Source organism: Eubalaena glacialis, chromosome 5, assembly GCF_028564815.1.
Source record: "Eubalaena glacialis isolate mEubGla1 chromosome 5, mEubGla1.1.hap2.+ XY, whole genome shotgun sequence".
Classification (NCBI taxonomy): domain Eukaryota; kingdom Metazoa; phylum Chordata; class Mammalia; order Artiodactyla; family Balaenidae; genus Eubalaena; species Eubalaena glacialis.
In genome coordinates this window covers 77,016,407-77,593,122 of record NC_083720.1, presented here as the reverse complement: position 1 = coordinate 77,593,122, position 576,716 = coordinate 77,016,407, and the positions used below count along the sequence as shown (strand labels likewise).

Sequence of the window (576,716 nt, the reverse complement as noted above, 5' to 3'; positions counted from 1 at the left end):
CTGGGCTCTCTATTCTGATCCATTGATCTATTTGTTTATTCTTTCACCTATATCTTACTGTCTTGATTACTGTAACTTTATAGTAAGTCTTGAAGTCTAGTGCGTTTTTCTTTTTCTATGGGTAAAATAGCTTTTCCTCTTTGAGCACTTTAATTACATTTATTTAAGGCATTATTTTGCCTATATGGTCTCCTTTTTCCTAAGTTGGCTCCTCCAAACCCCCGCCACCCATTCCTTTGTTTTAGTTTCTGTCTTTTGTGCTACCGACTTTCCTTCAGATATCTGGTGATCTTTGGCCATCTGCTTATATTTAAGGGCTCTGAGCTTATTGGAAGCTCTGGGCTTGTTGATGATAGGATTCACTGAAGGGTGATTTGGCCAGAAAATTTTGTCATATCTATAGATATTATTTTGGACTACTCATGTTCTCTAGAGAAATATTTTCCAATTTCCTGCTTCGAAGATATAGCCCTGGCTCCCTTCATTCTGGAGCTCATCAAGAAAAGACATTGAGGAGGGGTGTATGTAGGGTCTTCTCAATGTTCACTATATAAGTATTCTGCTAATACTTCTGGGTTCAGTACTCTCAACTGGGCCAAATGTCCAGAAACTGTTTTCTATCTCCAGAGAGTAAACTTCCAGTATTTGGATGGGGTGGTAGAGAAACATTTGATCTGCTGCATGGAGTGGGAGAGAGTGATCTGAGGGTCTAATTGCTTCTTTTTTTAAAAAATTTATTTATTTATTTATGACTGTTGGGTCTTCGTTTCTGTGCGAGGGCTTTCTCTAGTTGCGGCAAGTGCGGGCCTCTCCTCATGGCGGTGCGCGGGCCTCTCACTATCGCGGCCTCTCCCGTTGTGGAGCACAGGCTCCAGACGCGCAGGCTCAGTAATTGTGGCTCACAGGCCTAGTTGCTCTGCGGCATGTGGGATCTTCCCAGACCAGGGTTTGAACCCATGTCCCCTGCATTGGCAGGCAGATTCTCAACCACTGCGCCACCAGGGAAGCCCCTAATTGCTTCTTAAACAGAAATTAACTCAATCCCTCAGTAGGCCTATATTGGCCCTATTTCAGAGGTACTTGGTGCTGCCAACCCCAGACCTTCCTGGGATTCTGTAGTGGAACTGGTTTGCTTCTTAGCTTTCCCTCTGCAGGTTTAGGATTTAAATCTAAGTCAGCTATCTGAGTCAATTACCACTCATTCACTATTTTCCATCTTACAACATTTTGTTGCTATGCTTCCTCTCTCATTCTTTTTATCTTGTGTGTTTTAACACAATCTTTTTACTGTCATTTTTGAAGAATTTGGAGGGAAGGAAATGAAATATATATGTGCTCAATCTTCTTTTTTTTCCAGAATGCTAATGTGTTTTTTAGTTCTAATAGCCTGTGAGTCTAAGATTGATGATAAATTGTAAAAAACTTAATCTCAATTATGCACGGCTGTGTTGCCCAGAATATAGCTTTTCCTGACTACTAGGGCTTCCTCTGCTAGCCGCTCACTTGCTTAGTTCCACTACTGTCATAGTAGATGGGGACAGAAAGTGTGGTGAAATTCCCAGCAACCTGTTGTACAACTTGTCTTTTCTGGTAAAAAGAATACGGAAAGGAAAATGTTATGGGTCATGACTAAAAGTGAGGGTTTACTGTTTTACATTATTTATGGTCTTTTAGCTTCCAATTAGTTTCAATATATATATATTTTTTTGGTCTTTGATTTATTAATTAATTAATTTATTTTGGCTTCATTGGGTCTCCGTTGCTGCACGTGGGCTTTCTCTAGTTGTGGCGAGCAGGGGCTGCTCTTCTCTGTGGTGTGCGGGCTTCTCATTGCGGTGGCTTCTCTTGTTGTGGAGCATGGGCTCTAGGGCACACGGGCTTCAGTAGTTGTGGCACTCAGGCTCAGTAGTTGTGGCTCGTGGGCTCAGTAGTTGTGGCTCGTGGGCTCTAGAGCGCAGGCTCAGTAGTTGTGGCACACGGGCTTAGTTACTCTGCGGCATGTGGGATCTCCCCAGACCAGGGCTCGAACCCATGTCCCCTGCATTGGCAGGTGGATTCTTAAACACTGAGCCACCAGGGAAGTCCCTAGTTTCCATATTTTAATGTTTTAAAATCACATTTCTTTTGGGGGAAATTCCCTGGTGGTCCAGTGGTTAGGACATGGAGCTTTCACTGAGGTGGCCTGGGTTCAATCCCTGGTCAGGGAACTAAGATCCTGCAAGCTGTGCAGTGTGGCCAAAGGAAAATCATATTTCTTTCAACAAATAATAAGCAAGGGGATGTATCATTTCAAGGTGTTGTATTTGTTGATAAAGAAACTGAGGCATGAAAGACCAGTCAGATAACCTCCTTTAAGTATATATAGCTAATGAGGATCTTTTGGAGGGGGTCAGGAAAATCACAGTTTTCTCTTTCATCTCTCTCTACTTGGTAGTGATAAGAGGGTGTTCACTCTCTTGAGAGCAGTCCAGTCTATGGAGGAGATTTGGGGGGCAGAAATGTTACCATTTGTAACTACTATTTATTCAGCATCTACTAAGTGCCCAGCTGTGTGCAAATACTTTACACGTTGTCTCGTTAATCTTTATAATGGTCCTCTTTCTTTACAGATAGGAAACTGAGACCCAGGCTGATTACAAAACTTGCTGAAGCGCACACAACTTATGCCTGCAGGAACTGGTCTCTCTGATTTGAAAGCTCAGACTCTTTCCACATGTAGCTTCCTTCAGGGCACGGTTTAGTAGCTTAGTGGAATTGGAGGAAAATGGGTGATTACAGTACTGTGTGATAAGGGCTGTGGTAGGGTTACAGTGTGGTGTTATGAGGGCCGGTGCGAGGGGAACCTGGGAGACTACTTAGAGGAAGTCATCTAATCAGAGACCTGATGGGACAGTAGGAGCTAACCAGGGAAGAAAGGGCCAAAAAGCATTTCAGGCTGAGTGGGCCAAGAGACATTCCTGTACTTGGGGGAAATCAGAGTAACTGAGCAAGGGCCATGGCAGAAGATGGAGAGGTGGGCTTGGCAAAAAGGGGAGAGGCTAGAGAGGAAGGCGAGGGTCGGGGGGTGGGAGGGAGGCAAGTATAAAGAGCCTTGAAAGTCTACTGAGGGGATTAGGAGTTTATCCTCAGGCCAGTAGGGAACCACTTAAGGGTTTTTAGCAAGAGAGGGACACATGTAAAAATTTCCATTTTATAAAGACCATTCTGGTAACTTCGGGGAGAATGGATTTGTGAGGGGCTGGAATGGGGGAGAAGTCGAGAATGAGTCTCAGATCTCTTTCTCGGACAAGTGGACAGAGTGGTGCCATTCACTGAGACAAGGATCAGCCTCAGGAAAAAAGTCTATTACATTATCTAGGAGAGTGATCTGATTCATTAGAACTGATTTTGCACAAAAATTCAGTGTATCTTTAGAACTAACTGGATAGACCTATGTTCATAACCATTATCTACATCAGGTTCAGAATCAGGTTCAATCTTAAGAGATTGGGGTATCCTTGTACTCATCCCCGTATCCTCTCCCATTTAAAAAAATCTTGATGGTGTACATGGCTTTTTTAAAACATTAAATTGAATTATACAAGCAACAGTGGCTTTCATACATTTACTGTTTCAGGCAAGATTCTTTATAAAAAGGAAATACCAACACGGGATTTCAAAAATATGTATTATATCATCAGATTTGCAATTTTTCTAGGTATTGGTAATTACTAAAAATGCACAAAATTGAAGGAGTAGTGGAATTATACAATACAACTTTTCAAAACGGGTATGGTTGCATGATAAGGAAAAAGTTGCCCAATGTACTATACTTGCTTATTGATTCCTTCCTCTAATATTTATGATCTTTAGAAAATGTTACTGTTGGTTGTTCTGGGCATTCTGTAGAACATACAATATTAAAAATAATAAAATTATAGAGCTGGAAAGAAGTTTAGATAATTCAGTTCTCTCATTTTACAGTTGAGGATAATGGGCATCAGAAAGTTCCTACAGTGAGGAATCTGGGCAAAAGAAAATCCACTTCTTTGGCAGTGGAATGAAATCACTCTGTATCCTTGGACACTCATACTATTACAGGAAAGGAAACTGATAACTTCAATCTTCATGTTCTTTCATTGTAATGAAAAGTGGAAAAAAAATACAGTTTTGTGGAGAGGATTTGTGTTGTTTCTTAAATACATCATTGGGTCTCAACATTTATTTTTAGATGGAATGAAACTTCTCCACAGCTGTTTTGGGAAAATAATAATACAGATCAACTTCACATTAAAGGTGCCAATAGCATATATGTATATAGGATATTGGCTTGTAAAATATGAAAATGGAAGCCAACTAATAAAGGCTATAGTGTGCCAAAGAAATTGTTACCATTAAACATTTGCAGAGCTTAGAGTATTTGCAAAATATCTGTCATTTGCATAACCACAATTTCCCCACAGTCTAACAATGAAATTTCTTCTTGAAAGTTAATAAAAATATAAAGCACTTTTAAGAGCTATGTATTTCATGTACACTTAACATCATACATTCTAAACAGTTCATACTACTGTTATGGCAAAAGAGAATAAAAATTTATATTTCTATCAGGGACAAAATGAAGTAGGTGAAAAAGTTTATTGAAATAGACTTCTGACAGATAAAACATTGTTTCTAACATGCTCAGCAACTGATCTGAGGCAACATAAAACTACAAATTAAATATTTAATTCTTCACTATTGGAAATGATAAAGCATAGTAGAAATTCCTCAATAAATGCAATGTAATATTTAGTGTATCAGATGCATCAAATATGGTACAGTCTAGAGTCTGTGTGTGAGATAATAGAAAATATATATATTGGTCTACGTCCCTGGTTCCTGACACAGTGCTCCCCAAACCTTTGTAAATTCTCAAGTGGCAAGAGCACTAGAAGCATCTTTTGTTCTATTGCAGCGACTCCGAGTGGGCTCCTAGATGGGGGCTGGTCACCAGAAAGACCACGCCATACTTAGAAGCTTGAAATTTTCAGGCCTGCTCCCCATTTCTCCAGAGAGGGCAGAGGGGACGGAAATGGAGTTAATAATTGATCGTGCCTATGTGAGGAAGCCTCCATAATCCCAGTGGTACCCTTTGGAGAGCTTCCAGCCCAATGAATACATTCACCTTTGGAGGGGTGATGTACCCCTTCTCCATAGGGATGGGGGTTTCTGCGGCAGCACCCTCTCAGACTATGTATGTTTTCATCTGGCTGTTCATCTGTATCCCTTACTTATCCTTTAATAAACTGGTAAACATCAATAAGTTTTTCCCTGAGTTCTGTAAGCTAGTCTAGCAAATAATCGAATCAAAGGGGAAGGGGGTGGTGGGAAATCAGACCAAAGTTGTGGGTAACCTGGGGACCTGCTACTTGGGATTGGCATCTGAAGTAGGGTGGGAGCAGTCTTGTAGGACTCAGCCCTTAACCTCTGGGATCTGACACTGTCACCGGGTAGATAGTGTTAGATTTGAGTTAAATTGTAGGGTACCCAGCTGGTGCGGTAGGGAATTGCTTGGTGTGGGAAAAACCTCCATATACTTGGTGACCAGAGGTGAAGTGTTTTGTGTGTGTAGCAAAGGAGAAACACAGAAGAAAGACACAGAAGGAGAACTGTAGGTTAATTCCAATGCACTGTTTCTCTCCTAGGACCCTCCACTCTTGAGGGTCTCTGAAAAGACAATGTAAACTTGTTATTTTTTCTCTCCAAGAAAACATAAAAAGGCAACCTTCTTCTACATTTGTATTTTCTCCCAACTGAACATTGCTGTAGAGTGATTCCATATATTACTGGCATAATTCCGTTTGGAGGCCTTTGTAATGGAAGGAACCTGTTACGTGGCAGGTGTTTGACGAAACTGCAGGTGTTTGACGAAATTGTAAGTACTTGAAAACAACCAAAGTGTATTTAACTTCGTTTCCCAGGAAACTTAAAGCAAACGGGGCTATTCTGTTGTTAAGTTGCCCCACCCAAACGGGCAATCACATAAATCGGCCTAGTAAAAGACCTCCTAGGGCCCTTTAAGCCATCAGTACCGTCTACACTACAGCCAGTCTCTTGGCTTTCACTGCCCAAGTTCCCTCAAGTTCTGCTTGGGGCTGTTTAAACCCCGTCCTTACAGTTTTTGTCAAGAAGGCCCAGATGCAGCAGGTCTCACGATGTTTCAGTAAACGAGTTTGACCGGGGGGTGGGGAAGTGGATTTGCGGTCCTCTTCGCAGAGGGGTTCGCCGCGGGGAAGCTCCACGCCCAGCGCGGGACAGGGCGTCTCCTGGATCCGGGCTCAGGGCGCGCATCGAGAGGCAAGAACTCGTTTACAGAAAGAGCCATCCGGGTAGATGACAGCGTTTCTCAACCTTGCCCCCGAGGGCGCCTCCCTGCAGATCGCTACCCCGAGGGTCTCCCTCTCCTTAGCTAAATTAATTTTAAAGTCATGTATTATTCTAAGAACTCATGCATATGTTACATTTACTTCCACAGCTTAGCCTCATTAGTTTCAATATAAAAATAAAAGTTCACTTTTCCCCACCTCCACGCTCCCATTTCCGTTCCGGCCGCAGCGGAAGGTTTGCGTGGCCTCCCCGGACCCCGCCGCTCGCCGCCTCCCTGTAGGGAGCGGAGCCCACGGCGTCCAGGGGAAGGGGAGGCCGAAGGCTCTCCCGTGGCCATGGCCGGGCCTCCGAGCCCCGCCGACTCCTCCCGACCGCGCCCGGCGGGGGCTAGGGGAAGGCTCTGGCGGGCGGCCCGGATCCTGGCGCACGTCTGCGGATTGACCCAGTGCAAGAAAAGGTAACAGCCGCCCAGGGGCCTGCCCGCAGCGGCCAGGGCCGCCTCTCCCGCGAGGGGTTCCCTTGGTGTGCTCATTCCCAAAAGCCGCCGAGCCGAGGCGAACCAGCCACCTCAGCGAGGCCCGCCCCCTCCTCGAATTCGCTGGCATTCCTTCCCTCTCCTGGGAACCGAGTCTAGTCGCCGCTGACCCATCCCACTTTCTTTAGTCAGCTGTAAGAGATGTCAATTTGGTTTCCAAAACTAGGAGAGAGAACCAGAGGAAGAGTCTAAATTTTCTATGTATTTGCTTCTGGAGAATGCAGGAACCAAAGAATTAGCCCCTGGGACTTTAAGTTATGCTCCAAGTATGGGGTGTACCTGTGGGAACTCTGCTGCTTGAGGAAGACTGGTTTCATGATTGGGGTCACGCAGCATAGGTGAGAGAGGGGTTTTGTTTTTGGTTTTGTTTTTCCTATCACACTCTAGATGAAGACCATTTATTGAGGATCTCCCACAGAAGTAAAAAGCAGCTGATGTGGGACTTCCCTGGTGGCACAGTGGTTAAGAATCCGCCTGCCAATGCAGGGGACACGGGTTGGAGCCCTGGTCTGGGAAGATCCCACGTGCCGCGGAGCAACTAAGCCCGTGCGCCACAACTACTGAGCCTGCGCTCTAGAGCCCACGTGCCACAACTACTGAGCCTGCGCTCTAGAGCCCATGCTCCGCAGCAAGAGAAGCCACCGCAATGAGAAGCCCAAAGAAGAGTAGCCCCCGCTCACCACAACTAGAGAAAGGCCGCATGCGCCCAGCAATGAAGACCCAATGCAGCCAAAAATAAATGAATAAATTAATTAATTTTAAAAAAAAGCAGCTGATATTGAGATAGCACCATTCCCACTCTTTAAAGAGAAACAGAAAAGGTTATCCTTGCTTGATTTTGAACTTGGGGAAAATGTCAGGTAAAATGGATATGTTTATCTAGGCAGTCACCTAAATGTGAAATCTTTAGATTGCCCTTAATTAAGTAATGTTGGGGCAAAAATTTCTCCTGGGTGTGCAGCTGTGTAGGGCGTTTGGATTACACCTGGGCAGTGAGACACCCAATGTGGGCATCTCTGAAGACACAACAGCAGCAATAACATTTATTGAGCATGTGCTGTGTGTGATTCTAAGCATATGAAGTAGCTGATGTCGTTAGTCCCATTTTACAGACGAGGAAACGGAAACACTGGGTTTTTCAGGGGGGGTGGGTGCCCTCATTCTCCAGCTGCTATGAGTATAGGCTGCCAACAGCTCCCAGTTGTACCTTCTCTTAAGAATTGCCCTCGCTGATGGAAGCTGCCTTTCCAGGACATGCCCCAGTGGTTACACCCCAAAGCTTTCAGGTAATTACCAGTACCTGGAAGCTGCCTTTCCAGGACATGCCCCAGTGGTTACACCCCAAAGCTTTCAGGTGTGGTCTGTAGCTAAAGGATGATTGCTAGGAGGGCTCCTTCCTGCTCCAGGGGGAACCGGTTGGCAGTGTCATTCCTGCTCCACAGCTGCTTGTGGGATCAGGCTGGGGTGGACTTTCCCTGTCTTGCACGCCCCATTTCCTTATAGTTTTCACCTGAGAACCTCAAATCACTAGCACAAGAATCCCCATCTCAGGCTTCTGTGAAACCCAACCTAAGACAGCTACTGTGCTCTACAGGCATACCTCAGGTTCGGTTCCAGACCACCGCAATAAATCGAATATCACAATGAAGTGATTCACATGAATTTTTTTTGTTTCCCAGTGCATGTAAGAGTTATGTTTACACTATCTGTTGTCTATTAAGTGTGCAATAACGTTATATCTAAAAAATGTACATACCTTAATTTAAAAGTACTTTATTGCTAAAAAATGCTAACCATCATCTGAGCCTTCAGTCAGTCGTGATCTTTTTGCTGATAGACTTGCTCAATGCAGGGTTGCCACAAGCCTTCAATCTATAAAAGCAAAACAAAATGCAGTGTCTGCGATGCACAATAAAATGAGGTATGCCTGTACTGGGTTGTGAAGTTTTCAGAGTTTTATTTTTAATTCCCTAGAGATAATTCTGTGCAAAGACAACTCACTAGTTTCGAACATATTTCAGATGAGTTTTTCCTCTGGTTAACACAATGAAATACATTAAGGAAGCTATGCTGCTAAAATACTACTTTATTTGCGTAAAGGAAATAATAGAATGGCTTCTTTTAGATGCCGTTTGGCCAAGAAAACACTATTTCTACCAGGGATGGAGATAGCCAGAGTAGGTGATAGGTAAGTATTTATTCATTAATTTCTTGATTGATGAAACTGATTATGAGAAGGAAACATGTTAATACTGTTTTTAACAGCTTTATGGAGGTATAATTGGTATAATGAAGGTGCATATTTTGATAATATATGTGTATACCGATAAACCATCACCACAATCAAAATAGTGAAAATATGCATCACTCCCCAAAGTTTCTTCAGCCCCTTTTTGGCTCCAGGCAACCGCTGCTTTTTGTTTTAGTAACATAAGGTTGAAAAAGGTCCTGAGCTTCAGTTGTTCAGTAGTTGGGCATGCCTGAGCACAAGGCATGCAGGGATTTCCATGGGGTAAGAACATGAGTGAAGTTGAAGTAACTGGGGCCAGGCTGCCATCTGCTTATTGGAAAGGAGACGGATACAAAGCTGGACGCTGATGACAACTTTGGCATCCAAGGCACAGATTCCGTAGCATGTGGCAAATTCTGGTGAGGTTCAGGCAAACTTTGGGATTGGGACAGCCTGGGGTTTTGTTACAGGTTAAAGGAGGCTGTGTGAGGGAGCGATGCCATCTTTGAAATGCACAACCAAAATAAAAACATACAAACAAAACTCTCCACCCAGACTCAGAACTCCCAGGCTGACACTGGAAAAGGAATCTCCTGGGTGGCGGGGCATGGGAGGCGGGGGGAGTTGGACAGCTGATTTCTGCCCTTCCAGTTCATTGTCCTCTTGGTTCTCTTATTGGCAGCTCCTGGATACAGGAGACATACTTTCCCATTTTAACCCTTTGGCTCAAGCTTGCTACCTTGTAGTCCAGCTCAGACATGATTAGAGTGTTCTGAGGCACTGCTGAAGGCTCTGGCAGAAGCAGGAGAGAGAGAACACAGTGAGAGCCATAGTTCTAGAAAATCTGGCATTTAAAACCTAGTTTTCTCATTTTGCTTTATGGTCCTTTCTCCCATGCCTGGAAATCCCCTTCTTTGACTCCACAAAGTTCCAGCCAAACCCAGTTCACAGCTAGCTCCTTCCTCCTCTCACTTCTTTGCTCCTTTCTGGAATTCTTAGAGCACAACAACGGATGGTTAGCTTCATAATCTAGCCCTTGATCTCAGTGGTCTAGATCTCAGTGGTGTAGGTCATTGCTGTCCAATAGAAATATAATAATGTGAGCCACACATGTAATTTTAAATTTCCAGTGGCCACATTTTTAAAAAAAGGGGAGGGGACAAACAGGTGAAATTATTTTTTAATAATATATTTGCAACTCAGTATTTCCAAAATACGATCATTTCAACAAGTCATCTATATAAAAATTATAATGAGATATTTTACATCCTGTTTTATACTAAGTCTTTGAAGTCCAGTGAGTACTTACAGCACATCTCAGTTTGTATGAGCCATATTTACGTATTGAACATTGCAAGTCTAGATGTAACATCATGGCCTGGATCCAAAATTAACTAAGTGTTCTGCGGGGAAGAGAGGAAGAATCTGAGTTTTCTTTTGGACACGCTGAGTCTGGGGTACTGGTAAGCATTCTTGTGGACGGTGACAATAAGCTTTTGGAAATGCAGTTCCAGAACAGCAAGACAGCATCTTTCAGCTTCATTTGTCAGAGCAACATATACACCTCCACAGTAAGTTCCCAATTTCATCTTGTTTTTTGAGTCCATACCTTAAGAGTTTTTCCCCACATCCTAACTTGCACGTTAAACTATGTATGTTCTACTCCAGTCAGTTCATCTCCACATTAGCTGGTTTTCCTGCACGTTTTCTCTATCAAGTAAGTACTTATCATATACATTTTCTGTATATTTATATCGTCTCTCCTTCAGGTACCTTGAAAAGAGTTGAGCAGAAGGTTGGGCACTGTTTTACTTGAACATAAAGAACCATTCGGCTAATGAACTTTTATTCAGCATGAGCAATTATCCTAAATATAACTTGGTTAGTATTTTTTAACTGCATCCTAATTAATAGCTAGCTAGTTTTAAGAATAGCAAAACCTGTAATATCTTATTTTTTTTTCTAATTGTAAAAGCGACGAATGATAATGATATCACTCTGAAGGTTTCAAAAAGGGTGACAATACTCAGTACTTAAAAGATACAAAGAAATGGACACTTTTATCCATTGATGGTGGGAATGTAAATTTCTACAAGGATTTTGGAGGGCAATTTGGCAATGTTTATTACAATTCAAAATGTGCATACCTCTGTCTCTGCAACTCCAGTTTTAGAAATTTATGCCATGGGAATAATTGGGTAAGTGCACAAATTTGTGTGTGCAGGAATGTTGATTCTATTATTGTATTTTTATTTAAAAAGAAACAACTTATGTTTCAACAGCTATTTATTGGGCACTGTAGTAGGTATGGGGCTACAACATTTAATCAGACATAGACGGTCCCTTATGGTTTAGGAAAGAAGACAGTCAACTAGACATTCATTGAGTGCAGTGTTGACAGATTGTGGTTGAAATGCATCTGAGGGGAGCTGAACCCAGACTTGGGAGGAAGTGAAAGCTTCTTAAGTGATGTCTAAACTGGGTTCTGAGGGGTAATTGATAAATTATATAATGGAGTACAATGCAGCTATTAAAAGTAACTGTGTACATGTGGAAAGAAGTAAATAGTGTATCACTGAAGAAAAAAAAAATCAAGCCAAAAAACAGAATAGTATAATTTTATTTTTATAAAATTATGTATGTTTCTTTAGTGTGCAGATATGTATATATGTGAATATATATTCATATACACACACAGAAACAGAGACACAGAGCTCTAGAATGCATCAAAATATAACTATGGTTGGTAGGATTTCAATAGATTTTCAGTTTTAAATGTAAATATATTATTTTCATAATCAGAAAAAAATTGAGCTATTTTTTAAAATTTGAAATAAAAGTAATACAGGTTAAGTGTAGGAAATTTGGGTTTTAAAAAGATGAAAAAGAAAATAAAAATGACTAAAAATTCTATACCCAGGGTGACAGATCATCAATTATGACATTCTGGTGTATTTCCCTCCATTCTTTATATGCATGTGAATGTATTAGCTCTTTTCATAATGATATGTGTTTTGTAGGCCAGTTTTAAATTTTAATATATTCAGTATTTGAACTTATATGTATTCTATCTATCACACAGTAAAAGTTAATTCCCCAAATTACAGTTTATTATGCTTAATAGAGTTAAATTCTTATATATATTTGGGGACTATATTGACATCAAATGAAACAACTCACTTGCCTCTGTTTTCTTTTTTTAATTTGGCACAATTAAATTGTTATATGTTAATCCTATCAGTAATTTCTTCTGGTTGCTGGCATTTGTATGAGTAGATTATGGCTAAAAATTCACTTTTCATGAGCACAGATGAATAATATTACTAGATCCCATTAGAACAGTGCCAGCCATGGTGGGAGTGCGTCACACTGTGCCGTGTAGTTTGCAGCGTAGGCAGGAGATGTAGTGAAGCACAGTTCCTTGATTTAAGGATTATGTGTTGCATCATCTCTGCTATATTGCTTGGGTAGACGGTGGTAGTGCTGTCATTCATTCCTTTTTAAAAATAGCTACTACAAACCAGAAGAATTAAGTCAGCATATTCCCTGTGTCATTGACAGGCATGTTAAACAGCCAGAGAGTTTCTTCCTTATATAGGAAGTCAAAAAACATAAACTGCTTTTATGAGTTAATGGATGTAAAGTACTTGAAACAGTGCCTGATACATAATAAATGCTCAATAAATTGTTATTATTACTATTAATAAGAACAAACAAGCTATCAGAATACATCTAGGAGTATCTTAGATCTATATTCAGTTTCTCATCATTGGCTATGGGGTATGAAGAGTAAATTGATATCAGGATTTGGCTGGAGGTCATGCTTTTTCATGTTGATGCCTAAGACCTGGAATAAAAAGTTAAGGAAAGACGCTGTATTGGGATAAATAAACTTAACTAAACTAAGTTGTATTTCACCTTAGAGTGTAGCCCTCAGTCAGTAACACTGTTTTGAAACTGAATTCCCTAGATAAAAAGGAAACAGTTACTCTTGATACTTTTGTATAGGTTCATGGAGTCAGTCTGGTGAATGTGATCTCTATTCAACTGAGCTGACATAAGAGTAAGTTACATTCATGGGATGACTTATAACAAGAAATATCACTTCCTCAGGCAAACAACTCTCAATTTGCTATAATGGTCCTGTTAGAATCAAATTTGTCTATCTATAACATGACCAGTGAATTCCATGCTTGGTGCTTTAGTTGTTTTAAGTAATTCTGTTTCTTAAAGTTATTTCAACAAAGTTTACGTGCAAAGTTAGAAGTCACTATTACATAAATATAACACTCTATGTTACCCAGGCTATAAATGCTTTCCAAATTTTTAGAAGAAGTTGTATCCTTGGGGACAGGTGAGATGCATTCAATGTAAATACACTGTTTTACAGAGCAAAGAATTTGGAAAGCTGAAAACATTGTTGTTCATTCAGCCTAAGCAAAGAAGCCAAGAAAATCTCAGAGAGGTAAAGAAATTTAAAACGTTTTTTTTCTGATAATGATTATTCCAATGTTATTAATAGTGCTTTTCTTCTATAATTTTAAGTGAATACAGGTTAACACTATGAAAACACCATGCCAAATTATTTTTCTTACACTTCTACTCTCCTAATCCTTGCCTTAATTTTAGGGTTTTAGAAAACAAAATGGGATTAAATAAAGATGGTTGTAATATTTATATTTTCTTTTGGTCTAGTGAAGCAATCTTTCATTTATATCATATATGAATTGAAGAAATACTGATCATTGAGTTCCTACTCTGTGTTATGTTTGAGGTATGTGTTTAAGATAAATCATTGATTTTGAATATAAATAAATTTATTTAAGCCTATTAAAATGTTTTCTGTAATTTTAATTTACTAATCTTTGAACAAACTTCACAGCAATCCATTATGTAGCTATGAATTTCTGTTCCTAAGATATTAGGTGGACCTTCTCTACTTCTATTAAAATTTTAATATACTTAGGTAAATTGGATTTACATTTGTTGTTTTTTAGCCTCTAAAGGATGTTTTGTAAACCAGCTCTAAAGTAAAAAGAGATATTGATTTTAAACATTTTAAGATATAAAGCATTTCAGAGTATCCTAAAAAATAAAGTGCTGTATTACAAGTATTCATCATCTTTGGTATCAGACGTTTCTAAAAGTCACTGTTTTCTGTGCCTATGACACTGTCTTGAATCCACCTATACCATTTTAGTCCAGGAGATTCCAACACTGGTATCATAGCCATGTAAGTTCTTGTAATAACGAGCTGAAATTCTTGTTTGGTTACAGACAGTCCTCGACTTAGCAGTGAATTTACAATTTGGAAAAAGTAGTATAAACAAACATGATTTAAGTTCAATTTATCTTTCTTATAGAATCTAATTTAAATACAGAATTGTGTTCCTAAAGGTGTAAAAATAGATATTTACTCACTCTTTATGAATCATAGGTGTACTATGAGAGATTTTAGTTTGGAAAACTTGGACATTCAGATTGCATAGGTGAATAGTAATAACTGGATACAGCTGATTTGCTTTTATTACCTGGGCTTCAGTTACCTGGGATTGAGACCCATTTATTTCAAATTACTGTGTTTAGCTGAAGCTAAAAAATTTTTAAACTTTTTATGTTGATAATTTTAGGCTTACAGAAGAATTGCAGAGATAGTACAGATAATTCTGGTATACTCTCTACCCAGTCTCCCCAGATGTTGACATCTCATGTAGCCATGGAACAATGACCAAAACTAAGAAATTAAGATTGGTTCAACAAATACTGTAAATTAAACTACAGACTATTTAGATTTCCCCAGTGCTTCCACTGTCTTTTTTTCTGTTCCAGGATTCAAGTCAGGAGACCACAGTGCTTTTAGTTTTCATGTCTCCTTACTCTCCTTCAATCTGTGACAGTTCCTCATTTTTTTCCTTGTCTTTCATTACATTGACAGTTTTGAGGTGTACTGGTTAGATGTTTTCTAGAATGTCCTTCAGTTTGGGTTTACTTTTTTTTCTCATGATCAGACTGAAGTTATAGATTTTGGGTGCATGACATTAATGTCTTATTACTGGCGATGTTATCCTTGATCAGTTGGCTAAGGTAGTATCTGCCAGGATTCTCCATGGAAAGTTACCATTTCCCCATTCCATAGTCTGTCCTTTGGAAGTGAGTTACTAAGTCCAGCCCAGTCCAGGGGAATTAAGGTCCATCTTCTGGAGGGAGGAATATTTAAGAAATTGTAGACATATGTTAAACCTCCACAGTTATTAATAAATATTTTATGGGAGATACTTGGAGGCAATGTGGATACCCTGTTTCTCTCACTAATTTTAGCATTCATCAGTGGATCTTCCCTGCAGCAATTATTACTTTGGTACTCTAGTGGTGATGCTCGGTTTTCCTCATTCTTTTGGCATTTATAATTCTTCTGAAAGGAAGAATTGCCTCTTTTCATTTATTCATTCATTCATTCATTTGCTTGTATATTTATATCAGTATGGTCTCATAGATATTTATTGCCATATGGATATTTATTCTATTCTTTGGGTTATAATTCTTTATTATCATTGTTTATTATATTGCTTAAATTATTCCAGCTCTGGGTATCAGGACCTCTTAAGGGTTGGCTCATGTGTCCATTTGACAGACCCATGTCTTTTATTTATTTTATTTTTATTTCATTTATAATAATAATTATTATCACCAACTTACTTTCTGGCACTGTAAGGTTCTCCAGGCTTATCTTGTATTTTCTATGCCCTGGCCCAAGAACCAGCCATTCTTTAAGAAGTATAGTTCCTTTTATTGGAGAATGATATTTAGAAACCGAAACCTGTCCACTAGGTGTTCTTGTTACAACTGGAGAGTCATTACTTCTAGGTCCTCTCAGTGCATAGAGCTGGCAAGTGTTGGTAGTATATTAACCCATTTATCTATATTCATTTCTGTATATATCCATCTGCATATATATTAAAATAAATGTTAGTTCAAATGGATGTCTCCAACTTCAGCCTGTTACCATAGGATTTATTCTAGCATTCCTCCTTTGCTTGTTTGAAACGTCTTTCTCCCACAGATACAAACCTGACTGTCATTATCTATTGTACAGTACCATTTGTTGGAGAGACTATCCTTTCCCCATTGTGCATTCTTGGCACCCTTGTTGAAGATCAGTTGACCATACATGTGTGGATTCATTTCTGGGCTCTCTATTTTGTTCAATTGATCTATATCTGTCTTTATGCCAGTACCATAATGTTTTAATTACTGTAACTTTGTAATATATTTTGAAATCAAGAAGTGTGATATTTCCAGCTTTGTTCTTCTGTCTCAAGATCGTTTTGGCAATTCTCTGTCCTTTGTGGTTCCATATGAATTTTAGAATGTATTTTCTATTTTTGAAAAAAAAGCTATTGGAATTTGATAAGGATTGGTTGAATCTGTAGATTGCTTTGCGTAGTATGGACATTTAAACAATATTAAGTCTTCCAATCCATGAACATGAGATGCCTTTCCATTTGTTTGTATCTTCTTTAATTCCTTTCATCAATGTTTTATAGTTTTTAGTGTACAGATCTTTTACCTCCCTAGTTAACTTTATTCCTAAATATTTTCTTTTTGATGCTATTGTGAAGGGGACATCCATTGTGACAGTGATCTTAGCAATTATTTCATTGATATGACAAAAGCTCAGGCAACAAAAGCAAAAATAGACAAGTGGGACTTGGAACTTCCCCGGCAGCCCAGTGGTTAAGACTCCATGCTTCCATTGCAGGGGGCAGGGGTTATCCCTGGTTGGGGAACTAAGAGCCACATGTGGTGCAGTGCGGCCAAAAAAAAAAAAAAAAAAAATAGACAAGTGGGACTACATCAAACTAAAAGCCTTCTGCATATCAAAGAAAATAATCAACAAAATAAAAAGGCAACCAATGGAATGAGAGATAATATTTGCAAACCATTTATCTGATAAGGGCTTAATATCTAAAATATGTAAGAAATGGAACAGCACAATAGCAAAAAAACCAAATAATCAGATTAAAAAATGGGCAAAGGAACTAAATAGACATTTCTCCAAAGAAGACATTCAAAAAACCAACAGGCAAATGAAAAGATGCTTAAGGTCAGGAAAATGCAAATTAAACCACAATAAGGTATCACCTCACACCTGTTAGGATGGCTATTATCAAAAATTCAAAAGACAACAAGTGTTGGCAAAGATGTAGAAAAATTAGAATCCTTGTATACTGTTGGTGAGAATGTAAAATGGTGTAACCACTGTAGAAAACAGTATGGAGGTTCCTCAAAAAATTAAAAATAGAACTACTCTATGATCAAACAGTCTCACTTCTGATATTTTTCCAAAAGAATTAAAATCAAGACCTCAAAGAGATATCAACAGTCCTGGGTTCATTGCAGCATTATTTACAATAGCCAAGATGTGGAAATAATCTAAATGTCCATCGACAAATGAGTGGATAAATAAGTTGTAGTGTATCTGTCTAATGGAAAGTTATTTAGCCTTCAAAAGGAATGACAGTTCTGATACACATAACCGTATGGATGACCTTGAGGACATTATGTTAAGTGAAATAAGTCAGTCACAGAATGACAAATACTACATGATTCCACTGACATGAGGTATCTAGAGTAGTCAAACTCAGAAGCAGAGAGTACAACAGTGCTTGCTAGGGGCTGGGGTGGTGGTTATGGAGAGTCATTATTTAATAGTTACAGAGTTTCTCTATGGGGTGATGGAAAAGATTTGGCAACAGTGGTGATGGTTGCACGACAGTGTGAATGTAATTAATGCCATTGAAATGCACACTTAAAAATGGTTAAAATGTCATTAAAAATTTAAAAGATATGGTCATAACATGTAGAAGTTGATACTTAAGATTTTAAGCACCCTAAAATTTCAAAATTTTTAATCAAATTGCCTTTGCAGAAAACTTACCTAGCAGGTCAGAAAATGAGGCCTTTTAGTTAGTCAAGTGTTTTTATAAATAGTAAATTAAGTCTGTACATCATAAACACCAAATTTCAAAAAATTAAAATAAAATATTAACACAAAACTATACTCATTTAGGAATTAAATGGAATTTTAGTTATTTAGTAATGAAAAGGGAAATTTAAGGATCATCCTTATAAATGTCCTTCAACAGGTGAATGGATAAACAAACTGATATAGCCACACAATGAAATACAACTGAACAATAAAAAGGAACAAACTGTTGATTTATACAAGACACAGATGATCTTAAATGCATTTTGCTAAGCCAGACACAAAAAGTAATGCATTGTATGATTCTATTTATATGATATTGTGGATGGTAAAACTGTAGGGAAAGAAAACAATTAGTGGTTGCCAGGAATTAGGTGTCAAGGAAGGGGTTACCTAAGAGTGGAATTGCTGGGTCGTATGATGATTCTGTAGCTTTTTGAGTAATTGCCATATTGTTTTCCATAGTAGCTGCACCAATTGCATTCCCACCAACAACGCCCAAGGGTTCCAATTTCTTCACATCCTCATCAATACTTGTTATTTTCTACTACTACTACTACTATTATTATTACTGCTGTGCTAGTAGGTGTGAAGTGGTATCTCACTCTGTGTTTGATTTGCATTTCCCAAGTGACTAAGGTGGTTAAGCATCTTTTCATGTACCATTTCATGGCCGTTTGTATATCTTCTTTGGAGAAACACCTATTCAAGTCCACTGCCCATTTTTAAATTGGCCTGTTTGTCTTTTTGTTACCAAGTTGGGAGTTCTTTATATATTCTGGGTATTAAACCCTTGTCAAATATGTGACTTGCAAATATTTTCTCCCATTCTATAGGTTTTCTTTTCATTTTCTTTGATAATGTCCTTTGATGCAAAAAGTTTTAAGTTTTGATAAAGTCCAATTTATTTTTTCTATTGCTGCTTGTGTGTTATATCTAAGAATCTATTACCAAATCCAAGGTCATGAAGGTTTACCCCTATATTTTCCGGTTTAATATTTTTGGATCTTATATTTACATCACTGATCCACTTTTTGAGTTAATCTTTATATATGGTATGAGGTAGGGGTTATGAACATATCTTTGTTTTCAGACCTTTCAGAAATGCAAACATTTTAAAGATTTAGTAGCCACCTCACAGTTCTTTCTCAGTGATAGCAGGCAGATACAATATTAATGTGTTTTAAAACCTAATACTTTGGAAAAGGAAAAAAAGGCATGCTTGAACTTTTTACCTCAAAGTCTTCCAGTAAAGGATTCCTGGACACCATCAGATTTTACTTTTCTGGTCCTTGGTTTGTCCTAACTGTTTTGCTGGGCAAGCTAGGTTCTGAAGGATTCCTTACCAACTTCTTCACAGAGGTTGAGGGCCTAACACCATGGAACTTCATGAGTACTGGGGAAGACCATCTCCTCACTGTCTCAATGTCTCCTTCCCTTCCATAGGAAAAGTTTTGCTCTGTGAGGATCATACCAAATTCTCATGAATCCAGATATGGAAGATTTTAATTACCAATATCTATCACATAAAAAATGGCTGGACTTTGGGGAACACATAAAATCTACTCTTGTTTTGGTTATCAGAAACATTGAAGGGATCTGAGCTAATTGCAGAGCATCATAATCTTTTTCCTTTAGCTCTTTTCTACGCTATTATTTATTTATTTTCTTTCTTCTTCTATTGTTAAAAGCTTCAACTATGTCTAAAGAAGAATAGGTCATTTCACAGTTTGCCAAATGAAGTACAGCTTCAGCTTTGCCAGACTGCAATCTATCAAGAGTAAGTGACACGAAAATATTCCATTTGGGTCTTGGCAAACCCCTAAGAAAAGCAGTGGCAGATGGTGAATAGAGTTTAACAAAACTTTGAAGACAAAAGACATGTTACAAATTGAATATTGATCAAAAGAAATGTGTAATAATTTGGGGTTTGTGCTTTGAACTCTGTAATGTAATGATGAATTTTCCAACCAACCTGAAGGAAACCAGAATTGAAAATAGGATGAAGATCAAAACTTAAAAGCAAAATTCCAAAACAATTAAAAAAATGACTGGACTACTATAACAGTCTACTTACTTGTCTAGAAAGAGGAAAAACATGCCAAATATATTAGATAAGGTACCCTGAATTTTATGATAAAGTTGAAGTTGACATTTGCAATCTGGGGTTACCCAAACTCTTTTGAAAAAACTCTACATTTTTATATTTCCCCATAATGTAAACCCTGCCATCTCAGTGTAGAATATTAACCAAAACAAAACAACAAAACAAAAATCTGCCTTTTCCCCTCCTCACTTCCTTTTAGCGTATCAGTGCAAGGTTTAGATTCTGACATATATCTTCATGACATTTGATTTGCAATTAATATATGGGGGGGGAAAGGGTAGGACATGGGACATCTGTTTTGCTGGTGCAGGAACTGGCAAAACCCACAGGATTCTTTGTTTAGGTGTGGTGGCCCCAGTTTCCTGACTGTGGTGGAGATAAAGTGGTTCTGGGATCTGCCCAGCATTTTCATCAAAGTTATTCCTGTAAGTTTGGCTTAGAAACTATTTCACTAACCTTTCCAAAGATTCTATAAGCTATCTAATACCTGTAGTAAATCCTTTCTTTCTTTAAACCGATCAGAGTGGATTCTTTTGTCTGGAACCCAGAACCCTGCTTAATACAAGATCCATTGTGTATGTGAGTCTTTCTTGGAAAAAGTTAAATAATGTAGTATTAACATGAAGTGTCATTTTTAAAATCATGGATATTTAGAAATTTTAATGGGGAGTTACTTTTATTAAGCACCAGGTCATTCAGTGAAGAGTGATATTAATATTTATTCAAATTTACCCTTTTAAATGGAGAATAAAACCAAAATGAATCAGTGTATCTATAAATAATAATATTCATAGGTTCTTCTTAGAGTTCAATATACAATATACATATATAGCCATATGTATATTAATGAGGACATTTTAGTTTTTGGTTGTGAGGGTATTAAGTCTTTCTTTTCCTGTTCCTAGCAGAAGTACTCTGATTTCTATATTTGTCAGGTTGGAGCAGTTGTAGCTATATACTAAACAAGAAAACAATGCTTGAGGAAAATGATGATTCGAATCAAACTGTAAATATTCACAAGTGTGTCAGATGCTCCGGAAGTATAAAATTAAATGTTTAAGCATGAGAAACCTATTTAGTATTGGCATTCCTTCACATCACTCATGTAGGCTATTGAAGAATCATTCCAGAGTTACAATATAATACAAAAGTAGAGTACAGGCCCATGTGAATATTTTATGGTTTACTGTATGTGTGGCATTCTTAAATTTTAATGCTGCAGAAGAAATGGGTAGCCCTGGAATCCTTGTGTCAACGAGATATAGAGGAAACTGGTGATCCAATTAGTATAATGGGCATCTGGCAGCCAAATGATGCACTTCAAAACCTGGCTGGGAAGGACTGGCTCTCATCTGCACTTGCACAGTATAACAGAGAGAAAACAGAATGTGGAATCCTCCTGCTCTTTCTGTGATGCTTTAAATCCAATTGAGTGTTGAATTCCAGACTTTTTTTTATTAAAATGCTTGTCCTAAATTTATTAGTTTTCAATTCCACACACCTTCTCCTTCCTTTTCCATCACATACTTATTACTGGCCTCATTCTCATGATTCCTCGGTGCTCCTATTGACTATTCTCCTATTCTTGGTTCATAGAAACTAATCATTATCTTGAGGATATTTCTGTGACGTGGCAGTTACTTCAGGAATTTTTGATATTTTGTTCAAGTCTACAGAGTTTGAGTAGTGGTTTTTAAAAATTGCTATTAACATAATCGAAAGTCAGGAGTCTTCACATTGTAATCTCATGATCCTTTTCTCAAAGGCAGTGAAAATAGCATTGTAAAACTTCTCCTTGTATTTTTTTCCTTTTGGAATCATAATTCTTTAGGTAACCATCTAGCTTTATTTTAAAATTCCATTCATTTGTATTACTATGCCCTGTATGTTGAGATACAGTCTGCTTGGAGCTTCTTGTGTGCCTAAACTTCTTACTGAATGTGCCAAAATCCCAAGACTTTGACTGTTCTTTTACCTGGGCCATTTCTCGGATTGTTTATGCAGCTGGCAGTCCTGAGAAAAGTAATGCATTGCTGCTCTTCATGGCACCTGGTTGCCTTCCAGACAAACCAGCTTGCTTACTGCCTGTTATAAAAGCAGTGGATTCCCTATGCACAGGATCCTCCCCTGTGACTCACCCCACTGCATACACAGGCTCCACTGGGCGCTCCACATTGCCTTGAGGGATTTGGGGACTGGTGCAACAATACTGATACTCTTGTTACTCCTTTTGCTGCAACTAGTAAAGTCCTTTGTCTCTGACTCAAGAGTCCCATGCCTTCTGTCAGCATCTATGGAACTGTGACAGGCTTACTTATCAGCTTGTATGGTGGTTTTGTTGGGAGTTTTCCTGCTTCTAACTCTCCTCACAACATCAAACTTATTGAAGTAGGGCAAAATCCCAATACTTTATAAAATATCTTCCTTTTGAATAATTAAAATCACTGCTATATATTCCATGTTTTTAATGTCTATTAAAGTTTACCATGTATTATTACTAGGGGTAGGTTGTTTCTAGAAATTAAGGGTGGACAAACGGCTATTTCTGGCCAAAGAGCTATGAATAGGGGAAATAGCAGATTTGCAAAACTGATCTTGAATATAGTACTTAAAAAAAGTCTTGATAAAAGGAACGCAAATCAACACCAAATTTATGTCTCTCAGAAAGTGAAAAATCTGGCTTTACATCATGAATTCAGCAGTAGTAGTTTTAAAAAATACCTATATTTTGTGAAGTAGCAGGGCTCATCTAATGAATTAATTTGTAGGGAGACCTTCTGTTCTGTGGTTGTGTGACACCCCTATTTTGTCTATTCATAAATCTACTCAGTATATATTCATTGAGTGTCTACGTTCTGAGCCAAGCACCATTCTAGGCTCTGATGCTACAGCTGTGGACAAGTTGGCTAGGGTCCCTGCTTCAAGGTCTTTACCAGAAGAGGATGATAATTGCTTCTTAACAAAAAGTAAAATTCTTTACAGATGAAGTTGACAGGATTTTGTTAGCCAATAATGACTTCAAACTTACCATTTTACAGAAGAGATGTTTTTAATATTCTTTCTGCTCAGATTTGAAGCTGAAAGTATGATTCTAAGACAAGGACACGTACCCTTAGAACACTGCTTGGTTCTTGCTGGACATTTAAAGGTCATGTCAAGTAATACAAGCACAAACAAAAATACCAACTCTGAAATTTTAAGTGAGTTTGAAGAAGGTGACTTCATAGGGGTAACTACTATCTCAATTTCTCAGTCTCTCATCATCATTTTTTAGATTAAAATGTAAAATAATTATATGTGTCATTGCATTAAAATAATTAACATAGTATGCTATATTATTGTCCTTGAGTATTAAATTATTTCAGTAATTGAAATGCTTAGAAAAAACATGTTTCCTTAACATTATAGAGCCAATATATAGCCTGTTATATAGTTTATCAATGTACAGGACACACAACAAGATTCACAAATGATTGCTATATGAATGACTGACAAGTTAAATGAATGAGTTACAAACCATGTAGCTTGGGAGGCAGGGTGGTATTAAAAAATAGAGAAATTATACCAAAACATTTATTGATTCAAGGAGCTCTTTTTGATTCTTTAAAGAAATTTATGCTTCCAAAAGATTTTATGCAAAAGGGATAAGATATAGGCTAAGAAAAGAAGCTTATATGTAATGGTAAAACTTGCTTCATTTCTATATTTGGTCAAGGGCAGATTGGATTTAGAGATCCTTGAATCCAAAAGTCCCTAAGTGTAGAGATCTTGGGAGGTGAGAGCAGTTGCTGGGATTGAGGTCAGATACCACATTGGAAACAATGCTAAAGAGTCTGGACTTAATTCTACAGGCAGTGGAGCTCACTGAGGGTTTTTAAGTAGGGAGGGAGATGGATCAGATTAACATTTAGATAGATGACTGGTGAGATGATGTGGGGCTGTATTATCAGAGAAGGGACAGCGTGGAATTGGAGAACAGTTGGGAGATCAATGAGCAGACCCTGGACCAGGGCACTGATCGTGGGGATACTAATTAGGAGATGAATTCAAGATATTTTATTGGTAACAAATTCAATGAGATGGGCAGAGAAGAAATAAATCAAACCTGATTTTTCCATGGCATTCCCACTGTTAAATTAATTATGAATCATCATCATTGGGTAAAAAATTTCTTGATAGGTTGAGCAGTGGTTAAGGAGTTGGCCAGCCTGGGCCTGAATGGACCTTCTAGTGCTGGAGGCTCTTTGGAGGCACTCTTAGAACCTGATGATCCTCCGTGGACTCCAAGATCTTCCCCAGGATCAGCGACTGGTAGTGTTAGATGGAGCCTCACAAGTCAGCCACACAGAGCCTTTCACTTTACACCTTAGTGAATGGAGAACCAGGGTGGTTCACTGAATTGCTCACGTTGACACAGGTAGTGGCAGAAATGGGAGCAGAATCCTGAATTCAGTGCTCTATTCACTCTGCCGTGCTGCCCCAACTGTGTGCAGATTAAGTAGAGCCATTGGTTTTTCAACTAAAGAGAGGAAACCTGGAGATCATCTGTACTGGTGTTTCTCAGCCAAAATCTGTACTAGTCAGCATTTTCCAGAGAAACAGAACCAATAGGATATATTATATAGATATGTATAAGAGGAGATTTATTATAGGAATTGGCTCATACTTTCATGGAGGCCGAGAAGTCCTATAATCTGCCGTCTGCAAACTGGAGGTCTAGGAAAGCCAGTGGTGGAATATGGTCCGAGTCCAGAGGCCTGAGAACCAGGGGGACCAATGGTGTAAGTCCCAGCTGGATTCCAAAGGCCTGAGAATCAAAGCGCCAGTGGTATGAGGCCCAGTCCAAATCTGAAGACCTGGGAACTAGGAATGCCAATGTCCAAGGCAGGAGAAGATGGATATTCCAGCTCAAGCAAAGAGATTTAAAATTCTTGCCACTCTCCTTTCTCTAGGATAATCCCACCGTGATTCTTTACTGCTACATCTTTTCAATATTATAATCATTACAGTGTTACAGTTTTTGTATACAGTTACACTAACATCACCCCCCCTAACTGAGCATCATGGATTCAGGTCAGCATCTCCACCCCAAGTTTGCTGTCTTCAGAACAAAGCACCCTCTTTTCTTAGTAATAAAGTGTTGAGTGGAGCTAGGATATAGCCTTGTGCATGTTTGTAGATCATGCTGCTGTTTTAGCACATAAATGTTCTAAACTAAGAACTCATTCAGCCGGGCTTCTGTTTTTATAATGTAGTTTGGGGGCTACAAATTAATCCTGCTGGGGCTGATAGATCATGTGAAAGTCTAGGCCAATCGTTATTTATTAATCCTATAAGCTCAAGTTTTATTTAAAAAATCATTTGCTTACAATGATGCATACTTATAATTTCACACGTTCCCAGAGTTTCATTGTAAGAATGTCAGAAATTATTCTATAAGATACGCATTTGTTTTTATTTTTCAGGAAATTTGCCTTTTAACGAATGCAAATTGACCTACTTCAATTTTATGTAGAACAAGTGTAAAACTTCTAGTAATAAGTAAGTATTTGATGATATTCATAAAAATGATTAATGTTTTTTTGTTTAACATCTTTACTGGAGTATAATTGCTTTACAATGGTGTGTTAGTTTCTGCTTTATAACAAAGTGAATCAGCTATACATATGCATATATCCCTATATCTCCTCCCTCTTGCATCTCCCTCCCACCCTCCCTAGCCCACCCCTCTAGGTGGTCACAAAGCACTGAGCTGATCTCCTTGTGCTATGTGGCTGCTTCCCACTAGCTATCTATTTTACATTTGGTAGTATATATAAGTCCATGCCAGTCTCTCACTTCGTCCCAGTTTACCCTTCCCCCTCCCTGTGTCCTCAAGTCCATTCTCTACATCTGTGTCTTTATTCCTGTCCTGCCCCTAGGTTCTTCATAACCATTTTTTTTTTTTAGATTCCATATATGTGTGTTAGCATACGGTATTTGTTTTTCTCTTTCTGACTTACTTCACTCTGTATGACAGACTCTAGGTCCATCCACCTCACTACCTCACTACAAATAACTCAATTTCGTTTCTTTTTATGGCTAAGTAATACTCCATTGTATATATGTGCCACATCTTCTTTATCCATTCATCTGTCAGTGGACACTTAGGTTGCTTCCATGTCCTGGCTATTGTAAATAGAGCTGCAATGAACATTGTGGTACATGATTCTCTTTGAATTATGGTTTTCTCAGGGTATATGCCCAGTAGTGGGATTGCTGGGTCATATGGTAGTTCTATTTTTAGTTTTTTAAGGAACCTCCAAACTGTTCTCCATAGTGGCTGTATCAATCTACATTCCCACCAACAGTGCAAGAGGGTTCCTTTTTCTCCACACCCTCTCCAGCATTTACTGTTTGTTGATTTTTTAATGATGGCAAAATGATTAATATTTTAAGGAAACTTTCTTGGGAAGCCTAGATAAATTTCAAAGCCAAAAATATTTACATTGAGAATGAATACTAAGGCAAATTAAGTGTCTATATTTTAAAAAAATGTTAGATCTTAATGCTTTGTGCTGATGGGTCAGTGGATTTAATTAGATAACAAACCATCACAGATGTAGGGGAGGCAAAATTTTCTCTCTATCCTCTTAGGGCTTTTCGGCTAGGCCTGAAAATTAAACTAACATAAAACAGATTAACAGAAAAGCATACAAATTTCCATAAGGTTTACATTGACACAGGAGCCCTCATAATGACATGAAAACCCAAAGAAGTGACAAAATCTAAATACTTTATACCAGGTTGAACAAAGAGAGGCAATTGTGGGAAAGTAACTAACATACATGGGGAGGCTGAAGGAGGATAAGAATTATTTTAACAAGGTCTGTTTGTGCAGAATTCTCTTGGCTTTGACTGCCCATGGAAGAATGTTTCTTTTCTCTTGGTACAAGGAGGGCATCTTTCACATGGGAATTTTTAATATTCTATTTTCAGGAAGAAAAGGGAGATTAGAATGCCCTTCTTACATGTGGTTTTTTAAGTGTCTTTAGCTCTAAATAATTCTTATGCCAAACTGGTGTATTTTGGGGTGGTATAATATGTCACCTATCACAGACCATAAAGATTTTTCGGGGATTAAAATAGATAATGCACGTAAAATAATAGATCGGGGCCTGGCAGAACAACACTCAGTGAGTGGTAGTTGTTACTTTTGTTGTTACTAATTATAATAACAGCAATCACGTGCTATTGATAGATACATGCCCTTCAAATTAACTTTAAAACAGTGTGCTTATAACTGCTGCATTGTTAATGAAGGTGGTTGGCTGGTTCATTGCTAGGTTTATAATTTGAACTTAAAGTGCATATTCACAGGGATGTGCTGTGATGCTGCTGAAATTCTTGCTGAGGCAGGAGTTGTGTGTGATTCTCTTGGTTGGCAGCTGAAGTGCATTTTGTTATACAAGCCTGTGTCAAGCGCAAAGCAGAGTTTTTCATTTTCATTATTTTTGGGAAGTGATTTACAAGTGTTTAACAGTTCTTAGAGCAGGCTCAGGGGTGTACTATCATTCCCGTATTATTTTAAAAATATTTCTCAGATAAATCTCATGAGACGTTGCATTAGTTTCAGGGTGGTGGTAATCCAACAGCAGCTGCTATAAGTTGTGTGGTTTTTTTTTTCTTTTATTCATTGCTCAAGACAAATGGCTTTCCGAAACTGTTTAGGCCATGTGTTCCTAATCTGCCTATAAATCTTGATGTGCCAGGTACTGGAGCGATTGCTTAGTTGATCCCTTGGGAAGCCTGAAGTGAAAGCATTGATTAGGCTTTTTTGGGCTGAGAGCCCTATTCAGCTCTTTAGCCGGCAGGAAAGTCTTCATTTCTTCATTAGAGAAGCTAGTGGCAGGAGAATCTTGCCTAGAGCCATTTATTACTTTTAGCATGGTCACAAGCACTGGCTACTATCTACTCACAAGTTCTGTTGGTAAGCCATCTGGAAGCAAAGGAATGCTCTTGAATCTGTGTTTGTTTAGAATGTTTTAAATGGATATCTTTGTCAATACTTAGCAGATAAAGCTCATGAGATTTTCTGTATATTTGCTAGGATAAATCATTCTGTGATACACTCCTCGAATTCAGAGTGGAATGTACTATACTCTGATTTGAAAATGTCCTAGGAAATTTCGTGAACATTTTAGTATTGATAAATATCAATTTAATAGACCCATGCTGTGTACTTCTTTACTGAACCCGTGCTGTGGGAACTTGATGGGCTGTAACAATTATGGCCATAGTAAGTGCCGGTACTCAAATGTCCTGTGAAGAAAAGCATCAGAAATACAATGATGCGCAGGATGTGGTTTTCTTTTTAAATATTATATTTGATTTATTATTTATGGACTAAAAAAGGAAGGTGAGCTCCATTAACCCAGTGACCTTTATTTTTTCCCATACAGGATAATTGCATTATAATGGAAATATAGGAACAGTAGGTATTGTAAATACAACTCCCTGTACAAGTGGGGCTGCTCACTTTAGCCTCTGAAAGCATCCAGTGGGTTTCAGCATAAATTTATAAGCAACTCAAATTCTTTACTACACAAAATAGAAAAATGATGCCAACGTGTTAGCATCAGGAAAATCTAATAATGTTCCTGGGGTTAATCTTATATTTTATTTAAGTGTATTATGTTCTCTTTAAAGTAATGGTCATCAGTTTCATTCAAGACTGAAATTACAGCCTTCAATGTCACTGTGGCGTATCTCAAAGATTGCAGTCATGTGCTCTTATTTGGGAGTGCTATGCACATCTTGTGTGAAAACCACAAATTTAGGGCTCCTATTCTGGCCACTCCTCACAGACTTTCTGTATTTTTTGATCTGATCACATCTTCTGAATCTTAAGAGACTTAATTTTGAGAACTTCCTGGAATCCAGCCAGGAGAAGGATGGAGTCTCAGTTCTGCTTTTGGGTCCTTGGTGTTCTGGGGTCACAGAGAGATGCCCAGGGGAGGCTGTCAGTGGTTCTTAAATGCTATGGTTCTTAAATGAAATGGTTCATGCATCATTGATATTCTCTGATATTTCTTCACCTGCCAGAGAGCAAATGAGAAAGACATGGACAAGGTATGCTTTTCAGAAAGCTGAATTTATTCAAAATTTAAAAACAAGGTCCTGTTTTAGATTTTCTTTCTTTCTTTCCTTCTTCTTTCTTTTTCTCTTTCTTTCTTTCCTTTTCTTTCTCTTCCTTTCTTCCTTCCTTCCTTCCTTCCTTCCTTCCTTCCTTTCTTTCTTTCTTTCTTTCTTTCTTTCTTTCTTTCTTTCTTTCTTTCTTTCTTTCTTTCTTTCTTTCTTTCTTTCTTTCTTTCCTTTCTCTTTCTTTCTCTTTCGTGCTTAAGTATCATTTACTTCATGAAATAATGTTGACAGTCCTTGGTAGTTGTTGTTTTAATGTCCTTACTTGACACACACAAGCAAAACAGAGGTTGCCAGCTGTACATCGTATTCTTCCACTGCCAAAATTAAAAAAAAAAATGAACTGAACTGGGAAATCCCCAAATCTGGATGCTAGTGTACTTTGTTAAACTGTTTTGTCTTTATGAGGGCTCAGAGCTCAGTGTTGGGAAATGCATCCTCTAAACTGCTGGTTTGCTATTACTAGTTTTATGTTATCTATCAAAACAGCATTGCTTAGTCTTGAAGAGCCTGGGCTGTGAGCCCAGGCAATTATGGTTCCAATTTCAGTGCTGCCTCTGTGAGCACTGGGCCGCTTATTTAATCTTTCAGAGCCTCAGGTTCTCGTCTGTGTAAACAGTGACAACAGACTCCTAATTCATAGAGGGTTGTGACCACTAAGTGAGTTAATACATGTAAAATGTTTAGAATAGTGGCTGGCATATATTAACATATATGAATTTTGCAACTGATTGTATTTTCCTTCTTTGTTTTGGTAACAGAACATTTATAGCCAGACTTGTCCCTATTTAGCCCAAGATTGTCTGGGACACGATCAAGTGAAATCATATGGCTGGCCTTGGTTTTTCCCTAGCTGTATTCTCTCCACCCTCTGATTCCCTCAACTGTTTATTTCCACCATTGATTATGTACATTTTAAAAACACCCCACCAATATTGGGATTGGGGTAAGATATAAATAAATTAAATAATTAACTTAAGGGACTTCCCTGGTGGTCCAGTGGTAAAGAATCTGCCTTGCAATGCAGGGGACACGGGTTCCATCTCTGGTCAGGGAACTAAGATCCCACATGCCGCGTGGCAACTAAGCCCGCGCGCGCCACAACTACTGAGCTCGCGCACCGCAAACTACAGAGCCCGTGTGCCCTGGAGCCTGTGCGCCACAACTAGAGAAAGAAAACCCGCACACCACAACTAGAGAGAAGTCTGCATGCCACGACAAAAGATCCCGCATGCCTCAACGAAGATCCAGTGTGCCGCAACTAAGACCCAACACAGCCAAAAATAAATAAATTAAATAAATAAATAATAAATAATCTTTAAAAAAAGTAATTAACTTAAAAGTCCCATTTCCTGCACCAAGCCTTCACATGCCTCTTCAGGCTGGAGTGATTTCACCATCCTCTGACTTTAGAGCTGCTTTGATTATACGACTCACTTGGCCATCCATGGACTCTTAGACTATTAGAGCAGGAAATGTAAGTGAGTTGGCTATGGCCATGAGGCTCTGTGGGACCCCAGAGAGCCAGCTGCCAAGAAGAGGCCATTGATAGAGCCGAGCCCGAGTAGGAGAAGATCAGAGGAACTGACACAGCTGTAACTCACAGTATCAAACACTACCATTTATTGGACACCTTTTAAAAAAAATTGGATTTGTGAAAAGTATATTACTTGCAGTAATATTTAATTCATTTAAGTCTCATGATAACTCTATTAGCTGTTATTCTTATTCCCTGTCACAGATTAAGGAAAAAAGCTAAAAGATCTTTTAAAAGTTGTTCCAGGGTCCAAGACTAATAAGCTGTAGGACTTATTAGCCTCACACTCAGAGTCCCTGACTCTAAAACTCTGCTCCTAACCCCTGTAGTTTGTCCATTAAGTTACTTCTAGGGAGTGAAGCAGTGAAAGATACAGGTCTCCCAGAAAGTTCCAAAAGATTGCCCTGGCAAGCTTGGAGAGATAGTTGTGAAACTTCCTGATTTCCAGGATAATTAAAAAGGCCTTTTACAGAAATATAGATCAATGGAACAGGATAGAAAGCCCAGAGATAAAAAGTCACCTTATCTTTGATAAAGGAGGCAAGAGTATGCAATGGAGAAAAGACAGCCTCTTCAATAAGTGGTGCTGGGAAAACTGGACAGCTACATGTAAAAGAATGAAATTAGAACACTCCCTAACACCATACACAAAAATAAACTCAAAATTGATTAAAGACATAAATGTAAGGCCAGATACTATAAAAACTCTTGGAGGAAAACATAGGCAGAACACTCTATGACATAAATCACAGCAAGCTCCTTTTTGACTCACTTCCTAGAGAAATGGAAATAAAAACAAAAATAAACAAATGGGACCTAATGAAACTTAAAAGCTTTTGCTCAGCTAAGGAAATCATAAACAAGATGAAAAGACAGCCCTCAGAATGGGAGAAGATATTTGCAAACGAAGCAACTGACAAAGGATTAATCTCAAAACTATACAAGCAGCTCATGCAGCTCAATATCAAAAAAACAAACAACCCAATCCAAAAATGGGCAGAAGACCTAAATAGACATTTCTCCAAAGAAGACTTACAGATTGCCAACAAACACATGAAAAGCTGCTCAGTATCACTAATCATTAGAGAAATGCAAATCAAAACTACAATGAGGTATCACCTCACACAGTTCAGAATGGCCATCATCAAAAAATCTACAAACAATAAATGCTGGAGAGGGTGTGAAGAAAAGGGAACCCTCTTGCACTGTTGGTGGGAATGTAAATTGATACAGCCACTATGGAGAACAGTATGGAGGTTCCTTAAAAAACTGAAAATAGAACTACCATATGACCTAGCAATCCCACTACTGGGCATATACCCTGAGAAAACCATAGTTCAAAAAGAGACATGTACCACAATGTCCGTTGCAGCTCTATTTACAATAGCCAGGACATGGAAGCCACCTAAGTGTCCACTGACAGATGAATGGATAAAGAAGATGTGGTACATATACGAAATTGAGTTATTTGTAGTGAGATGGATGGACCTAGAGTCTGTCATACAGAGTGAAGTAAGTCAGAAAGAGAGAAACAAATACCATATACTAATACATATATATGGAATCTAAAAAAAAAAGGTTCTGAAGAACCTAGGTGCAGGACAGGAATAAAGATGCAGGTGTAGAGAATGGACTTGAGGACACGGGGAGGGAGAAGGGTAAGCTGGGGCGAAGTGAGAGAGTGGCATGGACATATATACACTACCAAACGTAAAATAGCTAGCTAGTGGGAAGCAGCTGCATAGCACAGGGAGATCAGCTCGGTGCTTTGTGACCACCTAGAGGGGTGGGCTAGGGAGGGTGGGAGGGAGATGCAAGAGGGAAGAGATATGGGAATATATGAATAATATAACTTATTCACTTTGTTATACAGCAGAAACTAACATAACAATGTAAAGCAATTATACTCCAATAAAGATGTTAAAAAAATAAAAGGCCTTTTTATTCATTTGTGTCAAAATTTATTGTATAGCAGTCCATCCCATAACATGCCAGAACATTTGTACGAACCTAGCTTTGTGGCCTGACTCACTGTCTTAATCACAGACTTGTACATTCTATGCTTACTGTCTGGTTGAATCATGGGTAGAAATGTTTACTTACTATTGTACATACTTCCAATTTTCCCTAATTAAAGGTGGTGCTGGGTACTGAGCAGTAAGCAGTTGGCACTCCTAGGCCACTTTGCACTTGGCAGCCGAGCAGTCAGGGAAACCTGCGCAATGGAAGTTCATCTCAGGACGTAAGCATGTCCCAGAAGTCAATGACTGCCCTGTATTTGGATAAGAGTTTCATGCAGGTACATCTAGTACCATGCAGGTATTCTTTTCTTGTCAGGCAGTGGGGTGGTCTCAGCGGTGTTTGCCTTTTGGGGAAAACAAATACTGTGCCGGAGACTGAGTAACCACAGGAAACATGGAAGCCCTCATTTTATATTTTGAACACGTGCATTACAGGTTGTAGCTAAAATTGAGTGGGTGGTTATCAGCAGTACCTGGTGTGGTTGCCTAAGAAAGTTGTAGTGGACATTACACTCTCACAGTTTTCTTTTACTAGTTTTGTTTTGTTTGTTGTTTGCTCAGAAACTCAATACATCAAAACTGTTTCAGGTTTTATGGGATCTGGAGTCCTAGAAAAGAGAGTTCTAATTATTGAGAAGTGAATATTCCTTTGGGAATGGCAATTATTGTTCAGCCAAAGTCCAGATTATGTAAAAGCTTGTCCCCAACAACTTTAGGAAATTGAGTGATTTTTGCATGTATTTTACCCAGTTATTCACAGCACACTTAGAGTTTCCAGTCTTGACTTTATTTCTAATTCAGTTGGAACAACTCATTTAATATGAGCAACTTATTCAAGAAGTCTGAAAGCACTGTAGTGTAGTGAACAGAATTTTGCAGTCAGAGAGGGCAAAGTTCTAATCTTGGCTCTGTCACTGACTTGCTGTGTGACTTTGGGTAAATGACTTACCCTCTCTGAGCCTCAGAGAACTCATTTTTAAATTGGGGATGATAAGGCCTGTCATGCAGAGTGGGTGCAAAATGAATTCAAGAAAGCAACTCAAAGTAGTTACTGAGCCCTTACTATGTGTTAGGGGCTGTTCCATGCTTATGAATACAATGGTGAACTTGAACTTGCCTTCAAGGAGCTTGTGTTCAAAGGAGAGGGCCAAGCTAACGAGTGATTACAATAAAGCAAGATGCAAGCTAAGATAGTTTGAAGCATGAGGGGCCTCAGGTGCTCAGGGAAAATAAGTAACTCAGTTTAGCTCAGTGGTTCTCTGCCTTGACTATTGATTAGAATTCCCTGGAGAGTTAAAAAAAAAATGCCAGTACCCTGGACACACCATTGACCAGCTAAATCAGATTTCTAGGCTGTATCTTGGGGACCAATAATTTTCAAGTGCCCCCAGTGATTCTGATGTGGAGCCAGGTGTGAGAAACACTGGTTTAGGCTGTGATCCAGGGGGTTATCAGAGGAAGCTGAACTCTTGAGGCTGAAGCCTGCAGGATGATCCAGATGTAGAGGGTTGTGAACCATATGTAAAACAAGAAAAGCCGTGTGTGTGTGTGTGTGTGTGTGTGTGTTTATAGAGCTGCAGGGAAAAGGCAAACGATTCTGTCTGGGTTGAGCACGGAGTCAGAGAAGAGTGGGGTGGGAGAGTTAAGCTGGGGTTGGAACCCAAGGGTCTTGAATTACATTCTAATGAAATGCCTTGTGTAGAGGGATTAGCGCTGGCTCATGGCAGGTCATCAGTAAATGATAACGATGGCTATTAAGTTCTTAGACTCATTTACATCTGGGGTGGGAGGGACATTCTAACTATGTCTGCTCAGGGGTCTTAATGGAAATTTAATTCTCAGAACATTTCAATATCCCAGCCCTGTGAGCGGGAAGAAGAGGTTACACTGTCTGGGTTGCTGGTTTCACTCCATTCAAATTGTGCCTTCTGAGTCTAGTGAGTGACTAATTCCTCACTAGATTTTTTTTTTGTTTTTATTGTGGTAGGATATACTTAATACAAAGCTTACCATTTTAACTATTTTTAAGTGTACAGCTCAGTGGCATTAAGTACGTTCACATTGTTATGCAACCATCACCACCATCCATCTCCAGAACTTTTTCATCATTCCCCAATGAAGCTCTGTACCCATTAAACAAGAACTCTCATTCCTCCTTCCCCTGGGCCCTCGTAACCTCTCTTCTGCTTTCTGTCTCTATGATTTGACTATTCTAGGTACCTTATATAAGTGGAATCATACAATATTAGTTCTTTTATGTCTGGTGCTTTTCACTTAACACAATGTCCTCACTAGATTTTAATAGGTCTTTTGCTTGGACCTTTTTTTTCTTTGTAAGTTTATTTATTTATTTATTTATTTATTTTGGGCTGCATTGGGTCTTCGTTTCTGCGTGTGGGCTTTCTCTAGTTGCGGCGAGAGGGGGCTACTCTTCGTTGCGGTGTGCGGGCTTCTCATTGCGGTGGCTTTTACTGTTGCGGAGCACGGGCTCTAGGGCACGTGGGCTTCAATAGTTGTGGCACGTGGGCTCAGTAGTTGTGGCTAGCAAGCTCTAGAGCACTGGCTCAGTAGTTGTGACACATGGGCTTCGTTTTTCCACGGCATGTGGGATCTTCCCGGACGAGGGCTCGAACCCGTGTCCCCTGCATTGGCAGGTGGATTCTTAACCACTGCGCCACCAGGGAAGTCCCTGCTTGGACCTTAAACTCCAGCCTTTTAACAGTGTAAGAATAGCTTCAATGTTAGGGAGTTCATAATGTTTCAACCCAGCATAATATGACAAAGCAGTGTCTAGAGTGTGTGCAAAGTCCTGCTGAGTCTCCATGACAAACATATGAGCGTCCTGAATTACCTGCTATGGCTTATCTCTCTCTGTTTCCTCAGATGACATAAGGACAACGTACAGGTTGTTATTCTCTCTTTATTTTTCTGTCAATCGTATTTTTTGGTTGTAAGTCGTCACTGTAGGCTGTTTATGCCTGAGTCAAGTACTAGACAAATACAGTGGACTTTCATATGTCTCTTTTCTTCAAGCTGGATAATACGTAGGAAATGGTTTTTAAATAATCTCAGTTTGTGTTTATATTAAAGCAGGAACAACTTGCATCTTCACAGCCTTGTGTTGTAATGAGTAGTCCAGTTGCATGACTGATCTGTTTTCACAGTTTTCTCTGTCCTCCGAAAATGTTTATGAATAACTACTCAAAAGGATGGAAAGCACTTGGCCTAACAGTCAGCTTAATCTTCTGGAAAGAACCTGAATTCTTTCTGTTTTTTTCCTTATCTTACTTTTTCCTTTCTTAAAATTTTATTTATTCAAAAATATTTCTTGGGTCCCTAATATATGTCAAGCACTGCATTAGGGCCCAAAACAAACAGAATAGATATGGTGTCTATTCTTGTACAATCTAATGGGGTTGATATCGGTTATTGATTTGTAGAGTTGATTTCTGATTCACCATCATCTAGTGCTAAGTTCACAGGATATTAAGTGGATCATGTATTCTTACATGTTTCTTTTTTTGTAACATGAGAGGGTAGAGCCACTTAAGGGGCTGCTAAGATGCCCCACAGGGTGGTGAAATTCCTGTCATGTGGGTCTGATGTTAGATTTGTAGTTCCAGAAGTTTATATGCCAGTACCTCGTGAAATAGCTCCTGATATAAGAGGAGAAGACAGACTCATGTTAATGTATAAGAGCATGGTGTAAATCCAAATGTTGATTTATTAATTTTGATGGAGAATATCTGTTTCCAGCTACAAAAATATTCATTTTTATCATTCTATGAATCCTTTCTGCATCAGGGTACCTGAGGGGCTGAATTCATAGTCAAAGGGATACTTAAGTGAAGACAAAATTGAAGTGAAGTTATGTAGGTGGTCTCGAGGGATGTTTTATCCAGACCAAGGAGATGCCTGGTATAATCCAAATCCCGTAGCTGAGAGCACATGGAGAGTGAACCGATTTATCCCCCCAAGTCGTGTCTGGCCAGTGATGGGTCCTTACCGCGCTTTCCTTTCTATGCCCTCTTTCCTTCTGGTTCTAGGCTGATTACTGTTCTGAGTGACACATTCCCTCATCACATATGCTAACATCATCAAGATTGAGCTATAGTCAGATCAGACTCTTAATTTATTCCATCTCTTATCTTTGCTTAACTCTGATCTCATCGGTAATGGGTTATGATTGCCAGTCAAACTCGAAGAGTTCTAGGACTCTTCTTCTATCTCTGTCTAATCATATTGTTCTCTCCCTCCACTTATCACTGCATTCAAAAAAGTGCTGGATTTCTTTAGGACAGAAACATTATCCTTACATAATCCATGAGGTTTTTTTAAAAAAATTAATTAATTAGTTAATTTTATTTTTGGCTGCATTCGGTCTCCGTTGCTGCACACGGGCTTTCTCCAGTTGCGGCCAGCGGGGGGCCACTCCCCATTGCGGTGGCCCCCCCTTGCTGCGGAGCATGGGCCCTGGGCGTGAGTGCTCAGTAGTTGTGGCGCACGGGGCCTAGCCACACCACAGCATGTGGGATCTTCCCGGACCAGGGCTCGAACCCGTGTCCCCTGCATTGGCAGGCGGACTCCTAACCACTGCACCACCAGGGAAGCCCTGGTTAGGCCTTTCTATTCCTTCATTCATTGAATCCACTTCTACTGTATTTGCCCATTGACTAAATTTTAAGGAAGTGCTTTGAACTGAATTCAGACCCAAGCTTTCAGGGAAAGAAGATTTGGTTCCTCATCATGACCTAGACTGCAAGGGTTTAGTTTGAAAATATCAGAAATACCCATTTTTCACTCTTTAATCACTTTCTCAGGGATCCCACTTTGCCCTGAGACTGGGTCAGTTTCCCTGCTTCTGGATGCCAGTCTCCTCCTTTTTCCTGTGGGCCCTTTCTAGACGGTAATGTCCTGACTGGACCTACTTGAGTTATAACCATCTTGGATTTATGTGCCATTTTTATGAGAGTCTTTGAAATGTGATGGGGTAAGCAGCCACCTGTTTTATATGTACTAAGTCTGGGCTTTTGTCCAGATGTCTTTATATTTTCAAAATAATACCTACTTAAATTTTATACTTTTATATTATATTCCTGACAATTTTACATTATCTTTCATAGCTGGAGAGAACTGAATTTCTTTTGTTCATGGACTTCTAACAGTGACTTCACGCCCCTGGACTTCATCATCCATTTGCAGCCATCTGTTGGTAAATGCAAACTATAGAGTTTAACCCTTCACACTTCCCGCGTGGGAATCTAGTGCATTGATATCATCTTTGTCATCACTTATGATATTGCTTACCTCTGGAAAATTAATGTGCTGGCTAGTGGCATTTTCACTTCCCATTTTAGGACTTCTGGGTGTGATGCGTTTTTATGAACTGTCCAGTATATTAATAATGGACTAGCGATGGAGTCATACAAGCACACGGGGCCTTGGCGATTAAGGTCCCTGGGGATTCAGAAGAGCAAATTATAGAGCACATTTTATGTCTTGGAAAGGGAGCAGATACTATAATGAATTTTTAAGTTAGCATTTTGTTTAGTCTTCTGAGGCCCTGGCAGCTTGCTGAGTTTACAGGGGTAAAAAGCACCTGCAGAGAGGAATTTCTCAGTCAGAACTGACATTTAAAATAGTGGTGTGTTAATGCTGAGAAAGAAATCCTGCATGCATTTTTTAAAACTTCTAGCTTTTGCAGCTGGATCTAACGAATGATGCTCCAAGAGTTTGAGCCAGCTTGCCATTTTCCAGGCTCCAGTTCCATTATTTATGTCCTTTCCAATAAAGTCTATGGCACATACTTAAATTAAAGACGTAGCTTTGCTAAAAGTACAGCCCAGTACCTGAATGGAGGCCTGTGTAAATGCACTGGACCTCCATGGTTTTCTTCTTAACCCTGCTATTCTTATTTAGGTATACTCAGCGATTTAACTGAAAATCAAGTACGTTTTCAAAGATTCTGAGTTCATGGGGCTCTTCTTTGAAGAACGAATCTTATGTGATTAGTGTTTGATTAAGTGTTCAAAGAGGACAGTTTTCATCACAATGTCAAGTGGAGATGTGTCCTAAAAAATCAGATCAGAACTCAAAGGTAAATTGAAGATTCCATGAATTTTTATGATATTAGCACAGAGGAATTTGAGATTAAAAAGAGAAACCAAGTATTTTGGCAGTCTTCAGCAACAGGCTAAAAAAGTTATGACCTAAATTCAAATGTAATCCTATAGGCCACAGTTTTTTTAAGGGACCAAAACCATGGACGCAAGGAATATATAATCTACTCCCCTGTCCATCCCCCATCAGAGCAGAAGCTATGGACCCTGACTCTTGGACAGGCTGACTAACTTCTGATACCGTGTTTGATAGTGCACACGTGAGCCCCATATAGGCCTTGAGTGCACATGTAGTCCTATTGTTGTCCAGATCATAGTAAGTCTTGGCCACCATTTTATCCTTTCCTTAAATGTCCCTCCATATTTCAGGCATCCCCAAGGGGGTATCTGCTTGTGTTCCGGAACTTATGCACTCAAGTTCTTTTGCTCTTGCCTCCTCACTGAGCTCCTTCTGCTGCCCTGGGAATGTTTCTGGTCACAGAGCCAATTCTATACTATGATCTTTCGGTCTGTGGCTGGATGGGGTGGGCTTCTTCTCCAGGGCCTTCAGTTTCATGGTTAAACCTTCTCTCCATCACGGTTCAGACCAAGGCCTTGGACGGTGAAGGGGAAGACTCCATCCTATTCCATCCATCCATCTCCTTGTCTTCCTTCCTCCAGGCACCCCTGCTAACCCGGAAAAGAACTGATTCTTCAGTCAAAGAATGATCCCCTTTGATTACCAACTCAGGCTGATAGATTTCTGCAAGGATCACTAGGTCGTCAGTTCTGTAGACCACAATCAGTTTGGACACAGGACACCCTGCGGCAAATGCAGTTTACTTGAACAGCAGGAAATGAAGGAGCTGTAGAGATACACTAGTCAGTGCAACAGTGAGTTTTCAGACAAGCTTAAAGGACAAACAGGATTCATCCAAGGAATGTTAATACCTTTTGATTGATCTTTGAGATTCTCTGCTGGCCATGATAAATAGAACCTTATTTATTTATCCCTCATTCCTCTGTGCTACAACTGGACACTAAAAAAGATGTAAAAACTGTAGAAACTTCAAAATGGAAATCCAGTGTTTCTACACTCAAGAAGTAACCCCTAAAAATGATCCATCATATATAACTCTTTTTTTCATGTGTGCATGCTCTCTTTCTCCACACACACACATACATTCTGTATGTTGTATGATATATCTTCCTTTTTTCTCCTTTACTGGCATATATGGATGTACTTCATTTTTATAAATTTATTTTATTTATTTATTTTTGGCTGCATTGGGTCTTTGTTGCTGCGCACGGGCTTTCTCTAGTTGCGGTGAGCAGGGGCTACTCTTTGTTGTGGTGCGCGGACTTCTCATTGCGGTGGCTTCTCTTGTTGCAGAGTGTGGGCTCTAGGTGCATGGGCTTCAGTAGTTGTGGCACGCAGGCTCAGTAGTTGTGGCTCTCGGGTTCTAGAGCACTGGCTCAGTAGTTGTGGCACATGGGCTTAGTTGCTCCGCGACATGTGGGATCTTCCCGGCCCAGGGCTCGAACCCTTGTCCCCTGCATTGGCAGGCAGATTCTTAACCCCGGCGCCACCAGGGAAGCCCAAGATGTACTCCATTTTTAATAGGTATATTGTATGGTATATTATGTAGAAAATTAGAATTTTATCAACTAGCCATTCATTCATGGACATTTGAATTATGAAATATTGTATTTAGAAACAAAGCAATATAGCAAGATTATCTGTCATAAATAACAATTGAATGCCTGCCAGTGTCACAATGCATTTTTCAGCAGAATCAAGTCTGAATACTTTCTGTTCTGATGATTCTAATCAATGTTCACAGCAGCAAAGAACTCTGAAGAAGGATCTTGTTTGTGCTTATTCCATCTAAGTAAATCAGTTGTGTGTTTTAATTATAGGTTTGCCGAATCATTAGTGTTACAAGTGTGGTTGAGACCATAAGTTTATTTCAAAAGCATGCTTGGAATTTTGTAGTTTCACAATTCACAGCAAGAACCAAACTGATTCAATTCTTTCTAGTAAATAATATCTTTAATAACTGTCCTACTTAAGCAGGTAAATGATTATTCTTTGTTGAGCAATAGAACCAGAACTGTGATGAATTAATTTTCTGGTTCTTTCTTTCTGTTCTGTTGTACCTGCACTGCCAGCCCCTCCCTGTGTACAGACAGGTGAAGGAGGCCCTCACCCCCTGGCTTCTTGCACAGACCACCACACTGTCAAGGTCAGCAGGAGAGGACTGTTGCCCAGTGGCCCCACGTTGTTCAGCTTGGCCTGGGCGTCCAGCCTCCCCAAGGGCTCATCAGAACTGATCCCCTCAGCCTCACATCCCACCTGAAGCCCACACCCCTCCAAGGCTTCCACATTGTCTGTGCCCTCTGCTACCGCTCACCACCTCCACTCATCTGACCCAACTTCCCGCTGTTCTCCAACCTCCCAAAACTCCTCCCTGTGCCATTTGAATTGATGGACTGCCAGGGCAAACTGGTGCTCTGAGGGCCCTTACCACCTGCCTGACCTAATCAAAGCCCGCGTGCTTCCTATGGACATCACTTCCCCTGCAGCCCTCTTCAGTGGAAGCGGCTTATTATCACTGTTCTATTATGATTATGTTATTATCAGTAGTAGTAGTCCCAGTGCAAGTACCACAGGCCCTTGAGCTTGAGGTGAGTGTCCTCCTAGCACCCCATTGCAGCTTCCAGACCGTATCTCTTCTATCTTCCTTAGAACACCCAGCTCCTGTGAATTTTGTGCCTTCAGACTTTACTTCCCATCTCTGTTGCTGTTATCTACAGCCCCTAGGTCCTCCCCGTTCACTGCTGACCAGACTGCTTCACTGTCTTCCTGTCACTAGTGCCTGGCATTGTTCTTGGAGATTTGCATCCAGCATCTCGCTTCTTTGATCCTCTCCCCCTCTGTCACTCCTACAGTCCTAACTTTGACCTTTCTGTCGCCGGTAACTGGACTACCTCCCAGCCCTTTACTGCGGGCATTCGTCTCTTGACCACTGTCTTCTGTGCTTCCAGCTTGCCTCTTCTAGTCCTCACATTTCAGGTCATTTGGACCTTTACTCCATTGACCTTTCTTTCTCTTTGTTTTTCTCTTACTATCATTCTTCTGCTCCTATTGTTGGTTCCCTCCATGTCCAGCTTAGATTCTTTGTTATGTCGCTGTGATCACACCCCAGCAAATATCCGTACTCTTTCTTGTCTCCCTCCCTCTCTTAAACCTGAAACTAAATAAATAATGTTAGCCAGCCTCTCTTTAAATTCTTGGCCGCTGCACCGTAATTCTACTTTATTTCCTTGATATATTAGCTTTCACTTTCCCTAAAGTGACTATTTCAATTATTTCCTGCTCCTGAATTCTGCTCCCCACTTGCATTGATCCGATGATCTTGCCTTTTATACTGCTTAATCAGATAAATAATAAAGCAGGAACCCCCTTATCATTCTGTCATGGTTCCATCAAACAGGTTCTCTCTACCTGTAACCACAGTCTTCAGTTCACTCCTGTTACTGTGGATGAAGCTCTCCTGAGCGTATTTTTTATTTAAAAAAGTTTTTAATTGAAGTCTAATTGGCTTACAATATTATATTAGTTTCAGGTATACAACATAGTAATTCAGTATTTTTATACATTACAAAATGATCACCATGATAAGTCTAGTTACCATCTGTCACCGTACAAGGTTATTATAATATTATTGATTATATTCCCCATGTTGGACATTCCTGAGCATATTGAACACCAGCCTCCTGTTGTGCCCTGGTCCTGTCATAGTGAGAGCTATGAGTTTCAGGTTTATTTGGGAACTTGCTGAGGACTATAGCCCGGGAGACAGCCTCTAAGTAGCTCTGAGGAACTGTTCTGAAGGATGTATATATGAATTTTCCAGGCTGGGAAATACATGTAGTCAAGCATACATCTTGGCAAAAGGTTACTGCTAGCCACGAGGATCAGATACCTTAGTTAATGAATTTAGTGCTTTTCTATGTATGGGAAATGCAAGAGTCTGGGCTCACTGAAATTCTCCCTTAGATATGCATTTTAACTATCGAGGGGCCCATATATCCAAAACACAGAATGCTTCATCCTGAATTCCTCTTAGGGTGTCCTTGTAGGTCAGCGACTGCAGTGGCCAATGACTTAACCCTTGTAGGACTGGAAAGGCGGGCAATATTCTTTGTTGACAGTCCCATATCCCCTCTCATTCATGTCTTGGGGTCTGGACTCCAGTGGTAATCGCTTGCCTTGGTGGCTAAGTACGCAGGCAAATCTCGTCTCTGCCACCACCTAGGTGCATTTAGGAAAATTATGTAACTTCCCTGTGCCTCAGTTGCCCCATCTGTGAGATGCGGTGTTAATGATATCTACTTTGCAGAGTTTTTATGCAGATGAAAGGTGAATTTAGTGACGTGCATAGGACAGGCTGTGTCTGCCTTAGCTGTTCTTCACATGTCAGCCCTTCCCTTCAGCAGGCGGACTTGCTCTAGTAATTTCATCTTGAACCAATAGACCCTTCCCTTCTCTTCACATTTCCCTAGACCCCCAACTCCCACTTTGTTTCTCTGCTCCTCCAAACCACAAAGTTTCTTGTTTCCATCTGCTTCTCTTCACCTTCAATCTTCTCACTTTAATCCAAGCTTCTCTTGCCTGGATTGCTGCAGTGGTTTTATGATACCTTCATTGTTAATCAGATAATGTGACCGACTCTAAAAACCTCTCCCAGGAATAAAACCAACACTCTTATTCTGACATACAGAGCCCCACAAGATCGGGTCTGGTTAGATATTGCCTCAGTGATACTGAGAAGCAAACCACCCTAAAAACTCTGGCTTAAAACAACTCTCATTCTCCTGGATCTGCTGATGTCAGCTAGTTTGCCCATGTGCCTGCAGGTTGGCGGGGAGGGCTGGGGGTGCTGGCTGACCTGGGCTCTGCAGACTGGGCAGCCCTGCTTCACGCTGCAGGTTTGCTTGGGGCCAGTCTGCTCCAGGTGTCTCTCATTCTCGTCTTGGCATCAGTCACCAGTGGGCGGTAGCAGAGCGCAAGAGGGCTGCCCGTGCACCCGAGCACAATTCTTGTGTCCTATCTGCTGACATCCCATTGACCAAAGAAAATGTCATGGCAAACCTGAAGTCCAGGGGTAGGGAAATACTTCCTCTTTTGTGAGAGGAGTTGCAAAGTGACATGGCAAAACGCATGGACACGTGTGTGTGTGTTTGTGTGTGCGTGCACATGAGAGCGAGAGATAGATTGGGTCTAATATTTCAGTTTACCACACCATCGTCTGACATCTCACACCAGTTACCTCCTCGCCCACAATGCTCCAGCCATATGGGGCCTTTTCCCTGTTCCTTGAACACAACTGATTCCTTCCCGTTCTAGGGCTGTTTGTACTACATTACACTATGCTATAAATTTACATGTAGATTTAGCACTAGTTTGTTTTCCAGAGGATTCCAGTGACATGACAGCTATTCCTTTTCTTTCTTCACTGTTTTTAGCCCTTAAATTTTATTTTATTTTTGATGATCTATTCCCTTAGAGCCTTCATTGACTTGAGGATAAATCTGAAAGCCTTTCAGATTCACCATCAAATCAACAGAACACTTTTATTTTCCTCTAATACTGTGAAACCTGCCAAAAGATGAAAAACAAATTAATTTGCTCTACATTTGCTCAATAGGAATAATGGATAACAGGCAGAACACTATGAGGAAAAACCAAATTTAATGGAACTTTAGAATTTGGGAGTTGAGATGATTTGGATTTTGTGAACTTCTGCATTTAATAGATGTCATTTTCTAAGCATTTGTGAGCTCGTTTATTTTCTTTATTCACATTACAACATATTCAGTGGTCAGTTGGGTGTTAATTTGCCAAGTGCATCCCAGGCAGCTTGTGGGGTATCCTGTGATTCTGGGGGAGCAGGGTTTGCAAAGATGGAAGGACCTAATATAAAGTGCAGGTTGGGGTCGGGGGTTGACCCAGGAGGCACTTCAGTAACAGGTTCATGGATGAAAGGGACCAGTGGAGGGGGAATTCAAGGCATGGTACTTTTTGCTTCCAAGAGAGGAGTTTGGGACCTGGGAGACAAGGCATGCTGTTTTCTTATTCAGCAGGCGTAGGGAGAGCAGGCAGGAACCACTTTCCTGGTGGAGAAAAAGGGCAGCTTTACAGCAGTGCTTGGTGGCCCCAGGCCCAAAGTGGGCGAGGTGTGTGTGTGCGTGTGTGCGTGTGTGTGTCCTTCTGCACAGCTGAAAGGCACATGTTTATCACGATCGTGATTAACATAACAGTAGCAGCTAACGTGAGTGAGGGCTTTCTGCAGGTCAGCTATTATGACAAATGCTTTACAACTGAACTCATTTAACCCCTGTAATAACCCTCAGCAGCTCTATTAGTGTCATTTCCATTTTAAAGATGAGTTAATAGAGGAGCAAAGAGTTTTCAGAGGACATTCAAGTGATAGAATCAGATTTGAGCTCAGGTCTGTCTGATGGTAGCACCGTGTGCTTAACTGCTGTGTGACTCTGCCCCAAGCAGCGGGCTGCAGAGTCCAGGTGAGAAGCACCGGGACCCACTGTAGCCTGCAAACCCCTCTTACTACACCCCCTCCAGGGAATGCAGTACATACAGCACCTGGGGCTCCAGGAGTGGCAGCAGCCCAGCAGGGAACAAAGGAACTCAGTCTGCAAGCTGCCACTGCCTGCATTTCAGCCACTCTGGGAGGGAAAGGTGCTGTGACTGCGGTGACCAGAGGTGAGGACTGTGGCAGAAGCAGTGAGCTTGTTGACATCTGGGTCAGGAACAATCTGTGGGGCACCCTGGGCCCCTTCTGGACACCAAAGGGCCTAACACCCCTAAGAGCCCTGGCTGAGTTGTATCAACTGGGAATTCACCTACCTTATCACCTATCCCATCATGTTATTTATTAACATTAATCCAACAAGGTACACCTGGAGCAGACACCCTGCATTCTCATTATGAATATTTCTATCGCTCTTCAGGGACGCAGCTGCACGCTGGCACAGCTCCATGTCCTCAGATCTGATGACCAGGCTTCACTACCCTGGGGCGGGGGCGGGGGGTTCCTTGGGTCTCACTACAGCCCTGTCCTGTCACTCACCTCCCCTCTGGCCCCACCCACTCCACTCCTGGGATTATTGCGAGGACAAGGAATTGGGAGCCCTCAAAAGGCAGGAACTAGAATGGATGAAGCTGGTGGGCATGAGAGCAGCTTGGAAGGGGCCTTGGTCTGGCTTGGTCCCTCCCCTTGCGCCAGTCTGATTGGCTGATGTGGAAGACCAGAAATAGCAGAAGCGGTGCACACTGTTGAGTTCGTTCAGCTGAAATGCTCTGCAGCATATGCCCACTTTCCTGTACCTTGTATCACCAGGGGCTGTTATCAGGATCAAATGAGATGATGTAGATAGCCTATTTCATGAACTATAATCCTAGGTATAGGGTACTTTTTGAACTTGCAGAAGACTGTATTATTTATAAACATTCAATGTCTCTCTGTGGAAGGATTGTTCATCCCCACCCTGTTGCTATCAGGCTTGGTCATGTGACTTGCTTTGGCCGATAACCTGTGACTGGAAGTGATATATATGTCATTTCTGGGTAGAAGCTTAAAGACCCAGCCCATGGTTCTCCATGTTCTCTCTTCCCTGCCTCTGTCTTTGTTAGGATGGAGCCTCTGTCATCTTGGGTTCCCTTGTGATTCACTGAGCAAGCAAAGCCCATTGCTGACCCAGGATGGATATGCACATGAGTGAGAAATAAAGGTTGTTTTAAATTGCTGAGAGTTTTCAGGTTGTTTGATCCTGCAGAATAGCCTAGCCTAGCCTGAATGATACACAGATAAACCCTGAACATCTTCAGATATTTCTGGAAATTAGTGCTCAGTTGTGAAATGCAAATGCTGCTATCAATAACCAAGTTTGAAACACTTAGGAAAAAAGCAGAGGAACAATCCTACCCTTGGTTTCAGTTTGAACAGAATAGAAAGACGCCTTTTTATTCATTGTTGTATTTTTAATTTTTCTCCATATCTTGTGCTTTGGTCTTTAGTGGGAGTTTGGTTTTTAACTGGCATGTACACATCCCAGTGTGCAGAAAATACAATACAGTGTATTTCTTTACCTTCACTGCACAAATTTTATATATTTTTAATATTAGTGCTAGGGGATATGATAAAACTGATTATTGTCTTAAAAATTATTTTATACATTTGTACTCCATTATCTTTTTATGTAGTATTATGCACTTTGTGGAAAAATAACATCTATGACATAGATTAGCTTGTTTGAAGCAATTAATAATGTCACTACAATTTATATCATAAAAACTATGCAATTTAAAAATTAAGGAGAAGTTTATTTTAACAAATTTACTTTAGAAAAATTAAGGCTACCTGAAACTATCGTGCATTTATTTTTAAGTGAAAGTGGAAATACTTTAAAAATATTACTGCCATTGAAATTTATTTCATGAAATAAATGATGAATTTTTTTTTTTAACAAATCTGCACCCCAGGGGAGGTATATGAGATTAAAAAAAAATTCAAGTCTTGTGTCTTGACTGGAGGAAGATAGAGCAGATGACTTTACAAGGTTGCTTCATATGTGTGTGTGTGTGTGTGTGTAGAGTTTTGTGTGTGTTTGTATATGTGTGTGTGTGTAGTATGTGTGTGTGTGTAGTATGTGTGTGTGGAGAGAGGGAGAAAGACTTATTCTTTCTTATTTTGGTTTTTAGGATTTTTATTGTATTCTTGCACAGAGAGTACAAGAACAATATCAAGAAACTTGCAGCTTTTTAAGGCATGCATTTCCTGTAGACAATTCGTACAATTTTAAAGGAAAGTCATTAACAGATTCATCTGATATTTTTGACTTGAAATTCAGGGCAATCTCCTATAAATGTTTACTGTGGTGGAAGGCAGCAAGGTGTATTGAAAAATACATGGGCCTTGAAGACACATAGACCTGGATCTGAATCCCCATGTTATCACTTCTTAGTTATGTGCCTTTGGGCAAGTAAATATACCTTTTACCCTCAGGTTTTTTCATATATAAAACAGACATAATGGTACAGTTCTCTATGCTATAGATTAAAAAAATAAGACAGAATTCGTTTTTTGGATCTTTGTTTTAATCAGGATACCTAGAACAGTGCTTGACACATGTTCAATAAATATTTGTTGAATAAATGAATGATTGAATGAATGAATAGCATAGGTAAAAATACTAAAACAGTTCTATAAACCATATGAGTTTGTATCTATTTCTGGATCCCTTATTCTCTTCTACTGCTTTGTCTATTCCTGGAATACCACCAAATCAGGCAGTGCAATCATCTGTCAGAAACCAGCAGCATATTTGTGTGTGTGTGTTCTTTAGAATACTGTTCATTTTAAGATTTCATGACATCAATGCACCCAATGAGGTAAATACATTTTCATGCTTTTAATTTACATATGATTTATGCATTTCCCACGACTGATATCAGACCAGCTGTATGTTACATTACCTATGAATAAGTGCATGAATTAAGACAAGACGAGTAGTGGAAACATTTTTAAAATCAACAATAATAATCACCAAGCAACTGAGAGCCACGAAGCTTAAAGGCATCTCAGTTGGTTTCTTATTTCGTTTATTTTTGGTTTTGTTACAGCAGTATTCTTATAGCTCATTTATGCTCATGCCTCCTTCTTACAGCCTGGACTTTTACATGGGAATAATGGCTCAGAGAAAGGAAAGAACAAGAGACACAGGATACTTTTGTCAATAGGAAGTTTGTAATCTAAAAAGAGACAAGCTGCAAAAATGTGTCATTCAATCAGTGCACCAATAAGGTACTATGTAAAGTCTCAAAATGTGTAGCACAGACAATAGGAAAATGAGAGTAGATAATAAGGAACAAAATGTGTCTAACTACACCAAATTCAGAAGTCAAGGTAGGGAGAATCAAGGTGAATGGGCATTTTCAAGAGAGGCTTCACCTATCAATCTTGAGGTAAGGGCTACTGATCCCACAGTCGCATATTCAGATCAGAGTCTTAATAGCATCTTAGAAATAGGAAAACCGCTATGTACCTTTGCAAAAGATTAACTATACCATGATATGTAATATCAATTCTAAATGACAGGTAAGTGAAAAATTAGCCATTGATATTCTGGGTAGGTGTGAATTCTCTGTGTTATTGCTTGAAGGGAACAGCACTATTGTAGCTTGGGAGTTTGCTTCCAAAAGTGATATTTTCCCTTCCAAGAAGGAAGGATCAAAAAAATCCTTTTCATGGGGTTTTGCTTTTGCTATTGTGGAGTCTGAGTCCTATGCCCCATATTATCCTACAAAGAGACTGGAGTCCCCGGACCAGCAGGAGGTTTGTGGAGGTACAATAGAACTAGTGTGGCATGTTAGCAAGGAACTGGGCTTTTTAGTCCTGGTGTTGCCTCTAATTAGCTCTACAACTTTGGACAAGTTCCTGAACCTATTTTAGAGTATGTTTGGATATAAGTGTGTCAACCATGCTTTTAGCTTCTATAAATTTGATGCTTTAACATCTACCTTACATGCATATGCTGGACATCCCTTGTTCTGGGCAACCCAATAATATGCCTCAGTCACTTTTCTTGGCCCCCTGCCTCTCTCATTCCCTCCCTGGCCCCCTCAGGAGGAGCCCTCTCACCAGGAGCACACTTTTGCAATGCAGACCAACCAATCCAGAGTCCACACCACCAACCATCTCCTTTCTCAGGCTCTCACACTCTGGGCCATTGCACACTTGTTCTAATGACCCCAGGGCCAAATACCAAACAACTAGGGACAGCTCCTGTGCCCCAGAGCTTGCTGAAATTCTTCAAACTTGTCAATCCTAAACCTACTGACTCTGTCTCCCCTGTCCCTTTCGGTGGGAACCACATTAAAGGCTCTTGATTACTGTTTCCCTCTCCTTCCTCTTAATGAGCAACCCCGGTGCTTCCTCCTGTGGCCCACTGCTCTTGGGAACTGTCTTTCCATGGCAGTCATCTCCTGATCTGTTGGCCTAACTAGACGTCAACTTTTCTATTAATATACTCTATTTTAAGACCGTAAGGAACTGACTCCACTCTAAGTCCACTTAACTATAGTGGAGGCTCAGAAGGATGAGAACTGGGAACTGTGGAGAAAGTTTTTCTAGGTTGCCAGGGCTGCTTCTCTTTGCTTTGCTCTGTGCACCTGCTTCATTCCTCTTGCTTTCTGAGAGCTGGCTTCCTTTGCTGTCCTGGGCGTGACTCATCTGCATTGCTCTCAAATGGTGCCCTTGGCTGACAAGTCTGTTCAAATCCAGAGTTCATATCTTACTGCCTTAGGCTTTCTCTGTCCTTCTTCCAAATTCCTGTGAGAAAAAAAAAATCCGATCAGGCCAGTCCAGTCTTGGGTCAGTTGTCCATTAATCAGCTGCTGCCAGGAGGTAGGCGGGACATGGCTTACAGAGGGGAAATGGGAGGAGCAAGACCTTTGACTACTGTCTAGCACCTGAGGGCATTTTGCAGTATTTTTTCAAAAAAGTATTTAAAGGGATTCTATTTTAAAAAATCATAAATAACTGAAAATATGACAAGTTATTATTTCTTCAAAACCAGATTTGCTTGGTCAGGTAGCTCATTTCCCAAAGAACAAAGATAAAATTGAGAGGTCTAGAATGTTATTAAGTCCAATCTCCTGATAGGAATTATAAATTGAAGACTTCCCAGAGTTCTAAAGCAAATTCTGAAAAAAAGTCATACCTATTGTTTACCTTATAAGTAACAATAAGGTTTATTTTTTGAAGTCCCAGGAAAGCTAAAACTTGGAAATTATTTAGCAATAAAGGAAGGATTGTTTCAGAGACCAAGTTGAAACATTATGAAAGGCTAGCAAATATCTAAAGGTAACAGCAAATACACCTATTAGAGTCTGAAAAGATTGTAGGTCAGGGTAAAGAGATTTGAAAGTAATTTGGCTAAAATAAAGAATCCAACATTAGAGCTTATAATTTTAAAAAAGGAGATGATTTAATTATCAATATTTTGGTTTCAAGAGGAGTTCTGCAAATAATAAAGAAGTATAGTGCAGCTCCTTTATTATGGGCTGAATGTTTGTGTCCCTCCCCACCCCAAATTTGTATGTTGAAGCCCTAACACCCAGCACGGCTGTGTTTTGAGATGGGGTTCCTTAGGAAGTAAAGTTAAATGAGGTCATAAGGGTGGTGCCCTGATCTGACAGGAATAGTGTCTTATAATAAAAGACACCAGAGGGCGCTCTCTCCATGTACATGCAATGAGGAAAGGCCACGTGAGGACACAGCAAGAAGGTGGCTGTCTGCAAGCCAGGAAGAGGGTCCTCATCAGGAATTGAATCAGCCAGCACCTTGATCTTGGGCTTCTAGCCTCCAGAACTATGAAGAAATAAATTTCTGTTGTTTATGTCACCCAGTCTATGCTATTTGTCATGGCAGCCCAAGCAGACAGACATCCTTTGTCTTTTTTGCCATGCTACTTGTTTTTAAAATATCACGGTTGTGTCCTCTATGAGTTATTTCCATGCCAAAACAAAGAACAAAAAATGCTGCACTGTTTCCTGGAGAACTCTGAGGAAGGAAGCTAACTTAAAATGTGTAAATGGTGTCAACATCTTTCCTACGTCAATTAGCGATTGGTTGCCTCTTATTGCCCCAGTAGAGTGTATGGATGGGGAAGCTTAGTTGTAAGGTAAGATGGCTGAAATTTGAGTTAAGGTATTTTTTGCTTAAATATATTTTAAAACTTGCATATTAATTTGTTTGGAAATGCAGTGCAAACTTCAAGCCCATGAGCTCCACAGCTGCTTTTCCCAGCTCTGCTAAACTGTTTCTAGTTGGAGCTGAAATCTGAACCTTGGATTATTTCAAGGCACATGGATAGTCACAGAGATAAAAGGCCACTGCCAGGACATCTTAACTCTCCATGATCCTGTATTAAGACTTTGTTAAGGAACAGGGGGTAATGACACAGACTTGCTGATTGTAAAGTGGTAGAGGTTCTTGGGCATGGTAAAAGTGACCTGTTTAGGGATTGGATTGGGTTTTAGCTGCAGACTGCATACTCATTCATAGTCTGTCATCCAGTGAATGAAGTCCAAATTCCCACAACTTCAAATCAGAGGTTGGCCTATGGGCCACTTCTGGCCTGCAGGCATTTTTTTGGTAAATTCTCTCATAAAAATCAAGCTTTTCGGCTTCCCTTTATTTTTCTGTTAATTTTTATTATTTATTTATTTAATTATTTTTGGCTGCATCGGATCTTAGTTGTAGAATGCAGGATCTTTGTTGAGGCATGCGGGATCTTTCGTTGAGGTGCACAGGCTTCTCTCTAGTTGTGGCGTGTGGGGTTTTCTCTCTCTAGTTGAGGCACGCAGGCTCCAGGGCACGTGGGCTCTGTAGTTGGCAGCACGCAGGCTCTCTAGTTGAGGTGTGTGAGCTCAGTAGTTGTGGCGTGCCGGCTTAGTTGCCCCATGGCATGTGGGATCCTAGTTCCCTGACCAGGGATTGAACCTGCATCCCCTGCACTGGAAGGTGGATTCTTTACCACTGGACCACCAGCGAAGTCCCTTGGCTTCCCTTTAAAAACAAGAAGAGGGCTTCCCTGGTGGCGCAGTGGTTGGGAATCTGCCTGCCAATGCAGGGCACACGGGTTCGAGCCCTGGTCTGGGAAGATCCCACATGCCGCGGAGCAACTAAGCCCGTGAGCCACAACTACTGAGCCTGCGCATCTGGAGCCTGTGCTCCGCAACGGGAGAGGCCACGACAGTGAGAGGCCCGCGCACCGCGATGAAGAGTGGCCCCCACTCGCCACAACTGGAGAAAGCCCTCGCACAGAAACGAAGACCCAACACAGCCATAAATAAATAAATAAATTTATTAAAAACAAGAAGAGCTGGCAGTATCAGAATAATGTATACCCCTATGGACAAGTCATGAGGTCTCTAGGTCCCCAGTCTCCACCACTCCCTAATGTCTTTGCTTGTCCCCTTCCACTAATTCATATTACTAGTGGGTCATTTGGGATCAGAGACGTTAAAGACGTTTGCTCCAAACCAACCTTCACTTTCTCAAAAGTCAGTGGGCAGCTAGATCAGGACAACTGGCTAAAACACTATAAGTTAGTCAACTTTAGTCATTATTTACAAATAAAATATGAAAGAGGGGTTCTAACAGGATGACGGTTTCTATGTAAAACAGATGAACAAAAACTCCTCCTTGGAAAACACAAACCTATCCTTGAGCAGAAAGATTCAGTCTCTGGAAGGAGACTGAATTTTGCAACTTCAAATATATTTGCCTTTATACTTGAAATTTAGAAACCCCTTAGATTTTATGAAATTAGGCATAAGCGAGCTCCTTAGCGGCTCTGAGGACTCAGCAGTACTCATAGAGGCAAGACAAGCTTAAAGTGTAAACAGAGGCAGGAGAGATTGGATAGGAAACGAAAAGAGGGAGAGGAGGAGAGAGGAAAAGAATGAGAGCCAAAGAGAGGAAAAAGAGAAGGGATGAGCCTCGCAGGGTTCCATCACCCGTTGTTTCAGAGCCTTTTTTTAAATTTTTGGCTGTGTTGGGTCTTCGTTTCTGTACGAGGGCTTTCTCTAGTTGCAGCAAGTGGGGGCCACTCTTCATCGCGGTGCGCCGACCTCTCATTATCGCGGACTCTTTTGTTGCGGAGCACAGGCTCCAGATGCGCAGGCTCAGTAATTGTGGCTCACGGGCCTAGTTGCTCCGCGGCATGTGGGATCTTCCCAGACCAGGGCTCGAACCCATGTTCCCTGCATTGGCAGGCGGCCTCTCAACCACTGCGCCACCAGGGAAGCCCTCAGAGCCATTTTGATTCACTTTTGCTCTGGGCTGTTATTGTTAACTAATCCACCAGGTGGTGCTCTGAAATACCAAATAAATTTTGGTCCTTAATTTAAAAAAATTACATCGCCTGGACTTTCCCGTGCGGACTGTTATCAAAACTGGAAAGGATACATGTCTGATTATTCTTTATTTGAAAATATTCATATTACAAAAATACATGAAGTATTTTTATAGAAGGATGAAATTTAGGAGGAAAATTTGAAATCCATTTACATTATGTTATTTTCAGCACTCTTAAAAATGTCGTTATAAATTGCAATGAATATTTGTGCCCCCCAAATCAATATGTTTACATATCCTCTTCCCAGTGTCTTAGGGCTGAAGCCAGCCCCCTGTTAGAGCCATCTGTCCCCACTGTGTGCCTGTGGAGTGCTGAGAAAAGTTCACTGGAGGAGTCTAATTTTCTGTATTCAGCCTGGGCTCACCAGTCACACCCCAGCTCCATTCTTCATGTTTTGGTCTCTGCTTTTGGTATGGCTGTATCCTCTGGGGACCCTCAGAAGCCTAGGTCTGGCTTGTTCATCCAGCATCCTGCTTTCCTCTTGGCCGTTTCCAAGCACCATTCCAGGATAGGTCTGACTCTACTCCCCATCCCAGAGCCACTGGAAGTGAATTCAGACTGTTTTAAAAGTCTCTAATTTATGGTACAATATAATTTAAGGAGGAAAAAACAAATGACATGAGGAGAAATATGCTTTGGGCAAATATGCATTGGGGGCTGTGTTCGCAAAGATTTGGCATTAAATAATCATAAATATGATAAATGAGAATGTGAATTTAGCAACAGTATCTTTGGAGTTAGACTGTCCTGAGTTCAAATTCTGCTACCCCACATGTTACCTCTGTGATTATGGCAAAACTAGATAGCCTCTTTGAACCTCAGTTTTCTCTCCTGTGTAATGAGGATAATAATTCCTGTTTTGCATGGTGGTTGCGGGGATTAAATGAGATCATGTGCTTAAAGCACCTAGGTTAGTCGGCTGCCTATCAATTTCAGTGCCCTTTCCTTTCCCTTCCTTACCTTATACCTGTGCTCCAACTCTAAATTTGTACTCCAGTGCCAGTAACAAGGACAATTCTGTGCTCCCCGAAGCCTTACCCCTGCCGCGGTAATCTGCTTCCAAACTTTCCCGACCCTGCCCACTAGCTGCATCTCCACCATCTTGCTTCTTCCAGCTCCTCATTGCCCTGTGCTCTGTCCTGCTGGGATGACCACCTGATGTGGTTTGTTGTACCTCTTTGTGGCCTGTTGTCTGCCTGTCTTCTGGAAAGGCTACTATCCCTAACACCATGCCCTCTGGGTACATCTTCCACTCCCCTTCCCCCAATGAGATCCTCATTCCCGCTGCTGGGTTAACCCCCTAACTAGTTAACCCACTTTGAAGACCTCTTCTAAATCACTGGGCCTGATGCTTTAGGAAGAGAGCTGTCCAGCTGCACTGCGCATAGCATCTCTTGCACACCTGGACGTGTGCAGAAAAGTTATGATTTTTAAGTTGGACTTGGAATCGGGTGGTCTGTATGTCCTGACATACAGAGACTGCTGGCCTCTGGTAGTACAGCTTGAGGATCTGCAAAGGGACCCCCTGGGTCCCCCATAAAACCTGGCTCCTCCCTCATAAAACCTGAATCCTTTCAAGGCAGGAGTCCACCTAGGGGAGCCCACCTAGGGGAGCCCAAGGCAGCATTGCCAAGGTTGTAATAGGAAGTCTGAAAGGTGAGGGGAGGCTATCAACAGAAGACTGAATGAAGAGCTCAGAAGCTCTGTGTCCTCAGAGCAGGTGGTTCAGGCTCAAGGCCAAATACATTGACAGAAGTAGTTATAGGAGCCTGTGGGAATGGAAAGCTGCCAGCCGGGAATACCCATTAGGGACGTGTGACTGTTACTGTAGTGGTTTAGCTGGACATTCCCATTTACATATATTTAAAAACCAATTTAATAGTTCCTGGATACAACTTTCTACCATATTTCTGAAACAGTTTTTATGCTACAAAGAGCCCTTTAGGAAGTCCACTTTTCTGAATTATTTTGTATTCTCCACAAATGCTTTTTCTGCCATGAAGGATTGACTCAACTTATTAAAATTTAGCCTCACACAGATTTTACGTTGAAGTCTTAAAATCCAAGCATTTAAAATTCTGAGAGAAGTAACAAACATATTTTAATAGACTCTTTGCAAATGTGCCACTTTGTTTATGATAGAAATGGTTGTGAAAATCTGGTCCTTTTCCTAGATAGTATTCCTAATTACAGATACAGAAATAGTGCAGTAATTGGCAATTGATCAAGTTCAAGGTTCTGTTAAACTCGTTCTTTTTTTTTTTTTTTTTTTGTGGCTGCGTTGGGTCTTCATTGCTGCACGCGGGGCTTTCTCTCGTTGCAGCGAGTGGTGGCTACTCTTTGTTGTGGTGTGCAGGCTTCTCATTGCAGTGGCTTCTCTTGTTGTGGAGCATGGGCCCTAGAGCGCATGACCTTCGGTAGTTGTGGCACGCGGGCTCTGTAGTTGTGGCACGCGGGCTCTGTAGTTGTGGCTCACGGGCTGTAGAGCGCAGGCTCGGTAGTTGTGGCGCATGGGCTTAGTTGCTCTGCGGCATGTGGGATCTTCCCAGACCAGGAATCAAACCCGTGTCCCCTGCATTGGCAGGCGGATTCTTAACCACTGCGCCACCAGGGAAGTCCCTAGACTTGTTCTTAATGCAGATTTTATCTTCAAAACTTTAGTCTGCTCTCCACAAACAGTAACAACTATTTGAGCAATAAACCAAAATGCTGGTGGTTCCAGTGATCCCAATGTCATAGTTTTAGGGAGGCCAAAATAAGATGCTTCAACTTGCCAAAGCTGTTTCTTCTTAACCTCCTCCAAAGAGTAATGCCATTAGCAGCTCTGCAGTTCATTCCAAATTGCACATGCAATCATTCTCTCTCTTTTAAAAAACAAAACACTAATTATTCTGAATTTTTTTTCCCTGAATAGTGCAAGTGGAAAAAACTTAGGTAAGTTCTGATCACAAGGTGTTTTGGGTTTTATTTTAAGTTTTGCTTAAGTGAACTTTGAAAATCAATGTAAAGGTTGGATCTTAAGGGCAAACGCAAAAAGCCAATCTCAAAAGCTTATGTACTGTATGATTATATATTATAACAGCCTCCAAATGACAAAGTTACAGTAATGAAGAATGGATGGGTGTTTGCCTGGGCCAGTGCTGGGGGAAGGGTGTGACAATTAAGGAATAACACTGGGGAGTTTCTTTGTGGTTATAGAACAGTTCTATGTCCTGATTGAGGTGTTGGTTACTTGAATCTACACCTGTGGTAAAACTTCATATAACAATAGACCAGAAAAAGAAAAGAAAAAAATGTATGTAAAATTTGTGAGATCCGAATAAGGACTACACGTTAATAATAAGGTGAGTTAATAATATTGACAAACATCAATGTCCTGTCTTTGGCTATGTGCTAAGGCTGTGTAACATGTTATTATTGGGGAAGCTGGGTGAAGGGTACATGGGAACTCTACTATTTTTATAATTTCTTGTGTGCCTTAAATTACTTCAAAGATAAAGTTTATTTTTTAAAAAATATTTTTAAAAAATCAATGGAAGGAAATAATTAGATATATGAAAGGTTTCTTTTTTCTTTTTAATGCCAGAGTGTAAGTTCTTTGAGTACCTATGGAAATGATATTAAATGTTTTAGGAAAAAAGGAAGGTTTGCAATAATCCGTAGCAATTTTCCAGTAATGATTTCCTAAATAATGTTTCCTTTTAGTCATAGTTTCTTTTTCCCTCAGTAATTTCCATTTATAGTTATGAATTTGGTCCCTAGTCTGTGTGCATTTCTATTTCTGGAGAGAGGATGGGGTATTGGAAGAATCTTGACCAGTAGGTATAGGTGAGGCAGAGAAGAGAAATTCTTATTTTTTATACTTTACTAAGGGTAAGAGCCTCAGCATTTAAAGCTCTGAATTATTCCTTTGCATGGCAAGAATGCATTTAGATTGAAAAAAAAAAAAAAAACTACAAATGAATAAAGGTACCTCCAGTTGCCCTCAATCCCTAGATGGCTCACTTTTATGAGTGTTCTTTAGGAGACATTTGGGAAGGGACTGGAATAAACAAGAATAAGATGGTAATATTTTCTGCAGTATTGGCCTTGGTCAAAGTGTTGGCAATATAAGATCACGCTCAAAATTGCTAATTTTCTCATTCCAATGCAAGACCTCTTCGTACTACAGAGGTCAAAGTAAATTTTCCCAAAATTGTTTTAAGGTTGATGCTTACCCTGAATCTTTAGGTCAATATGGTACCAAATCTCAAGGCAATAATCCTGAGTTGATTCTTAGTCTATCCTTAAAAGGAAAAAAAAATATCGATGCAGAAGAAGATTTCTGTTTGATATTCAAGAATGATTCTACATTGCTCAGTAATATAAACAAACTTTCGAGATTCTTGGAAATGGCTTGCTAAGTTTAATTTCCTTTGTAGTTTTGGCCACTCTAAACTCTTCTCCAAAGCCTTTGGACGTTTTGAGGTCAAGGGAGGCCACAATAGGAATTACAATTGCAGCTACATGGAGTGTCTGTGTGGAATGGAGACTATGACTTCTTTTATTAAATATGACACAAATAATTACCAAAGTGGACCCTGGTACCTACGGCTATATAATATGGTTTGGTGCTGTAGAGTAGTAGTAGTTGCAGATGAATCATGAAATTAACATTTATGAGACATTAATTAGGCCCTTTCTAATATCATTCAGTGCCTGTATGTCTTCTCTGCCTTTCATTGATTTTGAAATAAAGAAAAAATTGCCCTGGTTCTAGTGAGCCTTATAGAAATGATGGCAGAATATCTCTGGATGGGGTTCTTGTTGATTTAGGACCCAGATAGCATCGTCATTCCTTTCTCAGTGTCTCTCCAGACATTTTAAAGATATCTTAAATATCCTGAATGATGATTTGAGAATCCCTAAAATATAGATTCCTTGAAGGCAGGGAATCTGTGTTCCATGCAATACCCCTTATGTCAGAACAGGTCCCAACACAAGTGCTCAATAGCTTTTTTGTTGACTTGAATTGGTCACTTGATGTTGGGAAAAGAACTTTATCTCTGGAGTCAGACCAACCTTGATTAGTATCTTAACTCTGCCACTGAATGACCTGGGACAAGTTACTTCACTTCCCAGGAGCTTCAGTTTTCTCACGTATAAGCTGCTGTCCAGACTGAAGTAGCATGACCAAAGCACCATGCACAGAGTTTGAGAGGTACTGAAGGGCTTAGTGAGTGACCGACCATTCTGTCATTAACTCCCATCAATCCCATCCTTTTCCTGTTAGAGCTTTCTATTTTTCAGGATGCCACTGATTTAAAAGGAAGCATTTCAGAGAAGGCTATCATGATATCTAAGAATTCCTGGGCAGTAGAACTAACACCTTCTTGTATTCCTCAGCTTTACCAACCCTAAGTCAACTTCCACGCTAGATCTATGCCAACATATACATGGAAAGCACCACTTTCTAGATTTCCACCAATGTTCACATTCATTATTTTCAGGTAGGAGGGGAAGTCTGGGTTTTGTTGTGTTTTTGTTTGTTCTATTTTATTTTCCACTTATCCAATACATTCATATTTGGCCGTCTTGGATGTCTAGGATGGCCCAAAGAGCTAAAAATGCAGACCTTTCTTCTTCCTTGACATTCATGGTTAATACATGAAATTCCTCTAACAAATGATTTTCAGGCATTCTAGTCTTTGCGGTTGATTAACGTTCTCACTATCACTCAGTTGTGATATAACTTAAGTCTCTCATTTATTTGATTAGTTAATGTTGTAGTCAGTTGTTGATTGCTTACTGTGTATCTGTGCATTCTAGTGCTCTGAAGGATAAGTAGGAGTAAGAAAGAAGTTGAGGGTATAGGCTCTATTCTCAGGGAGATAATAAATATAAAGAAAAATTTTAATATTGTATTTATAAAATGGCTTGCATAAATAAAGGTGTTAAATAAGTGGTTAGTATAATTGCTGGGTTTATGGTTAAACTCTGTAGACTAATTTTGTATGCATTAGACAACAAGGAAAAATTATTTGGGAATATAGGCATATGCCTGACAGTGTGGTTTATGCCATATTATATGTTGTTTTGAAGAGCAAGAATGATCATAAATAGGCTGCTTATATCATAGGCTGTCCAGCAAAGAGGAAGCTGCCAATAAGGGCCAAAAGAAACTAATGGGTATAAAGAGCTGGTGCCCTTTCAGGAAGACCCAGAGATTAAAATCACCATGTCCATGGAATGTAGAAAATTCCATTCTGGTATGGGCCTGCAATTCTGTTCAAGGGAATGAATCCAAGAGGGTCAGCAGGTGGGGGTAGGAACTCTTAGGTAGAGATGGTTCTCTGTGAGGCAAGTGACAAAATCATGGGTCAGGGAGGTCCTTCTGGGTAAAAGAAGTGTCATCGTCTGGGTGACCCTGTCTGTAAGACATGCTGCGAGTGTGGAAGAAAGAAGGGCTGGATTAAGAGCTGGCCGGGGTTGGAACCAGGGGGAATTAACTGGGACAAAAGCATTGACCTCCCCTTTAGACAGGGACTAAAAGTCCAAATCACTAGGTCTAAGAAGGTATAGCAAACTCTAATTCACTTTTTCCCTAAGTAGCAAAAAGTCCTAGGGATGGATCATCTAGGGTACTTGTTAAAAATATGTTGTCAGACCCTCCTTGGATGTCCTGAACCAGCACCTCTAGGAGAAGGGCTTGGGATTCTGTATTTTTCATGAGTTCACCTGACTTTTTATGGCAGTAAGTTTGGAAAATGCTGCTTTAGTCCAATGCAGTCTGGCATCAGAATTCAAGTTCTGTTATCCAAGAGGCAGGACAAGGCTGGGAAGCAGGGGTTTTTGGATTCAGAGGGATATTGCAAAGAGTATGTCAGGAAGGGATCCTGGAAACAGGATGCAGTTTCCTGAGAAATAGGACTGTTACTTTCTGGGTGTTAGAATTAGGGCTCCAGTGAACTGATCTGCTTACATACGGCAGGGCTCTAGTGCTAATCGGAAACTAGAGGAGATCCTGAGAGACAAAATAGCAGTCCAGCATCCCAGCCACAGATGAGTGTGGTGGTAAAACTCTTCCAGCCCTCTTGATGCAAATTAAAGATTTAGGCTTGTGTGGTATTCCTGTCTGATGGCCTGTGGAGGCCATGGGGTAAAGCCACACACTTGTGGGCAAGCAGCGGGTGGTGTCTCTCTTGAAAAGGATCTTGTTCCTGGATGGTAGCCATTGGGGAAAATGGATAGTCCCTGACCAATTTATTTCAAGCCTTGATTCTTTGGGTCCAGATGTAAAAGGGTCTGGGTGTCCTTGAAGCTTCACCCTCTTGAGTTCATCAGGGTCATGCGATAGATCTCCCTAAAGAGAAAGAGGGATATGAGAGGATTTGAATAGTGCTATGAAGCTGAGGAGACCCTTCCCACAAGAGAACCTAGTCTCCTGCAGCCTTGGAAGATGCTCTGGAGGTGGACATTACTCTCAGGTGAGGCTAGAGCAGGCAGGTAGAGGTGAGCATGAGATGTAATGAAATGATTAGTGGGTTCTATTGGGCTAAGAGTAGGACTTGTTAGCCTGGGAAGTAGTGCATTTTGACTTCGATCACTCCTAGAAACTGAATGTTTGTGTTCCCCACCCCCCCAAATTCACATGTTGAAACCTAATGCCCAGTGTGATGATGTTTAGAGGCATTTGGCAGGTGATTAGGTCATCAGGGTGGAGTTATCAAGGATGGGGTTAGTGCCCTTTATATAAGGGGATGAAGAGACCAGAGTTCTCTCATTCCACTCTCTGAGGACATAGGAAAAACATGGCCTCTGTGAACCGGAAAGTGGACCCTCACCAGACTGAATCTGCTGGCCTCCTGATTGATCTTGGACTTTCCAGCCTTTATAACTGTGAGAATTAAATTTCTGGTGTTTATAAACCACCCAGTCTATGATATTCTGTTATAGTAACCCGAGTGAACTGAGACAATCATAGAATGAACAGTAGGCATTACAACTGCTTTAAAAAATTCAAATAGTTGGGCTTCCCTGGTGGCGCAGTGGTTGAGAATCTGCCTGCCAATGCAGGGGACACGGGTTCGAGCCCTGGTCTGGGAAGATCCCACATGCCGTGGAGCGACTAGTCCTGTGAGCCACAATTGCTGAGCCTGCGCGTCTGGAGCGTGTGCTCTGCAACAAGAGAGGCCGCGATAGTGAGAGGCCCGCACACCGCGATGAAGAGTGGCCCCCACTTGCCGCAACTGGAGAAAGCCCTCGCACAGAAACGAAGACCCAACACAGCAATCAATCAATCAATCAATCAATCAATCAATCAATAAATAAATATTAAAAAAGGAAAAAAAAAGCAAATAATTAAAAAAAAATTCAAATAGTAGCTTGGAGTATCCTTAATCCTAAATTCTGATAAATTTGTTTTCCTCTCTCAACTGGAATCTCCCATTATTCTTTTCATGGCCGAAAAAAAAGATAGACTTCCTGGTTCACTGTTCGTTACGCCGATACTACCGGTTATATTGTTATATTTTGTATCCTAAGCTTCTTTTTTAGAATCAGTAAATAAATATTTGAGTAAAATTTATTAAACGAATTAGAAGAGTAGGCTCTCTACTACTCTTCTAATTCATCTATAGAGGATTCATCTATCAGAATCCTCTCTGCCAGTCACACTCCTATCTATGCTTATCGGAGTGTCAAAATCACCTCTTCTATGAAACCTCACTGGGCTTCTGTATCCATATGTGACTTCTCCATCCTTTGAAAGCCCATAGCACCTTGGTTTGTAAGTCTTTATGACACTCATTCACATGGCACTGTTTACATTCTTCCTTTTGCTCTTCAAGAACATTTCATTTACCTTTATATAGTATTTATTTATAACCCTTCTTGTTCCATGAAGGAAACCTGTGAAAGAAAATATAAATAAAATGGTAAGAAGGGAAAATAAAATAGGAATATGAGATAAAGCCAACTGTTACAAACATTTATTGGGTACTTGCCATGTCCTACATGCTAGACAGTCCCTGCTTTCCTGGAATGCAGAATTGAGTCAGGGCAGAGCTGTGACTAATGGACCAGTTCAACCCTAGGAAGCTCTCAGACACCAGCTTCAAACCATCACCAGAGGTTTGCTGTTAATAATTTAGCCCCCTACTTACCCAATTTCTCCCTGAAGCACCCACTTCTTACTATTGTTCATCCCAGAAATCGGTCAACATTGTATTCTCAATTGTGCTGGTATTTTTCATTAAAAGACTTATTTTCTAACTCCACGGATATCTTGGTAGCTTTTTCCTGAACCTTCTTCAAGGTTGAAGGGCTTGCATACCAGACTGTAAGACCATTCCTGTAATTATGCTGGGGAGACAGGGTATCCCTAATTTTTCCAGGGAATTTCCATTCCAGCTTATAAGTACTTTAACATATAATATGTAGGAAAATGATTCCTTGTCAGTTTTTCATCAAGTTACAGCTGCCTTCGTAAAAGAAACCTCATTTGTATGTTGCTTTCTGTACATTGGCTAAACGGCAGCAAATAAGATAAGGAAACGATTATCATTTTTTAAATGTTGTGAGAGCAACTGATGGCACCAATGTAGTCATTTTTGGCTCCAGAGCAAACTGTGAATGGAAAGTTATGACTATACAAATACGTGGAAATATCGATTATTACCATGGTAATGTAAAAAGCTATAAATTTCCCCCAAATCACTACCTAATTTCTATACTTTGACCAGAATAATTCTGGAGGAAAGTCCCTACTAGGTCATTTTTTAAAGCAAAACATTTGCACCAGGAACATTTGAAAAAATTATAAGAATATTTACTTCAATTTTCTATTTATATCTCTATGTATGAAGCAAGAATAAGGAAAAGTATGACTGCAGTATAATTGTCATTCTAATTGACCTTTAAAATAGTATTTTTATTATAATAACTATCACCTCAGACAATAACTAGTAATTAGAAATTTTTAATGCTGAATTTTTGCTGCTCTATTTTCAAAATTTAACTAAGTTGTTATTTTAAGATCATGGGTTTAATTACTCCTCCATGAATTGGAGTTTTACTCCTAGGGAGCGCCAAGAAATGTTCCTCAGTCTTATTTTTCATTATATAATAAAGTCAGTTACTTTAACATGGAAAGAGGATATTAGACCCTCCTCCCTAAAAGAGCCAGCTGTGTGCATTTATGTATATCAGGAGCTTTGCCATCATCATCTCTGGGCTTTTTCTTGAGACAAGTTTGGATATGGTACAACGTGAGAGAGAAGAGTATAGAGACCAAGGCACACAGGGTCAAAGTGGATGACGGCATGCAGGGGTCAGCCTGCGATCCACGGGGCAGGCAGGGTCTAATCTGGGAGGTCATTAAGTGATGCTTGGAGCCAACAGGGGTGACATCAAAAGCCAAAGGGAAATAAGCCAGGAGCCCAGGAGCAACGGCTAGGGGGATCCAAATAAATGTGCAGAAGGTAACTTTCTCACTTAGGATAAATATGTAGTCAATCTCTGGCCATATTTCTCAAGGTTTTCTGATCACAACTTAGTAAGAAATACATTTTATGTCATGGTCTAATGCACATTCACACACAGCCCTGTGTCAGATTTTTAAAAATATCCTTGCCCTCACCATGGAAGAGGCACTCTGAGGTACTATTCTATTTAAACGTTGTTGGTAGGAGGCTTACAAATCTGATTTCATGATCTGCTAACTGATAGAAATCCATAGCTTAAAATGTATTGTCTTGGAGACTGGGGAGATGGGATGAACAGAGTACCAAAAAAAACCCAAAAACTAAAATAAACAAACGAAAAAACCAAGAAACAAAGATTGGAGGACATGGTATCTGATTTTAAGGAGATTGAAAGTTCTTTGGGAAGTTAGCATGTAACACGTGAAACAACAAAATAACGTATTTGGAGTAGAATAAATCAAAATAAGCAAATTAATAGGCAAGTCACTATTAATACAAGTTAGTTCTAGAAGTGTCTGCTTGAGATGTGAATAGTTAAGGTCAGTGATTAGAGGTTTCCTGGAAAAGTAAGTGTAAAGCCTGCTTTTGAATGATACGGATTGAAGGAGGGTCCAGGGGAATAAACAGCCCAGATAGCGTAACAGCAGGTTCCTACAGAGGACCCTGAAGTGTGGTTCTTGGTTGGAGTGGAGAGTGCATGTAGCACAGAAGGAGGATGAAAGTAACTCAGGAGAGAGGAGGTAGGTGGAAGCTTTCAGTACTTTAGCCAACCTCAAAGGCAGTAGAAGAAAACTACCTTTGCTTATAGAAATGACATGATGTAACTGTGTTTAAGCATTATTCTAGTGACCTTGCTGAGAGAGGATGTATTGCCATCAGATTTTACTGGAGACAAGGAAGACTGTTGTTGTAACCTAGGGAGTGTGAAAAACTTGATCTAATGTCACAGAAATGAAAATGTAAGAAGGGAGGATCCAGGAGATGGGAACACATTTGGCTCTTGTAGATCAGCTTTGTGACTTGTCTTCTTAGTATAAGACTCCAGTGCTGGGTGTGACTTGAGAGGTGATTAAAGGGGTTAGTTGTCCACAGTTATATCTTTGTTGATCTGGCAAGGCACTGTCTTTCCTCCAACCTGACCTGGAATTACCAGTGTTCATCGCTGGGTTAAGCCACAAAGACAAAACTCATTTGAAAGTCTTTGTATCTGGTAGGGTGGGACAGTAACATTTTATCAGCCTCCCTCCCATCTCTGAAAAGTATTGTTAGTATTTAAGGAAATCTGCCAGCTCTTTTGAAAAATCGGTCCTAGACCCTCCAAGGCAATGGAAGTGGCTGGACCTCAGAGCCCAGGCTTCTCTTTCTAGAGGTTCATCTTTCCCTTGGAGATCTCACTGATTCCTCCCGTTAGTGCTGGGATTGCCCTTCTCTACCTCTCCTACCTAGGAAGACCTAGGCTGGGGTTCATTAAAGGAGTTTGATGACAGGTTTAGCTGCAAGAACCTATTGACCTCAAGCAATGCTGTACCCCAGAACCTCAAGAGTTCATAAGTGGCAGCTGGTGTGGGATGAAAGCTCAGCCCTCTCTTGGCCCTCATGCCCATGCCATCCCTGCTGTTCACTGCTTTGGTTAAAGTTGCTCATATATTGATCTCTCCTCCTTATAAGGTCCCTTATAAACAAGGTTAATGTCTTATTCATCTTTATAGCCCCTTACCGTTGAACACCCAGTACCTTGCATTGGTGCTTGTAAATACGTTAACAGCACAATGAGAATATACGGCATTGTTGTTATTCTAGGTTTATTTAGGAAAATAACCCTAAATTAATTATTAGAAATCAGTTCATCAAATTAGTTAGTATAAACTAGGTTAGTAGACGCTTTAGTAGAAATCAGTTTGTCAAATTAGTTATTTGGCCTTGGATTAGCTTTGAGGCCGTGGATAGTGAATATCAAGGCGAAGACCTTAGGAAAGTGCCAGGGAGCCTCAGAGACACCGAAAGAAAGGAAATATATAAAAACAGAAGCGGAGAACCAAAGTCAAACTTCATTTACTTAATTATCTTACCTCAAATTATTCTGCCTATACCATTGCACATTCACTTGAATGATATCTCCCCCTGCCCTTTTTTAATAGTGTATTTCCTCAGTATCTCCAAAGAGAGCACAAATAGAGCATAGTATTGCTTTTCAAGACTAGGCACTGTGGGCTGTCTCTCCCCCCAACCCCCCGCCCCAAATCTATAATATTGGCACAAAGACGATGTTCAAGAATTGCTTGTGAGTGGAAAATACATAAAACTTCATACAGTGAGGCACTGTCTCTTTCTTGTTCCTTTTATCTTTAGCCTAGCATGCAGTAGTTTCAATGAGTATTTTTGTATGAATAAATAAATTTTCTCGGTGGTCTTTGAATCCAGCCCCCCACCTTTTTCTTTCAGGGCTGGAACAACCATTATCTCTGACAACTTAAACTCTCACTCCCTTGTATTGATCACATCTGTAAATACACAATAGAAGCATTACACTCTTCAGTTAAAATTCCAGCAGGGAGCTATGACCGACAATTATTTCCCTTAAATGATTTTCATATCTGTGATCAGCTCTAGAGCTAAGGGGCTAGTTGAACCTGACCACAGATGACATTAGATGATTTAATAGTATCAACTCGCTTTTGAAGTTATAAGTTAAATAACGTTCATATGTCAATATAGAAGATGACACACTTAAGAACACACTTATGAACTTTCATATTCAGTTATTCAGAGTCTTTTTCAGGGTCATTGTCAGATAATTGCTCAGATGAACTCTAAGGAAATACCTGTATGTTCCTGTGTAATGAAGACCGGTTCTTCGACCCTGAAAGATGTCCACACCGTTCCTCCACCAAGAGGAACTCTTGATGTAACTGGAAGAATTTTAGAAAGTAAGAATATTTCTGTGTAATAATGTTGCACAAACACTGGAGTTTATTTCTGAGTTGCAGTTCATCAATTCTGGGTCCATATGCTTATTTATTTTTATTATATTTATTAATTTATGATATGTAATTTTTATATTTTTATTACATGAAATATTTTTCAATATACCATAGAAAGAAGGAAAATTTTATTTTTTATTTTTTTATTTTTATTTTTTATAAATTTATTTATTTATTTTATTTTTGGCTGCGTTGGTTCTTCACTGCTGCACGTGGGCTCTCTCTAGTTGCGGCGAGTGGGTGCTACTCTTTGTTGTGGTGCACAGGCTTCTTGTCGCAGTGGCTTCTCTTGCTGCGGAGCATGGCTTCTAGGCACGCGGGCTTCAGTAGTTGTGGCACACAGGCTCAGTAGTTGTGACTCGCGGGCTCTAGAGTGCAGGCTCAGTAGTTGTGCGCATGGGCTTAGTTGCTCCGCGGCATGTGAGATCCTCCTGGACCAGGGCTTGAACCCATGTCCCCTGCATTGACAGGCTGATTCTTAACCACCGCACCACCAGGGAAGCCCAAGAAGGAAAATTTTAAATGAACATTAACTTTTTCATTAAATTGTTCTATACCGCCATTTTAAGAAGTGCCTAGTATTCCACCAAATGAATGGATCATAACGTGAATAAGTTTAAAATAAAATTTGCTAAAACAAAATATCTTCTCTTAGTCAGCCATCCACAGTTTCTTCCAAGACTTCATTCTCAGCTGCTAGGGAGAAAACACTCAACACAAAGAAACCTCAGCTCCAGGTAAGATAAATGGTTTAAATTTCACTTTAAAAAAAAATTAAACAGAAATATAGTTGATTAAATAGAAATATAGTTGATTTACAATGTTGTGTTAATTTCTGCTGTACAGCAAAGTGATTCAGTTATATATATATATATGTGTATATGTGTGTATATACATATATGTATACACATTCTCTTTTTTAATATTCTTTTCCATTATGCCTTTTCACAGAATATTGAATATAGTTCCCTTTGCTATGCAGTAGGACCTTGTTGTTTATCCATTCTATATATAATAGTTTGCATGTGCTAACCCCAAACTCCCACTCCATCCCTTTCCTCCCCTCACCCTTGGCAACCACAAGTCTGTTCTCTATATCTGTGAGTCTGTTTCTGTTTCATAAAAGCTATTTGTGTCATATTTTAGATTCCACATAATAAGTGATATCATATGGTATTTGTCTTTCTCTTTCTGACTTAACTTCACTTAGTATGATAATCTCTAGTTCCATCCATGTTGCTGCAAATGGCATTTCATTCTTTTTTATGGCTGAGTAGTATTCCATTGTATATATGTACCACATCTTCTTTATCCTAAATGGTTTAAATTTGATGTCTCATTGAAGATCTGGATCTTAGGTTCTTTTCTCTCTAAAATACATGAGATTGATCCCAGGACGCCCAATAGATACCAAAATCCAGGGAGCTCAAGTCCCTTATGGCATAGTATTTGCATATAACCTATGCAATCCTCCCGTATACTCTAAATCATCTCTAGATGACTTATGATACCTAATATGATGTAAATACTTTGTAAATAGTTGTAAACACAATGTAAATACTATGTAAATAGTTGCCTCACATGGCAAATTCATGTTTGGCTTTTTGGAACTTTCTGGATATTTTCAATCTGTGGTTGGTTGAATCTGCAGATTTGGAACCGTGGATAAGGAGGGCTGACTGTATCAAGGATCTTTGCTTCAGGGGCTGCAGAGTAGACAAAGAAAGATCCCTCTTGTCTTGGTACTCACCAAGGGAGCACCCCAAATTCCTGTGTTTGTTTCTTTAAGTCTTGGGTAGCACCTAGATGTCAAGCTGATAATTACTTTTTCAGGTAGTTTTTTGGATGAGAAATCCACTCCTTCTCTGTGATATAGGGTGGTCTAGCAAGCTAGGTAAAATAAATAGCAAGATTTTGTAGGATCTTCCTTGATTATACTTAAATCACGTTCTTGCTCATACTTAAAGTATAAATCCACAGTCATTTATAAAGCAGCAACTCTTTGCTGAAATTGGGGCACAAACATGAGTAAGACTGAATCTTTTAAAGAAGAGAGCTTTCCATCTCTATTGGCAAAGTGAATCATTATTGTAAATGCTTCTGAAGAGTGTAAATTATTTGTAAATAACATTTGTAGGGTTTTTTAAAATGTAAAATTTATTGTCATTCATATATTTATGGCATAAATGGCCTGGCCTGCTTCTTTCAGAGTCTCATACTTCTTCTGTCTTGAGGCCCCATACCTGGCACTTTGGGTTGCTTCCATATTTACTAGTCCTTAGTAATAAATTACCAATAAAGAAGTGTTTAATAACTAAAGGCAGAAGTTGTATTTGATATCTACATTGATAATCATCAGCTTGATGCCATTCCTTAATGTCCCACAAAAACACATGTTCTTTCAGAGGAGGATCTAACCACTGCATCTTCCTCCATTTGGTGGATGTCCTATCAGTTCTTCTTAAGGTTAATGGCTCCCTATTCAAAGAGGGATTTCTGTCCTCCTAGCAGCACTAGCTACGTCTTTTTTCTTTCATTGATTCATCAGATATTTACTGAGCGCCTACGCTATGGTACTGCTCTCTGCTTATGATACCACGTCTTGGGCCCAAGGCATTTCCCTGCCTCTGTCAAAGTCACAGTTTTGATCATTGTTCCAGCACACGTCCTAGATACACTAGAGGTTTTCCCTGGGACTTGGACTAAAAGTAAGGTAACTCAGCTTTAATTGAATGTGCTCTGTCTTATTTGATGGAACTAATGAAAATTACAAGCATTTAAAAATATGAATTACTTTAATAAGGACAAAGTAATTTCATAAATTAATTAATATATCATTTATTAACTGCCATTAAACCCTTGTTAATTAAGTAAAATGGTAAAGTTAAATAAAAAGATGGATGATTTCCTAAAGGAGATGAAATTGTGATTTAAACATCTTTTCTTAATTGGTTTAATTGACAAGCACAGCACTGTACAATATAATTCATCCAGGACTGGGAACTACAGGCTGACAAAAGACTCCACACAGATAGAGCATTTTGTGAGCAGGAAGCAGTGAGGATTATTTTCTAGAGAATGATCATATTCTATTTTACTCTACTCCAGTGGTTATTAACTTTGTCTTGGTTAAGAGTTCAATATACATACGTCAACTAATGTTTATTGAGTATCTCTTATATGCCAAGCATTTAGGGCATAAGAACTAAGGATTTATTTGAACAAAAATAGATCCTTTTGAGAATTTGGTGAAAGCTAAAGATTCCTTCCAACAGAGTAAATAAAATATAAACATGCAAACTCACACCAGCTTTTACACGCAAACTCTCAGGAGGTATATAGACCCCTAAAGTTCATTCATGGAGACCCTCAGGTCTGTGGACTTAATTTAAGGACCCTCCCCTATTTGAAGTTATTCAAGCAAGGAATGATGTGTGTGTCTTAGGACCAGGCACTTCACCTCCCTAGGCTTCCATATTTTTGCCTATTAAATGAGAGCGGTAGATGAAAGCCTTCCATTTTTAAAAATCTGTAAATCTACGAATGGGTGTTATAAATATGCTTGTCTGTTTACATCATCTATCTCTCTGTTGCTCATATTTGTGTGTGGAGGTAGAAAAGAATAGCACAAAACAGAGCATAACAAAATAGAATAGGAATCAGAGAATCCTCTGGAGTTTAGATATCATATCAACTCATCCATGAGAAGTGACAGTGGCAATCCAGATGGTAAATGGTCCCACAGTGAGTAGTGTCAGAGTCGGGACTTGGCTCTGCATTTCCTGACCTCCAGCCAGCTGACCACAGTGCCACAGTGTGTATGAAGATTTATCTCCCACTAATGCCTACAAGTGGTTACACTAGCTTAATAACATCTGTCAAAATTGATATCAAAATTCATACATTGAAGTTCCACCCCCCAGGACCTCAGAATATGATCTTATTCTTTACCAAGTTAATCAAATTAAAATTAGATCACTAGAGTGGGCCCTAATCCAATATGTCTGTTGTCCTAATAAAAAGGAGAAATTTTGAGATGGGTACTCACACAGGGAGAATGTCATGTGTAGATAAAGGCGGAGATCAGGTGATGCTTCTATAAACCAGGGAACACCCAATGTTGTTCACAAACCCCCAGAAGCTAGGAGAGTCTTGGAACACATTCTCTCTCACAGCTCTCAGAAGAAACAACCTTGATTTTGGACTTCCAGCCTCCAGAAATGTTGTTTAAGCCACCCAGTTTGTGGTACTTTGTTACAATAGGCCTAGGAGGTCAAATGGCCTCTCTGGGCTTTGGTTTCCTCATCTGTCAAGTGAGGGGTAACCCAGATAGGTAAGTAGTTCTCCGATGGTGTTCTGGGAGCCCTTCAGGGGCCTGTGTGTTTGTGATACAAGAAAACTGTGAAGAAAAAAAATATATCTATGTATGTATATAAGTAAGTATGTCTGTTCGTTCAGGATTCCCCTCACCCCCTCCTCCTCTGTACCCTCTGCTTCCCCAGAAACAAGTCCTCTCTATTTTCCTGTTAGGGAAAGATCTCTAAGATACTGTGTGGAAAAAGCAATCATGCAGCAGTGTGCATGGTATGCTCTCTTATTTTGTGTTAAAAAATGGAAGTAATCAAAAAGACGAACAGTAACAACTGTTGGTGAGGATGTGGAGAAATTGGAACATGCATACATTGTTGGTGGGAATGTAAAATGATGCAGCCCCTTTGGAAAATAGTCTGAAAGTTTCTCAAAAATTAAACATAGAGTTGCTATGTGACTAGCAGTTCTACTCCTAGGTATATCCCAAGAGAATTGAAAAATATGCTCACACAAAAACTTGTATGCCACTGCTCTTAGCAGCATTACTCATAGTAGCCCAAAAAAGTGGAAACAACACAAATGTCTATCAGCCAATGAATAGCTAAACAAAATGGATTTTAAATTCCACTAATGTAATTAATTAATTAATATAAACTTCCATTTTGTATTCTTAAAATGGAATATGCAAGCGTAGAGAGGAAGTACTGATACATGTTACAACATAGATGAACCTTGAAAACTTTATGCTAAGTGAGAGAAGCCAGTCATCAAAGGCCACTGATTATATGATTCCATTTTTATGAAATGTCCAGAATAGGCAAATCTATGAACTCAGAAAGTAGATTAATAGTTTCTTAGGCATAGGGGAGTTGGTGGTGGGGTGAGGGTGATAGCTGAGGGATGTGGGCATTCTTTTGGAGTAATGACAAAGTCCTTTAGTTAGATAGTGGTGATGGTTGTATAGCCTCGTGAATAAACCAAAACCCACTTAATTGTACACTTTAATTTGTACCTTTTTGAATTTTATGGTATGTGAATTGTATTTTAATTAAAAAACCCTCTGGAAGGGAATAAACAATTTTTAAAGGGAGGCAAATAATTCATATTTTCTTGACTATGCACAAAGAAATTCTATAAGGAGACATAAGACACTTATCAGTGGTTACCAAGATTGGGATGGGCTTCTGAGAGAGTGGAAACTGAGCAGATGCGAGACAGGTGAGAGAGAGAGATTTTTTAAAAAGCCACAGAATTATATACACCTTGTTAAAAATTTTATTTAATTTTATGTATTTATTTATTTTTGGCTGTGTTGGGTCTTCGTTGCTGCGCGTGGGCTTTCTCTAGTTGTGGCGAACGGGAGCTACTCTTCGTTGCGGTGCGCGGGCTTCTCATTGCGGTGGCTTCTCTTATTGCGGAGCACGGGCTCTAGGCGCGCGGGCTTCAGTAGTTGTGGCACATGGGCTCAGTAGTTGTGGCTCATAGGCTCTAGAGCGCAGGCTCAGTGGTTGTGGCACCCGGGCTTCTTTGCTCCGCGGCATGTGGGATCTTCCCAGACCAGGGCTCGAACCCGTGTCCCCTGCATTGACAGGCGGATTTTTAATCACTGCGCCACCAGGTAAGTCCCAATACACCTTTTAATATTTTATAATTTTATATTAAAATTTGAACCATGTGACTAGATTGTCTTTTGAAATTTAGGTAAGAATAAAATTAATTAAAACTATATATGTTGTATTAGAGTTTTATTATGGTTAGTTTGGTATCATATAGGTTTCAATTCCTAGATATGAGAGATTGAGTACACATATTTAACTTTTGTTTTTACAACATTTGGTTAATTTATCATTAGGAAACGGGTTTGTTGGATCCCTTTTCTACTTGATTATGTTGTTTGATTACCCATGCTGGACAATCCTTTCTCTTTTTGATACAATTTCTTTTAGAAATTATTATTTTTTTACTGAAGCATAGTTGATTTACAATATTATATTATTTTCAGATGTACAACATAGTGATTCAAAAATTTTTAATAGACTGTACTCCTTTTAAAGTTATTATACAATATTGGCTGTATTCCCTGTGTTGTACAATATATTCTTATAGCTTATTTATTTTATACATTGTGGTGTGTACTCTTAATCCTCTATCCTTGTCTTGACCTTCTTACCTTCCCTCTTCCCACTGGTAACCACTAGTTTGTTCTGTATATCTGTGAGTCTGTTTCTGTTTTGTTATATCATTCGTTTCTTTTAGATTCTACATATAGGTGATAACATACGTATTTGTCTTTCTCTGTCTGACTTATTTCCCTAAGCATAATACCATCTAGGTCCATCCATGTTGTTGCAAATGGCAAAACTTCAATCTTTTTTATGGCTGAGTAGTATTCCTCTGTGTGTGTGTGTGTGTGTGTGTGTGTGTGTGTGTGTGTATCAGTCACATCTTTATCCATTCATCTGTTGATGGACACTTAGGTTACTTCCATATCTTGGCTATTGTAAATAATGCTGCTGTGAACATTGGGGTGCATATATCTTTTCAAATTAGTGTTTTTGTTTTCTTTGGATATATACTCAGGAGTGGAATTGCTGGATCATATGGTAGTTCTATTTTTAGTTTTTTGAGGACCCTCCATACAGTTTTCCACAGTGGCTGCACCAGTTAACATTCCCACCAATAGTATACAAGGGTTTCCTTTTCTCCACATCCTTGCCAACATTTGTTATTTGTGGTCTTTTTGTTGATAACCATTCTGACAGGTGTGAGGTGATATCTCATTATGGTTTTGATTTGCATTCTCTGATGATTGGTGATGTTGAGCATCTTTTCATGTGCCCGTTGGCCATCTGTATACCTTCTTTGGAAAAATGTCTATTCAGGTCTTCTTTCCATTTTTAATTGGGTTGTTAAGGGTTTTTTTTGTTGTTTTTTTTCCATAAATTTATTTATTTTATTTATTTATTTTTGGCTTTGTTGGGTCTTCATTGCTGGGCGTGGGCTTTCTCTAGTTGTGGCAAGAGGGGGCTACTCTCCGTTGCAATGCGTGGGCTTCTCATTGCGGTGGCTTCTCTTGTTGTGGAGCACGGGCTCTAGGCACGTGGGCTTCAGTAGTTGTGGCACGTGGGCTCAGTAGTTGTGGCTCACGGGCTCTAGAGTGCAGGCTCAGTAGTTGTGGTACACGGGCTTAGTTGCTCCGTGACATGTGAGATCATCCCGGACCAGGGCTCAAACCCGTGTCCCCTGCATTGGCAGGCGGATTCTTAACCACTGCACCACCAAGGAAGCCCTAAGGGTTTTTTTTGATATTGAGTTGTATGAGCTGTTTATATATTTTGGATAATAACCCCTTATTGGTCATATCATTTGCAAATATTTTCTCCCATTCAGTAGGTTGTCTTTTCATTTTGTTGACAGTTTCCTTTGCTGTGCAAAAGCTTTTAAGTTTAAGTAGGTCCCATTTGTTTATTTTTGCTTTTGTTTTGTTTGCCTTAGGAGACAGATCCAAAAAAATGTTGCTATGATTATGGTAAAGAGTGTTCTTTCTGTGTTTTCTTCTAGGAGTTTTTGGTTTCAGAGCTGAGATTTACGTCTTTAATCCACTTTGAGTTTACTTTTGTATATGGTGTGAGAAAATGTTCTAATTTCATTTTTTTACATGTAGCTGTTCAGTTTCCCCAGCACTGCTTATTGAGGAGACTGTCTTTTTTTCCATTGTATATTCTTGCCTCCTTTGTTGTAGATTAATTGACCATAGGTATGTGGGTTTATTTCTGGGCTTTCTATTCTGTTCCATTTATCTATGTGTCTGTTTTTGTGCTAGTACCATACTGTTTTGATGACTGTAGCTTTGTAGTATAGTCTGAAGTCAGGGAGCATGATTCTCTTCTTGGTACAATTCTTATACTTTCTAGGACTATTCAGTTTACTTTTTATTTCTCTGCATTTGTTCTTCTCAGCATACATAAAAGGAAATAAGTACTCATCTTGTATACATATAAGCAGACATGTAATTAGTGAAACAAAATGCCTACATATAAGAATATTCCTACTTATCAAAACCTTAAAATCAGTAAAAGGGGGCTTCCCTGGTGGCGCAGTGGTTAAGAATCTGCCTGCCAATGCAGGGGACATGGGTTTGAGCCCTGGTCTGGGAAGATCCCACATGCCGCGGAGCAACTAAGCCTGTGCGCCACAACTACTGAGCCTGCACTCTAGACCCCATGAGCCACAACTACTGAGCCCATGTGCCACAACTACTGAGCCTGCGCTCTAGACCCCATGCTCCGCAACAAGAGAAGCCACCGCAATGAGAAGCCTGCGCACCACAACAAAGAGTAGCCCCGCGCTCTGAGAAAGCCCGTGCACAGCAACAAAGACCCAATGCAGCCAAAAATAAATAAATAAAATTTAAAAAAAAAATCAGTAAAAGGGAACCTTATCCTTTTTCATTTCAACTAACTTTTTGTAATTTTAATCAGTGTTTTATAAACTACAGATTGCAACTAACTGTTTTTTATGCAATTAGTTTCTTAAATTGATTTAAAAGTTGAATAAAATAGAAATAAACAGTTCATGAGACATAAGAAGAGTGAGTAGAATTTTGTGTAGTATTTAAGGTGTGTGATGTGTATGTGTGTGTAGTATAATTCTAGCTGTGGGCCTTGGTTTAAAAAAATGTCTGAAAGTCGCTGCTTTCTCTTAATTCTTTTCTTTAGAGTATTGTTATGAACTTGTGTCTTTTATAGACTTGATTTATTTCAATTAACCAAAATGATGTGTAATTCTTATTACTCAGGTTAGTAATTACTAATTACTATTATTCATATTATTATAATTAATAATAATTATTATTGTTTCCATGGATGGCCAAATTATGACAACTTGACCAGTGAGAGGTCTTTTACATTGGTTCCTGTGAGATGCATCAGTGGTAATGTATCAGTAGTTTGTTCTTTTTTATCATATAGAATTTCATTGAATCAATATCCACAATTCATTAGTCCATTTTCCTCTTGATGGATATTTGTGTTATTTCTGTTTTGAGGCTATTATTAATAAAACTGCTACAAACATTCTTGTGTAAGTCTTTTTGTGGACATAAGCATTTCTTTCTCTTATATATACTATATAAATATATGAGGGGAGAATTATAGGTCATTGGGCAGGCAGATGTCTGTTTTAACTTTCAGAGAAATTGCCAAGCAGTTTTCCAATGTGGTTGTACAGTTTTATACTTCCACCAGCAATGTATAAGAATTCTTATCGCTCCATATCATTGCCAACGTTTCATATTGTTAATCTTTTAATTTTAGCTACTCTGATAGGCATGTGGTGGCATCTCATTGAAGTTTTAATTTGCATTTTCCTGATGACTAAAGATATTGAGCACCTATTCAGCATGCTTATTGGTTATTTGGTTATCTTCTTTTGTGAAGTGACTGCTTAGCTCTTCTGCTCATTTTTTTTTTTTTTTTTTTTAAAGTAGAGGGAAGGATTTTTTTTTTTAATTTATTTATTTTTGGTTGTGTTGGGTTTTTGTTTCACGCGAGGGCTTTCTCTAGTTGCGGCAAGCGGGGGCCACTTTTCATCGCGGTGCGGGGGCCACTCTTCATTGCGGTGCGCGGGCCACTCTTCATTGCGGTGCGCGGGCCTTTCACTGTCACGGCCTCTTGTTGCGGAGCACAGGCTCCAGACGCGCAGGCTCAGTAGTTGTGGCTCACGGGCCTAGTTGCTCCGCGGCATGTGGGATCTTCCCAGACCAGGGCTCGAACCCATGTCCCCTGCATTGGCAGGCAGATTCTCAACCACTGCGCCAACAGGAAGCCCCTCTTTTGCTCATTTTTTAAAAATTACTATTGATTTTTTTTTATCTTTTCTGTTAATCTGTGGCTTGCTTTTTCACCTTAGTAATGATTTCTTTTGGTGAGCAGATATTTTCAAATTTGATGAGATCCCATTTATCTAATTTTTTTCTTTTAGGATTAATATCTTTTTTGTGGTAAGAAATCGTTGTCTACCCCAGTGTTGTGAATAGTGGGCTACTCTGAACAGAAACGGAGGAGAGGATGTATTTTTTTAAGGTTATGAGTTCACATCTATTTTTAAATTTCGCTTATTGTTTCTTATTTGTTTCATGTTTATTTCTTATTTAGCTTATTATTCTCTACTTTCCTCATAGTATTGATCACTAAGACTTTCTACTGCATATATAACATAATCTTTTATTTGAAAAAAAGGTGTTGAAACTTAAGAGAAAATATATGAAACCCCCTACCAGACTACATGGTATTTAAAGTCAATATCATCTTTTAGATATTATGATTCACTGTGTGAGGATAATCTAGGAAGAATTGCATACAAGGGACAAATCCAGGTTTTGTGGGACTTGGAGCTTATATGAGTTAGAGATCGCTTTTTAAGAAAAAGAATTTTACAGGCCATTTCACCTGGGGTTTCCACATTTCAAGATGTGTCAGTCATGCCAAGATGTGATCTGATGTGTTGAGATGCATAGATATGTGAGTTTGCTCACAGAAACACTCATTGTTTGTGGTGTTGCTGTAAATTTGTACCCTACATTCATAGGAATTGTAAAAACTTTTGTAAGATTTCCATAAAAAATACATATGATGTGTTTATATTTGTGTACATTGCAGTATAGAGCATATTTATGAAAAAATAGAAATTCCATTTTGACTAGGAGACAATGAGGTCAAACCTTCAACTTACAATTTTATACATCTGATAATTGGAAGAATTCCTCACAGACTAGCTTTTGGCTGTTTCTCTCCAGTTTTCATAACACAATATAGTCAGTGCCCTTCATCTTCATATCATGATGCAAGATGAGTCAGAGTGGGCACTGGAATTGTTCTTGGAAGAAATTATATCCTGGGAGGCTAGCAGTACCTAATTATATAGAAGAGTGACTGATAACTGAATCAGTTTATCCCACTAAATCCAAGTTAACTGCGTCTCCAGCTCAACTTCCACTTAGCTGGATCTTTAGAATACCTCTGGTCACTGCAATACCACCCAACAAGATGGAAAATGTGATTGTAGTGGAAAGAGAAAGCTACGTTAAACAGTTATAATTAAAATATTTTACTTCTACAAAATTTGCAAAAATACAAGTTCATGTGAATATGTTGCTGGAGCCTCTCCTAGACTTTGGAGGGGGAGTGGCTCTAAAGCTTAAGATTCATTATTTCATGGTAAATTTGCCTCTGCTTATTACTTAAAATTAGAAATATAAAAGAAGCATGATATACACATTATTTAATAATTACTCCCTGCTGTAAATATTAGATAATATTTAAATTTTAGCTTAGAGTATATTAGGTGCTGATGCATATACACACAACCACCATGTGTTGTAGAAAACAACCCCTCAGTACCTGGTCCGTATCAGGTAGTCAAGAATATTTTAGGAATAAGTATATGCATGAAAAAAATATTTAAAATATGTGATAGTGAGGACCGTTACCAGAGACTTATGTAAAAGTAACATATCCCCATTTTTCATTAAATCTTATTGTTGAAAATGTTGAGTCATGTGATAATGTAATAAAAAAAGGTTCCATTTATTAAGTGTTACTCTGTGCCAAATATCATGAGACAGATAAATATACTATGTTACTTTATTTACATTAGTATCTTTCTGAAATCTTTTTAATATTTCAATAATGATAAGGGCTATGCCTCTTTATTCCACTAAATGACTCATGCACTCACTGATGTCAACAATATTTGAGTATTTGAGTTAAAATGTGGTTCCAATATTAAATAAATCTACCACATTTCACAGTGAGTATTTTTAGAAAATATTTTCCAGTATCTATTTTAGTAGAAAAATAGTACATTTTCCCACTAACTATTTGCCCTGATCTGAAAAATATTTCTGACATCCACAGTTACATATTTTGACAGTCATGTGAATCTAATAAGAACAAAGCAAACTCTGAGGTACTAAGAGAAGATACCATGGAAAGAGAGATAAAATAATCATTTTGGAGGAAATTATTATTTACTCCATGGCATAATTCAAATGCATAAAATGAAAAAAATTTTAGAACAATTATAATAAATTTTATAAGCGTATTTTAAAGCATGATTACTGCTATAAATTATTTGAGAATATGCTTAAAAATGTTATAAAACATACTGAATATTTTAAGTTTGACATTTTCATGATGACGAGGTGGGTCAAGGCAGAAATTTAGGATTCTGAAGAATGATCTCTTAAGTAGCTAAATTAGTTTAACCAGCATTTTTAAGTTGATAAAAATAATACATCTTGTTTGTCCATCCTAAATGCATAATGTTTATGTGTGACTCACATTTTATTCCATTTAATTAAATAAAATTATTCATGCAAAGTACCAAGATCCTTGCCTGGAACAAAGAAAATTGTTAAATACATTATTGCAACCCCTTATCTCTTAATTAAATTTAACAAAGATGGCAGTTGCATACTGTTGTGACCAGTTATGGTAGTTGTCTAATTAAGAAAATATATCTTTTGTTTAATTTATTTAAGATATAAATGTAACTCAGACTTTGAAAAAAAACTGTGAAGAGTAGCATTCAATCCAAAAAATATTGATTTAGGGAATTCCCTGGTTGCCCAGTGGTTAGGACTCTGCACTTCCACTGTAAGGGGCAGGGGTTCCATCCCTGGTGGGGGAACTAAGATCCCACATGGCACACAGCCAAAAAGGAAAAAGAAAAAACAAATAATATTGATTTACGTTTCAAGCTATAACAGGTAGGAATTTTTTTTAAAGGATTCTGACATTGTCTCTGCCCTTGAGGAGTTTATAGCTTTGCTGCCACAATTTGAGAATAAAACCATAGGCAAATAGACATTTCTCCAAAGAAGATATACAGATTGCCAACAAACACATGAAAGGATGCTCAACATCACTAATCATTAGAGAAATGCAAATCAAAACTACAATGAGGTATCCCCTCACACCAGTCAGAATGGCCATCATCAAAACATCTACAAACAATACATGCTGGAGAGGGTGTGGAGAAAAGGGAACCCTCTTGCACTGTTGGTGGGAATGTAAATTGATACAGCCACTATGGAGAACAGTATGGAGGTTCCTTAAACAACTAAAAATAGAACTACCATACAGCCCAGCAATCCCACTACTGGGCATATACCCTGAGAAAACCATAATTCAAAAAGAGTCATGTACCACAATGTTCATTGCAGCACTATTTACAATAGCCAGGTCATGGAAGCAACCTAAATGTCCATCGACAGATGAATGGATAAAGAAGATGTGGTACATATATACAATGGAATATTACTCAGCCATAAAAAGAAATAAAATTGAGTTATTTGTAGTGAGGTGGATGGACCTAGAGTCTGACATACAGAGTGAAGTAAGTCAGAAAGAGAAAAACAAATACTGTATGCTAACACGTATATATGGAATCTAAAAAAAAAAAGAAAAGGTTCTGATGAACCTAGGGGCAGGACAGGAATAAAGATGCAGATGTAGAGAATGGACTTGAGGACACAGGGAGGGGGAAGTGTAAGCTGGGACAAAGTGAGAGAGTGGCACTGGCATATATACACTACCAAATGTAAAATAGATAGCTAGTGGGAAGCAGCTGCATACCACAGGGAGATCAGCTCCGTGCTTTGTGGCCACCTAGAGGGGTGGGATGGGAGGGTGGGAGGGAGACGCAAGAGGGAGGGGGGGATATGGGGATATATGTATAGGTACAGCTGATTCACTTTGTTATACAGCAGCGACTAACACAACATTGTAAAGCAATTATACTCCAATAAAGATGTTAAAAAAATCATATGCAAATAAGTGCTCAATTGTCTTATATAAATGGCAGGTAGGTAACCGTTTAGGGAAGGGCAGTTGCATGGCCTGGACTGGTCAGATAGAATGTGAACCGAATCTTAACGAAAGGGAACGGTTTGGCTAGACAATGAAGAAAGAGCTTCCTGGGAGAGTAAATGTCTTCTCATTCATAAGTAGAGCAGGTAGTTTTTTAAAACTGTTTTGAAATTTACAGATTGTGACATTTGGTGATGCCCTGTTAGATTTAAGGTTATAGGACCCTCCCTTAACAGGTGCTCTGCTTAGGTCATGTTCAAAATCTCCTTTAGAAATTCAAAGGACTCAGAATAACCAAAACAATCTTGAAAAAGAAGAGCAGAGTTGGTCAAGGTTGTGCTTAAACCTCCTTAGCCAGTTATTTTTACCTTTTACCATTGAATGTGTGTGCAGCTCAGAGGCTGCTACGTAGTTCAGAGAGTTTACTTTTGTTGTGTTTGTTGTTGGACCTTTATAGCCAGAAGCAGGAGATTGGAGCTTTCTTCTCTGATTGCTCCTGAGGTATGTTGGGAAAATATAATTAAAAACAAAATCTCTCAACCCAGAGAACTTCTCCATAGAGATCATAGAAAAAGAAAACAGTTTTATTATCGATTAAGAATTAAACCAGAATGTGATGTGCATCCCTGACAATCACTAAAAGATTGTAAAGACAGAAAGAAATCCTCACTCTTCGGTAGCCAAGCAGATACAACCCATCGCATGCATGTTTTCAAGATAAACAGCGACTAGTCAAGTAAGAGGTCTTGATGGCACATTTTGTCACACATAGTTTGTACTAACTTTACCTGGTAATTGGGGTGACCATCTGTGTTGGCTAATTGGCTTTATCCAGAAAAAAAAAAAAAGCTAATTTCTCATGTTTTTATGACAGCTGGTAGTTTTGCAGCTTGGAACAAGGTCCCAGGCTCTTACCTTCCCACAGACACTGGGAGATAGAGGTGCTGTCTCCGCTGATCATTACATTTTTTTTTTTAAACATCTTTATTGGAGTATAATTGCTTTACAATGGTGTGTTAGTTTCTGCTTTATAACAAAGTGAATCAGTTATACATATACATATGTTCCCATATCTCTTCCCTCTTGCGTCTCCCTCCCTCCCACCCTCCCTATCCCACCCCTCTAGGTGGTCACAAAGCACGGAGCTGATCTCCCTGTGCTATGTGGCTGCTTCCCACTAGCTATCTGTTTTACATTTGGTAGTGTATATATGTCCATGCCACTCTCTCACCCTGTCACATCTTACCCCTCCCCGTCCCCATATCCTCAAGTCCATTCTCTAGTAGGTCTGTGTCTTTATTCCTGTCTTGCCACTAGGTTCTTCATGACTTTTTTTTTTTTTTTTTTTTTTTCCTTAGATGGCTCCCACGTCCTTGAAAAAGACAGTTCTGGGTCTCAAAGCTGAAAAAGGCCAATCTAGTCTTCGAAAGGACTTATATACATTTCAAAGAGAGGAGAAAGTACTTACCATTATAAGTTTTCTAAAGCAAATGACCTGAGAAAAAGGAAGGGTAGGCACACAGTTTTCTAGCCTGCCAGGGGTGACTGTGGTGGTATTTTTAAGCCTGGCTTCCTAGGAGTTGCCCTGCAGTCAGAGCAGCTTATTGTCCAGTCAGCATTTGCTCAGAGGTTGTGTTTAAGGCCCTTGTGCCAGTGAGCCTTCTGCCCTGGGTTGATGGGTCTGTGTGCAGCTTGGAGAATGCTTTCCACTTTGCCCAGTGATTGCTTCTGAGTAGGGGCTGCCCAGGCTTCCTGACCCCTAGAGTTGACTCTGATCCCAGGATGCCTCTTCTTGGCTATCTCTTTCCTGTTTCTCTCTCTTAAACTTCTAGCTGCTTTAATGTTTGGCTAATTCAAGGAGCTACTAGCCACCTCTTAATGGTTCTCCACTGAGATGGGTATTATTTTTCAGCAGTGCCTGTAGGCATGGAGTTCTTCATTCTCAGTTCCAAATAAAGTCATTCTTCTCAGGCAGAGCTGCAAACCTTCATCATATGGACTGCCTTTCCTCTTGGGAAGAACCCCCTTTCCACTCTACCACATTTGGCTGTGAGGACTCGCTTTCCCTGGAATGACACTCCTGCTCTATTTGTTTGCACTGAGGTGGGCGTGGGGAGGAGTTGGCAGCCCCTGGTCTTCTCAGCTTGCCCCTCCAAGTGGGAAACTTTTATCCCATGAATGAGCTGGGGTGGGGGTAACTGGAGCCCCAGGATATTTGACCTTCTGTACCTGGGGTATAGCTTCTGCCCTGTGAGTGGGGGGCTGGGTAGAGGATGAGAGACCTGGTCCTTAGACATGCCTGCCTATGATAGAGCTTCCTAGAATAGATGAGAAATGTCAACAACCTGTCCTTCCTGGGATGAAACTGTAGCCCCAGACTGTAGCTGAGGGGGAGATGGAGCTCCCATTTTCTTGTCTGCACATGAATAGAACTTCTATAATGAGGAGCTGGCGAGATAGTGGAGTGGGTTGTGGTTCAAATACTACTATTTTTACTGTTATTTAGTAGATTTTCTTGAATGAATATTTCTCTATTTGCTGTATGCCCCTAGGACAATTTCCAGACTTTAAAAAAATAAAAATTATTTTTTCACCCATTCAATTATTTTGCTGGAAATTCAGTTGAGCTCCTTACTCCATCATTCCAGAAGTCCCACTTCTCACCTTCATTTTGAAATATGTTTTCACTAGATATAGAATTCTTGAAATCTTGGTTGACTTTCTTTCTTTCTTTAAGTATTTTGAAGATGTTGCTGTATTGTATTTTGACTTGCATAGTTTCTAATAGTCTGATGTCATTCATATCTTTGTTCTCTGCAAGATTTTTTTCTTTATCTTTGGCTTTCAACAGTTTGACTATAATGTGGTCAGGTGTAAATTTTTTTCTATTTTTTCTGCTTGGTGTTCTCTGAGCTTCTTGGATTTGTGTTTGTTGTCTACTACTAATTTTGGAAAAATTATCAGCCATTATCTCTTCAAATATTTCTGTTGATCTGTTCTCTCCTTCTTCTCCTTCTGGTACTTCAACTATATCTGTATTAGACCATTTGATATTGTCCCCAGAGCTCTTAAGATGTTCTGGTTTTGGTGTTATTGTTTGGTTTTTTTTCTCACTCTGTTTTTACTTTGTGTTTCAGTCTGGATAATTTCTGTTGGCTTATCTTCAAGTTCATTGATTTTTTCCTCTGTTATGACCAGTTGCCTAATAAGCCCATTGAAAGAATTTTTCAACTCTGTTACTACACTTTTTTCAATTTCTAGAATTTCAATTTGACTGTTTTTTATATGTTCCATCTCTTTGTTAAAATTCTCCATCTGTCTGCTGTTTCTACTAGAGACTTTAACATATTAATCATAATTATTTTAAAGTCTCTATCTTAACATCTGAGGCATCTCTGGTTCTACTTCTATGGGCTGCTTTAACTTGTGACAATGATTTGGCTTTATTTGCTTTTTGTGTCTTATAACTTTTAAAGTTGAATGCTAGAAATGTGTAAAAGAACAGCAGAGGCTAAGGTAAAAGGTAATTACACCTGGAAATGGACGTGCTCTTTCTTCGGTCAGGTTAGTCAGTAGTTTAGCTAGGTTATTCGTTGCCGTACTTGCCTTCAGTATAACATAGACTTCAAATTCCTCCATCAGCGGATTACTGATACCTGTACTTAGTGTGGAACCTGGAGTGAAAAAGAGTTTTTCTTAGTTTTCCTGCTCCACCTTCAGTCTTCAGTGGGCTTCGCATACTTGTATCACAAAGAGGTTCTCTTGTCCTCCCCTAACCCCTGCCCCACCAACAGTGGTATACTGTTATTGCTTGTTACTTGGTGCAATAATTAGGGTGGGGACATGGGGTTTCTCAGTTCCCCTGCTCTGTTTTCAGCGATGGATAAGCCCTGTGTGCCTGGGCCTTAGAGCTAATAAGTCTTTCTCAGCCTTTCTGCCCTTTCATGTCAATGAGCTTTGCTTTGTTTTGGTGGGGGATCTTTGGCAGGAGCTAGTTTCACACCTCCCCTTCAATAGCTGTGGGCCTTTGGTTTGTATTAGTGTGGGATCCTGGGCCTGAGTAGGTTTACTTCCCCTCTTCCAGTGGCAGAGAACTTTTGTTTCTATCTCTTTCTCAGTGAAAAAGGGCATCCTGGGGCTTCCCTGGTGGTGCAGTGGTTAAGAATCCACCTGCCAATGCAGGGGACATGGGTTCGAGCCCTGGTCCAGGAAGATCCCACAGGCTGCGGAGCAGCTAAGCCTGTGGGCCACAACTACTGAGCCTGTGCTCTAGAGCCCGCATGCCACAACTACTGAAGCCCGCACGCCTAGAGCCCGTGCTCTGCAACAAGAGAGGCCATCACAATGAGAAGCCCATGTACTGCAACCAAGAGTAGCCCCTGCTCGCCACAACTAGAGAAAGCCTGCGCGCAGCAACGAAGACCCAACATAGCCAAAAATAAATAAATAATATAAATAAATTTATTTTAAAAAAAAGAAAAAGAAAAAGGGCATCCTCCTAGAATGGGGGAAATTGGAGGATTTCCTACCCCTCCTCCAATGGTAGCAGGTCTTTGTGTGGGACCATGGGGTGGGAGTGTTTCCTTTTCTTCTCCTGGAATCTAATATTTTTTGCTTTTTATGAGACAAGGGTCTTTGAAGGAGCTGGGTTTCCATGTCAGTTACCTGGGGGGGCGTGGGTGGTTCTCTCAGTTGTCCTACCCTGACCCCAGTTCTTTTTGTGAGCACCCAGTGACTGCCCATGGAAATAGCTGGTGAGAAAGTTCAGACTCCTTTTGTGTCTGGGGTTCCTAGAGATTCTAAAGTGTTATGCTATCCCACACTCAGCTTTTAAGAATTCTTTGGAATTTCAGTTATTTTCTGTTTGTCTGCTTTTGGGGCAGCCACCTCTTCTCTGTCAGCTCATCTCCCTTTGCAAAGGCTAGTCATCCTTTGGAATTCTTTTTGCCTGGTTGCCTTATGACCTCAGCTTTTTGATAGTGGTGTGTCAATCTATTACAATCATTATACTTTGCCTAAAGGCTAAATGTTTAGCCTTTTTAAAACATTTTTCCTCCTTCATTTTGATTCCTGTGCCTTTGGGGATGACCCGGTAGTCTTTGAGTGTTTCCTTCCTTTCTGACATAATAAGATAGCCCAGTCTCATCTTGTATGTTTCCTGCTCTACACCTGGAATTAGACATTTCTTCAAGAAGATCTAGTTCCTTTTAGTGGGAAGTAATATTTAGAAATCACACTCTGGGGACTGTGGCTGTTTTTGACATTGAGTTGTCTTTGCTTCTACACTTTGCCTTTATAGTATATAGAGCTAGAAAATATGTGCTTTTCTTTAAGAGGGAAAAATCTTATGGTTTATACTGATATTTTTAGTTCATGTCTAAGATTATTTAATGTGTTTGATTTTATACTTGTATTGTTTTATGTTACAGTTAAAATCTTGGTTCCTAATGACTATAAGATACTTATTTGCTTTATCCTACAATATATATGGAATACTTTCAAAATAATGATACAACTATTAACAGTAAGATTCTTGAATGCAGTTTAAGATTTCTTTGCAATTCTTTTAGTTATTAAGATATATGCCAGTGAAGTACAAGTGTCCAACTCAAAATCCACTTTCTCTGTGAGACCTTTGTGTTGTTCTACTCTACAATAGCTTTTTTCACCTCTGAACTTTTATAATTTTGATCTTAAATCTCATACTCTGCACCTGACTCAGACGATCTTGAATTGCCTTTTACTTATTTAAATATCAAAGTTGAGTATAAGGCAATGAGAACAATCTTCCTGAGAGGCCTATGGAGTCAATCTAATTTATTATTGCCACAGTAAACTCTGAAGGGCAGGTGCATTTCTTCTTTTATATACCAGAAGGAAATAGTCTCCCTAATTAAATTAAGTGTAGTTAGATTCTTTTGAGAACTTGTCTCAGAATAACACAGACTGGACAGGTGGACCCTCTCCCAGGATCAGGAAATAGGAAGGATCCCCAAGATTTAATGCCAGATGACAGGTGGGACTAGGGTCAGAAAAAAGCAGGGCAAGATATTTGAGCATCTGTGCCAGTCCATTGAAGCTGGATAGTATGCAGATGAACGGATCTTGTGTTCAGAAACCTATACTTTGGAAAGCTACTTTCCCCTTCACATTTAGTAAATTTCTCCTTTAGAAATGTTTGCTCATCTCGGACAAGGACAGGATATTTCTTTGTCCTTGTATAGACCACCATACTTCAGGGACTTGGACAAGATGAAATCGATAGAAATCAAAGCACGAGAACCCCAAGAGGGAGCCACATCCAGGAAATCAGAATGAGAGATGGGGCATAGTCACTTTTTCCATGCCTTTCAGAGCTGGGCCAGCCTGGGTTTTCTTTGGGTGAGTGGCTGTTACCTCTCATGTTCCCCACTGAAGCAGAGTGTCGGGGAGAGCAAAGGGACCTCGAGCTATAAATCAGAAGATTCAAGCTCTAGTCCTTATTGCTTATGCAGCATCAGAATAATCCCTAAAGCCCAACATGATCTGACAGCTGCCTCCCATGCCGACCTTAACTCGTATCATCTCCCACCCTCTCGGCCCAGTCACTGTGCTCAGTGGCCAGCTTGACTCCAGGCCAGCTGCTTCCTGACTGACCACTACACTTACTGTTTGCTCTGCCCGGATGCTCTTCCCATGCACTTTCCTCTCATTGTTCCCATCTCAGGTTTACAAACCACCTCTTCAGAGAGGCCCTCCCATAACATGACCTCTTCCCACCCAGTGTCTCTCACATGTCTTTATCAAACTTTTCAGAGCTCTTATAAGTTTCTGAAATCATCTTGTATTTCTGTTTGATCTCATGCTTATTGTCTATCTTCCTCCCTCTGAATGAGCAGCTTCACAAGGCACTTGGTAGGCACTCAATAAATATTTGTTGAATGAATTGAATGAATGATGGTGAAGTGAAAGAGAAAAGGTTATATGTATGTGTATGGATGTGTGTGTGTGTGAGCATGCATTTATTTATGCCTTGATTTATTTCACAAAAGGGTATGAGGTGGCTTATGAGAAATACCTGACCTTGAGTCTAAGGATCAATTAATTTCTCACTTTATTGGTACTTATGCCATTTTCATAGGGATCTGCTATTCAACTGCAGTAAAGGGCATAGATTTTACTTTCTGGTTCTCACTGACTATATAAAATGGCTGCTTCTCTTCTTCCTGTCTGTGACACTGTTATTAACCTATTGCTACAGTTGCTAGTTATTTATCAAGTCACCACTAACTGTTTCAGGTTTTGTTTTTTTTTTTTTTTTGCTCTGATACATACAGTGTAAAAATCTAGGAGCAACTAAAACAAGTTATATATTTTATTGGCAAAAAGATCAATGAGTTTTCTTCAAATGTGAGAGTATTTGTCAGTATTTTGTTGACCTACCAGGTTTATTCCCATAAGACATGAAATTTTAGTAAGTTTGCATCTCTATCATTATTCATGACCAGTGAAGACATGTAAAAAGAGAGGTCAGATTAAAAATTTTAAATGACATAATTATAAGGCAGAATGCCAGATCCCAAATTGCTTGCTGTCTCCTTGCAAGAATTAATTTTGCCATTCAGGCAATAGAAAAAAAGCATCTAATTGGTTTGTTTCTTGTATATAATTGGAGTATGGAAGGATAGCAATCCATCATTATAGTAGGAATTAAAGGAGTGAGACTATCATTTGAAGTAGAGTCCAGGAAAACCCCACGAAAGTGGTTTTCAGTAAGTTGCTTATGTTTTTGTTTATTATTCCTGCCTGTCTCCTCATCTGTAAGTATAGAAGGTTAGACCCCCTAAGCATCCACTTCTAGCTCTGAAATTCATTGATAGATCTGTCTTCTTTCCTCAGTCTCCTTTGGTTACATTTCAGAGGACATCAGTAGGCATCCCCAAACTAATATAAATTTTCTAAAATGATCTCTTGTGAATTTGGGGAGAGCAGAGAAAAAGTTTCCAACTGAAGAGGTGATGGGCAATACTCCTACCTGCTGGACATCTCTTCAAGTTCATATCATAGTCACAGCCATCTTGGACCTCCAGTCTGGCCTGTGGCTCGTGGTCGGCTTGTGGGACATCGTGTTCAAAGGACAAACATTACAAACATTACAAGATACAAATTTTCCTTTTGTTGTTAAAAAGAATCTCCCAATTAGAATTCACCATTTATCAGCGGTATCTGGACATTCAAGCTACATGTGGATTAGGTTGTTTTTATTTAATCATTTGCAGTGTAGTTTATCTCAAAGTATATGGTCTGTGGACCTCAAGCATCTGAGATCTCCCCCACCCCACCCCTCCCTATGTGTGGCTAAAATACACATTCCTTGGCCTCACCCCAGACCTGCGGAATCAGAATCTGGTGGAAGCAGATGGTGCCCAGGGATCTGCAAAGTTTCGCAAATTCTCCAGGTGATTCTTATTCACACTCAGGTTTGAAAACCATCATGTTAATGAGCTGGAAATAATTCCTCTCTGACTATCCTGCTGAAAGCTTAGAAGTAAGGCAGACCTACACAAACTTAGTAGGTGAATCCTACATCATTATACTGAAAGAAAATGAGCTTGACCTATATAACAGGTTGATTTGCCTTGTAATATGTAATTTGTACAGCAACTTCATTTGAATGTTGTCCTCTTTAATTTCTGTTCTTGAATTTATTTTTGAGTGATTGTAAACACAAAGAATTTGTGGTATTTCTGCTGTTTTAAGCTACTATTTAATTAAAAGTAATAGAAAAAAATCATTTGATTCCCTTCTTAATGTTCCAAAAGTATATACTAGTTTAATTTAGCATCAAGTGGGAGATACAGTGTATAATAATTTCTTTGACTATGAACCACTGTCTCCCTCCAACAAAAAGCAAAATAAGAAAAGAAACCCCTCACACTTTTTTTTTTAAGATTTATTATTTATTTATTTATTTTTGGCTGTGTCAGGTCTTAGTTGCGGCACGTGGGATATTCATTGAGGCATGCAGGATCTTTCATTGCAGTGCGCAGGCTTCTCTCTAGTTGTGGCGTGTGGGTTTTCTCTTCTCTAGTTGTGGCATGCAGGCTCCAGGGCACATGGGCTCTGTAGTTTGCAGCACGCAGGCTCTCTAATTGAGGTGCGGGAGCTTAGTAGTTGTGGCGTGCCGGCTTAATTGCCCCGTGGCATGTAGGGTCTTAGTTCCCTGACCAGGGATCACACTCACATCCCCTGCGTTGGAAGGCGGATTCTTTACCACTGGACCACCAGGGAAGTCCCCCCTCACACTTTAAATGTTTTGAAACTAACTCTTTTATATCATGATCATTGTTCGTAGAGCCCTTTAATGCAGTTTTTAATTTATTAAAGATCATCAATATATCATCAGTATATTTTAAAGTCATGGCAAAATACACTTAACATAAAACTAACCATCTTAGCCAGTTCGAGGGTAAGCCTGTTCACTTGTGTTAAATATATTCACATTGTTGTACAACCAATCTCCAGAAATTTTTTATCTTGTAAAACTGAAACTTTATAACCATTAAATAACAACTCCCCATTTTCTCCCTCTCCCAGCCCCTGGCAACCACCATTCTACTATCTGTTTCTATGGATTTGACTATTCTAGGGATCTCATATAAATGGAATCGTAACAGTATTTGTCCTCCTATGACTGGCTTATTTCACTTAGTGCAATGTCCTCAAGGTTCATCCATGTTGTAGCATGTGTCAAAACTTCCTTTTTTTTTTTTTTTTTAAAGGAAATGAATAATATTCCCTTGTATGTATGTACCACACTTTGTTGATCCAGTCATCCCTTGATGGATACTTGGGTAGCTTCCATCTTTTGGCTATTATAAATAATGCTGCTATAAACATGGGTGTACAGATATCTCTCTGAGACCCTGCTTTCAAATTTTTGAATACATACCCAGAAGTGGAATTGCTGGATCATATGGTAATTCTGTTTTTAATATTTTGAAGAACTCCCATACTCTTTTCCATACATTCCCATCAACATTGCACAAGGGTTTCATTTCTCCACATCCTCGCCAACACTTATTATTTTCAAAGATCATCAATATTTTAATTTTTTCTTTTGTGGGAACTTCACCAGCAATATGTTTTGTTGAGATAAGAGTTCTGGAACAAGGTGAAATTTTTTCAAGTCTCCTTAATTTATTATTACAATTCATTTCTGATTGAAAAAGTATTTTGTTTCATAGGTTTATTTATTTAAATAAGTACATAGAGTTAGATAGAATTCATATTTTATCAATCATGCATGGTCTATAATATAGCAAATCATGACTTATATTGAACTAAGTATAAAAGCAAACATTTATATAGTGATTTATATAGTGATCTGCAGTTTACAATGGGTCTTCTTGTTTTCTTATAACATTCTCATACTGATTCTCCACTCTATAGCTGTAGTCTTTCTCAAATGCAGATCTGATCATTTCACTCTAACTTAGGGGTTTTTAAAGATTTCCCAATGCCTATAGAATAAAATGAAACCTCCTCAGCATGGCAGACCATCTTCCCTAGCCTCACCTCTAGCTGCGTCTTCCTTCCACCCTACGTTTCAGCCAAATCAGGCTGCATGTAGTTTGCTGGCTACCACACTATAGCATACCTTTGAGTATTTATTTATGTGGTTCCCTCCAGCCGGAACACCCTTTCCAATATCACACCCCAGATTCACTGGGAAAAATTACTTGTACTTTGCCAGCTCTTGCGTCACCTCTTTCGTGACGCCTGTCTTACCCCTCCCATGGTGTCAGTGAGATGTCCTTCCAGCCACCTCTCACCAAGTAGAAGTGACGTCTCCTTTCTGCCTGCTGTGGCCAAGACGGGTTTTCTTTACAGCACCCACCACATTTTACTACACTCCTTTGTGCCTTCCTTTATATTCGTCTGTTTCTCTTCCCAGACTGTGGACTCCTTGAGGGGAAAGTATGAGTCTAGTTTAACTCTAAAATGTCTCCAGTGACTGGCACTTAGTAAATGCTCAATAAATGTATGTTGAATGAATCATTGAATAAATGAATGGGTGGGTGGATGAGTAGGTAGGTAGGTGGGTAGGTGAGTAGATGGCTGGATGGAGTTGGATAGGTATTAATATTCCTACAAGATTAAAAGCGATTAAATGAGCTGCCCAGGATCATACCACAGTAATTTGGGGGCTAAAAATCAAATCCAGATTTTCTAATCTAATGCTTTTTCCTCTCCACAGTGTTGTCTTCTAAATTTAAAATGCCAACATTAAAAGCATTGCATGACAGGACAATAATACATTTTAAATTTTTGAGTCTTTTTAAATAGGTGGATAATGCTAATCTGATTCTTTTTTTTTTAATTTTAATTTTATGTATGTATGTATGTATTTATTTCTTTATTTATATTTTTGGCTGCGTTGGGTCTTCGTTGCTGCGCGTGGGCTTTCTCTAGTTGCGGCGAGCGGGGGCTACCCTTCGTTGCGGTGCGTGGGCTTCTCTTGTGGTGGCTTCTTCTCACCGGCTCTAGGCATGCGGGCTTCAGTAGTTGTGGCTCGCGGGCTCTAGAGCACAGGCTCAGTAGTTGTGGCGCACGGGCTTAGTTCCTCCGTGGCATGTGGGATCTTCCCGGCCAGGGCTTGAACCCGTGTCCCCTGCATTGGCAGGCGGATTTTTAACCACTGCATCACCAGGGAAGTCCCGCTGATCATTTTTATTAGGCATGTGTATTTATAAAATACTTCTTAGTAACTTTTATGGATTATCATTCACTATGCACCTCAAACAAAGAAATGACTTTTCCTGGAATCTCAGATGGTCACCAATGAAGTAAGGTGACTGATGATGGCCTTTGCATGTTGTCACCGTGCTACATGTTTATGGATGGGGCCCAGGCAGAGAATCAGAAACAAAGTTCATTTGGCCTTACATTATCTGGCTTTTTATACTGACTCCATTCCTGATGATCTCTGGAGGAAGGAGGCTTGAGATTAAATTTCAGTCTTCTCAGAGTCTGCTATTAGGAATCTAATATATACAGTATTTAATTTTTAGATTGCATAGATGTCATTAAAACAGTCATTTTCAAACTAATATTTACATATTTCCTCAGAGTCTAGACAACTATAATTTTTAGATTGGGGATGTCTGTGCTCCCTCATACAAAAGGAAAAGTCTCTCATTTGCTGAGTACCTAATACAGGAACACAGCACTAGGGGTTTCATGTATGTTCTCTCATTTGATCCTTACAAAAACCTTGTAAATTAATTATTATCTCTATTTTACAAATTAAAAAACAAAACAAAACTGGGCTCCATGAAGTTAAGGCTTCAGGGTCCCTTAGTTAGTAAGTTGCAGGACCAGGATTGATAATGGGGTCTATCTGTCTGATTCCCCAACTCCTACTCTTATAATCATAACCAGTATTTTCCAATGATGAGACAAAAGATATGGAAACATAAGCTGGAACGATGTTCACAAACTTAAGTAAGAACAAGGTTCAGAGGTAGTAGAAAACATCACCAAACAAATTCAGACATATGTTCCAGAAAATTGTAATATTTTATGTGGAAAGAATTATTATAAAATTTTCTTTTTGGCAAAACCTATATTTGATCAGAAAAATATTTTTTAAATAATTTTAAGTTGTTGAAGACCAAAATATTTTAATTAATAATAGTTGTATTAGACTAGCCAAACTGTTTGTTACATAATCACATATGTGTACACTTTGAAAAGTTCTGTTTTTCCCTCCACAAACATTTGCTTCAGAGACATTAGGAACACCTAGCTTTGGGGTGCTGAATCCTCAGATTGGCTTGCAGGTTCCTTCTTATTTCCGGTTTTTACTTTCTTGTATGGAAGTGCAAACTCAATGTTGATCAGATGTTCACCAATAAACGGTCCAGTTCTGGGTTCCATAACTTAAGAGGAATATGTAAAAATCTCATGAGTTAAGGAATGAGGATCATGTATGGGTGGGGTGGTAAATAAGACTCATCATATTGGTTACTAAGTAAATGGGAAGTAATTTAGATCATGTGTCCTCCAGAGCGAAAACTATTCTGTCCTACAAGTTCCAGCTTAAGTCCCACTAACTCAAAAAGTAATAATCATTCATTTCTGCTGTTAGGAAGAATTTCTTAAAGCTTAATATAAATATAGATTATCTGCCTTGGATATGTTAAGTTTTAATTGGTGGTGTGGCTCAGTCCTTGTAAATATATGGTTCTTGGCTTTATATGGATTTTAGAGTACTGGAAACATGGTTAAGATTCCCATTTTATTTGGCTCCTGGAGAACCATGTGTAGGTCTATTGCTATAGTAGAAGTAATCAAAATCCATGTTTCTGCTTCTACTCTTCTTGTCTTCTTGCTTAATTTAACTGATAAAGAGTTACGTTTGATTTTTAGTGACTTGGGTTGTCTTACAATTTTAGGGCTTGGTAGAAACAGTGGACAATTCATGTGATCTTCATTTGTGCCTGGTAAGAGCAGTCCTTTTCCCAAAGTGGTCTCTGAATCATTCTTAGCAAAGTCATGTGCTTTGTCCATCTGGTCAGCTCGCAGGAGCTCACAGACAAGACACAGGGTTTCTAGCAGCATTCCACAATGTAGGAATCCAAAGAGGAGGATGATCTCATGGGAATCATAAACTTCAGGTTCAGAATTATTGAAATAATTTAAATAGAATTAAATTTTTTTTGATTTGCCTTGAAATTTTACTTGGTCTTACTGGTTTGTTTGTTTGTTTTTTTTCCCCAAGAGTAAATACCTTTCTTTGATCTGCCATTTTCCATGTCATATATATTCAGGATTTATCCTATATTAACTAAAACCTTATAGATTTTCCTAAGAGTAGATAGACTCTTAGGCTTTTTTCTAACTTTTTGAGATTCACAGAAGTTTTCAAACAATATAAAGTAAGAATATTCAAGGAAGTTTTGGAATTCATAACCAGTGCAGAGTTAGCCTGCAGAGCTGTTCACTATGAGGCCAACCTCTGACCTCTAGAACAGGCAGTTGCAATGGAAACATTTGTATTGGAACAGAGGCACAACTCTAGAAGAAAAGCCACTTAAATAATAAGACTGCATTTCAGGTATATCCAACCTAGAAGATTCTCTTTTCCTCTTTTAAATTTTTAGAGGATTCCAATTCACTCCCATCCTGCTACAGAAAGTATTTAAGAGGCCCTAATTTCTGATACATTGGCATTGGGCAATAGCAATTTTAAAAAGAATGAAAATTGCAAAACCAAAAGAAATAACCCTACTGAAACTTGAGAGTGAAAATTTTTTGAATAATTGAAGAGAGAATGAAGCCTAATATGAGAAAGTGATCAGTCTCTTATTCACGACTCTATCCCTGGCACACAGAGACCCATCTAGAACATAGAAGTGTACAGTAGAGGTCAGAAGCATAGAATCTGACCCAATAGAAGAAAAGAAAGATCCGGACTAGGACCAGAACAGAGGCACTATGTCCTACAGAGGAAAGATTAATAATTAATATCAGACCCATACTCCATGCTACCTGCAAATTGTGATATAACTACCTATGTTATATACAAACTGTGTATGGCTTGTCCCATTAGGAGTTCATATTTTCTTAACTAATCCTTTTATATTTCTTATACAGAATCCCTTAAGGTATTGATAAGAGAGATGTCAGGACTAGATGGATCCAAATGACGTTTATTTATTTATTTTTTAAGATTTTTTTTTTGATGTGGACCATTTTAAAAGTCTTTACTGAATTTGTTACAATATCGCTTCTGTTTGATGTTTTGGGTTTTTGGCCACAAGGCATTTGGGAATTTAGCCCCCGACGAGGGATCGAACCTGTACCCCTGCATTGGAAAGTGAAGTCTTAACCACTGGACCACCAGGGAAGTCCCCAGATGACCTTTATAGTTGCCATCCTGTTTCCCAGATTAGGTGGAACAGTCAGCAGATCCTCATACACACTGAACATCCAGGTTGAGTGAGTTGAGAGGAGCACATTAACTCTTTCAGATCTATGTTTGATCCTGAACTACATTTCTCTTGTGCATTAAACAACTAAACCTCTCCGTATTCATTCTCTCTTCTAGATTAGTGAAGGAATGGAATGCATTTTTATTCCCAAAAACTTGTGTTTCTGGCAGAAGCCAGCACTGAATTCAGGAGAATTGCTTTGGAGCTGGCGTGTGCCTAACCCCACAGAGGAGGCCATTAGGGAGCATCTGGTCAAACAAGTGTGAAATGAGTACAAGACCAGACTCGTGGCTCAGCAGCTGAAGAGAGGAAGCTGACCCACTGTCTCAGTTCATTTTTATTTTTGATGAAAAATTTTAACAGAGATTGAAAAACACAATTGGAAGGTTATTTCATTCTGCACTTAGAAATGCCTCCATCGTGGTCAAGCCATTGGGTTTATTAGTGTTGCTTAAATAAGTGATGCCACGCCCTAACTTGGTCAGAGCTCCAACTGCTAACTTCCTCATTCTGGAAAACATAATTGAAACCTGATAAGATTATTGTTTTTCATTGAATGGTGTGTTTAAGATTTAGACATTGAAGTCGTATCACTGCACATTAGGAATTGCTCTCAATATATTTTTTAGTGATAAAAGCATCTATAAACCTATAACTAATATGATTTCAATAAAAATGTATATGCATTTTTATAGCATACTAAATGGCCCCAAATTTTAACAGTGGTAGTCTGTGAACGGTGCATTTGTTTTCGTGTTTTAAATTTTTCTTCTTTGGTTATTTTGTATTTTCAAATATATTTTAATAACCGAGATTACTTTTTTAATCAGAAAAATTGTCTTAAAAATTCCATTTCTGGCTAGGTTAATGCTTCTGTGAGATGAACTTTGCAGATTTTGAAAGACTAACACAGTAAGTAAAGAGGGGAACACGCCTAGGAGAGCTTCATGTTACATGAAACCTGTATGTTGTCCTAGAAAAGTTAAAGGCAGTATTATCATGAAGTACTTCAGTAGATGCTTATTGGTGTCCCCACCTCACATACTCTCAGCCCCCTTATGATTTCATCTGTGTTTGCTTTGGCATGTTGACAGCATCCCACATCCAGTGCCCACTTTGGAATTCAGGTTATGTGGATAATTGCCTCAGCCTCCCAGACTGTGATGGAAGGTTTCTGAGGTGTATTAATACAGTTCCTCAAAGGGTCCTATATTAGTTACCTGTGTAACAAATTACCTCAAACTTGGAGGTCTAGAATAACAAAAATTTCTTGTTTCAGAGTTTCTATGGGTCAGGAATCAGGGAGCAGCTTATTTAGGTAGGTGGTTTTGGCTCAGAGTTCCTTACAAGATTAGCCACGTGTCAGCCAAGACCGTAGTCATCTGAGGTGTGGCTGGGTCTGAAGGATTCACTTCCAACTCACTCATGTGGCTGTTGGCAGGAGGATTCCCCTCACTATGTGGACCCCTTCCTAGGGCTCCTCACCATATGGCTTCCCCCAGAGCGAGTGGTCTGAAAGAGAGAGGGCCAGTGCCCAAAATGGAAGCCATAATCTTTTTTATGACCTAATCTCAGAAATGACATAACATCACTTCTGCTGTATGCTATTGGTCACACAGACCAACCCTGGTGAAGTCTGGAAGGACACTGCACAGAGGTATGATTACAAGGAGGCAGGGACCACTGGGGACCCACTTGGAGGCTGGCTACCACCGGTCCCCAGCAGGATTGAGTCTCAGGTGCCTACAGGGAAAGATAAACTAATAATGAGTTCTTGTGTTGTCTTTTTCTTCTTCCCTGTGTCACTCTCCCCATCCCCTCACTTCTGCTTCTTGAGATGACCCTCCTCCCAACCCCACAAAAAACTGACCTAAACCTAAGCCTGACTTAGGTTCTCATTTCAGAGGGACCCTAAAGGAGAGAAATCCTGCCCATTGTGCAAAATGTCAGTCAGGGTCTACCTTGAACTTTGCTAGTTGAGAAGAAAATGGGCCCACTTCCAATTTTTAACTTTTTATTTTGAAATAGCTTAAAACATAAAGTTGCAATAATACTGTAAAGAGCTCCCATATACCTCTACCCAGATTTACCAATTTTTAATGTTTTGCCACATTTACTTTCATTCTCAAAGGCCTGGATTCTGAACCTAATTAAAATATCAAGTGTCATTCATGCTTTGTTGTTATTCCATATTCACAATATAATTTAGTTTGATTTCATTTTCATTGAATTTGCATTTATCTTTGGGAAGTCCCTCAATCTTTTTACACGTGCTTTCTCATCTGAAATGTGAAGGTATTTATGGTTTAGGGTTGTTACAAACATTAAATGAGACAGTGCATGCAAAGCATTTAGCACAGGGCCTGGCACACAGTAAGTGCTTAATAAATATTACACTTTTGTTCATTGTATCAACAAATATTTATTGAGAAACTTGTGGATGTTGCTGTTGTTATTAAGTGTCTTTGATGACTGATAGATAATTCAGTCCCAGGAGGTAAGCACTGATAATAATAGTTAGAATTGGAAGGGGCAGAGTCAAGATGGTGACCTGGGAAGACGCAGAGTTCACGTCTCCCCACAACTAGGGTGCCTGCCAGATGCTGGTGGGGGACCTAGACACCCAAGGAGATGGAAGGAACCCCCAAGCAAACCGGTAGGATGTGGGGGGACTGAAGAGGAGAAGTGGAGGCTAACAAGACTGGTGCCCCTGAGGGGTGGGGAGGGGTTCCCATGCCTGGGGGGACCCTTGGAGGCTTGGATCGGGTGGGAGGGAGCCCAGCGTTTCCCCTGAACAATCGGGAAGTCTGCCCAGCTCTCAGGCCATGTCCTACGCCCTCAGAGGCCCCCTCCAGGCCACGTTGGTCTTGGTGGAGTAGGAGGGAGGTGGGGGAGAACAGGAGAGGCAGGCCAGGAGGGGCCCTCCAGGACCGGAGGAGCGGAAGAGGAGCAGAGGGCGTTTGCCCCACCCACTTGGGCGGGGAAGCCTGCTGGGCTCCCAGGCCAGGTCCCTCACCCTCTGAGACCAGAGGCACGCCTGGGCCCCTTCTGTTCTGTTGGGCCTAAACCCCACCCCACACCACCCCGAAGGCCTTGTCCAGCCCTGTGGGTCCTGAGCATAGCCCCCCTTGCCTGCTGCTTAAACCCCGCCCTTGCCTAAGCCCCGCCCCTGCCTAAGCCCCGCCCCCACAGCCAAGGCCTTTTCCGTCTTTTTTATTTTCTTCTCTTTTTTACTATTGTGTTTCTGTTTTACCTTCCAGTTGTTTCATCTATATTTTTATTTTTATATTCTAACATATCTGTTAGTTTCCTAGTCTAATTTTATTTTTTACTCTTTATTATTGTTCTCCTTTTTTTCTTTTTTTTTTGCCACCCCACGTGGCTTGCTGGATCTTGGTTCATGAGCCACAGGTCGGGCCAAACCTCCTGCGGTGGGAGCTCCGAGTCTGAACCACTGGACTAACAGAGAACCTCAGACCCCAGGGAATATTCATCAGAGTGAGGTCTCCTGGAGGTCCTCATCTCGGCACCAAGACCGAGCTCTACCCAACAGTCTACAAACTCCAGTGTTGGAAGCTTCAGGCCAAACAACCAGTAAGACAAGAACACAATCTCACCCATCAAAAAAAAAAAAAAAATGAAACAACAAAAAAATATGTCACAGATGAAGGAGCAAGGTAAAAACCTATAAGGCCAAATAAATGAAGAGGAAATAGGCAATCTACCTGAAAGAGAATTCAGAGTAATGATAGTAAAGATGATCCAGAATCTCAGAAATAGAATGGAGACACGGATTGAGAAAATACAAGAAATGTTTAACAAAGATCTAGAAGACCTAAAGAACAAACAAACAGAGATGAACAACACAATAATTGATATGAAAAATACAATAGAAGGAATCAATAACAGAATAACGGAAGCAGAAGAACGAATAAGTGAGCTCTAAAACAAAATGGTGGAAGTATCTGCTGAGGAGCAGAATAAAGAAAAAAGAATGAAAAGAATTGAAGACAATCTCAGAGACCTCTGGGACAACACTAAACACACCAACATTCGAATTATAGGGGTCCCAGAAGAAGAAGAGAAAAAGAAAGGGTCTGAGAAAATATTTGAACAGATTATAGTGGAAAACTTCCCTAACATGGGAAAGAAATAGTCACCCAAGTGCAGGAAGCACAGAGAGTCCCATACAGGATAAACCCTAGGAGAAACACACCAAGACACATATTAATCAAACGAACAAAAATTAAATTCAAAGAAAAAATATTAAAAGCAGCAAGGGAAAAGCAAAAAATAACATACAAAGGAATCCCCATAAGGTTATCAGCTGATTTTTCAGCAGAAACTCTTCAGGCCAGAAGGGAGTGACAGGGTATACTTAAAGTGATGAAAGAGAAAAACCTGCAACCAAGATTACTCTACCCAGCAAGGATCTCATTCAGATTCAACGGAGAAATCAAAATCTTTTCAGACAAGCATAAGCTAAGAGAATTCAGCACCACCAAACCAGCTTTACAACAAATGCTAAAGAAACTCCTCTAGGCAGGAAACAGAAGAGAAGAAAAAGACCCACAAATCAAACACAAAACAATTAAGAAAATGGTCATAGGAACATACATATCGATAATAACCTTAAATGTAAATGGATTAAATGCCCCAAAACACACAGGCTGGCTGAATGGATACAAAAACAAGACCCATATATATGCTGTCTATAAGAGACCCACTTCAGACCTAGGGACACATACAGACTGAAAGTGAGGGGATGGAAAAAGATGTTCCATGCAAGTGGAAATCCAAAGAAAGCTGGAGTAGCTTTGATACCAAAACCAGAAAAAGATATCACAAAAAAAAGAAAATTATAGCCAATATCACTGATGAACATAGATGCAAAAATCCTGAACAAAATACTAGCAAACAGAATCCAACAACATATTAAAAGGATCATACACCATGATCAAGTGGGATTTATCCCAGGAATGCAAGGATCCTTCAATATATGCAAATCAATCAATGTGATACACCATATTAACAAATTAAGGAATAAAAACCATATGATCATCTCAATAGATGCAAAAAAAGCTTTTGACAAAATTCAACACCATTTATGATAAAAACTCTCCAGAAAATGGGCATAGAGGGAACCTACCTCAACATAATAAAGGCCACATATGACAAACCCACAGCAAACATCATACTCAATGGTGAAAAACTGAAAGCATTTCCACTAAGATCAGGAACAAGACCAGGATGTCCACCCTCGCCACTCTTATTCAACATAGTTTTGGAAGCCCTAGCCATGGCAATCAGAGAAGAAAAAGAAATAAAAAGAATACAAATTGGAAAAGAAGTAAAATTGTCACTGTGTGCAGATGACATGATACTATACACAGAAAATCCTAAAGATGCCACCAGAAAACTACTAGAAATAAATCAATGAATTTGGTAAGGTTGCAGGATACAAAATTAATGCACAGACATCTCTTGCATTCCTATACACTAACAATGAAAAATCAGAAAGAGAAATTAAGGAAACAATCCCATTTACCATCGCAACAAAAAGAATAAAATACCTAGGAATAAACCTACCTAAGGAGGTGAAAGACTTGTACTCAGAAAACTGTAGAACACTGATGAAAGAAATCAAAGATGACATAAACAGATGGAGATATATACCATGTTCTTGGATTGGAAGAATCATATTGTGAAAATGACTATACTACCCAAAGCAATCTACAGATTCAGTGCAATGCCTTTCAAACTACCAATGGCATTCTTCACAGAATTAGAACAAAAAATTTTGCAATTCATATGGAAACACAAAAGACCCCGAATAGCCAAAGAAATCTTGAGAAAGAAAAACAGAGGTGGAGGAATCAGGCACCCCAGCTTCAAACTATACTACAAAACTACAGTAATCAAGACAGTATGGTACTGGCACAAAAACAGAAATATATATCAATGGTACAGGATAGAAAGCCCAGAGCTAACCCCACGCACATATGGTCACCTAATTTACGACAAAGGAGGCAAGAACATACAATAGAGAGAAGACAGCCTCTTCAATAAGTGGTGCTGGGAAAACTGGACAGCTACATGTAAAAGAACGAAATTAGAACACTCACTAACACCATACACAAAAATAAACTCAAAATGGATTAAAGACCTAAATGTAAGACCGCACACTATAAAACTCTTAGAGGAAAACAGGAAAAACACTCTGTGACATAAATCACAGCAAGATCTTTTTTGACCCACCTCCTAGAGTAATGGAAATAAAAACAAAAATAAACAAATGGGACCTAATGAAACTTAAAAGCTTTTGCACAGCAAAGGAAACCATAAACAAGATGAAAAGACAACCCTCAGAATGGGAGAAAATATTTGCAAATGAAACAACGCACAAAGGATTAATCTCCAAAATATACAAACAGCTCATGGAGCTCAGTATTAAAAAAACAAACAACCCAATTAAAAAATGGTCAGAAGATCTAAATAAACATTTCACCAAGGAAGACATACACATGGCCAAGAGGCACATGAAAAGCTGCTCAACATCACTAATTATTAGAGAAATGCAAATCAAAACTACAATGAGGTATTACCCCACACCGGCCAGAATGGCCACCACAAAAAATCTACAAACAGTAAATGCTGGAGAGGGTGTGGTGAAAATGGAACCCTCCTGCACTGTTGGTGGGAACGTAAATTGATACAACCATTATGGAGAACAGTATGGAGGTTCCTTAAAAAACTAAAAATAGAGCTACCATATGACCCAGCAATCCCACTACTGGGCATATACCCTGAGAAAACCATAGTTCAAAAGGAGTCATGTACCACAATGTTAATTGCAGCACTATTTACAATAGCCAGGACATGGAAGCAACCTAAGTGTCCATCGACAGATGAATGGATAAAGAAGATGTGGCACATATATACAATGGAATATTACTCAGCCATAAAAAGAAACGAAATTGAGTTATTTGTAGTGAGGTGGATGGACCTAGAGTCTGTCATACAGAGCAAAGTGAATCAGAAAGAGAAAAACAAATACCATATGCTAATGCATATATATGGAATGTAAAAAAAAAAAAAATGGTACTGATGAACCTAGTGGCAGGGCAGGAATAAATACACAGACATAGAGAATGCACTTGAGCACATGTGGCAGGGAGAGGGGGATGCAGGGCCGAAGTGAGAGAAGCATGGACATATATACACTACCACATGTAAAATAGATAGCTAGTGGGAAGCAGCCACATAGCACAGGGAGATCAGCTTGGTGCTTTTCGACCCCTAGAGGGGTGGGATAGGGAAGGTGGGAAGGAGGCTCAAGAGGGAGAGGATATGGGGGTATATGTATGCATATGGCTGATTCACTTTGATGTACAACAGAAACTAACACAGCATTGTGAAGCAATTGTACTCCAATAAAGATGTATAAAAATATAGGTATATAAAATAATAGTTAGAATTGTAATACGTAGACACAGGGGAAATAAAATGACATCTGAGCTTTGCTTCAAAATAATTTGCAGGGAGAACGGGTGATGGGTACATGAAGTTTCATTATACTGTCTTCTTTTTTGCATATGTTTAAAATTTTCCATAATACAAAGTTTGAAAAAAGCACAAAGATACACATACCAAATTAATCATTCTCAAATGCCTAGTAAATGTCACATTTTCCCAGAGTTGGGTCATTTAACTGGTTTGAAAAATATTAAAATGAGTCAATGAATCCTAAGATTCCGATGGTCACAGAGGTCGGCTTCCTGTACTTTCGCTATTAATTTGACAGCCACTTTTCCGCGGTTTTTAAGCATTGAACCTTGACACTATTGTGTCCAGGAAATTACCCATTCGCTATGGCTGAATAGTACACTGTTTGTTTATATCTTGCTTATTCTGTTATATAGGCATTCGGAAAACTACACTTACAAATGTGATTCTTAAATCTACTAATCAATTCAGGCCTTAATTAACGGGAACTCAAACAGCTTCAGTGCCATGAAGCCAGTATATAGTTTACATTTGTATTATGAATGGCAAAATTTTTTGAATTATTATTGTTTTACTATATTACTTTGTTAAGAAGAAACACATATAAGCAGTAGAGGAGTTGTAAAGTTGAATAGTTTCCGATTTAGAGAACTCTGAGCTTTTGTAGCAGACCTCTGGAACTGAGTCTTAAAATGACTTTTCAGATGAATGAGCATTTGTTAGACCCCTCGCACCTCTTCCAAAATCTTGCTCCATTAATTATCTCCTTGCCAATTGTATCTTCAGTCTTTCTCCATGTTCTTACTTTTTTCAGTTTGTCCACAAGTCTGATATGATATTTCTTATCTTAAAATACAACAGAACTCTTCCCAGGCACAAAACTCTTGTAGATGCACAAGAAGGGAACAAGAGTACATACTCTAGGTGTTGAGACATCTGGACAGAGAAAGCAGTGACTGCTGAATGTCCCAAGGGCGGAGGCCATGAAGTGTGGCACTAATTTGTCTTCAGGCTGCTTCTCACATGGCCATCTCTGGGCAGCATGTTCCAGGAAAAATGAGAGCAGATATATATTTAATAACAATGGATGCATCTCCCAAGACTAAGCCAGAGAGTAAAGAATAAAATAACTTGCACAGAGAAATTTAAATGGGTAAAGAGTTCATTTTGTTCTCTTTAAGGCGAGAATCAGCTCTGGGCTATTCCTTCATGAGCCTCTGTTCCTTCAATTCGTTCATGATCCCCTCTGCGCACCTCTCCTGACAGCAGGAGCCCAAAGTCTGGCTTCAATCTTCCATCAGAGGTACACGGTTTTAGAATGTGAAAGTTACATTTCAAAAAACAAGGAATTCTAAATGGAGGCTTTCACTGCTGGCGACATCCTGGTAAAAGGGAATTTGAATTTTTTCATCTCTGTCCTTACACATTTGAACTCTTTGGAAGGACTCACTGGAGACAGACTCAGCTGGGCTTTGTTTAGTGTACTCTTAAGAAAGGCTAGTCGGAATCACTGGGGTGGTTCCTTATTTTAGTTCTCACAGTTGCTTCCCACAAGATATTAACTTAATTTTCCCTCTCCGATTCTTTGTTAATTATAACTATGGCTCATCAAAAAGGAGTAATTCCAATATTCAAAGTCCATAATATGTCTTGAATGAAGTTAGATATGACTGCAGTTTGGGATGGAAACCTGGTCCTGAATGTCATACATTTTCATTTTTTCTTTTTCTGTCTTATGGTATTAAACAGATTTGCTCCATGTAATCACCAGCTCTTAGAATGGAAAATTCTCTTATACATCAGTGCACACATTAATTCAGAACTGTACCTAGCTCCTGGAATACAGTACCTGCTTAGCAGATATTTGCTGACTCGCTTGAGCTGGTTCAATCGTTCCACCGGCACAGGAATATTTTCAACCCTTTGCTTGAAAGATGGTCCTTCATATCCTCTGCTTGAATCTCTCTAGTTCTGGGGAGTCCCTTCTTCCTCCTCCTCTGCCCCTCCCCTCCCCTCCTTGTTCAGGAGGTCTGTGCTGAGTAGATCTATGCAGGCACCGTGCTGGGCTCTGGGATACTGTGAGTAACGATCCATTCCCTGCCCTTGTGGAATTCATGGGTTAGTAGGGGAGACAGACATTAATTAAAGGGCCAAAGAAGACAAGTAAAGCCACAGCTCTGACAAGTATTAAGAAGGGGAGCACAGAGGGCGGAATGAGCTCCTCCAGGAGGTAGAAAGGATTCCATGAAGATGGGAAAACTGAGATCTGAAGGATGAACCGGAGTTGGTTTGGTATAGAAAAGAAGGAAGACCACACAGGCAGAGGGAACTGCGCATTCAAGATGGGAGGTGGGAAGGAGCCTGCTGTGCTCCAGGGACTAAAGAAGGTCAGTGTGGCTGCAGCCAGCGGAGTGACAGGGAGTGGGTACGAGCTGGGGCTGGACACCAACTGAACGGCCCGTCCACAAAGAACTCGTAAACTCTACGAAGGACTTTGGACATTATCCTAAGAGGACTAGGAAACCATCCAGTGGTTTTTACAAGGGGGCAACATGATCAGATTTGCATCCTACTCACTGCTAGATGTGTGTGTGTGTGTGTGTGTGTGTGTGTGTGTGTGTATGTGTGCATATGTTAGAAAGTTCTTCCTTCCATTGACTTAAAACTGCCTCCATATGACTTTCTCTCATTGCTCTTGGTTCTGTCTTTTTTCTGGAGCTCTGCAGAAGCAAGTCCCCTCCCTCTTCTCAGTGAGGACTTTCCAAATTCCAGTTCTGTTTCAGCTTCTTAGTATCCTGATCATATCTTTCTGTACTTCCTGCATCATCAATCTTCCTAATAAAATGTGGTTCATAGACTTGAATACGATCCTCCAGAAAGTTTTGGAGAACAGGTTAGTTGTTTTCTGTGATCTGGACCCTATACTTAAGCCACACACGTGACCAATAGTTTCATGCTAATTTTGTAGTCTATGAAACACCCCAAAGCCCAACTTTTTCAGGTGCAATGCTAATAAATCAGGAGGTCTCTCTTTTTCTGTTTTTGCTCTTGTTTTTTCAAACACAGATAAATGAAACAGCTCTGGCTTTCAGCCCTGACACTGCCACCAATCCTGGAAAGTTCACATATTCTCTCTGGGCCTCCATGCTTTACAGAGGGGCAAACTTCTTTCCCCACTCCTGATGTTTCCTGCTGTGTGGTGGGAACTCCATTCCTGAACCAGGCCTGGGCTCTCTCCACTCCTCTCACTCAGTCTTCCCAAAGGAGAAGTGGCTTCATCTGATGGGAGGAGGAGTGACTTAATCTGGTGGAGAAAATGGACATCCTTAACTCAGTGCCTTTCTCTCTTCTCTTTCTTTGGGAGCAAGCTGGCCCACAGAAAGCACGTGCTCTGGCCTGCTCTCCCCGTGCTGTAAGTTTTGCAAAGGGTTTTCATCCCAGGGAGCCGGCAATAATCCAGTGGGGCTCTGTGAAGCCTACTTGTCTACAGATTTAAGTCAGTTTCTTCATTATCAACTTTATCAGTAATAAAGTAATAGTCTTGCCTGAATGGCCTTTTGTCATTGTCTTGTTTCTCTATTGGTTCATCACTCAGTGCTATTTATTGGGCTCTTCTGAACAATGAGAGGATAACCAATGATTGTTTTCCAAAATTCCTTGTCCCTAGGAATATGACTTTACATTTATCCCACTAAATGTCTTCAGGTTGGTTTCAGCCCATTCTTCATTATAGCCAAAATTAGCACTAATTGGCACCCAGTGGTCTGGAGGAATTTACTCATGTCCTTAACCAATTAGTTAACTCCGAGGAAGTAATGTTGGCCCTGGGATCCATTCTAGGTTGCAGTGTGCTGGGATGTTGCCATAGCTTTATTCTCAAAGCCATATTACAATTTTATGGGAGCCCCCATTAGTAAAATGTCATTTCAAAATCAGATCTGCTCTGTATTCAATTCCACTCTATTGTAGCTAATGTCACAGCAAGATCATATGCTTCACATTTGACATATCTTTGAAAAGTTTGTCCATGGTGCCTGTCATGTAACAAATGCAGAAGTAATCATAAACATTGATGATGGTGATGATTCAAAGTGTTAGTAATAGTAGTTTATATTTGCCAAGTGCTTTGTGTGATTCAAAGAACTTTCAGGTACCGTATCTCACTTGAGCTTCCCAGCTGCCCTGTGCAGCAGACAGGGCAAGAAGCATTGTCTTCATTTTACAAATGAGGAAACAGAGGGGTTCAATAATATGTCCCAAATCACATGGTGTATTTAGCAGTAGAGTCAGACCCAGAACACAAGCCTGCAAATATTGTCTAAAATTTGCCACTAAACCTGATATCCACTTCAATAGTATTTATCTTCCACCTTGAATGGGTTCTTCTTTATGACCCTGATTTAGGCGTGAATATCACACATTCATCACTAGACTCAGCGATCCTAGTAAGTTGCGTCTTCATGTGGTTCACTGGTGTCCACGGCACAGTGCCTGTCTTCATTAGACCCCAGGGTCCTCAAGACGGGGGGGCCATGTGCATGCTGTTCTTTCAGCAGCCAGCTTAATGTAGAATGGCAGAAGCATACTTGACTTTTTAAAGCGCTGGGAGAAAATGTGTATGTTATCTGCCTTTTCTTTTTTCTCTTTTGGCTTGGTTTTACGGATATGTTAATGTTAACTCACAGTGGGGAACGTCTCTAAGACCACGGGTGTTGGAAACAGATGGTTTAGGTTCCAGTCCTGGCTCTGCCAATGGCTGTTTGGCTTAGGGCAAGTTACCTAATCTACTTGCCTTATTTTGGGTTCTCCTGAGACAAGAACTTGGGTGAAGATAATTTACTTCAGAGGTGATCCCAGGAAGCAGAAGTGGGGAAAATAGGACTTGGAAGGAAGAAAAGCCAATAAAGAGTACATTAATGATTTGGTTGCTGTTGGGGGAACTGGACTCAGTTGTGCTGGGGACATTCTAAGGACTTATATAGAATTGTCTCATCACAAGATGGAAATCCTGGTGCATTTACCTGCTGATCCTTGCCCACATTGGTTGAGAGGGACTCTGAGAGTCATTAATATTTCCCCACTCCCTTTCCAGATTTCTGCATAACTGAGCAGCTTCCCAAGGCTTCAAAGAAACTTCTGGCAGCAAAGCAGGGAGATGCTGAGGCCCAGAATTGATGTGGGACACTGGCCTCATGCATGGAAATGTACATCTAAGACACGCTGAAATCAAGTGTACTAGGGCATGTTGCATGATCCTCCACAGACATCTGCTACAGTCCTCAAGCTTTGGTTATTGCATCTGTGATAAGGAGTTGCAATATACCTCTTCACAGAGTAATGATGATGAAATGAGAGAGTATACAGTTCCTGGCATATTTGATAGACTTGATAAATATTAGTGATAATGATGATGGTGATGTTATTTATCTTATATTAAATCCATAGTAATTCCAACTGAAATTAAGGTCAGCAAGCAGGTCATATTTTTGCCATTTCTGTGTGTTCGTATTATTGGTCAGATTCTAACTAATCTGGAACTATTTATCTAGAACTGGCTATATGCTGCATTGCTGCATTAAAGATTGTCTCTCAAGTTTAATAATCACTAACAAGTTAAAAATAGCAATTGATAATCCTTTGTGTATGTCACCATATAATTAAAAGCAATAAATTTATAAGAGTACAGAAACCCAAGGATTGGGGTGTATGCCCATGTGCGTGCACATACATGTATGTGCCTAATTTTAATAATTCATGAAAGATTTAACCCATATGATCTTCATATTTCATATGTTTTACATTTTGGATCCCCAGGTTTTGTTAGTTTTCAGTTTGCCATTTTCTTAAGATAAAATCTGATACTGTTATCTTTGTTCTCATAAGTACCGTATAAGTACCTTCTTCTTCCTTAAAAATCTTCAGTTCTTTAGGAAACCCCATGATCAGTTCAAGCTTCAGTTCTACTATTGTTTACCAGCTCTCTGACCCTTGGATCTGTTACTTGGCTTCATTTCCCTCATGCTAACACAATAAAAACTCAAAAATGTTAGTACTCTTACCTTTCACTTTCTTAGTAGGGAATCCCTCTCCTTTTCCATTGTACAGAGTGTCCCTAAGAACAAAATTAAAATTGGCAGGTGATTTTGTGGCTGTGATTCCTTCCACATACATTTGCTTAGTGCAGCAAAGGCAACTGGAAAGTCCTCATATTAGGCTGAAGTTCGAAATGCACTTCAAACTCAGTTTTAAACAGGGATGGCCAGTGTAGCTATGACTTTCACTATAGGATGACTTCCATTTAAAATATGACATTTATAGTGAAATTTTGGCGTCTTAAGATTTTCCTTAGCAAGTGATTTAAAAGTTACAGGATGAAAGCTGAGTCCAGGATTTATGATTTTGGGTCATTCCTCAGTGAAGAACCATGAATAGCAGAAGTGGTTAAAGGAATATATCCCAGAGCGTTTCTGTCCTTTGGAGACATTCCCCACATTTCCAACCTTCCCTAAAAGAGGACATATTTGGGACAAATATAACTTTCTTCAAGGTGACCAGTAGCCACTAAAAAACAACAAACAACTGCCTTATTCAAACATAGGACCTTCACTTAGAATTTGGGACTAAAATAATCACCCTTTGTCTTCAAGTCATAAATCACTCCCAGATTCTATGGAAGTTCACAACTTTCTTAGAAACTATAACTAGAGTTTCAGGTATGGAGAACAACTTAAAACCAGGAGAATTTTGCCCTAATTTCAGTTCCCAAAAGTTTAATAAATTAATACAACTAAAACTTAGGATAATTTTTTAGGGATAATTATATCTGCACTACCTACCTAAAAGAGTTGGAAATATCCAATTAAATAACTGTTCAAATGCTTATTCTGATTAAAATAGTACAATTGCAGTTAATTTTTCAATTGTTTCAAAGATAAAATTTAACTCTGGTGTTACTAATAGATATACTAAATATTTATTTTACTCAAAAGCAATGTAGAAGTGCTTTGATGCTAGCATCCTTTATTATTGTAATTGCTATCAATAGTGATAGTAATGTGTCACCTAAATAATTCAATCCAGTGGAGAAAAGTTCATCTTAATTTATCAAAAAATACTTTCAAGTGCATACAGTTATCGGAGTTAGATAAAAGGTTCTGGAGACCTTTAGTGAATGGATAGGAATTAGTGAAAATTTCCAAATAGTGGGTTGTGAGTGTATTCATAAGTCAACTCTTTGGAACTTTGTCACCTTTACCCAAATAAATGGTATAAGAAGTGGAATTTAAGATGAAACCCAGAATTCCAAACTCTGACAGCATATGTAAATCATACTGTGCCCTGCATTGGTACTAGTAGGATGCATCCCAATTTGGGTCCTGGTGTTATGGAGCCAAACCTGGGTCCGCTCACCTGTGCACAGTAAAGCCAATCTACTGACATTGGGTTGTGGTGAAAGAAAGTGCAGCATTTACTGTAAGGTGCCAGACAAGGAGGCCAGGACAGCTAATGCTCAAAAAGCCAGAACTGCCTGATGGGTTTCAGGAAAGCATTTTTAAAGGCATGGTGAGGGAGGGGAGTCACAGGGTATGTGATCAGCTCATGCACAATTCTCTGATTGGTTGATGGCGAGGTAACAGGGTAGCGTCACAGGGGTTAACACTGTCATTCCTCAGGCTCCGGTAGGTCTGGGGGTTACATGCTCATAGTCACCGAGTAGTTAACATTGTCTTCCATTTGGTGGGGTTTTAGCATCTATAACACAACTCAGGAAATGTGCATCAGATACTGTTATGTAGGTACTTCAGGGAGGAGCTACAACAGAGGACATGGGGGAGAGGTCTGTCCTGGGAAGTCCCCGTAGGGTCCTGCTCAAGGTTACACTGGGAACAATAATGAGGTGCTGAAGTGAAGAAGGAGAGAAAAGGTGTTTCCTCTCTCTTATCTGCGTAATCAAGTACAAAGCTCTGGCCTCTCCCTCCTATTTCCTAAGGTGTCTCCTCCCAGTCCTATTATGTTCCACTTCTGCCCCATTAAAGGGTCTGAGCCTAAATGCCCACCCTTCACAGTAATCTGAGGATGACTAACCTGACCTTAACAGTCTCTGCAGTACTTGCATTTTTTAACGGAATATTTGTGAACCCAAGGGAACTGCTAATTGGTAGAATTTCTGGCTAGATGATCAAAGCAACATGTAAAGACCCAGGTAGTGAGGGAATAGGAGTTTGAGGTTTTGCAGGCCGCTTTGCTGGTAGCTCCTCACCCCATCACAGTTTATCATTGCTCCTTCTTTTCTTCCCCTTCAACTCCATAGTTTGTCGAATATCACTGAGATTTTTTCCCCCTGACTATTTGGCAACCACAGACGTTCCGTTCGGGTGAGGAGCAGAGGGTGGACATAATGATGTGACTTCTTATGTGGATTAGGAGTCAGCAGTGCCATATTTCTGTGGACTTCCATGCTTTCTAAAGGCTCAAAACTGCTGTCTTCAGAAGAAAAATTTTTTTGCAATCTCGTTTATAATATTAATTTGCTTAGTAAATCTTCCCTCCTTCCTTCCTTCCTTCTTCCCTCCCTCCCTCCCTCCCTTTGTTTCTTTTTTAGTAGCTAGGGCCAAGTTAAATTGTACCTTTGTCACAAATTCTGAACTAGTCTACAATAATGAGCCATCACAAAACATGGGCAAGTAGAATAAAATTCATAACCTGTAGTTTCTTAGGTGCTGTGCTTAAGGAATAAATGAAAAAACTGAGTTTGAGTGTATGGGAGGGCAAATATGCACACCCTCCCATGTGCCGTAATCACTCTGAATAGCAAGGTAACTAAGTTCTGTTGAACTGTCACATCCATCTCCTCCTCTCCACGCCCACTGCCTGAGGCAGTCCTGAATGTGCACAATAGTCCTTATCTCCTGGCTCGCTCTCCTCCCATCCAGCCTCCCACATTGCCTTAGAGTGGTCTATCTAAAACACAGATCTTACCATGGCATCTACCCACTTGAAACTCCTGATGGCTTCTCATCACCTTCTGAATAACGCCTGTACATCTTAGCACAGTAAACAAAGCCCCTTTCCAACCTCGCTAAGCCCGACTCTCCAGACTTGCCTCCATCCACTCTCCCCAACAGTGAGATTTCTCACTGTCCTTTACCTGGGCATCCTGTGTACATTCCTACCGATGAGGCTTCTCTCCTGCTTTTCCCTCTGCCTGGACTTCCTCCTTTACTTTGCTCACCTGAGCTGCCTTCTCAAAGGCAGAAATAATCATTCCCTCCATTTCCTTGTACATTATATATAATATAAAATGTTGCACTTTATTATAACATCTATTGTGGTAGTTATTTTTGTTTGCTTTTCTGTACTCCAACCTAAGAAGTGAGCTCTGTCAAGACAGGGACTTCAGTGCTTCTGGAACATAAAAGATGCACAAATGTCAAGATCAAATATTGAAAAATGATGGAAGGAGTTGAGTCAATGTAAATGAAGCAGAACAGGCAATATAGGGTGGGGGAGTGAGAGGTACAAACTATTGGGTGTAAGATAGGCCCAAGGATGTAGTGTACAACACAAGGAATATAGCCAATATTTTGCAATAACTGTAAATGGAAAGTAACCTTTAAAAATTGTATAAAAATTAAAAAAAAAATTTTTTTAAAGACAACTATGTCTAGTTAATGTTAAGCCATGGGATGATTAAATTTGCCCAGTGAGAGGGTATAAAGTGAGAAGAGTTCCAAAGCCAGAATTCTGGGAAAGCCTATATTCAAGGAAAGAGGATCAGAATAGGTTGAGGTGTAACCAGAGAGACAGGAGGGGAAGTGAAAGAAAGGGTTGGCATAGATGCCAAGAGAGGTGAGTCAGGAGAGCTGGTCATTGGGTCAGATGCTCTAGAGAAGCAGGATGTGGTGTGAGGAGCTTTTGAGTTTGGCTTGTAGAAAGTCGTTGGTGATCTTTGATGAGGGTATTTAGTAAAGTAGAGGAACTGGAGGCCAGGTCATCGATGGTGAGTAATTATGCAGGAATGAAGAAGGAGAAATACAAACTACTCTTTCTAGGGTTTGTGGCAGGGTAGAGAAATAGAGCTAGAGCTAGTGAAACAAGGTGCAGAGACCGGTTGTGCTTCTGGGCTGCGGGAAAGGAGCCAGGGGCCGGGGAGTCTGAAGTCACAGTTGTAAACTGACCAGGTTGTCATTCTCAGCATTGTATGATGGCTTAAGTGGGTGATTAGACTGGGAAAAATTGTTTTTTGTTGGGAACTGAGGTTTGACCCTGGTAAATGAGACAGAGTTTGTTTTGTGGCCTGTAAAATGGCTCTGAGGGAAAATTCCAAGGTAAAGTTCCAAAAGAGCATTTTGAACAGTAACTTTTTTGGAAAGAACATAGAGGTGCTTAGGATGAATTTGGAAGACAGTAGTTATTTGTATGTTTAAGTTCTGGTGCTCTGGCAGGAGCAGATATTATAATTATTTCCATTTTACAGATGAAGGTAGAGGTACAGAGTGTCCTGGCTATCCTCCCCCCCAGAGTCTGGCCTCTTCAGGCTGTACTGGCCCTCTTTGCCCGTGTGTATTGAGAAAGTTCTCTTTTGGAGATGTTTTTCCACATTTACTACTAATGTGGGTAATACTATCCAGTTTGAAGGTACAGAGATCATCCGGGTGAGGGTTGCTTCACTGGTTGTCTAGAAAGATGTCATAGATTAACCTTAACCTTGGTGAAGTCACCGGACTCCCAAGTCTGGTTCTTAGCTTTGTGACCCAGGAACTTCCCTTTCTCAGCCTACCAAAAAAGTCATCTGACGCAAGTGGTCTGACTTAAACTTAACAACACTTACCAAGCTATCAGTTTATGATGGGGGCTGTTCGTTCACCATGACACGTGCGCATCTGCCCTCCAGGAGGCTCTTCCTGGTTTCACAATATCTTAAAACCTGTATGGACGTAAATCAGGTGGTTGCTCTATGAGCACAAAGACAGAGCAAAGGAGGTTGATAGTATAGCCGGAACTCTTAGGAAGCTAAGTGAGTTGTTTCTAACTCAGAGCAGGGCACTGCCCTTTAGTAAGCATATTTATTTTCCTTAGGGTCAGTGTTTTTTCCCCTGAGCAATGTTACATGGATGAACTCTGCCAACTTTAGCTGTTCTGATCCCCATTTCTATATTTTCATGTAGACCACCCTCTCATATTGAAACATTCCTTATTAAGAGATATTAATATCACCCAGATAAATTCGCTTTTTCTGTTTTTGAGCCAGAATCCGTTTTTTAAAAATTGTGGCTACCTTTGGCATATGTGTTGATTTTTTTCAGTCAAGTCCGTTCTTTACCCCCTTTCCCTACCTACACTGTACTGCCCACAAAGACATGGCTTGATCTGAAGGGGGTAACTCACAGAACTCCTTGCAAGAGGTTACTTTTTAAAAATTGCATTTTGCTTACTAAGATAGCTGTAAAAACACTGCTTGGGGAAATTAAAGAAATAACATAGCACTACTCCCCATAAGCTATTATCAGAGATTCTAGCCATTTATATTTTTCTCCTATATTGGTTTGTTCTCCGTAAAACTCCCTTATGAAAACCCAGAGATCTTTGGACCACAAGCACAGTTGCATTGTATGGCTATTCAGGTTCTTAATACCTTTTTTTCCTTTGAGGTGTACTCTCCCAGATCCCATCTGCTGACTTCTTTATTAACTTGATCTTTAAATGTCTTTATATTTATTTGACTTCTCCATGACTGAAGGCCATGTTCTTCATTTGCAGTTTGTGCTCATCTTGTTTTGACTAAAACATTTTAAAAAATTTCTTGACGTATAGTGGATATTCAGCTATTCCTTGAAGTTATAACCTCATCTATAATGCAAACATAATCCTGGTACCAATTTATATTAGACTTTATCCATGGGTTCAATCTCATATTACTTTCAGGCTTCCAACCACCTATGTTCTTTAGTTCCAAAGATAGGGAATTTGTGTTGTGTTCTAGGAGTTAAGAAACTACTATCGGGATTTCCCTGGTGGGGCAGTGGTTAAGAATCTGCCCGCCAGTGCAGAGGACGTGGGTTCGAGCCCTGGTCAGGGAAGATCCCACATGCCGCAGAGCAACTAAGCCCATGCGCCACAACTACTGAGCCTGCGCTCTAGAGCCTACGAGCCACAACTACCGAGCCCACGTGCCACAACTACTGAAGCCCACGTGCCGAGAGCCCATGCTCCACAACAAGAGAAGCCATCTTAATGAGAGGCCTGTGCACCACAACAAAGAGTAGCCCCCGCTCGCCGCAACTAAAAAGAAAACCCGTGTGCAGCAACGAAGACCCAACGCAGCCAAAAATTAATTAATTAATTAATTTTAAAAAAAGAAAGAAACTACTATCAAGTGAGAATGACTGGAAACCTTCCAGAATTCTAACTCACGTTCCTCCTCCACAACCTTGGGGGATTTCTTTTTTTTAATTTTTTAATACAATTTTTAAAGGTTATACTCCATTTATAGTTATTACAAAATATTGGCTATATTCCCCATGTTGTACAATATATCCTTGTAACCTATCTTACACCCAATAGTTTGTACCTCCCACTCCCCAACCCCTTCCTTCCCTCCACCACTGGTAACCACTAGTTTGTTCTCTAGTTTGTTTCAGTCTACTTCTTTTTTGTTATATTCACTAGTTTGTGGTAGTTTTTAGATTCCACATATAAGTGATATCATGTAGTATTTGTCTTTCTCTGTCTGACTTATTTCACTTAGCATAATAGCATCATGCCCTCCAAGTCCATCCATGTTGCTGCAAACGGCAAAATTTTGTTCTTTTTTATGACTGAATAGTATTCTACACGTAACGCGTCTTCTTTATCCATTCATCTGTTGATGGACACTTAGGTTGCTTCCATATCTTGGCAATTGTAAATAATGCTGCTATGAACATTGGGGTGCATGTATCTTTTCGAATTAGTGTTCTTGTTTCAGATATATACCCAGGAGTAGAATTGCTGGGTCATATGGTAATTCTGTTTTTAGTTTTTTGGACCTCCATACTGTTTTCCATAGTGGCTGTGCCAATTTCCATTCCCACCAACAGTGTACAGGGTTTGCTTTTCTCCCAACCCTAGGGTGTTTTAGAGTGGCTTCCTAGCAGACGCTGTCAGTGCCACACCCAGATTCCTCCCCTGCCACCACGGCATGCTCTAGCCCACTTCCAGATGCCAGGATCTGCACCTCTTTGACTAAGTGCTTTTCCAGAGCCATGTGCTTTTCTCAGTTATAAAGGGAGGGCTAGAAGAAAGGAGTAGGGAATTAATACCCCAAGCACCCTCAACCAAGGACTGATGGGACATGGTGTACAAATACCCAACAATGCTTCCTCTAGGGTTTTTTTACTTTACTGCTTCCTTCCTTTCCCTGTCCTAGTTCCTCATCCCCTGCTAGTGCTTCCTGAACCTCCCAAACTGCTTTCACTGCAATCCTTATCTCAGGATTTGCTTCTGAGCCCAAACTGAGGCGTGATATAATGGAGAAGAGGAAACTTCCTAGCCAAAGGACCAAACAAATCAATATCCAGAAGTTACAGCTGATGAACTATAGTGGACATAGAGCCTGGTACTGAATAATAATTGTTTTACGAATGCTTTCCAAATAATCATTGCTTGTGGTCCTCCTCCCAAGGAGTGCCCAATCCAGTGAGAGAGGTTGATATATAAACCATGAGACTTTAGTATTGTGTAGTTAGTGCTATAGGGAGGTGTGAGAAACTTCCTGCGGGAGAAGATGTGAGGCAGCAGTTCCACAGGATGGGATTAGGAGTGAAAGAGGGGTTTAGGGAAAGCTTTATTGATGGAGTGGTATTAGGTACGGAAGTTGCAAGAGAGTACTTCAAAAGGAGGAGCATGAACACACATACAGAGAGAGAGGGAGAGAGAGAGAGATTTGAACAAGCCAGGAATACTGCCATGGTGAGTGGAACAATGGGCTGGAACAAGGGGTGTTGGGGAGCGGTGGCTGGGATGAGATGGTGAGAAGCCTCAAATGCCATGCTAAGGAGAGTTGGCCTTATCCTACAAGTGATAAGTAACATGATCATATTTTTGTATTAGAATATCTTGTTTCTAGATATATATGGAGTAACTATGGGATACTTAAGGTTATTCTCGGAGCTCAGTTTACATAGAAGGGGCAGTAGAAGGTGAATGGTTAACGTGTGGGATGCCTTTATTTGAATCCCAACCCTGCCGCTTACTAATTGTGTGATTAAAATAGCTAACATTTAAAAGATTTTTATTGAAGTATATTTGGCATACAATATTATATTAGTTTCAGGTGTACAACATAATGATTCAGCATTTGTGTGCATTGCAAAATGATCATCACAATAAGTCTAGTTACCATCTGTCACCATACAAAGTTAATACAATATTATTGACTGTATTACCCATATTGTACATTACATCCCCATGACTTATTTATAACTGGAAGTTTGTACCTCTTGATCCCCTTCACCCATTTGTTCCCTCTCAACTCCCCTCTGCACTAGCAACCACCAATCTGTGTTTTGTATCTATGAGTCTGGGTTATGTTTTGTTTTGTTTGTTTTGTTTTTTAGATTCCACATGTAAGTGAAATAACGTTGTATTTGTCTTTCTCTGTCTGACCATTCACTTAGCATAATACCCACAAGGTTCATTCATGTTGCTGTAAATGGCAAGATTTCATTCTTTTTTATGGCTGAGTAGTATTTCTCTCTCTCTTTCTCTCTTTCTCTATCATATTTTCTTTATTCATTCATCTATCAATGGATACTTAGGTTGTGGTCATATCTTGACTATTGTAAATAATGCTGTAATAAACATAGGGTTGCAGATATCTTTTCAAATTAGTGTTTTTGTTTTCTTCAAATAGATACCAAGAAGTGGAATTGCTGGATTGTATGGTAGTTATATTTTTAATTTTTTGAGGAAACTCCATACTGTTTTCCATAGTGGTTGCACCGATTTACTTTCCCACCAACAGTGCATGAAGGTTCCCTTTGCTACCAACACTTGTTATTTCTTGTCTTTCTGATAATATCTATCCTGGAGAACGTTGCATATGCATTTGAGAAGAATGTATATTCTGCTACTTTTGGATGGAATATTCTACATATATCTATTAAGTTCATTTGATCTAATGTGTTGTTTAAGGCCAATGTTTCCTTATTGATTTTCTGTCTGGATGATCTATCCATTGATGTAAGTGGGATGTTAAAGTCCCCTACTATTATTGCTGTCAATTTCTCCCTTTAAGTCCATTAATATTTGCTTTACATATTTTGGTGCTCCCATGTTGGGTGCATGTATATTTATAAGTGTTATATCTTCTTGCTGGATTGACTCCTTTATCATTATATAATGCCCACTGTCTTTCATTACAGTCTTTGTTTTAAAGTCTGTTTTGTCTGATAAGTATATTCTTACACCAGCTTTCTTTTTATTTCTATTTGCATGGAATATCTTTCTCCATCCCTTCACTTTCAGTTTGTGTGTGTGTCTTTACTTTGGAAGTGAGTCTCTTGTAGGCAGCATATAGATGTTTTGTTTGTTTGTTTGTTTGTTTGTTTTTATCCGTTCAGCCACTCTATGCTTTTTGACTGGAGAATTTTGTCTATTTACATTTAAAGTAATTATTGATAGATATGAACTTACTGCCATTTTATTAATTGTTTTCTGAATGTTTTTTGTAGTTCTTCTCTGTTCCTTTCTTCTTTCTTTCTCTCTTCCCTTGTGGTTTGAGGACTTTCTTTAGTGAGAAATAAGTAGCATTTATTGAGTCAACTATGTGCCTGGGACAGTTTTAAGTCCTTTACATGTACTCAATTATTAAGTCACTTGCCCTTCAGATTCCTCATCTATACAATGGAGATAATGTTACTTTACATTAATAAAATATTACTTTGTGACAATATTTTATGTAGCTGCCTTGCAAAATAGTTTGTGTAAACTTCTTATAGCAGTGCCTGCCTGGTACATAGCAGGTAACAGGTGCTGGTAAGTGCTATTGTTATTATTATACGGCCCCTCTGCTCTCAGAAGAGCTCATATGAAGGGGAATCTATGGCTTTGCCTAAGTTCTCCTACATCTGAGTTCAGACATTACCGAACAACATCTCTGGCAGGTACTTGCCCTAGTTTAAGGATAGGTAGGAGGCTGATATGGTGCAGTACTCCATAGCCTTTCTTCCCTTATACCGCTCTAAGTATTTTTGTCCACTGAAAAAGCTGTTCAACCTAGACCAGAGCCTGTGGAGAGCTGTCCTTTGGTGGAGGTGCTGAAGGAGTTAGGATAAGTTGTTCAGCTGTCAAGGCACCTGAGCAGTGTTCTAGGTCTTAGAACCTAGAAGGAAAAAAAAAAAAAAAAAATGCATAAAACCGGCCGTGAGTTTCAGGATCAGGATTTGGAGCAGCATCTGTCTCATGTACCTGACTCCAAGGAAGTTCTGCTCTGCTGTCTATGGGGCTGTCTGTGGAGCCTCCAGTGAGCAACTAAGAAGTGGCCCAGCCCAAGGAGAAGATTCACACAGCTTTGATTGTCTGAGGAAAGAGCTGCTGAGTTTCCTTCTGGAAGGTCCTTACTCCTAAAGCTCCAAGTTCTAGTTCTGAATGTCCCAACTGAAGCTATGACATCTTGAGGGACAATGGGGACTGTGGAGTAAAAAGTTATTAAGTTTCTAATCCAGACATCTGATGAAATTGCAGATTCAGAATTAGGAATGTGGGCTCTAGGCATCCATGACAATTTTGTATTAGAAATCAACTTTCAAATTTCTGGAAACAAATGAGGTCTGAAAAGAGAGAAGTGCACTGATATTATGATTTAATTTTTATATTCGTAATTTGAACTAATTGTAACTTTTTCAGAAAACCATTGCATGACTATACTGCTTGCTTCAATATATCCTTCCTGATTTTTGTCCTTTTCACTGAGTCTTCCACCCCGAGGCAAGCAGAAGAAGTGGAATTCAACTTTCTTAATAAAACATGATGAACTTGAGTCTTAAGAAGTTTCATGTTCACAAGGAGCTGCTGGGCCATTTTCTGGTATTGATAATCTCAGTACATACTCTTGTCTCTTTCTTGAGTGTGTGTATGCGTGTTTATGTGTGTGAGTCTGTCTGTACTATTTATATATAATTTTTTTTTTTAATGCTATTCTTGTCTGCTTACATTCTTTTTATGTATGTATGTATGAATGGCTGTGTAGGGTCTTCGTTTCTGTGCGAGGGCTTTCTCTAGTTGTGGCAAGCGGGGGCCACTCTTCATCGCGGTGCGTGGGCCTCTCACTATCGCGGCCTCTCGTTGCCGAGCACAGGCTCCAGACGCGCAGGCTCAGTAATTGTGGCTCACGGGCCGAGTTGCTCCGCGGCATGTGGGATCTTCCCAGACCAGGGCTCGAACCCGTGTCCCCTGCATTGGCAGGCAGATTCTCAACCACTGCGCCACCAGGGAAGCCCTGTCTGTACTATTGACATCAAATTATATATGCTGGTCTGAAAACTGTGTACTTTCTTTTTTGAATAATACACCATATTACGCAAATACCTTTGACATTTGCCTCACTTTAAAATTTAAAAGGATAGGTGTGAGTTATCATTTTGCAATTTGTGCTCCCTTGTGCCATGTAGGCAATAAATATTTTTGATCTACATTCTGTAGCCCACTTTTTAAATCCAAACTTCAGCATCTTTTCAAAATAATATATATAAAACATTTTTATTGTTTGTTTCACTATGACAGAGTGCAGTAAAAGAATTCACTTGTGTCTACAATCTGGAAATTAAATTACTATTTTTTACTATCTATTTGGTTCATGTGTTTATTATTTTAGGTAAAATCTGAAACATTAAGCAGGTTAAGTATCAACTAAGGAAATAACATTAGCAACTATTATCATCAGTGAGGTAAGAAACATACTTTAGAATACCTTCATGCTAAACATATCAGTGATACCAAATTACAAGAGTACAAAAATTCAGATTCTCACCACAGAGTATCAGAAACCATTTGACTCTCCCTTTGCCCCTCTGCGGAGCATTTCTAAGTCCTACTAACAATTAGATTGGAGCAACCTCACAGACTTGTAGGATGAAATGCTTGCCACATAATCTATTTAGCAAGAGGTGAGACTGTGATTTTATGCATTAAAAAATATATATTTATGCATCCTGTGGCCTCGCTACTCAAAGTGTGGACCCTGGACCAGCAACATTAACGTTAAGTTGGAGCTTATTAGAAATGCAAAATCTTGGGCCCTACTCTAGATATTCTGAGTCAGAATCTGCATTTTAAAAAAGATTCCTGACTCATTCATATGCCCATTAAAGTTTGAAAGGTGTTGCATTGGAGAGAGAAAATATTACTGAAGTAAGATTTTGAAGTCTGCATCTATCTAATTGTTTGTAGAACTTAGAAATACTCCCCAGATGAGCAAAAGAGAGAGTCCAATGGCCTCCTTCCCTTTTACTATATTGATTCTCCATATAGTGAGGTCTACTGCCTTGTGTGGGAGGTATCAGGCCACCTCGATTTGAATCCTGCTTTACCATTTATATAACTTCTCTGTATCTCGGTTTCCCCACCTGTATAAGAGGAATAATAATAGTATCTCAAACAGTTGTGAAGATTAAATGAATTAATACTTTTAAGGCTCTTAGAACAATGCTTAGCACATAGTAAGTGCTCAAAAATGATTCATTACCATCATTTTCAAGGTCTGAGTTTTGTAAGCCATTATCTTAAAATCTCAAGTCTTCCTCTAAGGCTGTTGCTGGCAGAATGGTCCAGAGACAAGGCTGGTCAGCTCAGAGCACCTGGGGTGGAAGGATTTGGCTGAAACTCCTTTAAGGCAGGTCTAGGCCTGGCATAGACTGCCATTTAGTAGCTTAGTGCCCAAGTGTAATGACCATGGGATGTTAATTACTGACTTCTCTTTTCCCAAATTTTACTCATTAAAAGTCACAGAAGATTTTTAGCCAGTTCCCTGAAACCTTATTATCTTTACTTTGTAAAATAAGCCTCTTGAGTATAGTGGAAATCCACTGTGAACATATCTCCTAATTATATAAGCTGATATAATTGATGGACTAGCTTCTGGCATCTTCCCATTCTTCTCTTTACCCCCTGAAAATAACTGTAAGTAGAGTTAAGGTGATAGACTGAATGAGATGGAAATGATAGGAGCCTGATTCCATCCTTCACCAACCATCTACAAGAAGAAATGTGCCAGACCAAGGAACACTTATCAGCTAGAGATTTGGTCTCTAATTTCAATATGGAGCCCTGGGGTATAAGGAGGAGTCCTCTTGCCTAGGTCACCTCTTCTGAAATTTTAATATGCAATAAATCACCTAAATATTTTGTTAAAATTCAGATTCTGACTTAATCTAGCTGGGTAGGGCCTAAGATTCTGCATCTCTAACAAGCTTCCAGGTGGAGTCAATGCTGCTAATCCATGGACCACATTTTAGTGAGGCCTAGGCTGGAACCAGTCTAAGTAGGTTAGAAGGATTCTTCCACACCTGCCTGTCCGAGCCCTCACCTGAATCTTGGCCCTCTACATAACTGGTTCTCAGCCCTAGCTTCACATTACAATCGCCTGGGGTCCTGGTCCCAAATTCCAGATATTCTGATTTAATTGGTTTGGGGTTTATGGAAGAGAGCCGAAAAGGAAGGGTCAGAAAGACATGATTCTGGGAAAGCTTGGACTTTTCACTCCTCTGCATTAACAATGAAATTCCTTCTTGGCACTGTGATCCAATAAAATAACCTTGCCCTTGACTCTGATCCACATTTGGAGTAGAAAGTCAACAAGAGTGGGGATCCTTGAGCTTTTCACAGAGGTAAATAATAACTGCATGCAATCAACATGGGTGTCAAACCAGTTTTATAGAGCAGTTCCAGAGTATTTTTCAAAATGTAATACTGAAACATGTTCTTGGGAGAAAACTAAGTTCAGGAATTTTGAAATGCTGATTTGCTCTGATTCTGGCAAAGAGACAACCAAGTATGTATTCACTTCAGGTAAAACTGTGTAAATATATGATCCTTTTCTTTGAGGACCATGTGCTCTAGTTAGGAAGATAAAACCAATACATGTGTGCAGTAAAAGGTTAACTTAGCAGGTCTGGGTTTCCCCAAACCTGTGCATTCCAAAGAAAGCCTATTTCTATAGGACTGACCCCTGACTAACTCCTAGGAGATAACCTCTGATCCCTTAGAATATACTCACTGAAAAGACTATTTTTATATGCTTGAGGCCCGACCCTACATTGAGTCCAGTCCAGAGCCCTCAAGATGGTGGCTGGCCACAATCCCTACAAAAGACTCAAATCAGGACAGTTAATGGAACAAGCTACAGTCCCTACTGCTGCAAATGATCTCAAGGCTATAGTTGATATTTGTTATCTACTTCCTCTATCATCCATTCTAGATTCCCCTCACCCTAAGCCTGCAACCTAGGCTAGCAAAGTTCAAGCTATAAGAAGTGAGCATCTAGAACATGTAAAAGGAAATAAATGAAATGTATTGGATGTTTGTTAAAACCCAAACTGATACACTGTCTTGTTCTGTTGGACTCCAGGCATAGGAATTGTTGCTGGCTGTGTAAATGATATTTTGTGAATTGCTGTTACTGAAGGGAATATGTTGTATCCTTCTGTGTTTTGAGGCAGAAAAAAGAAGATTGAAAACTACTGATCTAGAAAACCACTGATATTTGAAAACTTGATTTAAATTTAAAATTTTCTAGAGAGTAAAGAAATATCTTGATTATATATGTACAACTGATCATCCATAATTTATGAGGCAAAGAAACATTTTTTATGCTTATATGAGAATTATATCCTGTCATTTTCTTAATATCTGCCAGAACCCTATTTCACAACACTGGTCACTAAAGCCCTTAATTTGTTACTGTGGTCAAATTATATTAAGACAACTAAATAAAAACTTAGTGCCATTCCTCTTTAAATCAAATCACCAGAGACGCTTCTATTTAAGAAAAACTTAGAAAAAAGAAACACACACACACACACACGCACACACATACACACCCCAGCATTCTCTGTTTCTGATTTGAATTCATTTCTATTTTAAGAAGTTAAAAGCCAGGTCTTTTTTTTTTTTTTTATTGGAGTATAGTTGCTTTGCAATGTTGTGTTCGTTTCTGCTGTACAGTAAAGTGACTCAGTTATACGTATACACATATTCACTCTTTTTTAGATTTCCTTCCCATTTAGGTCACCACAGATCATGAAGCAGAGTTTTCTGTGCTAAACAGTAGGTTCTCATTAGTTATCTATTTTATACATAGTATCAATAGTGTATATATGTCAATCCCAATCTCCCATTTTGTCCCACCCTCCCTTCCCCCCTTGGTAACTGTAAATTTGTTCTCTACATCTGTGACTCTTATTTCTGCTCTGCCAATAAGTTCATCTGTACCATTTTTCTAGATTCCACATGTAAGCGATATTATATGATGTTTGTTTTTCTCTTTCTGACTTACTTCACTCTGTATGACAGTCTCTAGGTCCATCCACGTCTCTGCAAATGGCACTATTTCATTCCTTTTTATGGCTGGGTAATATTCCATTGTATGTATGTACCACATCTTCTTTATCCATTCCTCTGTCGATGGACATTAGGTTACTTCCATGTCCTGGCTATTGTAAATAGTGCACTATAAAGCTCTCAGAGGAAAACATAGGCAGAACACTCTTTCACATAAATCACAGGAAGATCTTTTTTGATCCACCTCCTAGAGTAATGAAAATAAAAACAAAAATAAACAAATGGGATCTAATTAAACTTAAAAGCTTTTGCACAGCAGAGGAAACCATAAACAAAAGAAAAAGACAATCCACAGAATGGGACAAAATATTTGCAAATGAAGCAACCAACAAGGGATTAATCTCCAAAATATGCAAACAGCTCATGCAGCTCAATATCAAAAACACAAATAACCCAATCAAAACATGGGGGGGGGTGAGATTTAAATAGACATTTCTCCAAAGAAGACATACAGATGGCCAAGAGGCACATGAAAAGATGCTCAACATCACTAATTATTAGAGAAATGCAAATCAAAACTACAATGAGGTATCACCTCACACCGGCCAGGGTGGCCATCATCAAAGAATCTACAAACAATAAATGCTGGAGAGGGTGTGGAGAAAAGGAAACCCTCATACACTGTTGGTGGGAATGTAAATTGATACAGCCACTATGGAGAACAGTATGGAGGTTCCTTAAAGAACTAAAAATAGAATTACCATATGACCCAGCAATCCCACTACTGGGCATATACCCAGAGAAAACCATAATTCAAAAAAACACATGCACCCCAATGTTCACAGCAACACTATTTACAATAGCCAGGACATGGAAACAACCTAAATGTCCATCAACAGATGAATAGATAAAGAAGATATGGTACATATATACAATGGAATTTTTTAAAATAAATTTATTTACTTTATTTATTTATTTTTGGCTGCATTGGGTCTTTGTTGCTGTGTGCAGGCTTTCTCTAGTTGCGGCGAGCGGGGGCTACTCTTTGTTGCAGTGCGTGGGCTTCTTATTGCGGTGGCTTCTCTTGTTGCGGAGCACGGGCTCTAGGCGCACGGACTTCAGTAGTTTTGGCACACAGGCTCAGTTATTGTGGCTCACGGGCCCTAGAGCGCAGGCTCAGTAGTTGTGGTGCACGGACTTAGTTGCTCCACAGCATGTGGGCTCTTCCTGGAGCAGGGCTCGAACTCATGTCCCCTGCATTGGCAGGTGGATTCTTAACCACTGCGCCACCAGGGAAGCCAATACAATGGAGTATTACTCAGCCATAAAAAGGAATGTAATTGGGTCATTTATAGAGACGTGCATGGACCTGGAGAGTGTCATACATAGTGAAGTAAGTCAGAAAGAGAAAAGCAAATATCATATAATAATGCATATATATGGAATCTAGAAAAATGGTATAGATGATCTTATTTGCAAAGGAGAATTAGAGACACAGACATAGAGAATAAATGTATGGATACCAAGAGGGAAAGGGGTGGGGTGAGAGGAATTGGGAGACTGAGATTGACACACATAAATTATTGATATTATGTATAAATAGACAACTGGTGGGAACATACTGTATAGCACAGGGAACTTTACCCAGTGCACTGCAGTAACCTAAGTGGGAGGGAAGTCCAAAAGGGAGGAGTTATCTCTATGTGTATGGCTGATTCATTTTGTTGTGCAGTGGAGGCTAACACAATATTGTAAAGCAGCCATACTCCAATAAAAATTAATTTTAAAAAATTTGTATAGCCACTATGGAGACCAGTATGGAGGTTCCTTAAAAAACTAAAAATAGAGCTACCATATGACCCAGCAATCCCACTCCTAGGCATATATCCGGAGAAAACCATAATTCGAAAGGATGCATGCACCCTGATGTTCTTTGCAGCACTATTTACAAAAGCCAGGTCTTTTTTTTTTTAATTGTGTCAATGACTTAATGTGTGATGTTATTTCATATTACATAAATATAAATCAAACACCCAGGAATCAGGCAGATGCCAAACAGCATAAGACAAATTCTCTAAAGAGGTTATGAGCAGAGTTTCTAAGAATTAACTGCAGTTTGTTAAAAATGCAGATTTTCAGACCAGATCCCAGATTTTAATTTAGGAGGACTAGGATGGGGTCTAGGAATCCATAAATTATTAACCAACTCAGTGACTTTGGTAAGAGATAAAGAGGTTGCTACAGAATTAAGCATACCTTTATTTCTTACTTGAACTGGATAAATGGATGATGGGTAGGACAGAATGAACATTATTAGGAGAATCAAAATAGAGGCAAGACCAAGCCAAGGTATTTTAGCCCTTAAGGTTCAGATTAGAAAAGGCCTCCAATATCAAACTAAAAAACCTGGGGATTAGAGTCTTGAAACCACCTAAGGTTTCAGAATACAGAAATAATAGTATGAGAGTCAACATTTTTAAAAGAATATTGACTTGATGGGATAAGTTGCAAAGCTGGAAAGCCTGTCAGAAGGTTTAGAATGAGGTAATAAGGGTGAGCATCAAGGAGGAAGTACTGACAATAGAAACTAAAATGTCAGAGACATTTAGTAAATGTAAAAATTCTGAACTTCCTTTCACATATGTAAGGACAGGAAGTTAATATTAAATACGAGATTTAAAAATATTCATTACAAACAATAATAACCACAAAATTAGCAAATTTGGTCTTTTGATGTCAGGTTACATATGACCAAGAGACTTCATGGAGTCAAGAGCTGAGTCATGATTTTTCTTCCCTCTAAATAGATAATCAGGGCAAACCTATTCAAAGAAGTTAGGAAGTTTTCACATTATGATGACAAATGCAATAAAAATATATATGAAATTATTTTATAAAAAAAATAAAGATGAGATAAAACTGTAAAATTCAACTTTTACTATCGGTGTTATTATTATTGTTGCTGTTGTTATTCAGATCTCTAATTCCTTGCCTAAAATGCTTGGAGCAGATGTGTGTCAGAATTCAGAATTTTTTGGCTTTTGAAAAATAACATCATATGTTTACCATGAATTACAAAAAAACTCCCATTTGGTCTGGGGAAGAATCCTGTAATGAACAGATAAATATCTCTGCTGCAAAATGTTGAATACTCAAAGTAAATGGTATAAATAAGGGCTATGAGTAGTCTTTACATTTCAGGCCAAGTTTTGCCACCAAATTAATTCAGGTCATGTCAGATTTCTCTGCCAAATGAGTTATAAAACCTAGTTTGGGCTTTTGTGACTTAAAAATTGCAGTTATGGGTTTGTGGACTCTATTATTATTATTATCATTACATAGCTCAAACTTGGATTTAAAAGGGCAAATATCACCTGTACCCAGAATGTTTGCTCAGTGTCACTGCTTAGAAGGTCCTACTCATGGCGGAAGGAAATAGGCTTTCTTGTTAGACAGATCTGGGTATGAATCAGACTTGAAAAAGTCACTTACTGCCCGTGAACTTTCTTTTTCTCATATATAAAATATGTATAGTTAACTCTGTGGACCCTTGGCCTTCTCCCAGGATGTATCTTGAGAACTTATGATACTACAAACTTGTGAATATCTCTAGATAACATAAATTCCCTCACAAAATCTAGTATATTGTTACTGAACCCAGTTGCTTATCCTCTAGCTAATCTGTTGATAGTTACAAGTAGTGGGGAGGTCTGGATGGTGGAGGTCATAAGAAATGATTATTCAAAAGGCAGTTGGAACAAAAATGACTGTTGTTGGTTTGTTTGGCTGCCTCTAATGCAGCATCTCTTAGTCACTTATGGGGAGACACACTTTGTTCCTTATGTGCAGCTCTATCTTGCCTTGGGCATGACACATCCACGAGAAACATCCAAATATGAAAGAAAAATATGAGGCTTAGCTTGGACTTTTTATATCATGAAAGAAAATGCTGTTTGAAGGTCACTACTAGAAAAAAAAATGTGCATGGAAAGTGTTGAAAAGAGTAGTCATTTACATCAAATAACTCGATAATTTGAAATGAAAATTTCTCCAAGAGATTGAGAAAAAATAGTAAATATATTTTCAATAATGGCTGCCAAAGCAAGGGCACTTTAAATACCTAAGTCGGCAGAAGGTTTGTTCATAAGACAAACTTTTATAAACTTTAAATTTTCACTTTTCTGTTACTTGTATTTCTGTACAAAAAAAGGCATTTGGAAATAGACATTCTGCTGATGTTATTTTTAATGTAATTCATGACAGGCATATAATTTTCAGGTACTTTTGTGATGTTTAAGGATCCTTCACTTGAGGAGATACAGGATTTAGGGCATCTCTAGAGCCATTTACATTTACCATAATCACAATCCAGCTGAGCTTAGTTAAGTATGGTTCATGAATCTAGAGTTGTACAGGATAAAGTAAAATAATTCAGGATGCCTGGAGTGTGTCGTTTTTTGGTGTATAAGATTCAAAAATGAGTCAAATGAATTTTAAGATTTCACAATTAATAACAAAAAAGTAACACTTCAGTTCTCTCTTGGAGAATTAAAACGATTCTCATGAAATCATATCCTCACAGAGTAGAAAGTCACAGAATGAAATCATCAATCAAATCTTGGAGAAGAAAGGAGACATTATCCACTTGATATCTTTATGTTTTAAATAAGTACAGTGTGTGCTTGGAAATGAAAGTCTGGCCGTCAAAGCTACTGACAGGCAATGAGAGCCTTCTTTGCTTCTGTCCCAAGAGAATGTTAATAATGCTTAGGGGTGATGTTGAGAATGAGCTGTGTTCTCTGAGCTGTCTTTTGACATAAGAGTGATCAGTTATCTTGTGTGACTGGGTCTAGATGGTGTCCTTTTTGAGTGTGTCCTTACTGTGTTTTTAAAAATAGCAACCATTATAAATGAGAATGCTAATGTTTGGCAGTTTTGATATCACCAATAAATATTATAACTAACTTCTAACAAATAACAAAAATAATACATTAGAAATCTATATCCAAAGATAATTTTCTTATTTATTCATCTGTCATCTGGGCAAGTTATTTAGTCTCCCTAAGTTATTGAAAATAATGCTAATGATTTAATAATAATTTGATTACAGTGACTTTATTGTTTTTTTAGATTTCAGTTTTCTTTTATTCTGACAGTTTTCTAATATTTACAATTACACTTCTAAACATTTTCCTTAAAATGACAGATAACGTTTAAAGAGAAAAATTTCTGACGTTTATTTTACCGGTTAATGCCTATCTTTTTATATCACAATATTGCGTTCCTGACATTTTTTAGTCTAATGTACAGGAGTTTCAGGTGTGTAATGTCAGGATTATTATTATAAAATTCTGTTTAGTAGAAACGTGAATAATCTTACAAAGAGATTTCGAAACAGGTAAGAAAACATATCCAATAGGAGGTTATAGATTTATGTAGTTGAAGTCAAGGGCAAGTGGTAGTACTTTTTACAATTTTTCTAGGAAGCATTTCCAAGATTTCTTTTTTTTTCTTTGAAATATTGAGGAGAAAATCTTTTAAAGTAGTTTCTATACAATATAAATTACATGTAAACAATATTTCTGATAATTGATAAATTTTTGTTTATTTTTAGGAAACATAGTTCAACATTTACTGCCAATTTGCTTTTTGGAAAGTCTTACTAGAAGGAAGAGTTATACCTACCCAAAGCCGCACAACCTGTTTTACTCCTTTTAACCTTGAATATCACACTTTACAGACTGAAAACACTCCATCACTAAAAAGCTTAATTAAAAGATTTCCAAACTTTGCCAGGAAATCTAGGGAACCATGATTTCAAGTTAATATCTTTATAAATTTGGTGTTAAACTGTTACCAAAAAAAGTATGTATTGTATTGTAACTTCCCCTATATACAGAGACGCAAAATAAAATTAAATCCATGATCCCTCACAGCCCTCTGAGATTATATTCACATCCCAGATTCACAGTAAACTATGGCACACAGGGTAACCATCCCCCAAAATGACAGACTCCAAGCTGACATACACAAAGCTCTAAAAGAAACTTTACTTGAAAAGCAGGTGTATCCAGGATCCCAACACCAGGTCATTCAATTTAAGGCCTAAGGAAACTGAACTTTGGTCAGCAGGTTTTTGCTATACCTATCTTATTGTCCACCAATCAATCATGGGTGGCACATCATTCAACAAATATTTATTGAGCACTTACTACATTGATTACAGTGACTTTAAATAGTTTTCCATGTTCCTAGGATAATCAAAGTGCTCAGAGAAAAAAAGTTATTATGAATGCTTCTATTTTCTCGCCAATAGATTTTTCTTAGATGGTACAACTGATACCATCAGGATTTCACAAGAATTAGCCTGTGTGAGAATCACCCATGTTAGTCAGAAAAGCTCTGAATGATAACATTTCCTCGTTATTAAGACTTGTTTCTCTCTGAAATAATCAAATCATGGGACAATAGAGCTGTTATATTACTAAATGTAACAATGATATTCTTTCATACAAGAAGGGTAGTTTTTAAGGAGAAGTTGTGTGTAAGGCACTTATACTCTATTAACTTTTAGTACTCTGAGGCAGTTATTTGCTAAGTAATACCTAAGGAACAAATTTTCGATGTTCCCAAGTGAAATATTGTGACTGGTTCAACAGTTTAAATACTTGGTTCATTTTTTAAAATGTATACATATATTTAAAATTTTTTTATTGTTTTAACATTTTATCAGGAATATTTCAAACCACATGATTAGAGAGAAAGGTTCAATGAACACCTAGGCATTCATTCCCCAGCTACAAAACCATCAAAACATGTTCCATCTAACTCAGCCTCACTCCCTGCCCCTCCCCGCACTGGATTATTATGAATCAAATTCCAGATAACATTTAATTTCATTTGTAAAAATTTCAGCATTATCGCTAAAATATAAGGCCACACAAAAAATTAACTCCAATCCTATCATCACCTTAGAAAGTAATAATATTAGGAAAGCTAAAATTAGAAATGATTGATATCAAAAGTTGGTGAGCATGTGGAGCAACTGGAACTCCAGTGTTGGGAATGTAAAATAGCACAATTACTTTACAACTTCTTATAAAATTAAATATACATCTACACTATCACCTAGCAATTTCACTCCTAGGAATTTACCCCCAAAGAAACAAAAACATATACAGAGGGTCCTGGCTTAGGATTTTTCAGCTTTACAATGGTGTGAAGGTGATATGCATTCAGTAGAAACCATACATGGAATTTTGAATTTTGATGTTTTCCGGGCTAGCAATATGTGGTACAATCCTCTCTCATGCTGCTGAGCCAAGCAGTGAGCCACATTTCCCAGTGAGCCATGTGATCACAAGAGTAAACAACCAATACACTAAAAGCATTCTGTACCCAGACAATCATTATGTTTTTCACTTTCAAAACAGTGTTCAATACATTACATGAAGTATTAAGCAATTTACTATAAAATAGGCTTTGTGTTAGGTGATTTTGTCCAACTGTAGGCTAATGTAAGTGTTCTGGGCACGTTTAAGATAGGCTAGGCTAAGCTATGATGTTTGGTAAGTTGGATGTATTAAATTCACTTTCGAATTATGATATATTCATACAATGGGTTTATTGGGAAGTAACCCCATCCTAAGTTAAGGAATATCTGAGTGCACAAAAAGACCTGTGCAAGAATGTTGATAATGTTTTACTCATAATACCCCAAACTGGAAACCACCCAAGTGTCCATGAACAGGAGAATGGATTGTTTTTAAAGTGGAATATTTATACAATGGAATGCTACTGAGCAATAAATAGAAATTAACTACTAGTATATGCAACAGCATGGATAGATCTCAAAAACATTATTTGATATATATTCATTAGAATGGATGCAATCAAAAAGACAGTAACAGATGTTGGCAAGGATATGGAAAAACTAAAACTCTTATACTTTGCTGGTGGGAGAGTAAAATGACATAGCCACTTTGGAAAATAGTTTGACTGCTTCTTTACAAGTTAAACATAAATGTACCATATGACCCGGTAATACACCTACTTATCTACACAAGATAAATGAAAACACATATGAGGACAAAGACTCACATGTGAGTGTTAACAGCAGCAATTTCACACTAGCCCCAAATTCGAAACAACCCAAATGCTCATTAGCAGATGAATGGATAAATAAAATATGGTCTATCTGTACGATGGAATGTTATTCAGCCGATAAAAAGGAATGCTACAACATGGATGAACCTAAAAATATTATGCTAAGTGAAAGAAGCCAGACACAAAGACCACAAATTGTATGATTCAGTTTATATGAGTTGTCCAGAAAAGGCAAATGTGTGGAGACAGAAAATAGATTAGTAGCTGCCTGGGTTGGATGTAGAAATGGGGATTACTTGAAAATGACCCTACTGGATCTTTTTTTTTTTTTTTAATTTTGGTTTCTGCTCTGATTCTTTTTATTTATTTGTTTGTTTGTTTGTGGCTGCATTGGGGTCTTTGGCTGCACATGAGCTTTTCTCTAGTTGTGGTGAGCGGGGGCTACTCTTCGTTGTGGTGCGCAGGCTTCTCATTGCAGTGGCTTCTCTTGTTGCGGAGCACGGGCTCTAGGCGCGTGGGCTTTGGTAGTTGTGGCACAAGGGCTAAGGAGTTGTGGCTCGTGGGCTCAGTAGTTGTGGCTCACGGGCTCTAGAGCACAGGCTCAGTAGTTGTGGTACACGGGCTTAGTTGCTCCGCAGCATGTGGGATCTTCTCAGACCAGTGTCTCCTGTATTGGCAGGCGGATTCTTAACCACTGTGCCATCTGGAGCCCGAGCCTACTGGATCTTACTGGGGTGAAAAAATATTCTAAAACTGGACTATATGATCGTTGCACATCTTGGTAAACTTACTAAAAGTCATTCAATTGTATACTTAGAGTGGGTGAATTTAATGATATGTAATGATATGTAAAGAAGCCAGATACAAAAGAGTATGTTAGTGTATGATCTTTTTATATGAAGTACAAGAATAGGTGAAATTAATCTATTGTGCTAGAAGCTAGAAACTGGTTACTCTGAGGTAAGAGTTGGGGGTTATTGACTGGAAAGGAACAGGAGAAAACTTTCTGGGGTGATGGAAGTTTTCTACATCTACATCTACATCTACATCTATATCTTATTTTAGGTGGTGGCTACCCAAATTGTTAAAGCAGATACAATTATTAAAACTGGTCATACTGAACACCTAATATCTGTGCATTTTATTGTATGCAAATTATACATTCATTAGAATCATAACAATACTTCCCTTAATACTATAGAATATTCAGTTCTGAATCCCCTAATTGTTTATTTGTATATAATTCATTTGTTTGAATTAGTATCTAAACAAATTCCATACATTGCCCTTAACTGGTATGTCTCTCAAGTCTTTTTTTTCCTCAAGAAAAATTACAAAATTGATTTATAGGTAGTGCATGTTTTGCACATGCATTTCCTTCATTCCATTTTTTCAGTACTTTTTAAAGAAATAATTTACATATGATAAAATGCAAAGTGTTCAGTGTATAGCTTGATGATCTTTTGAATATGAACATGTATTTCTAATTTAAAAGGTAAATTGGCCACATTGTAAAATGTGTGAAATTGAGAGAAAATAAAAACAATCACAATCACCATTTTGGTGTATTTCTTTTTATCTTTTTTTGCAACCGCCTCTTAGTGAAATAATATATTTATTAAGTGCTGTATCATCATCATCATCATCATTTCACAGGCATATATTGCTGAGGAAATGGTCAAATTTGCAGCTATAAATCTTAGTAAATCAACCATATTGGATTTTGAAGCCCCAAGCATACTATCTGATGCTATTCTATCGTGTTCATATCTAAGCCACAGTTAGGTAAAGGACATACATGTGTGCAGCAGCAGTGTGTAATTTGCCTGTCTTCTGACGGATTGATTTCTTTCTCTAGGGTATTCACAAACCTGCACAAATTTTCCCGAGGACTGTAAAGGTCTTTGTGTTGGATGCAGGGGAAAAGAGACTATTATTCCATCCATCTCCAGACCCATACTCACTTTCCAGTATAGTTTTCCAGTTGACGGAAGGATCACACAATTCTTTCCTTTGACATTTTCAAGTTCTAAACGGAGTATGTTTTCTTGAAAATGAAGTCTTGTCCCAGCATATGTTTTGATCTACACTTACTGTAAACTGACTTATTCCTTACATGGGCTTTTTGAAAACAGTTTCCATGTAATGCTTGAGGTGTTGATTTTTCTTGCGATAGCATTAATTCCCATATAAATGCCAGGTTTTGTTGAAGAAGAAGAAACTAGGCTAAATGATGGGACCCTTGGGACGTGGATATTATTATTTTTACAAGCAGCATTTTTCTCTGGTCTGGAAAAGTTCACAGCATTTCTGTTTTTTTTTTGCGGGGGGGTGGGGGGTCGCCGCTGCTGTTCCCTTTCCTGAGATGTAATGAGATGCAATTGATCTGTTAGCAAAAATGGCTTTCAGAGGCTGCAGATACAGTAAAATCTAATCAAAGCAAACAATATTATCCTAAATTGACTTTGAATAAAAAGTGGTTATCCCACTTTCTGAACAGCTTTTAAAATAATACCAAAAGGATGAAAACACAATCAAAGGCAACTTAATATTCTTAAAAGTTTACGATAGGGCTTCCCTAGTGGCACAGTGGTTAAGAATCCGCCTGCCAATGCGAGAGACACGGGTTCGAGACCTGGTCCGGGAAGATCCCACATGCCGCGGAGCAACTAAGCCCGTGTTCCACAACTACTGAGCCTGCGCGCCTAGAGCCGGGGCTCTGCAACAAGAGAAGCCACTGCAATGAGAAGCCCACGCACTGCAACGAAGAGTAGCCCCCGCTCACAGCAGCTAGAGAAAACCTGCACGCAGCAACGAAGACCCAATGCAGCCAAAAACAAATAAATAAAATAAATTTTTTAAAAACTATTTAAAAAAGTTTATGAGAGCTTTTTCAAAAAACAGTGCTGGAGCAGTTAGACATCCGTAGGCAAAAAAAAAAAAAAAAAGAAAAGAAAGAAAGAAAGAAAGAAAAAACAAAGAATCTTGAGTTAAACTTTATACTTTATGTATAAAAATTAACTTAAAAATAATCACAGACTTAATTAAAAACAAAATACAAAAATATAAAACTTTTATATTTAAGAGAAAATCTTCAGAACCGAGGACTGGGCAAAAAGCTTTCAGACTTGGCACCAAAAGCATGACTCATAAAAGGAGAAATGTGATAAATTGCATCTCACCAAAATTAAAATTTTTGCACTGTATGATATCACTTCTATGTGGAATCTAAAAGATAAAACAAACTAGTGAATATAACAAAAAAGAAACAGACTCACAGTTATAGAGAACAAACTAGTGGTTACCAGTGGGGAGAGAAGAGGGGAGGGGCAAGTTGGGATAGGGGATTAAGAGGTACAAACAACTATGTATAAAATAAGTAAGCTACAAGGATATATTGTACAACACAGGTAATATAGCCAATATCTTATAATAACTATAAATGGGGTATAACCTTTAAAAATTGTGAATCACTATGTTGTATACCTGAAACTTATATAATGTTGTACATCAATTATACCTCAATGAAAATTTTTAATAAAAATTAAAATATTCTAGATTTCAAAAAAATTAAAAATTTTGCTCTTTATGAGGAGGATGACAGGCTAAGCTGCAAACTGGAAGAAAATGTTTGTGAATCACATATTCAACATAAAACCTTGTATCTAGAATACAGAAAGAGCTCTCAAAACTCAATCTAATTAGAAAATGGGCAAGAGACATTAGCACACCTTTCACTGAAGAGAACATACAGATGGCAAACAAGCAAATGAAAAGATGCACAACATCAATGGCTATTAGGGAAGTGCAAATTCAACCCACAACAAGATATCACTATACACCCATCAGAATGGCTGAGATAAAAACAAAAACAACAATAACATCAAATGCTGGAAAGGATACAGAGAAACTGGATCACTCTTTGCTGATGGGAAAGTAATATGGTACTGCCACTCTGGAAAATAGTTTGTCAATCTCTTATAAAATTAAATAAGCACTTACCATATGACCCAGCAATTGCACTCTAGGGCATTTATCTCACGGAAGTGAAAAATTATGTCAACACAAAAACTGTACACAAATGTTCACAGCAGCTTTATTCACAATAGCCCCAAACTGGATGCCCTTCTGTAGGTGAATGGTTAAATGTAATATAATAAAAAGGAACAACCTCCTGGTAATATATAACAATTTAAATGTATCCCAAGGGAATTATGCTGAGTTGGGTGGGGGGAAGACATTCTCCAAAGGTAACATAGTATATGATTCCATTTATGTAACATTCTTAAAATAACAAAATAAAAGGAAAAGCAGGTGGCTGCTGGAGTTAGGGATGAGGAGAGGGGGTGAGTATGGCTAAAAAAGGGAAGTACAAGGGAGCTTTGTGGTGATGGAATTGCTCTGTGTCTTGATTGTGATGGTGGTTATAAGAATCTGTGCAATTCATAAATTGCACAGATTTGCATAGAACCACAAATTGCATAGAACTACACACGCACACACACACACAAGTACACGTAAAACTGGTGAAATCTGAATAAGCTCTATTGATTGTACCCATGTCACTTTCCTGATTTTGATATTGTTCTATAATTATACAAGATATTAACTTCGGGAGAAAATAAGCAAAGAACACATAGGACTTCTCTGTAAATTGTTTGGCAACTTCTTGTGAATCTATAATTATTTCAAAATAAAAAGTTTAAAAAGTTTATGAGAGCTTGGGCTGTGTGTTTAGTAAGAGGTCTGGATGGTAAAAGACCATTGTAGTAATTTGTCCCATCTCCTCCTTCTGCCTTCCTGAAAAATTGGTGGGTCTAGATCTTGAAAGTTTCATGGAAGTAAATGAATTCTCCTCCTGCTTGTGTCTGTTCTTCCTATTCTCGGCATTGACACTCTTCATTATGAAATACACAAAAATGGAGTAAAACTTTAGAAGAAGTTTTCAAAACCCTCCCTTCTATTTAATGATTTCTCTTCCTCATCCACTTGTTAGTCATCACCAACATAGTAAAACTTACTGTGCACTTATTTCGTGCCGGTCACTGTTGCAAATGTAAGAATCCCAACTTAAAAGAGAAATGGAAATTTTTGATTTACTTAACTCTGAACATCAAAGGATGACCTGGCTTCAGGCCTGGCCAGATGTCAGCATGTATAACAATTTCCATCTCTCTCTCTTTCTCTGTCTCTCCATTTCTCATGGCTACTTGGTATCATTCCAAGACAGCCTCTCTGCATGTGCTAGCCCACATGGTCCATGTATGTCAGACTCACAGAGAAAGAGAAAGCCTTTGCTATAGCTCTGAGGCAAATTCAGGGATCAATCCTTGAATCATGTGAGATTCTTACAGAAAAAGGAATGGTTTTCCAAAGGAAGGGATGTTATGCAGGCAAAAAAAATGTATGCACTCCTAGTTTACAGATAATCAAAACTGGATCTTTCAAACGTCAGTTAGTATCGCAACGGCTTGCTGCTAGTAGGTGGTGCTGCTCTGAATCAAGAGCTAGATTGTCCAGCTCCTGTGCTCAAGTTCTCAATCATGAGGTCATACTGCCTCCAAGAATTCTTGCTCTCCTGGTTACATAATCCCAGTGTCTAACAGCATTTCTATATTTATGTTTATTTTCTACCATATGCTGATTGACTCTTTTCTTTATAAATTCCATCTTCTCAAGTCTCCCACACTCACTAGGTCAGAATAGGAAACAGAACCCAGGACAATGAAAGATCGCTTTATCATTCCAATATAGTTATAGGGTGTATCACCATTTATACAGTAGATATATGCTTAAAGATTGTATACTATTATAAATAAAAGTTTTATACATCAGTTTTTTATTTTCCTTATTCATGTATATATATTTTTGTGCTTATTGCATGCCAAGTACTCTTAACACCAAGAACTTGAGTTATAGAACAATATGAAAGTGACTATAAGTGTTTTTAAAAGGATAAAAGGATTAAAAACCTGAGTTGGTATTCTCCTAGCAAAGGGAGACAAATAAAAAACAAACCAACAACTCTATAGATAGAAATATCTAGTATGATGTCAGGTGGTAATAAGTGTTAAGGAGAAAAAGGTGTGTAAAGGAGACGGGAAGTGCTGAGAGGAAGAGGGTGCTATTTACTATCCAGGGATCAGGGAAGGGAGACATCATCAATTATGTAACATATTTGCCTTGAGTGCTTTGCCCAATATAGAATTAACTCAACACTCCTGAAGGTCTCTATTATATGATAGGGTATAATGTGGTAGGATAGGAAAGGAGTTGAAGGCAATTCTTTGGTATATTTTTAAAGAGAATAAAAGTACAGGAGGCCAGAAGGATGAGAAAAAGAAGCTCAAATTATTTTTATTGATCAACTACAATTGCCACAAATCAAGTGTTGGTAGTTAAACCATTAAACATATGGATGTCATGATGAGAATATCAGGGTTGATCTGCTTGGAAACACACTGAATTAAGGCAATGATTGCCTTAATTTTATTTTTCAGTTTTCTCTAAGAAGTAAATCTATTATTTTGCCTACTTCTGCTTTTTGCTTTTAAGCTGTTTAAAAACTCTGAAATTAGGGTTGAAACTCAAGATTGAAAGTAGCTTACATATGTACTAATGGGTGAAAACAGAAAAAAGGACCTGTGATTAATTTTTGAGAAAAAGGGATTTGATCACTTCATAGATGAACAAAGAGAATAAACTACTCAACATTGACTAATTTTATTCTTCTCAGAAATGTCTTAAGTTTCTAGTATTTAATTTAGAGCAACATGACATACATCCATATACATTGAGCATTTCATATCTGTTATGGTCCACTTAAAAAATCAGAGCTAAAAGTATTTGAGACACTAGAGATAAAATGAGTAGTGATTACTCCTTTTATGATACTAACTGAAATGGCGCTTATTTTTATATTCAGAAACTCATTCCAGGTCTCTTTGGATTAGTTTATTTTAGCATTTTTTAAAAGATCAAATAATATCAATTTTCTTTTCCTTTCTTTCAATTACCTTTGACCAAATGCAGTAAAAAATTTTATTTTAACACACCTGTGTAAAGAAATTACATATTTTTTCATAAATACAGATGTCTTTAGAAAATATAATCGTTTTGACTCATTTTTAAATAGATTGAAAAACCAGTCTAGTGATAAAAAATGGTTGTACAACTTATTGTGTAGAAATAATAAATTTTACTTTATCCTTGTATTTTTTAACTGTCATTTAATTTTAGGTTCCATTTTTATAAAACTTCCTATGTCTGGAAGTATCTGTTTTGCTTCCAGCTTTGCCACGATGTGATTCATAAGCATGTCAAGAAAATCTAATAAATCTTTCATTAGTGTGTATAAATATTTTAATTGCAGTTTAAGGAACAGGGAAAGATTCTGCCTTCAACGGATTGGAATTTTTTTTAACGTCATGTTTCAAATTAGTAATAACAGTGCTGCATTTCTATAATGGCTTTACCCTCGGGACATCTATCATGTGAAAATCTAGCCTTGTGGGCATCAGTGTAACTGCAAAAAGTTATTGACTTTTTGCTTTTTAAGAAATTCTCTTATTACTTTTCTCAAAAGGAATTTATCTCTAAAGTCTCTCTGCGATAAACCTATGCTGCTTTCAGGCTGCATGGCAACCTTCTCTGGCCTGTACTTAGAGAATTCACCAACAGTATCTCCACCCACAGCTCCTCCTGAATGCAAGAGACTGAAGAGATGAAATCTAGCTCCTTTTGCAAAGACGTTAGCAAGAATGCCTCTTGAACATACAAATCTTTTATTCACCATTAGTCCACATCAGAGTCACTATGTGCATCGGATGAACCTGAAAAACAACCTCAAGCAGAAGGACTTTTAATAATGTTGCTCATTACTCCTGTAAACTGTTTAAAATAAATTTTATCAAATACTTAGAGAAAATAAGAAGAGTTTCCCTCTCCTGTAAAGGATGATGTTGCATTTCTTAAATTTTGTGAGCTGCTACATCATTGTCAGGGCAAAGTTAATTATCCTACAACAGAAAGCCTTAAGAAATGTAGATGTATTTGGTCTGTGGTCCTCCATTTCTTGTATTCATTATTCTTTTGTTGTCTCTTAGAAGAGTGTTTTTCCTGCGTTGATTTCTCAGTACAGTGTAGTTCATCCAAAAGTCTTTCTGAGTCAAGAGATTTTCCTGGAAGCAGAGAGGTCGATATCTACCTAGTTTGAAGACACAGATGGGAAAAGGAAAAGTTAGGATTATTGGAGTTACTATAAAATGTATGAAATACTATTGTTTAAAGAGAAGGCAAACTCAGTTATAAACTGGGAATTTCATCCAGATGCCAAAGTTGTTTGTGGAAAGAGCTGAAAAGTATCCTTGTCACTAAATAATAGATACCCATCTTCAGAAGTAAATAGACCCCCCAATCATTTGGTCATTTTCTTGTAATTGCCACAAATGACCCTCTCCCCTTGAACCTGTGCTCTGTAACCCCACAGTTGGCTTCTCCCCGGAATTCTATTTAGAGACCAAAGGCTAAATTGAGTCTTTGGAGCAGTTTGCTTTTAACTTCCGTAATCTCATCAGAACTTTACTCTTCAGTATTAGATACCCTTAAGCAAAAACTTTTCTCTAAATTTCAAATTTGATATTAGGGTGGTATTTCTAAGTGAATCATCCTGCATGAACTTAAGCAGTAAATAACAGAAAATTGGGAAGATGCATGACAAGGTGCAGGTGGTCTTAGAAAAGATAAAACAAGACGCAGAGTTTTCAGCATTTTGTTAGTCTATAAATCTTACAGGTGACACTGGCTTAATGAACGCTTCCTGAATGAGTGAGTGTCCTATAAACCGTTTAGAACAGGTCATCACAAAATCCACTTGCCATTATTTATATAATGATGCTATTCATAAATAACAGTTATATCAAAGTGACTATTAAGACCAACATTCTCCATCTGGGTTTTATGAAGTATATATTTTCTGCCCTGAAAAAATTAGTTAATGACTATAGCATGATACAGACATGTCATTGATACAGACATGTCTTAGGTGAATGCCTTCACAAAGTTCTAGAGGAGGATTTCATAGTTACCAAGAACATCCAGGACTGTTATTTGTTAAATAACAAAATTTGTTATTTTGTACTGTTATTTGTTAAATAACAAAATTTGGATATTTAATGCCAAAAATAGACAAATTTTTCTTGTGCTAAATTGCAGAGACTGCCACCGTCCTCTGCCACAGGTCATCATCATTGTATCTGGCCTGAACGTCTTTCTTTTTTTTAAATTGAGATGTAATTAACATACCATAAAATTTATCCTTTTAAAGTGTACACTTCAATGATTTTTACTATATTCACATCATCACTGTCTAATTCCAGAACACTTTTTATCACCCTAAAAGGAATGCCCCTAAAAGGAATCCTCTATTCTTATTAGCAGTCACTCTTCTTTCTTCCCAGCCCCTGGAAACTACTGATCTATTTTCGGTCTGTATGGAGTTGCCTCTTCTGGATATTACGTATAAATGGGATCATGCCATTTGAAACCTTTTGTGTCTGACTTCTTTCACTTAGCATAATGTTTTCAAGGTTCATCCATGTTGTAGCATGCATCAGTACTTCCTCCAGTTTTATGGCTCTGGTGTGGACTTCTACCATGTTCTCCCTACTTCTACTGGGGTCCTCCACAGTCTGTTCTCCACTGAAGCCAGGGTGATGTTTTGCAAATGTAAATCGAATCATCTCACTCTTCTACTTAAAATCCTTCAAAGACTTCCCATTTTACTTAGAGAAAAAAAATTGAACTCCTTCCCATGGTCTCTAAGACCTTTCAATGATCAGGACCCTACCCTGCCTACTTCCCAACATCAGCTCCCCATATTCCACGTACTCACTCTGTACCAGTTCTGTGCCAGTTACACTGGCTTCCTTCTGCTCCTGGAAACCTCAGGCTTGGCATTTCTTTCAGTTTCTGCCTCAGGGCCTTTGCACTTGATGGTCCCATTGCCTGAGACTCTTTTTTCACAGAACTTTCTGGTTTCTTCTTATCTTTCAGGGCCTTTCATATCATCCCCTCAGAGAGGCAACCCTAGATAATCCTGTGTCAAGTATCTTTCCCCCAACTCCCAGTCACCTTCTATCATTTCATTACCCTGTTTTCTTTATAGCATTTACTACTATCTGAAATTGTTCTGTTTTGTTTACTTGCTTATTATCTACCTCTCCTTGAAAATCTGTCAACTCCGTGAAGGCAGAGACTTTAACTGACTTGGTCTCTGCTACATCCCAAGCTTCTAGAACGGAGCCTAGAAGGTACTCAATATTTGAAGGAATGCATGGCTATCTTGCCTAGAACTCCTAAATCTTCCAGATCTTGCCCCTACTCTCAGCTCCTAAAGCTGGGTCTCTTTATTAGACTTTACTAGACTTAGCTATTGCCAACTACTGCCTGCCTGAGTTTCCATCTGTTGCTGACTCTCCCATTCTCCTGACATTCAACCATCCTCCCCTTCCTAATGCTCTCCATGATGACTTTTCTAGATACCCCTGTCACAAGCTAGCAGGTCTCACTAATCTGTAGGTCCATGATTTAATTGAGCCTTTATTCTTACAGGTTGCAAACAGAAAGCACAGTCCAGTTGCCAATTTGCAAGAGATAAATAGGTGAGAGGAGTCAGCATGGTACCAAGAATCAAACTTTCAGTCTTGAACAGAGTAAGTAGGAATGCATTAGATGCTGCACTATACCTGGTGGTATATACTGATGTATAAGCTCATGTTAGATGAATGTGAACTACATACAGATTGGAATGTTTCTAACTAAATTGTTAAGCCTCCACTGTAGAGATCTGGGATCTTGCTTCTTTGGAATATTTGGACAAAAGGGAACCTTGGGAATCAGCTTCTTCCCATTTAGTCATTTGTGGAATTCCACACCCCACCCCCGCCCCACTTAGCTCCTAGGTAAATAAAGTGTCTATTTTCCTTCATTGCCTCATCCATCTTCTCTTATCATCCAAGTCACACAATAGCACGACCATTTGTCTGCAAGTCTTTTCTTAAGCATTTCTTCAAAATAACAACTCACATACAGTGAGTAAAAGGAAAAGCCCTATATAGGGAGGAAATAGTTGCCACACAGTTAACCAACAAAAGCTCCAGATGCATAAAGCATTTCTATAATGGGTAAGAAAAAGGCTAACAACCCAAAGGGGAAAAATGGGCAAAAGAGATAAATGGACATTTCACTGAAGAGAAAACAATAATGGCCAATACATTTGTGAAAAGATACTCATCCTCATTAGTAGTGGGAATTGCAAATTAAATCCACAATGAGATACCACACCCACCAGGGTGGCAAAGTTTTTTGTAAGGATGTGCAGCAATGGAAACTTCATGCACTGCTAGTGAAGTGTAAATTGGTACAACACATTGGAAAACAATCCAGAGTTTAACTAGATATCCCTATGACCTAATAACTCTATTCCTAGGTATATAACTCAGAAAACTCTTACATATGTGCACCAAGGGCCATGTACAGGAACATCCAGAGCAGCCTGATTCATGCAGGAAAAAACCTTTTAATACACAAGTCATTTCTTTTCCTGACCTGCTGGGGGTATAAAAGCATCGAGCCCCCTATTTTCAGGTTTTTCTGTTCTCACTGACATCTCACCCCACGCAAGTGGCTGAGACTAGTGATCTTTCACTGCGCCGCCAGGAGACACAAGGAAGGCAACGGGAAACCAGAGCCTTCTTCCCCCGCCAACATCCTTATTTCATTTACATTCTTTGCACTACTTTTTTACTACTTTGGGGATAAATCAAGGTACACACAATCTTGACTCAAATCTATTCTCATCCATCTTTGAACCTGGACCAGACTCTATAATCTGTCCTTGCTCACATGCTTCATGGGTACAAGGAACTTTAAAGTGGTAGGCATTGTTTTTTCACTTTATCTATCAGGGTTATTCTCTTGCCTCTCTGCATTTCTGCCAGAGCACCATCCCAATGGGCCTTGTAATACAGCTATTTGAGTGTGGGTTTGGGGTCCTTTATTAAATTGTAATTTCCTTTAGGAAGATTACTAAATGTTGTATCCTTAAGGACATGTCTTGCCTATGGTGGGTTGCACAGTGCATGTCTGGTACATTAAAATCCCTGATTTAGAGGAGAAGCACCTTCAGAGAGTAGAATGGCCAGCGGCTCCCTCACATGCTGATACCCTTAGATTGTTTAATGTCTCTAAGCATCATCAAATGAGAATCATAATACTTTTATATCCCAGAGGTGCTGTGCATTTTAAATGAAATAGCACGGGAAAGTGCCTGACATAAAGATGTCTCTTAAGAAATGTTAATGTACTTCCTTTTCTACCCTTTCCTCAGCGTTCCTTTCAAAAGGAGGTCAAATAAGATACGTCTTCCATCTTTCTGGAGAAATAAATTAAAACTGTATCAGCTGGTGCCCTGGAGGAGGCTGCTTCGTGGATGTTTCTGCTTAGGAAGGAAAGTATGGAGAGGGATAGCAGAAGTCAGGTCACTCTGGAAATCAGAATGCAACAGCTAGGGAGTGACAGCAGGAGAAATGCATAGGAAAGGGAGTTACCTTAGGACTGGAATTACGCAGGACAGCCAGAGACCTTCTAGAACTGTTAGAAATGTAGTGTGGTCAAGCCTCCGCAGCCCTTTCTTCTTAACCGTCTTTAACAGACAACCGCTTTTCCCTAAAAGGTCTCAGACCAGGTAGGAATTTGGGGAACACCACCACCATGAACCTGTGTTGCTCTAATATGCCCCGGGCATTGGGCCAGGAGCTGAGGATGAGCAAGGGAACAGAACAGAGGTGCTTTGCACCGAGGTGGTTACTGGAGCTATAGGACAGGAGGGAGGGGCAGAGAAGGCTTCCCGGGGAGGGCGCATAAGGGGCGTCCCAGGCAGAGCGTCGCCACCGTCCGGTGTAAAAACCGGCATCCCAGCCTCTTCGGGCCGCCTGGCTTGCCATTTCCCTCCAGCTCCCATTCATTGCTTCCAAAGAAGGGAAGGGACTTGCCTCGTTTTAATTCCATTCTCCTCTATCCCAGAGACCCTAGGGCGGGGGCGACGAAAATGAGTGGTACTCTGAGTCAGAAACTTGTGAAGGGGGCGCGGGAGCCGGCAGCGGGTTGGGAGTGACGCGAGGGAGGCCGGGGGCGGGGAGGTGACGCGCGCGGGGACCTCGCCGCCTCAGCCCACGTGTCCGCGAGATTTAAAAGTTGGCAGAGCGCGGGTGGGTCAGTCTGGCGGCCGAACTGGGCGAACAGCGCGCCAGGGACGCAGAGGCTCAGCCAGAGCATCGCTTGGAGCGTGGGCTGGTGCAGTGCAGGGTCCCGGGATGCTGCGAGACGCGAGCCGCCGCCCCGGGCCGCCCCCCGGTCAGGTGGCCGCTGCGTCCCCGCTCCTGCTGCTACTACTGCTGTCTTGTTGCGCGGACACCTGCGGAGGTAAGCCGACCCCGCGCCTCCCAGGGCACCCGCGCCACCGCCTGGTCCCGCGCCGCTCCTCCCCGCTGTGATCGCCGCGCTCTCTTCCCTCTCTTTCTTGCCTCTTCTCTTGGCTTCTGGATTTGCCACCCCGTCGTGCCGCAGGACTCCCCAGGTTCTCGCTCTTAATCACAGGAGCGGGTCGGCGCCCCAGGGCAGCCAGCGGCGCAGGTGCCAGTGGCCGGGCTCGAGCGCGGACCTGGGCCTGGCCTAAATCCCCAGGCCGGGCAGCCTGAGGCCGGTGGAAACTTGTAGGGCTCCCTCGGGTAATGGGAGTTAAAACAGTGAAAATGAAAATGCTTTTCCTTTGACTGCAATCACTGGAGGGGATTGACGGTGAAGCAAAACTAGAGTAGGTTTGATACTTCCCCTGCTGATGCGAGGTCAGCTTGCAAAGTGCTCAGCTTCCTTGGTGAGTGATCTGTTCAGATAATCCCGAGCAATAACATGCCCCGTCCTGGCCGTATCGAATGGGAAAGAGTCAGCTCTGTGCCTCGTAGGTTTTCAGGGACCAGATCAGGAAAAGGAATAGAGACCTTCTTACAATGCGGAGTTGGAGAAGCAAATGTGCAAGCCGGGCTTTCAGTCAGTGCTACAGCTAAAGCCAGTGAAGGCAGATGTGGTTTGATAACAGTAGGGACTTCCTGAGCTTTGCTTAGAGGAAAGGTGTGGGAAAAGCAAAAGCTAGGTCAGGAAGGGGTGTCTGAAGCTTGGGAGACAGTGTAGAGCAGATGCAACTTGTTCCAGTGGAGAGATCACTTCCCTGTTCCCTTAAGGTTACCTTTCCAGGTACCTTGAGGGGACCATCCCTCATCTCCCAGCTCTGAACCAGGGCCCCTCCAGCGCCAGCCACTGACCTACTAAGATCATGAATTTTCTAGCTTCTCAGCAGGTCTTCTTAGTTTCTCTCTGCTCTCCTTCCTGTCAGTAGGATAAACAAGGGCTGACTGTTTCATCATTGCTCAGAATGTTAGGGACTTGAAACCATAACTGTGGGGACCTTTCTTAGCATGTAGCCCAGCCCTCAGTTAGAGGTGGGGGAACTGAAACTATTATTCTTTTCCTAATTTTTTTTTTTTTTTTTTGCTGTCCTTTCATTGTTTTCCCCCTTTCCTTAAGGAATTGGAGATGTAGGGAGGTGGGGACACCCGTGCTTGAAAAGTAAGGTAATTTGGCTATGAAATCTAAGCAGTCAGAAGCTAGGAGATCTAAACCTTCTCCATCACATATTCAGCCGTGCTACAGCATGACTTATGCAAAGTAATATTAATCTTTTTCAGTTTTAAATTTGTTATTGGTAAAATTAGTTTGGTAATTTTTATCTACCTTATTAAGGAAGCAGATAATCATAGTTTAATTTTTTTCCTCTGTAAAGCAAATGTACTTTCCATGCATGTTACGTACTATATGCTTGCAGTGATTTTTGCATCAGTGGGAGGTAACTTCTTTTCGGCGGAGGAGGCAGGGAAATTTTCAGGCTTCTGGTGATTGAGCAGAAACTATAGAAAGCAGCAGCTGATTTCTAAAAAAGGCAAGTCTTGGGTTTTATTTTCAAAAGAGCATATCATGTGGTTGACCAGTCATCTCATAAATATCCCCAATATTTCTCAAGCAAAGGGATGAGATACCTCTTTCCCTACTACCCTTTTCTGTCTTCTTTCGCCTTCAGATCTGCTCTTGATACCAAAAAATTCTCTCTCTAAAAATGTGATGGGGAGGGAAGAGGGTGAATTTATCCTAGTATGATCTGCCCTGGTGATCTGCCCTAGTCCTGAGCCCCTAAAGATAGCACTGGAGGGGAAGCAGGACATACATAAGCAAAACTGGGAGATAATCTACCAAGATTAATCATTATGCAACATGCAAGTGGATGTATTGAAAAACAACAAAGCAAATGCCACAATGCCAGAGGAAAAAAAAATCTTGTCAATAAGTGCAACATCCTTGGCAAAAATGAGTTAGCAGAGCATAAAATAGCAATGGGAAGATAAAGGACCAGCCACAGATTTGGTGGCTGGAAATGGTTTACTATTCAGAGAACATTAAAATAAAGGACATTTCCTGAAAGAGGGGCACATTTGTATATCTGCAACAAACTGTCACTTGATGTGGCCTCTGACAATAAGTGTTCAAGTGCCCAAGACTAAATTAAGAAGTGTCTTTTCCTACTCAGACCCCTATTCATGGAATAATTCTTAAAATTCAGTCAGCAGTAACAGTTTCTGGCTTCCAAACACTACACTAGTTAAGTACTAGCAATGAGAAAAGAAAATTGATACCACTTTTAGAATAATCAAGTCTGTTTTTCTTTCTCTTACACATGGTATATTTACAGATCACAAATTGTCTATCCATATTATTTGCATTAGTTAGATTGTACAGTATAAGACTAAAGATTTCACTTAACTAGATAGTGTGAAGTATAAATATCTTGAAACTGATTGATCAAAAACAATGCAGTTTTTAGGCTGTAGATGACAGTGGCACTGTCCCTGACAATACTTGGGAAAGTATCTAGTATGGCTATTTGATTAGTATAAAGCCCACATCTGGGGTATCTTGCGAGGAAAATCACATCAACTTTAGTTAACAAATAGACAAAGGGGGAAAATTTTTCCCTTATGTTTGGAATTCAGTCATAGGATATTAATGGTTTCCTATAAATTATAGATAAACATTTTGAAATTTTGGCTTCTCTAACCTTTTTACCCTGAGACTGTGTTTTGTATAAGAGCCACAAAGTACCCCTTTTTGATTATATAAGTGCTTGGGACTAGGTTAGACATAATGGCAATTTTGGTGTGACCCATGCAAGCTTGGGGACATGGAAGGAGGCAAACTCTCCATGCTCTTGGTAAGGCAGTGGGGAGGGGGAGCTTCCACTTTTACTGGAGGATGGGGGTTCGTCAGAAGGAGAAGAAATAATATGAAACTGTATTCTTTAAACAGGAATGCCCTGTCAAACAGAGATTAACCATGGTATCTTGAGTGGAGAAATCAGAAGTACAGGCAGGTGAAGACTGAATCCAACAAGTGGAATTCCTTGTGTATTTCCCTGCATCATACTTGACTCTGGTTCTCATCAATCAAATACTGCTCTCTCCCTTCATTCCTCTTTCTTTTACCTTCCTATTTTTCAAAGCTGTGCAATCTTGGTAAAAACGGATGAGTAATGCATCCAAGCTGTAAGGAATGGGCCTATGGATTTTAGATTTTTTTCATGACAACATTCATATCCCCCTTTTGGAAATATTCAGACTTGTTAAAAAGGTTACACCTAAAATGTTTATTTGAGCTCCCTAGTTCTGTCAAATAAGAGGCATCCTCTGTTTCTTTCTACAATGCGGCACTCACTCCCCCTGGCTATTCACTGTTATTCATGTACCAGCAGCATCGGTATCACCAGGAAGCTTGCTAGAAATGCAGACTCTTGGGCCTGTCCTCCAATGACTGAATCAGAAGCTCATTTAAGTAAGCTCACCAGGTGTTTTGCATGAAAATTTGAGAAGCACAGCTTTATCCCTTCCTGAAAACAGAATCAGCTCAGAGTAATACCCACCAGACAACAGTGACTTTGGGATATACATTTGTGCTAGGGTGGGAAATATTTAATTGAGAAGTGTGTAAGTTCATTTGTCCACCTTGAATAGCTGTCGCATGAAAGGGGATTCAAACAAATCAACTCTCTACTATGGACTACATGAGCCCTGTAAGTTACTTCTAATGCTGGGTACAGAAAATGTAGCTAAATACTATTACTATTATTAGAACATAGATTAAATACTAGCACAAATTTTTGCGCACTCAAGGCAAGACTTATCTGAAAAGTGGTAGAATTAGAAAAAACAATCTGTCAGGATTTGGAGTCTGGTTTGAAATCTGCTTCTGCTCTGTATATATTTTGGTGACCTGAGACAAATTACTTAATCTTTCCTTCCTTCAATTTCCTCATCTTAAAGTGGGAATAAGTAGAATAGCTAACTTAAAAGGTTGGTATGAAGGTTAAAGGACATGATACATTTTATTTTATTTTATTTTATTTTATTTTATTATTATTTTACTTCTACAGACAAGTTTATTGACCTAGATTGAACATTTTAGAAAAACATTTTCTAAATGTTTACTGTAATGTATAGTTAATTTTCCCAATGGTAGTTAACCCTGGATTTTACAACTAAGCCTATAATTTTGTTACCAAATGTAATAAAAAGCTTTTAAAACCCTTTAACAATCAATGGTGTAAGTTTCACATTCTCTGGAATATATACATTTGCTATAATTCACTTCTACTGATAAAGTTTGTATTGTTTCTAAGAGACCTTAACTTTTTATTTTCTGGAACATATTATCGTTAGTCACTAATAGTTTTATTTTTTTCTGGTGATAAGAATGAATAGCAGGAGCAGCATTTGTGAAACCAAATCTAATATGAAACTGACTCTTTCTTGTGAGTAAATTTGAATTTTGAAACAGTAAAACAATAAGGTTTAATATAAAGCAAAATAAATTTTTTATGTTTATGATCTGCCAATTTCCCAGAAAAAGTTTTGTGGTGACTTTAGTTATATACCAGATACATTAAAATCACCAATGGACAACACATCTTTTATTCAGGTGCCATCTGAAAGTTTTAAAAATTTGTTGACTTAATATCACTGAACTGTCCACTTTAAAATGGTTAAAATGATAAATTTTCTGTTTTGTGTATTTTACCACAATTTTTAAAAAATGTGTTGTTTGATGATTTTTAGGTTTTATAAACGTGTTGTATTAGGATAACAATGAAAAATTTAAAAGACCACCTCTAATCTTATTACCCTGTCAAGCAATATTTACATTTTTATTTTCTCTTCCTGTTGTCTAAAAACATAATTCCACATAACTTCAATATAATTTTCCATTCTTATCTTTTCACACTAAATTTAAATTTTATGATTCATAGTTACACTTTTTAACATTGTATTCACAAGGTTTCATTGAGTTGGTCATTTTTTTTTTCAAGGTAACAGTAGTGTTTTTTTTTTTTAAATTGCACACATGTCTATAAACCTAATAAATAGGTTTTCTCTATTTTTTTTTAATACAGCAGGTTCTTATTAGTCATCAATTTTATGCACATCAGTGTATACATGTCAATCCCAATCGCCCAATTCATCCCACCACCACCACACCCCCTGCCGCTTTCCCACCTTGGTGTCCATATGTTTGTTCTCTACATCAGTGTCTCTATTTCTGCCCTGCAAACCGGTTCATCTGTACCATTTTCTAGGTTCCACATATATGCGTTAATATACGATATTTGTTTTTCTCTTTCTGACTTACTTCACTCTGTATGACAGTCTCTAGATCCATCCACGTCTCAACAAATGACCCAATTTCATTCCTTTTTATGGCTGAGTATACAATATTCCATTGTATATATGTACCACATCTTCTTTATCCATTCGTCTGTCAATGGGCATTTAGGTTGCTTCCATGACCTGGCTATTGTAAATGGTGCTGCAATGAACATTGGGGTGCATGTGTCTTTTTGAATTGTGGTTTTCTCTGGGTATATGCCCAGTAGTGGGATTGCTGGGTCATATGGTAATTCTATTTTTAGTTTTTTAAGGAACCTCCATACTGTTCTCCATAGTGGCTGTATCAGTTTACATTCCCACCAGCAGTGCAAGAGGGTTCCCTTTTCTCCACACCCTCTCCAGCATTTGTTGTTTGTAGATTTTCTGATGAAGCCCATTCTAACTGGTGTGAGGTGATACCTCATTGTAGTTTTGATTTGCATTTCTCTAATAATTAGTGATGCTGAGCAGCTTTTCATGTGCTTCTTGGCCATCTGTATGTCTTCTTTGGAGAAATGTCTATTTAGGTCTTCTGCCCATTTTTGGATTGGGTTGTTTGTTTTTTTTAATATTGAGCTGCATGAGCTGTTTATATATTTTGGAGATTAATCCTTTGCCCGTTGATTCCTTTGCAAATATTTTCTCCCATTTTGAGGGTTGTCTTTTCGTCTTGTTTATGGTTTCCTTTGCTGTGCAAAAGCTTTGAAGTTTCATTAGGTCCCATTTGTTTATTTTTGTTTTTATTTCCATTACTCTAGGAGGTGGATCACAAAAGATCTTGCTGTGATTTATGTCAAAGAGTGTTCTTCCTATGTTTTCCTCTAAGAGTTTTATAGTGTCCGGTCTTACATTTAGGTCTCTAATCCATTTTGAGTTTATTTTTGTGTATTGTGTTAGGGAGTGTTCTAATTTCATTATTTTACATGTAGCTGTCCAGTTTTCCCAGCACCACTTATTGAAGAGACTGTCTTTTCTCCATTGTATATCCTTGCCTCATTTGTCATAGGTTAGTTGAGCATAGGTGCATGGGTTTATCTCTGGGCTTTCTATCCTGTTCCATTGATCTATGTTTCTGTTTTTGTGCCAGTACCATATTGTCTTGATTACTGTAGCTTTGTAGTATAGTCTGAAGTCAGGGAGTCTGATTCCTCCAGCTCCGTTTTTTTCCCTCAAGACCACTTTGGCTATTCGGGGTCTTTTGTGTCTCCATACACATTTTAAGATTTTTTTGTTCTAGTTCTGTAAAAAATGCCATTGGTAATTTGATAAGGATTGCGTTGAATCTGTAGATTGCTTTGGGTGGTATAGTCATTTTCACAATATTGATTCTTCCAATCCAAGAACATGGTATATCTCTCCATCTGTTGGTATCGTCTTTAATTTCTTTCATCAGTGTCTTATAGTTTTCTGCATACAGGTCTTTTGTCTCCCTAGGTAGGTTTATTCCTAGGTATTTTATTCTTTTTGTTGCAGTGGTAAATGGGAGTGCTTCCTTAATTTCTCTTTCAGATTTTTTGTCATTAGTGTATAGGAATGCAAGAGATTTCTGTGCATTGATTTTGTATCCTGCAACTTTACCAAATTCATTGATTAGCCCTAGTAGTTTTCTGGTGGCATCTTTAGGATTCTCTATGTATAGTATCATAAAGGACATGATACATTTTAATGCTTAGCATAGAGCTTGGCATCAAGTAACTGCTCAATCAGTATTAATAGGTGCTATCTTTATTTTTAAAAACTTCTCTAAGTCTATTTTTTTAATTATTTGATTTAGGTGTGGTTGAAATCTTAGACAAATTTACAGTCTTCTACTAAAGGATGTTTTCCTGATTTTAGTAAAGGTAAATGTATACATATAAAGAAAACCAGTAATTACATTTAATATTTATAATTTATATAGCATGAATTAGAAAATTAAACCTATGAAGAAAATATTATTTTGGAGGATGTAAGCTAGTTAAAATTTTATTTCAATAATAATTAAGGCCTTACCAAGTAATTCGTTTTTAAAAAATCTTGATTGAGATACAGTTTATGTACAATAAAATTTATCTCTTTTAAGTATACAACTCAGTGATTTTTTTTTAACATATTTATTGGAGTATAATTGCTTTATAATGTTGTGCTAGTTTCTGCTGTATAACAAAGCAAATCAGCTATAAGTATACATATATCCCCATATGCCTTCCCTCTTGCGTCTCCCTCCCACCCTCCCTATCCCACCCCTCTAGGTGGTCACAAAGCACCAAGCTGATCTCCCTGTGCAATGTGGCTGCTTCCCAGATTTTTCATCATTAGTGTATAGGAATGCAAGAGATTTCTGTGCATTAATTTTGTCTCCTGCTGCTTTACCAAATTCATTGATTAGCTCTAGTAGTTTTCTGGTAGCATCTTTAGGATTCTCTATGTTTAGTATCATGTCATCTGCAAACAGTGACAGCTTTACTTCTTCTTTTCCGATTTGGATTCCTTTTATTTCTTTTTCTTCTCTGATTGCTGTGGCTAAAACTTCCAAACCTATGTTGAATAACAGTGGTGAGAGTGGGCAACCTTGTCTTATTCCTGATCCTAGTGGAAATGGTTTTAGTTTTTCACCATTGAGAATGATGTTGGCTGTGGGTTTGTCATATATGGGCTTTATTATGTTGCAACTCAGTGATTTTTAAGTAGACTTAAGGAGTTAGGCAGTCATTTGCCTATTAATGTTTTCTTTAATGTATTGATTTGAAAGAGTTCTATATTATAAGGATATTTACCATCACATTTTATTAAATATGTTTCATACATTTCAGGAGTTTTCATTTGTCTTTTAATTTAAATTAATTTGTGATTTATGGTAAAATAAGTTTGGATGAAGGTGGTCAAAAGGTGCAAACTTCCAGTTATAAGATGAATAAGTACTAGGGATGTAACATACAACATGATGACTGTAGTGAACACTGCTCTGTGGTATATTTGAAAGTTAAGGCAGTATATTCTGAGAGTTCTCATCACAAGGAAAAAAAACATTTTTTTTTTTTGGTATCTATATGAGGTGATGGATATTAACTAAATTTATTGTGATAATCATTTCACAATATCTGTAAGTCAAATCATTATGCTGTGTACCTTAAACTTATTCAGTGCTGTATGTCAATTACATCTTCGTAAAACTGGGAAGAAAAGAAACAGAAGATAAAAAAGATCCTCACTCATCATAGTTAATGTGCTACAACATCATACCATTTACATAAATTTTATCTGATACTTCATCATCCAAATTCTATTTCAGGATCACACTAGCAATACCCTGGAGGCATTGTCTTACTTGAAAAATGTTATTTCAGTTAGTTGAATATCATTCTTTACAAGATGTAAGTCAAACAAGGTCCAGCACTAAATCCAAACCAAAATAGATGTGTCTGTAATAAATTTCTGCCCCTGCATTATTCATACATAGTGGCATAGATGATTCTTCAAGCGTTCTGAATTAAGTACAATGGATTTCTCACTTTTTTATGTTCTGTCGTATAAGCCTTTTTGTACTTTTACTTCTCCTTAACAAATAAAGTGTTGTTTCATCTCCACCAAAAAAAAAAAAAAAAAAGTTGTGCAGCTATCACAACAATACACTTTTCCATCACCCCCCAAAGATCTGTTATGTCCATTTTCAGTCAATCCGCATTCCTACCCTCAGCCCCAAGCAACCACTAGTCTTTCTATCACTATAGGTTTGCCTTCTCTGGACATTCCATATGAATGGATTCATACGGTATTTAATCTTTTGCATCTGGCTTATTTGATTTAGCATGATATGTTTGAGATTCATCTCTGTTGAAGCATATATCAGTAGTTCATTCCTTTTTATTGACAACAATTTTCCATTGTGTGGATGTACTACATTTTGTTTATCTATTTACCAGGTGATGGACATCTGGATTGTTTCTGCTTTGAGCTTATTATGAATAATGCTGCTATGCACATTCATGTACAAGTTTTGTGTAGACATATAAGAAATTCACTCTTGAGAGTAATGTCTTTGTAATGTTTTAAGGTTTATTTAATAATTATGTCTCTTTATACTAAGTCAGATGTTGAAATATCTAGTTGAAATAGGAGGGTAGTGATGTACAGTGAAAAATGAGAAATATCATCCAAAAGTAAATCAAAACTTTATCATCCAAAACTTTATTTTTAGGTGCTCCAATATTGCCTCAAGGATTACAGCTGGAACAAGAATTACAGTTGTGGAATGAGGTAAAGAATTATCCTTACACAAATTAGTGGAAACTTTACCCTTTTTAAAATTATCATGGTAAAGTGAAATAATGTAATTGAGCTTTGGGACAACTGTGATTTTACTGACATTCTGAATTCAAAATTATTCTCTTTATCAAGTGAAAGAAGGAAAGATGAAAAAGAAACCAAAAATACAGTAAGTGGTAAATTAAAGTGGCAGAAATATGTCCTAATAATAGAGTAATTACAATAAATATGAATGTGCTAAAATACACCCCTTAAAAGAGATTCTCAGGCTGGATTTTAAAAACAGATTTAGCAATATGATCTCTATAAGAGTCAAACTTAAAGCAGAAAATGAAAAATGGCTAAGAATGGAAAGTGACATACCAAGCAAATATAAACTGCAAGAAAATTGGAGTAGCAGTCTTAATATCTGATAAAATAGAATTCAAGTACACAAACCATTTTAATAGACAAAGCAGGATCTTATACGCTGATAAAAGAACAACAGAGCAAAAAGATACAGCCATCATTAATATATATTAACAGAACAATCTCAAAATTTATTTAACAGTTGATAGAAATTCAGGGAAAAATAGATAAATGAACATTTGTAGTTGGAGATTTTAATATTCCTCTCTCAAAACTGATAGTTAAAGCAAATGGCACACAAGTAGATATGTCAAAGACCCAACAGTACAATTAATAAATTTGAATTTGAACTATTAGAAATATTTTTAAAAACCTGTACTAAACAGTATGAACATTCTTTTTGAGAATAATTGGGGCATTTTAAAAACAGACCATGTCTTAGAAGACAAAGAAAGGTTTCATCAGTTAGGATCGATTTTAAATGTTTTCCAATCATAATGCAATAAAGTTAGAAACAATTAACAAAAGTATAACTTAAATATCCCATCTGTTAGGAAAATAAGTGGAATTTCGGTAAATAGCCCTAGACTGAAAAAGAATGACATAAAAATATTATGAGTCAAAATTTGTATGCTACAACTAAAACAGTAGCTAGAAAGAAATTTTAACTTCATATATATTTATCAGGAAAAAAGAAAATTTAAAAACAAATATGCTTAGCATTCAACTGAAAAATGTGGGGGAAAAGAACAACAGAGAAAATTCAAAGAAACAGGAATGAAGTAAATAATAAAAATAAGGGCAGAAATAAATATTAAAAAGAGAGAGGAGAGAACAAATCAACAATATTAACAAAATCATGTGTTTGTTCTTTCAAAATGTTAATAAGCACTGGCAATACTGATTTAAAATGGCAGAGGAGAAGATAAAGATAAAAAAAGACATACACTGAAAAAGGGTAGATCACCAAGAAAAAGAGAGATTTAAAAAATGTTTTATACGATATTTGCTTTTCTTCTTCTGACTTACTTCACTCTGTATGAAACTTTATAGGTCCATCCGTGTCTCTACAAATGACCCAATTTCATTCCTTTTTATGGCTGAGTAATATTCCATTGTATACATGTACCACATCTTCTTTATCCGTCCATACCAAGGGGGAAAGTGGTGGTGTGGGAGGAATTGGGAGACTGGGATTGACACATATACATTATTGATACTATGTATAAAATAAACATCTGATGGGAACATACTGTAATAGCACAGGGAACTCTACCTAATGCACTGTGGTAACCTAAATGGGAGGGAAGTCCAAAAGAGAGGGGATACTGTATGTGTATGGCTGATTCATTTTGTTGTGCAGTGGAGGCTAACACAACATTGTAAAGCAACCATACTCCAATAAAAATTAATAAAAAATAAAAACAGAAAAAAAAATTTTTAATGTTTTAAATAAGTGTTATGGACAATTGACTGGCGAAGTTTGCACAACTCAGTAAATAACACTAAAAACTAGTAAATTGTGTCATGTTGGTATGGAGTCATCATACTGGTCTAGACAAAAGTTATCAACTAAGGGATGGACAGTGGTGGGTCATGACTTGTAATTTAAAAAGTCCGTGGCTGCAAAGGCCCTATGGAAAGACCCCTTGTTATTTGTAGCTCTGAACCAGAGAGTTCCTATATTCTGTGGTTCAGTTTGAAGGTCTGTATTCAAAACATGAACTTTAGGTCCATAACAAGGTAGTTAGAGTATAGATTTACTGCTTTACCTATCAGTGACATCACCCTCTAAACTGATAAAGAAAAAAACAGATTGAGGAGACTCAGTGCCCCTCTAATCTGGTGGGACTCCCATCCTGCATTAGTCCCATAAACCCACAGATTTAGGGCATATCTCAGGGAGAGAAAAGAAGGGCGCTGGGAAGCGGCACCTGTTCTACTACCTTAAGTCATTCTCTGCTCTAACTAGTTGAGTTATAGCCTTCATCTGAGGTAAGCTAATTCTTGCTACCATCAGGGTTAAATTCTGACATTTATCCTGACCCACAAGCCTAATTTCTGTGTGTACATATGTATTCTCTAGAAGGCTATTATATCAAGCTGTTATTTTCTTTCTAGATAAATGGAATAATAGCTTAAAAAAAAAAACTAGTGAATTGTACACTCTAAATGGACGAATTGTACAGAATCTGAATTATATTTCAATAAGCTGTTACCCCCACCAAAGTATTATGGACAGTTATATGGTAATAATTTTGAAAACTTAGATGAAATGAATAAATTCCTAGAAAAATATCTGATGCCAAAAAGGTGCTATAGTAATACAATAAGCACTGAAGAAACAATTTCTTCTTTCCTTCTAATCATTGGCCAAAGGCCTCCAGTTCTATGTTACACAATAAACGTAACTAAAGCTTCTCCATAGGGTATAAATTTGCTCTAGAATTTTGTTATATAACCTTTACCTAGTTAAGGAACTTCTATTCTTCTCCTATCTTCCTAAGAGTTTTGTTAATCCTAAATAAAATGTGAACTTAATCAAATATTTTATCTGCACCAATATTGAGATAAGCAATATGCCTTTTCTCGTTTAATCTATAATCATGATGAATTACATTAATAAATTGCTCGCTCTTAAACTATTAGAGCTAAGATGAGAATTCAGAAGGGTTTTGGATATAATACCAATATGCAAGGATCAATAGCATTTCTTTTCACTAGGAAAAAGTAACATGAAAATATTACATCGTTCACAATGACAACGAAAACTATAAGTATCTAGGAATTAACCAAAAATACACAATAGCTTATGGAGAAAAAATTAAATTTTAATAAAGGAATTAGAAGATAATGTGAATATATGGAGAGACGTTCTTTGCTTTTGGATGGAACAATTAATTTAATGTAATAAAAATATCAATTCTCCCTACATTAGTCAATGTAAACCCCATAAAATCAATGCAACCCAATCAGAATCCCACTTAACTTTTTTTTTGGAAAGTTTATAAATTTAACCTAAAATTGATGTGGAAAAATAAAGGTCTACAAATGGCTAAGGAAATTTTAAATATAAAGAGCTAAGAGCCAGAACTTGCCCTACCAGATATCAAGATATACTAAGAAACTGTACTAATAAAAAAGGTATGGTGAGGGCGAAAGAATAGGTGAATGAACCAGTGGAACTGAGACTAGAGCTTGGAGAGTTTAGCAGACACTGTCAGTGCCCTGTCATATCCCTTTGTCATTTACCATTCTAGCACACTCCAAACTTACTGTTTCTAATTGCAAGCACCTGTGACTCTGCCTGTTTGGCCTATGCTCAGGACAGACCAGAAGTGCCTGGGACCAAATGCCCCCACCACAGGAATAGCCATCAGTTGGTGACCCAAGAGAGTTGGTGGATGAATACCTTAGCTGCCTCTCCCCTCAGGTGGGATAACTCTGAGATGTATTCTGCATTGTGTCTCAGAGTACCCCAGGCAGATTGATCCCAGTTACAATGGTGGTAACCTGCTTGATAACATACCCTTGATTGGATTCCTTCCCTTCCCTGTTTTACTTCTCCACTCTTCTACCAGTGCTTTTTGGGTTATCTTCCAAATGATCTACTCATATCCACATCCTTATCTCAAGGTCTGTTTCTGGGGGAACCCAACCTAAGACAACCTAAGACAAATGCATGTGCACATAAACTTAACTTATAATAGAAGTAACACTAAAATTCAGAGGCAAAAGGTCAGATTGTTCAGCAAATGAGGGTTGAGAAACTGGCTCACTGTATGGAGAAACATAAAATTAACACCACATACAAAGGTGGGCTCCAGGTGGATTAAAGGTCTAAACATACAGGGTAAAATTATAGAGTTAATAGGAAATATCTTTTCTATTAGGAAAACATCTTTGTGAGCTAGGAGCAAGGAAAGGCTTCTTTCCACAAATTTTAATAAGTTTTTCCATAAAAAACTTCCACCATAAATGATAAGGCTAAAAACATCATGACTTGAATTACATTAAAAGTAAAGATTTCTTTCAACAAAGGACTCCATTGAAAAAATGTAAGAGCCTTGGAAAGAAGATATTGACAATGCCTAAAACTGATAAGGAATTAGTTTCTAGAATATCTAAGAAATTCTAGCTAATTGGATAAAGACAGGAATCCAAAGTAAAAATAGTCAAAGAATAGAACAATTTACAAAGAGGAAACCTAAAGACCAATGAGCATCTAAAGAGATGCTCAAATCCATTAGTAACAATGACATGAAAATTAAGACAAAAATATTATCACTTTCTATCCGTTAGACTGGCAAAAAATTGAAATCGAGAGAATGGCAAACGTTAGCAAGGATGTAGGGTGTAGGAATCCCCATGCATTGCTGATGAGAGCGTCAACTGGTGTAGCCATCTGGACAGCCGCCTAGATATCCCCGTGGTCTAGCATGCCCTCTCCTGAGTGTGTAGCCCAAACATATTCTCCTACAGAACCGTATGTGGAGGACAGATACAAGGAGGTAATGCGAGGAGTGGAGGGAACCGGCCTCGCATCACTGGGGAGTAGGTAGGCAACGTGTGGTGCATGCACGTTATAAATACTGCCTGGCAGTTAGGAACAACACACTAGAGGTATCCAGGGGCAGGGAGAGATCTTAAAGCGTAGTGTTACGTTAAAAAAAGTAAGAAAATACCATATGTGCACAGCAAACAGCAATACAGATTTTATAAGAACATAAACAGAGGATACACATCAAATACATTAGAATACATACAGAGCTGCTTATGGGAGGATGGTATAGGAGTATGAAATTGAAATATAAAAGGATAAATAAAGTGAGTCCAGTGATGATAGCAAGCTATGAACTGAGGAGAATACCCTTTATACCTAAGCCACCCCCTAACAAAATACATAAGGGCAAAGATAAGACAGATGATAAGGGCCAAGTACTAAAGAGTCTTAAATAGCACAGAAATTTGTAAGACTATTTTAAGGGCCTCTGCCTTGGTATATCATAATACATGCTAGAAAAATATAAGCAAGATGAAGAATAATTTAGAAACATATTAATGTAGAGTACAGAAACATTTAGTTTAGCTTGAAATTATATTTCTGAGGAAAATCTTTGAAAAAACTTTTAGAAGATAATGCTGGGGAAAAAACTCAAATGGAGCTGTAAAAGCACTATACATTCTTTTATAGAAAAAGATATTTTAAGAAGATGCTAAGAACATATAGTTAAGCTTTCTGCTGGAGGTTTTAAATATTACATAGCTATTCAGATGCTAGAAACACATACTTTTCAAACCGTATACAGAGACCTAACCATTTTCAAACGGGTTCATCGATGGACTCCACAGAGTTCTCAAAAGCATTAGTGGCACTTAAAACCATTAGGGCCATAAGCTGAGTGAAGTGAACAAATGCTTACCCAAAGGGAAAGTGGGTGGGCAGTGCAGCCATGCCTTTTAAAGAAAGGAGAACAAAGACTGAAAAGCTTTGCAGTTATCTCCTAATTTGATTAATTGGTGTTTTTTCTTATTCTGATGTTTTTATTCAAGCCATATTGATGCACTGATTAGTGAGCCCTGAAGTTCAAGGGTCCGCTGTCCTTGGACACGCCACCTCATACAAATGAGCAGCCTGGGCTGGGGGTGGACAGCTTTCCCCTTGAGCATGTAAAGTCTTCAGATACCTAAACATCACAACAATTTCGAGAGGGACCACTTCCTCCTACCCTACTAGAGCAAATTAAATCGCATTTGGGGGTGATACATAAAGCATTAGTCACAATTTGAAGCTTAAAAGGGTATCTTTTTCGCTTTCCCTTCTCAATTGACTTCTCTTTTTATTTTTTTCCCCACAAACTCAATGCAATTTAATTAAAGAATATTTATTGAACACTTATTTGGGCACGTTAGATAGCCCCTGCCCTCAAGAAGTTTACCACTGTCTGTGTGTTTGTATCCATGATTCTGGGTTTATATGGCATGGAAGAGGGAGCAGGTGCATGGACACAAGGGACAAATAGAATAAAACAATTCTCCCAGTATTTGTGATATATAGAGAGGATAAGTTCTGTGAACATAAAAAGGAGACATAAACGTATGCTTTTCTATCATACCGTATACCTTTGTTATTCTCTAAATTACAGAATTATATATATTAGTTCATGTTCAACTTGGAAACCAGAGGAGCTTGAGAAATTATGACTAAAGGGTATGATTATCCCCCTTCAGTTTAGTGTGAGAATGGCAATTAAATTAAATTCAACAAACAATTCTGAAACTAGAAGGGGGCCCCTGAGATGTTATGCCATAAATAGGACTCAACCTAAATCATCCCAGACGGACAAGAATCAGTACCATTTTTTCCAGTCCCATTTTAAAAGGCCACCAAAGAAATAAATGCCATAGATAACTCTAGACACCTAGCTTAGTGCTTAACTTCTCAGCACAGTTTTTTAATGATTAGTATAAATCTCATACTACAGTTTAAGATCTTTCAAGGTTTCTTTTAAGGATAAAAGCTGAGGACAGAGCACGGGAGCCTACCTGGCTCTTTGGTGGGGCTAATTGTGGACTCTGGGAGGGCTCACGCCAAGGAGTACTTCCCAGAACTTCTGCTGCCAGTGTCCTTTTCCCCACGGTGAGCCACAGCCACCCTCCGCCTCTGCAGGAGATCCTCTAACACTAGCAGATGGAAGCTTTAGACAAAACCGATCAAACCTCACCTCTCTACTAGTGCAGCCCATCTCAGCATCTCTCGTTGCAAAACTCATCTCTTCGCTGAAAGATAGAATCACACACAGTGCCTGTAGCCCTCTAGAACTTCCAAATAATGAGGAAAGAATTGTCAGCATGCAAATTCAGACAGTCACAAAATTTGAAACAGTTACTAATGTTGTTGGATATTTAAAAGGCTCGACATCTCCAGACCGTTATATCATAGTTGGCAGCCATCGTCATACCGCATACAGTTATAATGGACAAGAATGGGCCAGCAGCACTGCCATCATGACAGCTTTTATCCGGGCCTTGATGTTAAGAGTCAAGAGAGGGTGGAGACCAGACCGCACTACTGTTTTCTGTTCATGGGGTGGAACAGCTTTTGGAAATATTGGCTCATATGAATGGGGAGAGGATTTCAAGAAGGTTCTGCAGAAAAATGTTTTGGCTTATGTTAGTCTCCACAGTCCTGTAAGCGGTAACTCACGTCTCTACTCTGTAGCTTCACCATCTCTTCAGCAACTGGTAGCTGAGAAAAATAATTTCAACTGTTCCAGAAGAGATCAGTGCCCAGAAACAAATATCAGTTCTGTACAGATGCAAGATGATGCCGATTACTTCATCAACCATCTTGGAGTTCCCACCGTGAGGTTTACTTATGAGGACATCAAAGCATTAGAGGGTCCAAGTTTTCTCTCTGAAGGCTTTTTCCCTAAATGTGCAATAAAAATTGAAGAAATGGATCCTTTTCTCAACCTTCACGAGACCATTACCAAGATCTGGTGTACCCCCAGCAGAGCTTTGTAATAACATTCAGCAGAAAGTGCTTCACAAGTGAGTGTGCAGAACAGTGGAAACAAGGTCTTTGGCAAGGCCTCCTAAACATCTCATCAAAACTCCACAGAGGGACTTTCCTGGTGGCTCAGTGGTTAAGAATCCACCTGCCGATGTAGGGGCCATGGGTTCAATCCCTGGTCCGGGAAGATCCCACATGCCGCGGAGCAACTAAGCCCATGTGCCACAACTACGGAGCCTGCGTTCTAGAGTCCACGAGCCACAACTACTGAAACCCATATGCCTAGAGCCCGTGCTCCACAACAAGAGAAGCCACCGCAATGAGAAGCCCACACACCGCAAGGAAGAGTAGACCCCACTCGCCGCAACTAGAGAAAGCCAGCATACAGCAACAAAGACCCAACGCAGCCAAAAATAAATAAATAAAATAAATTAATAAAGAAAAAAACAGGGGGCTTCCCTGGTGGCGCAGTGGTTGAGAATCTGCCTGCCAATGCAGGGGACACGGGTTCGAGCCCTGGTCTGGGAAGATCCCACATGCCGCGGAGCAACTAGGCCCGTGAGCCACAACTACTGAGCCTGCGCGTCTGGAGCCTGTGCTCCGCAACAGGAGAGGCCGCGACAGTGAGAGGCCCACGCACCGCGATGAAGAGTGGCCCCCGCTCGCCGCAACTAGAGAAAGCCCTCGCACAGAAACGAAGACCCAACACAGCCAAAATAAATTAATTAATTTAAAAACAAAAACAAAAAAAAACAACTCCACAGAAAGGAGCCCTCAAGATAAATTAGGAGTGTGGGATTAACATATACACACTTCTATATATAAAATAGATAATCAACAAGAACCTATTATACAGCACAGGGAACTCTACTCAGTCTTCTGTAATCACCTATATGGTAAAAGAACCTGAAAAAGAATGGATATATGTATATATATAACTGAACCACTTTGCTGTACACCTGAAACTAACAATGTTGTAAATCAACTATATCCCAATATAAAATAAAAATTAAACTAGTTGGCAAAAAAAAAAAAAAAAAAAAAAAGCCGAGGACAGCTAGTTGCCAAGCATAGTTCAGTAAACCTTCACTGTAAAATAGAACTATTTTCTCAGGCTGGCTTCTTGGTAGAGAACTGGAAGATGGCCCATGTTGTGTAAGACTTTTTACTTATGCTCTTTGTCATTTAGCACACATGCTATTATCATGTTAATTTAGATGGTGTGATTAGATTTATATGTAGATATGATTAGATTTAAAGAACCACATAGCAGGGTGCTCCTTAATTTTGAGGCCATTCTTTAGTCACTACTCACGTTTCTCAGGCTGAATAATACCAGAAGTTTTTCCCTTCAATGTTTGAAGCATCTTTATGCTCGGATGATCCCTACTGACTGTTAATGGGGATGTATATCCCTGTGCCTGGGGGTGAATCTTGGGGAAATCCCAATTCCAGGACTTCCTTAGTTTAAAAGGCTCCTGCCTCCCAAATCCAGAGTCCTGAACAGTCATGGAACTTTAATTAATGTTGCATAGGTAACTTGACTTCATAAAATCTGCTTTCCGTTTTTCGCTATCTTCTCTCTGTTTCCAAGATGTAACTGGCATTTTTGTTTTCTACAGATAGATGATGCTTGTTTGTCTTTCCTGTCCATGGATCCTCTGCCTCAGGTAATTCCAAATGGAGGTGTTTCATAGTGATGTAAGCATTTGTGTCATGCTGAAATACTCCATCTCTCCCTTTGGACCCATCATTATTTTATGGACTTACTAAAATGTCAACATATTAGAGATTATTACATCATCTGCAGGTAATAATGAGTGCTATGAGTTATGGTGTAAAGTGTTAGGGCTTTTATCTCTAAGAAAAATAGATTTGCAGATAATATACCCATATTTTCGAAATTAAAATGCTAATTTCAAAATCAAATTCTGTGTTAGATTAAAAATAATGAATCCATTGCTCTATTGGGGGACTAATATCCTGGCCCTCAATAGAGTTTGCAACCCATGGAGAGATGAACTTACAGAGTCAGACTTAGGAGATCAAAATATCATTGTAACTGAAAAGTCAATTTGTGAATGTGGCCTTAGATCTGCTGCTAAGTGTGTCTGCTAAAACTACCCCCAGAATTAAACTGAGGTTAGACTGTGACTCAAGCCTCCTGCCAGAATCAGGTTTTCTGCCACGGGGCAGCAATCAGGCAAGAACAACTGGCCAGAGAGCTGGCTCTCTAAGAGGAAAGGGCTCAACAGAGCGTGCCCAATTTCCTCCTCTCAGTCATCTGTCAGGTAACTCACTCCTCATCCTGCAGGAAAGAGTTAAGAGGACTGGGGAGAGAGGAGTGTTGGTCTAGCTTCTGTACCTGGAAATGATACAGACCAGTGTTCTTGGCCTTCCCTAATCAATAGAAATTGACTAGAGGCCAGACAAGAAATTCAGGCAAAGCTTTACTGGGGCCCCTGCTGCAGCAGGGGGAGCTAGAACAAGTAACAGGTGCCCTTGCTCACTCTCCGAGGGGGGTGAGCTGGTTCCTTATACGGGGTGAGGGTAGGGGTGTGTCCAGGGGTCAGGCTGGAGGGGTGGCTTAAGTGTTTGGCCCACTCCTCTGGTGGTGTTGAGTGCAGGGAGCATGCTCTGTACCCTGCTTTTGCTCCCCACACCGTGTTTTTTGCCCCCAGCTCTTCAGAAGTGGCAGTAAGGTTTTTGGTCTGTTTGTATCTTTTTGTTCATAATTTGCCCCAACTGTGCCTACACTCAGTTATTTTTAGTCCCACATAGTTTCTTTGTATTTTGTTGGTCAAGGAGAGGTCTGTCCAGGTGCAAGCCTTGCAGCACTGCAGCAAAGGGTCCCAGGTCCCAGCAGTCTCAGAAACACGAGCCGTGGGAAATAAGTGTGTCCTTCTTACATGTCTCTACTGGACGCTGCTCCCTCTGTCTGCAGCTCTGTCTCTGAGTACAGGTGTAGCAGAATTAGGCTTGGTGTCTTAACTTTCTTAATCAGCATCACTAAGTCTCCTGAACAGAGGAGAGGGCTCAGCAGAGGCTCTTGGTTCAACCTTCTCAACACAGTCAGCTGTGTGCCTGGGGCGAACCCCTACATGGTCTGGCCAGGGCGCGATGCCTGTCCTTCACGTAGTCCTTCCAGAATGTCATCCTGGCCGGTGTGGAGAAGCAGCCTTTCTCCTGCCTCGACCGGTTCCTCAGCCTGCAGAGGATCACTTGCAGCAAGTTAGAGGCATTAAGTGGTAAAGCAAGACCAGAATCAAAATAGACAACATTTATGAATGATATTTCGAATTGCTTGAGGAGCATTGACGGATATATAACATGTGGTGGATATTAATCAGCACACAAGCTTTTGCATTACATTGGAAATTCAGGAACCACCCTCAGAATCACTTTTATGTCTTCCAAATTAAAAGGATGAATTTTAAAGCACTCATCTAAACACCATCAAGGTAAACTAAGCTTTTATTGGATTTGGAGACTGTACCTTTTGAGGAGAGCCTTGTAAATTTACTATGAAATCTTTTACACTAACTGATACCATTTTAAAAAAATCATTAATTTCCTGTTAACTATTATTATATTATGTATGTGATTATCTGAATAGTTCTTCAAAACATTTTTGCCAAATAGAAAATAAAGGCTCTTTAAAAGGTCCACAAATAAAAAATAAAATATTAAAAATCTCATATGAGAAAAATCCTTAAAGAATAGTTGTAGCTCAGTGAATAATGGCTTCAAGTAAAAAGTTGCTGGAGAAAATGCAATTTGTTTTGAAACTTTTTCTGTCAAACTTCAGTCTTGTTGCCAAGCCTCAGCTGGCTTAGAAGCTGTTTTCTAAGGAGACACTCATATATCTAAATTTATTCTTCTTTGAGTTAAGAGACACATGGTATCACTAGATTTTTTAAAAAATTATTTTGTATTTTTTCAGCATTTCTAGATGGGCCATAAGAGGAAGTTTCAGGGATTTATTTCTAGATTTTTCTGGGGTGAACTGCATACCCAATCCTGAAGGGAAAAAGTGAGAAAAGATGTATCAGTGTTCACGCTCTACTTTTTCTCTCATCCAACTCCCAACCGTAGGCTTAACAGTCAATACCAGTGCAACACAGGGATACCTATAGATCAGACGACCTAGCCGTGTGTAGTATTGGGCAAGTGACAGTCTCTTAGAATCTCACTTGCTTTATATGTGAGAATAACAATTCCCATCCTGTATATGTCAAGCTGTGTTTTAAAGACAAAGTGTGGATTATGTATATGAAAATGTGTTATAATTTATTGAAATACTACTTAAATATGAGCCATTTAATACTATTAATAAATATCCCAACAATTTGCGTTGGGCAGGCAAACAAATAGAAGAGAACAAAGCAGGCCTTTGACATGCTAGGTGGGATGCTCAGAGACGCTGTTTCATGACTCCAACTGTATCCCTAAACTACAGCCAATCCTGTTAAACATGTGCTGTTGTTCAAAGGGTGAGGATCTTGCTGGCCCTGAACAATCCTTTATGACACGTCTTCTGAATTAGCAGTAACTGCAGCTGTTAAATCAAGCTTTACAGGTCACACATTTTTCAGCGCTACTATTGTTAACGAATTGCTCTGTATGTGGCACTGTGCTAAGAGCTTTACCTGCGTGTAATCCTTCCAAGAATTCTGCATTGATGTTGTCATCCCCGATTTACGGCTGCAGGAACTGAAGTTTAGAGAGGTTAGGTAACCCGCCCAAGGTCACACAGCTAATAAAGAGGAGAAATGGAATTTGCACTGCTCTGGAGTTGCAGGCCGCTCCACTCCACAGCCCTACCCCACTCCCACACTGTTTCAGCTCCTCATTATTTCCCATATGTATTTATTAAGTAATCAATTACTCCTGGTGCGACTATGCTGAACTCTGTGCAAGGTAGGTTTCGCCCCTGCTTGTCCAATTGGGCTCCTCCTCACCACACCCAGCTGGCTGCAAACCACAAGAGCCCAGCCCTGCTTCTGTGCTCAGGTGCTTTGAAAAACCTGATCCTGGGGTATGCAGTCAGCAGCCTGGAAGGGTGGGAACTCATATTAGGTGCACCATACACGGCTTCTTCTCCTCCAAACTCCCATTGTTTGCAAGCAATTGAAGGATTTTCAAATTAGCCAGTAATGAGTACTATTCAGCGAGGCTCACCACTTTGGCATGTAGATTCAGACTTTGCTGCAAGGTGGGAAGAATAATCCTTCTTTTGGCACTGCCTTAGTTACTCTCAGTCATAGAATTTCATAGAATTTTAGCAAATACTGAGAATTTCGTATCTGGACCCACAGTGGAAGCCTTAATCAGTGCATATAGACAATACATAACTTTTATATTTTCCTGGTTGGAAGGAAGGTTTTACTTTTAGGAGCCAAGTTTTTGTCATGAGAGAAATCAAGGGATTCCAACAGAGTGTCAATGGGCCACAAGGATTCTATTTGGTGTAGTTGTGTTGCAGGAAGGGGGACCCCTTCCAGGGCCCGAGAGTGGGCTCTTGTCTAACACTCGGAAATGAATTGTCTGAGGAGACACATGTGCTGACAAAGCAAGAGACTTTATTGGGAAGGGGCGCCCGGGTGGAGAGCAGCAGGGCGGGGAACCAGGAGAACTGCTCTGCCACATAGCTTGCAGTCTCGGGTTTTATGGTAATAGGGTTAGTTTCCGGGTTATCTCTGGCCAATCACTCCGACTCAGGGTCCTTCCTGGTGGCGCGTGCATCACTCAGCCAAGATGGATTCCAGCGAGAAGGATACTGGGAGGTTGGTCGGACATATGTGTAACAGGGAAGAGCCAAATCTGACTACATGTTGGATCTGTTTGTTTTACTTTAACCTTTGCTTCCCATTGCTTTTGTTCACTAAAAGGATATTGTCTCTACATAATGGCCTGCCTCGGGGAACCCTGCCCCTCTGCCTGAATGTTAAACCTAAGTGCCTTTGTTCAGGGAAACATCCAGACCCTGTCCACCTGTGGATGGCTGCAAGAAAGAAGAAATTAACACATCCCCTCCCTGAGGCTGGCCATTCCAGGAGATATTGCAAAACGTATGGCCTTTTTACTTTACTTCCTAATCTCCTCCCCCCCTCTGTGCTATAAAAGAAACTGGCATCCAAACCCCGATAAGATGGTTATTTTGAGACATTAGTCTGCCGTCTTCTTGGTCTGCCAGCTTTCCAAATAAAGTCGTATTCCTTGCCTCAGCACCTCGTCTCCGATTTATTGGCCTGTTGTGCGGCAAGCAGAGCGAGCTTGGACTCAGTAACATATGGACTTGACTCTCTTCTCTCCTTTTGAGCTTTCCTGAATTCTTCCGGTTGCTACTAGCTTGTTAGTTCCGCATTCTTACCAGGACCTCCTGTTGTAAGATAACTCATGCAAGTGGTTACTGTCGTGCCTGGCCAGGGCGGGCAGTTTCAGTCAGTGGTTCTTCTAACGGAATGTCCTTGTGATCCTAACATTTTATGGTTATCTCTTCTATGCAAATGATGATAAAGCAGAAGCATGGCCTATCTATCTTCTCATTTCCATTAGGCATCCAATGCATTGGAGGAGCTTTGCTTCATAATTATGGGGACTCTACCAAAGCCCCAGGTAAGGTTCAAATAGTGTTTAATTTGTAGGCAAAAAAATTGCTCAGTGGTATCTTGGAATTCCTCCTGGAAGAAAATATACCCAATTTAGGAAGCATGCCAAGAGGAGCTAGAAGAGCATAAATTGACTTTGGATAAGAAACAAATACTTCAGTTTCTTTGACGCCTGAGAATTTAGGGTTATATTAATGGAGTTTGCAATCATCTAATTGGAAAATGGTATGTCCCCTTCAAGTATAAGATGTGTTCTAGTTCTGATGAGGGAAATTTGAGGTCATTTTGGCACTTTCTCTCTTCTTGAATCATACTACAATTGGAGAACAGATGGATTTTTCTAAGCCCAGAGGTTAGGACAGTGTACTTTGTCAGAGAGGACCTTAAGAATGCAAAAAAAGCAAACTATATTGTCAATGTTGGTTTGAAAATCATATTCGTACTGTGATGTCTCGGTTTTTATTAAAATTATTATTTGATTCTTGTGTGAGAACTTTTTGTCCCAAAGTGAGGCAATGGGAACTTGAAAAATGGCATGAGGTACCATACCTCAGTTATGTTCTGTATCTTATAGGTAAACTAATTTTAAAATTACCTTATTAAGGATAAGAGCCTTAGGTTTAGAATGTATTTTTCATTAGCAGTTTAACCTATGATCACTGGTTTGGTCTGACTTCCATGACTTTCACATACGGTAATTCAAAGAAAACTTGATATTTTGAAAGCATAAATGTTTTCTTAAACTAAATAAGTGTTTACAACTGTATTTTTTTCCAATGTTTTTAATAGTGACATTTTCCAAAACACTTAATTGATTTTTTTTCTAATTAAGAGAAAATAAATGGCAATGGTGTTTATCCATGAGTTTCTATTTATTTTAAAAGCAAATGAGAAAAGAAAAGAACAACAAAAAAGGAATGATATGTCTTGTTCTTAAAGACAGATTTTTGTAGGGAGAGAGGACTATAAAAAAGTTTATGGAAGAAAGCAAAAATAACTGATAATCTTGTTCTTCCATGATAACAACTACAAATATTTTGATGTGATTCCTTCTAGTCTTTTTCTCTGAATTTTCTGTCATGTGATCATATCAGTATTTCCTATTCCACCACTACTGAACATTTAGGATGTTTCTAGTTTTTTACTCTTATGAATAATGCTGTAGTAAAGATCTTAGTTCATACTTTTATTTATAAACATACTTTTATTTATAAAGCTTTTGATTAATTGCCCATTTATTTTTAGAGTAATATATGCTTAACCAATTGGGTCTTATGTTTTGTGTATAGCACATGTGTCATATATTTTAAAAATTATATAATATAATCTTATAATAAATTATAAATTTTAAACTATACATTTATATTATACATATTATGATTTTCTAATATAATATAATGACATTTCTATATCTCTCTTTTCAACAGGAAACAGATGAAAAAGATAATACCAAAAGGGTAAGGTGATTTCTATAAATGTATACATTAAAAAATAATAAAGGAAACCACTAATTATCTATAGTAAAGCTCACTATTTTTTTAACAGTTCTTGTTTCATTATTCGAAGACACAGAAGTTGGGCAATTCAAATGCTGTGGTAAGTTGTAGAATTACTTCTTATTAGTAATCACTAGTATTTTTTTTTTAAACCTGTTTTTGCAGTTTATCTTACAGAGTAGATCAAAATTCATGTTTTTTTCTTTAAAAGTTTACATGTGGGTGAACAAATGGAATTCAATATTTATTATACATTTATTTTATATCTCAATAACTACAAGTACATTAAATTCATTCATTTATTCATTCAACAATTATTTACTGGGTATCTACTATGTGCCAAGCACAATTCTAGGTACTAGAAATATAGCAGTAAATGTCATGCAACTTACACTTTAGAGGCAAAAAAAGCAAATGATTAAGTAAAACATATTGTTTTAGATGGTGATTAGTGCAAGGGAAAAACAGACTTATGCAAAGTCATTTTAAGAATTATTTTAAAAGATGATTGTCAAAAATGTATTTAAATATAACTAGAAATACCACTTGTATTCCTAAGAGCTCCTTATTTGTAACTAGGCACTTAATTTGAGAATTTACTCTCTAAGATTAGCCAGATACCAATAACTTGAATTCATTTTACTTCTAAATTGTGTGGTTTTAGTGGTAGTTTTTCTTTTTGTATGCATGGATTTGTAAAATGCTAACCAATCTACTTTGGTGTTTCAATCTAGAATACTTAAGAATTACTTGACTATAATATTCTTTCTAAGCTTGTGACTCAGTACCATGGACCAATTTATGAAACGAGGAGCATAGTGTATTTTAAACGTGTTTACCTGTGGGAAAGTAACTGTAACCATAAACTCAGTTTTAAATGTTTATCCCGTTGAATATTCTTACGTGTGAGGAGTTGAAAGTTAGGTTATACTGGCTTCAAATGAAATACAAGTTGAATTGATTAACAAATAACCATTATATGGGGCTTATAGTAGTCCATTTGATGAATGAATTTAATATTTGTGAGAAGGTTCAATTGAAGTCATGCCTTTAAAATGAAACCGTTATCAGGTAGTCACATGTCTAAAATGTGCTTTCATTTTCTTCTGCTCGGCATCTTTACATCTTGAGAAAATGTATCTTAGTCACATTTTTCACTAGCAATGACACATTGCCATTTTTGTGTCTCCTGTTGTCTTGTTCCACATGTTCAATTTAAATGAAATCTATATTTTTTAAAGAAGATTACTAGATGTGTGTACAGTATAATCTTCCAGATAAAAATGTTCATGATGGAAAACTGATTCTCATAGAGTTGGTTTCATGTGTCCCAAATCATTCTGAGTAAGTCTGGAAACAGACAGACAGCTTTTTTGCTTCTCAGAGATGCAGGTGGGTGTTTTCCTTGTTGGCTGCTGCAGATGGAGCTCAGGCCCTCAGGAAAGAGCATCGTCAATAGAATGACCAAGATTCCAGCATAAAACTGCCAACTTTTACTCCATCTCTTGGTTTATTCTCCACAGCTCTTTGAAATGCTCACAAAGGACTGTCTTAGGTCACATCTTTCTTGTTCTTTTTTGTCTGGAGCAAGGATGGTGGGTAAAAACAAAAACAAATAGGAAGCCGTCTTTATGCCCAATGCTGAGAAACCTGTGTGCTCATCACGTGTGTGTGTTCGTGTCTCTCAGTCGTCTGTCCTGCATCCGCTGCTGCAGCTCGTTCCACAACTGCATGAGAAAAGAATGAAGAGGTTCAAAGTGGACGTATGTAACACAAACTGCATGCTTCCTTCGCCACTCTGTGCGTGGCAGCCCTTTCTGTTCACTCCCCGTGGTGGTGGTTTATAAGATCTTCTTCCGGGGGAGCCTCATGTAACACCCAGGTAGCCTACAGAAGAGCATCTGTTCGCAGAAGTGTCTTCACACTCAGGAAGAAGAGAACTGTCCTCCTCCCCATTATATGTCCCTTCTAACCCAGGTTGTGGGCAGTGAGGAAAACCGGGATTAGACTTCCTGCCAAGGGCCGTGCCCCTCCCAGTGAGGAAACCTATTCATTCTTGGTTTAAGAAAGGACATGGCAGTGTGCCTAGTCATTAGACAGGAATAGGAGAAAAGATCAAGGACCATTTACTGCCCCTCTGTGTACAGGTCGGCAGATGGCTGGAATGACAAGCTTTCTATCCAGGTATTAAAGCATTAGTAAGAGTAAGGCTCATGAAGTATTATAAATATATCAGACATTAAACGTAGGTATTTCGTTTTTTCCACAGTTAACAAAAATATGGCCCAAACTCAGTGTCTGTGTTTAAGATGAACATAACTAAGAGGAACATAAATGAGTTAACTCATTTTTAAACTAGAAATTGTGGCATTTTTATTATCCTTTGAAAAGAATCCTAACTCTTTTGATGATGAAAGTTTCTAGGCGTTATTTTTAAGTAATGCCTTACATTGTTGGAATGCCTTATAGTTTTTAGTCTTACAGGATCTCATTTTATTCTTTTGACAACTCTGTTGGCACTTAACAAGTATTGTTATCCCCAGTTTACAAAAAGGAAAACAACTCAGAATAGTTAAAGGAGTTTCCCAAGACCATAGTAGTAAGTGGGATTAGAGATTATAACAATCTCTTGACTTCCAGTCTAGGCAAATATTTTTTTTTCACTATGCTGTTTCCTTTGTAGTCTAATCTTGAATATTTCTATTATTTTATTGTTAAATTTTTTCTTAATTTAAATACCATATTAATTTTATTCTTCTACTACCAAAAGTTTTCAAATAGTTTTTAAAACACATACAGTTTAGGCAAATAAATTCCTCAAAATTTATTTTTATGATCACTATTTCCTCCCTAAATTCTTCACATCGTTGAACTAAGCTTTCATCATGGAAGACAATACTGCTGCCAACTTTAATGAGAAATGTAAGAGGGACTGTAGTAGCACCTTAAAATTTTAGAATTTCCAAAAAAATCAAATCAGTTTTCATCAAACTTTCTAGAAGTAATATATGCTTTTTTGAATTAACTTTTACTTTCTGAAGAGTCTTCCCGACTTATGAATAGTGTAAGATTTCAATTTAAAGATCCAGTTTCTTAAAATACACCAGCAAATTATTAGTTTACTACAACACTTCAGTGTTAGTATTTGCAAAATCAAAGCTACTCAGTATTGTGAGCGGTTTGGTACTTTATCTAAATGTTCCACCTTGAGTGAGACTATCTATATTTACAGATAACTATCTAAAAGTGTGAACTCTGACTTAGTAGTAATATCTTGTTGGACAAATGGTAGCTCTTAAAAGTATTTTGCAGCAAGCCAGGTTTTCTAGGACTCTCTAAGAGAAAAAAATGTAAAACATGAATTTTAGAAAATTACAGTTAAGTATTACTTTTGCTGGGCCTAAGTCACCTAGTTTTAAACCATATTTTTGATAGTGAAATATTTTGGGTTCTTAAAGAAAATGAGTTTTCAGATTTTAGTGCATTCAAACCCTTTTCTTACATGTTCTTTGCTAGACATCCTCACTTCCATCTCCGCATGTTTTTCAGCTCTACCACCCAAATTCTTTTATATACTGTTCTATCTCCAATAAGACTAAAAAGACCTGTATGTTTGAGTTTGAAATTTTTAAATTTGGGCACATTTTAAGTTACATTTGTCCCACTTTTCTTTTTTTCTGTGTAATATAAAATACATAGCTGTTCTTATATAACCATATAAATATAAAGTTTCTATGTGTACATTTTTAAATATTAAAAATTTCAATCTTTAAAGTAATTTGGGGGGATTTAATAATCAGGATGAGAATTAGATATAGAATGTTGAGAATTTAAGATACATTTGTTGTAAAGAAGGGATTTTAGAATTTTAATAGATGTCAGGGCCATTTCTTAGAATCTAAAAATGTGATTGTACTTATATTATGGAATACTTGAAAAAGATCTTGATGACAAATTTCATATAATTGCTGTCCTGATACTTTTATAACTTGCTATTGAAAATAGGAAGCTATAAGAACCAACTTTATGGAAATCATAAAATGTTAAATATTTTTTTCCATTAACTTTGAAATGAAATATTTTGAGAAAAGGAACACTTCAAAATACATCCATTATGAATAATCAGTTTGTTCCTATTTGGTTTTTTTTTTTTCATTACCATTTCTGTTAATATAATTATATTGGGGAAAATCTCCTCTGAAGTCTCATTGAATAAATATAGTTTACCAAATTTGTCCCTCAATTTCAATTTAAATTTCTATAGATGTATTATGTATTTTAGCTATGACACAATTCTATTTTATATTTTTGCCTGTTCATGTGTTAGCACATACAATATGTATTGTAAAGAAATCATTTCATTCTAACAAACTGCTGAAGGGAGATTTTAAATATAGTTAATTATCTATGAAGTGTCTTCTGCCTACTTATCGATCAATATATGTACAACTGACAAATTTCATGAAAATAGTATCTGTTAGACTAATAAGGAAATTACCTTAAAATACAACACGCTGATGATACTGCTAGTATCACTGAAAATTCTTCCAGTAGAAATACAGAAATTCCTTATTGATATGAATTATATACTCAAGTCCTTGATTCCCTCATTATTTAATTATGATAGTTGAAAATAACTATACTCTCAAGAAGCATTTGCACTTATTTTTACTGTTGTTTGATTTGTAATGCCCTCATTTTCTCTTCCAGGAAGAATTCCAAGGTCCTATTACAGGCCAAAGTAGAGGATTCTTTTTATTCAGGGTATGCACATACTATATTTTTTTAAAAAATCAATCAACATCAACATTGAAAAATACTTTCACTGTGCATTTATTTACATTAACTCATAAGTTTTAATTAAGTTTTGAAGTTTATCTAAAGATATTTGACAGCAAGTGTTACAGTCTGAGATTCACTTCTGTCGCCACCTTATTGCCTTAATATCATGGCATCTCTGATCTCTTCTCTAATCCACTACTCATGTTTGTAAATACCCCAAATGACATTCACCTATTTCACAGTTTAGTTCCATAACATTTCATGTAGGAAATGAGTGTCTGAAAGATGTATTACTCTTTAAGTTCTAATGAAATATTTAGCTAAAGAAATATTAGCCAATGAAATATTTAGCTAAGGAATTACAACTTTATTATAAAGTCTAAGGAGAGCTATATGGTAAGATTTGCATTTCGGAAACTAATTCTACCAATAAATTGGAGGAGAATGGACTGAAAGAAGGAGGAAAATAACAGATATAGACAAGGAAGAAATAATACCACTCATCGAGATCATTAGGCTGCTTTCTATGAAAATTAACTTCTCTCCTTAGTTACATTGATTTGTTTCTCACTTATTACTTTCCAGCCACGCAATGGAAGAAGGTCAGAAGGTTACATTTAAAATGGTATGTGCATCACAATTCAACCCAGTTTGAAAATTTCTGTCATTTTCAGATCTTCACAAGTTAACCTATGCTCAGTTTATTTCTATTATTTGAATGCATGTGTACATTAATATTCTATATAAATACTGCAAATATAGAGGCTGTGAGGACTTCATATGATGGAAAATGCCGGTATTTTAGGGCCAGATTTGCTTTGCCCATGTCGTGCATTCCTCACACTATGTCACAATAGTCGTGATCAGTTTTGCAGACACTGACCTAATCATCATTTACTGTGCAAGTAGAATGTGTCAGGGATCATGTTCTTATTTTGGTAATCAGTGTCCACAATAGTGGGCCATAACTTACAGACTGGATGCATTTCTGACTTCCAAATGACATATATTCAAACATTCTTTATAAGAGCTGTGATTTACCTTTTCCAGAGAACTAAGAAAATGTGGAAAGACATGAAAGCATGACTTCTACTTTGGGACTCCCAGAGTTTCCACCTCAATGCTGGAGATACAGTAGACACTTAGTAGCTATTGAATGGCCCTACACATTTAATAAATATGTTAATATTTATTTATTTATTTATGTTAATATCTTATTAGGCTATGAATTTTAAAATTAAATGCAAATGCACATTGATAAATTTACACCACAGAAATAAAACTATATTCTACTAACTTTATGTAATCCTAAATGCAGATTCTACACTGAACATATTTTTGCAAATATTTCATTCATATAATTTATCTCAACCCTTTAATACATACATATTTAGCTTAAGAATATAAAATTCTTAATATTTTCTCATAGAAACAAAAATCAAAACACGTAATTTCCAACTAAAAAAGATAACACCAAAATTATACAATATCTAGAAAATGAAGATAATGAAAACACTACATGTTAAAACTTATGGGACTCTGACAAAACCATATTTAGTGGAAAATTTAAGGCTTTAAACACTATCAAGCAAGAAAAAGTGAGTGAATTAAGAATTTGTCATTAAGTTAAAAAGAACAACAAGGTGAACCTCAGGAAAGCAGAAGAAGAAAATTATAAAATGAAAGATGAAATTAATTGATTATAAAATAGTAAAATACAACAATTGGTAAATAAACCAAAAATCTTATTCTTTATAAAAAATGAAATAAACTATCCTAATTTTCCTAGCCTAATCAATGAGAAGAAGAAACCATAAATATACAAAAATACAAATGAAATGATGGAAATTAAAACAGATACAGAAGAAATGGGAATCATAAGAGTACTTTTCAAATCTCTGTGCCTATCAGTTTGAAAACCTAGATAAAATGGAGAATATATAATAAAGTAGACGCTACCAAAATTGACCTCAGAGAAAAGAAAAAAAAAATCTAAGCATACTGATGGCCTTGGAAAAAAAATCGAGAATGTTATCTAGAAACTCTCCCCTCAAGAGTACTAGGACAAGAAATTTTGGATTTTTCCAGCTCAGAGAAGGAAGAAAAATTTCAAAATATTTTTATGAAGTCAGCAAATACTAATACCAAAACCTTACAAAGTTAGTATAAGAAAGGAAGCTGTAGGTCAATTCTGTTTATAAATATCAATGCAAACATTTAAAAGAAATATTTGTAAATAGTATTCAGCAATACATTGAAATAATTATATGACCCCATGAAGTGAAGTTCATTCCAGCAACTAAGATGGTTCAATATCAGGAAGTCTATGAAAATATTTTCACCATTAAAAGAAAAATTATACAATCAACTCAATACAGGCATACCTCCATTTTATTGCACTTTGCTTTATTGTGCCTCACAGATATTATGTTTTTTACAATTTGAAGGTTTGTGACAACCCTGTGTTGAGCAGGTCTATCAGTGTCATTTTTTCCAAAAGCATTTGCTCACTTCGTGTCTTATGTCTCATTTTGGTAATTCTTAAAATATTTCAAACTTTTTCATTATCATTATATTCATTATGGCGATCTGTGATCAGTGATCTTTGATATTACGATTGAAATTGTTTTGGGGTGCCATGATCCACGCCCATGTAAGATGGCAAACTTAATTGATAAATGTGTGTGTTCTGACTGCTCCACTGACCAGCCATTCCACGGTCACTCTCCCTCTCGTCAGGCCTCCCTATTCCCTGAGACACAAAAATATTTAAATTAGGCCAATTAATAATCCTACAATGGCCTCTAAGGTCTCAAGTGAAAGGAAGAGTTACACGGCTCTCATTTTAAATCGAAAGCTAGAAATGATTAAGCTTAGTGAGGAAGGCATGTCAAAAGCTGAGATAGGCCAAAAGCTAGGCCCCTTGTACCAAACAGCCAAGTTGTGAATGCAAAGAAAACGTTCTTGAAGGAAATTAAAAGTGCTACTCCAGTGAACACGTGAATAAGAAATTGAAGTAGCCTTATTGCTGATATGGAGAACATTTCAGTGGTCTGGATAAAAGATCAAACCAGCCACAACGTTCCCTTGAGCCAAAGCCTAATCCAGAGCAAGGTCCTAACTCTCTTCAATTCTGTGAAGGCTGAGAGAGTTGAGGAAGCTGCAGAAGAAAAGTTTGAAGCTAGCAGAGGTTGTTTCATGAGGTTCAAGGAAAGAAGCTGTCTTCATAGCATAAAAGTTCAAGTTGAAGCAGTAAGTGCTAATGTAGAAGCTGTAGCAAAATCCAGAAGATCTAGCTAAGATAATTAATGAAGGTGGCTACACTGAACAACAGATTTTCAATGTAGACAAAACCACCTTCTATTGAAAGAAGACTCCATCTAGGACTTTCAAAGCTAGAGAGAAGTCACTGCCCGGTTTCAAAGCTTTGAAGGACAGGCTGACTCTTGTTAGGAGCTAGCGCAGCTGGTGACTGTAAGTTGAAGCCAATGCTCACTTACCATTCAGAAAACCCTAGGGCCCTTAAGAATTATGTTGAATCTACTCTGCCCATGCTCTAAAAATGGAAAAACAAAGGCTAGATGACAGCATATCTTATGCAACAAAGTTTATTGACTATTTTAAGCCCAGTATCGAGACCTACTGCTCAGAAAAAAAGATTCCTTTCAAAATATTACTGCTCATTGACAATGCATCTGGTCACCCAGGCACTCTGATGGAGATGTACAGCGAGATTGTTTTCAAGCCTCCTAACACAACATCCCATGGATCAAGGAATAATTTCTTCAAGTCTTATTATTTAAGAAATGCATTGTATAAGGTGATAGCTACCATAGATAGTGATTCCTCCAGTGGATCTAGGCAAAGTATAATAAATTGAAAACCTTTTGGAAAGGGTTCATCATTCTAGATACCATTAAGATTATTTTTGATTCATAGGAAGAGGTTAAAATAACAGGAGTTTGGAAGAGCTGATTCTAAACCTCATGGATGACTTCGAGGGTTCAAGACTTCAGTGGAGGAAGTAACTACAGATGTGGTAGAAATAGCAAGAGAACTCGAATTAGAAGCGGAGCCTGAAGATGTGACTGAATTGCTATAATCTCATGATAAAACTTTAACAGATGAGCAGTTGCTTCTTATGGCTGAGCACAAAAAGTGGTTTCTTGAGACGGAATCTACACCCAGTGAAGACGCTGTAAAAATTGTTGAAATGACAACAATTTCAATGACAGGGATTTAGAATATTACATAAACTTAGTTGATAAAGCAGCAGCAGGGGGACTTCCCTGGGGGTCCAGTGGTTAAGACTCCACGCTTCCACTGCAGGGAGTGCAGGTCCGATCCCTGGTGGGGAACTAAGATCCCGCACGCCCCGCTCGGCGCAGCCAAAAAGAAAAACAAAGCAGCAGCAGCAGCAGGGTTTGAGAGGATTGACTCCAATTTTGAAAGAAGTTTTACTATGAGTAAAATGCCATCAAACAGCATTGCATGCTATCAGAGAAGTTGTCCCTGAAAGGAAGAGTCAATCAATGTGGCAGACTTCATTGTTGTCTTATTTTAAGAAATTGTCACCGTCACCCCAGCCTTCAGCGACTAATACCCTGATCCCTCAGCAGCCATTAACATCTAGGCAAGACCCTCCACCAGCAAAGAGATTACGAATCTCTGAAGGCTCAGTTGATGGTTAGCAATTTTTAGCAATAAAGTATTTTTAAATTGAGGTATGTGCATTGGTCTTTTTAGACATAAAGCTACTGTGCATTTAATAAACTATTGTATAGTGTAAACATAACTTTTATATGCACCAGGAGACTAAAAAATTTGTATGACTTGCTTTATTGAGATATTCACTGGAACTGAACCTGCAGTATCTCTAAGGTATGCCTATAGATGCTTTTGGTAAAGTTCCATGTCAATTTCTGATGTTTTCAAAGAAGATCCTGTAGAAAGAGATGAATCTTTATTAACAATATTTATATGATGGTCTGAAACAAAGTCAGTAGAAGGCTTGATAGTAAAACATTTTGGAGTATTTCTATTAACACCAGAAACAAAACAAGGATGCTCTGTTCTCTTTTATTTCATGTAGTTCTTATGCATTAGCCAACTTAGACAAGAAAGAAATAAAAGATACAAATATTGGAAAAGTGAAGAAAAAATTTTATGTTCTCATGGGGCATAATTATGAACTTGAATTTTCAAACTATATTTGGTATTAACTCATGTTTCAACAAAGGCTTGTTATGTTCACATCAAGAATATGAGCAGGGCTTCAGTGGTGGCTCAGTGGTTAAGAATCCGCCTGCCAATGCAGGGGACACGGGTTCGAGCCCTGGTCCAGTAAGATCCCACATGCTGCAGAGCAGCTAAGCCTGTGAGCCACAATTACTGAGCCTGTGCTCTAGAGCCCATGAGCCACAACTACTGAAGCCTGCATGCCACAACTACTGAAGCCCACGTGCCTAGAGCCCCTGCTCCACAATAAGAGAAGCCACCGCAATGAGAAGCCTGCGCACCACAACGAAGAGTAGCCCCTGCTCACCACAACTAGAGAAAGCCCACGTGCAGCAACAAAGACCCAACGCAGCCAAAAATAAATAAATTAAATAAATAAATTTATTAAAAAAAAGAATATGAGCAATCATATTTCTAATTTTTTCTTGTTTCAAGGAACTAAGAACAAAAAGTTAATGGAAAAGAACTGTATTTTATAATATTACAAATGTTGAGGCATTTTATAAAATGTGAACAAAAAATAGTTTAATACTAAATGGAAAAAATGTCTGATTTTAACACTAAACTAAGTGTTAGAGTGCTCATAAATGTGAAATGGAATTTAATCCATGATTTGATCAAGTTAACAAAAAATTCTCTCTGAAACTGAGAAAAATAGCTTTATTTGGATTGTTTCCAAGATTAGGGCCCACATATACTAATTCACTCAGGATTTCATTTTATCTTGTCAGTAGAGAAACACTTCAATAATAATTTTTCTTTGTTTTTCTCATCTGATTATCTGAGATCTTACTCTGTCCTGATGACTTATATTTATTTAGACTATGGTTAGATATAAAATAGGATGATTTAGTCACAAATACATGAAGAATAACTACAACATATTCATAAATCTTATTGGCATCAATAAACTTTAGGAAACTACTTTTATACAGTTAAATAATTTTTGTAAAACTTTGGAAAATAGTGGCATACAAAATAAGCATTTCATCAGAGAGAGATTAAATGATAATTAAAAATATGCAGATTGAAGAATAGCTGAGAAATATCTCAGATGTCAATTTTATCATACATGACAAAATATTTATAGAAATGTCTATATATAAAGGAAGTGTATATAGACTTGTATATATGCTCATTATATACATACATTCATATACCCGTTTATACTTGAATCTAAATTCAAGTTTTTTTTAACAGAATGCCAACTATTTTCTACAGAAACAACGCTATGGAATACAAGATGTACTGACATTTTTTTTTTTTTCTGAAAAGCAATCCTTGCTAAGTTTAACATGTTTGAGAATCCCTGTGTTGTAAGCATTCTCAGTAAAAGTTGATTGAGATTGTAAATGTTTAATTTGTTGAAAATTAAAAAAGCATCTTAAAATATTTTTTCTTAGTGTTGTAATGATAGATAGTGTATAATAAAGCTGTGAATAATTATGTTCCTTAGATCCTTGTGGCTGTTGATGGTACTCATATACAAGGCTCTTTTGATATTTTTATTAAAGGCAGTTAGTAGAGCTGAGTTTTTTTTTTTTTTAATTTAAATTGAACTTTATGGTTTTTCAATACAAGAAGTTTCTTTTTTTTTTTTTTTAAAACATCTTTATTGAAGTATAACTGCTTTACAATGGTGTGTTAGCTTCTGCTTTATAACAAAGTGAATCAGTTATACATATACATATGTTCCCATATCTCTTCCCTCTTGCATCGCCCTCCCTCCCACCCTCCCTATCCCACCCCTCTAAGTGGTCACAAAGCACCGAGCTGATCTCCCTGTGCTATGCGACTGCTTCCCACTAGCTATCTATTTTACATTTGGTAGTGTATATATGTCCATGACACTCTCTCACCCCTGTCACATCTCACCCCTCCCCCTCCCCATATCCTCAAGTCCATTCTCTAGTAGATCTGTGTCTTTATTCCCATCTTGCCACTAGGTTCTTCATGACCTTTTTTTTTTTTTTTTTTCCTTAGATTCCATATATATGTGTTAGCATACTGTATTTCTTTTTCTCTTTCTGACTTACTTCACTCTGTATGACAGACTCTAACTCCATCCACCTCATTACAAACACCTCCATTTCATTTCTTTTTATGGCTGAGTAATATTCCATTGTATATATGTGCCACATCTTCTTTATCCATTCATCCGATGATGGACACCTAGGTTGCTTCCATATCCTGGCTATTGTAAACAGAGCTGCAATGAATATTTTGGTACATGACTCTTTCTGAATTATGGTTTTCTCAGGGTATATGCCCAGTAGTGGGATTGCTGGGTCGTATGGTAGTTCTATTTTTAGTTTTTTAAGGAACCTCCATACTATTCTCCATAGTGGCTGTATCAATTTACATTCCCACCAACAGTGCAAGAGTGTTCCCTTTTCTCCACACCCTCTCCGGCGTTTATTGTTTCTAGATTTTTTGATGATGGCCATTCTGACCGGTGTGAGATGATACCTCATTGTGGTTTTGATTTGCATTTCTCTAATGATTAATGATGTTGAGCATTAGAGCTGAGTTTTAATGAGCGATTTTAGTTTATTCTATTTGGATTTCTTCAGTGACAAAATCACCAGCTCTTACAAAATACCAGAATGCCAAATAGCTAACAATCTTAGAACATGAATACCAACTAAAACTATACTAGTTGGAGGATTTGGCCATGATCCATCCGATAGTCCAATAAGCAAGTTCTGATATATACACTGTAAAATAGATGTCTTATTGCTACTAACATAACAGGAGGCCAGCTTTTTCTACCAAGTAGTAGTATTAAGTTTATCTTTTTTTTTTTATTGGAGTATAGTTGATTTACAATGTTGTGTTAGTTTCTGCTGTACAGCAAAGTGAGTCAGTTATACATATACATATATCCACTCTCTTTTAGATTCTTACCCCATATAGGTCATTACAGAGTATTGAGTAGAGTTCCCTATGCTATACAGTAGGTTCTTATTAGTTATCTAGTTATTTCACCCTGCAGCATCTGAAAGGCAACCAGCCTTGTCCAGAAAGAATGCAATCTTACTAGTAGAAAATCATGAACACAGTGGGTGAACTTTTTACATCAAATCAGTGTCTAGTGGGTACAATTAACCTCATATGGATGTTGAGATTCTCTCCCTTCAGATTCCCCTGGATTTTCCCTGCTGACTTGGCCTCTTGTATAACCGCCTACTCTACCAGCCGGTTGCTGGCTGATTAGAGAAGGCTGGCTCTCTGTGTAGGTAGGATTAGTTCTTACATTCTTCAGAGTATCTAACAAGCCTTTGTCTTACTAATGATGACCCCTGATTATAGCTTAAATTATGCCTTTTTCTAACAGAGTCCCTGAATTTCACTTCTTGTCAACCCACGTGAAGAACATGAGAAAGAAGGAGCAGAAGAGAACAAAAAGTATCTTCTTTAAAAAATGAATTGCCTTGATGAGATGTGGACTTGAGACAGAGAATGTTGTCAGAGCTGCTCCAGGTCTTTGCTCAAAACCTGCCAACCCCCACTTTCAGCAAGAGTTAACATAAATCTTTAAAGGGTCCAGAAATAAAAAAGGAAGCTACAAACAAACAAAAACCAGATGGAACCAGCTAGGACCAAGATGGTGACAGATCTGACCTCCAACAGACCCTGAATCTCATTATATGCTGATTTGACTACATTAGCATATTAAATGACACACCTACTGGTGGCCAAGACTGGATATTAAGGACTAAAAAAGGATAAAAAGTGGTGGCACTCCATTCCCTTGGAAAAAACTCTGTCTCTTCCCCAGTAGACTAATGCATATGCCTCCCCATCATTAACCTCACTCCTCCTCCCTTTGTCTTTACTCTTTAAAATTAAAGCCCTCTGGACACGTGGGCAAGAAGTAGATCTGTGAACTTAGTTCCTGCTTCTCCATTCTTTGGCCACTGAATAAAGCTTGTGCTGTGTTGATCTCAGCTTTGGCTTCGTTATTTGGCTGCTCGAATGTGAATGGGAAAAGAACCCTCCCCCCGCCAAGGCAGAGAGCCATTGCCCAGCTAGGGGCTGAGCAGGGTCCATAGGACTTAATTCGGTAACAAAAGGGCTCTAAAGCTCTAAATGCATAGGCAGTGTTATCTAGTGCTATGCACAGTAATTCAACTAGCCTGGATTTTAGATTGTCAAAATAAGAAAGGGAGTTGACTGCTAATTCAAGCAGGAGCTCCCAGGGCCTGTCGGAAATCTAGAGGGACTTAGGCCACTTACATTTAGGGGGGCTCCCCTGATATTAAAAAGAAGAAGAAGGAGAAGAAGAAGAAAGAGGAGGAGTAGAAGGGGAATGAGGGAGGAAGGGGAGAGGAGGAGGAGGGGAATGAGAAAAAGAAGAAAACAAAATATGGTTACAAAAATAATGTGATGTTTTAAAATATTTTATATTTAATATTAATATTTTACACACAAATAAAACAAAACATATAGGCTATTAGGAGTGTATGATTTGTATTAACTGGGCACTACAGATGGAGTAGTCCAATGCTGAGCCCGAGTTTAAAACTGTGTCACTAAAAACATTTTTTCTTCTTTTCCAAATCTTTTCGCATCTTTGTGACCATGGGTATAACCTTATTTGGCAATAACATCATATGTTTTCCTCATGTTCCTGGCAGCTCCCAGTAAACATCCTTTCCTTCGTCTAAACACCAAGGAACCAAACTGTCTAGGTTTCCTACCTAAAGTCTGAGCTCCTGTCTCCTAAGGCAATGGGTTTTTAAGGCGGGGGGCGGAGAGCCATTTGAGAATCTGATGAAAGCTCTGGTCCTTAAATACCCCCCCAAATTTACACATACAACACAATTATGTGTGCATCGAGGGCTGGGGCTAGGCACCCCCTGAAGTCCATCCAAATATAGGCTATGGGTTCCAGGTTAAGAACTTCTACTCTGAAGAGTTCTCTCCCCAGGATTTCGTTACTTCTCCATGAAGACAGGACTCAGGGATTGAAGGGTGCCGGAGGCACGGAAACAACGCGTGATTTTGGAGGTGGTGGAGGGAAGGGTGGGAGGAATGCCGGCACCAGTATCATGAACGGAAGAGGCGCTGCTTGGGATAAATGCCCAAGACCAGGTGCGTCAGTACCCACAGCCACCTCCTAGGCCACGCCTCCGCGTTGCCTGGCAACACAGCTGCGCCAGGCGCACGTGCGACAGAGGCCCTTGTTCTCTCGTCTCCCTTCCCGTGGGCAGTGGGAACAGCTAGGACCTCGGCGGGCTCCCTTGTGGCTTCGAGGGGACGTCGGAGCCAGGAGTCCCCGCCAGGAGTTAGACGACACCGGCGTGTGAGGGGCGAGGCGGAATACCATGCAGGTGGGAGTCGCGGCTTCCGGGGAGCCTGGACACCCCAGCGGGGTCCCTGGGTGGGCCTGAGGCTGAGCACGATGGGGAGGGCGGCCTACAGGGGTTAGGTTCTAACATTTGTTTTCAGTGAGAGCTAAATTTTGCTTGCGTCTCTGTCACGATTGGAGAGAAATTCAAATTACCTGTAGGAGAACGCCGTTTTTTCAACACTCAAGAAAGACTTCCGCTTGTCGCTGGAGGAAGCCTTTGGATTGCGTTTCACACCTATATCCTGGAAATCTTACTGCTGCGCTATTTCTGACTTAAGAAATAGACCATCAGCTTTAGCCCAAGTGTAATTAAGTTTAAGTATCCTGCCCCACTACATTTAAAAAAGGCCAGAGAGGAAACCCTAATAGTCGCATCTGTCTTGAGAAAGACCAGCTGTCCCTGGAGTTTCTCCTACCTGATCACAAAAACTCTGTTAAACTTCCATTAATGCGTAAGAAGGTTGCTCTTCTATCTAAAGCTGCATTATTAAGTAGAAGGCTGTGCTTTTATTTCCTTTTTTTAATCAGAGTAAAATTCTCATTTCCAACTTCAGAAAAGCTTCTTCCCACCTGCTATCCCAGATTAAAACCACTGTGATTTTTCTAGTTTTACATATTTAATTTTGGAAATCGTTTATGCTGTATAATTTATTAGGATATTTTGAACACAAATTACATATAATTTTAAAGGATATTCCTTTTGTGTTAATAATAGATTCCTAGCAAGTGCATTTTATTCACTATGTAAAAACATTGCAAATTTGTCCTGATTTTTGTCTGCTCTTCAAGAAATAGGCTGAAATGTAATTGAGAGTAGAGATGACAGCATATTAATCTTTGTTCATTTATTTATTCATTGATTTATTCAATAGCCAGTTATTCAGTGCTTATGTGTAGTTGTGGACTTGTTCTAAAAGAGCTTACTGTGGGGGAATAAGAGAGAGTCAGATATAACTGTGTCATGATAAATGCCATAATACCTTTATCAAGTAGATTGTGGTGCCTATTTCTATTTCTCTTATTACAATTTCATAGATAATTTCTAAAAGTGAAGGGAAGATCAGAGTATAGAGCATTTACTATTAAATCCCATTGCAACTAACTCCCAGATCAGTTAAGGAAGAGCAGTCACGGAGAGGTATGAATAAAACCATAAGTATGTGATGTCATGAATATTAAGAAAGAGTGTTTTAACAAGAAAAGAATGACAAACTCTCCCCAGTTCTGCCTAAGAGATCAAATACAATGAAAATCCATTGAAAATAACAACATGGAGCTCATAGGTGACCTTAGAACAGTTTTGAAAGGAGTATTGGAGGTAGAAGCCAAATTTGGAGTAGGTCGAAGAGTGAATGGGAGGTGGAAGTGGTTACAGCATATATAGACAATTATTTTAAGAAGTTTGAGTAGGAAGGAGAAAAGAGAGGGTGGTAGGGGGTGCAAAGTGCAGGGAGGGTTTTTTAAAAAGGTGACTGCTGGATTTTCTGATAATAGAGGGCTCAGTTATTTGGACCAACTCTCCTGCTGAATACAAGTAAAAATGCTGGCTAGAATGTAAAACCCATCTCCTTAAAAGCATCAGAGATAAAGTGATAGTAAACGATGAGACCAAAATCAAAGGGAAAGTGGAAAAGCAGGTGAATGGATTTCCAGAGGTTTAAAGCCAGTTTTACCACAAGGCCATCTTAGCAATCTGCAGTTCGTTCCTGGGTGTAATCACAGGGTGACGAGGAATCAAAGAGTATGGTCCATGAAAGCATGGGAAACTAATAGGAGTATGAACCAGAGATAAACCCATGTCTAGGGGAATTCAGGGAAGGTCGTCTTGATGCCTAGTGGAGCAGGGGAGAAAAAGAAAAGCAATAAAACCTATCCCCAAGAAGTTGTGGCTCAAGAGAGCTCTCACATAGATTGCAACCTAAGGCATATTGTCTGGGTGATCCAACAAACTTCAAACTGTGAATTTGATATAAATTACTTATATACTGTAGTGCTAGTAAATACCTGGAAGAAATAGCAAATCCTCGTGCAGGAAGACATCTTTATGTTAGAATTCATGGAGATAAGTTTTCAAGGACATCAAGCAGAAATCAGTCAAAAGTAACCAAGCACACAAGGGAACAGGGCACTATGAGCATGAACCAACAAAAACAGACTTGCAGAGACTTCAGTTATCTGAATGATCAGAAACAGGTATAAAATAACTATGCTTATCATGTTTAAAAAAACAAAAGACCAAATTGAAATTATTTTCAAAGAGTTGGAGACTATAAAAAGTGACCATAGGGGCTTTCCTGGTGGCGCAGTGCTTGAGAATCTGCCTGCCAATGCAGGGGACACGGTTTTGAGCCCTGGTCTGGGAAGATCCCACATGCCACGGAGCAACTAGGCCCGTGAGCCACAACTACTAAGCCTGCGCATCTGGAGCCTGTGCTCCGCAACAAGAGAGGCCGCGATAGTGAGAGGCCCGCGCACCGCGATGAAGAGTGGCCCCCACTTGCCGCAACTAGAGAAAGCCCTCGCACAGAAACGAAGACCCAACACATCCAAAAATAAATAAATTAATTAATTAATTAAAAAAAAAAAGTGACCATAAAATTTGATGAAGACATTTCTATACACTACAATGAATAATAAGAAAGGAAATTAAGAAAACAATTCCATGTATAATTGCATCAAAAAGAATAAAATACTCAGGAATAAACATAAACAGGGAGGCAAAAGACTTGTACACTGAAAACTACAAAACATTGCTGATAGGATCAATGTCCTTATAAGAAGAGGAAGAGACACTAAAGCATGCTCTCTCTCTTTGCACACACACAGAGGAAAGGCTATGTGAGCACACAACAAGAAGGTGGCCTCCTGCAAGCTAGGAGAAGAGTTCTCACCAGTAGCAACCCTGCTGGCACCTTGATTGTAGACTTCCAGCCTCCAGAATTGTGAGAAAATAAATTTCTATTTAAGTCACCTGGTCTGTGATATTCTGTTATGGCATCCCAAGCAGACTAACACAGGCTGCTTGAGTGTCCTCAAAACATGGCAACTGGTTTCCCCCTAGAGCAAGTGATGAGAGAGACTGAGAGGAAAAAGCAGCAGCAGTGCCTTTTGTGACTTAGTCTTAGAAATCACATAGTGTCACTTCTATCATATTTTCAGTTTATTAGAAATGAGACAGCAGGTTCAGCGTATACTCAATGGAAGTGGGTTAAGCTTCAACTCTCAAAAAAGGTGCATGAAAGAATTTGTGAACATATTTTAAAATTAACACAATAGTTTAAAAAGAAGATTAGATATAGTTGAGGGCGTTTTACAATCATATGGCATGAGGTGGCAGAAAACTACCATTTTAATAGAGATGTTGGAGGGCAAAGTCCTGGGCTGGTAGAGTGGTGGGAGAATCATGAGGAAGTCTCAGAAAGGAAAATAACACAGAAGGGATGATCCTTAAATTCTGCATGTAAAATCCACACAAATTCTTATTTGTTAGCCAAACTCCATATGTATATAGGAGACCCCAAGGTGCCTGGCAAAAAGCAGCCACTAGAAGGTCAAAGAACTGAACTGATCTGAGGTTTTGGCTGCTGCCCATTTCAATTGAAGTAGTTTGATGTTTGAGTCCAACCAAGTTAACTGCCTTCAAGTATGAAAATCAACATACTTTAGAGGAACATAAAAAATCATAAATTTCTATGATGTATCGTCCTGAATGTCTAGTATGCAATGAAAATTATATAAGCAAAAAGAAAAAAAATGAAAAGCCGTATTCAAAATGTGACATATTCAAAAGCAAAGCAACCAGTGGAAACAAATCCTGAGACTATTGAGATGTTGATATTAGCAAATGAAGAATTTAAAGGAGCTATTATAAATATATTCAAGGACTTAAAGGAAAATGAATTAACAGTTGGAGAATCATAACAGAGAAATAGAAACAGTAATAAAACAAATGGAAATTCTTGAACTGAAAAGATCAACAACTGAAATAAAAAATTCACCGAATGGGCTTTACAGCAGATTGCAGATGGCAGAAGAGTCAGGGAACTTGGATTCATCAATAGAAAGTGTCCAACTTTAAGAACAGAGAGAAAAATGTTAAAAGTGAATAGAGATTCAGTGAACTGAAGGGACATTGTTAAATTGGTTAACATACATCTAACTGTAATACATGGTTAACATACATGTAACATCCTGTCAAAAATCCTAGAAGGAGAGGAAAGACGGGGTGGGGGGAGCAGGAAAAAATTTAAAAGATGATGGATAAAATTGTCCAGAGTTTCAGGGAAGACATAAACTTAACAATCTAAGAAGTTCAGGGAACTCCAAACAAGGTAAATACAAATAAAACCACACCAAGCACATAGACACACTTCTGAAATCAAAAGATAAAATCTTGAAAACATCCAGAGAAAAGACATAATGTAAAGATGTGTATGTTACGTATATACAAGAGAACAGCAATATGATTGACAGCTGACTTCTCATCAGAAACATTGGAGGCCAGAAGGCTTTTAAAATGCTTTAAATGCTGGAGGGAAAACTTTCAAACCAAAATTCTATATCCAGCTAAACTATCCATCAAAAAAACTGGGAAAAAATAGACATTTTCAGAAATATGAAAACTGAGAGAATTAGGTTCCAACAGACCTGAAGGGTAAGAAATGCAAGGAAGTTTCTTCAGACTGAAAGGAAATTACATCAGATGGAAAACTGGATCTAAAAGTAAGTGTGAAGAGCACCTTAAATGGTAAATATGTGGGTAAATTCTAAAAACTAAATATATTTATTCTCTTAATTTTCTTAAAAGACATAATTGTTTAGGGTAGAAATTGTAACATTGTATTATAGGGGTTCAAATATATTGTAAATATTAATATATATAACAGCAGTAAGACAAAGGATGGGATAGCGGTAAATGGAGTGAGGTTCCCATATTTTATGTAAAATACAACAATATTAACTGTAATATGTTAAAGATACCATTATAATTTCTAGAACAATTATTAAAGCAGTAATGCAAAGATGTATACCTAAAAGGCCAGTTGCAAAGAACATAATTCTAGAAAATATTTAATTAACCGAAAGAAGGCAAAAAAGGAACAGAGGAACAAAAAAGCAAACAATACTAATTAAAAACAGGAAAATAGTAGCTCTACATCTAATATTAACAATTATATTAATTTGCTGTACAGCAGAAACTAACACAACACTGTAAAGCAACTATACTCCAATAAAAATTAAAAAGACAATTATAGTAAGTATAAATGGAGTAAACACTTAAATTAAAAAGTAGAGATTATCAGAATAGTTTAAAAAGCAATACATAGCTACATATTGCTAAAAGAGACACACTTTAAATACAAAGAAACAGATGGGTTAAAGTAAAAGAATTGAAAAAGACATGTTATTTAAACAGTACTTAGGAATAAGGGGTATAAACTATATTAGTAACAAACAAAATAGACATCAAGATGAGGATTACTACTAGAAATAAAAAGGAACATTTTATAATGATAGGAGAAATTCATCAGGAAAATATCATAAATATAGCTGTGGATTTGCATAATCAATCTTCAAACACATAAAGCAAAAACTGATGGAGAAATAGACAAATCCACAATCATAACTAGAGATTTTAACACCCCTCCTCCTAGTAATTGATAGAACAAGTAGATACAGAAATCGCAGAATAGAAGATCTGAACAAATCTGTCAACAATCTATTGATTTGTGGAGAAAAAAGCCCATCAGTGGCAAAATACACATTCTTTTCACACTATGTAGAACATTCACTAAGATATGCCATATGCTGGGTCATAAAACAAGTAAATGCATTTCAAAAAATCAAAATCTTAACAAAGTATGTTTTCCGACCATGCAGAAGTAACTTAGAAATTATTAATACGATACCTAGAAAAGTCCAAAATATTTGAAAATTAAGCAGTATCCTTCCAAATAAAAATGTCAGCAAAAAATCATAAGATTAGAAATATTTTTAACTGAATAATAATAAAAATACAGCATACCAAAACTTGTAGGATGCAGCTAAAGAATTTGTTAAAGGAAAATTTGTAGCTTTAAGTGGTTATAATTAGAAAAGAACTCCAATAAAGATGTTAAAAAAATTTTTTTAATTAAAAAAAAAAGACTCTAAAAAAAAAGTTCTACGTGTGCTTGAAAAGAAAAAAAAAGAAAAGAAAAGAAAGGTTTATAGTTTGATCTAAGCTTCCACCTTAAAGTAGAAAAAAATATGAGCAAAACACAATAGAGAGGCTTCTCTTTTTAAATATTTGTATTATCTGTCAGGAGTTCCTCTATTTCATTTTTATTACTGGTGATGTCTTCTCACTTTTTTTCTTTATCAGTCTCGACAAGTGTTTATTTATTTATTTATTTATTTTAAACTTTTGCGTTTATTTATTTTATTTATTTATTTATTTATGGCTGTGTTGGGTCTTTGTTTCTGTGCGAGGGCTTTCTCCAGTTGTGGCAAGTGGGGGCCACTCTTCATCGCGGTGCACGGGCCCCTCACCATCGCGGCCTCCCCTGCTGCGGAGCACAGGCTCCAGACGCGCAGGCTCAGTAACTGTGGCCCACGGGCCCAGTCGCTCCGCGGCATGTGGGATCCTCCCAGAGCAGGGCTCGAACCCGTGTCCCCTGCATTGGCAGGCAGACTCTCAACCACTGCGCCACCAGGGAAGCCCGACAAGTGTTTATTTTATTAGTCTTCTCTAAGACCCAATTTTTGGCCTTGTTAACCCACTCTATTATATATTTGATTCTTATTTCATTAATTTCTATTTTCATCTTTATTATTTCCTTCCTTCTACCTTTGGTTTATTTTGATGTTCTTTCCCCAGCTTTTTAGGTTGGATGCTTGTATATTAATTTGTAAGCCTTTTCCATTTTCTAATATGTTAAATTCAGGGTGTAAAATTCCTTTCATGAACTGCTCTTGTTGCAGCCCACATATTTTTGATACGTGGCTTTATTATCATTCAATTCCTAATGCTTTTAAATTTCCATTTTGATTTCTTCTTTGACCCTTTGGTCATTTAGAATTTTTTTTTAATTCCAAATATATGATGATCTCCTAGTTATCATTTTCTTATTGATTTCTGTCTTTGGTCACTGTGCTCGAATCTGTGCACCTTTATTCAATTTCTCAGCCTCTTGGCCTCTTTCAGAATTGGTAGTTGATTGAAGGGGAATGGACCCAAACATAGAGCTTCTTTCTCTGGGTCTCCTTCTCATCCAGGATTTTCTTACCATAATTCTTTTCACTGCTTTGTTGATTCTCCAGTGCCTTCAAATTAATTTTCATCTATTTTGTCCAGTTTTACTAGCTGTTCTCAGTAAGAGGCTTGATCAAATTATCTAGTCTGCCATTACCAAGTGCAGAACTCCTGCTGATGGTGACTTAATTGTTTTAAGACATATAGAAAGAATGGAGATCAGACGATTTTGTGGATAGAGAGACCAGTAAAAGACCAGTGTGAATAAAAAACCTAAACTTTGCCCAAAGAATAGGATGAAGAGGAGAAATAAGATGATACTTGTATTAGTTATCGTTGTTGCATAACAAATCACCACAAACTTGGTGACTTAAAATAACACATTTATTATCTCAGAACTTTTATGGGTCAAGGATCCAGGCATTGCTTAGCTGGGCCATCTGCTTCAGAGTCTCCAACAAGGTTGCAATTAAAGTGTCAGCTAGAGCTGGGGTTGAATCTGAAGGTACAACAGAGTACATCTGAAGGATCCCCTTCTAAGTTTATTTGCATGGTAGTTGGCAGAATTCAGTTCTTTTGGAGCTATTTGACTGAGGATCTCAGTGTCTAGCTGATTGCTGAATACATTTTCCTTGTCTCATAGTTCTCTCCATGGGGGACCTCACAGTATGGCAGCTTGCTTTATCAAAGCCAGCAAGTGTGAGAGAATGTTGGCAAGATGGAAGTTACGATCTTATGGAATGAAATCAAAGAAATTATATTCCTTTACCTTTGCCATATTCTATTGATTAGAAGCATGCCATGGTTCCCACCCATAATCAAGGAGAGGGGATTATGCAGGATGTGAATACCCGGAGGTGGAGCTCATTCAAGGCTATCTTTTACTTTGTTTGCAGCAGTATTTACTCATGTATATAATTAAGTTCTCCTTTTCTCTGAAAACCTCAGAGAAAAGGTACAGCAGACTAGAAAGACAATATAGTTGATATGTGACAGACAATTTCAGGAAGAGCAGCAAATAAAACATCAAAGCCTAAGTAACATGGAAAACAAGGTTAAGTTTCAAAGAAAGAAATTACGGTTAGACAAAAATTGAACTATGAAAAGATTCCTTACCTCTTCTAAGATTTAACTTGGGAGTAAGAATTCCATGAGGCTATATAGCTGAAAAGAAGCAAGTCCACCTTGAGGTCTTGAATGCTTATGTAGAAAAAGAAAACAGTATTTTGCATGATGTGAATTGGTTTTGCCTATTACAGTCTTCAGAGAATTTTCCATGACTTACAAGTTTCTTCATTAACATTTGATATATGTTTTTTAGATTTATTTTTTATTAAACATCTCAATGTAACTTTGAGGGTGGAGGATGTATTCTTTTTATCAAAGTATGTAGTTGCATTACGGAACTGGGAAATGGGAAAAAAGTAGGCCATTTTGTTGTATTCTTTGAAACTAATTTTCTAGTTTACCTGTAGAGTTCATGAACAATTACATGGTTGGAAATCGATTTTACATATATTAAAATGCACAACTGTGCTAATAGATTTTTTATTTTTTTTATATAGGATCCAAATGAAGATACAGAGTGGAATGAAATTTTAAGAGATTTTGGCATTCTTCCTCCAAAAGAAGAGCCAAAAGATGAAATTGAAGAAATGGTTTTACGTTTACAGAAAGAAGCAATGGGTATAGTTGTGCATTTGGTGGGCTGGGTGAAGGGAATAATACAGTTATGACAGTGATCATGTATTTCATGAATTTAGAGGGAGAGAGGACATTAGAAATAATTTAATATAAATCCCACCCATACTTTTGAAATTAGGATGCTGACATCCTAATTTCTAATTCATGTGTTGAAAGTTACATGCTAGTTAATATCAGAGCTGAAATGCCCTGGTATCTAACCTAGTGAGCTTTTTTTTCTCTATCATATTTCTCTACCTTGTGATTACTTTCTATTTTGATCATTCTATATAAAATGTATTATTTGTCAAAATTTCCAGGTACTTGAGGAAATCTAAATTTATGAGGTCTAATTGATTTTCACATCTGCTTTTAAATGCAGCCTGGTAGTTCTGTGAACTCTGAGGGAGTAATAGCACTTTAAACAAACCTGAAGCAGTCAGCCACAATATAGCTTATATGCTGGAGAAACTGGAACATTAAAGATATTCTTGATCTCCATTTATCTAATATATTGTTTTTTGTAGACATGTGACTCTAAAGTAAAATTGGCTTTTAAATAACTCAGTTATCTACAACTTATTTTGTTTTAGTTAAACCATACGAAAAGATGACTCTTGCACAGTTGAAGGAAGCTGAAGATGAATTTGATGATGAAGATATGAGAGCTATTGAAATATATAGGTACAGTGATTCATTTGGATAATTCATGAGTTTATGAATAAAGTATTGTAAGAATGAAACTAAGAAAAAGTCCTTTTTTGTCTACAGACTATATTTTAAAAAGAACAAAACTAATTTTTAATTAACATTTTAAAACTCACCTTATATAAGATGGATTTTTTTCTTGACCTTTTTTGCCTTTGCTTAAATAAAAAACTATTCAATAATATACAGTAGAACTTCATCAAGTTACATGTGAATAAATGGAAAATGTCAATAGAAGGCCGATAAAAAGAGGGCCATGGTTTTCCTTCTAGCCTGATGTTTGTCAAGGGTTTCTGTCATTTAATGAATAATTAATTACCAGTCATAAACAAATTCTTTCAGAAATTAGAACAGGTGCATAGGTTTCCCAACTTATCCTGATACAAAAACTTGACAAAGAAATTGCAAAAACAGAATGCTACAGAAAAATATCTCCTATAAATGTAGGTGTGAAAAATTTTGACAAAATATTAGCAAATTAAGTCCAGCAATTTAAAAGAAGAATACATTCTGATCAAGTGGGATTGGTCCCAGGAATACAAGGTTGTTTTCACAGGAAAAAAATCAGTGAACTGTGTTAGAAGCAGCAATACTCTGGTAGCAATGAACACACCTAGAATTCAGCTCTTGATTCACAATACTATTCTCCAATAAAAGGAACCAGTGATTCTTTTTTTTTTTTTAAGATATTTATTGCAATATAATTGCTTTACAATGGTGTGTTACTTTCTGCTTTATAACAAAGTGAATCAGCTATACATAAACATATATCCCCATATCTCCTTCCTCTTGCGTCTCCCTCCCACCCTCCCTATCCCACCCCTCTAGGTGGTCTTAAAGCACCGAGCTGATCTCCCTGTGCTATGCGGCTGCTTCCCACTAGCTATCTATTTTACATTTGGTAGTATATATAAGTCCATGCCGCTCTCTCACTTCATCCCAGCTTACCCTTCCCCCTCCCTGTGTCCTCAAGTTCATTCTCTACGTCTGCATCTTTATTCCTGTCCTGCCCCTAGGTTCTTCAGAACCTTTTTTTTTTTTTTAGATTTCATATATATGTGTTAGCATATGGTATTTGTTTTTCTCTTTATGACTTACTTCACTTTGTATAACAGACTCTAGGTCCATCCACCTTACTACAAATAACTCAATTTCATTTCTTTTTATGGCCGAGTAATATTCCATTGTATATATGTGCCACATCTTCTTTATCCATTCATCTGTCAGTGGACACTTAGGTTGCTTCCATATCCTGGCTATTGTAAATAGAGCTGCAATGAACGTTGTGGTACATGACTCTTTTTGAATTATGGTTTTCTCAGGGTATATGCCCAGTAGTGGGATTGCTGGGTCGTATGGTAGTTCTATTTTTAATTTTCTAAGGAACCTCAATACTGTTCTCCATAGTGGCTGTATCAATTTACATTCCCACCAGCAGTGCAAGAGTGTTCCCTTTTCTCCACACCCTCTCCAGCATTTATTGTTTGTAGATTTTTTGATGATGGCCATTCTGACCGGTGTGAGGTGATACCTCATTGTAGTTTCGATTTGCATTTCTCTAATGATTAGTGATGTTGAGCATCCTTTCATGTGTTTGTTGGCAATCTGTATATCTTCTTTGGAGAAATGTCTATTTTGGTCTTCTGCCCATTTTTGGATTGGGTTGTTTGTTTTTTTGATATTGAGCTGCATGAGCTGCTTGTAAATTTTGGAGATTAATCCTTTGTCAGTTGCTTCATTTGCAAATATTTTCTCCCATTCTGAGGGTTGTCTTTTTGTCTTGTTTATGGTTTCCTTTGCTGTGCAAAAGCTTTTAAGTTTCATTAGGTCCCATTTGTTTAGTTTTGTTTTTATTTCCATTTCTCTAGGAGGTGGGTCAAAAAGGATCTTGCTGTGATTTATGTCATAGAGTGTTCTGCCTATGTTTTCCTCTAAGAGTTTTATAGTGTCTGGCCTTACATTTAGGTCTTTAATCCATTTTGAGTTTATTTTTGTATATGGTATTAGGGAATGTTCTAATTTCATTCTTTTACGTGTAGCTGTCCAGTTTTCCCAGCACCACTTATTGAAGGGACTGTCTTTTCTCCATTGTATATTCTTGCCTCCTTTATCAAAGATAAGCAGACCATATGTGCGTGGGTTTATCTCTGGGCTTTCTATCCTGTTCCATTGATCTATATTTGTTTTTGTGCCAGTACCATACTGTCTTGATTACTGTAGCTTTGTAGTCTAAAGTCAGGGAGCCTGATTCCTCCAGCTCCGTTTTTCTTTCTCAATATTGCTTTAGCTATTCAGGATCTTTTGTGTTTCCATACAAACTGTAAAATTTTTTGTTCTAGTTCTGTGAAAAATGCCATTGGTAGTTTGATAGGGATTGCATTGAATCTGTAGATTGCTTTGGGTAGTATAGTCATTTTCACAATGTTGATTCTTCCAATCCAAGAACATGGTATATCTCTCCATCTGTTGGTATCATCTTTAATTTCTTTCATCAGTGTGTTATAGTTTTCTGCATAGAGGTCTTTTGTCTCCTTAGCCTAGGTATTTTATTCTTTTTGTTGCAATGGTAAATAGGCGTGTTTCCTTAATTTCTCTTTCAGATTTTTCATCATTAGTGTATAGGAATGCAAGAGATTTCTGTGCATTAATTTTGTCTCCTGCTACTTTACCAAATTCATTGATTAGCTCTATTAGTTTTCTGGTAGCATCTTTAGGATTCTCTATTTATAGTATCATGTCATCTGCAAACAGTGACAGCTTTACTTCTTCTTTTCTGATTTGGATTCCTTTTATTTCTTTTTCTTCTCTGATTGCTGTGGCTAAAACTTCCAAAACTATGTTGAATAATAGTGGTGAGAGTGGACAACTGTATCCTGTTCCTGATCTTAGTGGATAAGGTTTCAGTTTTCACCATTGAGAATGATGTTGGCTGTGGGTTTGTCATATATGGCCTTTATTATGTTGAGGTAAATTTTTCCTCTATGCCTACTTTCTGGAGGGTTTTTATCATAAATGGGTATTGAATTTTGTCAAAAGCTTTCTCTGCATCTCTTGAGATGATCATATGGTTTTTCTCCTTCAGTTTGTTAATATGGTTTGTCACATTGATTGATTTGCCTATATTGAAGAATCCTTGTGTTCTTGGGTAAACCCCACTTGATCATGGTTTATGATCCTTTTAATGTGCTGTTGGATTCCATTTGCTAGTATTTTGTTGAGGATTTTTGCATCTATGTTCATCAGGGATATTGGCCTGTAGTTTTCTTTCTTTGTGACATCTTTGTCTGGTTTTGGTATCAGGGTGATGGTGGCCTCGTAGAATGAGTTTGGGAGTGTTCCTCCCCCTGCTATATTTTGGAAGAGTTTGAGAAGGTTAGGTGTTAGCTCTTCTCTAAATGTTTGATAGAATTCACCAGTGAAGCCATCTGGTCCTGGGCTTTTGTTTGTTGGAAGATTTTTAATCACAGTCTCAATTTCAGTTCTTGTGATTGGTCTGTTTATATTTTCTATTTCTTCCTGGTTCAATCTTGGAAGGTTGTGCTTTTCTAAGAATTTGTGCATTTCTTCCAGGTTGTCCATTTTATTGGCATATTGTTGCTTGTAGTAATCTCTCATGCTCCTTTGTATTTCTGCAGTGTCAGTGGTTACTTCTCCTTTTTCATTTCTAATTCTATTGATTTGAGTCTTCTCCCTTTTTTTCTTGATGAGTCTGGCTAATGGTTTATCAATTTTGTTTATCTTCTCAAAGAACCAGCTTTTAGTTTTATTTATCTTTGCTATCCTTTCCTTCATTTCTTTATCATTTATTACTGATCTGATCTTTATGATTTCTTTCCTTCTGCTAACTTTGGGGTTTTTTTGTTCTTCTTTCTCTAATTGCTCTAGGTATAACGTTAGGTTATTTGAGATGTTTCTTGTTTCTTGAGGTAGGATTGTATTGCTATAAACTTCCCTCTTAGAACTGATTTTGCTGCATCCCATAGGTTTTGGGTCATCGTGTTTTCATTGTCATTTGTTTCTAGGTATTTTCTGATTTCCTCTTTGATTTCTTCAGTGATCTCTTGGTTATTAAGTAGTGTATTGTTTAGCTTCCATGGGTTTGTATTTTTTACAGATTTTTTCCTGTAATTGATATCTAGTCTCATAGAGTTGTGGTTGGAAAAGATACTTGATATGATTTCAATTTTCTTAAATTTACCAAGGCTTGATTTGTGACCCAAGATATGATCTGTCCTGGAGAATGTTCCATGAGCACTTGAGAAGGAAGTGTATTCTGTTGTTTTTGGATGGAATGTCCTATAAATATCAATTAAGTCCATCTTGTTTAATGTATCATTTAAAGCTTGTGTTTCCTTATTTATTTTCATTTTGGATGATCTGTCCATTGGTGAAAATGGGGTGTTAAAGTCCCCTACTATGATGGTGTTACTGTCGATTTCCCCTTTTTATGGCTGTTAGCATTTGCCTTATGTGTTGAGGTGCTCCTATGTTGGGTGCATAAGTATTTACAATTGTTATATCTTCTTGGATTGATCCCTTGATCATTATGTAGTGTCCTTCTTTGTCTCTTGTAATAGTCTTTATTTTAAAGTCTATTTTGTCTGATGTGAGAATTGCTACTCCAGCTTTCTTTTGATTTCCATTTGCGTGGAATATCTTTTTCCATCCCCTCACTTTCAGTCTGTATGTGTCCCTAGGCCTGAAGTGGGTCTCTTGTAGACAGCATATATACAGGTCTTGTTTTTGTTTCCATTCAGTGAACCTGTGTCTTTTGGTTGGAGCATTTAATCCATTCACGTTTAAGGTAATTATCGATATGTATGTTCCTATTACCATTTTCTTAATTGTTTTGGGTTTGTTGTTGTAGGTCTTTTCCTTCTCTTGTGTTTCCTACCTATAGAAGTTCCTTTAGCATTTGTTGTAAAGCTGGTTTGGTGATGCTGAATTCTCTTAGCTTTTGATTGTCTGTAAGATTTTAATTTCTCCATCAAATCTTTCTGAGAACCTTTCTGGGTAGAGTAATCTTGGTTGTAGGTTTTTCCCTTTCATCACTTTAAATATGCCCTGACACTCCCTTCTGGCTTACAGAGTTTCTGCTAAAAGATCAGCTGTTAACCTTATGGGGATTCCCTTGTATGTTATTTGTTGTTTTTCCCTTGCTGCTTTTAATATTTTTTCTTTGTATTTAATTTTTGATAGTTTGATTAATATGTGTCTTGGCGTGTTTCTCCTTGGATTTATCCTGTATGGGACTCTCTGTGCTTCCTGGACTTGATTATTTCCTTTTCCATATTAGGGAAGTTTTCAACTCTAATCTCTTCAAATACTTTCTCAGTCCCTTTCTTTTTCTCTTCTTCTTCTGGGACCCCTGTAATTTGAATGTCGGTGCATTTAATGTTGTCCCAGAGGTCTCTGAGACTGTCCTCTATTCTTTTCATTCTTTTTTCTTTGTTCTGCTCTGTGGTAATTATTTCCACTATTTTATCTTCCAGGTCACTTATCCGTTCTTCTGCCTCAGTTATTCTGCTATTGATTCCTTCTAGAGAATTTTTAATTTCATTTATTGTGTTATTCATCATTGTTTGTTTGCTCTTTAGTTCTTCTAGGTCCTTGTTAAACATTTCATGTAATTTCTCCATTGTATTTCCAAGATTTTGGATCATCTTTACTGTCATTACTCTGAATTCTTTTTCAGGTAGACTGCCTATTTCCTCTTCATTTGTTAGGTCTGGTGGGTTTTTAACCTTGCTCCTTCATCTGCTGTGTGTTTCTCTGTCTTCTCATTTTGCTTAACTTACTGTGTTTGGGGTCTCCTTTTCGCAGGCTGCAGGTTCATAGTTCCCATTGTTTTTGGTGTCTGCCCCCAGTGGCTAAGGTTGGTTCACTGGGTTGTAGGCTTCCTAGTGGAGGGGACTGGTGCCTGTGTTCTGGTGGATGAGGCTGGATCTTGTCTTTCTGGTGGGCAGGACCATGTCCGGTGGTGTGTTTTGGGGTGTCTGTGACCTTATTATGATTTTAGGCAGCCTCTCTGCTAATGGATGGGGTTGTGTTCCTGTCTTGCTAGTTGTTTGGCATAGGGTGTCCAGCACTGTAGCTTGATGGTCGTTGAGTGGAGCTGGGTCTTAGCGTTGAGATGGAGATCTCTGGGAGAGCTTTTGCCGTTTGATATTACGTGGAGCCAGGAGGTCTCTGGTGGGCCAATGTCCTGAACTCGGCTGTCCCACCTCAGAGGCACAGGCCTGACACCCTGCCGGAGCACCAAGACCCTGTCAGCCACGTGGCCAGGTACAGTAGGTGTTCTGTAGGAGTTTTTCCACATGTAGATGTATTTCTGATATATTTGTGAGGAGGAAGGTGATCTCCACGTCTTACTCCTCCACCATCTTGAAGGTCTCCTCCAGAACAGGTGATTCTTAAAGAACTGCTTTATTCAACAGTGTGAGTTGAGAAAGAACAGTATGAGTCTGGGGCATTTTGTAGTATCAGAAAGTTAAGTAAGTGCTAAAAACTTTTTTCAAGGCACAGGAGCCAAACTAAAAGATCTCAGAATGGCCAGAGTTGGAACAACTTGAACAACAAAATTAATTACTATAATATTGAATTATAAAATAAGTAATAAAATAATTATCCTTGAGTCCATAGTGACATAGATAAGTAAATGAATACATGAACAAATTCAGAGGAAGTAACAATTCTTCCTCACTGAAGAATTCCAATTAATAAGTGTAGACAGAATGAGGAAAATAGAAAGATCACCATTAAAACACCATAGTAATAATCCCCCATGGGCCAGATCTGCTGATAGATGCTAAAATGAGTGGGTGGAAGTTTAAATAGAAACAGGATATTTGCATAATCTCAAAGTATTGCCCCCAAATGTTTAGTAATTATAAAGGAGGAAATAGTAAGTTTACAGTGTAGAATATTGGCAGACCCCATCTTAGAAATGTGACCAAAGTTAACATCACCAGTAATACACATTGACATCAAGTAACTCCTGATATAATGTGCTGAGGAGGACTCATCAGCTCTGGAGTATCCTTCTCAATAATGCATAGCATCAGTCTAATCATAAGAATACATTAGAGAAACCCAAATTTGAGGGATTTTCCAAAAATGACTGGCCAAGTGGACAGCAGGAAAGGTGAAGTAGAAAGCTCCAAGAATCCATCTGTCCACCTAGGCAGCAATTGTACTGGCAGAAACGGTCTGAAATGATGGCTTTGGAACTCTGGAGTCTTATTTGAACACTTGTAGCTTACAGCATAAAGCTTGGCTGGTAAATTTCAGTTAGTATTGGTTGATTTCAGTCCTCCGTGTAGTAACAGCTATCCATCCCTCACCCCCCAGCCCCATGGCAGGCAGCTGTTTCAACAGCATCCTGTGTTTCTTGCTGGAGCCAGGGTAGGCAATAAGGACTTTGTCCTCAAATATCAGGATTCTGTGTTCTGATTGCAGATTGCTGCTCTGAATGCAGAGGTACAGACCCAGAGACTGGCAGTCATTGTGTCAACCCTCACTGGCTCAAGTGGCTTCCAGGAGATTTTAAGGAGCCACTTCTGGTTTCTTTTTTTTAACATTCAAAAACAACCATATATATGGGGGAATTTAGAAAGACTTGGGAAAGATGAAGGCTCAGAAAAGACCTGAGAAGACCTTATGCTTTCACCTGAGGCTGATCCTGGCACAGACATACCCACTGTAAAAAAACAAAAACAAAAACAAAAACATGGGTTAGAAGAAGAATCTGATTTCTAGAGTTACCAATTGAATGAAATATTCAGTTTTCAACAACAACAAAAAAATCAGGAGGCATAAAAAGAAACAGGAAAGTATGGCCCAGACAAAGGAACAAAATAAATCAATACAAAATATACCTGAGGAAGACAAAGTGTCAGACTTACTAGACAAAGACTTTAAGACAAGTTAGTTAAAGATGCTCAAAGAGCTAAAGGAAGACATGGACAAAGACAGAAAAACATCATATGAACAAAATGAGAATAACAATAAAGAGATCGGAATTATAAAAAGGAACCAAAAAGACATTCTGAAACTAAAAAGTACAATAATTGAATTGAAATATACACTAAAGGGCTTCAAAAGCAGATATGAACCAGCAGAAGATAGAGAAAATTTGAAGATAGGACAACTGAAAGTATTGAGTCTGAGAATAAAGAAGAGTGAACAGAGCCTAACTGGCCTTGTGGTACACTACTAGGTGAACTAGCATATATAGTATGGGAGTCCCAGCAGAGGAAAAGAGAAAGAAAGGGGCACAAATCATATTTGTAGAAATAATGGCTGAAAACTCCCCAAATTTGACAAAAGGCATAAATCTACAAATCCAAGGTGCTCAATGGACTCCAAGTAGGATAAACTCAGAGACCCACACAAAGACACATCCCTTAAAAAGACTGTCAGCCAATTTCTCCTCAGAAATCTTAGAGGCTGCAAGAGAAAAAAAAACACCTGTCAATCAAGAATTCCATATTTGGCAAAACTATGCTGCAAGGATGAAGGAGAAATTAAGACATTCCTAGATAAAATCTAAGTGAGTTTGTTACTACAGCAAGTCTCCTACATATGAACGAGTTCCATTCTGAGAGCACATTCGTAAGTCCAATTTGTTCGTAAGTCCAACAAAGGTAGCCTAGGTACCCAACTAACACAATTGGCTATATAGTACTGTACTGTAATAGGTTTATAAACCTTTCACACAAATAAAACATAAAAAACAAACACAAAAAATAAAGAAAACATTTTTAATCTTAACCTTGGAAAGTACAGTAGTATAGTACAACAGTTGGCACTTCTTAGCAGTACCAGCTACATCACTGCTGTTTTTACGCTTGTTTCTTGACATCCTGGGCTTGAAATAAAGATACTGTACTACTGTACTACTGTGCTGTATACAGTACTGTACAGTAAAGTACCAAAAGTACAACCACTTGTAGAGGATGCACTCATGTGACAATGTACACCAGACACGTGAACTAACTTACGTGATTGGACATGCAAACGCATGTTCGCATCTTTTAAAGTTTGCAACTTGAAGGTTCGTATGTAGGGGACTTATTGTACTAGAATTCCCCTAAAAATTAGCTAAAGGAGTCTGTCAGCCTGAAATTAAAGGGCACTAGACAGTAACTCAAAACCATACGAAGAATAAATATCATAGGTAAAGGTAACTGTATAGGTAAATATTACTGTATTTTTGGGTTTTAACTCCCTTTTTTCTATATGATTTAAAAGGCAAGTTTATAAAACAATAATTATAAATCGATGTTAACGGACACAGTATATAACAATGTAGTCTGTAACAATAATGATATAAAGAGGGAGGGATGAAGATGTATAAGAGCAGAGTGTTTGTATGCTATTGAAGCTAAGTTGGCATTATTCACAGTAGGTTATTGTAAGATATTAATTTTAATCCTTAAGGTAATCACTAAGAAAAAACTAAAAGAATACAGAAAAGGAAAGAGAAAGGAAATCAAAATGGTATACCACAATACAAAAATACAAAAAGAAACAATGATGGAAGAATTGAGGAACAAAAAGCATGTAAGATATAGAAATACAGAAAATAGCTAAATGGCAGAAGTAAGTCCTTCCTTTTCAGTAATTTGTTGTGTCAGTCCCAGCCTATCGATAGTGAGGCTATTGGCTAGGAATGCCTGAGGCACTCACCTCCTGGATTACTCATAGCTGTGACTGGACCGGTTCCTGTGGTTTGTATTATGATTGTAGGATGCACTTCAGCAAGAAACTTTGAGAGAACTTCGAGGAACAAGATTTATTCCTCAGAAATCCTGAAGAACACACAGCATGCCTGAGGGCCACTCAGCCAGGTCTGGTGGAGGGGTGGGAGTGGGACCTGGGTCTGTGCCTTTATGAGAGTCCATTGATGGGGTATCTGGGTTTCACGGGTTCACTCTTTATTGGCTAATCTAGAGCATAAGAGCTGGAATTAGAGCACAGGAAGGGAGAAGAGGGGTCACTCAAGTGGTCAGTTATCTAGGTTACCCAGGGCTCTCTGAAAGAAAGACTTTCATGGGTGGGAGCAGCCTAATTCCTTATCTTGTTGTTTTGCTAGTAGCTGTGTCATACAGCTGGCAGTATGGTTTTCAAGATGGATGTCTTTTGAAATAGGTGCCTCAGTAATCAAAAGCTTAATGTCAGGCACTTACATTACATACTTTAAATGTAAATGGATTTTAAATTAATCCAAGTAATCTAAAATTAAAGGCAGAAATTGGCAGAATGAATAAAAAGAAACACATCCAGATCCTGGAAACTAAGCCATCTTGAGAAAGAACAATGTTGGAAGACCAATACTTCCTGATTTCAAAACTTACTACAAAGCAACAGTAATCAAAACAGTGTTATAGTGACATAAGGATAGACATACAGACCAGAGGAATAGAATAGAGAGACCAGAAGGAAACTCTCTCATAAATAGTCAAATGATTTTTCAACAAGGTGTCAAGAACATTCAATGGGGAAAGGACAATCTTTTCAACCAGTGGTGCTAGGAAAACTGGATATCCACATGCAGAAGAATAAAGTTGGACTCCTACCTCATATCATATATAAAGATTAACTCAAAATGGATCAAAGACCCAAATATAAGAACTAAAACTATAAAACTCTTCAAACAAAACACAGGGGAATATGTCCATGACATTGGATTTGGAAATGATTTCTCGGATGACACCAAAAATAACAAAAGGCAACAAAAAGGAAAAAATAGATAAATTTGACTTCATCAAAATTTAAAATATTTGTGCATCAAAGGACACTATCAAGAAAGTGAAAAGACAACCCACAGAATGGGAGAAAATATTTGCAAATTAGATACACGATAAGGGATTACTAACAAGAATATATAAAGAACTCATAAAACTCAACAACAAAAAAACAAATAACTTAATTAAAAATATGCAAAGGACTTGAATAGAAATTTCTCCAAAGAAGGTATACAAATGGAAAATAAGCACATGAAAAGATGCTTAATATCATTAGTTATTAAGGAAATGCAAATCAAAACCACAGTGAGTTTCCATTTCACTCCCACCAGGGTGGTTATAATAAAGAAGACAGAAAAATAACAAAAGTGTTGGTGAACAGGTGGAGAATTTTGAACCACCATACATTGCTGGTGGGAATGTAAAATGGTGCAGTCTGGAATTTCTTCAAATATTAAACATAGAATTACCATGATCCAGCAATTCCACTCCTAGATATGTACACCCAAGAGAATCGAAAATGCAAAACGTGTACATGAATGTTCATAGCAGCAGCGTTCACAATAGCCAAAAAGTACAAAGAAACTTACTGTCCATCAACTGGTGAGTGGATAAACAAAATATGGTGTATTCATACAATGGAAAATCATTCAACCATGTAAAGAAATGATGAACTGGTACATGCTACAACAGGACTGAACCTTGTAAATGTTATGCTAAGGAAAGAAGCCAGTGACAAAAGGTCACATTTTATATGATTCTACTTATATGAAATGTTCAGAATAGGAAAATTTATAGAGACAGAAAGCAGATTATTAATTTCCAGGGCCTGGGATGGGGGGATAGGGAATAACTACAAATGGATATGGGGTTTCTTTTAGTAAGTAAAACTATTCTGGAACTAGATAGTGGTAATGGATGCACAGCTTTGTGAATATTTTAAAAATCACTGAGTTATACACTTTAAATCATTGAATTTTATTGTATATGAATTATGTTACAATTTAAAACTAAAGATTTTAGAGGAACTGGAATTCTCATATGATAACTTGGGGAAATAGTTTGGCAATTTCTTCTAAAGTTATATATGCATTTAACATATAACCTATCAATTAAATTCCTGGATATTTACTTGAGAGAATTGAAGGTATATGTCAATACAAAGACTTGTACATGAATATTCATGATAGCCAGAAACTCGAAACAACCCAAAAGTCCATCAATATGATAAATGAATACAAGGTGAATGAATAAACAAACTGTAGTGTGTTCATGAAAGGGAATACTACTCTGTAAGAAAGTAAGCAAACTACTGATACACACAAACTTTGGTGAAATTTGAAAACATTATATGGAATTAAAGAAGCCAGACACAGGAGAGTATCTGATACGTGATCATATACATCATTTTTAAAATGAAAAAATAGTTTCCAAAATTGATACAATAAGAGAGAGAAAAGCATAATTAAGAAGATAGCCTGCTTCCTAAAATTTATTGTATAGCTGATTTTTCTCTACTTTTCAAGGCACAGATAATCCCTATGTTTTTATTAAGATGAAAAGCTTACTAATAAATTGCATATGACATTGTTACATTTATTGATAATATAATCTTACTATCACAATCAGACAAGGCTAGTACAGACAGGAAATAATAGACTCATGGATCTTAAGTTGGTTAGTCAAAATAATCACCTAGCTTTACTACTAAAATTTTTGATTTCTTGTGTGAATTGATTTCATGATAATATAAAAAGCTAAATTCAGACTGTGGGAAAGTTTGGACAAGCAATCTAGTTTCCTTCAACAGAGAAATTTCTAGGGGAAAAATAGATGGAAAAGAGTCTGTGTATTAAATGAGATTTAAGAGATATAATAACCACTCTATAAATCTAATTTGGATTCCCGTTTGAATAAACAAACTTTAAAAATGGGGCCAGAACTTAATGCTACTGAACTGTACACTTAAAAATGGTTAACATGGTAAATTTTATGTTATGGATATTTTATAACAATTAAATAAAAATTTTAAATGGAGAAAATAGGATTATTTGAACAATATCTGAATATATTAAGGAATTACCATTGTTTTATATATGATTATGCCATGTGAATTAAAAATTTTAAAGTATCCTCATCTTTTAGAGATATATGATGAAATATTTACAGATGAAATGACATGATGTCTTATATTTGCTTCAAAATAGCCCTTGAAATGGGGAGTTAGTGGGGGTTGAGATGAAAGAGAATTGGCCATAGAAATCATTGATGGAAGATGCATACATCTGGGGTCGCTTTACTACTGTAAGTGTTAATAACCATCCATAATATAAAGTTAAAAGTACACATTCCTGGGTCCAGTACCAAGAGGTAATATTCAGTAACTTTGGGTTGGGTCTCAGGAATATGCCCATCTGTGGAACCTGCCATTCCCAAGTAATTCTCATGTGGGATGTCCACATGCCTCAACTTGATAAATACTGCTTTAGATTAATCTCACTTTTGAAACATAGATGCAAAAATCTTAAATGCAATATTAGCAAATAAAACAGTGTATTAAAATAATCATATATAATGAATAATTAGGGTTTATTCAAGGAATGCAAGGATCGTTCAACAATCACAAATCTATTGATACAGTCACGTCAGCAGAATTTATTAAGATAATGCTAGCTGCTGTAACAAACAAGTGCAAAATCTCAGTGGTTTTACACAGGAAAGTTCCTCACTCACAGATGATGCATGTTTGACAAGCTTCTCCTGAGCAGCTCTTCCCCAGGTGATGACTAGGGACCTGGGCTCTTTTTTTTTTTTTTAAATTGGAGTATAATTGCTTTACAATGTTGTGTTACTTTCTGCTGTACAATGAAAAGAATCAGCTATATGTATACATATATCCCCTCCCTCTTGGACCTCCCTCCCACCCCCCCACCCCATCCCACCCATCTAGGTCATCACAGAGCACCGAGCTGAGCTCTCTGGGCTATACCACAGGTTCCCACTAGCTATCTATTTTACATGTGGTAGTGTATTTATGTCAAACCTAATCTCCCAATTCATCCCACCATCCCCTTCCCCCACTGTGTCCACAAGTCCATTCTCTACGTCTGCGTCTCTATTCCTCCTCTGCCAATAAGTTCATCTGTACCATTTTTCTAGATTCCACATATATGTGTTAATATACGATATTTATTTTTCTCTTTCTGACTTCACTCTATATGACAGACTCTAGGTCCATCCACATCTCTACAAGTGACCCAATTTTGTTCCTTTTTATGGCTAAGTAATATTCCATTGTATATATGTACCACATCTTCCATATCCGTTCATCTGTCGATGGACATTTAGGTTGTTTCCGTGTCCTGGCTAATGTAAATAGTGCTGCAATGAACATTTCATTAGGGGCTTCATCATCTCAGAATCCTTAACCTCCAGGCTTGTGGACCAGGAAAACAGTATGAAAGATGGGATGGGACATTTCAGGGATAAGTCATAGAAATGTACATATCATTTTCACACATGTTCCATTGGACATAATCCAGTCTCATGGCCCTAATCTAACTGCCAAGGATGCTGGCAAATATAGTCTTCCTGTGAGTCCTGGAAGAGGAAGCTATACTGATGAACACCCAAACAGTCTCTGCCACAGAGATTAAAGAGATATTATACACAGAAGTTCTTTCCCTTGCATATTCCACATCAAAAGTACAACTCTAATTCTGGTCACCAAATTCTAGTATTATTTCAGTATCTCTGCTGTCACTTTGGATCTAAGGAAAAAGGAACCTGTAGCCTTTTAAATTTTTACTTATTCTTAAGAAGAGAAAATTCTGTAGTAATCTTGATAGTGCTGATTTAAAACAAATCCCTCATTTAAAGCCAAAACAAAAGAGCAATGACAAAAAAAAAACTTTAAGACTTTTTTATAAAGCAGTTTTAGGTTCACAGCAAAATTGATGGAAGGTATAGATTTCTAATATACCTCCTGCCCCACACATACATAACCTCCCCCATTGTCAATATTCCCCACCAGAGTGATATATTTGTTATAATTGATGAACCTACACCGATACATCAGAATCACCCAAAGTCCATAATGTACATTACAGTTCATTCTTGGGTTTGGACAAATGTATGATGACATATATCCATCATTATGGTACCATTCACAGTATTTTCACTGCCCTAAAAATCCTCTGTGGTCTGCCTATTCATTCCTCTCCCCTGCCAACCCCTGATGTTTGTATTGTTTCCACTGTTCTGCCTTTTCCAGACTGTCATATAGTTGGGATCATATAGTATGTAGCCTTCTTAGATTGGCTTCTTTCACTTAGTAGTATGCATTTAAGGTTTCTCCATGTCTTTCCATGGCTTGATAGCTCATTTCTTTTTAGCACTGAATAATATTTCATTATCTGGATATACCACAGTTTATTTATCCATTCACCTACTGAAGGACATCTTAGTTGCCTTCAACTTTTGGCAATTATTTATTTATTTATTTATTTATTTTTGGCTGCATTGGGTCTTCGTTGCTGTGCATGGGCTATCTCTATTTGCGGCGAGTGGGGGCTACTCTTCGTTGTGGTGTGCGGGCTTCTCATTGCAGTGGCTTCTCTTGTTGTGGAGCACGGGCTCTAGGCGCGTGGACTTCAGTAGTCATGGCACGCGGGCTCAGTAGTTGTGGCCTGCGGGCTCTAGAGCGCAGGCTCAGCAGCTGTGGCGCACGGACTTAGTTGCTCCGTGGCGTGTGGGATCTTCCCAGAACAGGGATCGAACCCGTGTCCCCCCCTGCATTGGCAGGTGGATTCTTAACCACTGCACCACCAGGGAAGTCCCCAACTTTTGGCAATTATGAGTAAAGTTGCTGTAAACATCTGTGTGCAGGTTTTTGTGTGGACATGTTTTCAACACCTCTGGGTAAATATCAAGGAGCTTGATAGCTGGATCAAATGATAAGAGTATGTTTAGTTTTGTAAAAAAAAAAAAAACAAACGGCCAAACTGTCTTCCAAAGTGGCTGTACCATTTTGCATTCCCATCAGCAATGAACGAGAGCTCCTGTTTCTCCAGTCCTCTCCAGCATTTGGTGTTATGAGTGTTCCAGATACTGGCCATTCTAATAGGTGTGTAGTGGCCTCTCATAACGAGAGCTCCTGTTTCTCCAGTCCTCTCCAGCATTTGGTGTTATGAGTGTTCCAGATACTGGCCATTCTAATAGGTGTGTAGTGGCCTCTCATTGTTTTAATTTTGTTTTCCTGTTGACATAGATGTGGAGCATCCTTTCATATGCTTATTTATCATCTGTGTGTCTTCTTTGGTGAGGTGTCTGTTAAGACCTTTGGCCCATTTTTTAAATCAGGTTGTTTTCTTATTGTGGAGTTTTTAGAGTTTTGTATATTTCAAATAACAGTCCAGTTCCGATACGACTTTTGCAAATATTTTCTCCCAGTCTCTGCTAAGGAGATAGGTTCCTAGAGACAACTGTTACAGGGGTTTTCTGATCGCCAGAGTAGGGGATACTAGGGCACAATTGGAACGTTAGTTCCAGATGCCCCAGTGTCTGGATTGCAGCGGAGAAAGCTGTCCCCTTGGCAGACCAGTTTTGCAAAGTTGTTCTGGGAGTCTTCCTGGTAGCCCAGTCTGGAGCCTCCTCCTTCATCTTTCCATTAAGTTTGTAAAGCACTTAATTCCTCCGATTAAGCTTCTTGCTGCTTAAAATAGCTAGAGGGCTTTCTGTTTATGCGACTGAATCACAAGGGGTATGACTGTTAGGTGAAAAATGCAGGCCATTGAACACTCTGTCACTTCCTGATGGCAAAGCTAACCCAGGTTTTTATGTCTTTCCCTGCCCAATTCTGTTGAAAGTAAAGAAAAATGAGGAGGAGAAGGTGGAAGAGGGGAGGAAGAAGAAAAGTTGTTGATAGCTGCACCATTAAGTACGGCATAGTGCCATCACTGGAACAAAAACTTTTTGAAAATTCTGAAAGATATTAAGCCAATGAGATCAAATTGAGGGACATTAATGACAGTGATGCCAAATACTCAATGCAAACAAAATAGGGCTCCCAAAAGCTCTCTGGAGTGACTGTAAGTTCTGAATATCTGGGCCAGTAGAACGAAAATTGAAGACCTTCAGTTTGAAAACTGAGAGGGCCCTAGACTTGGATTACTATTCTTGACATTCTCCTCTAGGCTTAATTTTGCTTGGATTACTTGTTATATAAAGTGAGTGGTCTTACTGGACATGTTTCTAATATGTGAAATAAGGACACAGTGTTTTAAAATAGACCCAGGATTTTGTATATATGCATGTATGGTGAAGCCAACAGATCAGGAGATAATTGCCATTATTATTCACAGGTCTCAAGAGAAGGGGGCATGCCCCACAATGCAGGGCCACACAGGGAAGCACCAGTTGGTCAAGAGGCAGGAGGAGGGAGAGGCTGACATGGATATGAGCCTTTATGTAGTTTCTGTGGGAAAGACGAGCTAGGCAGGGTAAGCAGACTTAGGACTGGCTAGTTTGAAAAAAGTTTGGCAGGCTCTGGACTGTAGTGCCTATCTCTAATTGTGTGGTACCAAGCCCAGGGGATGATTTGGGCAGGGGGATAGTGGCTCAGCCCAGTAAAGGAGGTAGTTGAGGGACTGGGCTCTGGATCGGTTGGTTTGCATTTGAGGACTGTGCTGTCTGGTGAGTGTTTGCTATCTTTGGGAACTAGCTAGCTCAGAGAGGGGCAGACTCTCTAGGATCAGGAAGACCCCAGATGCCAGAGCTGAATATAGTAAGTCCCCTACATACAAACCTTCAAGTTGCGAACTTTCAAAGATGCCAAAGTGCCCCTGTATGCCAGCTGTTGTACTATACTACTGTACTTTTCAAGGTACTGTACTGTAAGATCAAAAATGTTTTATTTTTTGTGTTTGTTTTTTATGTATTATTTGTGTGAAAAGTATTATAAACTTTTTACTGTACAGTACTATATAATCGATTGTGTTAGTTGGATACCTAGGCTAACTTTGTTGGACTTACAAACGAATTGGATTTAATGAATGTGCTCTCAGAATGGAACTCGTTCGTATGTAGAGGACTTACTGTACAGAAAACAAGAAAATATAGTTAATACACAGAGAAAGAAGGGGAGTAAGTACTTCCAGGTACTTAGAGATACACAGTCAGTAACTTTTAACATACTTGCAGATATGTCAGAACCATTTGGATTTGCTTCATAAACTCAGGTATTCAACAGCTAAATCAAAGTATGTAAATTTTGAGATTTGTTTAACAAAGTTTTAAGGTTCTCTATAGATGAATAACTAGGTAACATTTATGAAAGGCTCATGGTGTGCTAGACACTGCCCTAAGAAATTTATATGTTTACACTTAATCCCGAACAATCCCATGAGAGCAGATTTTAGTTTTATTCACCTTGGGGGAAACTGAAGCTTGGATAGATTAAATAACTTACCCAAGTCCACGCTACTAGTGAGTGGGAGCTGGCACTTAGACCCAGTTCAGTCTGACCTTAGCGTCCATACTCATTTCTCTACCACCTCTCTACCTGCAATACATTTATAACAATTAATTGCATATATTCACAAAGGCTTTGAACTGAAAGTCAGCTTAGCATGATAGTTAAGAGCATGTCACTGGGGATAGTAATAGTACTAACTTCATAAAGTTTTTGCAAGGATTAAATTAGTTAACACACTTAAAACAGCACCTAGCAACATAGTAAGCCCTCAATAAATGTTAGTTATTATGTATACTCTCCCTTTATTTATTTAAGCTGTATATGAGCATTTGTTGGCCCAATGTCTAAATAAACTCTCTATAGCTATGATTGACTTAGTCTTAAACAAAAATAAAGTCAATAGCTAATTTCTTATACTTTACAATACCCATGATAAAGCAAATGCCCATATAAAAAGAGAAACTGGCATTGTAAAGCCGTTAATAGTTATTCTTTAAAGTGTTTGATATGTACTAGCATTACCTTCATTGCTCTAAATTATTACTGTATATGGGGATGGCCTTAAGAATATAATAATATTCTTATGTAATTTAATTTCTTTTTTTTAACTAGAGAAAAACGGTTACAGGAATGGAAAGCTCTTAAGAAAAAACAAAAATTTGGGGAATTAAGAGAAATTTCTGGAAATCAGTATGTGAATGAAGTCACAAATGCAGAAAAGGATGTGTGGGTTATAATTCACCTATACAGATCAAGGTAATTACCATAGCTTTTTGCAAAAGGCTAATATACTAATTTTTAATATACGTATTTCTGGTTTTAATATTTTATAAAGCATATAACAAAGATTAATCAAGAAAAATAAAGTAAATCAACCATACTTCAATTAAAAAAAGAAAAATATGGGCTTCCCTGGTGGCGCAGTGGTTAAGAATCTGCCTGCCAGTGCAGGGGACATGGGTTCGAGCCCTGGTCCGGGAAGATCCCACATGCCGCGGAGCAACTAAGCCCGTGCGCCACAACTACTGAGCCTGCGCTCTAGAGCCTGTGAGCCACCACTACTGAGCCTGTGTGCCACAACTACTGAAGCCCGTGTGCCTAGAGCCCGTGCTGCGCAACAAGAGAAGCCACTGCAATGAGAAGCCCATGCACCACAGCGAAGAGTAGCCCCCGCTCGCCACAGCTAGAGAAAGCCTGCGCGCAGCAACAAGGACCCAACACAGCCAAAAATAAATAAAGAAAAATATATGTGTAGAGTCATTGGCTTCAGGGATTAAATTAGGTATTTTAATATATTTTCATGTCTAATTTAAAGAACTTGTCATACTTCTTAGAAAAATAAGTACTCTTTGACAGTTAATTAAAAAAACTTATAGAAAATTTCAAACATACAGAAAAGTAGAAAGAATGATAAAATGAGCACCCTAAATGCCAGCCAGGTAGATTCAACAATGAACAGTTTGCCATATTTGTATCATTTTGTTTATATGTATGTGTGTGTATTTGTAGAACCATTTCAAAATAAATTACGTGATGCTTTACTCTGAAGTACCTCAGCATGCATCTTCAAAATATAAGGGCATTTTTCTATATAACCATTTTCTCACCTAATACCCAGGCAGTCCTTACTCAAATTTCTCCAACTGACTTCAAAATCTCTTTTATAAATACATATATTTTTGAACAAGGGTCCAATCAAGGATCATGCAGTGCATTTGGATATATCAGGTCTCTTAAGTCTCTCTTTTTTTTTTTTTGGCTGAGCCACATGGCTTGCAGGATCTTAGCTCCATGACCAGATATTGGGGCCATGGCAGAGAAAGCACTGAGTCCTAACCCCTGGACCGCTAGGGAATTCTGCTCTTAAGTCTCTTTTAACTGAATAATTCCCTTGCATTCCCTTATTCCCCCAAAACAGATAATTTCAGAGTGCCTAGTTGTATTAAGTATAACCCATATGTCCCCAGGCCTCACCAGCCTGCTGTAACAGTTACCAGGAAGAGTGGACTTTTCCCTAACTCCTGGCCAGAGGAGCTGCCAGCTCCCATAGTTTCACACATCTCTCATGGAAACAGCCCCTCTAGCTTTTGGTCCCAGCCCCTCTGCCTGGGCTCCAAGCCAAATAGGAACAGAGGTCATGACAGTAGCCCTCATGTCCTCATCTCATTCTCTGTATAAAAAATTTCTTCTCTCTTCAGATCCTCAGAGAAATTCTGAACAGAGCAACTTAGGCAAATTAGAACCCTGCTGTTTACCAACTCACCAGTTTCTCAAACAAGTTTTAATAGGACACCATGCCCCATAAAAGAAGACCTTACTTTTATTGTAACTAAAAAGATTGGTAATTAATTTTTGAGTAGTTTAAAGCCTTAAAAACAAGTCAGCCTTGTTTTCGATTTTATTCAATCTTACGCCTGTGTTCAGGTTCTAATTTGGGGCTTCTACATTATTCCTGTACCCAACTGTATATTTTGAACCTCAAATATCATAACTAGGCCCTTACCTATACCACTTATATGGTAAAACCAATGTGTAAATGATGCTGATTTTCATTCTTCAGAAATAGGTATGAGAAACACTGACATTTATAATACTGGGATCTGTGTGTGATAAATGTTATATACTGAAGTGATTCACTGAATGTCTTTTCTGAGACCCATTCTGATTAGCAGAATAGATGTTAGTTTTGAATGCTTATAACATAGTATAAAATTTACTTTAATGGTTATTTCTAGATGACTACTTTTGACCAATAATTTTCAAAAATTCATAAAAGAGGTTGAATGTGTTTTAGTCTCATCTAGGCTGTTTCAAACTGTTATGCTTTGATGGACTCAAAGAGTAAGAATCTGTTTTCATAATATTTTAAGTATTTATGACCTTCTCAGAAGGTTCCTGGGGGGCAATCTAAGATAGTTACATAAAATACGTGTTTTGGGACTTCCCTGGTGGTCCAGTGGCTAAGACTCCACACTCCCAATGCAGTGGGCCCGGGTTTGATCCCTGGTCAGGGAACTAGATCCCACATGCTGCAACTAAGAGTTCGCATGTTGCAACTAAAAGATTCCACACACCGCAACGAAGATCCCGCGTGCCGCAACTAAGACCCAGCACAGCCAAGAAAAAATAAAATTCGTTTTCTTGACATTAAGAAAATGTATTAATGTGTTGGTACAAAATTAAGAAAATTAATCTATAATCAAAGTTATAAAACAGAAAACAATTAATTGTGTTACACATGTTCTTTAGAAAAGTCTAGTTTTTAATAACTTTTTAATATTGTGAAGTATAACTGATAAATTTGTGTTTCTAGCTGCCTTCTAAAAATTTTACAGGAGGGTAAGAGTTTGTTTTTTAACTAGATTCCTAAGTTCTGTAATTTTAATGTCTCTTTGCCATTGAGGTTATAGGCTCAGCCTGCTTAGGGTACCTTAAAGGGATCTAGTTCACTCTGGGCCAGTGAACCTAGTGGCTTAACTTCAAGTCAGCTTTGTTTTCGATTTTATTCAATCTTACGCCTGTGTTCAGGTTCTAATTTGGGGCTTCTACATTATTCCTGTACCCAACTGTATATTTTGAACCTCAAATATCATAACTAGGCCCTTAACTTGTTTTCGGATGTCAGAGGTCTCCCTTAGTTTTAACAGTTCTTCTGGGGTTCAATTCTGGCCCTTGAACCCCAACACCAAGTCTTTTCCCTACCGCTTGCTGTCAGAACTGCCTTCAGGTAGCCACTTTCTCCCTGCACTGCAGTCTATTGTGCCATACTCTCCTAATTCCGTACTTTTCAGTGCCACGACCAATGCCCACCTGCCTTCTGCCATTAACACCACCCACCCCATAAGTGGGTCATACCACCGACTCAGCTCTCATTGTGATAGTAATCATAAAATTCTTCTAAATTAGATATTTGTGGGTTCATTTCACCTATTTGAGGGAAACTGAAACTTATAAAGTATTTATGTCATTGCTTTGTGTGGAAAACTGATTTAAGTTAGGCAGTACATGTTTTTCTAATATTACCTTTAGTATGCTATCCACTAAAATAAAGCAGTATCTAGATTTGTAGCAGGTTATACTTATCAGGATATATATGTATAGATATATTCTGAAATGTAAATTAAACATATAATGCATTTAATTTGTTTTTCTCTTAGCTTTTTGTTACATAAATTGATATATAACATCACTTAGTGTTAAGCTGATTTCTGAGGATTTTGTAGATGCTGGAGGTGCAAAGGCATATAAGGCATCTATCTCTCCCATTAAAGAAATTTCAGTAGAGGGAGACAATTAGATGTAATAATAATGTCTTTTAGGTGCTATGATTGAATTCTATACAGAGTAGAGTAAAGGCACTGAAGAGGGAGTAGTAAGTTCTACTCTTGGAGGGTAGAAGTACAGAACTTTCTGTAAAATAATTCTTGGTCTTGGCCTCAAAAATTAAGAAAAGATTCCCCGAGTTTACAGAGTTGGAGGAAGTAGACAGACTGAATGGGGTATTTCCGATGGGGTATGCAGCTTGAACAAAGGTACAGAAATAAGAGGGATCATCTTGCTTTAGAGGACCTTGAGTAATATGGTGGCAGGCAGACAACAATGCTGGAGAGATAGGCAGGAGCCAGACCACAGAGAACCTTGAAAGCTACACTGAGGAGCCCAGACTTTATCCTGAAGGCAGTGAGGAGCCATTGGAGGATTTTACAATCGAGGGAAGGGCATTTGTTACATGATGAGATTTTCCTGCTGAGCCTACTTTGTCAGTAGGGTCTAGGATGGGTTTGGGGAACCATGACTGGAAACACAGAGACCACTTAGGACAATCTGATGTTGCTCAGATGAGACAGGAAAGGAGGAAAGCAGTAGAGAAAGAGAGGAGAGGATAGGTATAAGATAAGGAGGTAGAATCAATATAACTTGATTACTTATTAGATATTGTAGAGGAAAGGGAGATTTTTTGGCCTGAGTGCACTGAGAAAATACAGATGTATTATGGTACAATGTATTATGGTATAGTTTAGATGAGAAAAGCTATAGATGGGCAGCTCATGAGCCAATATCAAAGATTACTAAATTAATGTATGTTTATATATGTCAGATGAAAATAAAATATTTAAGTTAAAATTATTTTTGTGTGATTCCCTGCTTTGACTTTTTTACCTTTGGTCCTGCTTTATCCATTTCCCCCACCTCTGGCAGCCACCAATCTGTGCTCTGTATCTATGAGCTTTTTTTTTCTTTCTTTCTAGATTCCACATATAAGAGAGATCATATGGCATTTGCTTTTCTCTGTCTAACTTATTTCACTTATCATAATACCCTTTAGGTACATTCGTGTTGTCCCAAAAGGCAAATTTTTGTTCTTTTCTATGGCTGAATAATATTCCATTGTATATATACCACAATTTCTTTGTCCATTCATCCATTGATGGACATTTAGGTTGTTTCCATATCTTGGCTATTGTAAATAATGCTGCAATGAATATGGGGGTGCATGTATCTTCTCGAGTTAGTGTTTTTTTCCTCCAGATAAATAACCAAAGGTAGAATTGCTAGATCATATGGTAGTTCTATTTTTAATTTTTTGAGGAACCTCTATACTGTTTTCCATAGTGGCTGTACCAACTTACATTCCCACCAACAGTGCACAAGAATTCTCTTTTCTCCATATCCTTGCCAACATGTTATTTCCTGTCTTTCTGAAAATAGCCATTTTAATAGGTGTGAGGTGATAGCTCACTGTGGTTTTGATTTGCATTTCCCTGATGATTAATAATGTTGAGTATATTTTCATGTACCTGTTGGCCGTCTGTATGTCTTCTTTGGAAAAATGTGTATTCAGATCTTCTGCCCATTTTTAAATCAGATTGTTTTTTTGCTATTGAGTTATATGAGTTCTTTATATATTTTGATATTAGCTCCTTATCTGACATATGATTTGCAAATATTCTCTCCCATTCAGTAGGTTGCCTTTCATTTTATTGATAGTTTCTTTTGGTGTGCAGAAGCTTTTTAGTATAATGTAGTCTCATTTACTTTTGCTTTCATTGCTTTTGCTTTTGGTGTCAGATTCAAAAAATCAATACCAAGACCTATGTCATTGCTTATGTTCTCTTCTAGGAGTTCTGTGGTTTCAGATCTTACATTCAAGTCTTTAATCCATTTTGAGTTAATTTTTGTGTATGGTGTAAGATAGGGATCAAGTTTCATTTTTCTGCATGTGGCTGTCCAGTTTTCCCAACACCATTTATTGAAGAGACTGTCCTTTCCCCATTGTATATTCTTGCCTTCTTTGTCATAAATTAACCATATAAGGTGTGGGTTTATTTCTGGGCTCCCTATGCTGTTCCATTGATCTTTGTGTCTATTTTTATGCCAATGCCATAACATTTTAATTACTATACCTTTATAATACAGTTTGAAATCAGGAAGCAAGATGCCTCCAGCTTTGTTCTTCTTTCTCAAGATTGCTTTGGCTATTTGGGTTTTTTGTGATTCTATACAAATTTTAGGATTATTTGTTCTCTTTCTGTGAAGAATTCCATTGGCATTTTGATAAGGATTGCATCGAATCTGTAGATTGCTTTGGGTACTATGAACATTTTAACAAAAATAATTTCCAATCCATGAGCACAAAGTATCTTTCATGTTTGTTTCTTTTTCAATTTCTTTCATTAATGTCTTGTAATTTTCAATATGCAGATCTTTCACATCCTTGGGTAAGTTTATTCCTGGGTATTTTATTCTTTCTGATGCAATTATAAATGGGATTGTTTTCTTTATTTCTCCTTCTGATAGTTCATTATTAGTGTATAGAAACACAGCTGGTTTTTGTAGATTGATTTTTTTTTTTTGATGGAGTCTTTAGGATTTTCTACATATAATGTCATGTCATCTGCAAATAGTGACAATTTTACTTCTTCCTTTCCTATTTGGATGCCATTTATTTATTTATTTATGTATCTTGCCTAATTGCTCTGGCTAGGACTTACAATATTATGTTGAATAAAAGTGGTAAGAGTGGGCATTCTTGTCTTGTTCCTCATCTTGAGGAAAGGCTTTCAACTTTTCACTGTTGAGTATGACATAAGCTGTGGGCTTGTCATATATGGCCTTTATTATGTTGAGATACGTTCCCTCTATACCCACTTTGTTGAATTTTTTTTTTTTTTTAATTTGTGAAACAAGTTTAGCAAAATATATTGAGGATAAAAGCCAGAAACTGGTAAGGAAAAGCCAAATTAAAAAAGATACAAGTCTTCCCCCAAATATTGATAAGACCTAGCGCATTACCATTGATTTCAGTTTTCAGGGTTTGTTTAAAAATGGAGCAAGAACTCAAAAGTACATGCGAAGCAATTTGAGTGCAGAAATCCTTATTCTTCCTCTATCATTTATGTTTGTCTGGCCTACAATGAACTAAACTGCAATTTTTTTCTTAGTGGTTCAGCTTTATCAAGTTTTTCCAAAGCATGCATTTGATTTTCTTAAGAACTACAATGATTTTTGTTGTCCCATTTTTATTTATTTGTTAATTATAATAAAATGTGCAATGGGCATAAATAGGTGTAGAGGGAAAAAACAGACAAAAGTCCAGAAGGGTTACCACCTGCCTGGGGCATGCAGTATGCCCTGGCATGAGCCACTCAGTTAAGAGAGCTTCGACTTCAACTATAGGTGTGACAGGTTTTAGGAGTTGAGAATACAAAGGGGAATAAGATGCTCTTATGGTATAGTACAAAAGGCCAATTAAACATTATATATATATATTTTGAAAGGACATATAAAGTGTAGTACAAGAGAAAAAAGTATTAATTTTGTCTGTTTAAAGAACTTTTCCCTAATTAACATCAGTTCACACAAATATTTCTTTCCTCTACACTGTTGTTTCAAATATGCTCTATATGAATGATGAGAAAATGCATACAAAGGAGAAATACACGTATCAAATTCAGTGTTTTTTTTTTTAAAGAAAATACTAATGAAGATCAGATTTTTTTTTTTTTTTTTGGTTGAGGGAGGAGGGGAGATGAAGTTCATCAGCTGTTGATATCACAATGGATAAGACTGCCCAGTGAATGTGCCTAGAATTAGAAAAGGGTCTAGGACATAATTACAAGGAATATCTACATTTGAGGTATAGACAGAAGAAGGAAGTCAAAGGAGTAAAAAGGAAATTAATAGAAAGTGTTATCACAGAAGTCAAAAAAGGAGAACCCTTTAACAAAGGAAGTGAACAGAACATAGAGATTTTTTTTTTATCTTTTTCAGCTAGGCTGTGACCAGAAGGAGAGAGAGTAGTTTATTAGAGGGAGAGTGAGAAGGGACATTTTAAAAAATTTAGTAATTTGAATATGTTTATATAAAGTGGAGAAGGAAAGGTTAAGAAAACAGGAAGAGAGGGAAGCAGAATAACAAAGGCCCCATAGGAAATGAAAAGAGTGTGGGATAAAGCAGAGGATTAGCTTTGAAAGAATTTGATAAATCTGTGAGTGAGTGATAGACTGAGAGAAAAGGGACTAATTAAAGTGTGAGTGTGATGAGAGTTAAGTGATAGAGCAGGAAGAATTGTAGGTTTTGGTTACATTTCCAATCAATTTTAAATTTCTGATGAAGAATAGTTCTGGATGATGGGGAACAGGATATGGCATGTCAAAGAGAAGGATGGATGAAGTTTGTTAGAGTAAAGGAATTCAAGGAAGCTTGAAATAAGAACTTCAGATGTGATGATCTCATGTGGAAATAAACCCTTGATGAAGAGTTGGGATCCCCTTGTTTCAATTCAGAGCTGCTAAGGAGTCCCTAGATATGTCCTGTTTTTTTCTTTTCTTTTTTCTTTCTTTCTCCTCCCCCCCACTCCCCCCTCCCCACCCACCATGTGCTATAAACTAGGAACTGGCTCGATTAAATTGATGCTAAGTCAGATGTGGTTAGCTTCAGTTAGGCAGCAAATTCCCATGGTAGCAAGCTTCATTCCCAGGCTATAACGGTGTTTGTAATAAAAATCAGAGAACTTGGGACTTCCCTGGTGGTCCAGTAGCTAAGGCTCCATGCTCCCAATGCAGGGGGCCCGGGTTCAATCCCTGGTCAGGGAATTAGATCCCACAAGATGCAACTAAAGGTTCCACAAGATGCAACTAAAGATTCCACAAGGTGCAACTAAAGATTCCACAAGATGCAACTAAATATCCCACAAGACGCAACTAAAGAAACTGCATGCCACAATTAAAAGATCCCTCATGCTGCAACAAAGATCCTGCGTGCCACAACTAAGACCCAGTGCAGGCAAATAAATAAATATTTTTTAAAAAAATCAGAGAACTCTATAGTTCATCATTACTAAAGGTAAAAATAGAGGATAGCAATTGATATGCTCTTATATTAAAAGAGTATCTAAAGATATATTTTTGTCATGGAGATGTTTCACTTATTTTATTAGATTGAGATGAGTAGTCTTGTTTTTTAACGACGTTGTGGGTACTGTTTCTCTTTTTAGCATCCCAATGTGTTCGTTGGTTAACCAGCATCTTAGTCTCCTAGCAAGAAAGTTTCCTGAAACTAAATTTGTTAAAGCCATTGTGAATAGCTGTATTCAACACTACCATGACAATTGTTTACCAACAATTTTTGTTTATAAAAATGGTCAGATAGAAGGCAAATTCATTGGAATTATAGAATGTGGAGGGATAAATCTCAAGCTGGAAGGTAATGATGTTACTTTTAAATTCATTTGTAAAAAAAACTTCTATAAATTAACATATATCATGAAAGTTTATTTTCATAAAACGTAAGGTTTTTCCTCTTATTTCTTATCTCCTCTTACTTCTTTTTCTTCTTAGATGCCTCCAGATTAATTTTCCTACAGTAATACTATCATAACACGCATTTGCTTAAATCCTTAATGGTTCCTTGTTTCAAGTAAGTTAAAAATTCAGAACCATATGCTTGAAACTTTCAGCCCATCTATACAATTATACTTCTCAGTGCTTCCTAGTTGCTGCTCCAGCCAGGCTGGTCTTCAACCACTACCCCAGACGCACTTAACTCATTTATGGCTTTATACTTTGTTTCATACTCTTTCCCCGTACCCCAAATACCCTACCCTACTTTTTTCTTCCATCCAAACCCTATTCCTTCATGGGTCTCCTAGGTTACCATTTATTCCATTATGTGATTCTGGACCAATTTATAATCTGTTTTCATCCTCTCTACTGAATTTCTATAGCATATATTCTCTATACAACTTATTTTCCACTTACCTACATACTGTCAGATTTTGTTGGTTAACCAATTCCCTTTGAGTTTTGTCTCCCTAACAGGTACAAGGACTATGCCTACTACTATTTTCTTTTTGACAGTACACAGCACAGGACTTTATATTTTTACCTTTTTAAATAATGTTTACTTTCTAACTTAGTTCTAAGACCATATTCTTCAGTTCGTCATTTCTTGGAACTGCTTTAATCCTGTATTATTAAAATCTTTCTCTCAGACAATCGTATTAAAGCCATTGTGAATAGCTATTTTTAACAGCTCTTTCTTTCACTCTCTCATTCCCCTAAAACTGCTTTTGGCCTTACTAAGACCTCCAGTATTTTGATTGTTCCAGAATTTTCCTTCTCCCAGTCTCTAAGGCCCCTCTTTGTTTTACTACCTTGTTTTTTCAGCTTGTACCTTATCCTCTAAATTTAAAAACTACATAAGAATACAGACAATAATATAGTAAATATTCATGTAATCATTACCAAAAATAACAAATGTGAACATTTGTTCATGTTTGCTTCAGCTATTTGTTTATTATTGAAAAACCAGTACAGATATTGTTGAGGTTGCCTGTATTTCCATTCCTAATCCTGTTCCCCTCCCTGCCTCACTAAGCAATCACTATCATGAATAGCGTGTTATCTGGTCCATGCTTTTTTAAATTGTTATATTTGAAAAAAATTTTTTAATTGTAAAATACACATAACATGAAATTTACCATTTTAACCATTTAAAAATATACAATACAGTATTATTAACTGTAGTTATTGTGGTATACATTACATACCTGGGACTTAATTTATAAATAATGTTATTTAATCATTTTTAAGTATATCTTTAAGTGATATTAAGTATTGATATATTTTCACTGTTGTGCTGCTATCATCGCCATTATCCATCTCTAGAACTCTTTGCATCTTGCATAACTGCAACTCTATATCCTTAAACAATAACTCCCTATTCTCTGCTCCCTCCAGCCCCTGGCAACCACCATTCTGCTTTCTACCTCTGAATTTGACTCCTCTCAGTACCTCGTATAAATGAATCATACAGTGTTTGTCCTTTTGTGACTGGCTTATTTCACTTGGCATAATGTCCTCAAGGTTAATCCATGTTGTAGCATGGGTCAGCATTTCCTTCCTTTTTAAGGCTTTAAGGCTGAATAATATTCCATTGTATGTTTTTATAGCACATTTTGTTTACCCATTAATGTGTTGATGGAAAGATTTGTTGCTTCTATCTTTGGCTGTTGTGAATAATGCCGCTATGAACATGGACGTGCAAATAACCTGTTCTAGTCCCTGTTTTCAGTTCTTTTGAGTGTATACTCATAAGTAGAGTTGCTAGATCATATGATAATTCTACTTTAGTTTTCTGAGCGACAGCATACTGTTTTCCATAGGGGCTGCACCATATTGCACTCCCACCAACAGTACACAGGAGTTCTAATTTCTCTGCATCCACACCAACACCTGTTATGTTGTTTTGTTTTTTAAAATAGTAACCATCCTAATGTATGTGATGTGTTTTTCCCCCACTGGCTTTTTATATTTCCAGTGTCATTTTTCAGGATTAAAAAAAATGCTTCAATCTGTTTCTGAAATTTCTACTATGTTCCACTGGTCTGTTTGTCTATCCCTGAATCAATATAGCACTGTGTTAATTACTGTACCTTTCTAACAATCTAGTTGTCTCTAGTAGGGCAAGTCTTTTTCAAAATTTAATATAAATGTTGGAATTAGTCAAGTTCTATGAGAAATACTGTTGGTTAGTTATTAGAATTATATTTATAGATTAATTGTTGGAGACTTGATATCCTAATAATAGTGAATGTTCCTATCCATGAATAAGATATAGCATGTCACTTATTTTGGTCTTCTTTCATTTTTTGGTAATTTTCCTCATAAATATAATATATTTACAGTTGGCCCTTGAACAACACAGGGGTTAGGAGCACTGACCCCATGCAGTCGAAAATCCACACATAACTTTACAGTTGGCCCTGTGTATTTGCAGTTCTGCATCTGTGGATTCAACCAACCATGGATCATGTAGTACTATAATATACATTTACTGAAAAAAATCCACGTATAAGTGAACCCCTGCAGTTCAAACCTGTGTTGTTCAAGGGTCAATTGTATTACTTTTCATAATGTAATATATTTTGTAATTTTCCTCATAAGTGTATTTTGTAATTTTCCTCACAAATGGTCTGTTCATTTATACAGTGCTTAGGAATAAATTTAACAAATAAGGAATTTGCAGGGTTGGGGGATTTTGGTTATCAGTTCAATTCTTTTCAGTTTCTCTCTTGAATACGTTTTCGTAATTCACATTTTTGTTGAAATTTTCCCACTAAAATTTTCAAATGTATTGGCATACTTTTTTTCTCATAGTAGTCTCATGGCTTTAAAATCTTTATCTTGGTTATTCCCCATGTAAAATCTTTATATTATTTGGTTTCTTTCCTTTACTTGTGATCATTTTTGCCCAAGGTGTGTCTATTAGTCTCTTCAAAGAATCAACTTTTGATTTTGTTGGTCACCTCTACTGATTTTGTTTTTCTACTTTTGCTAAAGTCTTTTCTTCATTATATGCCTCATTCTGCTTTCTTTGGGTTTACTTTGGTTTTTTTCCTAACTTCTTGATTTGTACTTTCAAAGCACTATTTTCAGTCATTTTAAAATAAACATTTTAACCATAATTTCTCCCTTTAAGTATAACTTTTATGTATCCAATGTGTATCTTGATATTGTAGTACTTTCATTGTAATCTAGTTCTAAATACATCATCATTTCCACATTAATTTTATTAGAGTCAACTTCTGTTTCATATAGATGTTCCAAGATTTTTATCTGATTTATTGATGGATTATTTATTGCAGAACTTGAATGGAAGCTAGCAGAAGTTGGAGCAATACAGACTGATTTGGAAGAAAACCCCAAAAAAGTCATTGTAGATGTGATGGTATCTTCAATTAGAAACACTTCTATTTATGATGACACTAATAGTTCAAACAGTGATAATGATGATACCAAATAGAAATATTTAATAAATAGCTTTAAAGTGTTTATATACGGAATATTTTATTTGCCACTGCCTTTATAATCAAAGATCAGAAAATTCATAAATAAATTTCTTTTCTTTTTTGTATTAGAATCATAGCTTATATGTCATTATAAAAACTTTCAGGTATTTTAGAATATTCATTGCCTCCAACAAAACTAGAATTTGTACTGAACCCTTAATATTTTTTTGTGATTTATCCTTTTTCGGGTCCTTATTGGACAAAAACAAAAATATTACAAGTACTCTGTGTTGCCTGCTCACTTCCAAAGAGGTCTATGGGTAAAAATGATGAAAGAGAACCATGAAATTTCATTTAATTTACTTCAATCAATATTAAAGTCTATTATTTAGGGGCTTTGAATGAAAATACTTGAATTTATGACCATACGACTTTTCTTTGAAATCTCTTACCTATTAAAAAAATTAACCAATCAATAGAAAAAATGCAATTTAAAGATTCTGAAAAGTACACAAGAAACTTCTCCACTCATTATTGTAGTTTTTAATAGTTGTTCTATTATTAAGTTAGAAAATATTGACTTACTAAGTATACTCACTCACAGTTAGGCTACAGAATCATTAGAACTGTATGACATTGTAAGTCATACAATGTAAGTTTCTAAATCATGAGGAGAAGTGAGAAAAATATATTGTGAGGCTTACGTATGTTTTAATAGTAATCACAGAAGAATTCATCATGAGAAAATATGTAATACGAGGACACTGAAGAAGACCTGCAGGATGTTTTATCTTGGCTTAATAATTAACATCACTTTTAGAGAAAATGGTATTAAATCCAGCATGTAATAATAGTTCAATAACAGATTTTATTCTTCTACTATTTTTGTATTGATGACCCATCATTCTGATTATGGATATTCACTGATGTCTGTGAGAGAATCTAGACTTTAAATGATTAGATTACAAAAATAAATTGGTGAGAATTGAGGCAGTTTAACACGGAATCAGAAAAGGCTCTTTGCTGTTCTTGGGGGTGAGTTGGGATCACAGAGGCTGCAGAGAATGATGAAGTAAAGGAAAGTTAAATACAGATTGAGTAAGGTAATGATAATTTATTTCACCAGATAAGGTAAAATCAAATGATCTAACTTTGGAAAGAATCAGGAAGACCCCTTCTGAGATAGCAAAGAAAGGTTTTGAAAATATACATATTGGGATGAAGGGAAGGAAAGTTGGGAGTTGCACACAGTGGTCTTTATTATAGCTTTATGCACACATATCAGAGACATAATTACCTATAAGATCCAACTCCTGAAATTCTCTAACAAATGGATGGAAAAATTCCTATTGAGGATAAAACAGTTGTGGAAATTAAGGGAAAAGCCATATTATCATAAAGTTAAAATGTAACTTTAATGCCGTCTAATACATATAAGTATAAACATTATTTTCCTTCCAATTGAAACTAAATGCAAAAGGTTCCCCTAAATGTAATCTTTTTTTAGTAAATCCATATTTTCCTATTTCCATTTTTAAGTTAAAATTAACAGAGGAAGTACTAAAAGTATTTAAGATGTCTGAATAAAAAGATCCATATTTCTTTTAACTCTTAACTCAAATCCACCAGGTGGCAGTAGTTTTTACATACAAGCACAGTTCATGAAAACTTTAACATTTGTAAAATTCATAAAATTATAGCATGTTAGAGGTGGCTGGTTTTGATTACAGCCTCAGCCTTTTTCAAGTAACGCACACACACACACACACACACACACAAATACATTCTTCTAGCAAGTACTCGTGCTTGCCAATACAGGTCGGTACTATTTCATACCCTACTTCATTTATACATTCTCACTTAAGTAGGGTATAAATAATTGTTAGAATGTGGGGGAATTATTTAATATTTAATATTGTGTTTCCCATTTTATTGAATGAATTTTTATTTGCTGGGATAAACACTTAAAAGGTTTTTTGAAATTGCCAATATTCAAACATTTTTGACCTACAAAAATGGATATTTCATATAGCCAACCTAATAGTTTTCTCTATTCCTTGCTGCCAACCATGCTGTACTGAAACTCCCTTCCCTACTTTATAGTGTCTCTTATTGGTCAAAGTGTGGTCCTAGAATCAGCAGCCTCCCCAGGGAGCTTGTTAGAAATGCAATCTCTGGCCCCATCCCAGACTAGCTGAATTGGAATTTTTGTGTTAATGAGATCCTCAGTTGATTAAGCTGCACTAGTTAGCAAGTCCCCTAAAGACATCTTGAACATATTCTTTAACTCTTCTCTCACACTTTTGGTTATGAAAAGTCTGTCTGGTTTAAAACTCCAATCTCAGTTCCCAGGCAAGTGTTCTCTGGCTGAACTTGTGACTCAGGAACTCTGAAGATGGAAGGTGGAGTTTGTTTTTAGCCAATTACTTCCCTCTCTTTTCAAGGTCCATTCTCTGTGGTTTGGGGACTGGGAGGGAGATTAAGGAAGAAAGGGATAAGTTTCTCTTAACTGGGTAAATACAATCCATATTGCATCAAAATGTTCACTCTTTAATGGGCACATTGAGTTCTAGAAACTCAGAGGCAGCCTCTCCACTGCACGGTTCCTTGATATGGGCGATCAGTCTGCAGCTCTTTCTCTTTTGATCTCTCTCAGTTCCCACTCCCAGAAGTATACCAGCCTCTTGCTGCTAGAATTTCTTTTCCCCTTAGGTGTCAAGATGTTTCAAACCCGGCCGGCACTTTCTTCGCAGCACTGATGGACCCTGTAGAAATTTACATATCCTTGCCATGCCAAATTGTAGGAGTTACATTATTCCAGCCCACTTCCTGGCTAGCTGTTTCTCTCCAAGTCTCTATCCTCCTGTTCATGTAGTTGGATGCAGAGCATATCAACAATCTGCAAGAGATGAGATGCCAGTCTCTTCTTACAGTCACTGCAGTTTCTCTAGCTGATTCTGTTGGAGCCTTGTTCACTTAACGTAGAGTGGGGTGGGGAATAAATGGGAAATGAAAAGCCACAGTGCTCTCCAGGAACCTCGTAAGACATGGCTCCAATGATTCTCTCATCCTCCTCTTCTCATGTGTTCTGCTTATATGCCTGAAAGTGGGAGTGGGAGGTTTTGACCATGTTAGGTCCAGTTTTGTCCAGCTTGTAGTCTTGGCTGAAGGAGTAAGTATCTGGGTCCAAATGTAAGCAGCTATTTAGAGGGTGAGTACTTCATGTTCTTTGTTGCCTATTTTGGACCTCATTCAGCAGCCTCTCATACAGGTGTTAGCTATGTCTATTACAGTGTTATATATTCTTGTGGGTCCTCAAATACTCAATTACTAACACAGTACTAGTGTTTCACTAACCGTTTTCAGTTTATCTCTCCTTTGTACTTTAATACACATTGCTAAGTTTACCTCCTGACAAGACTATAATCTGCCTACAATCATAATTTGGAATATAAGAATGATCCTAAAAATCTTCTAGCATGTTTTAACTTTCATCTCATTCATTCATTCATTCAATCATTCATTTAACTCAAGCATTGAAATGGATGCTGCATGTACAGTGGTGAAGAAAACACATGGTTCTTGCCTCCTGGAATTTACCATGTAGTGGTGACAGGGGGAAGATAGTTAATAGATAAGAAAACAAATATCAAAAAAAGCACAGTAATAGAGAATAACTGTGGGTACTATGTGCCGGGGGCAGGTGAGAGGTAGGAGGGAGACCTCTTAAATAGGGTAGTTAGATCTTTGAGACATGAAGATTGAGTAGGAACCAGCCAGGAGAAAAGGTAGGAGGGTGGTCCAGGCAAGGGCACAGCATGTACCAAAGTCTGAGAATACACAGAGATTAGCAAGGAACTGGAAGTGTTACAGGAAAAGAAGAAAATGGTAGGACATGAGGTTGGAGAGGTAGCAGGGGCTAGATCAAAGAGGTTATTATGGCCACAATTAGGAATTTGGATATAATGGGAAACAATAAGGATTTTAAGTAGGAACATGTGATTTTATTTATATTTTTAAAAGAATATTCTTGCTGCTCTGTGGAGAAGAGATTGAAGGGAGCATCTAAGATATTTGAGACAGTCAAGAGGAGACATCAGATAGACAATTGGATATGTGTTTGGAACCCAAAGGAGAGGTGTAGGCTGGAGTTGCAAATCTATGAGTTGTTTCAACCATGCCTAGGGTTTCAACAACAAATCATAAAAATCTAAAACCACCCATCCTTATCACCTAACCTTTCTGCAGTAGTTTGTAATTTACACTTGATCATCACAATTCTGAGATGCTTTTCTTCTCACTTTACACATAAATACCCTGATGCTCAGAGAAATTACTTAACTTGCTCAGTGTCTCTTAGTAAGTATTAGTCAGGATTTAAGCCTAGACTTTTGATTACAAAGTTTATAATACCACCTCATATTATTGACTTCCCTCTATTTAAAGGGATCTAGAAAGGATAAGAGTAATTGACTAAACCATGAAGGATTCTTAAAAAAAAAACAAAAAAAACCCTAACAGTATATTCCCTATTATGCATATCAAACTTCCCATGTTCCAATTCACCTTAAACTATAGTGGTAAAACTAGGAATGTCAAGGAAAGGATGGATGAGAGAGGTATTATGAAAGAACAGAAAGGACATAAGGACACAGGGAACTAGGGGAAGAAATTGAGCAAGAGATCTAAGACCTACACAAAAAGGAACATCATTAATAATAGCCAATGTGGGATTTCTTATGTACCAGGTAGTACCATACACACACACACACACACACACACACACTCTATCTATATTCTTTATCTTCTCTCAATTATCCTATGAGACAGGATTATTATTATCCTTTATTTACAGATGAGGAAAGTGAAGAACAGAGAAATAACTTACTCAGAGTCATGCAGATATTAAGTAGTGGGGCTGGAATAAATCCTGGCCTTTAATTCCCAATTCTGTACTCTTAGCCACTAAGCTATATTGCCTCCATCAAGACATCAACTGTGGAGATCAGCTGGGAAGGGAGTTGGAAATGCTCAGTTTAAATGATAGCAAGGTGGACAAGAAGAAATGAACAATATTTGAATTACATAAATTGTGTTTAAGGAGAGGATTTAGGCTGGGGGACAATTTAGGGTCTATGAAACTATGAGGTAGGATTTTTCTTTTAGGGAAAAGTGGAGTCTGGCAGTTGGAAATGTGATTAAAAATATACAGTTTTCGTCTTGGAGAGAATATGGGTAGAAAGATAAGTTGTGAACTGAGCCACGGGAAATGGCTGAGTGGTGGCAGAGGACTGAGAAGAAAAACGGGATTATCAACAGGTCTTGGTAAATGATTAAATACATAAAGTAAGAGAGGAAGGAGTCAAAGATGAACATGATATATTCCTAGTGAGTAAGAGGACAATGGAACCATTAAAAAGGGCAAAGGTATTTTTGAAGATATGTGGTTCTAGATGATGCAGAATATGAGATCACTTTCTCTAGAATAAAATCCAAACATCCACATCCTAGGAAAAGCGTTCAAACCCTCTTGTCTAGTTGAAACCTTCCTTATCAGTATTATTAATCTTGCCTCCTCTCTTGTTACCAGTATGTTAGGACTCATGATCGCAAGTGACAGAAAACTTCTCATTGGTTTAAGCAATAAATACATGAAAGAATTTATTGAGTAACTTAGCTGAAATTTCCAGAATTATCTAGTCCACAATGGATTCAGGGCATCAAACATGTCTCCAGGCCAAATCTCCATTTTTGAATCTGCTTTCTTCCATGTTGCCTTCTTTCTCAGAATCTGTGAGTGGGAAGATGGCTTCAGGCTTCCATTTTTCCAGACTTAAATCCATTGGAAAAGAGAGATCACCCTTCTTAGTAAGTCTAACCTAAGGCAGAGGATTAACTCAAATATGTTTTCCTCTGGAGTCCTGCCCCAGCCATATGGTCTGAGAGTGAAGAAAGGATAGTTCTCCAAAGGAAATGATCAGAATAGGGAAAGACTGCTAAGCAGGAAAAAAAATGTCTACTAAAATCCTGTCATATGATGACTCCATCATGCTTTCCCACTGTCGACAGAAAAATCCTCAGGTGAATGATCAGGGATCTGAATAAGTTCCTCGATTCTGATGTTCCTTTTCTCTTGAGTACACTGCAAGAATTTGAAATGTTTACTGAGATGAATGCTACCTCGAAGGGAGGATTTTATAGTCACAACAGTTGTTTATTTATTGAAACAAGAAAATGGCTTCTATTTCAAACCCCAAGGACATTCATTAAAATATGAAAACTATTAGGAATTAGAAAAGTAAAAGATCTCTTTTCCAATAATTTTCAACTACTGAAATGTGCTTTCCCTTGTGGACCAAGTGTGTCTTAACCATCGAGGGAAGTAATTTCCCCCTAAGATAAGGGGGAGATATTCACACGTTTTTCTAACATGGGAAGCAGTGCAAATTAGGGTCCTGGTTTATCCCCACTGCTTCATCTCCCATCTTCCTTTATACTGTCACCTGGTCTTTAGGGCCAGGTAAAAAACTCCAAAGGAGCACATCCATACCTTCTTTGGCTTCCCTCCTCCAGCCAAGGATTCACGTCCGGTCTCCCCAGGCCCACCCTCCAATAAGAAGCGACTAAAGCAGTGCACCTGCAGGAGAGGGGAAGGGAAGAGTCTGGAGATCCAGTCACCTTCACAAATCCCCTCTTCCAGTCCAAGGAGACAGAACGCAAGTGATACCACTGGAAGGGGAAAAAAGTCTTTCGCCCGCTAATACCCGAAAATTTTTTCCTGGCGTTGGCAAAATGATTTGCTTTTCAAGAGAGAGAGGGTCCGCTTTTTGGCCTCTGGATCCCTCATACAAGAAACTCTCCTTTCTCTCCTCCTCCTCGCTCCTCGAATCCAGGGTGAAAACCAAAGCCGCCCTGACCCAAAGTTAACACTCCCGGGTTCGGCCGCACCCTCAGCCGACCAGGCCCCGCCTCCCCTGCTTTCCAGTAACCGGTGCGGGGAAGGAGCGCCAGGGCGATCTCGGTTTTCCTGCACGGCCGGCGGCGGCCGCGTATCGCGCAAACGCGCGGCCCAAGGGAGCGGGAGTCTCCTCCGGCGCCCGGGAACCCCTCCGCAGCTCAGGGCTGCCTAACGGAGCAAGTCGCATGCGCACCGAGACGCGCCGGGGAAAGGGAGAGTGAGGGGAGGGGCGAACGCAGAGCACCGGCCGTCGGAGCCCGAGGGGGGGGGGGTCACCGATGACGCATGCGCCGAGAAGGAGTGCAATCACAGCCTCGGCTTGCGGCGACCGGCTTAAAAAAGGAAACACCCGAGACCGAGAGGGCGAAGGAAATCTGGCCGCCGACGCGTGCGCGCTCCCGGTGAGTGGCGCCCCACCGGGTGGGCCTGGGGCTTGACGTCCGCCGGTAGGCTTGCCTGGGCGGCGCATGCGTGCTACCGGTGCTGGTGGAGGAGGGGAAGGAAAGGGAGGGGGAGGAGGAGCGGGAGGCAGTCGCGGTGAATTGTTTGGGGGTGGGTGGGGGGCGCCGCTCAGCCGCAGGTACTGCCTGAGCTGGGAGCCACGGCGTCTTCCGGGCGCAGCCGGGTTAGCTGTTGCGAGTCACCGCAGCTAGGCTCCAGGGTGGGGGAGGGAAGAAGCCGGAGCCGCCGCAAGCCACACGGTGAGGGCGCGGGGAAGGGGAGGGAGCGGGGGGCGGTGTGTACGGGGCCGGGGGGCGGCGGCCAGGGGAGGGGCGGGCGGGTGCTGAAGCCCAAGTTTTGCCCGTCGCCCTACTATGTCTTTTCTCGGGAGTTGGGGCGGAGGCCCGCCGCGGTTGAGGGGCCCTCCGGAAAAGCTGGGGTTACCTGCGGGGCAGGGGCGGGATTGGGGTGCACGGCGGGGCCGGGTGGCTGGAGCGCGCTCTTGGGCTGGGGCCGATTCGAGCGGCAGAGCGGCCGGGAAAGCCGGAGACCGGGTGCGGAGAGGGCTTTCGCTGGGGACCCGTTAGGCCTTGTGACCCACTTTATTCCTGTCACAACTCGGGCACGTTTGGAGCGGAGCCCAATGGGGCGCCAGGACGGCCAGCTTCTCCGGGGAACCCCCGCCCTCCCGGCCCTCGGCCCTCGGCCCTCGCGCCGCGGTCCGCAGTCCGTGCGGCGGCCACCGCCGCCCGTGGGCTGGTTCCGTTAGTGGTCGCGGTTCCGGGGCTCGGTCCCCGGGGAGCGCGCGGCTCCGCGCGTCCGACTCGAGCGACTGCGCGGGTTCGAGGGTGCCCCGCGCGACGCCGCTTCTCCTTCCTTCCGTCCACCCGCGCCCGCCTGCTCCCTGTCACCGCGGCAGCTGGCTCCTCTAGCTGCCTTCCCGCCGGCGAAGCCGGAGTCTCTAGCTAGTCCTGGAGCTCTGGCCCCAGGAGTGTAGTTTCCAACGCGTAGCGCCGCAGAGCTTATATTCGTGAGTGCGTTTTCGCCGGTGTAGAAGTCGTCCTGTTAGTAATAGTGAGCAGAATCCTGAAAGGTAAAAGCCTCGGCCTCTGACCTGGCAAATGAAAGATCGAATCAGGTGGCGGTTTCTTGCTATCAGAATGCCACGCTCTACGACTTTAAGCCTTTCTAACCTTAAAAAAAAAAAAAAGAAAAAAAAAGAAAAAAACCAATGTCTTCTTTTACAGTGAAAGGAAAGCCCAAGAAGTAAAGAAACTTTTACAGTAATTGTTGATTTGGCTATTATGCTGATCCCCCGAATCAAAAAAAGGTAATTTCACTTGAAGTCTGCATTCTAATTTGTAGCTTCATTTTAAGTGATAAGAGGAGAAAATTGTGCGGCGTTTTCCCTCTACCCGGTTGAAAAATAAACGTTCTAAAAAGGATAAAATTTAGGTAATGAGTTGCTTTCTCTGTTTTAAAATCTTTGGTGGGGGGGGGGGGAAGAAATTAACTCAGGTGTTAAGTAGTTGACTGAACAGAATGTCATTAAAGGTTAGCCTGAAGAAGATAGATGAAAGTTGTGGTAGAACTAGTCATGCTCAGCTGTGAAAAGAAGAATGAGGAAGCTTTCTGTGTAATGACATGGAAAGATCTCCAAAATATGTTATAAAGCGAAAAAAAGCAAGATGTAGGACAGTGTGAATAATGTGCTACTTTGTGTGTTAAGGGGGCACCCGTGGAATAAGAATACAGATTTGTGTTTGTTTTTCTAAGTACAAAGAAAGTCTGGAGGGATAGTGGAAAACTAACAATGATGGGGCAGAGGGAGAAGTAGCCTGATGAGGGGATAGTGGGAAATGACATGCACACTGTATGTCCTTATATTTTAAAATATTTGTGACTATATTATGGGTTTATAAACTAGATTAAAGAGAGTTCTCCTCTCCAAATTAATTTGCTGTGTGGTTTTTTTGTTGCTTGTCTTTCCTTCCTAATTTATGGTAATTTTGGCTATTTTCAATATGGTTTCTTTTAATTTTCTTTAGGAAAATGAACTAAAATTGAAAGAAAGTTTAGGATAAGTTTGGCTATCTATACTTCAGTTTTTAAGAGGCTGAGGTCACCAGTTTAACTCTTAAAGATGTTTAGTCTTATTTTGCTTTGCTAAAATATATGACGTTATTTACATTTGGCATTATGGCTGGATTATGCTGTTTTCAGAGCATGGTTTGTCCTCCCTTCCTTTCTTCCGCAGGAATCATAGTTGTATAAAATTTTACTTTTACTTATTTTAACTCCAAAGTTGTCATGACAAATAGTTGGAGAATATGAACACTCCATTAAAATGATAAAAGAATTGATTGTCCAGGTAGTTTGCTTTTCAGATTGGGAAATGCTTTTCTCAAGGCAATCAGACATGAACCTCAGTGACATGTAAATTTATATTTGTATATATGTATATAGTACTACTTATGGAAAACTAAACCGATAGTCAATGATCTGTTGGTGCAAAACACTAAAAACTTTTTACGACTTATGGATTGTTATAAGCAGTATGTAATTTTGGGGGGTGGGTACTCAAAATTCCTCTGGTGGCTAATGTTGTATAATCAAAAGTAGTGAATGCTGAGTGACAGTTGCTATGGGCATTTTTGTTATGTTACCAGCATTCCTTTTTATTTTGTAGGATAGGATAATTGTGTTATTTCTGTTTGGTCTGTAGGTCTCTAGTAGCCAAACTTCTGCAAATGGCATTTATTTTTCGTTTGAATTCCATGTGGGTCTATTCAGTCTTTTTGAAAAAACAGAATCGTGTTTCAAAATTTTACTTAAAATTTTGTTTTTAACCTTATAGAAGTAAGTCAATGTTCATGAAAAATTAAAACAATACAATGTATATATAATAAGAGAAAACGCCGTTTGCACACTTCCACTTTATGTCACATCTCTCCCCAGAAATAACTGCTGCTAACACTGTTATATAACCTTCCACTTCTTTTTTCTGTGCACTTACAAACATAGACTTTTCAATCTTGAAAATAGAATTATATTGATTGATCGTCTACTTTGCCAGTTTGCCTCTACTGTGGGCTGTTACTAACCCACAGGACAGGGAAATGACCTGGAGTATGTGAGAAAGTTTAACATGTAGTATACACCTTAGGACACTTTCATCTTTTCACTTGTGAGGGGCTGGTTGGTTTGGGGTACATTTACAGAGTTTGTAGTGAGGTCTTAACTGGTGTGAGCTTTATGTGATGTAGATTGAATTCACCTGTAAGACATAGATTCCATGGCTTTTATAGGACTCTTTAGGGTCCACATTCTAGCGTTTTCTTTGGGTTTTGACCTGGTCAGTAGCTCACAGGTTAAGCTTTGATTTTATTCTGTACTTGCAGACCACTAGAAAGCCCCTTAGATTACATCAGCCTCTCCTGGTCCTCTGAAGTGAACCTAGGCAGGCTTTGTCCTTAACTAAGAGACATTGATTGACTTGGATGGAATCCAGCCTTGGATGGAATCCAGCCTTTGAAGCGGAAAGGGGAGAAGAGGCATTTTGGTCTGGTTTGTGCTTTACTGACAGCAGACAAGTTGCATGCATACTTCCACTCAGAGAGAACATTGCCCTTCTAATAGTTCCAGAGGTGGTGGTTTTTTTTGTTTTGTTTTGTTTTTTTAAACCAAGCTGCGAATAATTACCAAGACTTAATTCTTTTTAGGTGATAGAAAGTTGAGTATTAGTCAAGACACTTTACTAAGCTATGTGAGATACATAGAAAGATGCAGTATAATTGACCCTGCCCTCAGTGGGTTTGAAATCTAGTATGGTTAAAAGAGCATGTATGTAATGATTATAACACAAGATAGGAAATGATAGATTCCAGAAGAAAAACATACATGAGGTTTGTAAGGGTAAGACTATTTCTAGCTTTTTATTTTTGTGGGCATGGAGTTTGGAGGGAGAGTAGATATCTCAATGCTTTAAATAGTTAAGAAAGGATAGAACAAACTTATAAAGCTCAAATCTTAGCTCTTAAGGGGTAAGGAAGTAAGGAGTTAAATTGCATCCTCATAGCAGGCACTTATGAACACTAATTGATAGTTTATTTTTGTTTGTTTGCTTTTTACTCTCTCCCACTGGAAAGAACCATTTGATGTTTTATTTGATCATTATAATACAGCCTCTCTTAGATTTCAGGATTTTAGAATAGGAGGTTTAATTCTGCCAGTTAACTGTTGTCTACCATCTAATATGTCAGGCAGTGTTAGTATTAAAAGTAAGTTGTTTTTTCCTATCGTGTTTTTTTCCCTCAAAGCACATATTTAATGTCCCCTCTCCCCCACATTTTTACTTCTGGTGCTGTGTCAAATAAAATATTTATTTGCTGTACGTATTTTAAACTATGAAAGCAAACAACAATATGGTGAAAACTCAGAGTTCCACAGCAAAACTGCCTTTTATTGTTTGTGTCTCTTTCCAGTTCTTTGCAGATGCATAAAGTAAAAAAATAATTTTAAAGTGTAGTTTCTTGTAAGCATTGTACCAGTGGACATTGTATTTTCTCCTTTTCTGAGTCTAAAATTCTAGATGGAGTTGTATGAATTATAGAATACATTTTAAGTGTCAGAGCAATTTAATTCTTGCTAATTGACTGCGATTTTTATAATGGCATTTATATTTGTAGGTTGCTTTACAACCATTTGTTACTTATTTTTATAGCTCTGTTAGGTATAACTCCTGTGAATTAGGTGGGTAAGAGATTGCTGTTTTTCTCCATGTTTTTGATTATGCGAATGTTAAATTACCTAAACTCCTCATAAGTATCGTGTCAACTTTGAGTTATTAGTTATTTTAGGTGTGTATTTCATAAAGATGTAAGTCTACTTATTATTTTAAGTCTTAGAAGTCTACAGAAAAATCACTTGTAAAAAATAAATTTTTATGTATTATTTTTGACTTTCATAGGATACTGTTTAGAATGTGATTTACCTTTTATTTTTCAGAAATATTTTTTCATTTTTATATTAATAAGATCCAAGAATAAGACAAAAATTCCCATCTTTTTCAAAGAGGGCACATTTAATCAGATAGGTACACTTTTAATTCCCATCCAAAATAGTAGAAAATGAAAATACAGATTGATTCATGTTCAAAATTTTGTGTTTAAAAAATAAAACACAAATGGGTGTTGCAACAATGAGAGTTAAACCATATACCTTGCTAAGAATTTATCATTTGCATTAAAATATGGCTGTAACGTAAATAGCTTATTTCTTTCTTAATCTCTTTCCCCCCAGTTATAAAAATAGTGTATCCCTAATGTAGAAAACTTGGGAAACATGCAGAGCATGAATTAAATTTTGAAAACACCACTGGAATTCTCACAACCACGAGACGCCATTGTTAACCTTCTGAAATATCTTCTCCCTGTGTTTTGCTTAGCCACATCACATGTCTATAAGTGTACATATACAGAATGGTCTCATAATGCGTCCACTGTTGTGCAAACTATTCTATTCATTTAACAGTGAATCTTGAACATTTTTATGTCAGTATTTTTCTACAACATTATTATTTTTAATAGCTATGTGATATCCTCATTTATGTTTGTGTAATAATTTACTTACTGGGCTATTTCTGTTGGATGCAAGTTTTCAGTTTTTAAAATTATAAACAATGAGACTCCCCTAGCAGTCCAGTGGGTAAGACTCTGCACTTCCACTGCAGAGGGCGTGGGTTTGATCCCTCATCGGGGAACTAAGATCCTGCATGCCCCATGGAGCAGCCAAATAATAAATAAATAAATAAATAAATAAATACTTTAAAAAATTATTAAAAAATGGTCACTTTTAGAAGTGACAGCATTAGTCATCCGGTAGAGTCGATACTTAAAAAAAATTCAATAGAATAGTCTTCAGAAGAATTAGAATTCAAGTAGAATTATACTGAATTTGTATTAATGTTGAGATTAAACAGAAATCTTGTGCTTTTTGTTGAAAAAATATGCCAAAAGCATATGATAAATTATCTAATATTGATTCATAATAATGAAGACTCCAAGATTTTTATAATGGTATATTTTCTTTCTAAGGTAGGTTTAACTTTGAATTGTATTAAAGTAACTTTGCATTTCATGAGCATACATGATTTGGATAGCAGTGCTCTTGAATAAGCCTTCAAATAAGGTAGGAATCTATGAAGCAGTCTGCACACACTCAATTAAAATTTAAGCTGTAACATTTTTTACAACAGAACAGAGAGTTTGTTTGATGGCTCCAAAAAACTTCCTTAAAAGGAAAGTCTGAATACCAAGAAAGAATACTTTCACCCAAAGAATTGACATTACCTGTGTATAGGACTTCTGTGAAATTTTATTCAACTCTTAGGTATCTATATCCTCTAGTTTAAATCGGGGAGAAAAACTGTTAGGTTAAACTATTTTCAGGGGAAAATAGATATGATCTTAAAGTTTAATGCAATAGTTTTAAGGTGTCTTCTGTTGCCTGTTTTTGGAAGTTACATATTTTATCAGGTTCCTAGGACTATTACTTTTTAAAAATTTTTATTGGAGTATAGTTGATTTATAATGTCGTGCTAGTTTCTGCTATACAGCAAAGTGAATCAGTTATACATACACATATATACACTCTTTTTTAGATTCTTTTCCCATATAAGTCATTACAGAGTATTGAGTAGAGTTACAGTAGGTCCTTATTAGTCATCTATTTTATATATAATAGTGTGTATATGTCAATCCCACTCTCCCAGTTTATCCCTCTTCCTACCCCCCCCCCACCCTCTGGTAACCGTAAGTTTGTTTTCTACATCTATAACTCTTATTTCTGTTTTGTAGATCAGTTTGTTTGTACCATTTTTTAGATTCCACATATAAGGGATATCATATGATATTTGTCTTTCTTTGACTTATTTCACTCAGTATGACAATCTCTAGGTCCATCCATGTTGCTGTAAATGGCAGTATTTCGAGCTTTTTTATGGCTGATATTCCATTATGTATATGTACCACATCTTCTTTATCCATTCATCTGTTGATGGACATTTAGGTTGCTTACATGTCCTGGCTATTGTAAATAGTGCTGCAATGAACATTGGGGTGCATGTATCTTTTCAAATTATGATTTTCTCTGGATATATGCCCAGGAGTGGGATTGCAGGATCATATGGTAGCTCTATTTTTAGTTTTTTTAAGGAACCTGCATACTGTTCTCTGTAGTGGCTGGACCAATTTACATGCCCACCAACAACGTAGGAGGGTTCCCTTTTCTCCACACCCTCTCCAGCATTTACTGTTTGTAGATTTTTTGATGATGGCCATTCTGACTAGTGTGAGGTGATACCTCATTGTAGTTTTGATTTGCACCTCTCTAATAATTAGTGATGTTGAGCATCCTTTCATGTGCCTCTTGGCCATCTGTGTGTCTTCTTTGGAAAAACGTCTATTTAGGTCTTTTGCCCATTTTTTGATTGGGTTGTTTGTTTTTTTGAGCTGCATGAGCTGTTTGTATATTTTGGAGAGTAATGCCTTGTCGGTTGCTTCATTTGCACGAGGATTGTCTTTTCATTTTGTTTATGGTTTCCTTTGCTGTGCAAAAGCTTTTAAGTTTAATTAGGTCCCATTTGTTTATTTTTGTTTTTTTTTCTTTCATTACTCTAGGAGGTGGATTGAAAAAGATCTTGCTGCAATTTATGTCAGAGAGTGTTCTGCCTATTTCTATGACATAAATCACAGCAAGATCCTTTTTTGACCCACCTCCTAGAGAAAGGGAAATAAAAACAAAAATAAACAAATGGGACCTAATGAAACTTAAAAGCTTTTGCACAGCAAAGGAAACCATAAACAAGGTGAAAAGACAACCCTCAGAATGGGATAAAATATTTGCAAACGAACCAACTGACAAAGGATTAATCTCCAAACTATGCAAGCAGCTCATGCAGCTCAATGTCAAAAAGAAACCCAATCCAAAAATGGGCAGAAGACCTAAATAGACGTTTCTCCAAAGAAGATATACAGATTGCCAACAAACACATGAAAGGATGCTCAACATCACTAATCATTAGAGAAATGCAAATCAAAACTACAGTGTGGTATCACCTCACAGCAGTCAGAATGTCCATCATCAAAATATCTACAAACAATAATGCTGTAGAGGGTGTGGAGAAAAGGGAACCCTCTTGCCCTGTTGGTGGGAATGTAAATTGGTACAGCCACTGTGGAGAACAGTATGGAGGTTCCTTAAAAAACTAAAAATAGAACTACCATATGACCCAGCAATCCCACTCACTACTGGGCACATACCCTGAGAAAACCATAATTCAAAAAGCGTCATGTACCACAATGTTCATTGCAGCACTGTTTACAATAGCCAGGACATGGAAACAACCTAAATGTCCATCATTGGATGAATGGATAAAGAAGATGTGGCACATATATACAATGCAGTATTACTCAGCCATAAAAAGAAACGAAATTGAGTTATTTGTTGTGAGGTGGATGGACCTAGAGTCTGTTATACAAAGTGAAGCAAGTCATAGAGAGAAAAACAAATACCGTATGCTAACACATATATATGGAATCTAAAAAAAAAAAAAGGTTCTGAAGAACTTAGGGGCAGGACAGGAATAAAGACTCAGACGTACAGAATGGACTTGAGGACATGGGGAGGAGGAAGGGTGAGCTGAGACGAAGTGAGAGAGTGGCATGGACATATATACACTACCAAATGTAAAATAGATAGCTAGTGGGAAGCAGCCGCATAGCACAGGGAGATCAGCTCGGTGCTTTGTGACCACCTAGAGGGGTGGGATAGGGAGGGTGGGATAGGGAGGGTGGGAGGGAGGGAGATGCAAGAGGGAAGAGAGATGGGGACATATGTATATGTATAACTGATTAACTTTGTTATAAAGCAGAAACTAACACACCATTGTAAAGCAATTATACTCCAATAAAGATGTTAAAAAAAAAAAAGTGTTCTGCCTATGTTTTCCTCTAAGAGTCTTATGGTATCTGGTCTTCCATTTAGGTCTTTAATCCATTTTGAATTTACTTTTGTGTATGGTGTTAGGGTATGACTATTACTTTTGATAGCGACTGCTTTTTGCTTTTTTCTTTTTTGTCATGAAAATAGGAAATTTTGGGGTGTTTATTTTTTCCATCTATTTATTCTCAGTGACGTGATCAGATTACTAAAATATCTGGTTTTATTCTAAATAAAGCTTATTATTACCTGAAATTTAGTAACGAAGACAGCAAACTACTTTAAAGGTCTTAATTAGTTACATTTATAGCATGGTATAGGGATGAAGAGTGCACAGCTCTATAGCTAGCCTGCTTGGCATTTACATCCTGGTTTTATTGCTAGTGATTGGACAAATATTACCTCAATTTCTCATCTGTAAAATGAAGATAATACTAGTTCATAATATTATGTGAGAATTAAACAACATGTGCAAAGTAATTAGAATAATGAGTGTTTATCACATAGTTAAATGTTCAGTAAATGTTAGCTGTTATTATTTGTTGTTTTGTTACTTTCATAGTGTGTACCAAACATGGCTCTTATCATTTTTTGGAGGGGAGTTCCAATTTCAATAAGTTGCTTAGAGTTTTGTATCTACATAGAGAGTTTGGGAGTACTTGACCTTTTTATGTGACTCAGAACAATGAAAAAGTTATTAGAAGATGTTGCCAAGGTGCTTGGTATTGCATATTTCTTTGAGATACTTTTGCCAAATCAATTTATGGAAAACCGGTGACTGTTTTTTTCTATGTCGAAACTTAAATCTTAGTTGAAACAGTATTAGAAGTTATTTAGGAAAAAACCCACAAATTAAAATGAAATATGTTAGAACTCAAATTTTATTTTACAACTTTAACTTACGTAGTTCTATAGAAATTTCACAAAATTTTATTAGAAGCAAGAAGAGAAATGAGAGAAACATTAGTTAATGGAAAATGCTATTTCCAACTCTTACATGGTAATTTTTGTCTCCATCAGAAATGGTGATGATATAATATATCTGTAATTATAAAGGTGTCTGTTTCACCAGTAGTTTATTGTATGAAACAGGTTTACATTGTTTAGCTTCTTTTTAGACTTGATCACGTTCTTATATATTTTTTTAAGTCTCTTACTTTTGTTGGGGCTGATCATTATTAAAACTTAAGACTTTTTTCTTTTGAAAATAGTTTTGTGGTTTTTATAAAAATGAGTCTTGTTCCTTGGGAAAGAGTTAAAGTACCAAAAACTACAAAGAAAATCTATGATGAAAAAAAATCACCCAAAATCTCAGGGATAAAGCTCTGTTAATATTTTCTTCAGCATTTTCTAAGGCAGTTGGGACGGGTGTGGGTGTGCGTGTGTATGTATGTACATGTACATGTTACAATTTTATAGCAAGTGGAATATATGCAGTTTTATAAACTGCTTTTTTCCTCTCATCATGTTTTCTGTATATCTTTACTTGTAAAGTAATGTTTTCATTATTTTTATCTAGTCTTAGTCTTTTACTTTGTTTTCAGTTGACCCTTGAGCATTGCGGCAGTTAGGGGCACTAACCTTCTGTGTGGTTGAAAAGGTCGAAAATCCACGTATAACTTATAGTGGGTCCCTCCATGGTTCATCCATATATGCAGTTCCTCAGTATTCAGGGTTCCGCATGCTTTAATTCAACCAACCACGGATCGTTTATTACTGAAGTATTGGGTTGGCCAAAAAGTTCACTTGATTTTAAGTAAAAATAAAAGACGTATTTCATTTTCACCAAGAAATTTATTGAACAACGTAATCATTAACTGAACGAACTTTTTGGGGAACCCAATATTTACTATTGGAAAAAAATCTGTGTACAGGTGGACCTGTGGAGTTCAAACCTGTGTTGTTCAAGGGTCAACTGAAATTCATTTACATTTTTGCCGATAATAGCCAAGTTTGTAACCACTATCAACTTTGACTTTTCTTTGAGTCATCTGTTTTGCATTCCTTTTTATCCCTCCTATTTTGCTCTTTTTTTGGTGTTAATCTAATTATTTTTCCTGTTTTTCCTCCTATTAATTAGTTAGTTATATATTCTTTCATTATACCTTTAGTGGTTATTCTAGAGGTTAAAACAAGCACACTTGACTTACAATACAAATTACTTATGATACAGATAATACAAATTATTACTTTTACCATTCCCCAATAATGACAGCTTCTTACACATTAACTCATACTCCAACCTTTTTGTATTGTTATTGTTCTTTATTTTATTTATACATATTTTAAACTCCACAAGATAGTATGGTTTTGGACAGTCAATTTTTGTTCATGTTTACCCTTTCCAGGGTTCTTCCTTCCTGCATTTCTGTTTCTGTCTGGGATCATTTTCCTTCTGTCTGAATAGCTTCCTTTAGTAGTATGTATTTTAATACCGGCCTACCTACTGACAGTGAATTTTTCCATTTTTGTCTGAAAACATCTTAATTTCACCTTTTTAAAATTAATTAATTTATTTATTTTTGGCTCTGTTGGGTCTTCGTTTCTGTGTGAGGGCTTTCTCTAGTTGTGGCAAGCGGGGGCCACTCTTCATCGTGGTGCGCGGGCCTCTCACTATCGCGGCCTCTCTTGTTGCGGAGCACAGGCTCCAGACGCGCAGGCTCAGTAGTTGTGGCTCACGGGCCTAGTTGCCCCGCGGCATGTGGGATCTTCCCAGACCCGGGCTCGAACCCGTGTCCCCTGCATTAGCAGGCAGATTCTCAACCACTGCGCCACCAGGGAAGCCCCTTCACCTTTTTTTGAGTTATATTTTCACTGGGTATAGAATTCTATGTCAGTAGTTATTTCATTGTCTTATGGCTTTCTGTTAAAGTCTTATTGAAGGTAATGTGTCAGCTTATAGTCTTGCTAATAATTCTTTTAATTTTTTCAAAAGACTTCTCAGAATGCCTTCCTTCTCTGTCATAGTTTTTTAGCAGTTTGACTATGATGTGTTGAGTTGTGTTTTTCTTTGTATTTGCTCTTTGTTCATAGAGCTTTTTTGAATCTGTAGCTTGGTGCTTTTAGTTTTGGAAAGTTCTCTGTCATTATGTCTTCAATTATTGCTTCTGCCCCCTCCTCCTTTATGGATTTTAATTTAAACATTTATTACACCCTGTCATCATGTTTCACATTTCTCTTAAAATTTTTTTTCTCTCTATATTTCAGTTTGGGTATCTTATAATGACCTATCTTATAGTATACCAACAACTATCTTATTTTTTCTCCAAGCCAATCTATTGTGTTCTTAATTTTACATTGAAACTTCGAGTTCTAAAACATCCATTTGATCCTATTTTATACATTTTTAATAGATTTCAAGTCTCTTGAACATACTGATTATAATTATTTAAATGCTTGTCTATTAATTTCAGTAACTGCATCAACCATTGGTCTACTTATATTGTTCTGTTGTTTTTCATGTGGTTGTGTGGTTCTGTCACTTCATATGTTGCTAGGTTTTTCAAAGAACTTGTCCATTTCATCTAAGTTGTTGAATTAGTAAAGTTGTTTATAATATTCTCTTATTATCCTTTAAATAGCTATAGAATATATCATGAATCTAGTATCTGTATAATCTGCAGAGATTTGGTGTCATTCCTGATACTGGGAAATTGTGTCTTCTCTCTTTTTTCCCTGATCAGTCTGACTTGAGATTTATTGATTTTATTAAGATTCTCAAAGGATCAGCTTTTGGTTTAACCAATTTCCTCTAGTTCTCCAGTTTTTTGTTTCCTTATTTGGACTCTGATCTTTATTAATTCCTTTCTTTAACTTACTTTAGGTTTGTTTTCTTTTTCTAGTTTCGTAAGGTAGAAGCTGAGGTCATTAATTTGTGACCTTTTCTCTCACTATATGTGTGCTACAAATTTCCCTCTAAATATTGCTTACAAATTTTAATATATATATATGTTTTTCATTTTCATCCAGTTCAGAGTACTTTTTAATTTACTTTTTGATGTCTTCTTTGGCCTTGAGATTATTTAGAAGTATATTATTTAGTTTCCAAGAATTTGAGGGTTTTCCAGAGATCTGTCTGTTATTTTTAAGTTAATTCTCTTGTGATGAGAGAATATACTTTTATGACTTGGATCCTTTTAAATTTATTGATTTGTTTTATAGCCCAGAATATGATCTGTCTTAGTAAATGCTCCATGTGCACTTGAAAAGAATGTGGATTCTGTTGTTGGGTGGAGTGTTCTGTAAATATCAATTAGGTCAAGTTGGTTGATTGTTTTTGTTTATGTCTTGTAATTTTTGATTGAATGCCAGACATTGTGAATTAAAAAACAAAATAAAGCAAGCATCACCAAGTATGTTCTGCCAGAGGGTGTTTATCTTTTCTTCTAGGCAGATAGACTAGGGAGCCAGTCACCTTAATTTATACAGAGGCTAGGTTGCTATTTGAGTAGTTTGGTGGTATTCTTCTTCTTCTTTCCTTTATTTGTAGGGTGTGGTTTTCCAGGACTTTCATTTCAAAGCCTTTCATTTCGTTTCAAAGGGTCTTTATCCCCTTAGCAGAGCCAAAGGTGGAAAATTTCACTTTGCTTTTCAAAGTTTTTCAATTATTATTTAGCCGCTTACCCTGTATTGTTTTAAAATTAAGCAAATGTCCTGTGAGAGATATTGGCCTTGAGCTTGAGGTCCCTGCAGTTTCCCGTTTTTGTTACTCCAGCCTTGTGTGAACACCAAAAGCACTCCTGGTTTCTTGGTTCCTCAGCAGCAACGTTTTGTACAGGCCAAGTCTCAAGTTTTCAGCCTTCACCCTCAGCCCATAATCTGGAAATACCCCAAGGGAAAGCAACTGCAGATCATCTAAACACCTTTAAAAGATTCCCCCTTCCCTGGAGTGGTAGACCTTCTTGTCCCCCATGTTTTAAAGACATCTATATGCTGCCTTTAAAAATATGTTTTTTTGTAATTTATTTAGCTTTTCTAGTTGTCCTCAAGAAGAATGTTGACCTGCTGCAAACTGTTTCATCCTACGTGGATGTGGACAACTCCCTACTGGTTTTTAGAAGCTTCACATAATACTCAATTTTCCTGAGCAATTTTGTATTAAGTATTCTTTTGGGTTTTGGGTAGTTGGGTTTTAGTTTTTGACCTAGTATACTTTCTAAAAATCAGATTTATTGAGGTATAATTTATATATGTTAAAACTCATCCATCGTAAGTATACATGTTGAATTTTGACGGACGTATACATTTTTGTAACCACTACCACAATCAAGATACAGAAAATTCCTATCAACCTGAAAAGTTCTCTCTCCCTGGCAACCACCAATCTGTTCTCTGTTAATACAATTTCGCCTTTTATACAGTATGATATAAATGGGATACTACAGTATATGGTCTTTGGGGTCTAGCTTGCACTTAGCATTAATGCTTTTGATACTCATCTATGTTAGTAGTTTTCTCTTTTTATTTCTGAATACTTTTCCATTGTATGAGATATGGCATAGTTTGTTTATAATTATTAGTTGTTGGACCTTTGGATTGCTTCCAGTTTTGGGCTATTATAAACAAAACTGCTAAACATTTGTGGACATGTGTTTTCATTTCACTTGGGCAGATATGTAGGAATAGAATTGCTGGGCTGTATGGTAATTATATGTTTAACTTCATAAGACACTGATGAACTGTTTTCTAAAGTGGTTTTACCATTTTACATTCCCTTCAGCAATGTGAGATTTTCAGTTGGTCTGCATTCTTGCTAACACTTGGTATTGTCAGCGTTTTTGAATTTCTGCTATTCTAGTGGGTATGTAATGTTATATCTCATTGTGGTTTTAATTTGCATTTCCCTAATGACATGGTATTGAGCATGTTTATGTGTGCTTATTTGTCATTCATATATTTTCTTTTGTGAGGTGTCTCCTCAGATCTTTTGCCCATTAAAAACATTGGGTTGTTTGCTCATTTACTGAGATGTAAGAGGTTTGTTTTTGTTTTTGTAAATATATTCTGATATGAGGCTTTTATCAGTTATTAGAATTGTGAAAATTTGATCTCCCGATCTATGGCTGCCCTTTATATTTTCTTAATGGTATCTGAAGAGCAAAGTTTTAAATTTTGATGAAATCAAATTGATTAATTCTTTTATGCTTCATATTTTTGTGTCCTAAGAAATGTTCGTCTACTTTAAAGTATATGTTTCATTTCAGTTGATTTTTATATAATATGAAAAAGGGTTGAGATTCTTAAAAAATTTTTTTTCCACATAGATATACAGTTGTAGCACCATTTGTTGAGAGACTATTCTTTTTCTCCACTGAATTACCTTGTCACTTTTGTCAAAAATCAATTAATCATATGTGTGTGGGTCTTTTTTTGAACTCTATTTTATGTAGTGAACTTTATATCTATCTTTACATCAGTACCTCAAAGTCTTGATTACTGTAGCTTTAAATCTGGTAATGGAAGTCCTCCAATACCATAAACATAATATACTTCTGTATTCATTTAGGCCTTTAATTTCTCTCAGTAAAGCTTTTCAACAGTTTTTGAATATACTTTTAGTAGTGGACTTTATCCTATTTGTTCAGCAAGTACCTAGTGAACATCTACTGTGTGCCAGGCACTGTTCTAGTTGCTGCTGTTACAGCAGTGAACAAAGAATGCAAAAAGACCTGCCCTTGGGGAGCTTACATTCCAACTGGGGGAAACCAGATGAGAAACTTAACTTAAATGTATGTTAGATGGTGATTAATTAATACTATGGAGGAAAACAAATCAGGGGAGGGGGCTGGAGTGTTGGGGTGGGGACAGAGGGATTTATAATTTTAAATTGTGTGGACAGAAAGGTCTTCATTGAGAAATTGATATTTAAGCAGACCTTAGTCTGCTCTATACCCTAATAATGAAACAACTAACAATTCAGAAGGAAAAGGGAAAAGAAGGTGGGAGCTTGAATAAGTGTGCTAAGTATGCTAGTTGCCTCCTGTGTAGTAACTACAAGTCCATAGCATTTAAAATCAACAAGTGTAGTAATAGAAGTATACCTAACAGCAGAAAGGTAGACTGTAAGAAAGATCATGTTTTTGCTTGAAATCTGGTGATGAGAAAGTGTAACATCTTAACGTAGCTTATAGTAGAGAACTAATAGGTAACGTGAAGAAATGGAAGACGGACTTCAATACATATGATACGATTATAAAAGTATTATTTTAATAAAAACCTTATTAAAATAATAGAACTATCTGTAAAATGTAAATATAGAGAGAAGATGGAATTAAATGAGACAAAGATGGGTATTTTGATTGTAAAGTTTATAATTTACAATGAAGAAATACCAAATATACCTGCAAAAATAGTAGAGCATTAATATTCAAAAAGTAAAAGTGATCCTGGAAAGTTATTCAGAAAAACTTTACTGGTGGACTTTAATGGATCTCTCTTAGACCAAAGTGTATCAAGTGAACAAAAAATTAAGGCTATAGAACAATGAAATATCCCAATTAATAAGCAAAATTTGATGGATAAACTGAACCCTACCTTGAAAATAGAGACTATACCTTCTCTCCAAGCATTTATAGAACATATACAAAAATTGATTGTAGTACTAGATCATAAAGAAAAGAAAACTTTTGTACATTCCTAAAGGTAGGAATAATTTAGAACTGCCCATCTAATATGATAGCCACTAGCTACATCTAGCAATTTAAATTCATTAAAGTTGAGTAAAATTTAAAATGCAGTTTCTCAGTCTTAATAACTACATATCAAGTGCTCAAATAGGATTGATTGCCATTGGAATGAGGAGAGAAGAAAGCAGATTGAAGACAGTATATGTGAACTAAATCTTCCTGTTTCATAGCAAGGAGTTAGTAGACATAATTTGAAGTTAGTCAAGAAATACAGACATGTTATTTATAATTATAGAGATAAATATAAAAACTACAGACAAGTAGGTGAAAGTGAATGCTTCTAGCGAACAGGACTGCAGTTTTTTACTATTTGTTTTTTTAAAACCGTGTGCATGTATTACATCAATAATATGCAAGTTTTAAGAGACTAACAGGATATACAAACAAAATAAAAGCTTATAAACTCTCTTTGCACAATAGCTTATTATCCAGTAAATGTTAAGTGTAACTTTATTCCTTTGCATAAAGTAAAAAACGCTCTAGTTTTTTTTGATATTTGATTAAAATTAATTTATACTGAAAGTATTAAAAAAAATTTTCAGGCACCAGTTGCCAGTCTTCTCTTCCACTTACAAATGAAGATAGCAAGCAGCTTTCTGTGACTTTGGGCATATACTACTTATCTTTAATTGATGAAATAGTTAATTCGATTTCAGTAGTGAGTAAAAGATTCATATAAAATATTTGGAGTACTTTAAGATTTTAATCTAAATAAACATCTTTCAGACAACAAAAGGGCACTTACTTGGGTCAGGAAATAAAAATCAAAGCCTATACTCACAGCCCCTGAGGACTTATGATATATTTCAAAGGTAATGTCTCTTTAATTTCTAGGGAATATTTTAAATATAAGTGAAGAGTGACATCTTTAACAAGGACATTTGACAAATAACTATATGAAAATTTTACTGCTTATATAGTGAAGGTATTGGTTATTATTTAAGATGCCACTTTATATTGCTTTATTCACAACCTGTTGCTGTAGTTATTATCTATTTTCAGAATATTATTACATCTTTTTGCAGATTCACTATGAGAGAGGGACTATAGATAAGGTTTAGGGCAAAAGAGAAAGAAGTTTTGCCCTGTGATTTAATATTACTTGAAAACGTATATAGGCAGACTAGTTCAGTGTCATTTGTTGAATGTGTATAATATTTGTTTTCCAGTTTCCCAAATTGACTGGCCAAGCCAGTTTTTACAGCTTGACACTCTGAAACTATCAGTATATTGTAGTTTGATAATTCAAGTAACTTTACACATAAGAAAATTAAACGTATAGGGATTAAATCTAAACACTTAGCTTAGAGGAACAGCATTACACAGCAAATCATCAAAAAGACCGAAAATAAATCCCCAACGTAGTGGAAGATTTACGGAATATGGTGTTAGTAATTTATCTTTATAGCAATAAAGTCTTGGTCTCCAAATACTTTTTCAACATTTAAAAATTCAGTATTTTAGAAATAATATTAGGACTTTTTCTGCCTTGGAATGTAATTTACATCATTTTAATAATTAAAGATCTTTATGGCTATACTTAAATCAATTACAAAGTACTTGCTGAAGGTGTAGGAGATTGGGAACTTATCTACTGACTTCTAGGCACAATCTAAAACTTTGCTTTTCAATAAATCTTTGACGTTTTCTTGTTTGTCTTTGTTCTGAAACATTAATGCATGTTTTAAAAGATCCAATAGTAATGAAATGTTCTATAAGTGTGTTTGTCACTTAACCTAGGTTGTACTACATTGTGATTACCAGCCCTAAAATAATTATTATAATCATATGGTTTACAGTATACAGCAAGAGTATAATGGCACCACTGGAACAATACCCAACCTGAAACACGTGTTTATTCTATTCTTTCAACTCTCATCAAGTCACATGCCTGTATATGTTTAGAGGAGAGTATCTCTTCTTCCTTAGGCTAGGCTCACTCTGCCTCTCACTACCATTTTTTGAAGGCCCTGACATTTTAAAATTCTCTAAAGGTGTTACTAGTGAGTGCTTTCCGTACATATTATAAGAATAAAAATGAAAATATTATATTGCTAACATAAGTCATAGTTTCTAATGGTAGGGACTTGGTTTTGTTCAGTCATACAGCCCTGGTACCTAAAATGCCTGGCCATAGTATATACTCAATAGTTTTTGAGCATAAGTAAATGCAGAAACAACTGCATTTTTATGTATATTTACTCTATTCATATTTAGCAAATATTTTAACATTATTGTATATAATGATAGTCTTGCAATTTATCTTCCTATCTAAAAGAATATTTAGTTGTATATAATCCAGTTAGACTCTAAGCTCCTTAAGGAGTTTGAGATTAACTTTCACACCACTGGAATACTAAACTGTAAGTGGGAGTAATATTTCACATTATAACTTAGCTGCCCAAATGTAAATTCTCTAGTTTGTGCCAGTTGAGAGTTCTCACTCATAATAGTCTACTAATCATCCACTTAAGAAAATTAATGCTCTGGCAACTTTAGTTGGTCAAACACATTTTATTTAAGTAGTAAGATTTAAACCATATGTTCAAAACTTTATTTTTAAGTTTCTAAAATCTTTAATTATTAAAGATTAGCAATAGTATGTGAGATTTCATTATCAGACCAAATTGGCAGCATAGGGATTCCTATCACTCATCCCTTGCCAAAACATCATTTTGCTCCTGCAAACCCAGGTCCCATCTCTACCTAGTGTCTGTCAGCTCCAGTGGCCCCAGGCAGCTCCTGCGACTCCTCAGCTCCAGGTCATGAGAATTCCAGCAAACCCAGTCCCCTGATCCATTGTAGCACTAGCCAGCTGTGAACCCAGGCTACAGGGTTACTTTGGTGCTGGTCAACTACTGTGGCACCAGGCCCTCAGCAGGCTCCTGACTCACCTCAGCACCAGCTGCCTTCCATGACCCTGGGCATCTTCCATAGCACCAGGCTACTGGCAGTTTACCATGAACCCAGGTCCTGGCACATGCCAGCACCAACTGCCTCTGTGGCCCCTGGTTCCTAATCAATGCCTGTGAACGCAGACTTCCAGCTGGGCTCAGCACCTGGCCAACTACCATGACCATAGGTCCCTGACACACCCCAGCTCAAGTCTGGCCCATGTGGAACTAGACTCCAGACCGGCTTCTGTGGGCCCTGAATCAGGTCCTCCCTTTTGTACCCAGGCACCAGGATGGTCCCTGAATATGCAAGCATCTGGCCTGCCCACCTGTTGACCCAGGCACCACACCTGCCTACCCCATGGCTCCAGCAGTAAACTTGCCTGTGGAAACCACCTTATGTGTCACCCAGAATCTCTGGATGGGCTGACTGGTGAAGGACTTTGCCTGCTGAAGCATGTTGTAAAGACTAGAAGAAGTGCCCATTTTCTCAAATGTGCAGACTCCAGTGTAAGCCACAAGGATCATGAATCATCAGGGAAACATGACACCATCAAAGGAAACTAACAAAACTCCAATGACTGCCCCTAAAGGAAGAGATCTATGAACTATCTGGCAAAGAATTGAGAATAATCCTCTTGAAGAAATTCACTGAACTACTAAAGGAATACATACAAGTAAATGAAAGTAGGAAAACAATGAGTGAACAAAATGAGAAGTTTAACAAAGAAATGGAAACCATTAGTAAAAGAACACAGAAATCCTAGAGTTGAAGAATACAATGACTGAAGTGAAGATTTCTTAGAAATCTTCAACTGCAGATTTGACCAAGCAGAAGAAAGAAATAACAGATGAGGAGACAGGTCATTTGAAACCATCCAATCAGAGAAATGAAAAGAGAATGAGAAAGTGTGAAGAAAGCCTGTGTAAATAATGGAATGCCGTTAAAAGAAACAATCTACTCCTTATTGGAATCCCAGAGGAGAAGAGAAGGAGAAAGAAGCATAAAGCTAATTTAAAGAAATAATGGCTAAGAAGTTCCCAAATCTGGGGAGAGATTTGGATATCCAAGTTCATGAGGGTTGAAGCTAACAGGTCACCCCAAAATTTCAACTGAAAATGATCTCCAAGACATGTTATAATACAACTCTGTAAAATCCAGCCCATTTTAAAAGCAGCAAGATAAAAAAAATTCTTCACATACAAGGGAACTCCCATAAGGCTATCAACAGAATTATCAGCAGAAACTTTGCAGACCAGGAGTACGGGGGATGATATATTCAAAGTGCTGAAAGAAGAAAACTGCCAATCAAGAATACTTTACCCAGCAAGGTTGTTTTATATACATGAAGGAGAGATACTTTCCCAAACAAAAGCTGAGGGTATTCATCACGACTAGATCTGCCTTATGAGAAATGGTGAAAGGAGTTCTTCAAGCTGAAAGCAAAGGATGCTAATTAGTAACATAAAAACATATGGAAATGTAAAACATACTGGTAAAGGTAAGTATATAATCAAATTCAGAGTATTAGATAATATGAGAGTATTGAGAGTAACATGGTGGTTAAGTTAATCACTTAACTCTAATATAAAGGTTTAAAGGACAACTGTGTTAAAAGTAACTATAGCTATGGGACTTCCCTGGTGGTCCAGTGGCTAAGACTCCACCCTCCCAATACAGGGGGCCCAGGTTCAATCCCTGGTCAGGGAACTAGATCCCACATACTGCAACTAAGAGTTCACATGCCGCAACTAAAGATCCCACATGCCGCAACTAGTGATCCCGCATGTTGCAACTAAAGATCCTGCGTGCCGCAACGAAGATCCCACCTGCTGCAACTAAGACCCAACACAGCCAAATAAATATTAAAAAAGGTAACTATAGCTACAGTAATTTGTTAATGGATGCACAGTATTAAAAGAGGTAAATTGTGACATCAAAAGCATAAAGTAAAAGATTAGAGTTCTTGTATGTGATCTAAGTTGTCAGCTTAAAGTAGACTGTTATAGCTAGAAGATGTTTTATGTAAGCCTCATGATAATCATAAAACAAAACCTGCTGTAGATAGACAAAAGATAAAGAGAAGGGAGTCAAAGCATACCACTATGGAAAATCATCAGTTCACAAAGAAAGACATCACAAGATGGAGAAAGGAACAAGGGAACTACAAAACAGGCAGAAAACATTTAATAAAATGGCATGAGAAAGTTCTTACCTATCAATAATTACTTTAAATGTAAATGGATAAAATTTTCCAGTCAAAACTCATGGAGTAGCTGCCTGGATTAAAAAACAAGATCAACTATATGCTGCCTATAAGAAACTCATTTCACCTTAAGGTTACACGTAGGCTCAAAGGGAAGGAATGGAAAAAGATATTCCATGCAAATGGAAACCAAAGAGAGCAGGGGTAGCTAACCTTATATCAGACAAAATAGACTTTACATCAAAAACGATAACAAGGGGCAAAGACTGTCATTATACAATGAAAAAGGGATTGATTCATCAAGAGGATATAACAATTGCAGATATATATGCACGCAACATTGGAGCACCTAAAAATATTAAGCAAATACGAACAGATCTTAAGGGAGAAATCGACAACAATTCAGTAATAGTAGGGGACCTCAGTACCCCCACTTTCAGCAATGGATAGGTCATCTAGAAGAATGAAGGAAAACACTGGACATGAAATATACCATAGACCAAATAGACCTAACAGACATATACAGAACATTCCACCCAACAGCAGCAGAATACGTATTCTCAAGTGTACGTGGAAACTCTCCAGGATAGATCATACGTTAGGTCACAAAACAAGCCTTAGCAAACATAAGATTGGTATTGTACCACCTATCTTTTCCATACAATGGTGTTAAACTTGAAATCAATAAGAGGAAAATTGAAAAATTAACAATTGTGTGGAAATTAAATAACACACTCCTAAACAGCCAATCAGTTAAAGAAGAAATCAAAAGGGAAATTAAAAAATACCTTGAAAGAAACAAAAATGGAAATACAACATACCGAAACAGATGGTATGCAGCAAAAGCAGTGTAAGAGGGAATTTCATAGCAATAAATGCCTAGATTCGGGGGGGGGGAAGATCACAAATAAACAACCTAACTACACCTCAAGGAACTAGAAGGGAAAAGCCTGGGACCAGTTGGCTTCACAGGAAAATGCTCCAAAACATTTAAAGCAGTTAGCAGAAGGAAGGAAATAAAGAGTAGCACAGAAATAAATGAAAGAGACTAGGAAAATAATATAAAAGATAATTGAAACTAATGGCTGTTTTTTGTTTGTCTTTTTTTTTTTTTTTTTTGAGAAGATAACATTGACAAATCTTTAGCTGGATTAAGGAAAAAAGAAGATTCAAAATCAGAAATGAGACAGATGTAGAGAACAAATGTATGGACACCAAGGGGGGAAAGTGGCAGGGGGCGGTGGTGGTGGTGGGATGAATTGGGAGATTGGGACTGACATATATACACCAACATGTATAAAATAGATAACTAATAAAAAACCTGGTATATTAAAAAAAAATAAAATTCAAAAAAAAATCAGAAATGAAAGAGGAGACATTACAACCGACACAACAGAAATACAAAGGAAAATACGAGACTACTATGAACAATCATAATCTAGAAGAAATGGATGAATTCCTAGAAACATACAACCTACCAAGACTGAATCATGAAGAAGTAGAAAATTTGAACAGACCAATAATGGATAAGGAGATTGAAACAGTAACCAAAAGCCTTGCAGCAAAGAAGAGCCAGGACCAGATGGTTTCACTGGTGAAACGTTCTACCAAACATTTAAAGAATAATTAACACCAATCCTTCTTAAACCCTTCCAAAAAATTGAAGAAGAAGGAACACTCGATACCAAAGCCAGATTAGCATACTACAAGAAAAGAAAACTACAGGCCAAAATCCTTGAGGAATATAGGTGCAAAAATTATCAACAAACTCTACTAGTAAACTGAATTCAGCAGCACATTAAAAGAATCAGACACTATGATCAAGTTAGATTTATCCCCGGGATGCAGGGATGGTTCAGTATACACAAATCAATAAATGTGTACACCACATTACTAGAATGAAAGATAAAAAACATATCAATTATTACTGAATAGATATTTTCTGCATATGTGATCTGTGAACAGAGGTAATTTTTTGCTTCTTCCTTCCATATTTGGATGACTTTTTTTTTTTCTTGCCTAATTGCTTTAGCTAGGACTTTGAGCACGATGTTGAATATAAGTGATGTGAGTAGGCATCCTTGATTTGTCCATAATCTTGGAGGAAAAGCTTTCAGTTTTCATTGTTGAGTATGATGTTAGCTGTGACCATTTCATATATGGCTTTTATTATGTTGAGGTGGTTTATTTCTGTTTCTAGTTTAGTGTTTTTATTATGAAAGAGTGTTTAATTTTGTCAGATGCTTTTTCTTCATCAATTGAGGTGATATTTCCTCCCCCTTCATTCTGTTAATGTGGTATATGACACTGATTGATTTTCATGTTTTGAACCATCCTTGTATTCCACCTGATCATGGTATATAATCCATTTAATGTGCTATTGAATTTGGCTTGTTAGTATTTTGTTGAGGATTTTTGCATCATTATTCATCAGGAATATTAGTCTGTAGTTTTCTTGTTGTGTCTTTTTCTGGTTTTGCTATCAGGGTAATGCTGGCATCATGAAATGGGTTGGAAATGTTCCCTCCTATTTAATTATTTGGAAGAGTTTGAGGAGGATTGGTGTTAATTCTTCTTTAAATGTTTTGGAGAATTTTTCCATGAAGCCATCTGGTCCCAGACTTTTCTTTGTTGGGATCTGCTTTTATTTCTTGATTAATTGACTTTAAATTATTCTCTTGATTCTTCTAAGAAAGATGAAGATTTAATTCACTTATACTGTCCTTAATCTCTCATATCTCTTCATCTCAAAGTGTGAAACATTGTAATTAGTTCTTTTATTAGTACCTTTGCCACTGTAAATAAAATGTTTCTTAGACATTATATTTTAAATCCCTACTGTGTAAGATAAGGATAGTAGGGCCTTTATCCATTTCTCCATCTTGTCTTTTCTACTCCTTCACTTCCATTTCTACCTTTTCTTTTGTGTTTGACCAGGTTGATCACATAACATTTGCATTCTGTTATGTAATGAGATTTAAGACATTCAGTCTTTTTGGTAGGTTGATTCTAAAAGCTGAACAAAATAAATTACAGTTAATCATTGAGCTATTTATTTTTCATGGGTACAAAGTTATGATAATGGAACTCAAAAAATAAAATATGTGATATCAAGGTAAGGTTTGTTATCTTTACTTACAGTTCATAAGTTTTTTTCACAGTCATGCCACTAGTTTGCCTTATATTCTGACTTTATGTTCTGATTAGTTTGCTTAATATTGTTCATCTTTCCCCCCTACAGTCTGTAATTGCCTTTTTCTCCTTGGTCAAAATGTTTCCTGCTTGAATCACAATGTCTTGTTCCATCTTGTTGGATGGAATCCCTGGTTTTCCTGGAGACATCCCTTTTAGAGTTGTCCTACTTTCTCTTTCAGTCTTCATGGGTTGGAAGCCTGCTGTATTTCTGTCATTCTGAGATACTCCTTCACTGCATTTCTGGGTTAGACTTACTGTTTCTTAGATATCACATCTTTGTCTTTTATGGCATTCTCCTTCTTTTTGCTGGAGTATATTCTAAATTAACTTTCATATACAGGGTACTTAAGATGTAAACATTCTTGCATGCCTGAACATGGCTTTCGCCTCATTCATAACTGCTTGATAGTTTGGGTGTAGAAATTTAGGTTTAGATTAAATTCCTTTAGGACTTATGGGTTTTGCTCTGTTCTGTTTATATCAAGATGGTAGGAATCTGGTGCTACTCTTGAGTCTTGTTACTTTTTAATGACCCTTTCCCCTTGTCTTTGGAAGCTTTAGTATCTTACCTTTGTCTTTGTAGTTCTGGAATTTTATAGTTACGTGTCTAGGTATGAATTGTTCTTATTATTCTATCTGAACTCTCTGGGGTAGGTAGGCCCTTTCAGTTGAAATGCAGATGTCTCCCTCCAGGTATGGGAAATGTTCTCCATTATTTTTTTGGTAATATTTCTTGGTTTTCTATGTTCTCCCACTTTGGAATGCTCACCAGCAGAATTTTGGCTTTCTGGTTTGATCCTTATGTCTTTTATCTCTTCTCATGTTTTCTGTCATTGCCTTTTTATTCTATATTCTGACAGATTTCTTCAACTATATGTTCCTACTTTTCTGTGAATGTCTGTAACCAGACTGTAAGTATTCCAGTAGCTTTGCTTATTTTTTGTTCATATCATTTCAAGAGGCAACATGGTATAGTAGTTAAAAGCATATACAGTGGAACTAGACTGCCAGACTGTGTGAGTTAAGATCCCAGCTCCACCACTTAATAACCATGTGACCTTGGGTAAGTTATTTAACCTCTCTGTGCTCAGTTTCTGAACTACAAAATGAGGATAATAACTACTTTGTGGGCAAAGGAGTTCATATTTGTAAAGCATTTACAACAGTTCTTGGTGTAGTAAAATCTATGTCATTGTTTGTTAAATATGTAGCATTCTGTTTTTGTTGTATTGAATGCAGTGTCTTTAGGAGTATCTTAAAGATATTTTGTTTTTTATCCTTTTTTTCTGTACCCTGAATAATGTATGAGTCTTCTGGGGTTAGTTGATCTACTTATTTATCTTGTTCTTTTTCTAGCTGCGGTTTTTCCTCATATGACTAGAAATTATTATTGTTGGTTCATGTATATTGCTACAGGATTATCTTGATTATTTTAGGTAGCTATGGTGGGTTTTTTTTCTTGTTGTATAGGTGGATTTTTTTTCCAATTGCCATCTCTGTTTGAAAAGACTGGTTGGTAATTCTTTGCACATAGATGGAGTGTCTTGTCTGCTGGCAAGTTTAGGTTTAGAGCCTAAGAGCAGGGAACCTATTGCTATTTTCAGGAGCTTTCCGGTTGTCATATTGACATGAGCTCTGTGGACACTAACATCCATCTAGTTTCTTTCTGAGCAGTTTGCTAAATTTCTGCTAGATTTCTTTAGAAAAGAGTGGTGCAGTTTTGGGCCTAGGGGTGATGCTGGGCCTTGCTTAGCCAGGGAAGGGGTGCAGAGAAAGGAGACAGGTAGAGCTTTTTCCTAGGTCACCTGTATTCAGCCTCTGTACCTGCTAACTCTAGAGCCTAGAGTCTCAGGACGATTGACTCAGAACTCCACTGTAGTCCCTTTATGTGTGAATTTTGCGTGTGCTTAACCTGTTAATACACTTGCATCTGCTTTCTGCTCTCCAGAAATCTACTGTATCATTTCATCTCTTCATAACTTCCTTCTCCATTCTTTTCATTGTTTTATAGATCTTACTTTTTGTTCTTCTGTGCTGTCTTACCAGTAGGCTTTCCAAAGGGAAGAGAGGCAAAACTGAGTGTTTGTCATCATTATCTCTTTCATTCTCCAGGTTTTCTTGAAAGAAAGAAAGAAAGAAAGAAAGAAAAGAATGAAAGAAATTGTCACTTCACCCCTAAGTAATTCTATGTTTCTTTAAAAAATAAGGATATTTTCTTACATAAACTCAATGTCATTACTACATCTAACCAAATTAACCATAATTTCTTAATATCATATAATGCCTAGTCCTTATTCAGATTTTTTTCAGTTGTTTCAAAAGTACTTTTTGATATTGTCTGAATCAGGATTCAAATGAGGTATTAACAATTGGTTGTAATGTTTCTTGAGTCCTTTTTTTTTATGAGTACAATTTATTTGGAAGAAGAGTGATATCAGTTTGTAGATCACCTTTGATAGAAAATGTTTGCCACAGGTATGTATTACACAGTAATGCTCCCATTTCTTAACAATGAAAAATCTTCCTCAAATAACACATACTTTGTTGTAATGGAAAACATATACAACAGTATACAGAATAGAATAATGAACTCCCATCTACCGATCACCCAGCTTTAATAACTATCAACTCAGAACCTGTCTTGTTTCATCCATACCTTCACCCATGTACCCTCTCCTAAAGCTATTTGAAGCATATTCCACATTTAACTCATAGTGAATATTTCTAAATGTAAATGTAAATATTTCTGAAACTAAAGGCTCTGAGGCTTTTTAAAATTTAGGACAGTTGACAACCCCCACCCCCTTTTCCCTTTTTTCCCTCCATGTTGAAGAAACTAGATCAGTTGTTCTGTATAATATTTCACATTCTAGATTTATCTGATTGCTTCTTCCTGATGCCATTTTACATATTCCTTTTCTATATTAATTTAAACTGAAAGTTTGATCTAAATCAGTGTTTCTCAACCTTTTTTTTCTTTTTTTTTACTCCTTTAAAGGCCCTTTTTAGACATTTTTTTCCTTTATTGTCTTCTCTCTGAAACCCAAGAATAGATATAGCACTGTGCTTTGGAGGGCAAGAAACCATTTTAATATACTACTATTGAAGATATTTTTCACCCCTGGGTGTGACATTGCTACTGTTAAGAATATACAATATAAAGATCTGATAGATTCCAGCGTGACTGTTTTACACAAGAACATTTTATAAATAGTACTATGTACTACATATTTCATTACATTGGGAGGTGCATAATGTCTGTCTCACTTTTGGAGATGGTAAGATGGATCAGTTGCACTCATTTGGTGACAGCATGATTTGTTGTGCAATTCACTATCACTTTTTCTCCTCATGGCTTTAAAATCCATTGATGATTGTTGCCCATCTATTTATGTAATTTCTTTTTGTTCTTATTAGCTAAAATTCTTTGAAGGACTACCCCTCACCAATTAGGTCTCTTTGGTTACCTTGAAATATAGTTTGATAGGACAGACAAGAAAAATGCTTTATCAGTTACCTTTTACTTACCAATTTTTGATTAACCCTTAGTATACCATCAGTATCCATTGGATTTAATTTTAGACTTTTTGATTTTTTAAGCATTCCAACTACTTATAAGGACTAGTATTTCATGATTATTATTCTTTGAGGTCTCCTAAAGAACAAAGCAAAATGTACTTTTAAAAAATTGAAGAAATCTCAATTTTTCATTAATTATATTCTCTTACCTTTAAACATTGTGTTTCAACATTTTAAGATTTCTTTTATCATGACTCACCAGTTATTGCTATCTTTCATTAAAGGATAACTTGAAAATAGAAGAATAATGGAATTGTGTAGAAGGGTGATAGAATATGGAAAAGTTTGTCGCTATTGCATCATTTTTTTCAGTCTAATTTTTGTATTGGCCAAGTTATTGCATCATCTTTCAAGACGTTATTAAAGAAGCCTGGAGACACTATTTTTGTAGGCTGCTTTTAGTTTTCATTGAACACAGTTGAGAATTCAGAAACTTTCATTTCTGCCCATAATGGCAAAGAAAAGAAAAATCACAGCAGAAGATGTTTCACATCTCTTCGACAAATCAGCTGCTGAGTGCAAAGAGAAATTGCAGCACTCCAGGCTCTACACTTGCATTATCCAATAGAAATATAATGTGAACCACAAATGAAGCCACATGCATTATTTAAAATTTACCTTAAAAAAGTAAGCAAAGAAAATGGTGTCACTGAGTCTGAAGTCAGGGAGCTGGATTCCTCCAGCTTCGTTTTTCTTTCTCAAGATTGCTTTGGCTATTTGGGGTCTTTTGTGTCCCCATAAAAATTTAAAGATTTTTTTGTCCTAGTTCTGTGAAAAATTGCTGATTTGATAGGGATTGCATTGAATCTGTAGATTGCCTTGGGTAGTATAGTCATTTTGACAATGTTGATTCTTCCAGTCCAAAAACATGGTATATCTCTCCATCTGTTTAAGTCGTCTTTGATTTCTTTCATCAGCGTCTTATACTTTTCAGAGTACAGGTCTTTTGTCTCCTTAGGTAGGTTTATTTGTAGGTATTTTATTCTTTTTGGTGTGATGGTAAATGGGATTGTTTCTTGAATTTCTCTTTCTGATCTTTCGTTGTTAGTGTATAGAAATACAACAGATTTCTATGTATTAATTTTGTAACCTGCAGCTTTACCAAATTCATTGATGAGCTCTAGTAGTCTTTTTTGTAGCATCTTCAGAATTTTCTGTGTACAGTATCATGTCATCTGCAAACAGTGACAGTTTAACTTCTTCTTTTCCAGTTTGGATTCCTTCTATTTCTTCTTGTCTGATTGCCATAGCTAGGACTTCCAAAACTATGTTGAATAAAAGTGGCAAGAGTGGACATCCTTGTCTTGTTTCTGATCTTAGAGGGAATGCTTTTAACTTTTCACCATTGAGTATGATGTTAGCTGTAGGTTTGTCGTATATGGCCTTTATTATGTTGAGGTATGTTCCCCCTATGCCCACTTTCTGGAGAGTTTTTGTCATAAATGGGTGTTGAATTTTGTCAAAAGCTTTTCCTGCATCTAGTGAGATCATATGGTTTTTATTCTTCAGTTTGTTGATGTGGTGTATCACATTGATTGATTTGTGGATATTGAAAAATCCTTGCTTCCCTGGGATAAATCCCACTTGATCATGGTGTATGATCCTTTTAATGTATTGCTGGATTCAGATTGCTAGTATTTTGTTGAGGATTCTTGCGTCTATGTTCATCAGTGATATTGGCCTGTAATTTCCTTTTTTTGTGGTGTCTTTGTCTGGTTTTGGTATCAGGGTGATGGTGACCTCATAGAGTAAGTTTGAGAGTTTTCCTTCCTCTGCAGTTTTTTTGGAACAGTTTCAGAAGGATAGGTGTTAGCTCTTCTGTAAATGTTTGATAGAATTCACCTGTGAAGCCATCTGGTCCTGGACTTTTGTTGTTGGGAGTTTTTAATCACAGTTTCAATTTCAGTACTTGTGATTGGTGTGTCCATTTTTTCTATTTCTTCCTGGTTCAGTCTTGGGAGATTGTACCTTCTAAGAATTTGTCATTTCTTCCAGGTTGTTTGTTTTATTGGCATACAGTTGCTTGTAGTAGTCTCTTATGATTCTTCTTATTTCTGTGGTGTCAGGTGTAACTTCTCCTTTTTCATTTCTAATTTTATTGATTTCAGTCCTCTGCCTTTTTTTTCTTAATGAGTCTAGCCAAAGGTTTATCAATTTTGTTTATCTTTTCAAAGAATCAGCTTTTAGTTTCATTGATCTTTGCTGTTGTTTTCTTTGTCTCTGTTTCATTTATTTCTGCTCTGGTCTGTATGATTTCTTTCCTTCTACTAACTTTAGGTTTTGCTTGTTCTTCTTTCTCTATTTGCTTTAGATGTAAAGTTAGGTTGTTTATTTGAGATTTTTCTTGTTTCCTGGTGTAAGATTGTATTGCTATAAACTTCCCTCTTAGAACTGCTTTTGCTGCATCGCATAGGTTTTGGATCATTGTGCTTTCATTTTCATTTGTCTCTAGCTATTTTTTGATTTCCTTTTTGATTTCTTCAGTAATCCATTGGTTGTTTAGTAGCATATTGTTTAGCCTCCACGTGTTTGTGTTTTTTACAGTTTATACTACAAAGCCATAGTCATCAAAACAGTATGGTACTGGCACAAAAATAGAACTATAGATCAATGGAACAGGATAGAAAGCCCAGAAATAAACCCATGCACCTCTGGTCAATTAATTTCTGACAGAGAAGGCAAGACTATACAATGGAGGAAAGACAGTCTCTTCAATAAATGGTGCTGGGAAAACTGGACAGCTACATGTTAAAAACATGAAATTAGAACATTCTCTAACACCATACACAAAAATAAACTCAAAATGGATTAAAGACCTAAATGTGAGACTGGACACTATAAAACTCTTAGAGGAAAACATAGGCAGAACACTCTCTGACATAAATCATAGCAATATCTTTTTCAGTCCATCTCCCAGAGTAATGGAAATAAAAACAAACAAATGGGACCTAATTAAACTCAAAAGCTTTTACACCACAAAGAAAACCATAAACAAAACGAAAAGATAACCCACAGAATGGGAGAAAATATTTGCAAATGGTGTGACTGACAAGAGATTAGTTTCCAAAGTTTACAAACAGGTTTTGCAGCTCAATATCAAAAAAACAACACAATCAAAAAATGGGCAGACGACCTAAATAGACATTTCTCCATGGAAGACATACAGATGGCCAGGAGGCACATGAAAAGATGTTCAACATTGTTAATTATTAGAGAAATGCACATCCAAACTACAGTGAGATACCACCTCACACCAGTCAAAATGGCTATCATCAAAAAATTCACAAACAGAAAATGCTGGAGAGTGTGTGGAGAGAAGGGAACCCTCCTACACTGTTGGTGGGAATGTAAATTGGTGCAGCCACTATGGAGGACAGTATGGTGGTTCCTTAAGAAACTAAAAATAGAGCTACCATATGATTATGCAGTCCCACTCCTGGGCATAATACCTGGAGGAAAACATGGTCCAAAAGGATACATGTACCCCAATGTTCATTGCAACGCTGTTTACAATAGCCAAGACATGGAAGCAACCTAAGTGTCCATCAACAGACGAATGGATAAAGAAGTGGTACATATATATATATATAATGGAATATTACTCAGCCATTAAAAAGAATGAAATAATGACATTTGCAGCAACATGGATGGACCTAGAGATTGTCATACTGAGTGAAGTAAGTCAGACAGAGAAAGAGAAATATCGTGTGATATTGTTTATATGTGGTATCTAAAAAAAAATTATACAAATGAACTTATTTACAAAATAGGAACAGACTCACAGACTTAGAGAATGAACTTATGGTTACCAGGGGGGAAGTGGTAGGGAGGGATAGTTGGGGAATTTGGAATTGACATGTACACACTGCTATATTTAAAATGGATAACCAACAAGGACCTACTGTGTAGCACAGGGAGCTCTGCTAAATATTCTGTAACAACCTAATTGGGAAAAGAATTTGAAAAAGAATAGATACATATATATAACTGAATCACTTTGTTGTACACCTGAAACTAACACAACATTGTTAATCAACTATACTCCAATATAAAATAAAAAGTTAAAAAAAAAAGAAAACGGTGTCATTGAGGAAAGCAAGAAATTCCTTTTAGGAATTCACACTCTGGGGGACAAACTTTGATGGATTGCTTCTGTCGCTTCTTTGGCCCCAGTCAGATAAATTCTCTCCCTTCCTCATCTCCTCTGCATTCACCCCAAAGAGGCCATGTTTCTCATGGCTCTCCGTAGCTCGGTAACGGACCACCTTGGGTTTGCTTTGTCTCCTTATATGCCTTTCTTCCCTTTCACTTATTCACATCCAGGCATTGAACCCTCCCTTTCCAAAGTGTCAGCTTGTCCCTATGCCTCAGGCTGTCTTTTTGAGGTGAAACAGTGGCTTCCAAACTTCTTTGACCACAGCCTATAGTAAGAAATATGTTTTATGTTGTGACCCAGTACCCACACACTCAATAAACACATACCTGAAACAACAGTTACAGGAAATATCCTAACCATTACTAGGTGTCCTGTACTTTGACTTTTTTTTCTATTTCGTTTCATTTTAAAAAATGCTTGTTATAACCCCTGTATTGCTGGACCAAAGTGTAGGAACGTTTATAATTTTGTTAATATATTGATATATTGTCCTCCATAAGTCAGCACCTATTTCTACTCTCACCAGCAGTGCATGAGAGTAATGCCAAAACTGATATTATAAATGCTTTGAAAATTCTGCCTTTAGAGTATGTGACTCATCAATGTCCTCAAACTTGTTTCACTCCTGTCTTGCCTGGGGATAGAGTATCTTGTGCATTAACTCAGCTCCTTTTTCAGTAGTAGTGGGAGAGCGAAAAAGAAGCCTGTGGGTTAGTTGAACACTTTAGGATTCCATCCTGATTTATTTATAATGTTTTGATTGTATCTCTTTGGATAGCTTTTTTGTGGTTGCTCTAGGTACTTTATGTATAGGTAACTTATTACAGTCTACTGGTTAACTCCCTTTACCCATCCCCTCCATTTCTAATGTGATTGCCTTTTATATTTTCTCTCTATATTTTGAGAACTGTATCACACAGTGTTAATAATTTTTGCTTAAATCATCAAAAATAATATAGAAGACTTAGGAGAAGAAAAAGGCTATTTACCCATATTCTTCCTCTTTGCAGTTTTTCCCTCCTGATTTTCCAATATTCCTTCTTTTATCATTTCCTTTCTGTTAGAAGAACTTCCTATAGTCATTCCTTTTTTTAGGGCAGGTCTACTGATGACAAATTCTCTTAGTTTTCTGTCATTTGTGGATATTTTAATTTCCCTCTCTTTCCTGAAGGATATTTTGTCTGGATATAGAATTCTGGGTTGGCAGTTCCTTTCTTTCAATACTTGAAGAATGCTTCTGGGCATCAAAAATATGAATAGAAATTGAAATTCAGAATGTTTATTAACTATGACCATAATGGTCTAAGTGTTAACAGAAAAACTTTTTTTGGAATTATAATTATTACGAGTATAACATAAGTGTATTATTGATTTTATTATTAAACAATTACTAAATGTAAATGTATCTCTTCAGAGGGGACTTTTCTTTTCATGGAATTTATGTATCCATAGATGAATATTATGTATATGTTAGGATGAGACTGGTTTCAGTGGAAATTAATAGTAAAAAGAAAAGATGTTGGGTCACTAATAAGTGTGAAGTTTACAAAACACTTATGCTTTTGTTTAGTATATCATTTATAGTAGGATTTACAGTATATTCCTGCTAAACTAATCTATATGTAATATGTCCATATAGGAATGAAAAACAAGCAGAGAAATGGTTGGAAAGTGACAGTGTAAAGACTTGTCCCAGTTTTTAAAAAAATATGGATTTACTGTGTGCATTATTCTTTTCATAAAAGTTAATAAAAATGTTTCTCCATAAATGTTCAAGAAAATACAAAACACTAACTTAACTTTGGTATGTGTTACGTTTACTTGAAGATATGACATTAACTGAAGTAAGGGGTCTTTTCAACTCTTTGAAATCATGTAAAATATCTTCACGTCACAGACACAAGACACAGGTGATTGATAGAATGTACTAATTTCTTTCTCATTTCTCTGAGAATGGTGAAAGTACAGATCTTGAATTCTAATTTAAGATGCCTCCCAGATCTTGAGTTCTAAATAATTCTATATAAATTATGTAAGGAGTCTGGCCACAAGCTTTTAACCTGGATGAACTAAGTTCTAGCTGTCTTCAATATTTATCATCACTGTTTTCATTGGATTCTCTCTCAGATGAGCTTCTTAATCAGAAGGTTTTTTTAATTCTCACATCCTGAAGTTTTAACAGTGCATTGGGGCCAAGCCAGAATATCTGCTTTTTAATGTCATATATTGTTCTTAACAGAGGTGTATGGGACAGGGAAAGACAAGACCACCTTGGATATATGGTACTTCCATTAGAGGATACTCCCTTGATATCAATATTTAAAATTATTCCTTTGGTATTCTGGATATTTCTACAGGGAAATGCATTGTAGTGAATTTTAGATGTGTAAGAGATACATCTTTCTCTTGTGAACTGGAAGAAGGAAAATATAAAATACACTGTAGGAAAGGAGAAAGCAGTATGATGCTCTGACCTTGATATTAGTTCTAGTAGCTGGTTGGTAATTACAGACATGAAGGATTTGGAAATTGATTCCCTAAAACCATCTGGTCCCTAGTGTGAAGACTGCTGGATTAAGGTATAATCTTTCTTCACTAGATTATAGTCTTGAATCCTCTACTGTGTAATATTCATCTGCTTTTTATCTTCATAACTGTTTTGAGTCCCTTAAGGAACTTCATCATTGTGGGCTGATTACCGGTACTTTGCTGTGCTCTCTTTTCTCTTTTTCATTCTTCATGAGTGTGTTCCTCAGTGGAACAGATTTTTTTTTTTAATTAAGTTATACTTGACATACAACATTAGTTTCAGGTAAACAACGTGGTAATAAGATATTTTTATACGTTATGAAATAATCAGAATAAGTCCACTTACCTTCTGTCACTATACAAAGTTGTTACTGTATTACTGACTGTATTCCCATTACATCCCCTTGACTTAGTTTATAGCTGGAAGTTTTATACCACTTAATCCCCTTCACCTGTTTCATCCATCGTCCTCTTCTCCCAGCAGTTTATGCTCTCTGAGTCTGTTTCTGTTTTGTTTCATTTGTTTATTTTTCTTGTTTTTTGGATTCCACATATGAGTGAAATAATTCAGTATTGGCATTATTTTTTTTTTAACATCTTTATTGGAGTATAATTGCTCCACAACAGTGTGTTAGTTTCTGCCCCATAACAAAGTGAATCAGCCATACATATACATATATCCCCACATCTCCCTCCTGCGTCTCCCTCCCACCCTCCCCATCCCACCCCTCTAGGTGGTCACAAAGCACAGAGCTGATCTCCCTGTGCTGTGCAGCTGCTTCCCACTAGCTATCTGTTTTACATTTGGTAGTGTATATATGTCCATGCTACTCTCTCACTTCGTCCCAGCTTACCCTTCCCACTCCCCGTGTCCTCAAGTCCATTCTCTACATCTGCGTCTTTATTCTTGTCCTGCCCCTAGGTTCTTCATAACCATTTTCTTTTTTCTTTTTGTCTGACTTATTTCACTTAGCATGATATCCTCAAGGTCCATCCACGTTGTTGTAAATGGCAGGATTTAATTCTTTTTTATGGTAGAGTACTATTCCTGTGTGTGTGTGTGTGTATACACCACATCTTTGTTATCTGTTTATCTATTGAAGGACACTTAGGTTGCTTCTGTATCTTGGCTATTGTAAATAATGCTGCAGTGAACATAGGGATACATATATCTTTTCAAATTAGTGTTTTTGTTTTCTTTGGATAAACAGCCAGAAGTGGAATTGCTGGATCATGTTGTAGTTCTATTTTCAGTTTTTGGAGGAACCTCTATACTGTTTTCCATAATGGCTGCACCAATTTACAGTCCCACCAACAGTGCACAAGGGTTCCCTTTTTTAGTGGAGCAGTTTTTTATTCTTCCTCTTCCTCCTTCTTTAACATGTATATATATATTTTATTCACAGTCCACTCCCCTCAGGTTTTAATTTTCCTCTGTGCATCAGATTTTGTATGGTTGTTGATTCTTCATTCATTCAAAAAACTTAGGATATGTTACAAAAACATAATTGCCAATTGTATTTCAATGACTAAAACTCCATGAGGGCGGGAATTTGGTGTGTTTTTCCCCTAATCATTGGATATGTAGAACCTATCATAGTAAGTGAATGAATGAGCACGAAACAAAATTCCCAGCTCTTTCCCTAACAGAGAAATAACCAAATTAATGTTGTAAAGTCTTTTGTTTTTGTTAATTAATCTTTAAAATAGTACTTTTCTGATTTAATGGTAATTAAAATGCTTTTAATATTGTGGTAAGAAGTATCATTAACATTTCTGATAATTTTAATTTTAATTGTTAATAAAAATTAATGACCATGATTGGGCTATTTCATAAAACCATACTGGAAATATAGGGTTATAAAAGCACCTACCTCATAGGGATGTTGTGAGGATTGAATTAGTTAATACGTGTAAAGCACTTAGAACTGGACTTCACACATAGTAAAATGCTTGGCAACTATTAATTTGTAACTGAGAATGGTGCTGATACTGACTTCTTCCCCATCATTTTGCAGGAGGGCCCCTGATGGTCAGTTGATCAATTCATCCATTCATAGGGAGGCTGGCAGTTTTCCCTCAGGCCTTTGCAAAAGCCCCCTGAAAGGATCATCCTCCACAGGACTTTGACTCACCTTCCTTCCCAGGGGTCAACCTCTAAGACCCTTGAGGCTAGGGGACTGGGAAGAGCTTCAGAATGGCTAATATATTGCAGTCAAGTGGTGAGAGTTTAAAATGGTCTCTGCTGTTAGCCCTGTGTGACTGAGTGACGCAGGGCAAATTGCTTCACTTCTTACTTTCCTCCCTTGCCCATCTCATCTCAGAGAATGACCTTCTCATCACTTTTCTTACTCTGAGCAGCCATACTAGATTTCTTTTACTTGCACACAAATGCCATATCCTCTCCTACATCTGGCCCTTTGAACATGCCATTCCCTTCTAATGAAACATGTTCTTTCTCTCCCCTCCCCTCTTGCTTTATTTGGTCAGACCCTACTCATGCTTGCATTAATTGCCTCTTTTTTAGGAAACCTTTCCTAACCAGTTCCCACCAGCCTGGTTTGTATCTCTGCCATGCTTTCCCTTCACACCATCATGATTCTTAAAGCCTTTCGTCCCATTTGGAGTTGGCCTACAGACTGAGCTCCCAGAGGAATTGATGGAATCTGACATGTTCATTGCTGCATCCCCTATTCCTGGCACATAGGAAGCCCCAATTAATGCTGTATATGTGGATGGGAAAAAATACTGGCGGTATTGTTACTTAGAATTTGGTTAACATTATTTCCACAGCTGCCCTTGTTTTACAGATTTTGTTTTTTGTTTTTTGTTTTTCCTGTAAAGCTGCTGAAACGTAGAAGCTGATTTTGTCACAGCGTAAGATGCCTTTGGAAAATTCTGCATTCCTCTTAGATGAATCTTTACAACTTGGTGAGTTTCACTAGATATATTCAATCTTCATTTTGAGCTCAGCAGTATGCCTTCTCTTTTTCTTTTCTTTTTTCTCTTTTCTCTTTTCCCTTTCCCTTTCCTTTTCCTTTTCCTTTTCCTTTTCCTTTTCCTTTTCCTTTTCCTCCCCTCCCCTCCCCTCCCTTCCCCTTTCCTTCCCTTCCCTTTCCTTTCCTTTCCTTCTTCCCTCCCTCCCTCCCTCCCTCCCTCCCTTCCTTCCTTCCTTCCTTTTCTGTCATAATTATTGGGTACAGTGAGGTTTGCAATCTCCTGACAAGGCACATAGGACAGAGTATTATAAAAATATTTAGGACATGATCTGCTACCTTCTTTGATAGTTTTTATTTATCTTTAGATTTTTTATTCTTCAGCGGAATGAAACATTATTTATTGGTAAGGTAATTGATATCCAGATGTATTTTCTTTCAGCAATTCTTGAAATTTTTCGAAGTTACTACCTGAAAGTAAGAATTATAACTCGTCTTTTTTTGAGAGAAAGGTGATTTGCAAATGACTGAAAAGTAGAATAAGAATTATTTCCTGTCAGGTTTTACGTTTAGAGATAAAGAAGCAGTTGACTGAGGTACAGAAGGGCCAGTCACCTACTGCATCTCTGCCTTACAAGCAAGTCTCTCCATCAGGGGTCTGCACACCACCAAATCCAGCTTGCTGCCTGTTTTTGCATGACCCATGAACTAAGAATAGTGTTTACATTTTTAAATGGTTGGGGGAAAATAAATCCTGGAAGAAGAATACTATTTTATGTATTTGAAAATTATATGAAATTCAGATTTTAGTGTCTGTGAATAAAGCTTTATTGGAACACAGCCACTCTTAACTTTTACATATTGTGTATGGCTGTTTTCAAGCTATAGTGGCAGAGTTAGGTAGTTGCATCAGAGATGTTAGGCCCCAGAAAGCCAAAAATATTTACTTTGTGACCCTTTACAGAATAAGTTAGCTGACCCCTGCTCTACCTGGGTAGAGAAGTATCTATAGATTGAGTACAAAGTAAGAGATGAGTGGGGGAAAATTAGAGGGAGGTAAGAGTTGATACCAGCTCTCAGTGACTGACTTACACTTTTTTCATGTCCTGGAAAGCATAATCCATATTCTCATTAGACTGACCTGTGTTGCTGTTTTAAAATAGAAAATAAGAGAAGTTGATTCTCCTATTACTTTTCTTCTAAAATGAATGGACGTTTATAGAAAGAAAATTAGTATAGTACTCTCAGTTTTTTACCAGGTTTTAGTGTTACCATAATAACTTAAGCAGACTATCCTCTAAATCATGAAGGATTAAAAGGAGCAGGTATCAAGCACACTAAAATAGTAGCTCATAATGCTTTGCTTAGCGATGCCCTCACAGGAAACAGCAGTGATAAAAATTAAGCCATAAATGAAAGTTCAACTAAGTTATGTTATTTAGGGTTGGTAAATTTCATGCCAGCCACCGTGGTCATACGATTAACCCAAATTAATAGAAAATCGGTGTAAAATGTGTTAAAGAATAATAAAAAATAAAGTTCTAGCTAAGCCTTAAAAAGCTATAGCTATTTAAAAATGAACTACAAAAGTGACTTTAACAATTACTGATCACATGACAGCTAAGACCCCAAATAGGACTAGATACCCCACTATGCTTAGCCCTACACGCAAATAATTATCATAACAAAATTATTCGCCGGAGTACTACTAGCAATAGCTTAAAACTCAAGGGACCTGATGGTGCTTCATTCCCCTCTAGAGGAGGGTGTTCTCTCTGTAATCAATAAACCCTGAAAAACCTCACCAGCATTTGCTAATTCAGTGTGTATACCGCCATCTTCAGCAAACCCTAAAAAGGAGTAACAGTAAGCATAATTATTATACATGAAAACATTAGGTCAAGGTGTAACTTACAGGATGGGAAAAAATGGGCTACATTTTCTATTTCAAGAACATATTTCTTATTATACAAAGGTTTTGATGAAACTAAAAACCAAAGGAGAATTTAGTAGTAAATTAAGAATAGAGTGCTTAGTTGAGTCAGGCCGTGAAGCATGCACACTCCGCCCATCACCCTTCTCAAGTATTAATAACTCTTATAACTTCTTAGCAAGTACCACACATATGAGAGGAGATAAAGTCGTAGCAAGGGAAGCATACTGGAAAGTGTGCTTGGATAAATCAAAGTATAGCTTAAACAAAAGCACCTAGTTTACACTCAGGAGATTTCATAGTGTATGGACACTTTGAACTAAATCTAGCCCAAACCTCCCACAAATTCAACTATTATAAGCAGATTAAATAAATCATTCACCCAATATTTAAAGTAGAGGAGATAGAAATTAAAAATTTTTTGGCACTATAGAGAAAGTATCGTAAGGGCATGATGAAAGAAGCATTAAAAGTAATAAAAAGTAAAGCTTTCCCCTTTTACCTTTCGTATAATGATTTAACTGAAATTTTTAACAAAGAGAAGTTAAGTTAAATACCCCGAAGCCAGACGAGCTACTTATGTACATCTTATTAGAACAAACTCATCTATGTGGCAAACTTGTGAGAAGATTTATAAGTAGAGGTGACAAGCCTAATGAGCCTGATGATAGCTGGTTGTCCAGGAAAAGGATCTTAGTTCAACCTTAAAAACTATTTAAAAAATCATAAATTTTAATGTATTTTTAAATACTAATCTAAAAAGTTGCAGCTTTTTAGAAACAGGATACAACCTTATCTAGAGAGTAAAAATAACACCATAGTTGGCTTAAAAGCAGCCATCAATTAAGAAAGCATTCAAGTGCAACAACACATTTACCTTAATACCAGCAATAAGTAAATCAACTCCTAGTTTAATACTGGACTAATCAATTAATAGAAGCAATAATGTTAATATGAGTAACAAGAAATATTTGTCCTTGCATAAGCTTATATAGGTAATAGATATCACTGGTAGTTAACAACAAATAAACCTAAGTCAATGTTAGATTATTTATTAAAATTACTGTTAACCCGACACAGGTATGCACCTAAGGAAAGATTAAAAAGAGTAAAAGGAACTCGGCAAATACAAATCTTGCCTGTTTATGAAAAACATCACCTCTAGCGTAACTAGTATTACAGGCACTGCTTGCCCAGTGACATCTGTCACATGACCGCGGTATCCTGACCATGCAAAGGTAGCATAATCATTTGTTCTCTGAATAAGGATGTGTATGAATGGCCATATGAGGGTTTTACTGTCTTTTAATTTTAATCAGTGAAATTGACAAAATAAGATAAGAAGACCCTATGGAGCTTTAATAACCGCACGCCCCCCCAAAGAAGGAACTAAACCATCAAGGGATAACAAAACTTTTATATGGGTTAACAGTTTTGATTGGGGTGACCTCAGAGAACAAAAAAGCCTCTGAATGATTAAAATTTAGACCAACTAGTCAAAATATCTTCACTTATTGATCCAAAAAATTGATCAACGGAGCAAGTTACGCTAGGGATAATAGCGCAATCCTATTCTGGAGTTCATGTCGACAGTAGGGTTTAGGACCTCGATGTTGGATCAGGACATCCCAATGGTGTAACTGCTATTAAAGTTTAGTTTGTTCAACAATTAAAGTCCTATGTGATATGAGTTCACACCAGAGTAACCCAGGTCAGTTTCTATCTATTAATATTTCTCCCAGTACGAAAAGACAAGAGAAATAAGGTCTACTTTACAAAAGCGCCTTAAAACTAATTAATGATATAATCTTAATTCATTAAAACACCCTGCCTGAGAACAGGGTTTGTTAGGGTGGCAGAGCCCAGTAATTATGTAAAACTTAAACATTTATTATCAGCTGTTCAACTCCTCTCCCTAACAAAATGTTTATAATTAACATTCTAACACTTATTGTCCCCAGTCTTCTAGCTGTAGCATTCCTCACACTAATGAATGAAAAGTATTGGGTTATATACAACTTCAAAAAGGACCAAACTTCTTTGGACCATATGGCCTATTACAACCTATCACCAACGAAGTTAAATTATTTATTAAAGAACCACTGCAACCAGCCACATCTTCTGTTTCCACATTTATTATCACATGCATTCTAAAAGTATCTAATAGTATATACCTTTTGTACAGTTTCTGGTTTTTTCTGTCTATGGAGATTACCTGTTATTTTTTAAGTGAAAGTACTAGTACATTACTTGGAAACTAGTAGGTGACTGACTCAGTGGAACAAAGCTAGTACGTACATTGGGGATGACGGTACATGTCCCTTTTGGAGTCAATGGATAGATTGGAGGATACTCTTAAGGAGCTCTTCTGCAGTCTGACAGAGGCAAGTTAAGTCCTCTGTTAGGAGATTAAAGATCACGATTTCAGGATCTACCTTTCTTGTTCCTCTAGAACATTTCATAGTTTTCTCTTTGGACACATTTATCACGCTGCATCGTAGTTGCTTCCTTTTCAAAATAGGAAAACATAATACTTTTCCTGTCTGAAAGCAGGAATCTTAGGTTTGCTAAATTATAAGTTTCTTAAGGGTAGGTACCATGACTGTTTTTTTATCTGTTGGATCCCCCTGTAGCTATCATAGGTCTGGCACATAGTTGGCACACAGTCAATGTTTGTTGAGTGAAAGAACAAGATCTCTCGTATCTCAAATAGCTATTATATCTATGCATGATCACAATAATTCCAGTTCATTTAAAGGTTTGCTTACTGGGATTGCATGTCTTTTTGTTAACTGTAGGAGAGAATTTTGATGAAAACAGTAATTTTTTCTGGATCCATTCCTTACAGATAGCTATCAAATCATTGGCCAGATTTATTTGTCTAAGTTGATTATATATTGTAATTTTTTGATATCTTGAGGGACAGGATTTCGAAACCACTAATCCATGAATTACCAATATCAAAGAAACCTAGAAACCTCCTCATTATAAAGCTTTAAAATGTATATATACTAAAGCCACTCTTGGATAGGAAGATTTTTGTATTCTCATCTTAGTCTTCTGAAACTTTTCCTAGCTCTTCCACTGAATCTCTTTTTTTAATGAAACTTCCCTATATAGTTTGCTTAAGAACCCAAGTTTTAAAATATTATCTTGCAGAGTACCTTGTAAACATAAGACAGTTTAAAAGGTATTTAGCTGAAGGAAAACTTCCAGATTAAAGTACTCTAGGGAGATAAAATAGCTAATCCAATACATGACTCAGAACTGGATCCTGTACTAGAGGGGAGGAAAGCCTTAAAGGACTTTATTTGCTCTCTTAAAAAAAGTAGACGTTAATATTGTATAATTGTTAAATTTCCTGAAGTTAGTAACTATACTATGGTTATTTAAGAGAATGTCTTTGTTCCCAGGCTGTACACATTGAGTAATTGGGGGTAAAAGGGCATGATATATGCAACATACTCTCAGATGGTTCAGAAAATATGTTTATTGGTATATAAAGAAAATGATGCAAGTGTTAACAGTTGGCAAACTGGATAAATTATATGTAGAAGTTCTAATCCTAATGTCATAGTTAAATATCTATTAGTACAACTTAGAACTTAAAAAAAACCTTAGGTATAGTTTATTAAATTTTCATGTATCCTGTACTTTTCTTTAATGTTCACTTTGGCTTGTTTCATTAAAAATCTATTAAGTTTTCCCTTAGCTCCATAAATATGCTTTGTTTGTTTTTAAAAGAGATCTGTTTTTATTGTCTTAAATATTTTGAAGGAAATTCAAGAGTAAGGATCTATTATAGGGTTTTTCAAACTGGTATAAAGAATTGCAGACCTTTTTTGAGCATTTACTTTGTGTTACACATTATATTCTAAGCACTTTACATTTAATAATTCATTATATTTCACAACAACCTTATGCTTACACCTTGCCTTGATTTGCTTTTTTCAAGTTTAGCTAAAACTGAGCTTAGATGCTAAGCCTCAGAAGCTTTGAATTTTCTTCTTTTTTTCCAAACACAAACTGTGGGAACTGGTGACCTGGAACTTAATATAGAAAATTGATTATATTTACATTAAGAAAAAAGTATCATCTTAGAATTATCTAGTTTGTGAACATGAGATAGGTCTAACTTCAAGGTAAACTTTTGCCGTCATAATGTGGGAAGGATCCACATATCAAAACTATCAGTAATTATCCAGGAAAAAGTAAATAATGACTTTTAGTACCCAAGTAAGAGGCAGATTGATGTAGAAACGTAGTTCTACTAGACTTCAATTTCACCAAGTAAAATAACCAAAAAATTAAAAATTAAATATCAAGAGGCTGATATAGTATTGCTAACTTTTAAAATGTTTTATATTGAATTAAAACATGCATATTATACAGTGCATAAATACTGAGTGTCATTTTGATGAAATTTTATGAAGTCAACACTCGTTTAACCAATACCAAGATCAAGATATAGAACATTTTCATCAATCCAGGAGCCTCCTTCATGCCCCCTGACAGTCATCACGCACTCCCAAAGGTAACTATTATTCTTGCTTGGTTCACTATTCATTAGTATTGTCTATTTTTGAACTTCTTTTGTCTTTTTATGATCAACATCTTGTTGATGTGAGTCATTCATATTGATTCATATAGCAGTAGCTCATCCTTTTTCATTGCTTTGTAATACTTCATTATATGTATATACCAAAATTTCTTCATCCATTGTACTGTTGATGAGCATTTGGTTTACTATCAGTTTTTGGCTGTTATGAACAATTCTGCTGTGAACATTCTTGAACATGTCTTTTGGCACATATGTATGCATTTCTGTTGGATAAATATCCAATGATGAAAATGCTGGGTCAGGGTATTTGGCTGTTTCGCTTTTGTAGATGCTCCTAATGGTTGAATCAGTTTACACTTCCACCAACAGTGTACATGAATTCTTGTTGCTCTTCATCCTCAACACTTGAAATTATTAGTGTTTCAAATTAATAACTCTTCTGCTGTGTATGTAGTGAAATTTTATTGTAGTTTTAATTTGTTATTCCCTGATAACTTAAAAGGTTAGCACATGTTTATATGCTTACTGACCCTTTGGATATCCTCTTTTGAGAAATGCCTGTTCATGTTTTTTGCCCATTTTTGTATTGTGTTGTCTGTCTTATGGATTTGCAGAAGTTCTTTATTTCTAGGATAAGTTTTTTGTTGGATTAAGTATTGAAGATATCTCTTCTACTTCTTCACTCTCTTAGTAGTGTGTCTTAATTAAGATAATTTCTTAATTTTAATAAAGTGTTTTATCAAAGTGTTCTTTTATGGTTAGTTTTTTGTGTTTTAAGGATTCTTTGTCTATCTCAAAGCCAAGAAGATACTGTGCTATGTTTTCCTCTATAAACTTGAGTGTTTTAACTTTCACATTTAGGTTTCTGCATGATATGTGGTAGGATTCATGGTTTATTTTATTTTCCATTTGGAAATCCATTTGGTCCAGCATTATTTATTGAAAAGACTGTCCTTTCCTACTGTAATGCAGTAGTAGTGCCTTTGTTGTAATTCAGGTGACTTTATTTGTGGGTCTATTTTTGGACTTTGTTTCTGTTCCATTGGTCTGTTGTTGTACCAGTGCCATACTATTTAGTTATTATAGCTTTAAGTTCTCCAACTTTTGTCCTTCAAAATTGCCTTGGTTCTTCTTGGTCCTTACGAATTTCAATAAAGATTTTACACTCAGCCTGTCAGTTTCCTAAATGAGTAAATAAATAACAAATCCCTGCTTAACATTAAGCAAGTTAAATATTATTTATTATTTCATATTATTATTGTCTAGTTTAATATTGAATTTGTAGATCAATTTGAATATATTAAATATCTTTCCATATTGAGACTTTCAATATGTTAACCACAGTATATCTCCATATATTTAGGTCTTTTAAAATTTCTCTCAGAAATATTTTGTGTGTAGAGGTCTTAGACATCTTTTATTAACTTTTAAAGGTAATGATATTGTGGTTATTTTTTTTTTAAGTCCTTATAATTTATACATTCGTACTAGAGTATTTACAGATGACATGATATAGTTTTGGGGATTTGCTTCAAATAATACAAAGGAGGATGGGAAGGAATGGGGAAGGGGAAGAATAGATGAAACAAGATTGACCATGATTTGATAATTGTTGAAAATGGGTGATGAATATATGGGTTAATAATTATTCTTTTTTACTTTTGTGTATGTTTGAAATTTTCCATAAAAATAGGTTCAAAAATATGTATAACAACTGAAGATTGAAACACAAATATTTAAGAATTCAGAAGTTTATAATAATACTTAAAAAAAACACCTCATTTCATTACTCTGAAAATCACTGTTAAATGAAAGAATCAACCGTTTATTCTTCATTTTCTGTACAGATTTCATTCCAGGATAACCAAATAGTTAAGAGGGAAAGTTTACTGTTATAGAAAAATCACAGATAATAACAAATGCTGGGAGAATGATAGGATTAGAAACTCACCACAGTGCAGTTTCTAATAGAATTATGATCTAGATAATGATCAGTCAATGACTACTAAAGCCTTTAGGTGAAAGTCTGTTGAGAAATGGATATAATACAATGCATAGGCCAAAATGGAGTAAGCCTCTCTCTGACTGATTAGAACTAAATACTCTCAATGGAATACTAAAAGCAACTATCTAAAGACTTTGAAAATTAATAATAGGCAAATCGAGAAGGGAAGTCATAACTTGAAGACTAGCCTGTATAATGGTGAATATACCTTTTCTTTCTTTTCATGACCCAGCTTTGACCAAATGGTGGGCTGAATTAGGGAACTGCACAGTGGATGCAGCAGTTTAGAGAAACCCCTATTTCTAGCCAGAGGACAAGGAAAAGGAGTTCCCCTTTTTGCCCTCCCAAGCCTGCCCTGAGACCATCTCTACCTATAAAGTTACATTGCCAGGTAGCACAAGCACTTTTAAACTCTGAGAGAAAACGATTTTTCTGGTCAGAGGATTTGGGAAAAAGGCCCCTGGAAACCGGAGCATGCTGGGGAAATCTCAGAGAAGAGAGCTGATGTGAGAGGAGACCCACAAAGGTCCCACCTTACTTATGAGCTACACATGCTTGTACAGACCCCAAGGAACACAGCAAAGACAGAGAACCGACCTACAATATAAACCACTGTTCAAATCCCAGACTTGCCTCTGAGCAGTGCATGCAGAGGATAAACCCAAAAAACGTAGCAAAGACTTTGAAAACTGAGCTGACAGTGGTACTGCCACGCCTAGAAGGCAATATATAACTTGTAGTGTAAACTTAAGCAAAAAAAATACCAGATTCTCCAGAAGATGTTTATAGAATCTAGTTTCATAACCTAATATTCAGAATGCCTAGGATATAATCCAAAATTACTTGACATACAAAGAAACAGGAAAATCTGACTTTTTTAAGAGAAAAGACAATAAATAGATGCCAACCCTGAGATGATTCAGATGGTGGAATTATCAGAAAAAGACTTTAAAGCAGCTGTTATATTATATCCAAGGCCCATGAGACAAAAGTGAACATTTTTGAAGTGAATAGATAGTTCTCCTCTGAAATAAAAACCATATAAAAGAATCAAGTGATAACTTCAGAACTGAAAAATATGATATATGCAATACAAATTTACTGCATGGGCTCAATAGCAGACTTGAAGATATATCAATAGAAATCTCAAATTGTATCTTCTGTATCAAGGGTATGTCTCTGTTCTGTAATACTTGTTAAGTCCAGGTTGTACCCTGTGAAGCCTGGTCATAGGCCTTCTGGCTGTGAATGAGCATGCTATATACATATCCTTTTTTATTCTTAATTACTCTTACTTGTATGCTGCAAATAAAATGTGTCTGTATCAAGGGAGTTCCATCTCCCTTGATACTCCACAGATTCAGATAGGGTCTTGGCCTGTGATTTTCCCAGACCTTGTCATTTCAGGTAAGGATCAAGCAGTGAGTAAGTGTGTTAAAAAAAATAATAGTCAACTGAGGAACTTAATATACTCATGTGTTTTTGTTCATTTGAAAACTTTGAAAGTACATAGGTATAGAAAAGTGGGAATGGACAGTATATATATAAATCATATATTGCAAAATCGTACAATTTAAACAGAATGAATTTTATCTTAAGTATAAATGTAGATATAATAATTTTAGTGAAGAAAAAATAGTTTATGGTGGTAGTTCTCTAAATAGTCTGTGGTTCAGAATGCATGTAAACGTATTTGAACTATTTTTCAGATGGTTGTGAACTTGCTTGACCTACTTGGCTGCACAAAAGCAACCTGGCAGTTTACTCAAGTTTTCATAGGTCAAAACAACTGTCTTTTTTATGAAGTGTTTACACTGCAAGAAGAGGAATATTCGTAGCCTTGAAAATTGACATTTTTTTGGTTGTATTTTATATGGATCTGGTGGCCTCATTGATGAGGTGTATGTCAAAACATTGTCATTATATTTATACATATTAATTGTAAGTTATTAAATATTTCATGAGCTGACCCTAAACCTATTATTTTTGTAATACTACTTAATCAAATTTCTTAACAGGTCCCTGTAGATTTATAGCACTAATGAAATTCTGTACTTCTTTTGGGTTGATATAATTCACTCTCTTTTTCTGGAGATCCATCTCAGAAATTTACATACACTTGCCTTTTAAAAACAAAACATTCCAGATGAGGAAACTTGCTCAAGCCTCTTAGATAGCCTCATCCACCAGAGAGCAGAGAGCAGGAGCAAGAAGAACTACAATCCTGCAGCCTGTGGAACAAAAAGCACATTCACAGAAAGATAGACAAGATGAAAAGGCAGAGGGCTATGTACCAGATAAAGGAACAAGATAAAACCCCAGAAAAACAAACGAAATGAAGTAGAGGTAGGCAACCTTCCAGAAAAAGAATTCAGAATAATGATAGTGAAGATGATCCAGGACCTCGGAAAAAGAATGGAGGCAAAGATCGAGAAGATGCAAGAAATGTTTAACAAAGACCTAGAAGAATGAAAGAACAAACAAACTGAGATGAACAATACAGTAACTGAAATGAAAACTACACTAGAAGGAATCAATAGCAGAATAACTGAGGCAGAAGAACGGATAAGTGACCTGGAAGACGGAATGGTGGAATTCACTGCTGTGGAACAGAATAAAGAAAAAAAGAATGAAAAGAAATGAAGACAGCCTAAGAGACCTCTGGGACAACATTAAACGCAACAACATTCGCATTATAGGGGTCCCAGAAGGAGAAGAGAGAGAGAAAGGACCTGAGAAAATATTTGAAGAGATTATAGTTGAAAACTTCCCTAACATGGGAAAGAAAATAGCCACCCAAGTCCAGGAAGCGCAAAGAGTCCCATACAGGATAAACCCAAGGAGAAACACGCCAAGACACATACTAATCAAACTGGCAAAAATTAAAGACAAAGAAAAATTATTGAAAGCAGCAAGGGAAAAACGACAAATAACATACAAGGGAACTCGCATAGGTTAACAGCTGATTTCTCAGCAGAAACTACAAGCCAGAAGGGAGTGGCATGACATATTTAAAGTGATGAAAGGGAAGAACCTACAACCAAGATTACTCTACCCAGCAAGGATCTCATTCAGATTCTATGGAGAAATCAAAAGCTTTACAGACAAGCAAAAGCTAAGAGAATTCAGCACCACCAAACCAGCTCTACAACAAATGCTAAGGAACTTCTCTAAGTAGGAAACAAAAGAGAAGAAAAGGACCTACAAAAACAAACCCAAAACAATTAAGAAAGTTGTCATAGGAACATACATATTGATAATTACCTTAAACGTGAATGGATTAAATGCTCCAACCAAAAGACACAGGCTCGCTGAATGGATACAAAAACAAGACCCATATATATGCTGTCTGCAAGAGACCCACTACAGATCTACGGACACATACAGGCTGAAAGTGAGGGGATGGAGAAAGATACTCCATTCAAATGGAAATCAAAAGAAAGCTGGAGTAGCAATACTCATATCAGATAAAATAGACTTTAAAATAAAGAATGTTACAAGAGACAAGGAAGGACCCTACATAATGATCAAGGGATCAATCCAAGAAGAAGATATAACAATGATAAATATATATGCACCCAACATAGGAGCACCTCAATACATAAGGCAACTGCTAACAGCTATAAAAGAGGAAATCGATAGTAACACAATAATAGTGGGGGACTTTAAAACCTCACTTACACCAATGGACAGATCACCCAAACAGAAAATTAATAAGGAAACACAAGCTTTAAATGACACAATAGACCAGATAGACTTAATTGATATTTATAGGACATGCCATCCAAAAACAGCATATTACACTTTCTTCTCAAGTGTGCACGGAACATTCTCCAGGATAGATCACATCTTGGGTCACAAATCAAGCCTCAGTAAATTTAAGAAAATTGAAATCATATCAAGCATCTTTTCTGACCACAATGCTATGAGATTAGAAATGAATTACAGGGAAAAAAACGTAAAAAACGCAAACACATGGAGGCTAAACAGTACATTACTAAATAACCAAGAGATCACTGAAGAAATCAAAGAGGAAATCAAAAAATACTTAGAAACAAATGACAATGAAAACACGACGATCCAAAACCTATGGGATGCAGCAAAAGCAGTTCTAAGAGGGAAGTTTATAGCAATACAAACCTACCTCAAGAAACAAGAAAAATCTCAAATAAACAATCTGACTTTACACCTAAAGAAATTAGAGAAAGAAGAAAAAAAAAAAACCCAAAGTTAGCAGAAGGAAAGAAATCATAAAGATCAGAGCAGGAATAAATGAAATAGAAACAAATAAAACAATAGCAAAGATCAATAAAACTAAAAGCTGGTTCTTTGAGAAGATAAACAAAATTGATAAACCATTAGCCAGACTCATCAAGAATAAGAGGGAGAGGACTGAAATCAATAAAGTTAGACATGAAAAAGGAGAAGTTACAACAGACACCGCAGAAATACAAAGCATCCTAAGAGTCTATTACAAGCAATTCTATGCCAATAAAATGGACAACCTGGAAGAAATGAACAAATTCTTAGAAAGGTATAACCTTCCAAGACTGAACCAGGAAGAAATAGAAAATATGAACAGACCAATCACAAGTAATGAAATTGAAACTGTGATTAAAAATCTTCCAACAAACAAAAGTCCAGGACCAGATGGCTTCATAGGTGAATTCTATCAAACATTTAGAGAAGAGCTAACACCCATCCTTCTCAAACTCTTCCAGAAAATTGCAGAGGAAGGAACACTCCCGAACTCATTCTATGAGGCCGCCATCACCCTGATACCAAAACCAGACAAAGATACAAAAATGAAAATTACAGACCAATATCACTGATGAATACAGACGCAAAAATCCTCAACAAAATACTAGCAAACAGAATCCAACAATACATTAAAAGGATCATACACCATGATCAAGTGGGATTTATCCCAGGGATGCAAGGATTCTTCAATATATGCAAATCAATCAATGTGATACACCATATTAACAAATCGAAGAATAAAAACCATATGATCATCTCAATAGATGCAGAAAAAGCTTTTGACAAAATTCAACAGCCATTTATGATAAAAGCTCTCCAGAAAGTGGGCATAGAGGGAACCTACCTCAACATAATAAAGGCCATATACGACTAACCCACAGCAAACGTCATTCTCAATGGTGAAAAACTGAAAGCATTTCCTCTAAGATCAGGAACAAGACCAGGATGTCCACTCTCACCACTATTATTCAACATAGTTTTGGAAGTCCTAGCCACGCCAATCAGAGATGAAAAATAAAAGGAATACAGATTGGAAAAGAAGAAGTAAAACTGTCACTGTTTGCAGATGACATGATACTATACATAGAGAATCCTGAAGATGCCACCAGAAAACTACTAGAGCTAATCAATGAATTTGGTAAAGTAGCAGGATACAAAATTAATGCACAGAAATCTCTTGCATTCCTGTACACTAATGATGAAAAATCTGAAAGAGAAATTAAGGAAACACTCTCATTTACCATTGCAACAAAAAGAATAAAGCACCTAGGAATAAACCTACCTAGGGAGCCAAAGACCTGTATACAGAAAACTATAAGACACTGATGAAAGAAATTAAAGATGATACAAACAGATGGAGAGATACACCATGTTCTTGGATTGGAAGAATCAACATTGTGAAAATGACTATACTATCCAAAGCAATCTACAGATTCACTGCAATCCCTATCAAATTACCAATGGCATTTTTTACAGAACTAGAACAAAAAATCTTAAAATTTGTATGGAGACACAAAAGACCCCGAATAGCCAAAGCAGTCTTGAGGGAAAAAAGTGGAGCTGGAGGAATCAGACTTCCTGACTTCAGACTATACTACAAAGCTACGGTAATAAAGACAATATCTTACTGGCACAAAAACAGAAACATAGATCAGTGGAACAGGATAGAAAGCGCAGAGATAAACCCACTCACCTATGGTCAACTAATCTATGACAAAGGAAGCAAGGATATACAATTGAGACAAGACAGTGTCTTCAATAAGTGGTGCTGGGAAAACTGAACAGCTACATGTAAAAGAATGAAATTAGAACACTCCCTAACACCATACACAAAAGTAAACTCAAAATGGATTAGAGACCTAAATATAAGACCAGACACTATAAAACTCTTAGAGGAAAACATAGGAAGAACACTCTTTGACATAAATCACAGCAAGATCTTTTCTGATCCACCTCCTAGAGTAATGGAAATAAAAACAAAAATAAACAAATGGGACCTAATGAAACTTAAAAGCTTTTGCAAAGTAAAGGAAACTACAAACAAGACGAAAAGACAACCCTCAGAATGGGAGAAGATATTTGCAAATGAATCAACAGACAAAGAATTAATCTCCAAAATATATAAACAGCTCATGCAGCTCAATATTAAAGAAACAAACAACCCAATCCAAAAATGGGCAGAAGACCTAAGTAGACATTTATACAAAGAAGACATACAGATGGCCAAGAAATACATGAAAAGCTGCTCAGCATCACTAATTATTAGAGAAATGCAAATCAAAACTACAATGAGGTTATCACCTCACACCAGTTAGAATGGGCATCATCAGAAAATCTACAAACAACAAATGCTGGAGAGGGTGTGGAGAAAATGGAACCCTCTTGCATTGTTGGTGGGAATGTAAATTGTTACAGCCACTATGGAGAACAGTATTGAGGTTCCTTAGAAAACTAAAAATAGAATTACCATATGACCCAGCAATCCCACTACTGGGCATATACCCAGAGAAAACCATAATTCAAAAAGACACATGCACCCCAATGTTCTTTGCAGCACTATTTACAATAGCCAGGTCATGGAAGCAACCTAAATGCCCATCGACAGACGAATGGATAAAGAAGATGTGGTACATATATACAATGGAATATTACTCAGCCATATAAAGGAACGAAATTGGGTCATTTGTAGAGACGTGGATGAATCTAGAGACTGTCATACAGAGTGAAGTAAGTCAGAAAGAGAAAAATAAATATCGTATATTAACGCATGTATGTGGATCCTAGAAAAATGGTACAGATAAACCAGTTTGCAGGACAGAAATTGAAACACACATGTAGAGAATAAACGTATGGACACCATGGGGGCGAAAGCAACCAGGGGGTGGGTTGGTGGTGTGATGAATTGGGAGATTGGGATTGACATATATACTCTAATATGTATAAAATGGATAACCAATAAGAACCTGCTGTATAAAAAAATAAATAAAATTTAAAAATTAAAAAAAAAACAAGAAATGACAAGAAAGTAATAATACCAGAACAGAAAACAAGCTCTTCTCTGAAAACCAGAAGGGGAGCTTCTGTCTTCTCAATCCTGAAAAAAAAAATTAAAAAAATGAAACATTCCAGAAAGGCTGGGATTGATCAATCTTGTTTCGACATTTGTTTGATACTTATAAATTATGCCATTTTTGTATATGGTGTAGCTCATTAAGTAATTGTCCAAAAGGGAAAGTATGCTGTCATATTCATTTGGACGTTAAAACTTTTGCCATTCAGAAAAGCATCCATAGAGCCTGTTGCTTATAGCAATCAAGTTTGACCTTCAGTTGCAGTTGAACTCATGCAACTGGAATTCTCATCTACATTATTTTTCAATTGCCTTGAAGAAACATGAAAGGAAAAGATAGTTCAGATAGTTATCAACTTCTGAATGGTGATATAGTCTTTTATCTGTTGATAGATCAAATTATTTATTGTTTATCCCCAAAAGATACTTTGTGTTCATGAAAGAGATTTCTTGGGTCATGGGATGTGGTAGGCAGAATAATGGCCTTTCAAAGATGTCCATATCCTAAGTTGCCAGAAACTGTGACTATGTTAGGTTAAATGACCTTATAATGGGAAGATTGTCTTGGATTATCTGGGTGGGCCCAGTGTAATCAGAAGGGTCTTAATAAGGGAAGAGGGAAGCAAAAGAGATGGCAACCTGAGGAGGACTTGGTCTGCTGCTGGATTTGAAGATTGAGGAGGAGATCCATGAGCCAAGGAATGCAGGCAGCCTCTAGAAGCTTGTAAAGGCAGGGAAACACATTTTTCTGTTCAAGTTTCCAGAAAGAAATGCAGCCCTGCTGGCACCTTGAGTTTAGCCCAGTAAGACCTGTGTTGGACTCTGACCTACAGAACTGGGAGATAATAAATTTGTGTTGTTTTCTTCCATTGAGGTTGTAATAATTTGTTACAGCAGCCACAGGAAACTAATACATGGTACCTCTGTTTAGTTTTTCACTAACATGAGTTTTACATGTTGATTAATTGAATCGTAATGTGAATGACAATGTGATTTCCTGCAAAGATCAGTTTTAGTTTAGTATATTAAGAAGTCATTTGTGTTGATAATATGCTGGACACTGATGGGCAGACCTTTGTGTACCCAGGGATCTTTATTTTCTACTTCACAGGAATGGTGACATGTTTAGTGTGGCCAGAGAATAAGGAGTATGTATACAGTGAAGGTGGAGTGGGAGATGAGGCTGGAGAGAGAGAATGAAGCTAGAAAGGAAAATTGGGGTGTTATAATGTGGCAGAGCAAGTGATCTTTAGAAGCCTTGGTTTCCTTCCACCTGTTCTTTAATATTTGTATTATTTGCACCTCTATTAGTAAATGCTGTAAATAAGTTGGAATTATAAGACGTTTTTATTATCAGCTTGACTTTAGCTGTATTATAGAGTTGTAAGCAAGTTGCATTTTGCCACAGAATGGCTCATGGAATGGCTTTCTATATGTTAAATATACAAAGGAATCAATGGCAAAAAGGAAGCCTAGAGTTTAGACAAACATGAAAAAGAACTAAGTGTTTCTGATAAGGAATAATGATTAACAACCTGACCAACAGAGACTGTTACTATCTCTGATGTCCCCTGACCACCTCAGATAAACTTGCCTTGCTCCTTCGTACCTTTTATGGGATGAGAAACTGTAAGGGCTCAGCAAAGATTAGGAGGCTAGGACAGGTTAAAAAAAAAAAAAAAGACATAGACATAAATAAATAAATTAGAGCTATATGGCCAGTTAGAAAAAAATGCTTGTGGTTTTTTGTTTTTTGTTTTTTTTGATGGGTTTGAATCAAGCAGATCACATGCTATCCTAGCCCTTGTGTGAGATTCAGAGAGATAAAGTGCTTGAAATTGAAAATATGCAGGGGGCGTGTGATTATTGCTAATGGTGAATTCTAGAGTAACTCCAGGGGAATGAGTGGGAGGTAAGCGCAGGATTGTTGGAGGAGAGGCGATCAAGGAATTGACTGGCCAAGATGTTGGGAGGATCATTTATGTAGATATCAAAATCAAAAACAACGACAAAAGAGGTATTGGAGAGAGACAGCCCTCAGAAAAAGAGGGCTTATTCTGGGGGTTTGTGAATGCTTACAACAAGCAAATGGAAATAACTGATATAGTGTGGGGGCATGAGATTCAAAGCTGGGGGGTTTAGGGAGGGAGAGAAAGAATAATTCAGAAATGACAATGAGGCCCTCACACCAGGGCCTTGACATATGAGACATGGGAGAGAAGAACAGCTGTCACTTGAAAGGCCTGGAGATAGAGTAGAACTCCTGGAGGAGAGCAAGAGATCTGTTGGTGCAGGAAACATGAAGCGAGTGTACAACAGCAATATTCAGGAAGTAGGATATTTTGCTAATGGTATACTGTGAGTTCCAGAGGACACAATGAAAGGATTTTGGAAATTGGGAAAGAAAGGGGAAAGGGGTCAATGTGGGGATATACAGAGTATATAGGGACAAGAGTCTAGGTGATGGGGGGTGACCTGAGAGTCTTGGGCCTCTCCTGGTGACTGATATAAAAGGAAAGTAGGGCATAATGGGATTAGTCCTGGTGGTTTCCTAGGTAGATTATTGTAAATATGGAGGGAGAGAGGGTTTGGGAAAGGCAGATTTATCAAGAGCAGCCAGAGATTTTAGACCTGTATTAAATTTCTGTTGTCATAGAACAACAAACTTAGAAACTACCACAAACTTAATGGCTTAAAACAGTACAAATTTATTATCTTACTGTTCTGCAGCTCAGAAGTTCCACAAGGGTCTCATTGGGCTAAAAGCAAGGTGTCAGTAGGGCTGCATTCCTTTCTGGAAGCTTCAGAGAAGAATGTTTCCTTGTGTTTTCAAGCTTCTAGAAGCTGCCCCTATTTCTTGGCTTGTGGCTCTCTTCTTTCACCATCAAAACCAGCAACACTGCATCCTTCTGACTTTTCTGTCTCACAGCTCTCTGACCACAGCCAGGAAAGGTCCTCTGCTTTTAAAGACTCATGTGATTACATTGGACCACCCAGATAATCCAGCATAAACTACTCATCTCAAAATCTTTAACCTTGATCGCATCTGCATAGTCCTTTTTTGAAACATATTCACAGGTTTCAGGGATTAGGGCGTGGCCCATTTAGTGGGGCCATTATTCTGCCTGCCACAGGGTCCCGTCTTTCTTCATGTGGATACTAGTGTGAGGCCTGGTGCAGGGTGGTATAGGTTCAGGGTTACGGTACCTGGTTCAGTGTGTAGTTCACATTGAGACTCAGCCTTGGGCTCTTCCTGCAGCTTCAGATCTTTTATGGGGCTCATTTGAGGCTGGGGACAGGCTCAGGCCTCAGTCTCATCTCAAAAAAGGGTTAAGGTGCTCATGTATTCTGTGGCCCAGATCAGTCCATCACATGAAGAGGGAGCTCAGATGTTATTTGAAGAAATACATTAGTTGAATAATTGCAGTAGTCTTGCGTGCCACTAAGAGAAATGTATTAATTTTTCAGTTTTTGTTTACTTAATGAGGCTTCAAAAATACCTCACGTCTAGACATCTGACAGTCTAGAATTTTGGTAGCATTTGATGTTTGTCTTGAGCCAGCACCTTCTTTGGTTCTAAGAGGTCTGGTTCATGAGACTTTGGTGTGGGGTGTATTTCTTGTTCTTACTGTCAATTTTAAATTTAAGTTGGTCTTAGAAACTGCTGTAGAGTCAAGAATGTTTTTCATCTAGCTAATATTTTATATAGAGGTGGACTAATGTTCCCATTCAGTATTGAATAAATGAGAACTACTGTTAAATTTCATCTTTACTCATACATTAAATAATTAATTTTAAAAGTATTTCAGTCTTTTTTTACAAGTTAAAATTGTTCTCTTAGAAATACTTATCTTTTTAGCTATAATACAAACAGTAATCTGCAGAAGCAAGTTTGAATTTTTCATAAACGGTGATAAATATAGTTAAGTATTGTTGGGTTTTGTATTATACCAGTTAAATTTCAACACTACTTTTAATTAATGTTAATAGATCCATCAATCCCAGAAAGATCTGTGATATCAGATTGAACTAACCTAAATTCCAAAGTAGGTCAGTGGGTCAATAGGTTATTAGGTTAGAAAAGGGTTTATTGTGGTTTCCATTTTTTAAGCCCAGGTTCTTGAGTTAAACCTTATTAATGAATAATTTAAAAATTATCAATAATTAGATGAAATTTAAAGTTTTTTAAGTTACATGAACAGTACATAGGAAAATAGTCTCTATTACTCATGTTTTTTAATAATAATGTGTTACTTTGTTACTCATGTTTTGTTTTCTGGAATGGATAACATGTATCTTATGTTTTTATGGTAGCCAGGGCTCTAGTATTGGACAATTAAAAGAAAACAAACATTAAAAAGTCAGCAGTTAAGTTTTTCTGATTATAAAATAATACATGCTCTTGGAAAAATTTTAGAAAGTGCTAAAGAAAAACTAAAAATGGAAAAAATCCATAAACAAATTACTCAGGAATAACAACAGTTGGTACTTAAACATATTTGGATTTATGTTTGATACATTTTAATGCCACTGTTAACTGCTGTTGGATGTTTAAATCTTCCAAGCTTTACTATTTTAAATAATAGTGCAATGAGTATAAAACTTTGGCTACATCTCTGATTATTTCCTTTTTTTTTTTCAAAATGAAATTACTAGGTCAAAAGACGTAAGTGCTTGAAGTTATTGACACTTCTCACCAAACTTTTTTTAAGAAAGGGAGTCCTAATTTACTCTCTTAAAGCATTGTTCAGTGTCTATTTCATATCTCCATCACCAAACTTATCAAACTGTTATTAAATGTAATAGACACTTTAGAGTCATTTTCTTTTCCACAGTGCAGTGTTGACATTGTCAACTTCTTAAAGCACTCTTTTCCTTTAATTTTAGTGACAAATAATCCTTCCTGGCTTTCTTCTATATCTTTGGTCCTTTTCCATCTAGTTGATACTATTACTAACACTAATCATACTTAAAATTTATTGAGCATTTGCTGTTTTCTATATACTGTCCAAATGTGTAACATAGTTAATCCTCAAAAGAACTCTATGTGGTAGGTACTACTATTATCTCCATTTAGAAATGAAAAAAATGATGCACAGAGATTTAGTGACTAGTCTCAGACTCACAGCTAATAAAGGGGCTGGTCCATAATTCACACCCAGGAAATGTTTCTAGAGCCATTTCTTTACATTGTTGCTCTGCGTCCTCCCCATTTTACTAGCTACTCTTCTGCCTGTCTGTAAAATATTAATTTTTCATCAGGTTTCAGTCTTAGCCTTTTTTTCCCTAATTTTATATGTTTTTCCTAGAGAAGCCCATCTAATCATTATCTTTAATTTACCTATTTACGTTGATGGCTCCCACTTTACATCTTCACCCAGTTCTTTCCTGAATGCCAAACCCACATTTCCAACTGCCTAGTGGACATTTTTCCTCTTGCATGTCCCATAGATATCTTAAACATAACATGTCTAAAACTGAATCCATCATTAAAAGTGTTTGTGAGGTATTTGTTACGTAGTGATTAAGAGCATAGTTCAGGCTAAACTGTCAGGGTTCCTATCTTAGCTTTACTGCTGATCTTGGCCAGCTTACCTGTTCTCTTTGTGTTTCAGTTTCCTCATCTGTAAAATGGAGATAATAATAGAGCCTACCTCATATGATTGTTGAGTCTTAAATGAGAGAAAACTTTGAAGAGTGCCCAATACGTAGTAAATGTTCAATAAATGTTAGCCACTGCTTTCAACATCTTTCCCTCCAACTACCCTCCAACTTACTCCTCCTGTGTTACCTATCAACCCACAGATGTGTCCAAGCCAAAATCTGAGTGATATTCTTGACTGCTTCCTGCCCCCAGCTTCTGTTAATCAGTCACCAGATTCTGTCTAGTCATCTCAGGATCTATTAAAATTCCTATATTTCTTTCTATAATCTCTGCTTCTATATTATTTTACCTGAACTATTATAATGCTCTACTTCTACTAGTCTCTCTAATTCTAGTCGAGCCTCCTTCCATTCCATTCTCTGTGTTGTAGCCAGTATGATGGTTCAAAAGAACAAATGTCTATTAATGTCACTTTCCTGCTTAAAACCTTTCAATGTCTTTGTTGAGGGGGCGGGGGTGTTGGGAGTTACCTTCATGTGACCTTTCACGATCTACTCACCTCACCATTATCATCTCTTACCACAACCTCTGTTACCCCCTGTCCTTAGGTTTTTGCCCTAATCATAGGAAACTACTTGTAGTATTCTAAAATCACAGTTCCTTCTCATGTCTTCAGACCTTTGCATATACTGTTCTTTTGGCATAGATCAAATTTCTCTATCTCTTTGCCTGGTGAACTGTTATTTTATTCTTCAGATCTCAGCTTACGTATATCAGTTCTCCAGGAGGCTTCTTTAACTTCTTTGTCACTCCCAGTGTGTTCAGAGAGCACTTTGTGGGTTCTCTGGGAAGTGCCTCAAATGTAGTGGCTGTGTCTATTTCACCATTTCCAAACTACAGTCAGCGTCGTATCAGACACTTACTTGTATTGGTACTCAGTAAATATTTGCTGAATGATAAATATATGAAGTAGAATTTTTAAGGAATCACTAATATTTAACTATAATATGTTTTTACTTAAGTTTCTTTGATTTCTAGCCAGGAATAATTTTTACATTTATTAGCCGTTTGTTTTTTTCATGGCTCCTCATTTAGTTATACTCTTTGTTGTTTGTTTGTTTTTAGCTGGGTTTTAACCTTTTTTCAGATAACTTTTAGAGACCCTTATATGGTAAAAATATTAACCTTTTGAAGTGCTGCAAATATTTAAGCCTTTTATTTTGGTTTTAAAGGGGGAGTTTCCATTTGTGTTTATTTGGTTAATAATTGGTATCCCTATATATTATATCCTTTAGTCTTCACAACAGTTGCCTTAGGTAAGAAATCTGAGGCTTAGGATAACTAAGTAAATTGTCCAAAGGTTTTCATCCATGCTTTTCTGACTGTAAACTCATGGTCTTAACTTCTATACTTACTCCTCCAGCATGCTGGATTTGTTAGGTGCTTTAACTCTGACGAATAACTCGATCCCAAAGTACTTAAAACCAAGTAGGACACTAGGATCTGCTTCTGAATTTTACTTCATGCACATTTTAGGAATTAAGTTATATTGCTCTGGTGTTTTTGACTCAGACCTCTTACTTTTATTTGAGTCCGTAATCTCCAGGGATTTTTTTGTTGTTGCCATCAAAAAAATCCCTTTTTGTACTCTTTTGTACTTTTTTTGCTATCAAAAATATCCCTCCTTCTTGCTGTCATATTACATATATAGCAAATTCTTGGTTTTTTAAAAAAATTCTAGAATGGACATTGGATGGGTCAGAAGCAAAGTATGAGGGTAAAGTTTTGCATTAACTTTGGTGTGGCAAGGTTGGGTTGGTCTTGGTTAATTCAGTTATTCACAATGATTATTGAGTTTTTAGTATTTGTCAAATATTCTGACAGGTCCTCATAATAGATGAATAAGTGAAGCTTCACTCCTGCTTTGAAGGAGCTCATGATTTAGAAGAATGTTAAAAATGAGAATGTTATAGTGATATCTCAGTTCTACAATGAGAAATAGTAAGAATACAGCAATTCCTGGTTTTCCTTGTTAGTGAAAGAACATTTCTATCCGAAACTGACAAGTTCCTGAAGTTCTTTCCACACCAGAAATTTTACCTTTTGATTAAATTTATTCCGAAGTGTTTTATCCTTTTGATGCTGTTATAGATGACATTGTTTTCTTAATTTCCTTTTCAGATTGTTTTGTTGTTAGTGTATACAGAAATGCAACTGATTTTTGTATATTTATTTTGTGTCCTGCTATTTGATGTTTATTAGCTCTAACAGTTTTTTTTTGCTAGACTCTTTAGGGCTTTCTACATATAAGATCATGTCATCTGTGAAGAGACATAATTTTACTTCAAACTTTCCAATTTTGATTTCTTTCACTTCTTGCTTAATTGTTCTAGATAGTACTATGTTGAATAGAAGTAGCGAGAGTGGCCATCCCTGCCTTGTTCCTCTAATCTTAGAGGAAAAAAGCTTTCAATTTTTCGCTGTTGAGCATGATGTTAGCTGTGGAGCTTTTCATATATGGCTTTTATTATCTTGAGAAAATTGCTATCTATCCCTTGTTTGTTTAGTGTTTTTACCATGAAAAGGTATTGAATTATGTCAAATGCTTTTTCTGCATTAATTGATACGATTGTGTGATTTTAATACTTTGTTCCTTAATGTGGTGTATCACATTAACTGATTTTTGTATGTGGAACCGTCCTTGTACCCCAAGGATAAATCCCATTTGGTCATGGTGTATGATCCTTTTAATATGCTATTAAATTTGGTTTGTTAATATTTTGTTCAGGATTTTTGCATCTATATTTATCAGGGATATTGTAGTTTTTACTTGTGGAGTCTGTCTGGCTTTGGTGTCAAGGTAATGTTGGCTTCACAAAATAAGCTTGGAGGTGTTTCTTTCCCTTCAATTTTTTGGAGGGGTTTGAGCAGGATTGGTGCTAATTAATTCTTCTTTACATGTTTGGTATATTTCTTCAGTGAATGTTTGGTCCTGGCTTTTCTTTGTTGGGAGGTTTTTGATTACTGATTCAATTTTCTTATTAGTTATAGGTATGCTAAGATTTTCTGTTTCTTCATGATTCAGTCTCGATAGGTTCTATATTTCTAGGAATTCATCTGTTTCCTCTAGATTATCCAGTTTGTTGGCATTTAATTGTTCATGGTAGTTTATTATGATCCTTTGTATTACTTGGTATCAGTTGTAATGTTTCCTCTTTTTGTTGTTCTTTGCTAAAAACACTTTTTTTCTGCTGTTTTATTTATGCTCTATTTTGTTTCTGCTTTAATCTTTATTATTTCCTTCCTTCTGCTAACTTTGGGCTTTTTCTAGTTCCTTGAGGTATAAAGTTAGGTTCTTTATATTTGACATCTTTCTTCTTTTTTAATGTAGTATTTACCACTATAAACTTCCCTCTTAATGATGCTTTTGCTGCATCCCATAAGTTTTGATGTTTTGTGCTTTTGTCTCAAAATATTTTCTAATTTCCATTTTGATTTCTTCTTTGACCCATTGATTGTTCAAGAATGTGTTTAATTTCTACATGTTTTGAATTTTCCAGTTTACCTTGTACTACTGATTTCTAGTTTTATTCCATTGTGGTCAGAAAAGATATTTGATAAAGCATTTCAATCTTCTTAAATTTGTTAAGACTTGTTTTGCTACCTGATGTGATCCATCCTGGTGAATGTTCCCTGTGCATTTAAGGAAAATGTGTATTCTGCTTCTGTTGGGTGGAATATTCTGTTAAGTCCATTGGTCTGTACTGTTGTTCAAGCCATCCGTTTTCTTATTGATCTTCTCTGTCTAGGGTTCTGTCCATTATTGAAACTGGGGTATTGAAATTTCCTACTGTTACTGTGTTGTTGTCTGTTCCTCAGTTCAGTTCTGTCAATCTTTGCTACAAATATTTGGGTGCTTTGATGTTGGGTGTATATATATCTATAATTGTTATATCTTCCAGATAAATTTGACCGTTTTATTATATAATGTCCTTTTTGTCTCTTGTGACAGTTTTTTACTTAAAGTCTATTTTGTCTGATGTAAGTATGGCCATTTGTGCTTTCTTGGTTACCATTTGCATGGAATCTCTTTTTCCAGTCTTTTAGTCTCTGTGTGTCCTTAAATCTAAAGTGAGTCTTGTAGATAGCATGTAGTTGGATCTTGTTTTTTTTATCCCTTTACCTACTTTGTCTTTTGACTGGCAACTTTAATTCATTTGCATTTAAAGTAATTACTGACAGGGAAGGACTTACTGTTATTTTGTTCATTGTTTTTGTCTGTCTTGTAGCTTTTTGTCACTTTTTTCCTGTCGTGTCTTTCTTTGTGTTTCATTGTTTTCTTTTAGTGACATGCTTTGATTCTTTTCTCATTTCCTTTTGTGTATCCTGTATAGATGTTTTCTTTGTGCTTACCATGGGTCTACATAAAACATCTTATAGATTTAACAATCTATTTTAAGCTGATAACAATTTAACTTCAGAAACTCTGCTCTTTTACTTCACTCCCCCCACCACACTTTATCTCTGTCACAAATTGCATCTTTTTATATTCATTATATATGAGTATTCATTAACACATATATGTGTGTATTCATTAACATTTTTATAGCTATACTTATTTTTATACTTTTGTCTTTTAACTTCTATAGTAGAATTAAAAGTGATTGTTGTAGTTTTTTTTATTTTTATTTTTAAGTTATTTTCTTTTAGAGACAATTTATAGAGTTTAGCATTTGTTATATATTGGTTTGGCCAAAAAGTTCATTTGGGTTTTTCCATAAGATATTACAGGAAAACCCAAACAAACATTTTGGCAAACCCAATATATTTTTGTGACAAAGTTATAAATTTTGTTATGTTTCAAAATTATTTTGAAACCTTTTTCATGATAAATGTCTATATAAGTTGAGTAAATCTAACACATTTTTTTCTTGTTTAAACAGAATTCTGAGACTGATGGTCAGCCATACAGAAGAATACATTGAACTTACAGTTTTCTGAAGAATCAGTTCAAAAGATTCCCAAAATACAAAAGGTAATGAAAGAGTTGTATCTTGGAATGTACTTTGAAATGACACTTGCCCAGGAAAATGGGAATTACAACCAACTTAAGAGAAAAGATTTGAAGATACTGACATTAAGAATTTCCTCAATGAGGACTTCCCCAGTGGCACAGTAATTAAGAATCCTCCTGCCAAGGCAGGGGACACGGGTTCGAGCCCTGCTCCAGGAAGATCCCACATGCCGTGGAGCAACTAAGCCCGTGTGCCACAACTACTGAGCCTGCGCTCTAGACCCCAAGAGCCACAACTACTGAGCCTGCGGGCCACAACTACTAAAGCCTGTGCGCCTAGAGCCCGTGCTCCACAACAAGAGAAGCCACTGCAATGAGAAGCCCACGCACTGCAACAAAGAGTAGCCTCCGCTTACCGCAACTAGAGAAAACGCGCGCACAGCAACGAAGACCCAACACAGCCAAAAACAAATAAATAAATTTATAAAAAAAAAAAAAAAGAATTTCCTCAGTGAAATTCCCCAACCTGATATCCTTACAATAAAGTTCACAGGATCCTATCCTTAAATATGAGCTGTAGCCAAAGATCACTAGACATTTTAGGAAAGCCTCTTTTGTGAGAGTGAAAGACCAAACCAAAATAGAAAATACCAAGTTAGGGGAAATGGAGACCAGGTAGGCAGGTAAAAATGGAAAGAAACACAAAACTATCATTTAATAGTTTGAGAAATAAGAGGAGATGCTAAATCCATGAACATGAGAGAGAAAAAAATAAGAAATGAAATCAGAAATGGAAAACTCAATGGAAGGGCTAAAAAATGATACTGATGTTGAAAGTTAAACAAAGAGAAAATGAGAGAGAAAAGATAAGAAAATTGGGGCAACTGTCCAGGATCTCCAATGTTAAAAAAAACAGGAGCTCTAGAAAGAGAATAGAGGGACTAGAGGGGAGAAATACAGAATAGTGAATGATTCAGCAAAACTCTCCAGAAATTAGAGGACACACATTTCCAGGTAGAAAGAGCCCATAGAGTGACCAATGCAGATATGAAAATTAGTCCAAAATAGGGCATATAACTGTTAAATTTTGTTAAACATAAAACTACATCTCTGATAGTTTAGTCCAAGATCTTTTCTCTATTTTTCCAGCCAGTTGATAGACATGCTATATTTAAGGGAGAGATAAAGGAAGAGCTTCCAGAATAAGAAAAATAATAGGTCACATATAAGGGATCAGTAATCAGAATGGCTTTGGACTTCTTGATCCCACACTGGAAACTAGAAGACAGTGGAGAAGGGTGTCTCCACTGAAGATAGAAGGGAAAAATGATTTCCCTTCATAATTCTGAGGGAAAAATGATTTCCAACTCAGTATTCAGAGTCTAGCTAGACTGTTGATTAAGGATAGACCAATGCCAGTTTTAGACTTGTGATGTCTCAAAAAAATTTATCTGCCATGTTTCCTTTCTTGGGCAGTTAATGTAGGAGGTACTCAACAAAAATAAAGAAGTAAACTAAAAAAATGAAGCCGTAGGATACAAGAAACAGGGAATGCAACTTACGTAGAGACCCAGGAAATCACCAGGATGATAGTGAAGAGTGATCCCAAGATTACAGCTGGTCACCAATGATAGTTATCCATTCCCAGTAGGGGTAGGTCAGAAGGTGCTAGGAGAAATAGCTGCAAGAAGATTAAATTGGTAGACTCTGTAATGTATTTGAAAATATTAAGAGTAGATTTAGACAAGGAAGAGTTTAGGGCTGAATTGTAGCTATGTATTTAGAAAACCAGGTAAATAACAAAACAAAACAATGATTAACTCTAGGGAAAGCTATTCCAAAAAAAAAATTGTAGTATACCATATGGCTTAACTGTGAATTGTATTTACAGAGTCATAATAGTGTTAACTCTGAATATAACCACCTAGCCAAAATCACGGTATTGGAAATTTGGGCAAGCGTGCGTGTATATGAGGTAAGGATGGGGGAGTCAAAGCTAAATTATTATTTTTTATAGTGGAATTCAGTAGATGATGGCTTAAAAAAAAAGACTCTTTAGAGAGCAAAAGCAGGCACTTTTAATAATTACATTGGGGACAGCTCAAATAAATTGGGAGTGTATAGGCATCCTACCTAAAACAGAAAGAATCAGGAAGTAATAAAGTAAAAGTTATTAGAGATAGGGAGTTAACTACCAACGGAAACAGTTAAAGAGATGAAAGTGGTTGAAAGTAGGAAATGGGGATCAGAAGACTTCTGATTTTTTAAAAAGTCTTGTAAAACTGGATACTTTAAACTCTGAACAAGTATACATTTCTGAAAATAAACACTTAAGTTTTAAAATGAGAGAGTGGAATGAATTAAAGATGTTGAAACACCAACTGTACACAACTCTGACAAGTGGTTTTTCTGTGAAAGGGAGCAGAAAAGGAGGGCCATCCCTGAAGGGGGTTGCTGGGTCGAGGAAGTTTTTGTCTGTGTTTTGTTTGTTTTTTTAAGGTAAAATACTAAGATGTTGATCAGAATATTCCAGTTATAGAGGGAGAAATTAGTGATGTAGAAATGGAAAGCTTTGAGAAGTGACACCAGGTGGGATTCAGAGGACAAGATACTGATACTGCATAATTTATTTTTAATGCAGAATGTGTTATATTGGATGTAAGAGTTCTTTTCCAAAGATGGACTGCCAAGCACTGAGATTTTCTGTTAATTATGTGTAATGTTGCATGCTGAATTTAAAACATACCTGCTTCCATATTTTGCAAAGTTTGAATTGCTTAGAAGGTTTGTTAGTTAATACCTGCCCATGTGAAAAATGTTTTAAAACTTGTTTTTAAAATGATGTTTATTAAAAAAGATGCCATCCTGCCCTCCACTGTGATAAAATAGTAATGTGGTGCTTACTCAGCTGGGAATTCATTTCATTGAATGACTTTGAGCTCAAGTTGCTTAAGTAAAGGAGCATTTGATTCCTAGCAGTAACTTGATCCTTTATCATTTCATTTGCTCCAATGACTGTAACTGATCCTTTTAAAGACAGATCATTTCATACCATAGTGGTCTGTTAATATCAATATTTAAGGAAAAAGACTTTTAATAATATTTAATCTGTATTAGACCATCTACTTGAAATTCCTTGCTATGAGTAGGGACATGGCATGTCTTCTAAAAATGACTCCTTAGAATCTATGGATGAGCAAGTGTGACTCTGCCTAGTCTTTTTTGTACTGAAAGTGTGAGTCCTAGGATAGACCCCACACAACACCTTTGGCTGCTCCCACATTACCACTTTGTTTTGTTAAAGTTAATTCGACACCATGTAAAGAAGTCAAGAGGAATCTCCTAACAGTTGCTTTAGAGTACTTAATTGGGCCTATTTCACTTCTTCGTTTATCTTTCCCTTAAATATAGCATGCCTATCAATTGGCTGGAAAAGTAGAGAAAAGATCTTGGACTGAACTATCAGAGATACAGTTTTATGTTGTTCAGTTAGCTGGACAACAAATAGTGTTTGGAAAAATATTGTTAACCAACAATAGTAAAATAGCTTAATAAAGCATCAGTCTATCTTCTAAAGCATTTTGGATTCACTTCCCTTATAGTCAACATGGCCTCACCTATATAGTATAAGTTCTTATTCTTGGGGTCTTTTTTTCCCTCTAGTTTGCCCTATTTCTACCTTCTGATAATTAAACAAGCATATACTTGCTGCCATATAAGGCTCAGATCTGGTCTTTTAACTTTAAACTGAAACTGTTCTTTTTTTAATTCACTCAAATTGGCTGTGTTACCTTTGCATTGTTCTTTTTGTTCTAGTGATAGAACCAACCTCTGTTATTACCATGATGCTAAATATGTCTGTTAGACCAGAGGGCTGTACTTAGGTGATCTTTAAAGTCTCTTCTAACTCTAAAATTCTATAATTTTCTGTTCCATCTGCTGATGTTGACCCAGACACTTAAAATCACTATTTTTTCCTGGAGTTAGTTCTTTTTATTTTTCCTGACTCCCCGACTCATTATCTTTTAAGAACTCTTAGCCCTTCACAGTTCTGCTTCTGCAGCCATAACCACATGGGCAACCCAGCATCATTTATCGAGAGTTATTCTCTCTTCCTCTCATGAATGTACATTTAAAAACAATGATAGAGTATTATAGAGTCTCATGTCCTTTAATATTCTCTCATTTAGTTAGAGTTACACAATAATTTATACTATTTTCTAAACTTTAATTAAAAAATAATTCTTATGCCTCAAAACTGTTAGGATATTTATTAGAGTTAAGGTGGTTATTCAATATTTAACTCATGACTATAAGATATAAGTATCTTATATGGGTAAAACCTGCTTTATACTTTAGCAAAACTGTATAGAATATAGAGAGATAAATTTTAGGCTTATGACTGAGTTTTAAAGCAGTAAATTTTAATCCCTTCAATGTGAGTATGAAACTTTATAATAAGGCACTTCTCTGCTTGACTTGCCTTCACCCCTTTACCACTCCTGTTGTCTCTCACTTTATGCTCTAGTAATTAGAACTTTCACTTGTAATATGCCTACATTTTTCTCTAAAGAGAAAACTTTCTCAAATATGACACTCTCTCATAAATGCCTGTGCCTTTGCAAATCGCTTTTCTTGTGGCTTAGAATCCCTTCAACTATTACCTCTTCCTGTCCTTTAGTCTGTTATTTCTCAAACTTAAATGGTCATACAAATCACATGAAGACCTTGTTAAAATGTAGATTTTGCTTCAGTGGGACTACAGTTGGGATCAAGATTCTGTATTTTAAAAAACTCTCAGATGGTGGTGATGGTCTCTGGAGCACATTTTCAGTAACAAGAATCTAGACTGCCTAACAAACTCACTGCCATCAAGAATATTTCCTCTGACTGCCCCCGCCCCCCGCCCCGACCAATATACCTTCATCATCCCTTTTATTATAATTATTTAGTTATCCATCTCCCTCTTTAATTGCAGATTTTTGCCTATAGTGATTGTGTCTCTCATCCTTCTATTTCCAAAGCTAACTATACTGTTTAACAGAAAGTAGGCTTTCAACAAATGTTTATTGCCCACTAGCTGGTGTTATTATAGCCTACTTACATAGGCTTACATATGTAGCCTATGTAGTCTAATATATATACTGAATATTAAGAGTAGCTTTTTGATTTCCACTATTTTGTTATAGAAAGAAAATGAATTATGGTCTTCAATTTTTTTTCCCCTGTAGTCCTTTTTTTAAAAGGAAAAAAAGCCTCAAATGTGCCTCAGCTAAGTATATTTGCTTGAAAATAATGTTATAACCTTCAGTAGAAACAAAAACATTTTGAAGTCTCTATGAAAGCATAGTGTTTCTCAAATTACTGTGTTTGTAGACATAAGTTTTTTAGAAAACTAATGACCATTTATTTTTCTTTCCACCCAAGGAGAAGTACAAATGTCTACTACAAGACGAAAACGTAATATGTTATGTTGTTTACCGTAAGCTGTAGTAAAATGAGCTCACTTGTTGACAGGTATGTTTTTAGAGACTTGTTTATTTTGAATTATATAAAGCTATTTAAAAAATTCACTATTAGAGTAATGGTCTATATCAAACTGATAAAAGGAGTATTATGCTTAAGCATAATTACTGTTACATTTACCTTCTGTACTGAGCAAATTTCATGTAATAGTAAGTTAGGTATATTATCTAGAGCCAAAGTCAACAGCATGTGGCTTGTGTTCTGAATGGATCTTGAACTGTAATTCTGAGTGATTTGGTCAGAACTGCTCTGAAATAAATTATGACAATTGCAGATGTTTCCTTGGCACTTTGTGGAATCATCTGTCTCCTTATCTATTGGTTCTAACTTCAGCCCTTTAAGCATCTTAGCATTTGTGACTCATGAGAGGTGACTATAATTAGGATTTCATTAGTTGAAATTATAATCTTTAAATCTTACTATTGGGAAAAGGATGGGCCTCCTTGTTTCTTTGATTTAAAGACTTTATTTTTTATTTTTTTACATTTTAACATGTCTGACACTGGGATTCATCTTAAAATTGGCTTATCATAGTTTAATTGGTGGCATTTTTTTCTTTCATAGTGGCACATAAAATAGTAAGTCTTATAGTCAATGGTGTCTTACGTTTGATGAAATACAGTACCAGTTTTTTAAAAATACCTGCTCTTTGACAGCTAATGTACAGAGCACTTTTTATGTCTTACTTCATTTAACTTCCCAATAATTCCATTAGATTTTACAGATGAGGAGTCTATAGGCCAGAGAGGTTAAATAACTTGTTTAAGGTCACATAGTAAGTAATAAGGTGGAGTTATGACCTGTATTGGTCTGACACTAAAGTTCCTAAAGTTCCTGTGCTTTTATTGTAGTGTAATGTGTGATTCTTCCATAGGGGATTCTTTAAGAGTTTTGTAGCTAGAGTTGTGCACAGAAGTGACTTTGACATCTAGGGACAGCTTTCCTCCCTTTTCTATGAGGTAAATAGTGAAGGTATGTACTCTATCAGAGCTTAAGACTTAAGGGGCAAGGAGTTTCCTCAGGGAGGCCTGCCTGCCACTGCCATGGATGTGTGCTGTGCCATAGTTTCAGGTGGAATCTATGTGTAGTCTTTTCCTTAGAAAGGATGTTTCTTCACTACTCCTGAGAGATTAAATATGATTTTGGCATTATGCTTCTGAATGATTGTCAGTTCCCATTCTAGACAGTATGACCTGTAGGGACAACATCTGGATGTTCAGACATAAAGCAGTGGTTCTTAATATGAGTTCATTATGTCTCTGAATATCATGAAAGTTATGGACTCTCTTCTCAATAATGTACGTTTACATACAGAATTTTTTATAAATTTCACTGTATACATGGAACCCCAAAAGTCTACTCATGAACCTCTATGGTACGAGATTTGTAGATGATCTCAGTTGTGGGGCTCGTAGGCACTTTATAGGCTACAGAAAGATGTGGTTAAAGAAGTGAATAGTGAGTTCATGTAAAAGCTCATATCACTTGCAACTATTCACTATTTCCCCTTATATTAAGGAGGTAGCCACCAGTGCTCTTGATTTCATTTGTTAGAATGCTCTTCCCCTTGGTCTTCCCATAACCAACCCCTTCTTGTCACTTAGATCTCAGGCTCAAACATCCCCACTTCAGCAAGTCCTTCCCTAACCACTCAGACTAAAGTAACCACCCAGTAATTAAAACATCACCCCTTTTAAAAAAAAATAAAATTCATACATTTTCATGTTGATTTGTTTCTTTCTACTAGAAAATAAGCTATATGAGAGCAGGGACCTGTATGTCTAAATAACTGCTCTGTAACCATGTCCAGAACAGAGCCTGGTACATGAGTGCTAACAAATATTTGTCAAATGAATCAGTACTGTATGAAAATATATCAGTATAAGTTAATATGCTAGATATTGTGATGTTTCTGAGTGATTTGTGTTTTATAAAGTAAATGTCTCAGAAAATATGTTTTTTAAATGTGCTACTATAATTAAAAATAATTTCAAGTGAATCATTTTATATAATGGCAAATATACTGACTTTCTATAGATTTTCACTGGTTACTAAAAGTTTGGAATAAGGTATTTAACCTCTGGTAAAGTTAAATTCTTGTTTATTGTAATAAACTTTTTAAAATGTAAAACATAGTTGAACTTTGTCTATATGTGTTAGAAAACAGATTAGTAGTTACTGAGTTTGAATTTATGCAATCCATAACTCTACAAAAATCCTAGGATATAACTGATTTGATTCATACGTTGTTTTAGTATTGCTGTTGCTTAGTGAGTCTGCCCTCTTATTTTCTCTATCCACTTTCTTTTTCTTTTAGAGACGATGGTAGTATTTTTGATGGGTTGGTGGAAGAAGATGACAAGGACAAAGCAAAAAGGTAGTTCAACTTCAGATGTAAAATAGTAAATAAATGAATAATAAATAAATGTAATAGTAAATCAGTGATTTCCAAAATCTATCTGCCTTAAGAACTTAGATATGTTAGCAAGGTGGAAGAGTTTAGAGTATCAGTATGTAGTTTATAAATTAAATAAAATTATCCTCTAAAAGTGCCCTTCTCACCACATCATATTATGGCACATAATATTTACATGACATCACTGGGGATGTTAGCCTTCGTCACTTGACTAAGGCAGGGTTTGCCTAGATTTACCATTGTAGTTACTATTTTCTGTTAACCCACTCTATTCTTTGGAAATAATTTATTTAGGATAGCACACCTTCAGAGTAGGGATGGGGGAATTACGCTTCACCTCCCATAGGAGGGGATATCTACACATATTTGAAATTCTTCTGTAAAAAAAAAAGTCTCTTTCCCATTTATTTATATCTCTATGGACTCATGTACATTTTGTATGGACTCATGATTTATTTTGTACTTTAGGTTATACTTCAGTGCTATGTTATTTATTCTGTTGCTCAGTTTGTTCCAGCTTTGGCCTTTGGGAGGTCTTTCAGGGTGGGCTTCTGTGTCTTTTGACATGCCTCCGTTCTCCAACAGAAGGGAAAGTGGGTGATGGAGAGTGGGCGTGGGGGGGAAGAATTGATGGAGAGGTATCATCAAGTAGGTGACAGGATGAGATCTAGAGCCATGGTGGTGATGGTGGGGGCTTGACCTTAGATACGGGCCTTGATGGTGATTACAGTATCAGGAGGGAGGGTCCAGAGAGCATTGCAGCCAAGTTTGTAGTCATTGAGGGTAAGCAGTAAATACTTTATGGTTTTTTCCCAGCCACATTGAACTACTTGGGTGCTTAGACACGAGGGTAGAGAGTGTTGTAGCCTTACATACAGATACAAAAGATAAACATATAATAAGTAGTAGTTCCTAAATGTCTGTATTTAGCAAAATAAAAGGTACTGGGATAAGAAAAATAGTCACATAACCAGATAAACTGCTAAATTCTTAAATGAATGATTAAAATATATCTGGGAAGAAGATTTTGAGGAAAGCTATACAACTTTATTCAAGGAAATAAAAAGACCTGAGTTTGAAGCTAAAAATATATCGGATAACTCCTTTCCCTTAACTTCAATCTGGTGGGGGAAGGTTCTTATAAAATATTTCAGGGTAGAGAGAAAGTCACTGATAAGGTGGGAATAATCAGTCTTGCCTGAATGAAGAGGCAGAACTTTGAGGAATTAACTTGGACAGATTTAAAGGCCAAGTTTAGAGATGGATAAGGTGAGCTAAGGGTATTCTGTTCGCAGAGACTTTGAAGGTTTGATCGTGCTTTTAGGGGACCAAAAATGCTATGGCTGTGGGAAACCTTGGAGAAAGAGAAGGCCTCATAATAATGCTGTCAGAATTAAATGGACCATGTTGAACGCTGACATCTGTGGCCTGTTATTATTGAGGTCATCACAAGGGCTGAGTACGTCCAACCTGAACATAACATGAAATAAAGTTGCTTTAATGGGTGTGATCCACTGGTAGAATTGGCAGTGATATTTGATTTCTGTATATTTCTTATGCTGGAGTTAAGATGCCTGTTTTGAATTATTACTTCATGGTAACTGTATGATCCTGGGCATATTCTCTTTTATGCCTGAGTTGTCACACTTGTAACATGAAAAATAATAAAGTCTACTTTGTAGGAATTAAATGAAATTTCATACATGTTTCCAGTAGTGCCTAACTTATATACAACAAATAATGGCTCTAAATTTTACCCATGTCTTCAGATATTTCATATATAAATAATTCTCAGATGCTTATTTCCTACTTACTCCTTTCTAGAGGAATATAACTAGATCTGTATGTCTAACTTCCTCTAGTATGTGTCCTTTAAAATGTCAAACAGGCAATTTCACCATATTTAAATTCTCCCCAAACCATCTGTCTACCGAAACTAATATCTCGTGTTATATTACACATTGATAAACAGCATTATCAGTAACTTGGGAATCCTCGTCGATTTTTCTTTTGCTTCCCCACTCCAAACTAAATATGACTAACCTAGAATTGCTAGTTCTGCCTGTTAACCCTCAGACCCACACTGCTCTGTTAACACTGCCACTGCCATGGTTTATAGCCTAGGATATTGCAGTTGCCTCCTAAATGGTCATCTGGCCTCCAGTCTTGTTTGGCATACAGTAAATTTCCAGTAGTATTTGTTAAATGAATTTGTTTTGCCAAGCACTGATCTTTTCATTACTCTGGTGCTAGAATGGTCTTAACAAGCAGTTCTGTTCATGTCAGTCATTTCTTTGCTTAAAACCTTTTAGTGCCTTCCCATGGCTTTCACTATTAAACTAAATCCTTTTGTGTAGCATAAAAACTTCATGATTTTTTCTTCCAGTACTTATTATTCCTAACTGCCACCCACCCTCCTCCCCCAACTTCAGCATAGCTGGGCACAGAAAGCTTGTACACTAGCTACATTAGCCATGCTGAACTAATGTGATAGTTCAGCTATCACTATTTGTGATAGATGTGTGGCCCTTTTTTTTTTTGGCCACACTGCACAGCATGCAGGGACATTAGTTCCGTGACCAGGGATCAGACCCGTGCCCCCTGCAGTGGAAGTGCGGAGTCCTAACCACTGGACTGCCAGGGAATTCCTGTTAGGTTTTCATCTTTGTGCAAGTTTCCTGTGTTTGGAATGCCCTGCTCACACCCCGCCACCATCCCTTTCTCACTTAGCCTTCATGACTCAATTCGGCACACTTAGGAGGTTCCATAGGTATTAGGTGAATTTCTTGAAAGGGCTTATCTTTCTCTAGTACCCCTAGTCCTTATTAGCACAGTCTCTCTCATTATAACAAAGCACTCAATGTTTGGTGAGGGAGTCAGTTAATTACTGTTATGTTTCTTAAGAGGTTTGAACAGTTGTATTTTTTCCCAGTACTAATACAGAATAAATGCTCCTCCTTTACTGAAAAAAATTAAATTAAATTAATAGAATTATCCTCTGACATTTTGGGATCTTTTGGGAAAGTAATGTACTTTCTAAAATTGAATTCTAAAATCTGACTTCACAAAGCAGGTAATTAGAAGTATTATGGAATGATTAATTGCTCTGTAAATAATTGTGTTTATTTATCTCAAGAGTTCTCAGTGCAACTAAGAATTTGCTTCTAGTTACTGCTTCACATAGAACTGTGGGAATTATTCCTTTAGCACATATATTTTGAGCGCTTACTGTTTGTTAGGTGTTATGCTTAAGTGCTTAGATGAAAAAACTGGGGCTCTGTTATCAAGAAGCCTACAACCCAGTGGAGAGACAGCTATGCAAAAGAGTGGTTACAGCTCTGTGTTGGAGGCTGGGATGGAGGAATAAAGAGGAAGAATGTGTGGATAAGCCTGAGGGTAGGGAAATTTTCATTTTTAGATTTCTGTTTATAATTTAAAACTTACAGGAGATGGATAACTTTCTCCTATTCAATAATTTTTAATGATTTGTACTTACACATTATATGTGCTTTCAGAAACTGTATCTCAGTAATATTCATAATAACCTTATAAGGAAAATACAGATTCTTGGTAAATATTAGATTAAATAAAACCTGAGGTTTGAATGTAGTTTGTCTTACTGACATTTTCATAAAAACATGTATGCAGAATGCTTAATATGTAAAAGTTTCTTTAGTGGTTAAACCAAGAAGAAAAATTATTGCCCTAATTAACTATATATTGTTGGTAACCTAGGATATAAATATTTATTACCATCTGTATTGACAGAAGTACATGCTCTGTGGTTGTGTCTGTATTGAGCACTGTATTAAACTACTTGTGTAATTAAATGGACTGTTTGAAAACTGGTTATCTAATTTTTTATTTCATCAGAGTATCTAGAAACAAATCTGAAAAGAAACGTAGAGATCAGTTTAATGTTCTCATTAAAGAACTGGGATCCATGCTTCCTGGGAATGCTAGAAAGATGGACAAATCTACTGTTCTACAGAAGAGCATTGATTTTTTACGAAAACATAAAGGTACATTTTTAACTTTGTAAAATGGATTTTTTTTTGAATAATAACAGACTGTCTCTTAAAGCATAATGTGATGGAATCTTGGCAGTGATGGCTTGAGACTGTATGCTTCCTAACCATTTTTAAGAAAAGGAAATAATTGCCTTTTTAAAGATTTCCTGGTATGTTCTTTCTTTCATTCAACAAACATGTATTTAGTGCCTACTAGTATATCCTAGATTCTTGTGGTGCAGGGTAACAGTCCTGGCCCTCAAGTAACTCAGGCCAAGGGAGACAAACATATAAACAGCTAATTGCAATGCAAGTAATTATAATGTGAGTAGTGCTCGTAAACTGTAAACTTCATGTGAGAACACAGAGGAAAGAATGTGTCAGGCAAGTCTTAACAGTTAATTTTTCAACTGAGTCTTCCTGTTAGCTTAAGAAAAACAGCATTTCACATGGAGGAAATAGCATGTGTAAAACCAGAGAAGCAGGGAGAGTTCAGTTTAACTGGAGCATAGTTTGAGTTGGAAAGTTATGGGTATATTTGAAAGAGAAGCAAGAGTCAGATCATGAGAACTTTATATGTCATTTTAAAAGATTGCTTCAGTGTATATCTAGGAAATAAACACTGTGTTTTAAAGTGATTATTTGTTAATCAAAGAAAATCACTTTGAGTAAATAAGTCATGAAAAGAAAATTTTAAAGAATGTTAAGTATTTTGGTACTTAATAAATGCTACTTAATGGAAAATAGGTGAAAAACTTGTAAAAGGACATTTCTTTTTCAGATGGAAATGAAACTGCAGAACTTCTCAGAAAGAGAATTTGTAACTAGTGCCTCTATTTCTTGCTAGCTCACTCTGTGATACTTTACTAGCCTGGTTTATGCTCCACCACTGTTTAAAATTATTTTTTGTTAATTTCATTAATGCCACGACCCCCCCCACCCCCTCTGCTACCAGTAAATCGGTAGCTTTTTCTTATATTTCATCCTCTTCTGCATCTCTGAAGCACTGGAAATTTTCATCCATCCTCCACTGGCTCCCTTTTCCCTTGGCCTGAGGTACACTGTACTTCTTCATTCACCTCCCCCTCCCAACTGAGCTAACTTCTTTCCTCTTTCTTTTTCTGCCCTCTGAACATGACATTTCTCAAGGTCTTGTCTTTTGTGCTCTTGCTTTCTCTATGCTCCTTCCCTTGGTTTTCCCTCTCTCTTAAACTACTAAATCTATATTTTTAGATGCAAACTTTTGAGTTTTTTTTTTCCAGGTAACTTCTGGGTCTTTGTTTTACGTGTCCTCAGACTCAACGCATCTGAAGTTGAATTCATTTTCATTTGTCAAATCATCTCTTTCTCTCCGCTTTCCTTTTTCCATTTTCACACCACTATCCTTTCAATCCCCTGGGACTCAAACCTGAGAAGAGTTTTGCATTTTTTTCATCTTCTGTAGTACAGTATCACAGTTGCCAGTTTTGTTGATTATTCTCTAAATTGCTGGTCTTCATTTTTATTGACACCATTATCATTACATTTTATCTCTACAAATAGTATTCTCACTAACTTCAGTGCCCCTTGTTAGATAGCACACTCATTCCTCAGACATTGTAGGAGTTCAGTAAATGATTGTTGAATGAAATGAAATAATATGCATGCATAATTATTTCCCCCTGACAATAGAGGATTCATTTTGGCATTTAGATATTTTTTTCAAAATTGGGTATATGATTCTCACACCAAAAAAATTTACCTTAAATTGAAACGTAATTCTTATATACTTCTTACTCTAAAAATAAACCTGGGTTTAACTAAACTTGATGGGATTTGCTTATGGATTTAAGTCCTTTTTTCTGAATGTATATAATGTGAATTTGAAAAGCATGACTATGTTCCACAGAATTAGTAGCTATACTTCTCAGTTACTCTTCGTATCTAGTACAGGCATTTCCAATATGCCAAATTTTGGGTGCCAATTTAATATGCTATATTTATATATCTGGTAATAGAAAAATCAAAACAACTTAGTCCATTTTTTTCACTGCAACGTAGAGTATATTTTGTAGAGTAAACTCTATGACATAGATTTTAATTTTACTTGTTTGTTTTAATATGTCCGCATTTAAAAATGGAAAAATATTACCTAAATAGTTCACATTTCATCGTTTATGAATAGTTTTCTCATAACTAAATCCATTAGAAGTATGTTGCAAGATAAACTATAATTATTATGTTAAAATGTGTGCCTTAAGCCAGGGATCTGCAAATTTTTGACCAGCTTCCTACCACTAAGGAAACATACCAGAGGACACTAAGCAGGATTACTCTGGGTTTATTACTATAAAGTTTTTGCCTAAAATTTTATTTTAGTCTCCTTGATCAATTAAGAATAGAATACCTTAGACTGGAAAGAATCTTTCTGCCTGGCAATAGGCAGGCCTAAAGTCATTCTTTTTTTTAATTTGTTTTTTTTTCTTTCGGAGTGAAATAAAGTCATTCTTTTTTAAAAGCAGACTGACTGATCTCCTTGGCTCCTTTCCTCCAGGTTCATGTCCTTATGTCTGCTCTAGGTGCTACCGTTTGAATGGCAAAGAAAGGAAGGGGAAAAAGAATATATTCCTAATGCTTGGTCTAATCTGCTTGTTCTGATTCTTGTTTGGTCATTTTGTAAAGCAGGAAGCAATCTCAGGCCTGTCAGCAACACAGGTTCCCAGAGCTCCCCAAAGAAAATCCAAAGAGACTGGTATTTTCAGGAGAGCAAATCCAAGGAGATAACTTGCTACATTAGCTCAAATATTTCATCATCCCCAAACTTGGACCTCCTGATAACCTACCTAGACCAATGAATGTTATTGACTATGGTTTAGAGCGGGAGAAGGGAAGGCAACTTGTAGGACTTTTGTACCACCACCCTCTCCCTGTGGTTGGACTATACCGCTAATGTGTCAATCTGTTTACAGAAATCACTGCACAGTCAGATGCTAGTGAAATTCGACAGGACTGGAAACCTACATTCCTTAGTAATGAAGAGTTTACACAATTAATGCTGGAGGTATGTCCAGATTTAATTTTTGAAAAGTTTTATTTTCCTTAAAAAAGAAATCACAGGGGTTACCAATTTTAGTATAGTTTTAACAATATTAATTTAATATTGAAAAATCTTAATTCAGTGTAAGTCAATCAACTATCTCTTCAGTTAAGATTAACTGATATAAGTATTGTAAGAAAATAGTACTATGTGGTAAAATAATGCCAAATCTTTGTGGTTTCAATATCATCTGAATTTTTGAGAGGCTTAATAAAAGTCAGAAACCTATAACTACCAAGTTCTCTACCTGGACCATAGTAACATTCAAATGAAAAATAAAATATATTATTCATCACATACTAAATATTATTATGAAATGTATTCTACTAGACAGTAGGATTTTTTTTAACAAAGTAAAATCCACCTAAAAACAACATAAAATGGTAATAAATGAAGTATTTAGAAAATATTAAAATAATGAAATATACATTGAAAGGCAACTCTTCTCAATTCAAATAGAAACTTCTAAAACGAAATAAGTAGATGTTCTTTTGCGACAAAATTATTTTTGAAAACAATTCAGGTCATATTTGCTTAGAATTGCAAAACTTAATAACTCATACAATCAATTATAAAATCCACAAAAATTTTGAGTCACTCATACCTGTCTATTTTACTTTTTAATCATTTCCTATTTACATTAATAAGGTGTCATCTATGCACACAAAGTACGGAGTTCAGTATCAGATTTCCATGAAAACTTACAATAAACAAAGGTGGTATACTTTGGTGGTAACAGTTAAGGACAAGAAAAATACACATGCAGAAGAAGGTAGACATGGAAGAAGTAGAGGAAAGCAGTTGAGGTAGGAATATATAGAGGTTGTTAAATAACTTACATTTCTTATTCTGTTTGTTTGGGTCTGTTATTTTAGAACTTAAGCATTTTTCTGTGTGGTGTATGTATATGTAATAGCCATGTCTCAAGTGTCTTTGTATATTGACTAAAGCCTAAAGCAACATTATTTTGCAAATTAATGAACTGTTTTTCTATTTATACTTTAGGTGGAACAGTTAATTGCTGGATTAATTAAGTCTTTACCTATTCAGCAGAAATGTTACCGTGTGAAAATTTGTTGGAGTATAAATACATTGTATATATATTTAAAGCTGTGCTTAAAATCTGAAAAATAACTGAGCACTTTTTACATATTACCTCAGTGAATCCTCACAATAATCTTCTGAAGATAAACTATTAGTATCCCTTTCTAACTTCAGATGAGGAAATTGAGGAACAAAGGGATTATGAAATTTGCTCAAAATAAAACAGTAGTTAGCTTAGCTAGGACTCACTGCAGGAAGACTAGCCTCTGGTCCCTGTGGCCCCAGCCCTTGTGCCCACTGCCGCTCATGAGACTTCTTTTCAGTGAAGGCTAGCCGTGGCACAGGACTTTTAGCTTAGTAACCAGCAGTCAACTCTTTAAGTTAGTGGACACTTAAGTTACAAACCAAATAATAGTTCCAATTTGGTTAAATTTTTTCTCCTCTTAAAAGTAGTTTGCCATTGTCCGAAATTATCTCTTTAGATAGAAGTAATACATTTATGAAAGGGTACACACAAGCTAATGTCTATAACCACAAGAAGAAATCAACTCATTTAATTCCTCTTTAATTTTTTCTTTGATTATTTCTCAGTGTAATCATTTAATAAGATCTTCTGTGTTAATCATAAGCTATTTACGTACCCTGCTTTATTGGTATGAAAATTTTTTTATAAATTCATAAATTGATGTAATAGCTACACTTAAGAATCTTAGCAAGGTAAATTACCTATTCACTAATAAGCTAAACGGAAAGCATTGTCCTCAAATTTTTCTTTACAATGAACAGATTTTTTAAATTAATTGCCAAGACACATGTAGTGCATGTGTAGATAAGTGTTAAAGAGTCTAGAGATTGTAACATTATATAAAATATGCAACAGAGAAAATTTAAACATGTTAATTTTGAAAATATAAATTAGTTGTCTCATGATTATCCTCACTGCTTTTAAAATTACATTCCTGAAAAATACATTTATTTTTTTCAATATGTCAAGCATATTTTTGATTTTTAGTGAATATTTACAACTACTAAGTAAATATGCATTTTAAGTTCATATTGCCAAGATTGAAGGATATGTATAAATGTGTGTACTGTAACCTGGGTCCAACTAACCTAGTTGTGTTACTGTTTGCTGGTCATGTTGATGAGATTACAGTTAGGCAGTCTGTATACCCTTTTCAGCAGAATTTCGGATGTAGGCTATATCGTAGAATGTTAGAGCTGCTAGTAGAGGAGTTGGGGTCATTCAGCTCAACCTCTTCATTTTACGGATGAGGCCTGGAGAGGCTGCAGCTTGTCTGGTCAGATTGCTAATTAATTCAAGAACTCAGACTAAGATCTTAAAATTCACTTATACCTTATGTGTTGGCTGTCTTTCTCCATTCTTCCGTTGCCACCCGTCCTTCTCCCTCTTGTCTCTGTTGCTTAAGGAATATTCCTTGCTACCCTTGTTGGGGGTGTTGAGAGTAGCCAAGGAAATCAGGGCAGTTTAGCCTGACCAGACCTCTATGCAAAGTCATCTCTGTGTGAAGTCATCTCCTTGTAAGGAGTTCTTTCTCCTTGGCAGCTGGCAGCTCTCTCCAGTAATCTACAAGGGAAGGGCCAGTGCCCTGCCTGCCTCATCACAAGGTGGTTCTGTCCCCTTCCCTAGAACTTCCATCCAGTCTTCCCATATTAAACACTCACTAAGGAAACAGCGAAGGTTTACACAGGCCTTTTGTTGTGGGTAAAGTAGATGTTAAATAGGAAGATGAGTTTTAACTAATGAGCCCTTTCCCTCCTATCATACAACGTGGGCAAGGAATAACCTTCAAGGTCTTCAGTCTTGGTATGAGGATGTCCTTCTGTGTCTTGCTCTTCCTTCCACATCTCTCGAGTCTTCCTCCTCAAGGCCCCTTCAGTTTTTGGTGTACCTACTTACCTTCTTGGGAAATTACATTCCTCCACTCAAAAGAAGTTTGAGCCCTGGATCCCTTCTTGTGTTAAGACTTGGCGAGATGCTGGTGGAGGCTTTTCTCTGCTGAATCTTTGCCTGCTTTGAAAGAGGAAGGGGCAGGCTCTGGTTCTGGGAGTGGGATCAAGTCATTAAGAGTTCTGATTTTAGTTGATTCTCTTCACAGAAGAGAGCTGCATCCTAATTCCTAGCAAATAGAGATCATCATAGAAAATAGTAATTTGCTTTCAAAGATGACACAATCTAGCTTCACATGAGAAAAGCATGTCCTTCTTAACATCATTTTGACCCTTTTCCTTAGGAAATAATACGAGCATTATTGTACCAAGGAGTTTTTGTAAAAATTTCATGAATTTGCTTAAATTATAAGATTTTCACCCCCTCCCCTTACATTAGCCAAGAATGAGTTTGAGCCATTCTAGAAAACAGGCATCTACTCAAAATAAGTACTTTCTGATATCCAAACATCTCCCTCAATAGAAGGGGAGGTGGGGGATGCCTTTTTCCCTACTTCCAACACGTACCTCAACAGTTACTTGGAGGCAGGTTACTCTAACTCTCAGATCCATAAATTACATACAGGTTATTTTTTACTTGCCATGGGCCACACATATGCTAGATGCTGCAGATACAGTATTGGAGGAGTTATACATAGTTCTCACTAGAGATTGTGTCCTTTGAGAGAACCCTATACTTAAACAGGAAATTCAAATTTAGTGTGATAACTATTTTGATAGGAGAAGAGGAACTCCTCTTAGGGTGTATCTTTTCTGCTGTATATCTTCAACATCTTTTCTATTGCATCTTCTTTTCCTTCAGCCTGCAAATGTATTTCAGTTACTTTTTTAAAAAATGACTTCCCTTGATACTTTGTCCCCTCAAAATGTGTCCTTTCATGAACTTTAGAAGGGAAGAAAGAGTGGTTTATAATAGACTTCTGATCATCCACCCATCTCTAAACTCATTGTAGTGTGACTCACCTTCCTATTGAAATTACTCTTAAAAGTCACCAAAATTCAGTCCTCATTTTCTCATTCCTTGTCTTATTTGATTCTATGTTATACTGAACCATCCCTCTTCCTCCTCATTCACTTTGTCATTCTTTCCTCCATTGACTTCATCGACAACAGTGTATTCTGTCTTTGTCATTTTCTCTGGTGCTTTTGCTCCTCCTCATTCCCATAAATAGATTATTCCCCAAGGATTTGTCTTTGGCGTTCTCCTGTCTTTTGCAGATCTGATTTCTTCAGCTGCAACTTTGGTGCCTAGGATTCTCAAATGAAAAACTTTGTGATACGTGAATACAGGATTGCTTTATTATTATTATTACTATTTTATAAATTTATTTTTAAAAATTTTTGGCTGAGTTGGGTCTTCATTGCTGTGCACGGGCTTTCTCTAGTTGTGGCGAGCGGGGGCTACTCTTCATTGCGGTGCGCGTGCTTCTCATTGCGGTGGCTTCTCTTGTTGCAGAGCATGAGCTCTAGGCACACAGGCTTCAGTAGTTGTGGCATGTGGGCTCAGTAGTTGTGGCTCACGGGCTCTAGAGCGCAGGCTCAGTAGTTCTAGCGCACGGGCTTAGTTGCTCCATGGCATGTGGGATCTTCCTGGACCAGGGCTCGAATCCATGTCCCCTGCATTGGCAGGCAGATTCTTAACCACTGCGCCACCAGGGAAGTCCCAGGATTGCTTTATTATTAAGTATTGTTCCCCTATGCTGACTTCTCTCCTGAACTCTAACATCACATTTCTTAATGCTTGCCTAAGTCCTTTCTTCTCTATTCTTACTGCTGCTAATTTCATTTGGATTCGCCTTAACTTCCCCAACTATTCTGAAGGCCACTGAGATTTTCCTCTTAATTCACTTTTTCCTCTAAATCCATTTTACACACTGCTTCCAGACCGCTCTTGAACAAAGTCCATATGTCTTGCCCTGGTATTCAAGGCCTTTCATGATCTGACCTCAGCCTACTTTTTCAGCTTATTCCCTTTCACTTTATTCCCCATGTATCTCCCTGTGCTTCAGTCTGTACATAATCTGTCTGTTAATATATCCGAAGGTGGTAATGTGTTCTTTTGTGTGCCAAAGACATATTATTGGTGGCCTATGTGCTTCGGAGATATTAACATCTTCAAATAAGGCCATTGTTGTATAATAACATGATAAAGGTAGAACATTGTTTCTACCTTTTAGAAACCAATCATCCAATAATGGCCATAGAGTGATTTTTTTTTTCCAGAAGCATTTTAAAATGCACAAAGATAGATACTAAGGTATTGTAAAGGGGAAAAGCTAGCATTTTGACAGTGCTCTGGAAATTTCCACAGTTAAGTCCTTTGTCATTTATCTTAGATTTTTATTTCTGTCCTGTGAAATACTTTTTTCTTTTCATTTAACTGACCATTATGTTTAATTTCAGGCTCTTGATGGTTTTTTTTTAGCAATCATGACAGATGGAAGCATAATATATGTGTCTGAGAGTGTAACTTCATTACTTGAACATTTACCAGTAAGTATAAAAATCCTGTGATCTTCTTCTTATTTAATGCCTGTTCTAAACGTGCTAAAGCACTAAGAAGTGGACCCCTCAGAGCAGTGGTGAACAATGGTTGGAGCGGGGATGAGACCTCTAAATATGTCTCTTGTTTTAGTATGGCTGTATTTTCTCAGGTCAGTCATAACTCTAATCTATAGTGACTAAATATTCAACTACCACTTTATCTAACCTCTATTCTTCCTGCCCTCTTTATTCTAATGCTGAGTTTTCAGTGTTAACTTTTTAATCAGCGTGGTGAAGACGTTGCTTAATCACTGAAATTATCTTGAGAATAACTAAATTTCTACTGAGATATTTGTTGCAGCTAAATAATAATTTTCTCAAAAGAGTGACTTATAAGAACATACTGAAAATAATAGATACAGAACTTTTGTGCTCTGTGGCTTGAGTTGATAATATTTTAATGGCCATATTCAATTTGTTATTAATATGATCAAAAGGGTAGATAATTCGAAAAGAATTATAATTTTGATTAGAATGGTGAATACCTGAATTATGTATTTGCTCTTTTACTTAACATATATTTATTGAACATCTGCTCTGCCAGGTACTATGCTAGGTGCTCTGCTACAATTGACAGTTCTTATGAATTTGAAGTTTTTATTGAATATGTAATGTTCTTATCTAAGATGGTGTTACCCAGAAACTGGGTTCGCCTCTTGGTGGGTGCCAAGCCAATAGACCCAACCAAGCCAAAGATTGGGAGAAGGAAGGATTTATCATAACTCGCAGCAAGTAAGGAGAACACATGGGGGGTGGGGATCTTTCCCAAAGCAGTGTCTCCCCAGACAGCAAAATTCGGGAAGTTTTAAGCTAAGGGCACATGCATATTCATGAAGGGGCTTTAGCAGAGGAGAATTCAGCATAGAAGTGGGGCAAAGGTTGACAGAGTCCCAGCTTTACTTGACTGAAGTCAGAAAAGGTCAGCATCATCATTATATCCTCCATGTGGGGTGGGGGGCCCTGGTTCCTACAGAACTCAGATGTATTATTATGTATATCCTTTGAGAAGGAACTAGGACTTTGCTTTATCCCTGCACTATTGTTTGCCTGCCTTTTCTCTCTCCCTGCATTCCTTTGTTCCCTTCAGATCATTAAATACTGAGATCAGGGCAAGCATTGTGGCCAGGCTTAGGTTACAAAATGGCTTCTCTTACGTCAAGAAAGCCATTCCTGGTTCTCTTTCTCCAGGGACCCCCTAACTTATCTGCTTACAGTGGGGCTCGTGGTGTAAATATTTTGAAGTTACTTATAAATTACTCTTAAAATGTCCATCTCTTGAAAATGTATAACAGTACAGAGTCAGCTGTTCTATAAGGATCTCTTTCAAGAGATGTTGAAAAGCAGTATCTCCTTCCCTCTGATTACTCTACTTTGTACTTTGTAAAGAGAATGGACTCTATACTTAAAAGGCCAGATTCGAAAAGGGTACTTTGTTTCTGAAAGCCAGGCAGTAAGTAATTTGCTAATTTTTTGGGTCACACAGAAAATGACTTGGCTTTACTGCTTCTCTAGAGGCTTTCTTTACAAGTAAGCTCAAACAATAGGTGATCAGCCCAACATCTAAAAATTGTTTGGGAATAAACAGTGAGATTATAGCAACATGTAAGTAAACTACTATGGGCAGAGAAAAGGACAGAATTTTCTGGAGGACTCTTTTTTAAAAAATATTTACGTATTGAAAAAAGTCAGGGAAAGAAATCCTCGATAGGATTAAGATATGACTAAGATAAGATTGAATAGTGGACTCTAATAAATAAAACGAAAGAATGTATATAACAAAACAGAAGCAGGCTCACAGATAAAGAAAACAAACTGGTGGTTACCAGTGGTGAGAAAGATGGGGGGAGGGGCGAGATAAGGGAATGGGGTTACCCCTACTACGTATAAAATAGATCAGCAACAAGAATATATTGTACAGAACAGGGAAATATAGCCATTATTTTGTAATAACTTTAAAGTGTAAATAACTTTTGTAATAACCTTGTAAAAACTTTTGTAGTAACTTTGGAGTGTAATCTATAAAAAGAATTGAATCACTATATTGTGCACCTGAAACTAATAATACTATAAATCAACTATACTTCAATTTAAAAAAATAAGGTTAAGTAACTTGAATAAAGGTATAATTATATGCTTTTAAACCACAGACAGTTTTAGTGGATTTTCTTTCGGTTATGTATTTTTAGAAACTATGTAATCTTTAATTTAGTCATAGTCAGGGTATAATTTGCAATGTGGTCAGACTTTTTAAAAGCCTGCTTCTTGGGCACTTTCCCTGGACTTCATTGAGAATTAGATTCCTTTTCTCTGTGTTCTCATGTTACCTTGTATGTACTGCCACCATGACACTTAACAACAAATTGTAATTTTCTGTTTATTTTGATAATAATGGTAGATGTAAGCTTCCTAAGTGCAGGGACTTCATCTCTGTATCCGTGTGTGCTGGCTGATTTCTCAGAGAGGCACTTAGGAATTATTGATTGAGTATAAGAAAGTGAGTAGATTATTTGATGGAGATGTTTTAAAAACTCCTTCCTAATGGCACACTGGTGTTGGATCTTTAGTGAGGGAATATTTAATTGCATTTTGAAATAACAACATGTCTACCACAGATCTAGTTGGGATCCAAGTATTTGATCATTAACATTCTCCCCTCAGTGAGAAACATCGTCATCATTCCCTCCTGGATTTTTTTTTTAACTTTAGAACTATTTGTAGATTTATAGAAAAATGGAGAAGATAGTACAGAGAGTTCCCATATGTCCCCTACCCAGTTTCCTCTGTTGGTAACATCTTCTGGATCTTTTTGATTGTCGTGCCAGCCAGAGCATGTAGCAGGTGAACGTGCGGGCAGAGGAGGTCGCTGCTGATCCAGCAGACCCATTTCGTTCCGTGCGGAGTTCATAGTAGCCTTTATTAAAACAGTTTTGTTCTTTTTTTACCGCTCTCCAGTTACGGTGGATACTTTCCTTCGCATCACTGACAATGTTGTATGTTATTTGAAGGTTTGAAAACAAAAACACAAGTGTGTTTTGAGAAAATGAAGTAATACTTGTTTAGGATCAAACACAGTAAGGAAAAAAGTATGTGATTTTCTGTTTTGGCTTGCCATTAATAATTAAACTGTAACAGATGCTAAACAAAAGGTTTAAAACAATGGTGTGCCTTTCTTTGTATTTGAACATGCATACCTTTTGGTCTAAAACAGAATTTTGGCTCTTGCCCAGAGGGGGAGAAACATTAGCATATCTCTAAATATAGGCTTTAGTGTTTATAATTCAGTTCTGTTGAGAAATTAAAATTTGCCATCTTACTTAATCAGTGGTCAATGTGACTTAACATTTTTTAATTTAAATTTGACTGTAAAATTGCAAGACTGATTCTATAGGTCCTGCAAAAAATTTTTTCTTAACTTTGTCATGTCATACTTATGAAACTAATTTAGGTACATTTTAACCTATTTGTGGCTAATAATCAGGAAAGGAAATTTATGAATTTTTTTTTTTTTTCCTGGTGTGGCTTTCTACAACAAAATTATGGGGTCATACCACCTCCATGCCGGAAGGGATTTTAGACATCCTTAGCCCAGCCCCTTTATGTTTGTTAGAAGCATACATGAAACCCAGAGAAATTGGACTTAATTGTACAATTTAGTGGAAGTGCCAAGACATAAAGTTGGGTCTCTTTACCAGGAACTTAAAACTTGTAAAATTTTACAATTTAAGATTGTTTTCCTCATACTTGCTTAACTGTGTTCCTGAGAAGAGAGTATGTTAAATTTGTTACCATGTAATATAGGGAGGAAGATTCACCATGTTACAGCCTAACAGAGTCCAGGACTAAAAGTGCCACTATTAAGATACTGTATGAGTGTTTCATTTTCTACTCTTCTTAACTTGGTAATTTTGAACTATAAACACAAGAATGTGCTAAGAAAGTCAGTAACGTCTTTGGTGTAAATGCAGTATGCAGAAATAACAATTTAGAATTTTTTTCAATAGTTATATGATTATTGGTGAATTAATATTTTTAATAAGAAAACAAATATTTGAAATAAGCAAATAAAGCTTACTTGATAGGGCCAGAATCTCTGTTCCTTATGCCTATGCATAAGGAACATAGTTGTTTAAAAATATGTTATATCCAACATATACCTGACATTTTTTTGGAGGAGCTTTCAGTCCCTTTTGAGCAGCTACTCTCTATAGCAGTTATTTGTCAGTTTTCTCGCTGAGGAAAAGATAATTGATGATAGTTAATAATTTCCACTGAATGGTTGCATTGACCTAATGTAAAGAAAACAGCCTGTTGATTTATATCATATGGCAATCAGCAGGATTTACATTTCTTCTTCATGAAAATAATTGAGGGAGACAGAAAGATCCAGATAGCTGTCACTTCCTTCTCTTTCCTTTGAATTGTGCTTGGGAACTGAGTGGATGGTATGGCAACATCAAGTATGATCAACTTCATTTAGAGATAGGAAGTGTAATGGTTAATGGAAAATCACACATCAGTTAGTTGCCTGCTAAGTCTGATACTTCAGTTTATCAAGTGTCTGGGGAAGCAGAATGGCAGAGAAGTAGGGCTTGTGATTATACCACTCTGTATACTAGATAGTCATATTATTTTCTCTATGCATATGAGACAGCCTATAGATTTAGAGATACAAAAGCAAGGGTGACAAAGGTCAGATCATAATTTACTGAAATAGTGGAAGAAATGTCAGTAAAAGTAAATAATTGTAGGAAACTGTAATCATCTCCAAAATGAGTTTTAGTTCTACAAATAGGTATCTTATTTTTCTATCAAGACTATTTTTTACATTAATGTCAATGCCTATATTTTAATACTTTATTTTATGAATAAAAGGCAATTTTCTAGCCTTTTTTGTTCATGCCTTAATTTTTTGTTTATTCCTTCTGTTCTAGAGACTTTTCAGACATTCAGAAAAATTCCTTGTTAAAATGCAGATATATTTTTGGTGTGGTTACCCCTTAAGGCTTATCAAGTAACTCCTTAATTCAAAATAATTTACTGCACTAATAACTGTTATGTGCAAAGCTCAGTGTTATTGTGTCTTGATTTGAAGGACAGGAGATAAAGGTGTAAGAGATAGGGCCCTTTAATTAACCCACAGAGCGGTAGGACATAGAGATTAAAATATAATTAAATATTTTTGATGGGAAATGAAGGATATGAGTAGTAATTACTAAAGGAGCTTTATTATTTTTACTGTGGATTATGCAGTTAAGGGACATGTTTTTGAAGGAAATAATTTGAACTGGTCTTTGCAAGATGGAAGGGTACAAACATGTGGTGAGAGAGGGGAAAGATACTCCACTTCATGAGGTGGACCTTGAAGGCTAGAGAAGATACAGAAGGAAGAGTGTAAATGTATGGCTTGTACAAGAGTGGTAAACACCCCTTTTCCCACCTCTTACCATCCCCAGTGGCTGTTTTTTGTTACTGTTTGAAGTTTTTTTTGTTTTGTTTTTAACAATCTTTACAGTGTTTGAAATACAAACAAAATAAAAGTGAAATTTCTTAGTGGAACCCTTAGCCCGCTTTCACAACTCTTTTTCACTTCCCTTGCCTTCCATGCCTACCTCCATAGTCTTGGAGATACCACTTCAGTAACCCCAGGATTCCACAGGGCAGTTTGAAAATGTAGAGAAGCCGGGTAGACTGCATGGGATTTGGCAGGAAATGTGAAGTCACTGAAGTTTTGTTGTCGATGGTTCTTACGGATGGGCATTGTCCTATTCACTTCTGATTCCACAGCCATGGCGCATTGTAGGCCACCTGATGCTTGTCAAATTACTGTTGATTAAAGCCGTATTTTAGCAAGGATTATAATGCTCAACACATAACTTGCCTTTTTTGGGGAAGAGGGTGGTTATCTTAAAGCATGGCTTTTTGACAATGGGATACAGGATAGATGGCTGGAAAAGATGAAATAAAAAAGAAAGGACACATTGGACAACTGAAATGACACCAAAGTCAAGTCTCCTCTTCATGTAGCCTGTGGCCACTCCTGTGGTCCTTTATTGTAGTGTACACCACCATAACTTACCAGAGTTTGGGATGTATGGTAAGGCTACATCTGGTAGCCTAAGATTCTTCTAATCAACTTTCTTAGTCCTGTTATATTTTACATGTTCAAATTTGAAACTCACCTTTGCAAATAACTTATCAGACTTTCAAAGGTCATATTGATCATGAATCTGATGACACTAGTCTCAGAAGCAATGAGGTCATGTTAACCTCTTACACCTTCTCAGTCTTGTTTTTTGAGTTGTGCTCTGTAATGTGACATTTGTCAGTTTTTACAGATAATTAAACATTAACCATAGGCTCATTTGACGTTTTAAGAGTGATTATGTACTTTTAAAATAAATGTCTCTTGAATCACTATAATTATTTAATTTTTAAAAATTTCTTTTTCAGTCAGATCTTGTGGATCAAAGTATATTTAATTTTATCCCAGAGGGGGAACATTCAGAAGTTTATAAAATACTCTCTACGCATCTGCTGGAAAGTGATTCATTAACCCCTGAATATTTAAAATGTAAGTAGTAGTTCTTAAGCAAAAAGTTAAACAGATTTGGTTGCGTTATCCTTTACTTTTGTAATTTTGTGACAAACCCAGGTATGTTTAACCAAATTAACACATGGCATCGTTCCAAATACCCTATTAGATCCTTTTTAAATATTAACATATGATGGAATTATGACCATATTAGAAGTCTGAACTCTTCCAGAATACATTGAAACCTCATCTTTTGTTATACTATGCCATAAAACTGTATTTTACACAAAAATGGAACTTGCAGTATATTCTTTTTAATTTTTATATAAAATCTTGCTGTATTTAATGAGAGAAAATGAAACATTCTCATTTTCACCATCACTAACCAATTGAACACTGAAACTATGGGGCAAGACTTCTATATTTAAAAAAATTATTTAATAAAGGAAATTGTTTGCTTTATTAATTAAACAGAATTAAACAGTAATTTATTGGATATGTCTAGTGTGCCAGACATTTGTGTGCTATATCATAAAAGTGCCAAGAATAGGGAAAAATAGTCCCTGCCTTTAATAAGTATAAAATACCATGGTATAATCTGACTTTTCTCCTAGATTCACTGGACAAATTAATTTGACCAGAATACCTCATTTTCTTGCATAAATTATCCTGTGTAAAATCTGAAATCATTACAGCACTACATTTGGCCATTAGTGGTTAGATGTCTTCTACTTTTTCCATGATTTTTAAGTTTTGACTTTTCCGGTAATACTGACATTAATCATTTTAAAGGTTCTTTATATTTTGAATCTTCAAATTCTGTAGAACACTAACCGTTCAAGAATTGAGATACACATACACACACAGACACACACACACACACACACACGTGTAAAGATGTGTGAACATACATCTTTGATAAGATAGCCTGTCAGAAGGAGTTGAGAAGAAGAAAAACTGGAGACCAGGAGAATCCATTTGAAGCCTATTTATAATTGTTTAAAAATCAAGTTCCTATGACATTGACCAAGAGACTAGTCTTTCACCTAGGAGAAAGATTTGGGTTGGATATAATGATGTAGAGGCCAGTTATAGGCCTGTAAACGGTATTTGAAGTCATGGATTGAATGACGTTGCTTGAGGTAAATATATAGAATAAGGAGAGAAAAATTAGAAAGATGGAACCCTGGGCAATGGCGAGAGGTGGACAGAAGAGGAGTCTGCTTTAGAGACCTTCACAAGGGCAACATTGTCTGGAGAACTGGACGAAAGCCTTTGGCAGAAATAACAGACCTTAGGCTTCCGTATCAGGCAAGAATACTTTTTTTTAAAAAAATTAATTAATTAATTTGTTTATTTATTTTTGGCTGCGTTGGGTCTTCATTGCTGCTCACGGGCTTCCTCTAGTTGTGGTGAGCGGGGGGCTACCCTTCATTGCGGTGTGCGGGCTTCTCATCGCGGTGGCTTCTCTTGTTGCGGAACACGGGCTCTAGGCGCATGGGCTCAGTAGTTGTGGCACGTGAGCTCAGTAGTTGTGGCTTGCGGACACTAGAGCAGAGGCTCAGTAGTTGTGGCGCACGGGCTTAGTTGCTCCGAGGCATGTGGGATCTTCCCGGACCAGGGCTCGAACCCGTGTCCCCTGCATTGGCAGGCGGATTCTTAACCACTGTGCCACCAGGGAAGTCCCCAAGAATACTTTTTAATAGAGAAAAGCCTTAATTAAATGACTTGCAGACCTCCTGCTTAAAGAACTGATATACAAAAAAAGTTATTTCTTTTTTTGTATATGAAAAGGATGTTTCATGTCAAAGGAGTAAACGAGATGTAAAACAGAGGGTAAATTGCTTGGAAAATTCAGGATTCTGTAAATATGCCATTTGGGTCATAATGAAGGTGAGGTAGTACAGGTGATGTGATCTGTGTCTAGAGAAGGAAACAGGGCCTAATGTTTCATCCTAAACAGTTTGGTTTTTATTTTTTAACGTAGTGAGAAGCCAGTGCAAGAGGATTTGGGTGGTTTTGTGGTCTGAAAAGGAAGTCTCTCAGGTGGAAAATTTTGAAAAATAACAAGAGTGGAGATTAAAAGGATAGCAGTAGAAGTAAGGATGGAGAGGAAAGCATGCATTCGATTGTTGAGTGGATAAACTCAGTAGGACTTGGTGTTAGGCACAGGTGTCCAAACAGCTAGGGCTCATCAGTGGGGAAGGTTTTAGGAAGAGTGTAGTTAGAGTTTGAACCTGTTGAGTTTGATGATAAACCCATTCATGATAATAACAGAAGAGTATGTGTTTGATGCTGTGAGTGAAGACAGGTGTTATTACTCCTTGAGTGCTGAAATAATAATAATGAAAGTGATGTTAGTCTTAGAGTAACAGGCAAGGGTGAATCTGAGTGGGAAGAGGGTGGAGGCATGGAGAATCCATTTCTGCAGTTACCTAGGTGCGGGGTAATTTACATCTGTACCAAGTTGGTGGTACTGGATGCCCATTTGGAAAAAATGACTCATGAGAGCTTCCTTGGTGAAATGAACAGCACATCCTGTGACAGATTAGTTTGGGAACTGGTGATAGGATGAGAAGAGACCAAATTGATATGATTTCTAACTAAGGAGATAAGCATACATACATAGGACGAAGGGGAAGGACAGCTGGCTTAGGAAGAAAGGGGGATAAATTCACTTTCAAATATTTTGAGTTTCAGTTACTGATGGGACAATCAGGTAGAGATGTTCTGAAATCAAATAGTGATATGAGACTTGGTCTTATATAAAATGTTAGAGTTGGGGAGAGAGATTTAGGAGTAAATAAGTTTGTCAATGCTGGTAAGTTTGTAAAGGATAATAGATTACAATCAAAAGAACTTTTGTGATGCCCATAGTTTGAAGACTGATTAGCAGAAGAGATAGAAATAGTAAGGTAGGAAGGTAAGTTTCATACTATGGGAATGAAAACATGTGAATTTTAAGAAGGGGTAGAAACAATGAGGAAAGACCATTGAGCTTAATACAGACGTGGGTGATTTTTAGAAGAGCAGTTTCTGTAGAGGTGTGAGGGCAAAAGCCACAATGCATAAAGTTAAGGGAGGTGAACATATGGAAACTAGAGCACATAATGAAAAGGAAGGAGATCTGTGTTACTAAAAAGAGTAGCATGAAAAACTCTTTATATGTTTGAGATGGAAAGACCTGAACAAATTTAAAAGTAGAACGTAAGGACCCAAAGAAGAACATGTGTGGATGTTAAAGGAATAAATACCGTGGTGTGGCCCTGGTCCTAGAGAAGGAAGAGAGGAAAGACTGTTCAAGGTAGAGATAGAAGTATTAGCTTTGGAATAGGAAGCAAAACCTTTCTTTGAAATTAGAGTGAAGAATGAGAAGGAAGGACAAATAAAAATGGAGGAACATGGAGTGGCTTGTATCAGAAGATCTGTTTTCTTTATTAAGGACAAGGTGAGATCATCTAAAGAAACTCTGCTTTTATGGACTAAACAAAATGTCATTGAGGACCTCTGTTGGAGGAAATAATGATTGTAGACTTATATAACTGTTATAATCTTACTTTGTGTGATATATCATTCATTATGATAAATCACAAATATGTCATATTTTTTCTCTTATTTCAGCAAAAAATCAGTTAGAATTTTGTTGTCATATGCTTCGAGGAACAATAGACCCAAAGGAGCCATCTACTTATGAATATGTGAAATTTATAGGAAATTTCAAATCTTTAAACAGTGGTAAGTTAAAATGCTTCTTTTACAATGTAATTTCACTTGGTATTCTTTTAAGCTCTTAAGGACAGATGTTTGAATATCAGTAAAAACTAGATTTTACTGGAGTAACTGTTGATACTTATTTCCTTATTGTTTTAGTATCCACTTCAGCACACAATGGTTTTGAAGGAACAATACAACGCACACACAGGCCTTCTTATGAAGATAGAGTTTGTTTTGTAGCTACTGTCAGATTAGCTACACCTCAGTTCATCAAGGTATGTTTCTAATTTTATTTCGCAAAGGGGTTTCACTTTATATTATGAGAATTGTCTGTGTAATTTTTTTGTTGTTTCCAGATACTTCCTGTAAGCATTGAAGTGGTAATGGCCATGAGACATTAAATATACATGATCATGATATTTTTGAAGCAAATAATGAGTTACCAAGGCACTCATTAAATTATATAACTAATTTTTAAATGTATACCCTTTGTAGTTAACCAGTGGTTATGTATCACCATTGTCCTGCTTTTGTGCAAAATTTTAAGATGCTTTTTTTGTATGGTTCACAACTACATTAAAGGGGAAAAGCCAAAAATCTAGGTAAATTTAAAAGATTGGTTTTGAAATTTTCTTTTGAAATACACAAGTGGCTTTTTACTGCCTTTCATGTACCTTTTCAGTTTTGAAATTCAGTTAAATAATTTATTTTTATATCCTGGGCCCAGGAGGCAGATGATTAGTAGGGAAGTGGGAAAATCAAAGACTTCAATCACTGGAAAGTGGCTGGAAATAAGCCAGGCTAAGATTTTAAATTTAGGGAAACACCATATTATAGGACAAAGTACTGAATTAGCAGTTAGAGAATCTTGAACCAGTCTCGCTTTGCTTGTTTTGATCTTAATAGCAGTGGCTAAAATGTTTATTGAGTGCTTACCACATGCTGTATACTTTACATGCGTTATCTCATTTAATTCTTAAAAATGCTGGTATGATCACCATTTTATATATAAGGAAACTGTGGCCTTAGGGAAGATAAGTTACTTGCCCAAAGTCACAGCTGTTAAGCAGTAGAACTGAGATTGATTCTAATTCTTTTTCTCTCAAAGCCCAAACTCTTAATCACTGCACTGTGCTACAGAAGGTTATTCAGGGACACAGAGGCAGGTTGGAATACATTGTTGAGTATGACTAGAGTCTAGGGTTACTGTGTGTGGAGGAGCGGATACGGATGGTGAGAGATGATGTTAGAAAAGTAAGCAGATGCCGACAATGAAACGTGCTTCTTTCTTTGTTGTTTGTTTCTCCTTGCTGAAGAGTGTAGATTTTATCCTGATGGAATGAGCATCCATTAAGGTTTTTAAGCAGGGAAGTTATACAGTCATATTTGAGTATTTATAAGGTAATTGTGGCCAGAATAGAAGATGAGTTGAAGGACAGGGAGACTTGTTTGGGGAGACACTTTGGCAGTAGTGTGACCCAATGATGGCAAGGGTCTAGAGTCTAAACTACGACCCTGAAGATGGATGGGATCGAACAGATTTCTTAAAAACTTAGAAGGTGAAATTGAAAGGATTTAGTAGTGGCCATTTAGATGGTGAATGGTGAAAATGAGTGTATTGTGACTATCAGATTTCTAGACTTAATGGCGTAACACAGGTATGCCTCTGTTAATGAGATGGAACATTGTGTAACTGGGTATGAGGAGTAAAGCAGTTAGTTTATTTTAGGACACGTTGAGTTTGTGATGTGCAGGAACATCCAGACAGAAATACAGAGCTCTAATTCAGGAGAGAGATCTGAATTCAGAATTAGGGTTTATAGGCATGTGAGTGAATAGAGAAATGTGTCGAGTGAGAAGTACTCCCCCAGAAGCCTGCATCTATTTATTGCCATATTCCTTGGTACTAGAAAATAAAAATGTATTTAAAAAAATGTTTAGGGAAAAGTTAGCTAAGAATGACTTTTACAGCTAACAATGTTTGGGACTGTGCTAAGGACACAGAAAAGTATTTCTAAATTTTAATTATTAATTTATTTGTAGGAAATGTGCACTGTTGAAGAACCTAATGAAGAGTTTACATCTAGACATAGTTTAGAATGGAAGTTTCTATTTCTAGATCACAGGTAACTCCCATTTTTCAATTCTATAAAAAGATAATAATCATATTTTAATTCTTGAAATTAATGGATTTCAAGGACAAACTTTTTCTCATCAGGACGCTCAAACTCATTATGCATTATTTAAAAAATAAAGGCTCCTCCCAAAATTGATTTCTAGTTGAGTATTTTTTATTATGGAAAAATTCATAATATTGGTTGTTTTATATGTAATTTAGGGCACCACCCATAATAGGATATTTGCCATTTGAAGTTCTGGGAACATCAGGCTATGATTACTATCATGTGGATGACCTAGAAAATTTGGCAAAATGTCATGAGCACTGTAAGTAGATTTTAATATTTCTGGTGATAATAATTTTTTAATCTGTAAATAACTATCATATTAATAGAAGGTGGTGAAATACCAACTTAGAACCATTTTTGTATTTTTGAAATATATTGGAAATTTTTTCTTTGTATATATAACTAATTCCAATAGGAATCCTAGATCAAGTCTAAATTAAACTTCTTCCCATTTTACATATTTCAGTCTATAGTAGTAAGTACAGTTTTATAATATGGCATCTAATAAACCTTGTTTCGAAGTGTATAAGCTGTACATCTAGAGTAAGAGAAGTAGATTCGTTTGAAAATTGTAATAGTATGTCAAAATATTAGAACACTATTTCATAAGTTTTGATATCCAGGCCCAGGAGGTAGGGACACATTTATAGAATCTCTTTTAGAAAACTCATAGTGAAAGAGGGAAGAGATGTGGGAACATATGTATATGTATAACTGATTCACTTTGTTATAAAGCAGAAACTAACACACCATTGTAAAGCAATTATACTCCGATAAAGATGTTAAAAAAAAAAAAAGAAAACTCATAGTGAGTGCTTCATTAATGTTACCTGCCATTGTTATATTAGCAGAAGGAACATTATCATCGCATTTTTTGCCCTGTTCTAAACAATTTACGTACATTATTCTCTATTATTCATCATCACAGTTGTAGAAAGTAGGTACTATTATTATCTCCACAAGTAAACTGAGACGCAGAAAGGCTAACTAATTTACTTACAAGCCCATAACTCATTGGTGGCAGAGACAGGATTAGAGTCTAGCCCTACCCCTTTACCACGTGCTATTCATTCCTTGTTTCAGAAGTTTGTTTTTAATAGGTTTTATTTGCTTCTCTGATCCTCCTCCCCAAATCCTTCCCTCTTGAGTGTCCTCTAAATTAGATATTTAAGATACTTTCATAATTTCTTAGGCCAGTCTCATAAACCTCTCTCTATGAAAATAAAGCATGTTATATAATATCATCAGCTATATGGAAGATTTTCAGAGTAAAGTCACTTCACAAAAGAAACATTCCTCACTTCAAGTGATAATGGGCACTAAGCTCCATGATGTATTAAAAATATCTGACACCTCTATTAGCTAGGTGGGTAATTTTGGACAAGCAGTTTCAAGTATGTAGAACTTGGTTTCCTCATTAATAGAGCGAGCAAGCGATTCCTGTCCAGCATTTCCTAAGGTTTGTTGCATGAATGCCAGTCTATTAAAAATGAATTTTATGGTCAAGGAAAACTAGGTAACAGCTTATAATCAATCCCCATCTTCCCACCACCAGAATCTTGACATATATTAGCATACTCAAGGCTTTGAGAAGACCTATTTAACAAATTTTCCCAAGTTAATTTAACCACAAAACCCATTTTTTGCTTAATATCATTAAAAGGCTTCTGAACTTACAATCTACAGAGAATGTTTTGGGAAATACTGTATTGTCAGTTACTTTAAATAATTAAGTTTTTCTGATTTTGGTTAGTTAAGGTTTAGAATTAAATGCCTCAAAGATGCTGTACTTGTGGGGGCCGGGAGGGTGGGTGGAGCTCAGGTGTGATTACTTATTGCTGTTGCCCTCAGTATGTCTTAGCAGGAGAAAGTCAGTATGTGAATAATTTATTCTTGAGTATTTGGAAATTTATTGTATGTGAAAAGTATCTAAGATCAGCTGTAAATTGGGCACTGTGGAAGATATGCTAATTGCTATCTCTACAGAATAGCATTTTCTTATAATTGATGTACTATATGTTATTGAAAAGCCAGAAGAAGAATTATATAGAGAGATATAAATGTGGGTGATACCTTTGGCTAAAAATCTAATAATATGAATCAAAACATATTTCTTTTCTTCTTAGTAATGCAATATGGGAAAGGCAAATCATGTTACTATAGGTTCCTGACCAAAGGACAACAGTGGATTTGGCTTCAAACTCATTATTATATCACTTATCATCAGTGGAATTCAAGGCCAGAGTTCATTGTTTGTACTCACACCGTAGTAAGGTAATAATTCTTTTTACAGAATTTCTGAATATAGAAACATCCATAATGATTCTGGAATGTAATTTTATATATAACTTATTAATGAAATACAAAGTGATTTTTTTCACCATTTTTGATATGTATTTCAATTTATTATTACATTTACTTATAGGCATTTTATAGAAAGAAATACAGTACAGATATATAGAGATATATAATTCTTGACATAAATTTTATGGTTTAGAGCAGATGTTGTAACTGTCTTTTATATACCACAGTCAGTCATGTAAAAGGAGAACTGGAGTAGATAAAGCATACTCTTCCTTTATTTAATTCCTCTTAATTTAAGTTCTGTGTGGTTATGGATCATTTACAGTAGCACATAAAACTTTTGAGATATGTAGAAAAATGGAATTTGAATTAAGATATACACTGTATGTATATATGTTTTAGGTTTTTGTGGTGCATAGAAAAGAGTCTGGAATTTGTGATGAACAAGTAAGACACATAACAAACACTGAATGGGTGCACCTCTGCAGTATTTTAAATGAATGATCAAACAGTGAAATTCTATTTTTTACCATTTGTAGTTATGCAGAAGTTAGGGCTGAAAGACGACGAGAACTTGGCATTGAAGAGTCTCTTCCGGAGACAGCTGCTGACAAAGTATGTTATCCTACAGTTTTTAAAAATTATTTTTATTTCTTCCCAGTGAAAGACAAGACTCAATAATTTACAGGAAAATTGTTTTTCAAATATTTCATTTCCTTACTTGTGACAGGGTTATAACTATACTTTACTATTTATTTTTATATTAAATTTAATATCTTACAACCTTGTGTGCTTCTAAAAAAGATTTGAAGGGCTGCTATTTAGTGATAATTGTATGAGAGACATGTATGATCTCAGATTTAAACTAACATTTGTTACAATGTGCTAGGCTCTGGCTAGGTTTTTATATAAATTACAAAATGTCATTTATTTCTCAGACATCCTTATCTGAGTAAGTGATATCCCCACTTTGAAAATATTAAAACTGAGCTTAAAGACTCATGGCTGGCAAGTTACAGTCAGATTTTGAACTCTGGTTTCTCTTTTCATTGTATCAGGTAGGAGTGTAGTATATTAGCTACCTACTGCTGTGTAACAGAACTTAATGATGTAAAATAACACACATATATTATCTGATAGTTTCTGTGAGTCAAGAATCCAGACACAGTTTAGTTGGGCCCTCTGCTTCAGAATTGGTCATGAGGCACAACGTTTCAGCACAGGGTCTCTCACAAGTCTGTAATCAAGGCGTCACTGGGGGCCACAGTCATCTCAAGGTTCAACCTAGGCAGAATCTGTTTCTAAGCTCACTTAGTGGTTGTTGGAAGGATTGGGTTCCTAATGGGCAGTTAGACTGAGGGCCTTGGTGCCTTGCTGGCTGATGGCCAGAGGCAATCCTCAGTTCCTTTCCAGGTGGCCCTTTCTATCTGAACAAGTATGCAAGAAGATCTAGGGAGAGAAAAATCCAGCAAGATTAAAGTCAGTCTTTTGTAACCTAATCACAGAAGTGATATCCCATCACTTTTGTCTGTTCTGTTCATTAGAAGTAAGTCACTAGATCCAGCCTACAGTAAAGGGGAGGGATTATACAAGGTTATGAATACCTGAAGGTAGGAATCATTATGAGCCATATCAGAAGTTGCCTACAACAAGTATTTTTGACCTGTAGAAAAATAAGTGGAATGAAAAGGTCAAGAATGTATATTAAAAAATGAGTTAAAATAGGCAGCATGCCAGGGGACAGAATGGGAGGATGTCATTCAGTCATTCAACAAACCTTATTAAGTACCTTCCATGCACAGTGAAGAAAACCATCAATGAAATGAAAAGGAAATCTACCGAATGGGAGAAGATATTTGAGGTGATAATCCAATAAGGGGTTAATATCCGAAATATATAGAGAACTCATAGGACTCAGTAACAAAAAAGAAGTCCGATTAAAAAATGGGCAGACAACCTGAATAGACATTTTCCCACCAGACACATGAAAAGATGCTCAACACCTTTTCTAATCATCTAATCATCAGGGAAATGCAAATCAAAACCACAATAAGGTATCACCTCCTACCTGTCAAAATGGCTGTTATCAAAAAGACAACAAACAACAAGTGTTGGCGAGGATGTGGAGAAAAGAGAGCCCTCATGTGCTGTTGGTGGGATTGTAAGTTGGTGTAGCCACTGTGGAAAACAGTATGGAGGTTCCTCAAAAAATTAAAAATAGGATGACCTATCAGTTTCACTTCTGAGTATTTACCTGGAGAAAACAAAAACAGTCGAAAAGATTTATGCACCCATGTTCACGGCAGGATTATTTACAATAACCAAGATACAGAAGCAACCTAAGTAAAGATGTGGTACATATATACAGTGGAATACTTTGCAGCTGTAAAAAACGAAATCTTGCTATTTGCAGCAATATGGATGGACCTTGAGGGCATTATGCTAAGTGAAATAAGTCAGAGAAAGACAACTGATCTCACTTATACGTAGAATTTAAAAAACAAAACAAATGAACAAACAAAACAGACCCATAGATACAGAGAACAAACTGGTGGTTTCCAGAGTGGGGCGGGGGGTGGTGTGGGCTGGGGCAAAATAGGTGAATGGGATTAAGAGGTACAGACTTCCGGTTGTAAAATAAGTAAGTCATGTAGGAATATGGTTAATAAAACTGTAATAACTTTGTATGGGGACAGATGGGTACCAGACTTACCATGATATTCATATTTAAATGTTGAATCGCTATGTTGTACACCTGAAACTAACAATATTGTGCATCAACCATACTTCAGTTAAAAAAGAAGAGTGCCTTCCCTGTGCCAGGAAGTACTGGACATCGCTCTAGCTGCTGAGAATATGGCTGCTGCTCTCATGGGTCCCACATGAAAGAATTTTTCCAGAGAGGCTCTGTCTGCTTAGGGGAGGAAGATCCAGCATGTTTTTAGTGAAAGAAATTTTCTGAGGGAAGTGCTTAAATCTAGGGTTCCTTGAAATAAGGACTATTATAGAAACCAAAGTAATACATATGGAGATTGTTCTCTTTACTTCTTTTTTTCCCCTCATGCCCATGTCCAATCCTAGGAAATTCAGCTAGCCCTACTTCCAAAATATACTCCAACTATGTCTACTTTCTCCCCACATTAATGTTACCACCATGATGCTCCTGAGTTTAGGCAAGAGGTCCACTTGAGATATATTTTTCAGAAACGTCCATGTGTGGATGGTTTTAGTCAGGAATCTAAATGTGATCACCAAGGGAATGAGTGTAGAGAGAAGATGACCAGGCACTAAGCACTGGGGCACTCCAACATTAAGACGTGAAGGGGTCAAGGAAGAACCAATCACAGGAGACCAAGGAGAACTATCCACTGAGGTAGGAATAAAACCAGGAAACTAAGTTGTCCTAAAAGCCAAGAAAAGAAAGCGAGCCTGTCAGTGAGGAGTGAACAGTCAGCTTTGTCAGGTTCTGCTGAAATAAGTTAAATTAGATGAGTACTGAGAATTGAGCATTCAGTTCAATAACATGTATTCGTTGATCAGTAAGAACAGACCAGGTGGAATAGTAATATGAGGGAAAGCTTGATTAGAGTGGGTTTAGAAGAGAATTTTCTGAGACAAGGGGAATTAGAGATGGTGAGTAGGGAAGGGTTTTACTACAAAGAGGAGAGAGATCTGGCAATAATAGGAAGAACTGGGCTAAGAAGAAGCTTTTGCTTTTTAAGGTGGGAGAAATAATAGCATATTTGTATACGGACGAGAATGGTCTGAAGGAGAGAGAAAAATTGGTGATAGGAGAGAGAGCGGTAGAAATGCTAGAGCAGTGTTCTTGAGTAGGTGAAAGAAGATGGGATCTAGTGGACAAGTGAATGGATTAGGCTTAGCTAGATAGAGGAGCAGATGATTTCAGCTACAGAAGGGATTGGGAAACTATGGCCGTTCGGCTTGATCTGGCCCTCTGCCTTGGTTTGTAACACCCACAAGCTACAAATATGTTTTTTACATGTTTTTAAGTGATTAAAAAAAAAAAAGAATGTTTTGTGACACACAAAGATAATATCAGATTTCACAGCCACACGCAATTGTATATTGCATATGTCTGCTTTTGTACTACAACAGTTGAATCGTTGTGACAGAGACTATGTGGCCCACAAAGCCTAAAATATTGACTCTCCGACCTGTACAGAAAAGTGTGCTGGTCCCTGAATTACAGTAACATGAAGAAGGGTAGAATATGTGAGTATGTATGCTGGTAGGAAGGTTGATGTAGTAGTGGAGCTGTGGCATTTCTCTACAGTGAAATAAGAAGTGGAGTTTGGGGTTTGAAAAGAGGGAAAACTGTTGAACTGTTGAATGGTTTTCTAGGAGAGTGAGAAAGTGAATGGACAAGAGAATTTTAGTCTGTTTGGCAGGCAGGATTGAGGGCTCATTGAGGGTCTTGTTCATTTATTTAAAGAGAGAATAACGGTTACCATGTGTGTTTCTTCAGCCATGTTCAGCTGTGCAGGAACAGATGTGGAATAGGTTAAAAATTGGGTTTCACCAGCACTGGGATTTTCCTAAGGGAGGATGGTGAAGGGAGATAGGGGCAAGGGAGTTGATGATACACTCAAGGGTGTGTTTGTGATGATTAACCATGATTTTAAGCTGGTTAAAGAGGGAAGAGAAGACAGAGTGATTATGAAAATGTGGTAGAATCGATGTATTTTAGGTTCCACTGAAGGATTATTGGAGTTGGGATACTAAAGGGAATGAGGAAGAAACAGGGGGAAAGGTGGTTAGAGAGTAGGATGTTTGAAACTGAGGTTATGGAATGTTTATTTTTATTGATTATGACAAGGTCTAGGGTTTAACTATAAGAATAAGTGACTGAGGACAAGTGGATGTCAAGGTCTTCATCAAGGAATAGAGAAGTCATGGTGTTGAATATGTGAATGTTGATAACCTAGGAATTAAGGATCAGTGAGGGCAACATCTAACATCATACTCAGCAGGAGAAAAGCTGAAAGCATTTCCTCTAAGATCAGGAACAAGACAAGGATGTCCACTCTCGCCACTTTTATTCAACATAGTTTTGGAAGTCCTAGCCACGGCAGTCAGAGAAGAAAAAGAAATAAAAGGAATCCAAATTGGAAAAGAAGAAGTAAAACTGTCACTGTTTGCAAATGACATGATACTATACATAGCAAATCCTAAAGATGCTTCCAGAAAACTACTAGAGCTCATCAATGAATTCGGTAAAGTTGCAGGATACAAAATTAATACACAGAAATCTGTTGCATTTCTATACACTAACAACGAAAGACCAGAAAGATAAATTAAGGAAACAATTCCATTTACCATCGCATCAAAAAGAATAAAATACCTAGAAATAGACCTACCTAAGGAGGCAAAAGACCTGTACTCTGAAAACTATAAGATGCTGAAGAAAGAAATTGAAGATGACACCAATGGATGGGAAGATATACCATGTTCTTGGATTGGAAGAATCGATATTGTCAAAATGACTGTACTACCCAAGGCAATCTACAGATTGCAATGCAATCCCTATCAAATTACCAATGGCATTTTTTGCAGATCTAGAACAAAAAATCTTAAAATTTGTATGGAAACACAAAGAACTCCAAATAGCCAAAGCAATCTTTTTTTTAAATAAATTTATTTATTTATTTATTTATGGCTGCATCGGGTCTTCGTTGCTGTGCACGGGCTTTCTCTAGTTGTGGTGAGCCGGGGCTACTCTTCGTTGCTGTGTGCAGGCTTCTCATTGTGGTGGCTTCTTTTGTTGCGGAGCACGGTCTCTAGGCGCTCAGGCTTCAGTAGTTGTGGCGTGCGGGCTTAGTAGTTGTGGCTCAGAGGCTCTAGAGCGGAGGCTCAGTAGTTGTGGCGCACGGGCTTAGTAGCTCCATGGCATGTGGGCTCTTCCCAGACCAGGGCTCGAACCCATGTCCCCTGGATTGGCAGGCAGATTCTTAACCACTGAGCCACCAGAGAAGCCCCCAAAGTAATCTTGAGGTGAAAAATGGAGCTGGAAGAATCAGTCTTCCTGGCTTCAGACTATACTATAAAACTACAGTCATCAAAACAGTAAGGTACTGGCACAAAAACAGACTTACAGATCAGTGGAACAGGATAGAAAGCCCAGAAATAAACCCACACACCTATGGTCAATTAATCTGTGATAAAGAAGGCAAGAATATACAATGGAGAAAAGACAGTTTCTTCAATAAGTGGTGCTGGGAAAACTGGGCAGCCACATGTGAAAGAATGAAATTAGAACATTCTCTAACAACATACACAAAAATAAACTCAAAATGGATTAAAGACCTAAATGTAAGATCGGATACCATAAGACTCTTAGAGGAAAACATAGGCAGAACACTCTTTGACATCAATCACAACAATGTCTTTTTGGATCCACTTTCTAGAGTAATGAAAATAAAAATAAACAAATGGGACCTAATTAAACGTAAAAGCTTTTGCACAGCAAACAAAACCATAAACAAAATGAAAAGGCAACCAACAGAATGGGAGAAAATATTTGCAAATGATGCAACCAACAAGGGATTAATCTCCAAAATATACAAATAGCTCATGCAGCTCAATACCAAAAAACAAACAAACAGCTCAACCAAAAAAATGGGCAGAAGATCTAAATAGACATTTCTCCAAAGAAGACATGCAGATGGCCAATAGGCACATGAGAAGATGCTCAACATCGCTACTTATTAGAGAAATGCAAATCAAAACTACAATGAAGTATCACCTCACACGGGTCAGAATGACCATCATCAAAAAGTCTACAAATGATAAATGCTGGAGTGAGTGTGGAGAAAAGGGAACCCTCCTACACTTTTGGTGGGAATGTAAACTGGTACAGCCACTATGGAGAACAGTATGGAGGTTCCTTAAAAAACTAAAAATAGAATTACCATATAATCCACCAATCCCACTCCTGGGCATATATATGGAGAAAACCATAATTCGAAAAGATACATGCACCACAATGTTCATTGCAGTACTATTTACAATAGCCAGGACATGGAACCAATCTAAATGTCCATCAACAGAGGAATGGATAAAGAAGATGTGGTACATATACATAATGGAATATTAGCCATAAAAAAGAACGAAATAATGTCATTTACAGCAACATGGATGGACCTAGAGATTATCATACTGACTGAAGTAAGTCAGACAGAGAAAGACAAATATCATATGATATCCCTCATATGTGGAATCTAAAAAATGATACAAATGAACTTATTTACAAAACAGAAGCAGACTCACAGACTTAGAGAACGGACTTGTGGTTACCAAAGGGGAAAGGTGGGCAGGAGGGATAAATTAGGATGCTGAGATTAACATATGCAGACTACTATGTATAAAATAGGTATTCAACAAGGACCTACTTCCCTCCATTATAATGAGGAGGAAAGAGAAGATGGTTGTATTCATATACCTGGTATGTTAATAGGCAGAGTTACATATTTGGTGGTGGCAAGTATTCTCATCTATTTAAGACAAAGCTATCAGTTGAGAGAGGGAGAAAGTTTAAGAACAATGGGAAAGATATGGAGTAATTGTGAAGAGTAAGAAGATGAGCCCACTAGAAAACTTAATGTTTCTGCTTAGTGTTGATTATCTTTTTTAGGTTGGCGATCATTTTAGGTTGACTATAATTGTCTCCAAAGGAACAAGTGAGCTGGAAGGCTAGGTAGGACAGGGGTGGTTTAAAGTCAGATTTTAATTTGTGCTTTTAGAGGTGCTAGAGTATCTGGTAATGACAAGGAGTAGAGATTGAATGCGGTAGAGTAGAGGAAAAAGTTTCTTGGAGACGAGGAGTTCCTAGAAAGCTGAGAGGACAGGACAGGATATTGGATGAATCACCAATATGGATATTGAATTCTGGAGAAAGGTCAGAGTTGATGTGAAGAAGAAGATTTTGAGCAGTCAAATGCGGAGTTCCAAAGATGCTTTTAGTGCCTTGTCTGTAAACTTAAGTGTCATCTTAATTCTGTTGGGTTTTTTTTTTTCACTTTTTTTTTTTCTGATGTGGTGAAATATATGTAACAAAATTTAACATCTTAACCTATTTTAAGTATATAGTTGAGTGGTATTAAGTACATTCACACTGTTGTGCAAGCATCGCCACCATCCATCACCAAAACTTTTTCATCTTTCCAAACTGAAACTCCATATCCATTAAACAGTAACTCCCCATTCCCTCCTCCCTCCAGCCCCTGGCAGCCACCAATCTACTTCTGACTCTGTGAATTTGATTCCTATAGGTACCTCATGTAAGTGGAATCATACAGTATTTGTCTGTATGTGACTGGCTTATTTCACTTGGCATAATGTCCTCAAGGTTCATCCATATTGTAGCATGTGTCAGCATTTCCTTTTAAAGGCTGAGTAATATTCCATTGTATGTATATACCACATTATGTTTATTCATTCATCCATCAATGGACACTTGAGTTGCATCCATCTTTTGGCTATTGTGATTAATGCTGCTATGAACATGGCTGTACAAATATGTGTTTGAGTACCTGCTTTCAATTCTTTTGAGGATATACCCAGAAATGAAATTTCTGGATCATATGGTAATTCTATATTTAATTTTTTCAGGAGCTGTTATACTGTTTTCCATAGTAGCTGTACTGTTTTATTTTATACATTCTTGTCAGCACTGCACAAGGGTTCCAATTTCTTCATATCCTCACTAACACTGGTTATTTTCTGTTTGTTTGTTTTTTATAATAGCCGTCTTGATTGAAGTGGTATTTCTTGGTTTTGATTTGCATTTCCCTAATGATTAGTGATATTAAGCATCTTTTCATGTGTTTGCTGCTTATATATCTTCTTTGGAGAAATGTCTCTGCAAGACTTTTGCCCATTTTTTAACTGGATTTTTTGTGGCAGGTTTTTTTGGGTTTTGTTTTTGTTGTTGTTTTTTGGTTTTTTGTTTGTTTTTTGCTGTTGAGTGGTAGGAGCTCTTTATATATTCTGGGTATTAATTCCTTATCAAATAAATGACTTACAAATCTTTTCTCCCATTCTGTGGTGCTTTTCCACTTTGTTTATAATGTCCTTTGATACACTTCTGTTGCCTGTGCTTTTAGTGTCATATCCAAGAAATCATTGCCCAATCGAATGTTATAAAGGTTTTTCCCTTTTTTTTCCTAAAAGTTTTATAGTTTTCGTTCTTAATGTTTAGATCTTTGATCCGCTTTGAGTTAACTTTTATATATGGTATAAGGTAAGAGTCCAACTTCATTCCTTTGCATCTGTTGTTTCTTTAAATAGAGAATGAAACCAAAACTTTCTGGCTATTAAAATTTTTTTTTCATTTCTTTACCTAATATTACACAGGTACACTTCCCTTGTTATGGGGTAAAAACTGATTTTGGGGAGGAGGAATTAGCAAGCAGTATTGCTAATTTGGGAAGTCTGAACTGAACCACAAGAAAACATTTATTTTACTCTTGTCTCCTTAGAGCCAAGATTCTGGGTCTGATAATCGTATAAATACAGTCAGCCTCAAGGAAGCATTGGAAAGGTTTGATCACAGCCCAACTCCTTCTGCTTCCTCCCGGAGTTCAAGAAAATCATCTCACACTGCAGTCTCAGACCCTTCCTGTGAGTACCCTAGCTTGAAAGCAGACTTCCTTTAAAGAGAGTCCTTCTAAATTGTTTATGTTGCCACTAGCAACATTTTTCATCCACTGCCACTTTCAAATTGTAAGTGTTTACATTTCTGAAATACACTAACCTTTTCAGTGAGCAAGAGGCACATTGCTCACATTTAGCAGAGTTAAGTTTATAAAGTAGCCTATAAAATATGTAGGTAGTAATATTGGTCTTGTTAAGTTATTTTTAATCATTCCTCTAAAAGAAAGCAAAACTATTACAGTAATTCCTTTTTTATTGGTAGAGCCAGTAAGTAGTGTTCTTTGAGTTTGCTTTTTGAAAGTGTTATGTGTGTATCTTGTCTTTATGAAGACTTACATAATTGTCATTAAATTAATATCCTTTTTAATTTTTTAAAAAGAGTCTAGCACCTTTGTTTCTCAGAGTATTAAAACTATATATAATGAAAAAGGGGGTTGTCTGAACTACTCAACATTGTGGGTAGAACATCAAAAGAGGTTAAATATAGAAATTTCTGAGATCTTAGAAAAAAAATTTTTTCCTATTATAGCTATTTCTTTCTTTTAAAAAACAAATTATTTTACTGTGGTAAGAACACTTAAAATGAGATCTACCCTCTTAAATTTTTAAGTGTACAGTACATTATTGTTGACTATAGGTATGATGTTGTACTGCAGATCTCTAGAGCTTATTCATTGTGCTTATCTGAAACTTTATGCCCATTAATTAATAATTCCCCATTCCCTGCCTCCTGGCCATTGGCAGTCACCATTGTGCTCTTTGATTCAATGAATTTGACTATATCAGATACCTCATATAATGGAGTCATGCAGTACTTGTCTTTTTCTGTCACTGGCTTATTTCACTTAGCATAATGGCCTCAAGCTTCATCCAAGTCACAAATTGCAGAATGTCTTTCCTTTTCCAGGTTGAATAGTAGTATTTCACTGTATGTATACACCACATTTTGTTAATCCATTCATCTGTCAATAGACATTTAGATTGTTTCCGTACCTTGGCTATTATGAATAGTGCTGCAGTGAACGTTGGAATGCTAGTATCTCTTCGAGATGCTGATCTCAATTCTTTTGGATAAATACCCAGAAGTGGGATTTTTAGATCATATATGGTAGTTCTAATTTTAATTTTTTTGAGAAGCATCCATACTGTTTCTACGGTGTCTGCAACATTTCCCATCCCCACCAGCGGTGTGCAAGGGTTCCAGTTTCTCCACGTTCTTACCAACACTTGTCTTCAGATTTGTTTTTTGAACAGTTTATAAGCTGTTTGTTTGTTTTTTTAATTGAAGTATAGTTGATTTACAGTGTGATATTTTTGATAATAGCCATCCTGACAGGTAGAGGTGATATCTCATTGTGGTTTTGATTTGCATTTCCCTGATGATTAGTGACATTGAATATTATTTCATATATCGGCTGGCCATCTCTATATCTTTTTTGGATAAATATCTGTGCAAGTCCTTAGGCCATTTTTTAATTGAGTTATTGGTTTTTTTTTACTATTGAGTTATAGGAGTAGTAACCATTTTTATATTTGAAGTTTTCCTATTTCAGATATTTTCTTTGTCCTTAAAAAAGAAGTGATTAAAATGAATCATCTTGTTGTCATAGACTTCACTTTTATTGAATAATTTAGAAAAATAACTCAAAAACCACTTTTATTCACTGAAATGCATTTTGAGATTGATCTTTGAAAATTATATTTTATAAAGTACTAATGCTATTCTGTTTTTGTTGACCAACCTTAGCTACACCTACAAAGATCCCAACGGATACTAGCACTCCTCCCAGACAGCATTTACCAGCTCATGAAAAGATGGCACAAAGGAGGTCATCATTTAGTAGTCAGGTAAACTCTTCAGGTAGTATTCTTCTGAATAAAGATTTATTAAAGGGGGAAAAAAAATCATCTAAATCTTCAGAAATTCATTTATTGATTATCCCTTTCTATGAAATTCAAAATAGTTGTTGATACATAACACTTACTCAAGATCTTTATTTTTTTGTGAAGTAGTTGTCAAACATACCAGTCCTTTTGATTATTTTTCAGGTAAAATGTTAGATTTCTTTTTTTCAATTATGGAAGACTGATAATTTAGAGCCATTTTATATCTAATTTCAAATACCAATCACTTTCAGTAAAGTCCAGCCAGCTTTTATTGAGAGCCCATGCAAGGTAATGTGGCAGATGCCTTGAAAGACAAAAAGATAAATAGGGAATAGGCATTTCCACTTTAGGGGGGGGAGACATGCCTATACTCAGCTAAAAAAGTATGAGGCTAGTTGTAATTCCGTTATAAAGATGCCATGGTGATATTTCTGGTGGAAGTGCTCATGTATGGGAATGGTTGTCACCCCAGTGTTATTTTTTATTTTGCTTCTAGTCCATGAATTCCCAGTCTGTTGGTCAGTCATTAACACAGCCAGTGATGTCTCAAGCTGCAAATCTACCAGTTCCACAAGGCATGTCCCAGGTATTTGTTTGTTTCAGTTAAGTATTTTAAAATTATAAATTGTTTTTAAGCTACTAGAGATTTTTAAAAGTACATACTTATAGGTGCAGTAAATCTCAACTGTGGGCATTTAGAATATCTGGGGATTTTTTGATTGTCAGTGATATTGGGGTACCACTTTAGTGGTGACCCTTTAGTCAGCAAGGACCAGGGGTGCTAATTGTCTTTTAGGGTGTGTGACAGTTTTGCACAACAAAAAACTATCCTGTTTAATCCCTATTGAGAAACAGTATAGGCAGAAAGATATTAAAGATGAAATGTAGCTGTTCATTTTGTTCTTCTTATGGATAGTGGAAGAATTGAGTAATTTTATTCATGTATTCATCCATTTGTTTATATACAGGACATTTATTGAGTTCCTTGTATTATCAGATATTGCAGGTGCTGGCAGTAAATATATCTGTACTAAGAGACTTTATTACATCTAGAGGGAAGGATAGTTAACTACAGTACAATGTTCTATAGTCTGTGCTCAGGGTCTGAAGGCTTGATATGTGAGCACATTAGATGGACCCTTAATGCAGCCTGAGGAAGTGAAAGAGAACTTCCTGGAAGAATTGTTACTTGGACTGAGTCCCAGAGGAGGCTTAAATATAAAAACCAGCAAGACAAAGGAGAGGTATTGCAAAAGTGACACTTTTGATTATAACTTCACAACTTGTAATTTATGACTGCACTCATTCAGTGCCTCAGACACGTTAAAAATACTACTAAGTTGTGCTAAAAATAATCCAAAAGTTTCTGTTCTGTTTGGTGTTAAAGATATCTTAACAGTATCTTAATTTCAAATAATGGTAGTTAGCAATAGGTAAAAACAATGTTTTTCTAAAAATACCCTTATCATATGTGGTTATTTAAGTTATATATATATAACTATAGCTATTATATATTATGACACTTGTACAAATATATTGACAGTGCTATAAATTACCTAAATGTCATAATCTTGACTTTTAGCAACATATAATTGTGTAAGGTATTTATAACAGCACTGTATTATTAAATAGTATCTGGAGTTGCGGTAGTTTTTATCAGCACTGAGTCCTCAAAAGCTTTTTATTCTGAAGGGTAACAGAATTTTTATGTAAATATTTGACATATTTTCAATATTATTAGGTCATTAATCTCAAGATACTGAATAAGCATTTCTTAACATTGTAAAGGAATATTTTCATGAAATAAATAGTATCGACTATGTCAAAAATGTTAATAAGTATTCAAATCTCGTATTTCATTCAGTGATAAAGCCAAGCACTCTGCCTCTTAGTTCCATGATTTTATTTCCCATTATTCTGCTTTCTGTGTTTATTTTTATTTTCGTATTTGTATTTAATAGAAATCCTTTAAGTGGTGACAATGTAATGTTTACCTAAAGGTATAAATAACTTTAGTTAGGATAAAATATATTTGTATGACATAAATATAAAATTTCAAATAATGAAAAATAAGGCATGAGGGTATTAAACTTGTAATGTTTTCTCACACCTAGTGTAATCTAATGTATGATTTGATCTGGTATTGTCAACTTCAGAAGTCAGAGTTGTATACTTGGAAAAGTAATATTCAGTATTCTCAATACAAACTTTTGAAGATAGAGTAAAAAAGCTTTTGGGGGGCATTTCTCACTTTTACATGAATTGTAGGAGACTATTTTAAGATTAAGACAGATTTCCAATACAGTGAAATTCTTTCTGCTCTTATACTGTATCCTGTGCAGAATATTCCTGGAATTAAGTAAACGAGCTTAAGTGGTGAATCAACAAATGTGACTAAGTTTCAAGCAGTAGTAAATAGTAGTAAATAGAAGCTGCCTATAGTAGTAGTAGTAGCAGTAGTAAATAGAAGCTGCCTATAACTCAGGTGAAACAGAGAAATAAGTAAGATTGAAAACCTTATTTACTCTGTAGGTAGAATATGCTTTCATTCACGTATGCATGCATTCATTTATAATCGCTTAGTCTTTAAAAGCCTAGGTTTTGTACTTGTCTGAGAACAATTTCAGTCGAAAATATTATGGTTGGTTATGTCAGATTTTTACAACTTACTAATGTCAGATTTTTATAACTTTTATAACTTTCTAATGCACAAGGAGGACATTCTAGGGATGACAGAATTTGATGTGAACAACTCTAGGTGCAGGCTACTTTTTCAGTTGTTAAAGAGTAGAAATGAAGTTCAGTAACTTGTTCTAGCAAGTGGTAGTGCTGCAATAGGAACCTAGGTCTTCTAAAGCCAGTGTTATTAATTCATCTTGTAATCAGTCAAGATCTAGTCAGAAGCTAGACCAGAAATTTGAACAGGGGTAGTATAACAAATTACTGGTAACAGGGATTAACTACTGAAAGCAGTTAAGAGAATTCAAAAGACTACAGGGAAAACAGGTGTAGAGAGCAGCCACTAAATGTAAGTGAAAGGGAGAGTAGCCAAGGGGGAGCAACTTGGAAGACTCCCTTGACCCTCCTGAACTGCTGCTCTTCCAGGCCAGGCTGAGACTCAGATCCCATTAGGGCAGGTGTGGCTGTAGCCACTGGATGGTACACACACTCACGGAGGTGTCACGGACTAGGGCTGGAGAACAAGAAGCCACTTGCTGGGGTACCAGTAACATTTGCTGGGGAGCTGCCCACTAGGATGCCAGTGAGACTTGCTGGAAAGCCACCTGCTGGAACGCTGATGACACTCACTAGGATGCTACCCATTGGCATAAGAACAAGAAGGAAAAGCACCAGAACCAGAAAGATAGGCACTTCCCTTTGCACTATCCCTCCAGCATCATCACTGACAGGACTGCTTGTGCCTGCTGACTAAGGAGATATATTTATAGGGTCCAGCTCCAGTATCACAAAGCCGAGCAAAGATAGGTAAATTAGGAGTCGAGAGGCAATATATTAATAACTGGCATGACATTCTTAGCTCATGATGTACTGCTTATGTTTCACATTTTACAGTTATGAGAAGTGATTGTAAAATATGTTACACTTTTTCCATCCACCGTACTTAAGTTTCAGTTCTCAGCTCAGTTAGGAGCCATGCAGCATCTGAAAGACCAGTTGGAGCAACGGACTCGGATGATAGAGGCAAACATCCATCGGCAACAAGAAGAACTAAGAAAAATTCAAGAGCAGCTTCAAATGGTCCATGGTCAAGGGCTTCAGGTAAGTTATTACGTTTGAATTCAGACAAAGCATGCTATTTGCATTTTGGCTTCTTAGGAAATTGACTTTTCTTAATTAAAAGTGAGATGCAAAAGATACATTTCCTCAGTTTAGTTCCATAAATACTCATTGGTTATTTACTCAGTAGGATTGTATTAACAGTCTCTAAAGATGATTCATTCCTAAGAGTGTTTCCATCAGCATCCTTGTTTCTCCAGATCAGAGTCATCTTTTAGCAGGCTAATGTTTAGTAAGCTTTAAACCCATAACATCAAAATACTTTACCTAGACTTTTAGGTACATGTAGGTACAGAATTTATGAATCAATCATCAATCATTTTTTAAAAAACATACTAGTAGGTGTGATTCAAATTAGTCTCATTTGGTCAACCAACACGGCCACTCTAAAGTTATGTCTATCCAAGGAGACTAGGACTTTGGTAAAAGGAAACTTTAAGTGAAGACTGCTTCTATCTAATGGCGTGAATTACAAATGATGAGTGACGCAGAGCTGCCAGTGCACAGACCTTTGAGTAGCTCTGAGTTAGGGTAGCGCTAGCTGATATAATAATCCCCAACATGTAAAAATGTCAAACAAGTGGAGGTTTTGAAATTTATAACGCTTTTTCTGACAATCAGAAACATGATAGGGTTAGGGTGACTGGAAGAATGAAAATGAGTATCATGTTTTATTCAGTAATTATTTATTGCTCAGTGTTCATTCAGAATGACTTAGTCTTCTTGTTACTTGCGTTTGAAACTTAATGTTTAGCTGTTTTTTTTTTTTTAATGCTCTCATTCTTTTTAACTTAAAAAGATCATTTCAGTGTAATCTTTATTTTTAAAGATGTTCTTACAACAATCAACCCCTGGATTGAATTTTGGTTCTGTTCAACTTTCTTCTGGAAATTCATCTAATATCCAGCAGCTTGCACCTATAAATATGCAAAGCCAGGTTGTTCAGACTAACCAGATTCAAAGTGGAATGAATACTGGACACATTGGCACAACTCAGCACATGATACAACAGCAGACTTTACAAAGTACATCAAGTCAGGTAACGTTATCGAGTACACTGGGCTGTGGAGTGTTCAGTGATTGAAATGTATACTGTTGCTAAAACAAAAAAAAAACTTCATCTTGAACAATACCATATTTAAAACTTTAATAGTAATAATTAGAAACTATAGTATTGAGAGTGATAATTAAAATATTTTGAGCAAAATTGTTCTTAACTGTTGAACATTGAATGCTTTCAGTATTTTGACATTTAAAAATTTTGCAGTTTGCTTACAATGAACATACGGACTAGTTCTGTGTGTTAAAAAAAAAAAAAAGTTTGACTTGCAAGAGTCTGACTAGGACATATGTTACCATAGGTGAAGAATGTATTGTTAGGGCAGTGATGGCTTAATCAGCATTCTAGGAAATTTTGGTAATTGGTGTGCATCTGTGATTATGAATCTCAAGACTTCAAATGAAATATATAAAAATGTGTAATGTCAGTCACCTACTCTGGGTGTTTGAAGAAATTCTTCATGTATGTTTCATATCATCCCTGTTAAGATCATGCTCCTTTTCAAAAGTCATAGCTTACCTTCCAGCAAGATACTGCAGGCTGATTCATCCTCAATGACTACAAATTATTCCTTGATTTCTCCCAGAGTAATATGTTCTGCCACTTCTTTTTCTGTCATGTCAACTATTGTTAGAATGATGAGTAGTAGAATCATACTTCCTGAATAAATTTTTTTCAGGTAATCTATCTGTAAAATCTTCTCTTTTCTAGCAGAATCAACAGAATGTACTGAGCGGGCACAGTCAGCAAACATCTCTTCCCAGTCAGACACAGAGCACGCTTACAGCCCCACTGTATAACACTATGGTGATTTCTCAGCCGACGGCCGGAAGCATGGTCCAGATTCCATCTAGTATGGCACAAAACAGTTCCCAGAGTGCTGCAGTAACTACATTCACTCAGGACAGACAGATAAGGTAGTTGTCATATTTCATTAGTCATTCCAAAGATGTAAATTGTCTGATTAAAAAACAATACTTTGATCTTTAAAAACGTGATTTTAATTTGTTGCTCACTCTTGAATTTGAAATAATAACACAGAATGTATCCATTGTTTACGGACTTTGTAATAAAAGAGTAACAACAGGTTTTGTTTTGTTCAGAAATGTGCTAACAAATATTGTAGAATCCAAATTCTACAGCACACTGTTACACAAGTTTTATAATCGGGTTTGTCTATATCACTATAAAACTTCTATCATTTCAGTACAGATGCTGTGAGTTGTCAGTGTAGTGACAGTGGTCAGGGTGTTTGCTACCACGGTTTATACATGTTACGGAGTAAGAGTAGCCCACCTTTCTTGATTTCTGTTAAGTACTGTACTAAATGCTCCAAATGTATTATCTCATTTAATTTTTATTTTAAAAAAAATAGGTGTTAGGGTCTTTTATTCCCCGGGTAAGAATAAAGTGAGTTTTTAATAATTTGGTCAAGGGTCTATAGCTGTTAAGGGAGTGAAGAAGGGTATCTGAATTCAAGCCTGGGTGTCTGATTTCAAAGCTCAGGTGCTTTAACATATACTACGCTAAAGTTCTGTGGGCAGTTCTAGAAAAACCGCCATCTGTGACTTATTTTAGTCATCCAAATAGCTGACTTAGAAACAAATATTATGAAGAAATACCCTTTTCAAATATTAGGAAGGAGTCTTTCAACAACTATAGGATTTCTATAGTCTTAATTATATTTTAAATACATTTTATTTTTTACTTATTTTAGTACAATATAAGTAGGCTGCTGCTTTTATAATAAAATCTTGCTGTTGTATTAGACTGTGTAATAGATTTTATTAAAGTCCTATTAATAATTTCCAGAGACTAAAGAAGCTGCAGGATTGCAGAAGCAATAAGAGCAGAGAGAAACTCATTTCTTCTCTTTGGAACTCAGTTCCTTCAAGTTAAAAAGTCCAGCTTTCAGCTTTGACTTCTGAAAGGAAGTATTATGAATATGCTCCACAGAAATATAGAGGACTAGTTTTAAAGCCTGAGGGAAAATCCATTAACGTAGAATGTTGACATGCATTTGGGAGGACACAATTTAGCAATTATTTGTAGACAACTGTTTTTTGAAGGGGGAAAAACGTACTTCAGCAAACATTTGAGTGCCTACTTAGATGAGTATGGCACATTCTTTATCCCAGGAGAAAGATCAGACTCGTCAAAGCCATAGAAAGGTAAATAATCAGTATTGTTTGATGTGATAAATCCTTACTAGGTCTTTAGAAAGGAGGAAGTGAGCAGTTTTATGGGTTGAGGCAAGCAGGCGAAGAGAGGAGTGTGGTCAGGGAAAGCTTCAGGGAGGAGATACTTGACCTGAGTCTTAAACAGCTTGGCTTTGGATATGCGTGTGGCAGGGAGTCCAGGAGGGTGTTCTAGGCAAAGGTAGGAGTATATACAAAGCCATGGAAGTTAAGCCAAAGTAGGTTGCAGACTCTTTTAGTGCCAGAGAGGGATGAGGTAGTCTCATAGTATACCAGTGGGCAGTTGGACAATTCAGATGCTAATTACTTTTAAGATTACAGAGAAATTAGTGCTTAGCACTTCTATGATTAAGCCACATTGTAATGTTATTTGTTTCTTTGTGCTTTCTTTATAGGTAAATTTTTTACTATATATGTTTTTGCATTAAATAATGCATTTGGTCCTGAAGTATATAATATACAGTATTTTATTTTTAAGATTTGGAATGGATTCAGAATAGATTTATTTTGTCTTGTGGAGCATATAAAGTATGTATATGTGCTAAGTTTAATCGTAGTTATGTGCTTTGAACAGTTTGTAATTGCAGCTGTGTCATGCTAAATCGACGGTAGAGTCATGTCTCAGTTTCCTCACCGTGATGACCAGTGTTGGAAACTAACTTCATCTCACAGAAAAGGCAGATAGAAATAATATTGCTCCCTGAAGAGGCATCGTTTTTTGTTGTTGTCCTTTTACTAAAGACTGTGGAAGAAGGAAGGTGGGTGGGAGGGAATATTAGTGAATTGTAACACGGTGGGTACTCTGCTCCTTGATAAATTTATAAATTGAGTGTATTTTTATGTACTGTTAGAATGTCATTTAGTTTTGAATTATGTTTATAAGATACAACTTGCAATGTAAACATCTGTAAACCTAGAGAGTTTTTTTAAAATTCCCTTATGACCGCTTTATTTTGATTAGTTTGATTTAAGTTTATTTTGATTAGCAAAATGAACCATGTGTCACATATAGCTACCTCCCAAGTACCTAGTAATTTTATAAAAAGAAAAAAGTTGATATTTTTAACAGGTTAAATTTTTTTTTATTGTGGTAGAATATACATAACATAATATTTACTGTGTTAACCATTTTCACATGTACAGTTCATTGACATGAGTGCATTCGCACCATTGTGACAATCACTACCATCAATCACCAGAATTTTTTCATCTTCCCAAACTAAAAATCTGTATCCATCAGACGATAACGCCTCACTCCTCTTCCCCCTAGCTCCTGGGAACCACCATTCCACTTTCTAAGCACATAAGTCTGTGACTGACTACTCTAGATACCTCATATAAATGGAATCATATATGTCTTTTCTAACTGGCTCATTTCACTTGGCATGATGTCCTCAAGGTTCATCCATGTTATAGTATGTGTCAGCATTTCCTTCCTTTTTAAGGCTAAATAATATTCCATTGTAATATATATACCACATTTTGTTGATCCATTCATCTACTGATGGACACTTGGGTTGTATTCATCTTTTGACTGTTTTGAATAGCTGCTATGAACATGGGTGTACAAGTATTTATTTGAGTCCCTGTTTTCAGTTCTTTTGAGTATATGTCCAGAATTGGAATTGCTGGATCATATGGTAGTTACATTTTTAATATATTTGAAAAAACACCATACTGTTCTCCATATTGGATGAACCACTTTACATTCCCACCAACAGTGCACAAAGGTTCCAATTTCTCCACACCCTTGTCAACACTTTGTTTGATAGTAGCCATCCTAATGGATGTGAAGTGGTATCTCCTAGTGGTTTTGATGTGCATTTCCCTAATGATTAGTGATGTTGAGCCTCTTTTCAGTGCTTATTGACCATTTGTATATCGTCTTTGAAGAAATATCTATTCAAGACTCTTGGCCATTTTTTAATCAGAGTGTGTGTTTGTTGCTGCATTGTAGGATTGCTTTATATTTTCTGGTTATTAACCCCGTATTAGATGTATGATTTGCAAATATTTTCTCCCACTCTGTGGAGTGCCCTTTCACTGTGTTGATAGTGTCCTTTGATACATAAACATTTTTAATTTTGTTGTACAGTTTATCTGTTTTTTCTTTTGTTGTCTGTGCTTTTAGTGTCATATCCAAGAAATTATTGCCTGATCCAGTGTCATGAAACTTTCCCCCTATGTTTTGTTCCAAGATTTTCATAGTTTCAACATTTATGTTTAGGTCTTTAATCCATTTTGAGTTAATTTTTATATATGACGTAAAGGTCAAATTTCATTCTTTTGCATGTGGATATCGAAAAAAAGTTTTGTATTTTTGTTTATGATCACTTCATTTTGCTCTACACATTTTTGTTTCACTGATATCCCAAAGGGAATCTTTAAAAACATGAAACAAAATTGGAACGTACAGCTTTTAATGTGGCAGTATTAAAAGGGTATTATCTTAGAGTTATACCCTATCAGTTCATTGGCAACATCATGGGTATTATCTTAGAGAAATGTTCAGCCCACCGCCTTTCATAATGTATACCTTGTACTTCTGACTCCCTTTCCCGTTCTTTCCTCCTAACAGATTTTCTCAAGGTCAGCAGCTTGTGACCAAGTTAGTAACTGCTCCTGTAGCCTGCGGGGCGGTCGTGGTGCCCAGCGCTATGCTCATGGGTCAGGTGGTGACTGCCTACCCTACCTTTGCTCCACAAGCGCCGCAGTCACAGACGCTGCCGGTCACGCAGCAGCAGCAGCAGCAGCAGAGTTCCCAGGAACAGCAGCTCCCTGCAGTTCAGCAGCCACCGCAGGCGCAGCTGGCTCAGCCGCCGCAGCAGTTTTTACAGGTAATTCTCCCCATGGGGAAGCTGTCCCAGACCTGTTTACTTTTATGGAGTGAAATCAGGGATTAAAGGAACATTTTTTAAATGATCTGAGAAGTCCATAAAGGCTCATTGTACGACTTAAATTTATATGAAGACAGAAAGCTTATCCCAGGTGGCTATTTCTTCTTCTCTTGTACTGTCTTTGGAAAACCTTTAACCTTGCTGTGGAGATACCCCACTGTCTGAACTGCTGGATAGAGTAAGTGGCTGCTTCTTGCCCGTATCAAGGTACTTTACATAGAGCTCTCTCTGGCTAGAGTTTCTGGAATTCAAGCAAAGGCACCTTTCTCTCTTCTCTTGTTTTCCTAGTGGCCCATCAAGCTGTACTCTCTACAGGGCAGAGGTATTGAAAGGGATTTTTAAAAAAAATTAGTTTAGGCATTATCTTAAATTATTTTATTGGATTAAATTTTATAGTAACTTTTTGGTAATAAATTAACATCAGAGATACACTGTGGAGGCATAGGCTGCGCTGAGATTGAGTCACTGCTGTACCACATACTGTGTGAACTTTGGCAGGTTACTCAACTTGCTTAAATTCACTTTCCTCATCTGTAATATGGAGGTGCTGGTAGTTAATATCTCTTGGGTAAAAGAAGCATGCAAATCACTGAGTATGGTATAAGGCACATAACTAGCTTTAGTTTATGACCACTGTCTTGATAAATGTATTAGTAGACACTCAGATTAACCAAAATGCAGACACAGATCTCATGTGGGTATATCAGACAGAATCTACTTATCTAAAGGGTGCAGAACAAAGTCGCCTGGATCGGGATCCTCAGCAAAGAAATCAGCAGGACAAATTTCTGGACCTCTGTACCCTCATTGGGGGTACACAGTAGCAGACTATGACATCTGGAAATCCAGCTTTTTCCTTACTGGTCTAAAAGGCCAGCAATTTTGAATGTAGGCTAAGCCTAGATTTGTGCTGGTTACCATTCCATGTATGCCAGGCACATATCATCAGTTTTAAAGTTATACAGCATATGGTATGATTAGAAGATTCAGTGTTATACTGTATACTCAGACATAAATACAGTGTTAATTTATTGCCATTGGTGTTCTGGTACAAATATAATTCTGAACTTGGTGATGTGCTAAACTAAAAGAGGTTAGTTGCCTAAATATCTCTGAGAATCATACAACCCCTTAGACCTTAAGCCTGTAGTGCAGCCATTAATGACTGGGTTAGCTGTTGTTACAAATGAATTAATGACAAGAATTTATAATAAGTTATAAACTATTCTCTAGGGGAAATGTATTCAATGAAAATTAAGCAAAAGCTTAGAAAGGGAGAAGACTTGCCTTAAGAGCTCAGTTTTCTAAGTCTCTCAGGGAACGAGGGCTCTTAAAAGAATGAACATTCTCTTCCACTTCTAAAAAAACATTCCAAAGACATGGGACCACTAAAGAAATAAGATAGGCAATACCCTCTAGAAATACACTCATATGTAGATAGAAATAAACAATTTGTCTTTTCTGGTTATATAACACCTAGTTCCAAAGTGTACCTCTGTTGTAACCCTGTAAGGCTCATAAATATCCTGAGTTCTTTATCTTACAAAAGCTTTTCCTAATAACAAAGAGAAAAAGAAAACGTCTCCAGGTCCTTAGCAAAGCTTAATGGCCTTAAAGTTTCAAAGAACTGTCCCTTTGTGTGCGTGTGCAGGTGTCCTTCATATACACTTTCAGAAATCACCCATCACAGTTCCATTTTAAAATTATGAACCCTGCATCAAGATGTATTGTCAGTAGTGAGGAAAGACTTGCACTTTCTTTTGGCTAGTTTCCTTTGTATCTCTAGAAGGAGCAATTAGGCAAAAGAAACTGACGTTCATGGACTTGACACTTGCCCAAGGCCACACAGCTAATAAATAGCAGAGCAAAACTCAAAGCCAGGGCTTCTGACTTCAGATTGCGCGCTCATTTTTTGTTTTGCTTTTTCTTTGTTACATCATACTGCTACTTACAGGACATAAGTCTCTAACTTTGCCTGCCCTCATTTTTATGGTACTTTTAAATAATAATAATCTTAATATTTAATCTTCACAAAAACCCAATGTGGGAGGTACTGTGATTATCCTTATTTTGTAAATGAAGAAACTGAGGCCCAGAGATGTAAATAGCTTGGCCAAGTTACACATCTGGTAAATGGGGCAGCCAGAGTTTGAACCCAGGCAGTGTGCCTCAGGGCCCATGCTCTTGGCCACTGAACTGCTGCTCTCGCCAATCAAAAAGCCTGTGCAGAAGGCGTTGTCTGTTTGACCTCAGAATGTTCATGTTTCATATGCTCTTAGTGATGCTTAAATTGTATCATCTGTTTAAAATGTGGTCTTTAGGACATATAAAGTGAAAGAATATGTGTGGTTTGTCTCAGGACATAGATTGCTTTCTGTACCATAAAACCTCTAGCTCAGCTTCCTTTTAAAAAATGAAATTCTGTTATACTTTCAGGAAGAGGGAAATCCTCATAAGCATTTTCCAAAATATTATTTTTAAATGAGAAAGCAAAACTTATGTACAGATTTTGTTCCTGCGGAGAGTGGAAAAGTTGAGTAAATCTTAATGTAGACAGTATAGTGGGGGTAAAGCAGTGTTGCATAATCCATTTGTTTTTTTAGACTTCTAGATTGCTCCATGGGAACCCTTCAACTCAGCTTATCCTCTCTGCTGCATTTCCACTACAGCAGAGCACTTTCCCTCAGTCACATCACCAGCAACACCAGTCTCAGCAACAGCAGCAACTGAATCGGCGCAGGACTGACAGTTTGACTGATCCTTCCAAGGTTCAACCACAGTAACACACACACTTCCTTTCTGCCCTCAAGGGAGGAAAGGGGTGGCCCATAAAAGAGTTGCTCGGATGATCTGAGGATAGGATGAAAAGTTCCAGTGGTTTCATGAGATGCAGTATTGAGTGTTCTAGTTCCTGGAATTAGTTAGCAGAGAAAATGCTGCCTCGTGCTGCGGATGTGCATTAAATACCAGCCAGCAGGAGATGATCATAGGGCCATAGCCAATTCTGACAATGTTTTACTTGCCCAGATATTTTTTGATGGAAAAAGAGTATATTGCCAAGTGTTAAGAAACTCAGCTATGAAACATGACCTCCAGTGAATAAGAAAGGCACTAACAATGTTAGTAACTTTGAGCGGTTCTGTGCCTGTTTTCAAGTGTTACAGAGGATACACCACTGCCATGTCAGGGGTTAGCTTACAATGATGCCATGAAGACAGTCCAGTAGACTCAGTAGGCCCCCTTCCCCAACCCCTCTCCCTTTTCGGATAATGATGGAATAGTAATTAATTTCAGAATGTTGTGTGAGTTTAAATTCTCTATGTACAGATGCTGTAAAAATAATATTATGTATATGTCTGGATAAAAGGAGAGAAAGCAAAACATTTTGTATGCTGCATGAAAGCATTATCTCCTCCTTTAGGTATGAGTACGTTTCCTTAGATTCTGACACCGTGTGCAAACTAATACATCCTCTTTTCCCTTTTGTTTACCATACAGTAGTATTCTCTTCAGTTTTCCGGGGCACAAGTCTTTTTTTGTTCATACTTTGGCTGTGATGTCACAGTTTGTTCAGTGAGGTATGATGTGCTGCTGGGAATGGATTTTTTTTTCAGGTTAAATTATTTGAAACAGGATTTTCAAGTTACTCAGAAATATCCCTCATTTCATTATTTTTCAATTATGTTTGAAAATAGGATTTGCACTGCTTTATTTTAAGATGGTTGGGAGTTTTGATCACATATTTTGATCTAGTTCATAGTTGGAAATAGTTGTGTAAATGGTTTTTAACAAGCCTGAAAGTAATTTCAAGAATGTTTCAGTTATAGGAGTGAATTTGCACACAAAATATTTTAGGCACTTTTTAACGTTCTCACTGGTGGGAATTTTAACTTTTAGGATTTGTTGGAACCTTTTTATTATCCCCACAATTTCAATGCTTCTTTTAGTCAGAAATGATTCAGGGTTATTTGAGGGAAAAAAAAAAAAAAAAAACAACCCATAGTGCCTTGATTTTGATTCAGGTGATAACTCACCATCCTGAACTCATCGTCTGGTTTCAGTAGCAGTTTTGAAATCTTGGTACATTTTTAATAGCATGTGGGTGTCAGTGCCATTAAGTTTCTAATGAAGACTGCTTTGAGTCTCTTGGTTTAGAGGTACAAATAATTTCGAAATTAAAGATGACATCCTAATGATACATCAGAGTTACTAATGTGATCACAAAGTTGTTTTGCTAAATCATCATTTTCCTTAAAGCTATGTAGTCATTTAGGAATTACCAGTAAATATTTGCTCAATGTGATCTTAAAATCCTGTGAAGAAAAAAGAAGGGGTAGGAATTGGCTTTGCCTTCACTACAGCACTAGAATATTGTAGCTCACATGCTTCATAAACATGAACTAAGATTTCATTTGTTAATACATTCTAAAGGTAGTAAGTTCCAACCAGAATTACGTACATTAAAAAAAAGCATTTTGTAGATTTTATGGTACTAATAATTAAATTTATAACTACAGAACAAAGGAAAATTAATGGGAAAATGTCTTACTAGAATATCAAAAATTATTACTGAGGAAAGGGAAGACAGCAAGCTATAATAAATCAAAATTGACCTTAAAGGAAAATGTGTAACAGAATTGAGGTTGTTAAATAGAAAAGATTTCAGCAATGAAAATAATCTGGTACAGAATTGCTAGATAAAGGAGTCAGGGGAACTCTCAGTCAGTTCTTAAGACTTTTCTGTTCTCAGCTTTGCTATCATCCTTAAGGGGTATACTTTGTCTTTCTGTAGAAAACCATGCCTGGCCACACATAAACTAGAAAATTAACGTTGAAAACAACCAAAGAGACTTGGTACCTACCCTTCTACAAAAGAAGTGTTACTAGATGCCAATCAGTAATTAACATATCAAGGAGCTCCTCTTCTAGCTAAATGATCATCTGACTTTCTCATGAATGTCAAGAATAAATGTCAGAATATCTGTGTACTTGAGCATATGTACACGTGGACAACATTGATGTTGTAGAGTATGGCAACAGTATTTTTTTCCCCTTTCAAAATGCCTTTCTTAACCATATATATCTGAGTTGTGCCTCATTTATTTATTGGCGATATGTAGTGGTACAGATTTAGCAAACAAAAGATATGATGAACTATTATATTAAGGTTTATTTTCTAAGTCCCATATGTAAAAAGAAAGATGGTGAACCGTGAGTACTGTGTACTTAGGTTAACACAAGCAAAGTGTAAGACAAGCCACAAGGTAAATCTGTAGACTGTTTATGCACATTCTCCTCCACCAGTCCCTTCAAGCATTTTTCCATCCTCACAAGTATTTGGGAAAGAAAATTAGACAAGATTTTGCTTTATAATTCCTGCTGTTCCTCACAGCTCATTTTTTTCCTGCTTAGAATTGGTTGCTACACTTAAGGGAGCAGCTGGCTGCTTTTCTTTTGCTGTCAGAATGAAGTGTTGGATCAGAAGAGCTAGTAACTGCCTCTCAGCTCCTCCTTTAACTTTGTTTTCCTCCCGCTTCCCTGGAACTTGGGCTGCAAAGCAGTCCCTGTGCCCTCCTCCATGAATTGAGACTGGAGCATTCTGATGAAGATTCAGCAGTTGCCTGTTCTTCATTCATTTCTGTAGCCAAAGTTGTTAATTAAAATCCAAATCTAAGTCATGAAAAAATACCAAATAGGAACACCTTTCAACTACTTAAAAATCTTATCTTCCCTCTGCTTTACACTCACAGATACTGTTTTTCTTAAAAAACACTTTATTCCGGGTGGCAGTCATTAGGTGTTACCTTCTTTGGACTGCTGTGGCACTGGGTGGGGCACTGTTGTTTCAACAACTACCAGCGAGGACTGTAGGGTTAATACAGTTGCTGCCGCGAGTGGTGTCAAACCGGAACCAAGACACTCAAAAGCACTTCATTTTTTGAGTGAAAAGATTGGCAGAAAAGCAAATACGGGGGAAGATGGGGGTAGCGTGTGAGTAAATACTACAGTTCAGTCTCCCAACTCTGTCCCAGGTTGAGGGGGTAATTTGAGTCCTGTGCTCTGCTTTGTCACGTAAATCTGGTTTAGGAATGTACTAGTAATAAAAGGATGCCAGTGACTTTGCATAGTTTGTTGTAGAATCCTCAGTGTAGATTCGTGAAAGTGTTATTGTAATTCTTCAGAAGTGCTTGGGCTGTTGGTCATTGCCTTAAAGCGGTCTGCTTGCAGTTAGTTAAGGGCACTGCTTGTTGAAGGGAGATGAACCCTTGTTCAAGAAGCCTTAGGAAGGGGCCCCTTAAAATAGTGCTCTATTTGCCGGCTCTACACAGACAGGTGAAAATTATTTTAAACTGGAAGTTACTCAGCGTGTTTTAAAATGTCTCCACGACATTGAGGTAGCCTATTTTTTTTTTTAAGTGGACTGCAAATAGCATTTTGCTCTGGTATTGCTCATTTCTAGTTGTTTTCTTTTCCTATATTTCTCTGGTAATGGAAAGTTTGTTGACAAACATTTGTGTAAAACTCATTCAAGTCTATAACCTTTCCAATGTCTGTGACCCTGTTCTTAGTCCCTCGGGAGTCAGTGTTGGAAGGTATAAACACTGGATATTATTATTGCTGAGTGAGTCTAGCCAGGAATAAGCTGATTGGAATTTTTAAACAGAGGAAAAGTAACAGCACAAAGGCACTTGCCATTTTATAGTGATTGGAGAAAAAGTGTCTTTTGTTTGGGGTGGGTGAGCATTCTTCTAAAAGGAGCTTCTGAAGTAATTGCAAAGGAAAAGAGTTGACTATTTTTATAGCATATTTAATATATTTGTATATAACTATGAATATAATAGGAACCCTTCACATGCCTCCCCACTTTTCTAATTTACTTCCCCTTTTGCCATAGCTCTAGCTTAGCCTCATCCGCATGGGTAACGTGCCTATTGTCAGCCTACCAAAAGATAGTGCTGCTGCTTTCTGAGACAGGTGAGATGACCCAACTCTCATGCCTGGGGATCCTTTACATAGGAATAGCACACACTTCGCAGACAACACACCACAGTCTAAAAGCATCATTTTGAAAGGTAACAAGCACTTTATTGCAATTACTCATTTTGATAAAGTTTATTATCTTAGATATTACCATTTCTAAAGGATCCCCAAATCATCACTTAGGTGAAATTTTTAAATGACACATTTCTGAGAAATGTTTAGATCCAGTGAACCATAGTAGGTTTATGGGAGTGATTTCATGGTAGCCAAATGAACTTTGACTTTTGTTTTGAATGTGGTGGAGTCAAGAGACTGTGGATGCCTAGCTCCATTTAGACACTATTGTAAACCTATCTTGCCTATTGTGTGGACACCAAAAGAGACCAATGAGCCTGTTTATTTTCAGAGGTCTAGGAGAATTGCATCAGTGTGAATAGATGTATAGAACTAACCTAAAAGTGATTGGTAGTCATATTTTAGAATACAGTAATTTCAAGAATTATTCTGGGTGTTTTAAATGTGCTCTGAAATGTTGGCATGTCATTTCAGTGTTTCCATTTGAATTGCTCTTGTAATATTTTTGCACAAAAAGGACTGAGAAAGACTACTTTGGTTGAAGAAAAGGAAAAAAAAAAAATAATTTGGTCATATTTTAATGTCTCCTGTGGAAACACTGGGGATGAATTTTGTTGGTACAGTTATTAATTCAGGATGTTTGAAACAGTATTGAACAGCTCACAAGAAATTAAGCAAACGTGGATATTAAAAATTAAAACACTTTCTTTCCATGTGACTGGTTTGCATACTTTTTCCCCATGTCATAATTTAACACTACATTCCTTGTTTTTGTTAAATAAAATAATACTTTGCAGGTTCTGTTTTTGAGTATTTAACAATATTTTGTAAGCTGCCTGAGTTTTCCTAGGGAAACGTTCTTTAGTGAAATAGTTTATGAAGAGGTATTAAGTGAAAGTCCATCACCACCACCAGCAAATACTGAGGTGCTGCATTAAGTGACAATCAAAATAGTATTTATGGGAGAATTTAGAAAGTGGTTTTTAAAGAAGCAATTGCTTTGAAAGCAGTTCTCTGGGTTTCTTGAATAAAAATGGCTAAATGTATTTATTTATATTTTTAAATATCTTTGTGTTCTGTTTTCTCATCAGAGTGATTTCACAGCGTTATTTAATTGTGGTTTGTTTTGTTTTGCCTTGTAATCTTCTATGTGGAGGACTGGCTCTTCCCATCTGGGGTGCAGTCCTTAGCCCTCGCGACGCCTCTTCATGGCGATCGGAACCTGTTCCACTTCAGGACAGCAGTGGAGCCCTAGTCCAGATGCCCCTGTGCTTCCCTGCTGTTCTCAACTTAGATAAACAGTAAAGGTAACTCCTTTCAAATCTGCTTCATATAGCTCCAACTTTTTTCTAGTTTCACTTGCTGCCTTTTCTATTTTATGGGCACTTTTAATATGATAACTTCCCCAACACAGCCAAATGCCAGTATGACAGAACCCAAAACACGCGTTGCCTGTTTTGGCCATTTGGGAAAATGTTATTAAAACAGTCAGCATCTTCTAATGGCCGTCACTATCATATCCATATTAAAATCCATCTAAAGTCCTTAAATATAGGTGGAACACTGCAAACTCTTCTACAAAAAATATTTGCTGTGTTTATATAGTGTAATGTTGCTTGGTCCTTTAAAAACAAAGCCACACCAAACCTCCATACACAGCATTGTCCAATAAAGCAGTGTTTGAGCATTTGAGGCCTAGAAATTTGAGGATACTTCTTGCTGGTCTGCATTGGAACAGAATTCTCCACCTTAGGGCTCCCAGAGTAGTTCTTGAGTCCCACAGGCCAGGCCCAGAGCACACTCCAGCTTTTGGAATCCCTTAGAGAATGGTAATTAAAGGAGGTCAACCACAAGTTGGATTTAATGATATAAAAAATGTTTCTTGACTCTAAGGGTTAAATTGGAGATATGATGTTTTTAAATGTATGCTTTTTAGTTTCTGAGGAAACAAACGGTGACATTGCTTTAAAAACTACATTCAGATGTTTTATGATGTGTATTTTGAGTTGGCCTATACTGGTACAGATTCACTGCTGGCAATGGTTGTACCAATACTAAAGAGTTAAAATGTTAGGAAAGGTCCGTTATCTTCAGATTGATGTATTATGTAACCGGACAATCACCATCAAGCAGAAAGAAAAAGAATTTGGCCAGGAAATGTCCTTTTCCTTTATAGATGTCAGCCAGAACAGCTGTAATTTAGATCATCCTAGAATTACTGTGAAATCTGTTTTATCATGGTGTAAGTTGGGGAAGGTGCTCAGTATGGCACTTGCACATTCATTCTATGTAAAGACTGAAGCCCAAAGACGAGTTAAATTCAGTGCTGTATTGAAACCAGTTAGTGCAAAAAAAGAGAAAGTTTTATCTCTGTAAATTTTTAATTGTTCATTTAACATCAGTTGGTAATTGTAAAAACACACACCAAATTCCTTCTAATGTTCTGTGTGGTTCTTAGTGTACTACTCTTGACATTGATGTGTCCTTACTGCTTGGTTCTTGGTTTTAAATTAAAATTAGATATAGCCTGTCATTCTTCCTTCTGAAAGGGTGGAGCTATAAATGGCTAAGAATACCTTTTTTTTCCTAAAGCAAACATTTCATTGAAATCCAGATTGATTTACAAAAACAAGACTGACATTTTCCAAGTAATATCTTCAGCCCAAATCCTAAATTACACAGAAGCACAATGGGATAATGAATGGCTTCAACGGTGCTATAATAGGTTCTCTGCTGATTTTCATGAGCTATGTTTGGAAATTCAATATTATATAAAATGTGGATCATTTTGTTACTTATTTAATATTGCCATTTTAATTTGGTTTTACAATTGGTTACACTTGTTTCTCAAAGCTGTCCTTTGAGATCAGGTAAAGTGTTATTAGCCTACCTCCACTCAGGCCTCTTGCTGTATGATCATTTTTCCAGGTTATGATGTGCACAGTTTTTAAAAACTATATGTACTATTATAATGCTCTTTCCCATACTCTTGTATTCAGAACCTAAAATTATAGCAAAAGAGCCAAGCAGTAGCATTGAGTTTTTTTTTATAAATGTAAAATTAGATTCAGACTTTGTTTCCTTATTCAGTTTTAAAAATAAAAAATACCTCAGTGCTATGTTTTCCAGTATCACCTGCATTTCTCAAAGAAATAACACCTGCTTTATGTGGCACATAACTTGTAAGAATCACATTATTTTGGATTTTAAAGAATATTAAATATTTTAAAAGCACTACCAATGACATTTTCCTCTCTTTTATTCAGCAATGGAGTGTAACTGCATTAGCAATTTTTACCTCGTAGCTAAGGTCTGAGCTGCCAAATTCTCTGAGTAGTTGTGTCCTGTTACAAGATTGTGGTGCCTCAGAAAGCTTCGCTGTTATTCGCCGTTACGCTGGTGCTGGGACCAGGCTGCCTGCACTTCCAGGTCTGTGCTATGATGGTACCAGCTACTTTCTAACAAGGAATTATCCTTTCTATTCTTGGAAAAGAAATAATGCAATTCCTCACTTATTCTGTTTGTAATAATCTAAGGCAGTATTAGGGGTATTTAACTACAGAGAATTCTGGTGTAGTTTCGGGATTTAACCTGAGATTTCTCTGAAGTGCTTTATCTTAACTCATGGACATTGTGTTTTTTTTAACCCTGTAACACACACTTTTCATGGTAGAGAGAGAACTCCTTAAAAGTTTCTAAAAATGACTTTTTCAGAAATATGTGAACTGCTGCTTTTTAACTGACACTTTTAGATCTCCTCACAATAATGGTTACTACTGCAGAATGATTGCTGTATTGAGAATGCTGGGTGATTAACTAGATTATTTCACAATCTGTTCAAGTTACAAATGACTGTACATTGTGAACTTTGTAGTAGCTCAGTAAACCTGACTTGCTCTGGGTCTGCTATTACTTCACACAAGGAACATGTGGGAGTTTCTACAGAACTGTCCCTTCAGGTCTCTAGAGGCTTCTGATGGCAGTGTTATTGCATATGGTAATAGAGCATATGAGGCTGGGAGAAAACAGTTATGCTGCTTGGACGGAACAGTTAGTACTCAAGTTAGAAGAGACTTACTTACTTAAATGACAGTGATTACTGAAGTTGCTATGAAACATGAGGTGGCCTTCACCATAATCAGTCAGTGATTATGGTCTCTAGAAGTAAACTGTCTGGCTTGACTCCCTGCTCTACCATGTAACCCTGGATGAGTTAACCCTTTTTTTCTTTTTTTAACTTTTTATTAGTAGCTACTCCCTCACAAAACTGTGTGAAGGTTAAGACAGTGCTTTAGAACAATGCTTGGCTACTGTTTTTTATATCAACAAACAACTTTAGAAACTGGTCTATAAATGTTAATGATTTGATAAATTAGAAAGTTATGAACTTGCATAACACACAGGGAAAAACAAGCACTGGTCATATCACTTTTATTTATGTTGTATCTTTGTTACATTGTTTGTTTATTCAATATAGAAAAAATATGAATACACTCACAGTATTCTCTTTTAATTTGGTAATTCCACATGGTCAAATATTGACTGTTGTTATTATATTGGGTTTCCTACCCAATTGAAAAAAAGAGGAAGAATGGACCTGGCAGACAATTCTTGTCATGTTATTAACAGTAATACATTTCTCTTGCTCTTAAAAAAAAACACACAAACAAAAAAAACCCCACAAAAACCTAATTTTGAAAAGACTTCTGATTATTCTGATAAACCACTGCTTACTGGCTCAGGAAAATGTTTTAAAAGATAGATAGATAGATGATAGAAATTAATTCATTCTTTCCCCCAGGAAAAATTTTAAGGTAAACAAACAAACATCGTAAAACACCTCAGTTATTCAGGACAAAACTCATATTCCTTACAAAGGGGTCAGTGCTGAAAGAGAATCAAGTGGCAGACCCCCTGCCGAACAATGGCTGTCTATATACTACCCTCACCTTGCCCCCTGCCAAGAAAAGGAGACCATGTTAACATAATTATGCTGGAGAAAAGAAAAAATCCACACTTAGATATCAGTTTTTTTTTAAAAAAAAATCCATTTTGCAAATAGAATCGGTGATTATTTCTCTTGGACATAATACTTCATTAAATGGGTCAAACTCACAAATCAATGCTACAAAATACAGTATTTTCCATCACTTTTAGTTATAATATACACTATGTACATAGTTCACCCATCTTAGACTAAATATAAACGAACAGTATCATGTTAAAAACCAGAATCAGGACTTATAAATAGTGCAGAAAATGCAAACGCCAAAAATACGATGCCTCCTATGATTGTCACTGTAAGAGAACAGAAAAAAGTTTAAGGCAAAATTCCTCTAAATAAGCCCTGATGTTGCCTATTATTCTTCTAATCTAGTAAACTAACATTGAAAACAAATTAGGAATACTTTTGAACAAATTAGAAACACTTCAGCCTCATTTCCACAGCAAAATACTTAACATGCCCGACTCTGAACAGTTAAGAATCAGTTTATTTTCCAGCACTCTTTTAATAACAGAATTATTAAATTGAAACAGTGCTGACAAGCAACAATAGAACTATAACTCATCTTAAAACCCAATTATATAAAAGAGAATTTTCAAAAGCTTCTGACTAGCAGAGACTATTTTTATTCCATCTTTAAGATCTATCAGCTACGTAGGAAAGTTTCAGCTGAATCAGTAAATATGGTCTCCATCTATGATTCCCAATCCCGAAGACACGTTTTCAAAGCTAACAAGTTCTCGTATTTCCACAGCGTTGTTTCACTGACTTAAAGATGTTGACAAAAAGCTACTATGAATCCAGTAATGCTTTGAGATGGTTCTGTATTTTACTAACACCTCCATGTGAAAAACAGTCCATGTTTGCCACAGCAGAGCCAGTACGTTGGACCTCTAAGAGATGATCGTAGCAAAGACCAAGTCTACTTCAGAAGAAACACACTCTCTTTTCTAACCTCAGTGATTCTAAAAGTTAAAATAAATGGTATTTTCTTTCTAATTTAAAAAAAAAAAAGAGGCTCACCGGTTCTGACGGAGATTTTCTGTGCTATCATTCTCCCTCCGATCACTGCCAGTCCGGTGCAGAGGCCGTGCCCCGCTGTGCCACCCACCGCCACGCCACAGGGGTCCTGCAAACACACCACTCATTTAAAACCAAGGCTGAAACTGCTACCTGAGAAAGATAACTATCAAACAATGAAAACAGAGGTCAGTAACAACAAAAAAAAGCATAAAACAATTCTATGAATTCAGCTGTATAATTTATGAAAAGTGTTAATGGCTGCTTGAAGGAATATGTTCCAATTATACCTAGGACTAGAGATAAAAGGAGAATAAACTCAAATCAATGTGTAAGATCAAAGGAACCTAATTCAACCTTTCAGCAGTTGTTGAACTTACTTCACAGGCACTATTTAGCTCTTAAGTGACGAGTGCTAAGGAGACCTACCCTAGACACCTCTTCCCTCAGGCGGTATTTGATACTGTCTAGAAACTACATAAGAGTGTAGTCTGACTGTGCTTCCCAAGAACAGAGGCCCTGCCTCTCAGTCTCCACTGTGTCCCAGTGCTTTAGCTCAGTGTCAGGACACAGTATGCATTCAGTAAACACCTGCCACCAAAGCAAAGTGGAGGCACTCAGATTGGGAAGACCAGTGAACGTTTTCCAGAAAACACAGCCCTGAAGAACAAGCAGGAGCACCTGACCTGGCAGCAGGCCAGCAGCAAGAGACAGCTGCGGAGCACTTGAGCGTTTCTAGAGAGAACCAATGAGTCACACGGGGAGGAGTCCCATCAAGGTAGGAGGGGGCTGGGTCATGAAGGACCCGTATAAGCTTGGAGTTTAGACTTTTTAAGACACCGGTTTTTATCCGGGGAGTGACAGACAGGTTATGCTTTAAAAGTCGAGTCTAGAGAGTGAACTGGAAGGGAAGAAGACTGAAGGCAAAGTAATCAATTGAGAGGCTACTGCAAAAGCCCTGGGAAGAGACAATGCTGGCCTGGATTGGCGTGGGAGACTAGGCAGAGAAAAGCAGATGGATTCGAGAGAAACTGAGGCACTACTGATATACCTTAGTGATAAGTGAATGACAGGAATGAAAACAATCAGGCCTGACACTTGAGTTTCTCACCCATAATTCTCTGGATGAACTATGGCAATACCAATGTGATTAAAAAGGTAGAGGAAGCAAGGGAGAAAGGGTTTGTGGCTGCCAACAGGAGTTAAAAGTAGAGAAGTTCAAGAGTCAGTTGAGTTCAATGGAGAAGAAGTGATGGGACTGAATATAATAACCCCAGGAGAGAGTAGGAAAGTGCTGACGATACGATCATGAGGAAAGCAACACTGAAGAGCTGACAGGGGAAAAGGAGCCCAAGGGAGACTGAACAGGTGGCCAAGCAATTAGCCTCCCAAGATGACCATGGCAAGCCCCACTGGTGGCTGCAGTGAACTTAAAGCACCAAATCAACCGGTGAGTCAGAAACTAGAGCCCAGTGGGTTTAGTAAGCAAGGAAGTAGAGCCAACTCCTGTTCCCATCACAGCCAAGCCCTCTGAAACTGAGGGAAGTGGGGGAGGAAGAGTGTTATATTTGGAAGAGAAGCAGAATTGAGGAAGGGGTAAAACTTTTTTAGGTGAGAAAAACTTGTGCATATGCTCACAAAATTGGGCTGGAAGAAAGGCAAAGATGTAAGCTGTAAGTGGGAGCACGGGGGGCTGGAATCCAGAATACAGGCGGGAAAGGACCCACTGTGATGGGTGGCAATGAAGAAACAATGACTTCTGCTTTCCTCTGTGAAGTGGCAGGAAGGCCTGTTTGCTGGGGTGGGCAGTGTGTGTGTGGACTGGGGAAATGGAGAGAGCTGGAAACACTGTCTGTGAGGAATGGAAGAGTGGGACCACGTTTCCTAAATTCTATTATAACCTCTAAAACTAATATCCCAGAAGATGGTTTCATTCTATTTGAAAGTGACACTTGAAAAATCACTGGATTTAAATAAAATTAAATGGTTCCTTGAATACAGGATTTTTCAGAGTCTTTGGTATTTTGTATACTCCATCTTCAAAACAAAAAAAACAGGATATATTATTTGCCAAATTTATTTGACCCTGGAAACTTTTTCCTCAATTTTTTTTTTTTTTTTGCTTAGTACCCATTAACATCTCAAAGGATACTAGGATTCTGTGAAATCCAAAGTGAGAACACTGAATTCTACTGGGAGCAGAAATGAAGTTCAGACTAAAATGGACTGGACTAGACTACTGCATGGGTTATACAAAAACGTTACCAAAAAAAATTAGGAAGATTAAAGTAACAAAGATAGACAACTGCATCTGTGCTCGTGAAAAGCCCATTCCACGTGCCCGTGGTGCTGCAGCGTGGAAGGTGGCTAACGCTGAGTGCTCCCCACGGTGGGGACCCTACGTGCATCACTTTGTTTCAGCCCAGAGCCACCCTGGAAGTAGACGCTGCAGTGATGTGCTCGCATGGCCAGAGACTCAACCCCAGGCTGCAGGTGCCGCACTGCTGGCAGGGAGCGGACCCCAGGGGCTCAGGGAGTCTCGAGCCTGTCCCAGGTCGCTCTGTGCCGTTTAGATGACAGTATTAAGAAAAATGCAATGATTCTGCCGTCACAACAGCTCACATGGCAGAACCAACCGCCACAGAATGATCACTTGCTTTCAAGTCCCAATTCTGACAATCTGAATGCCAATAAAAAAGGCTGGGGACCAAGAAAAATATAGGTCAAAGCCATTAAAATTACATTTTAAAAGAAAGCTTATTTTTAAATACGGGACTCAAATGAAAAATCGAGTTCCCTTTTGTCCGCATTTTTGAGGCTTCTGTGACAAAACAGCCCATCCTCAACTATCTTCGCCCTGGCTTTCAACTCTTGTTTTATATTTTGAACTGCAGCCTATGTTGAGGAACTTGTTCTTTTATGGTAGATATTTCCCAGGAGTTAAAAATAAATTCAAATCAAGTTTGCTATCTAATAATCTTACCGTCTGATTAAAAACAATGTAGTTTCATAGATATAGAAATATAAGAAATAGCATTAGTTAAGATCAAGAAGAGCTGAAAAGCAGCAGCAGCCTTCCATCCCACAACCATCTCTTCAGTAGACCTCAATCAGTGTGAACAATAACAGACACCGCATGTAAAACCTTACTCCCCTCAAAAGGAATGAGGGTTAAACATTTTCTCAACAAACAGTTATCTTTTACAGAGTGGCATCTGACAACTATGAACAAGATACAGCAGAAAAGCCTAGAAGGCAAGACAGCCTCGGCTCTAGTCCTTGTCCCTGCTACCAACTAGCTTATGTCCTCGGACAAGTCACCCAGCCTCTCTGGGCCTCAGGATCTTATCTGTAGAGCAAAGGCTAGAACAAGATCATCTGAAGTCTCTCTGGCTTAACATCCTAGGACTAAGTAACCTGGGGCTAAGACTTAACAAGTTTTCTAAGTAACCTCTGCAACACTCAAACTAGTTTTTTGCTACAAGGAACAGAAGAAGCCAAAGATACCTACTTTTAAGGCATTAGGTATTTATTGCCAAATTGGCCTTCAATAATAATATACCAATTTATTTTATGTTCTCAACACAAAGTGAAGTTTCTGAGAAAAGAAAAAACTAAGCCAAAACAACTGCCACACCATCATTTTGGCAAAATTGAAGGGAAGAGGAGTCAAAAGAGAGAGTAATCTGACCGACTGTAGAAACTGGGAGAAGGTCAGTTTTCAAGAGCAGCCGCGTTATTAGATCTAAAACAGTCCAGTATATGAAGTCCTCCCTTGACCCACCCTGACTCTGTCCCGTGACCTCTGGAGCAAAGTACCATTCGTTATGCTTAGTTTTAATACAGAAGCAGTCTCCAAGTACCACTTACCTCTCTAGCTGCCAAAACAATTGTAGTTAGTTGAGAGCGATCACCCCATTCTGCTAAGAATGTTAATGTAAGAGCTTGAACAAAGATGGGTGAAATAAAATGCAGCCACTTTTTCTGAGGTATAGTTGTGCTTGTACCCGTTTCAACATCTCCTGGTCCATTTAAGAGTTTGGTTCGTTGAAACTAAATTTCAAAAAAAAAAAAAGACATTAATTCTAGGAACCAAGTCAATAGAGTACAAAATTACTTAATCTTTCTTTTAAACAGTGTTTAAATTCCATGGGAATATGCTCCGAGATACTAAAGTTATGTGACCCCAAACTTCTCTTTTGAACCACTGGTCTCACATAGCAACAAATGCTACATTCTCAATTTTTCCCTTTCTTCCCAATGAAATAAATCAAACAATATTTACTGATCACTCGTTATCCTAGACGCTGTGGAAAGAAACAGATAAAATTATAAACTACAGTTCCTGTTTTTCAGGAGCTTATAGTCAATCTAATTAAGGAACTTGATTACAGGTATTCAGTATTCATCCCCGAGTCCTTTCTCTACCGCATTCACACTTACCCAGTCCTATCACAGCCAGATGTAAGAACGGAAACTAAACAAAATAAGCTATTTTCTGTGTAGCCCACACATATCACAGATATGGATGACTATTGGAAAACCTCTGGATAGTGTTTACTCTTAATGGTTGAGTGCCTTTTTGGTCCAGATGTTTAACAGTGCTTTGACTTACTTCTTCATCTTTTTTCTTTAATTCTGCTTGAACTTCTTCTAGTTCCTCTTGACCTTCATCTGGACTCATCTTTAAGCCTTCCCGAAGCATTCTAATGCCAAAAATGGCAAATAATGCAGTTGAAACATAGTATGTATACACCCTGGGGATGACTGTGGTGGCATAGCCAAACAAAACTGCAAGAAAGTGCAACAGTGTATTGGTTAATTAGCACATTATACACCAACCAAAGAAACAGTTAACTTCAGAAGTCATCATTTACCACTGTTTTAAAGGGAAAATGGTTCACATTAGAAGCTCAGCTAATACATATAATAACCTTAAACTCTACTTCTTTCCCTCCACCAATATTGAACCCTTAGCTCTAGCCAATGACTCATCACAGCTTAGCAAGAAATCAGTGGTGCAGGTTGAGGTGGCAGGGCTTCCACACGGATCTCTCATGAGATGATCATCTCCTCTTCAGACACCGGCCAGGGGCTGGCTCACCACAGGTCGTGCAGGGCACAGAACTTTAGTTAGGAGGTTAACTTTGATGCCCTCTACGGATCCCATGATCTGATAACCTGGAAGCTATGCCACTGTCCTATGGGATATTTCTTCATCACAAATCTTTAAATTACAAACTTCTGTAGTGAAGAATCACAAGATTCTCATGTGGCATTATTCAAACTCTGCTTCTTTGCAACTATTTACAAATAAGTATATCTTATGAAAGAAACTAATAATTCCATATCTATACATATACACATACATATATATCCATACAAGCTCACATATATGTAACATAACAGACAAACTTATTCAGTACTATTCTTTCCTATCACCAAGTACAGAGGGACAATTGTATAAATTATACAAAAAAACTATACTTGGAACTATCAATATATCAAGAACGTAAATCCTGTGAAACACATTCACATTGGTAATATGAAGTTAGTAATTAAAAACTATGGAAGGGCCAGAGGGTATTTGCATATATATAACAAATGCAATTACTCTTTACTTCACCAGCTTTTTATAAAATGGGCACAACACTTATAAAACTGCCTGAACATCAAAAATATAACTGCATAGGTAAAGCATTCCTTGCTTCATTATATTACAAAATGAAAAAGACTTTAAAATCATGTTTAGAAATGTAAACCTATGCTTATGTGCATATCTATATCCAAGGTACATAGGTACGTGTGTATATGTACCCGCACACACACACATAATACAGACATATATTTTCTAGCTCTGTCCACCGAAAAGGCCAAGAAGCCAAGACATCTCAATAACAATGAGCCAACTTTGCACCCAGATCTTGATTTCTAATACATTCCCCACTAAAAGGCTCCTCAGAGAAATGGCTAATTCCAGGACTGGGCAGAGCAGGTACAAGATGAACCTGCACTATCCTGTTACACTAGACAGTAAGGAAGAACAAAAACGCATGACAGCAGGTCACAAGGACACAGGAGTCAGGCTGGAGGGGCTCCTAGCCGCCACATCTGGGACAATTGAAGGAACAATATAGTTAAGTAATTAATCATAAACCACTGAAAAAAAAGTTCATGAGTTTATATTGATAATAAACAGACAAACCAATGGGAGGTGGGGAGAGCTCTTTATCTTAGAGTAGCATGCCAGGGCCCACTGGTACATGTGGATGGGGTACTGGAATTAGCCATCATTTTGCAAGCATCAAGGTGAAGTTCAGATCATGTAAGAGTCATCAACTGATGCTAAACTATGGGGAACAGGGTATTTGTATTGTCTTGAAGTGTCTCCCTAAAGATTACATATTAATTGCAAGGGAAGAAAAAACACAGTATACAAAGAGAAATCCTGACAGGGTGATCAAAATTAACATCATCAGTGAGGGACAAATGGACATCATGTGCTACCAGATGTGATACTCTTTTAAGAGGGACCTGCATCACCTATACAGTGTTCTAGTCAAGAATGCATAACCTCAATCTAGTCATGAGGAAACATCACACAAACACAAAATGAGGAACAGCCAGTTAAAGGGGAGGGGGATGTATCTTAGAAAAATATTATAGAACACATAAGAAAAGACTATAGAAATATTTCAGATTAAAAGACTGAAAAGAACTTAATGTACCACCTGACCTAGACTAGATTCTCTACAGGAAGGAAAAAACTGCTAGAGAGAATATTTTAGGTCAACTGACAAAATTAAAATATGGATGATAGAGTAATGTATCAATCTATGTCTATAAAGATATGTCTATGTACTTTATTTCTCTATAGATATATAAACTGTGTGTATATGTACATATATTATACACCTAGAGATATATAAATTATGTGTGTATACACATAATTTTATTCAGATATAAAGGGATAGGTCACAAATGCTAAAGCAAATGTGGTAAAATGTTAACAACAGGTGAATCTGGAAAAAAGGTATATAGGTGTTCTTATACTATTTTATTTTTGCAACTTTGTAAATTTGAAATATTTTCCATAAAAGGTTTTTAAAATTTTTAAAAGCAACGTAGCAAACCTTTTAAAATCTCCTAAATTTGGCTTTCCTTTTACCTTCAGATAATCTAAAAGAACTATTTACTGACACAATCCCATGTTTTCTGCCTTGACATCTCCATAGAGAGAAAAAAACGATCTGGCACTATAACCTTGTTCTTCTTCCCCTGGTTCTGTCCCTCAATTTCCTCTTTCTTTGGAAGCCTTTCCTCAGACACTCGAGTACTTTGGTTCTGTGAACAAGGAGAGGTTATTTCTCTTTAAGCAAGTGATTTGCATCAAGTCAGAAATCACTGATTTACAAGTAATTAAACTGAAAACACTTGGCACAAGAACATTAGTGTGAGGGGAAAAAATGGGCCAAGGATAAAACTGTGGGGAATATCAATATTTATGGTACAGTTTTGTTTTGTTTTTTTCTCAGAGGGATAAGACTATAACTCGAAGCAGGGGGTGTCTTCGAAGCCAAGAGAATAAAAGGACGAGAATGCCCATGAATGTGGCCTGAGGGGCGCATTAAAATGAAAATTGAACTCTGTAATAACGAAAGCTGATTACTGAAGCCTTTAAAACACAAAGACTTTCCAGGGGACACGGATGAACAGTTCGTGAAAGAATCTATTTGCAGAAGTTCAACTTCCATGGGTACTTTTCCCTAAAACTCACCTGCCTGAAAACATGCTTGTAGCTGAGGAGTTGTGCGGTTCTCCTTTCTCACGTCCCTTCATCACAGCTGCCCTCTGCTCACTCTACAAAGATGCCTTTCACCCAGCACCTATGGTGCGTTTCCCACAGTATGGAAAGATATCCTAGGGCACCAAAGAGAGGGTCTGAAATACTGGTATCCCCAGTCAAGGCATCATAAACCAGAGACGGGGCTTTGGGTCTTCCCTGTCTTATACAAGTTTCCTATAAGGCCACGGCATTAGAAATAATGGCATTTTAGGCACTGCAAATAATGGTCATGGATGAGAAATAGGGTATTTGGACCTCAGTAGGAATACTTTTTACTTAGAAATTGTGCTTCCTTCATCCTCCAACCAGCGGGATGCTTTTCCCTAAGGCAGAGTCTTGATACAGCAAAGAGAGCATCAGAAAAGATACTAAACCCCAGTGGCTTATTTCCCCAGGCAGCTCACACCGAGCTGGGTTCCAGGCCCAATCTGGCCAGCCAACCATTTTAGAATTAGAATTCTAAACAGCTGGTTGCCATGGGGACGTATATCATGTTTATTAAATTCAAAAACCAAGCAAATGTCTTCTGACAGAAAATAAGCCTGACTTAGATGGTTTACTATGGAGCAACTGCCATGGCAATTAGGCAATGTGGTAGACATTTTCCATAAATTGAATGAGCTAAATCTGTGGCTCCAAGGCTCCAGAAAAATATATTTTAAACATGTGCTCTGATACAATTTTTAAGATGAAATCCTTTATTGGTGAAAGTACACTGAAATTAAAAATATTTCAATTTTCTCAACCATTTCTAAATATATCCAATTAAACAAGGTATTGGGCTGGCCAGAAAGTTTGTTCGGGCTTTTCCCCAAGATGTTATGGAAACATCCAAATGAACTTTTTGGCCAACCCAATACTTCTAAGTAAAAGACTAAACATGTATAAGAACAGTCATTTGATGAATTTCAGAAAAACTTTTTGGTATACTTGATGGCTTCCAACTCTCTGCTTTTAACAAAATTGACAGAAGACCTTATTAAGTTGTCAGTTGGTAAATCATTTAAAATCTCCTGATGATAGACCAGTATGTGATTTTAATTAAGCATGTAACCCAGGAGTTCAATGAACTGAGTGACGTGGCTATAACAAAATTCCTTCCCGTCTACTTATGTGAATAAAATTTCTCAGCTCTTATATCTATTTTTTTTTTAAAAGACCAGAATTGATTCTAAACCTAGCTTCATTCTAGCAATAATTATCATCCATGGACACAGAAACTAATTTTAAAAGAACAGTTCTATCATCTCATTAAGAGATGCATTTCCAACTTTTAAAAAATGTTTACTTAAATTTGTGATATATTTTGCTTTGATCAACTGTGTGCTAGTAACTATAACTCAATCGATAAATGTTAACATTTAGAGACTTAACAAAGGAAATTTTCACCATCTTCTAAAGTTCAATTTAAATGCATATTTTTGCTGCAGATAAATGACAGTGTAATCCATAAAAGATTTTCAAGCAAAAAACTTATCATCATTAGAGTAAAATTCTATGAGGAAAGTAAATGAAAGTAAGAATTAAAGGAGGAAAAAGAACAATGTAAATTTCCAAATGTTAAAGCAGAGTTTATTCATGTTTTTTTTAAAGGAATGATGGTGGCAGTGATGGTAAGTATCAAGTTGCTAATAGTATTTAGATGCCCTTAGGTGTATTTTAAAAGAACAGGCCAAGTAGGCCGGAGACCTGGGACAGCTGGTGCAGGCCCACTCTGGCTGAGTCAGGAAGGAAATCAGTGTTGACCTTACAGCTGCTCCCTCTCCTTCCTCTCAGGCCTTCTTCCACATCTGCCCTGGGTTTCTCTATAGTCACTCCTCCTAAGGAACAAACTCACAAAAACTGAGAAGTTGCCTCCCTTGACGGCTTTGAATTTTAGTGAGAAATTTTGAAAACAGCCAAAGACAAGAATGCCCGATGGAGGCTCTTCAGACATCAAGCTCTCTTCAGGGTGGGATGGGGCAGGAGGAGACGCCTCTCACAGCCTCCGTACTACCTGGCTGCCCACCCCCCTTCCACCAGGCATGCCTGGCCACAGACCCAACACTTTTCTAGGCACACAGTTGGTTCTAAACAAGTACTTGTTGAATTAATTAGCCAATTTTGTAAATAATGTGAAAATATCCAAATAAATGGTTCAGTTGTGCCCTGGGCACAGGTGAGCCATACCTAGATGCAAAGCGTTTTTATGATAAGGGGGAAGAGAACTAACTGTTACAGAACTAACCATCCTATACAAGATGGTTTGCTTGTTTTACTTCATTTAATCTTTCTTACAATTCTGTAAGGATTGTTACTATCAGTATCCTGAGTTTACAGCAGACAAAGATTCTCCAGGAGCTTAAATAACTTAGAAAGTCATAGTGGAGTAAAAATATAATTATTTCCCAATGACTTTTAAGCTTCAAACCTTTTCCCAATAAAATTTTAATTAGCAAACAGATGACAGTAAATTGTTCTCAGAGGAAGGATTGGGGGCCCATAGCCACCCTGACTGTGCAGCCTCCAGCCCTCATCCACCTTCCCCTGCAGAACCTCTTACCCCGAAGAAAACCATCAGAAACCCCTGGATTCAGAGACAGAGACAGCCTTTGAATCCCAGCTCACTGCCTGTGAGCCAGCCATAAAATTCTCTGATATTATTCAGACTCATTCCAAACAAGTGACTTCACCATTTACAACCTGCTCCACTCTTCCTATTTCCTAGAATCAAAATTTGCTTTTGAAGAGAAAGTTTTTTTGTGTGTGAAATATGAATAATGCTAATATCCAAATGTGAAAAGTAGTCAATTTTTTTATTCAATAAAATACTCATTATAGTAGGTTTAAAAAGACAAACTTTAATAAGCATCCAAGCATCCAGAAATAGAACCTGTCCTGTACTTTAAGAACTGTGTTTCAGGAGAAATCTAAGGCATGCTGAAAGAGGGGAGTGAATGACGGAGCACCTGAAATATAAGATCTCATTTTAATACAAACCGCAACCCTGTGAGGCAGCTAGATACTATCTCCAGTTTACAGCTGGGGAACTGAAACTCAAAGAGGTTAAGTAACCTACCATTAAGTTAATACACAGCAGAATGAGACTCCAATCCAAGTCTGGCTCTAAGGGGAAAACTCGCTATTTTCCATCCAACTACGTGGCTCAAGGTAGCTTTTGAATCAGAGACTAAACTATGTTTAATTATGTAGTGTTAAGTTTACTTTCTCCTGGTCTTAATTCTTTGAAAAATTGAAGCCTATATAATAGTAACTCAAATAGTAATACACACCGGGAATCTAAGAATGTTTCATTCCCTTACCGTTGGGGTAAGGGGTTAAGAATAGCTTAACAGAACACAATACACTGAACATGACCCCTCACTACTGATTACCAAATGCCCTTCAACAGAAAATACGCAATTCTCTGTGGTTGCTTGCGTCCTGTTTCTAAGATATCAGATATAAATTTCTCTGGACTTAAAAAGGAAAAAGAAAAAAAAGCAAGGACAGCCATAGCAAAAGCAAGGATCAAAAAACTAGTGAATAAATGAGGAGCATGTATCTTGACTGTGAATAGCTAAAAAATTAATTTCAAAAGTGCAATATGGTTTTTAGGAATTTATGTACTGTAAACATGTTCTGCTTACTAAGTTCTGAAACATGAACCAAATTCCAATATAACTAGTTGAATGATTCAGTGACTTAATACCACCATGCTTTCTCTTTAATTTAATAAACTCATTAGGAGGAAAAAGCACTCACCTGATAAGCACGTCATTAGGCCCAAGGCAAGCATAGCACCAGCCAACACTGTCAAACGATTATAGCGCATTGCCATGATGGCTGCTATAAAAAATGTCTTATCACCCAGTTCAGATACAATGATAACTGATATGGCAGCCACAAATGCATGGATAAATCCCAAATTAGTTTGGGTAGCTGGATCTTCTTTATTGGTATGAACTGGAGCAGCTGGTGTAAATCCTTTCTGAAATAAAAAAAAAATACATATTAGCTATTTTTTTGAAAAAAGTCATTATTTTAAATTATTTTGTTTTGTATGTGAATTAAGATTGTTTTTCTGTCATGGTCATTAGACTTATTTACTGTCTAGTCACTTTGAAAGCCATTACTAATGACAGAAACCTCTGATTGATGCCTGCTACAATGGAAATCCAAGTACAAGTCTACAAAGCAATTAAAAAAAAAAAGAGACCAGCTATATCCACATATCAAAATTACCTTGTGGGCTTCCCTGGTGGCACAGTGGTTGAGAATCTGCCTGCCGGTGCAGGGGACGCAGGTTCGGGCCCTGGTCTGGGAGGATCCCACATGCCGCGGAGCACCTAGGCCCGTAAGCCACAATTACTGAGCCTGCACGTCTGGAGCCTGTGCTCTGCAACAGGAGGGGCCGCGATGGTGGGAGGCCCGCGCACCGCGATGAAGAGTGGCCCCCACTTGCCACAACTAGAGAAAGCCCTCGCACAGAAACGAAGACCCAACACACCCAAAAATAAATAAATAAATAAATAAAATTAAAAAAAAAAAAATTACCAGGGGACTTTTGGCAAAGTCCAGAGACATTTTTTGGTCACAGCTGAAGGGAAACTAATGGCATCCAGTGGGTGGAGGCGAGAGCTGCTGCTATGGACACAGGGCGTGATGCACAGGGCAGCTCCTCACTATCAAACATTATCTAATCCAAAATATCAGTAGTTCCCAGGGAGAGACCCTGGACTAAAGGAATCACTTCTAAAGGTCTCTTCCAGTCCTAATTGCCTATCTTTACTTAATTTTTAAAGCCTATGAGTCTCTAGAAACCTAAGGGATAAAAAAGAAAAAGAAACCCAAGAATGTAGGTGATTTTTGACAGAGTATAAAAAGAAGTACTTTTATTCACAAAGGCTCCAGTCAGAGATAAGAATAAAATCCTAAATTTTTAGTGTGTATGTCATTCCTTAACACATGACATAAACTTGACTCCCAGATTCCACGGTAAAGATCAGAAAACTTTAAGCATTACTCAGACTAGACCTCTGAGCTAAAAATTGGGGAAATTTAACGATTGAGAAAATACTTGGTGTGAGGGCTAAATCAAAAGGGCAGCCTTGGAAGCCAGCTCTTGATTAAGCAAGTACCATTTTAAGGGATTCTAGCTTTCTCTCCATTATCATTTTAATTCCAACTATGCTGATCTTCTTGTCTCTTCCAATACCCTATGAGCATTAAGCATCATAAAAAATATAAGCATTTTCATTCAGCTTTCACTAATGCAATATTTTCCTCTTGGAAATACCTTTTGAATGAAAAAATTTCATTGCAAAATATTTAGGACCTGAAATCCAAGAAAATTTTTTAGGAATAAATATTCCTAAAACATTTATTTACAACCAATTAGCTGCAAGCTCAAACAGAAAATGTTTACTTTTTAAAACAAACAATAATGATCAAAACCACAAATTCTCGTTTTATAATTCACAGCCATAAAACCGTGGCCACATTACTTAGCCTCTCTGTTCCTCTGTGAAATGATGAGAATAAAACTCGCCTTGCAAGCACAAAGCAAAACAAAAACTACATATTCTTAAAACCTTTCTATATACAAAGCACAAGAAAAATTAACTTACAGTTTTTGTTATATATTGAGCTGGTCCTGGATAGCCAAAATCAGTGTTAAACAGCCACCAACCATGGTGTGATAGAATTTAAAACAAAAGTACCAGGGTTATTATGAAGATAGAAGATTTAAAAAACTTTAAGTGTTAATAAATAGGGGCAGAAAATGATCAATTACCATTCATTCATTTGTTGTCGATCAATTGCCCAAGTGATTACTGTGTACAAGGATCATCTCCTTTTTCTAATTCACCTTCAGAGTGACAGAATGTACTGGTTTAATAGGTGGGCTCTGGAATCAGACTTCCAGGGTTCATAGCCAAGGCATTACTGGTTACTGGGCCAGTAAGTTTACCTCCCTGTGACTCAAGTTACATCTCTAAGATGAGGGGTACCTATACCTTACAAGGTTGTTGTGAGGATTTAATGAATTACTACACATAAAGCCCCTAGGATGGTGCCTAATATACAGTAAGCACTCAGTTACAGTCAGTTATTATAGCACACCACAACGTGACCAGTTTAATCTTCCTAAAACTAATTTCATCATGACCTTCTTATGCCTAGAACATAAAATGCAAATACTTAATTCTGGTAACTATCCAACATGTGCCATCTAATCACATACCAATTCCCAAAGTGAACCTTAGTGAACCTCCCTAACGAAGGATGAGCCAGAGCAGCACTGTCCAACAGAAAATAATGCAAGCCACATAATGTAATTTTACAATTTCTAAGGGGGGCTTCCCTGGTGGCACAGTGGTTAAGAATCCGCCTGCCAATGCAGGGGACATGGGTTCGATCCCTGGTCTGGGAAGATCCCACATGCCATGGAACAGCTAAGCCCTGGCGCCACAACTACTGAGCCTGTGCTCTAGAGCCCGCGAGCCACAACTACTGAGCCCACAAGCCACAACTACTTAAGTCCACGCGCCTAGAGCCCGTGCTCCGCAACAAGAGAAGCCACCACAATGAGAAGCCCTCACAACGAAGAGTAGCCCCCACTCGCTGCAACTAGAGAAAGCCCGCACGCAGCAATGAAGACCCAACACAGCCAAAAATAAATTTATTTTTAAAAATTAAAAAATAAAATAAAATTTCTAGGGAATTCCCTAGCGGTCCAGTGGAGTTAGGACTCCAAGCTCCCACTCCAAGGGGCACGGGTTCGATCCTGGTTGGGGAACTGGGTTCCCGCAAGCTGTGCAGTGCAGCCCGAAACAATAAAATAAAATAAAATTTCTAGTAGCCAGATATTAAAAAGTAAAAACAGATAAAATTATTTTTAATATTTAATTTAACCCAATATATCCAAAATACTACTCTAGGAATATTTTTCAAATGGCTACTGAGAGAGATATCAGTATTTAACCCTCTTTTTTTGTTCTTACCAAATCTTCAAACACCGGTGTGTACCTACTCACTGCACACATCTCATGCACATCTCAGTTTGGACCTGCCACATCTTTTCAGTGCTTAAAAACTGCCACATGGCTCATGGCTGTAGTACTGCGCAGTGTGGCTCAAGAACACTTCAAGTTTTTGGGTAACACAAGCCTTCAGTCACGCAGTCCTGCTTCCTTTCCTACCTTCCTATCATTATGCCCCTATTCATCCACATTCCTCAAGACCCAACTTATGTAGAGCCTCCTGAGCAAGCCGTACCTCAACAACTCCAGCCCCTTAAGGATCCCACTTCCCTCAAACTACAGGCATACTGTGGGCAATGAGTCATGGCAAGTACATGACTGGAACAAAGTTTGAGGTAGGAACACTCAGGGAGTTAACCGTTTTGTCCTAGAAACGCGTATAAATGTAATGTTATCATTTGTAATAATTAAGAGACAAAAATAACTAAATGTTCATCCATAAGGAACTGGTTAAATAAATGGTAGCTCTATATACTGGAATATTACGGGGCTAAAAATAAGAACGTTTTATATACACTAATTAGAAAAAAAATCACTAAGACATTTTTAAGTTGAAAAAAGTACGTCTTATGTACATAGTTATTGTATGTATGTTATGGGGCGGAGAGTTAGGTAGGTATATAAAGTATATACACAGTTGCTAATGAACCGGAAATCTCAGGACACAGTAACAGTGGCCAGGGAAGGAACCAGGATGACTAGGTGTTGGCAAACTTTTACTTAAAGGGCCAAATATTTAACCTCATGGACTGTAAAGTTTCTGTGGTAATTACCCAACTCTGAGGTTACACCCTGAGATCAGCCATAGGTAATACTTAAACGAATGGCCTGGCTGTATTCCAACAAAACTTTATTTACAAAAACAGGCAGTCAGTGGTAAACTACAGTTTGCTGACCCCTGAGCTAGAATACAAGAGGAGGTGACACACTTGTCATTCTACATTTTTCTGTACCTTTTGGATTTTTCACCATGCACATGATTAAAGACACCTATTGTGCACCACTTCAAAAATCTCTTGACCCAATCTCTTACTCCAGCTATGGAGGACCAATTCCTTGCAGGCTGTAACTAGCTTTAGGCAGATCCAACCAGAAAGTAAGCGCGGTACACATACTTACTCACTACGCTACCCAGAAGTATACAGGAGTTAACCCCTGTGGGGCAACCTTTGACCAATGCGGAGGACTCGATTCTGAGGTTCATTACATTAGGCTCCCAGAAAGTCGCAGCAGGATTCATACTAGTCACTCGTGGAGTGGCTAACTTCAAAATGCATCAGGTACATGCATTCACCTTCTGCCCTGGGCTGACAATTTGAGAAAATACAGGCTTTATTCTGATAACAGGAAGTAAACAACCAGATGAATGGTTGGGGTAAGATAAGAAAGATAAACTGGGCTCGGACCAAAAAGCCTGTATATTTATGGACCAGCTTAGAGGCAAGCGAGAAGCCCTTTAAAGTTTCTGAGTAGAAGACACAAACGTAATTAAGGCACTGTGACTAACAGATCAGGGCAGAAAGTAGAGAATACAGGCCACTGGACCAATTAATTAGGAGTAGGAGGCCTGCTGCACAAAACCAATGTTGAAGACAAAATAAAGGAAAAAATTCTGCGCATGATGAAAAAGAAAAATTAATAGAATTTTAAAAAGGCAAAGAATCAAAGATGCTATTCATATTCCCATAAGGTATATGGGAAAGAGGAATAAAAATAAGGGGTTTGTTTCACACATGTTCAATTGGAGGATAAAAAGGATTTCAAATAAAGCTTTCCAAGAAGTCATCAGAAATGAAAACCTGAGTTTAGGCCAGCACAGCCTCAAGGTATGTATTTGGTTGCTGGCAACCTGAATTTATCAGTTAGAGTTTTGCAAGACTAGATTTCTAAGGGCAAAGGCAGAGATTACATTGAAAAAATGAGCCTTAGACAATGTCTGTATCTAGGGAAGGTAGTGGAGGGGGGAAAAAAGAGAAAACAAAATTGTCTTAGATATTTAGAGGCACAGGCAGGAGAACACCACCGATGGTTCAAGTTAGGGGCAATCACCATTTCACTGAGCTGCTTGCTAACTAAAGGCCAGGGATTTCCATATACATTGTTTTGATACTTAAAACCTTAAAGCTGTTATCCCAACTTAACACAAAAGGAGAAGCTAAGAACCAATAGGGTTAAATCATTTCCTCAAGTTCATACAAACCAAGATAGAGCAGGACTCTTAAAAAAGTGGATAGATAATAGTGTCAAACAGGAACTGAAAAAGAGCCCTGGATTTAGCAATTAAGTAGGTTACAGGTATCCTTCAAAAATGAAGTTTCAATGTAAAGACATGGGCTGATGCCAGATAACAGAAGACTAAAGCAATGTGAAAAAGCAGCTAATTCCCTAGTTAAAAATTTCATTTACAAAACTGAAGAACAGAAACTAATGCAGCCAAGTAGAGTTAAATCAATGGCCTTTTTTTTTTTTCCTCCAAACAGGAGAAACCTGTGGGCATGTGTAAGCAGATAGAAAGGAACCAAAGAAAAGGAGAGAATAAAGATACTGGAGGGAAAGTACTGGAGGGAAAGTACTGGAGGTCAGAGGAGAATGGGCACATGGACAGAAAGAAATACGTAAAGGGTGATAGTTTTGTCCAATTCAGAAGAAAGGCAGAAAGTACTGGCATAGAAGCAAATATTTAGATTAGTAAAGGACAGTCACATGCAGCAGTGACTATAATTCCAATTTTGGCATTCCACTAGTCAGTTACACAGTGTTAAAGTAATGAAACACAGTGTTTTCCTTAGTACAAATACCACCCTTTCAGTATTTTAATTTGCGTCCAAACTCAGATCATTTAATTTGGATCTGAAACCCAAATTTACATCCTGATAGCAGAGTCAACAATTTATAATTAGAAAACAAAAACAAAAAACTTACTGAATAAAACTCTTCTTTACTTTAAGTTAAAATTAGTTCCAAACTGAAAAATTGTTAAAAAGCTCCCTCATTTAGAGAGTATCCTTTTATTCTTTCATTTTCTTCAAGAGACGAAAACAACAATTAACAATGAAAAAATAATTCCTGTTCTAGTTCCAGAGCTCAAATGAACATATATGTGACTGTAATGAAATTGATAGATAGCTGCATCAGAATCATCTACACGTGATGAACTAGAGAAGATGAAGATGCTTTCTTTGGAACAAAATCTAGAGCCTGCTACCAAGAAAAAGACTGATGTCCCTGCAAAAACAAAGTCCCTCAACAGAAGTTACCACGCAAGAGGTGAGATTATTTGAAGATAAAGAAGTCACAGGAAAACGCTTAGAATTGTGTTAGAACTGTCTCCTTGCCATTACTTTATTGTATGGTCAGAAAAACCTTTCAGAAATTGGAAAAATGTGCACAAAAATACACGTGTAACTTAAACAATGACACCATGGATAAGCTTGGTTTTAAAAGATTGCATTAAAATAAAGAAATAAAATTATATTTTATTATAAATTTTCATTATCACCTTTTTATTTGTGGATGTTTAACTTTTTCATAAATTTTATTTATTTATTTATTTATTTGGGGCTGGGTTGGGTCTTCGTTGCTGTGCGCAGGCTGTCTCTAGTTGCAGCGAGCAGGGGCTACTTACTCTTCCTTGCGGTGTGCGGGCTTCTCATTGTGGAGCACGGGCTCTAGGCGCAAAGGCTTCAGTAGTTGTGGCACACGGGCTCAGTAGATGTGGCTCACGGGCTCTAGGTGCGTGGCTTCAGTAGTTGTGGCTCACAGGCTCTAGAGCGCAGGCTCAGTAGTTGTGGCGCACAGGCTGTTGCTCCGCGGCATGTGGGATCTTCCCAGACCAGGGCTCAAACCCGTGTCCCCTGCATTGGCAGGCGGATTCTTAACCACTGCGCCACCAGGGAAGCCCTAGCTTGTTGTTTTTTAAAAGTATTTTTTATGAATGTTACTGTTAATTCATATTAGAATAATATATTTAACAATTACATTTTTATAAATACATTTTTATTTTAATGAATCTTTAAACAGCTTTGTTTTTATGAATGTTACTGTTTCATAATGTATTTATAAATTTTGACATTTGAAATGTATTGTGTATTTAATTTCACTGATTTTTTTTTTTTTTAATGAATTGCTTTGATAGCAGAACACCAACAAATAAATGCAGTAACATCATGATCATTTCATTCTGACACAGCAATCATGAGTAAGACAAGGGTCTTCATACCCTTGGCGTCAGTCTTAGCTGTAAGGAGGCTAGAACTGGGAGTCTGGACTGGATGGAACCGGACTGCAACTTAATGAAAATGGAAGAAAGTTTAAAATATTGTGTGGAAGGCCTTGGTGTTAAAAGATAATAGACAACAGAAATGCCAAGAAACAGTAACGCAGAAATACAGTAAGGAGAATTTGTACCGGGTTGAGGGATAGGCTTCTGCGGCTTTATCAACAGTGCTTCACAACCAGAGCAGTCCTTCACTGGCCCTTCCAGAACACGCAGCAAATTATAAATTACCTCTGTTAAATCTAGCTGATTTCCCCCAACTAAAGGGACTTAATGCTTCTTGTACTACATACTCTGCCCAAGGAAGGAATAAGAAAAAAAACTGAGTATGTCACTAGAAGTAAACTGCATAAACGAAAGGATCCCAGTGGTCAACAGTGCTTTTTTCATGGGTTTGTAAATTGGGGTTTATTTTTAACTGTAAGTTTAACTGTAACCTCCCTACACTTTTTTTTACCTGATTATAGAGGGGAAAAAAAAAACCTATTGGAGAAAATCCTATTAGAAGTTCAGTAATCTTGCTTTAAAGCACCCTGTAAGATACACCTACATTTTTATAATACATCTTACGTTCGAAAGCTTACCAATACATTTTTTCCTCTCCATTTTCAGAAGTCCACACTCACATAGTGGCATGAAAGCATATATTTAAATATCCTACCCTTTTAAAAGATCTGCTCCATGTAGCTGCAAAGCAAAACAGTTGAAACTTTCGGATATTCAGCGATGCTGAATCCTTGCTTACATGGCTATTAAACTGAACTCTGACCATATTTTACTTCTGCCAAGTGGACGAAAAAAGCAAATGATACTTATATTACATAGTTTAGAAAATATGTGAAAGAAAAATCTCTTCCGATATACTGTAATACCGTAGAGGGAAAAAGACATTTGAGCCATAACAAAAAGTTATGTGAAAATATAATTAAAACAAAATAATTAGATTCTACTACAATACAGAACAAAGAGAGTAAATTCCTATCTAAGAAGAACCACCAAGAATATATCAAAATAGTAAAGACAAAAATCATACTATCTTGTGCCTGTCCCTTCCCTCCACGTCCCCAGTTTTAAAGACAAGGATCCTTAAGACACTTAAATATGGTCACTGGATACTGCTGCCTTTTCTTTTTTTTACACGGCTATATTTCTCCTAGCTGTCTAAAAAGGTATCAATAAGCATACCTACCATTATTTGTATCTCAAAAACCACTATATGACTAAAACTTTAATGCAAGGCCCGGAAAGTTACACAACCCAAAATATTTACCACTTTAAAATAAACTTCTGATAGTGAGTTAAGTGACAGAAAGCTAAATGATGAACACTAAGAATGAATTTCATGAATCAGCATTTCAGTTCAATTTCAGAAGTGGAAATGGTGAGTCGGGTCAGCTGAGCCCAGGAGTGACAGGCAGGAGAGAGAAGTAACTTTTTGCCCGGAAATTTCAGGGAAGTCTTCACGGAGAGGAGGTATCTGCTAGTTCTTGCAAGGTGGGAAAGGTTCTGATCAGTAGGCTTCAAGCTCACTGAAGCCCTTTTATTTAGAGGCCTTTTGTTGGAGAGACTAGCAACAGAGCACATGGCATGTCTTGGATTTGAGTACAGCATATGATTGAGCAAGGGAATGGGGACTAAAAAGCCTAGAGAGGTTGACTGGAGCCGGATCACCAAAAAACCTGAACATCTTGCTGAAGAGGCTGGACTGAAATCATTATGCCAGGAAACTCACTGAAGATTTCTGAGAAGGAAAATGGAATTCAATGTTTAGGAAGATTAGTTACATGGGGACATGTTGAAGGTAGCCTGGGGTGGAAACGGGAGGGTTGAGTGCCAAATGGTCCCCTACTAGAAGACACTACAGAGGGCCTGGATTCAGGAATTCAAATTGGAAACGAGGAGAAAGCCCAGGACCCCTACTGGGACTAAATTTAAAAACGCTGCTGAGATTTTGAACACTAGTGACTGATTCTATTAACATAAATTAAGATGTTAATTAATATCTACTTAGTGAAGGCCAAAATGCAGGATTCTGGTACACTTATAAATTTAGTTGTGGCATCCCACACTGCTGCTGCACTCCTTACAGTCAAAGACTGACTGCTCCTCTGCATTCCTAAAGGCTACTTCCTGCAAGCCAGAGCACGTTTTTTAAAAAGTGAGAGTCACGCTTCGTTATCCATATACATTTGGCAAAAATCACAAGTCGTGCAAAGCTGAATTTGGTAAACAATTTGGGATAGTCTGTTTCAACAATGTAATGGCCAATGTTATTATTCTCAGAGAATACGAAAAGCCTCCCAGCTGCCCTCCGTTAAAAACTTTCTACTTGGGATGAGTATTTCCATCTCTCTAGAATACATCTGATCAACAAGACGCCCATTCCTCAGCAGCATCTTTATCCTCCCGAGCTAAAGATTTACAGTGGACTCCCAGCTCTGCTCTCCCCTCCCCTCCCCCCATAAGGAGCCGGGCGAGGCCAGGCCCGACCCGGGAAAAGCGCACTCCTCGGTCTTCCACCCCAGGGAGCCGGAGCCGGGCTCCCCTCCCCCACGCTGGCAGCCTGCGTCAAGGGCGGCGCTCCGGCGGCGGCGAGCCTGGTACCCGGCCCGTCCTGCTCACCTCGGCCCGGGCCGCCTCGGGGCCCTGCACGGCCGCGGGCTGCTGCTGCAGCTGCTGGGCAGGCGCCGGAGGTTCCTTGTTCCGGTGGCTGAGGTCTTCGTCGGGTACGGCCCGGACCCCGGCCGGGGCCCACAGCAGCGAAAACAGCAGGAGCAGAAGCAGCCGGGGCGCAGATGCGCGGCCGCTACCCCGGGCCGCCGCCGCCATCCCGCCCGCCGAGACAGCCGCGCACGGGCGCCTCAAGAGGAAGTGCGGGCGACTGGAAGCCTCGACCCTGAGCCGTCCCCGGGCGCGTCCCCCACGCCTCGCCGCCGCCTTTCAGGGAGGAGCCGGCAGCATGCGGGAAGTGGCCAGGGCGGACGTGAGGCTTAAGTCAGGCCGGCGTCCGCAGCCGAGGACTCGCCCTCTCCTCGCCCACGGTGGCCACACGACTCCGCTAACTGTCTCAGCGCAGCCCGGCCCAATTCCTCCGGGCTCCGCCCCTGCCTGTGACGGCCTCCCATTGGCCCGGCGTCCGCCTCGGCGTCGTGACGTCCTCGGGCAGGTTGAGGTGCGGCTCGCGCCCTCTTGCCATTGGACCCGGCGCTGCCGAGGTACAGGGCCGCTGCGTGACCTTCCTCGCCTCGCATCCTTCTCGCGCTCCACCCGGCACCCTTTTCCCCTCTGTCTGCCCACGGTCCCAGAACCGCACGGCTCTTTACTTCTTGTTCCCTCCTGAGTCTTTTGCCCTAATATCCAGTCCAGCCTGTCTCTTAGCCTTTCCTAGATGTCACATTAGTTCGAACGCCCTGGCTACGTGGCAGTTGCGGGAGCTGCCACTGCTTAGCCGGGTTCCACACTCCTTCACCGATTCTCGGTGCCGCCTCCGACCCGGCGATCTACTGAGGACAATGTGCTTAGAGCGTCAGGATGCGATTATTTAAAACAAACCTCTGAGATGAGACTTAGGAAATAACAGGAAAAATTTCAAGCCTTGTTTTAGATGTTGTTTGTTTGCCTATAATCGCCCCCAGACCAAAAACATCTAACAGTACCCTTTTCCTGCAACGCCTTTTCGTTTTACGTGTTTTGTGCCACACCTATCTTAGACTGGCCTCTTAAAATGTTTGGCTTTTGAAATTGAGTGTTTAGGATTTTTGAAGAATGGGGATTGGGGTGGGCAAGCATAGGAAATAGGAAAGGATGATTGGTTGAGAATATTTTTACATCTTATTTTTAAAAAGTTGAGCTATTTAGTTATCAGAAGTGTGACTAAGGTTGTGCTAACCTTGAGGCCAAGGCACTATTATAAATACTTTATATATATTTATATATATTAAGCCTGTACTTTGTGAAGAACTAAGGAAGGTTATCAGTAAATACTGGAACAAGAAATTAATCTACCAAAACAATCTGTGGAAGAGTGGACAAACCTACTTTGAATTCACTGAAGATACAATGTTATATCATGGGTTAGTAAAGCTTTTGTCCATGCTGTTCCTGTCTGTAACTAACTTCCTCCTTTCTGCCGTTGTAAACTCCTGCTCATACTTCCAAAACCTGTTCAGGCCTGACTGCTCAGAAGTCTTCCCCCAACACCTCCTCTTACAGAATTCATCACTCACTGTGTTACTTCATGCTACTGTAGATTACGCATGCTTCTATTACCGTGTTAGTAACTAGGATGCAGTACAGTTTGGCATACAGCTATTGTGCCTCCCAGTTCATCCCTAGGATGCAAACGTTTGAGTCTCACAAACTAGTAGAGAACCCAGAGGTGTGAACTATCCTCCCTCCAACACCCTCTCCTTTACGCCTACAGCATTTGCTGAGCTTAAGAGGTAACTGAAAGGAAGTCTGGTGGCTCAGTCTAATGACTGAGACAGAAGGGTGAATGCAGCGACACTGGCCATGTGTCCTGGATTCCTGGAAGGTGCTTGGCTTATTTTCTGGAGTGGGCCCCTACACTCCAGAGCTCTCTAACAGGAAGTACTCATGGCTGAATTCCCAGTCACCTTGGCAGATGTGGCAATGAGGACTTATGGGTTAAGCTGCAGGATGCCTATGCACCAGCCACTGAGTGAGGGGTGGCTCAAACGCAAGGCAGCAAAGCTCTTTAGCAGCTGTAAACAGACATAAAGCCTTGCCCTCAGGGGGGACCTGCACAGTGGGGTCAGTGTCAGAATCTTGGCCAGAGTGGGGCTCTTCCAGGCTGTTCCAGTGCACCCTGATCCAAGGGCCCTCAGGCTCATCAGCCAGTTTAGGCTCCAGGTGTCAGATTCCAAAGTGATCAGCTCTTTCCATGCCCAGCAGTGCTACATCAGGGCTGGTTCTAGCTTTCACCACCTTGAGGATTTAGAGCTATCATTGTTCTATTCCTCACTGGTGACTAACTCCTTTGGAAAACAAAACAAAACAAAAAAACTAAAAACACAGGCAGCTTCCTGGTACCTTTCTTGCAAACAGAGGTACTTACTTGACCTCAACCAATAAGGATGTAGGAGGCTCAGCAATTCCAAGATGATTTTTTTTTTTTGTCCTGGCCTGCATAGATAGAGTCTCACTAAAATGCAATCACTGGTAGGCATCCTTCTGGTAAGAAACCCTACTACATGTGCATTACACTGTATTTTTTTTTTAATATAAATTTTATTTATTTATTTATTTATTTATTCATTTATTTTTGGCTGCATTGGGTCTTTGTTGCTGTGCACGGGCTTCCTCTAGTTGTGGTGAGTGGGGGCTACTCTTCGTTGCAGTGCGCGGGCTTCTCATTGTGGTGGCTTCTCTTTGTTGTGGAGCACGGGATCTAGGCACGCAGGCTTCAGTAGTTGTGGCACTCGGGCTCCAGAGTTGTGGCTCGCGGGCTCTAGAGCACAGGCTCAGTAGTTTTGGCGCACGGGCTTAGTTGTTCCGCGGCATGTGAGATCTTCCCGGACCAGGGCTCAAACCCATGTCCCTTGAATTGGCAGGCGGATTCTTAACCACTGCACCACCAGGGAAGCCCTACACTGTATTTTAATGTTTTTTTCCTTACTGAGCTTCAGATGGTAAGATTATGTCTTTTATCTTTTATATCCCTGGCACCTAGCTGATTTCCTAACTTGCTGATAGTGGTAGCCATCATGACAGTAGTAATAGTGGCAGGAAATCTTTACTGAGTGCTTATTCTGACCCATGCAGTGCACTCAATGTGTTACATGAATGATCTCACGAGGCAGGTACTCTTTTTTTTTTTAATTTAATTTAATTTATTTTTTACACAGCAGGTTCTTATTAGTTATCTATTTTATACATATCAGTGTATATATGTCATTCCCAATCTCCCAATTCATCCCACCACCACCACCCACCCCGCTTTCCCCCTTGGTGTCCATACGTTTGTTCTCTACATCTGTGTCTCTATTTCAAGGCAGGTACTCTTAAACTCGTTTTTACAAATGAGAAATTTGAGACAGCTCAAGTAACTTTCCCAAAATTGCACAGTTCGTAAGTGGCAGAATTGTGCTTGATATCTGCTTGTTGAACTTAACTGTGTCCTACTTACTAAAAAGCCAAACATATAAAACCAGCCAATTAATGGTGAACATTTCCATTATCATTAGGGGAGAATGTCCTTTCTCCACTCCAAATTTCCATGAGGAGGATTGTTTCCTGGCTTCTGAGGCTCAACCATTTCACCTCTGATGATGGAAAGTAAATTTGGGCAGAGTAACTGAGCATACTGGGCTCAGTTCTGCCACCTTTGTCCTCTTGGAAGGTGCAGCCCACAGGGAAAAACAAGTTTCTGCAGCTCTCCCTGCGGTCTGCCCGCTCCCAGTCCAGAGCTGCTTGGAACTGGGTGGGGACAGCTCTTAATTCTGAAATTCAGTAGTAGCTCAGCACACCTGGCTCCCAGACCTAAAGTCACTCCTGGGGGCCTGTCTCACTCTTTGTTTTCTTCCTCAGCTTTTCAGAAGTAAGGAAGAGGTGATGAGCTATTTCCTGAGCTCTCTTAGAGACCTCTCCCTGCACTCCAGTATCATCAAAGGGTGAATATAAGCATTTTAACTTGAAACAGTCCACAGAGGAAAGGCCGGTTAGAAAAGCCAGGGCACGGAGTGATGAGAAAGGAGAGGGGGAAGCAGAAACCAGACACTTCCTGCTAACAGTCAACTGAAGATCATTCAGAATTAAGGAGAAGGTGCTTGGCAAACTGAAATGTAAGTGAATGACAGAGAGCAATTTACAAGTTGCTGGACCTGCACAACTCTTTAAAGCACTTCTACTATGTGAAATGAAGCCTATCGCTACCCGTAGGTATGCTAAAACCCTTTAGATGATGGGGATCTGGACCTTGTAGGGCACCTCCACTGGTCCAGAGGAAAGGGGAACTGCCCTTTTAGGGTCATTCTTGGACTTTCCTAGGTTTCCACAAGCAGGCTGAAAATTCCAAAAAGAATGCTAAATATGTCTCCATGAATTCTTATTTATCCAACAATATGTTCATAATCTCTAGCTAGCTGTTTCACAGGCATTTCAAATAAAGCATGGGACAAAGAGTTCTCTTGATTTTCTTCCAAAAAGCTGTTCCTTCTTCAGGCTTCCATCTCAGTAGATGGAAGCAGCAAACCCCTTTAGATTCCTCTCATTTTCTCCTACTCCATATCCAATCCACTTGCCAAGTTCTGTTGTCTCTACCTCTAAAACAGATCCTGAATCTGTTCCCCTCTCTATCTCCACTATTACCACCTTGTCCAAACTAAGTGTCATGTCTTACTTGGACTGTTAAAATGACTCCTACTTGGCCTCCCTGCTTGCACTCTTGACAATCTATAATCTAACCAGCATCCAGGGAGAGCTTTCAAAATTAATATAAGTCATTTCATCCCCCTGCTTAACATTATCTTAATGGCTTCTAAATGCCCTTATAATTAAGTGCAATTAATGCCCTTAGAATAAGTCCAAGTCTGAATTAAAGTTCGATGTGATCTAACCCCTGCCTTTTGTGTGACTTCATCTCTTGGCTTTCTCTACCTCATGTGTCATGCCCAACCAAGCTTTCTTCCACCTCAGGACCTTTGTAGTTGCTGTTTCTCTTCATAGGGTACTCTTTTTTCAGATCTTCTTTGGGTCATTCAGGGTGAATATCACCTCCTCAAAAGAGAACTTCCTGCCCATCCATCTAAAGTAGATTGCTCCCTTCTCCCTTGTCACTCTCTGTCTCACCTTTTTTTTCTTCAGTTGGGTTTTCTTTTTTTTTTAGTTTTTTCATAGCACTTATCACTATCTGAAATTACTTTATCTAATTTTTTACTTGTTATATTTATTATCTGTATCCCTCAACTAAAATGTAAGCTCCATCAGGGCAGGAATCCTACCTGTTTGGCTCACTGTATTTCCAAGGTCTAAAACAGTGCCTGGCCATTGAAGACACTCAGATATAAATGAATCATTAGTTTAACGAAATTCTGAGAATGAAAAGAAAAGGCAAAGACAAATCTAGATATAGACATAGACATAGTTTGGCTTGAAAACACAGATTCCTAATCTTGTCATAGCTTCCCCTTTGAAGGTTAGCCTCATTCCACACCCAAAAGGCCTGAGCAGTTTTGAAGGGTCTTTTATGCCTTCTTTGTCCTTAGCCTGATTCTGAAAGACAGAGTTCATCCTACTTTCTCCTCACATCCTAGTGTCCTTGAGTTCATTCATAGCCAAAGATAAGAAGCAGTCTTTACTTCACCAAGAACCCTTCAAGCCAGAACATCTCTCCTCCCCAAATGATTGCCAGGTCCATTTAGGTCTGACAGCAACTGGGCCTCCAACTTCCATCCCCTCCCCCAAATTAGGGGGAATCCTCTTAGGCCATGTCAAGTCAATGCAGGAAGTCTGGTGATGCTATAAGGGGCAAAGATGACTGGAAACTGGGTGGGGGTGATACACTTTCACTAAAATAAAACTTGAGTATATTAGTGAGAAACTGGGTCAAAATTATGTGGACTACAGGAATGCAAATTCATTAGACTAGATGAAGGTCTTTGCAATGAGAAGACGGTTGCAGCCATGGAGTGGAAGACCCTCTGTATCCCTCCTCCCAAGCCTTGAGTAGAGCTTCCCCACCATGCGAAGTCTGCGCACACTGAGACCTGTCCCGCGCCTCCCGTGGGCAGGCCTATAGGGCTATGATGCAGTATCTCAAATGGCAGAGGAAGGCCCGTTTCCACCAGCATCAGACACATCTTCCTTTGTGGACTGCACCAACTTGGGAATGCTCCTGCTGCAAATGATGCAGAGAGGAAAGACTAAGTTAGAAGGTTGGCATCCATGATTTTCCATCCTTCCTATTCTCCAAAAAAAGTAGCTGGAGAAACAGCCTAAGAGGACAAAATAAGTTTGTGCAAGTGCCTATCACACAGTAGAAGTAAAACCTCATCATCTATGTCAGGGGATAGCAAGCTCCAATGCCTTCAGGAACTTAAACAGAGGAAAAGAAACTGATGGGGTCTCCAGCTCTGTCTAAAGCAGGTGAGCATCCATTATCCTGCCCTAGGCTGTTGCTAAAATGAGGAGCATGACCCCAAGTTTATCAGATATTCCAAATGGTCAAGGGAGAAGCCACGGATTCGAATTTTTATGTGATATTTTCTAATTTTTAAACTAGGATTACCTTTCACTAAATCTAACAGAAAATCTAAAACACCATCTAGCATGAATTAGATAAGGTTTTCCTTTGTGAGAGGCAGTTCAGAATTAACGTAGTAGGTCCCAAGGGATCAGGGATCCAGGTTCCTTCCAGCCTTCCGCTCTATCATTCCTAGGGTGTGGCCTTTATCTTTATGACCCAGTATAGCTGCTACAGCTCTTAACGGCCTGGTCCAGACAGCAGGATAGAGGACTGGCTGGAAAAAGAAGGGCCACAGGATACATGTCTTTTAAGGAAGCTGGCACAAAGCACATCTGCTTACATCTTATTGGCTAGAACCTAGCTGCATGGGCACTGTTAACTGCAATGTCACTTTTCCCAACTTCCCTTGCAGTTACATGTGTATGTGTGTGTGTGTGTGTGTGTGTGTACAGAGAAAGATGCTTATTTTAAGGAATTGGCTCAGGTGATTGTGGGGACTGGCAAGTCTGAAATGCTTAGGGCAGGCCAGCAGGCTGGAAGCTCAGGGAACATTTTTATCTTGCAGTCCTGGAGCATCATTCCTTCTCCAGGAAACCTCAAATTTTGCTTTCAAGGACTTTGATTTATCAGATGAAGGCCACCCTCATTATTGAGGGCAATTTCCTTTACTTAAGGTAAACTAATTACAGATGTTAATCACACCTACGAAACATCTTCACAAGCAATATCTAGATTAGTGTTTGAACAAGCAATTGAGCACCATAGCCTAGCTAAATTGACACGTAAAACTATCACAGCCGCTCATTAAAAAATGTTCAAAACTGTGCTGGCAAAGTAACACCTCTGAGTCTGATTTGGGCTTCAGCCTGCCAGTTTGCAATCCTTCCCCTACACTAGAGTAAGGAGCTCGGTTCTTTATAGCCCTAGAATATAACAACCCCATATACCCTCCACACAGCTGGAATCACACATGTATGATAACAAGAGGCCTGCAGTCCCACCCTTTCCGGGAGACTATACCTAGATAAATAGCTAATCTCAGGTTTTTGTGTATGTGTGTTTCTGTTTTTATTTTTGTTTTTGCCTGCTGTGTTGATGGTATCTGATAAACAACATCCTTTTCTCTTTGACCTTGTTCTAGCTCATTAAATTATTTTCACTGTAAATTCCAAGCTTTCTGGTGCTAGTGGTTTAGAGAGAGGAGGGCGGGCTGAGGGGGCAGGCAGGGCATTTTGGCTAATAAAGCCAAACCACCAGTCACTCTATTCCCTGAGGACCACCCAGACAGAGGAATGCCACTCTTTTCCACACTCTCCTCAGACAGTTCTTTTAAACTTGCTTTTGTCTTTCAAATCTAACTTTGATACAGTCAGCCTAGAAAACTGAGGCCTGCTGCAAAGTTATTTTGTCACTAATTTGTAAGAGGGCTTTATATGAGTATTTATTTTCTCATTTTTATATGTATTGCGCTTGTTTTTACTAATTTTGTAAACATTGTTTATGATGCCTTTCTCTGTAATTCTGTACATGCTTGCAGCTTTTCTCAGTCTATTTTAACATTATAGGTACTAGAAATGTGACCCATTAAAAGCACTGATACACAAATTATATCACTTAGAAATCCATAACTTCATTAAGTCAAAGACAGAACTAAATTTGTTTTGGGTAAATGTGCATCTTCTTTTAAAGTTGTTTTATATAACAATCATCACACAAAAATAATTTTAATTAAGTGGATCTTTTTTATTAGCCTTATGGGAAGCAAATTTGGTTTATCTGGTTTAAATGCTTTTCCCTGATGTTTCATTTTCAAATGTAAGTCATCTCTACGGTGATTTTGTATCTACGGTAAAGTTCACTAGAAGTCGTCAGTTCTGAAGAATCCTAGAAGGGGAGGGCCCATATTGTGGTGCCATTTCTCTGATTTTGGGAAAAATAGCTCTTCGTACTTGAAAATCACAGAATGCTGACAGGACAATCTGACCGACTTACTGCTTATAAAGTATGAGTTTGACCCTCATTTGAATGGATGTTTATCCTTGTTAATCTCATGCTTTGGAGGGCAAGCACTATAATTTTAATCAGGATGCCAACCCATTGGAGGCATTGTCCCCAACTGTTCTTTTGTGATGTCCGTTTTGATCAAATACAGATTTTTCCTTACGCCAAATTCTGCACTCTGGCCCATAGTATTACATTGTTTTACTCTTAACATAGGTAAAATGCCTACCAGCTGATAGATTTTTGTATGGAACACATTAAGAACATGCATTTTCTTGCGTATCTTGCTCTTTTCTATACTTCTTAAGCATTCATAGCATAAACTGTCTTCAATAATGGCTTATGATGAAAATTTGTCATTCTCTGACCTGACCAGGGCTAGCTACATAATTTGCTGGGCCCAGTGCAGAATGAAAATGTGGGACCCCTGCTCAAAAGCAGGGAAAAAAGTGCAGTTAAAGGTACTAGTGTGATAGGGGTAATGGTGATAAACGGGTAACTCAGTGAACTTAAAAATTGCAAAAATAATATTTGGGGTGGGTCAATATTCTATATAATGCCATAAACAACCACAGTATATTAATGTGATATCTTGATTATGAAAATTTTTCTGGCTCACCTGTCTGCAAATTAAGATTTATACTTGTCATTTTATTTTCATTTTCAACAGGTAAGAAATTTATTTCACATAGTTTTTTTTTCCAAGAGATATGACTGAAAGAAATATCAGTCACTCTCGGCAAATGCAAGATCACAAGTTATGACCATTTGCATTCTGAAAAGGATCTTTCTGCTGATGCAACTGTTAAGAAAATTTTATAGGCTGTGACAACACAGATAAATTTCTAACAACATTTTGAGATACAAATTTTAGTGGTTCTAGTCTATTCTAGTGTTGATTCTTGTGGAACTATTTTTCTAAACAGATATAATTTTTCACATGAATTCATTTTATGTAAGTCTGAATTTAATTTTAAGTATAAATTTATATAATGGCATTTTAGTGTTTCCTCAGACGTGGGGAAATGTTTCCTGAAACTTGTGGAGGTCGTACAAGCAACTGAAAGTGACTTTATGGTTTGAGTATAAATCAAAAGGCCTGTTTATGCTTTCTGTTGTTGTAGCTTCAATTACAAGGAAAAAGATTTAATTGCCTTCCTCGTTAACAATTGGTTCATTCAAACCTTCAAATGAAAATAGTGTTTTTTAAAAACTGAAGTATAGTTGATTTCAATAACATAATATTAGTTTTGGGTGTACAACATAGTCATTCGATGTCTTTATAGTTATAGTCTGTATAAAGTTATTGTAAAATACTGGCTATATTCCCTGTGCTGTATATTACATCCTTGTATCTTACTTATTTTATACCTAGTAGTTTGTACATCTTAATCCCCTACCCCTATATTGCCTTTCCTCCTACCTCTCTCCCCAGCAGTAACCACTAGTTTGTTCTCTGTATCTGCAAGTCTGTTTCTGTTTTGTTATATTCGTTTTATTTTTTTAGATTCCACATATAAGTGATAACACACAGTATCTGTCTCTATCTGATTTATTCCACTAAGTATAATACCCTCCAAGTCCATCCATGTTGTTGAAATGGCAAAATTTCATTCTTTTTAATGGCTGAGTAATATTCCACTATATATGTACATCTTTCTAGTGTTCTTTTCTGTAGAATGTGATGATCTTTATATTTAATTTCTATTTCTACATGTGTGGTTATTTGCTTCACCATGTTGCAGCAGTTTTCAAAACTAGAGATTCTAAATCCTTTAAGAATTCTAATAATTCCCTGATAGGCTTTATTGCAATGTTCATATATTTTGTACTAATCTACTGATAAAGTCTGCTGCCTGAGTGCCAGCAGTTCCTGTCCCAGGGTCAGGCTGGTGAGTTCATATTTGTGCGGATGACAGGGATTTGCAAGCTGGCTTCCCACTGCAGGTCCTGGTGCTGCCCCGTGCAGAGCCCCTTCCCACCTGTTGCCGCCACCATCCCCACTGCCGTGCAGGCCCAGGAACCTGCCCGGCTGCAGCGCGCTGCTCGGAGGCGTGTGTGTGGACGCTGGGTTGCCTGCGCTGCCCGAGCCCTCTGCGCATGTGCAAACATAACCTCTGGTCATGTTTCCACTGCTTACGTGCATGTTCCATTGTCCTATCAGACTTCACTTACCGAACACAAGTTCAAAAATAAAATTATTAAGAATTTCAAGACAGGAACAGCAGAGGATTAAACTAAGCGTGGGGTCCTTCTGAGAGAAGGGCCCTGTGAGACTGCACGGCTCACATGCTTGCGAGGCTGCATATGGTTCCATAGTTTGTCAAGTGTCAGGATTTGAACTGGAAGGAGGAGAACATGAGGTGGTAGGGAAATGATGAAACTGAAGGATTCCCTCCATGACTTTAACGTAAGGAAATAGGTTGTTGATAAATCTGTGTCATCCTCATACTGCAATGTGTGCTTATTGAGAGCAAGAATCGTGTCTTATATAACCCAGTATGCACCACAGAGCCTACCTCCATGCTTTGGATATAGCAGATGTTAAATAAATTTGGTTGAATAGATAAATTGCTATTCTTCTGTTTTCAGAGGGGTAACATCTAAAGACCTGGCCACAGACAGATGATCTTTTTATGTAAGTCACTAAACTGATCAAAGTCGGTGTAAAAAACTCTGATCTGATTGTCTGATCCAGGAGGAGGAATATTGTTAGTAAGCATTGTGTTTCCTGTACCGATTCTCTAAATGTGCCTGTATGTAAACTTCCTGAGTTTGGCAGGAACCTTTCTGCCTTTCCCTGGACTTAAAGAGAATCTCATAACTGATTTCCATTTTTTTCTCCTTTGTTTCCTGAGGGGACTTAATTCTTTTCCAGACCCAAGATTAAGATGGCATTATTCTTTACCCAGCGTTTCCAAAGGTGATTTTGTAAATATTGTCTTAGACCTAACGATGAAAGACTGCTGACTAGGGAAATCTAATCAGCAAGTGGGAGATGAAGGGAAGGAGCAAAGTCTATAATTCTGCCTGTAACTTTTTATTAAAAACTGTCCTCTACAGTAGGCAAATCAGGGTGCTGCTCCATCAAGTAGCACAAGTACTTGCCTTCGGGGCTTCCTTGTTTCACTTACTGTATAAAAGTTTGAATTTAGGGTAATAAAAACAGACCTTGTTGAGTCATGAAAATGGAAGATAGGCCTGGATTCTGCAGGGCAGTTGCAATAAGTGCTCAGTCTACAGACAGCCAGGCCCTTTGCCAACCTCTACTAACCAGTGTTAAGGTCTATCCACAGCCCAAAATTCCTGTCGATCTTGGTAAGTCTACACTCTACGAATAAGGAGAATTTATTAGTATGCATGCCAAAATGGCATACTCAGATGTTACTTATTCATACTGACACACCCTGGTATTATCAGGCGCTTCCAATTCTAAATTACCACACATTCCAGAGGATGCGATCCAGGGAGTACAAATAACATTCATCTGGGTTAAGAGCCTATGTCCCTCTTATATAAAACAACAACAATAAAACTTACTGATGGGACCTCAGCCCTGGTGACATCTTGACTGCAGTGAATTCTTGAGGCAGAGGCACCCAGCTAAGTTGTACCTGAAATCCTGACCCACAGAAACTATAAGAGATGTTTGCTGTTTTATGCTGCTAAGATTTGGAGTACGTCATTACACAGCGGTAGATGATACGACTTAAAGGAGGTGAGGGAGTCAGCCATGTGGCTCTCTGGAGGAGGAGCACTCTAGGCAGAAGAAACAGCCAGTGCAAAGGCCCTAAAATAGGAGCACGACGGATATGTATACGGAACAGCAAGGAGGCCAGTGTGTAGGAAGAGGGAATGAGGGCAAGAATAGGAGATGAGGTAAGAGAGATGACTGGGGGTCCGATCATATGGGAAGCTAGTAGGTTACTGGAGTAACTTTGGCCTTAATCTGAGAGAAACTGGGAGCTGTTGCAGGGTTTTGAGAGAGTAGTGGCATGATCTACGTTTTTGAAAAGATCACTCTGGCTTGTGCTGAGAAGCAGCTGTAGAGAATAAGGGAGAAAGCTAGGAAACCAATTATGAGTCTGGGGCAGTAAATTAGGCAAGAAATGATGGTGGCTAAAATCAAGATGGTAGCTCACAGAGTTAATGTAACAGGGATGACTTCTGGATGTAGAACCACTGATTGGTCTGCGGGGCATGAGAGAAAGAGAAGAGTCAAGGAAGACCTCATCATTTTCAGTTTGAGTAATAAAGAAATGGGAAGACTGTAGGAGGATCAGGTGTGGGGATGAGGAAAATCAGAAATTCACATTTAATCACATCTATCGAGATATCTATTACACACCAAGTAGAGACACTAAGCAGGAAATTGGACATATGAGTCTAGAGTTGGGGAATGATGTTTAGGCTGGATATATATATTTAGAAGTTGTCAGTATACAAATAGTATTTAAAGTCATGAGACTGTATGAGATCACCATCTAAAGATAGAGGGCCCAAGGGACCAAGAACTGGGAATTGGCATATTCCTACATTCAGAAGTCAGGATAGAGAGAAGGAATTGTAGAGAAACCTGGGAAGGAATAGCCAGGGAGGTAGGGGGAAAACTCAGAGTGTGTGGAGTCTTAGAGTCAATTAAAGGAAGTGTATCAAGGTGAAGTGGCAGACCGCCGCTGCTGTGTTGGTATGAATACCAAGAAGTGACTGCTGCATTTAGCACGGACTTTGAAGAACAGTGTCAGTTGAGTCGTGAGGTCTGGAGAGTGACTGGAATGGGTTTAGCAGTGAGAGAAAAAGAACTGGAGCTAGTAAGAACAAAATAACTCTTTCTAGTTTTGCTGCAAAGCCACCAGAAAAATCAGGTGGTATCTGGTGAGGGCAATGGGGTTAGGTTTTAAAAAGGTATTTTTCTGCTGATGGGAAAATTGAGAAATGGCAAAATTTTGCTGATTTAGTAGGAGGAAGAATGGCTAACCAATGTCCTTAGGTAGACTCTAGTGCCCAAGTAGAGGGCCTAGCTTTGAGCAGAAACCCAGAGAGATTGTTTAGTCTCAGGAAAAAACTGTAAATGACTTTGAAATGAGCAAAAAATAGTACTGGTGCCCTGTCTAGCACACTCCTCAGGTTATCTGCACCTCGTCTTTGAGCTATTTTACAACTTTGTAAGCCGTAGACTCTTGGTACCGGTTCTAACATCTTACTAGTTCCTTCATTATGAGTTCAATAAAATCTTTGGCACGCGTTCATTTTATATTTGCGTGAGAATCATGATTATACATCCTCTTTTAAAAAGAAAGTACCCTTCAATAGTAACGAGGGCGGACAACATAAACTGGCAAATGCTTAGGTGGGTGGAGGTAGTGGTGGTAACGGTGGAAGCTGTCTTCCAGCAGCTTCATTTTCCTGAGGACAGGGATGTGACACAGTCAGCAGAGTGGGAGAGTGAATGGACTGGGGAAGTTTAGTACGACTGCAGCAGTGAACACCACTTGAGGTTAACGGCCATGAATTTGAAGGGGGATGTTCGTGGACTGTATTTCTCCAGCCACAGTTCGGTTGCATAGGTGCACGCACCAAGGAGGGAGGGTTGAATTTAACCAGGGGTGTGCCTTGGTTAAACCACCAGGAAGAAGCAATGTGGGGAGGCAAGAGAGTTGGGGATATATACAAAGAATAATTAGAGTGATTCACTTAAGCAGGGTAAGGAGATATGACTTAGGAAAGGTGAAGGACAATAACGTTCTATCGACAGACTGGAGGTCCCAATGGGGTGGAAAGACTTGGAGTTGCTGTACTAGAACAATAAGCTGGGAAGACAGGAACTGGTAATCAGAGAAGCAAAATATTCTCTCTACTTGGGGCCAGCATCCTAGCATCTGAACAGACATTCTACTGTTTGAGGGTCACTTACCTGTTAACCACCGGACTCCTCTTTTAGTGTGTAGAAGCACAGATGTTTTGCATGGAGTGCTTACTTCCCCTTCTCCTAGTTTAATTCTTATGGTCTTTCTCAATGAGATGATTCCATGAAATCAAGTTTTGTTTTCCTCAAGAGTGAACAGAATCTGCAGACAGACAGGCAGCACAATGAGCAGGGTCCCTCTGGAAGGCTGTGCAGTCTGTGCACTGCACAAAGGACCCCAGGCTGAAGGGTGAGTGGGCTGAGATCCAGCTCAAGCTCTGCTCACTGAGCTGCAGTCCTATCACCAGCTGCCTTTTGTGTCCACAAAGGTTCATGCCCTGCTCTCGTGGGGATGTTCTAGAGTAACGACTTGTCTAATTCACAGAAAGATGCTATGTAGACCAAGGAGCCCTGATAAAAACTGCACATGTGCTACAAGGCTTTACCCAGAGGGCTAGACTCAGGAGGCAGATTTGTCTTTCTGCAGAGAAATCTCTTGTGTTCTTTTGTCCTCTAAGCATTTCAAGTGTTCAGAGTCTTTTTGAAGGAAAAGACCTGATATTGTATGTGCATAGAGTAGCTGTTTCCCCAAAACCAATACATGGCTTTCTAGATCACTGGTATTTGAGAAAAATGATGAAGTGTGCATCACGTGAATTACTTAGGGATCACTGCCACCTCCACTGTTTCTTGTCCATTTATCAGAAAAATCTTAGAAAGTTAGACTAATGTAAGACACTGATAAAAATCAGCTGAATATTTTTTTTTCTGATAAGCAATGTAAGCGAGTGGGCAGAAACTGCTTAGTTGTAAAAAATTTCTACTTGCTCATTTACTATTTTAAGACCTTTAATACATCAGTTCATTTTGAGATATGTTACTTATCAATGGTCTTTGAATTTTCAGGTAACTTTAGTTATGCAAATGTTTACAGTCTCCTTAAACTATCCATTAAGCTTCATATAAAAATATCGGCAAAGGCTTTTTTTTGGGATAGGAATTCTAGCAATAACCACTCATTGAATTAAAAACATAATACAGAACAAAGCTTTGTGGAGACAAAATAATCCATGCTCACTGAAAGCAAATGTTAGTATAGAGGATGAGCTACAACTTGGAGACTTAAAAACAAAGGTTATTTTCAGCACACTTTTATAGTCAGTAGCTAATCCAGGGAATGGTGTCATGAGGTAGTTCAGTATCATTTCCCCAAACTTAATAGTAAAAGAGAATTAAAGAGTAAAGCTATTCAACTCAGCCAGTAGGAAAATCAAGAATCTCCAGCCCCAAGCTATTTCTGGATTATCCGTGTGAAGAACCTGCAGACTCTCTCTGGTGTTCTCCCTTTAGGCACATGGACTATTTTCACCGGCACAAAGAGCGACGCTGACTGTGATCTTGCAAGCACAATTCTCAATTATTCTCCACGGCTGAGCTTTCGTCGAAGACCACACAACTTTGTTCTGAGCCCCTCTGAGGACATCACTACTTCCTTTTCTGTCTTCACCTAGAAATGCAATGTTTGGGCAAGGAAGGGGGAGGGAGAGTAGAAGACAGGAGAAGCATGAGAAGGATGGCAAGAACATGGGGAGCACAGAGCTGACTGGGAACCCTCTCATGGCCCGACAGGCTTCTTCACAGGGAATACTCATTATTTTACTTAAAAGTACAATGAAATTCCAGAATAGCAGACAAATTCCTAGTCTAACCTAGTATAAAACCGCATGCTAAAGCCAAATACATTTTTCTCCCCAAATAATATGCTGCTAAAATTATTTATGCATTTGTGTGGAAATTAAGACCAAAATGCAATATGCTTTACATTTCTGGTGTAGAAAGTTTTGTTCCTGAGTCCCGGTCCTGAGAATGGCAAATCTAAATGATAAATGAAATGAATATGTCATTTATTAGATGGAACAGCTGATGGAAGTGGTATTTGATTATTGGGGAGAAAATGCTACTTCAGAAATCTACGAACTTTAGAAAATGTGCTGATATACATATATTGAAAGTTTGGTTAAAAAGAATCTGTTTACCAGCTTCGGTTTACTACTCCAGAGATGCAGGTGGGGAGGATATTCTTAGACTGTGCCTTCCATACGTGTCTGGTTAATAATGAGGTGCTTTCCCCCATAGCATGGTACATCTTAGTGCAAAACTTTAGTACCTAGTAGACTATAATAAGATATCTGTATAAAAGGAGTAAAGTTAATACCTCGGCCAATAAGCCAGTAAATCTTATGCTGCACGAATGTGCAGTTTTTACTGCGTTGCTCAGGCTATAGTATTATTTTCTACTTTCACACCATGCAGTTATATCCACTTGATTTAATCATGGATATTTTCTTTAACATAAGCTATCCTAAGTGTAAACTTTATTTTTAAATATCTTCAGATTCATTCTATTAGTTAAAATACACTCAGGCAGACATTAATCCAATTTGAATAACTACATATGAATGAGGCTACAGCACTATCCAATACCGAGTGTAAGTCAGTTCCATTCACGAAGGCTTTTTATGCATAAATATAAAAATATTTTATTTCAGATGCTTACACTTTTAAGGTACTCCCTAGAAAGGGATGTCGAAAAAATATTAAATAAAAGAGGTTTCAGTAAAAAAAAAAAAAAAAGAGGTTTCAAACTTTGTTAGGCTATGATTTGAGGGGGAAATGACTATTGATGGTTACATAGCTGGAAATCTTTGTGGTAATAAGTAAAAGTATAAGCTAACTTCAATAAACTCACTTTTCCCAGAATCCATTGGTGTGAAATTATACATTGTTGTTATTTTCAAAGGCTATTAAGCTTTGACTGATATGCAACAAGCAGCTACTGAGCATCTGCTATATTGCTTATTGTGTAGTCTAGTTAATTTGTAGTGAAAACAAAGCCACAGATGACCTTATCTCTTCCATTGTGTATGTAAGTGTTTGTTTGAAGTTGTTTGTACATTCTTGATTAGTTTGTTTCTGAAGCAGCTTGGAGAAGTCTCATCTACTTTTTAGCACTTGGTTGCTTTTATAAAGCATCTCAGAAAGCAGACATAGCACTCCCAGGTCTGCCAGAAGTATTTCTTCTCTGAAGACTCAATTTCTTCCATTGTTTAAAAAAATTTTATTTATTTTGCCACGCTGAGCAGCAAGTGAGATCTTAGTTCCCCAACCAGGGATCGAACCCATGCCCCCCGCAGTGGAAGTGCGGAGCCTTAACCATTGGACTGCCAGGGAAGTCCCAAGACTCATTTTCTTGAGCAGTATTGCTTTGCTCATGCAGTGAAGACTTCTGGTAACAGAAATGGACCAGGCAGTTTCAAACAGTTCTACAGAAATTGTACTTTGGTCTCTAGACTTCGTTGTCCTTAGGAATTGAAACTGTCACCTGGTGTGCATTCCTCATAACTGAGATTATCTTAAAACAGAAATGGTAGGAAAGCTTTCCTGTGCTTCGGGTAGGAGACGAATTTGCTTTTGTAGAATTTGTGGCTGAGGAAAGCAGACAGGGCCTGGCTGAAGAAGACATATGTTACCACGAGCCACCAAGTTAAGTTGTGGAAACCAAAGGTGACAGCCATGGAAATGTAGATCATCAGCTCTGCCAAGTAGTTCGGGGAAGAAACATATTCAAACCAGTCTCCAAAAGGGATTCGGTGGTTACAGTGAATGACCACTCCTGAAATGGAAAAAGAAGATACCCTGAACATTTGAAGTTGCCAAAACAAAGTTTTACCACTTCACCCTCCAAATAATTTATAAAACTCATTTAGAAAAAGGTGTCACAGACCTATACAAACCACCATCCTGTCACACCTCCATTGTCATTCTACTACATATTAAAAAGTCACATGCTGAGGTTATACTAACAACTGTAAATAAGTTTCTCCAACAATCCTCCAAGCTATTAAGAGCTCAGACTCCAGAGTCAGACTGCATGAGTTCAAATCCTAGCTCTGCCACTTACAAGCTGTGTAACTTTAGATAAGTTGCTTAACCTCTCTGTGCCTCTCTTTCCTCATCTATAAAATGAGGATAAGACTGTACCCGCCTAAAGCGAGTACTGTGAAGTTACACATAAAGCACTCAGAACAGGGCCGGCACAAAGTAAGCACTTGATAAATGCTGAATAGTACTATTCCATTTTTAATATTTCACAAAGTCTAATAAAAACTGTACCTGTGATAAGTCAACACAAGCTAACTAAAGAGTCAAGTTTTTTTTGCTTTAGCTGGAATGATACTAACTTGGCACAGTAATACTAGGGCTCACATGCTGGTTAGACACATATATGCAGTGTAGGCCCCAAAATGTGGGCACAGAACAGAGTCATAGAATGTCAGGGCTAGATGGTGCCAGGGAGGCCTTTCAGTAAAATGCTCTCATTTTACAGATGGGAAGATCAAGACCCAGAGAGTCTTGTCAAAAATGAGCATTTGATAGATTAGTCAACTAATTAGGGCAGGAAAGAAAAGAGAGAAGGAATATGTACACCTAACTTCTGAGGGCTAAAATCCCCATGCAGTGGTTCTAAAAGATATCTCACCTGCTTTGTTTTTCCTGAGATTGCCGAGAATGACATGACACTTATACTGATGGACAGATGACCAGATGAACATCATCATTCCGAGGATATGGAACCACCGAGCTTGCATCAAGAGATTTTTCCCTACCACATAGACTACAGAAATAAGAATTATCTTATTAGCCAACTCTGCAAAATTTCAGAGGCTCAGAGCATTAAAAAAATCATATAATCAGTAGAACACAATTACCTACTTATTCTGTTCTTCACGACTGGAAAATCATCCTGCTATAATTTCCCAAGTACAGAGGGGAGAACACCATCCCTGTGGATGAGGGAGGTGTGCTCCTCAGCCAGGGGCAGCTTCAGGGGCCCCTGGCAGAGATTTCCACACTAACACATTTTCTTGCTCCTTCTTCAAGTGCTTCAAGCACAGGGGTCAGCTCTGTCTCCCACTCTTGTGATGTACTCTCGTGTGGTGAGACTACTTCGCATTTTTATTTCTAAGCCTGGTTTTAAGTCCTCTTTCTTACAGTCTGCTGTCAGAAAAACACTTCCTAAGGGATCTCATCCTGAGCCATTTCTAAGGAAACCTTTAATGCTGACTTGACTGGCTCTGGCCAATGAAGAAAATCACTGGAAGTAAAGGCTAACAGTGGAACTTCTCAAAAAGAGGAGAAATGGAAACTGCAAGATAAAGACCAAAACAGTATCCCTTTCTCATTAGCGAGAACCTAGTCAGACAGATTTCGTTTCAGGAGTAGAAACACTCAAAAGTTTCATCTTCTTTCTTCTCCAGCTACCAAGAAGAAGGGAAGAATGCAGGTTTTCTAAGGACTAGCATTAGAAAAACAAATTAAGGACTTCCCTATGTTCAGCAGGAAGCAGTGAGGCTAATCAGGGATTTGACTGAAAAAACAAAGCTGTCCATTGACAACGGGGAAGAGCCGGAGGCTCTGCAGCCAAGAGGGAGCCCATACAAAGTTGATTCAGGTAGGAGAACCAAGGATCAAGCTATTCCATATGGGTACTTGGAGGCAGGACTCAGCTGATGACAGCTAATGACAGTCTACCAAAATCTAATTGTGTTAATTTCTTTTAAAAACTTGCTTTCTCTAAACAATCTACCACAGTCTCTTAATGTTGACTAAGTTTAGCCATTTAACTAAATAGTTACATTTTTATAAGTTAAAAATAAACAGAATATGAAAAATAGTTTTAAATCAGAGGGCTATAAGAGCAAGTCACCACAGGATTAAAAGTTGAAGCAAGTGTCTGAGAGTTCACGTTACAGCCAAGTCACCTACTCTAAAGGCAGAGAAATTACCTATGAGAGAAAAAAAATTTTTTTAAGTTATGATACAGGAAAGGGGAGGCAGGAGGAAGGCTATTTACTGAGGGTCTAATCTGTGTAGTATTTAATTATTCATTTATTCATTCATTCCTTATTGAGTGTCTACTGAGCGTGACATCTCACACAAGGGATAAAGCAGTGGGTAAGTCAGGTCAGATCCCAGTCCTCATGAACTCACACTCTAGTAGCAAGAGATGAAACAAGTAAAAAAAATCAATAACCAAGATAATTTAAGGTACAGATGGTACTCTGAAGAAAAAACAACAGAACAATGTAATGGAGAGTGACTGGGGGCGGACCCTCTAGACTCTGAAGGCAAGGAGATGTGAAGATCTGGGTAGTTTACAGATACACTTTCTTTCCACTTTCACAAGAACCCTCTGATATCAGTATATGTCCCTAATTCCAGATGAAGGTTCTGAGGCTCTGAGAAGTTAATAAGCCAGAATTCAGACTCAGGCCCATCTGACGCCCAAGCCCCTTTCATTTCTATCAGACTCTGCAGCTGGCAAATACCCCAGGTGTGTTCTCTTCCAATGAATTCCTGAAACCAGTCTTCCCCATACTGTCCCAGATGACCTCTTGAAGGACAGGTAGGTGAAACACAAGTTTCAGAAAACTTCAGAAAGGAGTGTCTAAAAGCTATTTTGTGGGCATCTCAGCAGCCTGTCCTTGACTTCTTATACAGGAGGGAAGGTGGAAGTTGGGGTCCAGCCAGCAGAGGAAACTCCAGGAGAGATATGTAATGCTAACAGACTGCAAGCTAGTGGGTTACCAAAGTGCTTTGGAAAGCTCCTTTGGGTAAAAACCTCGGACTGTTCTCCAGGAATGACGGCTCAAACCGTGACATGGGATGCACAAGGATGCCACAGCCGAAAGCTCAGGGAGGAAAAACTGACTTACGTTCAGAGAAATTAGATGGAGAGATGCTGAGTGGCTGGAGCCAATAAACAACTCAGGAATTGAGAAGGAGCGTCAATAAGTCATACTTTAAAATCGTTCCTTGTGCCATGGAGGCCACGGGTTGTCCTACAGCAACAGAGGGAGAGGCCAATCAAGGGGCACTTGACACTGAAATCAAACCTGAGGAGAGAGCTCACTCATTGAGTACTGGAAATACCCAGACCTTGGGCTCAATTTACAAGGAGGGACAGGGCAGCTTTAGGAAAGAGGGAGACTTGGGCTTAGAGAAAACAGCTGTGAAGGACCTGCCCTAGAGCGTGTGGGCTGACGGATACCAAGGGTGCGAGATGAAGTTAAGCTCAGCACTAAAAGACTCATTTCCATCACCCAAAATGACTTGAATTCTTTATGATAAGCATGCACTGTTTTTACAAAAACGATGGTCAGATATGTCAGATATCCAATCCTCCCTCTCCCCCATCCCCCAAATCACATTTCATTTCCTCCTCATAAACAAAGTCATGATTTTGCTTCCCTCTTCCTGGCTAGCGAGAGCTCAGAAGTGTTAAGACAATTTTGATTTACCACAGTACTCTTTTGTCCTCTCCACTCAGGCTGCCTCACTTGAAAAAAGCTTTGTCACAACGGGAACAATCACAAGAACGAAATGGCAACAAAATGGCTCCCTACCTCCTCTTCAAATCCCAACTATTCACCATGAGCTTCAGGCCACCCTTTCCTCCTCTGGTATTCCATGATTTCACCCTGCACAACAACTTTCCCTTCCCCACCCTCACCCCTCACCCCTCCACCCCTGGATGATGAGGCTTTGGTGAGGCAGCTTGGCTTGCTGACCCTTTCTCCTGTTCCAGTGTGTTCCCCTGCTTCCTGTCCTACTCTTGACCACACTGCCTCTTTCTTTCCAGACTAACTCCACAGAAGTTCACTGACTTCAGTCCCATTGATGGAAACCCCACCTCCCACTTCTTCATCCCTAAACCAGGCCTCCTGAAGACTTTGCACTTTATTCTCCTTACTGAAGGCACTGCTGCTTACGTTGGTATCTCTCAGGTTTTAGCAGTTATGGTTAATGTGATGTGTATCTGCTAGGCACCCTTGGGCATGCTGACTTTTTAAAGCTACAATTAGAGCCCAAACTCCTCAAATGCAAAGTGAACTGGGCGGGTCTCCTACTTTCTAACTTCCATAATGCTTGGTGGAATGCTTCACCCAGAGTCCCTCGTATACCCAGTGACTCAGCTGACAGACCCCAGCGACCACTCACCATTCCTGCCGTCCATTGGCACTTGGCTCAACACAGTCAGGCCAACAAGGACATAGTAGACAAGTCCAAAACCGTACTGCACGATGTGAATCATGGCATTGGAGAAGACACTGACATAGAAGCACTCGAAGAGTCTTCGTAGGCTGTGCAGCCACAGAAACACTAGCGCTAAGAACGCAGACAGCACGAGCTCATCCCCTACAATTCAGAACGGAACATACTCAGGTCTCTCTCCAGGACTAATCCAAAGCTATGATTTTCCCTGCTGTTAAACAGGGTATTAAACAAGATCAGAGCTAGGGAAGGGCCGTAGATATCATCCAGTCCAACACCTCCTTTTTTTGGGCAGTGAGGGAGTGAGCCAAGTGAAGTCAAGGCATTTGGCTCAAAGTTACACAGTAAGCTAGTGACAGAGCTGAGAGAGACTCAGGTCTCCTGACTCTACTCTGTGATGTGAAAGCCTTCTGGGTTACGTGGCTGTGAAGGGATCCGTGCTCTCAGAACCCAGACTCCACGGTCTCTGGTCCCTGGCACTAATCCCCATTGGAAGATAGTCAGGAAGAGTTCCTGGATGACCTCTGAGCAAGGACTCCTGGTGGGATCCCTGAGGTCAGGGGGGAGAAGAGACACAGGCATATACAGAAGCAGAAAGGGGGATGGGAACAGAGACAGGAAGAGTTATGCATTTCTTTCCGTATTAAAAAAAAAAAAAAAGAAATGATACTTTTGGGGGACTGTGAGCCTTGAGATCGATCTTCCTATCTGCCTCTCACCCCCCTGCCTCAAGAGAAGTCAGAAGAAATGCTGGTTTGTAAAATGACATAAAATCTAGATGTATTTTTAAAATGTTATCACACACATCATAAAAACACAATAAGGACACAGCCTAATGAATTTTTGCAAAGTACACCAGCCCATCCCACCCGTACGACCAGCCCCTAGATCAAGAGACAGAGTACAACCAGCACCTCGTGCCCCCCTCCCGGCACTGCCCCTCCCCGCACCCTCCCATGGGTACGCTCTATGGAGACTTCCATCACACAGATCGGCTTTGCCCGCCTTTCTCTTTTAAATATAGTGAAACCTAGTTCTAACCCTTCAGGAATAGGATAAAACAAACAACCAAATACAACTCCTCACAGCCACCCTTCAAATATCAGAACCCCAGCCAGCCCCCCAGTAAGCAAATGAAGAGGTAAAGCGGGATTCGCCGAGGTATCTTCCCCTCCCAAGTAGGATCTGCATAGCTTTTTCTTTCTGTCATCTTTTGCAACAAGTTCCTCTGGTTATACAGAAAAGGACTGTTCCTAGGAAGCCAGCGGTTTGGCTGCTGGAACAAAGGACAGAGATAGCACCAGAACAATTTGTTTCTAATTCTGCCCCTCTCCTGATGCCTGACATTAATTGAGGCCACTTTATGGTTTTCACCTTCAATTCCTTACCTTTTAAATTGTTCTGTGTATCCTTTATTCAAGGCACAGTGAGGCAAATTTAAATGCTATTTTGTAATCATCTGATCAACAACTATTTACAGTCAATTTTTTCATATAACCAAAGCCTCACAGCATAACAAACATTTTTAACCTGTGATCAAAAAGTAATTTTCTATCAAATTTCTGGAGTCCAGAGGCATGACTGTGGTTGGAACTACATATATGATAAATGTTTCAAGGCAAACCTGAGGGATCCTAAAGTACTAAAAATATCAGAGGGAGAACACAGCCAGTCCTGTTCAGCACAGCACTCGCTGGGAAATCAGGGATGAAGAGCTGACTCTCAGCTCTGCCATGATCTCAGTGAAGGATTTGGGGCCTTCCCCTTGGCCATCTGGCTGTGATCCACGTAGAACCCTTTCTGCCCCACCCTTCACTTCCCAGCCCCGCCAAGAAGCTGAGAGTGGCTATGAAATACCGAGAACACCTCCCCGCAGGCAGGAGAGACAGGAACAGGATGCAATGGTTGGTATTAGCCAGAGGAGTTGTTACCTTGGAATTGCGCAGCCCCAAGAATTCTGAGTAAATGATGAAGCCAGTTTGGAAAAGGTGCTCCCACAAACAGAGACTGAGTAAGGCTCCAAAGCAGGAAGCCATTCCACAGCACTGAGATGATATAGAAGTGAGAAAAATACCTGCGAAGGGAAAACAAGTTAGGTAATAATCAGAGTGGATCCACTTTAAGCCTTTATACAGGAAGACTATTTTTAGTTTCCCTATCCTCTTTCCTCCATTCCGCAAGTATAGCTTTGCTTTTTTAATAGAACCTGAATCCTACAGATGTTCAGATTTTTGAAATTTCCTTTCAAATGATGGGACTGGTTAACTAATAAGAAAAAGAGGCTTCCTAAGGTTAACAACAACATGAATGACCTTGTTAAACTTAGATGTAGGGTTAATTAGCTATCTCTCTTATCTCCAGGTAACAGGATTGGGCTCAAACTCAAAAACAGGGGGCCCCAGGGTCTGGCAGAGACAGCCTAGATTGTGCTAACACTAGCCAAATCTGTGGAAGATTTCTAAATCTCGAGTGATATTGCTGCAATAGCCATACAACTGTTACACAAGATTTGCACAATCACAGGCTCTCAGGGTTGTAAGAAACCTTAAAGGTCTTCTGATTCAGTGTTTTCTTAAATTGTGTTGACCTAAATTACTTTTATAATAACATGACAAATATTAACTCATAAAACTAGCTATCAACTCCTGATGGGTACCGCTCTCATACAAATACATATTTTGCAATCAACACAGTAACGAATGAAATAAATAAAACCACAAAACCAATAAAAGTTGAAATTAGCAATTAGCAACGTCAATTTAACGTGAAAGGTTATGCTGGTTTGCTGCAAAGGAATCACCTAATATGGCATCAGGGCCTAACATGTTTTTCTGAGGTCTCTTTACCTATACCTCTACTATTTTTCTCTAATCAAATCAATGCAAAATCTTTCTGACTCTGCAGGGTGCCTGGAGGTCACCTGGCCTTCCCTGGTCTTCAATGCATCACATCTATATTAAGCCCTCCTTCTTGTCTCATTAATCTGTGATGCAGTAAGACAGCCTGGAGTCAACAGGATTACACATAGACTCAGGGACTCCTCTTCCAGTTGATTCAGAATATGCTTGTATGTACCAGACCTCACAGTCCCCCAGACTATGCCCACAACCTGTCTGACAAACAGCTGACCATTCCATAGCAACCCACTTATTCTCCCCACTACAAATTCTATCACCGGATCTGTCCTCTCTGAGATGTCCTGTTATTCTGGATTCGGATCGTCTCTAGGCTCAAGAGCTTAGTTTCCTGCAAAGTTCATGCATGAGTGTCAATTCTACCCCCTCGTCCCCACCCCCGGGCCCCCCGGCCTTTGGCTGCCTCCCAGGGTCTTCCGTAAGACACACTTCCTAGAACTGAGCCCAGGTCTGGTCTGAGCCAGCAGAGCAGAATGGCAGCTGCAAGGTGCTCTGCAGGCTCCCATGGAAAGAGGAGGGGCCCGCTTCTGAGGAGCAACTTTTAAGCCGCTTTACCTACTTCATGTTTTCAAAAAAATTTACTGAGCACTTAGAACGTGCTAGGTGACGTTCTTGGAGCTGGAGACGCAGCAGGGAGCAAACTGAGCAGGTGGCTGCCGTGCTGAAGTTTATCTTTCGGCAGACAGTCAGCAAACGAACCTGCAGACATCTAGCCCAGTGCTGGGTGAGGGGACAGAGAGGGTGCAGAGGGGAGGCCATTCTGGGTGAGTGGTCAAGGATGGCCTCTCTGGAAGTGACACTTGGCTAGAATGAGTAACCTTTGTGAATTTCTGAGGAAAGAATCTTCTAGGCAGAGGAAACACCCACCACAAAGGCCCTGAGGCACGACAAAGGACACGTGTGTGGAGGGTGCTAGGGCATGAAAAGGAAGGGCAGACCCTACAGGGTCCTGTAAGGACACTGGCTTTTAAGTGGGATGGGAAGGCATCTGAACACAGCAACCTGAAGTAATACTTCATGTTTTAAAAATCCTTCTGGCTGATGGAAAAGTTCTGGAGATGATGACAGTGGTGATGGCTGCACAACAATGTGAATGTACTTAAAGCCACTGAACTGTACACTCAAAAGGGTTAAAGTGGAAAATGGTATGTCATGTATATTTTATCAAAATCAAAAAACAAAAAAGAGAGAGAGCATTGTTCATTCATTTTGGTCTTTTTTAAGTTAAAAAAAATCCCCCTGGTAAGGAAAGAGAATCGTCCAGTTGTGGGGAGACCAGTTAAAGAGTATTTCATTTCATCTTCCCAACAATCCTGTCAAGTTTGCATTATATTTACATGCGGCAGATGAGAAAACTAAGGCTCAGAAGGTTAAGTTACTTATCCAAGGTCATGCAGTAAGTGGCAGTGTTTGGCTCCACACTCAGCCCTGATGACTCTGAAGTTAAAATCACATGGCTGTGCTCCTATTCATGTGATCTAGACTTGCCTGAACCTGCTTTTCCAGCTCTATGTTACATGTAGCAATTTATACCAAACCATAAGTCAACCAAATTACTCAAGAATGTTTCATATAAGATGCTAAGCCACATTTTGCTGTGCCCTACTTGTGCCATGGGGTTTTGATTCACAGGCAGACTGTTTTTCTTATTCCTACATTTTGCACATTCTCTCTCTTGTTTTGCTTGCCTGATTTCCTGCTACAGGAAACGTGTCCTACTCTTTATTCGCGGTTATATCTGTTTTTTGAAAATACCTAGCTCTAGCCTCAAAAGCAGATCTGAAAACTCTACTTCCTTCTCTTCTAGACACTCTCCCTCTTTTTCCTCCCTTGGCACTTTGCTTAACTGAAGTGAGCCCCTGGAGCAGGGATAAGGGGACCCTTATGGTAACTCAGGGCTGGGCACCGAGCAAGCACTGCTCTGACTTAACAAACATTTTGGTGCTTAGTGTAAGCCAGGGACTGCTCTAGGCTCTGGGGATATAGCGATGAACACAAAAGACAACAGTTCCTGCCCTCATGGAGCTTATACTCACAGTTACACACAGAAGTAAAATTTACAGCATGTCAGTAGGTGATAATTGCCAACAAGAAAACTAAAGCTGGGAAGAGACGAAGGAGTGCTGGGGATGGTAGTATTATACTTTTAAACAGGGTGGATAGGGCAGGCCTCGTTGAGAAGGTTATCCCTGAGCAGAATTATAGGAAGTGAGGGCGTAAACCTTCTGGCTATCTGGGGGAAGAGCTTTCCAGGTAGAGGAAAGGCCTCTACAGGGCGAAGGCCCTGAGGGGACAGAAAACAAGCAGAGAGACCCAGAAAACTGGATTGGAGCCACACGGGGGGAAAACGATAGGATCTCAGTGAGGTGGTGGGGACAAGACTGTACAGGGTCTTGGGCTCTTCCTGGGAGTGAGCTGGAAGCCACTAGGTGGTTCTGAGACAGGAGATATCTGATCTAACACTACTTGCTGATTGCCAGAACTGATCCCAGGACCAGTTAGGGGAGTTATAGGTTTAACTAAGGAAGGAAACCAGTGGTTCCTGAGTTCTGACTTGGTGCCTGGCCCTGTGCCACGTGCTTTAATGTCATCACCACCTGTATGAGGAACAGGTGCTATGATGCTAACACTCTAACCCATACCACCACCTCTTGCCTGGAGCACCGTTAACGGCCTCTTACCCGGTCTTCTCCACACAATGGCTGGTCATCCTCTCAAACATAAATCACATAATGCCATGCCCCCTTCCCCATCCTAAAGCTGCTTTCCATATCCTCAGAATAAAATCTAATCTCCACTATGGTCTGTAAGGCCCGCTGTCCGTCCTGGCCTCCCCAAATGAACTCATCTCCTGCCCTGCCCCTTTCTGATTGTCCTTTCCAGCGTTGTCATCGGCAACCCCAGCTTGCTCATGATCAAGTAACCAGGCTGGATTTCCTCTGAAGCACTTATTACCATCTGAAATTATTTTGCTTGTTTTACAAGATTTGTTTACATATTTACCGTTTTACAAAAACAAAGGCTCCAAGGAACCTAGAATAGCTCCTGGCAATAGTAAGTACTCTATAAACAATGGTTAAATAAATGAATGAAAGAGAAGGTACCACATCCAAAGTTACTCTCAGAGAAAGCAGTCAAGTTAATCAACAAACCAATTAAACCTAAAACCTCTTTTTTTTTTTTTTTTGATTCATTCAAAACATTGATCGAGGACCTTATCATTATCAGGCATTGAGCCCGGGATGTGGCAACAAACAAGACAAATGTAAACATATGGAGTTTACAGTCTGGAGCAGGGATTCCTGACATTTTTCTTCCATGGACTCCTTTGGCAGTCTGGTGAAGGCTACATGCCTAAAAGACATAGGAATAAATGAAACCAATTATGCTGAAATATAGGTAACACAACCACTAAGAAACATTTGTGATATATGTGCTTCTTAATTAATGTATTAAATAACAAGGTATATAGTGGAGGATAATACAGTATTCTTATAGCAATGAAAATAATGTTTTGAGGTCTCCTCAATATTTTTAATATAACATTAAAACACTTGTCACAAAACTGCAGGTATTGCTAATTCTACTGTGGTTTGTTGATTACATTCATCATTAAGAAAGTGCCGAATTTCAGCTAGAGGTTAGTGAAATAAAGATGCAATTTTTTCCAATCCAATTTGCCCCAAATTCTATCCACAGATCCTCTGGACTGCTGGTTAGGACCCCTGAATCCTAGTAGGGAAAGTCTGGATGGTTCTCTTTGTCTCTGCAGCTCAATTCAATTGCAATGTTTCTGTAACATTTTGAAATATTAGAAACAGAAGTACTTCCATATACACTATGCAAGTCAAGAGCATTGTGACTCACGTTCAAGGCCATGTATTTATTCAGACCTTCTGGGAATTCAAAACTCCAGGAAGGGCTTCCCTGGTGGCACAGTGGTTAAGAATCCGCCTTCCAATGCTGGGGACATGGGTTCGAGCCCTAGTCCGGGAAGATTCCACATGCCGCGGAGCAACTAAGCCCGTGTACCACAACTACTGAGCCTGTGCTCTAGAGCCCGCAAACCACAACTACTGAACCTGCATGCCACAACTACTGAAGCCCGCAGGCCTAGAGCCCGTGCTCCACAAGAGAAGCCACTGCAGTGAGAAGCCTGCACACCTCAATGAAGAGTAGCCGCAACTAGAGAAAGCCCGCCTGCAGCAATGAAGACCCAATGCAGCCAAAAGTAAATAAATAAAATAAATAAATTTTTTAAAAAAATTAAATAAAAACAAAAAACAAAACTCCAGGAACCAAAAGAAAACGAGAAAAGCAACTATTACCTCAATTAAAAAAAAAAAAAAAAATCTACCAGGCAGGGGTAATGGAATCAAACATTCCATGAATTCAATTAAGGTTTAATTCTTTCCTCTTTAGGAAAAAATAATCCCAAACAAATTCACCTAAGCTCTTGGGTGCAGAAACGTGATATACAGCTGCCTATTTCTAAGTGTAAAACTTACAGGCTTATTTTCACTTTTAAGAGTACTACTGAATTCTGAACAAGGAAAAATATTTAAATATAGCATCTAGACATTTTTGCCTCTCATGACTGGCCTGGATTTGCTGTACCTTCACTAGTATGAAAAGAAATTTTAGTTTAAATTTAGAAAAAAGACCAAACAAAACACCATGGGAGGGTCTGTTCAAAAACTCATAAATTATTTCGTAATATAGTAGAAATTACAAGGAGCCCAAAGAGTACCAATTTTGCAGTAAAGAGTAAGGGAAAGGTACAAAATCTGTTTCTTGGCCGTCAAATATAACGACAGACTGGAGTAGTAACAGGTAGGGTATGGGAGCCAAAGAAACAGGTAAGTGCAGGGAATGATTTGAAATGTGAGCTCTACTCCAGCAACAGTAGTACCTTTTTTAAAATTCAGAAAATAAATTGTTAGAACTCACACTCTCAAAATAATTTTTTCTTCACCTTGTAACATTAAAAAAATGACAATCTAGGAATGTCCCTGCTATGAAATAGAAAAGTACTACATTCAAAACCTGATTAAAAATAGGATGACCGGAAATTTTAGCTTGCGAAGAGCCTCTAAGAAATAGGAGGTTTAATCATTGTGTGTGAATCGTCTACTTCTTCCCAGAGCCTCATTCCCGTTACCTTTCCTCAGAATGACCTAGTGCTCGCTTCTCAGTGTTAATACCTGATGAATATTTCTCCAACAGTCAAAAGTGGGAAGCCAAGTTTATTTAGATCCTTTCTTGTCTGCAGACCTGGGGCACCGCCTATGCGAGGTTTAAGCGAGAACCAAGGTGTTTTAATACATCAGAAACCCTATCACATTTCTCCAGATTCCTTCCTAAACGCCAACTTAGGCTGTATCTCCAAGAAAAGCCACTGCTATATTCCTACCGTCTAGCAGTGTTTGGCTGACTCTTCCCGGTAATGTTCTGAATTTAAAGAAAAGCAAACAAAAACCCGAAACTATAACAAGCCTTAGAATTTCTGAAAGAATTCTATTGAAGTCCTAACGATTTAATCTCTCGTTGAACTTCGTTATGAAATCTGCTGAAAGTCAAATGGGGCTTAGGGACCAGGCTTGCCTAAAATGTGCCATCTTGGGCAACATTTCTCCAGGGGCACCTGCCGAGATGCGGGTTAGGAGCGTCAGTGCGACCGAAGGAGGTGGGCGCCAGTTGGTGACCCGCGTCTCACCCTTCATCCTAACTGTTGAGGGTTGGGAAACAAATAGGGGACACAAAGGCGCGAAAGGAGGGCCTGCCTTCATTTCTAGTGAGTTCCGGCAACCTCAAGTTAGCTTACGAGCCCCTAGAGTGCAGGAGAGGGGAAAGAGGAGAATTTGGGGACAAAGGAAACTTTAATTTACCGCCTGGTGACCGGGCCTAAATTGGGAAGCGCTGCCATTTCCCCCGAAGGAAAGGCTACGTGCGGCCACAAGTTCACGTTCCTGCGCCCCCGAAGGTGCGCGCGGCTCAGCACCCTCGGTGTCGGCGGACACTCGCTGCATTCAGCCCCCGGGGCCACGCAGCGGACACGGGCAGAGCCGGCGGGCGGGCCGGCGTTGCGCTGCGTCGAGGAACCCGCCTGGGCCTCCTGGGCCGGTCCACGCCGGCCCCGCCGGCCCCGCCGGCCCCGCGCCCGCCTCTGCTGCCCCCTGCCGGCTGCTCGAGCGGGGCGCCCCCGGCTCTCCGCGCCTAGGCAGCCAGGACTCGCGCCCGGGCGCGGTTACCTCTTGGGGACATCAAAGGCCCGACAGGCGGCCGGGCGCGACGGCGCCCCTTCCTTGGTTTTTCCATAGCGGATCAGGTCCTGGAAGAGCGCGCAGCCCGGAAGCAGGCCGGACGGCACGAGCTGCAGCAGTAGGGTCAGCAGGAAGGCCCCGGCCAGCGTGAGCCACACGGCACGCAGCGGATTCAGCGCCGAGAGTTCGGCCCCCGCCCAGGGAGCCATGGCCGGCGCCCGGCGTCCGCACTCCCCGGGCCCTCGCCACCCGTTGGCGGAGGAACGGCCACTCGAGCGCGGCGCGCCGGGCTTAGCCGGGCGGGACGTGGATGACGCAGCGCAGGGCTGGGACGCGCTCGGCCCCGCCCAGGACACGCCTCCCGGGGGGAGGCACCGCCCCGCCGCACGGAATCCTTGGTCTGGGTCTTGCTGGAGCTTGGTGTTCGTTGTATCACTTGTCTGAGTCGGGGGTGCCTATATGGAACCCCAGAAATACGACTCAACAGTATGATTCAAAGCAGCGGAACGAGCAAGACCACGTCTGCAAGTCTTCACTGCAGCATTATTTTCATTGGAAAAGTGGAAACAATCCAGAATGTTCCACGTTAAGGTATCTAGCTAAATTATGGTACAATAACATTGGAATATCATGAATCCATTAACATAATTATGAAGACGTTCGAAACACGGAAAACTTTATGATAACTGAAACTGTAGGTTAAGCGAAAAAAAAGACTAAAATATATAGCTATGATTGCGAACAACTATATTAATATGAATGTATGAATATATGGATGAAGAAGGCGGGTCATACACGAAAATGAATAGTTGTATTAGGATGTTAGGAATGTGTATAATTTAAACACGTAAAGTAGAAAGTCAAGGCAATTGCACATACAAAAATGAAAGTGGTAAAAATTCTATTTTAAAAACTGCAGTCCTCTCCGTACTAGAGTTCCACTTCCTAGAGTTAAAGTTTTTAACACCATCTGCCGTTTCTTCTGATATTTATTCCGTGTAGTGACTGCTATTTTTATTGACTCATCAGTTTTAAACAACATTGATTTTCAGTTAGGACAAATGCAAATTTAACTCTTTTAGGTCATTTTTTTAAAGCCTTGAAAATGTCAATGCCAAAAAATATTGTATGCCTATTATATGACAGGCATCGGTTTGCACACCGAGGACGGAGAGGCCTACAGGACAATGTCCCTGCCTTTCTGGAGCTTACGTTCTTGAGGTTGGGTGGCAGGTGAAGGGTAGGAGAGGGGAGTGGCCGCCCTTAGCCCAGTGTGATACCCTACATTTGTGGTGAATGAGCAACAGGGAACTGGGTGGGAAGGTTAATGTGGCTTGAACAGTCCTTTGGAATGTTAAATGTGCCAGCTTCTTAAGAGTTTTGGTTCTTTGTTCAAGGACACTTCAGGCTTTACCAGTGACTTGAGAAACATGTGATAAAGGTTAGTCAAATTGGCCTTCCAGCTGGGACAATGAGGTCTCTTTGTATGACCCAGGGTTTCATCTGCAGGGGTCACCTCTTCATTGTCTCTTCACTGTTCTTAGGTTAACCCCATAGAAATGCTGCTGGACTTTCTAGAACATCTTTCCAGACAAGCTACCTGGAAGTTCATTGCAGGGATCAAGTTTCCTGAGTGGGAGGTTCTCTTGTAGTTACCTGATCTGGGGAAGGATCACAAAACAAGATGTGGGGTGTGTGTGTGTGTGTAGTGGAAACAGGAAAGACTGAAGCTGGAGGGAAAAATTATCCCATATTTTCTGGCTTGAATTTTAGTTAGAGTTCACAGCTGATATTCAGACAAGCGCCCTGTAGAGGGCAGTGGCTGAACAGGAAGCCACAAGTCAAACCCAACTGTAAGCATTTGTAAATGTTTAAATCCTTACAGGAGTGAGTTATTTCAAAAGTGGAAAACCAGGCTAAAGCCTGTTAGACAGATCATCGCCAAGAAGTATCAATCAGTTTTTGTCTTTCTTCATTTAATTACCTGCACTGTGTAATCAACAAACCTCTGGCTTGGCCTGCAGTAAATGACAATGCCATTTTTCCAGTTGTTCAGGCCAAAAGCCTTGAACTCAGCCTTGATTCCTCTCTTGCTAAATCCAATCTGTCAGCAAATCCTGTTGGCTCTACCTTCAAAATATGAAACCAAAATTCAATCACCTTTGGAGTCAGTGCTTTCCTGATGGCCCTAGCTAGCTCAATAAATAGGAGAAAGAAATAACAGCTCTACAGACTACAAAGTAAGAAACGAGCTGTTATTATTTGAAGGTAATATGAAACTTCAAGAGAGTCTGCAGGTAACATATTAGAACTAATAGAGTTTGGTAAGGTTGGATACAAAAATCAGTTTCTAAATATTGATCATTTCTATTTCTGAGCAACAAACAGAAAATAAATGCTTTAAAGATAACATTTTCAGTGGCATAAACTTATGTGTCTAGGAATAAATCTAATAAAAGGTATGTAAATCTTCAAAGAAAATAAAATGTTACTGGTATTAAAGAAGACATATTTAAAGGGAGAGATATACTAAACTCACAGATCAGAAGACTCAATATAGTTAAAATGACAATTCTCCCCAAGCTGATTATGGAGTAAATATAGTACCAATCAGACCCCAGCTTTTTATGGAACTTAAGAAGCCGATTCTAAAATTTATATGAAAGTAGGAAGGGCTAAAGATAGCTAAGGTACTCGAAAATAAAAAGAGGACTTGCTTCATGAGATAACAAGACTAATACAGAGATGTAGTAATTATGCCAGTGTGGTGTGGAAGCAGGGATAGACAAAAAGACAGTGGAGCATAATGGAGAGTCCAGAAACAGAACTTCCTCCCGCTTCCCACACTCCCTTTATATTTCTCTATAGCCTTTGCCACAACATGCCATGCCATATGCATTCATTTCTTAATTTAGGAAGCACATTTGTACCTCCTGGTACATAGGGTATGCTCAGTAATTATCTGCGGAATGATTGAATGAATGAACAAACTTACTGAGCCTCCACCATGTATAAGGTTTTATACAGTAAACTATGGGGTGGGGTCCACAGGGCCATGATCATAGGCTCCTTGAACAGCATATCAGAGTGAAAACCTGGGGGCTTTGGAGCAGACACACTTGCATTAGACTGACTGCTCCATTACTTACAACCAGCTATGTAACTTACAGTCACCTCTAAAATAGAAGCACAGGGTTGTTGTACAGGTTGAGTGAAATTATGTATGGAAAGCTTTGTACACAGAATAGGTCCTCAACAAGCGTTAACACCTCTCTGCATTCTCCTCATCTGTACATTGGGCACAATACAATCTTCCTTAAGGAGATCCAATAAGATTCTTCCAAATGAAAACACCCCACGCACCACCTGTCACACAGATGTTCAAAAATGCTAATTTCACGTACATTTGAAAAAATAACCACAATGAAGAAGAGAAAAAGGGCTAAATGGGTGGAGGGGTCATTTCTAACTGGCGTGGTCAGTGAAGTCTTCCTGAAGGAAGCTAGATCTTGAAGGATGGTGAGTTCCTAATAAATGAAGAGCCAAAAGGGAAAGAGAACCTTTTAGACTAAGGAAATGGCATCAACAAGGTCCTGTTTTGGTGGTGGTGGTGCATCAAATCCCAGTGAAAAAAGTTACCTTTGTTCAACCTTTGCAAGCAGATGCAGTGTTGACATCAGCTGCAGGTGTCTCTGATTTGGTGCCACCGCTTCTTTGACTACATGATTTGGCTTCCCCTGCTGAACAGAAGACCTAGGTGTACAGCACACTATGTCTGCTGTATTTAGTCAGCAGACAGCGACTGAATGTTAAACAAAGGAGTTACATGATTAGACCTTTCAGTTCATTCTGGCAGCAGGGTGGAGAATGGATGGGAATAGGCTGGGGTCAAGGGTGGGTGAGATGAAAGGCAGGAGAGCAGGTAGAAGCCTTTGTAAAAGTTTTGTCGTGGCCTAAAGGAAAACTGTGCCCGTGGGGTGTGAGGAGTGAATGCTTCTGAGACATGTATGCTTTGCTGCTTTTCCTTCCCAGCCTGAATTCATGCTCTATTGGTGCTTTTTTCCAATAAATTTATTTATTTTATTTATTTATTTTTGGCTTCGTTGGGTCTTCACCGCTGCACGCGGCCCTCTCCAGTTGCGCAGAGCATGGGCTACTCCTCGCCGCGGTGTGCGGGCCTCTCACCATGGTGGCCCCTCCCGTTGCAGAGCCTGGGCTCCAGGCACGCGGGCCTCAGCAGTCGTGGCACGTGGGCTCTAGAGCGCAGGCTCAGTAGCTGTGGCGCACGGGCTTGGCTGCTCCGCGGCATGTGGGATCCTCCCGGACCAGGGCTCGAACCCCGTGTCCCCTGCATTGGCAGGCGGATTCTTAACCACTGCACCACCAGGGAAGCCCCTATTGGTGCTTTTTTCCTACTTCCTATTACACACACACACACACACACACACACACACACACATCAGTTCTCATTCCTGTTCTTCTCTTGCAGTGGCCCTGCAAATCCCCAACCCTGTGTGGACCCAATCACCCACTTTCTATCAGAGCTAGTGAGCAGGATGGGCTCATTATAGGATTATGACCTGAACTCATGGGACAACCTGAGCCACCTGACAGTCCTTTCATTTGCTTTTTGTCAAATTCCAAGCCCATCATCCTGCACTGTCTTCACAACCTCCTCCATCCAAATCACCTGGCACTTTGCCGTATCACCCTTTACTCTCAGAAGGTTATCTGAATACCTACTTCACAAAAAAGGTCTTTGGGGTGCACTTTATGCACCTGTGGTTATATTGATGGGCACACCTGTCTTTACCTCCTTTCTGCTAATCAGGCCTGAGCAGGTGACTATAATCTGACTGCCTGAATCTTGGCACAGCTGCTGGGCTTGCTCCTCTAGCTCTTATCAGCATTCTGCCAGAGTCTTGAAGGTCTCTGGCTTTATTTCCCAATAACTGAGCCTGAGGCCCATGGCTTCCCATTCCCTCAGCCTGTTTGCTCTCAGCTGTTCTAGGTCAATGCCTTTCCTGCCCTAAGGTCCAGTTTTGCCTTATGCCTTCCATTCCATCCCATGTTATGGGTTGAATTATGTCCCACAAAAAATTTGTATGTTGAAGTCCTAGCCTTCGGTACCTCAGAATGTAACATTATTTGGAGATCATATTTATTCATTCAATATATTTTTCAAGCACAAGCACTTTTTGTTACCATATGCCCTCTTCTCCATCCATTAAGAATAATCTTCTTCTCCCCACCCTTCCGTGCTCAACCCTGCTGATGGGACATGCCTCGGTTTTTTTCTTAATTAATAGACTTTATTTTAGAGCAGTTTTAGGTTTATAGAGTAATAAGTAAAGTATAGACAACTCCCATGTACTCCTTTATTATCCTTTTAATGTCCATGGGATCTGTAGTGATGTCCCCTCTTTAATTTCTGATATTAGTAATTTGTGTACTCTTTCTTCTTTTCTTAGTTAGCCTGGATAGAGGCTTATCAGTTTTATCAATTTTTTCAAAGAACCAGCTTTCAATTTTGTTAATTTTCTCTATTGATTTCCTGTTTTCAATTTCATTGATTTCTGCTTTAATTCTTATTATTTCTTTTCTTCTGCTTACTTTGGGCTTAATTTGCTCTTCTTTTTCTAGTTTTCTAAGGTTGGAACTTAGATTATTGATTTAATTTTTTAATTTTTTAATAAATTTATTTATTTATTTTTGGCTGCACTGGGTCTTCGTTACTGCATGGGGGCTTTCTCTAGTTGCTGAGAGAAGGGGCTACTCTTTGTTGCGGTGCGTGGGCTTCTCATTGTGGTGGCTCCTCTTGTTGTGGAACATGGGCTCTAAGCACGTGGGCTTCAGTAGTTGTGGCTCGCTGGCTCTAGAGTGCAAGCTCAGTAGTTGTGGCGCATGGGTTTAGTTGCTCCGCGGCATGTGGGATCTTCCCAGACCAGGGCTCGAACCCATGTCCCCTGCATTGGCAGGCGGATTCTTAACCACTGCGCCACCAGGGAAGTCCTGATTATTGATTTTAGATCTTTCTTTTTTTCTAATATATGCATTCAATGCTATAAATTTCCTTCTAAATACCGCTTTTGCTGCTTCCCACAAATTTTGATAAGTTGTGTTTTCATTTTCATTTAGTTCAAAATATTTTTAAACTTCCCTTGAGATTTCATGTTTGACCCATGTATTATTTAGAAGTGTGTTGTTTAATATCCATGTATTTTGAAAATTTCCAGTTATCTTTCTGTTATTGACTGCTAGCTTAATTCCATTGTGATCTGAGAGCAGACATTATATAATTCCTATTTAAAAAAATTTGTTAAGGGGTGTTTTATGGCCCAGAATGCAGTTTATTTTAGTGAATGTTCCATGTGAGCTTGAGATAAATAAATATGACACGATAAATGGAGAGATAGATCATGTTCCTGTTTTTGAAGATTCAGTGTTGTTAAGATGTTAATTCCTCCTTTATTGATCTAATTATTCAACATAACTACAATTGAAATCCCAGCAAGAAGTTTGTAGAAACTGACAAGATGAATCTAAAATGTATATGGAAAACAAAGGATCTAAAATAGTCCAAGATAAGATCAAAGAAGAAAAAAGGTAGAGGATTTAAGTGATCATATTTCAAGACTTAATATAAAGCTATAGTAATTAAGATAGTGTAGTATTGGTGTAAGGATACATAGATTTATGTAATAAAAATTATTCCATAAATAGACCAACATATATTGGTTACTTGATTTATGATGACGGCCGCTTGCAATACAGTGAAGAAAAAGGTCTTTTCAGTAAATGGTTCTGGAGCAATTGGCTATCCACATAGGAAAAAATATACTCTTGACCTTTACCTAATACCATACACAAAATTTAATTCAAATGATTCATAGACTTATTGTTCAAGAGTAAGGGGAAATAAAGACTTTCTGGGACAAACAAAAATGGAGAGAATTTGCCACCAGTAGACCTACCTGGCAAGAAATGTTAAAGAAATTTTTTAAAAAGAAGGAAAACAATGTAAGTCAGAAACTTGGATCTACATAAAAAGTGAAGAGCATCTAAAGCGAAGGTAAAATAAAAACTTTTGATCTTGCAAAACTTAGTTATTCCAAGAGTTTGTAGCTACCTTAGAATTTTCTGTTTGTGTTATCTGTGAATGAGGAGAGTTTTACTTCTTCCTTTCTCATCTGGATGCTCTTATTTATTTTTATTGCCTTATGCACTGGCTGAAGCCTCCAGTATGTTGAATAGAAGTGGTGAGAGGAAACATCTTTGTCTTGTTGCCAGACATTCTTGCCTCATTCCTGATTTTCAGGGCAAAGGATTCAGTCTTTCATCATTAAACGTGATGTTAATAGTAGGTTTTACATAAATACCTTTTGTTAGGTTGAAAAAGTTCCTTTTATTTCAAGTTTTATTAGAATTTTTTTAAGTCATGAAAGGTGCTGAATATTATATAATTTATAAGCACTTATTGAGATAATCATATGTTTTTTCCATTTACAGTTGACCCTTGAACAACATGGGGGACTAGGGATGCCAATCCTCTGTGAGGTTGAAAATCCACGTATAATTTATAGTTAACCCATCTGTATCCAGGGTTCCTCTGTACCTGCTGTTCCTCCGTATCAGAGGATTCAACCAATCGCAGATTGTGTAGTACTGTAGTGTTTGCTGTTGAAAAATATCTGAGTATAAGTGGACCCTTGCAGTTCAAACCCATGTTCGAAGGTCAACTGTATTCTCTTAATGCAATTAATGTCACTGATTTATGAAAAATATAGCAACTTCACATACTTGGGATAAATCTTGCTTGGTTACAATTTGGCATACTTTTATATTTAATTGGGTTTGATTTGTTAATATTCTGAAAAGGATTTTTTTGATGTCTTTTCTCATGAGGGATACTAGTCCACAAATTTCTTTTCTTGTAATGTCCTTGTCAAGTTTTAGTACCAGTGTCCTGTTAGTTCATAAAACAAGTTGGGAATTGTTCCTTCTTCCTCTTTTCTCTAAAAGAATTTGTATAGGAATGGTTTATTTTTTCATTAAATGTTAACAGAATTTACCAGTGACACCATCTGGGCCTGGAGTTTTCCTTGGGACTGAGAGGTATGTTTATTTTTGTATCAGTTTAGGAGATAAATTTGTCATTTCTTCTAAGTTGTATAGTTATTCAGAATAATTATATTTACTAATTATAATTATTTACAATAATCTTGTATCCTTTTTAACATCAATAGGGATCTATAGTGATGTCCTCTTTTTCTTTTCTAATATTGATAATTTGTATTTTCTTTCTTTACCAGTCTTGTTAGAGTTTTATCAATTTTAGTAATGTTTTCAAAGAATGAACTGTTGGGTTTGTTGATTTTCCCTATTTTATGTTTGTCTTCTATTTCACTGATTTTTTGTTCTTATCTTTATTCCCTTCTTTCTAATTTCTTGGATGTAACTGCTAATTTTTTTTGGCTTTTTGAGATGGAAACTTAGATCTTAATTTAAAATCTTTTTTTCCTAATGAGCATTTAAACTGTCACTTTCCCTCTAAACACTGCTTTAGCTGCATCCCACAAATTTTGATACATTATTATTTATTATTGTTTAGTTAAAAATATTTTCCAATTTCCATTATGACTTCTTCCCTCAATTCTTTAGTTATCTCTCTGTTATTTATTTCTAGTTTAATTCTGCTGTGGCTAGTGAACACTGTTGTGTGGTTTCAATTTTTGGAATGTGTTGAGGCTTACTTTATGTTCCAGTACATGGTATTTTGTAAATGTTTAAGTGTACTTGAGAAGAAAGTGTGTTCTATAGTAGTTGAGCATAGTATTTTATAAATATCAATTAGATCAAATTGGTTGATAGTATTTGAATATTTTATATGTCCTTGTCTGCTTGCTCTATCATTTCCTGAAGGAGATGTGTTAATATGTAGGGGCAATTATGGATTTGCCTGTATTTCCCTTTATTTCTTTATTTTTAGTCAATTTTCTTTCTGTATTTTAAAGCTATGTTATTAGGTATGTACCCATTAAGGATTATTGTGTCTTTCTATTTAACTGAATCATCTGTGTGTCTGCTTCTATTGTCTATTTTTCTTTTGATTGTAGTTCACATTTTATGTGCTTTGCACTTTACAATTTTTAATTATATATCAGACTTTTTTAAAAGCGCATTCTGGTTTAGTCAGCACCATGACTCTATGAAGTGGTGTTAGCACCCATCCTGTGGATGAGAGACCAACTCCTTAGGATGCCTGGCTTGTCCTTGGCAGAGGGGGTGACCTGGGTGTGCCTATAAAAGGGCCACAGATATTGAAGTCAGTGTTTTCCCTAAGAGAAACCCTGCCCTTTATTCGGTCATGACAGGAGAGAAATGACTGCCTGGAAGGACTTTTCCTTCTCTGGAATTAAACTCATCTAGACTTTGTTTCTACAGCCTTTCAGTGTCTTAAAATGAGATATTTGTTTTGTTTCTATTTTTTCTACTTGTTGTGGCAGGAGTAATAGCCTGCTGCTATCATTTACAACCTAACCAACAATAAGTAGCTTATAAAGTTTCTCTGTAGCTTTCTATGGTGAAAGTGTATAAAGATGAATTAGAAAAAAAAATCTACCCACTGGCAGAAATAGATGAAAAAAGGCTTGTATGTAGTAGTTTGGGCTTTGGATGGGAGGAAAAATATCAACCTGTCTGCTTTCTAGGTGTTTACCTCAGGTTCAGTTTCCTGGTCACCAGTTCTATCTTACCTTTAGCTGTCTTTCTTAGGTGAGAAAGTAATATAAAAATTGGTCTAAGCTTTTGATACTTCTGCCTGGCACAGCAAATGCCAAAACACTTGGAAGAAATTGTCAGAGAAAAAGAACTCGCACTAAAGATGTCCTAAAAGGAGACAGAACTCATTTGGAAGCAATCTCCTATGAGTGGCAAAAGTCAGGAATACAGAACAATAAGAAATTGAGATAATTGAACTGCAGTCTGAAAGATATAAAATAAATATGTTTGCAGTGGTCAAAGACACAATAGAAGGGCTTAAAATCCTAGAAAAGAATGAACTGTTAGGGAAAGACCAGGCAAGTTTTATAGAACCAAATCGTACTTCTACAAAAGGAAAGAAAATTGATTAAATAGCTAGTTAGAAATAGCTGACAAGAAACCTGGAAGATAAATCTAGGGTAGATACTCAGAAAGCAGCAAAAATTGATAGAGATGGGAAGTGAAAGAAAAGAACAAGGCAGAAGAAAGAGAACCAACATATAACCAAGGATGCCAGAAGGAAAGAAAAGAGGAAATGCAGAACAGATAAAGTTTGAAAAGGTAGTGTTTGAAAAAATTTGCAATTTGATTAAAATTTTGCATAATGAAACTTGAGCAGAATAAATAAAAATAGACATTTAGACACAAGTAAAAATGAATATCAGAGGCAAACCACACACACACAAAATCTTAAATGCAATTAGAGAAGCGATGGAAGAAATTTTCACATATTGAGGTATGGGGAAGTCACTCTGGTCTATATGTGATTTAACTTAAACTTTATGCTAACCTCAACAGGCTGTTTTGTGGCCTGTCAGGTATGCATTGCTCATCTGCTTTAACCATTAAAGAAAAGAATGCATTAAAAAAATCAAAATGGAGTAACTGTGGTTCAGGCATTCAGGATGGAGCTGGGTGGCCATTGTGGATGTGGTTTCAGACATGTTCTGTGTCACCAAGAACCTGAATTTTCTGAACTGTATCAGACTCAAGGACACCACCAACTATTCTCAAAACAATATCTGCTAGCAGCTGCCAGCTGCAACCTTATGGTCTCAAGGTCTCCTCTTGTAACTATGCAACCATCTTGCACCCAGTCAATCCTTACTTAACAAACACCCTTATTTTTTGCCAGCTACAGTTATAATTCTTGACCAACACATTACGTAATTTTGTGGTTTTTGCCTTTATAAGCCTCCCCCATTTGGCAGTCCAGTGGGACGTAATTCAAGTGCTTCTTGAATCTGTGTCTCCTGGGCTATAGTTCTCAGTTTGGCTCAAATAAAATTCTTTTCTGTTCCTATTATAGATTGGTTTATTGATTATTTCCGTAGACAGAAGGAAGACATTTATCTAGAGGAGTAATAACTAGACCAACAACAGCAATTATAGAATCTAGAAATCAATGGAATCATATTTTAAAATATTAAAGCAAAGTAGCTGTCAATTAGAAACTATACAAAATAAACTATCATCCAAAAATAAGAAAATAAAAAAACTGAAGAAATATAATTTAATACTCATAGGGTCTTTTTGAAAAAAGTACTTGAGCATGTCCTTTAGGAAGAAGGAAATTGAACCCAGAAGGAAAGAGTGAGATGCAGTAAACAATGGTAAACAATGTAATTAGCAAACTTGAGTGTTTAGATTACCAAGTAAGCACTGACTTCATAAAATAATAATAATGACAAATTTGTAAGGTATAAGAAATAAAGTTGGAGTAAGATACTATATAACAGTGAATATGGGATGAAGTGGTAAATTTTTTTGAGGTCTTTGTGTTTGGGAGAAGGATAAGAACTGTCATATTTGACTTAAAGGCTCAAAAAGAAAAAAAAAAAGTAAGGTTAACCAGTACTATAGAAATAGGATCCAAAGCAGTCTGTGTGGTGAGGAAAGAATAAAGAAGAATATACAAATGGCCAATAAGCACATCAAGAGATGCTCAACATTGTGATCCATCAGGGAAATGCAAATCCAAACCTCAGTGAGATACCACTTCATACCCAGTGGGACCACTGTGATCAAGTAACAAGTGTTAGGGAGAGATCAGAACCCTCATACACTACTGGTGGGAATGTACAAGTGAGCATCTAGCTTGAGAAACACTCTGAAAGCTCCTCAAAAAGTTAAACTTAGAGGTACTCTTTGATCTAGTAATTTTACTCCTAGGAACATGCCCAAAAGAATTGAAAATATATATCTACACAAAAACTTGTACACGAGTGTTCATAGCAGCATTATTCATAATTGCCAAAGGTGGAAACAATCCACATGTCTATCAGCTGATGAATGGATAAATAGCGAATTCAGTACATCCTTACAATGGGATAATGTTTGGCCATAAGGAGGAATGAAAGACTGATACATGCTACAGTATGGATGGGCCTTGAAAAAAGTATGTATGCTAAGTGAAAGAAACCAATCACAAAAGACCATCTAGCAATACACTGAGATTTGAAGAGGGGATACTTTATCATTCCTCTCTCCCTCTCCTAGCCCCCAAATGGTAATCTTACAACTTGAGAACTCTCCCTGGAAAAGTAAGAGCCCAGAAACTGCTGAGCCTCCCAGTCTCAATTTCCTTTTCCAGATTCATCAAGTAGGTAAGTCATTCTTTCCCCCATGGGGAGGAGTGAGTGATGGGGACTGGAGAAAGATGCCAGATATGGTCCTCCTATACTTTTTCTTCCTTTGTCTTGGCAACCCCTCTAAACATTGCATGGTACATTCATTTATTCATTCATTCACCAGGTATTTATTGAGCACCCACCATAGGCAAAGTGCATAATGAAAAATGCAAAGACTGGGCTGCAGCCTCAGGGAGCTAGCATTTTGTTTGGGGGATGACGACACTAAACATCTTAACAGTTAAGCAGCAGTCAGCCCCTTTCAGTATTGGATATTCCAAAGCTCAGTTCTGAAATTCTTGTTGGCTCCATTTCCACTCTCTTTGTTGATCCCACATCTCGGGACTGAAATAATGCCAAGGACTCCAGCCTCAACCTTTCCCCTGAATTCTGTTCTAGTCTGTCTAATTTTTAAAAATGAATATTTAAAAGTCATCTTAAATTCATCTCTAAAATCAATCTCTGATGTCCCTCCCTCCGCTTCTCCCCAACCAAATCTGCTCACTTCTCAGTTTTCCCAGGAACTGGTATCTCCATTGGTCAAAAAACTTGAGGTCTTATCTTGTCTTTTCATGCACCACGTCTAATCCACCTGAAAATCCTGCTAGTTTTACCTTCAAAATATGTCTAGAATTTTATACCATTTCACTATCATCCTGGACCAAGTCATCATCATTTCTTGCCTGGATTATTATTATAATCTTCTAACTCCCGCTTCTGCCTTGACCCCTAAGGTCTATTTCCAACACAGCAGCTAGAGTGAGTCCTTCTAAAGGTTAAGTCAGATCATGTCATGTCATGATACACCCTCTAGTTGTTTTTCCTCATACTTAGAGGAATACCCAAAGTGCTTACAATGGTGTGCAGTGTCCTACCTGATCTGGCCCCTGCTCCCTCTCTGACTTCATCTCCTCCTACTCTTGCTCGTGTCCACTCCGCTCCCCTCACATTGGCCTCCATGTTGCTCCTCAACCCACTAAGCATGCTCCTGCCTTATGGCCTTTGTACTTTGTTCCATTTGATCAGGCAGCTCTCCCCCAGATACCTGCATGACCTCCTCCCTCGCTTCTTACAGGTTCCCACCCAAAATTAAGAGAGACCACCCTTAATGTTCCCCGCATCACTCATTACAGTATGATGTACCATGTATTTCATTACTTGCGAGTTTGAGAACAAATGCTCCAGGAGGGCAGTGATTATTTTATTCCCTGTGTATATTGTTGAATGAATGAATCATTCTATATCTGTTCAAGACATCAATAAAAGAAATGTTGTAAGGCAGTGCACATCTCAGTGCCAAATAAATGATATATACATTTTTTGGATATTAATGATATGTAATTTAATGATTTATATACTATTTTTGCCTATTATTATATATATATTCTTTTTCAGATTCTTTTCCATTATAGGTTATTACAAGATACTGAATATAGCTCTCTGTGTGTATATACTGTCCTATATACAGTAGGACCTTGTTGTTTATTTTATATAAAGAAGTGTGTATCTGTTATTCCCAAGCTCCTAATTTATCCCTCCCCCAGTTTCCCCTCTGGTAACCATAAGTTTGTTTTCTATGTCTGTGAGTCTGTTTCTGTTTTGTAAATAAGTTCATTTGTATCATTTCTTTAGATGCCACATATAAGTGATATCATATGGTATTTGTCTTTCTCTTTCTGACTGACTTCACTTAGTATGATGATCTCTAGGTCCATCCATGTTGCTGCAAATTGCCTATTATTTTTATTGTTATTACCATTCCAATAATTATATGCAACAGTCATCTGTTCATTATTATATATAACAGGCAAGATTGATGTCCTATTATTTTATTTAGGTTAATAACAAAACCTGACATGAGTAATGGATAAAACATGAGGAAATGGGACAATTGAAAGGAAGAGAGTGGGAGTTAAACTTTCCTTCCTATATGACTTACATCATTAAAAAAATCATTTCATTAATGTGCTTCCTATTCTAGTTACTATAGTCAATTCGTATAGCACAGAAGTTCATTTCCTAAGTTAAATCTACAGTTTCCAGTTGGCATACAAAAAAAGTAATTTCTTATGAGAGAAAACATTTTGGTCATACACATGGTACACTGGAAATTGATGAGGTTTGATTAATCTGTCTTACAAAAATCTTTACAAAAATGAGTGAAAATATTTTAACAACTTATGCTCCTTGGAATTCCTTACCAATATTATCTTGTTTACCTGGAGCCTCCTCTTTCTATACGATGAATTACATTTTCATGACCAAAGTTAGTATCTATTTGAATTTTTTCTTAACAATGTGCTTAATTACAAGGGGATTTTGGCATAAAAGCACGACTGATTTTAGCTACGGTTCCTACTTAAGTGTTTTCCTAAATTTCTTTACATTGTTGTTAGACAATGTAAAGAAAGGAACATTTCCTGAGGTATAGAACCTAAGCAACAGAAATGAATGTGTTCATTCAACACATTTATTCAAAGCTATGAGCTAAACATATTGTGAGGAGCTGGACATTCAAAAAATGAATAAGACCCTCCTGCAAGGAGGTGGGTTACAAAACTGACTCAGTGACTGGAATGCACATTATTGATTTTAAACTCTGACCCTTTTTCATGGTCATGGATGTTATTTGTAGGAATAGTTAAGAAAGCACAGGTTTTCTACAATCTTATGTAGTGACTTATAGTGACTGACTTGCTCAAGGACTGAAGAATACCCTAGAATATTCCTGAGATCACCATCTGTTTTTTATATATTTGCAATAATATGTTTTGTTTTTTGCTAGTGAAGCAGCAGTCTGTTTTATTTTTGCTCTACAAGATGGAAGGGTCTTCAGGAGGATGCAGTGTGGGGTGCGGTATTTGGCAGTTTCAATACCGCTGGGGAATCAGGCTTTAGGTAACCAGCTAGGTAACCATGAGCAAGCCACTCTGGGTCTCAGTTTGCCCAGTTGGATTACAGCAGCAAGTCTCAAAGTTAATATAAATAACAGTCACCTGGGGATTTTGCTAAAATGCAGATTCCTATTCAGTACATTGGGATGGGGCCTGAGATTCTGCATTTCTAACAAGCTCTCAGGTAATGAACACCCCTGCTGCTGGTCCGTGGCCCACATACTGAGTGGTAAGGGTGAGAGCAGCATCGTCCAATACAAAGATAAAGTGAGCTATGTATGTAATTTTAAACGTCTAGATGCCACATTGGAAAGGTAAAAATAAATAGGTGAAATTAGTTTTAATATTTTATTTAATCTCATATAATAAAAAATATTTTAACATGTCATCAATATAAAAATTATGAACGAGATATTTTGCGTTATTTTTTCCGTATTGTCTTTGATATCAGGTGTGTATTTTGCACTTACGGCACATCTCAATTTGGACTAGCCACAGTTCAACTGCTCAATAGCCACACATGTGCTACCGTTTAGGACCATGCAAGGCTAGACCATCTCTGCTGCCAGTTTAAGTGCTGTTAAAGTTATGTTCCTTACATTTCAAATTGACTCTTGCCTCCAGGTGGCGCTAACGTTCTTTGTTTCATCCCTGGGGAAAAAATTATTTTTTTCCACTTGGGTGAGAGCTCTACAAAAGGTCACTTAATATATTTACTTATTTACTCATCTAGTCCCTTCTCTTAATTCATTCATCCTATAATATATATTTACAGGCTGTACTAATGGTTAGTATATTATATTCTCTGTAACTTTGTCCAATTACTTTGTCCAATAAAGTGCAATAAATTATCATTAATTATGCCAAAATAAATTACAGAAGGAATGCTTAAAGTCATTTTTAGGAATGTTATCCATTCTTGGGGGGAGGTGCTATATAAGGTTGATCCCTGATTATATAATATTTTTAGACACAGGATGGTGACCAGCTATTTAACAGCGCAAACGTAGAAACAGGAAAATTGCTGACTAGTATATAAAAGATTTAAATAATAACTTTGTGACATGGTTGTTTTATGAAGAGGAGGAAAATATTTCTCCTCCTTCAGTTTTACCGAATACAGGATGACTGGTACTCTGTACGGTGATTTAGGTGTTGAATTTTCTGGAAGGGAAATGATGAATATAAAAATCTCTATTTCAACTCTATAATTTTGCCTATACTCCAGGCATACTATATACTTAGAGATTACATTTTCTAGAAGAATAATTTTAACACTCAGACTTAGTTTTAAGAAGGTATGTCCAATGCCCAAGTTTTTTAAAAGCTTGGTATTATTTCTTTTGTCTGCTTGTGGCTCTAATGATAACTAAAATGTCAGGCATACCATGAACAAGTAGTGTAAATGTGTTAACCCATCCTCACAGTAAACCAATGAGATAGATACTTTTATTACCCCCACATTTGAAGTGAGGAAATGGATGCTCTAGAGATTAAATAATCTGTCCTGGGCACGTGACCATTAAGAAGAGACAGAGTGTGAACTCACATCCGGTCTGTTGGACCCTCAAGTTCATTCCCTTGCCTACCATACTTATTGAGGAGGCTCTCTTCCTCTGTCTTAAGCTGAATTTGCTGATCAGTCAATAAAAAGTACAGTCTACAATATCCAAATCTATAATATCTGTGAGGTTGTCTTTTATAATGAGGTTGTCTTTTATAATGATAAGCCATAAATGTTTAAAACAAGGTCAGAGAGCCAAAAGCTCAGGTATCTGTGGTCTTAGTTCTCATTTGACTTGTGACTCTCTATACCAAGTCACCTAAACTCTATTTTCTATAAGACAGAGTGAATGGGGAGTCTCTTTCACGGATAGATAGGTTGAATTCATGACATGATTTCATGACAACTCATGTCACAAATACAAACTCCTCCCACTTGACCATTGTAAAAATATACTCATTATATTGTTTCATACATAGATTTCCCAACAGTTAATGTGCTTTCTTTTTGATGCATATAATACAAAATGGCATGTGTGCGCACGCTCATGTGTATGTGTGTGTGTGTGTGTGTGTGTGTGTGTGTGTGTGTGTGAGAGAGAGAGAGCAGAATTGAGTTCAGATCCTTTCTTTGCCACCCTCTGGCTCTGTTATCTTGGGCCCCTTAGTGAAGCTCTCTTGGAACATCAGTTTCCCCAACTGAAAATCGAGGTTGATGTATTTTTTTTTCTTGAGGATGTGTCATGAGAATTAAGTGAGATGGTATATGCAAAGTCTCTAGCATATATAGCATATAGCATGTATAGCATATAGTTTAGTTAATACTTAACAATGTTAATTTTATAGAATGATGAGACAGAAATATTGGCAAGCTACATCCATACCTGCTTACTTTACTTTTTAGAGGAGCTTGATATCTGCTCACAAATGGAGCAGAAAAGTGAGGCTACTCCCCAGGCAAAGAAAGTCTACTCCCCCCAATTCCCCAAATTCTCAACTTTTTATGAAATTGGGCCAAGTTCATCTAATTTATGCAGCAAACTGCTTTAGTTCTTTACTTTGCCTTGGCAATGAAAACCACTCTCTTAAGTCATCTTGTTGAAGGGCTTATGAAGACATTATGGTATTTGGCTCCCTATCTTATCCAAGTTGCCTGGATGAAAAATTGGTCTTTCCTTCCCATCTTTCAGACAAAGGATTTATAACTACTTTAGCATATTATTGAAGCAAAGAGACACGACAGAAACGTTACTCTGGGCTGAATTTTATAGGTCCTGATTTGGATGCAGTGCTTAAAGTTCACAAGTGGAAAAAATACATTGTTTTAAAAATGTCCGCATTTCCTGATATAAAAGGAATTATTTTCTTTTTGTTTTTTTTCTTTTCTTTCTTCTTCTTCCTCCTCCTCCTCCGTGTGTATGACTGCATCTAAGAGCATACAAATCTTGAAACATTACACTGGATTCTTGAAAACAGGCTCAAATGATTTTCCTCCTTAAATACCCTCTTTTGTTGCTGGTCAGGAACAAAGCCACCTAAGCCACGTGGTCACAGTTCACTTCACGCATAGGGAGAAGAAAATTCTGTTTTAATCCCCTGAAGATGCAGAGACAATCTGCTTCTGACACTAGAAGGGGATCTTGGAAAAAAAGATTCACGGATAGAACGGATGATCTCAGAATATCCTCCAAGGACTCAGAAGGTGCCCAAACAAATATGGAGTATAAAAGTTTCCCTGTGTCATGCGTTTGGGAAAGGAGTGGAGAGCTGGAGAAAGAAGGAAAACTTTATCAAGGAGAAAGGCAGACAATGGCCAGACGTGAATGATATCTTAAAATGGATAAGGGAGATTCAAGCATGGTGATTAGATTGTATACAAGGTTGAACTGAGAGAGAATTTTCCCACAAAGGAAGCTGGGATCTGCTGTCCTTTCTGTGGAGCAGCTCTGAAGTAGATAGTGACGTGTGGTGAACTGGTGGTGGGAGACAATCCAGAAATGGTTTCCCTTAGCCTCTACCCCACCCCCAACCTTGCATTATTGAACGGCCGAGGGTAAGGTGCAGAGGTGCAGCGGCAGTATCAATAGTACAGGCTTTGTAAGCACAAGAAAGTGAGTGTGAATCCCAGCTCTACTCCTGAGTCTGGCAAGTCACTCAGCTCTCAGAGCCTCAATTTCCTCCTCTGGAAATGCAAATAATATCTGTCCCAATAACCTAACCAAGTTGTTGTGAGAATCACATTAGGTAATGGAGAGGAAAGTGCTGTGCAAATTATCAAGTGCTGCAAATGTAGTCTAGTGATAACAACAACCCACAGAACTGATGAATCTCATGTCTGTGGGTTTCTGCAGATCTGAGGTTCAGGTTCGCTGATGAAATCTCCTTCCCTCATTTTTGTCAAATAACAGGTGGGAGGGCTTGGTCAGCCTCCATCAGATGGAATTAATCATATTCCAACGTGGAAGAGCCAGCCAACACCTTGCCCTCAGGTTCTCTTGCCCTATAGCCCTGATCAGAAGCATGTTTCCGTACTCCCTACTATGTACCAGACCCCAAGCCAGACAACTTACCTAGGCTTTCTTACTAACTCTCCGCTTTGCGGAAGAGGAAACGGAGGATCCAGTAAAGAAGACACTTGCTCAAGTTGACATAGCTGTTAAGTGGGAGGGCCAGGATTCTCAGGCAGGAGCTCTTTTTTCCCCGCAGGGTACAGGGTTTTCCCTAGTTTTGTACCAGGTACAAGTATGGTTTTCCCTAGTTTTCCCCACCTTACCTTTCCTCTCCTCCTCCTTATCATCCTCCTCTCTCCTCCCTCTCTTCCTCTTCCCCATGTCTTCTCCTTCTTGAGGTATGAAGCTTTCTTTACTAAATAAACACAGGAAATTTAAAAAGGAATGAAATACAGGTGAGCAGGAGTAGAAACTGCTAAATGTGGCTTTTTCCAGAGTCCTCAGGGAAAGCGCCAAAGAAGTAAACTCTTGAATACATGGAGTTTCTGTGGTGTGTACAGCCTACATGGGTGTATGCCTGTCTCTGTAAGAGCTTCTTGCTTTAAAAGTATTGTTCCTAGGGATCCCTCCTGCACTGTTGGTGGGAATGTAAATTGATACAGCCACTATGGAGAACAGTATGGAGATTCCTTAAAAAACTAAAAGTAGAACTACCATACGACCCAGCAATCCCACTACTGGGCATATACCCTGAGGAAACCATATTTCCAAAAGATACATGTACCACAATATTCATTGCAGCACTATTTACAATAGCCAGGACATGGAAGCAATCTAAATGTCCATCGACAGATGACTGGATAAAGAAGATGTGGCACATATATACAATGGAATATTACTCAGCCATAAAAAGGAACGAAATTGAGTTATTTGTAATGAGGTGGATGGACCTAGAGTCTGTCATACAGAGTGAAGTAAGTCAGAAAGAGAAAAACAAATACCGTATGCTAATGCACATATATGGAATCTTAAAAAAACGGTACTGATGAACTTAGTGGCAGGGCAGGAGTAAAGATGCAGACGTAGAGAACGGACTTGAGGACACAGGGGGTGAAGGGGAAGCTGGGCGGAGTGAGAGAGTATCATTGACATATATACACTACCAAATGTAAAATGGATGTCTAGTGGGAAGCTGCTGCATAGCACAGGGAGATCAGCTTGGTGGTTTGTGACGACCTAGAGGGGTGGGATAGGGAGGGTGGAATAGGGAGGCTCAAGAAGGAGGGGATATGAGGATATACGTATACTTATAGCTGATTCACTTTGTTGTACAGCAGAAACTAACACAACATTGTAAAGCAATTATACTCCAATAAAGATATAAAAAAAAATACAGACCAAATAAAACATAACTACATTTAAAAAAATTGTTCCTATTAGTTACACAGGAAATACATGAATACATTTTTATTGTAAATTTAAAAGGTTGAACATTATGGATCAAGTTAAACTCTTTTGACGCCTGTTATCCTATTTACTATCCCAGATGTAACTATTACTATCATTTTAGTATATATTTTTCTAAAACTGATAAAAATTAATTGTATATAAAAATTATATTTAAATTGAATTATTTTTCTTAATTTTTAATTATAAAAATTAATTTTATATTTTATATCTTATATATATAATTTTAAATTATATTTTTCTAAAATTAAATTAAAAATTAACTTATGCATATTTAGCCACAAATATTTATGTATTTTATTTTTACATGTGTGGCATCAGTTGTACTTATCATCTTGTGACTTGTTTTAAAAATTTTTATTCAATAACATATCTTGGAGATAACCTATGTCTGGCACATGTATTTACCTCTTTCTTTTATTGAAGTATAATTAATTTATACTTCAATATTGTGTTAGTTTCAGGCATTGCCTTGTTTCTTTACTGCTTCGTAGTATGAAGCCTTGGTAATTTAAATATTCCCCTACTGATGGACTTTTAGGTGGTTTCCATTCTATTGCAAACAGTGTTCCAATGAGCAATCTTGTACTCATATGTGAGTGTTGCTCTAGGGTAGATACTATAATGTTGTGAATCTGAATATAATGAAATTGGTTGATTGGCTTCCATCCTCCATCTAACTCCTGTTCTCAAAAGGCAGTCAGCTGAAAACCTCTTAACGATGATCACTTGGCATTCTCTCATTTCAGCAGATTGTCAGTTTCGTATGATATAATTTTCATGATCTTCATTATTGTGCTTTTGTGATATAACAGACTGACTGAAAAATGTTGTTTGCATCATTCTTACAATAATCAACTCTGCACTTGACATGGTTGAGTTGTGTGTGTGTTTATGTGTGTGCAGTTAAGGAATTAATAGTGTCATCCAAATTGCTCTCTCAAATGGCTATAATTAACTTATGCTCCTGCTAACACTGTCCAAGAAAACCCATTTCCTAAACCTTCACCAACACCTGATATTTTCAAACATTAAACATTTTGCCAATCTAATGGGATGGGTGAAAATGACATTTTATTATTGTTTTAATTTGCATTTTTGACCTAATTTTCTTCGTATGGCAGAAATGTCCTCCTTAGGGAATTCTTTTTTTTTTTTTTAATTTATTTATTTATTCATTTATTTTTGGCTGTGTTGGGTCTTCGTTTCTGTGCGAGGGCTTCCTCTAGCTGCGGCAAGCGGGGGCCACTCTTCATTGCGGTGCGCGGGCCTCTCACTATCGTGGCCTCTCTTGTTGCGGAGCACAGGCTCCAGACGCGCAGGCTCAGTAGTTGTGGCTCACGGGCCTAGTTGCTCCGCGGCATGTGGGATCTTCCCAGACCAGGGTTCGAACCCGTGTCCCCTGCATTGGCAGGCAGATTCTCAACCACTGCGCCACCAGGGAAGCCTCCTTAGGGACTTCTTACATCCTCATTGAGCAGTGGGGAGTCCCTTCCCCAGATCTGTTCCATCCCAGCACCCCCAGGTATGGGCTAGAGAAAGTGCCTGGAGCAGTGGTGAGGTCCAGAGTTGCACACACAGCCTGCTCTCCCCCAGGGCTCTGGATTCTATATTGGAAATTCTCGTAGCATCCCAGTCCAGCTCTGGACTATTAGGCTGTGTTTAGAAGTTCTTCAGAGATGCTGTAAGATGATCACATGCTCAGTTTCTCCGTGTTGTTTGTTTACCTATTGTAGGTGTTATATTTTATGCCTAATATGTCAATTGTTTTTAAACATGGGGACCTGCACTGTGGCATTTTAACAGTACGCATATATTTTCTGATTATGAAAATACTGCATGTGCATTATTTAACACCTGAAAAAGTTTTAAAGAAGTATAAAGAAGTAGAAAACTATCTGTCACTCAAAGGCAACGATGGTTAAGGTGAAAATACATGTTTTGAAGAAAATAAGTTTTCAGATAGAAGCATATCTGTCTTCTATCCAGATTTTACAAGTGTCTCCTATACTCATTTTTTTCACCACTCAGAGAGGTCGTTTTATCTTTATTTCCTCTGTTATTTTGTTTATGAGTGTATTCCTGTATCGCTCATTTGGAATATATCTTTTCTAAAAAATTTATTTTATTCACTTATTTTTGGCTGGGTTGGGTCTTCATTGCTCCACGCAGGCTTTCTCTAGTTGCGGCGAGCGGGGGCTACTCTTTGTTGTGGTGCACGGGCTTCGCACTGTGGTGGCTTCCCTTTGCTGTGGAGCACGGGCTCCAGGGTGCACGGGCTTCAGTAGTTGTGGCACGTGGGCTCCGTAGTTGTGGCCCACAGGCCCTAGAGTGCAGGCTCAATAGTTGTGGTGCACGGGCTTAGTTGCTCCGTGGCATGTGGGATCTTCCTGGACCAGGGCTTGAACCCGTGTCCCTTGCATTGGCAGACGGATTCTTAACCACTGCACCACCAGGGAAGCCCCTTGGAATATATCTTTATACTTACTGTTTAAACCTGGCAAGAGGTGATTACTCCTCTCACATGTCTACTAAAAGCTCATCAATCTATGAGGCCCTCTTGGTTGAGTGGGACTTCAGACCCTGAGGGTCTGTGTGTGTCCTCAGGGTAGACAGGCCTCTTAAATTACCCTGAGTGATAAGGTAACTTCATTACTATCTCACAGTTTGCTCAGGGACAGCACCTAATTTGCACAATGGCCGAGAACTCCAACTGGCAAGAGCGCAAACCCTTTCCACAACTGGTGTTGGGGAGCATGACCTAAGGAGAAGCCCGAGGCCCTGGGAAGAAGTCTAGCGTGTGGCCAGATGGGGTGTAGGAGAGCAGTGTCTCCAAGTTTCACAGGAACCTGAGCCTGCCCAGTGTCCCAGCTCTTCTGCTGAACTCCCAGACTGTGCCAGCTGGGGAGACAAAGACTCCTTCTTGCCCCCCACTCCGCAGTGCAGCCAAAGGGAGAGTCAACTGGCTGTTAATTATGCACACCGAATTCTTGGAGAGAGTTCTTCTTCCATAAACACAGAAGCTTATTCTTCATATTATGGTTAAGGTAAATGCACCAGGCTGCATAATTTTTCACAGTTGGATAGGAGGAATGTTGAATTAAATGCTCTGATTCATTTCAGTTCTATTGTGAAAATTATTTGTTGGCTGCTACTTATTTCCTTTCTTGATCCTCGGTTTATTTAATTGACTCTGAACACACAGCGATGATTGAAATGGTTTGCTTCAGAACAGATGGTTTCATGCTATTATATAGAAAGTGCTCTGAAAGCTCCAGCTTTATGAACTGGCGCTGTGATTCCTGGCAGCAATTATTTTAACAATTAAGACTTATTTCCCAATATTTGTTGGCACTTAAAAGTGCCATTATATCTTTGGATCAGTTGGCTGAAAGCAGTGGTTCCCAATCAGTGCATCAAGAATGGAGGTGGATTGTACAGGCCAGGGGCTAGCTTTTAGGAGAGCTGGTGAAGATTCTTATTTTGCTTGTAATTTTGGCAGCGTTCTCAAGGGAGGACTCAATGGTCGAGACTAAGATACTTGTGCTGGAATTACCACCTTCAGAAGAAAGCTCTAAATTCCAGGGTGTGCATGGTAGGATAAAGGTCAGAGAGCCAACTGGATGTCACGCCTAGCTGTGGCCTTGGAAGGGCCACTCTAAGTAGATGGGGGAGTAGGAAGGGAAACAATGAGAGAGGAGAAAGGGGAAAGAATATGAAAGGAAGAAGGAAGAGAATGAAAGGGGCTCAGGGTGGTGAAGTTCAATGTCAAGGCTGCCTAGCACTAGCAAAGACTTCTGGCTGGGGAACGTGGGGCCTGAGGTCACCCTGCTTTTACTCACCAGCTAAGTAGACCAGGACACAGGGTACCTGAAGTCCCTGAGAGCCTTCCTAATTCTCAGGAAAGTTCCATTTAGGCTAGTGTGGCCCTGGAGGGATGAGCAATGAAGTCCCCTTGGCTTCATTGCTGAGCTCCTTTGTGGAACCAGAAAGTGACCAGAGGTTCAAAGATCTTATTATTTTCTGTTATGGGCAGTTATGCAAGTACACGTAACACTCGAATTGAGGGTTGTTATACTTGAGGTGGTATCAAGGGGCTCCCTTAAAAGGTAAGGATCACATTCTGTTCTCTTGGATCAATACTTCCTCCAACCAGTCCAAGGATCTTTTGGCTTCAGAAGATTTTGGTTCAGACTCCAGAACTGATGTTTTTTAGTAGAGGGGGCTGGGAGAATTCCTTGAACTTTCTGAGCCTCGTTTTCCTTGCTTGAAAATGGAAAATGTGAGGATTAAAATAAAGTTTGAGGGTATGGAAGCTTTGTCAATTGTAAAGTGCTATGTAAATATTAATTCTTATCTTTTGGAAGGAATCATCTTTAAAGAGATGTGGCTAGCAGTAGACATCAAAACTATGTGGTATGCACCCCAGTGTTCATTGCAGCACTATTTACCATAGCCAGGTCATGGAAGCAACCTAAATGCCCATTGACAGATGAATGGATAAAGAAGATGTGGTACATATATACAATGGAATATTACTCAGCCATAAAAAGGAACGAAATTGGATCATTTGTTGAGACGTGGATGGATCTAGAGACTGTCATACAGAGTGAAGTTAAGTCAGAAAGAGAAAAACAAATATCGTATATTAACGCATATATGTGGAACCTAGAAAAATGGTACAGATGAACCGGTTTGCAGGGCAGAAACTGAGACACAGATGTAGAGAACAAACGTATGGACACCAAAGGGGGAAAGCCGTGGGGGGGTGGGGGTGGGGGTGTGATGAATTGGGCTATTGGGATTGACATGTATACACTAATGTGTATAAAATTGATGACTAATAAGAACCTGCTGTATAAAAAAATAAATAAAATTCAAAAATTAAAAAAAAAACTATGTGGTAATACATGCACACACACACAAATATGTGACATATAAAAGTATACACACACACACACACGAATTCAAGGATATGAATGAAATAGTAACCATATTGTAAAACTTTGCATATGTACTTTATTATATACTGCATGTTAGGGCAATATAAGGTATTTTTTCAGGTCACTTTTACCCTATGACTTATCCATTATACCCTGTATAAGTCAGCATTCTCCAGAGATGCAGAACCAATAGGAAACTGGGGGACTTTCCTGGTGGTCTAGTGGTTAAGACTCCTCGCTTCCACTGCAGAACCAATAGGAGATACATATATGCCAATTTCTTATAACAAATCTCTTGATTTCGTATATATATATATCATTTCACATATTGTATCAAATCACATTTAGTATGTATGTGATTAAGGAGGCTGGGCAGTCTAGACCCAGGAGATCCAAACAGATATCCCAGCTTGAAGCCAGTGGGGCAGAGAGAGAGAATTTTTTCTCACTCAGCCTTTTATTCTATTCAGGCCTTGAATGAATTGGATGAGGCCCAGTCACATTGGAGAGAGCAATATTTATTCGGTCTATCAATTCAAATGTTAATCTCATCCAGAAACACATTCCTAGACATACCCCCAAATGTAATGTTTAACCATGTATCTGGGCACCCCATGGCCCAATTAAGTTGACACAAAAGATTAACCATTACCTACTCTATTTAGAATTCCACTCTAAATAGAAGATTGTAGGGAAAAGACCATATCCAGGAAAAAGCATGTAAATATGCACACTTACTATAAGGATTAACATAGATGCTGGAATAGGACTTGAGCTTTGTGAGCTCTCTGGCAGCCAAAGCAAAAAGGGAAACACCATCAGTGACATAAACCTTATTATCAGAATGGTGGGAGCATACCAGTCTTTTAAGGGGAAATAAAAAAGGTTTTGCTAGTACTTATATAATAAATTCTTCAAATGAGATTTATGTAGGGAATACTCAAATGGGTAGTACATAATGATCCTAACAATGTTTTTGTGCTAAAGGCAGTAATAGATATTTCTTCATGAAAGTTAAGGACATGACCTTAAAACGCAACACAGTGAAGGTAAATTGTGAAAGGGCCTAAGGTGATGTGGTCCAACTAAGAAATGCTCTGTGGACTTGGCTTTATTTAAGCCTAGAATTTTAGAGATTCTAACAGAATGGAAGAGCTAGAGCTCTTCAAATGGTCTCCTGTACTTCAATTTTTGGCTATTTCGATACGAGTTGGGGAGCAAAGAGTGTGAGGGAATAACACTGCGGATGATACTGTTGTCTGCCTCATTGTTTGAGGGTGGAGCCATATGTGTAGTCATTACTATCCTTGCTAAGTATGAGCAAAATACATCCTACAAAACATGACTTATGGAGTCAGAAGAACTAGGTTTGGGTCACATTATGATATCTTAAATTTTGTGCTTGTGATGCTTGTCGTATTTCATCTCTTTGAAAAGTTTCCTCATATGTATGTAATGAGATAGAGAAAAATTATCATCTTAATGGCTGTTATGGGAATTCATTTTAATGACCAGCTGTGTCATTTAAGTCTTTCTCCTGCAAGTGACAAAAAAAGCTCAACTTAAAATGGCCTAAGGAAAAAAGGGAGGGTTTTTTTGACTCAGTAAGTGAAAAGTCCAGGGATAGGGCTCATGAATTAGTTTCCTAATTGCTGCAACCTTGGTGGTTTAAAATAACAGAAGTTTATTGACTCATAGTTCTGGAGGGCAGAAGCCCAAAGTAAGGTGTTGGCAGGGCTGCACTCCTTCCAATCACTCTGGGAGACCTTGCCTCTTCTAGCCTCTGATGGCTACCTGGCATTCCTTGGTGTTCCTTAGAACCACAACTAGAACCACAATTGGAGTGATTATGGCTGTGTCACTCCAATCTCTGCCTTCATCTTCATACCAGCTTCTCCTCTTTGTGTCTGCCTTCTCTTCTTCTGTCTGCATTTACTCTCTCTCTCTCTCTCTTATAGGAATAAATGGGATTACATTTAGGGCCTGGATAATCCAGGATAAACTCCTTGCAAGATTCTTAACTTAATCACAGGGTTTTTTTGCCTCATAAAGTAATATTAATTTTTTGCCATATAAGGTATCATTTACATGTTCCAGGGAATAGAAGGTGGATATATCTTTGTGGCCACCATTCAGCCCATTGCAGTTGGCTTCAGACATTGCTGACATCAGGCCCAAATTACGTCATCAAGACTTGGTTTCGTACCATCGTTCAGCTATCTTTGGTGTGTGGCTTCGGTCTCAGGCTCCATTTATTGCAAGATGATGGCAGCAGCTCTAGATTTTATATCCTCTCTGCTTCATGTCTGTTGAAATCAAATCCTCTCTCCCAGAAGTGTCAGTGAAAGTCTCATAGGGCATCCTTGTATCTGGGGAGTCACTCATCTGTTCCCAAACCCGTCACTGTGACCAGGGGAATGTGAGGCTCTAATTGGTTTGGCCTGAGTCATATGATTATGATGTCAGCTCTTCTGGGACCACATGCACTGGGAATTGGGGAGAAATGGCTCCCCAAATTAAAATAAAGGCTATTCCCACAAGAAAGGGAAGTGGATGCTGGGTGGCAAGATAAGGAAACAAAACAAAACAAATTTTAAAACTCCACAAATATCTACTACTTTAGCTTTGTTGATAAGTTGCTTTAATAAGCCTGTTATTCATGTAAAAGAAGGAAGCTATTCTATGTAATACAGGAGGGAAAGGAAAGTTTCCAGGGGGAAGATCTGATGAGTGGAGCAGGAGGTGAGACTCAGGAGAGGTCTAATTGAGATTTTGCAGAGCTGTGTACTGTGTAAGATGACCCTTGAGGGGCTTCATGAATCTGATAATTCTAGAAATATGATATGTTTGGTTAAATCAACTGGATTTCTCTTTGGAATGGTGAAGGGATTGTGTTTGTATCAAGCTTGGGGTTTGGCCAAAGCATAGTCAGCTCTTGTAGATGAAGTTGAGAGTAGAGACCACCGTTATATATAAAACAGGGCTAATGACCTTATCTTCATAGGACTGTTGGGCGTCAGTTGAGATCTAGGGTATGAAAAGACTTTCTAACTGTAAAGGGATATACTCCTGGGAGGTACCCTTGTGGTGTTCTCATGACTTTCCTCATGAGTTCATATCCGTGTAGGCCTGTTAGTTTTCCTCTGCATCACGCCCAGGCACTTATCAGGGAATCAGTCAAGAATGTAGATATATCTGCTGAAATTCCTCTTCCCACCAACAAGAGACCTCAGAGCACATCTCTACTGATGGTAAGGCATCTTGGTAATCAGCACTGCCATCCACAGTTTATTGTGTGGACAACGATGCAAGGGTTGGAGCAGAGTTTCAACAAAGTGGAATTCTTATGTTACCTTACGTCAGGGACCCTTTACCTGGGACACACCCATAGACATGTTGCATCTGTCAATCTACTAAAATTGTGTGCAGAATGTGTGCACACAATTTTTTTTTTTTTAAATGTAACCAGTGGCTGTTTTGAAGTGCTAGGACTTTCTTCAATGTTTCCATATTTTATTTATTTATTTATTTATTTGGCTGCATTGGGTCATCGTTGCTGCATGCGGCTTTCTCTAGCTGCGGTGAGCGGGGGCTACTCTTCGTTGCGGTGCGAGGGCTTCTTATTGCGGTGGCTTCTTTTGTTGCGGAGCATGGGCTCTAGGCGCATGGGCTTCAGTAGTTGTGGCACGTGGGCTCAGTAGTTGTGGCTCCTGGGCTCTAGAGCGCAGGCTCAGTAGTTGTGGTGCACAGGCTTAGTTGCTCCGTGGCATGTGGGATCTTCCCGGACCAGGGCTCGAACCCGTGTCCCCTGCATTGGCAGGCAGATTCTTAACCACTGCACCACCAGGGAAGCCCTGGTGTGTGCAGATGCATGCACGTGCTTCTCGCATTGTCCTGGGAAGAGGGTCCACAGCTTTCAGCAGATTCTCAGAGGAGTCATGACCCCTCAAAGGTGGAGTACTATTGACTCTCCTTGTTTATGGTAATGGGGCTTTGGTGAAAGGTGAATGAAGAAACTTGAGAATTCTGACCCCACTCAGTTTTCAGCTCACTTATCCTGGCTCTTCTCTGAGGCTCTGCAGTGCCACTCAAACACTCCATTTTAGGAAGAAGCAAAACGTTTTGTTTGTGTTTGGGTGCTTGTTCCTTTTTTGAAAAAAATTAAGTATTTCGTATGTATGTTTGCAGTTAGAAAGATAATACTACTTTTAGAGAATTCAGAAACGAAAGAAAAGCAGAAAGATGCTTTAAAAATTATTTTAAAACCTCCTGAAGAAGTTTGCTGGCAAGAGAGATAATGAGCATGGCCTTTGGTGTCAGATACACTGGAGTTTGTGTTCTGTGAAATTTGGGGAAAGTTGCTCAATCTCATCAAGTCTGTCTTCTCATTAATAAAATTGAAATAATAATTGTACTTACCTCGTGGGTCCTTGGGGATTACATGAGAAAATGCACGTCAAGTGCTTAGCCAAGTGCCTGGAATGCAGTAAGCGCTTAACACATGATGGTGTTCTGTCGTGACTGTTATTTTCTTTTCAGTCTTTTTTACATATTTGAGATCATACTGTGTTTACAGTTTCATATCCTGCCTTTTATCTCTTTTCATTGTATCATTACACACTCTTTGTAAATGTTAGTTTTAATGGCTACATTGTATTAAACACAGGAAATATACAGACATTCTTTGACTTACAATGGGGTTATGTCCCTATAAACCCATCTTAAGTTGAAAACACTTTTAATACGCCTAACCGACCAGACATCATCGCTGAGCCTAGTCTACCTTAAATGTGCTCAGGTCATTTAACCTTAGCCTACAGTTGGGCAAAATCATCTCACACAAAGCCTATTCTATAATAAAATGTTGACTATCTCATGTAATTTACTGAATACTGTACTGAAAGTGAAAAACAGAATGGTCGTAATGGTACAGAGTGGTTGTAAGTGAATCAGTTGTTCACCCTCGTGATCGTGTGCTGACGGGAGCTGCTGCCCTGCCCAGCATAGTGATTTGTAGAGAGGATGGTACGGCATAATCACTTGCCTGGGAAAATACCAAAATTCAAAATTCGAAGAGCAGTTTCTACTCACTGCCTATTGTTTTTGCACCGTTGTAAAGTCGAAACATCGTAAGACAGGAACTGCCTGTACTCACATTTACTTGACAATTTCCCCGTTGTTGGATATTGGGGGTGTTTTTGATTCTTAACTACTATAAATGTATATTGTCATGAACAACTTGTTGGTATTTGTTGGTTTCCTCGTATCCAAGTCTGATGGTCCTATCAATGTATTTTAGGCAAATGCACTTTTGAAACCAATCTGATCATGCAGAACACTGGGGCTTTTTTCAGAGGCTATATGTGATTGCTGGAAGACAGTTGAAAGACTGGGAGATGGAGAGCCATCATGGATTTCACTTGTGACGGCTCCTTCTGGCCACTGGGAACTTTGAATTCTAATAGTTTCAATTCAAAGCAAAAGGACGGGGACTTCTCTGGTGGCACAGTGGTTAATAATCTGCCTGACAATGTAGGGGACACGGGTTCGGTCCCTGGTCTGGGAAGAGCCCACATGCCGTGGAGCAACTAAGCGTGTGCACCACAACTACTGAGACTGCTCTCTAGAGCCCAAGAGCCACAACTACTGAGCCCATGAGCCACAACTACTGAAGCCCTCGCGCCTGGAGCCCGTGATCTGCAACAAGAGAAGCCACTGCGATGAGAAATGAGAAGCCCGCACACCGCAATGAGGAGTAGCCCTCGCTTGCCACAACTAGAGAAAGCCTGTGTGCAGCGATGAAGACCCAACGCAGCCAAAAATAAATATATAAGTAAATTTATTAAAAAACAAACAAACAAAGCAAAAGGAAAAAAACACAGGAGAGACCAAGAAGTTGTATAACAATATGAGCTTGCCAGTTGAAATAGAGACCCTCTAATCATAGGCTTAAATAAGTTAGAAGTTTGTTTTCTCTCTCACGTAATGGTTCTGGTATCTGGTATCATGGTCCAGGACTGATATGGTGGCTTTAGGGACCCATCCTCTTTTCATCTTATTCTCATCCTCAGAGTCCAGAATGGCTCATGCATCCAGCTTGTGGGAGTGGACAAATGGGGAAGAAAGCAACTGTTTACTCTTTAGGAAGTTGCATGCACCACTTCAGCTCATATTCCATTGGCCAGAAAATAATCATAGGGCCACACATAGCTGCTAGGGAGTCTGGGGTATGTAGTTCTAATTCTGGGCACCCTTGTATCCAGCAAAGTATCAGGGGTTCTATTTCTATAGAAGAAGAGCAGAACTGATATTGAAGGAGAACTAGCTATCTCTGCCACATTAAAAAGCTGTCTCTTTTTAATACAAAAAGTAAACTTGAAAAGATCCCAGGTGTGGGTGATAATGGGGCAGAAAGAGAGTGTAAGTACTGCTACTAGAGCAATGAAAGTATTAGGGGTGTAAATCACATTTGCCTGTATATCACCTCTCCTCCATCTTATTTAGATTCAGTTTCTCTTCTAAACTAGATGACTGGACACAATTTCTCCTGCTTGTTCTTTTTCACTCCTTTTTGTTGCCCTTCTTCCCACAAACTCCTGTTTTGATAAAGTCTTTTCCGTTCAATAAGCATTCAGAAAGTGCTGGGGATGCCAAACTATGACACCTCCCTTTGAAGGACTGAGGGGCTTACAGTCACATAGACAATGAAGCATGATTAGTGTAAATAAGAGATAGCATACTCTGCTGGAAGTCAGCACAGGGTACTGTGGAAGCTCCAGGGATTGAGGAGCTTTTTCTAACTAGAGTGGAGATGAGGACTGGTCTAGAAAGATTCATAGAGAGGTGGTGCTGGAACTGGATCTTTTTTTTTTCTTTTGGCCACACCGTGCGGCTTGTGGGATCTAAGTTCCCTGACCAGGGATTGAACTGGGGCCACGGCTGTGAAAGCACCAAGTCCTAACCACTGGACTGCCAGGGAATTCCCTAGAACTTAATCTTGAAGAGTGAAAAGGTGTTTATCAGACCACAAGGGTGTGATGAGGAGAAGAAGCAGAATGAAACACAGAAAAGCATCCTCCTTGTGTGACTCATGGTTGTAAGATAATAGAAGACCAATTCAAATGGGTTTAAACATAAAGAGCATATTTGTTGGCTTGCACAATTGAAAAGTCTAAAGGGGTGGGAAATGCAAGGCCAGCTTCAGAAGCAGCTGGATATGAGTGTGGTGTAGAATATGAGTGTGGTGGAGCAGCTCCTAGCAAACCACATAAACTGAGGGTGGATTGAGTGCTGTTTCCTGAAGGAAAATGGGTGATGTTAACAGAAGAAGAAAAAGTGGATGTTGGGCAGGCAGGCAAAAACATCAGATGAACATGAGAGTTTATTTAGGGAACTAGTAATCCTGGATGGGTAGAGCAAGGGACCAGATGATGGAGGGCTTTGGATGCTCTTGTGCAGAGCATGGGCTTTCTTAGGTGGGCAGTGGGGTACCACTGAAGGGTTTTAATCAGGAGTAACATGGTCCTTTGACACATTATTGGTAACTGAAGTTCGTAGTTTACATTAAGGTTCATTCTTTGTGTTGTACATTCTATGGGTTCTGACAAATGCATAATGACATGTATCCAGCATTACAGTGTCATACAGAGTAGTTTCACTGCCCTGAAAATCCTCTGTGCTACACATATTCATCCTTTCCTCCCTCTAAACCCCTGGCAACCACTGGTCTTTTTACTGTCTCCCGAGTTTTACCTTTTCCAGAATGTCAGATAGTTGGAATCGTTTAGTATGTACCCTCTTTAGATTGACTTCTTGCACTTAGCAATATGCATTTAAGGTTCCTCCCTGCCTTTACATGGCTTGATAGCTCATTCCTTTTTATTGCTGAACAATATCCTACTGTATGGATGTACCAAATTGTGTTTCCAATCCATTCACGTATTGAAGGACATCTTTGTTGCTTCCAAATATTGGCAATTTCATGATTGCCAATTTGTGCACAGGTTTTTGGGTGGACATAAGTTTTCAACTCACTTGGGTTAAATACCAAGGAAAGTGATTGCCGGATCAAACATGGCCTTTTGACTAACCCTCTTTTATTTGCACAGCACTCTCACATTCATTAATTGACTTGATTTTCACAGGAGCTCTCTGAAGTTGTGAGGCCTATGTTATTATTCCCACTTCTGATGCAAAACTGAGGCTCTAAGACGTTAAGTAAAACATATAAATTCACATAGTTGGTGAATGTGTAACCCAGGCACTTCTTAATCCAGTCTCTTCACACGGCCTAAAGTTTACAATAAAGCAATTAGCTCTAGCCAGAATAATTCTCATGATCTCAGCCCAAACCACTCGAACAATGAGACTGGGCCGGTCCCAGCAAAATGGGGAAGCAGTAAGGTTCTTTTTCATGTCTTCCTGGGCCCACACCCAGAGTCTGTCTTTCAGACAGACATCCTCTGGCCTTCTCCCCAGGATCAAAAAGGCATCTTTACTGTTACCCTGGAAACTGCCCAGTAATTGGACGGGAGTTTAACCTGATGAAGTCATTTGAGTAATTGTTATTACTGATGACTCAATGTGCCACCCCTCCCAGATAAAATGTGCATTTTCATAGTAGCTTTTAATATCTTCACTCAAAAAAGTTTAAAAAAATGTGGGAATTTTCAGCACCAGGCAGAGCTTAGGGGGCGGAATGAGATGAAGTGAATTCTCCCAGTGCTCCACACATTTAGTTCACACTGAGTGTCTCACCCACAGCTGATGGCATTTATTCTTTCATTTCATTCCTAGATGCAGAGATTATCCCCATAGAATGGGAAGAAGGTATCAATGGACAAAATGACTTCAGTATGGTCACATGTTCTTCCAGGAACAGCCTTAATTTCCCCATCAGTCATATTTATTAGCCTCACAGGTTAATTACCCTCAGTGGGACATACCACATTTATTGAGTGGTGGTGACATCACAAGAGGGTAGTTTAGGAGTATTCTAGCTGCCTTTATTTAATCTCCAAGCCATTACAAATAAACATACAATCTGAATAAAAACAGTGTCCTAGTTACACAGATGTAGCTTCAGGACAAATCTCTTCCAAGCAGGTTATTGGCCTTAAGCCCCTTCTTTGTAGAAACTCTGTAGTTGAGAAAGACTCCTTCATAGGATTTTAGAAAATAAAACAAACATTTCTAGCATGAATTTTGACATGATCCCTCAAACACTGAAAGAGTAATGTCTTGATTATTACAATGGGTGGCTGGCCTCCATCCAGCATACTCTATTTTTACTACTAAAATGACTCAAATTCCTTCCTTTTGCCTTCAAAATTTTAGCAGTCGATTTTTAAAAAATTTTTTTTTTAATTCAAAGCCCTGGCCTTGGGCACCTCTGATCTTATAATTTGGGTAATCTTGGGAATCTTACAGTAAATGAAGTCTTTGCTTGCCTGAATATGATTCTTGTTTTTTAAAAAAAGATAATTTTTCTGGGTTTCAGTCTACCTGAGTGAAGTTTTACCTGTTTCAGGGATCTCAGGGTAGCCGTTGCCTGTACTGTTGTTGGGTGAGGATAATGTAACTTATCCCCAAAAGGCATAATCTTTGGGTGGTAGTGATTTTTCAAGGGGGAGGTTTAAATTTAGTTCATTCTGAGCGCCAGAATCTAGATGAGGTATTTGGGGTTCACCCAGTGTGAGAATGTTACATTGGTGGAACATTTAATTAATATATCTTTCAACGGCTCCCTTAACCAGAATAAAGTGTAAGCTCCTTAATCAGGCTTCAGGGCCCTTCCTGATGTACCCTTCTAAGCATTCCAGTGTTTCCCTAGCCCGGTACTTAGTACCCATGTAGAACTTGAGTCTGCATTGTAAATGTTGTTTACCATTCTATCTCCCCTGCTAAACTGTAAGCTCTGTACTCCCATTCCTGAGCTCAGGGTATGGAATTCTGTAGCAATCCATAAATACCAGCTGAATGAACGAATGAAAGCAATTCATGAAAGAACCCAAACTATGGGGTAAGCTGTAAACACTTTACTAAACAGTTAGCTTAAACAAATGTCCTAAGAAAACAAAAGAACAATATTAAGTATATGAAGAGTATGGGCCTGGTATTAACTTGTCTCTCCTCACTGTGAATGTAGGAAGCCCTTCAGTGGAGAGAAGTCAGGCGAATCATCCTCCCTGCTTCCATGTGCCTTGGTTTATTTTCTTTCTTGTCTTTGGCTTTTCCTTGTCCAAGAGGCTCTTCTCTGAGCCAGACTCCTCTGTACCCTGTGCTTGTGTGCACCGGAATGGGCTCTTCCCTTTATCAGGGTTTCAATGGAAATCACCAGGACTTCTCAGTCTGTCTGAATGAAGTTGTGCAAAGTTCACTGTCTAAAAAGACCCTATTTCTATAACCTGGGTTCTTGTTGTTTCTAATTTGTTATTGTAAGACCTCTGCCTGGGACTTCCCTGGTGGCGCAGTGGTTAAGAATCCGCCTGCCAATGCAGGGGACACGGGTTCGAGCCCTGGTCCGGGAAGATCCCACATGCCGCAGAGCAACTAAGCCCGTGTGCCACAGCTACTGAGCCTGCGCTCTAGAGCCCATGAGCCACAACTACTGAAGCCCGCACACTCTAGAGCCCGTGTGCTGCAACTACTGAGCCCATGTGCCGCAACTACTGAAGCCCACACGCTCTGGGGCCTGTGTGCCACAACTACTGAGCCCGTGTGCTGCAACTACTGAAGCCCGTGTGCCTGGAGCCCGTGCTCTGCAACAAGAGAAGCCACGGCAATGAGAAGCCCGCGCACCGCAATGAAGAGTAGCCCCTGCTGGCTGCAACTAGAGAAAGTCTGCACGCAGCAACGAAGACCCAGTGCAGCCAAAAAAAAAAAAAAAGACCTCTGCCTGCCCTAATCTTGAGGAAGCCTGGTGCTATACTCAATGTTTCTGTCCTCCCCTCCCCCTAATTCATATGCTGAAACCCTAACTCCTAAGGCGATGGTGTTAGGCGGGGCCTTTGGTAGGTGATTAGGTGATGAGGGCAGAGTCCTCATGAATGAGATCAGTGCCCTGTAAAAGAGACTCTGGAGAGCTCTCTCACCCTTGACCATATGAGAACACATATGGGCCCCTTGCACCACATGGGGAGAAGATAGCCATCTTTGAACCAGGAAGCAAGTTCTTACCAGACACTGAATCTGATGGCACCTTAATCTTGGACTTTCAGCCTCTGGAGCTGTGAGAAACAAATATTTGTTGTTTAAGCACCCAGTTTATGGTATTTTTATTATAGCAGCCTGAATGGACTAAGACATCTGGTTTCCTTCAGTGTGCCCTCTGCAGAAAGCAGAGGCCGGTTTCCTCTTCCTGGGGCAGTCCTTTCACTGCTCCGCTCTGTCTCTTAGCTTTACGTGGGAGCAGGGCCGGTGTGGTCAAAGCCACCACCAACGCCATTATCACCAACACCACCACCATCAGCACCATCAACACATGTCACTTAACTTGCTCAGCTGCAGTGCTAAGTGTCCCATCCATGTTCATTCACTGAATCCTCACAGAAGCCTTAAGGAGTAGGTGCCATTATTATACTCTTCCTTTTAAAGCATGGAAGGACTCTGATTTGCTAAAGGTCACGTAGTGTTAAATGACCCTTGTAGTCTGGCTCTAGGGCCAATGCATTACACCTGCCTGGATTTTTCTTGGGACGACTTCCCCTCTGGACTCTGTGTCACACTAACAAATATCCTGCACCCTCCACCATCCTAACTCTAGCAGCCAAAGTTTTTAATGTTATACTCACCTTCCTGTGGACTTCATAGGCAGAGTCTTGAAAGCAAAATGTTTTCATTTCATGTGGTCTTCGTTTCTTTAGTCTGCCTTTCTTTTTTGCTGATAGTCAGCTCTTGACCTTGTGTTGAGTGATCCTTGGGTGTTGGGCACTTTTTCCAGCAATAAGAGAATCCTGCCAGAGGGAAGATGCTGTGACAGTAGGAAGCAGTGGGGGTTAAGTTTAGGGCGGAGCATGTTGGGGAGCCTCTAAGGGAAAATACAGGGAAAAAAGGTCTAAGACCCTTTGGTATAATATTGCAGAGTGATGTAGGCTTCATACCTTCCATTTCTACCACTCTTTAGAGTTTTCAAAAACAGAAAGTCATCTGTCTTTACAGCAGCTTCATGAGCTAGGCAGGGTAGGGCTTGGTGCTTCTTTTTTGCCAAAGAGAAAACAGCAGCTTAGAAAGTTAAACCATTTGCTGTAGGTCACCCAGCTACTAAGCAGTGAAGCAGGTCTAGTATTTCTGTCTCCTTGTCCTATTTTCACTATAGCACCCTTTTTCTCTATCATTGTACAAGCAGAGAATGATTAAAAATGACCATGTTCCATCTTAATAATTTGTTTTTCTTTTGTTACTTCCTCAGGAAACAATGAATGAAAATGAACTTGGCATCCCCGTTGACTAGCTTAGCTCTTGTTGCAACCTTCATTCTCACTGACAAATTCCAGCAGGTTATGTCTGGAATTTGTGATGAGTGACTTCAGAAGGGCCAACGCTTTTGGTGCTGAACCGAGGGTGTTCAAATCCTTTTGTCTGGAAATCAAGTTGACTCTTATACTAGTCTGGATTTTTGAAGCCAACTGATGTGTGAGACTGTGAGAAAGTCACCTTATCACTTTGTTCCTATTTCCGTCTCTGTCCCAGGTGATGGGGGTGGATTACTGTACCTGAAGTATAGAGAAGTAGGAGGAGAAATGTTGTTCTGGGGCTTCCAAATGATATAATTCTATTCAGTCCTGCCCTGGATTTGTGTGGCATCCACTTTTACTGTCCCCTCTCCATCCTTCACCAGACTTTTAATTTTTTCCTCATGAGAATGTATTATTCTTATAGTAACAACAAAGAGCTAATGTAAAATGACCAGCAACAAATTGACTCTATTTTAATTCTGACTTGAGCCTCCAAAGTGGAATGAAGAATGAGTGCAAAATTTGCTTTATGATATAATGGGTGGAAAACCCCACCTAATTCTAATTATTCTCTACATTTCTTCTTCTACATGTTTGTGTAGTCTTGGCTATTTTATTTAAATGAAAGTTCTTTGTATTCATTTTATTTTCTTTTTTTAAAATTGAAGTATAGTTGATTTACAATATTGTGTTAGTTGCAGTTGTACAGCATAGTGATTCAGTGTTTTTACAGATGATATTCCATTATAGGTTATTTTAAGATACTGGATATAGTTCACTGTGCTATACAGTATATCCTTGTTGCTTATCTATTTTATATATAGTAGCTTGTATCTGTTAATCCCATACCCCTAATTTGGCCCTCCCCCCTTCCTTCTCCCCTTTGGTAACCACTAGGTTTTTTTTTCTGTATCTGTGAGTCTGTTTTGGTTTTGCATATAGATCCATTTGTATTATTTTTTAGATTCTACATATAAGTGATATTGTAGAGTATTTGAAGTATATGTCTTTTTCTGTCTGACTTATTTTGCTAAGCCTAATAATCCCTAGGTCCATTCATGTTACCGCAGATGGCATTATTTCACTCTTTTTCATGGCCGAGTAATATTCCATTCTCTGTATACAATACATCTTCTTAATCTAATCATCTGTTGATGGGCTCTTGGGTTGCTTCCATATCTCTTGGCTACTGTAAATAGTGCTGCTACGAACATCCTTCACATTCATTTTAATTCAACAAAACTTTGTTCCATACCTACTTTTGGCTAGTTACTGATTTGATTCTTCAAACAGTAGGATACAGTACCTGCCCTTATAGAAATGACAAATTGGTGGATGAGAAGCGAAAAAAATGCTGATTTCCCTAAGACATGCTCTTGAGGGGGAGATAGGGTCCTGACCCGCACAGGATCCCAGAGCTTCCAGACACATCCCTTCCCAGTGTTGCTTCCTCTGCTTCTGCTGTGGAGGTGGGCTGCCGGTCACCCCAGATGCTTGGATGCTGCGGACGATAACGCCATTTCCTGTTTCTTCTCTGGCTGGTCCAGCTCCAGTCTCACACCACTGAGCCATTCCTTGCCTCAGCCTTCCCCAACTTTCACATCAAGAGGGGAAATCATCCTTTATCCCTAATTCTGTTACACTCTCATGGATAGACCACAAATCAGAGGTGCCTTCTATTCTCCCAGTCCTACAGGAATTCAAATTACAAATAAAAATTAAAATTATAAAAAACTGTAAAAAACAAACAAACAAACAAAAACCACCCACTTCTGACATTGAAGCTCCACTTTCTTTAGAACTCCCACTAGGCTTTAAGTTCCCTGAGGTCGGGAATGGGTCTGTCTTGCTCACTTGTGTATTCCCAGTGCCCAGTCCAGCGCCTGACTCAGAGCAGGAACTCACTAAATGTTTGTTAAGTGCAAATGGATTACTGCATGACTCAGGCATGCATCCCTGTGATCTTGGCCAAGGGCAAGCTGAGTGGCAGGCACCCTGCTGTACTCAAATTGAGCCCCTCCTCGGACACTGGCTGACTGTCCTTGGAACGTATTTGTGTGACTTGGCCTCTCTCCCGTGAGGATGAGTTCATTTCCCAGGAGGCTCCCCAGACCCTCATGTACTAGAACCTTGGCAGACCTATCCCAGGGGCCCTCCAGACTTGCCCAGGCCCTGTCTTTATCCTGGAGTGAAGATGGTCTGGGTTCAAGCCAGGCCTCAGCTACTTAAATGACAGCTGGAATGTTAAATGCAGGGGCTTCTGACTGGGAAAGTCGAGGAAGGCGTTGGGCAGGTGATCAGAGTGAGGGACCAGCCGCAGGAGCAGGTCACAGGGCACCTAGGCGCACAGTGTTTTGGGGCCGTGGTCAGAAGCCCACTGTGGAGAATAATCTTGGGAGATGATGAAAGAAAGATTGTTTGGGGACAGTCATGGACTTTATTCTCGAGGCCAAGAGAAGCAACTGACTTGAGTTTTGGGAAGTGTCACAGTGAAGGATGGCTAGTAGGGAGAGAGACTGGAAACCTGCTTAGGAAGAAGCTGTATTGATAATCCAAGGGAGAGGAGGGTTGAGAATGACCAAAGGCGGGGCAATGGGGATGCAAAGTCCCTTCCACTGTACAGTACCCAGCCTTTGTTTACTTATCTTTGTATTCACAACCAGTGTCAGGCTCAGAAATAGTGGTCAGTAAATGATTGTAGAATGAATAAATACAGCACAGACAGAAAAGATCTTGGGGACATAGACTCAATAAGTTCTGAGGCTGAGCGGACTTTGGTGAGAGAAAGGGAGAAGGTAAAGATAAGATGAAGAGTTAGGTGTTGTGTCTCCATGGTTGGGGTGCTCCGACTAGGGCAGGAGGTACAAGGGAAAGTAACAGGAAGGCTCTTTCAGATCTGCGGAGCGCGTTCCCATCCTACTAGGAGTAAGTGAGTTTTCTGCCTGGCCCTGACTTTTTGGGCAATAATAAGCATTGCCCAGTGGTGTTTGAGAGGGGATTATGACAACATCTAATGAGCCCTTATACTATGCCAGGTGTGCTTCTAAATGCTTCATGTATAACTTATTTTATCCCTATGATGGCCTTACACAGTAAGTACTATTATTCTTCCGCAGAAGAGGACACTGAGACACAGGGATGTCAGGTAATATCCTCAAGTAACACAGCTAAGAAATGGCACAGCCAGGATTTGAACATTGCCTCTTGGTTTGGGACCTATTACCTTTGAGATATCTGTGAGATACGTGTGGCCAAATCTTGCAGGTGTTGTAAGACAAGCCACTTTGCAAATGCTCTTCAGTCCCTTTTAGTGTCACTGTCTGTTCTGTGATTCTAACCAATGTATTAGTCAGGGTTCTTCAGAGAAACAGAACCAATAGGATGTCTGTCTATCTATCTATCAATCTATCCATCCATCCGTCTATCATCTTATCAAGATTCATTTTAAAGAATTGGGTCACATGAGTATGGCAAGTCCAAAATCTGCAGGTAGTCCGGCAGGCTGGAGACTGAGGGAAGAGTTGCAGTTTGAGTCCGAACTCAAGTCTGGGACTGGTATATTTGAGTCTGCTGGCAGATTCCCTGTTCTTCTGGGGAGGGCAGTCTTTTTCTATTGAGGCCTTCAACTGATTGGATAAGGCCCACCCACATTGTGGAGGCCAACCTGCTTTCCTCAAAGTCTCCTGGTTTAACTGTTAATCTCTTCTTTAAAAATGTCTTCACAGAGACATCTAGCATACTGTTTGATCAAATATCTTGATACCATGGCCTCACCAAGTTGACACCTAAAACTAACCATCACACTAAGGTTCAGAAAATAAGGACTGTGGCAGATCCTTAGCATACACTGCAGGTAGCCTTGCTGACGTGGGAGGAAGTGTGACTCAGCGCTTGGTGAATTTGGAACATTCTAGGCTTGGATTATCAACACTTACGACCTTTAGAACCAGACCTCTAGTGGTGGTTTGACTCTGCCTCATTTTGATAAGGAAGATTATGGATTAGCTATAGTTTCCAGGTATATTTAATATTTCTGGGGATATAGAATGACACGACTGTGGTTGTAGCACCTATATTAGTGCAACCTGCCTCCAATTTATCATGATCATAAAAAGAAGGCTGTTTCAGACATGAGGAGTGCATTTCCACCTCCCTATGAACGTGTGAGTTTCCTGCCTGGCCCTGACTTTTTGAGCAAAGATGAGCAGTGTCATCACAGGCAGTCAGGACGGCCCTAAGTTAAAGTCCTATCACAACTCAATCTTAGCATCGAGTTATTTTCTTTCTTTTGAATCAACACACTTAGATTCCTACATGTTTTCTATGTGAGCATTTTTGATGAATATTTATTGGCCTGGGTTGTATTACCTCTCCCCCTCATATATATTTATTTTGGGGTTAGCACTTTTAAATTCTCAGAAACTACCGCAAGTATTGACATTTATTTTCTAGGCTCCAAGAAACCATTATCTGTGCTGTTTGGAATGACATTATTTGGTGTCTGGTTAGTCAAGAAATGGAGACATTGAAATCTAATCTTAGTTTGGGGTGCTAGAATGTCTTTTTGAGAGTATAATTTTTATCTGTGTATAAGAATATTTAAAAAATAAGAGTATATTTAGGCTTTACATAGTACTTTATAAACATGAATTCATTCTTTCTGAGTTCTTATGATGCTATGCAAAGTACAATTATATTTTGAGTGGAGTCAGAAAAACCCTTAAAAGGATAAATTACTTGGTTGGTCAAGCCAGGAATTAAACCCTTGTCTCCAGATTCCCTCACCAGGGCACCCTGAGAGGTGGCGGAGGTCTGGTTGACATCCTGGGAGGTCTGGTGAAAAGAGTATAGACTCTGGAGTCATGGGTTCAAGCCTCTGTTCTACCCCTTACTAGCTGTGTGAACTTGGATGAGTTCTTTGATATCTCTAAACCTTGCTTACCTCATTGGTCCAACATACGCCCATCAGGGGGTTATTTGTGAGCATAAAATGAGGTAATTGTAAGTGTCCAGCATGGAGCACACATGAAGTGTCGGTGCCCTCTTCCTCCTGCTTCTGGTTAGTTATCACATGTATGCCTCTCTGACAGAGGTTGAATCTTTCTCATTCTGAGCACTCAGAAAAAATCCTGCTCAGGAGCTAAGGGAAAATGTCCAACTAATTGTTGTTGCATGCTCTCGTGGGCTTTTTAAATAATATATTCTATGGCATTATTTATGAAATACCTGTATCACATGTACTAGAGCAAGGTTTCCCACTAAACAGTAATGCATGTTTTTAATCACTTTTTACTTATCCCTTTCCCATTCTTTTTTTTTTTTTTTTTTTTATTAATTTATTTATTTTTGGGCTGCATTGGGTCTTCATTGCTGTGCATGGGCCTTCTCTAGTAGCAGGGGCTACTCTTCGTTGCAGTGTGCGGGCTTCTCATTGCAGTGGCTTCTCTTTTTGCAGAGCATGGGCTCTAGGCGCACAGGCTTCAGTAGTTGTGGCTCACGGGCCCAGCTGCTCCGCAGCATGTGGGATCTTCCCGGACCAGGGCTCGAACCTGTGTCCCCTGCATTGGCAGGCAGATTCCCAACGACTGCGCCACCAGGGAAGCCCCCTATTCCCATTCTTGATAACGGAAGTTGGGGCGTAGATTCTTTTTCTCCTCTTTCCTCCTCTTCCTCCTCACACTGGGGGCCCACAGGAATACACAGAAGATAATTTACTTGGTTTTCTTCCTGGTTCATTGTTAAATTTGGGATGGGAAAGACTGATAAACAGAATATTAAGTTTGGTGATTAGTCCAAGAAGCAGAGTAGAGTATGTTGAGTGTAAGGGAATTAAGAGAGGAGGCACTTTCTGGTGGATCTGAGGGAATCTGGAGATGCCCTGTCATTTAAGACACACCTAATGAGGAAAACTATCAAAATGAAATAATCACAATAAAGATTTATTTAATAATAATCCACCATTTATTAAGTATCTATTTAGTACAGGTACTGTGATAAGCATTTTACATGCTTTGACTCGAGGCAGGGCTACCATTATTCTCAAGTTACAGATAAGGAAAATAAGACTTATAGAAGCCTGCACAGCTTGTAGTTAGTGGCAGAGATGGGATTAGTATCAACAACTGTATCATGTGTCTTCTAGTAACTACCATTCAATGAAGAGCTGATAATGTGCTGGGCATCATGCTACATGCAGTTCAAACATTATTGCAGCATCCCCATGAAGTAGGCATTATTATCCTCATTTTAGAGACGTAGAAACTGAGGCAATATAATTATTGGAATGACTCATTAACTTGTACTTCAACCATTTATATCAGCATATTGATGAATGGTGTTCATAGTTGAGGTACTGTTAAATCTTGAAAGTATTAAAAAATAAAAATAACTTCATCAAAGTGTTTAATGCACTTGCTAAAAAATTATATAGAACTAGGAGCTTATAATAAAAAGTCTACTTGTACTTTTCTTGTCTGCTTCTCTCTACTCCATTCTCACTCTCCAGAAGCAATCGCTTTCAACAGTTGATGTTTTGGATTCTTTTGGGCAGTGTGTTCATAAACCTAGAAAATGTACTCCTAGAAATAGTTCTTAATTCCAATTTAGTATTTTCTGTTGATGATAATTTAACTCATTTACACCACCTACCTCATGCATGCCTCGTCTCCTCTCAATATAGTTGTATATCTATATTCAAATTCAAAAGCAAAACCTTCATTTCTTTTTTATTCCCTTCTTTTATGGGAGTATATTCTCAAGTAACTTCTTAAGTAAAGGTGCTCCTTTCTTTGATGTATCATTGCATGACTGAATATGGCTTTTATTTTTCTTTTCTGATTGATTATTTGGTGGGGTATAAAATTCTCGGTTGAAAATCATCTTTCCTCAGAAATTGGAAGGCTTTGCCCTAGTGTTTTCTGGCATCCAGTATTGCTGATGAGAAATCTGATACTATGTTTATTCTCATTTCTTTGTAGGTGACCTGCTTTTTCTCTCTGAAATTTATGTATATAAAAATATATTTATCTTTATATATTTATATATAAATATCTTTATATAAATATATAAATCTATTTATCTTATATAAATATATATTTATTTTTAGTGTTTAAAAATTTTATGTGGATGTGTCTAGTTAATCAGTCTATTTTTAGTCATCCTTCTGGGAATGTGGTACTCCTTTCAGTCTGAAGACGTGTATTTTTTGACTTACAGAAGGTTTTCTTTAATAATTATATCCTTTTTGTATTCTTTGTTCTCTTTTTCTGGAACTTGTATTAGTTGGGTAATGGACATTCTGGTTTGGTCTCCATCTCGTATTTTCTTCCATATATATTCATATTTTATGTGTATTGTACATGTCTGTATTTCTCTACCTTCTGAGAGTTTTCTTCAACTTTACCTACCAACTCTTCTATTGAACTTTCTGTATTGGCAATTATATTTTAAATGCTGTCTTCTACTAATTCCTTAGTTATACTTTTAAAAATAGCATCTTGTTCTTTTTTTTTATTAATTAATTAATTTATTTTTTATATTTATTTTTGGCTGTGTTGGGTCTTCGTTTCTGTGCGAGGGCTTTCTCTAGTTGTGGCAAGTGGGGGCCATTCTTCATCGCGGTGCGCGGGCCTCTCACTCTCGCAGCCTCTCTTGTTGCGGAGCACAGGCTCCAGACGCGCAGGCTCAGTAGCTGTGGCTCACGGGCCTAGTTGCTCTGCGGCATGTGGGATCTTCCTAGACCAGGGCTCGAACCCGTGTCCCCTGCATTGGCAGGCAGATTCTCAACCACTGTGCCACCAGCGAAGCCCTTGTTCTTTTTATAAAGATACAGTCTCTTCTAAAATCTGAAAAGGTGTCAACATTTAAAAAAAGATCTCTTCTATTAGCTCTGAGTTTTCTCTCCTCCTCTTCACCTACCCCCTTCCTCACTCCTTCCCTCCCTCCCTCCTTCTCTTTCTTTCTCTCCCTCCCTCTCTCTTTTTTCCCTCTCTCTGTCTTAATATTTTTCTGTCATGGTACAGACTTTTCTCAAATTTGGGGACAGAAAGGCTCCTTTTATATTAGTATGGCTTTTTGCCTGTCATGCTTTGCTCTAGCAAGTCCCTAGAGAGCTAGCCAGTACAGGGGTGGAGAGTAAATGCCAGCTTTGGGAGGCCTTTATTTTGGAGCACTAATGCTTGCACTAGTCAACTTAATTCTCCCAGGACAGTTTGTCCGATTTCCTTGAAGAAGAACGTTCTGATTTTTGCCTGGGTTTAGCTATGGGCAGTTCTTTGTGAAGGGGCAGGAAAAGAGTGGGGATGTGTGAATTGTTCTCTATATAGATCTTTAGTCATACGCTGTTTTTAGTGGCACTTCTCACTTCCATCATCCTGGTTACCTGCCTTCTTTAAATCCAGAGTCTCCTTGGAACTCTGCTGGGTAGATTGCTCCCACCCCAGCTGTAGCATAAATCCCAAACTGTGGCTTCTTTTCTCGCCTTCTTCAATCACCAGACTTTCGTGTATTTTCCATCTTCTAGACTTTTGCTGAACTCTCTTGAGTGCTCATGACCTTTGCAGTGTTCTTTTGGTTATTGTGAGTTTATATCATTTTAATACTTTTTTCTTTTCATTTTAATGGAGTCCAGAAAGGAGAGGAAATAACTTTTCTTAGCCTATTGTCTTGAACTGGAAGCCCTCTCACTATCTTTTGGAGTTTATTAATTCACCAATACTTGTTGAACACATACTATATACCAGGTGCTGGCTTAGGCACTAGAGATACAAATTGGAATCAGATACAGTTTTTCAGATATAGATCTAGTGTTTCTAGATCTAGAAGGAGACAGATGTTTAACAAGTAACTGTGTGTTGCAGTGTTGAAAGTGAGTAATAAAAGCACATACAAGATGATGAAGATCGCAGAAGGAAGGACAGTTAATTCTGTTGGCAGTAGAAGGGAGGTTACAGAATAACCAAGCATACCATTTAAGAAGTTTCTGTATCTTTCAGGCCACAGCAGCCTGAAGACAAAGTGGCGTCATAGTATCAGGAACAAAAAAGTCACCATTTCTCTAGCTCAGCGGTCCCCAACCTTTTTGGCACCAGGGACCGGTTTCGTGGAAGACAGTTTTTCCACTGACGGGGGCGGGGGGGGGGGCGGCGGAGAGGGATGGTTCAGGAGGTAATGTGAGTGATGGGGAGCGATGCGGAGCGGCAGATGAAGCTTGGCTCGCTTGCCTCCCGCTCACCTAATGGGCAGTCCGGTTCCTAACAGACTGTGGACTGTTACAGGTCCGCGGCCAGGGGGTTGGGGACCCCTGCTCTAGCTGATGTAAGACCTCGGTTGAGTAGCTCCAATGGCAGAGTGAGACACAAACCATGGTGCAGGTAGTTTGGGAGAGATAATCCCAGGAAGTACAATGAGGAAGTAGGGAGGATGAGACAGGAAAGGAAGAAAATCCAGTACAGGTATTTTATGGAGCTGGTTGCAGCTGTGGGCAACTGGGGCTCTGAAGAAATTTGTAGAAAGCACCTCAAAATAACTTTTTAATGGGCAGGAAGCTGGGGCATTTATCCACTGACCCCAGGACCCCAGCTGTTGAGGGTTGCTTTGGGAGGTGTTATTTCTCTTTCTCTTCTGGGCTATGGCTACATGCAGGCTCAGTCATCTTCCTTGGTTTTGGAGAAAATCCCTGAGCAGAAAAGCTGGGGATGCTTTGGAAGGAGCTTGAGTTGGAATCTGGCGTTGCACGGAACTGTACAGAATCCGGTGGGCTGAAGGGAGTGTCAAGGACCGCAGAAACAATTTGCTGCAGACCTCCATCTCCCGCTCAAGAGTTTCTGATAATGTGCAGGGCAACCTCATGTGTGATTGCAAACATGTGGCCAGAGCCCTGTGCAGTAGTAGCTGATGTGAGAACCCCACAGAGCTCCTCACATCTGTGGTGGCCACTGGCCCAGTGTGGCTCTTCAGTCTGCTGCCCCCATCTCTGCTGTCTCCCACTGAGCCATATCACGGCCACACTGTGCCAACATCAAATCACTGAGGTGGGGAGAATCCCGTCTGCCTGACTTTGTACCCTAACAGTCTGACTTTGATCCTAAAAGCATTAAGGCATTGAGAATCTGGGAAACTTCTGTGAAGCTGCAAATGTCACCTGGAAGAGGGACACCTCGATCCACTGGGACTTCTTCCTGCATCATCTGGGGTCAGTTAATATGTTTTGTACCAGAGAGCACAGAGTTGAGGGAGTATGAAAGCAGATGGGTATGTTTTGTTGTGGGAATCAAGAGTCTAGACATATCTGGGAGGAATTGGGTGCTTTCTCTTCCCTTTTGAGATCCAGGCAGGAAAGGCAAGGAGTGTGAAGAAGGGAACTGCATGCTGAGGGGCTTCTATGTGTCTGATGTTTTATAATATTAGACCTCATTTAACTTTTATAGCACTTCCCACTACTATGAAGTAAAGGTTATTATTTCCAAGGCAATCAAAGCAACAAAAATTCAGAGAGAATAAAGCATTTTTCGAAGGCTACAGAATTAGGAAGAAGCAGAGGCAGGATTTGAACCCTGGTCTATTTAGTTCTATAGTTTGATCAACCATACAGCAGCTGAAAGGAGGAAAGAAGGGAGAAAAATCAGATATTAAATTAATTAAATTGGAGGAGAGCACTTGCCACAGATTTTGATTCCAGTTTGCACTCTGAACCATCTAAGCGGTCCCCAAAATAAATTCCATGGGTATAAGCAACCGTTCATATGAAAAAGGCCTGGGGGATTGAGCTGACCTCAAGTTCAGCGAGTCATCAGGTGGCTGCTGCTACTAAGAAGGGAAAGTGTTCTTAGTTGGCAAAATAGAATTACAGGGGAATTGTAGGAGGTCATAGACCTACTGTGCTTTGTTCTGTTTAGAATTTACCTGGAGGTCCAGGTCACCACTTTTCAAGTGATACTAGGAGACTTTCAAATCAGTGTGTTTGCTAAAAGAACCAATAGGAAGCTGGTGGTTTAAAAAATCTGATATGCGAGGTGTATTGTGGGCAGCAGATGTTAAGCTGGAGGAAGAGAACACTAAGAGATATGTGGTGGCTGTTTTCAGATATGTAAAGGATTTGTAGCCCAAGACAGTGGATCGAAAAATAGGAAGGGAAGGAAGCACTTATTTACTGAGACCTCCTGTGTACCAGCCGCTGCGCTGGGACAAGTATTTGAACTCAACCTAGGGAAGGTGGGAAAAACAAGCTGAAATGTCCATCATTATGGTAGGAATTCTCTCAGAGTGGGCAACTGGACATACCAAACAGAGACCCGGTTAGTGCTGGACTAAGATCTTGTAGAAGGAATTTCAGCATGAGGCAAGCAGTTTGCATGGAAGATGAATGCCTTCTCAGATCTATCTGTTCACCGTTAATAAATGTGTGGATAATCTCAGCCACTTATCACTCTTCAAGATCATTGAGAATAGGACACCCATCAATCAGATATGTTAAAGTGAAAATAAAAAAAAGAAAAAAAGGGAATTCCCTCGTGGTCCAGTGGTTAGGACTCTGTGCTTTCACTGCCGAGGGCGTGGGTTCGATCCCTGGTCAGGAAACTAAGATCCCACAAGCATGCAGGGCGTGGCCAAAGAAAAAAAAAAAAAAAGTGAAAGATCCTCTGAGACAAGGATAAAAAATTCTAAGATCTTCCAGAAAGAGAAAGCAGATCACATACAAAGAAACATGAATCTTGAAATGAGAACTGCAAATTGAGCAATGAGATACCACTTTACAGTGATAAAATGAACAAAAAATTGCAAGGCTTGATAATTCCAAGTGTTGGTCAGACAATTTCACATGGGGAAAGAGAAACTTTTATGTGCTTCTGACGGGAAGGTGAACTGTCACAGCCATTCTGGAAACCAGTCTGTTGCTCCGTAGTGAAACTGAGAAGAATACATATTCTCTATTACACGATTCCCTTTCTAGTCATATGCCCCAGAGAGACTCTTGCACAGGTCTACAGAGACGGCATAGGAGAATTATTTTTTTTTGCAGTCGTTTGTGGTGGTAGGCAGTTGGAAGGGACTTTGTCTATTGCAATGAGAATGAGTAAGTAAACCAAGGTGGACATCTAGTATGGAATATATACTATATAGCAGTCACAGTTCAATGAACTAGATGTACCTATGGTTTAACATGGATTGAGCTTTAAAACATAGTGAAAAAGGGAAGAAAGTGAATAAGATTTATGCAATATCATTTGCAATATGAAAAATAGGAATACATATGTAAAAACATTATCTTTCAGGAATATATACAGATGCCAAGATTTACTATACACATTAGAGTGGGCAGGGAATGGGAGTGAGGATGTGATGGGGAAAAAGAGGCACAATAGAATAAGGTAAGAGACAGTGGTGCACAGAGAGCATGCCAACTTCTGTACCTCTGATGATGTGCTGTGAACTGAAAAAGTGTACAACATTTTTTCTTAAACAACAGGAAAAATATAATTTGTGCTTTTTATAAGCCTAGGTGAAATCATAACTTATGTGTTGTTCTGCTTGCCAATTTATTTTTTTAATTGTATGTTCATTTGTTTAATATTTAACACATTTTTATGGAGCATCCACTGCTCAACATATATATACCTGGTACAGTTCTAGGGCTCTAAGCACAGGGAATACAGCTATGAATGACACGCCCACAGGATAAATACCTAGAAGAAGCATTGGGTCAGAGGGTAAGCACAACTAAAATTTAATAGATATTGCTAAATTGTCCTGAAAATGTCTATACCAACTGGTATTTTTTATTAGGTGAGGTATTTTTGATGTGGTATTAATAGGGGCACTTTCCAATTATTTGTTTCTCTAAATGTGGATGAAAGGGAGTGAGAGGAAGGAAGTTAGGAAGAATCCTAAGGAAAGATGGGATTTGAGCCATACATTTTGTGTGAGCTGAGACAGCCCTGACAGAGCAATGTCTGATGTGTATGAGAGGCACATGCTCCCCAGACCTCCTCATCCCAGCCCAGCCTCCCCTGACCTGGGCATTTCCCTCTTGGGTCATTTGGCAGTGGGCTCTGACATCAAGCACCTGCCATGGCAGGGAGAGAGGAAAACCCATCTCATGATTATTCCTTACCCATTGTTACCTTAGCAGGAGTGCAGCATCTGTGCCATGGGCCGGCACCCCTACCAGGCTTCCGATGTGCTTTCCATCCAGCTGCCACAGCCCTAGATGGCAACCCCTGGGCTCCACCCAGAGCCCGTGGCGGAAACAGGATGTAATGCTTCCAAGCGGGGTGAGCAGCAATGGCTTATCTGCAGTGGTCAGTGAGGCAGACAGAAACATTCTCCGTGACCTTCCTTCCTTTGCGTGTTTGAAAACCAGGACCCTACTCCCCTTTATGGAGGAGGCAACTGAGCAGTTGTAACGAAGTGGGGTATAAACATGAAGTGTTTGTGTTTCTTCCAGTGACTGATTTCTGAAGTGTTCAGCTGAATTCCCATTCCCCACCCTTTAGCATCTTTGGCAGATTCCATAACTCTCTGCTCTCTTTCGGTAATAAAAATTTCAGTCTATTGTGGTTTAAAGTGTCAATCTCAGACTCAGTTTAAGTCTAATCTCCTCCCTCGTCCCAACCACGGGTTTGAGCTGAGGCTTGGGAGATCTGGGGCAGGAGTGTATAAGCTGTCTTTTCACTTTCCCACAAATCCATCACTTTGGAATAGAGAGGGGGGTGATAGGCAGGAGTAGGGGGGCAATGGAGGAGAAACAGTCTACAGTCTGACCCTTTCCTGGGTCTACCAGTATGTTTTTCTATAGGGAGTCGTCTTGTCATTTGGGGGTGGGACAATTCCTAGCGTAGAACTGTTCTGTACATTTCAGAATACTTAACACTTTCCCCCTTGACCTCCACACAAATTCCCATAGCACCCTTCAGTCTTTATGACATACAACACTTTCCCAAAAACCTCCTACAGGAGCCATTCTGCCCTGGTTGAGAACCACTGGAACCTTCTTGGGTTGGGGCCAAGGAGAAGGGACGGAGGAACAAGATCTTAGATTCCTAGGCCTGAGTCAGGGGTGGGAAGGAATCCTGCTTGTCTTCTGGTTGGGTCTGACTTCATTTGGATCTTTCTGCTGCTGTGTGTCAGTCTCTGTAAAAGACGCTGTGATTGAAAATCTAAGGCTGTTGTTCATCTTCTTTTGGACCTTTCTATTGTTGAGGACTATCTTAGAGAGGGTAGCTGTGTCTTCCTTTGCTCCCAACACTGGTCCATGCTTCCAGCACTTTCTCAGGGGACGGGGTAGCCCTAGGGTAAATGGGTTCACTTCCCTTCACCTGAAAGCCCCTTGAGCAGCCCCCAAATTCTGCTCCTCCCTCTAACTCCATGCTTCTGTAACTCTATGTCCTGTGCAGTAGCCGTGGGAACCGCTAGAGCACTCTTGAGAAAGCTCTCATAGGTTGTCTCCATCTTCTTCCTAGCAAGGATTTTGCCTCCATAAATCTCCAGAAGAGCATGAGACACCAAGCTCTGCATTCATGGATGTCTCCAAACTCTAGGGGAAGCATGTCAAGTACATCAAGCTCTCCCAGGAGACACCTTACAACACTCTACTTGGATGGCAATCCCAGTATGGGACTTAGGATTGTAAGGGTGAGGTGCCAGCTTCCCCTTTTTCATATACCCTCAGTCTCTAAACGTGATTATCTTGCAACCTGCCCATCTCTTGGCTTTATGAGGAATGGGGAAGCACACCTCTCCAGTATAGTCTAAAAATGTTTCTCCCCAAGAACCCATGAGGTTGGTAGACCTCAAATCCAACTCTGTATCCCCTCTCTTTCTTTAAGATTACCTTGAAAAAGGTTCTGTGCATGTAGAGGGTGGGGAGGTTGGGGTGATGTTGGTAATGGTAGTAGAAAATTAGTAGTTCTGGCGATTTTCAGAAAGCCCTTTGTCAGCTCACTTTAACGGGTGGTGTATTTAGGTCCTTTTTTGTCCTCGGCCATGAACCCTGTCCCTATTCCAGGGCAACAGGAAAAGTCCTACTCAACCTCTTCTGATATAAGAACAGCCTGCTAGGGGAAAACTTCCAGAGTTTTGACACTAGGCCTGATGCCAGATGTAGAAACTGGAGGATAGGACCACATTCTCAGAATTAAACAAAGAGGAAAGGAAAGCTCCTGAGAGCCCACAATTATCTCCCTTGGCTGTTGGTCTCTCCTTTTAAATATTCTATGGCAGGTGGAGAAGGAAAGAAGAAAATATGTGTCAAGAGAACAAATCGAGGTAGAAAGACCATTTGCGGGGAAGAAAGAGATGGTCTGCTGCTCTCTCTGCTTAAGGGGTATAGAATGGCTGGGAACTTCCTGAGGTGGAAGCGAGATTCCATCTTCTGACACCACCGGAGGAAAAACATTTACAACTAAAACCCTTCCAACTGTCTGTCCATCCATCCACCCACCCATCCACCCAACAGGTGTTATTATATGTCTACTCTGAGACAGGTACTGTGTAATGAAAATAATCTTTGTGCTATGGCTTTTCTCTCCTTCTATACCTGCCTCATATGATCTTCCTGTCTAGGTATAAAACTATTAGGACCATATGTTCCTAGATACCTTGCCGGGCAGAGGCCCCATTACTGAGCAAAGTGGACCAGGGAAGATCCCTAGGGGCTAGAGCTTTGAGGCTGCTGATCTGCTGAAGTTCTTAGTAGGTAATTTAATTCCTCTTTGTTTTTTTAATTTATAAAATGAGATATAAATGTAATTCAGATTTTTTTTTCTATTTGGTATTGTGAGCTTTAGAGAAAAGGATCTGAATTATACGATGACTGTGTGTATCAGTGACGTAGAGAGATATACATATACTCAGCTATAGATGCAGATATTATTATTCCTGTTATTTAGATGAGGAAACAGAATGTCAGAGGGGTTAAGTCTTACCTAAGGACTCAGAGTACTGGTAAGAGTCTGAATTTGAATTCAAGTCTGTTTGATTCTATAGCCTACCTTTTTACTCACTCCATAATGCCTCTAAGTCAGTAGGATACATAAAGGGAGGATAAGTTAAAAAAGAAGAAATCACATGTATTCCACAAAACATATGAGGCCTTCAGAAGACTATCCTTATGGCAGTGCTTTGGGGAAGATACTGAGGAGTTCATTATTTGTGTGATTTAAAATTTGTTTCTATAATTGGTGTTTGCTTTTCTTGTTATTGTTATCATGTCTGCTTCTTAGTAATGTAGTTGGCTTAACATCTTTGTAAGAACTTCCCCATTCCCAGAGCCTCATAGGGGCCAGACTCCCTTCTTTTGCTTCTTCCCAAGAGGGCAACATAAAGATTTGTGCTTCACAGATATGACAATAGTAGTCAGTCTCCAAAGATCAACCCAACACCTCTTAGAATTCATATCCTTTGTAGTATTCTCCCCTTGAATCTGGCTCTGCCTCGTACTCACTGTTGACCAATAGAATTTGGTGGAAATGATGCTGCAGAACTTCTGAGACTAGATCATAAGAAACTTTGCAACCTCTGCTTGGTTTTTTTGGAATCCTTGTTCTTAGGATGCTCCCTTTTCAGAACTCTCCCTGTTGGAACCCACCTGCCATGAAAAACCTAAGTTACGTGTATGGTCATGTATTGGTGCTCTGTCAGTAGCCCTCCCTGGCCTCCCAGCTGACAGCCAGCATCACCTGGTAGCCATGTGAGTGCATCATCTTGGATATCCAGCCCAGCCCCATCATTTAAATGGCCAATGCAGTCAGATAACTTCTGGCCCAGCCATCACATACGACTGTAACTATATGAGAGACCTTAAGCAAAGACTGCCTCACTGAGCTCACTTAACCCACAGAACCATGAGAGAGAAGAATAAATTATAGAGTTTTAAGCTGTTATGTTTAAGGTGGTTTATTACACAGCAGAAGATAACTGGAACAATTCCTCTGGGGAGAGGCCAGACTCCTAGGCTCGAGTTGATCATTGGAGCTTGGGAGTTAGAATCTGGAACTTATTAGCGTCTTGACCTCGTGCAAGTTCCTTCCCTTCTGTGTATATCAGTGTGCTCATCTGTAAAATGGAGACAATAATAGTACATTCCTCATAGGATTTTTGTGAGAATTAAATGTGGTGATCTGTGTAAAGGACTTAATGTGGTACCTGGCATTTACTAAGCATGGACTAAATAATTATTGAAATTAGTGGTTTTATGGCAAGTTTCTTCTAAACACAGTCATTAATTACATTTTTCTTTATTTTTGTCGTAGTCTTTTTTCTACCAGTCCTAACCTACCGGATCCCCTGGAAGCCAGTCATGCAAACTTTGTGGCAAAGCTGCCTTGTACTATTTTTGCCACAGATTTTAACTGAAGGGTGGATTTTCTGAGTTGACCTGATTATTTCTTGGGTTGAGGGAATATGAACCTTCTCTTCACCCATTTTCATCTCATCTCTTCTTCAAATGCCCTATCAGTTTTGCTGTTCCTTCAGTTTCCTCCAGGGAATTGCTTTTCCTGATCTGACGGGCAGAGGGAATTGAGTGGGTAATTGATGTATAAAGATGACAAGAATGAGGGTCATTGGGATGAAAATGAAAACTGACACTAAAATTGTCCTCTGTGGTCTCTTAATGACTTGTGGCTAAGAGCATTATGCTGTTTCCATAAAAGGGAAGCAAACATATACTAGGGTTTGTTGAAATGCCAAGATGAGCGAGGCTTTCCAGAATAGCAAACATTTTCCTGTGACTTTACAGCTCCTGTAATTATGTTCATGCTGGGACCTGGGGGTGCACCATGACCACCAGGAATCCTACCTCCTCCCATGCCCGTACTGTAGATGCCAGGCGTCAACAACAAAATCGCTTTGAAACCTTAGCTCTCTGAGCGGTGTGCTCTGTACCTAACCTACCTCCTACCTCTCACTAGATTTGCTCTTTTTTTTTTTTTTTTTTTTTTTACAGTCAGGACATGACTTAGAAGAGAGGGTCAAGTGACTTATGTTGGGAATTTTATGCACACTAGGAATCTGCATGTAGGGGTGAGATAGATAAGGAGAAAGATTGCTATATTTCATTTAGCTTTGTTTCTTTGTCCTTAATAGAAAAACATCTGGCTTAGGTCTTCAATTTGTACCTGAAAGAAATCTAAACCACAGAAATCATGAAGTAAATTTTATCATCTGAGATACGGGGGGGCGGGGGGGGGAGTGACCTATTTTTTGACACTTTACAGCAGAAAAATCCCAGGGACCAGTTACCATGAATCAAACTTGTTATCAGCAGCACACTGGTTACTTGAATGATAGTTTTTTGGGGTTGCCTGAAACTCTGCACTGTGGTTAACACTGTTCGGCTCCACATGAGCTTGGCATACAGTTGGCACACCATAAACGTCTGATAATAGAATGAAAGAATGATACACATCTGCCAGTCACTCAAACCAACTGTGGCTTCTTCTGCTCATCGAGTCGGCTTCTATCACAAGTTTTGCTTGTGTTTTTAAACTTGCATCAACCTCTGTAGTTCTAGCTGCTTCTTTTTCCTTTTTATGTCTGGAGACAAAGCCCACATTCTTATTATCTATCTGAGACAGAGGGCCAGGTAATTGAATTTCATGGGCTGTGGTCTGGAATGAAAGATGAGTCCTGACTCTTACTTCATGAAAAATTATCTATGCTTTGTAATGATATAATTCTGTTGCATGTTTGTCAATGGTGATCCATATTCCTGAATTCTTGGTGTCTGTGATGGTGGAAAATTGTACATTTGGAATAAAAATTTGAAAATCTAGATTTTGAGTAATAGATTTTTGAATCAATAACTAATTTAATAAAAGGCTTATGTTTGAGTTAGTTGCTGTATTTAAGCTCTGTTGATTAGTATGGAAAATCATTACTCACTAAGGGGTGATGGCTTACTGGCTCTAGGAGGGAAAAACTTATGGTCTTAGTGCACTTTTAATCAAATTGATTTCCTTATCAGGAACAAGCATGTTTTATTGACAATTTTACCCAAGAGATTAAAGACTGAACATAATGAGATTTCCTTTGTTTTTGGTTTTTGTTTTTTTCCAATTTTGAAAGAAAGGCTTCCCCCCTGGAGTCTAGAGACTAGCCTCGTCTGGTCTACTAGCCATGTGAAGTCTGGAACTCTCAATCGGTGAAATACATGGAAAAAAACATGACTTATCTATGACCATCTTTCATTTTCCAGTACTTAGTGGTCAAGGTGAAAGTTTGTAGTTCTGGCTTTGGAAGCTTCCACTGCTATTTCCTGTTCTATCCTCATCCTACTTTCAAGTGATTATAGAATATATGTTTCTATAGTCTTTCTTTATTTTAAACCATTCTGCCCCCTACCCCCCAATATTTCCCTGTCCCTAACTCTCTGAGGTTTCAAGTGATAAACTGACAGGGGAAAATTGATAGATGAACAGAAGGAAAAATAGATCCAATTTACATTTTAAATGTCCAGCTGAAGCTCCAAAACTAGAGAAAAATACCTAAAAGAAATTGAGGCTTTCAGGTAAAAAAATATATCATTGTTGTTATTATTTTTAATGGTAATAATAATAATCCATGACTAACAGATGTCAAAATCTATGTGGAAAAAACCAAGCATGTCTTTCTGTCAGAGGAGTGAATTTGAAAACAGATGATCAAGAAAGTAAGGCTGCTTGTTATCTCTGTCTAGTTATTATCGTACAGCACCTGGTCATCTTTGGCAAGTACAGTGTCCCTCAGTATCTGTGGGGGATTGGTTCCAGGGGTCCCTGTGGATACCAGAATCCTCAGATGTTCAGGTCCCTTACATATAAAATGGTGTCATACAATTAATACAGTCAGCCCTCTGATCTGTGGATTCAGTCAATCCATGAAACCCACAGATACCAAGGGCCGACAGTAGGGGTATTTGTGTGCACTTACTTCAAAGGAAATGTCAAGTCTGAGGATAACAATTGAGATATTATTAGTTCCTATGAGACTAAGATTGTCATGTAATCTATAATATAATAAATCTAATTTCTCTGAACTTCAAAATTAAAATGAATTACTTACTGATAGTAAGTAATCCTAATTATTTACTAATCCCATTTGCTGAGGACTTCTTGTGTGTCAGGTAATGTGATAAATCCTCTCTTTACATTATTTCATCTAATCATTTCAGTAACTCAATGCCATAGGGGGAACTATTATTCTATTTTATAGATGAGGAAACTGAGGCTTGTAAGAGTTAGGTAACTTGTCCAGGTAAAGTAAGGTAATGTTGACAAGCTACATACAATAGTACCTGTTAGGGTTGTTGTTTTCCATTCTAAAAACAAACATTTATTGAGCACTTTCTATATGCCAGGGGGTTTCACATATGTTATTATATTTAGTCTTTAAAACAATCCTCTGTAGTAAGGCATGGATATTCCCACTTTAGAGATAAGGAAACTGAGGTTCAGCAAGGTCAGGTGTCTTGCTCAAGACATTATAGGTAGAAAGTGATGAAGCTAGGACTTGAGTCCAAATCTTCTGACATGAAATCAGAATAGAGTCTCAAAATTGTTAAAGTGGTAACACACCTGGAAATCATAGTTGTTGTAGACTTCAATTAGGAATATTATGCTCTTTTTGGGATATGGGGGCAGAATGGTATATTTAATTCCAACACAAGAACAAAGAACAATTTTAGTAGCAAAAAATAAATCTACATGTATGATTATAAAACAGATCAACCTGTGGCAACGACCTAAATATGCCGCTCAGCTCTCCCTTCGAGAGAGAGCCTGCTGCAGGAAAACAGTGAGCTGTCAGCTCTTGCACCTTTGGGGTCTGCTCTGGCCTTCACCCTGAGGCCACGTTCTCCCCAGCTAATGACTGGGCATAATGGAGGTACTAGAGCTGGGCCATTTTTATTCAATGTGAAACTTCTCAATGGGCAGTCGTCTCTCTGAGGTGCCCACAAGTCTGGCTGAGACCTTCACAGAGGTCACTGCAGTCTGAGGCTCTTTGTACCATGTCCTCCTTCCCTCCCTCTCTAGAAACACGGTCTGAGTCGCTCTTGGGCTACTCCTGCTCCCACTCCCCTTTGTCCTTCATAAACATTTCCCCCAGTAAATCTATTATGTTTCTATTTCCTGGAAGTCCTATTTCCTGGAGGTCCCAAACTGATGCAGAACCTAAAACATTATTGTCTGTGAAAAAATAACAATGAGCTATTGAACTAGGTATTGTTCATTAATATCTATTTGCTGTTTTATCATTTGTTTTGTTAGCTGCTTATATTTGCTAGCAGATAGGTGATAATACCAACATTTTAAGAAAAAGTTAGAAAGAGATACAGTTTAAAAATAGAGTTAATCTATTCATGAATCTGATTCTTTTGAGAGAGACTGCCATTATTTTCTGTAAGTATCTTATACCTTTTTCAAACTTGAGGGATCATAAGAGAGTCACAGGTACAACTATATGGGTATTTTAATTTTGCAAGTTCAGAAATTTGATTTTCTTCCCACACATGGATGAACTGACCAAGGCAGATTGATTTGTGTCAACTACATTCACACTAAGCTAATTTATAAACCCAAATTCCAGCTAATTGATTTATATTTAGACACATACCAGGCCCAATCAAGTAACAGGGGAATCATTTTCACAGGTTGTTATAAAATGGTTTGTTATTATTATCATTATAATTGCCACTTTATTATTATTACAGCTACTATTAATATCAACAAGGATCAGTTGACTAGAATTAGAACTCATGTAGTCTGAACTGTGTTGATGACATACTGACAAATCATTCTCCAACTCTCCATGTCCAACTTAAATTTTTACTTTTTCTTCTTTATAAAAACAATACATATCATTGTAGAAAATTGAGAAAATACAGGCAAGCCAACAGCAAAACAAAAGACAATACCAACAAAAATTATACATAATCCCACTACTCATAGATTATTCCTACTAACATTTTGGTGTATATTTTTCCATTATTACTTATGAAGCATACATCAAAATGTTCTAAGTACTGTGAGCTCACTGTATGAGCTCTTTAATATTTTGCCTTTTCACTTAGCAGTATAACTTGAACATTTTACCATTGCATTAAATATTCTTCTGCTACACTGTTTCCTAACTTTTTTGGGGGGTTATAACGCATTGATTCAGAGTTAGGGTCTCTTGCCCTAGAAAAGTGAACATGCACGCAAAAGTTGCATACAAATCTTAGAAGTTTCACTGCCTGAATAGAGACTGTACATTTCCTGTCCCTGCCTATCCCATTATAGACAGCTACACAGTATTCTATCCAGTTTAAGTTAGTACTATCATTTATTTAATCACTTTCCTATAGATAGTTTTCCCTATCATGAACAGGGTGATTGAGATCTTTTATATTTGTTATTATGATATTCTTTCACATCACAATTCCCAATACTGCAACTTCATAGTTACAATTTAGCTCAAAGGTTTAAGTATAAATGACCAGAGCTTATACATTTAGAAGAGTGAGGGCAGCTTTTGGAAGATTTTACCTTTGGGAGCGTTACACTAAATCCAGTGATGCTGATATTTGAATCAGTTTTTGAAATGCCACCTGTGCAGTGGTTTCTAGTGACACATGCTTTTAAAAATTCTCAAAGGTGGTAAATTTTCAACTTTGAAAGTGAATTTGATTTTTAAAAATGGTCCCAACTTCTTTGGAACAAAGTTATTTTAACGAAATAATTAAATAAACTGAATAATAGCATTTTGGCTATTTAAAAAAACTCCTATAAGCAAAAAGATTAATTTTCTTTTTTTGCTTGGGTTTGGCTCTGCCTTGTACAGACAGAGACTTAGCAAAAGAGAACAAAGAGAGCATCAGTGGAATAGTGTATAATTTCCCAAGTTCACTACTTGGAATTAGAAATTCACTTATACAAATACAGATAGGTTCGTTTAAAAGAAAATCTATGTCATAACTGTGTTGGTTAATTTTATTTGTGAGCTTAGCTAGGTTACAGTACCAGTTGTTTGGTCCAGTACCAGTGTAGATGTTGCTGTGAAGGTATTTTTTAGACGAGTTTAACATTAAGTTTTAACTGATTAACATTTAAATGAGATTATTCTTATTAAGTGAGATTAACATTTTATATCAGTAGATATTGAATAAAGCAGATTATCCTCCGTGATGGGGTGGGCCTCGTCTAATCAGTCAAAGGTCTTAAAGCCAAAGATGGAGGTCTCCTAAAGAGGAAGGAATTCTGCCTCGAGACTGTAACATAGAAACCCTGCCTGAGTTTCTGGCCTTTGGACTCAAGACTACAACATCAACTCTTGCCAGAATTTCCTGCCTGCAGCCTGCCCTATAGATTCGGGACCTGCCAGCCTCACAATTATGAGCCAGTTGTGAGCCATCTCCTTAAAATAAATCTTCTTCTATGTATCCTATTGGTTTTGTTTCTCTGGTGAACCCTAAATAATTCAATTATCAGTTGTTCCCAGATCCCTTCTGTCGTATGGTATTTTTTACTATTATCAATTGTGAGGAGAGATGCTTGCTGACTTTGTCTTAGATTTGGGACTCCATATTCCCTTTGGGTTGATGGCCCTCTGTTGACTCCAATTGATACATAGCAGATTTTAAAAACATTGAGAACAGTATTTGTTTAAAGAAATCAACTTTCTGAAATTGCATTGGGATCATTCACTTATTATTTTTAATTGTGATAAAATACATGTAGCATAAAATTTACCGTCTTAACATTTTAAGTGTACAGTTCAGTAGTGTTCAATATATTCACATTATTGTGAAACAGATCTCCAGAACTCCTTTATTCTTGCTGATCTGAAACTCTATACCCATTAAACAACAACTTGCCATTTCTCTACCCCGCAGCTCCTGAAGACCACCATTCTGCTTTCTGTCTCTATGACTCTAGATACCTCACATAAGTAGAATCATATGGTATTTGTTTTTTGTGACTAGTGTATTTCACTTGGCATAATGTCCTCAAGGTTCATCCATGTTATAGCATCTGTCAGAATTTTCTTCCTTTTTAAGGCTAAATACTATTCTATTGTATGTATATACCACATTTTATTTATCCATTCATCCATTGATGGACATTTGGGTTGCTTCTACCTTTTGGCTATTGTGCATAATGCTGCTATGGTTGTCAGTGTATAAATATTTGAGACCCTGCTCTCAATTCTTTTGAATATATACCCAGAAGTAGAATTGCTGGATCATATGGTAGTTCTATTTTTCATTTTTTTGGAAAAACTACTATTATTTTCCGTAAGGGATGAACCACTTTACATTCCCATCAGTGGTGCACAAAGATTCCAATTTCTCCACATCCTTTTCAACACTTGTTATTTTCTGTTTATTTGATAGCCATCCTAATGGGTATAAAGTGGTATCTCATTGTGGTTTTGATTTCTATTTCTCTAATGGTTAGTGAGGCTGAGCATCTTTTCGTATGCTTATTGGCCATTTGTACATCTCCTTTGGAGAAATGTCTATTCAAATTCTTTGCCCATTTTTAAATTGGGTTGTTTGTTTTTTGTTGTTGAGTTGTAGGATTTATTTGTATATTCTAGATAATAACCTCTTATCAGATCTATGATTTGCAGGTATTTTCTTCCGTTCCATGGTTTGACTTTTCACTCTGTTGATTGTGTCTTTTGGCGCAGATGTTTGGACTTTTGATATAGTCCTGTTTATTTATTTTCTTCTTTTGTTGTCTGTGCTTTTGGTGTCATAGGGACCATTAACTTTTTTCTAAAATCACACCATATTTATGTAAATCACACCATATGAATAGTCTATATATCACTCCAGTCATACACATATTTTTTGCCTTCAGTAACACTCAACATTGTCCCCATCAACACACCCATAGGAATCCTAAGAAAAATTTCATAGGACAGCGATTTGGGCTGTTTTTCTATGACCATGGCCAAGACTTGGTCATCATGATTTACTGTGGCTCTGAAGTGAGTGAAGAGGACATTTGGAAGCAATTTTCTGGTGCAACAGCTAGCACCAAGTAGATATCTAGGCCATATTTATTGAATGATTGAATGATAGTCTCATTCTTTGACATCTGAAAATATTTTCAGAATTTATTTCATGTTTCTTTTAGTTCTACCACAGTCATTCCCTCAGATGGAGCAGCTACAATTTGCGCAACTGGAAATTCAGTCCAACAGGTTGTCATTGCCACAGAATGCTTGAAAATTGTTGTTTTGAAAGACTTATGTCATCTCTCTAAGGCAAGTTGAAGTGATAGCAAAAAGTTGAGGCTCAGAGAGTTTTAAGGCTGATTTCAGTTTAAGGCTAACTCAATGGAAAACAAGACAGCCCGTTGTGACAGATGAAAATTCAAAATCTTATACCCTATCACTGCTCAGTGAATGAATGGCCTTTTACTATATAAACAAAGATTGTCAGAGAAAATCATGTCAAGTGAACCAGCTTTAACATGCAACTACTAGATTAAGAGCTCCTTGAAGGCAAGGGCCATATCTGTCAATCCTTGCCAACACACACACGCAGCCATGCATAGACACACGTATGTGTACACATCTCAAAGACAAATAAAATTTTGTGTCAGTTCTCTAACTTAGAGTCCCAAAGAATTTATCTGTACCTATATAATTAAATTATATACACATACTAAATATGTCTAAATATAGTTTAATGTGAATGTCCATGTTTACAAATATTTTATTGGGTTAGGAGAATTCTGGCAAATCAACAACCATGATTCAAAGAAGTATGAGAATACATTTTTTTTTAAAGGTAAAGCCATTTTATTTATTTATTTATTTATTTGTGGCTGTGTTGGGTCTTTGTTTTTGTGCGAGGGCTTTCTCTAGTTGCGGCAAGTGGGGGCCACTCTTCATCGTGGTGCGCGGGCCTCTCACTATGGCGGCCTCTCTTGTTGCGGAGCACAGGCTCAGCAATTGTGGCTCACAGGCCTAGTCGCTCCGCGGCATGTGGGATCTTCCCAGACCCGGGCTCGAACCCGTGTCCCCTGCATTGGCAGGCAGATTCTCAACCACTGCACCACCAGGGAAGCCCGAGAATACATTTTGATTTTGGTTGTAAGCTGACCTTTTGGGGAAAGCAATATATTTTCTACTTATTCCTTGGCCAAAATGAAAAACTAACTGGGTTTCTTAAAAATAATTATTGTTTGAGTCTTTCTCTTTGGAGACTCTGATTTGTTTCCTTTTGTTTTTTGATATCACCGCACTGGTTTCCCCAGAGGACGTTGACGTTGACAGAGAAAGACCAAAGGAACTTTTGTGACTTCATCCAAATGTCATAACAAAAGTAAGTCTTAGCATGCTTCTGAGGGATTGACTTTCAAGCAGGAACTAGGTTGTTTTGGAAACTTAGCTAATGACATTGTTATTATTTCTCATGAGTGATTAGGTTGATAGATCAGTCCCACTTGCATTTAGTGTAATCCCTCCAGACCTGAGCGGTGACCCATCAGTACAGAAGCTGTGTGGCCCTGAAGCTTGGCCAAAGCTCTCTTCTCTGTAAGAAGGATGTGGCATTTGCCTCTGAAATCTTTACATTTGGCTGTGAACCGGCCCCCCACCCCCAATAATGTTTTCTTAATAAGTACACCTAAAGATTTTGAGGCATCTTTCATCCTTGGAATATTAATAGATTTTGAAAAATTTAAAGGATAAATTTGCAAAGCACAAATGACATTTGTAAAAATTCAGACAAGACACAAATATTACAGGTATTAGAATTCATTTGATTTGCAGGTTTTAACTGTGCCTGGCAGACAGAAGGAGTGCAATAAATATTTACTGAATGTTGACTAAATGAAGTGAATTTGGAAATAAGCAGAGAGCCCTTGTTGCATTGTAAATCATCGCAGAAGTATGTTTTTACAGATATCATTGGGACTCAATCGTATCTTCTTGACCTTCTTATGCCTTTATTGATATGTTTTGACTGATGCTAAGAAGATGCTAGTTTAAAAGGAGATGCCTATAATTTAAAAACATGATTTTTACCGTCTCCTAACACTTCACAAAGGTCAAGAGGGTAGATAAACAACTTCCTACAGCTGCTGCTACATCTGGCACACGCCTGCAGCAGAAAGTGTGCGCTGAAAAGATAAACACGTCAGGTTGTATCTACTTGCACGCCTATGCTTTTTGTGTCTGAACTTGACCCTTAGCCATTAAGTTTAAAACCAGGCTTGACATTAATGAATAAAAATTCAAAAGAAGTTATGCTGAATTGAAATTACAAGCATTCCCAAGAGGACATATTTCTCTGATGGTTTTGAGGTTAACTTTGATTTTGTAATCCTGGCTCAGCATTTTATCTTTGTTGCTTCCTTCTGGGAATCATCTCATCTTGATTTCTGCGCAGTTTCGGGTCCCTTATGATTTCCTAATTGTTCTGTCTAGGTGGATTTACTTATATATGGCTATGTGTCAAGTGTTACTTCATTTTGTGACCTCTTGAGGATGCTTCCAGCTCTGAGATTCTGCGACACTTGAGGTATATCTAAAATTTGCAGGTGAGTTTTCAAAGAAGTCATCACACAGAATTCTGTTCTAGCTTTCAAGTGAATAATCTGTTGGTTGATTATCTTGCATACTTCTTATAAATACTGCTGATGACTCAGAGCCTTAAGAAACCTATTCAGCCTGGATCCTTTCACTGAAGACTTTAGGGATTAGGTATCACTTTATAATGTTCACTCATTGTATTTGTGATGAAGCTGGAAGTGCTCTCAATGAACATTTATTGAATCAAACAGAGACCTCTCAATTCCAAGTTGCTTTTCCTATCCAGGAAACCACAGCAGCTGTCAAACATAGTATTGCTGATTCTCTTATCTGCTAACTAAGCATCCAGATGCTATTATTCACATCGTTTGGATCCGTTCACATATTCCTATCTCAAATATTTTCCATAGAACCAAGTTATGTCTTTATATAATATGCTTAAGTTTGTGAGAATTATAATTTCAATCCCCTGTCCTTGTTTATTGCCACAAATAATCATTGATATAAGTATATTGGTTTTCCTAGTATTATGTTCAACACATCTGAAACTTCTAGAAAAACATTTGAATATTCTGTTTCTTTTTGTGGTGGCAGACACAGCCTCTGTGGTGGTCATTTCTGCATTGATCCTTGACCAACAAATGCAGGTATCCAGGCATGATGTTTACACTCTGTTTTTGCCAAATTGCTGGGTGAGCACTTTACAAGATCACAGAGTGTTCTCTATCTCCTCATTAGCATTTAGAGAACCTTGGCAACAGGGATGGAGCCATAGGAGGGAAGCCGGCTGCTATTTAAATGGAGGAAAGTCACTCTATGGCTGATAAGCAGGGGGAGTGATAAATTGCAATCGGCCTTTCAGCCTTAGGAATTCACAGTGCGGGTCTATCGTGAACCCGGTCGCATCTGATGAACTTTTACTTTTCACAACATCATCTGAGGGCAGCGATAGGGGCGAAGTAATGTCCTTGCGTGGTCTGTCTTGGATACCTGTCAGTTGGTTTACAGATAATCTACAGACCACAGAGTATTTTGCTGACGTACTTAAGACCAGAAACACAGCAGCAGGAAATGCTAAGTTCAGAAGGCTTCTAGGAATAAGAGTCGCCAGTCTGCAGTATGATATTTCCGCTTTAAGGAAAGATCAAAATATTGTTGATAAACACTAGGTTTTAGACCTGTACAAAGCCCTGTAAATGCATGCTTGTTTTTCTTTAAACTTAGGAATACTGTACCTGTTGACATAGTAAATACTAATAAAACTCCAGGGATGAACTGGGAAGCCCCTTCATCTGCACGGGGGTGGGGGAGGCATAGTTTGAGAAAAAAGCATTGTTGACCCAGTTTGGTTTCTAGTTATGCTCCACGGGTGCCCATTTGTGATTTCCACATTGTCTACATGAGAACCTTCAGGGTTGTGATGGGGGTGTAGAGCATCCCTGATGTCTAGCACAGTGCCTGATAATCACAGTTATTAAATAAATATTTGTGAACAAATGAAAGGCTAGAAATAGGATTTACTGAGTCACATGCCTGCCTGTTCTCACTGAGGCCTGTTTTGGGTTAAGTTGCTGTGATTGAGCAACAGGTATCCAGCATGACTGTGAAGTTATAACATGGATGGATTATGGAACTATGCCTGTGAAGTCGTAACACGGGTGGCTTTTGGAATTAGGCTCTACTTACGCACGTTCCTGATGGCTACTGCGTGTTTCATGCTGGGCAGAGGACAATGAGGAATGAGAAGAATGATGCATGATCTCTGTCTTCAAAGAGTTTTTAACTTAGATGGGGAGACAAGACTAAAAGACTTTCAACAATAGCATAGTCACGGGAGTCTAAATGATATAGTGCTAAATTGTTTATCCTAGGGTGTGAGAGCTTGGGGGCTATTACTCTCATCATCTGGTTTTATTCTACTTCAGACAGTTCATGGCATTAAGTAGAATTATAGAACGTTAGGGTGAAATGAGACCTCTCAGGAGTTTTGATACCTTTTCGTCCAGCTCATTTTATTTAGATGAGAACACCAAGAGGTTAAGTGTCTTGTCCAAGAGCACATGATGACACAGTCAGTGGCAATCTTCACTTATTTCTCTAGGATTTTGGTTCCAAAGTATGCTAGGGCCCCAGGCTCATGCCAAGAGTTTGCTTTGTTTCTAAACGAAGGCTTTGTTTTGTGATAATAAAGCCCCTACTTCGTGGGTTCTAAGATAGATGCAACTTATCCTAATTCTACTCCTTAGCAAATATATTAAAGTTAGTTTCCACTGTGTCTGTATTTTCTTTCTTTCTTTTTTTTAAAAAGAAAAACAGCCCCTTAGGATTATGCCCATAATCTGCACAGTGTAAGAAATGTTGGAAGTCATGCATGTCATCTGATATTTAACAGTAAACATTTCTTGAGCCCAGTGGCCCAGGCCCCTGCTCTTTCCATCCACCACCTCACTTAATCGTCATAATCACCCTGTGAGGCAGACAGGGAGGCTTAGAGAGTTTAAGGAACTCATCTAAGTTCTCAGAGATAGCATGTGCTGGGGTTACACTGTGAACCCAACAAGTCAGGCTCCAGAGCCTGTGGCCTGAACTGCAGCTCCACAGTACTCGTGCATTTTAAATGCCAGACCCCTAAAAGTTGGCATGGTGGGCTCCCACCACACCTCCGAGCCACTGGAGCATTCCAACATCCATCCAGAATCTTGGCTGCACCCTCCAGCTAGACTCTCTGTGCTTCTCCTTTTCAAGTGTTCACATCTTTTCAAGAAGGAGATATCAGTACTAGGACTATCTCAGGGCACTGTTTAGCCCATTGGGAATTTAAACATAAGAGTCATAACCCATCAGCTCTTATATTTTCAGTGGCTATCCCTTCTCTTCCCTTCCCTCCCCTCCCTTCCCCTCCCCTCCCCTCCCCTCTCCTCTCCTCTCCTTCCCTCTCCTCTCCTCTCCTTCCTTTCCCTTTCTTTCCTGCTTGCTTTTTTTCGTCAGATTTAGTGAAAAATCTGGAAGGATTTAATTGATTGGAGAATGTTACAACAGCTATAGAATTTACGGTACCTTATAGAACTGGTGATTCGGTGAAAAGTTAATTATTTTAAGCGTTTCTCCTTTTCCTTAGCCCACTTTTAAATTTTTTTTTAAGGTAAAATAAGAATGGAGAAACAGGAAGCAACCTCGTGGTTTCAGTGTAGCTCACCCACTGATCCTTCCAGGGAAGCCTCCTGTCCTGCAGAGCATTGGAATCTAGGACATCTAATCCACCCAGAGGGGGCTTCAGATTTGATTAGGCCCTTGGAATTCAGCTTAGAAAACGAGCTGTTAAAAAGTTGAGGCAGAATAGAGAGTGGTCCCCTGACTCTTCGGGTGCGATGGTGGCCTCTCTGAGCAGGAAGTGTTCTGATGTGCTGACAATGAGGAAACAGGCCGTGTTTTTGTTTATTTTCTCATAAAGTGCTGATGAACAAATGAGGGAGTTGCATTAAGGGGCTCCGAAGGCAAGCTGTGAAGAGAGATTGGGGTTTATCAGCCTTTTAGCTTGGTTTCCTTTGGAAAGAATGCTTATGACATGGCCGGGCTCTGCAAGCCCGCGGGTCCACCCCCTCCTCCTGGCGCCCCTCCTCCCCTCACACCCCTTGATAACTTTGAATGCCTCAAACTGATGTCAGCCCTTTTTGGCAGATGGGGAGAAGGTAGGCCTCATGGATACCTTAATAAGAGAAGCAAATGCATGAGAGATAAAGCCAATTGCCACACACTAAATAACCTTTTTTTTTGTTTTATTGTGCTTGGCCTAATAGTTCTAAATTTAATTTCTGGACTCCTTTAAAGAGATACCTAGGAAATTGGTGGTGGGGAGGCGGAGTTGGAGAGGGATTCTGTTGGGAGGAACATTCATATTTTTTGGGATCTAAGATCTTACCTGCCATAAGAGTGGAAGAACGTCAGAAAAATAAAGGAAGCATTGCCTATAGCTATGAATAAATCTGTCACTTGGAAGATAACAATTCTTAGGCAGCATACCTTAAAAAAAAAAAAAAAGGATGAACTTTGAATCCTTGGTGGAGCAAGGCATGAAATAAAGAAATAAGTGATCAAATAAATTTAAAATAATTAAATAACCCAGAAGCTTGCTTTGCTGCTAAACTCTGTGTCCTTACAAGTTTCATAAAGAATGATTCTAGAGCAGTCATTATCACTGCTCCTCAGTTGCGGTTACATCAGCTTCAAAGGTCATTCCATCTTCCTCTGGGGGAGAAAAGAAGTCTGTTTCCCTGAGCTAGAGTTGACATCGTAGGGGTAAGGTAATGTCTGGTAAAAGAACTCACTAAAAATCAAGTTTGACCAGTGTACTTCTGAGTCAAGGGATTTAAATTGTTTCACAGATGATAGCAGTTTTAACCAATGTGACCTCGAGTAATCCAATAAAAAATAGCAATAAGTGGTTCAGAAATGGATTTGACCCATTCCTGAAGGTTTTTTCAGGTGTTTTTTTTTTATTAATTTCTTGCAATGCATGAATATACAATGAAAATAATAATGGGGATTTGGAAGTAATTGGATTATATATTGGAAGAAGATGAAATATTTGATGTGAAACTCAATCTGCTCAGAAATCAAGACTAGCATACACTTTGCTCTTTCTTGCTGTATGTTTTAATATATGTGAGGATCCAGTATCTGACACCTGAAGCATTTACTATCAGGTACAAAAGAGTGATGTGGTCTAGTGGAATCTCCAGCTTGGTATTCACTAAAAATGAAGACCAATGCAAGTTAGTGGAGCCAGTCAACAATACTGATGGAGAGAGCTTTTTATTTCCTTCTTGAGTGGGCATGCTGAGGGAATGTTACCATGGGGGAGTGAGTATATGGGAATTTTTGGAAAATGTTCTAGTTACTAACCTTTAATGAGCCTCAGTTTCCCCGCATGAGGGTGGAGGTGATGATTGTGGGCTCTGGAGCCAGACTGCTGGAGTCAAGTCCCAGCTCTGTGAGTGACCAGTGGTCAGCTCTTGAACCAGGTTACTCTCTTCTCTCTGCCTTTGTTTCCTCATCTGTAAAATGGGGGCATCATAACCTACCTCATAGGGTTGAGGGGCTTAAATGAGTTAACACTTGTAATACACTTGGAACAATGACCAGAACAGAGTAGACACCTCATAATTACTTGCTACTGCTACTAATAAACATCACAAATACATGGATTCTTCTTTAGAATTTGCCTGGATTCAGTTTTTCTAGCTGAAGAACTAAAATACATAGGGTGATAAAACATTGTTTAAAACTAAAAGGTTCAGCACTTCCTGGATGTAAGGTACAACTGAAGAAAAAGCTGAGTTTATTATTAAATGTCATTGTGTTACTTTGAAGAGCTCCCATAATATCAGTGGTCTAGACATCCTAGGACTTTAATGTGACCTACCAAAAAAAATAATAACACACATGGCTTATAAAAATACCATACAGGAAGGCCTCAGATCAAAGATACTATTTAAATGTGAAGAATTATTATTTTTATTTTTTTCTATTACTCAGAATTTCCTACCAAAAAAGAAAAAAAATAGGAGTTTAGTGAAAACTGCCCCAGCTTTTGTTTTGATATGAGCTAACTACAGAAATAAAGGAGTAGGATCAGTGTTATGAAAACTAAAATTACAATACCGTATTGTAAATATTATGAATTCGTTTGGAAAACTTCAACCTCAGCATCTTTCATCTTTTTTCCACGTTACGTCGCTTAAAAAAAATTGCCTAAGATTCATGAGGCTGCATATCAGAAGATTTTGATTTTATGATTTTGATTTTTTTTAAAAAATCTTGATTTTGGTTAACAGCAGAACGTGCTATTAGAGATCATCTAGTTCACATTCCTTGTTTCACAGGTAGGGAAACTGAGGCCCAGAGAGAAACAGTGCTTCACTCCGCCGGTTGAGGGTGGAGCCCAGACCGGAGCCCAGACCAGAGCCCAGGCGGTGCCTAGCTCTGGCTCTCCCGTCTGTACTTCCTTTTGGAAAGATGAGTGTTTGGGACAGCATCCCTGCCCACCACCCCACTTCTTCTCCAGCATTGCTTCTATTTCTTGCTTTAATTTCAAGTCCGTCTGGAATCCTCAGAAGTTTCTCTGCGTCTCAGCCTCCTCATCTGTAAAACCAGATGATTATCACCTGGTTTGCAGAGCTGTGGTAAGGTCTACGTGAGGTGACCTTTGGGAAATGCCTGGCAAATGATGAGCTTTCAATAAATATTGCTGTTGAAAATATTGTGGTCCTGAGAACCCATGTTTTTGAAAAATATTTATAGCTTAAGACAGGCAAGAAATTGTTTAAAAATATGTCTTGGGGGAGTCTGGGCTCACCGTGAACATAGCGAGGCTGTCTCTCATTCAGAACTGGTGAACATTGAGTGCTTTTAGTTTGTAGATGGGTCCTGCTGAGTAGTAGCTCAACAAAGGACAGAGGAGGACTGGACCCTAAAAGCACATCTGACTATAACCACTCATTCCTTCCTTCAAGGATAGGAGGTGTTTCTGAAGATGGAAGAGTGATAACAATATAATAATGATATAGCAGCTACACTTTAGTGGGGGCTTACTATGGGATGGGCACTTGCCAAGCTCTACACAGAGGTGTCCCCTCTAAATCTCACAGCCATCTTATGGGGTAAGTTCCCATTTTACGTATGAAAAGCTGGGGCTTAGAGTATAGTAACTTGAACAAGGTAAAGGATAGAGTTAAGGCCCAATCCAGACTTTCTGATTCCAAAGCCCCAACTTTTAACCCCTGTCCAATTTAAGTCACTTTTCCCAAATTGTTGGTGGTCAAATACATCAAATAAGTACTCAATTTTCTACTTTGCTAATGTAGATTCAGTTGATTTCCCAATACCTGGTAGTTTCCCTCTCTTCCAGTGCTGGGGCAAAGGCGCCCATGACTGGCATATTAGTTTCCTAGGGCTGCCGTAACAAATTACCACAAACTGGGTGGCTTAAAACTACAGACATTTGTTCTCTCACAGTTCTGGAGGCTAGAAGTCTGAAAGCAGGGTGTTAGGGGGCCTTGCTCCTTCTGAAGTCTGTAGGAATGAATCCTTCCTTGCCTCTGCTAGCTTCTGGTGCTTACCCAGCAGTCCTTGGTGTTCCTTGGTTTATAACTGCATCACTCCAATCTCTGCCTCTGGTTTCACGTGGCCTGCCTCCATGTGTGTATGTGTGTGTGAATCTCCCTCTCTTTTCTTTTATAAAGACACCAGTCATTGAATTTAGGCCCCGCCCTGATCCAGTGTGACTTCATCTTAAATAATTTCCTCTGCAAAGACCCTATGTCTAAATAAGATCACATTCTGAGGTTTTGATTGGACATGAATTTTGGGGGGGCTATGATTCAACCCTCCACAGCTGTTATACCTGGAAAGAATATTACCTGCATAAGAATCCACTCCCAGAAAGGGTACATTTTTGTCTTTTCTAGGGCACTGTGGTGAGATACAGGCAAAACATAAGGTATTTTTCACTTTAAATTCCTATTATGGCTATAATCAGGTATTTTCTGTTGCAGATTGCAATGGCGCATAGTCTGGAATTCATTTCATAAGTCTTTTGAAATTTTAATAGACTGCAAACAAAATATAATTTTTCAGAAGAATTAACGCAGCAGCTCCTTCTGAAGCAGACTCAGAGAGGTTGTGGCCATGAACTCTTCAAGGAGGCACCCTGAGAAATGTTCCAAGGCTCACGTCTCCTTCCTTCAGAGCCCCAGGCCTTGGAAAGTGGGACCATTTGTCTCAGGAAGCCATTTATCTGTCTTCTTTGCTGGTGGGAGTGAAAAGTGACAAAACAATGTTATCAGAGGCCGTGTTCACAGTTGTGATAGGCGTCAAGGAGACTCAACTGATCCTACATTTATTTACCAGAACTGCCAATAAGATTTGTGCCCGCACAAACGTGTACAATGATGCATCATATTTATGTTGCAAATCTGGTTGAATTGGGAGGAAAAATTGGCATGTTTTTAAGCTGACTTTTTGAGCCCACTTTCATGTTTAAAGCAAATTATTTATTTGTCAATTGTGACTCCAACCTCGCTGGTCTTTTTTCCATCCCTGGAAGATGCCAAGCTCATTCCTGCCTCAAAGCCTTTATATCTGTTGCTCCCTCTTCTACAAAACTCTCTTCTTCCAAATCTTCCCAAGGCTTACTCCTTATTGTCACTCATATTTCCCCTCAAGAGGTCTTCCCTAATCACCCCAGAATCTATGCCACCCTGTTTCATTTTCATTATAGCATAATCCTAACCCGACTTGTAATTATTATTTTGTCTTAATTGTTCATACATTTGTCTTTCCCGCCCTCTATCTAGATTCTAAACTCCCTGAGATCAGAGACCTTGTTTGATTCTCTGCTGTATTCTCAGCACATAGGGTAGTCCCTGGCACATAGGAGGTGCTCAATTAGTATTTGTCACTGAGTTCCCCTGATGAAGATGTATTCAGTCCTCATCTTAGACTAAAGGGACACCAGGAACTCCGTCCAAGAGAACTCAGTGTCCAGTCTCTCTTCCCAGGCAAGCAAGAGGCCAGGTCACTGGACACAGGCTGCTCCAGCCCAGCTGGAATCACCATGGCCACGTTCAGGGAAGGGTAGGAAGGACTTGCCAAGGGCTACAGAGCATATCATTGAAGGTCCAAGATGGAGCAAGGCAAGCCAGGCAACTCAGTTATCAACCCAAAGAGAATAGGCAAAGAGGGAAAATCCAGGTTCAAGGAAACAGGAAGGAACTAGGGAAACCAGACCAAAACAATAAGGTTCAAAGTAAAGAATGGGAGGTGGAAGCTGGAGGAAGTTCCTGAACCATGGAATCGCAGATACCGCTGCTTATAGGATCTTTGCCCAAGTGCACAGGTGGAAAGGAAGCTATTAAGGGCAGTGACTTACACTCACTCGCTCAGCATCAAATCAGACTTTCTATTGGACCAGTTCTGATCTTGTGCCCAGTTCTAGTAGCTGGATCTTGATCTTTTCCCCAAAACCCAGTGCCTTCCATGTAACCGAGTCCTAGATTTGAATATTAGTCTTGTTCCCAGTTATGGAGAGACGAGTTTAGCAGAGGGCAGAACTAGGTATAGAGTGACAAATCTTCTACTGAGAGTGTATTTGGCAAGCCTGGTTTCTTAGTATTAAGTGCGAGATTTGAAATGTTAAAATACTTATAAAAAATAATTAATAAAGGAAGAACTTACTTAAACTGAGCTTTGGGAATAAACGGGGGACATATGTTGCCACTTAGCTAGTTATCCCTATGGATAGGCACTGTTTAATCTTTAGCCAGAACAAAAATGAGGTGTTTTACGAGCTGATCTATTAAAGTTTTAAGTGTGCTTTATTCACAGTGAAATCTTAAAAGTCTGAGGAGTTATCGTTGGCTGGAGTTATGTGGGGTAGAGTCCTCAAGGTGCAGCAGAAACTCTGGGAGTAAAGAGATGAGTTAGGCTTCTAGCCTGGCCTTGCTGCTAAGTAGCAACAAGACTTTGGGTCCCCGTCACATCATCTGCCAAACCAGCAGATTTCTAACATGCTTGATTCTCTGTTTATCTGTAATATGTATGAGATCAGAATTCTTACAGCAAAATATACATATGTTTTCAAAATATATCTACAATTAGGTTGATATCAGTCTAAAAGTAAATTTTCCTGCTGACATTCGCATCTTCTGCTTGCATCAAATACAGTGTCAAAATGCAGCTTGGTGTTTCGGATGAAGTTTCATTCTTTGAAGCCAGGACTCCGATCTGTTCATCTTGCCTCTGGGCTTCTACCGTAAGGCCATAGTGGACATCACAGTTGTTTCACCATCTCAGCATCCATATTTTGTTCTGGTAACAGCCTTGTGATTTTCTTTGGGGACAATGTCTCTTCTACTCTCGGTCCATTTCCAGCGGAGGTTATATATGAACCTAGGATTGGCCGATCAGAGCATTATGCTCCTCGGGCCATGGTGAGTGGTTCAAGGGCCGGCACATGATATTGTTAGAACCAACTGGACTCAATCCTTTTTTTTTTTTTAAACTGTTGGAAAGCTAGTATCTGTATTTCTGTTGTGGTTGTTGGGGACATTGGATACAAGTCTGGAGTGGTAGGCAGCCATCGTAACACTATCAGGAAAGCCTTACTGATAATGGAGTGATCACAAAGAAAAGTAGGCTGAAATTTCATGAGATATCAAGTTTTGAAGATTCCAAATGATTTAGCAATGTGTGAAGTCAGTGACCCGTGGACTTCAGTTTTGTGAACTCCTGAATTTTCCTTTTTGCTAAAGCCAATTTGAACTGGATGTTGTTTTTTGCAACGAATGGAGTCTTGATATAAAGGCGCTTACCTTCCCCACTTTAACTGACTAAGCAATAAAAATGAAATCTTCTAAATGGTAAGTCCCACAAGAGCAGGGATATTGCCTGATTTCCGATCACCTAGGTCAGTGCCTGGCCCATAGGAGGTGCTCAACAAATATTTGTTACAATAATTATAGTGATGAGGCCTATCAACCAGTTCTATTTTTAAAATATCCCTTTTTCTTATTATGGTAGTAAATGTTTGTTATAGAAACTTTATTTAAAAAGATAGAAAGAAATAACTATCACTCATTACTTTACCCTTCAGAGATAAGCATGGTTAACTTTAACCATGGTATATGGTATAGTTTTTCAATCATATATCATATATTTTTCAAAATGATATTGTATTTCATATATTGTTTTGCTCACAAATTTTCCAATTAATGTATAACAGACTAATTTCCAAGCCACTACATAATGTTTTGCAGCATACTTTTAAATGGCTACATAGTATTTCATTGTATGGATGAAGTAAAAGTTATTTAAGAAATCCCCAATTATGGACTTTTGCATTACTTCCAATTTTCAATAATATAAACAAAAATATTTACAAATCACAATTACTATTTCCTTAGCGTCATTTCCTAGAGATAGAATTATTGAACCAAAGAGTATGAACAATTTCAAGACTCTTGCCCAATGACTCTGCACTCTCACTAACCCGTGTATTAAAGAGTTTTTTAAATCTTTGAAAAATTGATAGGTAAGAAAGATTATATATTTATTTATTTTGCTTTGTTGTTGGTAAGGTTTATATACATATATGTATATTTTTTGCTGCGTGTAAAATAGGAGATTTTATTTTCTGAACATTTAGCAGTTTATTTCACATTCTACCTGTAATCTTGTGTTACAGTCTGTAACGTCTGAGGAGGCATGCGTGCACGGTCCATTGCCAGGAAAAAAAACAGTCTTACTAGTAGCTGACTGCAAACATTCTCAGAGTCCAGATTATGATGCAAACTTTTTTTTCTTTTTTTTTACTATTCTCATTGTGCTCTTTTAGCCTACCTGAGTCAGCTTTCGCCCCCTTTTCCCCTGGACATTCTCCTTTCCTCCCTTCTTCTTTTACTTATTCCTCTACCCACCCCCTGTGGTCAGAGCTGGGAAATCACTATTCCTGGGTCTCTTCTGGAAGGCAGTGAGGAATCAGAGTTGGTGGCAATGAGGTTTATATTTTTAAAAAATATTATAGGTCACTGGTACTTCTCCTTTTGTGAATTCTAGGACAGTTCTTTATTTAACCATCTGTTTCTTAATACATTTATTGTGTTTTACGTTCGAAGATGCTCCTGTAAGCCTGTGGCTTCCAGGATGCCTGTTTTCCCAATAGAGAGTGGATATTTGGCTGTCCCATGAATAGCCATGTTAGCCTTCCAGAAAACCAATCACTGTGGACTTTGTCTTTTAGTTCCATGAACTGCAAAAACATTTTGGGTCCCACTGAGATGCTCATACTGACAGTTCTTCTTGATTTAATCACTTTAAAGGTCTCTTTGCTTATTCGAGACCATCAGTGTCAGTAGCATCATCAGATGTTTCTATTTCTCTAGTTCAAACCATCATCCCCTTTCACCAGATTATTGCAATAGTCTCCCAAATGGTCTTTCTGCCTCCTTCTCCTCCCTGGTCCAATCTATCCCCTGCCTTCTCACCTGGAAAATAAGCAAATAATCAACCAATCAAAAACTCATAGCTTTCGTGGCTTTACTGTTCATGAACCTTCAATGACTCCGTATTGCTTCCTGAGTACAGCCCAAGCTTCTTGCGCTCAAGGCTTATTGTGCTAAAAGCCTTTCATGATTTGGTCCCAGCTCACCTTTCCATTCTCATTCTGCATTACTCTCATAAATCACAGACCTTACCCATCAACCAATCTGAACTGTCTCTATGCCTTTATTCACATTCTCTTCTCCTTGAATGCCCTTCCTCACCTCTGCTTGTCAAAATCATTGAAGATACAGTCCATGTGCCCCCTTACCCCTGCCACGAAGTCCTCTTCACTCCCCCAGCTAGGAAAGTCTCTCCCTTTGTGCATCAAACACAAATTACATATAAATCTTAGAGAACTTACCTCCCCCTGTTGCCTCCTGTGGTTATTTTTATAGATGACTTGTCTTCCTTAATGAGAGGGAAAACACTCATCTAAATATGTAACTATAGCTCCCAAAGGTTTTGGGGAAATATCAGTCAAAATATTTAAGCCTATTTTTTTTTCCCCTTACATGGCGGATCTTGTCTCCCACATTTCCTGCGCCTGTGTGTCAGCATCCATCTTGACCTAGGCACTTGATTGTTTCTATAGCTCTGACCGTCCCTGATTTTAATCCTGAAATTTGCACAGAGTTTTCTGAAATGCACTTGAGGATTCCACTTTGTTTTTCTTCTGTGTTTAGGAGGCAGGGAGGCAGGGAGTTGGTAAACACAGCCTGGAGAGCTTCCCCAAACAGGCAGCTAGATACTTTGATCATGAGTTCTGTTAAGCGTCTTCCTTTCTGCTGCCTCATGAGGATCTATTTTCCAGGTCTGTTTGGAGGAAGCAGGAGTGACCACTCCCCCATAATCAGGGAGTCATGGGGCTGTTTAATAGGGTGTTTGTTTCTTGTAAATTTAATTACTTACAGTCAAAATTCTACAATCTAGAACAGGAGTTACTCTTTCCCTTTTACACTCAGATTGGGTTGACTGGGCAGAGGGCCTAAGCTTCTTATCCATGGTGCCATATGGTTGTGAATCCCCTGACCATCCTGATCTTAATATGATCATGATTTCGCTTGGCACTGTCCTGTTGGAAATCCTCTCTTAAGTCACATCAATTTTAAGATTGCTAAAATAAATACTCTTAAAAACACCACACTATATTGACACAGTAAGAGAGTTAAAGACATCCCATTTCTCCAACCTTCCCCTCAACCCCCTTTTTGCTCACCAAGGCTCACAACAACAAGGTATGGTGAGTGGTTGAAAACAAACTTAATTTCCCACGTGGTGTCGAATACATATGGTTCTAGCAAGGGAAGGCTTCGCTTAAGCTGGGATCCAAGTCCTTGGCTTGCCAAGAATCACCAGAGGCCACAGGGAGTGTGCTCAGGAGCCAGGCATAGGAGTCAGCCTCCAAGTGGAAAGTTCCACAGCCCATCAGCCCTCAGCAAGGAATCTCCGTTAGCTTTTGCTATCTGCTGCCCCCTGTCCCGGTCTTCTCCACACGCTCCACCACCTTCCTGACTCCTTCATTTCTGTCCAGCGTTTCTTCTGGTATGTGGCAGCTGTGTCAGTGCCTGGCACTGGGATCCTGACCTGCAGAGGAAAACACAGAACCTCTTGGTCTGAGCATCACTGCCAACCGGGCTTCAGGCCCAGGCGGAAGCTGGGGCAAGTGTTTACTAAGCACCTCCCATTTGCTGGGCACTGAGCAGATTGGGCCAAGGGCAACCACAGCACAAGGTGGAGGCAAAAGGAGGGGAGCACAGCCTTCTTTCATTTAATATTTAAGGAGACCAGCCCTAAAGATGAGCCATCATCTTCACCAGGGGACGCCTTTCCGTCCTTTTGAGCAAAATGTGTATTGTCAGTTAAGCTCACCGATTTGCTCTCTCGTCTCTGAAAGGGCTGAGGCGAATGTTCCATCAGAAACTTCCAGTGTCTCACTCCATTGCTTAAGGAACCGCTGATGGTTCCCTGACTACATTATGTCATTCACTCGTTCATTCATTTTCACGTATCAATCTCTGTGCAAGACCCTGGGCTCACCACTGTGAAGGAAACACATGAAAATAATAAATTCCCGATGCCAGCTTTCAAGGAACTTCTAGAGTAGGAGCAAAGACAACCATTATACAACCAACCATTATAGAAATACATAGAAAATAAGTATTTATTAGTGGCATATAATACAGTGGGAACCCAGAAAAGGAATACTTCATTCTACTTGGGGATCTCTGTGGTGGTCTTACAGAGAGGTGAAACTTAACTTGAGTCTTAGAGGACGAGTTGGACTTCGGTAGATGAAGAATAGAGAAGGGCAGTCTAGGTTGAAGAAATGAAATGAACATGATACTGAGGCTTGAACATGCGGCATATTCAGCTAACGGTCAGTTGAGCTTGGAATATGGGGCAGATGGATAGAGTTAAGGTATTGAGGTAGGAAAAGAAGGCTGGTGTTGAACTTTGGAAGGTCTTGAATACTATACCAAGGACATCTGAACTTTTATTCTGCAGGAAAGAGAGAGCCGTTAAAGTTTTCTGAGGAGGACAGCGACCTGAACTAAGTTGTGTTTTACAAACACTGTCCTGGCAGCAATGTAAAGGATGAGTCGAAGGGAAGAAGTCGAGGGCGGAGAAACCAGGTAAGGAGCTTATCCAAACAAGAGATAAGAAGAGCCTAAACAAGGACAACAAAAGGGACTCGAGACTATTTTATTAACCTAATCTACTCAATTCTTCCCTTTAGTTTAAAAAAGTTTGATTGCCAGAAACACTTGCAGAATGAGGGTCATAATATAATTTTTAAAAAAGCAGACAGAAAGAGGAAGGACCTGTCTAAATTCTGTGTTAGACTGTTACTATCCAGAAGCATTTATTGAACCCCTAGAGTTTGCCGGTCTGCCTGGGGGATACATGGGAGGAAAAAGACTTAAAAAGCCACAATTCATTTTGAAGAACCAGACATAGACTCATAGGCAAATAACCAAGGATATAAAACACTACATGCAATTAAGGGTTTAGATAATCAAATGCACCAGGAGCATGGTTTTCCTGCATCTATTTTTTATAAGAAGAATTCTGTTAACTTTATTCATTCTGATGGCATCAACAACTCCTGGCAGGAAGCCAGAGGCAGGAGAAGAGTTCGGATATTTTCTGGGGTCCCTGATTGGAAGATGAGAGTTTGCCACATCTAAAGCCTTAAGCCTTCGTTTGTTGTTATAAAAAACTGAACATGGACACTCTTTAGTAATATATAATCTATTCAATTAAATTCAGCTAACTTTCATGATGTAGCTACTATGTATAAGCCGCTGTTCAAGAGGACAAAGATGAACAAGGAATGATCTTGTCTTTGCCAACACATGGGAGAGCTGAGGTATGTTCTCCCACAACTGTATTTGATTCAAACAAAACCTTCTCATTGACATACTGCTGATGAGATAAAGACCGTGAGTGAGGGTCAAATGACATAATGTAGTGGGTTGTTTTCCTTGCCTTCTTTTTTCTTACGTTGTGAGAGAATTGGCTGAATTTTTGTTCTAATCACTCTGTAAAGTTGATTTAGTCACTGTTTATTTTCCTCATCTGAAATATAAGAGTCATAATTACAAATGTGAAAGTACTGAGTTCTGGGCCCTGGGTACTTCATTTTCTTTCCTTTCCCTGTTGGATCTGATTCCTCACCATCGGAACTTCACCTCTTTGTTAGATGAATTTATTATTTCTTCCATGGTCATTTCTTTTTCCCTTTTTCCTCCTTCAGTCCCTCTTTCTCCTCCCCTCGGATGCTGTCTTTTTCTCTCTTTTCGCCCTCAGTTGACTAGCTGCTTACCCTTTCCCCTGCTTCTTGATACCAAATGTCTGTCTCTTGGGACTCTGATAGAGAAATGAAGTTTCCATTTTAAGAGTACATTGTGTTTATTACATAAACTCTTAAGCTTTTGATTCTAAACTTAAAAACTGGCAAATTTAATGTTTCTTATTTATTTCAAAAAACAAGGAGGTACCTTTTACTTTATTTCGCTTTGTCATTTCTCCTTCTCCATGGAGAGGTGACCAAGGGTAAAAGGTCTGATAGAGATAAGAATTGCCCTTGTAAACTTTATAAATGGCTTAATCTGTCTGATTATTGTTTCATGTAATTGTCTAGGCCAACTTTGACAAGGTATCTCACTGTTCATTTTTAACTGTGCCAAAACTCAGTACTCACAGGCAGCCAGATTTCAGATCAGCTATTCTGAGCAAAGCCAATCTCTAGAATAAATTTTGGAAGGCAATTCCAATGAAGGGCCCATGTTCTCTGATTTGGAGAGGGGAACTGATCTCAGGGGATTTAAAGGGAATCTCTGGAAGTCTATGTCTGTTTCTCTTGCTTTCCTTGGAGGATTGTAGCATTCATTTATTCACTCATAATGTGTGTCTACGTTCAGCCTGTGCCAGCTTCTGTGCTAAGTGCTTTATGTTGAACCCTATCTAATAGTATAATTATATTTTACAGATGAGGAAACTGAGGCTCAGAAAGAGTAGTGTTACCATGAGCAGTTCTCTGAGATTTAGGCCCAACTCTATGTGACTTCCATGCCTCCTCCCATTTTTTGAACAATTACCATGTCCTAGCCTCCATGCTAGGTACGTTTGTGCTTAATTTACATTAAATTCTACAACCAGCAGAAATAAAGATTATTAACCCATTTTACAGTTGAGGACCCTGGAATAATAGCTTGAACTTAAGTATCGAAGAGAATAGTTTTGAGATGGAGTGGAAGGTAAGACTAGGAAGGCAGATCAGGGGCCAAGTTATGGACTTTGAATACTAAGTGAAATACTAAGACTTTATCTAAGGGGTAATTGTGAACCCAGGACTTTTTTGTTTTTATTTTTTAGCTTTATTCCCATATGAGAAATCATATTCCCCAGCCTTTAAAGTTTAAAAATTATTAAAAAAAATAAGTGAGTATGTGAGGTTGGATATTTCTTGAAGAACTTCCAGTTTTTCACAGAAAGGAAACTTGTTAAATTAAGGGCACCACTAAATTTTAATATGTATAAAACCTGAAAGACATTATTTTGTTGGGATTTATAAATGGAATAAATGAGAAGCTGGCTGTATGGATTGGTGAAGATTAAAGTCACAGCAAAAAACAAATTGTCAGGAAAAATCAAAAGGAATACTCAGCTGATATAAAAGTAAAATAAATCTGCTCCACTTAAGGAGGTTTCACTAGAACCAGGGTCAAGGATATCTACAAAGTCAGAGTTGAGAAATGATGGAGAAGTCTAACATGATTGGGATTTTACTCTAATCTGAAGACATTCTCATTAATTGGACACCATGGGTTCCAAATTCATGGAAGTTTACTTTTGTATCTATGAAAAAAAGGATTGCCAAATAATTTAATAGTCTAAACAAGATGCCATGAAGATATTTAAAGTGCTTGAGAGTACAAATCATAATTAAGCACCTTCAGGTGTTTCAGAAAAACATTTTATATACAATTTATATACTACAGACAAATTATTTTTATTATCTGCCAGAATAGTTTCCTAAGGCCATCTTCTAAGCCTCATTTTAATTAATTAACTAATTAATTTTTTTAACATCTTTATTGGAGTATAATTGCTTTACGGTGTTGTGTTAGTTTCTGCTGTATAACAAAGTGAATCAGCCACATGCATATGTGTATCCCCATATCCCCTCCCTCTTGCATCTCCCTCCCACCCTCCTTATCCCACCCCTCTAGGTGGTTGCAAAACACCTAGCTGATCTCCCCGTGCCATGCAGCTTAAGCCTCATTTTAATTAGTTTGTCTTTAGTATTTATTTTGAAGGTAAATGTACATATATAAAATCTTTAAAAATATTAATTAGTACAAAGTAGAAGCTTTTTATTCTTCAAAATATATGTATACTTTTAACATATTATATCAAATAAATCAGGTGGGTTTCAAAAATGCAAGATAGGTTATATGAGCCAAGCACATTCATTTGAATAAACTGGCAGAGCCATTACTTAATTTTAGACTTGCAACCTACTGATTAGAACTAGAAACTTCCTTTTGCTAATAGTATTTAGAATATTTTGGAAGATAAAGGGTCAGAATCTTATTTCATTAAGCTTGTTGTACACAATTACATATTACTTATGAAAATAGTTATTTTTGACATAGAACTAGGGAATATTGTGATCCAGGCTGAAAATATCATAAAGAATGGTACAGTATAGGCAGCTTACTTTTTTTTTTTTTTGCATTTTTTTTTCACACACACACACTGTATTTTATTTTTACAAGAGGTAAATAAACTGACACCAAGCATTGTAAATGGATGACCACAACAAAAGCAACAATGATTGCAATTACCAAACATGAAACACACTCATACTATGTCATAATATTGACATTCAGTCCAGTAATCCTCCACTGTAACACCTCCTTTACTTTGCAGTGAAAATTGATTTGTATATTTTTAGGCAGCTTACTTTGATCTTCATTTTTTTTCCTTTGTAAAACTTTATATATGTAAGGTGGAAAGGAGGTCTGAAGCTATTATCCTAAATAAATAAAAGCCCTTCATTTTGCATTATCTTCAATTATTTTTGTATTGTATTTTAGGTAGAAGAAGTTTTTATTTTTTGCCTATGATTTCCAGATATTTATGTAAATTTTCAGTTCATATTTCATGGATACTTACATACTGACTTTTCATTTTGAAGCTGTTCTCAGACTAGCTCTGGTATTCTCAAGAGTAAAGAACATGTATTTTACATACTTTGTATTTCCCCAAGTGCCTGGTACAGTGTTCTGCACATGCTAAAACCTTAATAAAGGGTCTTTTAAAATGTTTATTTATTTAATTTATTTATTTTTGGCTGTGTTGGGTCTTCGTTGCTGTGCGCGGGCTTTCTCTAGTTGCAGCGAGCAGGGGCTACTCTTTGTTGAGGTGCACAGGCTTCTCATTGCGGTGGCTTCTCTTGTTGTGGAGCACAGGCTCTAGGCGCACAGGCTTCAGTAACTGTGGCACGTGGGTTCAGTAGTGGTGGCTTGTGGGCTGTAGAGCACAGGCTCAGTAGTTGTGGCGCACGGGCTTAGTTGCTCCGTGGCATGTGGGATCTTCCTGGACCAGGGCTTGAACCCGTGTCCCCTGCATTGGCAGGCAGATTCTTAACCACTGCGCCACCAGGGAAGCCCAATAAAGGGTTTTAAGTGATGGTGGTATTACGATTGATAGTGATGATGATGACAATGACGATGGTGGTGGTGGTGGTGATAACAGATGGTGCTACACTGGGCGCGTAGCAATCTCAAAATACCAAAAGCATAACGAAGTCCCATTGCAACATGAAGCCAGCCAGTGGACTATTTTAAAATGATTACACCTTAAATATGTTTAGAAAGCACACTCTATTTTTTTTTTTTTTTTAAGTATAGCATATAGGTCAAGAGCGTAGACTCTGAGTTGCACTGCCTGAGTTAAAATCCTCGCTACTCTACTTATTGGCTCTGTAACTTTGTGTAACTTCCTTAATTGCTCTGTGCCTCAGTTTCCTTATCTATAAAATGAGGATAGTAATAGTATTTATTTTTTAGGGTAGTTGTAAGGATTAAATGTTGGAAGGTGGAATATTGTATAAAGGATTTAGAAGAGTGCCTGCTCTATAGTAAACACTTGGTAAGTGGTAGTTATTATTATTAAATAAAGTCTTAAAATAAAAAGATACATGTTCATTATAGAAAATTTAGGAAATACAAAAGCAGAAAGAAGAAAAATTACCCAGTGTCCCATCCCCTAGAGCGACAATTTATTAATATTTTGATATATTTATTTTTATTGTATATCAAGTTAAGCAACTTAGCGGTATAGTCTTAGAATAGATAAGGTATCCGGTTGACATTACTGGTGACAAAATTAGGTGAATTTTAGGTAAAAATACCGCGCAGCCGTTATAAAAATGAAATGTGAAGACTGTGGAAACATACGAAAATGTTTAGCATAATGTTAAGTGGAAAAAGACGAATGTAAAATTAACGTGCACATGCAGTATATTCAATTTTGTAAAATTAAATATGCAAAGTAAAATTAGTATTAGTGGTGTAGGATTATGTGTAATTTATTATAATCATCCTTACTAGACTTAATGCTGCTATTGTTTTTAACATTTCTATGTCAAATTTATTTTTAAAAATATGGTGCCTGGTAGAATTGTAATTATTCCATGGCTGAGTCATTGGATGACAGTGTGAACTCTGCTGCCTCCTTGTATCTTGGACCTAGAAGGGATACGTAAAGGGGGTACTTGCTTGGTACAGGGTGGTACTCACAAGAGACCAACATGTTGGGTTGAATAGTTATATATCCTGAGGTTGTTCAGATCAACATCAGTTAGATGTGGTGTCCTGGCAATGTGGGGACAAGCATTCCAAAGCAGGAAAGCGTGTGTGTGTGTGTGTGTGTGTGTGCATGCGTGGGTGTGTGTACGTGTGCACGTGTGCGTGTGCATGTGTGTGTGTGTGTGTACGTTGGGGGGAAGGAGGGAGAGGAAAAGATAGAGGTAGGTGCAAAAGTAAGAGGTGAAGGAAGTGATATCTAAGGTAAAAGAGGTTAAGGAGGGGAAGGTTCCTTGGGTTGGAATTTGTAGGAAACATTCAGACAACTATGAATTACGTATCTTGTTTTAAATGATAATTAAAGCACCTCAATATCTGTATTTCCTTTGCCACTATTTTTTGATATTTAAATAAAATGGTGTTATAAAAGAAGTTGGAGATTATATGCCATCTCTATTGGGAGTCCTGAGGGGTAAGTGGCATAACGACTTGTCAAGGAGGAGTGGGTGGGACATTTGTAAAACCTACAAAAATGTCACAGGACAAATAACTTTATTTAAACTGCCTGAGGTTTTCCTAAAGAAGTAGCCAGATTATTACACTGTGCATCCTGCTCTGCCCATGGTAACTTGACCCCTGGCCCAGGGTAAATAACAGTGTTTGCCAGGTTTCAGTGAATTCTAGTAGCTGTCATTTTACTGTGATTTTGAAAGGGGGCAGCGAGAGGTGAAGCCTGGTGAAAAGCCTTAGGGTGTTCAGAAATACTTATTTGTTGGACTCATTTTAGAAGCATCTCTTAAGATAGACGAATGAGGTGCCTCTATTGCACAGAATGTCTGCCTGCTGCCAGATCAGAATTTTTCCCATGAAACCTCTCCTATTGAATAGGATAGCAATAAGCGACTAACTCAGACACACTGAGTTTCTCTCAATTAAAAAAAAATCCTGGAACTTCCCTGGTCATCCATTGGGTAAGACTCCTCGCTCCCGATGCAGGGGGCCCGGGTTCCATCCCTGGTGGGAGAACTGGATCCTGCATGCATGCCGTAACTAAGAAGTCAGCATGCTGCAACTAAGACCTGGCACAGCCTAAATAAATAAATAAATAGCGTTTAAATAATGCTTAAAAAAGAGAAAATCCTTATTTAAAGTCAAAAGAACATTTTAATTTTACTTCTTGAGGTGAAGGAAAATAATAGCAACATATATCTTCCATTTTGCATAGTTTTATGAAGCTTTATCTTTAGGAGTTTTGTTTTACTTCTAGCTCGGGGAGGGTTACAGTTTCAGGTTTGCAGAGGGCTTCTTTTGGATGTGGTTGCTGAAACTGTCTGGAACCAATGTTTTGTTAAAAGTGACATCAAAATGCAGAAAATAGTCCCTGTGAGAAGGAGTAGAAAGTGGTTCCTGCCATGACACTCACAGAGATATAAGAGCAGTGAAAAATTTGAGACTCAGAAGCAAAAACAGGAAGGACAAGAAATTCACTTTCAGGGAGAGCTGGAGGACTTCCTACCGTAATCCTATCTTCTCTCCATGTGTTTGTGTAACTAATACCCACCATCTGCGCAAACAGATCAAGGGATGTGCACCTTTTGGGGGTGTTTCTCTGGGAGGCCTTTTCTATCTCTGGGTTGAGGTGGAGGACTTCAGCACTAATTAATTCCACCTTAAAAGCAGGATGGATAGTTAATGAGTACGGTTTCCTTAGCATATTTCAGAATGAATCTGCACAAAGTTACAGGGAAAAAGAGAGTTGAACACTGGAGGTTTTCTAGCCTGTTAAATTTTCCAGCAGTTTAATCATGGACAAAATACATATCAGCATGTTTAAAACCCAGTAATACCAGGCAGATAGATGCAAGTGGGCTTTTGGGCAACTCTGTGGGGACTGGGGGATGTTGGGAACTGATTTGAATATTCCACCTTGCTTTGGGTGACTGAGTTGTTGACAGCGCTAGGATAGGCATGTGTCACTCCTGCGCTGGGTCCAGAAGGGAGGTAAACATAAGATTCCTAAGCCCTCCTCCCCCACCATGCTGTATGAATGCATTTAATTTTTTATTGTATGTAATATAAATATTTAATTATAACTATAAGCTATATACTGAACATGTTGGAGCCTATGTTCAAGGAGCCCAAGTGTAGCTGGAGAATAGACACATAAAGAACTAACCATAAGATAGTGTAACTATTCGAATAATTCAGAGATGTAGAAAGTTTTAAGTACAAACACTTTGGAAAACTGTTTACCAGTGCATGCTCAAGTAAAACACACACACACACACACACACATATATATATATGGATATATTGCTATGACCTAGCAATTCTACTTCTGAGTATATACCCAACAGAAGTAGTGCATAAGTCCACAAAAAAGATATGTACAATAATTTTCATGACAGCTTTAATTATAACGGCCCGCAAATTGAAGCACCCCAAATATCCATTCACAGAATGGATAAATAAAATGTGGTACGTTCATAAAATAGAATACCACATAGAAGAGTGCATACTGTGTGATTCCATTTATATACCACTTATAGACAGGCAGATTAATCTAGTGTGACAGATGTTAGAATAGTGGTTACCTTCGGGTGGCAAAGTATTGACTGGGAGGGGGTACAAGAGAACTTTGAGGAGCTGCTGGAATGTTTGATATCTTGATCTGGGTGGTGGCTACAGGTTGTACCCATATGTAAAAATTAATCAAGCAGTACCCTTACGGTTTGTGCCCTTTGCTGTATGTAAGTTAAATCTCAATAAAATAATTTTATACAATGATTATGTTAAAACCAAAAGAGAGTGGTATGGGAACATTGATGAGGGAACCATTGATTTTTCCTGGGAGAATGAGATGCACACGTGAGGGACATTTGGCCTGTTGTGCTGAGGGGGTTTGCCCCTTCTGGTCAAGGTTTCAAGGATTCGGACGTGAGTCAAGAGGCAGCGTTCGTAGTCCAGAGAGAAAAGGTGATTGGGGCCAAAAGTAGGGCACTGGGAATGGAGGGAGGCAGAGGTGAGGGCATTTCAGAGGAAGTATGAGATAGGGTCTCAAGTGACTAAAACTGCGTGTGTGCATGAAGAGCGTGGGGGAGATGGTAAAGGAGAGGGTAAAGACAAGAATGGCTCAGTGTGTTCTCCTTTGGGTGCCTGGGTTGCTGATGCCATTGCTAATGGAGAAGGTTGGAGAAAAAACACATTTGGAAATATCTTAAATCATATGAACAGTTGGTTTGACTTGGCCCCAGTCAGAACCAGCATTTGACTTAATTAACAGCACCTGCTATATGACTTGAACTTTGCTCCTTTTTTCTTCTACAAATAGATCTCAAAGCATGGATCACTTATACTATGCCTGTGTGATGTAGATCTTATGTAGATCCTTTTCGTTTGAAAATGTTTAATCATGATGATACTTATATATCGGTATATTTTGGCACATTCAACACTTAACTCTCTTCTATTTCTAAACTGAGGTTTATTCTGGAGTATTGTTAAATCTTGTGAAGAAATGCTAACACTACTTTTTTAAGCTGTGGGTGCACTACTATACCAAGTCCAGAAGGCTAGGTACAGCACTATATATGTGGAAGCATGGATAGCTTCTCTCATTATTGTTACATTTGCTAGGAGACATTGTAACTCATCTTACTGTTTCTGCTCATTTTGAGTTCTTATAGTTGAGTGCTATGTTGATTTAGGGTGGTGTTCACCCAGAGGAGTTTGGGGCCCAGCAAAAGACTTCTGCAGATGGAAGGTATATAGCTTATCTTCTGCTTGTTTACTGCCAGTTGACAAAACTCTCTTCCCTTTTGTTTAAAGCCTAATAAATGTGTTTTGAGTATACATTCCTTTTCACTGCCTCAGTATTAAAACTGAGTGGATGTTATCTGGCTGTCAGGGAGAGTTGCAGTGGATTGCAGGTGCTGTCTGCGCTCTACCTAGCAGCCCAGGTCTGCAGATGAATAAGCCATCTTGTTTCCTGGGCTGGGTCAAAGTAACTGATATGGCTCCTGCCACTGCTTTTCCTGCTCTGGGGCAGGGTAAGAATGGCTGACAGAGAGCTTCCTGTTTCCTGTTTGCCTCTGGGAGAGCACAATTCGAAATGGCCCCGGTTCCCTGCCTTTGGAAAGGCAATTGTCCTCTGCTCTTAATCACCCCTCCTGGGAAGTCACCTGTGATTCTTCGGAGGGCCCAGCCTTCTAGAGATAACACTGTTGTTAAGAATTTCTCACTGTGCTGCTTGTTAGAGGAAAAAATGAAAATGGTAAAATTGCTGATGAATTACAGCTAATTTGAGGAAGACGTTCTGGAACGAAAATATTATTAACTAATCCTTTGAATATTTCTGTATTTTATTTATTTGGGGTATGTAAGAAATTATGTCTTTAATCTGGAAATTCTTAGAATAAACTTTTGATTTACATTTTATTTTATTTTATTTTTAATTAAAACACATTTTTTTGGCCGTGCTGCATGTGGGATCTTAGTTCCCTGACCAGGGATTGAACCCGCACCCCCCTGCAGTGGAAGCGCGGAATCCTAACCACTGGACCGCCAGGGAAGTCCCTTGATTTACCTTTTTAAAAGTAAAAAAAATTATTTTTCTAGGTCAGTCTGTTAAATTTATGAATTGGAACAGATTAATTTTATGCCTCATGAAATGAATGAGGATTTTCAGTTAGGTACATTATTTCTTTTTTGTGAAATGTGTCAGAAGGCCACCAAATTCATATTTGGAGACAGAAATTTACCTGTATGTGACCCTTTGCCTGAGATTCCAGGTTCTCCATGCTGAGTCCATCCATGTTCTTATGCTCTAGGAATCCTCTGTCCCCGTGAAGTCTGTCTACTCACAAGACCTCTGCACCTGCTTTGCCTTTCCCCAGACGCTCTGACAGTGTCTCTCAAAGTGGTTTAGTGTGCATCAGAATCACCTGGAGGGCTTGCTCCAGCCAGATTGCTGGGCCTCACCGGAGTTTCTGATTCAGTAGGTCTGGGGTGAGGGCTGAGAATTTGCATTTCTAACAAATTACCAGGTGATGCTGATGCCGCTGATTCAAGGCCACTGCATTAGACCTTTGCTGAAACATCCGTGGTTGGCAGAATAATGGACCTCCGAATATGTCCACATCCCAATCCCCAGAACCTGTGAATATGTTAACTTACATGAAAAAAGGAACATTGCAGCTGTGGTTAAGTTAAGGATCTTAAGATGGGGACATGATCCTGGACTATCCATCTGTACCCAGTGTCATCACAATGGTCCTTATAAGAGGGAAGCAAGAGGATCAAAGGCAGAAGAAGGAGAAGTGATGAAAGAAGCAGAGGTTCAAGGGATGTACTTTGAAGATGAAGGAAGGAAGGGACCACAAACCAAAGAACTCAGGTGAACTTTAGAAGATGGAAAAGGCAAGGAAACATTCTTTCCTGGAGCCTCTAGAAAGAACAGCACTCTGCCAAAATAATGATTTTATCCCTGGATGGCTCATTTCAGACTTCTGACCTCAGAACTGTAATAAATTTGTGTTGTTTTAATCCGCTAGGTTTGTGGTCCTTGGTTTCAGCCGCAATTAGAGACTAATAAATACAGCATCCTACCCCAGATAGCAGGCTACCTAAATTCTATCCACTTTGGCTCAAATGTTAACAGAAGTCTACCTCAACCTGCATCTTCATGATGTTTTCACTCAATGATTTCAGTTCAGAATTTTCTATCCTCCTGTGACGAGTTGTATAGATTTAAAAGATCTCATTTATTTAACAGTTTGCTGTGTTGCAGACCTCCAGCTGAGGCTGACAGTGAAAAGCCAGCATTCCTACCCTTAAGAGGCTCCTAATCTATCAGGGGAGACAGACATAACATGACCACCTTAATCATATATATCACATACACGATTGTGTTACATAACTAATGTGATTTATGTGTGTATCACATATCACATATCTAAAGTAAATGTATACTGCCTTAGAGTATGATCCTTCATTTATATGTCTTTCTACATAGAGATTGTAAACTTCTGGCAGGAAGGGACAATTTTTTTTTTTATTGGAGTATAGTTGCTTTACAATATTGTGTTAGTTTATACTGTACAGCAAAGTGAATCAGCTATACGTATATATATATATCCCCTCCTTTTTGGATTTCCTTCTCATTTAAGTCACCATAGAGTGTTGAGTAGAGCTCCCTGTGCTATACAGTAGGTTCTCATTAGTTATCTATTTTATACATAGTGTCAATAGTGTATATATGTCAATCCCAATCTCCCAATTCATCCCACCCCCCCTTTTCCCCTTGGTATCCATATGTTTGTTCTCTACATCTGTGTCTCTATTTCTGCTTTGTAAATAAGATCGTCTATACCAAGTTTTTCAGATTGCACATGTATGCATTAATATACGATATTTGTTTTTCTCTTTCTGACTTACTTCACTCTGTGTGACAGTCTCTAGATCCATCCATGAGGAAGAGACAATTTCTTATACTGCTTATTTCCTCAGTAATGGGTCTTTTTTTTGAGCTATGTTCATAACTTTTAAAAGCCTGATAGAAAAAATATGCTTTTCTTATATTAGGGTTACATGAATCATCATTTCAGAATTATATTTTATTTAGTAAAGTCTTTTTAAGAGTTTGAGTCCATAGTGGATAAGGGGAGAGAGATAGAGAGGAATCTTTTTTTTTCGAACCAACAAATGTACTTCATCATGAAAAGAGCATTGAACAGGAGTTAAAAAGCCAGAGATCTTGTTTTGGGACAAATAAGTCTTCTGCAAAATGAATGAGTCTAATTAGACGATCTCTGAGTTTCTTTCAGATCTAAAGTTCTGTGGTCTGTAATCTTTTCTCACAACCCAAAAAGCACAATGCCTTGCATGTGAGAAGGACTAGATAAATGAAGTAATCTGAGTGCTATTTTAGAAGTAACAGAATGTTTTATATTTCACACAGTTGCTAAAGTATATGCATCTCTGTTTCTAGAACAAGGTGGGGTTCTCAGACTCAAAGTAAAATGAAAGTTCAGACTTAAGATAAAATGACTTATTCGAAAATTAATTCAGGTGAGTTAATGTACCATACCAACTTAGCATATATGTAATACCTCTTGTTCTCTGTTAACTCAAAAAATGTCACAATGGTCTAAAACACCTTGCAGCATGAGGGAAAGGCTGTTTAGCACAAAGTGAGGTGGAGATTTGGCAATCAGTGGGTCAATTTGACAAATGTAGGTTATGAGAGATTATGATTCATTCTAGGGCAATTATTCAAAATTCATCAATCAGGATGCTTCTGGTAAACTGATTAATTATTCAACTGACAACAATTAGAAATGATGGATAAAATTTAAAAAAATAAATATTTGAAGACATCTGAGAGTTACCAAGACAGAGGTTGAGGGACCAAGATGCTGGAAAGAAGAGAAACACAAAAATGAACCCAACTTTTGTTGCCAGTTTCTCTCTTAAGGCATTGGGTAATTCACAAATGGAAGATGAAACATGAAAAAGCTGAACAGAAAATGGTGGCTAAGAGGCTGAGTTTCTACCAGTGTTATAGCTGGAGAAACAATATTGGAATCTAGGGCCTACCAAGAAGGTGGGACTCTTGAAACAAAATATTCCAGGTTTTCATTTGGAATCCCCAAAAGATTGCATCCTAGGAGTAAGGATGAAGTAGAAATAGACAGCCTTCACAAAAAACAAAATCCTTTATCACACCAGCTCAGTTGGATTAAGGTGATCTGTTCTTACTCTGAATACCTGCCAGAAGCAAAAGTAAATCATCTCTGGAGGACTGTAATATCACACAGAGCCTCAAATTATCTCCATAGGTTTTTATCACCAGTGTCTGGCAATTTACCAGGCATACTAGCAAACAAAACAAAATGATCAAAAATCAAGAGGAAAAAACTCCAGACAATAAATGTAGACCAACAAAATATCCTGATATTTGAGGTAGCAGAGAAAGGGTTTAAAATGATATGTTCAAGAGATTAGATGACAAGGTGGAAAATTTCCATAGAGAACTGGAAAGCATGAAATAAAGCTAAACAGTACTATTACAACTGAAAATTTCAATAATTGAAATTAAGAATTCAATAGATAGGGTTAAAAAGCACATTAGAGCAAAACAAACAAACAAAACCAAAAAAGATAGATCAGAAGAAAATAGCTGGACTGAGGAATCAAGAGAAGAAAATACAAAATTGAATGTAAGAGAGACAGGGATGTAATGTAAAGAGGTAACACGTGTATGATTGGACTGTCAGGAGAGGAAAGAGAGAATAGAGCAAACTCAGTATTTAAATAATGATCAGAGTTCCCTGAAACTGATGGAAGATGTCAAGCCACTGATACAGAAGTGCTATGGACCCCAAGCAGGATAAATATAAAGAGTCACTCTGGGGCCTAGATTATCTAGAACTAGTTACTTTGGCAGACTGCTGGTTTTCCCAACTAAAATAGTACAGTTTCCACCTGAGATGTAAGCAGAAGATATTGATTAGGATTGCCAGGAAAATTCCTTAAGAGAAATAGAAACTGTCACACTCCCTTTGTCCTTGCCCATTTCCTCCTTCCTGCTTCTTAGAATAAGGCATGATGGCTGAGTTTCATCAGCTATATTAGTGCATTATGCCAAGGTAGTAGTTAATTTTCTGTGTCAACTTTTTGTGTATCAGATTCCTCCCTTTTCTCCTAAGTTTTATGGTTTACATTTCAGTCTTTGATCCATTTTGATTTGTTTTTTGATATCAGGTATGAGACTTAGGTTCAGATTTTTTTTCTTTTCTCTTTCCCTTCCCTTCCCTTCCCTTGGGATGTCCAATTTATCCAGCATCTTGAAAAGGCTATCTTTCCTCCATTGAACTTTTTGCAGCTTTGTTAAAAACCAGTTGGGCATATTCATGTGGATCTATTTCTGGGTTCTCTGTTCTGTTACATTGATCTATATGTCTGTCCCTGTGACAATACCTCACAGTCTTTATTACTATAGCTATATCATGTCTTGAAATTGGGTAGACTAAACCTCCCACTTTATTCTTCTTTTTAAAAATTGTTTTAACTATTCTAGTTCCTTTGCCTTTCCATATAGATTTTAAAATAATCTGTATTTACAAAACAATCTTGCTGGGATTTTGCTAGGAATTTCGTTAAGCCAGTATATCAATTTGGAAAAAATTGACATCTTGACGATAGTGGTTTCCCAATCCATGAGCATGGTATGTCTTTCTGTCTATTTAGATCTTTAATTTCTTTCATCAGTGTTGTGTAGTTTTCATGATGGAAGTTTTGTACATGTTTTGTTATATTTATACCTAAGCATTTCATTTTATTTGAGTGATTGTACATGGAACTATATTTTTAACATTTTAGTGTGTTTATTGCTAGTATATAGAAGTATGATTGAGTTTAGTTTGCTTATCTTGTATTCTGTGACCTTGCTGAACTCACTTGTTAGGTCTGGGATATTTTTTGTAGACTTCTTGGGATTTTTCTATGTTGACAATTATGTCATATGAAAATAGGGACAGTTTTATTTCTTCCTTTATGGTGTGTATGTCCTTTATTTCCTTTTCATGCCTTACTGCACTGGCTAGAACTTCCAACACTATGTTGAATAAGAGTTCTAAGAGTGGACATCCTACCTTGTTCCTGATCTTAGAGGAAAAGCATTGTCTTTCCATTAAGTATAATGTTAGTTGCAAGTTTTGATAGATGCTTTCTATCAAGCTGAGGAATTTGCTCTCTGTTATTTTTCTGAGAGTGTTTAACATGTACTGAATTTTGTCAAATGCTTTTTTGTATTGATTGATATGATCATGTGATTTTTCTTCCTTAGCCTGTTAATGTGGTAGATTACATTGATGAATTTTCAAGTATTGAACTGGCTTTCATCCCTGGAATAAACCCCACTTGGACATGATGTATAATTCTTCATATATATTGTTGAATTCTATTTGCTAATATTGTGTTAATGATGTTTGCTTTTATTCATGAAGGATAGTGGTCTGTAGTTTTCTTTTATTGTACTGTCTTTTTCTCATTTTGATATCAGAGTAATGCTAGCTTTATAAAATGAATTGGGAGGAATTTCCTTCTTTTCTATTTCCTAGGAAGAGGTTTGATAGAATTGGTATTAATTACTCTTTAAATGTTTGATAGAATTCTCTACCAGTGAAACCATCTGGGCCTGGAGATTTCTTTGTTGGGAGTTTTTAAATTGTGAACTCAGTTTCCTTAATAGTTATATGGATACTATTCCAATTATCTCTTTCATGTTGTATGAATTGTGGTTGTGTTTTTCAAGGAGTTGGTCTATTTTGTCTAGGTGGTTAAACGTGTGTAGGGTTTTTTGTAGTCTTCCCTTATTCTCCTTTCGATGTCTGCAAAGTTTGTAGTGATATCCCTTTATCATTTCTGATACTTTTATTGGCATTTTTTGTCTTCTGTCTTTTGTCTTTGTTAGTTTTCTAGAGGTTTGTCAATTTTACTGATCTTTTCAAAGCATTAGCTCTCTGTTTTGTTGTTTTTCCCTACTGTTTTTTCCATTTTTAATTTCATTGACTTCTACTCTTATCTTTATTATTTCCTTCCTTCCTCTCAATCTGCCTTCTTCTCTTCACCTTTCAGAGTCTTTTAATATTTGTTTTATATATAATGTCTGGGTTTTTAGATATAGTTAATGGGAGGAGTAGGGAAAAGTATCTCTACTCCATCTTCCCAGACTGTACATTTTGCTTTTGTGTGGATAATGTCCTTGGATTTTACTGACCTTAGGTCAGGTTCAACCTTATTCTTTTCTGTGTTATGGGACAAACTTTGAGATATGGGTATGTTGGGAAATAGTTTTTTGTGATGATTTTTCATTCTTGTTGTGATGGATGTTCAGTGTAATTATTGAAAGTAGATAAGACATAACTTAGGGCAGGGGTGGTCTAATATTTACAGTAGTTCTAAAACTTTTCCTACACTTCTGCTAGTTGGCTGCTGCCATCAGGACTTCTCCCACATAGCTGACTTCTTGGTGGGGAGGGGAAGGAGCAGTTGGCTCAGAAACCTTGTTGTCAACTTCTTTCCTCCCTCCCTCTTCCTTTGCTTCAAAATGGTCTCAAATCTGGAAAGAGAGAAGAAACACCATTTCATGATAATGATAGCAAAAATCATGCTTGGCTTTGTAGTATTTATATATAAAAATAGTATATATATATATATATATATATATATATACACACACACACACACATACTTCAACAAACAGTTTAATTGTGCTCATATTAACTGTGGGTCCATTTCGTACTACAATGGTTCTTACTTTTTGGTTTCCCTTTATCATTCTGACGTGAAAATCATGTTGAAGGGGAAATTGTTTTTGCATATAATGAGTATAACTTGCATCCTAGGGGCCTTGAAATGCAGTTTACCAAACTAGATACAAAAGACAACAGTCTAAACATAGATTTCTTCATAGTCAAGCTCTTCCTGTGAAGGTTTAAAAAAAAAAAAAAACACCTAGGGAATTGTCACACTTCCCATTGTTATTCACATGCTTGTTTGGGATCTGATGGTGGCAGCTGCCAGAGGCCTGACATTTCAGCAGGGAGAGAAACAGGACGAAAGAGTCAGAAATCTCTGGGTCTGAGCAGCACTTTCAAATTCACTGTAGCCCCTGGGCATTCTGGAAAATGTGGTAACGGTTGTAGAATTCGGATAGATGATTCCTATATTAAAACAAATTCAATTACCTAACAACATGTTTGAACACTACGGAATACAGAATTAAAATTCCACCAAATCCTATCCGTTGCTTTAAATTCTGTTCCTTAAATGGCTTGCCAGCCAAGTCTACAAATACTGTTTATCAAGAAAGGACAAAGTGCTGGGCACTATACTTGGGGGCTGTCGGGGATACAAAGATGAACAAGCCCCAGTCCTTGAATCTGAGTAAATCATCTAGAGGGGAAATAAAAATGTATACAAGTGACTGCTATAATGTGCTTGAGATGAGGCTTCATGAAGGAGTTGCCATTTGAACAGAATCTTGAAGGATTGTTTGGTGGCTGCAAGCAGCAGAGATGGACTATGGCTAATTGAAAAGGGAAGTGGGGAAGGAAAAGAGGGGAATCTATTGGGGATTGTGGGAGTAGCTCCTGAATTAAAATAAAAACTGAACCTCTAAGGGAACAGGCACTGTGGATTGATGTATGGAGGCTGGTGGCCGATGTTTTTTCAGAGCGTGGTCTGTAGGATGGGTCAACTCCAACACTATAGGGTTGGGTCACTCCTCTCAAGGTACAAATTTCAAGGTAAGAGGGCCTGATAGGTATGACTTGGATCACGTGTCCACCCCTTGGCCAATGCAGTGCCAGGGGAGTCATTCCTTAAAGGAAGATCACGAGCTCTAATCGAAGGCCAACCACAGACAGATGGAGGGAACAGCTGAGACACAGAGGTCGGGAAATCAGGAGCATGTCTGAGCATCGCAGAGAATCTAGTCTTTCTGACGCATAAAGTAAAGGAGGGGCCTAAGGTGGGAGAGGTGAGGAAGGAGAGGCCGATTGGAAGTGGGCAGTGGAAGGCCTGGGTCACTGTGTTTGAAATTGGGGAGAGAATCAGTGGCTGGGAGTGGGAGGAGCAGATCTGGTAAGACCTATTCTTTAAGAATACTTTTCTGGAAACAGACTCGGGTTGTGAAAAGAGAAGACTGGCTTCAGGAAGGTCAAAAAAGAGGTTGCTTAGCTGAAAAGGAGTCGAGAAGGCTTAGAATGATACTGTACTTACCACTAAACTACATCAAGAGTGAAGACTTTTACGCATTTTTATTTTTACCCGGCAAAGGAGACAGCGCATGCATTATTTACCCCTTTTAGTACGAAAGCTGGAGTAGCTAAGGACCTGTTCTAGATCCCGTGATGGTAAGGGAGAGCCAGGGCTCACCTTCAGGCCATCTGCCAGGGCTCCTCTAACACGTGAGACCCTGTAGCGGCATCCAGCCAACTTTGCTTCATTGCACCACAGGCCGGATCCCTTTTTTCCCACCACCAGGATAATGCCGTTTTGAGGTTGTGCCCTTGAGTAAACAGCTCCAGTCCGTTTGAATCTTAGCTTGTGCCTGACGTGCTTATGTGGGTTGAATGGGGTTTTTCTTCCTCCCTCTTGAGAGAGGATTTCCCAAGAGGAGTTTCAAAATAACCTGTGGTCGTATTGAACCTGTGCTCAGCAGCTTAGCGTCCGGACAATGATAGCATGCGAGGAAGCAGAACAGTGGTAAGAACCGTGGAAAGTCTGGTTGGTTACATTAAAGTCCCTGCTCTGCCTCTTTCTAGCCATGGGACCTTGTTCAAGATAGTTGCCTCTCTAAAGCCCAGTTTCTTCATTTGTAATGTGGAATTAGTAAGGGATCGACTCCATGGAGTTGCTCTGAGAATTCGATGAGATAATGCTTGTAGAGGCATAGTAAGTGCTTAATAATGCTGCTACTATGTTGTTGTTGTTATCTCAATTAAAATATGGCGGGAGAAGGATTCTAAATAGTTTTGTGACATTTGAGTTTCGGTGCCATCTAGTGGCCAGGACGTTTCAGAATGTGCTATGGGCCCGGGTGTTGCACCCACAGATGACAAAAGGGCCTGTTATTCTGTAGCTGAAGGAATTGCTGCTAACTGATTTCAAAGGTGAGGCTTGGGCATGCAGGCCAGGACCAGGAATATTGTGTGACCTCTTTACTGGCCTGAGTTGCATATAGAGGATAGTTTTGTCTCTATAGACAGAAAAGGAAGTCAGACCTTGAATTCTCTGGTGCCTTCTCTTCCTTGGACTGGCCACACAAGGGAACTCTATGTTTCCAACAGGTGTAGCAGCTGCTTGGGGCAACGCAGACCCCGGACCAACTTGCCAGTGAAGTGGTGAGGAATGTGATTATGGTGGTCATGTGGTTTGTGACTTACGGGTGGAATGACATCAGTAAGTTACTTAACCTCTTTAAGCCTTTGGGGGTGTGGAGAGAAATAGTACCTACTTCACAGGGTTTTCCTGTGAGTGCATGTCTGTGCTTAGCATAGGGCCTGATACAGAGAAGGTGGTCAGTGAACATTAGCCATGCTTAGTTTTCACTTTTTTTGATTTTTTTAAATTGAGGTATAGTTGATGAACAGTATAAGTTACAGGTGTATAATGTAGTGATTCATAATTTTTAAAGGTTATACTCAATTTATAGTTAAAAAATATTGTCTGTATTCTGTGTTATAGAATATATCCTTATTTATTTTATACATAATAGTTTGTACTTCTTTATCCACATCCCTATCTTGCCCCTCCCCCTTCCCTCTCCCCACTGGTCACTACTAGTTTGTTTTCTGTATCTGTGAGTCTGTTTCTTTTTTGTTGTATTCACTAGTTTTATTTTTTAGATTTCACACTTAAGTGATATCATACAGTATTTATCTTTCTCTGTCTGACTTATTTCACTTAGCATAATACCCTCCAAATCCATCCACGCTATTGCAATTGGAAAATTTTCCTTCTTTTTTATGAGTGAGTAGTACTCCATTGTATATATGTACCACATCTTCTTTATCCATTCATCTGTCGATGGACACTTAGGTTACTTCCACAGCATGGCTATTGTCAATAGTGCTGCTATGAACATTGGGGTGCATGTATCTTTTTGAATTAGTGTTTTCACTTTGGGGGGGATATATACCCAGGAATCGAATTGCTGGGTCATATGGTAGTTCTATTTTTAGGTCTTTGAGAAACCGCCATACTGCTTTCCACCGCAGCTGCACCAATGTACATTCCCCTTAGTTTTCACTTCTGTAGTAGATTCTTGTATGAAAGGAGGAACTTTCATTCATTCATTCAATCAATCATTCAATGGATATATATATTGAGAACGTACTGTGTACCAGGAGCTGAGCTAGATGAACTGAGCATACATAAAACAGACACAGTGCCTCATGGTTGGGGTGATGGGCATTAAACAAGTGATTCCCAGGGGAGCTGTGTGTCATTGAGCTTGAGTTGTAGACTGAACAAAGGACCTTTCGTGGGGCATCATTCACATCACAGACATTGTAGAGTTGTGCAAATTTACGTGACACTTTAAAAGTAGATGGGAGTTAAGTTTCCTGTTCTTAAAAAAATCAGTACCTTACAATGATTTTTCAGAAGATGAAAATAGTGCTTTGAGGAATGGGTGTGCTTTCCTAATTTGCCTAAATGCACTGTGTGGGCTGGTGGTGGACCTGGCAATGACATTAAAATATACTTGGATTCACCCATTATGAATATTCACTTCAATATTATTATTATTCACCCATTATTAAGGCTTTGGTGGCTCAGGTGACCACTTTCATTTTGTTGAAGGGCTAAAGAGCATCCTGTTTATCTTTAACCTGTCTATATAATCAATATAATCATCCTCCTCCTCTCCTCCAACTTTTCTGCCATTAGCCTTATGTTTCTGAATATTTTCTGCCTTCAGTTCACAGGAATTTAGCAAGCTCCTGAAGTCCCGCTTCTTTCAGAAAACCACTCTGCAATATGTATTACAGATGGAATAATTCTCCTAGGCTAAGTTCTAAAGCAGTGATTTTTATGAAGGGTTTGGTGAGGGGCATTGAGGAGAGGAGAAAATAGCTCTGTATGCTTGGGAAAAACACGTTCAGTATGAAAATCTATTAAGTAATATATAAAGCAATGTATGACTCTATACATGAAATATTCTGTATTATACGGAACAATAGAAAATGTGTATTCTTTTCATTATATAATCAACAAAAAAGTAAAGCTCAACAAAATTTTCCTGCCTGGAAGATAGACTCTTCAGGGATTCTTAGGGATATTCCCATACAGGGGAACCTACTAAATAAACTCGGGTTGAGACACTGGGTAATATTTTTTCCATTTATCAAAATGGAACGTGGATTAAAACAAAATTGGCAAAGAAACCAAAGGCTGGAAAATGTCTGCTTATCTGGTTTCAATTATCTTCTAAATGAACATTGCTTGGGAATTCCCAAATAATAGCAGTAACGATGATGGTGATGACATCGATTTTTGCGCCAGGCTCTGTGTCAGGAACATACCACATGGTACCTCATCCACTCCTTACCTTGTCAAGGAGGAAGGTAAGAAAAGTTTTGGTGGTAAGACTGCTACTGTTGCCGCTTCAGCCAAGCTCGGTGACTTTCCTGGGGTCAGTTAATTCTTGTCTTTCTGGGACCTGCATGCCTGCCCCGGTGCTGTTTGCTTCCTGAAAAGCAAGCACCTTCTTTGATCCTACTTGGCAGCCTTTTTCATAAATTAATTTCCCTTCATTTAAGTGTGTTCTGCAGCCCCTAGAGGATAATTAAAAAGTTAATTTTATAATAGTTAATATTAGTGTGCCTCTTCAAGGTCAGAGTCTTCTACCAAAATCCCACTTCTTTTATATTTCCTTTTCAGTTTCCATTGTTGAGAGGTTCTGCAAAAAAGATTTCTGTTTACACACTGCTGGCAGGGAGAGAGCAGAATCTTTCCTACATCGCTGTTTTTTGACTTTAAAAAATTTGGCTTAAAAATGTGTTTTTGTGGGATCTTCTTTTTCATTTTGTTCTGTGGGACTGGTTTGTTGCTACTGATCAAGTTTTGCCTAAAAGTTACTATTACTGAATACGTTTCCAGTAGATCCTAGACTGAGATGACATACTTTTAGAATTTCTTTTTAGGCAGTTAAATTAGGGAAGAAATGGCCACATAATTAAAATAAAGCTGTTTGAGTGTTGGCCTTTAGCATGTGTTCTCCAAAGCGTAACGATTGTTTGAAATCTCACTCCCCTTTATGCTCTTAAATGGGCACCTTCAGTTGCGTCAGATGCCACGCTATGTCTATCCATCCTGAACTATATAACTCGTTTCTTGGTACTGTGCTCTATCATCTATTTATTCTATGAAGGCTGGTGTTTTAGAGCACTGTATGTGAATCTATTTCTTGGTGGTGCTGGTGGCGGTAGTTAATGTTCTTACTTCCCCTGATGGCTTACACAGGAAGCTTAAGGCGCAATCAGACTATAAAATCCCGACCAGAGGAGAGATCGTAATTTCAGCTACAGACTAAGCAGATAACAGACGATGGCTATTTACTAATCAGAAAGATAAGGGAATGAGTTTGATTCCTCATTAAAAGCTTCATGGTTTAAGTCTTTTTTAAAAAAAAGCTCTGGGTCTTAGCTTATTAAGTTACATAAACAGAGTGAAGTGCCATGGGGGAGAATGGAAACTCTCCGTGTGACCTATAATTAGAAAATTTCCACACAGAGAATAAAAACAGAGACTGTATGCCACTTCCTGACCCCACTCACCCATAGAGGCTAAGCCATTGGTGGGAGACAGATAAGAAAACACCAAGGAAAGGAAACCTGAGTAGTCAGTCGGCCAGTTTGCTGTGACGTGACTCAGCCTGAGATCCATGCATGGAACATGCCCTTGTAGTTTAAATCACCTCCAAGGCAACAGTAAGGAGAAAGGCTTCCTAGTGCCAAACTCTACGCTAGGGAAGAGCAGTTGCCGTGTGATTCCTGGGTGTAAGGCAGGGAATCAGAATCCTGCTCCCCTACTTACTCATTTTGTGACTTTGGGAAAATACACTTTTCTGAGCCTCCGTTTCTGCCTATGTATCCTCCTCCTATGTATCCCCATAGACCCTGAAATAGGATGAGAATATTGAGCCCACCAATTTGTTGGTCAATCGATTGGTGAACTGTTTGAGGACAGAGATTGTCTCCTAAGCACATAACACAGTGGCTGACATATAGTAAATGCTCAATTAATATTAACTGAATAAAAATATGTGTGTGTGGAGAAAAGGGAACCCTTGTGCACTGTTGGTGGGAATGTAAATTTGTGCAGCCCCTATGGAATACAGTGTGGGGATTCCTCAAAAAAATTAAAATAGAACTACCATACAATCCAGCAATTCCACTTCTGGGTATTTACCTGAAGAAAACAAAAATGCTAACTTGAAAAGATATATGGAGCCCTATGTTCATGGCAGCATTATTTACATTAACCAAAGTATGGAAGCAACCTAAGTGCCCATCAGTTGATAGATTGATAATGAAGATGTGGTGTATATATATATGCAATGGAATATTACTCAGCCATAAAAGGAATGAAATATTGCCATTTGCAACAACATGGGTGGGCCTAGAGGATATTATGCTAAGTGAAATGTCAGACAGAGAATGATAAATACTGTATGATTTCACTTAAATGTGGAATCAAAAAAGACAAAACAAGTGAACAAACATAACTAAACAGGGCTTCCCTGGTGGTGCAGTGGTTAACAATCCACCTGCCAGTGCAGGGGACGCGGGTTTGAGCCCTGGTCCAGGAGGATCCTACATGCCTTGGAGCAACTAAGCCCGTGCACCACAACTCCTGAGCCCGTGAGCCTAGAGCCCATGCTCCGCAACAAGAGAAACCACCGCAATGAGAAGCCCGCGCACTGCAACAAAGAGTAGCCCCCGCTCGCCGCAATTAGAGAAAGCCCACGTGCAGCAACAAAGACCCAGTGCAGCCAAAATTTAATGAATAAAGTAAATAAATTTATTTAAAAAAATAACTAAACAGAAACAGAGTTAGAGTTACAGAGAACAAACAGGTGGTTGCCAGAGTTACAGAGAACAAACAGGTGGTTGCCAGAGGGGATGAGGATGGGAGGAAGAGAGGAATAGGTGAAGGAGATTAAGAGGCATAAAGTTTTAATTACAAAATAAATGAGTCACAGGTATGAAATACACAGTGTGGGGAGTATAGTCAATGATTATGTAATATCTTTGTATGATGAAAAATGACGAGATATAGCATGGTAATAATTTTGAAATGTATAAAAATATTGTATCACTATGTTGTGTACCAGGAATTAACATAGAGTTGTAGGTCAATTACACTTCAAAAATAAGCAAACAAACAAACTCGTAGGTAAAGAGATCAGAGGAGGCAGGGGTGTGGGGAGGGGAATTAGATGAAGGTAGTCAAAAAGTATAAACTTCCAGTTATAAGATGAATAATTACTAAGGATGTAATGGACAACATGATAAAGATAATTTACACTGCTGTACATTATAGGTGAAAGTTATTAAGAAAGTAAATCCTAAGAGTTCTCATCACAAGGAAAAAATATTTTCTATTTTTTTTATTAGAGTATAATTGCTTTACAATGTTGTGTTAGTCTCTGCTGTACAGTGAAGTGAAACAGCTATATGTATACATATACCCCCTAACTCTTGAGTCTCCCTCCCACCCGCCCATCCCACCCCTCTAGGTCATCACAGAGCACCAAGCTGAGCTCCCTGTGCTATACAGCAGCTCTCTACTAGCTATCTATTTTACACATGGTAGTGTATATATGTCAGTGCTACTCTCTCAATTCCCACCCTCCCCTTCCCCTCCTGTGTCCACAAATCCATTCTCTACGTCTGCATCTCTTTTCCTGCCCCACAAATAGGTTCATCAGTACCATTTTTCTAGATTCCATATATATGCATTAATATACGATATTTGTTTTTCTCTTTCTGACTTGCTTCACTTGCTATAACAGACTCTAGGTTCATCCACATCACTACAAATGACCTAATTTCTTTCCTTTTTATGGCTAAGTAATAGTCCATTGTATATATGTACCACATCTTCTTTATCCATTCATCTGTCAATGGACATTTAGGTTGCTTCCATGTCCTAGCTACTGTAAATACATGGGGTACATGTATCTCTTTGAATTATGTTTTTCTCAGGGTATACGCCCAGTAGTGGGATTGCTGGGTCATATGGTAGTTCTATTTTTAGTTTTTTAAGGAACCTCCATACTGTTCTCCAAAGTGGCTGTATCAATTTACATTCCCACCAACAGTGCAAAAGGGTTCCCTTTTCTCCACACCCTCTCCAGCATTTATTGTTTTTAGATTTTTTGATGATGACCATTCTTACTGGTGTGAGGTGATACCTCATTGTGGTTTTGATTTCCATTTCTCTAATAATTAGGGATGTTGAGCATGTTTTCATGTGTTTGTTGGCCATCTGTATGTCTTCTTTGGAGAAATGTCTGTTTAGGTCTTACGCCCATTTTTTGACTGGGTTGTTTGTTTTTCTGATATTGAGGTGCATGAGCTGCTTGTATATTTTGGAGATTAATCCTTTGTCAGTTGCTTCATTTGCAAATATCTTCTCCCATTCTGAGGGTTGTCTTTTTGTCTTTTTTATGGTTTCGTTTGCTGCGCAAAAGCTTGTTAAGTTTAATTAGGTCCCATTTATTTAAGGATGTAATGGACAACATGATAAAGATAATTCACACTGCTGTACATTATATGTGAAAGTTATTAAGAAAATAAATCCTAAGAGTTCTCATCACAAGGAAAAAAATTTTTTTTTCTATTTTTTAATGATGTATCTACATGAGATGATGGATGTTCCCTAACTTATTGTGATAATCATTTCATGATGTATGTAAGTTAAATCATTATGCTGTACACCTTAAACTTATATAGTGCTGTATGTCAATTATATCTCAATAAAATTGGGAAAAAAAATCCTGGTATGGTTACTGGCACATAGTAGGTGCTGGTTAGAATTTTGGTCCTATTTCCCCGATACTTTTTTTTTTCCTTAAAAAATATGTCACTAGGACTTCCCTGGTGGCACAGTGGTTAACAATCCACCTACCAATGCAGGGGACACGGGTTCAAGCCCTGGTCCGGGAAGATCCCACATGCCGCGGAGCAGCTAAGCCCGTGCACCACAACTACTGAGCCTGTGCTCTAGAGCCCGTGAGCCACAACTACTGAGCCTGTGAGCCACAACTACTGAAGCCCGCGTGCCTAGAGCCCCTGCTCCGCAATAAGAGAAGCCACCGCAATGAGAAGCCCGCGCACCACAACGAAGAGTAGCCCCTGCTCGCTGCAACTAGAGAAAGCCCCCACACAGCAACAAAGACCCAGCGCAGCCAAAAGTATAAAAAAAAAAAAAAAAAAAAAAGCTGGTGGCAGAAGTATGTATAGACTCTGATCCCATTTATATAAAAATGCACACATATGTAACTTTGTGTATACATAGAAAACGTCTGAGTATGCTGAATGGAAAAACCACTGTTAAGAGGAGATACTTCAGAGAGTAGAATTTGGTGGAGTGTAGTGGGAGAACTTTAACGTTTTTCTTTACAAACTTTCATAATACTTTATATTACAAACTCCTGTTATTTGAATTATCATGGATTTTTTTTTAAGAATAAATGGGGGAAAAGTTGTAATGAGAGAAAGTAACACATAAGGAAGAGAATTAGAACCATCAGTACTCAAAAGAAGAACATTAGTTGCCTTTGGAAGTAGTGAGTTCCCCTTCTCTGGAGATAGCTGAGGTTTACTTTAATGGTTACACTTATCACCATTTTGAACCATAATCCTGGGCCAAAAAGCAGGAATTAGGCTGTTTCTATTACTCTTTGTTATAAGATTTCCTCTGCTGATGTTGTTTTTATTATTCTTTTTAGTTGTAGGATTATCATGGGATATTTCCTGAATGGCTACTGTGTTGTAGACATCGTGCTTTACATACGCAATCTCATTTAATTCTCACAATAATGCATGATAGCATGATTATTATTTCCATTTTATGGATGAGGAAACTCAGGCCAAGAGAGGTAAAACAACTTACTCAGTGTCACAGAGCCAGTAATGTGGTGAAGATTTGGGGTGTCAAGTCTTTAATATCCTTTTTTTTTAAGCATCTTTGACCTCTCCCATATTACATCCAAAAATGTGACCTTGGTAATTACCTCCTCTCTAAAGACAGTTTCTGATTAGTCAAAGCCAACAATCATAATAAAACATTTTAATTAACATTTTTCCTCCTCATCGTAGCTGGTATGATGACTTGAAACTTCTTCGTGTGCTTTTTAGTATTCATCTTTCTGAAGAAATGACCTTGACCCTGGTGGGACAGGCAGGGCATTCATCTGCCTGGGTGGGTGAGGTGGGAAAACACAAGGGGAGGGTGTGGAGATTAGAAATCTTATGTATAAAATGCAAAGACAAAGGTGCAAGTAACAATCCCTTCTGACATTGCAAATAAAATTGCATTCTGCCTACAGAGAGCTGTTGTTTTGAGGAGGGCTTTTCTAAATTCCTTCATTTTCCCCTAAAATACACAAAGGAAAAGGCCTTGCTTTTTTGACTAGGAATGAGAAAGCCTGATTAGTAACTCTGCCATATAACACTGGGTAGTAAGTGAATATCCCACTCCTTTCTACCCCAAGGAGCGATGGGAAGAAGAGAAGTGGGCAAAAGAGAAAAGGGAGAGAGGGGAGAGGGGAGAAGCAGGAACCTGTCCGCTCTGCTCTGGGTTGAAACTTCTGAGGGAGGTTTTGTGTTAAATGCAGCCACAGAAGTTTCAGGGAGTCTGAGGGCTGGGCCCTGCCCTGCTTTGTGGGCAAAGCCTGGGACAATTGTAGTCTCCTGAGAGAGGCCCTCAGTGCATCAGACTCTGGAAAAACCGGGCGGCCTTTGGACTTGAGATCTGAGGGAGGCGTCTGGTGGAATAAGGTTCCCAGTTTCCTGAGGTGCTAAGGCTGGAGTGGCGGGCAATCTAGAGAATCCGGTGCGCCTAGGCTGCAGAGTAGGTCTCAGAAGGTGGTCGGCTGTGGGAGGTTGGCAGGCCTCCTCCTGACCCCTCTCAGGCCTGCTTATGGATTGGAGGACCATGTCAGTGGAAGGAATAGAGACTTGGCCTCTGTAAGGCCCCGAAGCCAGGAATTTGAGGGAGGGATGTTTGTGTGGGAACCCGAAGGCTGCCGAGGGACCCCAAAGTTGACATAGCCTGAACTCACTGAAGACCAGCACCAGGCCACTGGGCTCCTGGGGGAAGGGAAGTCACACCCCTTTCTCCACACATGCAGACCCCCTCCAGACCTCACCCAGACCCCGTCCAGCCAGGAAGGAGCTGAATGGCTCAGAAATCTGAGACTGAGCATTATCTGGAGCGGCACTGTCCAATAGAACATTCTGCAATGACGTGGACATTCTCAATGTCCGATATGGTAGCTGTGAGCCACGTGCGGCTATTAAACACTTAAAATGTGGCTCGTGACTCTGAGGAAATGAATTTTTTTTCATTTTTAACCATTATTTTTATTGTAAAAAAACAATTTAACAATATAAAAGGAGAATTTATTAAAATAGGAAACAGTACCGCTCATAATCCTTACACCCTAACATAAAGTTATTTGTATATAATCTTTGAGTCTTTATTCTTTTGTATATGTACTTTTACATTTTTAAAATCAACACATTCAAGATAAAAATCAACTTTTAATTATTTTCTCTCTCAGGATATCTAGGAAGAGTGCTAAAATATTTCTGAGTAAAGGGCAGTGAAAATAAACTTTGTAGTTTTTTGAGAATTATTTTAAAGAATTCAAAGGGAAATCAAATCATACAGCTGTGTGGAGAACTGAATTTTAAATATGAACTAATTAACATTTAAAATTAGATAGCCGCAAGTGGCTAGTGACTACCATACTGGATAATGAATATATTAGAGGGGCTATTTAATGTGCTGAATTGAACTATGTTTTAAAATAGAAAGGATGAAAAGGTAATGTTTCCCCTCTAATAAGTGGTTATTGTAAAGAAGAATGGGTTAGTTACAGATCAAATAAGGAAATTACCTCTTCTCTGTGTATCCAATGGTTGTGAGATACATTTTTGACTCCACTCTATATTATTGCTAATGAACATGTGTTCATTGTTGAACAATCTGGAAAATACAGATGAGCTAAAAGGAAAAATTAATATCTAGAGTCCCACCTTTTCCCTTTTTACTTTAATAAATACCCGTCCAGTCCGGTCACATGTGCGTGTAGGTGTATATATGTGTGTATGTATAATTATTTTTAAGAGTGGAATTACAGTGTCCTATTGTTTTATAATTTGCTTTTCCCCTGATTTATATCACAAATAATCCCCAAATGAAAACACTGAGGCTGTCTTCAGTGTTTCCGGATCATGAACAATGCTTTGATAAATGTCCTGGTGGCTAAATCTTTGTGCGCAGCCATGACTGTTTTCTTGGCTACTGCTCTCCTGGATCCCATGTCCCCCTGACTTCCGTAAAATCTCCATGGCACATTCATTGTCCCCTTCCCTTCAACCAACCAATCCACCTTGCTCTTTTTCTCCCTCAGGAACCCCACCTTACCCCACTGTGAAGGAATCAGAGCAAGATTATTTACTTCACTTGAGTCTAGTTGAATATTTACCAGGATTAATCCAGATGGGAGAAGGCAGGTCCTCTCTCCTGGTTGGGAGTGGGGTTCTCCGCTTGTCTCCACATAAAATTTAAGAGGTAAAGAGGCCCTACGGTTGTTTCCTGTTTATGGAAACCTCATCTTTCTTCACCTGTCTTTCCTGTTCCCTCTTCCTGTCTTTGCCTTCATGTGCACCCCGCGATTTCCTGTTCTGCGACCTGCCGTGAGGCTTCTCTGGGCTCACGGTGGGAATGTTTGAGAGAATCCCCACCAGGTAGGATCATTGTGAATTCCACTTACTCAGCTATAAATTACTTACAACCCCCCCCTTTCTAATTTGACTGATTTCCACACTTTAGAAATGTTTCCCCAGCCTGACACCATTCTCTTAGTGGCAAGCCATGGCTCTACCGTCACCTCTCTGACAGATCCTTTAAATTACTAAACGATGACAAGAGTAAAGGGAATAGGAGAGTCATTCATCGCTGATAATTGTCTTCACGTTGTATGAATCATCTGTCTCTATTTGTATGCCAAGGTGATTAAGAAGTTACTGTAAAGAGTTGCCGTAAAAATTATTTTATTCTTTTTATTCTGAAAAGGCAATACATGCACAAGGCATGAAATTAAGAGAACATGAAAAGGTATAGAGTGAAAATTAATTCTCCCTTTTACCCCCATCCCCAGAGAGGTTTTCTTTCCAGAGGTAACTTGTTGTTATCAGTTTCTTGTGTCGTTATCAGTTTTTTGAGGACCTGTGATATCCAGTAAGGACACCCTGCCGTATGTGCCGATGTGTATATAGCTGCACTGAACACACAAAAGGTAGCTAGTCCAAACTGAGATGTGCTGTAAGTGTAAAACACACACCATATGTTAAAGACATATGAAAGAGAGCATGTAAAATATCTCATAAATAATTTTTGTATTGATTGCATGTTGAAGTGATAATATTTGGATATTCTTAAGTGCATTTTACCTGTTTCTTTTTACTTTCTTTGTAACAAATAGAAATTTTTAAATTAACATATGTGGCTCACATTTGCAGCTTGCATTATATTTCAGCCCCAAATTGGTGGACACTTAGATTGTTTCGAGTTTTCTTCTCCCCACTTTTTACAGATGATGCTATAATAAATAGCCTTTTATATTATCACACTGATGCAGTTGGATAAGCTAGATCAAATAATATTTATTTACATTTTTAATTGTGACAAATGTTGTCCAGTTTGTCTCCTGAGAGGATGTGACAATTTATACACCCATAAGTTTGCTCATGCCCCTTACCTCCCTAACATGTGTAGTATCAAACATTTGGATCTTTGCCAATCTGATAATTGGCAAACGATATGGTTAGTTTAGACTACCTGGTCAAGTATCTTAGTTTAAAATATATCTAAGAATAATAATTACTAATTTTATGTAGCAAATTATCATTTCCAAAGCATTTTCATATGTTTTCTCATTCAATTCTTACAATAACCTGGTGATACAAGCATTTTACCTAGAAGCAAACTGAAGCTGAGATAAGGAGGAGAAATGAACCTCTGTATGTGGTGAATACTTTATGTACATAAATTCATTTAATTCTCAACACAATATGGAAGCAGATTTTATAGGCTTTATGATTCCCATTTTACAGATGAGGGCACTGAGGTTCAGCATGGTTAGGTGACTCACAGAAATCGCACAGCAAATAGAGGGGTTAATGGTGCAACTTTGCTGTCAGACTAGCGTGAATGAACTACCTTACTAGCTGTGTGAACTTGGACAAGTGTATTAATATGTAAAATTGGGAGAATAAAAGTACCTACCCTATGGGGGGGTGTCAAAATTAACTGAGGTGGTGTATATAAATAGCACAGTGCCTGGCACACAGCAAGCCCTAAACAAGTGTGTGTATGTGTGTATATGTGTGTATGTACATGTATGTGTGCATTTGTGTGTGTGTGTGTGTGTGTGTGCATGCCAGGATTCAAACCCAGGTTCTTGGTTTCCTGAGCCCTCACCTCTTTGTTTTCCCCCTCCCAATGACTCAGTCTGTCTAGGCAGTAGACTCAGTTTTCTGACCCAGTTATTATCTTTGTGTGAGTCGAGGGAAGGGCAGGAGCAGAGGGGAGGGGAGGCATTTCCAGGTTTTCATGTGCCTGCCACCTCCTCTCCAGCCAGGGGAGAGGTTGACCCTTTCTGTACCTGATTATCTTCTTCATCAAATGGGTCATGGGGCAGTATTGATAAGGTGGAGACTCTTACAAGCTTTCTTTTTTTTTTTTTTTAAAGAAGAACGTGACTGGGAGCTCAGGTAGTTTTTTTTTTTATTTTATTTATTTTTTTTTAATTTTTGACTGTGTTGGGTCTTCGTTTCTGTGCGAGGGCTTTCTCTAGTTGTGGCGAGCGGGGGCCACTCTTCATCGCGGTGCGTGGGCCTCTCACTGTCGCGGCCTCTCTTATTGCGGAGCACAGGCTCCAGACGCGCAGGCTCAGTAGTTGTGGCTCACGGGCCTAGTTGCTCCGTGGCATGTGGGATCTTCCCAGACCAGGGCTCGAACCCGTGTCCCCTGCATTGGCAGGCAGATTCTCAACCACTGCGCCACCAGGGAAGCCCCTACAAGCTTTCTTTGACGTCTTGGAGCAAAATAATTTGCAAGCCACACGGACTTGTGAGTGAAAAGGTGACGCTTGTACTAGGGACTCATGTGGAAGTTGCGCATGGCTCAGGGACACTGTTGATTAGGGTAGGCTAGTACTGGTGTATTTAGATGCCTCCAAATCGAGTAAATAATTATAATCCAATAAACTGCAGTTGTGAAGGTGAGCAGAACCTTCTGTGATTTTAGAAGGGTCTTTATTCTTTCTCTTTTGAAAAAAAAATGACAGGAAGTAAGTGATCAGGAAGTGCGGGAACAATAGGCTTTTCCTGGAAGAGTGGCTCTAAAGTGATGACTAAACATTCAGACATGCTGGGCTGAACCGGCAGAGGCTGAGGCCATGGCCACAGCGGAGAGAGGGGCCAGAGGTAACTTCGGAGAGAGGGACAGTTCAGCTGAAGTGTATTATTGACTACTCCCTATCTGGTGGAAATAAGTGAGAGATTAGGGCAAGGTTACACTGGACCTGGAGACCATCACGTTGTTAACTGGCAAAAACTGCTGCTGACTCGAAGCCTTTAAGGAGTTCTTAGTATCAGTCAGGAACAGCCAAGAGAGACTGCTTTCATTTGCTTCGGTAAAGGAAACATCCTAGAGGTTTTTGAAATGTCTTAAAAATGGTAGCAGACAGCGAAGGTCTGTTGCCTGTTGGTCTTCCATCTTTTAATCCACTGAATTCTGTTTTGAAAGACTTTGTATGACTAGCAACATTTATTAAGCCAAGTTGTTTTTCTCTTTATAATTAATCGTGATTTGTAAAAAATAAAACTACCCCTCTGAATGCCTCATCAGCCTGATGTAATCCGTGTGATCACGCTGAATTAATGTAATCTGGGGCAGGAGAAGAGACACACGATGCTTAAGGTATGCTAAACTGCCTTCTTACCAGCGAATGCATGATTTTTCCTAGGCTTTGTGACATGCTGACAAACCCTTCTGGAGCCCTTCTTTCTAGCTCCTCAGACCCTTTAGAGAACCAGGAGCCTTAGCATCTGTTTTGTAGGGGTTCCTAGGAAAGGAGAAGACCCCTTTCCAATGGAGCATCAGATTGAAGTAACATTAACGTTTTGTTTCTTTGAAAAATATTTAAAGATGATAAAGAAAAAAAAATCATTCATAATCTTACCACTTAAACAAATTATATAAGAAGAGTATCTTCTTCAGCTCTCTCATTTCATGTCCCTGAGGTAACATTGTGAAGAAACAAGGTGTATATTCCTCTCATTTCTTTTCTTAACTGTGTAATTATACACACACACACACACACACACACAGTCACACACACACACACCCCTGCTTTCTTAAACAGAATGGGATGCAGTGTGCTGTTTTTTACTTGATTCTCTACATTAGCACTTAGAATTTTTCTTTTTTAAAAATGGTTACAAAGTAGTTGACATTTAACAAAGTTTATTACGTGCTATTTATTCTTCTAAGCATTTCCAAGTATTAACTAACTTTAATGCTCACAACAACCTCTGAGGTAACCCACTTTTCTCATTCCCATTTAACAAAGGGAGGAACCTGAGGCCTTGAGAGGCCGTGTGATTTGCCCAGGATCATAAACATTAGTGCAGCCAGGACCCCAGCTCAGGCAGTTCGGCTCTATCACCCACACAGCTCACTCTACCGCTCACATGTGCAGCCACTGTGCCATGGATGGACCATGGCTTAGTCAGCCTTTCCAATTTTTTTCTTCTTTGTTATTTCAATGCTTAATAAATACCTCTGTACATACATCTTTATGTCCTTTTGCTTTTCTGTCTGAAGTGTTATCTCCTACAAGTGGGATTGCTGGGTCAAAGAATAGACGTATATAAAATTTGAATTAAAGTTATTTTTTCTTCCAGTTTTATTGAGATATAATTGACATACAGCACTGTATAAGTTTAAGATGTACAGCATAATAATTTGACTTACATACATCATGAAATAATTGCCACAAGTTTAGTGAATATCCATTATCTCATATAGATACAAAATAAAAGCATAAGAAAAACAATTTTTTCCTCATGATCAGAACTCTTAGGATTTTCTGCTAAGAGCAGTATATAATATATAGCAGTGTTAATTATATTAACCATGTTGTACATTATAATATATATGTATTATATTAACCACATTGTACATCCCTAGTATTTACTTATAACTGGAAGTTTGTACCTTTTGACCACCTTCATCCAATCCGCCCTATAGTTTTAATTATTCCTCATGTTTTAACATGCCTTACATCAAAGAATACAGTCTATACAATTTTTATATCAAGTGTTTGCTTAGTGGACGTTCTAAAAAGAGGATCATAGCTTTACTTAAAAATATAAACATAGTCTGATCGTGGAACAACAGATTAGGCAATATGTGGATTTTCTAGGTCCCTTCTTTCTTCTCTCCATTTTCGTGTCATGTCACTGCTCTGCCACTTATTAATAGGTTAACCTTGGGCAAGTTAAGCCAAATTTCCTCATCTGGAAAGTGGGGATAACAAGAGTATCTCATTCTGTGGAAGTATTGTGAGGACTGAATCAGATAATTCATGCCCAGCATTTGACATTGTGCCTGGCACACAGGAGGCCTGAGTCAATGTTAGCAGGGAGCTGAGGCAGCAGCACAAATCAACATCAAGAGTGGACAGTTTGGGGGCTTCCCTGGTGGCACAGTGGTTAAGAGTCCGCCTGCCAAGTCAGGGGACACGGGTTCGAGCCCTGGCCCGGGAAGATCCCACATGCCGCGGAGCAACTAAGCCCGTGAGCCACAACCACTGAGCCTGAGCTCTAGAGCCTGCAAGCCACAACTACTGAGCCCACGTGCCACAGCTACTGAAGCCTGTGCGCCTAGAGCCCGTGCTCCGCAACAAGAGAAGCCACGACAATGAGAAGCCCGCGCACCGCAACGAAGAGTAGCCCCCGCTCACCGCAACTAGAGGAAACCTGCGCGCAGCAACGAAGACCCAACACAGCCAAAAATACATAAATAAATTAATTTAAAAAAAGGAGTGGACAGTTTGTTAGCAATCAAACTGGGTTCAATATACAAGAGATTTCTGAAACAGAGTATGAAGAAGGCTTCTGATGATTACAACGAGGTTATCTGGCAGTTGGAGTGAATGGGGTGAGAATTTCATGAAATTGACCACTAAGTGGGATGCCATGGGCAGCCCCTTCTAAGTTGCCCTCCATTCAGAAAACCCCCTCCACGGCCCGTCCAGCATCTCTGACCAGCTGGCTTCTCTTCATCCTCCTACCTTCAAGGTTCTATCTTCCACCTTTGCCAGTTCTTGTCTACAGCCTCTCCCTGGTGATCTGTTTATGCTTCGGTGGTTACAGAAACTTAGAGAATAATTAAGGACAGAGGAGAAAGAAGTGATTTTTTGTTATGAGGATGGGAGGAAAGAGGGTTGAGAATGTTGGCCAACTTGGAGATGGGGGTAGGGCAGGAAGGAATTCAGTTTAAAATGTCACCTTTTGGACTTGATTTTCACCATTGGCTTTTTGAGTCTCGGTTAATTGAGTCTTTTTGCCAAAATGATAAAATGCTCCCCTTTTGCATTTGGTGTAAGTTGATAGGAATTAATCAGACTCTGTGAAGTGTGTAGAGGAGTGTATAACCTATCTAGGTATGTGTGGGAGTAGTTCCACCAGATGTGAAAGTCAAATTAGTCAGCGTAGTTGCTCCCTGCAGCTAGGGGGAAGGTTTATCTGGGAAAGAGGCTGAGTCTGTTGGCTAAAGCAAAACGTTGGGTTTTATCCATGGTTTCTCATATTCCATGCATTTAATAATTAGGAGTTGGCTCTATACCAGTAATGTGGAGCCTCAGAATTAATATGTGGGAGTTTGGGTGAATAACGTTTTGATGCTTATTATTACCTGGAGATAACTACTGGGTCTGTAAGACTAGCCAGGAAATCTCATGAAAAGAGTTCCTTTGTTGATATACTGGCTCCTGTTTTTTTGTATTTGGTGGAGCGATCTAATGAAAATAATAATTTTTACTTTTCTGGTTTATTTGTGGGTTCAACTGAGAAGCTAAGGAACGCGATACTGAAAAAAGGACCAGGGGAAAAATGAATTAATGAAGCCTCCCCAAGCTCTGAGTGAAGAATACTATAGAGGCCATCTGTGGTCTGCCTGCCCAGTGCCCTTCGTCTCCACAGGGTACATCTCTTTCTGCGGGAAAATCACATCTCCCTGACCCTGATCTTATGGTTTGGATGGAGAGGGCACTACCTTCTGGCTCTGGTGGGAACTCAGTTTCAACCAATAACACCACATCCCTCCGGTCACAGTAACTAATTCTGGGGCTGGCCCTTGACCAATGCCAGATCAGACAGAGACAAGCCTGAGCCTCTTGCTCAAATCCGTGGGATTGCTAAACTGGCAGTACGTACACCCAGAGCTTCTGGAAGTCATCTTGCTACCACAGGAGGGGAACCTGCCAGAGAAGAAATCCAACGTAAAGGAAAGCAGAGCCAGGGATGGCTACTAATTCCTGATGACACCATATGAGTATCTGGATCCAGCTGTACTTACAGCCAGAACCACTTGGATGTTTGTTATCTAAACAAATAAAAAGTCTTTTGTTGTTGTTGTTAAGTCAGTAATAACTTGAATTCTAAGTATTCTATACCCAGAAAGGAAGAATCTATCCGTATACAAATTTATAGCCTAGAGAAATAAAATGTCAGACTCTTCTGTTAATTTTCATGGTGTCGAAAAAAGAAAAATATCTCAGTGATGAGACTATTGGCTAGTTTCCAAAATGTGTCAGGAGGAGGAATCATATTATTCTTTTCCTTGCTCCCAAATATGTTTCTGACAGCCACATGGTGTTCAGATAGCCAGCGTTTGTGTAGAAATCCCCTGTCTGTCCAGCCTTATCGTGTTCAGCGGATCTCTGTTTTGCAGAGACTAGGTGTCCCTTCTCCCTCTTTTGCCTTTGCTCAACACATCCTATGTCTTATCTGGAGCTCCTGGAAGCCAAGTTTCTCTTTTCAGATGAGCACCTCCCCGCGTTAACACATGAATCATGCTGACAATACAGACTATCCTTACCCTCCAGGTCCTGAGGAAAAGAGAAGGCTTGGAAGGCTTATGTAGCTGTATGATGACAATCTACAGACAGAGAAATAAGACTGCTGAGACCACACATGCAAATGGAGGTTGACTTTAGCCCTATGTTAGGAGAATCATTTTCCCCAGAGAACAGAGTTAGTTAGTGCCACCCATCTGTTGCCAAGAGCCATCTCTTAGACCCTTGATGTGGGATTGTGAAGTAGAGTTGGCCTAATGACAAGGGGGCATAAAAATGGGAACTTCCTCACTCCAAATGTCTGCTTTATATGGTAGAAGACTATGCTCAATTTGTAAGAATTTATTTCATATTCTGCACCACTTTGCAATGGTCATATGAGACCCAGCACTGGCCTGAGCATCTCTGGATTAGGGATTGGGAACTCAAGTGCCTGCAGGTGCCAGGCAGCTGGCAGAGTTGGGTGACGTGGACTGGGTGGGGCCTGAGCACTTGCTTGCATGCTTCAAGGGAGCTGTCACCGTTCAGCTCCGTCTGAGGGTCACGTGCACGTGCAGCATGCAGTCTGTGCTGTTGGATCTTACGTGCTTCACCAGAGGGCCTGGAACCCAGAAGTCATCCGTTTGCAACCTCTGACTTGATAATAACGTAGGTGATTGTTCCAGGTGGCTGGATGTTGGGTTGGGTCTCAACCTAATTTAGTTCACTTTGAATAGGACCCAAAGTGTCGTGGTTTAGAGCACAGACTCTGGTGTCAGGCCGACCTGGGTTTGTGGCCTGGCTTTGACATTTACTAATGTTATGACCTTAGCCAAGGAATTTAACGTCTTGGAGATGCAGTTTCCACATTTGTAAAATGGGGTTGCATCTGGCTTGTGGGTGGGCTTGGGGGGTAGCAGAATTTGAGGTTAAGTGACATGATGCTCTTAAAGCTCTTATGCAGTGGTTTTGTAAAAGCGTAAAGCTTTCATAAATGCTAGCAGTTCTATGACTAGAAGTGACAGAAATCCAAGTAAGAAGTTGTTTTTTTATTCTCCAGAAGCATAAAGTCAGAGAGACAATACTGTGTAGTGGTTAAGAGGTACAAACCCTGGAGTCAAATCTTGCTCTCTTTCTAGCCATGAGACTTTAGCCTCAGTTTTCTCATCTGTAAAATGGAGATCTAAGGTTGTCTATCCCCAAAGATTCTAAATGATTACATGATTTAACACTTAGCATTCCTAAAACATTTAGAACAGAGCCTGACACACAGTAAGGGCTATGGGAGTGAAAGTTTACAATACTGTGGTTGCAGTGAAGTTTTAATAGCTCTTGTAACTTTGTCATTTGAGTAACACTGTATACGTATCCTGGAACTTGTCGTTTACATTATACTAACTTTAATAACACCTGATGCAATTATTTTTAACTTAAAGAGTCACAAAAGTTTATTTACTATTATAAAGGCCACTTCAAATCCACAGTGAAAGGTATAAAAATGTAGAGTATAAAAAAATGAATGCAATTATGTCAAGTTCTTTAAAAGCAGGTTTTACAAAACTCATCTAGATGAGAGTCACGTACATTAGGAAAAAAATAACAATTTGTTGAGAGCCTGTTTTGTGCAATGCACATGGTGAAGCCTAGAATCAAAGCTAAAGCAATAAATGGGGAAAGGTAAACACCTCTACTTCAAGCCAACGTCCATGTCCACCCACACTAGCATATTGTCGGTATGGGGACATTTCCTGAGATCTTTTTCTACCTTCAGAAGTTACCTGGTAGCCCTGGTGTACAGGGGATAAAGATCAGTACTAGTGAGTTCAGAAGTAATGCAGACACAAGTTGCTTCCAGGGCGGGTATAAGGAGCTCATCCAGGAGGCGTCCGGGGTCTTGCACGGTGGGAAATGGGGAAGAGGACCAGTGGAGGGGTTGGGCGTGCTCCTTCGCTGTTTCTTCTTCCCAAAGCCTAGGGGGAGAGTGCGTCTCCAAAAGATTTCGTTCTGAATTTCGTGGGTGTCTGAAAGTAGGGGAGACTGGCATCTTCTGCCCCGCCTGGAAGCGCGTGCAAGAGCCCAGGGAGAAGGGGAGGGACGGGGTGATCGGGAGGCCAGGGGTGCGGAGGAGGCTCCGTCCCGGATGAGGGCCGCGGGGTCCAGAGCTTAGAGGCCGAGGAGCGCAGGCTGCCGGCTTGCTGGGCGTCGCAGAAGCCAAGTGGGAGAGGCGCGTTTCCTGGCCCACAGTGGCACCCTCCACCGAGGTCAGACCGGGCTCCGGGACACCCGCCCGGGGTCCCCAGGCAGAACCCGCCTCGGCAGGTCCTGTCGAGGCCTCCACGAGGTCCCAGCAACCCGCAGCCCTGCTGGCCCACGAAAGGGGACCGCCACCACCTCGCCGTGCACGGAATGCCCGCCTACTCCGCGCCAACTCCAAGCCCAGAGTCACCGTCGACTGCCTGCCCTGGGAAGGAAGGGAGCTCACTGAAATGAGACGTTGATTAACCAAAAAGGGGTGGGAAGTTAGGGAATCGGCCTGAGGTATGATTATGGGAGGCACTTTCCAGCTGGAAAAGGGCAAAGGAGGTTGTCCACAGAGTAGTTGGTGGCAGTTATTTGAAAAAGTAAAAACATCTCATGTGTATGCACTTCTGATGAATTGAGTTACACACGCACAGGCAGGGCTGCTTTTGCAGCTCAGCCAGCTTGGGTGTTGGTGTCAGCGAGCTGGTTTACTTGTGGGGTGACCTCAGGTGAGCAGTCATTTAACTTTCCTGAGGCTTAGTTTCTTCTTTGTTAATGTGAGGCTGACAATAACCTCTTAGCTACCTCACAGGGTTCTGTTTAGGGGCAACTGAGGCAATTTCTGAGTGAAAGTTCAGAATGATCAAGTATTGTATAAACCTTAGCTCTTATTAAATGAATTTCAAATTCACTCCTCCCCATGCTTTCTGATTCATCTCATGATTTAGGGTATAACTGCTTAAAGTGGAGAGTTGAATATTCAGCTCAATTTGATAAATATTTATTGAATGACTCCTCTTGTAAGCTGTCTGTAGAATTTGATCAGTGGGGACAAATGGTCTGAATCACATGAGCCTCCTTTAGGATTTTGTCAGTGGCTTTTGGGAGGGTTGGGTATATATTACTGACATGTCATCTTCAACTGTTCAGTTCATTTTCTGCATGATTGCCTGTTGACCTTCCATTTTTTACTGTGGAAGATACCTGTTATAATGATGAATAATTGGCTTTGTTTCCAAGTTATTTCCTATGCCTAATTTATTCTTATTTAGAATTGTAATCAAACACTATTCAGTGGTTTAATGGGGGGCTTCACAGTTCAAGCTAAGACTGACTTTATTCAAGGGAGAGAATACAATTTTATTATTTATGCTATTTCAGGTTAGGTTATTTTCAAATAGTTGAATAAAGCTAAATATATTAAATATGTACATAAACTTGAGAACTCTAAAGAGAGAAAAATCCTTCTGCAAACAACTACATAATAGTTTGGAGGAGGAAAAAGCCCAAAGTTGTATTTTAAGGTAAAGAAGTATACTTTAACTAGAATAATTTATAATTTAAAGAACTGACCCTGTAGCTTGAGTTCTACATTATAATTTCACTGCAGTTAAATCCAAAGAACTATTTTCTCCCTGATGGAAGTCTATTTGCATGTATGGTTCCTGCATAGTTTTAAAAGTGTAATCGTATATTGCCTCATATTACTTTAATTTATTGCCTAAGTAGTATTCTAACAGGAAAGACAGTCCTTAGAGCAGAGAGATTGTGTGGCTTTTTCCTAAGCCCTTCCACTCAGTGTTTTTCACAGAACTAAGCCTAAAATAATTATGTAATATATATCTTTGACTTGATTAATTGTCCAGATGCTTTTGTTGTACTGTGATTTGTTTCTATTGGGCCAGATATTGTTATTCCTAATTTAGCTAAATACTCCACTGTCGACTGAGACTTTTTGTAAATTTAAACCTTATCTCATAAATTACCTTGGGCTGTCAGGCTTCTGTAACAATTTCAAGGGGGTTATCATTTCCCTTTTTTAATCTACAGAAGATTAAGAGAATAAAGTCTCTTAGAATAGTTCAGAATGGCACTCATTGCGAGCAACTTTGAAGAAATAAAGTTGGAGAAATGTCTTGCAGCTATGACCAGCCAACGCATCCACTGTCCTTTGCTTTGGGTTTTGGTTTGAGGTTCATAGACAGTCATCTCCTTAAAGGGAGAGCCATCTTGGATGATATTTAGCCTCTAGTTTCTGTCTAGGGATGGGCGGCGGGGGGCGGGGGGGGGGCGGGGGGGGCGTAAGAATGATGCTTCTTTCATCACTGATCACTTTGGTGACATCAAAGGATTAAGGGAAGTGTTTTTCCCTAGGCCTCTCACCTATTTCTCTTGTCCCTTCCTCTTCACTCTCCATAAAGCTTATCTTGGAAGCCAGGCACCATTTGCCATGTGACAGTAAGGTGTGTGTAATACATGCTTTGATGGGTTTGTGTTTATAACACAAATACATGGAGTTGTCATTGAGGCAGGAATTGCTTGCTATCAGGAGGTACATCCTGAACAGGGATTACCAAGGCTGGCCTGTGGTCAGATCGGCTTCTTCACATAACTTTCTCTCCCCCTTCATATTTATACCTTTACTTATGAGAGTCCCACTTTTTTTTTGTTGCTTTTGTTCATTTTCTTTTCTAATCTCACCCCTTCTGTGAATAAACTTTTGTTTCATCCCGAGGAAAAAAACCTCTTCCAGTTTCAGGGGGGTAGAGGTGAAAACAAAATGAAACGGAAAGCTGTTCGGATAACCCAGGAGGATTTTAAGACCGCTTTGTTATAACAATCCTTTTATGTTTGAAATATTTATTGGGCCTCTTCCTGGTCACGATCGGAAGGGAAACCTGAATTGGTGCCCTCTAAGTTGCTCGGGCGGACAGAAGAGTACATGTTTACAGTCAAGATGGTGCTTGATCTTGGAACGACAGGAAATGATTTTGCAAATCCAGATAAACTATTTTATCCTAGAAAGCATACATGCCAAACACAGTTTAAAGTAAACACATAAGAATCCTTGTGTTGTTCCGAATGGGTAGGGTGTTGGGAGAAGCTAGCATTTCTCCAGATTAGGGACAATTCAGTGTGACAGTTGCCTCTAAGTGACTTGTTTTGCCTGTGTGTCCTCTTGCAGGTGTAAGCTTTTGGATTTCCATAATGGAGCAATGCATAGTGAAATAGTGGAATTTGTTTGAATGAATGAATGAATGGGATAGACCCCTGCCCCCCAGCAACTTCTGGAATTTGCATCCTATGCCAAAAGTGGTGAGTGCCTTCGAGTAAATCACGATAGACTTGATCTCCACTTTTGGTAGTAGTTCTGTACTAGTTTGGTACTAGTTCCCTTCCAGACAGGGTGAAGCTGGTATCTTAGTTCTATTCTTCCTTCCAAAATTATTTTTAAAAAATTTTTAAAGTTTGTATAGATGAATATTTTAGGAGACTATTACTTTAAAGTTTATTTAGATAAATACTATGGAAAATCACCAAGAAAGTTTTGAAAAAGAAGATTAGGGAGAGGGACTTGCCCCACCAGATTTTAAAATTTGTTGTAAAGCTAATAATAAAACAATATGAAATAGAAAATATAACAGACCAATCACAAGCACTGAAATTGAGACTGTGATTAAAAATCTTCCAGCAAACAAAGCCCAGGACCAGATGGCTTCGCAGGCAAATTCTATCAAACATTTAGAGAAGAGCTAACACCTATCCTTCTCTAACTCTTCCAAAATATAGCACAGGGAGGAGCACTCCCAAACTCATTCTACGAGGCCACCATCACCCTGATACCAAAACCAGACAAAGATGTCACAAAGAAAGAAAACTACAGGCCAATATCACTAATGAACATAGATACAAAAATCCTCAACAAAATACTAGCAAATAGGATCCAACAGCACATTAAAAAGATCATACACCATGATCAAGTGGGGTGTATCCCAGGAATGCAAGGATTCTTCAATATATGCAAATAAATCAATATGATACACCATATTAACAAATTGAAGGAGAAAAACCATATGATCATCTCAGTAGATGCAGAAAAAGATTTCAACAAAATTCAACACTCATTTAAAAAAACCCTCTAGAAAGTAGGCATAGAGGGAACTTACCCCAACTTAATAAAGGCCATATATGACAAACCCACAGCCAACATCGTTCTCAATGGTGAAAAACTGAAACCATTTTCTCTAAGATCAGGAACAAGACAAGGTTGTCCACTCTCACCACTATTATTCAACATAGTTTTGGAAGTTTTAGACACAGCAATCAGAGAAGAAAAAGAAAGAAAAGGAATCCAAATCGGAAAAGAAGAAATAAAGCTGTCACTGTTTGCAGATGAGATGATACTATACATAGAAAATCCTAAAGAGGCTACCAGAAGACTGCTAGAGCTAATCAATGAAGTTAGTAAAGTAGCAGGATACAAAATTAATGCACAGAAATCTCTTGCATTCCTACACACTAATGATGAAAAATCTGAAATAGAAATTAAGGAAACACTCCCATTTACCACTGCAACAAAAAGAATAAAATACCTAGGAATAAACCTACCTAAGGAGGCAAAAGACCTGTATGCTGAAACCTATAAGACATTGATGAAAGAAATTAAAGATGATACAAAGAGATGGAGAGATATACCATGTTCTTGGATTGGAAGAATCAACATTGTGAAAATGACTATACTACCCAAAGCAATCTACAGATTCAGTGCAATCCCTATCAAACTAGCAATGGCATTTTTCACAGAACTAGAACAAAAAATTTCACAATTCACATGGAAACACAAAAGACCCCGAATAGCCAAAGCAATCTTGAGAAACAAAAACAGAGCTGGAGGACTCAGGCTCCCTGACTTCAGACAAAGCTACAGTAATCAAGACAGTATGGTACTGGCACAAAAACAGAAATATAGATCAATGGAACAGGATAGAAAGCCCAGAGATAAACCCACGCACATATGGTCACCTTATTTTTGATAAAGCAGGCAAGAATATACAATGGAGAAAAGACAGCCTCTTCAGTAAGTGGTGCTGGGAAAACTGGACTACATGTAAAAGAATGAAATTAGAACACTCCCTAACACCATACACAAAATAAACTCAAAATGGATTAAAGACCTAAATGTAAGGCCAGAGACCATAAAACTCTTTAGAGGAAAACATAGGCAGAACACTCTATGACATAAATCACAGCAAGATCCTTTTTGACCCACCTCCTAGAGAAATGGAAATAAAAACAAAAATAAACAAATGGGACCTAATGAAACTTAAAAGCTTTTGCACAGCAAAGGAAACCATAAACAAGACGAAAAGACAACCCTCAGAATGGGAGAAAATATTTGCAAATGAAGCAACTGACAAAGGATTAATCTCCAAAATTTACAAGCAGCTCATGCAGCTCAATATCAAAAAAACAAACAACCCAATCCAAAAATGGGCAGAAGACCTAAATAGACATTTCTCCAAAGAAGATATACAGATTGCCAACAAACAAATGAAAGGATGCTCAATATCACTAATCATTAGAGAAATGCAAATCAAAACTACAATGAGGTATCACCTCACACCAGTCAGAATGGCCATCATGAAAAAATCTACAAACAATACATGCTGGAGAGGGTGTGGAGAAAAGGGAACCCTCTTGCACTGTTGGTGGGAATGTAAATTGATACAGCCACTATGGAGAACAGTATGGAGGTTCCTTAAAAAACTAAAAATAGAACTACCACACGACCCAGCAATCCCACTACTGGGCATATACCCTGAGAAAACCATAATTCAAAAAGAGTCATGTACCACAATGTTCATTGCAGCTCTATTTACAATAGCCAAGCCATGGAAGCAACATAAGTGTCCAACAACAGATGAATGGATAAAGAAGATGTGGCACATATATACAATGGAATATTACTCAGCCATAAAAAGAAACGAAATTGAGTTATTTGTAGTGAGGTGGATGGACCTAGAGTCTGTCAAACAGAGTGAAGTAAGTCAGAAAGAGAAAAACAAATACCGTATGCTAACACACATATATATGGAATCTAAAAAAAAAAGTTTCTGAAGAATTAGGGGCAGGACAGGGATAAAGATGCAGACGTAGAGAATGGACTTGAGGACACGGGGAGAGGGAAGGGTAAGCTGGGACGAAGTGAGAGAGTGGCATGGACATATATACACTACCAAATGTAAAATAGATAGCTAGTGGGAAGCAGCCACATAGCACAGGGAGATCAGCTCAATGCTTTGTGACCATCTAGAGGGGTGGGTTAGAGAGGGTGAGAGAGAGAAGCAAGAGGGAGGAAATATGGGGATATATGTATATGTATAGCTGATTCACTTTGTTATAAAGCAGAAACTAACACACCATTGTAAAGCAATTATACTCCAATAAAGATGTTAAAAAAAAAAATGGTGGCAGGATTTTTCCACTGGATTAGTTAACAGCTAGCATTTAGTGAGCATTTACTGTGTGCCAGATACTATTCTAAGACCTTTTCATGTGTTAAGTCAATCCTCAATACAGCCTTTTGACATCAAAACTGTTTTTATCCCCATTTGAAGATGAAAGAAATGAAACATAGGGAGGTTTAGTAACTGGTTCAAAGTCACATAGCTAAGAAGTGGTGGAGTCAGGATTTGAAGCCAGGCAATAAAATCAGATCATTACCTGGGTTATGCTATAGTATAAAAACTGAAATTCCAGCTGGATTAAAAATCTAACTGTATAAAATAACATCTTTATAACATACACTATAAAAAGATAATCCAGAAAAACTGTTATATAATCTTGAAATTGGAGAGACTTTCTTAAGCAAGATAAAAATTCCAGAAAAAATAAAGAAAAATATTGATCTGACAACATTAAAAACAAAACCCCAAGTTTCTGTTGACAGGATACCATGAGCAAAATCAAAAGTTCAGTGGTTACCAAAGAGGAAATATATTTGCACTACATTTCACAGAAAAAGTGTTTGTATTTGTACTCTACAAAGAACTTTTATAAAATGACATTTTTAGAAAAGTCCAGTTGAAAAGGATATGGACTGGCAATTCAGAGAGGATAAAATGCAAATGGACAATAAATAGTTAACAGTGGCAACGTGTTCGGTGCTAATAGGCTTTTAGGGAAACTCCCAGTTCTGTTTGGGTTTGCTTTGGTCAGGGAACTAAGGTTTTCCTTTAAGTTCTTCCTCCCCCACCCTGATTTCTTTTCTCCACCACCCCACCTTCCACCCCTATCACCTTTCAAGATGTTAAAATTCCTTATCCTATGTTCAGAGAGTCCAGGACTGTTGGGTGGAGGGCTGTCAGTATCTGGGGAGTGAGTCGTTGAAAGTGAACACTTAAAATCTACCTGGCAGTGATTTCCTGCTGCTCTGCTTCCTGGTCCTCTGAGCAGAAGATATTTCTCCTTCCTACTCTGTGACCTGGAATCCTTCCCATCCCTTTCTCTAGCCCCTGGTTAGGATGGGTCTTCTGCCTCCAATTTCCATCTTCAAGCCGGAGTCCTATCTAGCCTTTGAGAGAGCAAAAGCATTAAAGTCTTCCTGTTCTACACTTGGGTCTGAGGCTTCTTTGAGTCTCTGTTGCAGCTTAGAGTGGGCTTGGGGCTGGGGTGATAGAAAAATAACCATCAGACTTAAAAGGTACCAGGGAGAGAACACGGAAAACGTGTAAATTAACATTTTGAGATATTATCTTGCCAGAGGTCTATGTTTTTAACTTCTCTAGTACTCAAGAAATGCAAGTAACAATGAAATGACCTTTTTTTTTTTGCCCATTAGATGGGTCAGAGTTTAAAATATTGATAGCATTCAATATAGGCCAGAGCTAGGGGGAAGGATACCCTTATATATTGTTGGGAGATGAATTGCTGAAACTTTCTAGGAATTGTTAAAACATGTCTGTACCCATTGAAACTTAAATTGACATAAGCTATGACCTAGCAGTATACGACTATGAATTGAGCTCAAAGAAACAAAAGCACCAGACATATGGATTTACTTACAAGGTTGTATATTGCAAAATTATTTACCAGGGGGCTCTAGACAATCCAAATGCCTATCAAGGAATACTTGAATAAGTTATAGCTCATTCATATAATGGAATACCATATAGCTACTAAAAAGAACATCTTAACTCTATGATCCCTTTTATTTTATAAAAAACAATATTAAGAGCTTTAAGTATGGTAAATAAGTTTATATTCTGTAAGTGTAGAAAGTATGAAAGATATACACCACACGATTAATTTAAGGCAAGCATCATAAACTTCAGTGACTCCAGGGACCAGGCTGAATGTCAATGCAGCAGAATGGACACTGAAACCTCTGTGGAGTAAGAAAGGGTTATTGTGTGTTGGGGTCCTAAGAAAGTGGCAACGGATGGGTTCCAAAGCACAGAAGAAGGGATATTTTGGGGTCAGAAGAAACAAAAATAGGACAGGAACAGATGTAGGTAGGTCGACATGATAGATAATGGGAGATGAGGCATTCCAACTGATGGCTTTTCTTTTTCCCATAATGTTGGAGTAAAAGGTTCGAAGGAAGTAAAGACAGCTTAGAGAAGGTTTCCTGGAGAATGAGAAAGAAAAAAGTAGGAATGCAAAGGTCCATTTAAGGTTAATGAGCATTAATTTAGAGTGGAGCCATTATATCCTTTTATTAGATTGACATGAGCACCAGAAACTGTATTAAAAATGAATAAAAATTCTTGGTAAAGTAGAAGTTAAGTTTTTTTTACTTTTCTAGGAGAAACATTCAAAAGTCCAATATTAGGAACAGTCTCAAGAAATGGAGGGAGTTACTTGCTCTTTCACATTAGAAAATTTATTTTTAGTCATAGAACTTTTTAAACAGCTTTATTGAGGTATGATTCATTTACCATACAATTCAGCCACCTAAAGTGTACAATTCAATGGGTTTTAGTATCTTTGTAGATATATATGCAACCATCACCACAATCAATTTTAGAACATTTTTATTTCTCCCCAAGGAAATCCATACCCTTTAGCCATCACCCTCCCCTCCCCACCCCAATTTAATCTTCCCGCCCCCCACTCCCTGCTCCCACCTTCCACCCCAGCCCCTGGCAACCATTAATCTACTTTCTGTCTCTATAGATTTGCCTGTTCTGGACATTTCATATAAATGGAATCATATAATATGTCGTCCTTTCTGACTGGCTTCTTTCATTTAGCATAATGTTTTCAAGTTTCATCCATGTGGTAGCATGTATCAGTACCTCATTCCTTCTCATTGCCGAATGATAGTCCATTGCATGGATAAACCACTTTTTCTTTATCCATTCAGCAGTCCATGGGCATTTGGGATGTTTCCACTTTTTGGCTATTATTAATAATGCTGCTATTAACATTCTTGTACAAGTTTTTGGGTGGACATACGTTTTCATTTCTCCTGAGTATATAACTATAAGTGGAATTGCTGGTAACTCTAGGCTTAGCCTTTTGAGGAACTGTCAGAAGGTTTTCCAAAACATAGAATTTAGAACTAGATGGGATCATAGAAATTACTAGAGATATTTAAGTCATCTCTAACTGTAAGTGGGAGACCAAACTCAAAAAGCTAATTAGTGGGAGATAAGAACCTAGATTTTGATTTTTTTTGTTTAATGTTGTTAATTATTTTTTATTTCTTTAACTTTTTTATCTTGAATGTTTAAAATTTCTTTACACATGTACTCATACATATACATTAGTTTCCATTAATATGATTTTAAACATACGATTTAGTATAAATTTTTGGATTTTCTTTTCCCTTTTTTATGCTTAATCTTATTCCTCCTTCTCACATTACCTTCATTCCCTCCACGAGGTAATTAATACTAATAACCTAAAAAAAAATTCTCTCATGTTTTCTCCATGATAATATAATCCTACATATACACACATACACAAAGGGAATTTTAATCACTATTTTACAAAAATGGGATCATCTTATACTATTTTTCTGCACATTGCTTGTGGAATTTCCTCCAAATCAACCAGTGTACTTTTTTTAACTTTTGGGTTTATTATTTATTTATTTATTTATTTATTTTTGGCTGTGTTGGGTCTTCGTTTCTGTGCGAGGGCTTTCTCTATTTGCGGCTAGTGGGGGCCACTCTTCATCGCGGTGCACGGGCCTCTCGCTATCGCGGACTCTCTTGTTGCGGAGCACAGGATCCAGACGCGCAGGCTCAGTAGTTGTGGCTCACGGGCCTAGTTGCTCCGCGGCATGTGGGATCCTCCCAGACCAGGGCTCGAACCCGTGTCCCCTGCATTGGCAGGCAGATTCTCAACCACTGCGCCACCAGGGAAGCCCCAACCAGTGTACTTTTATTTTTATTTTAAATGTCTGCAGAATACTCAGTGATATGGGTGTTTTATAACTTATTGAGCCTATCAGTGAATGTTCACTCATTGTTTCTGGTTTTAATTTAATTTTTGAATAAACAGTGCTACGATAAACATCCTTGCTGCTCAGGTGTGGTCCATGAACCGGCAGCATTGGCGTGCCAGGGAGCTTTATAGACATACAGACACTCAGGTTCCAGCCTACCCTACTGAATTAGACTTTGCATTTTAACAAGATTTAAGGAGATTCATATTCACATTTAAAACTGAGCACTGACCTAGTACATATGGCCTTTCAGTCAAGTGCTATCATATCTATAGTTAGATTCCAAGGAGTGAATTCTGGGGCAAAAGGGTACACATACTTTCAATTTTAATAGATGCTTTAACAGACTGCAGCACATTGGATTTCTACCAGCGCTGTTTGAGAATAGCGCTTTTCCCCCATGTTCCCATTAACAATGAGTGTTGACGTTGAGATTTTAAAGGAAATTGGCTATGATAGGAACATTTAGGTTTTATTTGATTTTTCCCATGTAACTGAGCAAACTATTCATAAGATAGTATTATTAGAATAGTACCAATTTCAGTTTTTAGATTTCGAAGTCAAATGATAGAAGGAACAAAATACAAAAAATAGCAAAGAATAAAGATGCAATTATCTAATAGAAAACTTCTCTCCTCTTTGTTAACCTTCCTTGGTGCTAACATGAGAAAATGGGTACCCAGGATAGTGATCACGTGACCAGCTGGATGTTTACTGTGCCTTGTTCACACTTACTGGGAACGTTTTCAGATAAATGATTGGGAGAAAAGGTAAAACACAAGGTTTAACAGAGTCTGCTTAATCTCAAAACTAATCATGGAGTTGTAAATTAAAATAAAATACCATATTTTGCCCATCAGATTGACAGGTTTTTTTTTTTAACATCTTTTTTGGAGTATAATTGCTTTACAGTGGTGTGTTAGTTTCTGCTTTATAACATAGTGAATCAGGTATGCATATACATATGTCCCCATATCTCCTCCCTCTTGCGTCTCCCTCCCATCCTCCCTATCCCACCCCTCTAGATGGTCACAAAGCACGGAGCTGATCTCCCTGTGCTATGTGGCTGCTTCCCACTAGCTACCTATTTTACATTTGGTAGTGTATTTATGTCCTTGCCACTCTCTCACTTCGTCCCAGCTTACCCTTCCCCCTCCCCGTGTCCTCAAGTCCATTCTCTACATCTGTGTCTTTATTCCTGTCCAGATTGGCAGATTTTATTTTATTTTTGGCAGATTTTAAAATTAACAATATTCAGTGTTGGAAAAGGTGTGGAAAAACAGACATGCTCATAAATTGTTGATGGGAATATAAATTGATAATATCCTTTTAGGGAATGAAACAGCAGTGTATATAAGACATTTCAGTGCACATACCTTATGACTCAGCAAGAGAGTAATCTGTCTTACAGATTTAGTCATACATGAGAAAAAAGATATACCAAAGGACATCCATTGGAAATTTGAGACCACTTAAATGCCCATCCATAGGGACATGAATTTACATATTTTGGTGTATTGATATTGTCTATATCTGGTATGGGGAAAGCTCTACAAGACATATAGCTAAACAACAAAAAAATCAAGTCTCAAAACAATGTATTTTGTACAATCCACTTTTGGAAGTGATAACACAAAAGATGTGTGTTTGTGTACACATATCTATGTATATAATAGAAAAGCACAAACCAAACTGCTAGCAGTGGTTACCTCTGGGTGTGTGTTGGAGGGAGGGTGGTTGGAATGGTGGTGAAAGAGTAACACATACACTATTTCCTAAACAATATCAATTGTTAACATTTATGGAGCACATTATATTTCTAGCATATGCTAAAAACTTTCCATGAATAATCTTAATCCTGACAACCACCTGATGAGGTAAGTACTATCGTTACTGTCTGAATTTTGCCATTAAGTGAACTGAGTCACAAATAGATGAAGTAATTTGCTTAAGGTGATGCAGTCAGAAAGGTGTGGTGCTGTAATTTGAAGCAAGGTAGCCTGACTCTAGAGACCATGCTCAGAACCTCAATTCTGTCTACCCATCTATCCATTACCTACCCTCCCATCACCTATGTTTGTTTATCTATCAGCTATTTATCTATCTTTCTATCTATCTACCTACCTACCTACCTACCATCTTCCATCTATCTGTTCTGTCACACTAAGGTTCTCAAGCCACCATAGAGAAAATTAACCCAGTTTTCTATTTACATCATTGAGGTACAATATAATTTATGAAAACACACTGAGATTTTCAGAGAATAGCGTAATTGACAGGTGATGTAACTGATTCTGATTCTTTACCAGAGTGAGGGAGAATTGCCTCATTCCAGGACATTGTGTGATGGCCTGATTGTAGATCTCTGGATGGAGTAGAAAAAGCAACCTGGTATAATCCATCCCCCTAGCTGGCCACTGATCTACAGAACCAAACATTCCATAATGTTAGTGATCCTCTCCTTTATTTTGCTAAAGAAGATCCTCTCCCTTATTTCTTCCAGAGTATGTGAATGGCAGAATTGGTATTGAAATCAGGTTTTCTGATTCTGAGTTCAGTGTTCTTTCCACTATATTATGATTTGGGATTTATGACACACATCTTACTTCCTGTAGGATGTAACCAGACAGATGGATACACAGTGCAGACCCATTCCTGTGTTTGGAGACCCCAAATTTGTATATCATTATTTAGAAGGAAAGAAAGGACTGAACAGCCAGTGTTGAGTGATGTTTTATCACCAGCTTCAAAGGTTTGGCCATTATATGCTCTTAAAAATTAAGGAGGTCCAACTAATTTCCTGGGTGTTATGTTTAACTATGTAAATTAATTAGCTAGTTGATTTTACAGAGACACCCTCCAAAAAGTTTTGTTCCTTTTAAACAAAAAAACCCCAGCTTGGTGGTATGGTTAGGTGATGGTGTAGTTAAGTGATGGTGTGGTCATATGATGGCTGGACATGAAGCAAATCACCCGCAGAAGACATGGGCAGCCTGATGAAGCACAATGATGGGTCCAGGACATAGAGATGGGCAGGATGTCATTGTCAGCTAAGCCCATGTGCAGGTGACTGCCCCTGAACAGAAAAAAAGGTCAAGGGTCAGGAAACATGTGGACCCTGAGGAGAGCAGAGAAAGTACTGAGTCTAAACCACTTTTCCTGATTTTATTCAAGCCAAGAGGAAGGCAAAGGGCTGTGTCATCTAACTTTCCCTGAACCGGTGCATCAGCAGAACGGCCTGAGCCTCTCCCACTTACCTCCTGATCCCACACACAGAGTTCATGGCCATCCAGCTGCCCTGTTCGGATCTCCAGCAGGCAAAGGAGAAAGGCCACTTGGACGTCTGGAACTCCTCAATCTTGCTCAAGGCTGGCAGCTGTCACAGAATGTCATCAGCTAAGAGAGCATCATAGCAACATGTTTCCCACTTCTTAAACCATTAGTCTCTCACATTTTATGGTTAGTTCTATGAGCACATTTTTTTTCAGCTACGGAACTCAAGCTTCTGAGGTTTTGAACTATTTATTAGCACCTAAAAGTCAAAATATTCATCCATCTATTGCTTGAGGAAAATTTGATTTTCTGTAAGGGAATGACCTATATCCTGAAATAAAAAAAATCTGTGTGTAGTGACCATTCTTCATGCCTAATGTTTCATTTTTATGAACCTTCTGTTAACATTCTGCCTCACTTTGAGTGGATGCCTCTAGGTCATTCATTGACAAAGAAGAATATTTGAAAAACAAAAATGTCAATATTACGTTTGTACATGTAGATTAAACTATTTTTTAAAGTATAAATGTGATATACTTTAAAAAACTCCACCAGCACTGAAAATATTAAAGTAAAAAATAAAAGTCAGTTACTGCTCTCACAAATATCACATTGTTAACAATTTCTCACATTGCCTCCTGGAATTGATTGGTGTATGGGGGGCATTCATGAGGTACAGATGTCCTTTTTTGTTTTAACTAAATGGGATCATACGAGACATTACTGCTTGGCAGTTTGAGCTTTTCCATTTGCAATATCCTTATTGATGGATATTAAGGTTGTTTTCAAAACCTTTTAATCATCTAACATTGCAATGAATATCCTTGTTATAGGCAACTTTGCAGACTTGTGCATGTATGTCTTCAAATCATTACACTTTGGTTCTTGTTACCAAAGTTTTCAAAAGCAAAGTTTTGAAAACTGGAAACAGAGCCTGAAGGCAAAAATAAAGGGTATGACATGTCCCTAGATTTATCCTCTTTAGTCTCTATCCTCAAATGCTACAGATAATTGGAAGCTCACTATAGGAAAAGAAGAGAAGCAAAAAGAAATATATTTATGAAATATGGACAAGGATTTTCTTGGGTGTCACTTAGTTCAGCTCTCAGGAGAGATGTGGCTTGGTAATTTTTATCCTGGTAAAGTATTTAAAAGAAAGTGATTTCATTTGTCACAAAATAAGTAATTTTTTTCTTCTTTGAGTCTTACCACCACTGAGGTTTTCCTATCCTTTCCAACTCTCAGTTTTTGTTCCTTCTAAGAAATGCCTATGATACTAATTGTTTGTCTTGTAAATTTGACATGCTGTGTATTTAGCCTTACAGATTGATTTTCTAAGGTATGTTTTTTGACTTGCTTGTAATCTTATAAACCCCTTCAAGGCAAGCTTGGTCCTCTCTATATCCCTTGTAGCACCTCTGAAGCAATATGCAATGCTTTGGAAATGGTAGTGAATACTTAGTCACTTGTAAATTGACTTCTCTAGGCTCTAGACTCCTGACTTATTTTTTTATCTAACACAATCTGATGAATAAGGGAAATATTTTTTCCACAGCCCCTTAGTAAGGTGGCCCAATGCTTGGCATCCCATTTCCTAATCTGTGTTTCCAAGGTCTGGGTGGACCAAAACACGGCATTTTGGTAGACAATGACCATGAACCTTTGTTTTGTTTCCTTTCACAGGTCAGGGGGCCTCAGCTGGCACATAAGTAGAAACAGATGTTCAAAAGGCTAAGGAGGTACGTGGTGCCAATGTCTCAGTTCTGGGAAAAGGAAACACTTCACAGAGAATAGGTGCCACCTGTAGGGGTTATAGTTTGCCAAGCAAAACCAGTTTGGCTAAAGATTGCTAAAAATAATTCCCAAGGGCATAAGGTGATGTTTGTTTAAACATGAAATTGAACGAGGGTGTTGTGTGTGTACGTGTCTATGTCTGTGTGTGTACCTGGCACTCCAATGAAGCCTATTCACCCATTTATGAATTCCAATTGCTGACAGAACATTTTTATTTAATATTTGACCCATTCATAAGGATAGAGTTGTTAAATTTGTATCTAACAGGCATAGAAGAAAGAATTTTAAATTTTCTTTTTTTCAACCATCTCACTGAGATTTTTTTTTTGGGGGGGGGAGGGGGATTCAATGCTTTTTATTCCGAAGACATTTCTTTCAAAGCTACATCTTCTTGGCATCATTCCTGGCTATTAGCATTCCTCTAGTTAAAATTTAAGAAAAATAAGGAAGCAGAAAGGTATTGTAAATAATCATAAAGAATTGAGCGTAGGGTATACTGAATGCTTCCCTAAGTTTTCATCTATTTTTTTTTAACATCTTTATTGGAGTATAATTGCTTTACAATGGTGTGTTAGTTTCTGCTTTATAACAAAGTGAATCAGCTATACATATACATATATCCCCATATTTCCTCCCTCTTGCATCTCCCTCCCACCCTCCCTATCCCACCCCTCTAAGCCATCACAAAGCCCCGAGCTGATCTCCCTGTGCTATGCGGCTGCTTCCCACTAGCTATCTATTTTACATTTGGTAGTGTATATATGTCCATGCCACTCTCTCACTTCGTCCCAGCTTACCCTTCCCCCTCCCCGTGTCCTCAAGTCCATTCTCCATGTCTGCGTCTTTATTCCTGTCCTGCCCCTAGGTTCTTCAGAACCATTTTTTTTTTTTTTTAGATTCCATATATATGTGTTAGCATATGGTATTTGTTTTTCTCTTTCTGACTTACTTCACTTTGTATGACAGACTCTAGGTCTATCCACCTCACTACAAATAACTCAATTTCGTTTCTTTTTATGACTGAGTAATATTTCATTGCATGTATGTGCCACATCTTTTTTTTTAAACATCTTTATTGGAGTATAATTGCTTTACAATGTTGTATTAGTTTCTGCTGTGTAACAAAGTGAATCAGCTATACGTATACGTATATCCCCATATCTCCTCCCTCTTGCGTCTCCTTCCCACTCTCCCTATCCCACCCCTCTAGGTGGTCACAAAGCACCAAGCTGATCTCCCTGTGCTATGCGGCTGCTTCACACTAGCTATCTATTTTACATTTGGTAGTGTATATAAGTCCATGCCACTCTCACTTCGTCCCAGCTTACCCTTCCCCCTCTCTGTGTCCTTAAGTCCATTCTCTACGTCTGCATCTTTATTCCTGTCCTGCCCCTAGGTTCTTCATGACCTTTTTTATTTTATTTTTTTTTTAGATTCCATATATATGTGTTAGCATATGGTATTTGTTTTTCTCTTTCTGACTTACTTCACTCTTTATGACAGACTCTAGGTCCATCCACCTCACTACAAATAACTCAATTTTGTTTCTTTTTATGGCTGAGTAATATTTCATTGTATATATGTGCCACATCTTCTTTATCCATTCTTCTGTCGATGGACACTTAGGTTGCTTCCGTGTCTGGGCTGTTGTAAATAGAGCTGCAATGAACATTGTGGTACATGACTCTTTTTGAATTATGGTTTTCTCAGGGTATATGCCTAGTAGTGGGATTGCTGGGTCGTGTGGTAGTTCTATTTTTAGTTTTTTAAGGAACCTCCATACTGTTCTCCAGAGTGGCTATATCAATTTACATTCCCACCAACAGTGCAAGAGGGTTCCCTCTTCTCCACACCCTCTCCAGCATGTATTGTTTGTAGATTTTTTCATGATGGCCGTTCTGACTGGCGTGAGGTGATACCTCATTGTAGTTTTGATTTGCATTCCTCTAATGATTAGTGATGTTGAGCATCCTTTCATTTGTTTGTTGGCAATCTGTATATCTTCTTTGGAGAAATGTCTGTTTAGGTCTTCTGCCCATTTTTGGATTGGGTTATTTGTTTTTTTTGATATTGAGCTGCATGAGCTGCTTGTAAATTTTGGAGATTAATCCTTTGTCAGTTGCTTCATTTGCAAATATTTTCTCCCATTCTGAGGGTTGTCTTTTCGTCTTGTTTATGGTTTCCTTTGCTGTGCAAAAGCTTTTAAGTTTCATTAGGTCCCATTTGTTTATTTTTGTTTTTATTTCCATTTTTCTAGGAGGTGAGTCAAAAAGGATCTTGCTGTGATTTATGTCATAGAGTGTTCTGCCTATGTTTTCCTCTAAAGAGTTTTATAGTCTCTGGCCTTACATTTAGGTCTTTAATCCATTTTGAGTTTATTTTTGTGTATGGTGTTAGGGAGTGTTCTAATTTCATTCTTTTACATGTAGTCCAGTTTTCCCAGCACCACTTACTGAAGAGGCTGTCTTTTCTCCATTGTATATTCTTGCCTCCTTTATCAAAAATAAGGTGACCATATGTGTGTGGGTTTATCTCTGGGCTTCCTATCCTGTTCCATTGATCTATATTTCTGTTTTTGTGCCAGTACCATACTGTCTTGATTACTGTAGCTTTGTCTGAAGTCAGGGAGCCTGAGTCCTCCAGCTCTGTTTTTGTTTCTCAAGATTGCTTTGGCTATTCGGGGTCTTTTGTGTTTCCATGTGAATTGTGAAATTTTTTGTTCTAGTTCTGTGAAAAATGCCATTGCTAGTTTGATAGGGATTGCACTGAATCTGTAGATTGCTTTGGGTAGTATAGTCATTTTCACAATGTTGATTCTTCCAATCCAAGAACATGGTATATCTCTCCGTCTCTTTGTATCATCTTTAATTTCTTTCATCAATGTCTTATAGTTTTCAGCATACAGGTCTTTTGTCTCCTTAGGTAGGTTTATTCCTAGGTATTTTATTCTTTTTGTTGCAGTGGTAAATGGGAGTGTTTCCTTAATTTCTATTTCAGATTTTTCATCATTAGTGTGTAGGAATGCAAGAGATTTCTGTGCATTAATTTTGTATCCTGCTACTTTACCAAATTCATTGATTAGCTCTAGCAGTCTTCTGGTAGCCTCTTTAGGATTTTCTATGTATAGTATCATCTCATCTGCAAACAGTGACAGCTTTATTTCTTCTTTTCCGATTTGGATTCCTTTTCTTTCTTTTTCTTCTCTGATTGCTGTGTCTAAAACTTCCAAAACTATGTTGAATAATAGTGGTGAGAGTGGACAACCTTGTCTTGTTCCTGATCTTAGAGAAAATGGTTTCAGTTTTTCACCATTGAGAACGATGTTGGCTGTGGGTTTGTCATATATGGCCTTTATTATGTTGAGATAAGTTCCCTCTATGCCTTTCTGTAGGGTTTTTTTTAAATGGGTGTTGAATTTTGTCAAAACCTTTTTCTGCATCTATTGAGATGATCATATGGTTTTTCTCCTTCAATTTGTTAATATGGTGTATCCATTGATTTATTTGCATATATTGAAGAATCCTTGCGTTCCTGGGATAAACCGCACTTGTTCATGGTGTATGATCCTTTTAATGTGCTGTTGGATTCTGTTTGCTAGTATTTTGTTGAGGATTTTTGCATCTATGTTCATCAGGGATATTGGCCTGTAGTTTTCTTTCTTTGTGACATCTTTGTCTGGTTTTGGTATTAGGGTGATGATGGCCTCGTAGAATGAGTTTGTGAGTGTTCCTCCCTCTGTTATATTTTGGAAGAATTTGAGAAGGATAGGTGTTAGCTCTTCTCTAAATGTTTGATAGAATTCGCCTGTGAAGCCCTCTGGTCTTGGGCTTTTGTTTGTTGGAAGATTTTTAATCACAGTCTCAATATCAGTGCTTGTGATTGGTCTGTTTATATTTTCTGTTTCTTCCTGGTTCAGTCTTGGAAGGTTGTTAAGCTATCCAAAAAGGATTGGGGGCTTTGAAGAACTATGAAACTTTATACAGTGGTTAAATCTTACTTAAATTTTCCTCCTGGCAGAGTTTAGTTACAGTTGGGGGATTAATATATTCAAGGCCATTAGACAGAATTTAGTGCAAATGCCATGTCTCTTTGGGCAAACTACTATAGTTCTTTGTGCTTCAGTTTCCTCATCTGTAAAATGGGTATAATAATTGTACATATCTCATGGGGTTATTGAGAAGAGTGAACGTTCTAAGAAAGTCACAGTACACAGCACATAAGAGGTCATCTATTACTGCTACACTTTACTGCAACTACTAATGCCATCATGGCAATGACCACCCCTACTCCAGTCTTTCATCTTTTTCTCTCCACATTGTCTCCTTTAGTTCACAAGGATCATCAATAATTTAATGTAATCCTGAAATTCCACTGAAATTTGTGAATTATTTCCTAGATATGGGAATCCATAATTTTCCTTGATGTTGGAATTTAAGTCATGAGGCCAGATGTCATGTGAAGATGACCATATTCAGAGTCCAATGACTTGGATTTAGTTCTAGCTCTGTCACTTACTACCTTAGTGACCCTGGGAAAGTTGTCACATCTTTCTGGGCTTCTGTTTCCTCAACTGTAAAATGGGGGTGGGCAAATGAATGAGATGATTTCTAAGGTCTCTTTTGGGAGAAGCTTAGGAGCACTTGGACTGTAAGACCAAGATGTAGAAAAAAACCCTGTAATATTTTATACCACCAGCTGAACTCAACTGTTAATTTAATTTACCAAAATAAATGTAAAAATAATCTACTTCAAATGAAACAGCTTAGATAAAAATTAAACAGAATATTCTATAAAATTAATAAACAGGATTAAATATAAGGACATCAGACTATAAAACCTTCAATGTCAGGGACAATGCATTAATATGTATCCTTGTCCTTGTATCTCCAGAGGCTAGCAGAAGACCTGGTACATGGTTGGTATTCAAACAAAGTTTGCCAAAATGAAACAAACAGAATTGAGAGTCAGTGTAGCTTGTGAACTAAATAATATTCTATTTGGATTGGATCCAGGATGTAAATTGTGAGAAAGCTGGAATTTCTGAAATCTGAGGCTTTATATTAAAGCAGAAGTTCTCTCATGGTTGTTGGATCAACATCATCATTATCACCCGGGCACTTGTTAGACATGCAGATTTTTGGGCTCTACCCCACATCTACTGCATGAGAAACTCTGAGGATGGAGTCTAACAACCTGTGTCTTTGTTGCTGGTTTTTAATTAGACTTTATTTTCTTAGAGCAGTTTTAGGTTCACCTCAAAACTGGGCAGAAAGTACAGAGATTTCTCACATACCCCCTGTCCACCCATACAGCCTCTGGTGGGAGATGTTGATAGTTACAGTTGGGGGATTAATTATATTCAACATCATCCCCCGCCAGAGTGGTACATGTGTTACAGCTGATGAAACTGCACTGACACATCATGATCACCCAAAGTCCCTAGTTCACATTAAGTTCATTCTTAGTGGTGTACGTTCTATGGGTTTTGACAAATATATGACATGAATCCACCATTACAGCATCACATAGAATAGTTTCACTGCCTTAAACAATCTGTGTTTTAAGAAGCCCTCCAGATGATTTTCGTGCACATTAATGTTTGACAACCATTGCATTGCAGGATAGAATTTTTCAAAGCTAAGTTGGAGAAATAGCCAAGAAATTAAGACTGTCATAAATCCTACATCTAAACTGAAGCTATAATTGATTTATCCTACTCTTCTCTTAGTACACATTTGGATGCTAATGGTCAGGACAGTCTTTAAAACGATTTGGGAACTCTCAGCGTCTGGGCTTCTGCTTCACTCTTTGCTGAAATTTTAGGGCACCCTTTTCTCTAGCATATTCACTGGAAAGTAGGATAGAGCTGTGGAAAGGACACATTTCTAAGAGAAAATATTTTATTATTGAAAATTTATTATTGAAAATTTTCAATTTTATATTGAAAATATACCGATTTTAAACTTCAGTAATTATCAACTCCTGGCCTATCTCATTTTATCTGTATTCACATTCATCCCTCCCTTCATTCCAAATTATTTTTAAACAAATCTAAGGTGATGGTATCATTTCACCTGTAAATATATATGGTCCAGAAAAATAGAAGAGAAGGGAACACTTCCCAACTAAATCATTTACCATGATTAAAAAAAAAAAAGAAAATGTTATTACAAGGAAAGTAAACTGTAGACCAATATCCCTCCTAAACATGGATTTAAAAAAATTTTATTATCAAACCAAATCTAACTATATATAGAAAAGGTAACATATCATGTCCAAGCGGGGTTTATCCCAGGGATACAAGTTTGGTTCAACATTCAAAAATCAATAAATGCAATTTGCCAGAACAACCATAGGATCGTCTCAACAGATTCAGAAAAAGCATTTGACAAAATTCAACATTCATAATAACGTCTAATAAATTAGGACTAGAAAGGAATTTCTTCAGCCTGATAAAAGGAATCTATGCAAAACTTATAATGTCATACTTAATGATGAGGGACTGCCTGCTTTCTTCTCAAGCATGGATTTGAGGCAAGGATGTCTACTCTTATCACTTCTATTTGACATTATATTGGAGATCCTAGCCTATATAAGAAGCCAACAAATGAAAAGCATACAGATTAGAAAGGAAGAAATAAAATTGTCTTTATTCACAGAAACATGATTGTCTACAAAGAAAATCTTAAAGAATCTACCAAAAAGCTACTAGAACTTAGTAGCTAGTGAGTCTACTAGCTACTAAGACTAGTGAGTGTGAGTCTAACAAGGGCACAGGTTACTAGGATAATACAAAAAATAATTGTATTTTTATATAGTGGCAAAAAAACAATTGGAAATTAGAACTTACAGTGGCATCAATGAACACGAAATACTTTGGGGTAAATCTATCAAAATATGGTGAAGATTTGAATGCTGAAAACTATATAACACTAACAAGAGAAATTACAGTCAAATCCTTGATGATCCCCAATGACCTCTGTCTGCTGTATTTAAACCCTGGGTATTAATGTCCTCAGACTGTGAATAGGGCTGAACTGTGTAATAGGATATTGTGGGCACGGTCATATATGACTTCCAGTTATAGGTCATAAAAGACACTGTGGCTTCCACCTTGCTGCCTTGGATCACTTGCTCTGGGAAAACCAACTTCCATGTCTGAGGACACAAGTAGCCCTGGCCCTATGGAGACTACCAACGTTCAATGAGGATCTGAATTCTTCTGCCATAGTCATGCGAGTGAGTCACACTAAAGATGGATTTTTCAGCCCTAATCAAGCCTTCACATGACTGCATCCCAGGCTGACATCTTGTCTGTAACCTTATGAGAGACCTGGAACTAGAAAGACCCAGCTAAACTGCTCCCACACTCCCGAACCACAAAGACTCTGCAATAATAAATGCTTATGGTTTGAAGCCACTAGACTTTGGAGTAATTTGTTATGTGGCAATAGAAAACTAGCACAGGTTTTGGTACCTGGAAGTGAGGTGTCACCACAATAAACATTTAAAAATGTGGGAGTGGCTTTCAAGTGCAGCAGTTGGAAGAGGCTGTAAGAACTTTGAGAAGTTTGTTAGTGAAAACCTAAGGGATATTGAAGAGATGATCATGTGATTTTCATCCTTCATTCTGTTAATGTGGTGTATCACATTAATTGATTTTCATATGTTGAGCCATCTACGCATCCCAGGGATCAGTCCCACTTGGTTATGGTGTATGATCCTTTTAATGTGCTGTTGAATTCAGTTTCCTAATATTTTGTTGAGGATTTTTGCATCAATGTTCATCAGGGATATTGGCCTGCAGTTTTCTTTTCTTGTGGTGTCTTTGTCTGGCTTTAGTATCAGAGTAATGTTAACTTCATAAAATAAGTTTGGAAATGTTCTCTCCTCTACAATTTTTTTTTTGGAAAAGTTTAGAAGGATTGGTGTTAATTCTTCTTTAAATGTTTGGTAGAATTAAGTTTCAGTTATGCAAGATGAATAAGTTCTAGAGGTCTGCTGTACATTGCGCCTGTAGATAACAATACTATATTCTACACTTAAAACATCTATGAAGAGGATAAAGCTCATGTTCAGTGTTTTTACCACAGTAAATTTTTTTTTAAGTAGAATAAAATTTAAGAAAGAAAATTGGGCCTGAGCACAGTTAAAATTGCCCATGGAGCAGAGCTGAGATTCTAATCTCGGTTCATCTGGCGCCAGAGCTCCCACTCCTCCACTACATCATTGTACTTCCCCTTCAAACAAATATGGGAAACTGGAAGAGGAAAATATCTTTAGAACAAGCCATTTGAAACTAAATACAGTACGTTACTCCATAGGAAATCGATTAAAAAAAACAATGGCAGCCTTTACACGTAAGGTATTATTTTATATATATGAAAAATCACCTATTATATTTCACATATATGTGAAAAATCATCTATTATATTTTGAAGATTATTCCCCCTTCACAGTTATGGGGGATATATTTTGAAGGATTTCCCCCATTTTCAGTCATGGGAATAGTTATTTAGGAGCTTATTATGAAGAAAGGACGTATGCTGAAGAGTTGAACAGGCATCAATGAAAAATTGCAATCGATCAATGCAAAATTAAAAAAAAAATAATATAGACCAAACCCTGTATCTTGAAACTTCTCCATACAAAAAATTTAAACTATTACAGTATGTATGTGTGGAAGAAATTATATGTAAAAAAAGAATATTGCTGAGGTTGTTAGCAAAATCATGATGGCATTTGAGAAGCCTGCCAGTGAGGGCTAGAAGGAAAATATTGGATCCTGGAGGCAGAAAGTTTAGCAGAAAGATTGAAGGTCTTGTCTTAGGATTATTTGGTCAAACAGTTGAGTTTCTAAGATACCTGGGGGGCCATTGTCCCCCAGCAGTTTCAGCAGAAGCCCAAAGTAGAGAAACACTTGCCTCAAAGAGATTTGCGGATGTGGATTTTGACTAATAGAGTGAATCTCAAGAAGAGTTGTAGGAGAACTACAGAGTTTTAAGAAGGATTATATCAGCAGAAATGTTACCAACTTAGATGGATATCCACTTACTGTTCAAATTTCCTGATTGTTTCACGATTTGAATTTCTTTCCATTGTAGGACACTGGTTTGTGAAGCCAGAAAGATGTAGATTTAAATCCTGGCACTTCCATTTACTCACTGTGTGGGCTGTCAAAGATACTTGAAATTTCCGAGTCTCATAGGATTATTTGGAAGAGAAAACGAGATAATGTATAAGGAAACATTTTGGACAGCGGGTATATAATTCATTTGAGCTTTTTAAATGAATTATTATTGATAAGTTATGGCTTCTCTGAGGTTAAGCTCCTGCTTTGGCACCACCATGAAACCCATGAGGAAACAGGGAGTATTCCAGGAGAACTACTCCATGCCCTCTAAGCAGGAGAGAGAAGGGCAAGCACTTCTGTTCATATTCTCTTACTCACCTGGGCAAATGAGATGTTAATAAAGATACCTTCAAATTAGAGAGGATGAGGGTGGCCTTTAATAGCTTTCTAAAAATCCAAAATATATCATGTTTATTATTATTTAAATTATTTTAAATGATCAATTATCAATGAAAATACTAAAAAATATAAAAGAGCATAGAGTAATAAATGAAACCTCTTCTATCTACCATTTCCATCCTGGTCCTCAGGAGTAATTATTTTTAAGTTTCATGTGTGCCCTTCAACAATTTTCTTTTCTTTTCTTTTTTTTAAAATTTAATTTAATTAATTTATTTTTTTAACATCTTTATTGGAGTATAATTGCTTTACAATGTTGTGTTACTTTCTGCTGTACAACAAAGTGAATCAGCCACATGCATATGTGTATCCCCATATCCCCTCCCTCTTGCATCTCCCTCCCACCCTCCCTATCCCACCCGTCTAGGTGGTCACAAAGCACCGAACTGGTCTCCCTGTGCAATGCAGCTGCTTCCCACTAGCTAGCTATTTTACATTTGGTAGTGTATATATAACAATTTTCTTTTCTGCATATGTGTGTAAAAAGTGTTCTGTGATTCTTGAAGATCATTTAAGTCCTCCGTATTTTTCTCAAATAACCACTTTTAAATTCTGATGTGTGTATCTTCAGTATGTTTTCTGTACACAAGCATACACATAAAGACATTTTCCAACTTTTTGAAACACGAGCTCATAAAGAATTTTAGAGATGTTTGTAGTCTGGGGTCCTCATTTTAGACCCTGAAGAATTCTTGTAACTGAATATAAGAGCTAGTGCTACATGTTACTCCAATTCATTGGAATTTGGCTTTTGATTTTAGGAGCTAAGGAAGGGTGAAAGATAACGTCACATACTGCATTGCATTCAGCAGTATTTCTAGATCAGAGAAACTGATTTAGATAATTCATCTTTCTTGAAACTCAATTTGGGTGTCTTCCTCCTTCCCAACCTCCCCCAGGCAGTTCTTTCCTTCAGAATAGCATTTATCGAAAGGCATAACTCAGAAAGAATGGGAGAGTTGCCTCAATAAACATAAAAAGCTTATCTTCTTTTTGAAGCTGTAATTCTTTGTATCAAAATGAATTGTTGTTACCAGAATGTTGACTTCAGACTCTTTTACTTGCTTGACATTTACTTCAGCAGTAGCTAGGAACATTTCAAGCTGTAAATATTGAATTAAAATTTGAAATACTCTATTGAGGAGGCTTTAAGATCTTTTTATGTTGTAGGTGCTCTTACTTTTGGAAAACTCACCCTGAATCATGGCAAACACATTAAAATGTACTGCCATCTCACATATTTTTTTGGTTGAAAAATAAAAGTATTTTTAATAACGTTGAGTTTGCTAAGAATAATTTTGTTCTTATGAGTTATACTTTTAAAATTTCTCACATATTTTTATACTTTTTAGAAATCTCACTGTGACTATAGTACCCAATGCATGAAATCGTCCTGGAGCTATAATGTTTTCATTTCAAAGTTTCGGAAGGATCTTTTCTGTTCTCATGAACAAGAGTTTAACGTGATGTTTCTCTGCTCTGGCTGCACATTAGAATCACATTCTAATGCAAAAAAAAAATCTGTTGGTCAGGTTTTCCTCCCAGAGATTCTGATTTAATTGATGTAGGATGGTTCCAGGTACCAGTATTTTTTCAAAGCTCCCCAGACCCAGGAGATTCTAATGTGTAGTCAGGATTGAGAACCACTGTTTTGTTGTTAATAAATAAATTCTCTAATAAATAAAAAAGTAGATAAAATAATTTAATAAATTTATAAATAAGACTAAAATAATAAATGTCCAATAGAGCCGCTAATAAAAACATGAACAGTATATCTAGTTCAACTACTTTTAGAGAGTCTAAAATTCTGGTGTTTGCATAGATATGTCATAATTCACTTGCTATTAAAAAGTAAATTAGGGACTTCCCTGGTGGCGCAGTGGATACGTCTCCGCGCTCCCAATGCAGGGGGCCTGGGTTCGATCCCTGGTCAGGGAACTAGATCCCACATGCATGCCGCAACTAAGGAGCCCGCCTGCTGCAACTAAGGAGCCAATGAGCCACAACTAAGACCCAGGGCAACCAAATAAATAAATAAAGCAAAAAAAAAAAAAAAGTAAATTAATAATTTGCTGACTGAATAGGGATTGCTCAGAAATCTGCCATCTGTACTCAAGGAGCAGGCCTCTGGTACTATAGCAGGTTTCTGGGTACAGAGTGTGAGGTGAGACCTCATGGTGTTGACATCTTGGGAAGACTCTGTCACAGTCACATGCTAGAAAAGATTCTGTGCTGCTGAGTGTGGTTGTGAAGAATCTTTTCAGTATTTCTTCAAGAGGCAAATAATCAAGACCTGTCTTTAGTGGCTAATGACTTGTTGACTAAAGACAGGAGACTGAGTTGAATAATCTCTTAAGGGCCCCTATAGTTCTGTGAGTTCCGTTTCCTGGGAGGGACAGCATCAAGGAGTTAGTTGACATGCAGTCTCATAAGAATTATTGTCAGGAGCAATTCTAAATATGACCCAACATCAGTTCCTCATGGTACATGATTATGAGGTGAAAGACATTAACTATTTGATATTGGAGATCGGGTCAGGAAGAAGAGTGTAGAGACTAGGAGGATAGTTTGGGGTCAACACATGAGATTGATTGATTTTCAAATATATTATTCTAGAAGTTGAGCCAAGAGATGGTCAGAACTTGATGGTCAGTTTAATATAAGAATAAACTAGAAAGAGCAAATATGTTAGGAAAGGAGAATTGGCAATATTGAGTGATGCTTGGGATGAAAGACAAGACGTAGCTTTTTAGTGACTGTTTTACCAAGAGGTGTATTTTTTGAGAGATGAACTAGCACAAATCTGCTTTAGAGTGTAGCTTTGGATTCATCCTGCTTTGGCTCAAATCCTGGCTCTACCACATGTAAGCTACATGGCAGTGGGCAAGTTACTTAACCTCTCTGAGCCTTAGTTTACACATCTAGGAAGTGAAGATAATAATAGTACCTACTCTGTAAGACAGTGGTGAGGATTAAGGGCGTCAACACATGTAAAGTGCTTACAACAGGGCCTGACTTAATAAATGATAGTTATTTTTATTATATGTCATGATGATAACATTTGAAGAAAGGGGAATATTTCCAGAAGACCGAAAAGGCTTGTCTTCAATTAATTGGAAGGTTAGAAAAACAGCTATGAAAGCTACACTAAACTGGTCCTCAATCTCACGATATAATGAAGAAGACAGATACACAGACCAAATAAATCTGATATAAAGCAGGATATCATATACCTACAACAGGTATAGAATAATGTATTCTTGGAGTATGGGGAATATAGTAGTCATTAGTTGGTTGTCTCCTTAACATTCATATCCCCCTACTTTCTACAAAAACCTTCAGATTTTTCCTTGAGAAACAGTCCCTTCCCCATTTCAATGATGTGGGTTTTTTTTTTTTAGAAATTGGAGAGTAGCCTTCCCTTATTTTATTTTTATTTTTTTTTATTTTTATATTTATTTATGGCTGTGTTGGGTCTTCGTTTCTGTGCGAGGGCTTTCTCTAGTTGCGGCAAGTGGGGGCCACTCTTCATCGCGGTGCGCGGGCCTCCCACTATCGCGGCCTCTCTTGCTACGGAGCACAGGCTCCAGCTGCACAGGCTCAGTAGTTGTGGCCCACGGGCCCAGCCGCTCCGCGGCATGTGGGATCCTCCCAGACCAGGGCTCGAACCCGTGTCCCCCACATTGGCAGGCAGACTCTCAACCACTGTGCCACCAGGGAAGCCCCAATGATGTGGTTTTGATGTTATTGACCCCACTCCTAATTGCAGAGGTAGACTCTGATTAACCTAACCCTACTGGCATCCTTCTTGTCTGCTATGGTCTGAATGTTTGTGTCCCCCAAAATTCATATGTTGAAATAGTAACCCGGAAGGTGATGGTATTAGTAGATGGAGCCTTTGATAGGTGATTAGGTCATGAGGGTGGAGCCCTCATGAATGGGATTAGTGCTCTTATAAAAGAGACCCCACAGAGCTCCCCAGCCTTTTTTGCCATGTCAGGGTACAATGAGAAGTCTGCAACTTCAAAAAGGGCCCTCACTCAACCGTGCTGGCACCCTGATCTCAGACTTCCAGCCTCCAGGATTGTGAGAAATAAGTTTCTGTTGTTTGTATGCCACCCAGTCTGTGGTGTCTTGTTATAGCAGCCTAAATGGACTAAGATACTGCCCCTAGTAACTGGTATAGGGATGAGCAAATGAGATGCAAGAGAATGTTTGCTGAGGACAGAGTCTTCCTCATTTTTTCTCAAGAGCTTCTGGCAAAGAATTTTCTGTGGACAGTGTGGTGTGAAGATATACAGCCTTTTTTTTTTTTTTTTTTTTTTCACAGTGAGCCTGAGGGCAGAGTTGAGAAAATTATACAGAAAAATAGCAGGATGACACACTGACATTCTAGATAAAACTATCTGAAATCAGCCCAGAACTTACAGCAACATGATCCTATACATTTAAGCCAGATTGAGTTGGTTTTTTCTGTTGCTTACAATCCAAGGAATCCTAACTATTGCAGGTAGGGAACGAGTAATTCAGTTGGCCAGGGGTGCAGCAGTAGGGATTGAGGAGACTCCTCGGGGCCTGGTTTTAAAGGGAGGCCAGTCTCCTATAGGCAGATCTTGGAATAAAGTACATTCTAAGCAAAGAGAACATATATTGGGCAAAGCCTGGAGACGAGAGAGTATAAAGCATTTTTTGGAAGTGGCCAGTGGACTCTGTATGGCTGGAATATAGAGTATGTCTATGGTATACTAGAAGATAAGCTGGAAAAACAGGAAGCAGGCGAGGAATGAAGCTTTGAACGCTAGGCTCAGGGTTTGGGGCTTTATGCTGTGTGCAAATGCCAACTGTCAAAGATAAAGGACAGATGAACCTTGTGTTTTAGGGAGATAACTTTGGCAGCAGAGTGATGGATGGATTGGAAAATTCCAGGACAAAGGCAAAATGGTCATGAATCAGGGCAGTCTGGTGAATGAAAATGGGGGATAGATATGAGAGCTATAAAGAATGTAGACCAGATTGGTTTGGGTGGGAGAGAAACGTCAGGGGAGTAACACAGCTGCAAGGTATGGGGTATAAGCACTTGGAAGGACTGCACTTGAGGGTGCTGCAGGAGGCAGTACAGGAGTAAGAGAAACAGTGTTCAGTTTTGTACACTTTGAATTTCAGAGCCTGGTGGGACGTACACAGGGAGATATCCAGGAAGGGCTGGAGGTTAGAATCTGGAGCTAGGGTAGAAACCAGAGCTGGAAAGCACAACTTTGCACGTTATCCCCATAGAGAAGACAGTCAAAGGCACAAGGGGGAATGAGGTCCCTGAGAGAGTCATGGAAGAGGAAAAGGGATGATGACCAAGATTGATTTGGAGACTCCCTGTGTTTAAGGTTGAGCAAAGGAGCTTAAGCCAGTGGAAGGCATTGGCTGGAGAGGTAGGCGTGTACAGTGTAATGAGAATCAAGCAAAGACAGAGCTTTAAGATGGGGTGGACAAAAATACAAAAAAAAAAAGATGGGGTGGACAATGGGATGGATGTGCTGGAGATGCTGGGCAGAGTCAAAACTGAGAAGAAGCTATTGTATTTGAGAAGAGAAGATGCGGGATCGCCTCTCTCTTTCCAGAACTTTTACAATGAGGAATGGTAAAAGTAACCGATAACCAAGTAGCTTTAGGAAGAAGCAAGGTCAAGGTCCTTATTTCTTAGGATAAGGAAATCTAAGTGTTTTTGTATACAATCTAAAGACCATTTTAGTGTCTAATATTTTCTATGTGTTGCTTTGTTACAAGACTCATTTTCTCTACATCTGGAACTTCTATTTATATTACGTGGTCAGATGCATGAAATGACTCCCTTATGGCCTTTCATCTGCCTATAACCAGCCTGACTAATTTTGGGATGATTATCAGTTAGATCTGAAGTTGTATTTTTTTACTTTATTTAAAACTGTCTCTCTGTGTGAGGTGTTCCTTGCTGAGTTGTTCTGCTTGGTTTTATTATGTTCACCAAAGCAGTAACGTATGAGAAATGAATGTTCAGAAACACACGGAAAGAGAATTTTTATTTGTGCCTCAAGGGACACCTCACCAATGTTTTGGAAACTCTGGAAACTAAATTTCTATACAAAGACCGTAAAACTTTTCTGCTTCCATTGATTAGCTGTCATTGCTGGTGAAGCAACACTACTGGAAAATGCTATCTTTATTCTGGAGAAATGTGAAAAGCATTGAATACTAATACAACTAAACTGGAAGTGGCTATATTCTTCTGTGAGGGACGAGTGACTTATAATAATTCTCTAGGAAACAAAAGCATTTGTTTTTGCACTGTTCAGTTTCTTGAAAACTTGAGAAACTTTTAAGAGGGGAGATGACATTAATTCACTGGAAAATGGTTACAACCTGCAAAGGGCACAGACATAAAATTCGGGACACACATTTTTTGTATAGCACATGCAAACCTTATAAATGCTCTTTTTCTTTTTCTTCGTTACTCAAAATAAAAAAAACAAAACTCCAATCTCCACTGATTAATAAATCAAGAACTTTTTCACTCTGTGTCTATGTTGATGTTGTATGGTTCTATTTATTCCAGTAAGTTGCTTCCTGTAAAGATAATTGTGATGAATACCCAAGAGGCATGTGATTCTGAGGGGGGGAAAAGTGAAGAAGAAACAAAGAACAGCAGAAATGGAAATAATAAAAATTATTTGAACTTTATCAAAGTATTGAGAAGAGAGGATGCACAGAGACTGAGCTAGGCATTGAAAATACAAAATAGATTTGACCTA

At 38.4% G+C, this 576,716-nt stretch overlaps 6 protein-coding genes and 1 long non-coding RNA gene across 17 annotated transcripts; 3 read left to right on the top strand and 4 right to left on the bottom strand.

The window, feature by feature from the left end:
* Window positions 1-147,105: 147,105 nt before the first annotated feature.
* On the top strand, window positions 147,106-186,854 carry NMU (neuromedin U). Its single transcript, XM_061191392.1, has 10 exons — window positions 147,106-147,290; window positions 156,846-156,904; window positions 166,400-166,447; window positions 171,336-171,395; window positions 172,816-172,845; window positions 172,934-172,984; window positions 174,573-174,647; window positions 177,595-177,648; window positions 178,252-178,291; window positions 186,242-186,854. Exons 1-9 carry the CDS (start codon window positions 147,182-147,184, stop codon window positions 178,285-178,287), a joined length of 522 nt encoding a protein of 173 aa, XP_061047375.1. The 5' UTR covers window positions 147,106-147,181; the 3' UTR covers window positions 178,288-178,291; window positions 186,242-186,854.
* Window positions 186,855-187,790: 936 nt separating this feature from the next.
* Window positions 187,791-229,412, top strand: PDCL2 (phosducin like 2). The gene is made up of 9 exons (XM_061191006.1): window positions 187,791-188,001; window positions 188,121-188,290; window positions 188,420-188,565; window positions 190,252-190,453; window positions 197,060-197,180; window positions 197,771-197,861; window positions 216,720-216,863; window positions 225,604-225,812; window positions 229,255-229,412. Exons 1-9 carry the CDS (start codon window positions 187,791-187,793, stop codon window positions 229,410-229,412), a joined length of 1,452 nt encoding a protein of 483 aa, XP_061046989.1.
* A 5,677-nt stretch (window positions 229,413-235,089) lies between these two features.
* Window positions 235,090-236,825, bottom strand: LOC133091790 (uncharacterized). Its single transcript, XM_061191005.1, has 4 exons — window positions 236,592-236,825; window positions 236,163-236,524; window positions 235,949-236,035; window positions 235,090-235,540 (listed from the first exon to the last, which is right to left on the bottom strand). The coding sequence occupies exons 1-4, from the start codon at window positions 236,823-236,825 to the stop codon at window positions 235,429-235,431; spliced, it is 795 nt and encodes a 264-aa protein (XP_061046988.1). The 3' UTR covers window positions 235,090-235,428.
* Window positions 236,655-379,004, top strand: CLOCK (clock circadian regulator). Of its 10 annotated transcripts, none has more exons than XM_061192316.1 (25): window positions 236,655-236,757; window positions 238,045-238,127; window positions 274,887-274,973; window positions 281,345-281,445; window positions 301,356-301,447; window positions 306,854-306,943; window positions 309,270-309,329; window positions 313,242-313,390; window positions 316,327-316,418; window positions 321,873-321,962; window positions 328,464-328,584; window positions 332,167-332,280; window positions 332,416-332,534; window positions 334,303-334,385; window positions 334,598-334,704; window positions 336,572-336,719; window positions 337,289-337,364; window positions 346,247-346,388; window positions 348,169-348,269; window positions 348,805-348,894; window positions 351,936-352,088; window positions 352,936-353,145; window positions 353,878-354,083; window positions 357,943-358,201; window positions 360,865-361,642. In XM_061192316.1, exons 6-25 carry the CDS (start codon window positions 306,897-306,899, stop codon window positions 361,042-361,044), a joined length of 2,547 nt encoding a protein of 848 aa, XP_061048299.1. In that variant the 5' UTR covers window positions 236,655-236,757; window positions 238,045-238,127; window positions 274,887-274,973; window positions 281,345-281,445; window positions 301,356-301,447; window positions 306,854-306,896; the 3' UTR covers window positions 361,045-361,642. The 10 variants fall into 10 exon arrangements, with proteins under 10 accessions (XP_061048299.1, XP_061048304.1, XP_061048298.1 ...); XM_061192317.1 differs by lacking the exon at window positions 236,655-236,757 and adding an exon at window positions 236,966-237,057; XM_061192321.1 differs by lacking the exons at window positions 238,045-238,127; window positions 360,865-361,642 and adding an exon at window positions 378,878-379,004.
* Window positions 369,741-393,550, bottom strand: TMEM165 (transmembrane protein 165). Its single transcript, XM_061192324.1, has 6 exons — window positions 393,112-393,550; window positions 382,933-383,158; window positions 375,958-376,133; window positions 375,213-375,395; window positions 371,346-371,451; window positions 369,741-370,615 (listed from the first exon to the last, which is right to left on the bottom strand). Exons 1-6 carry the CDS (start codon window positions 393,316-393,318, stop codon window positions 370,539-370,541), a joined length of 975 nt encoding a protein of 324 aa, XP_061048307.1. The 5' UTR covers window positions 393,319-393,550; the 3' UTR covers window positions 369,741-370,538.
* Window positions 393,551-396,365: 2,815 nt separating this feature from the next.
* Window positions 396,366-409,333, bottom strand: LOC133092680 (uncharacterized). The gene is made up of 3 exons (XR_009701103.1): window positions 408,920-409,333; window positions 407,610-407,763; window positions 396,366-399,346 (listed from the first exon to the last, which is right to left on the bottom strand). It is a non-coding gene; the product is annotated as an uncharacterized LOC133092680 (long non-coding RNA).
* A 1,361-nt stretch (window positions 409,334-410,694) lies between these two features.
* Window positions 410,695-425,200, bottom strand: SRD5A3 (steroid 5 alpha-reductase 3). 2 transcript variants are annotated; one of them, XM_061192311.1, is made up of 5 exons: window positions 424,882-425,200; window positions 417,647-417,789; window positions 415,662-415,859; window positions 412,141-412,275; window positions 410,695-411,273 (listed from the first exon to the last, which is right to left on the bottom strand). In XM_061192311.1, the coding sequence occupies exons 1-5, from the start codon at window positions 425,100-425,102 to the stop codon at window positions 411,014-411,016; spliced, it is 957 nt and encodes a 318-aa protein (XP_061048294.1). In that variant the 5' UTR covers window positions 425,103-425,200; the 3' UTR covers window positions 410,695-411,013. The 2 variants fall into 2 exon arrangements, with proteins under 2 accessions (XP_061048294.1, XP_061048295.1); XM_061192312.1 differs by lacking the exon at window positions 415,662-415,859.
* Between the last annotated feature and the right edge of the window lie 151,516 nt (window positions 425,201-576,716).

Bases quoted from the DNA above. Each gene is read 5' to 3' on its own strand.
- NMU (XM_061191392.1), top strand. From the start codon at position 147,182: ATGCTGCGAGACGCGAGCCGCCGCCCCGGGCCGCCCCCCGGTCAGGTG. The intron at 166,448-171,335 runs GTAATTCCAAAT...CATTTCCATTAG, and splicing joins CCATGGATCCTCTGCCTCAG to GCATCCAATGCATTGGAGGA. The intron at 171,396-172,815 runs GTAAGGTTCAAA...TCTTTTCAACAG, and splicing joins GGACTCTACCAAAGCCCCAG to GAAACAGATGAAAAAGATAA.
- PDCL2 (XM_061191006.1), top strand. From the start codon at position 187,791: ATGGGTTCCAGGTTAAGAACTTCTACTCTGAAGAGTTCTCTCCCCAGG. The intron at 188,566-190,251 runs GTAATTAAGTTT...TATATACTGTAG, and splicing joins CCATCAGCTTTAGCCCAAGT to TGCTAGTAAATACCTGGAAG. The intron at 197,181-197,770 runs GTATAGTTGTGC...ATTTTGTTTTAG, and splicing joins TTTACAGAAAGAAGCAATGG to TTAAACCATACGAAAAGATG.
- LOC133091790 (XM_061191005.1), bottom strand. From the start codon at position 236,825: ATGCGCCGCCCAGGCAAGCCTACCGGCGGACGTCAAGCCCCAGGCCCA. The intron at 236,525-236,591 runs GTTCGCCCCTCC...TTGCTCCGTTAG, and splicing joins TCCGACGGCCGGTGCTCTGC to GCAGCCCTGAGCTGCGGAGG. The intron at 236,036-236,162 runs GTATTAGCGGGC...CCTCTCCTGCAG, and splicing joins CGCCAGGAAAAAATTTTCGG to GTGCACTGCTTTAGTCGCTT.
- CLOCK (XM_061192318.1), top strand. From the start codon at position 306,897: ATGTTGTTTACCGTAAGCTGTAGTAAAATGAGCTCACTTGTTGACAG. The intron at 337,365-346,246 runs GTATGTTATCCT...TTGTCTCCTTAG, and splicing joins CGGAGACAGCTGCTGACAAA to AGCCAAGATTCTGGGTCTGA. The intron at 348,895-351,935 runs GTATTTGTTTGT...ACCGTACTTAAG, and splicing joins TTCCACAAGGCATGTCCCAG to TTTCAGTTCTCAGCTCAGTT.
- TMEM165 (XM_061192324.1), bottom strand. From the start codon at position 393,318: ATGGCGGCGGCGGCCCGGGGTAGCGGCCGCGCATCTGCGCCCCGGCTG. The intron at 383,159-393,111 runs GTGAGCAGGACG...TTTTTATTTCAG, and splicing joins CCGAGGCGGCCCGGGCCGAG to AAAGGATTTACACCAGCTGC. The intron at 370,616-371,345 runs GTGAGCCTCTTT...GTTCTCTTACAG, and splicing joins GAAAATCTCCGTCAGAACCG to TGACAATCATAGGAGGCATC.
- SRD5A3 (XM_061192311.1), bottom strand. From the start codon at position 425,102: ATGGCTCCCTGGGCGGGGGCCGAACTCTCGGCGCTGAATCCGCTGCGT. The intron at 417,790-424,881 runs GTAACCGCGCCC...TTCCCTTCGCAG, and splicing joins GCCTTTGATGTCCCCAAGAG to GTATTTTTCTCACTTCTATA. The intron at 412,276-415,661 runs GTGAGTGGTCGC...TTATTTCTGTAG, and splicing joins GCCAATGGACGGCAGGAATG to TCTATGTGGTAGGGAAAAAT.